The sequence below is a fragment of the Chionomys nivalis genome, chromosome 14 (genome assembly GCF_950005125.1).
Source record: "Chionomys nivalis chromosome 14, mChiNiv1.1, whole genome shotgun sequence".
NCBI classification, from domain to species: Eukaryota; Metazoa; Chordata; class Mammalia; order Rodentia; family Cricetidae; genus Chionomys; species Chionomys nivalis.
The window spans coordinates 41,853,404-42,430,119 of NC_080099.1; the positions used below are offsets into that span (position 1 = coordinate 41,853,404).

At 40.3% G+C, this 576,716-nt stretch overlaps 4 protein-coding genes across 5 annotated transcripts; 2 read left to right on the forward strand and 2 right to left on the reverse strand.

Moving 5' to 3' along the window:
* Nucleotides 1-29,857: 29,857 nt before the first annotated feature.
* On the reverse strand, nucleotides 29,858-315,438 carry Kctd16 (potassium channel tetramerization domain containing 16). 2 transcript variants are annotated; one of them, XM_057788563.1, is made up of 3 exons: nucleotides 314,719-315,438; nucleotides 313,222-314,364; nucleotides 29,858-42,734 (listed from the first exon to the last, which is right to left on the reverse strand). In XM_057788563.1, the coding sequence occupies exons 2-3, from the start codon at nucleotides 314,051-314,053 to the stop codon at nucleotides 42,283-42,285; spliced, it is 1,284 nt and encodes a 427-aa protein (XP_057644546.1). In that variant the 5' UTR covers nucleotides 314,054-314,364; nucleotides 314,719-315,438; the 3' UTR covers nucleotides 29,858-42,282. The 2 variants fall into 2 exon arrangements, with proteins under 2 accessions (XP_057644546.1, XP_057644545.1); XM_057788562.1 differs by having other exon boundaries at nucleotides 313,222-314,368.
* Nucleotides 315,439-344,236: 28,798 nt separating this feature from the next.
* Nucleotides 344,237-357,741, forward strand: Yipf5 (Yip1 domain family member 5). Its single transcript, XM_057789308.1, has 6 exons — nucleotides 344,237-344,315; nucleotides 344,701-344,820; nucleotides 351,428-351,600; nucleotides 352,899-353,044; nucleotides 355,685-355,866; nucleotides 356,755-357,741. The coding sequence occupies exons 2-6, from the start codon at nucleotides 344,711-344,713 to the stop codon at nucleotides 356,915-356,917; spliced, it is 774 nt and encodes a 257-aa protein (XP_057645291.1). The 5' UTR covers nucleotides 344,237-344,315; nucleotides 344,701-344,710; the 3' UTR covers nucleotides 356,918-357,741.
* Nucleotides 357,742-478,504: 120,763 nt separating this feature from the next.
* Nucleotides 478,505-479,125, reverse strand: LOC130886867 (prefoldin subunit 6-like). The gene is made up of 2 exons (XM_057789078.1): nucleotides 479,092-479,125; nucleotides 478,505-478,963 (listed from the first exon to the last, which is right to left on the reverse strand). Exon 2 carries the CDS (start codon nucleotides 478,886-478,888, stop codon nucleotides 478,505-478,507), a length of 384 nt encoding a protein of 127 aa, XP_057645061.1. The 5' UTR covers nucleotides 478,889-478,963; nucleotides 479,092-479,125.
* A 19,282-nt stretch (nucleotides 479,126-498,407) lies between these two features.
* Nucleotides 498,408-500,131, forward strand: LOC130886766 (POC1 centriolar protein homolog B-like). Its single transcript, XM_057788870.1, is given in 2 exon segments — nucleotides 498,408-499,228; nucleotides 499,231-500,131. Coding segments are annotated over 2 exon segments (1,431 nt in total). The 5' UTR covers nucleotides 498,408-498,456; the 3' UTR covers nucleotides 499,890-500,131.
* The last annotated feature ends 76,585 nt before the right edge of the window (nucleotides 500,132-576,716 follow it).

Here is a 576,716-nt window from a genome sequence, read left to right on the forward strand (position 1 = left end):
GTGCTTTAGCTGCTAATCCATATCCCCAGGCCCCTAAAACTATTTTAAACTATTTTTAATTTAAAAATTCAGTCTATACAATCCTAGGCTCTGTTCCTTTTAGTTACATCATAGTCCTGTGTCTGACTTTGTAATAAATATGAAAAGATGTAATAAATGTAAAAAAAAAAAAACAGGAAAAATGAGAGAAGGAAAAGGAGGGAGAGGAGGGAAAGAGAGAGGGAGGGAGGGAAGGAGGAGGGAGGGAGAGAGTAGGGAGGGAGGAAAAAACTTGTTTTCTATTTATGCAGCTTGACACATGTTTGTGCAGAAGATGGGAAGATAAAGAGATCAAGTGGACATCACCCAGAATTGATGCTTTCCATATGGAAAAGGATGTAAGATACAAGAAGACAAGAAACAAAGATGGGGTAAGAGAAGGAAATGACTGGAGCGTGAGAGCAGTATCAGCCCTCTGCGAACATCAGAAATATCTGTCATAACTTGCGGGTCCAAGTGCATTATTTCTTTCAGTCTCATCAGAGTGTCTGGACAGATCTGAGGATTTCCATTTCATAGCCGAGGAGACTTGGACACAACAAGGTTACAAGTTTTGCCTGGGGACTCCTTGTGTCCTTGAACAAGTATTTCAGCAAATTATAGTGAAGGTGAATTTGACCTAAGTCTTTATCAGCCTTCTGGATGGAAATGACATGAAAATTTCCCTTGTCTAACACCTATGCATTTATTAATTAGTAAGTGTAGAAAAGGACAGATTGTGTTGATCAAACGACTATGGGCAGGATATATAAATCATCCCAGCCAGCAGAGATTGCTAATACAGTGCGGGCTTTTGAAGTTTAGAAATTCATGAACAACTTGTAACAATGTGTACCTTGTTACCTCACTAGATAGTCTGAATTCCCAAATTCATGCCCAGTTCTTCAGTCGAAATCATAAGCTTTTTCTAGTGCTAAATTTAAATCAAGCATTAGTAAATCATACTGAGTGTCCCTTATGCAACAACGTGCCTGGAGCAAAAAGCTGTTAGATTTGGGATAATTTGGAAGTTTTGGAAGATTTCATAGACACCACTGGATGAATATTCCTAATATGAAATAGTCTAAAATCTGAAATGGGAAAATGGAAAGGCATTACTGATGACTGATAGCACCCCTGCCTTCAGTTCTTGATGGTGAGTGTGTCTCCTGAGGGTGTCATTGTGCACTAATGCCAGAGCACAACTTGTTAGCCCCTTAATGGGATGGAATACCGCTAGTTCTCTGGGACTTCCACGGCAGAAGTGGAAGCCTCTGGACCACTGAGGCTTCCAGCTGCATGGACTGAGAAGCTACCAAGCTCTCAGCCTCCCCATTAAATGTTTGGCTGTTGCTGGATTATCTGACCCATATCATATATTCAAATCCTATTAATCAACTTTCATCATCTGTATTCGTTCTCTTGGTTCAATTCCTCTAGAAAGCTGTAATTAATACAACTAGGTTTCCAGAAGATACACTTTGAGAGAAACTTGGTTGAAGTATATTTTTATCAATGGATTAATTAACTGATAAATATATAGTTGGATGGACTATGGGGGTGGAGCCCTGTGGTGAGAAGTAAGTCCCTGGAGTCTTACCTTGTGCCCTCAGTCCTTTGATCCCTTTGGTTCCTGCCTAAGACAAGCAGTTCGGCTCCACTGTATTAACGCCTTGATATTCTGCCTATCATGGACACATAGTGATGGTTCAAGAGATGGTGCCCGAACTCTATGAAAACACAAGCCAAGATTAGCCTTTCTTCCTTTTAAGCCATTTGTGTTGCATACTTTGTCACAACATTGAAAACAGATTAACACTTAAACCTAAATAAAACCCCGCAGAACTGTCACACTGAAGGTCTTACTATTGCTGCCTTCCAACAGTTTCTATAACTTCTCATCTATTTCACATACAATGTTTAACTTGTCTCTGATAAAGTATGCCTTCCTCATTCATCAGTCAAGTCTGCTAGTATTTTAAAAACATTTTTAATTCCAATTTTACAAATGAAAATATCTTTCCCAGAATATCCTAGGGGACTTGTCTGAATGGAAATGGTAAGGGAGAGTTGTGAGTCTACTCAATACTCAGTAAAGAACAGAAACAGTTGACTCTTATTTTAGGCAAGAAGAGACAGATGTATTCATGAGAAACAAAAATCACTGGTGTGGAGGGAAACGATGTTGTAACAAGAGAGGTCATTACGGTTGATGACATGTGTCCACTGTGAAAGAACCTCAGAGTGTAGCCTTCTTTATACAGTACTAAGATGATGAAACAGCATGAGTCAGCTAGTGTTCTTGGAAGAAATGTGTGTGCTTATGTGTATGCATGCGTGCACTAATGCGTGTATTTCAATCCAGGTTTATGACAAACAGAAAAACGGTTTTAGCACAGACCACGAGACACTGTAATGAAGTGCAAGCACAAAGAAAAACTGAGATTTTTCCCCAATGCTTTTTTGTTGTTGTTGCTAAGCACACCTAAAACTATGCATTCCTTCATTTATTTTTCATGTTCTCTTTGGCATAAGCCCAGTAGGTGTAGAAAACAATTTCCCCTTTGTGGGAGCTGGAATGGAAGCTGGTCTGTGTACTCTGGGCTGTACATCACTGGGCAGTTTGTCTGTTTCCAACAGATGTTGCAAAACGCAGCCCAGATCTACTGTCATTTCCTTGTAGTTTTCCTGTGTTCTTTCTGAGGTCTGGTTCCTGCACTATACAGTAAAAAGCTGTATTAGATGAAGTGATTTTTTTTCTGAGCTAATTCTTAATGTTTACTGGCTTCGTTTCAGAATGGTCCCTGTACAGACTTGGCACAAGGAGGAGCAAGCAGAATTTTACCCCTAAAATTGACCATTATCTCACAATTGGAAATTATAAACTTTTTTTATACAAAAATAATTTTACTTCATAGTCAAAATTGGTTTGCTGTGACAGAAAGAAGGACACAATTAAAACATGTTTTTTTCTATGTCAGAAGACATTGAAATTATTCTGGAGTACCTTTGCAAGTAATGACGGGTGCCCGCAAAACACACTGTGTATGCCAAGTTCACAGACACACACGTCTATCCACAAACAAGCTGGGGGACTACAGTACTTTGTCCAGACACACATTCTGTTCTGAGCCTCCTTCTCAGTTCTTGGTTACAGTAAGCAGGTCCAAAATAGTAATGCGTAATTTCCCTGGAAAACAGACAGTGGAGAGTGTTCTCTACAGGTGTGTTGCTTACATTCCAAAAGCATTTTCATGGATACAAGGCAATCTTTGGGGAGAAAGCACACACACACCCACACCCACACACACACACAGAGAGAGAGAGAAACACACAGTGCCTTTCCCATGTCACTGACAATCTGGCTATGCTCAGAAGGCACTGAACAAGACAGTCATTCTTTTTACTCAAGGAAGAACAGTCCTCTCCGATGGCAGTGTGGACTGTAGTGGTGGAGCCGGAGATCCCTATCTGAGCAAGCTATCTGGGTAATTCCTGCTTCATTGGATCTTTAGGGTTCCACGGCTTCTCTCTCAGGTGAGTTCTGCTTCTTTTGCCATGAAATTGCTTCTTTCTCCCTCCTCTGGTTTCCACACTTGATGCCAAATTATGTGAGAATTTAACTCCTGCAAATGTGTCTGGAGCTGCCTCTCCGTACACCTGGAAGTCCGCGTGCAATGGTATTTTCACAACCACTCTCAGGTTCCAGTTGTTGCTGTACTGGGCTGATCTCAAAGCCCTGAGAGTAACCCTGGTATTTAAAGACATGCATTTCCAGTAAAGCATAGTCCCTCAGTGCATTTTAGCTAACTACTGCATCTGTTAGTTTACCAAAACAAACAAACGAACAAACAAAAAGTTGCAATATTCTCCAAAATATAGAAAAAAAATCCATCCAGTTTATTGAAATGCCATATGCTATTCCCTAAACCTTTCGGGGAACTGATCTCAAAAAGCATAAATCTATTGCATCTGTCCTATGTGCTCTTAAAACTTTGGTCCTTGGTACTTGCTTAGCATCACTTTGTCATGTATATTATTTCTCTGCCTCATAATTTCCGAATGCCGAATTCTAGAAAAGAATCCCATTGACTTACTTCCTTTTTAATTTCAGAAAACAGATCATCGTTTGCTGAACAGCATCTAGATTTCTTGTCCATACAAGAGGGGTTCATTCCAGCCTAATCTCCTGGAGGAGACAGTAGTCACAGTTGTAGCACAGAGGGCAGGGTAGTAGTCCTCTTCACTGTAGACTCCTACATGGAAGGCACATGTGAACCAGCCAAACTATTTCACATGTTTACAGCACTGAGTAGTCCACCAACAAAGCACCCATAGACTCACCTTTAAAGCAGGTGGATGGAGGCTTATTTCACGAAGAATTACCTCAAGGCACATTAGGTAGGATTACATTATTAGTCTCCCAAGTATAATCAAAAACAATGGAAGGAAACAGCAAAGCGATCCTCATCTTTAAATGCAAATTCATTTATGACACTATTGCTTAATTAACAAGCCAATAAGTGAAGCCAGGGGGGAATACTCGATGTATCTAGACATGGAGCTTGCCCACAAGCCTTTTCTTTATTTTTATTTTCAGAATTTTTCAAAGGATAATCAAGCATTATTACAGATCACCTCAAATGCAAAATGCAACCTGATAGTTGTGCAAACAGAGATATGGAGCAAGTGCTTGGAGAAATTGGAACTCTGGAGATAGGCCTGCTGGCTGAAAAGAATTTATGAAAGCAGGAATAATTGAGCTAGATTTTTGAAACAGGAAAAAAAACATACTTGAAAATATGAGAAGACGTCAGGCTAAGGCATTATTGAGACAGTTAATACCATAGCCCTGAGTGAGGAAAAGAGACTGGAGCGAGACGTGCTTGAATTGAAAGGACATGAAGTTTTGAAAGCCAAAAAAAGGCAGAGCATTTGTGCTCCATTCAGTAAGTCAAGGGAAGTCCAGAGCAGAGGTCCGGCAGCATCAACCCATACTGGGTTACCATTAATCTGGAAGGAGCAAGGAAAGACCAGAAAGACCAGAAAGACCAGTATCTAGAGATCTCAAACGAGCCAAGAGCCCCTGCATTTCGATTCTGAAGAATTACATCCAAAGATGAATATTTAATGAAATATTTCTTTGAAAAGGAGAAAGTCACTTAAATGTCTCCTAGTAGGGTTAATTTAAACAAGCAATTGCTCACCTTTGTAGGTGAACATTGCACGAATGCTTGTAAACAAGAGGGACTTCACTGCAGCATAAGTATCTCTAATATTGTAAGCTTAAAAATCAATGTGCAGAAATCCTATATTCTCTTAGTTTTATTTCAAAAACAAGTTTGAAGATACGATGTTAAAACAGGTGGCATCAAAATTCTGATTCAGCCACTTATGAGGTACATAGCACAATGAATGCAATAATAGCTTATATATACAGAGATTGCATGAGAAAATTTCTATCAAACACTTACATCCCTGCTGGCTCATAATAGCTATTCTATAAATACTATCAAATATTGTTCCATTGATACAGATAATGGGTATAGAAGGTTAATGGATTAAAAATAAGTAAAACATATTGCATAAACATAAACAAAATGAGGAAATAACATAAGTGATAGTCATTACAATGGAATGTCCAATTTTTACATTGAACAGTTATTTGATTTAAATTTATTTCAAGAAAGTATATATTATTCTTATAATCAAGAAGAATTTAAACACTTTCTTTGAAGAAGTTGTAGGATGTGAAATGGAATTTAATCAAGAGAGAAAAAAAATGGACAAGAGAAATATCTCTAAAGTTGACTTGAGAGAAAGTACTTGCCCACTGACTGACAAAAGCTAGAAAGAACGAAGACATTAAAGACGATTCTTAGAGCCTCACTGAGCAAAGGAACAGCTCTGCCTCCTAAGAGCTAGGGTAGAAAACAAAAGCGTGAACATTTTCTATTTTATGTATTTGCAGTAATATAATAGTTATACAGTCATTCGTTCTCTTTGGGTGAATGAAATTCTCTCAGTAAAACTTAGATTTTTAAATAAAGGGAAGCATGGATGGGTGGTGGAGTTCCTACGGTTAGTTAATTTGATATCCTTTTTTATTATACATAAATATTTTAAGAAACTTTAATCTGATTTCCCAAGCCTGGATTGCAAAAGTACTTCTGTGTTCATTGAGTCGGTGCAATATTAACATCCCAATGCTTGAAAGTAGTGTCTGTCAATTAGCCAGATGTTTCCAAATGTTCAGTTCCTTGTCGTTATGTGTGCGTCTGGTTCCAGAAACATCTAATTGATTGATCGGAATTTTTCTATTTTTTATCCACATGTTGAGAATGTGATTAACACATCTACCTTCACTTCAACATCTTTACTCCTTTGGTGCATATAATCAAATGAATGTACACTAGCATTTAACAGTACACAATGAGGGGCTGGTTGTAAGTAAAATGCAGATACTATGTTAACACAACCATATCTGGAATTAAAAAGTGTATTTTACTAGCAGAATCAAATACGGAGTTCAATTATCATTTGCATTGCATTTTTTTATTAAACTTGAATTATGGTTTTGCTTTATTCATGTATCCATTCAGATTTTGAAACTCTAATCTGTTCATTGTCTCAATGTGCACATAATAGTAACAGTTTCAGTAACGCCTTGGGGCTGTAGCTAAGTGGATCTTAAATTCAGTCACAATGGCAGAGCACCGTGGATAAGCTAGCAGTGCTCCACAGTTTGTGTAAGTAATCCTTTACTGAAAAGAAATCAGTACTCAATGATCATTAGAAAGGAAATTGTTTGTTTCTATCCCCTTTCAAATATTTATATTATACTTTATAATTCAGTTTTCTTCAAGTGCATTGAGTATATTACCTTAGATCCTTGATCCATTTTTCCCCTCCAGCATTCCCTTGTACCCCCAGACAGTTTCATTTCTACTTTTATATATTCTATACTATATGATTTTAATGTATCTATAAGGTCTCCAACTGACACGCTAACGCTAGTCTACATGTGTCTTTTCAAAATGGACATAATTAATTTGATGATCTCTGTACCATTTTCCTGCAGAAGGCACAATTTCATTTTTGAGGGCATCCCTTCTGACAAGGGTGAGGTCGAAACTAAATATAGTACTTATATGCATTTTCTGATAGCTAGTGATATTGAATTTTTCATAATTTTATTGGTCCCTGGTATTTAATCTTTTGAGAAGCATCTATTTGGGTTTTCTGGTGCTTAGGTGTGTTGGTTCTGTGTGTATTTCAGATACTAACGCTTTGTCAGATGTCTAGCTAGCAAAGATTTTTCTCACGCATATAGGCTGTGTCCACACGTGATTGTTCCCTTTGCTACACAGAAACTTTTTAATTTCAGAAAACCACAGTTGGCAATTGCTGGTTCTATGTCCAAAGTAACTGGAATCTTATTCAGAAAGTGATTGCTTACACCAATATTTTGAAGTCTTTCCCAATTTTTTCTCTATTAATTTTAGAGTTAGCTTGAATTAAGGTTTTTTATCTATATGGATTTTATTTTTCATACAGGGAGGAGATAATGATCTAGTTTCCCTCTACACATGAATATCCAATTTTCTCAGAACCATTTGTTGAAAGTCCTATCCTTTCTCCAATCTGGATTTTTGGGGCCTTCGACAAAAATCAAGCAGTAATAACTATGTGGGTTTATTTCTAGTTCTCTATTCTGTGCCTCTAATCTAGCACCAGTACAACACTGCTTTCATTACCATAAGTCTTTTGTTTAACTTGAAATCAAGATGGCAATACCTCTGATAAGTTTTCCCCCCACAGGATTATTTTGGGGGTTTTTATTTTTTTGCTTCCATATGAATTTTAATATTGCTTTTCCTATTTCTGTGAAGTATGATGTTGGAATTTAGATGAGGATTGAACTGAAATTATGTATTTCTTTTGCTAGGATGGCCATTTTCACCTTAATTCTTCCTCCAGTCTAGGAACATGGAAAGTTTTTTCTATCTTCCAAATGTAATCTTCGGGTTCTTTCTTTTCTGTCTTAAAGTTTTCATTGTAGAGGATTGTGACTTTCTAAGATTTCCTCATGAAAACATTTAGAGGCAGCTGTGAATGAGATTGCTCTTCTGATTTCTTTCTTTGCACATTTGTCAATGATATACAGGAAAGCTACGAATCTGTGTTAGTTTTACGCTCTCACATTCCTGGAAGTGTTTATCAGCTCTAATAGATCTCTGACAGTCTTTAGGGTCTCTTGTGAATATAATCCCTTTCATCTCCATTCCATGTCTTATGCTTCTAAGTAACATTTCAAGCATGATATTAAATAAGAGTGAAGAGCTAGGCATAGTGGCACACAACTCTAATCCCAGTACTTGGGAGGGAGGCGGGTGGATCTCTGTGAGTTTGATACTAACCTGTTCTACACTGCGTGAGAATGGAGAAAGTGGAATGCCTTAACTTGTTCATGATTTTAGTAGAAATACTTTCAACTTTCAACACTGAGTAATGTTGGCTAGAGATTTATAGCCTTCATCATTTGAAATATGTTCCTTCTATCTAGTTTCTTTACTGCTTTTACCATGAAGGGAAGTTGGATTTGCAAAAAAAAAAAAAAATTTCATTTATTGAAGTGATTATATGCTTTCTGTGCTAAGTCCATTTACATAGTATATTTTATTTCTCAGCAAGTGTGTCTTAAACCCGACACAACATTTCTTTGAACCATCCCCACATTTCTTTAATCAAGTTAACTTGATCATGGTAGTTAATTATTCTTAACATGCATCCAAAATATATGCTTTGTAAGTAGTTACAACTGTGATGTCGTGCAGCTGTAACCAATATAGTAGCATAAGATATAATGTCATTGGACTATAAGGCTATAGCCTTTTTGTTATTGTGCAGTACAATACAGTTGATCTATAGAGATGCAGCCCTAACAGGGAAGCCTATTGTCATAGGGCTGACATGTGTAACTATAAATGCTACAATTAGGTTAGGACATAGCTGACACCCTTGCAATATATTTTTGACAATAGTTTTTGCAATAAATATAGTGAAGTTATGACTTAACTATGAAACAGCTCTCACAGCTCATCACGGGTTTATTGAATGCTTAGGCTTTCTCGAGCTGTACTGCTTTGAGAAACTTTACAAGGAGAGCCTGTCTGGAGGAAGAGTATTACTGAGGACATGTCTCTCATGTCTCTCAAGGATCTATCTGTCCCCATGTCCTCTCACCTCCCCCTGATTCCTATCTGCCATGACTTGAAAAAGTCCACTGCTATCTGATCCCACTGTTCTGATGCTTAGTCACATGTGGCCCAGTGACTAAGCCTTAAAAACTCAGAAACTGAATCAAAATAAAACTGACTTTCTTTACGTTGTTTTCTCAGATATTATAGTCACAGCCATAAAAACTAATATAAAGGTAGAAGATTTAGAAATTATTAAAAAAGCTATAATCATTTGTGTGTGGTGTGTGTGTGTGTGTGTGACAAATACCAAGTTTGAGTTACACAAATTGGTATTGGAGAGGTGGGTACATGTCTGGAACCTGGATGGTATGATAGAAAGATTTCAAAGAGATGAACCAGTGATGAAGCCAGAAGGGAATATTTCCCCTGCACGTCTAGGTTCTGTCTCTGACATAGAATTTAAAAATTAAGAGTGGAACGAATATACAAAGCAACAGTTTGAGGATGCCCTGACTCTTGATTCACTTACACATGACACAATCCCTGACAAATCCAAGAGCCAAAAGCACACGCCGAACCCGGCTACACTGTCTGTTCACATCATGGCAAATGCTGGCTGCTCTGCTCAGAGTTCAGTGTCTAAGTTTCTGCAATGACGAATGAATTCCAAGTGGTGCTGTCCATGCAGATGACTCCTGCCATCACTTCCTTAGACAGTTCATCCCAAATCAGGCAGTTACAGAAAGCATTGCCTTAGCTGATGTAACCAACAAAGAGCCAGCCTCTGCCCCAGAGTTCTGTCTTGTGGAAAAACTAGGTATCATCATAATTTTGGATTTATGGAGACACTACTTATAAAGTAAAATCTAACAGTCAAAGCAGGAGCATCTGTAGTAAATTTAAGCTAAATCAACTCCTGAAGACCTCAGTCCTCCGGCCTAGCCACAAACAAGACAAAAACAAGAGAAGTTACAGATACTTTGAGTCAAATCTTTCTTATTTAACACAGCAAGGAAGGCACTATTAGCAGCATGAAAATACCCCAGGGAGAGAAAACAGTCATCTTGAGTGGAGAGATGGTGACATTGGGATGCACTGAACAGATTCACCATTCAAACAGTCAATGGTTTTTGTAAGGTACATGAATACACAGACTAGAATATGATTATTTCCAGGTGTGTATAACTGCAGGTTAATCAACATGTTTCATCCTCTAGAAACCACTAGATTGCAGAACACACAATTATCCTTTCAATGGGAACAATCCCCCTCTTCACATGTAGGTCAGCCTTCTCTTAATCAGCCTGAGAAGGCAGAATAAACTGTTTCAGAATGTTTCCTTATTTAAGGTTGACACTACCTCAAAAAATATCTCAAGGGCAAGATAGACTAAGATTGATAAAGCAGTCTTGGGAGGTATATGAAGCCACAGACAAGCGAACACAAGTGTAAGAATAAAAAGGGTGTTGAAGTTTGGCATGCATAAAAACTATGCAAAATGCATCAAAGAAACCATTTAATACTTAAGTTACACCATAGTATAAGACCTATTACTTCCCTTCTTGTGGAAGATGAAATAGGGTGCTAGAAAAGTTTAAGTGTAAGAAATTTCCCTAAGGTCACAAATGCTGTTGTTTCACACAGTCTCAACTCAGCCACCTTGGAACTAGATTTCTGAAAGTTCATTTGTCTGTGTGGTTCCAGTTAGAGTGAATTGTCAAAGGTACTCGGTATAAACTTGGGGGACAAAGTACATCAGTTATTTTACTACCAGCCCCTTGAGGTTGAGAGAGATGCATAGAATTACCCCCTTTCCTTCCTTGAATCTGAATCCTCCAAGTATTACTGCTGACTTGACTACAATAGCAACTTGCAGCTAGATGTGCCACTGAAATTCTATTAAATTTATACCAGCAAAAGAAAAATAGAACAGTGTTTCAAAGACTTCTACATGAGTGATCCCAGTTCCCCTCTAATGGCTGTATATCCCTAAATTTTCACAGACTCCAACTCAGGCCCATACCCCACAACCTTACGTGTCAACCTCATGACTCATATAATTCTTTCTCCCATAATTCTTTGAATGTATTATTCTCTGTTCTCTATTGAATAAATATACCTACTCTAATATGTAGCATGATTCTGTATTCCAATTAGCTCAAGCAGGATATAGAGTTATGTCATTAGCTAGAGTTAGTATATAGATGTGAACATACACACGCACATATATGTATATATGCATTTATGGGCATGTGTTCTGGAATATACGTATATATGTATATATATGTGTGTGTATGCATATACGTATGCATATGTGTTCTCTGGAATATATATTCTAGAATAGATAGATAAATAGATAGATGATAGATAGATAGATAATGGATGGATAGATAGATAGATAGATAGATAGATAGATAGATAGATAGATAGACAGATAAATAGATAAATAGATAATAGATAGACAGACAGATAGATATAAAAAAGTATAAGGTTTTTGTAACACTTTCTCCCACAGGTAATTTGTTTGCTGTTATTTTCAACAGACCCATAGATAAGAACAAAATATTGGTAAATAATGACCTAAAACACACATGCATAAAGATGATGTGCGTGCCATTGGTAAGTCAAATGTTCAATGTTCCTAAATGATGTAGCTGAAAATGCTATGCCCACAGAAACATTAGTATATGTGTTTCTATTTTTATTATTCAAGCTTAATTGACTCTGCTGCATTCATAAAGATCATATGTCTACATAGATAGTGTCTAATTCATGCTAGTGCACAGGGAAATCCCTTAAGCATTATAGGTGTCTAAGAGTGCTGTGGAGTTTGATGGTTACTGATAAGGAATCTTTCACAGAAGGGCTACATTCCCATCCATTCATAAGCCTGTGATTGTCCAAACTGATTTTATTCAGTAGGCAGACTTCTTACATTTCTCCTTTCTTTTTGGTAGAACTTGATTCATATAGGTTATCACCTCTGTATTTTGGACACATAAATTGATATATAATTGCTCTTCTCACACAAATTTTTGGTAATCTTCTTTATCTCTAACAGATTCAAAGTCATAAACATTATTTTGAAAAAGGTCATAGCAAATTGCATTGCCTCTTCAGATACCCATAGTAAAACACAGTGTAAATGAAAACATTGGAGATAAGGGATTATGTAGATTTCAGTAAGTATTTATATCAGGAAAGATTTGAGAATTACTGGACCCTTACTTTGAGCAGGTAGACAGTGTCAAAATAATCCAAATGGACAATTAATAGAGATATAGTCTTGGATTCACAACATAAATTCTAAGAGACCTGCACTAGAAATTAATGCAAATTTTGGTGTTCTGGGTTTTAAGAGAGACTAGTGTTGGTATGTTCATAATTAGAACTTTTGTGTTCAAAATCATGATAGCATTTACAGCTAATTCAGGTTTTGGTCATTTGCTAGGCACTAAGTGAAATGCTTGAATGCAAATTTCTATGTAGTTCTATTAAAACACTAATCTAAAGAAGGTAAAACCAAGTTTAACTCAAAACCTCGCTATAATATTTCCATATCACCCTCCTAACTAGGATGTAATCTCCTGAAAGGCAGATATTCCTGTGGTAATTTTCTTCACATTACAGGTAAAAAGACTTAAAAAAGAAAACTCAGAGAAGTTGAATAGCTGTGAGAGAACAAAAGTTCAAGGAAAAAGATTTGACTCAGGTCTACTGTCTTAGGCTTCAGGTTAAAGATTCCTTCTATTCTTCTGGAAGTATCTAGAAATAGTCTTCCTGGCTTTTATCATCAAAGACTAGACCAGTGGTCTAGTTACATTATTTGGAAAGCCAAATTTTCAAGCTATCATCTGCTTGGTTCATATCATATGCTCTATTTATAACTTCCACATACAGTGCTGTAGAGAAAATCTTTAGCTTGAGAGCCTTCTAAATGAGGATAATCAAACAATGAGCTCTGCAATAATAAACACATTGGAAGATTGTCTGTACAAACAACATCGTGCACTCTCTGCTTTTCAAACCTCTCTCTCTCTTAATCCTCCAATACATTCCACTTTGGCTAACCATTCTGTTTACATGAGCTGCACCAGTAAAAATCATGCAGACTATTATACTAGAATACATGCTAATAATTATGTAAATATTCTCTTAGTCAGATAATAAAATTCTCATGAAGATTTAGGAGGAAACTATTATAAAATAAAATGTAGAGAAAATGAAAACTATTCCACTGCAATGTTGTAGCAGTGCTTTTTCACATTGAAATATCTGACCTGGGTATTTGTTAAAATAACTTAGAAGAGTCTGCATCTACAAAACTGTGGAAGAAGGGATATATCGGTGATGAAATGAAAGCAGAATAGACAATGTAGAAACGTTATATATGGCCGGGTGGTGGTGGCGCACGCCTTTAATCCCAGCACTGGGGAGGCCGAGGTAGGCGGATCTCTGTGAGTTCGAGACCAGCCTGGTCTACAAGAGCTAGTTCCAGGACAGGCTCCAAAACCACAGAGAAACCCTGTCTTGAAAAACCAAAAAAAAAAAAAAAAAAAAAAAAAGAAACGTTATATATGTATATAGAGCTAACGATGAGATTCTGGAGAGCAAGCACCTGTCCTATGCCTGTATCCTCAAATTCATGATCAATGTCTGACCATTAAAAAGTGAATGGCATTTGCATTAGCTACTCGGCTGCGGCTGTGATAACTACTAGGACTAAAACCAACTTACAGAAGAAAGAGTTTGCTTAGGAGACTAATACATTATTCATTGATATCATTTGCATTTTTCTTAGTTCCCAGTGAGGTTGAATTCCTGAAATATTGAAGCTAGATGGGTTTTATCTATACATGCAGCATCATTCTGACACAGTAATGTGCACTGATTTAGCATCTCATTCAAGGGTACATTAATATTTCTTGTAGTTCTTCTATGCATCCACCCATCTGCCCATTCACCATCCATCCATCTATCTGTGAATATCAACAGTCCCTTGTTGAGTTCACTTATACACATGTTCTGTGCTAAGAAAAAGTCACATTCCAAGAACTACCAAGCATAATATCAAATACATGATAAGTGTATGGACTGAGATACCATGGGAAAGCATAGACTTAATGTCATCTATGCATAACTACTTCATTATTTCTGGAAGTCAACATTTGATTGCAAAATGACAACACATCACTTGTTGACCACCACAGCAATAATCAGGTAAAAGTCAAAGCCATGGGAAATAAGTTTCTTTCTGCATCAGATTGAGGAATAACTCTTAGGTCACTTCAGGGCTTCATTTTCTAGCACGCTCATCCTCAATTCGATGTCTTATTAAAGCAGATTCCCCTGTAACCTGGAATTGGCAGGCCCTTCATCTTGCACCTTATTTGGTGTAATTCTATCACTGAAATTACAGGAAGACCTTATTGTAAGGTGATACTTTCTTGTCCATAAAATGATCCCACTGCAGTGACAGACAGCATCTAAAATGTTCATGGGCCTAATGCTGGGAAGGAAAAGAATCGATCGGCAAGAAAGACAAGAAAATATTCTACAGAAAATAACAGCAGGCAACTGAGCCCACTGAGACACTGAGACATCGAGACAAGTTAGAGAAAAGAATTCCTATAATTCAGCAAAATTATCTTTCTACTTCTGTTAGAACTATTGAAGAGAACAAGGATTCCCTACAGTATCCAAGAAGATAGTGGCTATAAACAAAGAGAAGGGGCAGATTGAAATTGGACTCTGTGGACAGGCATGGAATGACACTTTGAGCTATTTTCAGTAAATTGGCAAATGTGTGAATTCAATCAATCCTTAACAGGGGACTAAATCACATAAGGAGATATCCGTTTCTTGACTTACATTACTAACTCATGAGAAAGCTTTTTAATAGAACTTACCACTTTCAATTCTTCTCTTTAGTGACAAAGCTTCCTTTTGCTTTTTTTCTAATTTAAGGCTATGAATCCAGTTAATCCTAATTTTCCTGAGCCCTAAGCACTCCCTTGCAAGAAATGGTGATCATTTAGCCTCTGGGAATCTGCCAATCAGAGAGCATAATAGCCCTGTGGCATACAGGGCAAGGGTTTTTACAGTAACTAGATCATCTGTGGTTTCTACAGCTGCTAACAACTCAACTAGAACCATATGAAGCTGAGAGAAAATTCATTTGGGTCATGAATGATATGCACATATGATGGGAGGTATTTCTAGAAAAAAGATTCCTGTATTTGAATCCCAGTTCTAACCCTTACGAGGGAAGTAAAGACAAATTAGTTTGACTAGTGAATGTTCCCATTTTCCCATCTATAAAATACATTTTATAGTGTTATCCCAAGAGTTAATTATAGTGATTGGTGAGGAAGTAGATATGTAGCTCAGTTTATCGTGTTTTTCACAGCATGTACAAAGCCCTGGTTTCACTCCCCAGCAACAAATAAACCCAGACATTGTGTCATAAGTACACAACCCCAGCAATCAAGAGGCAGAGGTAGGAAGAGCCTGAAGTTCCAAATTACCCTCATCCACATATAACAAGTTTGAAACCAGCCTAAGCTACAGAAGACCCTGTCCAAAAACAAAACAACCAGAGAGGGAGTTCTATACTATGCCTGTAAAACACTGGTTAAATGGAAACCTTCTACATTATCATGGCTTTTTAATGCTAAAAGCATATGTCCATTTCCTTACTAAGCTAAAAATCCCCAAACTAGTGCTGCGTGCCCAGCATCAAGCAAGATAAAAGGATGTAATCAAGCTCCACTCTAAATTCCCTCATTGTCTTTTCTCCTGATATTAGCACAGCTGGTTTTCAATATTTGTCCTTATAGTGAAACATTACTCCTTTATCAGTACAGAGACAGCGTGTTTATGGAGAATGACTAATATCTTATGGACATTCTTTCCCCATGGATCTATCTTGACTCCTGACAGTAGCTTACTGTATATTTCACTCAACTTGATAGAGCACAGGAAGGTGAGTATCTTCAGATGATTTGTCAATATCAGCTGATGTTTTCTTGTCACAGATAAACAGCCCATGCCATGAATCAATAGTGTGTCAGCAATGCTGTCACCATCCCCACTAACGTGTGTGTGGTGTAGTGACAGCTGATACATTACTGTGAATGTCTGCAAATGCTAAGCAGCTTAGCTATTCGCAGGCCATGACTCGGTGTCTCTTCACGAGGTAGGGCGTTTGTTTAACAGGCAGCCAGGAGCATGGCCATGACCATTCTATCCTCACAATAGCAGACGGCTCCACTGCATCCCATTCCAGCTGCATGTTTCCGTTGAACCAATTAGCAGAAATCCATCTAGACTGTGCAGCTTTGATTACACATATGGGCCCCAACAACACACTGATCTGTTTGAATCAGAGTTACACAATATCCTGAACGAGGTCCCCTAAAATCAACACTCTGTGTACTCCACCAACTAGGGCAGAGCTAAGTAAGCCAAAGTAATCCCAGCCAAGGTACTCCCATGGTCAGAGTCTCTCTCTCTCTCTCTCTCTCTCTCTCTCTCTCTCTCTCTCTCTCTCTCTCTCCATTTCTCCCCCCTCTCTCCCTCCTTTTCTCTTTGTCTTTCTTAATTCAATCCTGTATATAGTGCTCCTGATCCCAAATTATTGGCATCCCTACTCCAAACTGAGGAGACTGTGCCCAGTGAGTCTGTCCATAGACCTTCATGGTCATCTTTAACCATCTGTGTGACAGAAGCACAGCGTGATAATTTATGTGGGTCTAAATCTTAGACCAATCTTTGTTTTTTCTCCTGGTCCCTTCACACACCATCTATATGATCTTGAGAAGATGTTTGTGCTCTGTTTCCTTATTTTAACACAGAGATCACACTAACAAAACTTGGGTGGTCTGAGCACTCAATGAGAAAAATATGTAAAAATTTAGCTCAAATCATGGCACTAAATAGATCTTAAAAATTTGCTTAGTATTACTGGGAAGAAATGGAGCACCATAAAGAGATAATACGATAAGACTTCCATGACTAGTCCATCCCCTTGTAGGACAGAATTAGCTGCTGACCACAGTGATTCAATATGCAAAAAAGCAGTCGGACATTTCCATGATTTGACCCAACAATGAACAAGCCATCTCCCTTTCACATTGCATATACACTAGAAAAAATTTAAACTTTATTATTAAAAAGAAGTTCCAAATAAAAAACTATTATATATCAGAATTAGAAAGACCTAAAGACTGTACGACTCAATAAACAGCTATGCAACTAAGGTAGACACATTTGGAATGGAAACTGTGGTGCTTCACATTGGATTTTAGACTTTCAATATTTAATATGCACTCATCTACCAAAAGCAAATTAAATCTTTTGTTCATTTTAGGAAAGAAATAAGGGAAGGAGAAAAACATTTTCAGATTTTGGCTGTGATTGCTGATATTAGTAGCAATTCCCACCTGGGTGACAGCTAACAGGTGGTAATAATGACCTAGTCACTTTGTTACTGTTTGAATCATTGGTAATACAGAAACACACAAAAGAAATTCTTGCAGACAATAAAACCAAGTTTTTCAGTGACTGGTCCCTCAATACCAAGCTTCTATCAAATTTATCAACATATTCTAGAAAGATATAATAAACTTATATATAAAAATATAATAAAATAATACTGCATTATCTTACTATCTTAAGAACTCTGTAGGTTAATCAAGAGAGATTTTTTTCAACCAGACATGACAGTTCACCCCTTCAATCCCAGAACTCAGGAAGCAGAGGCAGGCAGATCTCTTTGAATTCAAGGTGCCATACAAAGTTCTAAAACAGCAAGACACCATCTCAAAAGGAAAAGAAAACAAGATATTTTTTTCATCATCAAAAAAGAGGATGACTGCTTAGACAAAGAATTAGTTCAAATCATGTACCCAGCACTACTGGTGCTCATCCAAGAGTGGACTCTGTTTCCAGATCCCTACCTTGTAGAAACCCATATACAGAAATTCACACAAGGAAATAAAGCAAAAAGACTAACAAAATGGGATCACAAACCAAATGCCTGCTCTGTCTATGCCTAACAATGCTGTTTAAACTGAAGAAACAGTTCCTTGCTCATGCTCTCTCTCCTTCTGCTCCTCATTTGGGCCTTGGGATTTCAGTCTGGAGCTCCAATGTGGGTCTCTGTCTCTATCTCCTTTCAGCGCCTGATGAAGGTTAATATCCAGGAGGATAACTATATGTTTTTCTTTGGGTTCACCTTCTTGTTTAGCTTCTCTAGGATCACGAATTATGGGCTCAATGTCCTTTATTTATGGCTAGAAACCAAATATGAGTGAGTACATCCCATGTTCCTCTTTTTGGGTCTGGCTTACCTCACTCAGGATAGTGTTTTCTATTTCCGTCCATTTGCATGCAAAATTCAAGAAGTCATTGTTTTTTACTGCTGAGTAGTACTCTAATATGTATATATTCCATACTTTCTTCATCCATTCTTCCATTGAAGGGCATCTAGGTTGTTTCCAGGTTCTGGCTATTACAAACAATGCTGCTATGAACATACCGCAAGGGGTGCACCCACACATTGAGACAATGGGGATGTTCTATAGGGAACTCATCAAGGCCAGCTGGACTGGGTCTAAAAAAAGCATGGAATAAAACCAGACTCTCTGAACACAGCAGACAAAGAATACCACCAGTTTAGGAACTGAAAAAAAAAAAAAAAAAAAAAAAAACAACTGAAGAAACAGGCCTTAGGCATCCTTAGCTTGAATCCTTTAAGAAGACCCTTCCTAGAAGACTGTGGTGAGATATACCTTTAATTTCAGAACTTGGTAATTGGGAGGAAGAGGAAGGTGGATCTCTTTGAGTTTGAGACCAGCCTGGTCTATAAAGTGAGTTCCAGCATATCCAGGGCTGTCCCAAAACAAACAAACAAAAAAAGACTTTTTTTTTTTTTAACATGCAAGCCCATGCTGTGGGTGTCTGCTTGGGGATGTTAGAGAGAACTGCTCAGGTAAAGAAGACAAAGCCGTAAACTGATCAGACCCTCTCTCATATATCATGAAGGCAACAGGTTTTCAGCTTAACAAAAAATCCTTCCCCTAGAGTATGTCACTGCTTGCTTCTATTTGGTATCCAATTTCTTGGTCCTCAGTAGTTTGAAATCAATGCAGTTTGCAACATGGTCCCTAAAGATCAATCTGTAAATGAAGCAACTCTTATCCCTCCTAAAACCCCATGGCACTCCACCTCCTACTCCCAGTATCTTAGTTAAATAATGGAAAGCTGGAGGCTTGGTTAGGGGTACGTGAATTTTCTAATTGTGATTTAAGTTAAAATGTTTATCTAAGTAATTATTTTGAATGTTGAGGTTCATTGTTAATAATCTGAAGTGTTCCTACACTTTTGAAACAAGAAAGATAGAACCTTTTGAAAGAATATAAGAAGTATCTTTAACTTATTACACAGACTATAATATGCTTTCTATATTATACAAAAATAAAATCAAAATGTGGACGCTTTGTATAAAAGTATGTTTTCAGTCCAGATTGTTACTAAGGTTAAAACCAAATTATTTGTTAAAGTATTAATTATAACAGAATGGTTATCACTTTGGTTGAATTAAGCCAAGAAAAATTGGAAGAATGGGTATTAAATGATTAGTTGGTTATACATTACTCCATTTTATTACCTGTTTTCATTTTGCTATTGCATTTGGGTTTTTATTTTTATTTATTTATTTTTAAAATATTATTTTCTCATCTTACATATCAATCCCAGTTCCAACTCCCTTCACTTCTCCCACCCCCAAACCTTCCCCACTCCCATCCACACCTCAGAGAAGGTAAGGTTTACCATGGGGAGTCAAGGAAGTCTGGCACATCATTTTGAGGCAGGCCCAAGGCCCTCTCCCCAGTATCTAGGCAAAGCAAGGTGTCCCTCCAAAGAGAACAGGCTCCAAAAGGTCAGTTCAGGCACCAGGGATAAATCCTGGTCCCACTGTCAGTGACTGCACAGACTGCCCCAGCCACACAACTGTCACCCACATTCAGTGGGCCTAGTTTGGTCCTATGCAGATTCTCCCACGATTAGTCCAGAATCAGTGAGCTCCCATAAGCTCAGGTCAGCTGTTTTTGTGGGTATTCTCATCATGGTCTTGATCCCTTTGCTCATATTATCACTCCTCCCTCTCTTCGACAGGACTCTGGGTGCTTGGCCCCGTGCTTAGCTGCGGATCTCTGCACCTGCTTCCATCAGTTGCTGGATGAAGGTTCTATGATGACAATTAAGGTAGTCATCAATCTGATTACAGGGGAAGACCAGTTCAGGCACCCTTTCCACTATTGCTTAGGATCTTCGCTGGGGTCATCCTTGTGAATCCCTGGCAATTTCCCTAGTGCCAGGCTTCTTACTAGCTCCATAATGACTCCCTCAATCAAGGTATCTCTTTTCTTGCTCTCATCTCTGTCCTTCCCCCATCTGGACCATTCTGTTCCCTCATGTTCTTCTCCCCTCCGCCCCCATCCTCCCAATTTAATGAGGAGATCTTATTTATTTCCCCTTCCCAGGGGGATCTATGTATGTCTCTCTCAGGGTTCTCTTTGTTACCTTTGCTATTGTATTTGTAAAGCATGCAGATAGAAACAATGTTAATTAAATGCAGGCTTCTTGATATTTTTCAGACTTTCTTTATACTGGTTTTGTGGTGATGAATTTGGATAGAAGAATACATTTTATCCAAACATTTTAAAGCTTGATATACACTTTTAACCACTTAGAACATGCCATTCTGACTTCCATGTACACCTGACAAAGTTTTACAAATATTAAGGCAGGTCCTGAACACAAGTAGTAATAGCTGGTATGAGTCCCAAACTTCACCAATATAAATCTAAATGTAACTTGCTTTTTCTAACAGTAGGATTATCAGAGTAGCGGATACCTGAGAGGAATGGAAGCTGCTTTGCCTTCATATCTGCAGTCCTGAGCAGGAAGGACCGCTCAGCAAGGGTTTGGTGTCTCCTTAGATAAGAGTTCCCCATGTTTTTTCATCTTCCTGTGATCGCAGAGCTTTGATGTTTACAATCCGACTCCAGACTCCCTGAGATTAAGAACTGGCCTCAGGTTTGCCAACTCAACTCATAATGGGGCAAGGGCTGACTGCAAGATAGAGAGTTCTATGCTTAAATCCCCTGACAACAGGCTAGAAGCCTGTTATCAGTAATACAGGGGATCTGGGCTTTGGTGAAAGATTTGAAGGTCTGGGTGTAGCAGGATGAGTGATGTTTGATTCGCTTAAGGGGGAAAGAAGGTAACTATTGTTCTGAGTTCAGAGGACATGTGGGCTTATGTTTTAAGAGTTGTTTGGTCCCAAATACTATTTGCACATTAGGAAGAACCACACACGCTCCACAGGAGGTGTGTGCTAAGCATGAGGTTGGCAGGTGATCTTCCTGTAGGGCAAACATGCGAAAGGGTCCCAAGGAAGTCTAAAGTCACACCCAAGGGACTGCCTGAAAGCAGAACCAGTGTGTGTCTCCCCATGTATGTTCCCTCAAAATGCATAGCTAACATTTACTTATTCACCCCCAGGACTGGGGATTACTTACCCTGATGTTTGAAAACCCATGGTGACCCTTTCAAAAGCTTCAGAACCAAAAGGAGAAGGGACTCGGCTGTTGGTGGAGGTGCTCAGCTCAGAGTCAGAATTAGCAGCTTCAGTTACCCACTCCACCCCCACACCTGGCTGCCAGAGGGTGGGAAAGAATCTGCATGGTGTGTCAGCCACCCCAAGTCAATTCCAATTTCTGCCTTTAGAATGTCAGGGCCTAAACCTCTCTTGATCCAGCCACGAAAGAAAAAGGGGGTTCTTACTCTAAAAGAACCTTGAACATTTGCTTAAAAAATTTGTACTTAATTATGACTTAATTTCTATGCAACCATTTCTCACAAATCAAGGAGATATTGTTTTCATAAATATCATAAACATAAAATGAAAGCAAGGATAAAATGATAGTATTTATGAAATGTTTACTGCTTCATCTAGACTGTGTGTGTGTGTGTGTGTGTGTGTGTGTGTGTTAGGAAAGCAGAATCTATAGAAAACTGAAAAGTAGCCAGGCGGTGATGACGCCTGCCTTTAGTCCCAGCAATCGGCAGGCAGAGGCAGGCAGATCTCTATGAGGTCATGGCCAGCCTGTTTTGTAGAGTGAATTCCAGGACAGAGAAACCCTGTCTTCAAAGACCAAAAAAGAAAAAAAAAAAGTGAAGGGTATCAGGAGAGTTAGGCTCCTCTTCTGGCTGCATTGTTTGCTGTGTGCTAGTAGCCAAGCAGATTTATTTCACTCAGCTTGTATGCAACAAAGAGACACCAACATCTGATGAAGACTAACTGAAGCTATGGAATATTGCACAAGTACTAACACAGGCAGAAATGCCAATTTCCTTTACTTACCCTTTATTTTACCAAAGATAAAGAATCATAGAGCCCTATATTATTTGCACAGGGACCCTGTGAGTCTCATGTGTCAGGACAAGGATCTATCCTTGACAGCTAGGACCAGGTTTGGGACACATTTGGCTAAGTAGCTCTTTCAGGTCCATATAACTGACCTCACAAGGAGCTGGTGTGAGTGGTGTTAGCCAACTGACTCTAAGATAAAGTTACTGTTTTCCCACAAATCTGCCTTGCTCAATGTTTCAGATTAATTTTGTCTCAGTGTATGCTTAGGCTCCCAATCTGCCACAGACACTCATTAGTTTTACTGAAGTAGACTTGAAATTACCTAAGCGACTATCTCCCTCCATCAAGGAATCGTCCCCTGAAGATGGAGAAAGTTGGCCATTTTTTCATCTTTTTTCATATACAATCACCAGCTTATGCTTGTAATGTCAGTGTCAGCACCATTAGCATAGAGGAATCGACGATCCTTTGTCGTGGGAGGATTCCCCAGTACTGTAGACCTTTGAGCGGGTCCCTCTACCCAGTAGATGATTATAGTTTACATCCTCCTCACTGCCCAAGCCACCTAGACAACTTCAACTGCAGACATTGTGAATGCCCCTGAGAAAGCACAGATGGTCCTGTTTAGAGACACTGGTAGACATAATCTCAAAGGGCCCCTAAATGCTAGTTTTTCAGTCTGCCTCTTCCCTCAGAATAGCTCAGAGTGGAAGGTGGATGAGGCTCATGGCTTTAAATAGCCACAGGAGGACACTTGGCCTTTGTGGGCAGTCAGCAGCCTGCTGTAGAGTGTAAAGCCCCAAACTCACGGAGTGCCTCTCAAAGTCAACAGCCTCCTCTTCTCTTTTCTAATCCTCAAACATGTTCCCTATGTCTAAGAGTATTTTGAGGGAGGCAGTATTTTGAGGACAGTGAAGTAAATGGTTTCATTTCGCTTTCATTGTTTGGATGAATTTAACATTAGGGAAGGAATCAGAAGGGAAACTATGGAACCAAGCAAGAAGGAAGAGGGGTACAATTGTTTTCTAAAGAAAGAACTTAACAATACCTCTCTTATGTGAAAGGTCTGCATTTAAAACAAGAGAAACACTAAACTTTATTGTCACTGAATGAACAGTAAAGTTTATCAGCATTTATCTCCAGAAAGGAATTGCAATGTTCTTTACTACTTGTGGTTTGTATTTTCCGGTATTTTAATAGGTAGGTGCTATATTGGGTAGAAGGAAAATCAAAACAAAAAGTTTAGGAGGGTGCACATTTTTGATAACAGTGATTGATACTTTCAGGTTTTTAATAATTTCATAATGCAAAGCACTGCTGACATCCCTCAACTTGTAACCGGCTTATAACCTGATGAAATCACTGTTGGCTGAACATATCCAGAGTTGAGATTTATTGTACCTCTGCTCTGAGTGCCACAGTCAAGCAGTTCAAGACTCTCTGCTTGCCTTCATGATCCCATGGCTTGGACTGTCTCAACTAGATCTGACACAGATCACAGTGAAAATCCAAATTACAAGCGCAGTTCTCCAGCATCATCCTCAGCCATGATAAGTGAAGACCGTACTGTGGAATGTCATGTGACTGTGTGTAGAAGACTAAATTATACTGAATTCTATTTCTTGACTGTCCAAGGTAGGAAGTAAAATATGGCTGTCCTTTCCGAAAGCCTCTTCTTGTGCCCTTACTCCCCACTCACCTGTTCCGCAATCAAAGCTGCTGTCTCCATGTCTAGCGTGGTAGCTTTGATTTGATCTTTGGGACATCACACATAGGGAGGAATCAAGTGTGGTATTTGTGTTTTCACAATGAAGCTTTAAGTGAGTTTTCTAGATAATGTTAAACAGGTGTTCACAGTAGCTGGAGTTCTTGGTCCTCCCAGTAGCAGTGTGTGCATGAGAGTTCCCACTCGCATTGCCAAAGTTAAGTACACTCAGTCTCTTCACTGCTAGTCTTTTTTAAAAATAGTATTGCTGATAAAAGTAGTCTTTAATTTACCTGTAGAAAGGTAAAGTTATGTTCAAATCAGAAAATTAAAATTACAAAATTATTTATATTACCATTAATGTATAATCAATATATTATTACACATGCATATGTGTGAATATATTAATAGATCACAATATTTGACATTGATTCATGTTTATTGTAGCTAATTTTTGTAATAAAAATAAACATTTAACCTGCATGAATAAAAATATAGAGAAAACGGAAGATATAGGATGAAATACCAACTATGGAGATATCTGATTGTTATAATTATTGCCTTATTTTTCTTAAATTTTACTGCTAAATTTTTATATTGAGAAAAGCAATGTATCTAATGCCAACGTATGATTTTTTTCTAATATCTTTTATTTTTAGTTAGTTATTTTATTTTGACTTTTGTATATATTCATGTCTGCACTGGGGTATGTGCAAGTTAGTGTGAGTGCACACCAGAAGAGAGTGCCAGATTTCCTGGTCCTGGTCCTGTGAGCTGCCTGATGTGGGTGCCTGATGTGGGTGCTGGGAACTTAACTCCTTTCCTCTACAAGAACAGAAAACACTCCCAGCCTCGCCATCTCTCCAGCCAAGAATCTTTTGTTTGCATTTGTTTTTGTTGTGGTTGTTGTTGCAGCTTCCTGTGCACCTCTTCCTCCCCGATCAGTCCTTGCCTTTGAGGTTTTCATTGTTCACTTCAACACAGTTACAGAATAATGTTCCTGTCGGGGCAGGAAGGGTTGGTCCTGAGAGTTTATAACTTGATGAAATTAACCCACAAGGTTTGTCTTGAGATACAAAGCCAGAAGCTGCTCTCCCTTCGCCCTCTTGCCCATTTTCTATCTCTCTGGGGCTTCTCAGAAATTCACAGTGATAATGAGTGCAGCGAGAATCACAATAGGTTCAGAGGGAGGAAAAGACCCAAAATAAGAAAAGTTTATGAAGCCGGGCGGTGGTGGCGCACGCCTTTAATCCCAGCACTCAGGAGGCAGAGGCAGGCGGATCTCTGTGAGTTCAAGGTCAGCCTGGTCTACAAGAGCTAGTTCCAGGACAGGCTCCAAAGCTACAGAGAAACCCTGTCTCGAAAAACAACAAAAAAAAAAAAAAAAAAAAAAGAAAGAAAAGTTTATGAAGTTATGTCAATGAAGGTGGTTTAAGGAAATTCCTGAAGTCATGTTCCAATGGAGTACTTATTTGCCTTTTCGTTATTTTGCCATTTTCTCTGTTTTAATATTTCTACATTTTCAGCGTATTGCACCTGTTGAAACTCCTCCCTCCTCTGCCCTTAGGCTGATCAAACAATTTCAGGTTTCTGTCAATCAAGATCGTGTGGATTTGGGGTTTCTTTTTATTTGTTCATTTTCATATCTTGGGGTTAATATGACCATGTCTATTATCCATATGTCATGAAGGAATAATCATTTTCTCTTTTCAATAAAACACTTCTTAAATGCCATGGCTTGGTTAACATATATTTATTAATGAAAAAGTACACCAAAATACACTTTATATTTATTTTTGCTAACTCATAATCTGCTAAAATTCCACCATTTCCAGAAAGCACTGTAGATGTCAATTTGTCCTGACAATTTGCAGACACATGCTAGCTAGCCAGGCTCAAGGTAAGTCATGTGATAGGACACAGGATGGGATTATTTTCAAGCCTCAAACTTTTGCTTCAGCTTTTAGAAACATTAGATGAATAAAACTTCTCACTAAAAATGTTAAAGTTCAAGAAAACATTGTGGAAGTCATCCTACTGTTAGCATACACCTGGACAGTGCAAAGGAACCCACTGGTAGCCAGCTCTTTAAAGGAGAGGTGCAAGTAATTGCCACAGCATTCGTGTGCTCCATGGATAAATGCAGATCTGTTTATTATTAATGTGTCTTTTTTCCTCCTCAGACTCAATCATGTGTAGAGAGAACATGACATTTACCTTCTTTTATAAACCCCCTAAAGTTTATTATTTTTGCTATCAAGGGCCACTCACTCTTCCTACATGCAAACAGATAGAGCACAACCTTGCTTCCAGCTTTGCTCCTTCTAACTTCCAGCTAAGATTCCTATCTCCCCAGCCTTGCCAATATTTTACCTTCTGTTCACACTAAAGGCAAGATGGAAACTCCCTGTGGGTTTGCAGAACAGAAGATGGAGGAGCTTACCCAGGAAAATCTCAGGGTAGTGTGGAAAATAGTTGACCAAGCTACACATGTGTGGCTACTAGAGAGAACAGACTGAAGGGCATGAAGAATCAGGACAGCTCCTCCGTTTACAGTGGCTTTGGAGAAACACACTCAAGAAAAATGTAGAAATTCCACCATCACCTGATCCACTTCCTGTCTGTCCTTCCTTTCACGTCAGGGGGACCTCAGACAAAAGCAGTGAGATGGTGAGTCTGTAAGGATCACAAAGCTTTTGCTTTACCTCCAAACAGGAGACCAGGAACATTTTAAATGAAGATTTGTGGAGAAGAGGGGTGGCAAAAGCCCCAAATCATACACAGGCTTAGAGCTCCAAGTGCTTGTGGCAGAGCAGATATGGAAACCAAGAAAGACTGTGAGCAGCAGTGGCAGATAACACACTACAATATAGTGTTCTCTCCGTGTTTCTGTCTGTGTGTGTATCTCACTCTTCTCTCTCTCTGTCTTTGTAATCTATCCATCTGTCTGTCTGTCTATCTGTCTGTCTATCTATCTATCTATCTATCTATCTATCTATCTCTATCTATCTATCTATCTATCTATCTATCTATCTATCTATCTATCTATCTATCCCTATGTGCAGAGAAATCAAATAGACCGAAAGGAGGGAATCAGAACTGCACAGATGGAAGTGGAGACTCCAGGAGTATGAAGAGAAGAAAAGCTTAATTTGGCTTGACATGGTGGTGCACACCTGTAAGCCCAGAATTTGGGGAACTGAGAAAAGGACCTTGAGTTCAGGACCATCCTTTGCTCCACAGAGTAATCTTTCTAAAAACCAGTTTACAATAAAAATGAAAAGAATGGAAGGAAGAATGAATGAAGGGAGAGCATATGAAAGAGAAATAAATAAAAACTGTGTCATGCAGCTGTGTGACTTTAGGTCTCAGACTCACCAAATTTCATAGCTTTGTATTATCCATCACAGACATGTAGAGCTCATTTGTCTGCGTGAGCTCAGACCTGGTTACAGGGTAGCAGCATTTCATAATCAGATTTTTTGTTTTGTTTTGTTTTGTTTAAAAAAAAAAGGCACATCAAGATGGCCAGATGAAAGAGAAAATCAAGGGGAAGGCTGAGTTTCACACAAGACATTGCTTGGGTTCTCTGTTCACATGGTTGCTAAGGACCCACAATGGATCCAGGGGAGCTCTCTGGCATTCTAAGCATTTAGACAGCACTCCCTACTTGACCTTTGCTGGCATACTATAATTTTATGAACTCACAAGATGAGGATGGCGTATTTAAGTCCGAAGTTGTCTTGTCTGGAGAGGAACTTTTGCTAGCCTCCTGTTGGGAAAAACACCCACCATGACCTCTTTCTGTGGCCGCTGCCATTGGAGCCAGGATTGATGGGAGCTCTGAGTGCTATATAGACATGGAAAGAAACACCGCCTTTGAACCAAAATTAGAGGGGAGGAGAAGTGTTCTCTGTGAAGGTGGTGATTTGGGCTATTTCTCAGCCCCGTTCCATAGTTATGATCCTTCTGATCAAGTCCTGTTGAACTCAATTTGGCAGAGGGATGAGTTTCTGGACAGGGGCTGTGTGCAGACATTGGCTTATCACTACAGGGCTGACGTGAAGGAAGAAACACTCCACCCAAAACTCCCCAAACATCACTGAGGAGAATGTTTTCCCCGGTGTGCATCACCTGCCCAACCCTCCACTTCCCGGAGAAAATGAAGAGTTCCTACCACTCCAGCTCAGAGTCCCTGAAGCCTTTATGAGGAAGCTAGATTCTGTGTCAGAGAGAACAAGGCAGTGAAATTCTGGTGACTGTTTATCCTTTGATGTTGTAGTTGGAAAGTATGTAACTAACTTTTCCTCTTGATATTAATTTTTCTTCATCTATCCTCCTGGAATAGTAGGCAGGGGTGAGAGCATTTCCTGTGACTGAGTCTAAAGAAATATAGTTACTTTAGCCAGTCTCTGGAGTTTCAGATTTCTTGGACTTCCCACCTTCTCAGCACAGGGTGAGTTTTTCCCAAGAAGCTCTATAGCTTTCCACCTAGTAATGCATATGGAAAGTCCCTCTCAAACATCCTTATTCCTTTTGTCTGTGTAAGTTCTTAGTCCCCTGGGTCTTCTGAGGTCAGTAGAAGAAATCCTTCTACTTTTTTAATAGAGACAACTGAGAAGTCAGCGTGTGGAAACAAACCAGAGCCTGCACCCTACCCCACATGGTGACTGCATCTATGGATGCCTATGCCTTGGAGTCCTTCCTTTCTCCTGCTTGGTACTAGGTTCATGCGGGGTGGGGGGGGGGATGCTATAGAGTCAGAATAAGCCCATAACTGTCCACAGTCATTTACATGAGAGCTGTGTAAAGAAGTCTTAGCCTGAGGCCACAGGTGGGATCCCAAACCCAGGTCTTCCGCACCTGAAACAGAACCTCCTCCTCTTGGAGTCTTGGGTTTTCTCCTCTTATTCTTGACCAGGAATGGGTCAGCTTTCATGAGCAAAGTGTCGGAGACTCTGGGTTACCAAGTTTGAAAAGATTCTTTACTGAAAAGTTCATAGAGATCACATTAAATATTATGAAGAAGACTTTGAAATTACAAAGTGGGATGCATGAAAGATATTCTATTTATCAAACTATACACCACTCAATTCTTTCCATTTTTGAGTGTGTGCTTCTTAGGAGAAGGGTTCTGCTTGATGCACTACACCTTTGCAAAAATCCAAGTTATTTTTAAAATTTCTATCTGAGGAAATACTTTTCTTCTATAATTTCCCCTTTTGATTGGAATCATAGTGGATACTAGGCAATTTCATTAGTTACTAACAGCAGATAAATATATTCAGACATTTAGAGTGCTGAAGCCAAGCCCCATTTTAAAATTGGCATTTTCAGGCTGGTAGGAATGAGACTGTATGAGTCATTATTTTATCTATTTGATGTGTCAGACGCTGATAAATTATCTCTTTGGATTATCTGATTTAATTTTCACCCGAGTCTTATTATCTGTTGTTTTACATGTACAAATGAAGAAACAGGGCCTGATGATATTTCATAAATAATTATTGCAAAACCATCCAATCAACAAGAGACAGAGGCAGGGCTTCCATTCACTGTCCTGATAACAATTTAATATTAAATATATTAAATCTCTATGTTAAATAAATAATTTATCACTCTCCTTCTTCTTGTACCCCATTTGGCAACCTGCCATATCAAACTAGAAATAAACCAATTCTAACATTAATTTTCTTTTATGTAAAATGCTGAGTTAGCATGAAATAATGTTGAATCATTGATCTCTTATATGCACTTAAAATATATATATATAACAACTAAATGTTACCAAACGATTTATTATGATTGGTGCTAAATTACAATGTATATGAAATGGACTCATTATGGAACCACATAAAAATAGTTAACTAGTTTTGTAATTATATTCACACAAGAATCTGAAATATAGTTTCTGTTCTGCCTTTTAAAATATATCCACAGAATTACTTTTGTACTTTTTGCTACACAATTTTACAATACTGATACTGCACCTGTATCATCTACCCTACTATATGAATGAAACAAAATATGAAAGCAGTTAATAGAAAATTATTCCTTTCCATATCCATGAGTGATTCCAAAGAAGAAAGTTTGTTTCCATTGGCAGTGAGGATGGATGGTAGCCATTAGCATTTCAGCTCTTACATACATAGACATATGTATGAATACACCCATGTGCTGCTCGGGTTATTGTTCCATCTGTGTTTGCCTTCTGAGTTGACCAGTGATTGCCAAAATGCTACGCAATTCTACTGGGACATTGATATTTTTTCTTTTTTTTTTAAACCATGTTTCTCTCAAAAATCAAATATATAAGAAAGAAATACAGCAGGCTAAGATCTACAGTGCTACAAAGCAAGTTAAAACAGTTACTAAGTTACCAGTCACAGCAGTTTATGTATTTTTGCTATTCACAGACTGCAGACTCTTGAATCTCTGAGCTGATGGAAATTGATGACATATAGACATGCATTCATGTGAGTCCATAATTAATGATGTTTATACTGTAATAAGCACATTCATTTTTAACATCATTCAGTAAACAGATTCCTTTAGGGCTTGAGCTAAATCCGCTATCACAATTACACACAAAAGAACCTGTAAACAAGTTGACGGTACACGTATGTACAAGCAAACTGCGCTGGAAAAGCGAAGAGGTAATTTCAATAGGTGTCACTTGGTATATATCATTGTGCAACAAACTGATTCATCATCAAGTTTCAGAATGTGGTCAGCAAAAAAGGAAAATGAGCAAGGCCCCTGTCAATCACCACTCAGTGTTACTTCCAGCAAAATCCAGATGCTTCCATGTGTGGGGTGACTTCAGATTCAAAGCGTCCGAGACAAAAGGAAAGAAATGTGAGAATCCCTGCTGAATGGGTCTGGAGATGTCCTGGCAGCTTATTCAGTACAGCCCCAAGAACGGTCAGGGGTGATGTGGATATTATTTAAGCAATTACATTTAACTTAAAGAAATTGTTCTGTTAATTGGGTTCCATGTAGTGTTCTGCTTGTTATGAAAGGTGTGGGGAATGAGAACTTAATTTTTTTTAACTTCCTCCCAGTATCACAAAGAGTCGTTCTTTATGGACTTAGCAGAACACTATAGCCAGCCTGAAGAGTGTCACTAGAAGATGATCCCATTAACCAGTTTCAGGGAAGCTTGAGCAAAGCTCTCCTAAGTTAGTGTCTCTGAACATTTTGGATAGGATATCATTTCAATAAATCCTTAATCCAGTTTTTTATAACGAGGGACAGTAATGAGCAATGTTGATACCTTCTATTTCCCCACCCTGCATGCTTTCAAAACCAATTGCCATACCATTCTCTAAAATAGCCAGAACATGGTTTTTTAAAAAAGTTCTCCTGATTCAGTTTCCTTTAAAAAATAAAAATGAACAAGCAGAAGAAAATTCAAAGGAAACTCAAAGATAGGATGGTATAAAACTTCCCATCTGATCCAAATTGCTAGGAACAAAAAATTACTACAAACTTCATTAGAACAACTAATTAAAAAGCAAAAAGGAAAACATTTCTTCCTCAAGCCTTCAAGACCACACCTGTAGAGGGCTCATGGAGAAAATTCGCCCACTGGTGCACCTGGGTGTTTGGTTCTGTGGACACTCTGCACAGGTCCCCGGGAGGAGGGATCTTGCTCTATCAACTGAGCCCTGGCTTGAGAGACAGACTCTTTGAAGGGTCAGGCTTATGTGCTTACAACCTGATCCCATGAAGCACCCTGGAAGCTTGCATAGGTTAACTTCAAACACCTCTCACATTTTCCCACAATCTCCAAGGTGCTTGGTTCTGACTGAGCATGTAGTCTATCTTTCTGTCATAAATTTAGACATTTATCTCTTCTGTCTAGCAAATATCCAAACAAGTAAGACATGCTTCCTTTCATTTGACTCTGATCCTCCTTTTCTGAGCAACTTTTTGGTCCTTGTGTAAACAGTCTGAAAGAGTGATTGGCAGGAGACTGGAGAGTGTTTGGTGTGATCAATGTGCCCTGGAGACTTGGCACCTATTTACCATATGCATATTTCGAACTGATTGCTGTAACTTCAAAATAATTAGGCTAATAAGCAGTTTAACTCATAATCGTGCAGGCCGCATTGAGCCCATGGACTATGAGAGAGGAATTTAATTGAAAGGCCAGTGAAATCACACTGGGAATAGCCAGTGGGTTTGTGCTATCATTTCTTTCTTTTCTTCTTAGAAATCACCGCTTACATTTGGTGGGCATTTTGTTTCTCTCCTTTTGTTTTGTTCTTGTCATGAGCAAATTTGAAACACATAGTTTGAAATTCAAACCAATGGTTTGGCATTTCTTTAAATACATTTTTTGTTTGTTTTATCTATAGAAGATAAATCTAGGTATTTGTATGTATCTAGATAAATCATATTCTCTGCATCATTAATAAATATATACATTCATAGTAGAAGAGAATTCTGGAAACCAGAACTACAATAGACTATCTAGGAAACCAATATAAACTGTAATAATTAGTTTCCTAAACTCAAAATTTCAAAGTTTCAAGCTACATGTTTATGTGTATACATATGTATAGATATATAGCTATTTATATATATATACATCTAGATAGATGTACACACATATATACATATATACATGCAATTTATACACCAACACACAAAACACCCAGATACCCATGCTCTTTACACACAGTCTTGTATTTCGTTGCCTTTTTTTTGTTTGTTTGTTTGTTTGCCTTATCCCCTACCCCAGCTTAGAAGAGCAATCACGAGACATTGTGGGATGCGGGGAACCAATGTATTTGTATTTTGATCTGATTTGAATGAAAAAGAACCTAATATTTGCTTAAAAGTCAGAATGAGAAAGCAGAAGGGTACACGGACACACGTCTGTGTAACACATGTGGCTCAATCACCCACCTGTTGTTTGTCTTTTGAAATTTTCCCTGGTGCCCTGTACACAGCCAAGCAGTCTCAGGTATTCCTTGTACAGAACCCAGCCTAGGGCGAGCATCTCTTAGGACCAGACAGAGTGCCTATGACTGCCCCTCGTAGAGTTCTCAGTGTAAGGTAGAATCTGTGGCAGAGAGAACAGAGAACTACCTTCCAAATTTACCTTTTTCCTTGTCTCCTCTGGAAATTCAAGTCCAATAGCGGTTGTGGTTTAAAATATCTCATTTCTTTTAGAATGGGTGCTGGGCAGAGATCATACTGACTACTCAATACTAACAGTAAAAGAAAAGGAGAAACAGATAAAAGCTCAGAATAAAAAGGAGTTAAGTCCACAGCCTTTGGAATACAATAAGCCCAAGAGAAAATTTGTCTCTACCACTGTTGTATGGGACTCTGGGCTATTTTTTCTTTCTGAGCTTTATTGAGCTTATCTGTAAGGCAAGCGGCAGTGAGATGGGATGCATTGTTATATTATTAAAGAATTTAGTGAAATAAGGTATATTCAATATCAAGTAGAGTTTCTGATGTGAAATGTCAAGTCCTTAATATACATTATTTGAAAACTTGTTTTTGAACTTATAATTCTAGTATGATGATCTAATATATACATATAGGATAAATACAAAAAACATACAGAAATAATGTTTGTGTGAAATGGATTCAATTCAAGTTCTTCATTCAAAATTGGATTTCCTAGTAGCTTATGTTGTTTGTTGCAGTGATGTTTACATGGCATGCACCCCACCAATATTTGATGAGTGCACACACAAACAAGTATTTGATTGGTTGATTGATTTAAACTCTCCAGTCTTTAGTTTCCCTTTTGTAAGATGGGGTTATAGTGATCAGATCTTCACTCTATCACTTTAATGCTGGTCTGATAAATTTAAAATAGATATCAAATTATTTAAGGCCACAAAAGTTTCCTCAGAGAGTTGTCGTGAACCTGTTCCATAAGGCTCAGCACCCAGGGATTCTGAAACTTGTCATGTCTATGAAGACAGGGAGTGAGAGCCAGCCCTGTACAAATCTATGAAACAATGAAACATATTTTGCAAGATCTAAGTGCCCTCTTCAATGAGTGGACATTCAACCCAAGAAAATAAAGTGTACAATGAACAGTTAAAATGATGGAATCTTTGGTCCACTGTGAGAACTATCTCCCCCTTCCTGATTTCGTGTCTGAGATCTTGTAGTCTACTGTTGATCACTTAGAAAGCATTCCAACAGGATCATGCAAAACCCAAAAGGCTCCAACGTGCTTCAGAACTAATACACTTAGCTGCTGACATGATTGGTAACATTGATGATGTGTAACTGGGTGAGGAAGACAAAAAGATTCATTTAGAAATCACCCGACTGTCTAAGACCCAGACTCCTGATTCCTTCCCATGCCCTCCCAAAAGATGGCATATTCCTTCTTCCAAACCTCTGCCCTCACATCTACAGAAAGGGATGGCTACATCAGGCATCATATAAAATTCGTATACATTTAAGTTGGTGATTGTTGTGCTTTCTTAGCTTGTGCCTTGACGAGAAAGTTTTTTGTTTTTTTGTTTGTTTGTTTATTTGTTTTTTTCTAGACATGGTGCAGAAAGGAAGCCATGGCTTCTAGCAGGGAAAGGACTCAGCTGTCTTTAAGGTACTGGCCATTGGGAGCTTGACTATGCTCCAATGAGTGGATAGCATAAATAGGACTTAGTGTAGTTCTTTATTTATTTTTTTTCTTTTCGGGGGGAGTGGGGTGCAAGGATGGGAGGGTGGATTGGGGGAGGAATGGGAAGTGAATGTGATCGGAGTGCACTGTATAGAAATACCAAAGAATCAACAGAGATATTATATTGGAGAAAAAACAAAAAGGAAAGAAAAATAAATGCAAAGCACTCCTTAGTTAAGTTTCTTCTTTTAGGCAGGATTTAGATTTTTGAATGAACATTCTTTGCTGTGGGGGTCTTTCTTGGGCACTGGAAGAGTTTTGGTGATGACCCTCATTTCTACTCACTGGATATCAGCAGCACCCCTCCATCACGATAGCCAAAAACATCTGCAGGTGTTGGCAAAGACTGTTGGACCACAAAATCATCCCTAGTTGACAGGAATTGCCTTAAATGCACACAGTCTGTGAAAACCAAAAGAATTCCTAAAAATGTTTGTTTACACAGAAAAAGATAAACTACTGACCCCTGATCACAATGGAGAAAAACTGTTAATGACCAACATGAATTCTAATTTAGCTTCTGCCAAATGCATTCTTCTACGCTTCAGTTGTAGCTAAGTGTTGGAGCCCTTGCTTCACCACCCTAGTTCCTGGGTTCAATTCCTGACACTACATTCTGTTCCTTTCCTATTTGTTTGTTTATTTTTATGTAAGATTGCATTGACTTTACACATGGTGACAGGGAGTTTGACATCCCCCGACACCAGACATGTGTAATGTTTTAATAATATCAGGGAACTATCTGGGTGATGGTGGTACATGCCTTTAATTCCAGCACTTGGGAGGCAGAGGCAGGCAGATTTCTGTGAGTTTGAGGCCAGCCTGGTCTACAAGAGCTAGTTCCAGGACAGGCATTAAAGCTACAGAGAAACCTTGTCTCAACAGAACAAAAAACAACAACAATAAAACATAATATCAGGGGACCAATATCAATTAGTCAATATTCTAAGTGGTAATCTATTGTTCAGAATTTTAAATATAACTTAAATTTCTTAACCAAAGACTTTTTCTATGTACTCAAATGATCAATAACCATTGCCCTAACATGAATGTAAAAGCAAGTCATATGTGTGCACACCCACACCATATACACACAAATGCAATTGTCACAATATCTCTTTGTTACTTTGTAATACATGAGTTTTCTGGTTCTGCTTCTATTAGTGATGGATAAAACCAATATAAAAAAAAATAGAGCGATAACCTAAAGTTTTGTTGTTTTTTAATTGTGCAAATCCAGGTAACAGCTAGGGGTTCATTCTAAGAATAACCTAAACAAGGCAGAGCAGATCACAGAAGTGCAGACTCACTAAATCCCTAGTTGGCCTCTAAATGCTTCTACAAGGCTGATTAATGGGAAAATTGCCCCTACTCTCCTCCAGAGCAAACCATGTGATAATTGCTGGGTTAGGGAACATGTTCTTCTTTATCTTTAAGAAAAAATATTTTCCCTAAATAAAGCATGACTGACATTCTAGGCCTTAAAATTTGTTCACTAATAAGAGGAATTTGTTGTTTTAAGAGGTTAGGAAGTTGGGAAAATAAAGGCATCTTCCCACTTGGTGTGCAGAAGAGAGAAAGCAACAGACTGAGACAGATGGAGCTATGTTGTGTGTGTGTGTGTGTGTGTGTTTATATTGACAAATAATCGTAGTTACCTGTTCAAGTTCATCTGTTTCATTAGCTGTTCCTCACTTCCTTTTGTAATTATTTAAATGTTCTTCAATGCTCATGACAAGTTAATTACTCTGTTTCTTGTCATCTATCCAGTTATTCTTCTGTTATGGGCTAGGGTCAGCTTGGTGAGTCACTGTAACCTTCTGACCTTTGTGGTGTATGTGTGCATGAGAGAGGGGGAGACAGGGAGACAGAGACAGACAGAGACAGGGGAGAGAGAGACTCTGGTTTAACAATCTTTTCTGGTAGAAAGACTAGAAAAAATTTTAGCACTTCATTTCTTTTGTGTCCTTACAGTTGGGTTATCACCATTTTTAATTCCTTCTGTCCTTTCTCATATGTTTACTCTTATATACAAAGTTTTGTTTTACATTTTTGGTTAATGTTATGGTTCAACATCTCCATTATCCATGGGCATTATATCTTGCTTGAGTCAAACTGGACAAAGCAAGCAATTCAGTGGTTTAGGGTTGTACTGATAAAACAACTGAATTCACTGATTATTCCATGTTGCTTTGGTATTATCTATATATTTCACCAACAGAACCATCTTTGGGGGCAGCATAATTATTAAATTATGAATTATTTTCTGGCTCCTTTGATCCAAACTGAGTAATAAAATGAACTGACCCAAAAAAGTCATTAATTTAATTTGCTGTTGGGTATTAATAAAATACACTTTTCTTAGAGATGTTCCCCATTCACCTGGGTTAAAGCTATAATGATACAGACTTTCTGACTGAGGAGTGGAAGCCCATCTACCAAGAGACAAAGCTGTGATGACAGAGGCTTCCAACTCAAGGAAAGGCACAAACACAGAACCATGGGAAGAAGACTTTGGTTGAAAGGCAGATGAAATGATATAAAATGGATTTTGGAAAAATACTAGTGGCCTAGTCCTAAAACATGCTTTTTATTTTCTGTGACAGTGAATGGCATGTGCTTTGAATTACATGTTGACTTTGCCTTAGTTCCTCAATCGCAATTTCTTCAAGTGGGGCCCTTGGACCATCAAAATTATTAAACATACTAGCTCAAAATTCAGCTTCCCTGGCCCTGCTTCAAGTTTTATGAGGCTGACTCTGAAGTCCACATAAGGGGATCTCCTCTTCAGAAAGTGTCATAATGGGTTTTAATGTGTGATGATTACTGAGCTACAAAAAAGAAAAGAAAAAGAAAAAGAAAAAAATTGCAACAGTGGTCACTTGGGGAAAATCCCCTGTCCAATGTCCTTAGCAAAATAAGAAGAACAGAAATTTCAAAGCAAATACATCACAAAGCTATGGTTATTAAAGTTGAAGACTCTTCTTTCCACAAGGATAGGGTACAGTAATCATCTTTTCTCGAGCTAGAATGATGAAGGCAATATAAATCAAACTCAATCCATCATGTTCCATTTCTTCTAATTTCTTCGCAGATATCCATCATTATATAGTCCCTTACCATTGACACCTAACTCCATTTTAATCCCAAATACACACTGTTCATGCTGATTTTTTTTCTCTAGTGTGTTCTTTTGACACTCTAAAAGAAAATAAATAAATTGGAACAGTGGGCCATCAAGACCGTAAGATGCCAACAGTACCAAGACATTAAAGAGAGAAATGGCCCATGCTAAAACCTATAACTCAGCATGCAAATTGGCAAAAACATTTATCTGCCACAGAGTTACCAGGGGAAAAATAATTCCCTTCATTTTTCCTTAGAAAATTGTTATGTCAAGTAGAGATGACAAAGAATTCATCCTATAAGTTCACAGAAAATGTCTTATTAACTCTAGAAAACACCAAACATAAGGCCAACATTACTCAAACTGTGTGACAGTGTATCCAGTGGTAGAAACACCAAGACTCGGTTCTTCTGGGTTAGTCTACTCTACACCAAATTAGAAGATTGACGGCCAAAAAAGAAAAAAAAGTTAAGAGTCAAAATTTGACTTCCTTTGTAGGAACTGTACTGGAGCAATTTTTCAAAATGCTGTATCTGCCATTTCTTTCCCTCCTAGGAGAATGTTATGCTTAGGGGGAAAAGGATATTCAAAGGGTTGGAGAGTCTGGAGAAGCAAACACAGACCCAAATCATAAGCAGGGGTGGCTAAGCGAATGAATAATAAACAGACACCTGCCATCTGTGGGAAAGGATGCTTCTGAATCAAACAAGGACAACGGATGCATGGAAAGTTCCATGTGGTCCCTCTTTTAATCAAGCATTGCTCCAAAATAAATCAGCTGGAATAGGCATTTCACTATGGAGACATGTTTGTTATTGCACTCCTCCTCCCTTCTAGAAGCTCAGCATGCACGCTTTTCCAGCAGGGTAGCTGTGCTTATGTACAAAGGGATACAACACAGCATAGTTTGGAAGCCACTTCACAAGATCACTCATAACTATACATCACTGCATTTTTTTTTTCTGAGCAGGCAGTAGTGATCTATGCCTTTAATCCCAGCACTCAGGAGGCAGAGGCAGGTGGATCTCTGTGAGTTTGAGGCCAGCCTAGTCTACAGAGTGAGTTCCAGGATAGGCTCCAAAAACTACAGAGAAGCACTGTCTCAAAACAAACAAACAACAACAACAAAAAAGAGGTCACTATAATATGTTAACATTTGTGTTTTCCTTTCCCTCTGCTATTTGTATTTTTGTTCCCTTCTTAATAGTAGGTAGGAGGACTTTATAAATATGTCCCTAACTTCAGGAGACTCATATCATTTGGGAATGATCTCCCCAAATTTACTGGATTTAACCTAATAGGATTTCAGAGAAAGGAGCCCAACTAAGTCTCTATACATGTCAAGTCTCATTCATTTTACCATCCAGTCATTTCTTCATAGCAACAATGGACAGCTCCTGTCAAAATCCACATTCAAGAACTGAACTATCATATATTGCTCTGTCCATAACTGTACTTAGGGCTCTGAAGCCGGGGATAGCAGACTGCTTAATCTCAGGGCTCACTTAGCCAGAGATCCTTTCCAGTGTGCTGAAGACTGCAAAGAGCACACTGAATATCTCCTCGCCAAAGGGAACCTAAGACTTTATGTTCTTGGCGCCTCCTCAAAGTCTTCTACTGACCTGGGCTAGATTTCTGAACATGTCCATACCCTCACAAGTGTATGTCAGGCTTTTTTGTCTTATCTGTTTAAACATTTTGCCATGGGGCAGGTGTCACATTACAGGGAGCCCCAAATGAAAGTGATATGTTGTTTTTCAACAGATCTCTACTACTAAGCTTGTTCACTGTGGGCACAAACAGTACCCGTGAAGAAAAATCTGCCTTAATAGCATAGCCTGCAGTTGCTCTAAAACTGTGGGTAAGGTGTTTCATTTCTTCTGTGAAGACTATAGCAGTATTTGTGGGTTGATGGCCAGCCCAGTTCTTGAGTGCCTCTCTTTCTTGACACCATTACGACTAAGTGCTGAAATTTAAGGAAACGGACTTTGGCCAGTTTATTCAAACCTCAGATTCTCTGACAGCCCTTTCAGTGAGTCAATGATCATCTGGTCCACAATTCACATTCAGATTCTTCTGACCCATTAAAACCCATAATGCTTCTCAGCATCTTCCACAGTCACTATGATGGCATCTTTGATTTGCCATCAGGAGACATTGTCTAATGAAGATGCATTAGTAGGATTCACACACAAAGCTATCTATCAACTATCGGCTAAAATACTAATACACAAAAGAATACTTTCAGAAATGATAATTTTCCTGGCAATTCAGCATCCCAAGAAAACTTTCTTTTTCACTTAAATAAAATTTTAAACTTTATCTGAAGCATTAGGACAAGAAAACATTGCCTTATCCTATTACCCACCTGTGTAGTCAAGAATTACAAAAAATTCAGAAAGACAACCATATACTAACAGACATCAATAAATCAATGAGGAAATGTTTAAATAATAGATGTACCTTTTAAAAAGTTTTCTTAAAACAAAGAAACTGGTCATTAGATTTTTTTTCTCCCATAGACACTATCTGGTTGTCTCTATTACTTGTGCTAACTACACACATGTGAGCACGCACACACGTGTGCGCGCACACACAGACACACACACACACACCAAAAAATTAGGAATGCTTGGCACATTATAGTGACAAATGATTTTTCAGTTACCACTGAAATGTGTGATAAATGCTGAAAATTAAAAGTTGTCTTTGGACATTCATTTAGCACAAGTGAACAAAAGAACTATTGGAAGATTAATAGAAGACAAGAGGCATGTGGGTAGACATTGTTAACAATTTCTTTTGGACTGTATCTATACAGGTCAGGAATATATTTTTTTAAAAAAACTTAAAAAGTCAAATTCATAACTTTTGTGTTCCAGCCACCCATGTGGGTCCTTACAGACATTACAGAAATAATACAACTAAACCATAGTGTGGCCACAGCCAAACCCCAGGATCCCAAAGGCAACCAAGCCTGTCTACAAGCAAGCAATAATGTACAGGGGTAGTTTAAAGTTCGTATGAGAAATTAAGAAGCATGTAGTGGTACAGATCCTCTAAAGCAATCAAACTGAAGGCTGGATGCATCTTCAATTATTGGGTGTTGTTCCTAGCTTCACAACTCATAGGGATGCAAAGAACTTGCCTGAACAAAAGGCCTCATCAATAATATGTGGGCAAGTTAGAACTCCGAGTCAGCTGGAGAATGGGGATCGTCAAATAAGAATGGAGAAGGCTGAGTGCAGGACATCTCAAAGCTATGTTTGTGGATGCGAATATCTGCTTGTTGGTTAAACACACACAGTGTTCCACTAGCTCATCCCACTGTCTCCTAACGTAGGGAAAGAGCACAGCAGTGCAAAGGAGACTGTGGGTATGTATTTCAAAATAAGAAAGAGGACTTATTGATGATGGGGGGGGGGCTATTTAGCGTTAGAAAGCATTGCGAAGGGAGGCTGGGAAATCTACCCAGGAGCATTTTAATGAAGAGGCAGAGGTTCCTTTGTCTGAATGCTCTTGTGGGGGCAGTCCTTGGCTGTCCAGACCCTGGGTCGTGTGCATCCATTGTGCGTATATACAGATATACAGACATAGATTGTGCTTGTGGGGCACAAGTGCTCATGCATACGGAGTCAATAGAAACTGGCACGTGGAGATCTAAGTGAAAAATCACACAAATCCACCATTCTCCCTTCACCCCATAAACAAAAGAGAAGAAAAAAAATAATAAAAATCTTGACTCTTTCCCCATCCTTGGCCAAAGGAAGGAGGCAGAATATGAGAGGAAAACAAACATAAAAAATCCGGGTTGGGATACATGAGCCCCAAAGCCTGTGAGCTACTCAGCTACAGCTTTCACTGTAGGGAAGATTCCCAGCACATTGGATCAAGTTAAAAGACAAAGGACAACACAGGAGCTCGCTTCTGGTTCCACGTCTGAAAAGGAATCTACCCTGTGGATTTACACATTAAGGTGAGCTAGTTAAAGTAGGCAGTAGTACATCAACAGACTATTGTGTTCTAACAAATGTGGATCGTTAGTTGGTACTTTTCCTTTAACATATGTGCTCCTTTGGGGAGGTTTTTTTCAGAGTGGCGACTACCCCCAGCCCTCCCCTATAGATGATACTTCCGTAAAAGTTCAGACTGCCAAGGATGTTTTCTCTCAGGGAAGCGATCTGGAATCTTTATCTTCAGGAAATCCTGGATGCACTTCTCCAGCTCTTCTTCCATGGAGAGCTTTTCCTTCGCAGCTTTCTTTTTGCTGCTTATGTTCGACTCCCTGGAGCCTGACGTCAGAGTCCTGAGCAGGTCACTTTTCCGCCTCATCTCTGACTGCTGGATCAGCTGCACGGGGCCCTTCTTAATGGGCCTGTCCAGGGTCTGGATGTTGCTCTGGCGCGATACAGGACCGCAGATCACTGTCTCCTGGGGAGAGCTGGCCTCTGACTGGCTGTCACAGCTGGAAGTGGAGAGGTCATTGCAGGAGGTGCCGCTCTCCCCTTTGTCTCCCTTGCCGTTCTTGCAGCAGCAATCACAATGAGAGGAGGACCACCTGGAAGGCTCACCTGGAAGGGAAACACAGACCCACAAATGAGTGCTGGCAACTCAGGGTGATGCAGAAGATGAACACATTAGTGCTCCGAGAATACAGGTATACAATACAATATAATACAATAGCATCATCCAGAAACTAAGTCATCAAAGGGACATCCATTACTAATAGAAGACTGTGAATCTACTATAATACGGTATCACGCTGAAGCGCACCAACACTGCACTCAAGAGCCCTAGGTAGAACTACCCAGGTAATTATCAGTCCTGGATACCCGAAAGATCCAAATTTTTAAGGCTTCAGTTCTACCAGCTGTAACACCAAGATAATAACTTTCTTAGTAGCTGCAGTCTTGGGGATGGCTTAGATGAGACAAGCAGAATGGAGGAGGGTAGCATACGGTAATCTCAGAAAATTTGTGCCAATTTTACCATGGGTAGCATTGAACCCTCAGCTAAAGCTCCACCTGTAGCAGCCAGGATCCAGTAAGAGGCTATCCATATAAGGGGAAATCCTCGGCCAGTGAAGAGGGCTCTGGCCAGCCCAAGCATCTCATTGGTTTTCCATCATCCTAGGAGCAGAAGAGCTCCACTTAGCAGTTACACGCGTGGAAACACTACGACCCAGACAGCCTGACAGATGTGCCATGATTTGAATAGCTCGTGGAAGAGCTGGGATTTGAATACAGATGTCCCAAGTGTTACAGCCAAGCCAATTAACTGCTTTCTAAAACAAATCGCATGTCTGTAAAATTCTTGCTTCTCAGACTACTGTTCGAGTGTGAATTTCTCCGACGTCCCAGTACATCTCTCCTAAACATGCTCGCCTCCTCACGGGTACGACTGTAGTTGTAAGTCTTGTCCCTGCAGCGTCTAAACCACTATCTTCCCAACATAGACATGGTGAACAGTTCACTGTTGTAGGTCTAAGCAATCACCCAGGGTATATCAAAGAAACTCAATAATACAAAGCATCTTAGCAAAGATTTTCAAAGTAGCTGAATCAAGCCGTGCCTGAAGCTAGTCTTGTCAGTAGACATGGTATAAGAACCATAAATTTTATTCTTAGTTTAAGCCAATATGAAAGCGTCTGTCTCTATCCCCTGAGTGTTGACTCTTAAAAGTAAGTTCAACAGCTTGGAGGCAGAGCAATTTTTCAGATACACAGTTGGTGGCTTCATAAACTTTGAAAAATCCCCAATCATGGCACAAAAGAACTTTTTCAAGCCTAAGCTATAGTCACTAGCCTTCCAGTCTCCGAGTAGCCCCCAAACTCCTTGAGTCATTCTATGAACTGATTATTTATTACAGGCTGAGTGTTGTGGAATGTTACTTTAACTAGACAAAGATGTGTTACATTTGGTTATACTGCAGAATAGTACTTAAACTGTGTAAAGGTGTGTTATAATTATTCATGCTGCATTTGTTTACGGATGAAAGGATGTGTGTTTAACTATGTAAAGATGTGTTAGATCTGTTTCATCTTGCCTGCCTAAGGCACCTGATTGGTCTAATAAAGAGCTGAACGGCCACTAGTTAGGCAGAGAGAAGGATAGAAGGCACTGGCAAGCAGGGAGACTAAATAGGAGGAAGAATCAAGGCTCTAGACTCAGGAGAAGGAGAGAAGGGAAAAGAAAGAAGAGAACGAGGGGAAAGAGAGGGACATGCCCAGGGCAAGAAGTCAGGCAGCCACCAACTAGCCAGCCAGAGAAGTAGTGAAGGTAAGATATACAAAGGAAAGAAAATACACCCCAAGGCAAAATAGATAAAGAGAAACAAGTTAATTTAAGTTAAAAGAACTACCCAGAAATGAGTCTATCCTAAACCAAGCTTTCATAACAAATAAGAAGTCTCTGTGTCGTGATTTGGGAGCTGGCTGGTGGTCCAAAAGAAAAAGCCTGGTATAGCTGGGCATTTCAATTCACCAACTTCATTGATGCCATAAAAATATGAAGGAAGACCAATATCCTTATTAATATGTATAATACATTATATATTATTAATAGAGTATAAAGGTAATGAAATATTTTCTATGATTTTTTAAATCCAGTTTTGATTTTACTATGACTTATTCAATAAACAATAGTTATCATTATCAAAAAATCTCATTCATTGCCATTTCTAATATGGTCAAAGAAATGAACCTATTAAAAAAGAGTCACCCCTTGACTTCCTATGTAATGTCTGTATTTTACATGTATAAATGATTTTTGCACATGACAAGTAGTCATATTTTTTGAGAGGAAATAAAAATATTTTTCTCTAAATCACAGCCCCAGAATCCCTAACTTTTACACTCTCATGCAGTCCAGTCACTTTCTAACATATGACTGAGTAATCATTGTGCTTATATAGCTATTAAATTAAATGCAGCAATCCAATTAGCCAAAAGGAATCATAATAGCAGCAATGCCATAGCCATTCTCCGTTATTACAAATAAATGCCTTCTGCGCGACAACGAAACTGCTTGTGCTTAGAAACGCTTGCAATACCGAGGGCTTTCCATCTGCCAGGGGACTGAGGACAACAGTTCTCAGGTCTCGTTGGCAGAAGCTGCCTCAGCTGCTGGACACTGGAGTCATTCTTTACTAATACAACTCACAGTGGGGTAATTCCATTGAATTGGACTAAATAAAAGTAATCACTTCAGAGCAGAGTTTATCGAACCTGGTTCACTGGAGAATGTTTAGAAATTAAATTTAGCATTGAGAAAAAGAAGAGGAAAGAGAGGAATAGGAGGATAAGGAAGGGAAATGCAGGAAAGAGGCAGGGAGCACACACACACACACACACATTATTTGGAACATACTTGTCTATTATCTTAAAACAAGGTAACAAAACACTTGAACAAGCAACCCCACTGAGTCAATAGAAATATATATTCCTGCCCAGACATTGTCTTCCCCAGGGATGTCCCTCCAGTCACCAAGCTCCAAAGGAAATCTGAATCTTCTTAAGCAGCACCCAAACCCGTATGTGGTCAATCCCTGTGCATTCATGTGCAGCCTTGAACTGTATGGCACGCAAGGGACCTGGCACTACTGCGGCTTGTTTCCCAAACTGCAAGGACAATCCTGCATTTCAGTGTCATCTGGGTTCTCTAGCTTCCAGGCAAATAGAATTATTACCTTCCATTCAGTCCGGGCTCTATCACTCTTACAAGGAAATTGAACAACTTAATTTTAATGTAGCTTGTCACTACTAACGCATTTATATCTTGCAAGAACATTTGAATATTTTACCATTTTGGCAAGACAATTTATAAAATGGCTCCTGAAGTCTTTATACTGTTTTGAAATGAAGGAAGCAGATGGGATTAATACAATCCAAACAGAGCCAGTATGAAATTTGAAAATAGTCATGTGGAACAGGAAGTCCACTACCTCCTTCTTGGAAGCACTGTGTCCAACCACTCTCCTCCCAAGAATGTAACTGGAGCAGAGGTGTGAGACTCAGCAGAAGGGGCTGCAAGCACAAGGCCCATTGCCCTTGCGGTCCCTCTGAGACATGCTCACAAATGTTAAGAAACCGTGAAAGACCCATGTAAAGTCAACTCTGCAACGTAAGGTATTCTAGGATCTTCCCGAGAATGGAGAAGAGAAGAATCACAAATACCCCAGTGCTCACTTCTAATCTGTGAGGTTTCAACACTGGTTGGAATCTTTGAATTTAGCAAGGAAGCAGGTTACAACTGATGAGTCAGATATGGGGAGAAAATCATTTCTTTCAGAGAAAAGCCTAACTTAAGGGTATGTGAAAAAGAAGAAAACCCATTGCCTTTTGAAAGTTTACTAATTAATTGCTGGACCTAAAGTTCGTTAATACCACTTTGCTTTGTTCTATAAGTCATTTCTGAGTTTGAGGGCTTCTGTGACAATTGTGGATATACTCCATTCATTCAAATATATTGGTTATACTGCAAGTCAGACCTCAATCTCCATAAACATTCCAAATAGAAATTTTACTGATATAATGATGATTCTGCTACAAATGTACTGTGCAATCAATATTTATTGATGGGCTAAGTGTCTCATTAGAAAGGACACTGTAGCCATAGCTGGACACAGGAGAAAAATGCTGAGTATTTGGTAATGCCTGACTTGGCATTGGAAGGGATATTAATGACAAGCACAAAGAGTATATGGCAGGTACTGTGTGACCACATATAGTTTTGGAAGGATGGAGTCTTCCAGTGTAGTGCTTAAAAGTTAACATGTAGATGAGTCGTCCAGAATACAAATTCACTTGTAAATGCAGGACAGGAAGAACTTTGTGTTTTAAATTAAATGCAGGAAAAAGGAGAAAATCAGCTTTCCAAATATACATCCAAATCTTTCAATAGTTTACATCTCTGCCACATCAAGGACCAATCAGGCAGATGGTATGACTGAGGTGCCCCAGCTTCCACACAGCCTTAATGGTAATAAGTAGGAGAGGAAAGCCTATGAGAGATGCCACCTCCATGAAAAATTCAAGGCCAGCTGACTGAGGCATGACTTAGCAAACTCACAAAGTGCTTATGCATTTTTAAAGGCGGCGTCTCTGTAATCTACCCGCACTTCAAATTCTCCACCTGCTAATGGCCGTGAGTACAATGCACTTCATTACAGAAGCGGCTGGGAGAGCTGGTCCTCCACGGCTTCTCCATCAATGGTGTCGGAGCCTCACAGTCTGGGAGAGAGGTGGCCAGATTTAATTTATCAAGGCTGCTAAAAGACACTCTTGGTCTTAGCTGAAAAGTCGATAATGAGCAAATTGATGTTTTTCTAATTCTGATAACCTTTGAAGATACATTGAATGGTGGAGATTAGGAATAGGCAGGCTGTGAAAACTCCTGAACAAAAAGAGTCCTTAAGCTTGACAATCATCATTTCTTGCTTCTGGCAGACCTTTCCTTCACTCGAGGGCATCTAGTATTGGGTAGGCCCAGCTGGGACCTCAATTTAAGAGGTGGTGTATATGAACAAGAAAAGATAATTAAGGGATCCACACATCAGTCAGGAAGGCAGATACTCCAAAAGTGTCCAACAGGGAGAATTCGATAAACGGTGAATAAGCAGACATTAGAAAGAGAAAAGTATGCCGGGCGGTGGTGGCGCACACCTTTAATCCCAGCACTCTGGAGGCAGAGGCAGGCAGATCTCTGTGAGTTCGAGGCCAGCCTGGTCTACAAGAGCTAGTTTCAGGACAGGAACCAAAAGCTACGGAGAAACCCTGTCTCGAAAAATCCAAAAAAAAAAAAAAAGAGAAAAGTAACACTGAAGAGATGGTCAGAATGATTGGAGCTATAGCTGCTGTCTGCAAAGATGTACAGAAGAATACACAAACACTAAAGCCTAAATGGCTTAGAAGAAGTCCAGTGGAGGAGGGTGCAGATGCCAGAGGAAAGCCTGCCACTCTTCCAGTGATGGTACCTGAAGGAGTCTACCTCTGTGGGTCATGATGGAGGGAGAACTAGAGCCAATGGCTCTGGGGCAAAGTCAAGCAGATGCAGCCTGAAGCAAGCCAGTTCTTCTCAGCTACATGGCTCACACCTTCCTGCAGCATCCCCTCCTGACAAAATCCAAGAGAAAGACAGCTGTGTACGTGAAGAGTGTCCTTGTGTGACTGGTGAGTCGGTATGGTGATCCTGAGTCCTAGTCCCGACATCGCAGAGCATCACACAGAGGGCGGCTTTGGACTGAGGGAAGACAATGTTTATGAGACAGCCCTCTCGGGCAGCTGGAGTGGATTTCACAGAAGACTTAGTACATGGCAGTGAAAGAAAGCCATCATCTCACTTCAGCTCCTGCCCTCTGCCCCCTTTACACTTCGGGTTTTCAATTTGTTCTCGCCTTGCCGGCAACACACACTCTTCTATTCTATACCTGCTTAACTTGCTCACATCAGCACAAACACAAATGTTGAAACATAACTTCACAGAATGGGTTTACCTTTCTCTTCTCCAGCACAATTTAAACTCATCCTAAACTCTGTCCCTGACTTTTATACTTTCTTAACATCGTGTATGCAGAAGTCTGACTCTCTTTCTCTCTCTCTCTCTCTCTCTCTCTCTCTCTCTCTCTCTCTCTGTGTGTGTGTGTCTGTGTGTGTGTGTACAGTGTATATGTGTATTCTTACAGGATTATCGATTTAATGGTTCTTTTCCACACGATGTCCTTCTGAATTCTACACCACACTAATATACACAGGTCAGGCTACGAGAGTGCATGCAAGGAGTATGTGCTCAACTATGTTCATAGCAGCAGTATTCATAGTAGCCAGAACCTACAAACAACCTAGGTTCCCCTCAATCAAAGAACTGATAAAATGTGGTACATTTACACAATGGAGTACTACACAGTGGTAAAAATAATGATATCTTGAAATTTTCAGGCAAAGAGATGGTTTTAAAAAAATAATAAAAAAAAACATATAGAGTGAGGTAACCCAGTCCCAGAAAGACAAATATAATATGTATTCACTCATAAGTGGCTTTTAGATATAAAGCAAAGAAACGCCAGCCTACAGTCCACAACCCCAGAGAACTTAGACAACAAAGGGGACCCTGAGAGTTACACACATGGATCTACATAGGAAGAAGAGAAAGACAAGATCTCCTAAGTAAATTGGGAGCATGGAAGTCATGGGAGAGGGTAGAAGAAGAGAGGGGAGGAAGGGGTGAGTAGAGAAAAACAATAAATAGAGAAGACACTTAGAGAGAGAGAGAGAGAAAATCCTTCACAAATAACTAAAAGACCTCTGACTCGTAAAGGTCTTTAGAAGAGATACTAGCAGGAGACATCTGATGTAACCTTGATAAAAATAGGCTGACTTGATGGCCATCAAATTTCATGGCCTATCCAACAAGTTCAAAGTCCCTTATTTGTGTAGGAATGTGTATATAAATTAGTCATAATGGTTTGTTAATGTAAAGGACCTTGCATTATTATAGAACTAACATAGAAATCAGCTTTCCTAGCTATTCTATCTATGCTTCATATTGACCTAACTTTCCCATTCCAAGTTTTGAATCTACGAGGTTTGAGAGCAATGCAGTGATTTGAATAAAGCTGGTAATCCTGAATTCTGACTCCCTGGTTCATTGTCTTGTTCTTTTAAGCACCTCGTGATAACATGATTATTCCACTTTTCCAGGACTTTCAGCTCTTTAATTGTTTTCTCTTTCATTTTATTTCATGTTAACCTTAGCTCCTTGCCCCCTTTCTTTTAGCTAAGGTCATAATGATTTTGTCCCTCAAAGTCCTTATTACTCAGTTAGTCCAAGTTCTGTGACCCCTCACTAACCCCTTTCCTACCTTCCTCCATTCATCTTAAAGATTTGCCTTTGTCCTTTTCTTCAACTTTTTTGTAAACTGGAACAAGTTTCCCATGACCCATCCCATGTCTTAATCAATATCTAGACCACAAAGGGAGGATATATGGCCTGAATATGAACAGAGTTCCCTCACCTTGTGACCACTGTGGATGACAAAGCCTTAAGTGTGACTCAAGCTAGGTGGATCTGAGCCCTCACTGGGACTTTTCTGCTAGAACATATTGGTCATAAATGCTGTATTTTGTGGGAGGTTGCCAAACTGGGACATGTGAGTCCAATAGCTATCTTTCACACCAGCTGGGGAAGACATTCATGGAACAGTGAGCCAAGGGAGACAGGAAAAGCTGAGAAATAGAGAGAAACATCTCATCATTCAGCAGAGTCTCAATTTGGCCCCAGGGCCAGATTTGTAATCTTAAGGCCTAGAAATTCTCTTTCTGCTAATCTAGTAAGAGTTAATTTTCTGATACTTATAACAGTATTCTTGAATATTATATCAAACTCATATAAGCATACTTAACATCTATTAAATTTATGCATTTCATCATCTGAACACACACACACACACACACATACACACACTCCCAGCACTAATGATGCAGAAGGTGAGAACTATTATTCTTGCATAACTGTCTTGAGAATGACTTGTTTCTTCTCTGGGTGATGTCTTGTTTATCACATTGTTCCTAACAATCTAAATAGCACTGAGAGCAACAAATTAAATCTTCGTCACCATCTCTTTTGCAAAGGAACTACAGTTGTGAACAAGGTCACAGCTATCCCCCAGTCAAAAATTTGCATAATAATAAAAATATAAAATAATGAAATTGATGGAGGACCCCCATATGTGTCAGTTCTCACAACAATCCATTACGTGATGCTATTTTCCTTTGCTTTCCATGAAGACAAATGCAGCTTAAAGTTAAACTACCCCAATCCAAAAATACAAGCTTGAGAAGTAGCAAGAGTTCAACCAAGATCTTTTTTTAGAAATTACATGGCCTCTGTGGGGTTTTGGTGAAAATATGCTCCAATGTCATACACACACACACACACACACCAACAGCCACAATGGTTAAAACATTTACTGGCTAGTATAATCATCCTAATGATTCTGTCTTCAAGAACACCTCTAAAACATAATAAACTTAGAACAACTTGAAAGAATCTCCATTTTCTTAGGAATTTTGTTCTAATATTTGTGTAAGAGATTTAAGCTCTCTTCCTCCAAATTATTGGCACATAAGTAACTTAAGGATAAGGCATGTTGGTCCTCTTGCTGAAGTGTGGGGTGGACACATTCCTCTCCATGTATTCTCTCAGCTGCTGTGGTAACAATCAGTGGTGTTTGAAGTACACACTTCATCAGTTCATGAAAACGCTCTTTGTGGCATAATAAAGATATAATATTTGCTAATACTGTTTAATAAATATTAAATAGCCAAGCAGGATTTGGTATCTTCTTAAGAAGGAGAATGTGCGTGTAGGCAAATGAAGGCCCAAACTTAGGTTGTTTCTCATGGCTCAAAAAGAGTCAGCCTATGCTAGAACAATTATTCAAGAGCCAGAGAACCTATGGATTTGAGCAACACAGAGGAAAGAGAACTGTCTCCAAACATGTGTGAGCCATGTACCATGCTGGAGGAAGTCAGCGTTCAGCAGAAAACCCTGAGAGCAGAAGACACTCTCATGAGATGTCCAAAAGAAGGAGATTCAGAGTCCAGGTGGCCACAGCAACAGCATAGAGTCAGAATCCCAATAAGATGATCAAGGACCTAAAGAGAACTGAAGGAGCGGGCCCAGGGCCTAAAGAGGGTCTGAGGACAGAGTTCTGTGTGGGACTATGCTTGGGACAGTATCAGGGATACCTCTGAGATGATATACCCTGGGGACAAAAGGTAGATAAATCAAATCCAAATGGAGGGGATTTTCTAAACAAAAAGTCTATCATCTGGGATAGAAAAAAAGAATGAATGAATGAATGAATGAATGAGAGTAAAAACACTCTCCATAAGAGACTGTTCTTCCTGACAGTGAAGGTAAATGTGCATGACAAAGTAATTTGGAAAAAAAAATGATTATTGCATGGACCACAATGATGGAGAGAGGTGGGGGAGGAGGGGAGTCCATAAGAGACTGTTCTTCCTGACAGTGAAGGTAAATGTGCATGACAAAGTAATTTGGAAAAAAATGATTATTGCATGGACCACATGATGGAGAGAGGTGGGGGAGGAGGGGAGGGGAGGAGAGGAGAGAAGGGAAGAGAGGAGGGAAGGGGAAGGGAGGAGAAGGGAGGGGAGGGGAGAGGAAGGAAAGGGAGGGGAGGGGAGAGGAAGAAAAGGAGAGGGGAGAGGAGAGGAAAAGAGAGGAGAGGAAAGAAGAGGAGAGGAGAAGAGAGGAGAGGAGAGGAGAGAGAAGAGGAGAGGAGAGGAGAGGAGAGGAGAGGAGAGGAGAGGAGAGGAGAGGAGAGGAGAGGAGAGGAGAGGAGAGGAGAGAAGAGAAGAGAAGAGAAGAGAAGAGAAGAGAAGAGAAGAGAAGAGAAGAGAGGAGAAGAGAAGAGAGGAGAAGAAGAGGGGAGCACTAAGGGATGAAAACATTGGTCTACATTGTTACAGCTTCTGGACTGTGAAGATACAGAACTCCTGTTGCCCTACATCAGACAGCATCTCACAGAATGTTCCAGCCTGTGCAGAGAGGAGGGGACTACAGTGCTTTTCTGAATCAGGATTAAGTAGGTAGCTGGTTAGGACCGGCCTTTTCCAGGTAACAACAGTCTGCCATTCTGTCTGGATTCTCCCATAAGGAGCATCAAAAGGCCTCTTCTGAATGGTATGTATTCTTGACAGAAGAATAATTCTCAGAAATCTTGGGTGAGTAGTTTAATCACAATTCCCGGGCTACAGAGAGGGGAGCCTAGAAACAGACAGTAATGGGTAATGGGAATTTTAAAAATTCCGCACTGAACTGCTGAATTATGGGCACCTACCACGTGTCCATTGTGATGCCACGCTGACAAACAGCAGGGACTTTTCACCTTAGCAGTGTTCTGCCAAGCTTCTTGACGAGTCTGCTCTCTGCACTACAGGCTGAGTGGCGGCTGGCTCCTACCATAAACTTCACCTGGAAAATCTATGCTCAGTCAAGGCAATTGACTCTCCAGGTGCCACTTAATGTCCCCTAGGGGTAAAATCTTCTCGCTGTTCTGAAACAAATGTGCATACTTATTGATGAGGTAACCAGATTTGATAAAGCTGGACTAAGTGGTCCACAGCTCACAAAGCCAGTAAGAGACAAGGCTGAGACTGACTTGCACTGCTCCAGTGAAATGCTGCCGTTTGGACAAGAGCTTATTGGGCACACTCCTTCCTCCATTAATGATAAACTTAAAAGAAACCCAGTGAGCAGAGACAAAGGAAATTGAGCTGCCCTTTTACTTTTCACCAAATGGGAAGAACACCTCATTTCACCAGTCTGTCTTCAGATGATAAAAGAAAAGAAAGCCTTGTAGAATTTAACAAGCTCTGCCTTAACCTGTATCCTTCCTAATTGGATGGTAATTAATCACTATTCTTTTAATTAGGAATTCAAAATGGAATAAAGGCAGAGCTAAGCAAAAGTTTCTCTCTACAACCACAGCCTATATTAATATCCTGTCTTAATAATAGAGAACATTAATTGGAATGTTTACGACATGCCATGTGTTGTCTTATTCAGTTTTCTCACAGAGGTTCATTTGAGATCTGCAGCATCCCTAGGAAAAATCCTCAGCTATCTTTGGCTTTTTGTAGAAAGGCAAACTGAGGCACAGAAAGGGTAAGCAGAAACCCAGTGTGGTTGCATAATGGAACTAGCATGCAGAAGCAGGCCCTTTTGTCCCAGGATCTCCTTGGAGTCATGCCAATTGTCCTATTTCTTGGGCTTTGTTTGTTTTAGGCATTTTTTGTGGATATTCATGAAGTCTGTAAATCCTTTTTATTAGACAAGATGTCTCACTGGGACTTAGGTCTCAGTGCTAATTTCTCTAGGCTGACTAGCCAGCCAGCTATAGGAATTTGACTGTCTCAGCCTCCCCAGTGCTGCGGTTACAATTCTGCCACCAAAGCTGGCATTTCTCCTTGTGCTGGAGATTTGCACTGGCTAGTTTTATATCAATTTGACATGAGTTACAGCTATTTGAGAAGATGGAACTTCAATTAAGAAAAAAATGTCCCCACCAAGTAGGCCTGTGGCCAAGTGTATCAGACATTTTCTTTATTTCTTTTTTCCTTTTTAATTTTTATCTATTTTATGTTTTTAATTTAATTTATTAATTTATTTTACATTCTGATTGCATTTTCCCCTCCCTTCTCTCCTCACATTCTTAATCCTACTACTTCCCCGCTATCCCCCATCCTCTCCTCTATTTCTGTTCCAAAAGGGGTAGGCCTCCCATGGGTATCAACCAAGCAGGGCATATCAAGTTGTGGTAAGACAAAGCACCTCCCCTTGGATTAAGGGACGTTTTCTTGATTGATAATTGATGGTGGAAAGCCCAGCTTAATATAGACTGTGCTACCTTTGGACTGGTGGTTCTGGGTGCCATAAGAAAGGCCAACCAAGCCACAAGGAGCAACCCAGTGAGCAGCATTCCTTCATGGACTTTCCATCAGTTACTTCCTCTAGGTTTCTACCTTTAGTTCCTACCTGGACTACCCTTAGTGACAGAATATGATCAGAGAGGGATAAGCTGAAGTAAATCCTTTCCTCTTCAAGTCGCTTTTGGTCGTGGCCTTTATCACAGGTTGTAGGATATTTTATCACACTGTATGAAGATATATCACTGCTTTACCTTGCCTGCCTAAGGCACCTGATTGGTTTAATAAAGAGCTGAATGGCCAATAGCTAGTCAGGAGAGAATAGGGAGGGACTTCTGGGCAGAGATAAGAATTCAGGGAAGAAGAGAGTAGAAACACCAGAGAAATAGAGAGATGGGGGAGTCAGACTACAGAACTGGAAAGAGGTTAAAAGCTATGTTAATTTATGTTATAAGAGCTAGTGGGACAAGTCTAAGCTAAAGCCAAGCTTTTGTAGTTAATAAGTCTCTATGCCATTATTTGGAGGCCAGAAGTCCTGAGAAGAAATTCCAACAACAATCAGTGTTAAAAACACTTACTAAAGCAGAACTGAGCTCAAGTCTTCATGCTGAAAGATCAGAACTTTACCTAATAAGCCATCTTCCCAGTTCCCAGTCACTGGGTTTTCAACTAGAAAAACAAGACTAGACCTCAGCTCACATTGATGACTGGTAATATCTTTACTTGGGAATGTGGGAGACAGAAATGTTTAGCTGAAGGAGTAGAGAAACTTAATGATAAGATTCATCCACTGTACAATAAAAGCACCTAAGGTATTCTCAATGACTATCAAAAAATCTATAAAACAATTGATTACTTCATATGTCAACCATAGAAAGGCGAACATCAACTTCAATATAAGTATTTAAACAGAAATTTCACTTAAGATAACCATTTATTTAATCCCCTGTTTCTTCAAGCATTCTTCTAATATTCATGCCACCCCAAATTCATTTTCTTATTACCTAATCATAGTCTCCATTTAGTACCCTTATCATTGGCTGTCTTAAAAAACACTGTTACACTTTGCATATACTGACAATATGTAGAGAAACACAAATATGCACACAGACTGGTTTATGCAGAAATGCTCTTTCTTGGCTCTCCAGAACAATGACTGCCATTTTGGACTGGGACATCAAGAACAAGGAGAAAGCCTGAAGGGATTCATAAGTTGTACATAGTTCTGTCAGCTCATTGTTAACTGTTTAAAAGTGAGATGTCGGCTACTGAGAAATTCCATAACTGCACAAAAATGCACACATAAAATTATGAGATTGCCCATTTACCCATGATTCAAGAAAAGTAAGCAACCATGACTTCCATGGTTAGTTTACTTAAAAAGGTCTTTCACATAGTTTGACAGATGTGTCTTTTGAGCAAATGCAGCTGAAGAATACAGCTAAATTAATCAGCACTGATCATTTTCAGGTTGGAGGGGATAGAAAAGAAATAAACTGATGCAATAAGATTGAGAGATATTTGAGTTCTGTCTATATTATTATTTGATATCCATTAGTATTCCTCTGCAGTGATTATATTGATAAACATTTGAGGACTTTCTACATTTTGATGTCTATTTATTAAATACTTTTTTCTCTGCATTAATTATTAAACACTTAGTAACAAACTTTTGGTTATTAACATATAAGAAATGAATGGGAAAGAGACTTAAAAACAAGGAACAAAACAGGAATTCCAAAGGAATGGAGGGCTGTCTTGGTGACTGGACTTATTATCCTATCGTTTTCCACTTGGGTCAATCAGAGAATTCATTTTTCTCTCTCATCACCTCATGATGTCTCTAAAATAATAACACTTATTGAAAAAAGAAGTTTGGGTTTAGTTTAAAACTTTAAAGTTGGGCCTGGAGAGACATCACACCAAGCGAGAGTTCTTTCTGCTTCTCTAAAGAATGTGGGCCCCAGCACCCACAACAGATTGTCACAGCTGCTTCCAACTCCAGCTCTTTAGCCAGCCTGTCCTGGCACCTAGATACTTATGGGGGGAGACACACAGACACACATGCACATAAAGAAAAAATAATTTTTTTAAAGTCTCCAGAATCAGGAAATATTTTGATCAGATTTCTAAATCTAAAGTTAATGAAACAGGCAATTTAGACAATTGGATACCATGGCCCAAAGTGACGGGGATCAAAAACGTATATAAAGAGAAAAAGAACAAAGAACAGAGACAATAATGAAAATCCAGGGACAACAGAACATATTGTTAAGCATGGTGGTACATGTCTGTCAGCCCAAAGCTCAGAAGGCTGACAGAAGAGAATCCCTATAAAAGTTAAAAGGGCCAACGAGAGAGCATTGTGTGATCATAAAACTGACCTACATTTGTGCAGCTCTGGGCCTACAAGAGACAGGAGCTCGATGCTGTCCTTGCATATGTAAATACTTTTACCAGAAGGAAGACCTAGGAAGCAAATGTGAGACAGCAAAGCAAACAAACAAGGAGATAGCAGCAAGAGGGGAAAGCAGAGAAAGCCACAAAAGAGAAGAAATGGTAGGTCAGTGTATTGGCTACTTTTCTCACTGCTGGGGCAAAATATCTGGCATGAACAACTTGGGGGGAGAATGTTTAAACTCAGTTTCATGGCAGAAAGCTTAGCAGTGTCCATCACAACAGAAACAGTTTCTATGGCAGCAGGAGGGTGAGGCAGCTTGCTCACATCTCAACAGTGTATCAGGAGGCAGAGACCTCTGTCCTCTGGTTATAATCCTCTAACTATGTCATTACAACCCAGTACCCTATTTTTCCCAAAGCAGACCCCAAATCTAAAAGCTCTATAACCTTCCAGAAGAGTGCCACCACGGGAGATGGGGGGTTCAAATTCTCCACCCAATGAGGAACTGTTCACAATCACGCAAGCAGTCTCTGCCAAGAAAAATTTGAAACGTGTGATAGAATCCAAAGTAGAATTCTAGGAAAAGAAAATACAATTCTAAAGACTATAGCACGAGAGTATGGGTGCTCAACATATCTTTAAGGAGTAGGGGGAATTCCAGCAATCTTCTGGAAGGAAGGAACATTTGGCATTACCTAGGGTTAACAAGTAAAGAAACAGTAAGGAGACAGATCAATGAATACTGTGTGAGATACTGAAAGTAGTCCTCAGTAGTGGGTATGGGAGAAAAGACTTTGCTGGTCCGGGAGGACTTCACAGGTGTCTGGCAAATTAAGATGGCATGGCAAAAGTGAGCGGCAGGTAGAGATAGAAAACAGATCATGTTAGGGAGATAAAACGGATCTTAGGGAGGTCTAAGAGGCTATTAAATTGATCAGATTACAAACGTGTTTCAAATGGGAGATGTACAAAGAGCTGAAAGAAAGGATATAAGAGTTGCAGACAAGTTAGGAGGCTGCCAAAATGACCCAGATGAGAGGAAGTGATAGCACCGGCTATTGTTCCTAAAAATAGAGCTGCTGCCTAATTCCAGAGCTACCGAGAAGGCAGAAGTTACAGATGTGGACGAAAGGAGGGATGAATCAAGGAGGTTCCCAGGAGTGCCTCCATCTCGCAGCTATTACCTGCTATTCTTGTTCTCTGAAGCAGGCACCATGGAAGAAGAGGCTGGGGGAGTGGTAGGAGATGAAGATAAGCAGTTCAGTTTGCAAATTTGGGGACTAATAGAATATCTGAGATATAAATATTGTCCCAGGATGCTATAAACATGACTTCTATGTGTCTCCTGGAATTTCTAGGCATCCTTTCCCGTTATGTGCATGTGTTCATACGTGTGAATAACACTGCATGGTACAAAACAGAAAACTTCAGAAAATTGAATAAAGGATTCCTTGGGGAATTTATGCAAACGTATTTAACCCTGCCCTGAGGCTATCTCGTCTTTTATTAGATGATCAGTGTTAAGCTTAAATGTAAGAGGGAATATCTGCAAACCACACTCATTTGACATCAGCAAATATTTGAGAGGGTCCCTACTTACCAGATGGAAACTCACTTACGTGACATTCAATAGATTATAGAACTCCACACTTTAATTCTCACACTCACTCACTCAACTCATGAGCGACTGATTTCTTAAAGATGCTCTATTGGCAACAGAGGCATAGTTGACCATGGGGCATTCATGTATTAGTAAAAATAATGAATTATAAAGTTTCAGGTCGTATTGAGGGCTGTGGGAAAATAGGTAATGCAGTGCAGTGTTGGAACGAGGCAATATGGTGAATGGTTACCATAGTTAGAGTTTCATCTCCAGAGAAAGGAGCACTGGAGGCAAAATCAAATGTCCAAAGGAAGCAACATATGAAGATTATGTGGAAACCAAATGAATAGCAGATATAAAAGGGCTAAGACTGTACAAGGAAGGGAAGGATGGCCTGTGTGACTTGAAGTGATCAAAAGAGGGAAATGCTGGAAGATGAGGTCAACGTGGGGAGACAGGAGTGAAATCACTATCGGGCCTCAGCAGCTGCAGTCAGTGGGCATGTTTGAAACCAGGGCAACAGAAGGATGGCCTTGCCAGGCGAGTTGTATGATTCAGTTTTGTTTATTGCAAACTTCTCCTGGGTCTTAACTATAACTATGGATTATAGGTGAGCAAGAACAGGAGCAGCAAGGATGATCATGAAGCCAGCCCAGATGTCTAGTTAAGAGAAGGAGTGGTTTCTAGGAATGAAAGTGGAGAGCAGGGACCATCTAATGCAGATTCCCCCTCTTCTCTTTACATGAGGAAAGAGAGGTTTATAGATTGGTCATTATGATTATATATTTATTTTGTCGTTCTGGGATTGGAAACTAGATCCTTCACATGCTAGGCAAACATTGCACCATTGAGCATCAACTCCAACCTCCAAGATCTGTTTTTAACAGAAGACACTGCACTGTCTCCGGTTCCTTCATACAGAGCACTGACTTGTTTTGTTCTGCTGCTGATCTGCACCTGCTGGGGTTGTTTGATTGACTTCACAAACCAGAGCCTGGAGTTTAGTTCTACAATCAGGCATCATTACATTGTTTGTAAACAATGACAGAGTATGATAAATATGCATTCTGGCTAATTACTGCCTTCCCATGTGCCGCCTTCACTTTCTCATTTTCATCATCCCTGTCACATCTCCATACCTGACTGTGTGTTCCTTACCATGGGGAAAGAGAAAATAGCTGCAAACACATTGAAATTCAGGAAGACATGCAGTCCTGTGCTCTGATGAGATCTTAAGAACAGGAGGCAAACACAGAGCGTTTCAGTGTGTTCAGCTTTATTTCCCTTCCTCGGTGTGTCCATAAAGTTTTTATTCAAGGCACAGCATCTCTAACAAATGTCCATTACAGCCTTGCCCCTGAAGCAGAATTAACAGGCCAATAATAAAGAAAGTTGCACTGGGGTCTATAAGATTTGTTTTCACTCTGCTCTCCTCTCCTTCTCTCCTCACAACCCTTCCTCTCCCATGATGCTTTCTTTCCCTTCCTCCTCTTCCTCCTCCACCACATACACACACGAGAGTGGCTAGATTAAAAAGATCTGGGATAAAGCCTCCTTAATCATGGGAAAGCAGTACCTATACCAGAATTCTTGGCATAGAAAAAATCTTCAACACCATTGATTCCCATGTGGTATGATACAGGTGTAACATAACTCAAGCAGCAGTACCTAAGAAAGGCTATTAGCTGCAAGTTGAAGCAAATGTAAGAATGTATTCTACTTCTGCTCCTGGGCACTTGGGGGATGAGCCCAGAACTTCAGTTTGCTCATCTCTGTAGGCAAATAAAAATATTTGTACTTATGGTACTTCTTACAATGGTCACTCCACTGAGGTATTGCTATTACATATTCCATTTTCCCACAGAAGAGAATGGGAATTTCACATTGAATAGGGGCTCCCCATCTGATGATTAATTTTCACTATCAACTTGATTGGACTTGGAATCACCTATTAGATGTATCCCTAGGCATAGCTGCAAGATTTTTAGAGACGTTTGAGTGGAGAAAGAACAATCACCTTGAATGTTGGGGAGTATCATCTTACTAGACTATAGAAGAAAGAACGAAGAGAAAACTAACATGACACCAGTATTTATCTTCATCTATGACCCCACTGGAGCCATCTTCTGCTTCTGCTACTACACTTTCTTTACCACGGTGGACTTTGTATACCCTCACAGTTTGAGAAAACAAAATCTTCCTTCCTTTAAATTGTTTTTGTCTGTATGTTGTCATGAAACTGAGAAAGTGAGCTGATATGGGTTCCCCAAACCTACAGGAACCAGATGATGCAACTAAGAGCCCCAGATGAAGGTCGTGGCACAACAAAATTGGACACTTGTCCTGCATGTACTTTTTGGCCTAATCATTCTTTGCTTTGCTGATGGGGGAGTCCCCTCTGTGTGCTGTGATTACCATTAATGAATAAAGAAACTGCTTTGGACCTATAGCAAGGCAGAACTTAAGCAGGTAGGGAAAGCTGAACTGAATGCTGGAAAAAAGAAAGGTGGAGTCAGAGAGACGCCATGGAGATGCCACTGGAAATAGACGTGCTGAAACATTGCTGGTAAGTCATGACCTCGTGGTGATACACAGATTAATAGAAATTGGTTAAATTAATATTTAAGAGTTAACCAAAAAGAAGCTAGAGATAACAGGCCAAGCAGTGATTTAAATAATACGGTTTTTGTGTGATTATTTTAGGTCTTAAGCTAGCCTGTCAGCCGGGATCCAACAAGCGGCCTCCCACTACACTTTGCCTCTGTCCTCTCTTTTAGAATGGAAATCCTATTGTACATGGACAATATGCAACTTTCTCCCAGACATATTTCCTTGAGTCTCAGAAGAGATTTTAGATTTGGAGCTTTTAAACAATGTTAAAACTGTCATGACTTTAAGAACCTTTGGAAATGAACTAAGTGCATTTTGTCTTTTGAAATGCCCATGAGTCTATAAGGACAAACTACGATTTAAAATGATGTATTTTTGTGTCAGGTTGAAAAGAGATGGACATTTTGTAGCTAATCTTCACTGTCAACCTGACTGGATTTAAAATGCCTTGAGACATTTATCTGGTCATGTCTGGAAAGGTATTTGTAGTAAGCTTTGACTGAGGAAAGGTTTACTCTGAATATGCTGAATGTGGGTGACAACATTCCATGTCCTACAGGAAAAAGAGAAATAGACAGAACTCCAGAATTTATCTCTATGCTTCCTGACAGACAAGATATAAGCAACCAATAAACCACCACTTCAGTGGATCTGGGATCATCTTAGTATATTCTGTCTGTAAGGTGGTAATCCTTCTGTCTACTCCACATGGAGGAGGATGACTGGCTTAGATTTCTGGGTATAGTGAAGGCTTCAAGCATGATGCTTATGTTACACAGAGTACAGTTCTGCTATACCAGCCACAGTCTGGTACCATCAAGCTATACAATTTTATCTAAATTCCTAAGGTCTCTATATTTTTGCCTACATTATGTCAACTTATAATAATATTGAAAACCCTCTGCAAAGATAATAGTGTGGTAGCATAGATATTGGAGATGGGATTGGTGGTGTCATCATTGTCAGCCTTTGATTTGGTCCCACTGACACTGAATTAATCTTCAAGCAGAATAGAAAAGGTTATGGATTACTAAGTCATTCTCTTCTTAATCATGTTGCTGTCCACTCTCTGCATTACGTATTAATGTTCATCACTTCATTCAGATTGCTCTTTCTGTCTACAATGACTTTTCTTTTTCCACTTGCATAACTTGGCCCTAAAGAGTCAGTTTAGTTACTTCCTCCACATTGTCGCCCCCCTTTCATGCCAGTCAAGCACTCTAGCCCTGAGCCATGTCCCCAGCCCTCGGCATTCTAAGACAGTCATGCTACACAAATCCAGACTGGTCTTAAGATCTTGATTTTTCTGGCTTCTGCTCTTTAGGTATCTTATTGAGGCATGTGGTACCATCCTCATACCCAGCTAGGCATCACTTGATTCCCACAATGCTCAACTTCAAAACTCCAGAGTTTAAGTTACTGTTCTTTCTCCTCCACCTGCCATTAACTTGTGGAACATCTCTCTTGGACAATCAGCATTGTGCTGAAAATGGTCACTGCATTAAGCTGGAAGCCCTTTTTCAGCAGGTGTTTTGCATAATTCCTTTCATCTTCAAACCAAGCCACATATTCGACTTGTAAGGACCACTTCACAAAAGCCTTTTGTGTGAGCAAATAAATAATACATATTTTAATTGGTTCACCTTCTGGTGACAGAATCATTGAATACTAAATGGACATCATACAAATGATAATTGTTTTTCAGTCACAGGTTTGTATGTTATCAAGTATAGCTTAATTTCTGTCCTCAGCTGCCTAAATTGAAGCTTAATCTTCATCTTCCATTAAAGGCAAAACTGATCCTTCATTGGGAACTTTTTTCACTCTCTACCTCCCAGGATCTTTACTACTTTGCAATAAACAATTAAAACTATATCCAGTCATGATATCTATGAACTACAACAGTGTAGCCTGACACGATACCCCTAAAAGTGCAATAATAAAATTGATATATATTGAGTGGTTACCAACACCTGTCTATTGGACTTAAGACCCATTCAACAAGAGGATATCAAGCCTGGTACAAGAAACCTAGCCAGTATCCTGGGCTCATGAGGTCATGGATTTTGCAGGGAACCACCACTCTATGAGACCAACATAATATGAAACTATATTCTAGAACTTATTAATATATCCACAGGTAAGTATAGCTTTTAGAATCTATCAAAGAAGTTTCCATTTACAGCTAATAGACCATTGAAGCAAAACACAACTGGTCATAATGCAGAAAGCAAGTGTTCTCCTGTAGCTCATCCACCAATAGAACACAATACGATTCCTGCACCTAAGGCTCAGGGAACATCAAGATGAAAGACTGTCAGAATAGAGAACCAAGAAGTCTGCTGTGGTGTGCCTTCTAGAAATGATAGGGAGGCTACACTCATGATACCTCAACAGCAGCCTAAACAAGACGTGAACAATGACAATACCAAGCTGTGTTAATGTGGAAGTGGGAAATCTCATAGAGTCCCACCTCCTATACAAAATACAGAAGGCAATTATGACTGTAAAGAGAGTGAGAATTAGTATCCCCAGGTTTGAGCCCACTAATTGGTTATCCAAATATACTCAAGCAACACCAAACTGACTCATTCAGGTATATTTACATATTTATGCATATGTGTGAAAATGGTAACAGAAAAATAAGCCATCAGTTTGAGAAGTGGAAGGAATGGCGAAGGGATTAGAGAGGGGAACATGGGAGGGATTGAAAAGAGGAAAGTGAAGGTAGGGGTTATGTGATTATATTTCAACTGAAAATTAAATAAAATCTTTGACAGCAAAACACTTTTAAATTTAAATTGTGACTAACACACTTTTGTTCCTAAGGACAATATCCTCACCCTGAACATTTACATGGCTGAGATGGATGTTTGAGGTCCTTCTGACAGTCAAGGAGGAAGGATGCTGAGAAGTTTCTCAGAACACCTGCTGCAGAGTCACTGTGTCAGAGGAATGAACGGCAGCTCGACACTGCCTCAGGATCTGCAGCGCATTCACACTCTAAGTACAAATCTCCCAAACTCTCTTGGAAACTTTGCTTAGAGTTTCAATAAATCACACTGAAAGACTTAATTATGAAACCCCAGAGCTGGTCATGAGGATAATAAAGTGCCTGGCTCTCTGTTTCAATTGGCATGTTAATATTTTAGCAGCACCTAACTGCCTGTGTTCTATTTCACAATTCTTGATGAAAGTTTGATTTTAATAGATCTTCTGAAAACTGTGAGACTTGCATTTCAATCCTTGTTACCAGTTTGTCCTTTATCATATGTGGCTAATGTCCCTAGCAGTCATTATCTCTTGGCAGACTTACAAGTGTCAAAGCTGAGCCCTATAGGGCAACCTGGTCTGTGTCACTCATACAGAAACAGTGAAAATGTATTTGGTCTCTCCTATGTTTCTCTTTGCATCTGTCCCTGGTGTATATTTGAGAATTAAAGCAATTTAGATATGTTACTTGAATGTTTTAAATGACCAGATTTTTCTTTAAACTTGAGGAGTAAAGAAAGTTAAGCTATTTTGAAATGATACGTAAGTTCTGCAATTCAAATAAGAAAATGCAAAGGATGAAAGATCACAAGGTTTTCAGGAATATTTTACTCATTTAAATAAATTATAACTCAAACCTTAAGAAGATGCTGTATATAATTAATATACACAAGTTGATGAATTTGGTCATATGCACGTGTTTGCGTGGTAGTGTAACTGCAAGCAAAGAAATGAACTTATCCATCATCTCCAAAGTTTCATGGTGTCATTGTGTTGTCTCTGGATAATTCTGTGATAAGAACAAGCTTGAAAGAGTGAGGAAGTTATTACTACCCCCAGCCAGGCACACTGTGTGGTTCTTCAGATTTCTAGAACTGCTTGATCTTTCAATATGGAAGCCTAGACTCACTGAGTATCAGTTCTTCATTTCTTCTTCCCACTCCCAGGAAACCGTCATTCTAGTTCCTCTGTCCAGGAGTGTCAGCCTTTTATATACATTCCTGAAGCAGCATTAGTTGTTCTCTAATTGCCTTATTTCATATAGCAAAATGTCCTCCAGTTTCATGGACTATGTTCCATATGTTGTGTGTGTGTGTACATGAGTGCATGTGTGCACATGTGTACATGTGGGCATGTCACATTTTCTTTATTAATATACCAGTGAACATTTTGATTGTTTCTATATCTTGGCTATTATGAATAGTGCTATAATGATATCTCTTTGGGTTCTCACTTCAGTTGCTTCAGATATATATTCAGAAATGAGATTAGTAGACCCATGGCAGTTCTATTTTAAACTTAAAAACTCTGTTTAATATAAATACTACATCATTTTACATTTATATCAACAGTTATTGTGTAGCAGTTTTCTCCAAGATTGATGTCTTCCATCATGAGGGAAAATTTATCAATACCAAGATGTTTATAGGGAGGTAAAACAATAGAACATTCTAAGGGTAGGTAAACCATTCCACTCTGCAAGGAAGCTCCTTAAGCACAGGGAATAAACAACTCAATGACTTCAGGAAGTCCCTGAAACTTACCAGCTTCACTAGGTCTCAAAATGGTCTGAGATGATATAAGCATATATGTAATATATAAGGACTGTGAGAAACACTCTTAGCATGCTGAGCTATCTAGAGGAAACATAGACCAACTAATCTTCCTGGAAGAAGCAGAGACTTTGAAGAGGCTCAGATCAATTGAGCTATTTGAAAATGACATTCTCTAATATTTAAATTCAGGACTTGAGGAATCAAGCTGGAATGGACCTAGAAGCCTCCTCCCTGAGAACTCGATTTCAGAGTATAGGAAAGTGTAGCCTGCCTATCGAGAAAACAACCAACAGTCCTCCCCAGCTGCAAAGCTTGTGAGTCAGAACAACAACCAGTCTAGCAAGACATACTCAAGGGTGCAATCCAATTGTGGCTATCTTGGGGGTCACGAGCAGCAATTTCCCACTTGATAGGTGGGAAACTATGTCTAGCACTTGAAACTTAGTCAAGTACCCAGGGCTAGGGAAGCACACATATTAGAAGAGAAGCTACTACTGCCATTTTCTTAAACTGATAAAATTTGAAACCATATTCTAAATACTTATCATGATACTCACAGATAATTGTAGTTATCACCACTCGTCAAATACCCTTTTTTGTGTGACAGATGGAAAACATTGCAGAAATCCACAACCCCTCAAACTGAAAAGAAGACGTGGCCACAGGGGGTCCAACCTGAATTGGCTAATCTACAGATAGCCCTTTCCACTTAAGACTCAAGAGAAAATAGTGGAAGAATGAGTAGAAAAATTGTTAGATCCCGAAACCCAGGATGCCTACTGCAAGAGAGTGTCTTTAATAAGGAACAGAGAAGCCACAGTCATGAAATATCAACAATAAAGTTGCCTAGGCAAGACCTGGGTGACGACCATGCTGGTTGACATGCCGATGGGGGAAGCACTGGGAGTGTTGGAAGTGGTAAGAATGATGTAAATACAGTACTCAAGTATGGAATTTTCAAAAAATAAAATTTAAAATAAGATATTCAACCAATGGACACTTTTTATGTTTTCTTTTTTAATGTTTTATAGATTTTAGTGTACAAGACTTTCGTTGTCTTGGTAAGTTTTTCTTACATCTTGAACAAAAGTAAGTCTGATTTAGAGAGCTTTCCTCTAATTAGACTTGTTAAAATGTACATGTATGTGTGGAAGGTCATTATTAAAAAAAAATCAGAAAACTAAGATGAAAACAGCAAAAAGACTTACAGCCAACCACAGTTCTATCATGAAAGTAACTACTTTTGCTCATTTTTATGAATGCTTCCCAATGTTATATCATCTTTCTATAACTGCAAAGATAAGTCTAATTATTGTTTCATCACCTTCATGGAGGTTTGCTGGTTGTACCAAAGTTCATCTTATTTCAAATCAAGCTGAGTTGCTTAGTGTCTATTGGGACCTAACGTGATGCAATAAAAGCCATTAGACAGAAGTGGTTTCTCATTTTTCCTAAGAGTAGAAGCATTAAGAAAAGAAGATTTGATTAAGAGAATATGGAGGCAAATCAAAATCTTTAATCCAGGGCTTAGCCTTTTGAATCATGATTTAATCTATAACAAGCAGACTCCTTAGAGCTGTCATTTTAAAAATATGCTAGCTCTTGTCTCTGGTGCTGATTTAACACAACTCCTGATAAGAATCATCTCCCCACTATACCTGAACTAGTCTAAGCATATTTTAAAGTGGCAGGTCTAATTTCCAACTCTGGCCTCAATGTTATGAATATAAATCTTCAGCTAGAGAGGTAAACACCTTGTGGAATCCTGGTCAGTGATTCATTCTGCTCAATACTCAGCTCAGAGACCCATGGAGAAAGCTGGAGAAAGCTTACTCTCCCCTCCAAGCAGAAACATGAGAGGAGTGCTCATGCGTGAGTATACTTAGAGCTCAACACTGAGTTCAACATCAAAATAAGATCATTTAAATTTGCAATCAGTTAGCCATTATTTGGAAGCAGATGCTTATATACTTATATTATTTAGAAGCAAATACTTATAACGATCTTTATATCTTCTCCTTACAAGCTGCATGATGATTTTCGGGTGAACAATCATTTGGGGAGAAAGGAGTCAATGGAGAATAATGGTATATATAAATAAATGAGGGTAGTGATGTTTGGGTGCTAACAGCAACTTGTTTGAAGCAGGAATTACTTGTGGTATTATTAGATATTAACATTTGGCGTGATTGGATTCTAAAGCTGCTTCAAACACTAAAATAATAATAAAAACAAAAATTAGGACAAGTTTTAAAAGAATACCAAAATCAAAGTCATAGCCAAATTTCTATCAACATGTATGAATGGAGTAAATGATCTAATCAAAATAGCAGAGACTTGAAATTGAATATAAAGCCAGTGATAGATAAATGTATAGAATACACATTTCTGAAACATAGAAGCAAAGAGTAAAAATCATATAAACATCAAAAGACAGTCAATAAACATACCAAAGTGTACACCATTATTATTCTCTAGAGAGAATAAATCGATACCACAATGAGCTATTAGTTTATAATAACTAGGATGACTAGATTACCAAAAAAAAAAAAAAAAGGTAGAGATGCAAAATGTAGAAGCACACACTTAAGTCCCAGTACTTGGGGAATCTAGGCAGAGGATCCTAAGTTTTAATCCAGATACATAGTGAACATTGCCTCAAAAATGCAAACAAAAATTTCACATAATGGTATTGATAGTAATGTGGATAAATTGATACCCTGAAGCATTGGAGCTGAAAATGTGAAGTGGCATAGTCTTCTTAGAAAACCAGCAGTTTCTCAAAACAGAGTCTCCAGGACATGCCAGTCCCTGGTTAGATAGCAAAGTAAACTGAAAACATGTTCATGTAGGTGTCACACAAATGTCCATGACAATGTTATTCCACAGATCCAAAGTGTAGAAACTTAAATATTCATCAAATAATAACAAATGAACAAAATATGACCACACTATGGAATGTTATCTATTGTTAGAAAATGAAGAATATGTTGATACATTCTCCAACATGAATAAATCTTAAACATTGTATAAGTGAAAGAAATTACTAAAGGCCATAAATGATATGGTTTCATTCATGTGAAGTGTCCAAAAGGCACTGTGTCAGTGAAATCAGTGATTTTCTACAGCTTAGGGGGGTGTAGAGGGAAGAAGTAACTAAGATTGATAAAGGGTTTTTATTTGGGGTACAAAATATTCTAAAATCAACAGCAATAACTACAGAATCATGCAAATACAACTTCAAATGTCTGCACACTTCAAAATAGTGACTTATATAATGCGTGAAATATATCTCAATCAAAAGAAAATAATGTAATAAAGCAAAATGGCATAGAAACGAGGCAATCATTTTACAATTTACCATGAACTAGTCAGTGTGGGTATCAAACATTAATGGTTGCTAATCACTAAAAAGTAACAGCCAGATGTTCATCTGATAAAGCAGTCTGAGAATTGACTCTGAGTCAGATTCAGTCTTTGAGGCCGGCGGTCACTGTAAAGAAAATATCAAGGATACCAAAGCCTTCTTAACTGCCCTGTGCATTCGCAATCAGTCTCATGCCAACTGTGAGGAACATGGTTTAGATAACACACATTTCTGTTTTCGTTATTTATTTCCTCTTTGGAGTAAAACTTGAATTCATTGGCCCATGCAGCCACTTACTGTTGGGCGTGCTCAGCTCAACTGGCATTTTCATGCGTGTTTGTTGTGTGCTTGTGTACATATGAGTGTGAGTATGCACTTGTGTGCACAGGTGGGCATGTGTGAAATGCCGAGAGCTGCTGGGAGCTATGACTTTACCAGCAACCACTAGAATATACAGCAGATGGCAAGGAATCGTTCAGGTGTTGAACCACCAGATGAATAACTCTCAGATGGAAAGAGCCTCCTCGAGCAAGGCTTCGGGGCACATGCTCTCAAAACTGGTTGCTTCTTTCTATAACTTTTCAGACAGTAATTTATATATTGTTTGGAGTTTGTTCTATAAGGAAGTGTGTGAGTGAGTGTGTGAGTGTGTAGAGGTGTGTGTGTGTGAGTGAGTGGAGGTATATGAGTGAGTGTGTGAGGGAATAGTGTGCATGTAAATGAGTGAGTGAATGAGTGTGTGAATGAGTGAGGGAATTAGTGACTGAGTGAGTGTGTGTATGAGTGAGTGAGTTGAGGTGAGTAAGTGTGTGAGTGAATCTGTGAGTGAATGAGTGAGTAGATGTGTGTGAGTGAGTGAATGAGTGTGTGAGGGAATGAGTGAGGGAGTGTGTGTGTGAGTGAGTGAGTGTGTGGGTGTGTGGGTATGTGGGTGTGTGAGGGGATGAGTGAGTGAGTGTGTGAGGGAATGAGTGAATGAGTGTGTGAGGGAATGAGTGTATGAGTGAGTGTGTGAGTGAATGCTATAGAAGAGAGATGTAGTAGTGTGTAAAGAAGTTTAACAGTAGAGCAAAGTGTGTACAGGGGAGAGCTGTGTGGAGAAAGGAGTGTGCCTGCACATAAAAAGATGTAAGTGTACGGAGACATTGTCAGGAAGGAGAGCATTCATGGGGGCAGTGGTAAAGTTACTGTCAGAATCTCTGCTTCCTTCCCAAAGACCCTCAGATAGAGAAGTTTTCTAAGTCCGCTACTCTGAAGGCATTCTTTATGCTGCCCTGGAGCAGTTCTAAAACTGCTCTCTCAGCTGTGGTAGTGAAGGCACATGCACGCACACGTACGAGAAAGCCAGAGGTGGATATATAGTGCTTTTCTCAACTGCTAACTAATTTCTTTAGATCTTACTTTATGTTTTAATTATTTTATATGTGTAGGGAGAACAATATTTATACCCAAGTGAAGGTGCCTGTGGAAGCCAGAAGAGGATGTGGGAATCCCCTAGAGCTGGAGGTTGTGAGCTACTTGACCTGAGTGCTTGGAACCGAACTCAGGTCTGCTGGAAGAGGAGGATGCATGTGCTCTTAACCAATCTCAGTCCCCAATTGTCTACTTTGTGAAACAGGGTCTCTCATTGAACCTGGAATTTACTGATTGTCTAGGCTGGCTAGCTAGTTGTCACTAAGGTTCTACTGGGCCTCTGCCTTCTCAGCGCTGGGAATAGAAGTGTGTGCTGCCATGGGCAGCGGTTATGTTGGTTCTACAGACACAAACTAGTTATTATGCTTGCATAATAAAACTGTTCCTGCTGAATCATCTCTCTGATTCCCAGCCTTCATTTTCACCAAGTAAATTTTAAGACAAAGTGATAGAGAGATGACTGTTCAAAAATGTCAGTGATGCACTGAAGTTCGAGGCCAGCCTGGTCTACAAGAGCTAGTTCCGGGACGGGCACCAAAGCTACAGAGAAACCCTGTCTCGAAAAACCAAAAAAAAAAAAAAAAACTAAGGGGGTGGTTATTTGCAAGGAAAACAAATAGGTTGTTTGCTCTTTTAATAATATTTATAGCCGGGCGGTGGTAGCGCACGCCTTTAATCCCAGCACTCGGGAGGCAGAGGCAGGCGGATCTCTGGGAGTTCGAGGCCAGCCTGGTCTACAAAGAGCTAGTTCCAGGATGGGCACCAAAGCTACAGAGAAACCCTGTCTCGAAAAACCAAAAAATAATAATAATAATAATAATAATATTTATATTCTTTAAGGATTTTGTACATAGTATCTTTCCGGTATTCCCCTCCCCAATTCCTTCCAATTCTCTACAAAGTTGATGTTCTATCTCTCTCTCTCTCCCCCCCCCCACACACACACATACACACACAAATTTGTGCTTCCTAAATGCTCTTGGATACAGTGCTATCCCCTAGATTGTGGTTAAAGTCTGGGAGTCACCCCTTAAAGAAATCTGCCTCTCGTAGCAGCTCTCAGTAGTCAAAACCTCCTTTAGCTTCGAGTGTGGTCTCATGCCTACTTTGCCCTTCATTGCCGGAATTTTCTGGTTTGAGTTTGTGCATGTCTTGTGTATGTTGCCCGAATCCCCATGAGTTCATATGTTCAAGTGTTCTGCTGTGCCTCCCAAACATTGTTTCACTCAAGTAATTCACCCCTGGATCTTACAATTCTTCTACCTCCTACTTAATGAGAATACACAAACTTTGAGCATATATGTATGATATAGACCTTCCTTTTATGATTGAGCACTTCAAAAACTCTTATTTTACACTACTAACCAGTTATGTTTGCATTTGGACTGAGATATGTGGAAGGGGCTTCCAGAGTGCCTGGTGGTGTTCTACAGAAGGTAGTCTAGTCTAGCACTACAAAGAGAAATTGAATGGAAGCCACTCTATAATTGAAAATGGTGAAGTAGCCATCCTGAAAAAGTAAGAAATGGGTTAGATTGTTTAAACTAACTTCTATCAAAACTTAGATGCATAGAGACTGCAGAGGTAGCTTAGTAGACAGGGAGGCTTGCTGCACAAGAATGAGGGAATGGAGACCGGATCCCAGAACCACAGAAAAACAAGAAATAGGCATGGTTCCATGTGCTGATAACACTAACACTGTAGGGGCGGGGGCAGGAGGATTGTTGGAGCTTCCTGGCCACTGTGCTAGCTCTAAGTTCAGAGAGACTTGGAGGGACGGAGGTGAAAAGTGATAGAGAAAGATATGGGACATCCTCTTCTGTGTGCAGACACCACACACACACACACACACACACGCAAACAGAGAGAGAGAGAGAGAGAGAGAGAGAGAGAGAGAGAGAGAGAATAGAAAAGAGAGAGAATCAGAAATGTAATATGTATTTATTAAGCTATTATCTATAAAATGGTCTCAACATGTATAAATACTTTAATAAGATTATTATAATACTCACTTTCAAACCTTTTAGTCAAATTCTGTGAAAGGACTCTGCATTTTAAATTTAGTTCATTTGGACTCATTTCATTTGCAAGGTTCAACAGCAACTTGGGGCTAGTGTCTGTTATATTTGACTGTGAGGCTTGAGATTTAGTCTGATTGGCCCTCACATATGCTACATTTTTTCATCCATGTCCCCCTGATGCTCAGTGGGTTTCCTATCACTCCAATAGCATCATGTACCTTACAGGTGTCTGTGCCCTCACTTTATAGAAGAATAGTAATGATAGCAATAAAGGTAAGAACTAGTTTTTTACATAGAATTGGGAAAGAATCATAAGAAAAACCCTTAGATACTGGAATTTTACCATAACTCGGTGTTGAAATTTTGGGGATACATTTGTTCATTTTTATGTTTGTCTGTCTAGCCTTAACTTCTGTCTTTCTGGAAAGTCTGGGGAAACACATTTTGAACTTACATGCTACATACTGTCCTATTCTGGTACACATCAAGTCATTCAACTCATCAAAACAACTCTACAGAGCTAAGTATCTAGGCCACCCATTTCACAAATGGATTAGGTCATCAGGTTTGAACTGAGTGTATCTGGACTCTAAATCCAAACTAATCAGAGCACCACCATGCCTACCTTTCGGTGTTTTTGGAGGCAGCATTGTGACTCTGTGGCACAGGCCAGAAGAGTCAAGGACTGTTTTCCCTGCCTACTGGCAGAGGGCACAAGATGCATAGGGGTGCTTATAAAGCAGATGCTTCTCCTGGGTGGGTAGCTATTAACTCCATTTTCTGCCACACTAGATCAGCTTGCCCAAAGTACAAAGATTATCTTAGCTCATGGGATATAAATGTCAGCCTGACACATAGAATTAAGTAGTTGGTACTTGGATATCTTCCCCCTCTGGTCCCATCTCTGTCATAGGTCACCTACATAAATCTCAGAAGGGGTCAACAAGGAGCTAGACCTAGAAATTTTGTAATCATATGCCTAATAGTACAGCGGTTCTTTTTCCATTTGGTGTGTGGATGGCTGAAAATGATGTATCTGAGAACAGTGGAGAGACGGACACACAGCTACTAAGATGGCAGCAGCAGGCTGAAGAACTGGATGTAAGGCAGAGGAGACACCCTACATCATAGCATCCTTGGGGAATGGAGTCAGTATAAAACTGTGCACAGCATACTCACACTCACACATTGCTGAGCATTTAAGAGCACACACTATAAAAGAAATAATGAAGATGAAATCACTCCCACTGATACAGGCAAAAGTGTTAGAAAAATTAAATTCTCAAGTATCAGCTTGAGCACTGTAAACAATTTCAGCGTCTTTCAATGAAGGTTGGCAGCACTTAATAAAAGATTGTAACACATGGATGTGCATCCTAGTAGCCACATTCCTACTACCAATGAGGACACACAAGAAAGGTTATTTAATGCAGAATTTTTGAGGTATTTAAACAGCATGGCCTACCATGGTAGCTCATGCTTTTAATCCCAGCACTCAGGAGGCAGAGGTGGGTGGATCTCTGTGAGTTCAAAGCCAGCCTGCTCTACAAAGCAAGTTCCAGGACAGTCAGTCATAGCTACACAATATGACCCTATGTAAAAAATAAAACAAGTCTTCATTTGAATTAAAGAAACAATGACAGTGTTTTCTCATACTAGAACACAAATTACACTTGAAAAGTATTCAATGAAAGTTTCATATAGACAGACAAGAAGAAGCATTCATGATAACTTGGCATGGTAAAAAGCAAGCACTAGAATAACAGTAGATTAGAGTGATAGGTAAATAGACAGATAAATAGATAGATAGAAAATTGACCTTGAATGACATTAGTATAAGCATTTTCTCATATTAATTCACTTAAATATTGCACAAATCTATGAAGGTGGTATTAATTATTGTTACCTTTGATTTATAGATAAATGAAAAATGAGGTGAAATACTTCAATCATGCTCATATTTGCTGCATAGAACAGAGAACATGAAGGAACATTTCTCAATTTTACAGCTCCTTAGAATTTTTCTTCAGTGAAACATCAGGTTTTACGAAACAAAATACTATGAATTTTTTTCTAAATGTGTGAAACTAATAACCAACCAATTTTTTAGTTACCTCTGGCCCCTTCTCCTGCTAATAAAAGGATACTTCTCAGCTTTTTTCTATGCACACTTCCCACTCCCACTTTCAAAAAGCACTTTGTTGCTTTAATTTCCCCTGAGAGGTGTTCTGCCACCTAATGGTCTTCACCACTACAAAATATGTGCTAATATTCATACTAAAGTCCCCCTTGTTCAGCTGCGCATCCCACAGCAGCGCAATCATGTTTGTATTATATTAGACACATGGAACGAAGTGTTTATGTGGCCAATCACATACTAGCCCCTGCTACAATGCAATTGTGTTAGGGCACATTTTATATTAGACTGATATTCTAAACATTTCAACTAGAATGAAGGAGTAGGCTTTGGATAATTGTTTTTAAAACACCACTGGGTTTGTCGAGCCGCAGCCAATCCCTCCCTCATATCATACAATAGTGGTCTAATCATAGACTGTAATATAGAATATGTAAAACTGATTAAAAACATGGATGTGTGTGAAATGAAGTCAAGGGCCAATGAGGTTCACTCTCCCTTCTGACATTTTAAGAAGATTACCAAAATCTGCAGCAGCTATGGCATTCCAGGTTCACACCCTCCTTATTTAAAGTCTAAATATTCTGATGCTTATGAATATTATGATATCCCTCTATGGAACACTATTAATTCAGCTATTAATTCTTGCATGAAATCTAAGCACATGCTTTTAGTCCTCTGATGTCGAAGAAGGGAATATCCCTTCTTAACTAGGGAATACACTTCAGATTTTCAAATAAAAGTCAGGATCACCCAGAAAAGGTCATCCAGAAAGGCATATATTCTGCTATAAGCTGACTTGTTAAATTTAGTTATGTGCAAACAAGACACACTGCATAATCCCTGAGCTAAACTGACTGGCACAGGCAAGCAATCTCTAGCTCAACAGATTGGATTAGTAGATAGTTCTGTTTCATTGGTGAACGCGTGAACGCAATTATCCTTTGGTGGTGTAGGAGGGTCTTTTTTCTATGTGTTGCTTTCATTGGTCAAATAAAGAAACTGCCTTGGGTTTTTGATAGGGCAGAATTTAAATAGGTGGAGTAGACCGAACAGAATGCTGGAAGAAAGAAAGCAGAGTCGGGCAGATGCCATGGCCCTCCTCTCCAAGACGGATGCTGGTTAGACTCATGCCGGTAAGCCACAGTCAAGTGGCGATACACATTAATGGAGATGGGTTAAATGAATATGTAAGAGTTAGTTAATAAGAGGTTGGAACTAATGGGCCAGGCAGTGTTTAAATGAATACAATTTTCATGTCATTATTTTGGGTAAAGCTAGCCGGGCGGCCAGAGGCTGGACGGGATGAAAAGAGCCTGACGATCCTCTTTACAACACTTTCGGTACACTGGAAAGAGGGAAACAACATGCAGGTTAGTAGAGCTGAGAGTTCTGTCTCTGGTAAAGTTGCTCTGTGGCAAGAATCACTTTCTTAGCTCCCTCTGGCCAACAGCTAATGATAATGGAACACAGAGGGCAGCTGCTCCTGCTGACTCAGGCTCATTATCTGGAAAGCCTGGTGGGAGTGCTTAATGGCATCATGGTTTTCCTCAACAAAAAGGTATGATCTGTCATGTACAGAGGGAGGAGCAAAGCTTTGAAGATGACAAGTGCCACCATCCCTGTAGACATGTTAGTCACGAGTCATGTAAGAAGAAGCACAAGACATGATAAGCAGACACAAGAGGAGCATATGGTAGCCTGCTTGGGAAGTTAGGATAGTGGGGGCAACTTCTATACTTACATAGTTAAAAATACATGCACAGTTTTATTTTTTCAGTGCTGTGAAGTATACCCAGGATCACTGACCTATATTCCCAACCCTTATAAAATTTTTTTTTTTGAAACAGGTTAGCCTGGAGCCTAGATCCCCCTGCCTCAGCCTCCTGAGTAGCTGGGATCAAGGCACGAGACAGTACACCTGTTTCTAAGCATCAGTAAAAGATGTTGATGAGACCAGATGATCAGCCATCTAAGGACTTAATTTGGAATGTTTTATTTAGCTGACACAATTTTAAAGTAAAGTCTAGCTAACTCTTCTTTAAAATAATTTTGGGGGATGGTGAGATGACTCAACTAGTAAAGGTGGGGTCACCAAACCTGATGATCTAAGTTTGACTGCCAAACCTCACATGGTGGAAGAGAGGAAAAAACTCTCACAAATTGTCTTCTAACATCTATGTGCACATGTGTACCCCATAAATTATCAGGGGCTTTGAGTACCAACCTCAGTACCCCTCGGGGCTCAGAATTGGATATCTACGGCAGGTGAGGATATAAAGGTAAGGATTTAACTCAAGTATATTATATCTGCATGTTCTTTACTTTTTGTGCAAGGGAAAAAAGTGAAATCAAAGGGCATGTGATAATATATTTTTAGATTTTTAAAAAAACTCTGCACTAATTTCCATACCAATTTGCCCTCTTGCCATCACTGGGTTCCATCTTCCCCACATCCACGCCAGTATTTGTCATCATTTTGTTTTTTTATCTTAGCCTTCTGACTTGGGGGGGGGGTAAAATGAAATTTCAGAGGAGTTTTAATTTGAATTTCTCTGATGGCTAAAGACGTACAGTCCTCAAGCTACAAAAGTGACTAGTAATAGTGCCACACCAACATCACGAGAATAAACAACCACTTTCTGATTGGAAAAGCAAGAAGTCCCTTTCTACAAGGTAAAACCCACATCTGCCACCATTATTAAGCCAAGACCATGTGATGAGATAGGTCATCCGCCATAAGGGAGAACTTCTTATATTACTAAATGGACACAGTATTAAACCTACCCCTGCTGACTTACCATTATATTTACAGATCCATGCATCTTTCAACCAACACATAAGGAGCTTCTATTTACAGTAAATGGTGATTAACACAGAGACTTACAATTGGCCAAGGTGAGGTATGCTCAGTCCTAAAGGGAACATATATAGAGCCCAACCTCACCCCTGACAAGGCACAGGATGATGGAGCGAGAGGGCACATAGAGCGTGTAAATGCCAGAGGTAGTGGACGACGACAAAAAACTTATTTTTCTTGTTGTTCTTTCCTTTTTACATATGTTTATCACATTCTTTCCTATTCCCATTAGTCCTCCAATTTTCTCCCCACCTTCCAATCTTTTCAACTTCATGTTCTTTCTCAGGAAAAAAAAAATCAGAACAAATAAAACAGAAGAGAGCACACACACAAGCGTGGAATCTATTTTGTATTGGCCAACTACCCTGAACATGGGACCTGCCCTGGAGTGTGACTGATATACCCAGTGTATAAATCCGTTGGAAAACTGATTTTTCCTCTCCCAGCTGGTATGAATTGCAAATAGCTTCTTGGTTAGAGTTGGGGTTTTGTGCACACTTCCCCTCCTCAGTGCTGGGGTGTTTTCTGGCTTGATCAGAGGCATGCTGCCACAGTCTTTGTGAGTTCGTACGAGCCTCCACAGCACTGGATCAGGAACCACTCGCCATCTGGCTCTGGTTGTCTTGTTGCCTCCTGTTTTGCGTAAATCTATGAACCTTGAGTTTCACACTTAGAGCTGAGAGTGCCAAAGGCTCTTTCTCTATGTATTCTCTAGTTGTGGCTCATCATGATGGTCCTCTGTCAGACACAGAAAACATCTGGACACAGCAGTGCAGCTGCAAATAAAAATTCCCAGAGGTTGTGAAAGTATGCTCAAAACTCAGGCAAGCCTAATCGAGAAGAAATCCCAGAAGAGTTGGGCACACAATCCCACTCACCTGTGGATTGACTGACAACGGATAGCTGTTGGGAAAGGAAATGTCAGTGTTCTCTAAGAGTGTAGCCCCTGCTAAGCTGATCACTCTCCAATAGAAGCCTACACAGTCAAGAATATTGGGCAGCACAAATTGGTCTTGAGGGCTTAAAGTAAAATACAAATGTTGTGTGATATGAAAGAAGGGCTTTGGGAAGAGCTTGGGGTAAATGTATCATCAAAATGCATTGAAAGAAATTTGTAAGTCTCAAAAAAACAAGAAGAGTAAAAAATTAAATACTACTTGTGGCTCCTGGGAGACTAAGATCAAGCAATATTATAAGTTTGGGATCCACCTAAGTTATAGAGTAAGAGCAATCAAACATAAAAACACTGCAAAGCAAACCTTGACATTACTCTAAAACTGGCAGAGTCCCATCTCTTTTTGAAAAGCATCAGAAAATCAATTTGTCTTAAGGATGATGGCGGCTGTGCCTTCTTCACTGCAGTCTGCTATGATCCCTTTTGTGTTTAGCCTACTCTGCAAATCCACTTTACGGTGAGTAAAATGGGAATAGCTGACCCAATGGCTTCAGTTTCTTTTGTTGACCATGACTACTAGAAATTCACATGCATATGTACCATTTAGCTGGTGCATAATGAGAACACACAAAAAGGTATGGATAAAGGCTGTAAAAATTCAAGTCTTTAGACCTCAAGGAATGATACAGTTAGAGGAGAGAGAGTTGCTTGGTTGTATCAGTGCTCTGATTTCTCTTCCAAAATACTCACTGTGTGTGTGTGTCCAAGTGTACACGCCTGCACTTATAATTTACATGTGCATTTATATTATGGCTTGACTATGGAATACTCCACACAAGTTGAAGGCTTGTTCCTACGTAGTGATGGTATCTTGGAGGTATTGGAAACTAACTTTAGGAGACAGAACTCTCTATAGGGATTAGGACAATGTGTGTGTCCTTAAGTACCTACTTTTCTCTGTCTCCTCTTTTTCCTGTCTACTCCTTTCCTCCACAATGGCTTTTCCTTTTCCTTGGGCCGCTAAGTGATAGAGCCAACAGGTCACAGATGTGCATGTCTAGAATTATCAGCCAAAATGTAAGTTATCTTCTCAGGTGTTTTGTCAAATTGACATAAAACTGACTAACACATCTTATATAATATGGGTCTCAGTTTTTTCTTTGCCAAGAAGGCATGAGTCTGCTCTAGTATTTCTGCCTATCTGAAAGTTTTTTATCATATCATTTTATTAAATCATAATAACCTATGTTTTCTATGCAAGGGTTGTTAAAAAGATTAGGTAAGTCGGTTTCCAGTTCTATTGGCTACTAAGTAGACCTCTGAGTGATATGCTCCTCTAAATCTGTTTCTTCGCCTGTAAAATAGTGTGGTGGGGGGAATGGAGAAATAGCTAGCTCAGTGGTTAAGAACTCTAGCTGCTCTTCTAGATTACCAGGGTGCATTCCCAGCACCTACATGGTGCCTCAGAACAGTCTTTAATTCCAGATAGAGGGGATCCATCACCCTTTTCCGGCCTCCACGGGTATTGTGCACATGTGGTAAACAAATACACATGCAGGCCAGAACAGCCATACATAGAAAATAAAAATAAATAGTTTTCAGAATTACTACAGGGAGCCTTACTCAGCATGAGTCTATAAAACACTTGTCAATGTTCCCAGCACACAAAAGGAGCCAAACACTTGGTGATTCCATTTGCATTTCTAGGGACTGATTTGAGAAACATTTGACTCAGACTGAAAAGAAAAAAGACCAAAAAAGAAAAAAAAAAAAGAAAGAAAAGAAAAGAAAAAACAAACTAGTTCTATAGCCTTTAAAAGGAACCCCGAGTAACTCCAAACACTGATAAAATGACATTAAGTGACCTAAATGTACATATTATAAAATAGCATGTATTTGAAAGCCACATTTGAATAATAAAAAGAATGCAAAACCAAACCACATTATTTCACTTTTGCTGAATTACAGAACAGACATGACTCTTTTTACTATATTAGAAAATGGGCAACTTAAAATGATCAGCATATTGAAAAAGGCATTATACAAAAAAAATTAGCTGCAATTCCTAAGACATATGGTGTGGTGTTAATATTTTCTATAACTCCATGTATAATGGTGTGCAGGGCTCATCAAAATGTTTCTAAGCACAGCCAATTATTCTTGAATTCATTTGAGGAAGATCACTTCAGGTTTTTGAGCACACATATTAAGTAGCCATTTTGCACATGACTGTATTAGAATAAAAATAGTCTTTTCTGATCTTTATCTTACCAGTAGACCTTCTAGTACAATGCTTTTCAAAGTGTGACCACGGGGCCACCTGTACCCAAATTGTCACACATTTATAAATGCAAACTTCCTTCTTCCCTGACAGAGCCAGGGACTCTTGGACTGGGCAATCAATTTGTGTGTACCCCAAAAATCTGAACCCACTCCTCTGAGCTAATAAGATAAATACAATTCCATCTATCTTAAACTCTGTACTAAAATATTAATGCATTCAAAGTGGCACTGACCTTGGGATGCCACTCATCCAAATACCTTGCTGTGCTTGTGGATAAATGAAAACAGGGATCTTCATCTCTACAAAGTTAAGGACTATTTCACTCCACCACTATCATCTTAAGTAAAATAATAAGTTAGTCATTTAAGAAATAAAAAATTCAATATTTTCTTTGTTGAATGCTGTTTGTTTATGCAAGCATGCTACACAACTTTGACAGGCTTTTTACATAAATATGTAATAATATCTTCTAAGTGCTCAATTCATAATTAGAAGTGTACAATCAAATCAAATAAAAATAATATTAAGCTAAATATCAAGGGTACTCAATAGGAGATCCTCTCTGGTACTCTTTCCTTGGAAGAAATTTTTGGTCTTTTTGGGAACTATGAAAGCCCTCAAATGTTATCCAGAGCATGAGATCTTCATGTTCTTCCAAGTAGAGATGAGTAGCTCTTAGTACATTCTCAAGGAAATCAGTGCCACAAACCACTATGAAATAAAAATCAAGGAGAACAATATAGAATAAACAACAAATAGCATTGTTCCATGGATATCACTGGTTCACATGGAGCAACTTGGTTTGTTGAGTGAGAAGGAGAGCTGGACAAGTTTCCTTATAACTCCCAGAGAAAAGATTTCTCATCTGCCACAGGAAAACTTTTGGCAAACCATTCCCCACCAAAGCATGGCAGATGATGGCTTAAGATATTACCTCCCTTGGTGATACGTCTTTCCCCAAAAACGCACCCTTCTAACTGTTAATGGATGAAAACTGGTTCATGGGAAAAAGCGACTCTCCAGCCCTGACTTAGTTCAGTCTCTCAGGTGCTAATGAAAGGAACAGTAACATTCCCAAGAAGTGAAATAATTTGCGTGACTAGATTGGCACACCCTCCCTCAGATTACTTGGCCTCAGATTCCTCTCCCCTCATTATTCTGCCCTTGGGTATTGCCTGCTGTCTTAGCTCAACAATAATTCTCACTCCACATTTCACATTTATATTTTAAAAGACAGTGCTGGTTCTATGTGTGGAATAAAACATACTAGTAAGTGAAAGATAATTATATCGACAAAGTTACAACAGACAGTGAGGCCTCCAACATTGCTGATTTCCTTTGTGAAGAAACTTGTAAGAGCATGCAGTAGTGACCCCGGAGAACTAAGCTCCAGAGACGCTGGGCAGACTCAGCTGAACTTACATATTTTATGTTGTATCTGCTGCTCTTCTCCCGTGGCCACCACTGCATTCGTCTTAGAGATGTATGAATCAGTTAGCCTCCAAGTGTCTGTCTGCTCTCGTCTCAGTCCTTTTCTTCTCCGTGCCTCTTCACTCCCTTCTCAAATAGTTGTTTTCACTTTTTGCTTTGACATCTGAGCTGTGTTTCTGAGGCCTGTCTCCATCTGCTCCTTTCTGATGATCCATCCATCCACCCTGCTGCCGCCACATCCTTTGCTACCTTCAGAACCCAGTTTCCTTAATCCCCTGACATGGAGTGGAGACCAACAATTCTCCAGGAATGTTCTAGGTCCTCAGTGCCAGGTTGGAGCTGATGAGGCAACCAACATCATGGGGTGAGAAGCAACTGGGTTCCTAGCATCTCCACTGAGCAGAGAAGCCTTGTTGAACCACCCTGCCCTAACCCTAGAAGATTCATCAACTTGTGTGGCCTACACACTCATTAACTGAACCCAAAATGAACCAAGGGATCCTGTCTTTCACAAACAGAGCTCGGCTCTGAAAGCTCCGCTCCATGATGCAGTCACCTCGGGTTGCAAAGGAGGGAGTGATGGCCTCACAGATGCATTTACAGGTCATGCTTACACTTGAAGCCTTTGCCTCACGTAGATTAGTGAAGGGACAGGCTAGGAGAGTAACTAACCAATGACGATGTAGTGGGGATGAGCAGGTAAAGGGGAAGTTACAGACCAAGTCAGGAGCAACTACTAGCCAGAGGGCATGCTCATGTGAGAGCCCACAAGGAGGTCTGAACAGAACACAGGCTGTTGTATGGAGGACCCTGGTAGGGCTTCTCATCTATCCATTTTGACTTGGGGCTGAACAGCAGATGGGGCAAGTGAAGTGACTCTTATAGGTCAGCATGGTTAAGGCCCACAAATCCCTCGGGAAGAAATGCCACCCACAGTCTGGGCATGGGTGGGATTTCTTACTGGTATGTAAAAAATGAGGTTAGAACACATACTTGTGCAGGGGCAAAGAATAGGTCTAGCATTAGTCACGGGAGGAGAGGGCACTCTCCTGTGTGTACTGGCAGTAGCTAGGTAAAAGGGAAAGGTGATTCAAGCTGTGGCCACAGTGTCAGGAATGTCTTTGAGCAGCAGCTAGATGGCACTCTGCCTAGGGTTCCAACACAGCTCCCCACAGGGAGTGTTAGCAGGATGGCCATTAGGTGGCATGCTGACTAGTTACCATTCCTTGAGAGAGTTCATCCTCCATCTCTTTTTGTGTGATCCTCTTCCTTACTCCCTTTTCTTCATTGTCATCCTGGGTCCTGAGGCAGGGAAGATGATGCACTCGGAAGCAGCAGGATGTTGGTTCTTCTCAGGGTGCTGCTCTGGAGACAGCATAAGTGGCAGAGGATTGGCCGCCAGTGAGCAAAGGGGAATAGCTCAATGGAACCTCATACACACCTGACTGTTAGCTTGAAGTAAAGGCACGAGAGGACAGTAGTCAATAGTCTTGACACCTACTGGGTGGAGCAATGGGGATGGGGACGGTCCCAAACACCAGGAACTTCAGATTCTGAATGTTGCTGTATTTTTCGAAGTAGCCTTTAAATGGCCTTCCTTGGAGATCTTGTCTCTCACCAAAAAATCTATACCTGGACTACACAGTATGATGAGAAAATGCTATGACATGGTGGCAGAAGGAAGAACATGCTGCCTTCTCATTATGATCTGATTAAGCAAGTGCGGTCAGCTGGTATAGTCCTGCACTTCCAACTACTGGAAAGGCTTAGTGAAACGGAAAGTTCAAGGCTTGTCTGAGCAACGTCGCAAGATCCTGTCTCAAACACTTGTGAGGTGAGGTAGCAGGGTAACTGGGATCCAGTTCAGTGGTTGAGTACTCATGAAGCCCCGGGTTCCGTCTTCAGCATCAGAAATGACAACAACATGTAGCCAGGCACAGTGAAGCACACCAGTAATTATAGAAGTTGGGAGGGGGAGAAATCTAGATCAGATGCTCGTGGTCATCCTCAGCTACACAGTGAGTCTGAGGCCATTCATGTCTACATGATACTGTAAATGGAAATTTCCGGAAAGAAACTGCATGTGCAAAGGTGTAATTAGAGCTCTGTAGCCATTTGGAGATGGTGACATTTTACTAGCACAGAGTCTATTTATTATTTACCTTAGTCTGCCTTAATCACCTTAACATCCCATGACTGACAGATAAAAGTTCTTTGGGGGATGTGAACCAACCCTTAGATTCAACAAATCAAATGAGAATGCTGCCAGATAGCACCCAAAGCCGAAAGCAGAGTCCCCCACTTTGCTGTGACTCGCCAATGGAAGGTACCCACCAATGTATTTGAAAACAACCTGTGGTTTTCTTTCTTCTGTTATCCTAAAATTCATAACTTTGTCCCCTCATTGGAAGAAGGAATTTGAGGAAACCTAAGTCTGTGTTCCCAGGCCATGGCCAATTGGCTCTAAAATAAACCACATCTTTTGTAAAGCATTGTTTGCCACCATGTCTCAGTTCTCTGATATGATAATGTGTTTCACTACAAGGGTTTGTCCTTCCCTCCCCACTGTGTTCATCTTTGGACTCCTTGTTTTGGTTTTCTTCATTTGTTGCTCAAAGAAAACTTATCTGCTGTTCATTTCCACCATCTCCAACTCTCAGATTTAAGGGACAAACTTCTTTCTGACTCAAGATATGCTATCCCCTCCAGGTAAAGGTGGGTGTATGTTAAGTTCTCATCACTCACATGATGGGATAGAGGGAAATACGGGACTCAAACTGGGCCAAATTCTTCCCAGGATTGTTGAAGTTGAACTATCAAAGAAAACACTGTACCTTGGGTCACTTTCATGAAATAATGTGAGTTCACTTCCTGATGCCATATTCCCTGTCTTCAGGTTAGCATCGCCTACAGCTAGAGCGTGAAAACCACTTGCACATGGAACTGAGATATTGCGTCTGGTCTATAAACTACACCAGCATTCTTTCACTAAAATCTGTAATTTTACTTTATTAAACTTACTCAAGATGGATTTTTGATACCAAACATCTTGACAAATACTCTCACAAGGCTTTGCCCTAAATCAGCGTTGTGGATTTACTGAAGTCTTTTTCTTCCAAGTCACTCTATTGTCTTTTCCTCATCGATGTGCGCATAGATTATTTTAACTTTCCTTCTTGCCTACTCTGTGACACTTCCTTTCTGTTTTCTCTTCTGAAAGTAGCATATTTATTGTAATATGCAGGAGATGTTTTTATTCAGCCCATCCATGGTGAGTAGTAAGCAATTAGGATGTACAATTCTAAGACATTTCAGGAAAATAAAAATCAAATCTTACTCTTGTCAGTCTATCTTGGCTAAAAATCAAAGTTATGGGGAAGACGAAAATGTTTCTCATTCAGCTTTAAAATACACCTAAATAATCACTTAAGGAAAAGTATTTGCTCACATATTTTCATCCTGATATTGATGCGTGCTGATGCAACTTTCCACCATATTATACCACTGGTGTTTTTCTTTTCGTTTTTTATTTTGTTTTTCAATTCTATAAGCACTCTGGGCAGTTGATCTCTTTGGGTTTCAGTCATCATCATCATCATCATCATCACCACCACCATCACCACACTTTTATTGTATTCCAATAATGGAGTCGTAGTGTTTGAAAATAATATTCTATATATAGCGAGGACATAAAGGATGGCTTGCCTTGTGGCAGTTTGATTTAAAACACTCGCTTAAGCAAACATGGTTCCTGGAACACCCTGCCAAAGTTACACAGAAATTTAAGGTTGTGTGATGGATGAGGGAGCAAGATCTAATTGGTGTTTTAATCAATGTGTTCTGACTTGAAAATCTACCTAAATTTATCAACAGAAAATGCCTCCGTCTAAATCAAATTATCAAGTTATGGTATTAAAAACAGTTATAAATGTCTTACAATCACCTTATATGCAAGTACTGGCATCAGGAAGACATCAGGATCTCATGTCCAGAATTGTTTCAACGATGCTAAGTTACACACTAGCAACAGTGAAGGATGCATGACCACTGACTGATTATCCCCTTACAAATGACGCTGAGTCAGAAATGAAACAATGCGAAGTCTACCTTGAGAAGATGTACTGTAGCACAACTAATAAAAACCCAGAAACAGATAATGAGTTCAAGCTGAAGCATCAGAAAGTAGAGCAGCCAGCCACTAGAGAGACCTCTACCGATACCGAGACCGAAAGGGTAATCCTGACCTTAAACTGCGTCCTCAGACTGCATCCTCAGACTACTTCTCAAACTGTGTCCTCAGACTGACGACTGCTTCTCAGACTGCGTCTTCAGACTGACTGCTTTCAGACTGCTGCCTCTGACTTCACTGAGCTCTTGTATCCTCCAGCCTTGTATTTCTCTCTCTGCCCAGCCATATCACTCCTGTCTCCACCTCCCTAGAGCTGGGATTAAAGGTGTGGGATCCTAAACGCTGGAATCACCTCAGTTTCTCTTTTAGACTTACAATATCGTGTAAACCAGGGTGGCCTTCCATCTGCCTCTATCTTCCGAGTCCTCGGATTAAAGGTGTATGCCAAAACTCTTTAGCTTAACTCTGCACTCTGATCTTCAGACAAGCTTTTTCTCTTTCTTTTTCTTTCTTTCTTTTTTTTTTTTGTTAAAACACAATTTGGGGAATTACTCTTCTCTGAGATGTTAGATTTGTGAAATTCCTAGACTTACATCATTTTTTTGAACTGTATCTTACCTCCATGACTGCAATCTAAGATAGCGATTCTCAAAGAGAGTTCTTCATCAGAATCACCTGGGGAGTAGCCAGGGCATACCCTTACCAATTACATTTGGCCTTTGGACTTGATACTAGGGATCACTGTTCTTAAAACTCTACACACATAGGTGATTTGGACACACGACCCGTAGTCTAAGAAGCATCTGTTCTCTGATTTTTGCTGATAATTGGTGAGACTATGTTCAACAGGGCATATCATTGCGTCTAAGTCAGAAAATGAAAGAAAATGTCATTTCTGGGCTTGGGCTGTTCCTCAAAGAATAAAGAACGGTAGGAGTTCCAGAGCACAATGGAACAGCATATATCCCTGGATCTCCAACAAGAAGGGGTACAGAAAGATACAAAAGTAGTCATGCAAACCCAGAGATCAGGTGAATTCTACTGCAGCTAGTTGTGTTGGTAACAAGCAACAAGTGGATCTAATACAGGAATTCAGGATACTGGGCTGTCTTTATTAAAACCACTAATTTTCCCCCCAAATGGTTAGGAGGTCACTTTTAGATTCTTTTCTGCAACCTTATATATTCTCAAGCTGGCCAGTTGAGATTACTTGTGATTCCATTTCTTAGAACCTAAAGCTAACCTGTCTCCAAGCATATCCAGCTACATGCTCCAATCTCAAGAACTCTAACCTCATTATACATTACATAAAAGTATTCCAGGAAGAGGGACAAAGAATACAAAAGACATGCAAAGGAAAGGAGTTTGACATACATACAGGTCAGAAGGATGGCCAAGGTATTCAGAGGCTGTCCCTCCAAGAGTGGTGCAGCTTATGGTAGAAAAGCAAGCAGTAGGCAGTTCAAACTGAACCAGGAGACTTTAGATTTGTTCTAAGTGAACTGGAAAGTCTCGCTTCACTGATTTAATAAGGTGCTGAGGCACACATACCAACTCACTCACTTGCTCATTCTGGCACAAAAATATGTCCATCAGTGGCTGCAGTGTGACACCGCAGATCACATACCCTTCTGGACACTCTAACTATGTTTTATAGAGCACAATGATGCTAGTAAGAGCAACAGTACTATAGCAGGGTTGAAAGTAGTAGTGAGTGTTGAAAATGCTGACTTTGAGATCACTTACCTCCTTCCTCCACTTGTTCAGAAGCTTTGCATGGTAGAGTCATGGCTCCTGGTTCTGGAACACAGCTTTCCATACCTCATTCCTTGCTTGCCCTCAGCCCCTCATCATTCCTTAGCAACCGCCATTGTTTCCTAGAATATGTTCCTCCTAGGTAGACACTAGTCTAGTGTTTCTCACTCTCAGCCCCACAAACAGGTTAGGTGAGGCAATTCCTTGCAGGAGAGGCTGCCTGTACATTGCTCACAGTGTCCGTGATATCTATTCAATTCTCACAGTACCCCTTAGCTGTTATAGTAACTAAAATATGTGCAGATATTTTCAGTTTTTTTTTCCTCTGGAGAAGAGAGTGGAAGAAGAAGGAATGCCCCAGTCAAGACCTCTGTTGTAGACAGAGGAGGCATAATCTCCTTCCGCTGTTGTCATATATTCTGTTATACCTGGCTGCTCCCACACTCCCACACCACAGATCACCCTACACAAAGTTGGCAGAAATCATGACACTTTGCTTAAAAACTGGCTTTCCCCATTATCACAATAGAATCCTAACTTGAGCTACCATGGTTGAATGTGAACAAATTTATTCATTCCTGTTTTACATTACTGCCTTCCGCAGCCATCCCAGACCAGCACATTCTAGCAACATTAGTCTTCCTTCTGTTCCTCCAGCACACTTTCTCCATTCCAAGCTCAGGGCTTTGCAAGCTCAGTATTCTCTTTTGCAAAATCTGTTCTCTTTCATTTGTCGTATCAGATGAATAAATGTCACAGGGTTAGGTAACCAATTTGCTTATTTTTCAATCTCTCTGATACCCAAATGACTAGAGAAAGAGACAGCCAAGTTGGTCTTTATTCTGCAAGTGTTCACAAAACACTTGAAAGACTATTAGATAAGGTTACTTTTTTCTTCACATACCTCCCATGTGCATTTAATTAATTGTTGCCATTTGCTGTTTTCACTTAGTAGTGATTTATTATTCATACACCCCCATTAGATGTCCCTGTACCTCTTTTACCTTTCATTTTATGCGGTAACAATTTCTTTTTTAGAATCCCGTAGCCCATGTAACAAATCCTCCATTGTTGACTATTGGATTATTTCTTATCACCTATCATGTACATTCTTTTTCTTTTATTTAGCAGAAAAAGGAGCTAGGACAAATCGAGTTCAGATGCTGTTCAGTAGCATCACACTGTTCATCAGCCAGTCACGCCGATCAAGCTCACGGGCTGTATCAAGTGGAGAGAGACTTGAGATGGATTTGGACCAAGCAATAAGAATAGTCAGCACTTGCTGTAAATGTTCAGTACAGCGTGTTTTAATTATTTTTTTTCCTCCACGGAAACAGAGGAACGCAAATACTTCCACTTGTAGATCTGTTTGAAATCGTAAAAATTTGGCTGTTCTAACTTTCAAGCTGCCTAAGTAAGCGGCAAGATGAGTACACAGCATACCGCTCCAACTCCCAACTCAACACACCATCAGATGAAACCATGAGATGGAAGTGAACATCTCCGATACCCTGGTCCCGGCTTCTCTTGCACAGATAGTACGCCACAGCTTTAATGGTTATCAGCTCTGCAGAGTGAAAGGCACAAACAGGGTTCACATGCTTAGCAGCCCAGAGTTTAGCCAGGCAATTTGTTTCTAGTTTCTCCCTCTCTGCTTTATCACTCGGAAGGAGATTTTAGATGACATTTAAGAGTCAGAGACACGCTGAGAAAATGAGGGGCATTGATTGAAATTCTACTGAGGACTTCTCCAGATTTTTTTTTTAAATATTTATTTATTTATTATGTATACAATGTTCTGTGTGTATGCCTACAGGCCAGAAGAGGGCACCAGACCTCATTACAGATGGTTGTGAGCCACCATGTGGTTGCTGGGAATTGAACTCAGGACCTTTGGAAGAGCAGGCAATGCTCTTAACCACTGAGCCATCTCTCCAGCCCTTCTCCAGATTTTTGATTAAAGTTCTACCATGTGTGCAGACAAATATGTCTTCATGACCGAGGTTTTAATAGATAACCTAACATCCCAGGACCCACCTGCCTTTAAGTACAAAAAAAGTAGGTGAGGTGATCCCATTTCTATTGAAGTCATGTTTGCTTATTTTAAAAGTAACTATCATTCCTCATGCCTATGCCCAAGCCCAAGATAAGTATATGGCTGTGCACGTGCCCAGAGCTGCAATCCTGGGGCTCTGGAGCCCCCTCACTCCCTGCTCTCTGCTGAACTCTTTCACCTCCAGCTCTAAAAAGAAAACTCCTTCAGTGCAGGCTCAGCTTCTGAATCCCCTGGCATTCACACCCAATCTATGGAGCCAGGTGAAATACTGACAGTGCCCCATTCTGTCTTGTTTCAGTCTCCAAGCGCATATAAAAAGACCCTCCCTACCCCTGGATGCAACACACAGCAATGTGGTTATAAGTCAGTTCATGCAAATAGATGCAGAGCTGCCTTCCCGGACTGGCAGATGCATGCACAGCACAACTGTCAGTACAGATTGGGGCCTGTGGAACAGCCTCTTCATGAGATCATAAATCACCCCTTTGCAGGAAGAAATGAACTTGGAAACTCATTTGATTAAAGTCCCAGATTCTTTTCTTTTCGGAGATAGAGGGAGTAGGCTATTGAGAACCTAAGGAAGCAGTCACATTAAACCAACGCTGAGGGTAAAATAACTCCCTATGTATTCTGAACAAGATTTTCCAATTAAAAACAAGCAGTTCAGGCATGCGTATGCCTGCCCTGTGGCCAGACACATCACAGCTGGGGAAAGGTCCTGAGAAGCCAGAATAACAAAGGGAAGCTTACAACCCCTGCAGTGCAGAGAGAAGGAGCAGAGGGATGCTCCAGACAGCAGACCAGAAAGGAGCCAGAGCAGATTACACTAATCTGTTTTCCTCCGTCTACACTTTCTTTCATGGGTTTTGAGATGACTTATAGCAAGTGTGAAATTCGCATTCAGAGGGCCATCTGAGTTGGTGCTGTGAACATCCACGGAGGGTTATCTCTGAGTGCTTGGCACCTATTAGTGCTGCATTTCTTCCACACTCACAGAGTCTCCAAGAATGTCACCCCCTTCCCAGGATAAACCACGGCTGCTAGAACTAGTGCACACACGTATTCCCATACAATACAGAATTAGCCGCTATCTGGAAAACACTGCTCATCAGAATGGCTGTCATAACCCACTGTCATATTTCTATAGCTAGCCACAGAAGTTTCCTGTATTACAAGGCACTTCAAAACTACATTTTCAACTCTGATTCTCTTCATAACCACAGAAAGTGGAAAGGTTCAAGGTAATTGACCCCATTTTTCAAAGAGGTGCTTTCCCAAAGCGAAACCGCCAAGAGCTGATTAGTGATCAGGATTCTTCTCGCAACACACTGAAGCTGGCTGTAGGTCTGTGCTCTCTGGGCATATTTTGTCTAATAAGTGGCACAAATACATTCACGACTGTCTGAAACAGTAGAGGAGTGATTAGCCTATAAAGCTGACAGATGGGAAGGAGGGTCTTGCTTTAGGACTAGATCACACCAGTCCTGTGGCTCACCTCTGCGCCACAATGACCTCATCCTCAGGTTCCTTTGATGGGATATTGTTGCTAGCAGTCTTAGACCAACTGGAAGTCTAGATTAAAGAAAACAAACTATCTCTTTTCATTTTACACATTGATTGCAGTTCCCACTCCCTCTCCTCCTTCCATTCACTCCACCTACACACCCACCCCATCCATCCACTCCTCAGAGAGGGTCAAGCACATTGCTTTGGGGAAGGTCCAAGGCTCTCCCTATTATATCTAAGCCTAGCAAGGTATCCATCCAAAGAGAATGGGTTCCCCAAAAGCCAGTACAAGCAGTAGGGATAAATCCTGGTGCCACTGCCAGTGGCCCCTCAGTCTGTCCCAGCCATGCAACTGTCACCCACATTCAGAGGGACTAGTTTGGACCTATGCTGTTTTCTTCCCTGTCTGGCTGGAGTTGGTGGGCTCCAATTAGTTCCCACTGTTTCAGTGGGTGTACCCTTCATAGTCTTGACCTCTTTGCTCATATTCTCACTCCTCCCACTCTTCAACTGGTATTTGGGTGCTCAGTTTAGTGCTCCGATGCAGGTCTCTGCCTCTGATTTTCATTAGTTTCTGGATGAAGATTATATGGTGATATTCAAGATATTCATCAGTCTGACCAGAGGGCAAGGCCAGTTCGAGCACCCTCTTCTCTATTGCTTAGGGTCTTAACTGGGGTCATCCTTGTGGGTTCCTGGGAATTTCTCAAGTGTCAGGTTTCTTGCTAGCCCCATAATAGCTCCCTCAATCAAAATATCTATTTCCTTGCTCTCATCTCTGTCTTCCCCCCATCTCGAGTATCCCTTTCCCTCAAGCTTTCCTCCCTGCTCCTTCTCCCCTCACCTTCCCCTTCCACTCTCCCTACTCCCCCACCCCCATGCTCCCAATTTTGTCAGGCAATCTTGTCTATTTTCCCTTTCCAGGTGGATCTATTCATTTTTTTTTTTTTTTTGGATTCACCTTGTTACTTAGCTTCTCTAGGATTATGAACCATAGGTTCAATATCTTTTGCTTTACAACTAGTATCCACTTATGAGTGAATACATACTATTTTCATCTTTCTGGTTCTGGGTTACCTCACTCAGGATGGTTTTTCCTCGTTCTATCTATTTACATGCAAATTTCAAGAAGTCATCATTTTTAACCGCTAAGTAGTGCTCTAATGTGTAAATGTGCTGCATTTTCTTTATCTATTCTTCGATTGAGGGGCATCTAGGTTGTTTCCAGGTTCTGGCTATTACAAATAATACTGTGATGAACATAGTTGAACAAACGTCCTTGTAGGATGATTGAGACTCTTTTTGTTATATGCCCAAGAGTGGTGTTGCTGGGTCCTGAGGTATGTTGATTGCCTATTTGCTGAGAAACTGCCATACTGATTTCCAAAGTGGTTGTGCAAATTTGCATTCCCACCAGCAATGGAGGAGTGTTCCCCTTACTCTGCATTCTCTCCACTACAAGCTATCATTGGTGTTTTTGATCTTAGCTATTCTGATAGGTGTAAGATGGTATCTTAGAGTTGTTTTGACTTGCATTTTCCTGATGGCTAAGGATGTTGAACATTTCCTTAAGTTTCTTCCAGCCATTTGAGATTCTTCTGTTGAGAATTCTCTATTTACTTCTGTACCCAATTTTTTAATTGGGTTACTTGGAATTTTAGTATCTAGTTTCTTGAGTTCTTTCTATATTTTGGAAATCAGTCCTCTGTCTGATGTGAAGCAGGGTGCCTTTTTGTCTTATTGACTATGTCCTTTGCTTTACAGAAAGAAGTTTGCCTTCTATCAGCAGAGTATCCTACTAGAACTGGCTCAATTTTGTCTATGAAGGAATTACTATTTAATACAAAACTGTCCTTGGCCAGGTCAAGGACATTTATTCATGTGACTAAAGAAAACGTGACCTCAATCAGAATTCATTTACAGCAAGTTTGAGAGAAGGTAGTGTCTCGGTAGGAAATCAAAGTATAGGTAGATCTAATCATCAAATGTGACAAATGTTCACCACACTGTTCCAATAAAACTTTATCAAAGCAAACTGACTCTGTGTATTATGCTAGAGATCAGTTGTAGCAAGATATCTTGTTACTTATTCATATATTTATGGAAAGAAATATTATATGAATATTTTATTGCAGGACCTAGAAATTCCATGGTTAAGAAGGCATTGGCTCTGCCAGAGGCAAGCCTGTGAAGTGAAGATTTGGGCTGGATGACTTTGTACCTTCCAGTCATTGCAGGGTCCATACTTACCACTGTAAAAGTGACATGAATATTTGAAGGGATATGCAACCATGCACTCTTAGTGTACTCTGCAGTTTCAAAATTTCACCGGTTGCCATGACAACCTGTTTGGATTCTGAGGGTATGTGGCATTTCTCATATTATCAATCAGAAGCTAGATTTATTTTACAATAATACAGAATGCCAACTCCCATGGAGTAGAATATATGGAAGAAATAACAAGAGCAACATTGGAGAAATTACATTTCATAATGCTTTCACTGACACTTTGGAAGTAAGTATCAAAGGTAATTTTTTTTCTAAATATTGACTTGTAGAACTTTAGATAGATTGCTTTAAGACCCACAGATACGAAATGATTTTCAAGTATGTTTATCCACTGAGGACTCTTACCTTGAATGTTGAAAATAGAATGTAACTGAAATGCCATGGAGTCCAGTCCACTCACTACTGCTTACAGATAAAAGAAGTACCAAGGAGAAAATGAAAGTTTGCATGGGCATAGTGGCTGGACCACAGATGTTCACATGTAGGACAAGGTTCTGCCTACAGTGCCAAGCCAGCTACACCACCAATGTGCTAACACTCCAGGAAAAATACTCATTAAATTTGCAAACTATAAACTACATTCCCATCCCAAAATACATAAAAATTCTAAGACATTTTCATCTTGACCATGCCCTGGAATTGCCACTAATATTACTATATAAAATTCTTGTTAATTAACTAATCATTTTTATGTTTTCAACCTCTTATCATTTCAAGGGAGATCTTATCGATTTGTCGTAGGAAAAGGGAACTCTAATACTACATTTGTGAAATATAAATATAAAAATATAAGCATCCTCTTCTATATGAAGATATATGAAGTTAGTTTATAAATGACTGAATTATGTATAATCTTTATTTTATGCATTACAGAAATTTATATTAGCTTACATTTCTTTTCCCAGTCTAACAGGTGGTTTAAACAATAGAAACTTATTTCTAGATGGTTTTAGGAACAAACATAACAGATCTATATATCCATGCGGTTGTTTCTTCTAATGATCTGTCTCTTCCTTATGGCTTCCCCTATCTTCACATGGTATTTCCTTTGCGTGTGTCTGTGTCCTCCTCTTCTCTGGTTATAAGGACACCAGTCATGCTTGATTAGGATTCATACAAAGGACCTCATTATAATTTAGTCATTGTTGTGAAGACAGTGGCTCCAAACACAGCAGCATGCTGAGGCACACAGCATCAGGACTTCAGTACAGGAATGTGGAGAGAATGCAGCCCTCAAACACAAGCCATAACAGAGTTGCATTTAGACACCTTAAGACCATACTTTTAAGCTATCAGAATATTACAGGTTAGCAAAATACAACTTCTTCTTATGCTAATAGCTATGATTAAGGCCTTAGGAAAAATAAAATCTCCAACATGCTATTTTCCAAAAAGTATTTATTGCCTAATCCCCAATCCCTCTTCCTGTGGCAACATGGGATGAGAATTTAGGAACTTGACATATCAGATCAAGCAGGATAAAGACCAAATGCCACAGAACTGATGAACAAGCCCAGAGTGAACAGCAGAATGAGCCCAGCTTTTGAGCACACATACGGTTATTATTGGGAACTGACAGCACTTGGAAACATAGTGTATTTCAGTGCCATTGTCTATTCTATACAGGGACTAAAACGAAATTTTTCTGAACACAATATTCCAGAAATATCTCGCTTAAATGCATAGATATGTGTAGGATATTGGAAAAGCCCAGTGAAATACCAAATCAGAATTAATCCTCAACTCTCTTTATAAATAAATTGAATAAGTATTGAAACGTAAGTGATTTAACAGCTACATAAACCAAAATAATTTACCCTGTTCTGGACCTTAAGTCTTGGAAGGGGCTAATAGAGCCTCCTTTGGGCCAGCCTTTTTTTGCTTTTACAGAGGCATTTACAGGGAAAGTGATCCCCTATTCTCAGGCATCTCCCTTGCGGCATCTTCCAACTGCACTTTACTGAGACACTATGATGTTCCAAAGCTCAGGGGTCATGACCTTTTTGGGGTTAGCATATTAGATATCTCATGCATTTCAAATATTTATATTATAATTCCTAACAGTAGCAAAACTACAGTTATGAAGTGACAGTGAAATAATTTTATGGTGGTGGTCACTATAGCAACTATATTGAAGGGTCACAGTGTTAGGAAGGCGAGAACCACTGCTGGGCTTTCCCCGAGAAGGCTCAGCACACAGTGATGCCTTTCCCTGACCTAGGCTGGTCCTTTTCCCCATCACCTGATCACGACCTACAGGGCCTCTGCTTGCCTGAACTGTCTCAGCACTGGAGAAAGCTTACTGATATCGCCAGGTGTTGGCAGCACACGCCTTTAATCCCAGCACCTGGGAAACTGAGGCAGGAGGATCTCTGTGAGTTTGAGGCCAGCCTAATCTACAAAGTGAGTTTCAGGACAGCCAAGGCTATGATATAGACAAACCCTGTCTCAAAAAAAAAAAAAAAAAATCTTGTTGATGTCTTACCCTGGCATCAGATGCGTTACTTGTGAGATAATACACAAGTAACTTCCAACTTTTAACTCTATTGATATCTTCCAAAATTACTTGTTCTTGAGATATAATTATTCCTTCCCCCCCTTTTATCCTCAAAACCCTCCATATACCCTCCTTTTTGTTCTTTTTCAAATTCATGGTTTCTTTTTCATTGACTGCTATTATATACATATATATCCCTTAGTACGTAAATATAATCTTAGTCTGTATAATGTTACTTATATGTACATTTTCAGGGATGACCATTTTGTAGTGGGACACCAACTTGTGAGCTCTTCTTCGGGGAAGACTTTCTTCCTTTCTTAGTAAACCTTATTTCCTGTAGTTCTCCCGAGGTTTCCTCCACGTCAGCATATCTTTTGTTGCTGTCCTTGTTCTGCTCTTGGTTAACCTGTTTTAACTGCTGTCTTATCCGTGTTACTGTGGGAGTTTTGAGAAAAAAGACAATCTTGTTCATGTTTGCACTGCCAAAACCAAACACTGTGCCTGCATCTCAATTAAATTTTGTTTTTCCAGAGATGACGTCAAAGGCTCCGTTTGTAGAAGCTGTTTGTTCATATCGTTTCTAGAAATCCCAACTGGTAATATATTTGTGCAAGATTTTTATGAGCACAAGGAGCAACAAGATTCATTGGTGTATAATCCATGCACATATTCAAGCCAGACATGAAACTAACCTTAGTGATTGATTTGTTATTTTTCACCTTTTACAAAAAGAAAATCTAAGGCCTAGCAAGTGCTAGAAATTAACACAGAGTGATAATAAGAGGAATAGTGGACAAGGATATAGAATTTTTTTACTTTTATTCAATAATTTGGCAATATTCATTAAATGCTAACAAATATGCTGGCCACCAGGAATATAAGGACAAATAAGAAAAGAGGATCTCAGTACTCATGGTATATGTGTTTTCATGACAGAAGACAGGACAAAATAGTTTATAAAAATGTGTACGGTGACTTATACACACAGTGACAAGACAATGTGTCTGAGGGGCATAATCTGAGCTAAAGTTTAAGAAAATTTGAATTTTATGAAGCTCTGAGTAAGCAATGAAAAGCATAAAATGGGATTACAGTCACAGCTGTGAAATAAGAATGTGGCAATGTGAATGGCTGAGATGTAGGGAGCAGGAGGATAATTGCAATGATAAAATCAGAGCAGTGGGTGGGACCCCAGTTTGCAGGGCATAGATGGATAAAATAAGGCGCCCACAGGTCTGAGGTGTCCTGAGAGATCCAACTGTCACATCTGCTTCTGAGTTCACTCTCGGCAAAGGAGTTTGTTCAACTAAAGTCGCCATTGTTAAACTTACATGTAAACCAGGGTAGACAACTGAAGAACTAATGGAAAAAGGAGTCAATGATCCATTTCAGCTTTTTTGAAACAAACGAGGAGGGGGCACTATGGTTATGCATAAATACACTTCCATGAAAATTCATTTTGTGAAGAATCCGGCTTGCTGGTACCTAATGAAGACCTCAAGTAATAGTTTCCAAAGTGGTGCTTTAGTGAATGGTGTAGGAGTTCCTTCTGTTTGTGTGTTGCTTTCATTGGATAATGAATAAAGAAACTTCCTTGGCTTAGTTGATAGGGCGGAACATAGAAACAGAACTGAATGCTGGGAGGAAGAAGGACAAAGTCAGAGAAGCCATGGATCCTCTGCCTCAGATGAATGCTGGTTAGAATCTTGCCGGTAAGCCACTGCCACGTGGCAGATACACAGATTAATGGAAATGGGTTAAACTAATATGTGAGAGTTAGTTAGAGCTAATGGCCAAACAGTGCTTTAATTAATAAAGTTTCTGTGTGGTTATTTTGGGTGTAAGCTAGCTGGGTGGCCAGGACAAACAAGGGACCCTCTCCTTACAAGTGAAGATCTTTCTTTAGGAGTTTAGAGAGCACATGTTTATTTACAAAGATTATTCACATAACACAACATCTGTTCCTGGCTTTGAGCTTTGTCCCAGCTAGACGATGTGCAAAAGTGTGGTGCTGAGAAAATTTAGTGCTGTTCCCAAAGCTCCAGACTTTTACTTCACATTGACTTCAAGTCAATGATCTTAGCTGACAGATGTCTAAAGAAACCATCTATCAGTTTTTATCTGTCTTACCTATTCTTGTATTTATAATATCAAATCTTGTTGTGAATATAGAAAAGCTAAACAAGGACTGGGGAGACAGAGTAGAAGATTCTGAGACATTGCCAACACCCACATATTTGGGTTTTTAACTCTACCTTACCTTGGCCACCTGTCAAAGTCATGAAGCTTACAGTGCCATGTCAAGAACCCTTACCACCTTTGCCAAAATCTGTCCTCTGCTTTTTCACCTAACTTTGGTGCCATTAAAATTGGTCAGCCTGGTCTATAGAGCAAGTTCTAGGACAGGCTCCAAATCTACACAGAGAAATCCTGTCATGAAAAACCAAAAGAATAATAAAATGAAATAAAAATAAATAAATAAATATAAATTTCTGTCTTAGAATATAAGCTAAAATCTAATCTTTCTGCTATATATTGATATATGGATCAGGAATAAATAGTTTTGCCTTTGAAACATCAAGTTTGGAAATAATAATACTTTTTTTTTTTTTTTGCAAAGGGTTTCTGGAACGTAGGGAAAATAATGTAGAACTATCTATCAGTTGAGAGATTAGTATTTGCTTGGAATCACCCCCATCTGAAGTCCCTTTCTTTCATTTTTCTACTTCAAATAGCAAGGCCACAGTTGCCCCAACATTGGCTACCACTGGACGGTGAATTGGCCACGCTTCATCCTATTCTGAACCAATTTGAATCATAATTCATTCATTTGGACCACAGGATAGAGAGGGAGGATAAATCTTCTCTTTGGACACTTTGGAGTGAAAAAGGCCATTTAGAAACAGAGATTTCAAGGATAGATCATTAATAAAGCCTTCAAAAGTGACTACAAAGTTGATTTTTGAATTCTCCTTCAACTCAAATAACTAATAACTACTTGGCCTTTAAGAGCTGTTTGTTTTTCAAAGCTTGGCATTTTGTAACAAAGTGAGGTCTTTTGGTTACAACAAATTTGAGACAAAAGTGAGGAACTAACTTACTCTGTCTGTGATGAGAAAACATCCATCATTACTCTTAGCCACTGCCTAGGACTGGAGTAACCTTGTCTAAATTAAACAGTCTACTATAGTGGCATTTAAATTGTATTTTAATAAATAAAGCAAATAAATATCCCAATCTGGGGGCTGGGAGAGTAAAACAGCCACACTGGTTAGCCTTACAGACCATGCCGTGGTAATATATACTTTTAATCGCAGTAGCCACACTAGTTGCCATAGAAACTGGGTGCTGCATGCCTTTTATCCTAGTGGTTCATGCCTTTAGTCCTGGAACTAGAGAGGATTATAAAATGAGAGGAAATGGCTCTCACACACAGCCTCATTCTGTGATCCCTGGAGGCAGGATTTCCACTTTGGACTGAGGTCGAGGTAAGAGATAGTGGCTGGCTGCTTTGCTTTTTGGGTCTTCAAGTTGAACCTCAATTTCAGTCTCTGTATTTGGTATGAGTTTCCTTCTTTTAAAAAAATATCTTTATTAATCCTTTAATAATCTCCTACAATGTTCTTTGATTATTTGCCTCCCCAGTTCCTGTTAACTCTCCCAGATATACTTTCACTCCCCTATCCCCAAACTTATTTCTTAAAACAAAACAAAAATGTCAACTACAATTTACGTTGTCCATATACTCCTGGGTTTCCTCTTATTATGCTGAAAAAGCTTGGAGAATTCTTAGGGTTCTTCCTATTTGTCTAATTAACTCCCAATGCAGGTGGAACATCATTTTGTAATGCTAAGTTTGCTGTGTTTACATCCGGCATCGCTACAAACAACAAATTTGGGGCTTCATCAGAATTCAGTAATAGCAATCAACAATTCTTTCTGACATCAACTCTTTCTAATAAACATAGTAAAACTTCAGCTTCATTTTTGTATTCACTCCATTAAAAACTCAGAATTAACTGGGATTTCTACTGGGGCTTATGGCCATCAGTGGTTTCCCAGTGCTGCGTTCAGTGGGCTAAGACTCAAAACTTGGCTGGAGAGCCCTATTGTCCTTGTTCTTTCCGCTATCCTATTAGAGATCTCTGCTGGTGCTTTCTGGCATCCCAGTCAATTATGTGACAAAACAGAACCGTTTGCGGACAACAGCCCAGCCAAGCCAGTGTCTTCAGGAAAGCAACTTCCTACAGATATGATGCTTGCTAGAATTCTTGGCCCTGGAGCTCCAAGTTCAGAATTACCTGGTGAGCTGTGACAAATGTAGAATCTAAGTCCACATCTTAGTAGGGTGAGATCTCTTATGTGTTACAGAGAAATGAAGCTAAGGCAGGACATGAGAGAAGAGTCTTGAAGAACAACAAAGGTTCATTTCACAGAAATAGTTTCTGGCATGTCTCCATCCCTACTGAGGACAGAACAAGAGTGAGATGCATGCTGTGACTGCAAGGATCAAGAAATCCAGAAAAGTAGTTTTCTAAACATCACAGAGTCCCATGACTCTTTTCAGCTCATATTCTCATTGGCCTGAATTCATTCCATTCTCTGGCAAAACTGGGTCTATAGAAAACTATGTTTTATTGCCCTGATTTTACCATCAATTTTCATCCTTCACTTTACATAGGAAATACCCAATCCAAATGTGTTTTTCTTCATATAGGCTATTGGTTTTAAACTTAAGTCTCAAATTATGGTTTGGGTATTTATTGTCTATGACCATGGGCAAATAACTTGACGACAGTCCCCTGCTAAGAAAATAATAATGTGCAAAGTATTAAAAAGCATTATTCTCCGTATGCCTATAAATATTGACTTGGTATTATTGTTACTACCATTGTTTATTTTTTAACTGTGTATAGGGCATAGGAAATATCTGGCTTAAGTCCTTGGTGACATAATGAAATCAAAAGTTTGGATTCTTTGCAAGTGCTCTATATACAGGCCAACTCTGACTCTCCTGAATTTGAGAGTCATCAGCAGTGTCCAGCTGTGTAAATGGGCATCGGAGACCATGAAGGAACCCTTAAATTTGTCTCCAGCATCAATTCCCCACAACATAATAACCTGGCAACCGTGTACCACAATGAAATTCATAATAGAGTGCTCCCATCATGCCATGGTGACAAATTCCTGCTCTGGCTTCCCAACAAATATAAAACCCATTGGTTTTGCCTACTCAATTTTCTTCTGTAATTAAACATTGCTGCCTTTGACTTTCCAAAGCATGCTGGCACTTGCCAACTCAGATGTATCATGGTCTTAGTATCACCTGACAAATATTTTAAAAAGATGTCGTGCACAGGCTATGCTTCAGAGACATTCCCCATCACCAGCATACTCACCAGGGAGATCATACCCAGATTTTACATGTAATGGGTGCAGGGAACCCAAAGCATGGGGAAAGGCAAGATGTGGCCGAGGTTAGTAATGTTACCAGTATTAGCTGGAACTTAAGTGAATATTTACCATTCATGGGAGAGTAGACTCTGTTATATTTGTCAGGCTTCCTTATCAGACCACATAGAACTTTCATGTCCAAACATGTGAGTGATGCCTTGGAGAAGCCTTTCAAACTGTATTCCAGACGATTTTTTTTACTTGTTTTCACAGAAAACAAATGGATTGGATATTTATTTACTTTCGTTTAACATTATCATTATGTATTTTTTAGGATAGTATGTGAGAGCATTATACATTAAAGATAGGATCCTATTTTCTACCTTTCCAGAGGCATATCCTTTGTTGAGGAATGTTTAAGGAGACATAGGAGTGTATATTCCAATCTTCATATTTATACATAGTAGAGTAGTAAGTAAACCCTAATGTTGTTGGATCGACCTATAATGAGGATAATTCCAGTTTGTGTCAATTACCCTTTCTATCTCAAGGTAGTTTGTGCTAACCAGAAAGCCCTTCCCATGGAAGGCAAGGGGAAGCACGCTGGAGAAACAAATACCTGTATGCCCAGGTATATGGAATAATGGTCCCCCAAGATGTTCAGGAACTAATTTTTAGAATCTGTGATTATTCTATATTTCCACAGTCAAATATTTACATTTGGTGCCTCTGTAAAAATGTTCATTTTGAGGATTTCAGAGTATTTATCTCTTTGAAGCCTCTCTTACTCTGTGTGGTTTCTGGTAATCCTTGTCCTTCCTTGACTCATGAATGTGGCACTTCATGATCTTCTTCTGTTGTACCCATTGGTGGCATAGGTGCCTATGGGTGTTCACAAGGTATTCTCTTCTTTGGATACCTGTGGTCAAATCTCCGTTATTTGGACACATATCACTGGAATGAGGCTTCATTTTAATTTGACTACGTACGTCTACATGGTCTTCCTCATAAGGTCATATTTATCACAGGGTGGAACACCAGCCTACTGTGACAGATACAGTTTAATCTGCCACACACAGCATAAAGGACTTTTCAAATAAATAAAGGACTTTTCATTTAAGAACTTGAGTAGGTTCCAACCTAGATTATTCAGGTGTGCACACTGTACACAAAGACCTTCATAAGCCCAGGGACAGAAATGGAGGGGATAGCCATAGCAGCAGGAGGCAGAAATTTGAAGCATGAATTAATGAGTCAATAAAATCTAAGAGTTTTAAAAGCTAGAAAAGTTAAGGAAGTCATTGCTTCCTGGAACTTTCAGAAAGAATTAGCATTCCTGATAGTAATAGCTTTACCTCCTTAAGAATTGACCCTGAATTGGTCTGATTCCAGGGTTTAAAATCTGTCTTATCCTTAAACCATTGTCTCTTATTATCTATTTGTTGTAAGTTGGATGGCCTCTTTGGACACAGAGCAGAAAGTCAGGTCTGCCTGTGGCATGAAATTCACACTTGCATTCTTCATGTCTTCATACAAGAGAAACAGTCATTATTCACCTGGACCCTAGGGGGAAGTGATGAAAGAGAGACCACGGAACCATCTTTCTGGGGCACATGCTTTTGTAAGATAATCAATGGGCTCATAACTACCTATCCTGAAGCTTATGATCAGTTAGCAATGCTAGTATTCACTTGGCATAAAGGAAATAACAACATTAAATGTCACACAAGCCAAAGGACTCTGTTGAATGTGCCAACTTGAACTGCTCTTCCAAAAATTGAAGACAACAGAATCTATCTCTTGCTTCCTTTCTTTGGGCTTTTTCTGTCCATGAGAGATATTAAGCTTTGTGATACTTCACACTTCTTGTGTTACATATTGACCTTATTAGTTTGAATAATTTGCTTCACTTCCCCAAAATTTTTCTAGCATCTTTGATGGTCACAGCCAAATCCAAATGACAATTGTTTTGTCTTAAGGAGCAAGGAAAACTTTCAATTCCTAGAAAGATAATCTGTACAGGAACTGCTTTATTTTAAAATTCTTTATTTTAAAGAAAAACTAACAACTTTCCATATTTATGGGATATAGTCTTGATGATTCAATACATGCATACATGCAGCATAGCCAAATCAGGCTAATAAATATGTTCATTACCTCACCACACTTATTTTTCCATTTGTTGTGGTGGGAACACAGAAGGGATTGGGTTAAAGCATTCCAAATCCTGTAAAACCAAAGCAAAAATCCCATGTGTGTTAACAATGAAAATGATCCTCAGCCATCCTGTTTCAAAAAGGAAGGCAGTGGAACTCAGACTCAGAAAGCAAAATCAGAGGGAACTTGTCTGTATGAGAGAAAACTTACAAGAATGCTAAAGGAAAGTCAGGACTCAAGAAGTACCAGAAACTATTATTTGGTAAATATCCTCAAATCAGCCAATGAATGAACTGAGATGTAGGGATAAGTCCCGCCCCTTAGGGGGCATGTTCACCTCGGGCTAATGTTTACCTATAAGTCTGGCAAGCATGCTGGTCTCTGTGGGAATGGTGGTTCTGTAAGTCTATTTCCCCATTAAAGCTGTATATATTTTTACAATCTGTCTGCATTCATTTACGCCGTTACATTTTGGCGCCCAACATGGGGCTATTTTGCCCCCGACTCAAGCGTGTAGCCCGCTAGCTAACACAGCATGCTCCTGGGTCCAAGATACACTCGGCCACACAGGCCCATTCTGCCCCGCCTGCTCGCCAGAGCAATTAACCCCTCCCTGCCTGCCTTGGCTAAGTTTGCAGCGGAACCCCACTGCCTGAATTAGCAGAAGCTCAAGTACCTGTGGTTTTACAACAAAAGCCACCACAACGGCAGATTTGGTATAATACAAAGTGACTTGGCCAGGTGGTGGTGGCGCACGCCTTTTATCCCAGCACTTGGGAGGCAGAGACAGGCAGATCTCTGTGAGTTCGAGACCAGCCTGGTCTACAAGAGCTAGTTCCAGGACAGGCTCCAAAACCACAGAGACCACCACTGGCAGGAACCGGTCATTGCAGGTAAAAAAATTTTCTTTTATAAATAAAATGTCTAAACACGTTACCATTCAAGAATTTAACAGTTTTTTTAATTGTACCATGTGGGAGATTTTACAAGAGGTATCTATCACCCCACATCTATGGATCCTTCTGATAATTGAATGTGTTGCACATTCTATACTGCTATTCCTCGGATACTGTGGTGAGTAACAAAATGTCACCAGTTCTGATACATTTCCTGGGGGTTGATATAGTGAAAGGACTTCTGACTATCCCCTCAGCAAGGGACTCTGACAGAAGTTCTGCTCATACTGTCCAGCTTCCTGCCCTCCCAGGCTCTGGATCCCTTTCTTGTCACAAGCCAGTAAGGATGTCATGCCTGTTCAGTTCACGTATGTGTGTGAGTGTCTCTGAAGGAAATCTTCGAAATGCTCTCTCCTTCATGGCAAAGCCTTACCTCTATCTGAAAGGCATCTTGCCCACAAGAACTCTGTCCTGATGAAGTCAGCCCAAACCACTCCAGCCTTTCCCAGAAGAGAACTCATGTGGTTACAAGTAATGGATTGATGTGTGTTATGCCCAGAAAACAACGTATTTTGAAAATAAAATTACTAGATGAAAACACTGAGAACAGTGCTGTGCCTGCATTTTCCCTGAGACCACGACAATGGGGAGAATGGGGGGAAAATGAGTCATAAAAGTCTGAAACAATTGAAGATTTTAATACTAACTAATGAATTCTCAAAATAAGAGGTTGTAGCATCATACATTCCTTATGTCTTTCCTCAACCTGAGTAGATGGATATTAAATTCTCTCTCATGTTGAAACTTAGTAAACACTGAAGTTCTGACTTTCCCCCAGAAGAAGGGTAAAGAGTGAGAAAAGAAAAAGAGCATCATTTTGCTAAGTTCCATAAGAAGCTCATTTTACATATGAAACTCTGTTTGTTCTGCAGATTTACCAAACATACTAGTTAAGTCTACAGTGAATGTGTTTGGTAGACTGTACTAGTTTTGTATAGATGAGATATATAACATTGCAATCAGACTGCTAGAAAGAAGATGTTTCTATGTTTTCATCATCTATTTAAATGGTTGCACTTCAAAACATTTTCATAATTGACATAGCGGCTGGAAATAAATAAGTCATAATTATGTTGTTCATGGAAAAGTAATACTATTAGGAAATGAAGGGGAAGAACAATTTCTAAAGTGAGAAAAGGCTCATTACTGTCTCTTTCTTTTTTTCTTTCTTTTTTTCTTTCTTTCTTTCTTACAAAAAAAGAGATAAATGTGGTTCTGCACTAAGAGGCTGATAAGAAAAATCTGGAACAAAAGAGACCCATCGTTAAGGGTGGAGTGTTTTTATTTGGAGAAAGAAGGAGATAGGCATGACCTAGATAACTTGGGAGTAAACCATCACTTCTGTGAATTTCTTTCATGTTAGGTAACCTGGATAAAACAATACATCTAGGTCGTGAGTGTCCCAAAGGCTCAGTGTGCAGCTCTCACATGGCTTCATCTATAGATTTCTCCCAGAATCCAGAATCATGCTTCATGTCCAGTTCTCCCATCATTAATTGTTTCCAGACAGCCCCATCAGCACTACTCCTCTAATTAGCAAGGATGCTTCCACTTTCCTTGGGCCCTTATAGATCGGCTTGGGAAATGGTGAACATAAGATTCAATGGAAAATCTAATTTTTTCTCTATTGAAATAAAGGTATTAAAAGGTATGATATGCAAACACAAGGGATTACTGAAAGAAAACAATACAATATAGTTATTTAACTGTGCAGAAATATCCTAAAGCTTGAGGAAACAAAAATATTCTGAAAAAAAATACAAATGTATAGTTAATATGGGAAAATCTATACTAGTTTCCCTCTGGAATGGATTTAAATAAATATGGTTCTTTGTTATTGTGAATGTGTGTGTGTGTGTGTGTGTGTGTTAGAGAGAGAGAGATTTTAGAGAGATATTTTAAAAAGTATGTATAACAGGAGCTTATTTGTATAACTATTCTTAGCCTTTTTATAAAAGGCAGCATTTTCACATCTAGCCAAGCTTCAAAGCTTGTGAATAATTATTTAAAAACAACTAGAGGCTATAAGATAACTAATATTTCTCAAGTTCATGCTGCAAGACTTAATGGGGAATTACCAACTAAGAAAAGCTCTCACTTTCTCTTAACAATCTTTCTTGTGCTATAACTATGTAAATTAGCATGCGCTCATAATCATGTTGGCCTAAAATACAGTTGACTGGCTGTAAAGATAAGAAACTGAAGAAATAAAAGATTAGATTAAAATAATAGTAAAGTGTATATAGTAATTACCTCAGCCAGTTCTTCTCATTACTACCCAAGATGTCACTAGTATCCCATCAGTAGATATGAAGACTGGTAAGGAAGTCATCTCTGCATATTCTTAAACAATAAATTAGCAGAAAGTCCAGTCACTATTGAGAAATCCAAAGCTGACTTAAATATCATTGATGCTTTCACAAGGGTATTTCCATTTCAAGTAACACAATAAATTTACCATTCCTTCCCCTTAAGTTTGTGTATTAAATATACAAAATAAACTTAAGATTTACTATTCTGACAATTTCAATGTCTGAAATATATGTATGTGTTCTGATGTGGGTACGCACGTACAAGCACATGCTTGAATGCATATGTCAGTACCGACATGGGAATACTGATCATCCGGAAGTCTAGCTTGAGCCTGTTTGACAAAGAGCAATGTTTTGATTTTTTGCTTTGTTTGTCTTGTTGCTTTTTGAGACAGTTTCTCTGTGTAATAGTTCTGGCTGTCCTGGAACTCACTCTGTAGACCAGGCTGGCCTCGAACTCACAGAGATCCACCTGTCTCTGCCTCCTGAGTACTGGGATTAAAGGTGTGCACCACCACCGTCCAGCTAGTACTTGGAACTTTTACTTGTTATGCTCTATCTTGGTATGGTCAGAAGGCTTCCATGGGTTAAGAAGTGACCGAACTGTTACTGTGTGCCAGTCACTTTAGACAATCTTGTTCATCACAGGAGACCGAGCTTCTGACTTTCAGTTTTATCAAAGAAAGATCAGTGAAGTTTTACTGTAAACCGTCAATAATTGTCTCAATCCCCAAGCCAAGAGCCAGGTTTGTCTGAGGTTTGTCCAACTATCTAAACACAAATGTCCCCAGATGGATGGTACAAGTTTTATCTTGTGACGTTAAGTAATAAATATTAGGCATCAAAATGAGGCAGTAGACCAGTATCATGTGGCTGGCTCCTGGAGACTTTCCACAGGTCAGCAGGAATAAACTGTGAAAGTCAAAAAAGTAAGGAGAGAGTCTTACAGGAATTATTCTTGGACAAAGCCATGATAAAGTGGCTAAGTGGCTACTCCATTACCGCAATGCAGGAGTGCCTTTGGTACTTAAAAACAACAGAACACTGCCTAATAGAGATACATATATTCCTGGAGTTTGGGACGCAAAGGAGACTGAAGTCTGACTTCTCATTTTTCTTCTTTCTCTCTCCTCTTGTGCACCCTCATCCTTCTACTATTCATTGTTCATATCCCTGAAATCTAGAATTCAGCTAGCATACCATTTCTGCAAGAAGTCAGATGGTGAATACTGTAGGTATTTCAGCCCATATAGTTTTCTGCCCATCACCATTTAAAATCCACCACACGTCATATATCAGCTCATGTATAAGCCTGCACTTCAGTGAAAGTTGGCTCATAAAAACAGGCAGCAGAACAGAGCTGATCTCTGGATGAGTGGTTGTCAATACTGGAGATACTAAGCGAAGGAACAACAGTCAGATGCCTTTGAGAGAAGAGCCCTAACAGTGACTGCTTCATTGATGTTTACTAGAGCTCTTAGGCAAAGATATTTGATGATTTCCCATGGTTTAGATTAGTGCCATGTTGGGAAGAAAGAGTCAACTGGAATTGTTTGAATTGTGCCCAAGAGGACTCTCTGGGAGGAGGGTGAAACTCAAGCAGAGAGATTATCATGGAGGGGATTCACAAACAAAAGGTTGTGGGTAGGGAATGTGAGTGTTGGATAGAGAGAGTGTGGGGAAGAAGGCATAAGAAAGGTCACCTGGTGCTGAAGTTTTAATAACCATGGGATTTCTTTGCCCTTAAAGTGTCCACAGGACATCAGTGACATGGGAAGCCCGAGGGAGAGCCTCTGAGAACACTGGGAGAGCCTCTGAGAATGCTGGGAGAGCCTCTGAGAACACTGGGAAAGCCTCTGAGAACACTGGGAGAGCTTCTGAGAAAGCTTCAAACAGCTGAAGACTTCCTTCAATGAATACACTAAAAATATCTTAGAAAACTTTGTGTTTTGATTGTATTACACAAACTATTTGTTTAAGATACCAGTCACGGAAATGTTGCCTCTTCATTATATACATAAAAAAGAAGTAGATTCTAAGTAATAAGTGTCTGGTTACCGGACAGCATTACTAGGATGGCACTCATTCTGTAATTTCTACTTTATTTCTATTGTGCTTCTCTAATTCAACAGCCAGGCTCATTTATGGGATTTCTTAAAACACAGATTTCTAACCCCCAGAGTTCGGATTCAGTAAGAGTGGAGTGGAGCCCAAGTGTGTGTTTTTCATAGAGTCTCAGGTGACGCGGGCAGTTCTCATTTAGAATCATACTGTAGGAGCCACTGCTTTCAGCTAAGGCTGGTTCCCAGGTGTGGCTTGTCATCCCAACAAAACTAGGACTGTCTAGAGTTAATTGGGTGTGCACAAGCACTGTGGAGTGGTCCATGGGGGTTATTGGTCAGTTTTCTTTCAGAGGACAATTGATGCTCTAAGGTGCTGACCCTATGTATCCCTTCTCACACAGTGGGCATTTTTCTCCTGAATACACTAGACTTCCCAGCCTTGCCCTTGCTCATATACTATATGAAGACAGTTACCTGCCAATACCAGATATTTCACATAGTGTCACCATCTATCCAGTGCAAAAAGGGATACTGAAGAGAGTTTACTGACATATTGCCTGACATTGTCATGATCCATGAGTGACAGAAAATAGTCACCCAGTGAGTAGGCAGACTTCCATCTGGCAAGGACGGGGCTGTAATGAGCACCGATGTAAAATGACAGATAGTAATAGAAACTAGAAAGTCTATGGGAAAATTAGCGTTCCTCATCTCACATCTGCATGACAGGGGGAGCTGCCAATCATGGTCTCTAGAGAAGAAGGCTTATCTGAATTCCCAGCCACGTGCAATGCCATGTTAGCCTCAGTTAAAAAAAAAAGAAAGAAAGAAAGAAAGAAAGAAAGAAAGAAAGAAAGAAAGAAAGAAAGAAAGAGAAAAAAAAGCAGAGGAAAAAAACAGCCTGGAAAAAAATAGAATCAGTCTGCTAGAGAGCTTTAAACAAATGTGGAGCTGAGAAACAAGCTGTCACAAATTGGCACAGAGAATGCAGAAAATCGATGTGAAATGAAAGCTGCCTCTCCCAACAAAATAAAGCAGGCAATTAACTCTTCCCATTCTTGCCGCAGTTCACGTGCCATTTAAACCCTGGAACTTGGGTTGCCAGGGGATGGGCCAGCACTTTAAATACACAGGCTGCTCTCCCATAGCTTGGGCAAGTGGGTGAGAAATAGGCAAGCAGCTGGCAGGGAAGAACTAATTTGGCTCTCTTAAAATAGATATTTTTATATATGTGTATATAAACATATACACATAAATGCATGTATATTTTATATGCAATATACAGTTCACACATACATAAATACATGCATATGAATACTGACAATGTATATAATTGAGGTTTTGCATAAATTAAGAATGGCATGGAAAAAAAGGATCTTTCATGTCTTGGTAATATTTTTATAGAGAAAATTACAAATTCACCATCAATTAACAAAATAGAGAATAGCAATAAAACTTCCCATATACTTAGTTTTTGGTGTTTTTTTTTTCCTCCAAATCTGCCTATACTCTGAATGACAGACATGTAGCAAACTCAGGAAGAAAATCTGAAGCCATGACAAGAGTTCTGAGTCCTGAACTATTCTTATAAAAAGACTCAGCTATGGATGTGTGTCACACATTCCTAAATGCTGGCAGAAAGTGGTCCTGATCAAGGTATAAAATGAACGCCATAGGACAAACTCCAATTCTGCCAAAAGCATTGGGAGGGGTCAGCTGGTGTAAAATTGCTGTAGATGGTGAAAAGATAAAGTGCCGTTATATTCATAATACCAAATGGCTTGAAATTGAAAAAAAGCTTTTGAGAATTAATATGCTCATATGTGAATACAAAAACAAAGAACAAAGAACCCCAAAACATTAGTGGCACAGTGCATACACTGTCGGCACCAGGGTCCTCTGACAATTATGATGACTCAGCAGTTCACACCAAAGGAGGCTTCATTCCAACATGTTTCTAAACACAGAAAACTAGAAGGCAAAGATCACAGTAAATAAAATGTTTGCTTTTAAACTTCCTCTCCAGGAAAGACACACATCACTTCTCAGTGTCACTGACCAGAGGAAATCCTAAAAAACTCCTGGACAGCCTTAACGTGAGCTGAATAACAAAATCTTATGTGCACCGGGAGAAGGGGAAGCATAAATGAAGATCTCCCGTGATGGCCACCCTCACCCACATGAATTGCCTGGATCACTGTGTTACATTCTCTACTAGTGTCTGCTAATCTGTTCATTCCCACAAAGCTCATGGAGTGAGAACGTACGCACACACACATGCACACACACACACACAAGCACTCACACATACACACATGCATAACACACATGCACACACATACACACATGCATGCATACACATACACATATACACATACACACACATGCATGCACACACATACACACATACACACGCATGCATACACATACAACATACACACACATGCATATGCACACATACATACACATTCATGCACACATACACACATGCATACACACACATGCATACCTTACCCTAGCCATCCTATAGGTGTCGTGCTTCCACATGCTTCAGTCGGATCACAGTTTTCTTGTCAGTTTGCAACCAGTCCTAGCCACTCCTGTGACAGCATCTTTCTGCATTCCTCTGCCCACTACTGGACACTCAGAGCACTCCTCCCCTCCCTTCCCTCAGGCTAGCATTGCTGCTTGCATTTCTTTCCTCCTTGAACGTCTCTGTCAAGACCTCCCTCTCTTCCTTCTCTGCCTCCACAGTCCCTCCCCCAAAGCTCTCTTGTACAACATTTCCTGGAATTGGCATCCTTTTAATTAAGCTTTATAATTTTATAATTATTTATGAGTTTGTTTAATATCTTTCTCCCTTTCTAACCTTGCCAAGGGAAGGAACAATGTTGATTTTTCCCTACCATCTATACACAGTATTAAGCAACCTTTCTTAGGCTAGTCACACACATCCACATGGATGAGCAAATTTAACACAATTTTGCTGTTAGTGTCTGGTAGGGATCAACAAATCAGCGGAAATGTGCATGGCTGAAAGCCACTAATCTGGGATTTACAGTGCAAATCCAAACGTTGGAATTAAACATACCTCTGTGTCATTTCCTCTTCCTCATGCTTTAGAAAAAGAATTTATACCCATTATCAGCAAATGGCCCTCCAAATTTGCAGCTGGCAGGTTAGGCTACCATCGTACAAGGAGGAAAACGGAAGTGGGGAGGACTGAGGAGGCTCACCCAATAGCATGCGGCTGTCTGGAAACTTCTGTCTGCCCATGTGTTCCTCTCTGCTTGTGCCTCCTGTCTCTCAATTTAAGAAGGTCGGCCTTAGGAGTATTCAGGTGGGGGCAGTGCGAATGAAAGGAGAATTATTAATACAACACCTGGGCCAGATTCTGCATAGATATGCCAAGTGTGACCTTCAGTCTTGGAATTCATTTCAGAAACTCAGCCCAAAGGAATTGATGCGGTAACAGAAAAACTTCATCAAGTGCTCAGCTTCATAAATATGTCCTTCCCATCATCTCTAAGAACCTTGAACTCTCCGTCATCACTATATGGAAAAGCGTGTCGCTCAGAAACCCTTATGAAATGCCTGTGGTGCTCAGTGGGGGTTATATTAACAAATTAAACTCCATCACAACTCTTCCAGAAACATGTTTTGAGTGCTTCTGAAGGAGAGAGTGTTGCATAAGATGCTGGGGTAGCTCGGGGTAAATGCAGGAGCCTTATGTCTGAGTCGGAGAAGCCTGGGTTAAACTCTCAGGAGAAAGGTGGAGAAGAAATGATCCAGAACTAGGGAAGTAGCGGCTGCTCAGAAAGATACCAAACACCGTGAATCCAAAGGAAGACCAAGGAAGAAAGCAGACGGTGAAGAGATGGCCAGGACAGGGAAGCTGTGTAAACAACACAATTGCGTTCTAGGCAACTACACAACTCCATCTCAATGAAACTAAACGAACCACACCACGCTTCTTACGACTGAGCTCTGAACAGTCCCACTTATGAATTTCAGTCATTCTGTTTTAGTCACATGAATTTTAGTATAAAGAAGCTGTACCCTGAATGCCAACGCTCTCACACTCTGAATACCTGTGTATATATGAACTCAACATCCTTCCTCTCACCCCCTGGATTTCAACACCCTTTTCCTAGAAAATATCTCTATTTCTAGATCCTGCCACAAGGGGGCGCCACTGTACATCTTTCCTAGTTCTCATAGAGGAGTCTAAAGTCAGTCAGTGTCAGGTGGAACAGAACTAGAAACAGGAAAATGCCCTTGGCCTGGCAGGCAGCCACCTCCCACGCAGAGAAAGATAATACCACAGAGTGAGACCGGCTTGAATTCCCTTCACATTCGTCTAAGAGAACTGCATACAATATTGAGTGTGTAGCCACTAGCATCGGAGATAAATGATAGGACACATTAGTCTTGTAAACAGAATTTTTAAAATAAGAGATTAGGCAGTGAATATCTCCAAGGGGGATCAACGGGCACAGTGACTATTCAGAGATTCTCTATTCACTGAAAGCCCAGTAATTGTGTGGATGCTTGTGGATGCCACGACACACATGTGAGCAGAGGACGATTTGTGGTACTTGGTTTTCTCCTTCCGCTGTGAGCATCTGAGAGATGGATTCAGGTCATCAGGCTCGTCAGCAAGTACTTTTACCCACCTTGCCATCTCATTGACCCCTATCCATATTCCTTATGGTTCTTCTAACTCTTCGTTGCATGGTGCCTTTTATATTTGACAACCATTTCTTTCTAAGGATGTGCTCAGGGCAGATGCCCCTCTACCCTTGGATCTATTTCATCTGCTATTATAACACACAAACTCATAGGGTCCCAACTGATGGGAGGAGGTGGGTGGTGCTGATCTCTTACACTGCCTTCCTGATTCTCTCAAAAAGGCTTTCCATGACCACCTCTGTAGAGCTCCTTATCATCCGTCTCTCCTTGCTCTGGCCTCTTTCCTTTTCTCTCTGACATCTCCTGCCTCACACAGGCTGTTTCTCTCTCACACATTCAAGTCTACTTCATTCTGTCACAATGCATGAGGAGGATGTCATTTGTCACATATATAATCTCTGTCTTGAATATTGTATCTCAAGTGTTTTCGATGTTCAATAATTATTATCTAATGAATAAATATGGGCCCATATTGCTCACTTTCAATATGGCTGAGAGAAACCACAAATGTTAACTAGGTCACAGCACATTATATAAAATATCTCATTCTATCCCAAATCACAGAAGTTGAAAATGTTTCCTTCCATTTGTACATAGAGATAAGATCCTGTAAGTTACTTGTTTAGGGTTTGTGTTAACATTTTATCCTGCACCGACTGTATAGATACCCTGTGCAATCTAATATTCAAATAATCCTAAACCAAGGATAAATTTTTAACTGTGCATGAAATCTAGGACCATACTCAATGCATACTAATAGATGCAGGACATAGATCTGCAGCGAAGGGAGAACCCAATACAAAAGTGGTGCACTTTCTCATCTTTTTAACTTTCTTTTGTTTATTCTTTATGTTTTTCACGTCACGTATCTTTATCCCATTCATTTCCCATTCCTGTGTATCTGTCCTCTGCCCTTGAAACCTCCCTCCCATGAAATAAAATTTAAGAGAAAAAGAAAGAAGAAAAGAAAAAATGGGAAAAAAATCTTATTATGGAATTTGTAGTGTGACACAGTGAGTCACACAGTAAACTCCTTTTGTCCATGTATTACTATTTCACTCTTGGGTCCCACAATAATTTTCCAATGTGTCTCATGAGCACTGACTCTTCCAAACTTTTATAACATGAGTTCTCCTGATTAGGAATGGTTGTTTGGTTTTTTTTTTTTATATTTCCAAAACACAGTTTCAAAAGCATGTAGGTATACATATATCAACTTTTATGTTTCTAATTATCTATATGTGTTAACCTCATAGACGTGTGGCATCATGATAAGATATCCTAAAAACTATACAGAGATGCGGGTAGGTTTTCCATCCCAGCAAACACACATATTCAGTCATTTAGCACCAGTGTGTTAAGCATTACAATGTTCTATGCAGTCATGGGTAGAAACAGAGTCAACAGTAGGGAAAAGCATAAATGACAGAGAAAGTCAGGGAGAAACTTGATAAATGGGACCATAACACTATGTATAGCTCTGACCACAGAGTTGTCAATAGCTTCCTCAGAACACTAAGTAACACAGCAGTCTCCTCAACTGAACAGTAAATGCATTTTTACAATGACAAAAAAATCTCCCAAAATAGATTCTTTCTGCCACTGACTTCACTAAGGTATCTGGGATTCACTGGGATTGCGTATTGTACAGCTGGATACTTCAGTGACAAGAACTGAAATCGTGAGAGGAACTCACCTTAGACACACAATTCACCATAGAGGTCCTTTCCCCATCAGCTGAGAGAAAAAGTCAATAGCTTTTCAGTGCAGTAGCAGACAGGAGATTAGAAAATATTTGTTTTGCTCTTAGCCAACTTTTCCTGTCTATCCAGGAGATGTATACATTTCATCATGTTGTGTATATATACATTTCTAGGCACGCAATCGCTCAGTGGCAGCAGGGTGGCACGGGAGACTTAAAAGAACAACATTTAAAATGCCTAACAGTGATTACCAGATAGCTCGGCCTCACTCTCCACCACCAATAATTCTGCTTATTTTTATTAATGTGCACTAATTATACAGAGTAGGGTGTTTCACTACAGAATTCCTACAATACATCCAATATATTTTGATTACATTTATCTCTCTTTATGACATTTTAAACACCCCCATACCAATAATTTTAAGGAAAAAAAAAGACAGTATGCAAAACTTTTACAAAAGAACCGTGCTGCCCTTTAAGAGAGGCTAACATAAGAGTTCCCTGAGTTCACACAGAAAGTGGCAATACTGGCTTCTGAAGAGCTGCTTCGGCAAGTATCCTGTTCATCTCTACCCACCACACACATCTACTAATGATCTGAGCAGGAGCAACAGGTTTTAGTCAAGAATCAATTTCATTCTCTTAAGAAGGTGAGAAAAGTAACACATGAACTTGGGAACTTATGGTGGCTACATTTTATATTTTTTTAGACTTTTTTTTTATTAATTTATTTATTTAATTATTAAAGATTTCTGCCTCTTCCCCGCCACCACCTCTCATTCCCTCCCCCTCCCCCAATCAAGTCTTCCTTCCTCCTCAGCCAAGAAAAAAGTATTCTGTAGTGACATAATGGCACGAAACAGGTGTCTAGGGAAAATGAAAACATAGAAATTTAATATGGAAAAATGCTAATTACTCCGTTCCACCCATTGATAGTAAAGGAGGAGTAACCCTCAAAATAGAACAGAAAGTTCAGCTCAGAAGGGAAAGCAAATGCAAGGGAAACAGAACTCAAAGCCCCATGGTTTGGCTCCATATATGTTACTGGAGGATATTTAAAACTGAGCATGAATAATGAATAACATAATATATATATATTACAGATCCTGATTGTGTATTTGTTACCAGTGATTTGTAGCTATTAGACAATAATTCTATCACTAAAGTCATCGGTACCTACAAATAGGCTTAAGCATTTTTCTGAATTTGAAAAGCTATAGTCTCAATCAAGAGTTCCCTTCGGTACCAGCTATAATCAAGGCGCATGATTTCAAGCTTGTCCATTAGTATCCGATGGTGAACCATGGAGGAAGTAACAGTGTATGAGATTGCTGATTATTGTTCCTGGTTTCAGACACTATCCAAAATATGAAACTGTAGGCAACACTCCTCTGAACGTCAGACTTCTAACAGCCATGGGTAGAAAGCAGATTGGACTTCTTTGTGTGCAGCCAAACAGTCACACGGAATATGTGCATTTCGCTTCTGGAAAGGGCCGTCCCCTAATTCTACTGACTCTCTCTACTAGTGGCATTTTACATACTTAGTTATCTACTTGTCTATCCCAAAACTCTAAGGATTAACCAAGTGACCATAATTAAAAACATCATTGTTGAACCGGACGTAAGATCCTAAATACAGACCCCAGTCATGTGACAAGAGTCTCTTGGATTGGTATCCTTTCATCTCCACACTAGATAAACAGCACACGAATGTTAGCAATACACACAAAAATCATTGAAGATACATTTAAAAATGCATCCTAAGACAGAAGAAAAGGAAAACACTGTTTGATATAATTTTGTGCTAAAATGGCAGCAGACCAGGTAATTCAGTTTGCAGGGAATTTTAGCTGGAGATGCACGTGATTTGAAAACATTCGTGGGAGGTATTCAGTATTTCTTCGGAGACCTAGAGAGCTCTGCTGAGTTCTGCAGATGGATGTGGAGACAGTACAGGGGATCAAGGGAGACAGAGCAGCCTCCTTGCCAGCCCTCCTCTTTGCCTCCCGTTTGTCGTTTGTCCTGCTGACCAACTCTTATACCTCACGAGAGTGCTGGAGTCTTTTGCTCTATTACGGGGAAATGATGGGCAAATAATTTTGTGAAAATCTGAAAGCATTCCAAAATGAGTTTTGTGCACTACCGATCTGCATGGGATGGCAAGAGAGAAGGAAATGAAACATTCTAACTCCATCGAACACCCTCATCTGCTTCAGTAGATTCTACTCCTCACGAAAATCAAGCCTGGCTTTCCCCACAAAAAGAAGTGATGCTGGTTTGACTGCACAAAAGCCTGGTTTCACTGGTGGATGTGAACATTTTGCTACTGTCTATTCACAGCTACCACATTTACTAATTTGGTTCACCTAACAATGCTTTGTTATGTTTCATTAGTCTTTGAAAATTCCATATATGTGTACAATGAATTTTAATGATATACACCCCATTACTCCCACCTCTGCCAGCTCCTCTTTGCCACCCCACAACCCCCCAGCATGTTTCCACCTCATCTTCATGTTCTCTTAGTTTTTGAATAACTATCTGATCCAATCGGTGCTAACTTGCTAATGAGTATGGAGCCAGCAGCCATAGCCTGAACAGAAAGTGCCTCTCCCTTCTGCAGTAGCCAACAGTTACCACTGGTTCCTCAGCCTGGGGGAGCTGCAGGTGTCAGGCCCTCTGTGCAGATGACCGCAAGTTCATGAAAGTTCATGTGTGCAGTAGCTCTGCTGTGTTCATGAGACAGCATTTCATAGTCATCCCCCCAACCTCAGGCTCTCACATTCCTTCGGTCCCTGAGCCATGGGTAAGGGACAGTTTATATGGATGGCCCGACAATAGCTGAACACACAGATCACATATTTTTAGCACTTTGTCTAGTTATGGATCTCTGAATTTAACTCTCTATAAAGATTCTCTGACCAAGGTTGAGCAATGCACATTTACGGGTATAACCATGAATATTTAGAAAGTGGTTTGGCAACCCGATCACTTAGCAATAGGACTTGGTGACTGTTAACGAATAGCTGTCTCACATAGGTATAACATCAGGTTATGACCAAGTATTTCAAAGTTTGTGCTAGCCCTCAAACTTAGGAGGCCGGGGAGACATATGGCACAAGTAAAACCAACACAGCATAAGTAAGATGAGCTATCAGGACCATGCATTTTAAAATCTCCCACGCCTGCCTAGCCCTCTGCTCTGTAATAGAAACTGCCCACAACTATGTGCTTTGTGGACACCAATCCAAGAGTCCTCTGAGACTACAGTAAGTAGGAAATCTACCAAGAAAATATTACAGTTTTAGGAAAGCAATGTTTTCGGCTGCTGTAATCATTCTAATTACTTTAGAATGCTTCCTCCCCCCTTCACCCTCTAGGGCCTTTTTTGCCTTCAAATCAGCTACAGGAACAAAGTAATTTAACACAGTAAAAAGCTTATTAACACATGATGCAGTTCAGTGGCATGAAAAGCTGCTGGGGAGAAAATCCGGACTCCCATCCCCCACAGAAAAAAATAGATCTGAGTGCTTCAAATCAAAGAAGCTGAACCCGGGTGTGAATAACCCAGCAAGATGGGAAAGGAGGGTGTGGATGTGAGCTCCGCCTGCAGAAACTCTCATCTCTCTAGGATGAAAGAATAGCAGCTACCTTCCTCAACTTGACCCGAAAGTCTGGTTTGTAGTCACGGCGGCCGTTTTTAAATCCCCATCCATCACTGAAGAAAGTCCTCAGATACTCTTCAACCATGGTTCTATCTGTCTGGGTTGTTCTTGTTTGGTGTTTGTTTGGTTCTGTTTCATTTTACAGACACCAGAGAAGCTGACATGGCTCTCCGTCTGTAGCAAGGGAATATGAACGCTGCTGCTTATCCAAGATGGGAAGAGTAAGAAGAGGTGAGGAGTGTGCAGTGCTAAAGTTATCCTCTCAGAGGATAAGAAAAGCAGCCTGAACGCTCTACTGGAGGTCGCTGTGCATTCCAAGTGGAGAAGGAATCCGGCGGAAGATAGCGTGAGCAATGTGCACACGCAGCACAAAGGAGGATGAGAATTGAGTAGAGGCTTACTAGTACAGACCCATGCCCCCGATGCAAGGAGAATGCATGCTGAATAACACATGAATATCCAGAAAGAAGTTAAACAGATTTGAAGAACCATCAATGAGCTCAAAATAGACTCTAGGTTGTTTTGTATATACAGTTTCCCTCAAGAGCAAGCATCCTTCCATTCATTTAACACTTGATATTTTAATTTTGTTTATTATAAATTCTTCCTAGACACACATTCAAACAATGCTCTCTAATTTCAGTCTACACTGTCTGAGGAATGACTGGAGAAAGGGCACTCTGCCTGCCACACATTTTCCCCCTTCAATACCATCATTTATTTTCCAGTTAGAGTGGACTTCATGGTGACCTCCTCACATATGTGAATTAAATCCTGTGCTTTGGACTGCTCACCTCACTGTTCAACTCTCATGGCCGCCCCCAGATGCTCACTTAGTCTCCACCCTGCCCTCACATAACCCTTCTCTTATTTCCAAGTCATATACAAATAGCATGAGGAGACTCCATGAGAGAAAACTTGCACAGTGAGCCTGATTCTAGCTTATTTCTCTTAATAACATTTCCCATCTACATCCATTTTCACGCCAATGACAGAATTTCGTTTTTCTTGATGGTCAAATAAAATTCTATTGTGTACATATAACATTTTCTTTATCCATTCATAAATATTTACATGTATCTATTCAAAACTATCTGGGTTAAGTTGAATATACTGGGATGAGCATTGATGTGTAAGAATCTTTGTGGCACACCGACAGATTCTTTCAGGTCTACTCTAACTGGTGACTTAGAGGCTTTAGAACATCCTCCATCCTGAATTGCAGGCCACTGGGCTCTTAGAGTATCTGCTATCCGGTGGATATGATGTGAGCTGCTGGATGCGTGGCTATAATCAGAGCAAACTGCCAGCTTTCCTGTAACTCTGACTAAAGCAAAAAGGGCTAAAAATCGATTCAATATTTATTCACTTAATTCATGCATAGTGAGCATCTTGTCACAATTTCATCCCAATGACATAAATCTATCTTCTTTCAGATCATGAAGTATCTTTATTTACTAATCCTCCCAACTTCAAAGTCCAACCTACTGTATACACTGTATATGTATCTTTCTGATATCTATAAATCATTTGACATCATTAGAAACAACTGGATATTTTGGAGACAAGACAACTATAGTTGTCTCAGGGAAACCTGAGTAACCAAAAGATAAGGAAGAGGTGGGTATCAGTAAAATGCAATTATCTGCCTCAAATATTTCATGATAAACAACATCTTCTTCTGAACATAACTGTATCAAAGACAAGAAGTTCTTTGTAAATCCAAGACATCAATGTCTGGTGTCTGTCCTTCTTTCCATAGTGATGAATAAGTATTTGCTCTAAAGCCAAAGCATCTAACAGAAAGCTCACAATTAATACAGTAAAATCCCTTTCATGGAAGCTTGCCTCTTCTCCTAAGACAGGCATTAGTAGAAGATCAATGTGGTGTACAAAGTCATTTAAGACAAAGCAATCATCTGTCTGTGCGCAGTGAAGCAGAGAAAACAGACCAAACACGACATTGTTCCAGCTCACTCTGTGCCTGGTAAGTTAGCTGTTCACTTGCGTAATTTTAAAATCCAAGTTTATTCTTCTGCCTTGATGCAGGTAAACCTAACAAAGCTAATCACCTGTTGGTGGAACATTAGCAATGATTTAAATGAGCTTAAACCAACCAACTCAAATTACACAAGAAAATGATAACAGTATAAAATAATAATCAAAATGTGCATTTAAAAACCCTACAGACTGTCTTTACTATACACACATGAGACCAAGCAACTATTTTGACTGTGGCAAGATTTCAGTGAAGAACATATTATGGTATGAGTGTAGTATCTCCAGAAAAAAAATAAAACAAAAATAAATTTGCATTCTTTAAATCACTTCTCAGTGATCTGACAAAGCCAAGAACTGGGTCTGTTTATTTTTTACTCAACAATAGAAGATCTGGTCATAACCCCATCAGTCTCGTTTCACTTTCATGGTGGGAATTCCATACCTGTTTTCGTCCATTACTTTGCACTACAGATTTTCCCTACACCTCTACACATACCTCCCATCCCATCCACATGGCTAGCAGTGTTCCTCCATTCTTTCACCTAGAAAAAGAGAAAACAAAGAGGGAAGTCCATACCCTTAGATTCAAAGGGCAACATCTGTAACATCTCAAGCCCCCCTTCAGAACTTGAATCAACGGTGGACAACGAAGGCCTTTGGTTTGGTTTGCTTGGTTTCATTTTGTTTGGGATTTTGGTCCTGGAGATTGAAGTCAATGCCACACACATGCTAAGGATGTGTTCTAACCACTAATATGCACCATGAGTCTGAGTTCTTTCTTTTTTCATGTTAATGCCTCCCTCCAGCAGGGTGAAGCCATATATACTGCATATAAGAAGATGCACATACACATAATTCTCCTCAAGTTGATCCAGAAGTCACAGGAAAAGAAAGCCTGTGTAAGATGAAACATAACAGCAATGACTACTCTGATAATTGAGCAACAAACTAGCACCACGGGAGAAGAGCAGAGGACATAGGTCTTTTACTGTCACTGTTCCCTTTCCTAGATGCCTATCCATTCCCGAGTCTGGGAGCACAGTGAACCTGTGGTGAGATGCGCCACACAACAGCCTGCAGAAAACCCATCCATAGGGCGTGCTTCTTGGCAGTACGAATTCATTGTTATAGTAACCTGCTAAGAGGACCAAGTTGAGAGAGAACTTTTCCTCCCCTTTTTCCAGTCTTCAGAATCTTAACTGTGTTGAGCAGGTTGAATGAATCTGGAGAAGAAAGGATTAAGTGAAGAATAATCTTTTTATCTTAGAAAAGTAACTCTGGTACCAGAGAGGTAGTAATTTATTGATTAACTTGCTCATTTTCTTCTTTTGTTTTCAGGGTTTTATGCAACCTTGAACTACCTATGCAGCTTAGGTGGAACTTCACTTGTGCTCTTCCCGCCCCAGCCACACTTATTCTAGTACAGGTGTACACTATGACACTTGGTGCTGCATTTTCTTATCTGTATAATGTAAATACTGTTAGGAAATATCAATACTGTTCATGATTTCTGTGTTCTTTTGAAGATCAGATCTGGTAACACTAGCAAGCTTCCATGCTTGGAACAAATGAGAAATAGCTGAACCTCCGCTGCCTGCTTTACTGGGGGTGTAAATTCACCAGTTTCCTAGTCTTTGCTACTCATGTGTATAGACACACAGACATTTACTCCTGTATGTCACACCCAGGACTTCCATTAATACTTAATTTGGAGAATTTTGTGTTATAAAGTCAAAGAATTTCAAGGATTTATTTTTAAATGTTCAAAATGTGTTGTCTGTCTCGAGCAGAGAATAGCTCCATAAAGAATGGCCAAGTTTGAAAGGCTAATTGAAATCTTCCATTACACAGACTAGCCCCTTCATCATGAAACTCATTTGCTAGGATCTTGCCTGGAATCCAGAAAGTCACATTCCATTAGAGAAGTCATGGTTGTGATGTTCATGTTGCAGAAATTGATCCTCAACACAACAATGTTGACAAATTGAACCTTCAAAACCTGGTTAAATCAGTCTGCAGTCATCAACCAGACAGAGAGGAAGCCAGACACAGAGCAAGCAAGATGTGACTGCCTTGCTGAAAAAAGTACCAAGCCACATGGCTAACACAGACAAGATTTATGGGCTAATATAAGTTATAAGAGTTAATAAGAAGCCTGAGATACTAGGCCAATCAGTTTATAATTAATGTAGACCTCTGTGTGTTTATTTGGGATTAAATGGCTGTGGAACCTGGTGGACAGAAACCTCAGTCAATAACTCAGCCATTAAGAATGCTCTTACAGGGGACCTGAGTTAAATTCCTAGAACCTACTTCAGGGAGCTTACAACCTGTAACTCCAGCTCCTGGGGACTAAACACCCTCTTCTGGCATCCACAGGCATGTATATACAATATGGCGGACACTCATGTATACATGTGAAGAAAAAATAACAATCTTTTATTTCTTTGAATAAAAAGCGTGAATACTGTCACTATAAAGGTGGGCTTCATATTGCAAGAACAGGTTCTTGAGCGAAAGATTGGATAAACTATTACTGTCATCGCAATATATCAAGCCCATCTGATTTTGTGCCACGAAATGATGATACAAAGAAGACCATAAGCAGATACCGGCATTTCAATGATAAACTCCTTTCAGCCTCCAGCACTGTGAGAAATTAGTTTATTTCCTTCATAAATTATTCACCGTGGCATTATATTGTAGTAGCACTAAACAGATAAAGACAGGAGGAGGTCTTATCAAATTATTTTCACAGCAAAGTTCATCTCTCACTAGAAAATATTACCAGACCAACTACTAAGATTTCAATAGTTTACCCACTTAATTCCATATGTATTTCGCATATGTCTCTTTGATAAAGATTGTGTATTCTGTGCATGCAATATGAAACCAATGCCCTTGGAAATACGTATCTAAAATGAGTTAGCTGTGAACCAGCAGGAGGTTAAGCACTGAAAGAGGTATAAAAAATATATAGTGAAAAAAAACCATTAATAGTCAAAATGAGCAAGGGTTAGATAAGAAAAAGACTTTGATGTGGCATTCCTAGCAACTGTTCCTAGAGTTTCACTTCTCCATTTTTAGAAATGAACACTGAGACAAGTGTCCGTGTTTTACAAAAGAAGATACACAAGCATAATGGTTAGAATAAGAAGGACTTTTTTTTTTTCTTACTCAACAGCAAGTTCTACTGTTAAAACCTTTCAGGTACTAGGACCCCACCCATCTGACATTCCCATTATCACCCTAGATATTGTCTTCTTTGACGGGGTCAATACATTCTTGGCATACATGACACAGCTCACTATAAAGAAAAAAGGAGGGAAATCCAAGACAAGCCCTCTTCATTTAAGTAAATGACTTTTAAAAAAAAACTCATATGCTCATACTTTGTACAGAAGACCTAGGTTACATTCCCATGCTTACCTGTAGAAAGCTTTGTGACTCCCCACTATATAACAGTAAGATTCAGGGAGTCAGTTCAATGTCTATTACAGTTGATAAGGGTGGAAATAGGTGACTGGCAATCTGTCTAGAGACTTAGAAGGTTAAGGGGTCACAGGAGTTATGAGTTTTCTAGCATTTCTGCTAGCTAAGGATTTATGATCACATTTCTCTGTATCTTCTCAAACAGGAAAGAGCCATGAGGAACCATGAATCATGACTGAATGAGTCATTATCTACTTGATGAAGAAGCTCTGAATAATGACTTTCACAGGACAAAGGCTGGGTTGTTTTCATAAGTTCAAACCCTTCTCCAGCGACAAAAAAGCAGTAGAATGTGCTACATAATCGACCTAAAATATGTCATAACAAATATGGTTGTTGTATGGAATGATATACAAAGCAGTTTGGACTGAGAAACAGCAACAGTCCCTAAGTAAGTCGTCCTGAGAAAGTGGCTTCATGTTTCCTATAGTTGTTGGATAGAAATTAAGAATGCAGAACCCAGGAAATCTGTCTCTGTGAACCCCAATGAGAAGCACAGCAAAACGACGAGCATGGAAATCAGATAAGAAAGGCTACAGGGATAGCGATCACATTTGCTGAGCACAGTGTGACACCACTTAGGGAGCTATCGTTCTGTATGCTCTACTTTCCCTTCTACCACAAACTTCACCTCCACTAGGAAGAAATGAAAAACAAAAATACTAGTGGGAAATCTCATTCTAGGAAAACATATAGAAGATTCCAGAGAAGTCTGAGTTGTGCTACCTTCCTCTTCCCATTTAATCTACAGTACTCTCTGCAGGAGAGAATGTTTTATGATTGGGAATCTTCCCACCATCTCAAATACTAACCTCACTGTCCCTCTCATGTTTCCCCTGTCAAGGCAAGAAATTGCTCCTCTGAGATGGAGATCGCCTCATCAGCCCTATGTGTCAGGAATGCCGATGGATGCATCAGGTATGCATGCCAAGCAATGAGTGATATAAGATTATCTCCAGTTTCAGTCATTGTTTCCTGGAAGTTTACTGTTTTGTTTCTGAATATTTATCATATGGAGAACAAATACACTCTGGAAAATACACACAGTCTAATGCATGGCACATGTGAATACACTGTCATCCACAACACAAGAAGACTTTGCAGAAATAGATAACCAAGGGATTTGGATTTACCTACATGAGCCCTAATGAAACCATAATGATTTGTATGTGGAGGCAACAGAATCAACAAGGGAGACTGTACTGAGCGTGTGGACTCTTAGTCATAGTTCTATTGCTGAGAAGAGACACCATGGCCATGGCAACTCATAAAAGAAAGCATTTAATTGGATGCTTGCTTAAAATTTCAGAGACTAGTCCATTATCATTATGGCAGAGATGATGGAGGCAGGCAGGATCAGTGCTAGAGAAGCAGGGAGAGCTACACTCTGATCCAAGGGTCGAGAGGGTGGGGAGGGGGGGTGTGCCTGGTGTGAACTTTTGACACCTTAAAGTCCACTCTCAGTGGCACATTTTCTCCAACAAGGACACACCCCCAACCCTTTCAAAGAGTTCCACTCCCTGATGACTTAACATCCAAATCTATGAAGCCATTCAAGCCATTTTTAGTCAAACCACCACATGTACCAAAACAGAAATTAAATTGATGCATCCAGGAGCTAAATGCTTCTAGATGAATCTAGAAACTGGAGAAGAGCAAGGAAATGGTTCTCTTCTGGAGTTTCTCTGAGGATCCAGCTTTGATTTTAACTCTAAGCTTAACATTCATTTCAGACTTGTTGCTAGAAATAAAACTTGTATTGTTCTAAACCTCTAAGTTTGTAATTAATGTATTTATGTAACAATGAAAAAGACATATATCTTCTCCATTGTCCATGAGAGAACCTGGACTGACAAACATCCAATTATCAAACAGAAACCAACAGTAAGACTTGCTTTGTCAATTTTTTAATGCCTAAGCTTACTTCACATCTATGAACTTTTTCTAAGGATATTTAGACACTTATGATTTCTGTCACCCATCATAAGGATCTGCAAACTGTCATCATTAGCAAGATTAAACTAGTTTCTTGGCTGTGGTCTAAATGCTCTTAATTACTAAGCAGCAGAGGGCATGCAGGAATTGACACTCAATCTCAAACAGTACAAAAGAAAACAACCTAAGGTAGATAATTTTTGTCAGTCTGACACACACCCAGCCATATTTGGGAAGAGAGACTCTTAATGAAAATCTGCATCTAAGAGATTGACCTCTAGGCAAGTCTATATAACATTTTCTTGATTAAAGACTGATATGGGAGGACCTAGCTCACTGTGGATAGTGCCACCCTGGGTAGGTGGTTGTAAGTTGTAAACAAAAACAGGCAGGACAAACCGTGGAGAACAAGCCAGTAGGCAGCATTCTTCCATTCTTCGATGGTCTCTATTTCAGTTCCTTCCTCCAGGATCCTTCCTTGAGTCCCTGTCCAACTTCGCTTCATGGAGGACTATAAGCAACAAGATGAAATAAATTCTTTCTTCCATGGGTTGCTTCTGGTCATGGTGTTTATCACAGCAAAAGAAAGAAAACCAGAGCACTCCCAAACTCGCCAGGTGGTTATTTCTGGATGGTGAGATCACTAAATGACCTATATTCTCTTTAACGCTGCAGGAAATCTTTTTCTCTTTTTATAATGGGTATTCATCATTTAACGATCTGAAAATCAATGCCTCTTTTCCTATCTCCGGCAAAATAAAGATTGCATTTACCTATGGAGATTGAACTGAGCCTGGTACTTCCAAGGTGTGCTGAATACGCTTCCTGGGTTTTCTCCATCCATCCTCCACTCCTACCACTGCCGAGCTCCTCACTAGCCTAAGTCAGGAAGCAGCAGACAAACCATAGACTCTAGCGTGTGAGCCTCTTTTCTCCTCAGCCCAGTTCTGCTTCCTGTGTTTTTTTTCCTATTTTGGTTAATGACACTATCCAGCTGCCTAAGCCAGAATGTTGGGGTTGTTTTTAACTTCCTCGCACCCCACATTACATCATTTGCCAAAGTCTTTTCATTCTGTGTCCTCAATTTCTCTCGACTCTACGCCGTGTCTTCAATTGCCCTTCCTGGTGGATTTAGACAAAGTCTGATCATTTCTTCTCTACTCTATTTCCATCCTTTCCTGAATTGGCTCTGTGGAGAATTTGCCCAGTTCAACTCTTCAAAGGCAAAAATGAACTCTCACCTCCTCCCAGCTCTCTGCTCAGGCTCTTTGTACTGGGTCACGAGTCTATAAACTGGTGCCAGATTTCATGATTGGGTTCCCTGAAGGTTCCGGCTTTCTTTTACAAAAATACAGCATTCTAGCTGTATGTCTTCAATTCAATTGACATGACACAGAGTCTGCCCCATTGCCAAACCTTCACCACATCATTTCCCTACCTGACTTGCCTACTTTGTATATCTAGTACCTGAAGAACTTGACATGATTTAGGTGTTGCTCTCATTGTAGGACTGGGCTGAGGTAGACTTCTTCTCAAAAGTCCTTCTAATGTACGCGTGTAGCTCGAAAATGGAACATTCACCACCAGGCTATAACTAGTTGTGTGTAGAGTTTGAAACCCCAGCCTAGGCCATGCAATGGCCTTTCCAGTAAAACTGCTGTGACAGTTAATATGGACTGTCATTTGGGCTGGATTTGGAATCACCTAAGAGGCTCCCACCGCCACACCTTCCCCAGCTTCAAATCATGAGCCAAAATAGCCAGACTTTCTTCCTGGAGTCACCTCTGTCAGGCATTTGTCCCAACAGTAAGAGAATGCCACTGATATATCTGTGTCTTGTGATTTTTATGTTTCCAGCACATTGTGACGGACACAAAGAGACATTTAATAAACCACGGCTAAACAAGTCAATAAAACAATGATGTTTTAATTTATATCAGAGGCTTATTGTACAATATAGATAAGGTGTATTCTACAATGTAATCCTTCTCCAAATACTCAATTAGATGGGCAATGCTATTAATCACATTTCATAGATAAGAAAACTAAAGTAGAGAGGTGTAAAAACACATTTCTCAAATTTACCCATTTAGAAATTGCATGTTAATGTACCTTTTCAACTAAATGAATGAATGAATGAATGAATGAGAAATTTACTGACCATTCCTATTGGTGCTCAACTATAAAGCCATTTGATAATCCTGAAATTGTCAATGAGATAGATACAACCAATTTCCTGTTCTCTATTCCTCCTTGCTCTGATAATGGAGTAAGGAAGCGAGAAGAGCTGCCACCAAACAGAGCTCCAGGTGACAGCTCCTGGGAGGAGAGACAGGGACATCTCCAGGTTGTTAACGAAGAGTGCCGATTATTCATTAGGAGCAAGTTGTCGCTCTCGCCTGGCGGTTGCTCCATATGTGGCTCACCAGCAGAAAGGAAATATTTTCAATAAATATTTCTTAGTTCTAAATTAAGAACCATTTTCTGCTTGGTGACACAGAATCAGCAATTTTCGGTTGCTATGCTTGGTGTCAAGGGACCAGAGGATGTACAGGAACCTTACAGGTGGAGGTACAGGGAAGTAGTAGCTCATTCTGCCAGAGAGACAGGAAGCCTGGGACAGCATCACTAAGGGGAAGTCTCTTAATAATTTAGTATTTTACTCTTTACCTCAAAATAGTCCTAAACCACGTGCCTCCAAGTCACAGTAAAAAACACATGAACAAGGATAACATCCTTTATTCCAGACCACAAAATCATGTATTGCAGGATGAGGTTTGTGGATGTTGGGGGAAGGGAACCCTCACATACCATGCGCTAGCAACATGGAATTTTATCCCGAAATACCTCACCAACCCAAGACCGCTGTGCAAGGTGAAGAGAATGTGGTCGAGGAACAGCAGGTGTGAGAGGAGTATGTACACCATGGCTAAGCCAACGTTAGACAGGACTTTTTGCTTTTATGTGGCAAATGCCATTGCAGACCACAGTCAAAACCTAGACATTTGTTCACAGGGCAAGCAAAGTGGAGGCGGGACCATGGTGACCAGAACAAGACACTCAACTCCAATAGAGTCATATCTTTCTTCCACAAGTGACAGCCTCGAGAGGAAATGGAATAGTCTCGTGGGGTTTTATTATTATTATTATTAAAACTGAATGGAGATTTCATAGAATAAAGGAATCCTTTTTATCTGTTACATGGCACTTTTATCTTTTACAGATATTTGTTTCTGGTGTATAATGGCGGTGATGCCTATACACGAAGGAGCTGTTAGAGGAGATTAGCAAACTCACCTCGATCTTTATTGCTGCATATGTCCCCATAAATAACCAGTGTGTACTACTTCTTCTCTGAATAGATGCCTAAGGAGTCACTCTCTCCATTCCAACTATTCCCGCATGTTAGGGGAGTTCAAGTCTCATATTTATGGAAAAGGTAACTATGGCTTCAGTCAGAGGAGAATTATTTCAATAGGACTCTTGGTTACCACTACGTCAAGCTCTCTGACTTATGTAGCTTTACAAAACCTGTCTCACAAGATCTCATGAGTAAACTGGGAATGCGGGGATCATGGGAGAAGGTAGAAGGGGAGGGGGCAGGAAGGGAGAGGAGCAGAAAAAAAACATACAGCTCAATAAAAACAATTTTTAAAAAATAAAAAAACAAAACCTGTCTCAAAAACTTTATACAATATTGTCATAGGGCAGTCATCTGAATGGCGTGAGCACATTACTAACAAGTAGTTCTCGGCTCCAGGCAGCACAAGTTGTACTTGGGAAGTTATTGTTTGTTTATTTATTTATTTATTTAAAAAACATCAAGTTGGAATTGAATAGGGAGGTGGGGGTGTTCATCTAGAAGAGGTTTGAGAGAATCATAGGAGTATGATCAATGAAAAATAGCCATGTATGGCATCCTCAAAGAATTAATAAATACATAAATATTTAATTTTAAATATTAATTGTGTTATAATGTTTTCTAAGACCAGGTTGATGAAGGAATTGGGGTTCTGGCTCATTGGGACAGTATAGAGTTACCATGGGAAAACTTGGCTCAATCTCTATTGCTAGTGCTAGTGATAAAACAAAAGGCTAGGCTGAGCCGGGCGGTGGTGGCGCATGCCTTTAATCCCAGCACAGGCGGATCTCTGTGAGTTTGAGGCCAGCCTGGTCTAGTTCCAGCTAGTTCCAGGACAGGAACCAAAAAAGCTACGGAGAAACCCTGTCTCAAAAATCCAAAAAAAAAAAAAAAAAAAAAAAAAAAAAAGGCTAGGCTGACACGTAGTCTAAAAAGAAACACTATAAAAGCAGAAGCAGGAGACTGGAGATAGGACTCCTCCCTTACTGTGCAAGCACCTGCCATGCAAGCATGAAAACTTGGGTTTGGAGGCCCCACACCCACATAAAAGCCTAGGCATGACAGTTTGCACACTAATCCCAAAGGTCAGAGAAGATGGGAAGATCCCAGGCGTTTGCTGGCAAGCCAGTCTACCTATATAAGTGAGTTACAGTAAGTAAGAGACTGTCTCAAAACAATACAGTGGAGACGAAACGAGGAGGACACCACAGGTACATGAACCTACGGACACAAGCACATCCATGTTGATGGGTGCCCATACGCACACGCTTGCCATCACTCAACCCCAGACAGAAAGGAAAGAACATGAAGTGAGCATAAGTAAATCTAGTGCTATACTTTTCTCTGTGTCTTGTCCCTGTCCCCTGTCAATACAGGACCCGGGAACAACCCATCCTTTCACGAGATGAAATTTCTACATCCTCCAATGAGAGTCACAAGATGAGGACGGTGACCCAAGCTTCCCGGTGGCTTTCTATGAGACCCTGGAGAAACAATTTCACTTCTCTGTGTTCCAAACTTCTTGTCTGCAAGATGATCAGATCAGGTCCCTACTAGTACCTGCTTCTGTGACTGTTGCTCTCCAAAGGGTAACCCGAGGTGAATTCTGCCACCACAAAATAAATAAAAGCACCATTCCATGGACAGACTGCTCACAAGTGAGACAATTTTGTAAGCCAACATCCCTATCGTAGGCATTTGCTTATCTGTCTATGTGAGTAGAACTAGGAAAAAAGATGTAAGCCACTCCCATTTGACATAAGGAACCTCGGACATCTCGGTCAGGGCTTATACCTACCTGAACACTCAGCTGCCTTGACATTAACTTCTAGTGCTCCTCACGGCTTCTTCAGAGGACTATGGTCCTTTGAGTTTACTCTTGTTCTGGTGTACTCTTTGCAAGTAATCCAATAAACTGAGACACACACTGAAGCAGACAGGAGGACCCCCCAAACTGTCTTTCTACCTTTAGGCTCCCTATGTATTATCCACTTAATACTTTCCCTTCAGTGCACTATTTTACAACCTACCCCTGTTAGCCCCATTGAGAAAACATGTCCTTAACACATTGCTCATACTTCCTTACAATTCATCGTAAAAGCACACAGCAAATACGTCATTTGTGAATGACCTAGAATCATGTCAAATGCATCTGCCTATGGGATACATTTGACACCCAGGAAATGCTCTGCTAGAACGTACATGATTTAGATTGAATAACAATACTTAACATTCTTTATGGTACTTCCTATTTTCTTATAACAATGTGTATTTCAGAGATGTCAGGAGAGTGTTGGGAAAGGTTAAAAAAATAAAAAAAAATACATTGTATAGGACATTAATCTGAAAGTAACATAACAGAAAGGTCCCTGAATTACGAGTAGAGGAGTCCTTTTGGAAGCCTTATACACGCCTCTGAAATAATCACATAATAATAGCTGAGGTAATAATCAAAATCACTACTGCATATTAAACATGGGCTTTATGCTGGGGTTCAGAGAGCTGGCCCTGCCTCTGTTCATTTATATTCCTGACTGCAACAGTGACTACCATCTCATGCAGAGGACCTGGGAGACCTTTCTCATGCCTGCCCTTATTTCATCTTTAAAAACAAACAGCAGGGGGAAAAATAGCCAAACCAAACTCCATGCACCGTGTCTCCCAGGCTTCAGTGCAAAACCCCATTTCATGCTTCAGAGCCTGGACAATGACGCTGAGTTCAGGTTGCCAAGCAGGAGTGAGCCCGACCCCACATGAGCCCCGCCTTGCACCACAGGCTGACTAAGGCTAAATTGGCCTGTGGGGTAGCACAGCCCCTCTGTGTAGGTATAGAGCTGCTGTCTGACTCCTTACAGTCTAGGATAAAGCAAGCAGACACAGGATAAGACGAATTATCTCACAGAATGTTTCAAGTAATTCCCTTTCACTACCAGAATGAAGCAGGGTCCCATTTCCAATTAGCCGGAGTTTGAAATCTTATTTGGCAAACTACACTGACTTGGGACCCCCACCACCATGACAGGTTGAAGTCATGGATCTGCCAATCACTAAACTTTATTATTTTCAATACAGACTTTAACCTCTATGGGCCTCACCCTCCTCCTTTGTAACAGAAAGGCAAGCAGTCCTGCTTCTTGAGATGGCAGGATGATCATGATTGGAATGAATGTGAAACTGGGTACCATGCTCAGGACACATGTGTGCCAGGTCCATATCTGTCCTATAACTAATTATGGGGCTTAGCAATTCAGACAATCATTTCCTATCATGCAGTATGCACGGGTCCGAAGTCCACGCACAGCTGGGTTCTCTACTTGGTCTCACAAAGTCAAATTAAAGTGTTGGCTGGCCTGAGCTATTCCCTCAAGATTCTGGGATAGAATGTTTTCAAATTCATTGAAACAGATGGTGGATTTATCCTTGTCGCTGCCTGCTAGGGGTATCCTCTCTCTGTTTCTTTGGGGGACACAAATTTATTTTCTACTAATCCTCATCTAAACCAACAATGCCAAGTTGAGCCCTCGCCTTTCCAATCTCTAATATAGTTCCCTTCCTTTCTGCCTTTTTGGTTAATTTGTTTTTCTAATTTTTGGGCAGAGAATCTCTGTGTAATAAACCTGGCTGTCCTGGAACTAGCTCTGTAGACCAGGCTGACACCAAACTCACAGAGATCTACCTCTACCTCCTAGGATTTTAAAGGTATATGCTATCACTGTCCAGTTTTCCTTTTGCTTTTAATTGCTTGTGTTACTGCATAGAGTCTACCTAGATAATTTTTTTTCCTATTTTGAAGTCAACTGATTGATAAATTTAACATAAGATTGAAAAACTTAATATAAGCTGACTTATTTATAAGTATTATCACTAGGTACAAAGGTTATCTAAAAACAATATTTTGCCTATCTCATACAAACAAACCTAACCTGTTCATTATTATCCACAGACCAGTGCTATAAGAATGCATATTATTTGCTGTAACTCGCCAGTATACATAGTGATGCTAAGACTTTTTATGTCTTACTTGTATCTTTAAATCTGAGTTTGAAGTAAGCTCCTGAGGAGGGTAAGGTACATTGTTACCTGCCTCGGCAGATGGTAAAACTCATTGATAATATTTAGTATGTCAGCATTTGAAAAATATGTCAGGGTGTGTCAAAAGATAAACATTCCTTCATTGATGGGATTTTTGACAAGGAAGGCAACGAACTGTGACCCACTGATGCCATACAAGGTTACTTTGGGGCTCAGTCCTTCTGAGAGTGAGACATGAGCAGTGTTCATTGCAGAAAGCTGTGTTTCTTGCATATGGCTCTTTGTTTGTTCTAGTGAAAATTCCCTATAAGCAAAAAGCAAAAGACACTCATGATCCTCTTGTCTCCTTCTTTTCAGTATGTCCTCCCAGTGTGGACCACAGCAACTGACAAATGTGACCTTATAAAAAGTTTTTATACAGCAAAGGAAATGCCCAGTAGTGAAGAGGTAAGAAATAGGGGTGGGGGATATTTGTCAGCTGTAAATCTAAGAGAGGATTAATATTTAGAATACATAAATAAACTTAAAAACAACAACAGACCTTGCCCTATAGTCAGATTGATGACTATCTTAAATGTCATAATAGAATCTTCATCCAGCAGCTGATGAGAGCTGATGCAGAGATCCACAATGGAGCACTGGACTGAGGTCCCAAAGTTCAGTTGAAGAAAGGTAAGAGCGATAATATGTGCAAAGGGGTCAAGACCACAATGGGGACACCCACTGAAACAGCTTACCTGAGCTAATGGGAGCTCACTGACTCCAGCCTGACAGCTGGGGAACCAGCATAGGACCAAACTAGGTCCCCTGAATGTGGATGACAGTTGTATGCCTGGGGCAGACTGTGGGGCCACTGGCACTGAGATGGGATTTATCCCTACAGCTTGTACTGGCTTTTTGGAACACATTGTCTTTATATAGTGGAGAAGGCTTGGTCCTGCATCAAAAGCAATGTGCTAGATTTTGTTGACTCCATGGGAAGCCTTACTTTCACTGAAGAGTGAATGAGGCATGCAGGGAAGGTGGAGAGAGCAGCAGGAGAGGAGAGAGTGGGAACTGGGATTGGTACGTAAAATGAGAAAAGATTATTTTTTTAAAAAAATAAACAGATAAAAAAAACAGAATAAAATGTAAAATGACACAGACAAAATGAGCTATAGATTTTAACAGAGAATTCTCAAGAAAGTATTAATGACTAATAAATATAGGAGAAAGTGTTCAAAAGGCCATCAAGAAAATACAAATTAAAACTACTTTAAGATTCCAGTTTGACCCCAGTCAGAATGGCTATCATCAATAAATCAAATGACAGCCACTGTTGACAAGGCCCATGTAGAAAGAGAAATATTTGTTCACAATTGCTAGGAGTGCAAACTGATCCCGACACTATGGAAATCAGTGTAGAAATGCCTCAAAACGTAATAAGAATATAACTACTTACAATATGACCTAGCTATTCCTCTCCTAGACATATACCCAAAGGTCTCACTCTATATCCTACCACAAAGACACTTCATCCACCTTCATTGCGGGCCCTTTCACAATGTCTGGACCAAAACTCAACTCATGAATGGATATTAAAAATGTGGCACACATACACAATGGAATTTTATTAAGCCATAAACAACTGAGATTCGCAGGGAAACAGATGAAACTAGAATAAAACAATAGTGAGTGAAGTGAGCTGGGCACAGACAAACAAAAGCCACATGTTCTCCCATGCAGATCCTCACTTTGAATTATTAATTTTGTGGCCTCAATTTAGCTTTCCTGTAGAAACTAGAAATCTAAATAGAGGCCTTTTCGGGGGAGGGCACGTCCTGTTAGAAGGAAACAGTAGAATGTAAGCTACATCAAAGAAGAAAGGCAGGATACTGGACTAGACAGTTATTAGCAGACAAGGGTCAGGGGATTAGGGAAATGAGGGGACAGTAGGGAAGGGATAAATAAAAGACAGGGGATATTAAAAAGCCATGCGGAAGTGTACTGTTTTATAACCAATTTTTTAAAAAATGTTTTATAAAATTTTAAAAGATTTTCTTCAAGTCTAGGGAAAGCTTTGGCCAGAAACTATGGGTTATTAAACAAAACACTTAAACCAGAAGTGGGATAAAACCTTCTAAATTGTGTCATGGAGGTCCCAGAATACCCCCCCACGCACCAAAATAATACCATTTTGACATTCAGTTGGCCATTGAAACTAGATGGTAGAACCCTCTCGCTGTAGACACCACATATCATGTATGCATGATGTAGAGAAATCAGGCTGAAGGGAAGCTGGAAGCTTCCTCCCTGCTGGGCTGGCTTTCATACTTCCAAAAGGTATTCTGGGGTTGACAGGAATGGAAGAGAAATGAAAGAGGGAAGAGCAGACAGTAGCCAGAATTCATTATTTACATGTATGAAACTGTCAAATAAAAGTGACCAATAAAGAAATATATAATAGACATACATAATAAAATAAGTAAAATACCTTCTAAAGCAGGGAGGAATACACTTAACACACCCCCAAACAACAAAATAAAAGAATATATTTTGAGACTTAATGCTAAAGAAACAATGAAGTAAATAATAACCTATTCTCATTTATATAACTTTGTAGCCAAAGTTTTTTGTTTTTATATAAAAACAAAAGTTTTTATATATATATAACATGTAGCCACCCATCGAGGTATCTGCTTCCCTCTTGGTATATCAGCCTTTCTCCCCAAGCCCAAACACTTACCCTTCACCCAAATCCAGGGGTTGTCTGCCTAAAATTCAAATGGTTAATGTGATCAGTGCTCTAAATCCCAAGGAAGAGAATTGGCATGACCCACCCTTCTCTTATCTGATAAGTTTTGATCAGAGGGACAAGACCACATAAGATGAACACAACAATGGGCTTAGGAGTGCATAAAATGTATGGGGTAAAAAGTAATTCTTGCGAAGGCCAGCAGCTGTGTGGGCATTGCCAAAGGGGTTTTCTCAGCATCCCTCTCAAAACAGCCAGAGCTTCCGGAACTCACACACTCAGAGTACATGAGAAACGCCAGGTCTTTCTAGTAAGGAATCGACTGGTTCTAAACACTACCACTCACCAGAGTGACCCACTAGGCAAGACTTTTGCACTGATTGTTCTTAGAGGTGGCTCGCACCTTTGCAGCCAGATTACATGTCCACTCCTTAGTCATCTTGTTCCAAGAGCAAACCTCACAGCTATCGTCAAAAGACCCCTTCCAAGTCTCTTTAGAGGGTATCACAGGCCCAGGAACATGCAGAAGCATAGACCCCTCCAAAATTGGAGCCATCAAGAGTCTGAGCTTGATTTTATGCCAGGTATTGGAATTTCCAACTTGTCACCCACCCTAGAAATTTCACCAAAATGTATGGAAATATCTCCGAAGCGCAAGTTCTGTTTAAGTCTAGTGACTTGCTTAAGGTTTTCCTGCCATAAACAATATCTCTCCTTGGATTGGCAGCTCTTTGAGATTCTGGGGTTGGGTTTTCCACACATAAGTGATTTCTGGCGTGCAAATCTTTGACAGGCTACTGGAGAGTGGAGGGATTAACAGTGTCTGTCATGCACCAGTTTTAAATGACTAAAACAGTAACAATGATGATAAATTGTTACAAAGCATCCATCACTATCATTAATTACCCTTCCCACCTATGCAGATAAGTACATGGGTTTTTGTGTACACTCCAAGTATGTCAAATACATATAAAGACAAAACAAAGAAAACTCTTGAAAGTATGCACTTTCCATGAAAATCCCTTGATTCCATGTCAAGAACATACTTCACCACCTGTATCTTGCATATCTTTTTATTAATCATATTCTATTCATGCAAATCTTAGATTTATAGATCAATGTTTTCAATAGCAAAATAATATTCACACATTTCTTTCTTTTTCTTTTTCTCCTTTAACCAGAAGCCTGAAAATGGTTTCAATGAAGTAACTGTAGATATGTTCACATTAATAAATAAATAATAATCCTCTACTTCCTCCATCTGTTAGTGGGCTGTCCACTAATTGTTAACTTGTACACATAAACACATTTATTTGTATCCTCAGAAACTCTAGCATCCTGTTTAATTGCTCTTCACACCTCCCAGCAACACAAAGATTTTTCAAAAAATAACAGGGTAAAGTAACCTCAAGCTAATAAGTGTATTGATTCCTGTTGGTTTTGTTCCTCAGGATCCATGCAATTATGTTACTAGGTTTTCAAATGAGACCAGGAAATGAAAAGGAGGAAATGTTCATCCTACATGAGCTAAATTAATTTACATCTGTGGGTTTTTTTTTTAACCAACTTAAGAACAACAGTAACAAAACAATCTCCCTGTTGATCTAATTAGAATTAGTGGTAAAATAAATAATAATAAGTAAATCAGTTGTACATCTATAGAACTTAAGACAGTTTAGACCTGTTTTGGTTTTTTTTTTTTTTCATGAATTCTCTATCTCTAATCCTCTCCATCTGGTACCAAATAAATTAGGAGCTATGGCAAATCAAAGAATCTCCCAGGGAAACCTCTACAATACTTATTAGAAGGAATATCTCACAAGGAGCATGCAGCAAAAGAAGAGCTGTCACAATAATTATTAAAAATCACAAATAGAAACACTTGTAGGATTGATCAGCTCACTGCTAGGTTTGTGGAAATAACAGCTTTATCATCAAAGGAATAACTGGAGGAGATTTTAAAAACATGAAATGAGGCTTTGCTCTGTTCTGATTTAGCTGGGTCCCACCTTGAAAGCATCACTGCTGATTCCTCCTCCAAGGGTCCTAAGCAGGATTCAATTTGTATGCTTTGAGCTACTGCCCAAACTGCTTCAAATAACAAAAGAAAGGCAAGAGGCACAGACTTGTCTAGCCGTGACTGTGGAGCTCGCCATAGGCAGGGAGCCCTGTCTATTGGATGAAATATTCGTCTGTTTATCTCCAGTCTTTAACTTGCAACAATTCCTTTCCCAAAATAATTACAAAGCAATTACTTGCCAGCTTTCACTTTATTGGTAACTACTTTTATTCAAAGAATAGCAGTTACTACATAATTACAGTACATGGTTATCTGAAGAGTCTTCACTGTGCCTACGGATAATAAATTATAGTCACTGTGTCTCTAATTATGTATTCTATAGATTCTAAATATGCAATGGCTGTATAGTTACATATTAATACGCCACGCTCTACTTTTCAGAGCAGACTGCGGTAATACACCATTGGATTTCTTCCATGTGGTAACCTATAGAGTCATGTTTATTGTTCCATTTGACTTTCTGGAAGGCAACAGATTACAACCAACCTGTGTTCAGCATTGCCCACCAGTTCTCAATTTCATCCAGGCACACCCACCAGGGCAGAGAGAAAATCAAAAGTGAAAGGCAAAAAATGCTTTGCTAATCCTCCTTTCTAGTGTGTCGTATTTTTTTTTGTTGTTGTTGTTTTTGTTTTGTTTTGTTTTCTTTTTTTTAAAAAAAAAAAACCTACCAGCCTTGGCTTAGAGTCAAGAATTGCAGGTGCGGAAGTTTGGCAGCAATGGCAGACTTACCTTCACACAATCATTTGATACAAGCAGACTGGATTCAGAAGCAGGGAAGGGCATGAACCTGGCTTTGGACCATGACTTCATTGCTTGAAATTTAGAACATAATTTTGGTTCCAAAAATTACCATAGGAAGTCAAATACCTGAGAGCTAAAGATTTAAGGATGCAACTTACCTTTCCTAGCTCTTAAAAAATACCTTTAAGTGTGTATTTTAAATTTCACAAAAATCTGAATCACATAGAATTGATTGTTTCATCACCCTTCCAAATAAAGTCTATCAAGCTGCATTAAATACCTTGGCTACTCTGCAAAATCTGAGAGCATTAAATGGCATTGTCATTGAAGTGCACATAGTCACAAAGAATGTTTGGCAAGAAAGGGCTTCAAAGAGGTAGAAGTAGGGAGATGAAGACCAGGAAAGCAGCTCTCCAGCAGTTATTGCTGATTTCTGAGAGGTGTCCTACTGGGCACATAGATCCTGACAAGCACAGATGAGATGAAATTTCAATGAAACTAGACAGCTCAGCAACATGCCCTCCTGCCCTCATACACACACCCTTTCCAGAGGCAATCGGCCTCTGAAAACTTGTTCTTTCCAGTTTGACTCTGATATTCCTGGAGCAGAGTTCACTGCAACTTACTAAGCATCAGCGTATAGCAGACAGCCTGTCACAAATGAGCGGGAAGAAACAGGGCGAAGGAAGATGTGACCACCGCTACTAGTGTTCTTGTGTAAAGACATATTGATGGGGTATGTCAGACCCATTATCACTGATATCTCCAATTATCCACTGTGAAGACTGACCTTGAGCTTCAGGTTCAGGCTTGCACGCATTAAATGTTTAAAAATGGACAACTTAAGTGGTGAATTGTAGTTCTATAGATGTTTCAGTAAAGGATCAATGAAAACTTAGACAACGGAAAAGATTAAGAAAGAAGAAAATACTTCTCAAACAACTATTCTTGTCCCAATCACTTGACACATATCTCACGTTCTTGAACTATGACAACTGTGTAGTGTGTCTAATTAGTATTACTTAACAGATAAGAAGGTGAGGTTGGGATTGGTGAATTCACTTTCCCTTAGTTGTCAGGGATTGTATTTGAGGTTGGATTTGATCTCAACAGCTATGCACTTTCTCTTGGCACGCTCACATCCAACAACTCCAGAGCTAACTTTGCCTTAGTACTGACATCCAGGTACTGCCATGCATCGGTTTAGTCAATCCTGTTATGTAATCCTTTAAAATAGTTAGTTACATCTATATTATAATTCCCAACCCAAATACAAGGAAACTGAGTCTTAAGAGAGTTACCTCTCTTGTCCAAGATGGTGGAGTAAAACTTAGAGCTGGTATTCCAACCAAAATCAGCAGCAAAGCCCTTGCCCCTGGTGACCTATTTTTTACCATCGTATTAGATACTGAAGAGGAAAATGTGATTTCTTGTTTAAAGGAAGTTTACCATCTAACAGATGAACCAGGCCCATCCTGTTGGAATTGCATCTTTCCACAGACATTCACTGCTGAATTATAATTCAAATAGCAAACCAGCACAATTTCCTTTCCTTCTCTTCATCATCTTTCTCCTCTCTTGGTCATGGCAGTGCTAAGAAATCCACTTCAAAATGTCCCTTGACTCTTGTCTTTGCCTACTGGGGCCTGTGGTCCTTAGAATCTAAAAGAATTATTCCTTTTGTGTTGTAGGAAGAAATGCTCAGTTGCTTTGGAGACACTAGTAAAGAAATATGTAAATGAGCCTACTTTGGTCCCATGCAGGTTCCCCAACTATCAGTCCAGAGTCAAAGAGCTCTCACTAGCTCAGGTCAGCTGTTCTGTGAGCATCACCATCAAGGTCTTGACTCCTTTGCTCATATTATTGCTCTTCCCTCTCTTGGACTGGCCTCTGGTAGTTCAGCCCAGTGCTTAGCTGTGGATCTCTGTATGTGCTGGATGAAGGTTCTATGATGACAATTAAGGTAGTCATCAACCTGATTATAGGGGAAAGCCAGTTCAGGAACCCTCTCCACAATTTCTTAGGGTCTTAGCTGGAGTCATCCTTGTGGATTTCTGGAAACTTCCCTAGTGTCATGTCTTTCGCTAGCCCTTTTGATGCCTTCCTCAATCAAGATATCTCTTTCCTTGCTATCCCTCTCCGTCCTACCCCTTCTTGAGCATCCCATTCCCTCATGTTCTCCTCCGCCCCATTCTTCTCTCCCCCTCCTCCTCCACCATCTTTTCTCCACCCCCATAATCCCATCTTTATCTTCAGGAGATCTTGTCTGTTTCCCCTTTCAAGGAGGATCCATGTATGTCTCTCTTAAGGTTCTCCTTGTTACCTAGCTTCTCTGGGATCTGGACTATAGGCTGGTTATTCTTTGTTTTACGTCTATTATCCACTTATGAGTGAGTACATACCAATTTTGTCTATCTGGGTCTGGGTTTTCTCACTCAGGATGTTTTTTTTCTAGTTCTATCCATTTGCATGCAAATTTCAATATCATTGATTTTTCCTACTGAGTAATACTCCATTCTGTACATGCACAACATTTTTCTTATCCATTCTTTGGTTGAGGGGCACCTAGGTTGTTTCCAGCCTCTGGCTACTGTGAATAATGCTGCTGTGAACATAGTTGAGCAAATGTCCTTGTGGTATGAGTGTATATCCTTTGTGTATATGCCCAAGAGTGATAGTACTGAGTCTTGTGGCAGATTGATGCCCACTTTTCTAAGAAATTGCCACACTGATTTCTTAAGTGTGTGAGGTCTGTGGCACCACTGGCAGTGGGATCAGGATTTATCCCTAGTGCTTGACTTGGCATCTTGGAGCATCCACTCCTTGGAGGGATACCTTGCTCAACCTAGATAAGGGGGAAGGGCCTTGATCTTGCTTCTAAGAGAAGTATCAGACTTTGTTAACTCCCCATGGAAAGCCTTACTCTTTCTGAGGAGTGGATGGGGGTTGGGGGGAGATGGGTGGGGCAAGAAGAAGGGAAAGAGTGGGAACGGGGATAGTTATGTAAAATGAAAAAAGATTGTATTTAAAAATCTTAATTAAAAAAGTAAAAAACAATAAAAAGGAAAAAATAAGTTAAAAAAACATGTAAATGAATGAATGAACCTACATAGATTTCTACTTTGGAATAGGCTTTAGAGAAAATTAATTCTAATGCCTTCATTTTACAGGATTCTTTTATTGGATCTTAATGACTTGATCTGACGCAATTGCCAAAAAAATAATACCAGCCTCATAACAATGGAGCAAAATATAAAATGTGCCTGTCTTGAGGCAAAAATTTATGAAGTTTGATTTTTACAGGTTTTTAACCTAGGTAGGCCACAGATTTGAGTACATGCCCTAATTTAGCAAGTGTTTTGTATCCATAATGAGATTCCTAAATGTTATCTGTTTTTAGCACGTAGGGATATCTTGAGAAAATATTTAATATACTTGTGGCACTTGTTATACCATCAGGACCATCCTTCTTCCTTCTACCCCAATAGATTACATAGCCTGAGGTGGTAGTCAGCAACAAAGGGATTCTATATATACATTTGTGAAATTTTCAAGCATTTCTTTAAAAGAAAATGCACAATTTCGGCCTCAGCAGTGAGGATTGTCTAAAAGTATGGAAAGATTGAAAAGGACTCAACTTATCAAAATGGTAATCTTGGCAGTTGATCATGACAATGAGGACCATTTGATATTGATAGTTATGTTATTACTAATTAAGGCTTGCATGTTCCAACTATTAGAGGATAGAGAATTTTCCTACTCCTCTATGTACATTTATAGAAAAGCGTTAAACACATCCTGATGAAGGCCAAAGACAGTTTATAGCACAAAATAGTGTGAAGAATTTCCTTAGCATAGCATGTGTCAGAGAGAAATTGTGTGGTTTTCTATTTAAGAATTTGTCAATAGGAGGAAAATCCTAACACTTTCCTACTAGACAAGGCGCATACAGACAAATTTTTACACAAAATTTCAGAGAAGTTCACAAATTCCTGATAATCCATTCATAGATTCCTTGACTCCATTATAAAAGTACCTGTTTCAAACCTGTTGTTGGGGGGATAGAGAGATTGCTTGGTGGTTATGAGCATTGACTGCTCTTCCAGAGGACCTGGGTTCAATTCCCAAGTACCCACACGGCAGATCACAACTGTCTGTTCCTACAGCTCCAAGGGGTCGGACACCCTCTCATGGACATACAGGCATGCAAAACATCAATACACATAAGATAAAAATTTGTTGTAAAGCAGGGTTTGTCAACCTTGGCACTATTAACATTTTGGGCCAAATGATATTTTGTCATAAAGAGATGTTGTCTGCACTGTGGCAAGTCCAGCAGCATAATCAGCCTTGCTCATTAGATGTTAATAGAACACATCCCTGGACACACACACACACCCTGGCAATACTGCCCCCATTTGAGTTCACCATTCCACACTAAGAAGCATGAAAATCTCGCATAAGGGGAAAAAATAGCTATAACAATTATCATAGAAAGAAGCAAGCTGGAAGTTGCTGAATAGCAAGCACAGTAGAATAAAAAGCCTTCAAAGTTCCCCCTTTCACTCTGTGTATGCTCTTAATTCCTGAAAGACATGACTATTCTCCTCACAAAAGTAGGCTAATGAGGACCTGCTTAAGACAATCTGCTTCGATTGAAAAGCTTCTGCCTCTTCGAGCCACCCTCTGACAGGTGTTGAGAGGAAATGATTCTGAGGAAAATACTGAGGTGTCTGTAAATGAAAAGAGCGTGTAACCCAAACTGTGAGAAACACTACGGGAAGGTGTTCCATTTAAAAGCAGTCCTGCAGAGCTAGGACATCTTAGACACCTGGGCTGTGGTTTTCAATCCAGCGAGTTTTTACAATGCAGGACTGCCTCAGCCTCTGCTCGTCTCTGAAATGCAGAAGTGGCCACATTTTGAACCTGAGCCCTCGTTTCCTGCTAGGGAACTGGACTGGGCAACCAGACAGCAATCCAAAGTGTGGGTCTACAGATGAACCCTCGGGAAACTGCAGAGGATAAGCTGCCTTTGCCTGAACACTTATTCTGTCCCCAAATTTTCATCTTGAAATTTGAATTTTCAAGTAATAGAATTGAGATGTGAGACCTTTGGGAGAGGAGTTCACAGGAATAGAATTAAAACCATAAAAAAAAAAATGAGACCCAAGGAAACTCATTAGCTATTTTTACCCTCGAAAATTACCACCAGAATATCATCTACCAATCACAATGCAGGTCCTCACACACTTGCCAAATCTGCTGGACACTGTGGTCTTAGATGCTGAACCTCTAGAACTAGGAGGAACCATGTTTGGTGGTTTATGGGCCTTGTAGGTTATGATATTTTGTTAGGACAACTTGAAAGTAGGGACATATAGGCCATCTGCGTGGAAGGCATAGATTTCCAAAAGTCTCCAAATGTCAACAATTTCCAAGTACCAATTAAAATTGTATACATTTCTATGTTGTTTATGTGTTGGGAGAGTGAAGTTACCAAGTGCAAGCATACTAAGTCATAGTTTTGGGTAATCCTTGGGAGGTATTCCTTTCATGTTAATGTGCCCGTGTTGGGAGGACTTCTCACACCATACCCAGAAGATTCAAAATGGAAAAATTGCTAACCCTCTCAAAACCTCCAGATATCCGCTTACTCAAAGTTAAACACCTGGGACCAACATCTATGGATGCTATATTAGTAGGTTGGAGTGGACCACTAAATTGTCAAGCTTAAAATGCTGATGCCAGCACATTCGTACAAGAGGAAGAGAGGCATCTCAAGTGGCCAGCCAGTAATGGGTCTGCAGGGTGTTTCCTGCTTAATGGGATTCAGGTAGAGATTTAAAACTGTGTTTCTTAATGACAGTTTAGGTGATTCTGAGCTTAACTAAAGTAATGGGGAAAGAGTATCTTTCCCAGATTCCAAGACAAAGAGAATACATTGAATTGTGAGTGACTTGAAGAGTTAATACCCAAACATTTTTTAACCTCCTTCTCTACCAGGTAAACTCTTATTTATTCAAGGTCCATCTCCAAAATCAGACCCTCTTTAACCAGTCCCTTCTCCACGACTTATTATAACATTCACTGTGCTGCGAGGATTTGGAAAGATAAAGCATAGCTCAGTTACATCTTGTTTATCTCTGTCTGCCCAGACTCTGACAACAGTCTCTGGCACCAGACATATTGAATAACTCTGATGGTCAGAGTGATTTGTATTGTACTTCTCCTCCCTATTAAATCTGCCCTACGAGATTAGAGCCTTCAACAAAGAGTCAGAGATTCTGTTCCCACCTCTCCTAAGATAGCATTCTGTAGGTACTCCAGGGAGAAGGAAAGCTTTGAAGGTAGAAACTACCCCAGCTCTGCCTTAGCTGCCAATGTCTCCATATCTTTAACACTGACCAGAACTGCAGGTAGGACAGCAGCCTGTTTCCTTCATTTTTAAGTCTCTACCTCTCCAGCTCTACCCATAACTGGCTGGACACTTGGCATGCCTCTCTTCCTCTTGTACGGATGTGCTGGCATCAGCATTTTAAGATTGACAATATACAGTGATGCAAATGATACAAATTTCATTATCTCACAATTCATAAAATTGTTTCATTTCACAAAACTAGCTATAGCATGGTTTTATTGGTATTGATGAGACAGTTACAGATAATATTTTATAATGCCAATTACACCATTACTTCTAAAAAGTAGAAATTACTATGTTTAATATATGTCAGAGGCTACACCTAGCAATCCGTATGCCTCATCACATGTAATCCTCCCAGTTCTTTTGGAAGTTGAGGTGATTTTTAAAGTTCCTGTGTTCTCATCTATTTTATAATGGAGAACATTAAATCTTAACGTTTAAATGGTTTGTTCAAAGTTATAAATGGGTGAGTTAGCATCTGGACACAAGCTCACCTGATCTACTTAACTGATATGCCATACTGAAATGTCATTTTCACTCCTCAGCTCAAAACATTCATTCACATTTTGAGTAAGTAGAAATCTTCAAGATGTGAATGGTTAACAACAACAAAATATCTTTGAGCTTGAAGTACTAAGAGTAGATTATTTACCGCCACAGTAGAATACCACATAAAAAGTGTAATATCACATGTCAATCGTAAGAATGAAATTGTACTGTGTGTACTCCCACTATGGTGTGACTGAACAGATATTTTCTTTGAGTTCTTGGATGGTTAGCTCTAATTCTCAACTTGACACATTATAGAGTCACCTGAGAAGAGAGATAGCACCTCAATGAGGAATTGTTTAGATCAGATTGACTCCTGGTCATATCTGTGGACAATTATCCTGATTGCATTCATTGTGGTGGGAAGATCCACCCACTCAGGGTGACATCATTCCTTAGACAAGGAATCCCATACTGTCTGAGACTGGGAAAAGAGCTGAGCATTAGCATGCATTCCTTCCACGTAGCTTCTTGGATGTAATGTGACAACCATCTTGAGCTCCCTTTGCTGTGATGTTGCCACAATGATGAACGGTAACCAGGAACTGTGAGCTAAAATAAAACCCCTTTCATGATATTTTTGTCACAGAACTGGAACAGAAACTAAAATAACTTCATCTGCAACTTTGAGAGTCTATGAGTTTGACTTCACAAAGCAAATTTCCTCATTCCAGTGAAAAACTGGTGGGGCAAGTCAAAAAGCACCTGTAAGAGCTACCCATCTCTTAATCTAAGTGTCATTTGCCTTTGTTACAAGGAGCCAAGGACTTGTAAAAGTGCAGCAAAGTTTTACGTATAAGCTACCAGTTCTTTGAAAGAGAAAAGCCATTGCAAGCTTGAATCAACTGCTAGCTGCTATTACCCATACCCTTTGATCTGTGCTCCTTAATTTTCAGGGTACGTGGACGTATGGCTTATTCATAAAAGAAAGACCTAACAGGTGAAAGATATGGGGGGAGAACAAAGTGAGAGACTAGGAATGAGAAAAATGTAAAGACTGACAGGAAAGAGGGGCAGTGAAGGAGCTTATTTTCCTCATGATTACTTTCAATACCTTAAGGGTTATAAGGGAAATGTGTTTTGTTTCCCAGAGTTTTTTCCCTACAAGTAAAAAGGAATAAAAAAAGAAAGCTACGTGCAGTAGGATCAAAAACCCATTGCCATTGTTCTTGAGTGTTGTAATAGGAGGAGCGGGGCTGCGTCCCCGTCACCCGGCCACCCACATGGCTTGGCTTAAAATAATTACACGGAAACTGTATTCTTTTAAACACTGCCAGGCCCATTAGTTCCAGCCTCTTATTGGCTAGCTCTTACATATTGATCTAACCCATTTCTAATATTCTGTGTAGCCCCACGAACTGGCTTACCAGGGAGGATCTTAACCTGCGTCTGTCTGGAGTGGGAGAATCATGGCGACTCCCTGACTTGGCTTCTTTCTCCCAGCATTCTGTCTGTTTACTCCACCCACCTAAGGGCTGGCCTATAAATGGGCCAAGGCAGTTTCTTTATTAAATGAAAGTAACTCCTCCATCATTTCCCCTTTTTTTGTTTAAACAAAAAAGAAAGGCTTTAACTTTAACATAGTAAAATTACATATAACAAAACGGTTATCAAGCAAGAATTACAGTTACAATATTTATATCTATTTTATCTTTTATCATAAGTAAGGAAAACTATAACTAACCATTCTTCAACTCCATCAAAGACTCCAGAAGGATATAATATTACCTAAGTAAACAAGAAATAAGAAACTTCAAACTTTAGAAATGACAGAGACATCTCGCTGCCTGGACAGTCACCCAAAGTTCTTCTGTACCGTTGGGGCATCCATCTTCAGCCTACAGGCCCATAGTTTTCAGCAGACATTTCCATGAATCAGGAAAATTCCAAAGACAGTTCAGTCACTTTCTGCTGTGTCCTGCAGAATGTCTCGTAGACTCTTTCATGAACCAGGAACCCCAAAAGACCATCTCACCTTTAGGCAAGTTCAGCAGTCCTCTTTCTGCGGGTTCTCTGTGTCCAGTTTATGCAACAGTCCAGGCAAGAGCAGTTTCTTGCCCAAATGGCTATCAAACTCCTTAAGGAGCCTCTTCGATGCCCATCTTCCTCTTGAAGTAGATTGGTGCTGTCAGGAGCAGATGTGTCTCATTTTCATAAAAAGCCCTAAGTTATTAAAACATTAAATGCCATATTCTGCAGTCTTTGAAAGATATGAAGAATGCCTATCTAGCTGAAATATATCTATGCACATCTAGAAAATCTAACTAACATGACTAAAAGCTTGACAATTATTGATGATTATCCATTAACAACCTATATTCATTACATTTTTAAATAAACTATACAATCACAATACCTTAATCAAGATTAGAAATACATATACATATAACAAAATTGACCTTAAAATCTATACCAATGCAAATTATTCATATCTATATCATATCCCCCTTTAAATGTAAAAGAACATTTATAAACAATATTTGGGAACATGGGCGTAGTTTTTTCTCTCCAAACTGCTTCCTGCTGTATGGGGGCGCTGTTATTCAGGTCTTTTATGGGATAACCTGTGTGCCAGGGTCATCTCAGTTGGCAGTTGAGTGAAGTAATTTTTTGAGGGCGTTCACAGTAACCTTTCAGGAGGGCGTGGTCTATCATACCATATTGGGATAGAAGAAATCCACAGAGTCTCATCCTCTGTGAAAACAAAAGAAGACCCTCTCCAAAGCATCATATCCTTAGACCCATATTCTGAAATCATAATACCCTTGTATCCATCCTGGTTTAGCTTGGCAGCCCATATAATGAAATGTCTCTCTGTACTTAGCTCCTTCACAGTCAAAAATTTTAAAGAAAACACAATAATACAAAGAATCCAGACTCTCTGTGAATTTTCCATTTTTACATGGCTTATTTTTATTTTTCTTTTAATCTATAACTATCTGTACTCTGTCTCTTTAATGACTTTATCCCCCTTTTTTTAAGGGCATTAACTTTATTTTCTCTCTCTATTTTTTTTCTCTCTCAAGCCTACGTACATTCATCCAACACTATGACTCATTTAGTGGTCTTTTATGTCTGAATCTGTTTTATTGTGAATCTGTAATTTTTTTACTATCCAGGAGCATCTCTTAAAATATTAAGCATTTCTTAAAAACTTAAGTTGCACCATGTACAGGTAATACGGTACCGCCTGTGTCCTGCCCAGTCTAAACCATAACTGAGCTGTTATTACAGTAATTATGGTAGTTCCTGCCTGAGACCAGCACAGTTCAGCTCAGCGGAGCTGCTCCTGCCTCAGAGCCATTTGGTGCCCCTGAGCCACACACAGTTCCAGGCACACAGCAGTCCACATTGCCATCAAGCAAGACGTAGCACTTTACTCCAAATGATCCATTCAAAAGCTCTGTCTCCAGCAGGAGCCAAACAGAGATCACAATGGCGGCACAGCCCAGAAAGCTGGCATTTTAAAACAGCCAGTTTTTTCCTGTTGCTGAGTCAGGACAATTTCTTTGCCACACACAACCCACAAACAGCAAAAAGCTGTCTTAAATTCTCTCTCTCTCTTTTTAAGCCCTCTCAGGTTTTACGTGGAGTTAATTAGCACGTTGGGTGCCACTCTGTTGTAATAGGAGGAGCGGGGCTGCGTCCCCGTCACCCGGCCACCCACATGGCTTGGCTTAAAATAATTACACGGAAACTGTATTCTTTTAAACACTGCCAGGCCCATTAGTTCCAGCCTCTTATTGGCTAGCTCTTACATATTGATCTAACCCATTTCTAATATTCTGTGTAGCCCCATGAGCTGGCTTACCAGGGAGGATCTTAACCTGCGTCTGTCTGGAGTAGGAGAATCATAGCAACTCCCTGACTCGGCTTCTTTCTCCCACCATTCTGTCTGTTTACTCCACCCACCTAAGGGCTGGCCTATAAATGGGCCAAGGCAGTTTCTTTATTAAATGAAAGTAACTCCTCCATCACTTGAGTTCTCAGTAGTCCTCATTGTCTATTATGTTCAGCAAGTCTGGTTTTATCCCATGCTTTTTCAGACCCAGGCCAGCTGGCCTTGGTGAGTTCCTGATAGAACATCTCCATTGTCTCAGTGTGTGGGTGCACCCCTCGCGGTCCTGAGTTCCTTGCTCGTGCTCTGTCTCCTGCTCTTGATTTGGACCTTGAGATTTCAGTCCGGTGCTCCAATGTGGGTCTTTGTCTCTGTCTCCTTTCATCGCCTAAATGTTTTTCTTTGGGTTTACCTTCTTAATTAGCTTCTCTAGGATCACACATAATAGGCTCAACGTCCCCTATTCATGGCTAGAAACCAAATATGAGTGAGTACATCCCATGTTCCTCTTTTTGGTTCTGGCTCACCTCACTCAGGATAGTGTTTTCTATTTCCGTCCATTTGCCTGCAAAATTCAGGAAGTCATTGTTTTTTACTGCTGAGTAATACTCTAACATACTGGCTTTGTGGGAGCCTAGGCAGTTTGGATGCTCACCTTACTAGACCTGGATGGAGCTGGGTGGTCCTTGGACTTCCCACAGGGCAGGGAACCCGGATTACTCTTAGGGATGATGAGGGAGGGGGAGGGGGAGGGAAATGGGAGGTGGTGGCGGGGAGAAGGCAGAAATCTTTAATAAATAAATAAATAAATAAATAAATAAAAGAAAGCTACATTCTAACTTAATCTCCAGTAACTTGATGACAGGATTAAGCTAAATGAATGAGCATTTGTAGAGAAATCCACCTAAATCAACAAAAAAGTTTCAAAGATTTAGACAAATTATGACATTAGGAAATAAAAGTCTTCTTCTGATAGGAAAATAAGGCCAGGTTCTGCCATTGAAGAGGAAAATCTGAATTTCTGTTGGAGAAGGGAGGCTGCTTGTTGGTTCCCAGCCACCCGGCTAGCTTAGACCCAAAATAATCACACAGAAACTGTATTAATTAAATCACTGCTTGGCCCATTAGCTCTAGCTTCTTATTGGCTAACTCTTGTTTGTATGGCTCTTTGCTCTCTCTGTACACACTTACATATATTCATGGCAGGCATAGTCAAAGGAAAAAATGTATTCTTTAAACTTGCCTTAGTTTCATGTTTAGAGGGATTCTTATGAAGAAAGGGTAAAAGGAAAATAGCCAAAAATACTATTCATCAAGTAAGTGTGTATGTATAGGTTCTATATGAGAACTAAAATTTAAGACGTTATGATCTTTTTAGGGAAAAGCCTATCACATATGAAATGAGAGAGCAATGAACTGAACAGAAGTTAGAACTTAAATGTGTTCCATGAACTCCCAAGAGAGATGCCAACAGAAATAAAGCTTTCGCTCTTAATGTCTCAGGGTCTATAGAGATATTTCTTCCAAATGGGCTGACCTCACTAGCCATAAGCTGATTTAGAAGAATATACAGGATTTTTATAGAGAAATAAGAACAAGAAGGCCACACTGGGGCAAGGGAAATAAAGGGAGATAGGGAATATGAAAGAAAAGGAAGCAAGAAGTCAGAAACTAGCTTGGTATTCCCAAGACATATTTGAGAGTGGCCTGAAGAAATATGGAAATTAGGAGCAATTATCAGAAGCTGTAGAAAAACAGACACATAGGGAAAAAAAGAAACGAAAGAATAGCTAGTAGATGTGAGGACCTGGGAATTGTAGTTGGATTTAAAATGGCATCCTCATTTGCATTTGCAGGATTCTAAGGCTCACAGAAATGAGACATGCCCCTTCTCCGTGTCCCCTGCTTGCTTTCCCTGTGTGCCCCACTTCTCTCTTTGCACTGAGAACCACTCCTTACTGCATTCCCCAGCAGCAGCCTCTACCAGAGGAGTTTGGAAACTGATGCCTTTCTAAGGAGGTGGTTATCTTCTGCATCCTTCTACATGCTTCTGGGTAAGAGCAGAACTGAGGGTTAGAGCATTTTTTTTCTTACTTATAATATTGTGTGTTTATTTTACTCTGCAAAGTCAATGTTATATAAAAGCTGCTACCCAGAGGACAGATCAAAAGAAAGGAAGAATGACGAAAAAAAGAAGGAAAGAAAGGAAGGAAGGAGAAAAGGAGGGAGGGAGGGAGGGAGGGAGGGAGGGAGGGAGGGAGGGAGGGAGAAAGGAAGGAAGGAAGGAGGGAGGGAGGGAGGGAAGGAAGGAAGGAAGGAAGGAAGGAAGGAAGGAAGGAAGGGAAGAGGGAAGGAAGGAAGGAAGGAAGGAAGGAAGGAAGGAAGGAAGGAAGGAAGGAAGGAAGGAAGGAAGGAAGGAAGGGGATAGGGAGGAGGAGAATCATTCCATCTGAAGATGCTTACCTACAGAATGGCACAGGGTAGGGCACAGATAGAGAAGTTATAGACATATTTCATGACTCCCAAGAGTTCTCTATCTGTGACTTTGGGCAATTCATTTAATCTCTATAAAATTCACTTTCAATAACTGTTCAAGGAAGTTGACAAAATCACCTGCTTTTTGGTGATGATTTCGGGACCAGATAAGGAAACACATGAAAAGAATTTAATACAGCTGCCTATCACACTCAGTGCTCCATAAATATTAACTATGATTAGTTATTAGACTTTCAAAGAAATTTAAGCCATTGTTCATTATAACATCTTCAATTACATTGCACTCTAAAAGAAATTTCAAAGTAGCATCCTAATATAACAGGGCCCATGATGATTTGTACAATTTATTTAATTCACTTTTTTTGATGAGCATGAAAATCTTATTTTATGTCAACCATAGACAGAACACACTTTTTAGCCTAGCAAAGAAACCCCTACAAGCGACAGAAACCTTATTCCATCAAATTGTGTTTGCTAAGAATTTTGAAAGCAGGATATTTAAAACTAATCATTAAATTTCAAACTCACATCAAAACTCTGTGTTTCAAAATTTACCATAGATGTTAGATGTGATTGCATATAAAAGGCAATCACTGCAAAGTTTAGGAGCTATGAATTTCCACTGACCATAGGTGAGGTTGGGGAGTCTAAAATCAATATCAGGGGTTCCAGGATTTCTTTAAAAGTATATGTAAATACTAGAGACTTAAAATGTTCCTTTGAAGGTGTCTATGGACCTAATCATATTCCTAAAGGAGCCTGCAGCATCTGTGGAACCTAACAGTAGGAGAATGACCAAGCTAACATACTACATGTATATAGTAGATTTATCAGTATCAGTTCTAATGACTGGATAGATCTGAATAAATTCAGACTGAAGCTAAGTCTATTTTTCCAATAATAAAAACAAGTTATGGAACTGAATTGTTTTAAAACTGCATAATGATGTTTATAATATATATCAGATATAGATGCTATTGCATATATAGTCCATTATAAAACATAAACATGTGTAAACTTAAGTATACATATCAGAAAGTGAATAATAAACTCATTTTTGAAGAGCCCAGAAAACATATTTTGTTGCCTTATAGCAATTACTTATAGGCAATGACATTGTCTATTAGTTTTGTATTTTCTCCTGTAAGAACAGCAGAAAATGTCTGTCTCTGTCTGTGTCTGTCTGTCCATCTCTCTCTATCTCTCTGTCTCTGTCTTTCTCTCTCCCTCTGTTAGAAGAGATCAAACACAGGCAAGCTTGTACATGGTAAGCAAGCATCCTACCTGTGTGCTATTATCATGGCCCATTATTTATTATTTCGAGACAGGTTCTCACTAAGTTACCCACACTGGCCTTGAAACTGGGATCCTCCCATCTCAGCTTCCCAAGATCTACTTGGTGTTGACTGTAAACTTGTACCATGGAGGCCCAGCTGGGGATTTTTTTCAGCTAACAGATTTTTTCCAAATTAGATGGCTTACTCTCCACATTTTCACATTCACTGATCACTTGAAATTTAAGCTATATATTCAATGATGTGTTTCTTTGCTCCCTTCCTAAAAGTATCCTACCGATATGATTTATAATTGAGGATGAAATCAAGCCAAAAAAATACATTGTGTGTGTGTGTGTGTAACAGTTACTTAAATTATTTTCAAGATACTTTTTAATGGATTCTGTAAAACAACCACCAGCATAGGTAAATGCTGAGCCCCTTATTTCTGTTATGTTATATTCAAATAAAGTGGGTCACAAGAATGAGCGACTACCTGCAGCGTTCTATTTGCATATATTTCCATAGCACTCACTGTTATTAAAAGTTAGATACTTTCATTCCCCCATCTCTTAGTAAAATCACACTACCAAGAAATACAGGAATTAGAGAGCCCTTTAGAATACCTCTCAAGTGGACAGAAAAGATGATAACACACATTATTATCGTTATTAAAATGAACTACTGATATGGTCAATTTATACATATTACCTAAATTTTCACACTAATGAAATAAAATTAATTCAGTGGATTATGCCAATTTATAAATGAAGAAACTATTAGATTTAGAGAGTGAAAATTATTCTAAGTCCCAAGGCTACTGAGAAAACAATGGCAGGAACCTAACTATTCTTTATTTGTGTCTCTAGCTTCATTCCATTAAAAAAAAAACACAACAGTTTATTTATGTACCTATGTATATACCCGTGTGAAAATATTTTATTAATTTTATTATGTATTTATGTGCACAATATCTGAGCAGGCACCCATGGAAGCCAGAGGGATTTGGATGGCCTGAAAGCTAGCCCTGATCCATGTGCTGGGAATTGAACCTGGGTCCTCTGCAAGAGCACTAAGCACCCTTAACTGCCGAGCCATCTCTCCAGTCCTTCTAGCTGTATTTTTACCATTGCACCACCCCCTCTCTCCTTGTTCTCACTCCACTGCTTTCACCTGGAAAGCTAGCAGAAAATCACTTGGAATGACATTCAATGCCCCCACCTTGCTCGCCTTGTGATCTCGAACCAGGAGGTAAATGGCTATTGTAACTAGCTAATCGGGGCCAGCTGGTCAGTCAGTCCAAAGAGTGTCTTCCAAAACAGTTATGCTCAGCAGATGTTTCTTCTAAAGATCTTACGGAACTCTCTGTGCACAGTACTAGGTCCTCGACTTCCTATGGGTAAGGGAGACAGATACAGATATTAGCTCTAGTCTACATCTAAATTAAGATTCTGTCTGGCCGGTGTCCACGTAGTTACCGAAGTTTGTGCAGCTTAGAAAACATGCTACCTTCAGAAGCTGAATATAATGAGGAAAATCTAATTAAAAGTAAGCTACTGGCTGATTCAGTATTTCTATGTAGGCAGATTACTGGCTTCAGAAGTATCAGTATCAGTGAGCAGTGGGTATGTGGAAGTTAAAAATAAATGGCTGGAAGAAGAGGATCAAAACCCTATTAGTATCAAGTCGGACGACATGTCTCCATAAATCATCAGCCATAGTTTTTACATACGAAAATAATGAAAAAATAAATTCATACGTCCCCTTTGATCTGAAATCATAGCAAGAACCGTCACTGAAGCAGATGAAGAAACTTCAGAGACAGGGCACAATCAAATTGCTTTCTTGTAAATATTAGCTTCTGCAGTTCAGCAGCTCTCTACGGGCTGTACTCAATTTACTTAATTTGGTTACCACAGAAATCAAAAAGCAATAGAGCTACAAGTATGGAAAGACACTCAGAAGAATTTGCCACACAGCCCAAAGTTCAGCAGAGTAAGCAGGGGAGAGTGGGTACCCCAGGTGGCAGGAGTGGGAGGGTGACCAGCTGACACCACTGACTCCATGTTTGGTCATGTCACCTGCAGACTGTTCACATGCTCACCTTGCTCACCTCTCTCACCCGCGGTACCAGTCTCAAAGAGAACAAGACACCCCAGCCTTTGCTTCACAGTAGTGGGTCTCTAGGACTTGGACATGATCATATTTGCCCTCATGACCTTTCTTGTCCTTGTTTTTAATTGTCAGGCAATTGCTCTCTTTTATTGATACATACTGAATGTTTTACATGTCTGCAATGACTACTGACTACGTCAAACAATATAACAAACATACTAATTTACATACTTATTTTCATGGAAAAGGGCATTTAAATCTCTTAGTGATTTTCTTGTGCACAGTAGCTATAGCAAACCTATTGTACAACAGATTAAAGCTACTCATCTCTTACCAAAATACCCTTTTGCCAGGATCTCTCATTCCTGAGCCTCTGATAACTACCATTTAGTCATATCTATAAAGCCAACTTCTCTGACACTAAGGTCTTTCAGTATTTTTCTTTTCTATGTGTGGATTATTACAATTAACATATGTTTTCCAAATTTATCCAAGTCATAAATGACAGGATTTGCTTTCTTATTAAGGCTGTTTAGCTTTAATAAGAGTATTGTTTAATGTTCAGTTGTGAATGAATACTCTGTTTTCTTCAGGCTCCTATCTGCTGATGGGCTTTCAGGCTAGTTTCATAATCACAGATATATTGAACAATAGTTCAATGAACACAAGGCTATATTTGTCTCTTCATTAATTAATTTCACACATTTGGATGTATAACTGGTAATAGCATTGCTGGGACATATGACAGTTGTCTTTAATATCATGAGGAATTTCTATCTTGTTGTCCACAATGGCTGCCCTTATTTATATTCCCATCTTCAGCAGGTAACTGTCCCTTCCACCACATCCTCATCAGTAGGTTGTTTCCTTTCTTTATTTTGTGCCATTGCCATTCTAACAAGTATGACTTGCTAGGGCACTGTGCTTTCAATGTGCATTTCTTTGATGATGAATGATGTCTGATCCTGCTTCCCAAAGTTGTTTGGATCCTTATTACTTGCAGAATCAAGTTCAAATCATGAGAAGAGCTTTAAAAAACCCTCCCAACGTTCTGTCCTTCCTTTCTGGAGTCTGCACCTCCACATCGTTCTATAATTGTCCACATTTTTCTTTCTGCCTGGAAGCTTCTTTATTTGTTAGTCCTGGTATAGTGAAGGTCCATTGTTCTAGCCCAGGTTTAATGCCAAGACCTTGAAAAGCTGTCAGAAGAAGAATTAAACAGAGTCACAGAGGTCTTTCCCACATTTCAGTCTACCCACCAAAGCCATCAAGATGACCTTCCCCAACAGACCTAGACATCACCACTATCCACTGAGCAGCTAAACCTACTGGGGAGCCACACAAGGCATCCTGGGCAAGGGGCTGTAACAGGAACTGATGGCTATCATGATATCTGGAGACAAGACAATTTTTGCCTTCCTGAGTCAGTCAACATTTTCAAGTAGACAGGGGTCATGCATGGAGTAGCTGTCATAGTGTACGAAAACTCAAGGGATCAAACTCTCTAGAGCTCCCCAGTGACAACCCTTTTAATATACCCACAGTGAAGTTCCTCAGATCTACTACGACTATAGTAGTAACATCTGAGTGGATGTCGCCAGGGATAAGTAGTCTGCTCTATATGATGCCAGGTCCAACATTCTGTCTATCCAGGGCCTGCTAGGAGAACCCCACATTGATGATAGCTCTTTGAACACATGTTTTGCAGAGCTCTGGGGGTGGGGGCAGCTTTTAAGAAGTATCCAGAAGAAACCTAATCAAAGTCGGTCAAACATCAAGAGACCTGACCTGAACTGTCTAGACTCTCTCATGTCCAGTCTTTTTATTTATTTTTTCCTCAGATGGTCTGTTCTTCCCTTGCTGTCTGTATAGGACTGTCTCTTGGCCTATAGTGTTATTTTCGTTTAATTTCTTTTTCTAAGTTAAGTCTGACTGAGCCATTATAATGTATATTAAATAAATGCATTTTGATTGTTTCTTTTTTAAACATTAAATCTTCCAAAGGCCACATTTGTCCAAATGGCACGAATCATATCAGCTATTGTGTTTGTTACATGTTCCCCTGCTTTGGGCCTGTCTACAATGGGCCTCTTTTAACCATAAGGTGAATAGGATGCTGTAGCACAAATTCCAATTGTTCTTAATAAAATCCGGAGTCAGATATTAGGGGGTGAAAGGTGAGAGGCAGAGAAACAGAGCAGCCAGCCACTAGAGAAAATGTTTACCTCTACTGATGCTCAGACTGAAGGGGTGATCCTGTCCTCAGACTGTGTCTTCTGACTGCTATTCCAGACTGCACTCTGCTGCTGTCTCCCCACACCTTATATTCCACTTTCTGCCCAGCCATATCACTCCTGTCTCCACCACCCTAGTGCTGGAATTAAAGGTGTGTAATCCCAAGTGCTGGAATCAACTTTGTGTGAGCTCTGTTTCTCTTTTAGATAGATTCAATCTCCTGTAGCCCAGGGGGGGACCTTGAACTAATAGAGATCCATTTGCCTCTGTTTCCAAAGTGGTCAGATTAAAGGTCTTTGCCACTACTGCCTGGCCTCTAGTGACTTAGCTCTGCACATTGATATTCAGGCAACTTTGTTAAAACATAAACAAAGTAACACGACAGAGTGCAGACAGGATGACAAGAAATAGCAGAGGACTCAGACTGAGAACGAAGGACAAGAAATCTCCATAAAGGAGTTTGAACAGAAGGAATCAGTGTCCTGGGACTGCTTACCCATTCACTCAGTGCCCATCTTCTGTTTGACCTTGTAATCCACTTTAAAGTATTATTTTACTTTGGGTGGTATTCAGCCATAAATTTTAAACTAAAATACAGTCAGAGGTTTAACTCAGTGGCAGAATGTTTGCCTAGCATATACAAGGCCCTGGCTTTGATCCCTGACACTAAATACACACATATATAGATGTATACACACAAAAATGCAATTCTCTTGCTTCTTGAGAATTATGTCTTTATGTCTCTGCAATTATGGGTTGAGGAATCCAATGTGAAAATTTTACAAAGTATATAAAACTAATTTTAATGAAAAGTAGAATAAGAATCTCAGCACAAAAGAAGCAAAGTGGAAATACCAGGAAAGAAAAAGAGCAAAAACATTATGAAAGAAAAGTTTATCTTAGAAGAGAAATACCATACATTTTGTGCCTGGATCTGCACACCCAAACTTCCAAAGCACCAAGCTTCTAACTGTCCGGTATTGGCATGTCTATTATTAAGGGGAACTTCTCCCTAGGCACTCAGTGCAACAGGGAGGACAGCATGGGATCAGGGAAGACCATCCTACTCACCTAAGAATTCATGTACAGTCACTATTCATGTAACTGAGACTCCTTTTTAAAAATTAATATGGGGGCTGGATAGACAACTAAGCAGTTATGGGCACTTGTTGATCTTTCGAAAAAACTGGGTTTAGTTCCCGGTATCTACGTGATAGCTCACAACTGTCTATAACTCCAGTTCTAGGGTATCATATGCCCTCTTCTTGCCTCTGAACTCTTTGGGCATGTACATGGTACACATGCATACATGCAGGCAAAATACTCATACTCACAGAATTTTTTCAGTAAATGTTTTATTATTATTATTGTTTATTCGAGACAGGCTTCTCTGTGTAACCCTGGCTGTTCTGGAATTTATTCTCTAGACCAATTTAAGGCTGGCCTTGAACTCAGAGATCTGTCTCCCTCTGCCTCTTGAGTGCTGGCATTAAAGGCACATGACCACCAATGCCTAGATAAATTTAATATTTTTTTAAAAAAAATAAGAACTTAATATGTCCAGATGTTTTATAATTTAATATTGAAATAATGTCATAAAATATATCTTTGTTTTGTATCTTTACTGTGACAGGGCTGACATGCTTCAAACACAATAATTCTCATCTTTTTCTGTTATAAAAAGAACAACTAGTTCTACATTTTTGGCATTCTGTACTCATTGCCTTGGAAGGAATTTAATTTTTGTAATTTGAGATACAAAAATAGAAATTGGCATTGCTGTAGTTTAGATAGATTTTGAGTTTGTCAAAAGACTCACATGTTAGAAGTGTGGTACCCAGTGTAGTGATAGTGGAGACGGTATCCCTGTGAGGAGGGGAAGCTCAGGACAAAGTGTTTCGTTCACTGGGGTGCTGGCCTTGGAAAGGATGGATGGATTTCTCCCTTCCAGGAGGCCCTGTGAGAGTGTTCTGCACAGTCTGAGAATGAACAAAGATTGTCTTACCTTTTAACAAATAAGTTTATTAAGTAAAAGGAGATAAAAATAAAAGAACTAATATCAATTAGCAGATAGGTAGATAGACAGGTAGATAGATAGATGATAGATAGAAAGATGATAGAGAGATAGAGAGATAGAGAGATAGAGAGATAGATAGAGAGATAGAGAGATAGAGAGATAGATAGATAGATGCAGCAGCAGCAGATAGACAGCAGAATATCATCAAAAGAGTTTACAGCACCCTGTAGAAATGATAGGCATAGCCTGGTTGAAGGTGCAGAGATCCACAGCCAAGCACTGGGCCGAGTTCCTGGAGTCTAGTGGAAGGGAGGAAGTAGGAATTATGTGAGCAAAGGGGGAAGATCATGATGGGAAAATCCAGAGATAGCTGACTCAAGTTAGTGGGAACTCACAGACTCTGGACTGAGAACTGGGGAGCTTGTATGGTACCAAACAGGCCGTCTGACAGTTGTGCGTCTTGGGCTATTTGTATGGCCCCTGGCAGTGGGACCAGGATGCATTCCTCGCCATGAACTGGATTTTTGGAGTTCATTCTCTATGATAAGATAGCTTGCTCAGTCTTGATACAGAGAGGAGGGGCTTGGTCCTGCCTCAACTTGATATGCCAAGCTTTATTGACTCCCCATTGAAGGCTTTACCCTCTCTGTGAAATGTATGGGGGGGAGTGGGAGGAAGCGGAAGAGGAAAATGTGGTAAGTATGAAAAATAAATTTTAAAAATCTAAGAAAAGAAAAGAAAGAGCAAACTAATATTCATCAAATAGAGAGCTTACAACTACTCAGAAGAAATGGACAGGGGAAGTCAAGATGGGATGCTGGGATTTCCCAAATGAGTTTCCTCTCCACAGATGAGCCTCTCGCTTCCTGACACTCATTTTACACCATGGGATAAACAATAATAACCTGCGGTGGAAACGATTTGTCTTCTAGCTGTTCTCAAGGACACAGTGCTTTTAATGCCTTTCATGTCTTGCCATGTATCTCTCTTTCTGTTATAGAGCCTTGGCGTCATCCTGAACCTGGATGGGGTTGGGAGCCTGAGGTGCTGTTTTCCGAAGACATGGAAGGACTTTAACATTACATGACAGTTTAACCATAGAGTGAAGAGTACAATGTTTTGTCTTTTAAGAACAAGACGTTCCCAAGTCCCTGCTACTTCTCCCATGATGTCACCCAGCACACTGTGAGGAAGCCAGAGGATCCTCTTCAGAAGCCAAACAGATGAGCTATCCAATCTTAAGCTCTTTTATCTAAAGCTAGACTTTTCAGGGACAGGCTTGCCATTTGTCAGCCATGTATTTGTTTCTTATACTTGGTGGGTTTTTTTCTTATCTTAAAGATTTAGTATGATATTATTGTATTTTTTGAAACTTTCCAGATATATACAATGTGTCTTAATTATATGTGGCCCCCTCTGGTCTTATTAACTTTCTCTACCTCCGAGTGGACAGAGACATTGAATTACCACAGATCTTGCCTGCTTTCTCTCAACTCGACAAAAAGTACCTTAATAATGGCAACAGTAATGCTCATTATAGTTATAATCATACTATAATGTAGTTATATGATTATAATTCTAATAATATAATTATTAATATAATATAATTATATTATTAGAATTATAATATTAATATCCTTAAATATAAATTTTCCAGTAGATGCAAAAGCTTTTCATAAGCATGGAAAGATAGCATTATAAAGAGAACTAGATAAATGACTTATTGGAAATGACATAGGTAGAAAAAACAGCGACTAGTCTGGTGAGCAGGAAGAATAAGTGGACCCAAGATGGGGGCAGTGGGAAAAGTTAGAAGCTTTTGAATGCAGACAAGAAAGTGAGCACAGGAAAGAAATTGTATTCTCTCTCCAGAGAAGTCAGAAATGAAATCAGATGAAGAAAACAGTCTAGAACATACTTCTGTGCTAACGATGGAGACCTAATGTCGGGGAACTCAGAACATATCTGCAACCACCAGGACATGGAGTCAGCTTCCTGCATCGAGTACCACATAGGACAGAGATGGCAGCTCCAGAGAACAACTGAGGTAGGTCTGAGGGGTCTTCCTGCTGACCCCTAACATCTCACATGCTTCTTCAAAGAAATAGTTCTCCCAGAGCAAAAGGTTAACCGTACAAAAGCAGAACCACCCATCAAGAACATACACCTGAAAAGTCAATGTGTCCCTAGATTAACTAAACTGGGGAATCTCGGACTCGACTTCAACACTGTTGCTCACACTACCTGCAATCCTCTTCCCACCCCCATTCTCATACAGAGCGCATCCTAACGCCCATCTGAAGCCAGCCTCCTCCATGACCTGCACAGCACCACACACGTCTATCCTCCACAGTACACACAGGATGTGAATGTCTCTTGGTTTCCCATCCATTTGTTCAGAGTTGGTCTCTGCCACCAGAATTGTGCCATCGAGGTTGTGAGGCACCAGTCTTTGGTGGCCAGCTGAGTTTAAACGTACTAAGAATCAAACAGCTCTGAGCATTCTACTCTTTGTGTTATCCATACAGCAAAGACTCAGCAGCCACTCGAGGTTGTTGCTGAGTGGATGCGAAGTCATTTTCTGACCAAATTTAAATCACATTGTAACGGTTCCATCAGTTCAACAGCCCTGCTAGACACCATGGCAGATATGGCGCATTCTGAAGGAGCACGTCCCTTATCTGTATCACGCACTCTTGTATACCATTATCTTAACAAAGTCCTTGGCATTGGGACATGCTCAGTAAATACCTTTGAGATAAATGAAGGAACTACCAAAAGAATAAACCAATATTTTACATCCTTTGTAAGTTAAAAAAAAAATGTGATTTGGGAAAATTGAACTTACAGGTTAAAAACACCCAGCAAATCTTAGGATCTAATTGCTACACAGCCTATAAAATTAGTGTCATGTGTGTTCTATGAGCTTTCTGGTAATTAAAGTTCCTAACATCATGTAACTTTGTTGTCAGTCCCATTTGCCAGACATTCCCAGGAGATTTCTGAGACAAAGTCAAAAGTAATAATATATTAAACTTCCCATGAGGTGGCTCGCAAAAAGAAATTCATGAAACTAACTCACAGGATTCCACTGTTACATAAATGCTTGCTGGTAATGTGTAAAATGAATGAAAAATTAACATTTATATTTCCTGTGGGGCTAGGTGTACTCAGCTAGTTCACTTAATAAATATATGAGTATCTACCACTAGAAAATAAGGACATGCATGTCCCCGAAGTCCAACCTTTATGTCCTCCTGGGGCTAAGAAATAGGAGCTCATGGTGGCTGATGTCCTTTTATAATGTATAATATAAGTTAACAGTATGTGAACATCTTCAGTTGCTTGGCTCTTTGGAACCAGAGATCGCCATTGTGAGAGCATTCTTAAAAGGTGATCTGGCCGGTGATGAAATCAACCCCTTCTTCCTGTCTAGCTCAGAGTCCCATTGATGGCAGATGCTCAGATCTTTGCTGAGAACACAAAGGACACTTTACTCTCCCATCTGGTTCACAATGGCTAGGTGTCTGCATGCTTGGCTGAGGTCGGGCCCTACAAGGCCCAGCTTGTCAGAGTGTACTTCCATACTCTCTGTGATAACTGCCTCTCGTCCAATATGTGGCTTGGGAAACACTTTCTCTGTGGGTGAATAGGAAGAACGGTGCCCTGCTGCTTCTTCTCTCAGCCCAGCCAGAGGAGAAAAAGAACGCTCTCTGATCCCTCCAGTCATTCACAGGAAACGCACATCCTGGTGCTAGAAAAACGTGGTGTCTTTTTTGGTTAGCTGAGGTGATGTAATTCAATAGACCAATTAAACCACGTGACTTAAAGGACATACACTTAGTTGTCCCAGTTCTCAGTTCTGAGAAGACCGTGATCAAACTGCGTACTGCCTTGCTTCTTAGTGTGGCCTCGGAGACTGTCACATTCTTCCTTTACCCTAACACAATGGGCAGAGGAGATCTGATGTCTCTCTTCCCCCTTTAAGGCTTCAGGGACCCTCGCTCATATATTATCTATACCTAACTGTTGCCCAGTGCTTAGGCCCCTAATGTGATTGCAGACTTCAAACCATTAATTAGTGGAACAGTGAGAGGACTGGGAAGATGGCTCAGTCAGTAAAGGGCTTGCCATTCCAGCATGAAGTCTTGAGTTTGGGTCCCCAAGGGCCAAGTAAAAATCCAGGTTTGGTGGAGCATATCTGTAATCCTAACACAAAAGAATTGAAGACAGGAACACCCTTGGTGGCCACTGGCAAGCTAGCATTTGTAAGGTTCGGACTCAGAAAGAGAAACCCATCTCAATAAAAAAAAGTCGTGTGTAATGAAGGAAGGCACCTCTGGCGTTAGCATTCATGTATACATACTGCACACACGGAATCACATACACACATTTACCCCTACACACACACACACACACATACACATACAGACACACACACATACACACACATGCACACAAAGAATATTTACAAAACTCAATGTTGGGCAGCACAGATGTGTAGTCCATCACTCTTAGACACACCCAGAAACCGTGCTTCATGGCCCCATCTGTGCTGTCCAACCCTCGGGTTCTTAACAGCTCAACTGCTCCAAATCTGCCCCTCTAGTTTTGAGTTGCAACTATAACTCTAGAATCCTATTTGACATATGCTTCAAAATATGTAGTTCCCAGAAAGAGAGGAGGAAACAAATGACTCTGGTGCCCCTTTCTCTTTAACCACTGGTGGCTTCTTCTGGGTCTGAGCTTAGGTCTGTTTGGGGTTTATATAAAAGACAGAAGCAATAGCAGGCTATTACTGTAAAATGAGGAGAGCGTTGAGCAGCAACCTTCAGATGTATTTCCTTCATCACATCAAAAATCATGTTTCACTGCATTTATTTGTCTTTCCCTGCAAGTCCATTTTACCCCCAGCACTTGACATGGTGTTTGATATGGGACATTCATGTGGCAACTGTGGAAAATTGAAGAGAAAGGAGCATAGAAGACAGGAAGGGAAGTAGAAAGCAATCAAGTATGCTCCTCCTACCTCTGGCACCTTTGGCTAAAACAGCCTTAATGCATTCACTTTCTGGATAGCCTGGTCCAAGCTCAGGTGTGCGCCAAGTGCCTTTTCTAGTGCTGTAGCATCAAGCAGAAATTAAAACTCCAACAGAATCACTCAGCAGCGTGCTAGCCATAAGTCACAGACACCACAAAACCCCAGAGACCGAGCAGACAGTGGGCATGGAGAAAGCAAAGGGAGGAAAGAGGCAGAGAGAAAGGATGATAATGGTCTTGAGGAAGTGAAGAGAGAGAAGGGAAGAGTGCAGTTGGATAGCAGTGCAGACAGGGTGGAGTGAGCAGATGCCGCCGAGAGGAGAGGAGACAAGTCCAGGTGAGAATCTAGTCTTCATGTTCCAGCCATGTGATTTCTCCAAGCTTCAACTTCCTCATCCTTTAGATGAGAGTCAGTGTTTCGCTTGCTTTGGGGGAGTTACTGATAGGGTTAAAGGGCCTGATGCCCGCCACAAGGTAGGCAGTCTCTGTGCAGAGTAAAAGCTTGACACATAGTAGACATGACTGCTGCTCAAATCTGATGTTAATCTAGATGGCTCAGACAGTTGTTCCGTGGATGTGTCAAAGCACTTATCTGGAAAAAAATGTTCGACTCAAGCCCGAGGAGATGCATCCTAGAGCAGGGATAGCATCTCTCTTGCTAAGGACCATCAAACCGTCCTGGACTATGCCCCTCGCTGTTTCACAATTATCTCAGAGCATCTCAGAGAGAAGTCTACGGACCTTTCACCCTCAGAATTCATGACTGACTTTGGCTCATTTTCCTTTATACCTGTAGCTCGCTACTCAACTCACCCCCTAGCTTAGCATCATGTTTGATCACCATCAGCTACTACGATTCCTCAAGCCCTTAGAGCCAGCCAGGTCTTTGCTAGTCCAATGCTGTGTTCACTTACTGTTCTTCTTGGTAGGTCCAAAGCAAATGATGCATTTATTCTACAGATCCCTATGGCTTCTGTCATGCTACCCCAGTTAAAGTTATCTCTGACATCTAAATCTGTATCTGAAGATCAGTTCAGACTTGTCCGTTCTCTGGACTCAGGACACATTTTGCCAGAACTAGCAGAATGCCCTGTCAAAATATTACTCATATATACTTTTCAATATCAGTTAGTTATTGTAGTTATTAAGTATATATTATATCCTGTGCATCATTACAGAGACATTTCAATTTAGTTAATTGTTTAAGCAACCCGTTGAGCCAGTAACGAAGGTCAGAGTAGTTAAACAACTTGCTTAAGTTTGTGCAGACACGAGATGGAGGCCAGATTTGCATTTCAGCCTACTAGTCTGCAAAGTTCTTGTTCTGCCCACTGCGCCTTGTTATTATTTAGTATCCTTGCCTTGTCTGATACTTATACTAACCATTCAATATGCACAACTTACGAGTAGGTATTTTTAAAATGTCTCCACTTCCTCTATTGCTCCACAGTAGATAGCAGAACTAAGATCCAACTAGTCTGCCTCTGCTGCCCCCACCCCAACTCTATAAATAAGTCAGGGCTGCTCTCTCAGTGTGCTGGCTGCTGTCAAAAATGAACAAATCTCATGCACAGTTAGGAAAGCTATTACTGTCTACAAATGTCTAATATTTTATCCAAGTGTTTAATATTTACACTAATTTAAAAAAAACCCATTAAGTTTTATGAGAAGAAACACATAGACATTAAATATATAAAAGAAACAAATACATAATATTCATAAGAGAAAATATGTAAGTGCTTGAGAAAACACATTCTTTCTACTACCATAAAATTTCAAATCAAAGCAAGCTTGATCTTTCCAACATACCATCAGGCTGGCAGAAAAAGGGCACTGTAATACCATAGCCCACTATTCAGAAAACACAGGGACTGGTGCAGGTACATGCCACTGACACAGAAGGCTTTCGCTTGTTTGGAAAATCAACATGAAATTAATTATTGAGAGCTATGAAGTTTCATAGCGCTTTCAAAGTGCTCTAGGATGCTTTTCCTCCAGAAATTATTCCATAAATAAAAAAATACATATGCAAAGATTTTTATTTTAGTTTTGGCTATGATCACAAACATTAGAAATCGACATGGCCCAAGTTAGAACACAAATAGAGCGGGAATGGTGCATCCAGCCAGCGTAATGCTCCCTATCAGCTACCGAGCCTTGTGAAAATTAACACTGTATGGATAAAGTAAAATATAAAAATGCATGCACTAGTGATTATCAGTACTGACACCCACTCATGCAGACATCTCTTTTCCCATGAATTCGAGGTAATATGAAATCCCGCAGATCTCTGTGTGCTTCTGTGAAGTTTTGTGACTATATGGGACATGGATAATAAAGTATATACACACAGGGGTGTAAGTGTGGGTACCCTGCAGGTATGAGAATGAGTGAGGCGGCTTCTGAAGGGAGGGGAATCATCTGGGTGAAGCTGGCTGGCTTTGAAGCAAGAGAACAGGTCCTTTCTTTCCCGGAACTGCTTTCCTGGAACAGTTTGTCATTTTCATCCAAGAGAAATCATGGAAACAAGCTCGCCAAGTGTCTCCTACTGAAACCTGGCAACTTGCTTAATTTTAAAAGGTGAGAAGCATGCAGGATCTTAAAATGTGTCTGAGATGTAACCAGAGCACAGCAGCAATGGGCTCAGACCATCAATCAGGCAGGGAACAAGGAGCCACGTGGTTTCTAAAAGATTTTAAGGCTGATCAGAGCAAAAGACATTACAGGGGCTCTGCCTCGGCAGCTTGCTTACTAATTCACAGTCTGCAAATACAGATGCTCCCCTAGCTCCCCATTCGCCTCGTTCTTGCACAACCTGTTCCTGCCTTGGAGTAGCAGACTTGTGCACCACTGTGGCCTGGGACTGAGCTCGAACATCATCTTCATGCTTGCTCACTCAGAACCCATACTGCATTTACAGACACCAGAGCCAGGTCAGCAGACACAGCAGGAATTTGTTCCGACAGGGGCCCGGCTCTTCCAGCACCAAGAAGACCTTCAGCTTCTCAGAGACATTATGTGGCAGCTCTGATTTTGTATGGGCCAGTGCACAAGAGAGCCTGTCTGCCTGGATTCTGTCAGTGTGAGGATGCTGTCTGACTCAGAGGGCCCTGTCTCTGAGAGTCATGGCAGGGACATGTGGCATCAGCATTCTGCCTTTACTGGTCCTGAAAAACAATGGCAAGGCCTGCACACTGAAGCAGCCATTTCATGTTTCCTTACTGATGGATTTCCAGGCTTTAAAAATCGACAGCTCCCATTTTCTCAGCATGGTCCTTCATGCCTGATCCATGCTTGTCTCTTGGCATTCTTTTCTGACCATGCTTTCATTCTCTGGCTGCATCCAGCTCCTAATGCTTTGTATTTACTGGGTAGCTGCTTGGATTTTCCACTTTATTTTTGAACATTTTATCCTGAGGGTTCTTTTTCATTCCTCTCTTTAATCTTTCAGCCCAGTTCAACCATTACCTCTTCCTACGGTGTTTTCTTCACTTAATTACTGTCCCCAACTCTGCACTTCAAAGTTATTTCTATTATTAACTGTGCTGCACCATGGTTGCTCGGGAAAAGGCTCCTCCACCTGTGCCTTCCACTAGAACTTGGTATCTTTCGGGGGCAAGAACTGTCTTTCTCAACTCTCTGTACCCAGCATCTTCCTTATAATATTACTGTGTGACAAAAAAAAATAAAAACAATTTACACACACGCACACACACACATATCCCTTCATTCTGATCTCAACTTCTTCTGGCCTCTGCCCTCTACCAATCATGTCTATAAGCTATTTGCTTGCTTTGGTGTGGGCCACGTTACCTATAAGCCTTTCATATGTTTTAATCTTCCTGCCTCACTTTTAGTAGCATGCTACACACAATAGGTGCTTAATAATTAGCAATATGTTCTTTTACTTAATGCAACAAATTACCACCATGGGATCTCATTCTGAGGTGACTTCCCTGAAGAGTACAAGAGACTCAGAACTGCAAAGGAATGCTCCAGTGTGTATCAACGGAACACTAAGTTATCTGACATGTTCTGGTAACTAGCAGGTTCCTCTTATACACCCTTTCATTGCTTTGCAAAACTGAGTTATTTTCCCTTTCTGAAACCCAAGACTCTATAAAACAATGATCATAGTAACACTTCCATACCCACATTATGATGAGTAAATAAAATTATGGAAGTGCCTAACATATTGTCTGGGACACAGTACACGTTTAGCCAATAAAACCTCTTATTGGAGGTGCTATTCATACATAAGTACAACCTTATGCCACAATAATGATACTATAAAATTATTAATTTGTCTAGAATATTTTACATTTAGATTAGTGACAACATCCATTTGTCTCATTGTATCATGGAGTCCATGAGATAGCTTGTTTTAAACAGATAAATCATTATTCTTTCTCAGTAAAGAAGCAGAAATCAAATGATTTCTAAAGGTCACCACAATTTGGACCCTAAAACAAGAAAGATGCTCACTCCACTAAGATCCCACCCTGTACATGGTCCATGATTATAGACTTAGAATATGAATCAGAGGACACACTAAAGCATTGCATCACTTCAACTCGGGAAGAGGATCTGGAATGCAACCCCATATTGGTAAAACCTTTGGCAATCACACCTTTCCGAACAGCTCATCTTCTGAATAAACTGGTCCTCTCAAACCCCTGGAGGATTTACCTTCTGTGTCATTTGATTGTGAAGGCAAATGTATTCTGATTTCAGGTTGCATTGTGTGTTTAAGTTCAGAGGTTTTAAAAGTATACAGTGTGGGATCTTTTTGATTGAGAACAAATTGTTGGGTAAAGCTGACCCCTAAATATCAACATTGTCTACGCTGCATGGTGAGGTCCAGATGCAGGGTTGGCAGACCTAGGTGTGGTAGACCAGTGTCACTGAGGGAGCTTATCACTCACCAAATTATGGTTCTATCCTCAGCCCCGTGGCATGCTTTCTTACTGGGACATTTGTTACTATAATGTAAGTAGGGTACCATCTGCTATGAACATGCCCAGGGTAGATGCTGGAGAGATACAAGAAGCAGCATGTGGTTGTCTCCAGTTTCCCTAGCTTGGACAATTTAGAGCAACCTACATCTGACTGCCCCCTAGACACACAGAGACTGACAGGGAGAGCAGAGAATGAATCAGCACCTTTGGCACATCCCCTACCGCCATCCAAAGCCACTTGAACTAAGTGATGTCAGCCAGCACCAAAGCGTCCAAGCAGCTAGCCTGAACACTTTGCCTAAATAATGGTATATGGTTTTAAGTATGATTTGAGGTAGGATTTTTTTTTTTTTTGCATTGCTGTGGCCAAGTTGAGAGAACAGAAAAACCTGTATTCTGCAGCAAATAAATATTATTTTCCCAAAGCTTTTGACTGAAGAACTCCATTGTGCTCCTGTACAACTGCTGAGCGATTTCAGAACTACAGAACAGATTGCAGGAATGTTCTTATATTATTAATTCTCTCATCCCGAAGGTCCTAAAGTACACAATGAAATTGCTTTTAAAGCTATGTGGTGTCGTGGGAAAAGGAAGAACAGCATTATGACAAATGACTGATGGGTTTTAGAGTAGGAAGATGGCATGCGGGCGGAACTGATTCTTTGGGGTGATGCCGAATGTTAGCATCTCCAGTGTCCTCCTCACCCGATCTCTGGTCAGATAACTTTGACAGAAGAGGAATCTCCCAATTTCATGTTGATCTCCTTACCATTCTGTGAGATATTCCACGGATGGAGTTGAGGGGTCTGGGAGACAATATAGAGGTTAATACAAACCCTTCATTTTCAGTACAGCATCAGAAAGTTGCCATCTACCGAGCCTGCCGTCCATAAGTAGTAAGTCTCTCCTCTCGGTTATCTGAAGAAAACTGCCCTCTCTTGCCAGGGCTGCACAAGATAGGTGAATCCTTGCAAAGCCTGCCTTTCTTTGGACAGCTTTCCAGATGTCCTAGTTCATGCTCTGTTGCTATGATGAGCATCATGACCAAAAGTTACGTGAGGAGGAAAGGGTTTATTTCCCTTTACAGGCTCCGTTCAGCATAAGGGAGCTGGGGCAGGAACTCAAGGAAGGAGCCTGGAGGCAGGACCTAAAGCACACCCACATCAGAACGCTACTAACTGCTTTGAGTTCCATGGCTTCTTAAGCTTGCTGTCTTATATAGCTTGGTACCATCTGCTGGGAGGTGGGACCATCCACAGTGGGTTGGAACCTTATAGAAAGCCCCACAGGTCAATCTGATAAAGACAACTCTTCATTGATGTTTGTTGGGGAATATTACTTTAACTATGTAAAGATGTGTTACATTTGCTTATGTTGGGGAATATTACTTTAACTATGTAAAGATGTGTTATATTTGTTTATGTTGGGGAATATTACTTTAACTATGTAAAGATGTGTTACATTTGTTTATGTTGTGGTATATTACTTTCACTATGTAAAGATGTTTGCTAATGTTGGGGAATATTACTTTAACTATGTAACCGTGTGTTACATTTGTTTATGCTGTATTTGTTTAATGATGTAAAAATTTGTTGCTTTGCCTCCCTAAAGCACCTGATTGATTTAGTAAAAAGCTGAAAAACCAATAGCTTGGCACTAGAGGAACAGGCAGGACTGGTGGGCAGAGATAATAAGAGGAGGAATCTAGGCTCCAGGGAGAAAGAAAGACAAGAAATAATGAGGGAGAAAAAGAGGGAGATGCCCCCGGGGTCAGCCCACCAACCAGGTAGTCACCAGCCGGTCAGAAATGGAAAAAGCAGAATATGTAGGACATAAAGAATGAAAGAATGGTAAAAAGTCTAAGATAAAATGTAGGTGAAGAGAAACAGGTTAATTTAAGAGATAAGGCTAGTGAGACAAACATAGGGTAAGACCAAGCATTCATAGCTAATAAGAAGTCTTCATGTCATGATTTGGGAGCTGGCTGGTGACGCAAAAGAAAGCTTGCTACAGAGGTTTCCTCTTTTGAAGTGACTCTAGCTTGTGTTAAGTTGACAAAATCTAATCAGCACCCTTCTTTTCCTTCCAATATGTGGGTAACCAGGATTTTCCAAACCCTCTTGGCTGGTCACCCCTAACTTTATTTTCATCCTTCATCGCCGCTTTGACTCCGTTTTCTCTTTCCTGCCAGGACAGCTACCATTTGTGCATCCGCTTTCTCACTTCCAAAATGTTAACATTTCTAAGCAGATATCACCTCCTGGACTATTCTCTTTGACCTTAGAGATTTTGCTTTTATCCCCCATGTATTAATTTAGGGGGTGTTTAATAGGGGCAGGAGAATGAAAGAAAGTAAGCCTTAAGAAAGTACTTAACCTATTGTCTTTTATGGACAGCTCCTCCCTTTTGTTTTTAATATGGAAGTTCTTGGCATCTTCCTGGTAACCAGAAGGTCACAAGCTCTAATTATAGGATTTACTTTAAGGTCGCAGAGGAACTTCCTGCATAGAACTGGGAGTCAGGAAAATTCCAACTTGAAAATGAGAGTATGACTCAACTACTCCAAAGAACTCTCTGGATAATTACATTCAGTACTTTCCCCTTATTTCTCCAGGCAGCTTGGGGACTTTGCCACTGTTTCTTAAGGACAGAGCACTCAACACTCCAAGGATTTTCTCAGGTTCCTAATGATATGATACCAGTATTGATGAGTGACACCGGCATCCTAGTTTTAATTTAAAAAACCTCCAAGCTTTTAAATCTGTAGAGAATGGACAGACGCCCCATCTCCCACTGTGACTGCTCCACCAGCATACACTGGTTGACAGCTGACAACTCTCATTCTTCCTGCTCTGGGTAATTACAGATCCCTGCTTTTCAACCAGTGCTGCTGCCTTCTGTGTGAATGGGAAGTCTTTGGGAATATGTACGCAGCAATCACCTTATTATGGAAACCTGATAAAACTGAAGACCAGTGCAATGGAATTTATTAACTTGTGGGATAGCCTCGTGCTTATTTAGAAACTGAATCTACCAGATCAGCGATGATGCTGTGCTCTGAGGTTTGCTTATCATAAAACTGTGAGGTGTACTTTCTAGCTTAAAACAAAATTAAGGAAAGCATCACGCCTATTCCACAGATAGCGCTATAGGCAACTGATTCATACTATGAACTCTAAGACTCAACAATCGTCAGTGACTAGTGAATGTCTTCCATGACACTAAGGCAGACGTCACAGATGTGACCTTACAACTTAATCTATATGTCCTTTCTTCCTAGGTTAACTTCTCTTCCTTGCCAAGGAGGATTCCATGGCTATTTTAAAGTGCAATCCATTCTATTTATTAAAGCAAATTAGCATTATTTTGTTTACTATGTGTTCCTATAATTCATTTGTCCCTTTGTCACTGAACTTCCTCTGGTTCATGTTAATTATTTTTTTCTCTGTCTGTCTCCCTCACGCTTTAGCAAAACAAGAGGAAGAAGAATAAGAAAGTAGACGATGTATAAACATTGTAATCAAACCAGATACTGAATGAAGGTTTTTTGAAACAATATTTACTACCTCTTCAAGGATTCCATACATGCAGACAGCACATTTCAATCATAGTCACATCCACCTGCTCCCTTAGCTACTTCAAAATCTACTCCTCCAACATCTTGCTCCATTTTGACTTGATGCTTCCTCTAAACCAGAGTTTAGATCTCCCATTTAACGACTTACTAATACATGTGGATTTCAATTTTTACATACACAAAAAAAGAGAAATAATAAGAGAACCAGGATTAAAATCTTATAATTTGCCTTAAGTGGTAGGCATATTACATGGTCCATCATAAGCTACCATAATATTATCTATACTGCTACTGTTACTCTTAAAAGCATGGATCGTGTGTTACTCATCTTCTGCAGTACACTGCCTGATACACAGAAAACATCCACTAACTTTCCAATAAAAGAGGTAACAAGTGAGTAACACAGTAAGAGTCAGAAGACTCTTCCAATGGGAAAGGAACCCTAAATGTGTTGAATAAGTGAACTGCCCGTGTGAGCCTCTATCATTTTAATAGACGGTAAAGCTTACAAATTACTATCTTACTTTGTGCTCAAATTGTTTACTCTGAGGACTTAGTGTGTGTAGAAATGAAGCATTTCCATTTTTCCTTGTTGGGTTTTGAAGCTACAAAGTATCACACACACACACACACACACACACACACACAGACACTGAGACCACTACTCAAGAAAATCTCAGTCTCATATCACTCAAGGCCTCTGAACCTCAAATACACACTTGTATCTAAAATGGGAGAGCTAAAACTCAGACTTTGCCCATGTTATCCTGGAGTTGGAATACGGAACATATGATATGTGCTAATGTATTTTGCAATCTTGTAAGTGCTCCTGTTTCTGTGTTTGTTTGTTTGACTGATTGCTTATTTGTAGAAGCTCATTTCTTGGCACTACCTGAAAATTCCTATCCAACTTCAATAATATCCACATTCCTTCAAATATACTTAACAGATTGATTCATGGCCACCAACAAAATCTGTTGCTGTTATGGTACAAAACAGGCTTTGTAGTTTCCTGTAGTAAAAGCAGAGAGGGCCAATAAAATGTTTTCATTGATTGCAGTGTCAATTATAGACGCTGCAACAGCTCTGAACCAGAGCCATCTTTTAGAACTCGGCTGCGGATTTCCTTTTTTACAGCCCTGGGATCCAGTTGGTAAATAAGGCTTCTCCATTAACACTAACCTGAAGAGACAGAGCTCTCAGGAGGATCATCTCATCTTTATGCTTTTCCAACCCAAGGTCATAAATTCTATCAGCCTGCAGAGAAGGGACTTCCTAAAGATTACAGGGGCTCAGGGGTGCTCTTCCAGGGAACCTAGCTAATAAAAATTAAAGTTCAAAGTCACCGGGTAATCTAGGACATTCATTACACCTGCAGTGAAACAGCGCGGGCTCATCAGCCAGCTAGACATCCGGTTGGTGAGGACGCAGGATGCACCTTGTCTCTCCCGGGGGCATTGGTGTTGTGGATGCAGACGGTATTTCAAATCAACTTGCCTTAGAAATTTCTGGAGGTCTTAACATCAACAACAACAAATCCTACTCTGTGTCTCTGGGCTTGACCACAGGTAGATGGCATGTGTATAGTTTATTCAGCCAAACTGCAGGTACAGATTAAAAATCACTATAGTAGCCAATATGAACTATGAATGGCTGATAAGGAACCAGAAGTGTCCTATACATCTGGTCCTCAATTGATGAAGCTGCGCTGCGTGGGAGGTTATGCAGTCTTGAGGAAGTATGGCCTTGCTGAAAGGAGTGTGTCGCTGGGAGCTCCTGGTCTTGCCTCACTTCCTGCTCTCTCTCCTTCTTCCCTCTGCTTCCTGTGCATGTATGGAAGTGTGACCAGCCAGCTTCCTGGTTGTGCCGCATATGGCCATGCAGTCCTTGTCACTATGGATTCTAATCCTCTAGAGCAGCAAGCTGAAAGAAGCTCTGGCCTCAGTAAATTTGCTTTGGTATTTTTTCACAGCAGCAAAGTAAATAATATATTGGGTAGGTTTTCTATTTTAAAGCTTTAGCATAAGATGTTAGACTTAAGACTTGGGGAGATAAGAACTTTTCACAATGGAATGGGGTAGAATGAGTCCAGGAAACTGTTCTTCAAACGTCATGGTATGTCTCTAGCTGTCAGAAGTATTTGGAGTAGCTGAGAATCACAAGAAACACACTTAGACTGGACAATGAAATACCTTGATGGTCAGTAAAGAGGGGAAAGGCTATCTATTGAGAGCTTAGGAACCTGAATCAGTGTTCACATAGATGAGGCAATACCCTTGAGCAGTGGCATGGTACAGCCAACACTGCCCCAATTAATCTATGCACTCTTGCTTTGGGGCAAGAGGACAGTGTGTCTCCTTCCATCCCTTTCCACATTCTGAAATCACAAGCAGAACCTCTGGTAGCCTCAGCGCATAGCCAGTCTGAAAGAAAAGAAATATAGGTTGAGTCTGGAAGACCTTTTCTTCTCCCTGAGCCTCTAACTAAGATGCATGAGGGGGCTCTGTGTAGCTGCCTGGTTTATTCACATTCTCATATGCACCTTACTAAGAACTATCAAAATGTGTATGGTTGTCAAATTAACATGTGATTTTAATATTGCTTCTGACATAACTCTGATAGTACAACATAGACTGAAATATGAACATGTCTGTTCATTCTTCACCCCTTCCTTCTGAAAATACCTACTGAGTACTCTGTTGGCTGCAGTAGGGACTATGAGATAAAAGGCTCCACTCTGCACTCAATTTTCTCACCTGCTAGGAAACAGAAAAGTAAACCATTTTTTTAAATTTAGTTATGTGCTGCTTCTTGCAAACTAATTGATGCAAATTTTTCTAGAATTTACCTACAAAAATTAAATGAGCATGTGCCCTCAACCCTGAAATGCCGTAGTTTCAGATGTAACCTGAAGTTTCACCTGCAAAAGTTCACCAGGGACTGTTCACTGCGTTGCGAACAAAAACAGAAATTTACAAACACCCAAGCACCCATGATTAGGAGCCCATACAGTAAGAGATGATGTGCCCATGACGCAGACTTATAAAACGACTGCTTTGTGAAACGAGGCAGACCTGTGCCTGCTAGCAGAAATAGACTCAGCATACAGTGTCTCAGGGTTTCTGTTGCTGTGGTGAAATACCATGCCAGAAAGCAAGATGGAGAGGAAAAGATTTATTTGGCTTACACTTCCACATCACTGCTCACCATCAAAAGAAGTTAGGACAGGAACTCAAGCAAGACAGGATCCTGGAGAAATTGATACAGAGACCACGAAGGGGTGTACTTAATGGATTGGCCCCATGGCTTGCTCAGCCTGCTTTCTTATTGAACCTAGGACCACCAGTTCAAAGATGGCACCACCCACAAAGGACCCTCATAAGCACTACTTGATAAAATGTCCTACAGCCAGCTCTTATGGAGGTATTTTATCAACTGAGGGTCTCTCCTTTCCCGTAACTCTAGTTTATGTGTCAAATTGACATAAGACTGGACAGCTCATACAGTAAATACAAATCTGGATTTTAAAAAGTATTCAATTAAATATTTTAAATTGATCTCTAAATACATGTTTATATTTAATCACAGATGCACTGGCAATATGCAGACTATTTGTTCCATGAGGAACTATTAAACCTTCAAATTGAATAGGTACATGTCACTCTTAAAAGACAGTAGACTCATTTTGAAACAAGCAACTTCCAAATTCGATATTACCAGGAACTATATAATTAGCAGCAGGCATCCAGAGAAAGAACTGTGAATTTCTTTCTAGAAAAATGTTGCTGTGTTTGGATCTAGAGGCCCAGGCGCCACATCACTGCCTGCTCTATTACTCCCTACCACCACCACCACCAAGTTCTGTGTCTTGCTCCCTCTCTCTGTTGAATGCCCAGGATTTCACAAGGCTCTACGTTCCTCCACATTGCCAGAACTACTCCATAATACTAAATTTAATCACATCCTAAACTCTTCAGTTTTTCCGTGGGAAACTGACCACACAATTGCACTGCAGGGACAGAAAGGCTTTAAACTGTGGCCACAACGTGCCAGTGTTATAGAGTGTTTTATGACGCTAAGGGCATTTCAAAGCATTTTATTAAGGCTTGATTTCTGAAAAACATTCTTGGGCTATTTCATCTCTACAAAAGAGAAAGAATTAGAACACAGAAGCACCTTCCATGGGAGAATTTTACTCAGTCAAAAAAAGATAGATGATATTTTGGAAAACTGATGAAACTTTATAACATGCTAAACAAAATAAACCACAATCAGCAAAGCAAAGATCACAGATTCTCTCATATACATAATTTAGAGCACACTCCCACACGCATACTCCCAGTCCCCATCCCAAGCACACGCACATGCACACACAAGACACACACATAGAATGCAGGAAACATGGAGGAATGTGGATTACGACAAGTGAACTATGTAACATACATGGCGTAACGAAACACATCACTTTCAACATGAACATACAACAATTCACATTTAACGAAATAGAAGCCTAGGAAATAGTTCAATTAGTAAGCACACTGAGCAAACATGAAGACCTTAGTTCTCATCCCCAGAACCCTTGCAGAAAGCTGTAGGTGGGAGCATGACCCTGCAATCCCACTATGTGCAGGGAGGATGGAGATGAAAGGACCACTTTAGCCTAGCTCCAGGGCCACTGAGAGCCCTGGTCTCAAGAGAATAGACAGAAGCTAGTAGAGTATGGAAAACTATGTCCCCTGGCTTCTGTCCACATGCACAGGAACTCACATCCACTCACACATGTGCATATAGCACACAGACACCACACACACACACACACACACACACACGATTTATTTTTTCTTCTCTCTTTCAATAAACATCAACTGTTTTTCTAAGAATATGGGGAATATTGATATCAGAAGACACCACCCAAGCCTATTCACAGATATCTTTAGTCAAAAAGCATTAAAATTAAAAGCAGGATTATTTGTAAGGTCCAATTTTACCTGTGACATACACTTGTGACAAGTGTTTTTGTTTCAATTTGGGGGCTTTGAGTTACACATATAGAATGGATGGGAAAATATTTCAATGCACTATAAACTGGTATACTTGATGGAAAAGGCAATAAACATTTTTTAAGCTTACACTATAGATAAATGTGTTTGTTCCTCTAGCACGATAATTATTTTCTTTCTTTTTCCTGCTACTCTATGGCATTTATCATCTCTGATAAAATTGGTATTCTATATTTACTATTACTCTCTTAAAGTCAATTTACTTTATGGGTTTATTGTCACTGCCTTAAATGCGCATCTTAGAGAGGTTGTATGTTTCTGAAAAGAGGAAGATGCACAGGTAACCGATGGGGAAAATAGTCCCGGATCTGTACCACTTAAAGAAATGTCTTTTAACAATTTACAAAACACTTCATAATACACTCCACCTCCATGGGTAACCTCAGTTCAATGAAAAAGCAAGGGCAAGACCTTTTCATCACATAAAATACTTGCATAAGAAGCAGCTTTGATTGGGGTTCTTGTTATTAATCATTGGTTTCCTCCTAATTAGCTTCTTTCTTACAAAGAAATCAAATACACATGAAAACATTCACGCATGGTAGACTTTCTACATGAAATATTTTGTTACTTGATCAAATATTCATTTATTGCTTACTACATAGCACTCATTTTCTAGACATTGAGTATCAGACAATGAATAGGGCCTAGCTCCTTAATTCATGGCTTACAGAGTTGAGGGGAGACTGTACCAAGCTGTTCAATGAGCAGATATGAGGCACTGTGATGAGGCTTTGACAGGAAGCGGTACTTAGAGTTTTGGAAGCTGTTGGGTAGAGTGCTTCTCCAAAGTGAAGTCTGACAGGCCCAATTGATAATTGGAGATTAAGCAATAAGTAGCTTGATGGAGGAAAGTCATTGGTTAAATAATAAAGAAACTGCTTGGCCCTCATACGTTAGAACATAGGTGGGTGGAGTAAACAGAACAGAATGCTGGGAGGAAGAGGAAGTGAGCAGATGCAGGGCAGCTCCTCTCAGAGCCAGACGCAATGCAGCTCATCACCAGGGCAGTCGCGATGAAGCTCCGACCAAGGATGGACACAGGCTAGAATCTTCCCGGTAAGCGCACCTCGGTGCTACACACATTAATATAAATGGGCCAAGCAGTGTTTAAATGAATACAGTTTGTGTGTTGTTATTTCGGGGCATAAGCTAGCCAGGCAACCAGGAGCTGGGGTGGCAGGAACACAGCCCTCAGCTCCCACTACAGTAGCTCCAATAAAAAGGAAAGAGAGTTCCTGAGAAGGGAAGAGCTTGTTCCAAAGTTCAGGGAAGGGAGAGCACAGGGCATACAACTCAATATAGGGGAGGATAGACTCCAGGAAGGAGAAGGGAAGTGCAGCAAAGTGCAAAAGAAAATGTAGGAGATGAAAATAAGACATTAAAGACCTTTGGGTGGACCCAGGGGTGGTTACTGGCACCTATAATAAATGTAAGGGATGGAGGAAGGCCCTTCGTAGAAGAGGTAATGCTATTTCTTAAGGCGAGTTTTATGAAAACCATTCACAAATCATAGCTAACATAAAACCCTTCACTTTTGAAGCAGCTAAAAAACAAGTCACATTAAATCTGCCTGTCACTAATGCTGAAAAGTCAATGAACTAGAACATTTATCCATCATCCTCACCTAGAAATGAAAATGGCTTTATGTCAGTACTCCTCTGTACACAGCACCCTGTGTGAGGAAACCCTTGTGAAATACTGAGCTAGCATCTCCAGCCACAACTACTATGGGTTGTGCTTCTATTGGTCACTTAAAGAAAGGCCTGGAGTTCTGTGGTGTAAGGAAATAACACTTGTAGTTAAGGCTTTCTATAGAGTCTGAGGACTAAATACATTATAAATTCTCATCGTCCCATAGTTGATTCATGCTTAGATGAGGAGAAAAGAGCTGCATTTAATAAGAGAGAGTAAAGAAACAGCCACAACTGGTCAAAGTGCAGAAAGTAAGTGACTATGGGCTTCCAGACACAACTGGTACATCAACACTGCAGCCTCTATACCTGAGATTCAGTGACTATCACAGGAGAGAGGGAAGAAGGGGTGTTATCAGCCAGAGGACCAGGTGGGGACGCCTGTGGCATGATGCTGTCTTCCATTGTAACTGGAAAGTTGCATACTAGAAAGCTTAATCATTTGGGTGCCTACACAGGACTAAAATAAAAATGACACCAGTTGATACAGCAGGGCAAATAGGGGAATTCCCAAGGGGCTTCACCTTTAGAACCACAGGCAACTGATGACTTCTGGAAGAGCAAGAATCAGTCTTCTCTAGGATGGTAGATTTTCTCAACTCAACATACCAGCCCTCAGTATGTAAGAGAAACAATATATGATCTCAGCAGAATGTATTTTTAAACTAGACACATATACATGTAACAGTTATAATTAAGGAATAAGAAACCATGGATTTGAGAAAGAGTGGGAAGGATATGGGAGGAACTGGAGAGAGAAGGGGGATATAAACGAAGTACTCAAATATGAAATTCTAAAGTCTACTATTGTGAAAGCAATAGGAAAGAGTTTCAACATGTTACCTGCAGAACTCATTAGGGGACATGGAAAGTTAAAAACAAATCTTTAGTTATCCTCTAAAAATAATCAGGCAGCCAGGCATGAAGAACAGTTGTGAGCCCAGCACTCAGAATGTGAAAACAGCAAGTCCATGAATTCAAGATTATACTTGGCTACACATAAGACCTTGGAAAGAAAAAGATGGAGACATACACACACACACACACACACACACACACACACAGAGAGAGAGAGAGAGAGAGAGAGAGAGAGAGAGAGAGAGAGAGAGATGCAGACAGAGAAAGGCAGACAGAGAGAGACACAGAGAGAATATAAGGCAAACCAGCAGTTATTCAGAAATGAAGTAACCAAAATATTGTCGGCTAAGAAACCAAAACTGTATTATTCATGGCATGATAAATCAGCAAATAACTAATTTCCCAAGAAAAGAACCTGAGAAACTAGAGAAGGAAGAGTTTTGGTCTAGCACTGATTACATGAAATGAAAATCAGACTTGTGGGTCAGACTTGATTTACTACAGTGATCAACATACCCTCTAGACGTATTATATTGATTGTCACCTCGCTAGACCAATGCTTCTCAAAACTGGACCCCAGAAAAGCCCTCATAGTGCTCCAATAAATTCTGCCAATTAATCATACCGCTCATGAGCAAATTACACTTTGTATGACTAAAGTTTACTGATTAATAATGTGCTATGGTAAATAATTAAAGTTTAATAAGAAAATTAAAATAATAATAATGAAAACTAACCCAGCATTAGATTTTAAAGAATGCAGACTATAAATTACATTTAAAATTGACAGTGTTTTTGTTGTGCGCACATAGCTCCAAAAGGCTAGCACTGCCACCTTGTTCAGGTTTTTTTAAATACAGGCATAATCATTGCGCACACCAATGGAGGAAGCATAACGATTCAATACATATGTTTAGTATTTCATGGAAAAGTTAGCATTTCTTTTCTTGTGACACAGAGCATCAAGATTCTAGGTCCTCATAAGATACAGAACAAATTACTGTCAATTACAGGCAGCCCATCTGTAACTGGTGCAGAGCACCAGAAAGTAATCTTCCCATGTGGCTGTGTTTTGTCAGCTGGGCTTCTGCATCCTCTCTCCTGCCATCCCTGCTCTCCATCTCTGTGAAAGCAATTTGTAGAAAAGTCTAAAAGTGAATAAAAAGATGCAGTGTTTGTCCTGTGTTTTCATTCGCGGCAACTTTGAAGCATTGTTCTGCCAACACCTCAAGATATTCACCTATGTGAGTCTCAGAGCCGAGCACTGACAGTCCCTGAGTGACAAGCTGCACAGTCTGCTGTCATAGTCACTGCCTATCAGAGGACTGTGTTGGTGCTACTAAGCTGGGTTCGATCAATTATTTCAAATATAGCAAAGTACTATCTGTTAATCTGCCTTATTATTAAGTGATTAATATGAAATTGTGTGCCTTGAAGTACAGAGATAAATATTTCAATGACTAGAAACTATGTCTCTGGTTTTCAAATAGTTCACTTTAATGTGGAGACTGGGAAATAATAACAATAGTAATAATAATGAATATTGACTGCATAGAAACGAAGTAAGTATTGATTGATAAAGTTGTTCTTAACCTGAAGGCGGAAGGAGAGGAAGAAACAAGCAGAAAAAATAGAGGAGAAGGAGAATGAGCCACAGACCAAGGCTGGGAACAAGAAAGAGAGGGTGCCCCTGAGATTCCAAAAGTAACTGAGAGAAACCTAAAAGTTTGGGTCAGGGCTCAAAATCAATGTAAAATCAACCATTTCCAACATATTATTTCAATACAGCTTTAAAACATGGGAGTAAGGCTAAAGATCTATAAATTTCTCTATTCAAAAGGATCCGTACATGTTTATCATTATTGTTTTAAACCATACCTACAGATTTCTTATAACTTGCAATTAGGTAAAACTAGAAATATTTTACAAACTCATGCATGTCCCAAAGCAGGGGTGAGTAATTAGTGTCTCTGTGGACTTCCCCAGCATCTCCATTATGATGGTGGGGTCACCATCATTCCAACCACTATGGACAATTATTAAGCATGTAAGAAAGACCATAGACACTACTGTTTAGTATTTGTAGTTTATCTCATTAGACTTCCACAGTCACCATGACGCTGATGCTACTGATACCTCATGCCACCTCTGAGCTACTTTGAAATGAAGTGAATTACACAGTAGCTGAGCTGCACTCTTAATAACACATCTCTAATTTTCAAGGCCATGCTTTTAATTCCTATGCAACACTAAACCGACACCACTTTGAAGCAAACTTAGTACACGCGATGACTGTGAAACTGTCTTCATGAACAAGAAGTAGAACTGAACAAGGGATTCAGTCGCAGCGCTCTGAAATGCTCTGTGTATCTGTGCAATGAGGCCTCTATCGCCCGCACTGCCCCATGTCTAGGATGGGGGAAAGTCTAGATACTGGGGTAGATTGGTTTCTACGAGAGACACTAACACTGCTCTCATTTACTCTTGGTTTTCCCTTAAATGAATTATATTCTCACCTTTTCTGTAGTACAGCCTAGCTACTAATACATCCCACCAATCAAAATGGAGATGCTGGGGAAAATACAGAGATTCTACAAACTCACTCCTGCATGCGTTTATAAGATATTTGTAGCTTTAGTCTGTTATTGTGAGTTATAGAAATTCTGTTGACATGATTAAAACAAAAGTAGTTGAAATATTTGAGTATACAATGGTAGAAAGCAAACAGCAATTGACTAGAAGCCTGACTGTATTCAGGGACTTAAATTTTGCCAACACAGATGGCTCTCAGACTCCTCCTGCCTGTCCTGCTTCTCTGCTGTGATAATAAACTTTCCCTTCACTGTGACACAATTATTGTCAGTAACTTAAAAGTTTATGTTGCTTGTTCTTAGTCCACACCCTCCCCAGTCACTCTAAGAACCCTCAGATGAAAATAGATGGACTAGTTTACATCAGAGTCCACCTTCAGACAGCCCCTGTTCCCAGGATAGTAGAATGTGCCGATCTGTCCCTCAGAAATGACTGGTCAACAAAGGCACTGTCACCTATAGCAATGGGTACTAGACAGGTAGACAGAGCCTGTGTCTACTACTCAATTATCATGCAGATGAGGAACAGAACAGTTTTAGAAGGAGAAACATGACTTTCTGAGGAAACTCAGGGCATTAAAAAAAAATCCCGATGTAAAATTATATCCCCTGGGCTTCATTACAAGAAAACAACTTCACAAAATTTATATCACTCTACTCTTCACCTTCATTTGTCAGCAAAGACTTTGTTTTGATTTACTTGCATTCTTAAAAATAAAATAAAATTGGATTTTTACCTCACTAATTGGGTACACAATACCACTAACTAGGATAGCGGTAAGAGCAGAATAAAAGAAAGACTTCTCGATACACACATCACCCTCCTTCTTTGAGAAGACATGCTTGAAACTGCATTTTAAACACTTCAGCACTGGTGAAACAAATTAATAACAGCTCAGACACAGAGGTGCTGCATATTATTCATGATCTCGAAATTATTAATGTAACACTAAGCCATTATTGCCACAAAACGCCGTCAGAGTAATTAACACATCTTATCTAATAGAATAAGGCCGTCGAATCAAACTAAGCAGTAATTAGGGTACATAACTACATTGCTGAGGCGGAAAGACGCACGTCAACGGAATGAAAAAGAACTCCGGCTCATCAAGGTGGCACTGAAGAACGAAGCACGCTAGACTGTTATTTACTGCCTATCTTCCATCAGAAGTCTTGTCTCTCACCCCAGTTTCTGTGGGCCCGGTGGAGATTAACATTATTGCCCATTCTAGTGCTCAGAGCAATTCCCTGACCACCTTCTAAGTCTGTATTTTCCAGTTTCTTGGAGATCCCACAGTGCGCTGTGAAGACCAGGAATCTTTAGAAAACAAACAAACAAAAAAAAATCAGAGGTTTTGAAACAGAAGCTTTGTGACTGAATTTTGAGAAATTTCTCAAATTCATTGACATAATAAAGCAGTTTTTCTCAGGATTGAAATGTGAGTCATATATGAAATGTGTTTAATTGGGAAAAGAGAGATGGCTTAATGGTTAGGAACGTTTGCTAGACAACCATGACAACCAAAGTACAGATAACAGCACCCAACATAGCAACCGAGGCACCCACAAATGGCTGTAATTCCAAATCCCAGTGATCTGACACCCACTTCTTGCCTCTGTGTGTACCCACACAGATGTTCACATACATTAATACACAGGCAAATAAGTAAACAAGCTTGAGACGTGCATGATTGCCATCACTTACTTATGGTCTAACCTATCCCTTCCCTGAAGCTAATGTGGATAAAAGTAAATGAAGAGAAAAACTGCCATTTTCAGTGTTTAAGGAACATTTTTCAGTTCTGAAATCACTCCTATCCTTAGTAGCAAATGAGTTGTGCCAATGAACACATGTAAGAAACATCATATACCTTCATTGAGGCTATGAAAACTCTATAATGCATTCTTCCAAATGTCTTTTCTCTTTAGCCTTGGGGTTTTAGAGAACAAGACTCTTCATAGAGCATGCAGGTCATGTTAAATTTAGAAAGATTGCAGCTGTGAGATTGGAAACTACCGGTATTCTGAGATTTCCCCAAAGATCTGAGGAAAGGCTTCTGAGACATTGCCAGGTTTTATTTATCAGGTTGTGAAACTTAATCAATATTTAGCTCATTCCTATTGTCCTAGGAAATAGGTCATTACGCCTGACACTGAAAAGAGGCACTACATCTATAAAGGAGACAGGAAGGAAGGGAGGAAGCAAGGAAGGAAGCAAACAAGAAAGGAAAGAAGGAAGAAAAGGAGGAAGGGAGGAAGGGAGAAAAGAAGTTTTGGGTCAGTGTAAGTTTATATAACATTGAGAAATATAAGCAATATGTATTCGTGTATTCACACATTTATATGTAAACTCACCAGAATAGATAGTAGGGTAACTTTAAAAATGTCATCTCCCTGGTAGAGTTCTCACAAGCACCGTACACATTCATGTCATGAGAAATCAATAGAGCCATTTTGAATCAATAGTTTTCCGATGAAGTATCCTCATTGTTCTTAGTCTTGTAAGAGATGACCTGTTGTGTGTGGGGGGGAAGGGGGGCGGGATCTATGAACAGACCTAGAAATGTTACCCAAAGCGGTCACTCATTTTTATTGCGACGCCAATGAGGTTGAAGAAGAATTCCCTACAAGATGACAGAAGAGGCCATGGTCTTTTCAGGAATCTTCCCCAAATGCCTGTTGCATTTGCAATGCCTTGCAACCTCCCCCCCCAACTTAACTTATCCAGTGAATGGTATCTGCAGGATATTCTTCAGAAAATAGATGTCTGAGCCAAACTCACAGCCTTATCATGCCTTCCTTCATTGTCTGCAGTTCTTTGTGTAGAGTTGGGGCTTCCTGAACTTTCTCTATTTAGTAAATGTTAGAAAATGGAAACAACCTAAATGTGTCCTTCAACTGATGAATGAATAATGAAAATATTGTACATAAACACTATATAATACTATTCATCTGTAAAGAAAAATAAAATTTGTAGGTAAGTGGGATAGCACACACACACACACACACACACACACACACACACACACAAAGTCGCATTGAATGAGGTAACTCAGACCCAGAAAGATAAACGTTGAGTATTCTCTCTCATGAGGTTCCTAGCTACAAGCCTTCAGAAATGAGGGCATAACCTGTCAGGGAATGAGGAATGGGGATGCAACAGCGAGAACAGTGGGCTACTGTAAGCTGAGCAAATAAATGAGAAGAACGAAGGTGGGGATTTAAGCAGGGAGGGAGCAGGCCGAGAAATACAGACGGAGGGAAAAGGTAGAATAACAGTAAAGATGTCTGAAAAAGTCACAAGGATTCAGAGTATTAACTATCTTATTAAAAATACCTGTAATTCATGTAAACTCCAACCCATAGGTTGAAAACTGCTAATATAGGTTATTGCTGTTGCACTCAGTTGACCCCCAAAGGTGGAGGATGAGTTATTTCACTTCTAAACCAGAGTAGGTGCCTTAACTTCTCGACAAATGTCAAATCCGTGATATCTTCTCTCTTAGGGCATCCGTATTTTATCCTAATAAGTATTCAAGCCAAAATGTAAATTTGCATCTTTGACTCACCTAACACCATCACCAGTATCTCCCTGCTTCCTTTGGGAAACCTGCCAGCGGGAACTACAAAATCAGATTCTGTGTTCTCCAAGGACTTTCTTCTTGCTTCTCAAAGCAGTCTCTGTAACCACAAAGGGCATGCTCAGGCACTTGCTCGGAAGCATTTTGGGTCAGGCTGTCAGGCAGGGCCAATGAGATGCATGGCCCGATGGAAGGTGACCCTGGGGAAATGTGCTGAATCTGAGTCGGAATCACAAATCCAATAAGAGAGTGCAGGCTTCCCTTTAAAAAGTCTGAAAGTGGCAAAATAATGCAATCACCTACTGTAACCAAGTATCTGCGCTGGTACTCCAAGAATCACATTATGCACACAGCCCAGTATCTGCTGAGAATACATTACACATAATGACATAAGCCCATACATTTCCTCAGCGTCACCTGCTGCCTCACAGATGTCTCTTTATTGCTTTATATAAGTCTCCAGTAATGTGCAGTGGACAAGGTATCATTCACATCAACCGGGTGAGATCAAAGGCTGCGATGAGACATACAGAAAATCCTCCTCTGCCCTTATCTGTAAAGGGAAAGTAGTAACAAAGGCAAGAGCTGGCTACTCAGGACTCTGCCTTTGATCCCTCTTTTAAAACTGGTAGAAGATTTGCAAGGGTGGTTCGTGAAGAAAACCTCTTCTCCATCTCCTCTACCCGGGACTGAAAGAAAGCATTGCACACCCGGGAAAATGCAAGGCAGCTAACTCAGTCATGCTTCCAGTCCAAGCATGGTGGGATACGGAACAGAAATTGTGTTTGTCGGGGTATTTGCTCCCTCGTCCAGCAAATATTTATTGAGTGGTATTGGTCAAGCATGGGAAGTGAGGCTGGGAAAATATAGGTTAATAAAACCTCCTGATTTGTACTGAGATATACATGGGTGAAAATGTCATTACCATTTGGATGGTGCATGCTTAGAAGTTCAGTATATAGGGGACGGGAGAACCAAGGAAGTCAGAGAGAAACAGGTATGAGAAGAGGTTGGAGGGATTTCCCAGAAGCCTAGTACAGGAAATGGTGAGGACATACCTTCCAAGAATAAGAACAAAGGATGAAGTCAGAATTAATACTGCAGGTCCAAAGCATTTTCTGTTTATTTGTGTAAACAGTGGGTAGGATCAGATTATGCAAGGTCTTATAGCTATGGCATGACTTTCTTGAAATTTGCTTTGTTCATACCAGCTTCATGAGTCCTAGGACCCATTCCTAAAGCCATTGAACTCTCAAACCTGCACAGTGGGTAGCTAAGCTGGAATCTTATAACACATGGTCCATGTGTCACATGCTGAGAAACACCAGCACCATGAAAACTAAATTAGCATTTTCTATCAAAAGAAGGTTTTGGTCAGCTGTTTCCCCTTGCCCAGTAGCCCGGCAGCCTGGCAGTCCAGTGGTCTGGCAGCCTGGCAGGCCGGCAGCTGATGTATGAACCCAGACTCAAGGAGGGAGCTTCAGAAATTCTTCTTTGAGAAAATTCACTGTATGACTTCAAATTCAGCTTTGAAGACTTACTTTGTTTCATTCGTGAGTCTATTATCTATCATTCATCTATCTATCTATCTATCTATTTTGTTTGTGAGGGACAACAGCAAATGCTAACATCATAGTAAGTACATGTTCTCTCATTGCTGAGTACTTCTAACCTTCTATTCATGTTTTAAAGTCAGAAACTGGAACCATAGACAAATTTAGATACAAATGATTCAAAATATGAAGCTTTTGCAAATAATCCGATAGATCAGATTTGATCAGTATGTATTCTTATATATATGATGGAGCAGGTCTTGGGTCCCTGTGCTAAGCAACTTCTGTAAGGTGACTCTGAGCACCTTTGATAAGGGCACTGTAGAGTTCCTCACTGACACTAACCTCACCAACCACCCTCAAATCCATTCTGCATAATAATACACAGGCCTGTAGTTAGTAAGTCCCAGGCAATTCTGCCTTTACCATTCCCAGGATTAAAAAGCTTTGGCCCATACTGGTAAAAACCAGTTTGGTATCTGTCACAATTTTCTTTTAAAATTACACCAACAAGAAAAAACATAAACTACAAAAAAAACATGCTGCCTTTACTGTAGTGGCATTTCATTTGCATTTTAATAAATAAAGCTTGCCTGAGGATCAGAAAAGTAAAACAGCCACACTAGGCAGCCTTACAGACCAGGCAGCAATGACACACACCTTTAATCTCAGTAGCCACAATAACACACACCTTTAATCCCAGTAGCCACAATAACACACAACTTTAAACCCAGTAGCCACACTAGCTTGCTATAGAAACCAGGCAGTAGTGGTGTATGCCCTTAATCCAAGAACTAAAGAGGATTATAAAAAAGGAGGAGACAGCTCTTAGTCTGTCTCATTCTGAAGTTTCCTGGAAACAGGATCACCATTTTTGGACTGAGGTCGAGGTAAGAGCCAGTGACTGGCTGCTTTGTTTTTCTGGTCTTCAGGCTGAACCCAATATCTGTCTCTGAGATTTTATTAATCATGCGTCTCTTTATGATTATCTTGCCATAATAGTACAATTGAATCTATATTCTGCGCTGGCCTACTGTTACATAATAACTAAGGAATTCCAGCATGAATGCACACTTTCTTCTTTGGTGTTCTTGAGATAGGGTCTTTCCAGGTAAGGAAACCCATGACAGTTCTTCTGTCTCAGCATCCCAAGTGCTGGGACTATAAATATATGCCACCACATTGGGATAAATGTATATTTTCAAGTTAAAATAAAACCTTTGAAAGTGCATAGCTCACCTTTCTTTTTAATTCCTTCTTTAACCCTTTCAGTGCCGATGAGTCCTGATTTGACTACACACCATTCTAACAACACAAACTTTGCAATTTTAAATAAGTAAATGGATCTGTCTTCTTATCTACTATTTATCCTACATTGTACAGCCATCTTGCCTTTCCAGCATTGTGTCTCTCATGTACTAACCTTACATTACACCCATGTCTTGGAGTTACTGTGAAACCTGTTTGTGCATGGTGTGTGTGTGTGCATGAATGCCTGTATATGTGTCTGTGTGTGCATGTGTGTGAATATGTGTATGTGTCTATGTGTTATGGGTGTGTCTACGTGCTATGTGTATCTGCGTGTACATGTATATGTCTGTGTGCTATGTGTGTATGTGTTTATGTGTGTATCTATGTGTAGTTCGTGTGTGTGTGTATATATATATATGCCTATGTGTATGTTTGAACATATGTATCTTTGTGTGTGTTCTTATGTGCTAATATGCATGAAAAGTTTAGCTTCCACTTATCAGTATGTTCTAGTTTCAGCTCTTTTGCTATGAGAAAATTTTCTGACCAAAGCAAGGGAGGGAAAGGTTTATTTTGACTTAAAGGTTATGATTCATCATTGTGCTAAGTCAGAGTAGAAACTCAAACAAGAGCTTGAACCAGAAACCATGGAGGAACACTGATTTCCAGCTTGCCCTCCATCTTATGCTTAGCTGGTCTTCTTATATATGCCTAGGGATGCTATCACACACAGTGGGCTGTACCCTTCTTCAACAATTAATAATCAAGACAATCTCCCACAAGCCAGTCTGATCTGGGAAATTCCTTGCTGTAGGCTTTCTTCTCAGATGACACTGGCTGTATCAAGTCAAAAATTAAAGCTAGCTAGGACACACTCAATAAGTGTTATTTTGATCCTCATTACTATTATTGTATTTAGGGTAAATGAGTTTTTAAAAAAATGGCCATTTTCTACCCTCTGCATCTCTCCACTGCTTAAAGTCCTATAATCAGCGGTACATCATTTATGCTTTGCAGAAATAATGATATTCATATTTTGGAAAGAAATGGGGAAAATAAAGGACATCTCAGCACAGATAAATAAAAAAATCAGAATGAGTAGGAAATAGCTTCAAATAGAGAAGAAGTGCGGGGAATAGAGTAGGTTTGTTGTTTCTACCAATTCAGGTCTACTCAGCTATGGTTATCAGATGTGGGGTTTCCCCAAAGAAAGGTTGAGGAAGAGATGTTTTAGTAATACTTAAATCTTCACTGTCCATCACCTGGTGCTAGTGACTATAGTGTTCTTCAGAACATGAACCTTCCCATCATAGCCTTTCATATTGTGTATATGCATGTGCCTTAGAAATAGCATGGTCCCAAATAATAAATAAGTTAATTAATATCATGGTCCACCAGAAACCCAGATGGACAATCCAAAACACAGAAAAAAAAAAGATTGAAAAACACCAAGAGTTGAGCTTTAAATGACCCTCAAGGCTGTCATTTTATCTACAGCTAATCTATCATTGAGGAAATTTCATGCTTTTATAGGTCTCAACTGAATAGAAAAGCAGCTGCCAGGGGTAAGAAGGTGAGACTAAGGCACGAACATAGACAATGCTGTGATGTGGTTAATCCATCAGGGCTTTGGCATGAAATGCTTCTGATTTAACTGTACTTCCTGTTCTCACTGTGTGCATGTGCTTTTACAGGCATATTAAGAAGAGTTCCTGAGGACAGTAATATGGTTCAAGAGGTAAAGGTGTTTGTCACACAAACATAGTAACCTGGGTTTGATCCTCAGAACCCACATAAAGGTGGAAGGAGAAAACCAACTATACAAAGTTGTCATCTGACTCCCCACCCACAGGCTGTGGCAGGCATGGCCTATAACACATTGTGTAGATAAGTGCATGCGCATGCATGCACTTACACACACCAATAATAAAACATCAGAAAATAACAGTTCATTAACTAACATAGTAAAATGCCCATTCCAAATAAAACGATAAGGTTTCTACTTTTAAGGAAAGCACATGTCACAGTATCTGCCATTCATTGGTTCTCACTTCAACATTCTCTATTACAGACACTAAAATCTATGGATGCTTAAATACTTTATAAGATACAGCAGCATTTGCACATAGCCTGGACACAGCCTTCTGTGCACTCTGCATCATCTCTACTCTCCTTGTAATAGCCAATGCATTGTAAATTAAACTGTCCTTTATGAACAGTTGCTATCTTGCTTCTTGTAGGGAATGATGGTGAAAAAAAAAGTCTGCATGTGTTCAATAAATACACATTTTTACAGCTGTTTTTAAGCCATTAATGATTGAAATTGCAAATGTAGTATCAATGAATGCAGATGGGTGATTGACTAATCAAGAGAGAAAACGGACAGATTCCTTGCTCGTATACTCCTTCATGGACCCCACACAAACACTTTTCATACAAAAGTTAATGTACTGTCATCTTGGCGACAAATAAGAGACACAGGCTCAGGCCATGCTCTAAATTTGGGTTCCAGGCTTTTGCAGAGTTCCATAATTGAACTGCCTGACCAGTTTTCCCCGAGAGAGAATACAGCACATATCATAAAGTTCTTTACCAAGCATGTACACTAACTACAACAAGGACAGTGGGTGAAACAACCTAAAACCTCATTGTATGAGAAATTGCCCTTGCTGGAGCATCCATTACTCCCAAGACAGTGATGCTTTATCTCAATTCGCTGCAGTTGAACATCCCCTGGTACTGCAAAGATTCTATGCCTCTGGCTCACGAAATATAAACTGAATAAAAAACAGAGTACTTTCATAACACACAAATACCGTGGGTCTGCCTACCAACGTTGGCTAATAAATCTAATAATTAACAAATTTCCTTTGTTCCAAATGAAATAACAATGAAAGGAATTATTCAAATAATTTTATTCTTCCATGTGGTTCTTAGAATGAAGAGCTTAGAGTCTAATATGAGAATTTTGAAGTCAAATCCACTCTTAATGGCTGTGTGGTCCTAAAGACTAAACAACCTGTTAAATATCAGTTTCTTGTCTAGGAAAAGCAGAAATAATAATGACACTACCTCAGTGGTTGATAATAAAATAACATATGTGTAGCACTAATCTTTAGACTTTCCATTGAGACAGTGTAGGGTGTGACATGGGCTCAATATACATAGCTACTACTGTTATTTTATTACTGATTTCGATGCTTATACTGTGGTGGCTACTGAGAACAAAACTAATTTGGGAGAATGAACATTCGGTATTACCTACCCATGTAGGTCAATTTCAACACAAAAGCTTCCAGATCATCACTATGAGGAAGTCATAATTATCCAGATGTGAATATCACCCCTGGTTTCCAAAGAGAGGTCTTCTATTGTTTTTTTATAAAATATAACCATAATGTGAAAGTCATTAAGTTACAGTGAAAGTATCCATAAAGAAGAACCAGTTATAACTTTAATACATTTTCAATTCTCACTCCCCTTTAAAACGTTTATTCTACTCTACGATAGTGAAAACTCAGGTAGACCTGATGTCTGGTTATAGATGACAATTGAAGTCCCAGGACCATCACCATAAAACTGCTCAGCTACAACTTAACTGCCATAAGCAGGTTGCATTTGGCAGATTTATGCTGGTAAAAGTTGAAATTTTGTAGGAATGGTTAGTTATATCTAGCACATTTAATGCTACCTTTTAATGCTAGTGTGCCTTTTTTGTTAGCATATTTTGTATTTCTGCTTTTTAAAAACTTATATTGGCTTCTGTTATGTTTATAGCCACAAGAAAAGAACCCTTCCCAAGAAAATACTCCCACTCACCTCCAATAGCAGTTTGAAGCTGTGTGTTCTCAACGTCTTTCTACATTAAAAAAAAAAAATTGCCCACCAGAGTCTTTATCTGCCCTGCAGTGTGCCGTGTTTTTCCTTATCCACTCTCTTGTTTCTCCACCATCTAGTATCATCCGAACTACTCATGCCTTCCAACCAGCGCTTCCTTTTCTGAGCTGATGCATACAAACGTGGTTATTTAAAACTTCCTCTAAAAACCTCTTAAGAAAAATACACCTGACAGTTCTTAAGAAACAAATTCCTCTCTCCCTGTCAACTTCTCTTGCAGAAGGTTGGCATTGTGTATCCTGATGCACTTCAGAAACACCTTAAATGCTGTAAAGCAGAATAGAAAAAGGGATAAAGGACGCCTCTTTCAGCCTGTTGGACATCCTTAAAGGACTTTACCAACCACACATTATTCTATATTATACTTTGCAGTAGACACCTTCTTTCGAAAGAGTCTAATGGTTAATCTGGATTGTCAACTTGATTACATTGAAGCAAGCCTCCCTATGAGATCAGTCAAATGCTCATCTGGGTAAGTCTATAAAGGCGTTTTCAAAGTAGTTAAGAGAGTATGGGAGCCCAAGATGAAAAAGAGGAAGCAGAAGGAAACCCATCAGCATGTTTCTTTTCTAGTTCTGCTTCTTGAACACCATGTTGCCTGCCACTCTGCCTTGCCCAAAACGATGCAATGAAATATCAAAATTTGACTGAAGAGCCATCTTTCCTCCCTGAACTTATTTTGCTCAAGAATATTGTCCCACCAAATATCTTACTACATGTAACAACAAATCTTACTAACATAATGCAACAAAAAAATCTTACCAATGTGAATAAAAGTCAAGAGTCTACTCTTCTCTGTATGAGACCACAAACAGTATTCAGTTATTAGACCACAACAGTGCAACAAACAAAGTAAACTTAAATACAAAAGTACTTAAATTATTAAATTACGTTAACTTTTGTCCTAGTTTTATTTCTGTTACTGTGTTAAAGTACCCTGACCCAAAAGTAAGTTAGGGGAGGAAAGAATGCTTTGGTTTACACTTCCAGGTTACAGCCTACTATGTTGGAGAAGACAAGGCAAGAGCTAAACATCAGATTCACATTCAAACTGGAAGAGTACATAGATTCTTGCTGCTTTCTGCACCTATCCCCTCTCACACTGTTTAAGACCTAGGAAGTGGTTCTACCCACAATGGGCTAGTTCTTACCTCAACTAGCAATCAAGACAGTCATTCACATACCAAGCTAACGTAGACAATTATTCATAAAGACTTTATTCCCAGATGATTCTTGGCTGTGTCAAGTTGACAGTTAAAATTAACAAACACAATCTGACTTCCTTCTATATTTTGGGTAGCTCCAAAATTTTCCTATGGGTAAGGTTTAGCAACAGTAACCTGATTACAGACAGAAGTAGGGAGATTTTTCTTAAAGCTGTATTAGAAGTCAAATTGATTTTTACTTCGGATACATGTGTTTAGTCAGAGTAATTTGTATTGAGGAGGAAGGTTGATGAACATGGACGATGGGACGAAGATCTGTCCTAAAGCTTTGACTCAGCTGCTGTCCACAGGGCAAAAATGACACGCAATGTTAGAGACAGAAGCCTCAATTATCATCCTGTCCAGAGAGACAACCAAATGCATTGCCCATTTTCCTTTTCTTTGATTTGGGGTGAGATGTTATTCTCTAAATTCTGAGAGATGCTTCTTGTGATGGAACAAGCAAGGTGGCTAGCACCAGGAAATCCTTTGTAAACAGGTGCTGAATGCCTTTAATGATGTACACGTGTAGGGGCTTTAAGTCATACAAAGCAATGAATGTTCACATTCACTTTGAAGTGCTTATTTTTAAAAAGAAGCATAAATCTCCATTTCAAGATTTGTAAGTTTCACAGGAATACAGCTCAATGGTAGAATGCTCACCTAGCTGCACAAAATCCTGTATTCAATCTCCAGCACCACAAAACAAACAAAATGCTAGGTTTGCTTTAGCCTGAAATAGGTTGTGTTGAGAGAATGGAACTTAATCTTGAATGTCCACTTCATTACATTGAAATAGGTCTTTGAGAGTAGTCAAATATTTTTCTGGGTGAGTCTGTAAAGACATTCCCAGCACTTAAGAAGCTAAATCAAGGTCTGTGAACTCAACAGCAGCCTAGGCTACCTCACTTCCAGACCAGCCTGAGTTAGAGAACCAGTGTCAAGAAAACAAAATGTTTTTCTCAGAGATTTTCATTAAAATTTCTACCAGCAAAATTAGAGATAATTTTCTAATATCTATACCTTCTGGTTTAGAAAACAAAACCAGAAGTTTATAACTTGTGTAGTTTGTTGAGGGTCTGTATTTTTATGAAGTGCCTTTCAATGACTTTGGCTGGATATCTTACCTGGCTCCATACACCTGCATTAATATCTGGAGCTGTAACTAACACTATCTTTGATTAGCAACCTATTCTATATGACATAACCTATATCAAACGTTTCTTTTTCTTTTCACCAAAAAAAAAATCATACCAAGTAATTTTTAGTGACTTTGGAGTGTGGTTTGTGGTAGTGACTTCATTGTTAACCACTCCCATATTCTTCAGTAATTAATGGTTTCAATAAGAGGTGATACTGTGGTGAGCTTACATCTCTTTCTGCACATGTCTGCATGCATCTGGAATTAGGCTTTCAGCATACCTCTTGAAAACAGAGTTGAATCAAAGTTGTCATATTTCCAAGGACATCAGACCTGTTGCCCAGAATCTCACAGATGCCAGGCATTTGCCAAGCAACAACTCACATCATCTTGACAATAAGCTTATTAATTACCATTATTGTTTCCACCTTAAAATGTGGCAACTGTCTCAGCGATAATAGCTTTTCAAGAGTTTCCTGCAAATCCCAAAGAATGGTCTAGCTTTGCTATTCCTACTCAGGGACTGCCCCGAAATTACCACCACTGTCTTCAGTAGTAGAAGACCACCTGCAATGACACTGGGAAATAGATCCCATAGTACTCTCTGAAAAGACCAATGTCTAACAATGATATGAGGAGGAGCATGCATTTGCAATGGGGAGGAGGTGTTTGCAAATTGCTGGAGTTGCCCAGTGGCAGTGAGGACTCTGGAGAAACAGGAAGAATACCGAGAAGAAAGGAACACAACCCAAGTGCTGTCAACCTTCGTCAGTTGGGTAGTTTTAATTCTCAGCAGCCAACTGGGTTAGTTATAAAATGTAACTATGCAGCTATCTGGGCAAGTAGAGAAAATGCAGTGACCTCAGTGAGTTTGGCTATAACAAAGAGGAACTCTTCTGTGTGCCAATAAGCAGCCATCAGCCAAACTTTAATATCTAATTTTAATTGTTAGGATGGGTTATTTTTAAAAAGTGTTTATTCTACTTTGAACAAAGTGTAGTTATACTAGAAAATAAAAAAGGAATCATAAAATATAAAACCATTTCATAAATTAGGCTTTAAACATATACAATGACATCATGGAAAACCCAAAATAACCTGTCCTGTATACAAATTTTCCTTCACTGTCCTCCCACCCTTCTGCTGCTCCCATAGTCTTCTGCTAAGCCAAAGAGATATAAATTCTTCCAAGTCAGTATCTCCCTGCCTCTTGATATCCATCCCCCCAACTGCCTAATCTCTTTCAGGACACTCTTGGGGGAGGCTCTTGAACACAAGGGCATATGAATTTTTAAAGAAGCCATTGCATTGCAGATTGGTTAAATCAGTAAATAGTCTCTAGGCTATGCCCCCGAGGTCTATTCTGCCATCTGTACTCAGATCTTCAGCGGATTGGATACTAATATTTTAGGCCAAAACAGTATCAAAATTTTGTCCAGTCCCAGGACTCTTGTCATCAAGATTACAAATTATCTTGGCTCATTTCCCAATCTTGCAAGACTTGGAAGACTAAAATATTAACAAACCATGAAGACTTCATTTAAAACAAGCCAGAAATGTGTCACCACATTACACATCTTGGGTTTTTATAAGCAATTGGCTTTACCTTGAACCTCCCTTCTATCCCATGAAAGAAATAGGAGTGCCTTGGGTCTCCAGACAGAGGATGCTCTCCTGGGTGGATAACTTCCTTCTTGGAGTTGTAGAATATATCAAGAGTATTGAGTTTGGGTATTCCAAGAACCCATGAAGAGCACTGAGTGCCTTGGCATAGAACTGTCCTTTGAACACAACAGGAAAGGAGGAAGTGTTGATCGCTTCTAGCATTTCACTTCCCCTCAGTACTGATCAGTTTGTTTTTCTGAAAAGGAAAGCAGAATGTGTTGCAAAAATGTGACAGTTCATCATAGAAGACAGAGGTGAGTACTGGAGTGTGATTAGCCTGTATTGGTTCCCAATTCCATTTATAATCAGCGTCACTTTGGCTCTGTCTCCTTGTCCATGAAGCAGCTATGAAGCTAACCTCAAATTCTAGGTCTAAGAATTCAGTGAGGTGGGTGATGACAGCTCAGCATTGAGTGGGTGCTCGTGAAGGAGGAAGAAAGGAACTGTCACATTTTCTACCCATTTGCTCACCCTGTTTAACTTCTTTATCATGGGTATCTTTGTTCTATTCTTCCTCACCACCATGATTTGTGAGTGAGGTCATCTTTTTCTACCTGTGTGTGAGATTAACTTACACACACGTGTACACAAACACATGCACAAACACACACACACACGCATGCACACACACCCTAGTCAAGGCACTGTCAATCAAACCATTACATGAAAGGATTTGCCAAGACACCACATTGCTACAAAACAAAACAGTTTCCTGGTAAGGTGATGGCAGCCTGGAAAATCTAGATAGCCCAAGAATTCAAAAAGTCCAGTTACAAAAATCAACACCTACCCACCAGCCTCAGACAAGCTAAATTTTGCTTAGTCCAAATTAGAATCAGCCCACTGAGCCAACAAAAATAAAGTCAAGGGACAGCAGCTACCCTCAGAGTGAATGCTTATCTGACTGGTTGGCGGTAGCCATTTCCAGTGCTGTGTGTGAGGCTGTGATTGCGAGCTATCCTGGTTGCCAGGCAGAATGTGAGCATATATTTTAAGTGTACTGATGGGGTGGGCTGCTGTGATACAAAGAAAGGGGATGCTTTTCTGGGCTAGCAGACCAAAGGCAATTATAATTGTGGAGCCTAACCTTTCCTTCCAGATATTAAAAGGCTGCCCTGGTTCCCACCTAAGCCCACCGTATCTTATGTTATCCTCTTTATACTAATAGATACACAATAATGTGCTGGTAAGAGAGGAAGAGGCTGTTTAAGAGACCAAGCCAGGCAGACCATCTGTCAGCATGATTTATGTTCTGGTTAACATTTGGCTGTTCTCTCCTTAGCATGGCAAATGCATCCAACACCTCACCTTTTTAAGCTATAGCACGGCTGAGCCAAGATTAGCTATATACCTTAATCCTTAATGACACTTGTGGGCTTTGAATCTCCCCGAAGCTCTGTTCAGTAACCTTCTTGGCTAGGAATTTGGGATAGAAGTTGGTTGCAGCTGCGGTAGCAGCAGTATTCATGACAGGGTCTATTGCATGAATAGACTCAGCATGTGTTAGGTCTCTATAATAGAAAGGCTATTTAATACAGTCAATTCAGCACTGGTGTATTGAAGGCCTAGAGATGCCAATCTAAACTGGTGGACTTGTTAGAAATGGGGTCAGCTTGTACTAGTCACAAACTTTAAAATTTGGGTATAATTTAAACTTAAAGCCTTAGTTGCTTTATTTAAAAACTATATGTTAGACTATTAAGTGAAATAATGATATCTGGAGGAGAGGCTCAGTGTACACTTGCCTAGGATGGATAAGGCTCTGGATTCAGTATCCAGTATATACACACACACACACACACACGAGAGAGAGAGAGAGAGAGAGAGAGAGAGAGAGAGAGAGAGAGAGAGAGCAGGAGGAGGAGAAAAAAAATTCCAGGATTCTATTTGAAAACACAGATTGAAGATCCCTCACCTAACAATCTGAAATCCAAAATATTAAAATTCACAAAATTTTAGGATGCTTACATAATATCACAAGGACAAAATTCCTTAATATGAAAATTTATTTCATATACAAATGATTTAAAATACAGCCTGAACTTGTCTCCAGGTTATGGTAGCACATATATATGAAACATGACTGAATTTTGCATTTAGGCTTGTGTCCCATTCCTGAAATAGCTCACTATGTACACTAAAATGTTATAACGTTCACTCCTACAGCAAATCCAAATTCTAAATATATTTCTGATCTCAGGTATTTCCGATAAGGGGTGATCATCCAAGTAAAATGTCATCAGCAATTTTAGGATATTAGAATTATTTTTCCAAATAAAATCAGAGAAAAGAAAAACTTTCTTTGGTTCTGGTATGTTAGAAAATAGTGTTGAATTGAATGGTTTGCTCACAACACATCAAAGATATTCCCAGCCTGTGTAAACAACAGTTGGAATATCTAGCCTTGTCTCTAAGCCTTTAGAAAGGTTTTTAGCAATGGAGAAGATTCTGTGTAGCCATGGAGTTAGAAGGTGAGATGCATTAATGCCAACAGCTGGGCTTTCACTGCCCATCAATCCCAGCTTAGGCTGTCCTGGTCCAAATCAAGCAGAAAATTGAGAAAGCAATGTGCTCACATCAAGGCAAAGGGTCCCAGTAGGTTTATATCCTTCCAAGCACCCCAAAGCCAACAGAAATACCATCTTCACTGACATTCACGGCAGAGAGGTTGTGAACCTAGAACACAGCTCCACCAGCAGTAGTTACAGGGTGTGACAGCAGAACAAGAAAAAGATTCACAGTTCTGACTATTGGCGAGGTGTGGAAAGGGAAGAAATGGCCGTGGTTCTGGTAGATTCTTCTATTGCAACAGCCAGAATGGAACTGCAAAATCACTGTTGCTTCCTCTTGCCTGGAGTTTCTACTCTAACCACGAGTATAGCAGTGATTTAGGAACACTGCTGTGCTATGGGACAATGGTCTCGTACCCTGTTACTTGTATTGTTTAAATAAAACACTGATTGGTCAGTAGCCAGGGAGGAAGTAGAGATGGGGCAACAAGAACAGGAGAATTCTGGGAAGAGGAAAGACTCAGTCTGCAGTCGTCACCCAGACCAAGAGGAAGCAAAATGAGAATGCCTCACTGATAAAAGGTACAAAGTCACACAGCTAACATAGACAAGAATTATGGGCTAATGTAAGTTCTAAGAGTTAATTAGAAGCCTGAGCTAATAGGCCAGCAAGTTTATAATTAATGTAGACTCCTGTGTATTTCTTTGGGACTGAACGGCTGTAGGACCAGGTGGGACAGAAACTTCTGTCAACACTGCTGTGCTACTGTAGTGTAAATCACAAAACTTACATCCAGTGACAGACTCCTAAATGGGGAGACAAGATCTACCTGAGTCTGTACAATTATCACCTATTGTTGTTGTAGATGGTAATGATGATGATGCCAGTATTTCCTTTTTGCATCTGATCAGTTCACAATAAATCCTATTGTTCTCAGAACTACCCTGACTATCCTTACTCATTTCTTAGTCTACAATAGGCAAACACTGTAGACCATAAGCTTTAAACAAGAGTATTTTTCCACAATAAGCAATTTGGAAAGTTTGGATTCTTCTGAGATTTCTACTTGGCCTACAGAAAGTCTATTTCTTGCCTTATCTATACAGGGACTTTTTCAGTATACATGAATCCCTGCTTTTGTTTTGTTTTGTTTTGTTTTGTTTTTTGCCTTTTTCTTAGAAAGACACTAGTCCACTCATAGCCTAGAGGTGCAGTCAGTGAGAAAGCTTCACCTAGCCACAGGAGATCATAGGTTCCAGGTTTAGAATTATAAAATAGAAAGAAAGAAAGAGAGGGGGGTGATAGAGGGAGAGAAAGAAAGAGAAAGAGAGAGAGAGAGAGAGAGAGAGGATAGAGGGAGAGAAAGAAAGAGAAAGAAAGAGAGAGAGAGAGAGAGAGAGAGAGAGAGAGGATAGAGGGAGAGAAAGAAAGAGAAAGAAAGAGAGAGAGAGAGAGAGAGAGGATAGAGGGAGAGAAAGAAAGAGAGAGAGAGAGAAAGAAAGGGAGAGAGAGAAAGAGAAGGGGTTGAGAGAAAGAAAAAGGGAGAGAGGAATAAAGAAAGAAAAAAGAAAGAGAAGGAAGGAAGGAAAGACTGATACTAGTCCAGTTGAATTAGAGTCCACCCTGACACCACGTTTTAACTTATTTCTTCAAATGCCATCTCCAAATATAGTCATATTTTGAGTCAGTGAAGGTTAGGACTCCAACCTACAAACTTTAGAAATACCACCTACATCACATGACCATCTTGGTTTGTAGATCTTCTGACCATCCTCAGTCCAAGTACTTCCCACTCTAGTCCATGGAAGGGTTGACCCAATTCAGACATCATGGAGTCTTGCCTGTGAATTTGGAACTAGAGTAAGTGATGTGGTCCATCATTTTAATCTCTTGCTCTAAGGAAGTCTAAACTGGAGTTTCCTACATGTCAGATAATGCAAACACATCAAGGCAATAGACAAAAATGAGGTTGACAAGTCTGAGAAAGCAAAGCTCAGAGGAAGAAAAAAGACTTTGATACCTTCAGTGGCTTTAAAGTGTCTGCTTCTAGCACCCCCAAAGAACCTTTGGCCCTTCTGTTCTGTGAAATTTCCCCCTCCTGAGGAAAGAAAGTACCCCAGAGGAAGTAGGGGTGAGGATGAGGATGTAAGTGTCTGGATAGTCACAGCCCTGCTTCTCAGCTCATCTTGAGAGGAGCCAGAGACAGTATTTGCCTTTGCTCTACTTATCAGCTCGGATCAAAGCATCTTGCCATCTCTCAGTAGATGATGCTCACGTTTGAGCACCCAGGTAGTGGTTCCAGTGCACAGTCAAATCTCCGTTAACTTTCTCTGAAGCTCATCTGCTTCAGCTTCTCCCACTTAGAGCAAAGGAGGTGTGTAGTATTACCCTCAGCACAAAAGCACACCCTAACCTTGCGGATGTGTTGTATAGCTACGACCCCTGAATTGAAACATTCCCTGCTAGAAGAAGGTAGACTCCTGAGACCAGAGAAATAAATGAAACTTTCAAGGTTCCAGGAAAGTCCAGAAGCCCAGAACATTCATGGGTAACCTCACCAGGAACAATTGCCAGGGAAAGGAGACTCTAATCACACAATGTGCTTACAAGTTATAAAGTAGTTCCCATGATACAGTTGGGTGAGCTTTTCAATAGTCCATCTTCCTGTGATTTCTTATATGCTACAGTAACAGCAGTAAACTCAGTAGTTCCCTAAGTTCGACTTGGGTGGAGTCATTTCTTCGCTCTGTTGCCACTTTGCTATTTGGGGTGAATAGACAGCCGTTCCCATCTCCTCCTGTGGGGAGAAAGCCATACCACAGCAGTGACTGAACCACATTCTACCTTCTCTTCTCCAGCCCAATCAATTCACATCACCTAAAAAGAAACAGTTTTCCATGCATGTGAGCTCTGGTGCCTCTGAAAATCTTCATACTCATTCCAAAGGTCACTGCCCACATCTGGACAGCCTCATAATGAGAGTCACGGCTGGGTAGGGTGGAAAGAATCCTGGCTAAGACTGCGCAGCACACTGGTCATGATCTATCTGCCTTCTCCATTCTGCACAGCAATACTGCCTATAGGCATCGTTCATGTTGAACATGTTTATAACCATGGTTCCCTGGTTTTTGGGGTTATTGTTCTACCTCAGCTAAGTTCATCTTTATCCCTTTTAAATTATTACTTTGTTTCATTTTTCTTTAGTCTAAAGTATTTAAATGTAGGTCTTTCATTCTCTGTTTCTACTGAAATACCATTTTAAAAGGTGCTAGTGGGCTGGATCATGGCAAACATGGCCCTGGCAGGTCTTGCCCTTCCCCCTTCCCTGTCCCTTGCGAAACCACAGATTATATCCCTAAAGCTAGCCACCAAGGTCTGTTCCCTTATTTGACCACTTCCTCCACATAAAGCTGATCACCAAGGTCTAGCTATCTAAGTATTCAAGTCCAGCAATCAAAAGCCCCCTTTGACTCAGCTAATTAGCATGCCCAATCAAAGCAAAGGTACTCCTCCTGGTTTAGGGATTTCCCCTTTCCCCTTTATAAACTGCCATTTGCCTATGGACCAAGTCTGCTGCCTGCCACTTTATCCAGAGGCAATCCTTTATCCCTCTGGGGCAAATATGCCTCCCCACCCCCTCTTTCTTGCTTCCCCTTTCCCCTATTCCCTATCTCCTATCCCCGGTCTTTGTCCCTCTGGGGCAAATAAATTTGCTTTGTGTTGACAGCTTGGTCTTGGTGAGGACTGTGCCAATATCTCCAGTCCTTTCCTCATTTTGAGCCAGGTCATTTATATCCAAATGGGAAGAATTTAAATGGCACTGGCTGGGAAGCAGTACCATAATGGAGTAGTGTTGACACCAAATGGTGGCACTGGTGTATTTACCGGGATAAGGTATTTTCAAGTAAGCTTACAGCCATAGCACCCTGGTCCAAGTTGTTACCCATTCCCCACCTGCCACAGACTTAACTGCTGCCTGCTCTCTTGTGTTCTCTTTCTAGGCTTCAAATGACACTTAAGTTTAGGCCCCCAGCCGGGCGGTGGTGGTGCACGCCTTTAATCCCAGCACTTGGGAGGCAGAGGCAGGCGGATCTCTGTGAGTTCGAGACCAGCCTGGTCTACAGAGCTAGTTCCAGGACAGGCTCCAAAACCACAGAGAAACCCTGTCTTGAAAAACCAAAAAAAAAAAAAAAAAAAGTTTAGGGCCCCCCACATTTAACCAGCTCATATGAAATGGAGGGTTGGAGCTCGAGAGGTATGGTTTCTTCAAAGTCAAAGAGATAATATCCAACCTGGGTCTCATCCTAGAAACAATCTCCATATTCCATAGCACCCTGATAGCCATTCTATAAGCTGCATTTCTGTTCCCTGGAACAGCTAACCCAAAGAGAACCAATTTGATATAAACAAAGAATTGAAGACATAATCAATGATTGGCCTTTTTTTATTTTTATTTTATTTTATTTTTTTTATTAATTAATTTATTAAATTATTAAAGATTTCTGCCTTTTCCCCGCCACCACCTCCCATTCCCTCCCCCTCCCCCAATCAAGTCTTCCTCACTCCTCAGCCCAAAGAGCAAGCAGGTTTCTCTGCCCTGTGGGAGGTCCCAGGACCACCCACCTCCATCCAGGTCTATTAAGGTGAGCATCCAAATTACCTGGGCTCCCACAAAGCCATTACGTGCAATAGGATCAAGAACCCATTGCCATTGTTCAGTTCTCAGTAGTCCTCATTGTCCGTTATGTTCAGCGAGACCGGTTTTGTCACATGCTTTTTCAGACCCCAGCCAGCTGGCCTTGGTGAGTTCCCGATAGAACATCCCCATTGCCTCAGTGTGTGGGTGCACCCCTCGCGGTCCTGAGTTCCTTGCTCGTGCTGTCTCTCCTTCTGCTCCTGCTTTGGACCTTGAGATTTCAGTCCGGTTCTCCAATGTTGGTCTCTGCTCTGTCTCCTTTCATCGCCTGATGAAGGTTAATATACAGGAGGATGCTTATATGTTTTTCTTTGGGTTCACCTTCTTATTTAGCTTCTCTAGAATCATGTATTATAGTCTCAATGTCCTTTATTTATGGCTAGAAACCAAATATGAGTGAGTACATCCCATGTTCCTCTTTTTGGGTCTGGCTTAACTCACTCAGGATAGTGTTTTCTATTTCCGTCCATTTGCATGCAAAATTCAAGTCATTGTTTTTTACTGCTGAGTAGTACTCTAATATGTATATATTCCATACTTTCTTCATCCATTCTTCCATTGAAGGACATCTAGGTTGTTTCCAGGTTCTGGCTATTACAAACAATGCTGCTATGAACATAGTTGAGCATATACTTTTGTTGTATGTTTGGGCATCTCTTGGGTATATTCCCAATAGTGGTATTGCTGGGTCGAGAGGTAGGCTGAGCCCGACTTTCCTGAGAAACCGCCACACTGCTTTCCAAAGTGGTTGCACAAGTTTGCATTCCCACCAGCAATGGATGAGAGTGCCCCTTTCTCCACAACCTCTCCAACAGAGGCTATCATTGGTGTTTTTGATTTTAGCCATTCTGACAGGTGTAAGATGGTATCTTAATGTTGTCTTGATTTGCATTTCCCTGATTGCTAAGGAAGTTGAGCACGATCTTAAGTGTCTTTTGGCCATTTGAACTTCTTCTGTTGAAAAGTCTCTGTTTAGCTCAGTGCCCCATTTTATAATTGGATTGATTAACCTTTTACGGTCTAATTTCTTGAGTTCTTTATATATTTTGGATATCAGACCTTTGTCAGTTGCGGGGTTGGTGAAGATCTTCTCCCAGTCAGTGGGTTGCCTTTCTGTCTTAGTGACAGTGTCCTTTGCTTTACAGAAGCTTCTCAGTCTCAGGAGGTCCCATTTATTCAATGATGTCCTTAGTGTTTGTGCTCCTGGGGTTATACGTAGGAAGTGTTCTCCTGTGCCCATGTGTTGTAGAGTACTTCCCACTTTCTCTTCTATCAGGTTCAGTGTGTTTGGACTGATATTGAGGTGAGTCAGCCATGAAGAAGATAGAAGACAACAACACGCTTGTGTTCATTGTGGATGTCAAGGCTAACAAGCACCAGATCAAACAGGCTGTGAAGAAACTCTATGACATCGATGTGGCCAAAGTCAACACCCTCATAAGGCCCGACGGAGAGAAGAAGGCATATGTTCGGTTGGCTCCTGATTATGATGCTCTGGATGTTGCCAACAAAGTAAGCATCCTGTCCAGTCTGTTCTGTGTCTACATTGGGCTGCCTGTATTCCCCACTTTTCCCATCTTTCATCCCAGCTCTTTAACCTTAAACAATTACAGCTCCACAATCACAAAAAAAAAAAAATGATTGGCCTTTTAATCATTCTGTCTGCATCAAATTGTACAATGTGTTCTATCCTCCATATACGATCCCGGAGTCAGCTTTTTATATCACTTTAAAACACATCTTACAGATGAGAGTAAATGCTTTTACTGAACATGTGAATTTCAGACCTAGAATCAAAAACATGGGCTCTTGAATTGTTAAGTTATTCTTTCTTTGATAATGTATTTAAAATTCAATAATAAATATTCAGAAAGCTGGAATCAGTTAAGCTGGTTCTATCCAGAAAAAAAAAAAAATCAGTGGGTGAAGCTTGTGAATTTGTTAACAGGTCCAGAAATAGGCTGGGGAAGGGAAGCTGCAGGCCGCAAAAGCAGCCATGCTGGGGGCGCTCAATTAGTTCTTCTACACCAAGGATACAATGTAGCACATGGGTGAAGGTTTCTTTCATCCCTACCCTAAAATTCCTGTGGGTCTGCCATTCACGCTGCATTTCATTCAGAAACATTTACTACACTTACTGCAACTCTTCTCGTTGTTTTTTTAAAACTAGCTTCTCTGGTTTTTGTTTTGTTTGCTTATTTGTTTTCATTCCTTTTCTTCCTTTGGCTTATTTCTTCTCTGGGAATCTTACAACACAGGGTCCTTCAGAATCCACTGTGCTCTCCCGTTCTTCCGTGTCTCTGCACTTTTTATACTGACCTCTTCCCAATGAGCCTTGGGAGCAGGAGTTCTCCTTACTCACACCCTTTGCCCTTGGACAAACGGCTACTGTCTGTGCTGCAATATCCTCATGTTCAGAAAGTACTGAAACCTGCCTCCCAGTGTTGGTGGGAAAGTTAACTGAAAACACACTGCCACAGAATAGTTCAATAGATAAAATATCACTAACAGAGTTTTCTGAGAATCCACACTACATGTTCTCTAGGATTCACATCTCCCTGGGTATACACAGGCTTCACTCCTGGCCCTGGGGAGGTTGGGAAGAAGGCAATCCCTAATTCAAACCAGTCTTGTATCAAAGGATTTCTTTATAAAATGCTTTGATTGGGTTTTTCTTTTTTGAGAATTTTGTAGTATGTGGGGGTTTAGAATTAATTTATTTTAGATGCATGAGCATTTTTTTCCCACATTGCATGTGCTCACTATGTGCATGCCTGCTGCCCATGGAGATGAGAAGGTACCAGAATCCCTGGGATTGGAGCTTTGAGCCACCATGCAGGTACTAGGCACCTTACCAGGTCCTCTGCAAGAACAGCAAGTGCTTTTGACTGCTGAGCCATGTTGTCATCCCTTTAACACAATGTATCCTGATCATATTCTTTTCCTCACCAACCAACTTTATGTTCTTCCTTTTAAAATCCATCTAGTCCAGTTTGTGCTGCTCTAACTCTTGGATATGTGATCTTCCCCTGGAGTGTGGTTTACTTACCAGGAACTATGCTCTTAAAAACTAACTCTTCTCTGGATAGCAACTACCAATTTCCTGTAGCTTCTCAGATTGGGTGGGACTCCATGCCCTTCCATCCTCTATGTTGGGATTTTGTCAATTTTGAACTTCCATAGGCCTTGTGCATACTGTCACAGCTTCTATGAGTTCACATGTAGCCATCATTCTGTATACAGAAAGCACTTATTCCTTTCCATCATCTGCTGCCTCTGAGGTTTACAGTCTTTCTGCCATCTCTTCTACAATGATCCCTGAATTTGGAGAGGAGGGGGTGTGATACCCTCTTTAGTGCTGAGTATTCTTCAGTGTCTTGTATGTTTGTTTCTTTGTTTTTCAAGACAGGGTTTCTCTGTAGCTTTGGAGCCTGTCCTGAAACTAGCTCTGTAGATCAGGCTGTCCTCGAACTCACAGATATCCTCCTGTTTCTGTCTCCCGGACGCTGGGATTAAAGGCATGTGCCACCACTGCCTGTCTCTGCAGTGTCGTATTCTCTTCATCTTAAACCATTGTGGAATTCTTTGCTCATCACCATCTCCTACAAACAGACATCACCATCTCCTTATAAATAGACATTACCATCTACTACAATTCTCTGATAAGAACTGAGAGAGAGGCATTAATTTTTGGATATAACAATAAGTCTTATAGTCAATTTTATTTTTATGTGTCAGAATAATAGTAGTATGTTATCTCCTAGTGTCTGACCTGTCTAGTCATAGATTCTTGACCTGATAATGGTGCCAGGTATGGATTTCTTCTTGTACAGTGGGACTTAAAATCAATCATAAAGAGGCTGGTTACTCCTATGATGTTCATTAACAGGATCTCTCACCTTCACCTCACATCCTCTGAAATTACCACCATGTCGGTGATGGGTTAGATGATCAGTAAGTATTTATTGCAGACTTGAATGTACAAAGTCAATTATAGCTTGCATATTATATTGCAAAGTGTTCTGTGTATTACAAAATGCTTCCTGTCACATTATCTCAGTGAAATAGGAGGAAGGAATTCATACTCATTCAATATAACAAGTGACATACTCTAAAACCTGGGTGCCCCAATTAGCAGCAACACGCAGGGCAGATTGTAAAGATGGGGGAGAAGATATATGGAGTAAAAACTTGAAGGGAGACAAGCAAACACATATTTTACGGTACCAAGAACAAAGCATCTAGGTCTATTTTTGCAAATGTATAACTAGCTAGATCGGAAACCCAAGAGACTGCCCTCCCCCTGCCGTCCTGAACATGTCTATAGATTTTATGATGTAATGCCCTTCGTTTGGGATGTGGAGAACTATCATAACTTGTACTTGGGTCAAATCTGAGAGCAGCCGAATGGCTCCATTACAGACACCCTTAGTCAGCATATTCGACTCATTTATAAGCAATGCAGCTGCATTGATCATGAAACAATCTGCATTGATTTCTAAGTTAGCCAACCATAAATGATTACTGATGAATTTTTCTCGGCTAGAGTACTTTCACTCCTTAGTGTAAAACAAACAAAACTTAATTCTGTACCTGTAATAATATTATACACTTTTAATTTTTTCTTGTAACACATATTGATAGATACTATACATAACATAATTTTAATTTTATATTTTACTATATACTTTATTATAAATATGTTATCCTCCCACTTAGCTTTCTGTTGCTACATTCTTTCAATACTTGACAATATTCTAATCTTCTGCAGTTGTGTGTATCTAAAATTGTAAGTCATTGAGTAGGACACTAAGAAACAAAAATAATAGTCTTAGTTCTTCAATATTTATGAAGTTGAGGCAAACTAGGACACATTTTATTTTTTAATAGAGAAATCTATTGAACAACCCACTGATATGTGAGTGTTTTGACCCTATACCGCATTTATACCAAAATAAAGACTTTTCTGTTTGATACCACCTCTCCCAAGGCCACTAGCCATAATCATGTTGATATAGTCTAATATGATAGGAAGACCCAATGATATATTGGTTACCATCCGCTGTATGACTTCAATCAACTTACATAAACTTTTGAAAGTCTTACCTTAGCAGTAGCCTGAACGATAGTAATGATAGTCATTCCAGTGTTACAAGCTGGGGAGAACAGCCCACAGAGGCATACTCAGAAATCTTGTTCCCAAAGTAGAGGGCAGTGACTGACTTGCTTCTGCAATTAAACAACTGTCTGATTACTTTCCTTCAGACAATACACAAAGACTTAGGGTGAAAAAATTAATGGTGGCTGGAGCTAATTCTCCTTTCCAAACTGGAGGACATCTTGCACAGTCAGGACAGAGGAGAAAGAAAACTGGAACCCAAATGGAACAACCACTCATATCCATAGCATTAACACAGAGAATAAACATTTTCATACAAAGGCAGACTTGGAGCTGTGTGTTGAAGGAGCGGCTAATGAGAGCAGTGGGCTGTGCTGCGTCCCGGGCACCACTCTGCTGTGATATGGGCGGCAGGCTACATTCCAGGCACCCGGCCGCCTGCATGGCTTTACCTAAAATAATTACATGGAAACTGTATTCTTTTAAACACTGCTTGGCCCATTAGTTCCAGCCTCTTATTGGCTAGCTCTTACATATTGATCTAACCCATTTCTAATAATCTGTATAACACCACAAGGTGGCTTACCTGGAAAGATCTTAACCTGCGTCTGTCTGGAGTGGGAGAATCATGGCGACTAACTGACTTGGCTTCTTTCTCCCAGCATTCTGTTCTGTCTACTCCGCCTACCTAATTATCTGTCCTATCAGACCAAGCAGTTTTCTTTATTAGTTAACCAATAAAAGCAACAGATAAGATACAAGACCCACCTCCATCAGCTGTGTGGGGACAACCACCCAGGACACAAGAAATAAAACCCCAGAGAGAAAGGGGAAAAGTGTGTTGAAGATCAGCAGGATCTTTTCTATTCTTGAACATTTGACAAACACTTCCGCCTAAGTTGTTAGGTGTTGTTCTGGTGACAAGGCTGTCAGAGAAATGGAGTGGAGCGGTTCCTCATGAGTAACGAATTAGCCTTGTTTCCTTTCTCAGCCTCACTGGGGAAGGGTCTGGGTCCAGTTCCGAAGAGTCTGTGTTAGTAATCCATTGTTCAAAATTCTGTGCCACACCAAATCACTCGGTAATGGATTAATGGAAATTACTCTGCTTTACTCACCTATAAGATCCTACTTTGTGGTTGGCCTCCTGAGAATTCTGTGTCACCCTGCTCCATTCCTGAGACTTCATTATGCTTCTTGGAATAGGGAATGAAAAGGCATTTCAAGAGCCTACATAAGCCGGGCGGTGGTGGCGCACGCCTTTAATCCCAGCACTTGGGAGGCAGAGGCAGACGGATCTCTGTGAGTTCGAGACCAGCCTGGTCTACAAGAGCTAGTTCCAGGACAGACTCCAAAACCACAGAGAAACCCTGTCTCGAAAAACCAAAAAAAAAAAAAAAAAAAAAAAAAAAAAGAGCTTACATAAGACTAAACAGATCTAACTAACAAAGAGCTGGAGGCTGAAATGTGAATTGGTGAAGATGCTCTGGGTATTTTTGAAGACAAAATTATCTTCTTTGAGAGACAGATCAAAGTTCATTCGAATGTTAGATTGATATGGCTGACTGTGCCTAAATATGCTAACACAGCAAAAAGCACCAACCAATGAACTATGACCCAGAAGGTATCGTAAAACGGGGTGTGGTTGTATGCACTGTTATGTTAAGCACTTACCAACATTACCACATTGTGCTATCATGACAATAGGGAACTATTCTCAGGACTGTCTCATAGAAATCTTCTTGCTCCTTGTTGGTAGAGGCAATCTCTCAACATAAACACAGGAATACCTGCTACAGATGCTCAGTCCCAATGTCTGCCTGACTTCTGGACCTGGTGCATGATACCAGGAGAAGTAAACCAAAGATAGGCCTTTGGCAGTGCTTCCGTCCATACTAAAATAAGTCTCACTGAAGCAACTTTTTTTTTTCATTCTATGCATGATCTGTATATCTAGACATGATTCCAAACTTCTGCAAACCACTTTAAGCCAGGAATCTTATAAGACAGAAAGTATAGGATCCTCAGTTGCCTCACCAAACCAACCCCAGGCTGCCTCGGTCTCCGGACTTCTTAGCGCTAATGAATATCTATTGTTTAAACATGTTTGGATCAAATTTTCTCCTATTTGCAGTGAAGGTGTTCTCACTATTGTGGCATTTAAGTCTGAAAGGATATGCCATTGTTCTTCGCGCAGCAAGAAAAATACTACCAACACGTTTTTTGTGGAAGTAAGCCACTAGAAGAGGGAACTGGAGTCAATAGCACTATCGATTTGATGACAACGGCACCTCCCGGGCTGCTGCCCATGGGCTCATTCCCATTTTCTTAGATTTAAAGCATCTTTTGTGCATGGGCAATATGAAATCATGCCTTAAAGAACTTGAACAAATCCGTGTTATGTTGCTAGCCCATCTGTCTTGTCTTCCATTGACTCTTGAATGGAAGGTTGTAGAGAGTATCATCCACATTACACAGGCTCCATTCTACATTTACCGTAAGAGAGAAATTCATTTGGGAGTGCAGAAGCAAATGGTGAGAAAAGAGAAAGCCTGGAGGAAGGCAATCATCAAATGGTGAGAAGTATTTCTTTAGCTTAGTCTCTCTTGACCTTAACTTACTTCTCAAAACATTTGCTTCTAAAGAATGCTCCATTTCCATTCCTAGGTACTTGTGTTTTGTTTTGCTGCCAAGCAAGCCAAATGCTCCAGAGGACAGAGAATTCTCCAGCTGGTTAGTTACAGCCGTTTACAAGTCAGGTACATAGAGCAGAAAAAATTTCTCCAAAGAATCGCTGCATTTCTGAAAGATTTCTACAGCGCAGATAAGTTTTAAAGTTTTCTTTTTTTTATTAGATCTAAAGAAGACTCCTTTCTCTAATCCACTGGCCTTTCAAGAACCTAAAGATAAGGGAAGACAACTGGGTGCAAAGAAAAGGATTGATTGTTGCATACTCTGAAAAAGAAGTGCCGGGGCGCTGTTTCCCGATATAGCCTCTCTGTACTCATGGTTCACAGCTCTGTGTTCACTCATTGCTCAGCTGAAAAGTTCTGCCGTCTGCAATGGATTCCATCAGATCTACCAAGACCTCCTTTGAGGTCTCTTTCTGCCTTGACGTGTGTTATTCCTCCAACTCCACGACCCATCCCACTGTTGTTCTTTGGATGAATTTTCATGGGCTACCAAAATTAAGGAGCAGAGACTGATAGACTACAGAAGCCTAAAAGCTTATAAGTTATGTGTTAGTTTTCTGTAGTCATCATAACATTATCACAATGGCTTGATTTAATAAATAGGAAGAATGAAACTTTATTAACTAAATTTGTGTAAATCAGAAGCCACTCATGAATCTCACTAGGTGTTGCCAAACAATTTTCCCTTTTGGAAGTGATGGGAGAGATCCCATTCTCTTGCCTGTTTTCAGATTCTCCAGGGGTTGTACATTCATGCCACTTTGGCTTCTTTATTCCATTCAGAGTTGTGCCACACTTCTCTGGGTTCAGGGAAATTCTTCCACATCTAATTCCTTCCTTGACAGGCTATCAACATCATCCAACATACTTGTCTAGCCTAGAGATTCATATTTCTCACAGATGCTGCTGCCATGTAAGATAATCCATTTATAGGTTCTGAGACTAAGGCATGGATATTTTGAAAGGCCATTTTTCAGCCTACCATAGTCCCCATAGTAACCCTAAGTCACTGACTAACGTGTACCAAAGTATGGAAGCCCTTGTCTCCTTAAGACTGACCTGAGGGACGATTTTCCCTTCAGAGTGTCCTGAAGGATCAGGCTGCCCCCATTGGCATGCATAGGTCCTACCTTTCCTGATCTTTTCTGGTATCTTCTACTGTTCTCTATGGTTCTTACTACACTTATTGGGAGAACTTCTGTAATGATGAAAACAAAGTCTTTTCTGGGATTTTGCTGATAAAGAATCCTACCCAAGAAGAATCTTATGTATGACAGACAGTATTCAATGCACTGGATCAAACCAACATTAGACAACTGTAGATGTATATGTTATTAGTACTAATAATACTATGTCTATGCTCTACCGAGGAGTCCTTCCTAGAGAGCTAACATTTTGCTTAATCACTATGCTTAACAAATAATGGTTAATTTACATAAATTATTATCCTCCACTAGTGAGGGAGTTAGCCATGGGTATGGTATATGACTCAATGGGTGAAATGTTAACACAGGCATGAGAACCTGATTCCTGTCCCGAGCATGAAAATTCTAGATAGGATGGCACATGACTATATGCCCATCTCTGAAAGTACAGAGACAGGCAGATCGTGAGTGCTTCCTGGCCAGGGAGTCTAGCTGAAATGAAGAGCTCCAGGTTCAAGGAGAGACTCTGTCTCAAAAAATGAAGTAGAGAGCATAGAGTAAAGTATATGAAGTCAACTTCTGGCCTCCACATATGCACATTCAAATGGGCACACCCTCATACACATGTGCTCAATCACATATACGCTGTACAACACACATACATATACGCGCAGATACATACACACAGACACACACATGCCACACACAAAACAGTAAGTTCTTCAAGAGTTAACCTTGATCACTAACACATTGCCTTTTAAATAATAAATTTTCAGTATGTGGTAGCTGGATGAGGAAGTTACTTTTACAGCCAGAGCTACTGGTGTTTGAAAAGGTTAAATATATATGCATCGTATGCATATATACATTGGTATATGCATGTTATAAATATTGAAGCAGTAGTTAGAACCTCACACTGCCAACTCCAAACACATGCTCTGTGCCATTTCACAACCTAAATCAGTTTTTTCAACTCAGAAAATGCATTGGGATAGAGACTCCACTTTGAAGGAAAGAGAACAGTTTTTTCTCCCATTCCCAAATCTCTACTATAAAACAGAAGTGCTCAGAAAGGCCTTCCCACCCTACCCCCTTGACACAGCTCACTGTCCCAATGACTCTGGTCAAAGAAAATCCCAACCACACAAAATTTAACTATTATATAAGCACAAAATATGAGTGAAATAATAATGAGCTCATAAACAGAAAAGAGAGCTCTTATAAAATAAATTCTACTTGCAAACATGCCCATAAGTACCGGAGAGTTTGGTATCAAGGACACTGTTAAGTCGCTCTGTACATCTTAGAAAACACATACCATAGGCATCTAGTTAAGAAGTAAGCGACACTGAATTACAGTTATCAGCACATTTTTGATGGGAATTGAGTGAAAGTAAGTCAATAGCTGTTTAAAAATTCATTATAATCCATTTTGATTATTCTGTCATTATTTTCATTTTAGAGTCAGCAAAAGCAAAGTACATTATGACTCATCTGTATTCATTCAAAAATACACTGCAGTTTTAATTTACCAAAATGTGGGGCTCATAATCTAGTTATACCACTTAATAATCTCCTAAAAACATCCAACATTTATGTAAAAGGCAGTTGGATGCTTGTTTAATTACATAAAAAGACCAACTAATGAAGTGAAATGGATACTCTGGTTTATTAAACTATGCTTTTGTAGTTAATTCATTGCTGAAATTGGCATGGACCTTAGGGGTTTTGGAATTCCAGATGCAGGCTTCTAAATGGGTTACCATCCTTCCTGCTTAATATGAATACTATGGGAGGTCTCTATAGATGGATAAAGTTTCAGTTAAAATTAAAAGATACTTCAAAATAAAATCTCAGCAGTGAGTAGAGTCAGAGACAGTAGTGATGTATAAAAATAAAACTCCAGGGCCACCAAGAAGACTCATTGGGTAAATGTGCACGCCACCAAACCTGGTTATGGCCTACATTTGATTCCTAGAACCTATAAGATAAAGGGATAAAAACTCATAGCCCACAAATTATCCTCTGAATTCCAAATCCATGCCACAGCATGCATCCCCCACCCACTACCTAAATAAATGCATATAACTAAAAGATAATCAGTGCACTGATGTGTTGTTTGATATGGAGTCTTGCTATGCTGCCCCAACTTCAAACTCTGGAGCTCAATCAACCCCTCTGCCTCATTGTTTTACACTTTCGGGACTGTAGGCATACACAAATACCATTGATTTCCAGAACATGTGTAGGAAAGAAAACCTTTATCAAGCATTTAAGTTTTTGAATTTAAGTTAAGCATTTAAGTTTTGAAAAGCTACATTTTTTTTACAAAAAAAATCATACTAACAAGGAACATAGATTATTAAATAATGGAGAAAATGAAAAATGGTACTTGTGTTTTTCTCTGGTTTACTTATGATATGGGTCATTGCTGAAGTCTCGTGGTTTCAGATGATAGCTCTTTAAACACTTGAAAAAATTAGGATATTACTATAAAACTGGAAAGGACCCTTAGTTCATGCAATAGAGAACCATGTGAAGGAGAGAGCAATGAAGGAGGAACAGGGACAAGAGTGGTAAGTCAAAGCAGCATTCCCGGAAAGGGGAGTGGGCTAACAACGCTTGTAGAGGTCAGGGAGTGTGTCACATTTCTAGAGATCACAGTCATCTGCCCCTTCCTCCTGTTAGATTTTAAGTGCAAAAACAAATAAACAAGATGCAAAGGGTCACAACTGCCCAGTGTATTGAAAAATAGTTAAAATAATATAAAATCCACTTAGAATTATGAGTTTCTACATATATTTAGACGAATGGTAACATCCATCTACACAGTATACCAATACTTTAATTTTGGAAAAATGTTTCCTTAAGCAATTTTCTTTGAACCTGAAATAACTGTGTGAATGTGTGATGCTTAGTATAAGTTCCGACTGGACAAAATCTGGCAACATCTGAGAGACCAGACACATCTGTGAGAGATTATTTAGTCTCTGGGTGTGGCTGTGAGGGATTATGTTGATTACTTTTATTGGGGTAAGAAGAACCTCTCGAAAAATAAGTGGCAAAATCCCTTGGGCTTAAGACCTATAAAATGAAGAAAACTAGCTGCACACAAGTTTTGTACCTCTTTGCTTCTTTGCTTCCTGACTGTGATAGTCTTGAGTTCCTGTTGCCTGACATGATTGTGCCCTGGAACTTTTTTCTCCTGAGTAGTATTTTTTTTTTGGGGGGGGGGGTATATGGACATTTTATCACAGTATTAGGCAAAGAAATAAACATAAACTGATTTTAAGTAAGTAAATAAATAAGTAGGTGTGATGTCCATCAAATGGATGCTGAGGTCAGAGACACTACACATATTGAACTGGTAGCTACTATTTATAGCTTTGAAAGATGTGAAATTCAAGATGATGATGAACAGAAATGAAGATGGTATTCTTTTTTCTTAGCATGATTTGGGGTCTGCTATAATCTCCAGTTAATAATTCCTGGTTTTATAATTTTTTGATTATATATCACTAAAGATTTGTGGATAGAACATTCCTCTCTAAAATTTCAAGCAGGATGTACTCAGTATAATTCAAATGGAATAATTATGAGCATCTTCTTAACAATGCCTGTCTTTAAAGTACACAGTTTAACTGAGGGTAAAAGATGACTAAGTAAGCCAATATGTCTTGTTGAATTTATGGTATATGCCATGTTCTAACAAAGAGAAATTCATCATAAAGTTTGCCTGGAAGGATAAAGGAAGTATCACAGGGAACATATGATCAGATCAAAACGAAAGGTCAGGATGTGTATCACAGCAGAGTGTTGGAAGTTAGTGATCTGGGCAGGCAGGAATTAGTACCAGAAAGTGTGAGAGGAGAGGGGATCTTGGCTTCACCAGGTGTGTATTGTAAGGATTAAGTGTCAGAGGTACCTTGGTGGGTTGGGGCCAAGATGTGCATCACAATGAGATCACACCATGTAACCCATATCACTTAAGAGGTTTACTAGGGGAGAGGAGATAGGGATCAAGGGCAGAAAGACCATCTCAGAGTAGGGACCTGACAGAAAGACAGATGAGAGAGACCAGAAAACAGACAGAAAGTAAAAGAGAACCCTCTGGAATGGCAGGACCTTTCAGAGGGTTGGCAGCTATGTACTACTTAGCTGCTGAGTGACTGAGTCACTGAGGACAGGCTGGGATGGGAGAACATCTGATTTCTTTTTGTTTGTTTGTTTGTTTTTTGTTTTTGTTTTTGTTTGGTTTTTTTTTGTTTTTTTCTTTTTATTGTTTATTTATTTATTAAAGATTTCTGCCTTCTCCCCGCCACCACCTCCCATTTCCCTCCCCCTCCCCCATCAAGTCCCCCTCCCTCATCATCCCTAAGAGTAATCTGGGTTCCCTGCCTTGTGGGAAGTCCAAGGACCACCCACCTCCATCCAGGTCTAGTAAGGTGAGCATCCAAACTGCCTAGGCTCCCACAAAGCCAGTACGTGCAGTAGGATCAAAAACCCATTGCCATTGTTCTTGAGTTCTCAGTAGTCCTCATTGTCCATTATGTTCAGCAAGTCCGCTTTTATCCCATGCTTTTTCAGACCTAGGCCAGCTGGCCTTGGTGATTTCCTGATAGAACATCCCCATTGTCTCAGTGTGTGGGTGCACCCCTCGCGGTCCTAAGTTCCTTGCTCGTGGTCTGTCTCCTGCTCATGATTTGGACCTTGGGATTTCAGTCCGGTGCTCCAATGTGGGTCTTATGACTTCAGAATGCCAGCCCACAAGTCATAAAAGAGTATCAGGCACTTGGTTTGGAAGGTCCTTCTCTCTATGTGTTGCTTTTATTGGTTAATGAATAAAGAACTGCTTTGAGCCTATGGCAGGGAAGAACAGAACTAGTTGGGGAAAGCTAGGCTGTATGCTGAGAGAAAGAAGGGCAGAGTCAGGGAGATGCCATGGAGTCACTGCCAGAGTCAGTTATGCTGAAACTTTGCTGGTGAGCCACTACTACGTGGCAATACACAGATTAAGAGAAATAGGATAAATTAATATGTAAGAGTTAGCCAATAAGAAGCTAGAGCTAAAAGGCCAAGCAGTGATTTAATTAATACAGTTTCTGTATAATTATTTCACGTCAAGCCAGCAGGGCAGCTTGGAACCAACAAGCGACCTCCTTACTACAGGCACTCTGTGCTAAATTCCATGTCTTTGTTTGTTCTATTACAGCTCCTTAGAACCCCAATATCCAGTGCTCAAGCACAGAACAGTTCTTTCTCCATTTAGACCAAACACCTTGAGTCTTCATCTGCCACCCTGCTCCATAGGTGTTCTCTCTCTCTCTCTCTCTCTCTCTCTCTCTCTCTCTTTCTCTCTCTTCCTTGTTTTCCTGTCCTTCACTGTTAAATATTTGTAACTCACAAAATAGTTTTAATTTAGTTATCTTTAAAAATCTGTACCACTCTGTCTGAATAAGAATATAATCCCCTGCCATGAGGATACAGTTCATATAAAACTGAAGAAATGATTCAAACACTTAAAAGATGATTTCCAAAGACATTATCTGGATGTTTCTAAACATAAAACTATACTTCTTGACAGGCATTCAGAGAAAATAAAATGGTGCTTTTTTTTTTAAGAAGTAAATGCCTTGGGAATGCCATGCTGCCAAATGAGAAATGATGACATCTGTCTATAAAGCACATGGCTGACAGATATTCTGTATAAGCAAGTTTAAGTGTATTGACAGAGAACATGGAATCTTTGAAAAATCAGTCATAATGAAAACTTCCTCTCCCTGTATATTCACTATTTCAATAACTGGGGAGTCATTAACATCTTTAAAATGAATAAACCATAGAAAAGAAAGATCCCTGTCCCCCCAAAAATTATTTGGTACATCTTTGTCCATACATAATTATTTTTCTGAAAGACCTACTTAAGAGAGACTGCTATTACTTATTTTTATAGACTTAACAAACATTTATGAAAATGGACCTTGAAGCCTGGTATGTGGTTAACACCGTATAAACCCACAATGAGAGGCTGAAGGGGGAGTTACAAGATTAAGTATCCAAGTCTGGATCATATAAGTACAACATGAGTCCTGGGTAAGCCTAGATGCCTTAGTCACTTTTCTACTGCAGCTTGTAGCAGAAAAAGTTTGCTGGGGGCTTACAGTTTCAGAGGGTGAGTCCATGACCACCATGTCAGGGAACCGAGCAGCAGGTGGGCAGGTATAGTTCTGGAGCAGTAACTGACAGCTTAAATCTTGATCCACACAAGGAAGAGAGAACTAACTAGGGATGTTAGGAAAGGAATGCCTCTATCTAACGATCATTCTCATTAAAATCAAGATTATTACCTCCTGTTGTATAAGCTGAAACTAAGGGAGGCGAAGTAACTTTCCTCTTTGCTCAGAATCTTGTTTCAACAACACAAAGGAGTCATCAGGCAACAGTGAATTCTCAGCAGCCGGCTTCAACTACACTGTGTCCCAGGAAGACAAAGGAAGCTAAGCAATGTGGGGCCCATGAGAGAACAGGCAGATAGCTATAGGCAGACAGAGCATTAACAACTGGTGCATCACTATTTGAAACCTCTCCTCACTTAAAGACAAGCATTTGAGTCGATCCCTGTGACTGCTTCCTATGAGCAATTGGTACATTTTGCACCCAACGGTAAAATGTAGCAGGCTGCAGGCACTGGGTACATTCTGGTCCCCATAGGAAGCTGGAGAAAAGAACAACCAATAAATGAAATTTTCCATTATGTTCCATAGCAGCTTGATGTGCTTTCAATGTCGATTTGTTAACAGTGTCGGCAGCACTGTGGAGAATCCAGAACCCAAGTGCGTCAATGAAAGGCCATTGTAAGGATTCCATTCCCAAGCCTGTCACATGACCAGGATGCTCGCTGAGGACCTTATGTGTCTTACTGCAGAAATAGAGGTGAATTCATTCTTTGATTTATTGCCTCACTAAACGACACTCCTCTTTTCCTCATAGGATTGAAAGACATATAGCCTACAAGCCCAAATTCAAAGTACATGACATTGGACAAATAATCATCTTCCTCCCATCATTGGTGACAGATACACTCAGAGAAGTATCTTTTCTCTGGGGGAGGGGCATACCTTGAGCAGGCTTATCACACCCTGCAGCTGCACTGTGCTTGCAGGACCAGGCACAATGTTCACATCTAGCCCAGCGGGAACTCACACTAACCTGGTATGAATCCTGTGTCATTAACTGGCAATGTTATTACCACCCCTGTTTGCAAAGTTGTAAACTGGGTGTCATGAACTTAGGCAAATCGTCCAAGGACTTGCAACTAGAAATTGCTAAAAACAGAACATCAGCTACCCTTATCGGCATCCAAATAAAGTTTTGTTTTCCACGGTAGCTTATATAAAAGTCTGATTCAAGAACCATTAATAAACAAACAATTATCAAGGATGGCCCTTAACAAGTAAATTCTGAAGTTCTATCCCAGACCTACCAATCTAGAATTTCTTTAAAGGGACACAAAACTATCAAAATATAATCTTAAGAAATCATGATTTAGCCAAAAACATAGAATTAGACATCAGACTACAATGGTTAAGATACTGGTTATCAGTTGTCACTTGATAATCTTCCCCAGATTTATGAATGACTCTCTGTATAGCCTTTGTATTCTCACCTGCAAAATGAAATGGTTGTAAGTGCATCTATGAACTTTTAGATACAGTCAGCATCAGCAATCAGTTTACCAAGGTGGTGGCTGTACCAGCATCCACACCAGTGTTGTGCCCCTGACCCATGCATAGATATTTTCCATTTGTGATAGACTGTAGGGAGCATATTCAGACAGGCCCATTTCTGGAAGATATGAAGCTACATTGACAGCCAACTTCCACTCAAGGACTCTTAGTGTTAATTATAGTTCTGTCGCTATGAAGAGACACCATGACCATGGCAACTTATAAAAGAAAACAATTAATTTTGAGCTTGATTACAGTTTTAGAGTGTTAGACCCTGATCATCATGGCAAGAAGTGTGACAAAAACAGGCAGGCATAGTGCTGGAGCAGTAGCTGAGAGATTACATCCTGATCCACAAGGAGGAGGCAGAGAGAGACTGAGACAGAGAGACAGAAAGGAAGAAAGGGGGGGGCTAGACAAGGGCTTTTGAAACCTCAAAGCCCAACACCAGTGACCCCAGCCCAACAATGCCCTATCACCTAATCCTTCTCAAACAGTTCCAACAAACAAGACCAAGCATTGAAATATATGAGCTGATGGGGGCCATTCTCATTCAAACTACTACAAATACCTTGTGTAATGTCCATCTGATGGATAACAGTCTAAGATGATGCCTGATCTCCCTTCCTACTCTCATTTCAGGAGAAACAGGGACCATGACAAGAGTTTTCTAGAGGAACAAAACTTACAAAATGAATATATCTGGGGATTTATTAGACTGGCATACAAGCCGTGGTTCAACTAGCCCAACAATAGCTGTCTACCAAAAGGAGCTTGAAGAATCCAGTTGTTGTCCAGTCCACGAGGCTGGATGTCTCAGCTGTTCCTCATGATAGAATCCCATAGAAGGAGGCTCTCATGTCAGTGAAAGAACTCACCAGCAAGAGCTAGAGCAAGCAGGCAACAAGAGCAATCTTCTTCCATGACCTTTACATAGGCTTTCAGTGGAAGGTGTGGCCCAGACTAAAGATGGATCTTTCCGTCTCAAAAGATCTGGATTAAAATGTCAGCCTTTCTTCCCCCTACTCTTTTTTATTATTCTTTTGGAAGAGAAAGGGGAGAAGGAATTGTGGGTCTGGTGGAGAGGGGAAGGGGGACTGGGAGAAGCCAAGGGACCGAAATTGCAGTTGGGATGCAATACATGTGAGAAAACAGAAGAAAAATAGTGGGCTTCACGCTTCAAATTATTTCATTAAAAATACCCCTCATAGGGGTACCCAGCATCTTATGTTTTAGCTAATTCCAGGTGTAGTCATGTTGACCACCAAGAATAGCCAGCACAATGACCTAAGAGACCTCCAGCCTCCTGCAGTTTCTCCTCGTTTTGCCACTGAAGACATTTTCCATAACAAAATGCTTGCCAATTCAATCCTGTCTTCGTATCTATTTCTGGAAACACATAAAGATTAGGAGAGATAAATCATAAAATATATTTATAGTCCATACCCAGTACATAGTAAATGCTTAATTAGTGCTTGGCACAGTTTCCTTGCTCTCCCTCCTGCCTCACCACAATTATCATAGAAAATAAACGGTTTCTTCCCAGCCACACTAAGGAATGCACCATGACATTGTTAAAGCTGTTAAAGGTAGGTTGATATATATAAAGAAAGTTTGCAAATAGTCTTAAAATCAGCATTAAAGACAGAGGCAGAATTCTTCCTTATAAAGCTGTATCTGAGTACAAGATTAAATGACAACTCTGAAGCACAATGCAGAATGTCAATAAGCGAGGGCATCTGCTTCCTGCTTCCAACCCTCATGCCGGAAGAACGTCTTATTCACCAGCCCAGCACCAGCCTCTCTGACGGTAGCTAATCATGCGGGTATTCATAACTACCCTTTAAATTAAATCATTAAATTATCTAAGGCTTGCCATACAAGATGTACAAGGTATATTGCTTATTAAAATGAGTTATTTTCCACGGATCTGGGAGCCCTTTTAAAATGTACAAACATTTATGAATTTAGCACAATCGGGTCAGAGCTCAAAATAACAGCAGCGAGCACAGTGATCTCTGGAAGTCTATTGGACCATTTAGATCTCTCACTCAGGAATGTAAGAAACGTACAACAAAGACAATTTTAGAAAGAAAGAATACGTATTCTCTCATATACTTGGGATATAACTGTCCCAAATACATTGTCCAGAGGGAAGACATATAAGAACAAAATTAAGACATGCAATCAAAAATATTAAGCCCAACTCTCCAGACTTCATGAAAAATTAGTCCTCCCTGGCCTCAGGCCAGGATGAAAACTTAAAAAACAAACAAAAAATGAAGAACAACAAAATACTCCTAAACAGATAATGTTATAGTGGCAGTGACAAGCATACTACCATCATGTATTTCCGAAGGCTTGAACCTATTGTTGAAACAAAAAAATTCTCCTCCTCTAAAAGCTGCTCTTTCCAGTATTAGGTTGTGAAAAAGCAGAGCATGAACTGCAAATGGTTTTCCTGCATGTGTGCTCTCATGTCAGACACAAGAATGCCATCCTAGTCAACCACCAACCACCATCATTCCTGACCATAGCCCAAAAGGTGCAGATAGAAACACAGAGCTCAAGCTTCCAATGAAAACAGAAATGCTCCTTTTATTGTTGATCAACTTTATTCTTGGGAGGCAAATGGGACATGAACATCATTCGAATTTTTTCGATAGAACCCAGGGAAAGAGCAGCAGTAAGCTTGTGATGTTCTGAGAAAAAACAAAACAAAACAAAACCTCAGTATTACTGGATTCCAAATAGACAGACAATGCCAAAGGCTGATTCTACATAAAGTAGAGTGTGATGAGCGGGCTTGGGGACAGAACAAAGAAAGAGCAAAATCTTAGTTACATTCTCATCACTATCAGGGTCACAAGGCTCCTGACAGGACTGAGGACTAGAGAAAAGAGGAGAGGTTGGCAGAGGCTCACAGTTTCAGCCTGAGGAGCAATAGCAGCTTGAGAGAGAGGTCGACTCCTTACAGCCCCACAAGCTCTCTCAGCCTGCACTTGCCAGTGAGGGCCTGCGTCCTGACAATTCTACAGCGACCAGGTAGGCAGCCAGTATTGAATCACATGAGCCTGGGGATACTTAACAGTTAAACCATAACACATGACTTGAAAAAAAAGAAAACAACCAAAAAATGTGAAGTCATGTCTTTATTATATTTTTCTCCTTGTGTGAAAGATGTTAAAGATAAATTTGCTTTCCTTTGAGTGCTAATGGTCACTCTGGCTTTGAAACAGGAAATCTTCAATCTCCTGTCTCTTCAATGGTTCCTAGGAAATTCTTTGTGATGTAGCAGCCTCTACAGCAGTCGTGTATTCCTTACATCATGTCTACCTACACAGAACCCTTTTTCAGAGGCCTGCTCGATATTCTGTGGAGCCACTTTGTCTTCAAGCTTCTCACTTCCACCATGCTACTAGGGACTGTCCTATGGTGCTTCAGTAGAGGTATATTTGGGGTAACTAATTAGGGAACCTGGCTCTATGTCACACTGAAAGGCAGAGCCTTTTCACCATGAGAACTAAGACAGAGAAGGAACAGTCACAAGTTTAGAAATGTCTGCCCTGTTCTTCCAACAATTCTGCTTTTGATTCATAGTGAGTTTGCCACAGCTCTAAAAATTTTGACACAAAAGGCATATCTGACTTTTTAACTTGAAAGGCAATCTTTTTAAACTTGCAATCTGTTCCTTAAAAAATTTTTTATAAGTAACAAAATGTAGCAGGTAGCAATTATTTCAAAAAGGGCATAGTTTGTCTTCCGTACATGCCATTCAACATTATCAGAGAACGGCATTTACTATACATGTCAATTTGAAAATCAGGGACTACAAAGGCTCAGCATATTTACTTCCTCCCCTAGATGCAAGAGAATTGTTTCTGTTAGGGTTTGAGAAGCCCAGCCTGGGAGCTTTCCTTCTCACAGAGAATAGGTTCCTAAGTCACGCTGTGAAGTAGGGAAAGCCTTTCTTCAGAACCTTCCACCCTTTCTCGTCGACTACACGGTGGAGGGGGCCTATTTTGCTTTTTACATCTATGCCCTTCTACTGTTCTCAGGACCCCATTTCACTCGAAGCACTTGTTCTTACCCGGCATCAAATCTGTTTGGAAAGACAGGACAAAGCACACCTCTACTTTCATCCCTAGGACTGGCCAATGAGAACAACCTGACCCACATAAGCCCATGTGAGCTTCCTACTTTCAGTTACAAGATTGGGAAAGTTATTTTTATTTTCTAAAGTTGCTCAGAAGGAAGACTGCAAAGCTAGAGTTGCTATGACTTGGTCATGTCATGTGTTGGCATAGAAAAGAGTTCCACAATACCCAGAATGGAGTATAACAAAGGTTTATTTATCTTAGGATAAAATCACAGAAAGAGTAGCAATCCACAGTCCTCTGCATGTGCTGGGAACTGGAACTGAATCTAGTAGCCAAGAGGCCCATGTATGCTTTTTGTTTGCATTTATAGTTCATGAGGCTATGCTGAAAATGGGTTGGTATCTTAAAGGCTATTGGCTGAAGGAGTTTGCACAGCACCTCCCCCTGTCTAAATAAGCAAGTTCTAAGTCTAATACAAAACTATATACAATAAGAACAAATATCAAGTATTGTCTAGGGAAAAGAAGAGGCAAAAACATTTATGAAAATTAGAATTATAACCAGCATGAACAGCATAAAACAAGAAACATATGCTAAATGTTTCAATCATTACTCTATCCTAAGGAATCTAAGTCTTGTATTAAAAAATGACTTGGCTAAGTCATGAGAGGAAAGTAACTATGACTATCTAGTCTTTAACCCCATCAAAGAAATGAGAAGGGAAACAATAGTACTTGAGCAAACAGGAAGTGCAATCAAGCAACTTCCAAAAGGTTCAAGAAATGACAAAGACAACTTACTACCTGGGCAATCATCAAAATTTCTTTTGCAACTTTCGGGAAGCCAACTTTGGCTAAGGCCTAGAGTACCTGACAGACCATTTTCAAAGGCGGAATATTTGAAAAAACATCTTGGCAAGGTTTGGCAGTCTTTTTGCTTGTATCCTGCTTGTCCAGTATGGATACTATGCATTTTTTCAGTGGTCAAGGCAGGAGCTGTTATTTGACTAAAGACCAGTTTTGCTAAGAAGAAAACAAGCTCCAAGTAGAGTGTCTTTTGTGCCCAAAATTCCCTCCAGATTATATCAGTGCTGCCAGGAGCAATCATGTCTCATATCAACAGAATCCTAAGTTATTTAAATGCCATATTCTACAGTTTATTGAAGTGTTTGAAGATTACCTATCTATGTGGAATACAATTTCTATGCATCTAAAGAACTTGACTAGTCTAACTATAAGTATAGCAAACATGGGTATCTATTGACCTGTAATTCTTAATACCTATATAGCTTAAAGACTAATGCTTAATATTTAAAAATCAAACAATCTTTAAACAAATGTAGAGCCAATGAGGACAATGATCTCAAAATGTAAACAATATGTAAGTATTTTTATCAGAGGTATAAATGTATAGTGCAATATGATCCTAAAATTGCTTTGATATATAAAATAACACCATTATAAATGACTATCTATTAATCTGTATTTCTTAATTATGTATTATATTTTAAATAAGCTGCGCAAACATAACAGCTTAAACAAGAGCAGAAATACACAGTATAACAAAATCAACCTTAAATATGTATCAATAACCAAGATCCACACCAATGCAAAGTAATCATTTCTATATCATACCCCCCTTACTTTTTTTCTGTTTTTTTAGAAATTGACTGTGACCATTAATCACTTATAATCAACCCCTTTAAATGAAAACAAGCATTTATAAACAATCATTTTAGGAATTTGGGCATTGTTATCTCCAAACTGCTTCCTATTGTTTGTTAGACAAAGTATTTTTAGGTTCATAATGACCTTTCTGGGTGGGAGTCTTATTCCATCAAACCACATTAGCCCAGAAGGAATCCACAGGTTTTCATCTTTTGCGGTAACAAAGCAGAATCTCTTTTCCAAAGAAACATATCCTTAGACTCAAATTTTTAAGTCAAAATACCATATATATATATATATATATATATATATATATATATTGATTTAGTTTAGCAGCCAAAGCAGAATCTCTTTTCCAAAGAAACATATCCTTAGACTCAAATTTTTAAGTCAAAATACCATATATATATATATATATATATATATATATATATATATATATATTGATTTAGTTTAGCAGCCCCCAGAATCAAATACTTCTCTGCTGTCAAAAAATTCAAAGAAAACACAATGATATACATAATCCAGATTCTCTGTGCATATTCCATCTTTACATGGCTTATTTTTCTTTACTCCTTTAATCTATGACTGTCTTACTCTTTTTATTACTTTTACTGTCTCTTTTAAAGACTGTTTCAATTTTAAAACTATTCCTTTTTATGTCTATATTCTTTTTCTTCTCTCTCCCAAGCCTAAATACATTTATCCAACATTGTGATTCATTCAGACGGAGGTCTTTATCATTTAAATCTGTCTTATTGCTTATCTGTAATAATTTTCTGACCAGGAGCATCTTTGTGTTTTTTTTTTTTTTAAATATAAAGTGAGCATGACTAGGACCAACTCGACAGCCCTGCCTGCTTGCTCTGCTCAGTCCAACATGGCAGAGGTATGTTCACTACCTCTGTGAGTCATGATCTCCAACCCAACTCCAAGGATGCAGCAGGTCTTTGCTGCCATTAAGCAACTTGTAACACACTGCTCAAAGACCCCACTAAAGTGCACTATAACAGGACCAGCACAAACCAGGAAGTTAGCTCTTAAAGGAGCTGCTCCTCTGCTTGCAGCCAGCAAACAGCCTATCTGGAAAAAAAATATAGCTACCAAGAAGCTACACTTTGCTCCCATTTTTATGGGTCTAAAAGCTCTCTTTTTTCTTAAACTTCTTTTTAGGTCTTAAGTGTAAGTGGATCCATGCCCCAGACAGTGGGCACCAATTCGTGGGCATACAAAATAGTTCCACAACAGCCTGGAATGGAGTATAACAAAGGTTTATTTATCTTGGGATAAACTCACAGAAAGAATAGTAATCCTCAGTCCTCTGCATGCACTGTGAACTGAAACCAAATCCAGCAGTCAAGAAGCCTGTGCATGCTTTTTGTCTGTATATATATAGTACATGAGACCATGCCCAAAGTGGGCTGATATCTTAAAGGCTATTGGCTGAGGAGTTCCCACAGCAGTCATGAAAATAATTTATCTAAGCATTAAATCAAAAGAAAACTATAAGCCGGGCAGTGGTGGCACACGCCTTTAATCCCAGCACTTGGGAGGCAGAGGCAGCCGGATCTCTGTGAGTTCGAGACCAGCCTGGTCTACAAGAGCTAGTTCCAGGACAGGCTCCAAAACCACAGAGAAACCCTGTCTCGGAAAAAAAAAAAAAAAAAAAAAACTATATGGGACATATACCAAAAGCTGGGCTTCAAGTTCTAAGGTTTGAATGACTGGATCCAACTGCTTCTGAGGCAGTGTTGTCCTTCTAGTTCCAAACATCTTACACCAAATGCTGTCAGCTGTTTATAATCACAAACTAAGGGGCACATACTGATGCAAGCTGTTCCCTATAGGTTTGCACAGTTAGTCAGCAAAGTTCTTATTTGGCCCCCTCTTTTCATGATTTTTATGCCTATGCTGTGATCTTCTGAAGCTAAGTCTCTAATAATCAATTCTCATTTACATCAAAGAATTTCTGTTTTTTCTGGGCTAGTATCTATCCAAGAAACATTGTCTTGGTCAATGTTGCATTGCTTATCAAGAGACACCAGGACCAGGGCAACTCTTATAAAAGAAAGCACTTCATTGGGGCTTGCTTACAGTTTCAGAGGCTTAGACCATTATCATCATGGCAGGGAGCATGGCAGCGTGCAGGCAGGCGTGCTGCTGGAGAAGCAGCTGAGAGCTCTATACCCAGATCCTCGGACAGCAGGAAGAGTGGGTCACTGTGCCTAGCTTGGGCTTTTGAAACCTAAAGGCCCAGACCCAGTGACATATTTCCTTCAACAAGGCCACATCTCCTAATCCTTCTCAAGTCCCTGATGACTAAGCATTCAAATACATGAGCCTATGAAGCCATTCAGATTCAAACTAACACATACATCATCTATAATTAACATGTAATTGACTGAAGTGATTTTATTGCTTTATATTTATCAAAATGAAAATTGAAATGTATAATAATCAAACAAGAAGATATCTTCAGCCAAAAGAACAAACAATAAGGGAAAGTGTTTGTTTGTTTGCTTGTTTGTCGTCCACTATGTGGGATAAAATAATGAGAAAACCTGGCTTAGGAGCTAGTGTTAGAAATAAATACAAAGTACGCTTACTCCACGCATTTTCTCCCATTTGTTACAAAGATGAGTGATAGAAATGAATATGAAGTAGGCCTACTGCACGCATTTTCTCCTATTTGTTACAGAGATAGTCTCTGAATGGCTTTTAGGAGATTATTATCTGGTTGCATTCAAAAACAAATAATAGTTAGGTTAGGAAGATAGCTCAGTCTTTTCTGCTCTTAGGGAGAACTTGAATTCAATTCCCAGCACCCATGTCAGGTGGCTTACAACTGCCTGCAGTTGACTTTACTTCCTAAGGGCACTTTCATGCATGTGGTATATGTAAAATAAGGCAGGCACATATACTTACACACAAATTAAAAATGCATAAATAATAAAACCGGAAGTATGGTCAATATGATAGAAACATTCCTACTCCCCAAACTCCCTCTTCCTCAGAGCACTAGAGCCTGGGTCCCAGCTGTGTGAAGTGGGGTAAATAGAAAACACCACAAGAGGCATCTTCCTCCTCCCCTCATTAATCAGAGAAGGAGAAAGGGGAATTCTGCAAGGTAAGTATAGGTGGGTGAGGTGAGGATAGTGTTGTGTTTTTAATTTTCCTCTTTTTCTTTTTTCTCTTTGTGGAGACAAAATCTTGCTATCTGACCCAAGCTTCCTGACTCTAGGATTGCCAGCATGTTTCCAACAACTAACTAACTTTCCTTTTTATTCTTCAGAGTTGAACTCATGCATGCCTCAGCAATGTGGCTGGACCCCCATGGAGACTTATATATGACCTCAGATAAAATATTTCTATAATATCAGAAAAGTGGGCAAGAAGGGTCTTGGTGTTCTCAAGAGCCTGATTTTGTCTCTCTCGTTTCTTTCCCACCAAGCCATACCCCATCAAATTAATGAGCAGAAAAGTGGCATGAGAAGTTATAAAATAAAAGATGAGAAAACAAGAGTTTTTTTCCCTTTTGTTAACCAGAGTCATGGCCCAGAGTTCAGCTCTGAGATTTCTAAAAGGCCAGGCTAGCTATTCATCCCAAGAAATCAAACAGAAGTGTGCCCAGAAGCCAGGGAAGGACGTCAACTAACAAGACCATAACTGGGGAAACATAACACATGAAACATCTCAGCACAAATAAGTTTAAATAATGGAAAAATGGAGGCTTGGAGTGACTAGCATGTTAGAGAGTTAGTTCTGGCTAACCGTGGTCCACTTGATCGTGGTTTGTTCTAGGTTCTAAAAGCAGGCTCCGGAGAAGCCCTTACCACTTGAGGAGGCCATCTGGTTCCAAGGGCTTGACTGCTTCTACTTGGGAATCAGCCTCCATGTTCACTGTGTGGTAATTGCTTCTAATTAGGGGGAAATCTCCTTGGGAGGTCCCACCGCTTTTCAATTTGATTCTAAGTTAACTGCAGATTTAAAATAAAGACAGACAATTTTCTGCCACCTCTTTGAAGATATGGGATAGAAGATTCTGGAAGCTGGAAATAAAACATCTCATCTACTCTTGTCTTTATGCTTTGAGATGGAACAAGATGAGTTTGGTATATTTTAGGGTCAATCAATCATGTCTTATCAGTTTTTAGATTGACCCCTTTTAAGTGGTAAACATGCCTACAGACAGACTGAAAAAGGCATCTGACCCACACTAAAGGACACAAATGCAAATAAAACCAGAGATTCCAGGCTGCTTTAATCCTGCTTTTCACTGGCTGGCAGGGTCAAGTGGAGTTGATGCATTTTTAGCAAAAGCACCCCACACAGTAAATCTGACTTGAGTCTCATAAAACCTTTTATCATTTCAGTAGTCCCAAGCAGTAGACTGTCACCTACACTTCTGACAAAATGATCACGAATCGGGGACCCTTCCTTAATTTGATCAGTTCACTATAGAAGCTCCAATAATGCATGAAAATGTTACTTAAAGATACTGATTTATTAATAAGGGATAGCCTAAAAGACACAACCCACCAATAAAGCATGGCTAAGGCATGACATGTGGGAGGAGCCTTGAGTCTCCAAGCCCTCTCTGGCAAGATAACCTTCTGGGTACTTCCACATGTTCAGTTATGAGGAAGCTCTCTGAACTCAGTCTTTTGTGGTTTTATGAATGCATTCCTGAGTGGGTGTGACGAGTTAAATAATTTGCCATTCATAATCAATTCAGTCTTCTGTCTGCCTTTGCCACCCCTGTCACCCATTGGAGGATGAGGCACATTCAAATCCTATCATCTTGATATGGATATTCTTATGTAAGGCCTCACCATGAAGCTTGTACGGCCTCCATACAACACATGTTAGCAGTACATAAAAGACCCTCATTATTCCACAGCTTCTGAAGTCTTAGGAGCTGTATGCTGCGAAACTGAAAGGAAACCGAACATAGATCTCACAGTGTCACACCAAAACTAGAGAGGAACATCACAAATTGCAGAAAAAGGATTCGCTTGTGAAGAAATCATGGAACTGCTAAATGTTTCTGTACCTAATGATAGCTATCCAAGCTACATGCAGGGAACAAAATGGATGCAACAAATAGAAAAATAGGCAAATGCATAATTACACATGCAGACTTATCTCTCAGTAATCAAGAGATCTAGTAGAGAGACAGTCGGTAGGATATATTAGTCGCGAACAGCACCACAAGTGAACTTGACCTAATTAACATCTACAAAGCATTCCACTCAACAAAACATAACACCTGCTTTCCCTCCCTCAAGTGTACATGTGACCCAGTGCATGAGAACACAGGCGCTACATCAGAAAAAAAAAAAAAAAAAAAAAAAAAAAACTTACAAATATCTCAGTTGAGATAATTCAAGGTATTATTCTCTGTTTAAAACAAAATGAAACCAGGAATCAACATTTGGAAAAAAAAAATCCCCCAAATAGATGAAAGTTAAACAACACATTCCTAAATATCTATGGGTCAAAGGAAAGTTGGAAAAATGGTAGAAAAATATCTAGAATTGAACAAAATCGAGCATACATTATATCAAAATTTGGCAGTATATCTAAATAATGAAAATGTTTTAACACTGAATGCATATACTCAATATGAAGAAACTCTGTAACTTAAGTTTCTAACCTAAGAAACGGAAAAAAATTAAAAAAAATAGAAATGAATGGCAAGCTTAAGTTAGGAAGGGGAAGTAGATAATAATAGTAATAATAATATAATAGTAAGATGGAGACAAAAAACATAAAAAAGTCAATAAAATTCAAAGCAGTATCTTTGACAAAACAAAAAGATGAATGCTGAGCCAGATGGAGAAATGAAAACTATCAACATTCTGTAGACGCAATAAGAATTCCAGATAAGTTGTCTGCAAGGTCCTTAGCTGTGGAACAGTTTCCTGCCCTTTCACTAAGGCTACCAGCCCAGACCAGTGAGTGCCTGACTAGAGGGCAGGCCTCAAGGTCCCCACCAGGGGAAGCGGGCCCCTGCTGCTGGGGTTGCAGTCTCTGCTTGTGATCTCCTGGACCTGCTCTCCCTGCCCCCTATTTCCCTTGGTCCCCGGCTCATTGGGGCCACCAGGAATCCCTGCATAGGTGCTGAGAAGTCCCATCTGGATGGGTGAGTGTGTGCTATCCTGGGGCGGACGGTCCCGGTAGAGAGCACAAACGCCCCCCCCCCCCCAGCTCCTGCTGCAAGGCTTTCTTTCCTACACACCCGCCCCCCACCCCCACCCCCAAGCCTGCCTTGTCTGCAAGGTCCTTAGCTGTGGAACAGTTTCCTGCCCTTTCACTAAGGCTACCAGCCCAGAGCAGTGAGTGCCTGACTAGAGGGCAGGCCTCAAGGTCCCCGCCAGGGAAAGCGGGCCCCTGCTGCTGGGGCTGCAGTCTCTGCTGTGATCTCCTGGACCTGCTCTGCCTGCGCCCTACTTCCCTTTGTCCCTGGCTCATTGGGGCATCCAGGAGTTCCTGTGTAGGTGCCGAGAAGTTTCATCGGGACGGGTGAGTGTGTACTATCCTGGGGCGGACGGTCCCGGTAGAGAGCACAAACGCCCCTACACTAAGGCTACCCAACCAGAGCAGTGAGTGCCTGCCTAGCGGGCAGGCCTCAGCAACCCCCGAAAGGGAGTGCAGGCACCTCCAGCTTGTACTGCAGTGTCGCCTGTGTTCTACTCGACCCCGCCCGACCCCTTGCATTCGGCCTTCTTTACGCGGGTCATTGGAATACCACGCATCCATGTTTTGGTGTTGAGGAGTTCATCTGGAAGGGAACGGTTCCTGCCCCTACACTGAGGAGATACACCTAGAGAGTTAGTCACAGCAAAGACTGGTCCAAGACATCAGGCCTCTCCTGGCTCCATTTGAAGGAAAAGATGGGCAGGCGCCAATGCAAGAATTCCCCCAACAACTTAAAAGGCAACGTGACATCACCAGGATCCAGGAATCCCGAAATGAGAAGTGTACACCCTAATCCAGAAGAATTAGAAGAATTCGACTCAAAAGTGAATTTTATGAAAATAATAGAGGACCTTAAACAGGAGGTGAAAAACTGCCACAACCAATTAGAGATTACAAACAAAAAGGTAGAGGAAATGAATAAATCTCTCAAAGATACCCAAGAAAACCAAGAGAAACAAGAAAAAGTAATCAAACAGGTAAGGGAAACGGTTCAAGACTTGAAGAATGAAGTGGAAGTAATAAAGAAAACACAAACCGAGGGAAGGATGGAGATGGAAAATTTGAATAAACGAACAGGAACTACAGAGACAAGTACCACCAACAGATTACAAGAGATAGAAGAAAGAATCTCAGACACTGAAGATACCATAGAGAAAATAAACACTCTCATCAAAGAAAACAACATAACCAACAAATTCTCATCACAAAACATTCAGGAAATCTGGGACACAATAAAAAGACCAAACCTAAGAATAATAGGGATAGAAGAAGGAGAAGATCTACAGCTCAATGGTCCAGAAAATATATTTAATAAAATTATAGAAGAAAACTTTCCCAACCTTAAGAAAGATATTCCTTTGAAGGTCCAAGAAGCATACAGAACACCAAATCGACTGGATCAAAAAAAAACATCTCCTCGTCATATAATAATCAAAACACAAAACATACAGAATAAAGAAAGAATATTAAGAGCTGCAAAGGAAAAAGGTCAAGTTACCTATAAAGGTAAACCTATCAGACTTACACCTGACTTCTCTATGGAAACCATGAAAGCCAGAAGGTCCTGGATAGATATACTGCAGAAACTACGAGACCATGGATGCAAGCCCAGACTACTATACCCAGCCAAGCTTTCATTCACTATAAATGGAGAAAACAAAATTTTCCAGGATAAAAACAAATTTAAACAATACGTAGCCACAAATCCAGCCCTTCAGAAAGTAATTGAAGGAAAATCACAAACCAAGGAGTCCAACAATGCCCACAATAACTCAGACATCTAATGACCCTTCACCAGCACAACTTGAAGAAGGGAAACACACAAACTCTACTACCAAAAGAAGGAAAGAAAGAAAGAAAGGAAAAATGACCGGAGTTAACAACCACTGGTCATTAATATCACTTAATATCAATGGACTCAACTCACCTATAAAGAGGCACAGGCTAAGAGATTGGATACGAAAACAGGATCCAACATTCTGTTGCTTACAAGAAACACACCTCAACCACAAAGACAGACATCTACTCAAAGTAAAGGGCTGGGAAAAGGTTTATCAAGCAAATGGACCTAAGAAACAAGCAGGTGTGGCCATACTAATTTCTAAGAAAGTTGACTTCAAACTAAAATCAATCAAAAGAGATGGAGATGGACATTTTTTACTCATAACAGGAACAATTCACCAGGATGAAGTCTCAATCCTGAATATCTATGCCCCTAATATAAAAGCACCCACTTATGTAAAAGAAACGTTACTAAAACTCAAGGCAGTCATCAAACCACACACACTAATAGTAGGAGATTTCAACACTCCTCTCTCACCAATGGACAGGTCAATCAGACAGAAACCTAATAGAGAAATAAGAGGATTAAGGGAGGTAATGAATCAAATGGACTTAACAGACATCTATAGAACATTCCACTCAAATAAGAAAGAATATACCTTCTTCTCTGCAGCTCATGGAACCTTCTCGAAAATAGACCACATACTCGGTAACAAAGCAAACTTACACAGTTACAAAAAAATATCGGTAACCACCTGTGTCTTATCAGATCACCATGGATTAAAGTTAGAATTCAACAACAATGCTATCCCCAGAAAGCCTATGAACTCATGGAAATTGGACAGTCAACTACTGAACCACACCTGGATCAAGGAAGAAATAAAGAAAGAAATTAAAGTCTTTCTTGAATTCAATGAAAACGAAGACTCAACATACTCAAACCTATGGGACACTATGAAAGCAGTGCTAAGAGGAAAGTTCATAGCATTAAGTGCCCACTTAAAGAAAACGGAGAAAGCACACATTGGAGACCTAATAGCCCACCTTAAAGCTTTAGAAAGAAAAGAAGCAGACTCACCTAGGAGAAGTAGAAGACTGGAAATAATCAAATTGAGGGCTGAAATCAACAAAATAGAAACACAGAAAACAATCCAAAGAATCAATGAAACAAAAAGCTGGTTCTTGGAGAAAATCAATAAGATTGATAAACCCCTATCCAAACTAATCAAACGGCGGAGAGAGAATACGCAAATTAACAAAATCAGAAACGAAAAGGGAGACATAACCACAGACACAGACGAAATTCAGAGAATCATTAGATCTTACTACAAAAACCTGTATGCCACAAAATTGGAAAATGTAAAAGAAATGGACACTTTTTTAGATAAGTACCATATACCAAAGTTAAACCAGGACCAGGTGAACAATCTAAATAGACCTGTTAGTCGCGAAGAATTAGAAGTTGTTATAAAAAACCTTCCCACCAAAAAAAGCCCAGGTCCAGACGGCTTTAATGCAGAATTCTACCAGAACTTCCAAGAAGACCTAATACCTATACTCCTTAATGTATTTCACAATATTGAAACAGAGAAGTCATTGCCAAATTCCTTTTATGAAGCTGAAGTTACTCTGATACCAAAACCACACAAAGACACAACCAAGAAAGAGAACTACAGGCCAATCTCACTCATGAACATCGACGCAAAAATACTCAATAAAATACTGGCAAACCGAATCCAAGAACACATTAGAAAAATTATCCATTATGATCAAGTAGGCTTCATCCCAGAGATGCAGGGCTGGTTCAACATACGAAAATCTATCAATGTAATCCATCATATAAATAATCTGAAAGAAAAAAACCATATGATCATTTCATTAGATGCGGAAAAAGCATTTGACAAAATTCAACATCCCTTTATGATAAAGGTCTTAGAGAGATTAGGAATACAAGGGTCGTTCCTAAATATAATAAAAGCAATTTATAGCAAGCCGTCAGCTAACATCAAATTAAATGGAGAGAAACTCAAAGCTATTCCACTAAAATCAGGAACACGACAAGGTTGTCCACTCTCTCCATACCTCTTTAATATAGTGCTTGAAATTCTAGCAATAGCAATAAGACAACATAAGGGGATCAAAGGGATTCAAATTGGAAAGGAAGAAGTTAAACTTTCATTATTTGCAGATGATATGATAGTGTACATAAGCGACCCCAAAAACTCCAGCAAAGAACTCCTTCAGCTGATAAACACCTTTAGTAGCGTTGCAGGATACAAGATCAATTCCAAAAAATCAGTTGCCCTCCTATACACAAAGGATAAGGAAGCAGAGATGGAAATCAGAGAAGCATCACCCTTCACGATAGCCACAAATAACATAAAATATCTTGGGGTAACCCTAACCAAGGAAGTAAAGGATCTATTTGACAAGAACTTTAAGTCAATGAAGAAAGAAATTGAGGAGGATACCAGAAAATGGAAGGATCTCCCTTGCTCTTGGATAGGGAGGATCAACATAGTAAAAATGGCAATTCTACCAAGGGCAATTTATAGATTCAATGCAATCCCCATTAAAATCCCATCAAAATTCTTCACAGACCTTGAGAGGACAATAATCAACTTTATATGGAGAAACAAAAAACCCAGGATAGCCAAAACAATCTTATATAATAAAGGATCGTCTGGAGGCATTACCATCCCTGACCTCAAACTCTATTACAGAGCCTCAGTATTGAAAACAGCTTGGTATTGGTATAAAAACAGAGAAGTTGATCAATGGAACCGAGTAGAAGACCCTGATTTCAACCCACAAACTTATGAACACCTAATTTTTGATAAAGGAGCTAAAAGTATTCAATGGAAAAAAGAGAGCATCTTCAACAAATGGTGCTGGCAGAACTGGTTGTCAACGTGTAGAAGAATGAAAATAGATCCATATCTATCACCATGCACAAAACTCAAGTCCAAATGGATTAAAGACCTCAATATTAGTCTGAACACACTGAACCTGATAGAAGAAAAAGTTGGAAGTACTCTACAACATATGGGTACAGGAGATCACTTCCTACGTTTATCCCCAGCAGCACAGACATTAAGGGCAACATTGAATAAATGGGACCTCCTGAAACTGAGTAGCTTCTGTAAAGCAAAGGACACTGTCACTAAGACAAAAAGGCAACCCACTGACTGGGAGAAGATCTTCACCAACCCTGCAACAGACAAAGGTCTGATCACCAAAATATATAAAGAACTCAAGAAACTAAACTTTAAAATGCTAATGAACCCAATAAAAAAATGGGGCACTGATCTGAACAGAGAATTCTCAACAGAAGAAATTCAAATGGCCAAAAGACACCTAAGGTCATGCTCAACCTCCTTAGCGATAAGGGAAATGCAAATTAAAACAACTTTGAGATACCATCTTACACCTGTCAGAATGGCTAAAATCAAGAACACCAATGATAGCCTTTGCTGGAGAGGTTGTGGAGAAAGAGGCACACTCATGCATTGCTGGTGGGAATGCAAACTTGTGCAACCACTTTGGAAATCAGTGTGGCGATTTCTCAGGAAATTTGGGATCAACCTACCCCAAGATCCAGTAATACCACTATTGGGAATATACCCAAGAGATGCCACATCAAATGACAAAAGTATCTGTTCAACTATGTTCATAGCAGCATTGTTTGTAATAGCCAAAACCTGGAAACAACCTAGATGCCCTTCAATGGAGGAATGGATGAAGAAAGTGTGGAATATATACATATTAGAGTACTACTCAGCAGTAAAAAACAATGACTTCTCGAATTTTGCGTGCAAATGGATGGAAATAGAAAACACTATCCTGAGTGAGGTATCCCAGACCCAAAAAGAGGAACATGGGGTGTACTCACTCATAATCGGTTTCTAGCCATAAATAAAAGACATTAAGCATATAATGTGTGATCCTATAGAAGTTAAATAAGAAAGTGAACCCAAAGGAAATCATATAGTCATCCGCATGGAGAGGGGGAAGTAGACAAGATTGCAGGGCAAAAACTGGGAACTTGCGGGTGAGGTGGCATGGGGCAAAGGGGAAATGGGATGAGAAATATGAGAAGGGGAGGATGGGAGGAGCTCGGGGGATTGGGATGGTTGGGATATAGGAAGGATGGATACGGGAGCAGCGAAGTATATATCCTATCTAAGGGAGCCATCTTAGGGCTGGCAAGAGACTTGACTCTAGAGGGGTTCGCAGGTGTCCAGGAATATGTCCCCAGCTGGTACCTTGGGCAACTAAGGAGAGGTAACCTGAAATGACCCTATCCTATACTGATGAATATCTTGCATATCACCTTAGAACCTTCATCTGGCGATGGATCGAGGTAGAGACAGAGTCTCAATTTGGAGCAACGGTCTGAGCTCTTAAGGTCCAAATGAGGAGCAGAAGGAGGGAGAACAAGAGCAAAAAATCAGGACCACGAGGGATGCACCCACCCACTGTGACAGTGGAACTGATTTATTGGGAGCCCACCAAGGCCAGCTGGTCTGGGACTGAATAAGCATGGGTTGATTCCGGACTCTCTGAGCATGGCGGTCAATGAAGACTGATGAGAAGCCAAGGACAATGGCACTAGGTTTCAATCCTAATACATGAACTGGCTTTGTGGGAGCTTAGCCTGTTTAGAAGCTCACCTTCCTGGACGTAGATAGAAGACCTTCGTCTTCCCGCAGGGCAGAGAATTTGGACTGCTCTTCAGTATCGAGAGGGAGGGGGAATGGTGTGGGGGGAGGAGAAGAGGAGTGGGGATAGGGGGAGGGGAGTGGGGGGAGGGGGCAATATTTGGGAGGAGGGGAGGGAAATGGGAAACGGGGAGCAGGTGGAAATTTTAATTAAAAAAGAATAAAAAAATAAATTAAAAAAAAAAAAAAAAGAATTCCAGATAAAATGAACCAAGTGAAACACCTATCACCAAAACTCATCTATGATAGAGGAATGATCAATAATGTGAGTATTTCTATACCTAGTGAAAAAATTTAAATCATAACTAAGAATCTTCAGAAACCATCTGTAGGCCTGGACAGTTTTGGGTCTGAAATCTTTGAGTTAATTTGAAATGCCCAGTCTTTATGATATCTTCCAGGAGGCAGACATGCAGGGAGCATACTCAACTAATTTCAGGATGCCAACATTACCCCGATGCCAAAATTAGACAAAGGGAGCACAAGAAATGAAAACTGTAGAGCTATTCTCTCTCATGATTATATTAGATACAATATTCCTCCATGAAATACTGGCAAGTCTGTTCAGACAAGAAAGAAAATGAAGCTAAAGCTGGGACAAAGTGAGATTAATCCGAGGAACGCAAGGCTATTTCATTACTAGAAAATCAGTAGTTATTATTAAAAACAAAGGAAAAAGTCAATGATTCCTGCAGAAACGTTTAAAAATTCAACATTCATTTAAAATTTAAACAAACAAAAAATACCAACTCCATGCATACTAGAAATAGAAGGAATATCCTTTAATTTGATTGAGAATCACTATAAAAATATGCAGCTGGTTGAGCATCACTATAAAAATGCACAACCAACATCATAATTAACTACAAATGAATCAATGGGACAAAAACACATCCATTCCATCACTTCCATTGGACATAATAAAAGCCCTAGTTACTGCAAAAGCACAAGAAAAGAAAGAAAATATATTCATATGGGCGAAGAATCAACAAAACTACTGACAGGCCAAATAATTATTTGCAATGAAAAAATCCAAAACCACCTAGAACAAAGGGAGTCTTGACTTGAGGAATTAATAATTAAGTGTAGTCAGAGGACTGAGATCAATAAACAAAAATCAGTCATATTTCCTTACTGTAAGCAATGATGTTTAAGTATCAAAGTTTTATCAACAGACAAGGAAGGAAGGAAGGAAGGAAGAAAGAAAGAAAGAAATGAAGAAAAGAAGGAAGAAATAAAGGCAGACAGACTTGGGGATAAAACTAATAAAATGAGTTGGGACTCCACTGTTAAAATACATAGAACATCAAAGAAGGAACGTGAAAAATAGCTTGAATAACCATTACATGGTTTGGAGTCTTCAACATTTAAAAAATTTTATCTTCTTCAACCCTTTTCTAAATAGCCCATAAATGTAAGACTAACCCAATCAAATTTCCAGGCTAGTTCCTGAGGGAAAAAAATTAATTTATAGCTAAAAAAACAAAGGAAATAAAATAACCGAGAACATTTAAAAACTACTATTGAATGTAGAATTCTCTCCAGGCAGTAGTAGCACATGCCTTTAATACCAGCCCTCGGGAGGCAGAGTCAAGTGGATCTCCAAGTTCAAGGCCAGTTTGGTCTACAGAGAAAGTTCCAGGCCAGCCAGGGCTACACAGAAAAACCCTGTCTCAAAATAAAGAAACAAAAACGAGAATGCTCACTGCTATTTTAATAAATTCATAGTGAGAGTACACTATGGAATAGGGATGTAACTCAATGATGGTATTCTTGCCTATTGTGAGCAAGTCTCTGAATTCAATTCCTTGAACCAATTAATTAATCAATTAAAGAAGATAAAGCTACAGTAAACTTAGTGCTATGGAAGAGTATGTGTTTATGTGCAGCAATGAAATAAGTATACATTGCAGAAATAAACACACAGGAATTGGAACTGTTTTTGACAACTGTGCACAAACAGGTCACAGGGGACAGAATAACTATTTTAACAAATAGTGCTGTCTATTATGTAATAGAAACACAAAACCAAAATTACTCAACCCCGTTTATACTGTGCTCAGTAAATAAAATGAACTCAAAATGGATACTCTACTTGAATGGAAAACAGAACGACTACATTTGTAGATGACAACATCCCGGAAGATCTTAGAGATCTTTGGTTAGGCAGAGTTCTTAGACACATCAGAAAAACACACAACTTCTAAGTCAAGCTAAAGTTTTCTTGAGGGAGTCTGCATGCATTCTTATGTAATAAACTGCTACTTAATTTAATACAAAATTAATTAAGAATCCAACTTTACAGCAACACAGAGCTAGGTCTCAGCCAATCAGTGTAACCACGTTTGACTCAGTAACAGGATGTTACAGTTCGGACTATGTCTGAGCAAGGTGAAGGAACACAGGCGGTCAGTAATCCTGTGTCTCTACCCCGCTTTGTCTGCTGTGCCTCATTTCCATTTTCTGACCTTAAATGCTTTCAAACCACATGCATTCCCATGGCTCTCTCCCTGCCCTGACTCTGAGAGCCACTTGACTTGAGAACTGAAATAAAAGCCAAGTGAAATCATCAAATTTAGAATCAGGGATATGGACAGAAGCTTATAATACACGCAGAAATCTGATGCAGAAGGATGGTGAGTTTAAAGCAACACCCGAGGTTACATGACAGGATTATCACCATAAACAGACAAAAGCAGCAGCAGCCAAAAGTCTTCCTTCTCTATCAAAATTTTGTCTTTAAACACCAAAAAGTAATGTTGATAAAAGCAAAATTCAATGCTTTCTCTCTGAAATAGTAAATGTGGAAGCCACCTCCTTCTTAGAACACATAACCAAAAACTTACATTGCTAATAAAGGACTTACATCTGAAGATAAGTGTTCAAACCTCAAAATGCAGCAGAAAGGTAACAACCTGATATAAAGCTACATAAAATATTTTAACAGATATTTTCCCTGAAAAGATGTTCAAATTACAAGCACAAAATGTAGAACTACAAACTGAGTAAATGGATTACAATCTAACCATTACAAACACCAAGTGCTGACAAAATTGTAGATTACTCTTATTCTGCCTGATTGCAAAATGACACAATCATGCTGTTTAAGAACCTGGCAATTTTTTATTATGCTAGATATAAATTTGCTGGATAACCTAGCAATCCCACATTGCTTTATATCATTTAAGAATGATATAAATCTTCACACAAAACACATATATTTATACTTACTATTTATAGCAGTATGATTCATAACTGCCAGAAGATAAAAATAATCTAAATGTCCTTCAATAAGTGGATGAACAAGCCATGCTGGAAGTCAGCAATGGACTATGCTTCAGAAATAAGAACAAGTATCTAACGCAATCACTGAGAGGTGTTAACCTTAAACATGGTATGTAAGTGAAATCAGTCAGATTTAAATGTTGAATGCCATATGTATTTATTTGTATGACATCCTGGAAATTGCACTGTGTCAGAGATCAGCAGTTGTGAGGAGTTAGGAATGGGGTATGGATTTAATGCAAAGGAGTTATGAATGACTTTTTGCATGTCTTCTTAATGAACTGCGGAATTTTCTCAAAATCCATGGGACTGTATATCAAAAAAGTTAACACTGTATAAATTCTTCAAACTCAGTTTTTCATTCTGCTTGATAATCCTGGACCTGATTCTATCCTTGCTAGGAGCTTTGGAACAAGATGCATCCTTCCTTGATAGTCTGTTTTCTCAGACATTATACTATGGCGCAAGTGAATGAAAGTGAAGCAGATGATGTCTCTCTTTTCCATTGGCTTCTGAACTCATCAGAAAGTTACCCAGTAGTCCGTGAGATACAGATTAGCCCTGTGGGGTTTCTCAATCTGCATACCACCATGCTATGCAAAATTTTATAAAATGAATGTGTATTTTCAGCTCGTTACCCGCATTTTCAGCATGTTGCCTGCATTTTGTTTCAGTCATGCTGGCCAGGAGCCTTGTGATGAAGGAGGAGCCGTAGCATGTTTCCACTCTATGTTACCCAGCTGTGGGCTCCATGGGAAATCACTCCCTGCAGGACTGTTTGTTACTGTGCAATAGTAATAGACTATGTTATGTCTGCCTTTGAGGGACTGATTGAACAAACTGTGATAGAATAGTATTGCATGATACCAGAACTCGAGAAAATGAGTTAAAGTTATCAAATCACCCCCTAAAAGTACTATTGAGACGAAAAACCAAGTACTGCAGAACTGCAATACTTTAAGAGAACACACCCAACTGTTATGTATATTGTCTGTAGATTCTTCTGGAACTGTCATGAAAGGTTCACAGCAAAGCCATAATTAGGTTTATTTCTGCGAAAGAAAACAAGTGTTGCACCAAAAGTCTTTTTTAAAAAGAAAGTCTAGCTATATGTTATTAGTATTCCTTGAAAAATTAATTTTCTTTTTTTTTTTTTGGTTTTTCGAGACAGGGTTTCTCTGTGGCTTTGGAGCCTGTCCTGGAACTAGCTCTGTAGACCAGGCTGGTCTCGAACTCACAGAAAAATTAATTTTCAAGCAAAACTACCAAAGATACTTAATGTATCAGGAGCCACCCAGAAACACACCAAAACGGGCCACCTGGGCAGCCAGAGTCACAGGATGGAGTGCCTAGCTTTGCCAAGAACGGTTCTTTTCAGAAGAACAGAGGCTGTGGATCTCAGAATCATGCTTTAGGGACCGGAGCTCCATTCCACCTATCCTTAAGAAATCACCGAGCTGGAAACCAATCTCTAACGCTGTACTTTCAAGCCTGGTGTGCACTTCCTCACTTCATTTCACGCCTGCTGTCGCCCTTCATGTAACTCCTTACCCACTCCCTTCGCCACCACTGAGCGGCCCCAAACCAGAAGAGCACATAGTTATTTTTAAACTTAGAGTGAATTAAAACAAATTTGGTTTGGAGAATCCTGCGACATTCTTTGGAATAATTAGAAAGACCCCATGGTGTCACAAAACCAGAAGTGGAAAGGCATGTGCTTGTACTGTTGCCATGGGGATCGGCCTCCTCAGATAATCCAGTTTGGAGACAGCAGGAGAAGGGAGAAATCTCCCAACAGGCAGCAATTATGACAAGGCAGCCAGCCCCACAAAGTAAATAGTGCCAGAGGGGCAGAGCTTTGCCTGTCGCTGTCCAGGCATCACGATAAGGGAGACGAAGAAAGTATCGGCTGCACTGTGTGTCTAATCGGCTGAGGCCGGCGCTGGGGCAGAGCTGCAGAGGAGGAGGAACTGTTTGCGGGCTCTGCTTGGCAGGCTGCTCCAGACCTGCTCACTGGCCCGGAGTGATTAGAGCTCAGGGGCCTAGCGCTCAACCTTCCTCTCTGCCTATTAGAGTCATCGGCGGCCTCCAGGAAGGTGTACTATGTTTCCCCCGTTTTAATTTTAGCATCTACACTTCAGCAATTTGCATTTAAATGTGTTGTCAGAGAACTTCCAGAAATCTTTAATAGGAAGACCGATTTGCATTTTAATATGCTGTTAAAGAATTTCAAAATATCTTTTTTTAGTGTGACTTCACATTACCAGAAGAAGGGCGGCCATTACAGAAATTACAGTTACCTGGTGCAATTTTAAACAGTTAGCTTTCAGAAGCACAGTGACTCTGTTGGATTTTGTTTGAGGTTCCTTGTAAAACAGAAAATTCAAAGGAAAAGGGGGAAATTTGTGATCCAGGAGACCTTAAAAATAGAATTCACATGGTCAATACACAGGCTTGGGACAGTCAGTTATATTAAGGGAAGGCTTCTCCAGAACACAGGAAGGCGAGATATTTTGCTGTTTCTGGCTATCACCATACTCCGTTTCTGTGCCAAAATAGGAAGGCTAAACGCTGAGCAAGGGAGAGTCCTACAGCATGTAGTGGCATTACTGTGCACCACATTTAAATATCTCCCAAGGGTCATCATAACCTTTAATGACTATTTTTGTTTCTGTGGATTCTGAGGAAAGATTGATTAGATTGTAGAGTCACATTCAAATTACTAAGAGATATTATATATTTCTTCCCTGTTCCTCCTCAGCATCAGGGACTCCAGGCTACTGTTACCATGGCTAAATAAGGCATTGCAAGCTCTCTCAAATCTACGCCCTATCTACTTTCCCAGCATTCATGATCCTACTGCACAGAAGACCCTCCCTCTCTGAAAGTGTCCTGCAAGGAAAGCCATACACTTTGAGCTTTGCTAAGGGAGAAGAACACAAGGGAACCTGGGTGAAGAGGAAATGGGCAGGGAGAAACTGGAGGAGGAGGAAGAAGGAATTTCCAAAAATTCTTTCAAATATTTCGATTTTTTTTTCTAAAATACCCTTGTGGGTTTTCCAGAATTTGCATTGAGCTAATTGCAATGACTTTGTGTCCCTTCCTTCATTATGTTAATGTGGTGGTCATTCTTTTTTTTTTTTTTTGTGGTGGTCATTCTTTTTTTTTTTTTTTTTTTTTTTTTTTGGTTTTTCGAGACAGGGTTTCTCTGTAGCTTTGGAGCCTGTCCTGGAACTAGCTCTGTAGACCAGGCTGGTCTCGAACTCACAGAGATCCGCCTGCCTCTGCCTCCCAAGTGCTGGGATTAAAGGCGTGCGCCACCACCGCCCGGCGTGGTGGTCATTCTTGATATGCTAGAACAACCTTATGTTCTAGAAATAAGCCCCCCGAGGCTTTTGTATATAATCATTTTATTACGCTTGTAAAATTTGCTTTCTAATATTTTATTAAGGATGTTTGCATCATTTTCAGAAGGACAGTGGTCTGTATCCTTGTGTATTTATCTGATTCTGGTACCAAGATATTACTAGCAATGACACAAAATAAGTTAAGTTTCCATTTTTTCAAGTTCCTGGAAAAATTTAATAATGATTGGTGTTATTTTTTGTCTTTAGATGTTTAATGTAATCTACTGGTGAAGTCAATAAATAGTTCCAGTGTTCGTATATCTTGAGATATTTTTGATTATTGATGAAATATCATTGTCAGATGTAGATCTGTTCAACTTTTTAGTTTTTCATGACTTAGACTTGGTAGGTTTTATATTTTTAGGAATTGAATCATTTTATTTTCTTGATTCAATTAGCATTTGTTTATAATATTTATATTTCTGCTGAATAAGAAATAATAATCTCATAATTACAATTTTATTTCTGATAGAAGAGTCTTTCCACCCCACCCACCCCCGTTAAGTCTTACACTTGTCTCTAAGTGTTTTTCCCTCCTTATGGTTTCTTCTTTGCTGTCGTTTAAGAATGAGTTATTTAACATCCATAAAGTTGTGAACTTCCAACCTCATATCTGCTATTGTTTTTTGTTTGTTTGTTTGAGACAGGGTTTCTCTGTAGTTTTTGGTGCCTTTCCTGGAACTAGCTCTTGTACACCAGGCTGACCGCCAACTCAGAGATCCACCTGCCTCTGCCTCCCGAGTGCTGGGATTAAAGGCGTGCGCCACCACCACCCAGCTCTGCTATTGGTTTTTAATTCCATCCTGTCTTAGCCAGAAAAGATACTTCATTTAATAATCATTTTTTAAAAATCTATTGAGACTTCATTAGGGGCCTAATACATGGTAATCCTGAAAAATGCAGCGTGTGCCCTTGAGAATATTGCCTGTGCCATTGTTTCTGGATAGGTAATTCTAAATGTGTTCATGGCTCTAACTGGTTCTTTGTGTTTTCTAACACCTCTATTTCTGTACATTTGTATTGTCCTATCCATTGTTAAAAGTGACATACCGAGATCTCTATTTATGGTTGCAGATTATTGCTTCCTTCAATTCTGTCATTTTGTGTTTAAATTTTGTGTGCTCTGTTAGTAGGCATGTAACATTTATCATTAGCAAATAATCTTACTGCACTAAATTATTCATTAATATATAACACTTTTTGTCTCTTCTTCCTTTTCTCCCTTTTCCCTACCTCTCTCTAGGTATAGAGTTTCACTAAACTGCTTCAGCTGGTCTTAAACATGCAATACTCCAGCAAGTGTGTGCCATAGTCATGATTGCTTACTTTATTGATGTGGGACTTTCCTCTGTGTGCTGTGATTACCATTAATAAACAAAAAAACTACTTTGGACCTATAGTAGGGCAGAACTTAGGTAGGCAGGGAAATTTAAGCTGAATGCTGGGAGAAGGAAGGTGGAGAGAGAAGCCATGGAACCACCAGAGACAGACATGCCAAAACTTTAGCCAGTAAGCCACATGATGTGACAATATACAGATTAATAGATATGGGTTAAATTAATGTGTAAAAGTTAGACAATAAGAAGCTAGAGCCCATGGGCCAAGCAGTGATTTAATTAATATGGTTTCCATGTGATTATTCCGCGTCTAAGCTAACCAGGCAGCAGAGAACCAACGAGCAGCTCTCCTCCTACACTTTATTAAATCTTTTCTTCAGCATTCTGAATTTCCATTTCTTCTATCTCCAATTTACTCACCTGTTTGGCCAGGTCTTCTTTGGAGGTCCTCTAACAACCTGCTTCTGCTTCTACCATTGCCACTTTTCAGGTCAAAAATGTCTTTATTTCTCTTTGGCTATTCTATTTCTTTCTTGGTGTTCCCGGTTTTTTTCGCACATTGTTTTCTTGATTTTAACATCACTAAGACAAGAGCTTTAAAGTCTTTGTCTAATAAATCTTATCCTGTGATCTTTTTATCAGTTATTGTTGCCGAATTTCTTTTTAATGGACCACAATTTTCTGATTCTCAAGGAGTAAACATTAGACTCAACAATGAAGTACCCTCTGGAAAACCCATTCTTTTTCCCAGGGGTTATTATGGAGTTTTTGTTTGTTTGTTTTGTTTATTGGTTGCTATTTTGTTTTTAATCCTATAGCATATCTCTGTGCCAAAAATAAACTTGAGGTATAAAACTAAGATCTTTGTGATATTTTTCTGGACCTCCATCTTCCCTGAGCATGTGGAGATAGGTATCCCTCTATAAAGTTGCTTTTGTCTGTCCTGGTATTTGATGTCTGGTGCCCAAAAGAGCAAAGATTAAGTAGAGGAAAGAATAAGGTCTTTAAACTCTCTGGGAATCACTCCAGGTGAAATAAGACTAACATGTAAGAATTTAGATGGAATGTGTGACTGTTGCCACCTGCTCTGTTTTCATCTTCATGGTCATAAGCAACAATCAGTCAGCAAAGTCCCAGTCCTTGATGGTTGGAGGACAGGAAGCTTTCTGTCCATCCTATGTCCTGTAAGTTATATACAAAGTATTCCAATATCACATACACAGCTGCCTACCACAGAGCAAGGTGAAGGAATGGGGAGCCATTATTGTGCTTGAAGATGGAATAGACCAGAATGTAGTACCTATGATTTCCTTTGGGAGTTGCAACATTGAATAGATTTCAGAGTTCCATTACTACAAATGATCCCAGTGCAGTTGTTTACGATGAAGAATAAACACCTAGGAGCTAGTATTCTACACCATTCTTATGGTCCCTCTGCCCCTGCCATCTTGAGTATCTCGTATCTAGAAACCCTGGGATGGGTTTATGTTGTACATGGTGCATTTGTACAAAGATAATCTGATCAGCAGAAAAGCAAAGTCTCAAAGTCCCATCAGCTCAAACCATTCACTGTTTATTGACTACTTGAGGAAGAGTGTCCTTGTCATCTAGTTGGACAACTACCTGTTATTGCGTTTCTTCTACTGATCATGTACATCATCTGCAGAAACCTTGTATGGAGAATTGATGAGACATGGGAAATACCAACGTGACTTGACACCATTCAAGAAGATGAATCAGGAGGATTGGTATTACAAGTTCTAGACCAGCTAGGATTATATTCTGAAGCCTTGTCTCAAAGGGTGATACAGATGGGGAGAACTGATGATAGATGAAATATATTCTATGAAAATAAAAAGCAGAATGAAAAACAGAGAAAATGTTGTGGTGAAAACTCAAGTAATTGCCCACCCATTTATTAGATTAATATCTTTTACATGTTGTCTGCATGCCCAGAGGAAAAGTTTTGCATACCAAGGGTGCCAAGACAAGGCAGAGTATAACTGATAGCGGTTAGATTACATAGTTCCCTGCACCGTGCTCCACCTTTCCCCAAATGCCTTTCATTTATTAAGAATCCTCAAAAGAAGTCTTTGGGGGCAGAATGATTATTGCCCACAATTATCAAACAAAAAAGTAAGACAAGGAGGTGAAAGAAAGTAGTTGATGTTACTCAGCTCAGGTGGTAGAGCTTACATCTATTGGTTACATTGAATCAGCTCAGGTGGTCTTTTGTCAGGATCCACCTCTGTGGAAAGTACTAGAATGTTCAATGGGAGTTAGGATAGAGCTTTCTGAATCACCCACATCTTCCTGTTTGTTCACCTTGTGACTGGAGAAACATATTTTAAGAATCATGCATCCAAGTCACGTATATCAAGAAACACAAGTCAACCAATTTAAATATGTTGTGTGAAATTCATAGTTAAGGGCCAGATGAGCAAAATATTGTGTCACAGAGCTGGGGATGTGAGTCAGCAAGGATGGTAAATAAAGATCCATCTCACTGGGCTCTTCTTCCAAGAGACACATCCAGTATCCAATTCACAGATGTTAAAGAAAAACAACAATTAGAAAACTTATTGATCCGTGTACTGATGGCAGGACACAGAAGCTGGACCTCACACATGTCATAGGAAAGCATAGCAAACTCACACGTTTCTCCATGAAATGAAACAACAATATTAAATTTGGGAATAGAGGGACAGCAAATTCCTGATATGCTTTTATTTAGATTTTGAACATGTGACTTCTCCAGCATTTGAGGTGATTCTGCTGCACTTGAAGCATTACCAAAGTGAATTATTTCTAAAGCTACAGGAATCTGCAACTCTAGTGAACAGATGTCTTTGATGCTGGCATCTCCTGGAAGGCTGTTTGGTGCTACTCTCTGCTCCCTTCTGGAGATATTCTGGTTATGATTCTCTCGGGTTATGACTGTCCAGTCACCCCAGACAACATCCCTCCTGCCAAAGAGAGATAGGCATGACGGAGAAATCCAGTCATTGGGGTCTCTCTGAGTTCTTCAGTGCCCCACACCAGTAAAGAGAAGCTATTCAATTAGAGAAGATGAAGTGGGGTGGGGGACTGATCTCTCTCTCTCTCTCTCTCTCTCTCTCTCTCTCTCTCTCTCTCTCTCCCTTCCTCCCTCCCTCTCTCTCTCTCTCTCTCTCTCTCTATATATATATATATATATATATGTATACATGTATATGCACACATGTATATATGTGTCTGTACATACTTATTTTTTAAACAAAGTCTATGTTTATCACTTTTTGAAGTCTCTTCTCAACCTCTTAGAAGCAGACCATTGAAAGAAAAATCTTTGAGACAATTCCAGATGCACAGTGGAATTCTTTTATCTTTTCTCTCTCTTTCTCTGATGTTTCTATCCTCTGACTACACAAAAGAACCTTATTCTAACTCTGAACTATTAGAGTTTTCTCTTTTCATATATAAAACACTTTCTGAAGCCATACAATTCTTTCTTGTTCTGTAGAGGAAAGATACTAAAGCCTAAGTGTCAGACGTATCTAGTTTTGAATTCTATGCCTGTCCCTGTGTGAACTTGGTACATGACAGCGAGTATTAATATCGGTGTACAGAACGCGGTACAAATGTGTCTTGTTATTTAATAAGTAAGCTGTGCCTATTGGGTATTCTAAGAACCCAGCATTGTCTTGGGTACAGAGGGTGCAGCCAAGATCACAGTTCCATAGCTCTTCTGGGTACTAGTCTTTAAAGTTATTAGCATTTAGACTGAGTGGGAATAGAGTGCACGGCCAGGAGTCTGTCTCCTGGTCACAGGTTGTTCACTTAGCTTAACTGTATTTCTTAACAAAGTGCTATAAGGTCATACTATCTCCGCCTGAATCACTACAGAATATTAACATCAAATAACAGTGTGGGCAGCCTTCTGAATAGGGAAACCCTTGCAGACAAGAGAAGACACCGAGAGAAGAGCGGGTTATTATTTTGGTATGTACTAGTTGTTATTGTTGCTGTTTGCTATTGTTATTTGTGAGCCTCCCAGCAGCTGATGATTAAGGTAACAATATTACACCATGCTAATGTCCTTATGTTTTCAAAATGTAAATAGACATTCGGGACACCTGTACCAGTCTTATAAGAATGCACTTATATGCCCACACCTGTTTGGCTCAGTGTGCACCAAACAAGTTTCTTCTGGATTAAAATTAGAACACAATTCAATGTGTTATGCTTTTATTTTTTTTTCTGCAGTAGCAAGGTAAGGCTGCTTTGAGAAGGAAAATATATGGCTCTGATAAAGTTGTTAAAACAGCAACAACAACAAAGGTTTAATCTTTAGCCACTAAGAAACTGCAAACTAAACCACATTGAGGTTCTATCTCACCCCAGTCAGATACTGTTATCTAGAAAACAGATGACATAAATGTTAACAAAACTGTGGAGGGAGTGGAACCTTTATATGTTGCTGGTAGGAATACAAACTAGAACAGCCACTATGGAAATCAGGACATAGGCTCCTCAGATACACCAACACTGAAATCTCATACAGCCCAGTTACACCATTCTTGGCTGTATAGCTTTAGGAAACTAAGCTTACAATGAACATAGGTGCACAACCTTGTTTACTGCAGCATTATTTACAATGGCTAAGATCTGGAATCAGACTGAACACCTACTAATATTATGGGAATAGAGTGTGTAAATACAAACATCTGTGATGTGCTGGTATTGGGAAGCAGAGCTCTTAGGAGACAAATAAGTCATGAATGGTTGTGATAGTAAAGACATCAAGATGAGATCAATCTCTTTACAAGAACAGAAGGAGACTTGAAATATCTCTCCCTATTATGCGAGGATACGGCAGGAAGTTGGTTGTGTACATGCAAGGAGGGCTCTCTAACAGACCCAAGCATTGCAACCATGGTGTTGACAGGTCTTGCCCACCCCTTCCCTCTCCTTGGCTAAACTGTTAGATTGTATTTCCTAAAGCTAGCCCCTAAGGCCCATTCCCTTTTTTTGGACCATCTTTTTACACCTGACTAAAACTCCAAGGGCTCACTACCAAAACCCCAAAGTCCAGCAGTCAAATTCATTATTTAGCTACACAGGCTAACATGTCCAATCTGAACTTACCAACTCACCCTAGCATAGACCCTGCCTTTTTATCCTTAAAAACCCCTGCAGAAACACCTGCTCCCTGTCTTTACCCAATCTACTCCCTCACACCTGATTCCCCTTTCCCCGGTAATGTATCTTTGTGCTGAAAGTTTGATGTCTAGGTGTGTTCTGTACTGACGCTGAGAGGCTCCTGACAGTCCTTATAGGAAACACAACCATGCTGTGACATTTGTCTTGGACCTCCCCAATCCCTGCTGTTTAAGCCACCTAGAGGATGAAATTTTGGTATAGTGGTCCGTACAAAGTAAGAAGGAAGGGAATCATTACTCTGAATCACTCCCCAAACTATAGCCATTTGCAAACTCTGTTCATCGGGGTCCTTTAAAAGAACAGAATTGATAGAATAGATACATATTATAGAAGAGGATTTATTAGATTATTTTATATGCTATGGGGCTGGTAACCCAACGACAGCCACCTGCACTTCAAGAGTCTAAGAGGAGCTGCTCAGGTCACAAGGCTAGATGCCTTGCACAACCCATCTAGGGCCAGTGACCAGTTTTCCCAGAGAACTATGGGTCTTCAGTTCACAATGGGAAGCTACAGATGCTGGCTGCTGATGCCAGGAAAGGATGGAACACTAATGGATTTGGGTAGATGTATTTACCAACCATAAGCAAGAGGCACAGCTTTTACTCAGACTTATACCTGGGCCAACATGAAACAGTGCTACCCACTCTAGGAGAATTCACTCTCAGAACATTCTTCCTGGAAAAGACAATCACAGGCACTCCCCCTAACCCAGGTATTAGTTGAATCCAGATCCACAAATCCAGTCAAGTTGAAAACTAAGATTAACCTTTGCATATGTCAACTTCACGTGGGATTTCTCTTTTCCTTAAGTCCCATAACGCTTAACAGGAGTAATTAAAATCTTACACCTTCTATTTCAAAACATGCATTAAAATTAAACTTTATATCCTAATCATACCTGGGAAGTAGCATAAATTTTGAGAAGAAGAAAAGAGTCCAAATGAATCTAATTAACACGGTAATATCAAACTCCAGCCATAAGGCACCATTCCTTCCTTAAAGATTTCAATTCTGAAGTTGGTTCATTAATGAAGGAAGGTTATTAGCAGAGGTTAGAGGGGGTGATGCTAATCAGGCATCTGACTGAGGATTTCTCTTTATAATAATTAGCAAGATTAATGAAGGACCAAAGAGGGGAATTATGGAAGTGTCACTCGTCTTGTTTGATCCTGATGGCCGGTCACTTGCACGTATCAACTATGGATGGTGTAGCCATGCTTTGGGACCCATTGCCCTAAACCAACTCAGTCACCGTATTATCCTTTGCATATAAAGAGCTCCAGGACCATAACCCTCACAACTGTGCTGGTAATTTATTTACAGTGATTACTAAGGCAGCCATACTTCCTAGCTCAGTGTCATTAAAACAACTTTATATATTTCCTCATTATTAATGATGCCCTTTTCCCCACACTCAGATGTGTCCTGACATAGTCCCAGTCCCCTCCAGCCACCCAGTTCTCAGTACCCAAAGCACAAGCTCCTTCACAGTGATTAGAAATAGGAGAGGAGGAGTATAGTTCCAGCCCTTCGACCTCAGCAGTAGAACATTTTAGGGAAGAGAACATCATACTGACTTAAAAAAAAAAAAAAGTGGTACATTTACACAGTGGAGTACTACACAGCAGAGAAAAATAATGACATCTTGAAATTTGCAGGCAAATGGGTGGAGCTAGAAAACATCATATTGAGTGAGGTAACCCTGACCCAGAAAGACAATTATCATATATACTCACTCATAAGTGGTTTTTAAACATAAAACAAAGAAAACCAGCCTACAAATCACAATCCCAGAGAACTTAGACAACAATGAGGACCCTAAGAAAGACAGATAGAGACCTAATATACATGGGAAGTAGTAAAAGACAAGATCTCCTGAGTAAATTGGGAGCTTGGGGACCATGGGAGAGGGTTGAAAGTGTAGGCATATAGCCCCACCCATTGGGGGCGTGTTCACCTTGGGCTAATGTTTACGGATAAATCTGCTGGGCATGATCCCAGCAGCCCTTTTTTTTTTTGCTCTGATTCTCCTGTTCTCCACGGGAACCTGTGGTCCTGTAAGTCTATTTCCTTATTAAAGCTGTATATATTTTTATAATCTTTCTGCATTCATTTACGCCGCCACATGAAAGGGAGTGGAGAGACAGGGAGGGGAGCAGAGAAAAATGTAGAGCTCGATAAAATTAATTTTAAAAAGTGGTAAGATTCATAGCATGAGGCATCTGCACAGCACATGATTAGGATCACAGGGAAGGAAGACTGGGTCACAGGAACATGTAGGGTTCCTGATCCTGGAAGGCAAGAGTTCACCCACCACTGATGGAGAGACTGATGGTGCCAGGTGGGTCTTTTCCATCAAACAGCATTTCACTCTGAGATTATAAATGTTAAAGAACATAGTGTGGTAAAGACCAAAATGAGGGACAGAATAGAAGGTCAGTGGTTAAGAGACTAACTTCCAAAGTACAAAGGACCCGTGCAGCACAGCACCTGGAGCTGCCTGTAACTGCAGCTCCAGAGGATCTAATGCCCTCCTCTGGCCTCTGAAGATAACTCTACACACACACATAAACACACATATACACACATACAAGAAAAATTCATTTAAAAAATTAAAATGAGAACAAAAACTATTTTCTACTCCAGGATCTTCAGTGACTACAAGATGCAAGCAAACCTGCTCCACATGCTGAAATAGCAAATACAGAGAGGATGGCAGAACCACCTGCAAGACAGGAGGTCTTCCTAGAATTTCTAAGTTTTAAAGCAGAAGTCTGACCACTTTTGTGTGTATAATTTTTATGTTTTTATGTGCTGCTTAAAAGAGAGTAACTGCTAAAATGTGTAATCAGAGCATATTACTGTAGTACTTCAAGCCCATAGTAGGTTGGTCATCATTTTAGCAATAAAGCCACAGTCTTTCCAGATGCACACACAGTCTTCCTTTTCTCTGTGGAGATTTCCTCCTAACTCACACCGGCTCACCAAGATGTGACTGGGTTCTAATGTGTCAAGCTCCTTTCCCACTTGATCTTTGGTCTTTAGTTTCATGGTTCCATCTACAAGAGCACTCTCCCCTCTGTGTTTTTGAAAGTCTGATTTATTACCATATAGCAGGGCCTAGCAAAAATATCATCTGCTTGGAAGACAGACATCCCATGATGCATCCATTCTGTACCCACTCTGCAAGGTTTGTCACCTCCTTAGTGACCACAAGATGTGTCTCTGTGTATTGTCTGTCTTCCTTGTGAAAGGGACGGTGAGAGAATGGAGCTTGCAGCATATCCTAGGTCTATTACAATGATTGCTAACAAAAATACGTATGCAGCAAAAGTTTGTCAATTTCACTGGGGAAGTAGGAGAAAACAAATGAATTAAGTCTTAAATAAGCAATTATTATTATTCAGGTCTGCGGACACATATGTATAAACCTAGTGGAGTGGAGGGCTTGTTAAGTTATCGAAAGGATACTCCCTTCAAGCAGAACAAGCAAAAACAAACTCATTTATTACACTGCAATAAATACAAGCAAGGCAGTAACAGAGAAATAGCCTGTGTAAGGTGATGGGGGGTGGTAGTCTTTATTTTGAAGCAGTTGTCATTAGGTTAGGATGAACCACTATGCATGTATTTCTTGTCATACAATTGCTACCAAGCAAATGACAACAATCTGAAGTGGCCTTTGTTCCACCCCAGCTAAGTCTCACTATGAAGGGTGACAGTTTTAGTCAATTTGATTGCTGTCATTTCTCATTTGTTGTGCTGAGAACCGAGAGGGGTCATCTGTTTGGAGACACATTCTGGCCCAGAGTTGTATAAGTTCTCTTTCTGGCCTCTCAGTCAAGGCCTTGCTTCTACATCCAAAACTTAGGGATGAAATTGGGGGATGGATGCAGAAGAATAATTAGTTGTAGGCCAGTCTAGGTCTACATAGTAAAGCCTTGTCTTGAAAAACTCTCTCTCTCTCTGTGTCTCTCTCTGTCTCTCTCTGTCTCTCCCTGTCTCTCTCTCTCTCTGTCTCTCTCTCTCTCACACACACACACACAGAGAGAGAGAGAGAGAGAGAGAGATACAGAAAGATAGAAAGAGAGATATAGATAGATAGATAGATAGATAGATAGATAGATAGATAGATAGATAGATAGATGAGAGAGAGAGAGAGAGAGAGAGAGAGAGAGAGAGAGAGAGACAAAGAGAGATACAGAGAAATGGGGAGACAGAGAGAGACAGTTTTAGAGGCAAACCAGACAGAAGTTTCTGACTCAGGGACTGCTTTCTGGGCTTGGGAGAAGCCCAGCTGTTAGGAGGCTCTTGGTAAAGATTAAAGAAGAAAACTAATTGTTCCCTCAGTGTGACTTGCCAAGGGTTTCAAAGAACCTAGATCTGCACTGAGTCTGCAAGGTATTTTTACACTTTGAATATCCATATCCAGATTACACAGAAGACTTCTCCAGTGACCTTGAAAAAGCCATTTAGGTAAGTTTCTGTGCTACTTAAATGAACCATTTCTATAGAGAGAAGTGAGGAGGCTTGCTAATTTACATATTTAAAAACACTTTGAAATCTGTAGATGAAAGAATTGCTGTGCAGCGGTACTGAGGGCAAGGTAATGTGTTGGGTCAAATTCTACCCTTTATAGAAATAGAGAGCGAACAGACAGATTCGAGGACACTTGAGGGACGCCTCAGGCACATTATTTTTTCAAATTAATCTTCTAAGAAAAGCCCCTACTCTCAGTACATAGAATTTTTAATCACATGTAGAAGTTATTAATCTAGTAATGATTTTCCTTTAACATTGCTCCCCTAACATCCCAGCTTTGTGTAAACGGGACCTTCAGGGGATTTGCCTGCACGGTTTATTCTCTACATATCTTTCCTTTGTTTGTTAATGTTGACCCTGTATCAGTATGTTAGTGTTCAGCCTGACAGCCTCCATTACTAAGTTAACTGGGACCCGAATGGGGGTCACTTAATCAATTATTAGACAGATATTTACACATTGAAGTCAGATATCAGGATATACTCAGGAGGCAGAAAAGAGAAAATTCTAAAGAAAGCTGCCAGTCTATGAGTTAATTATATCCATTTATAAAAATGATATTAATAATTACCTAAAAGATAATAGCAATGGAATACCTTTTTCATAGGATAATGATCTCTTTCAGCAAGATAAATGCAGACTCAAGGAGAAGACAAGCAATACAAAATTCTCATGGTAAAAACCAAGTTCCCCATGCCCCCCCCCTAAAAAAAGACAGAAAGAAAAGAAACAGACAACCACGTCTTTGCAATAAGCTGCAGGAATTGTAGACTTACTAATTTCCTTTATGCTTTCCTTAACCTTTTAATTCTGTTCTCTTTGGGCAGGAACAATAAACAATTTTATTACTCACTCTCACAGATAGTAGGTTCCTTGCCTTACTGTCTCTTGCCCCGCTCCTTCAGAAGTTTGGTGCTCTTTCTCTGTTCACCAAAGCTTTATGGATTTCAACAGTGTAACCCCCAAATACTTCCTTCTTTCTCTCTCTCTGCTCAGAGACTCCTTCCAGATGAATTCTTCTTCATTCAAGTCCAACTTCCTGCCCATCAACATCACAGTGCATTACTGATTCTCTAAAACCAGGCCATGGTAAGGCTGCACATGAAACCACAGAATATGGACAGTGCAAACAGACATAGCCTTCAGGATTTTCTCTAATCTACTCACACATGAATAGAGTCGGCATAACCTTCCCAAAGGTCTCTGGATATCATAGCTCATATTTGCACTGTTTATGCATAGTACCTTCAATTTTGAAGCAAACATCCCTAAATGGGCCTATCATTTCATGCTGACTAAAAAAAAAAATGAAATGTAAAATTTTTAGGGCTGATATGTAAACTTTTGTCCTATTTTCTGGTCCATTACCTTGACAACATAGTATTAAACTTTATGACAAAATAGAAGATAACTGAGCCATTAAATTCCTGCAGACAAACCATCCAGAGCACAGACTAAGGTCTTAGTAGGAAAATACCTGCTAGTTCAAAACAAGTGGCTTCTTGATGACTATAAGGTTTCCATCAACTTTTGATGGGTCACCTATTTTTATCTGTTTGATTGGCAAAGAGTTTAACAGCCATGATTCCAAGGAAGTGAACTTAGGACACCGTCAACATTATCTACTCAACCAACATCAAATATTTATTGGACAATCACTGAGGACAAAGCACTTTACCCCTTGAGAAGATAAGTCTTTCTCTGCCAAGGTACTCTTCAATGAATGAATGCAAATGAATACCCATTTCAACCCACTTATATGGGCATAATATAGACTGACAGGTTTGGTGAACATTGGGGAGGGCTATCTTCAAAATCTGCAAATAACATAGTTTTGAAGGCAGCCACTGTTTTTTTTAATAACCTTGGAATTAACTGCACATAGAAATGGCATCAAAATTTTGCAAGGCCTATGAAATGTTTGGACACATCACTTGTTTAGAAGAACATTTCAATGAGGCTGTATCTGTGGTCAGTGTTTATGCCTGTTCCCCTAACACACTGACTGTTCACCAAAGAATATAATTAGTAATTTCCTCTGTGGCACATAGATAGTTCTCAGAGAGGACTATAACATAGAAAAAGAGGGACACAGTCCTATATTTTGTTTTCTACTGCTGTGATAAACTCAGTGACGAAAGCAATGTGAGGAATAAGGACTTTAATTCACCTTACAGATCATAGTCCATCAGGAGAAGAAGTCAGGGTAGGAACTCAAGGAAGGACATAACCAGGAACCATAGCAGAAGCCATTCAGGAATGCTACCTACTGGTTTTCTTCCCAGGGATTTCTTAGTCTGTTTTTATTTCATATGCAAAGAGAATTTATTATTCAAATTGTCCTGTGTTCCTCTATCCTTGAATGAATTTACATTTACAATCTGAAAAGAAGACAGCAAATTACTGATGTAATATTTCTTCAAATCAAATTTGATCACCCATGAGATGGCTCAGTGGGAAAGGACTGTTGTGTGCAAGGATAGAAACCTAACCTTGATCCCTGTAGATCATAAAGCTATGGTATGAGATACACAACTGGTTGCTGATTATCCTACTTTATTACATCTATATCAGAAAAATAAAAATACTTCTTTGTTACACATATGAGGTATTTAATGTTTCTTATAATCTCTTTTATCAGTCATTTTAACATTAGCATTGTTAAATTGTGTTGAGAAAACAGCACACATTGGGAGTTCATCATCTCCACTTGAACTTGTACTCACGTGGCAGACACATGACCATCATGAGTTCAGATGTGTCCCTGAATCATTACTGACATTCAAGCTAGGATGAATAACAAGCAACAAAATCTCAAGGGATTTTGTGAAAAGATGAAAGTCAAAACCAGGAACAACAACCCAGCCCCTTTAACAGACACCCTTACTTGAAAAGAATTATTACACATAGTTTGTTATCTTAATAACCAATGGGACACTTAGATGATGGGGATACAATTCTATACATTAAAATAGGAAAATACCTATATATTTACAATAGAGTTTTCTTACAGTTCTATGAAGTTGAGGCTCCACTGTTGTAGTGGTGACAGAGACATTTTAGAGTCAAAATAATTCATTCAATATGTTCAAAGATTTGTGCTTGGAAAGATATGTAGGTAACTAATATTTAAAAACTCAGGGTATATGAGTAAGTAATTTGGCTATGCAGTGGAATGATAAGCTAGATACTGATAATTCGTAGTTATGGGCTTTGGGGCTAAGGAAGTGGCTCAGAAGGCAAAGCCTCTAACAACAGAAATGATGAAATTCAGGTACCCAGCACCCACAAGCATGTATGTTGGAAGCCCACCTGTAATTCCAGAGCTCTAAAGGTTGAGACCAGGAGATCTCTTCAACCACTTAGGTATCTAGATTAGTCAATCAACAAGCTTTAGGTTCAACTGAGAACTCCTGCCTCAATAAGTAAGAGTTTGACGATGATGACCAAGCAGCTTCAGGCCTCCTGCACACAGTTATCCATATGCAGGTACACCCTCCCACAGCCATGTATGACATATGCAATAAAGACCCTCGATACTACTTTTAGAAAAACAAATCCCCATACTGCTCATCTTGCCTGTCGGATAAACAATGCTTCATAGCTTTGACAATGTTGTTAGGAGGTGCTCCTTCCAGAAGTGCCCCAGGGAAAGTCAAACAGACTGTCGCTATTAAAAGACTCCTTAGGGATATTTTGAAAGTCTCAGGTCTCCCTCATTCAGTCCTTCCTATTTCAGTTCAGAAATAATGAATCTCGTGTGCCAGACTATGGGTGACTCTCTTCGATGAACCCCAAACAGATTCTCACCAAGCAGGTGTTCTGACAGTATTTCTCTTACAACTAGTCATTGCAATTTTATTTAATTAGGAAGAAAAAAAGGCAAACAGAAGTCTGTGGTTTTGGCTGAAGTCATAATGTTTACAATAACTGGAAATATTCTTTAGTTTGAACTCCAAATAATAAGAACATAATGTAGAATGTGATAATCGGGTTCTTACAATGAATCATCACTGCACCTCTTGTTTGTTTTGTTTTAGTCTCATATTAATGATTCTCCTTCCACTCCTTTAGCCAATAGCCTTTAAGATACCAGCCCACTTGGGCATTGTCTCTTATACTATATAAGCAGCTATAAAGCCTGTGCTCACTCTCTTGCTTCTGGCTCTCACTTATGGCTGCTAGACTCTGTTCCTTTTCCCAATTCGTGCAGAGGACTGTGATCTAGGACCATGATCTTTAAGTCTCCCCTAAATAAATAACCCTTTATTATACATAATTCTGAACTAGTGTGGGATGATTTTGTATCTTCTGCAATCATCTGCGCCCCCCCCCCCAAAAAAAGTCCACACTTTTTGGGATTGGCCCACCAGCCATGTGGCACATTAGGCACTGACTCACAGGCCCACACTTTAGCGGGCCCTCAGATGCAGGAGGCTGCTGCTCAGAACACCCCAGCTTGCTACCCATATGTCAGCCTACACGCTGATGCCTGCAATATCTGCGGTGCACATAGTCCGCAACTCACACTGATGCACTGATGGGAAAACTTTGGGTTTTCTCTTTATCCTGGGCCCTAACTCTCAGAATCTTTTGATCACCTTAATAACTGTTCTTGATTTGTTGAACAAAGCATATTACTCAGTACCTAAGTAAGCAACATGTGCTGTTCACTGCTGCTAACATCTCTCTTCCCTGTGGCTGCAACTGCGACACCTGCTGGCCAATACCAATTATTAAACCTACTCCAATTCATTGTAATTGCCTTACAACAGGGAAGATCTGAAAAACTACAAAAAAAAATGACTGATAACATTCAGGAGTTCAATAATCATTTTGCTTCTATTATGTAAGGTATTGTGCAAGACTTATGCCATTTTCCTTCCCTTTATTTGATTCTAAGAATTAGCTTAGTTTTCAATATTATCTCATTAAAAATGGTTCAATACTATGGAAAGGGGTAGCATCAATTTGACAAAATTATCTGAAAGAATTTGTGCTGTTGAATATAACTATCAGAATCTGTTGAAAAGTTATGATATGTCCAAGGATGAGACATTATATTTACTGAACAAGTTGGAATCCCCAGTAAGGACATTAGAACAGAACACTGGACAGGAGATTTAGACTTTAAAATGTAGTAAAAAAAATTGAAAAGATTGAGGAATGTATTGAAATTGATGAGCAGGGACAGAAGGTACAAGGACAGGATTTAGCCTCATCAGAACATGCCAGACCCCTGGAAGACTTACACAGAGTTTCAACAGCATATCCAGTAATTTCCTCAGAAAGACTGTCTGGCACCCTAAGGTAGTTAAAGAATATGCATGGGAACCAATACATATGAGCAATCTAAAAGAAATAAAATGAGCGATAGTTTCTTACGGGCTACATTCACCATTTGTCAGGGAAATGGTAAAAACATGGGCTTCAAGCACTAAGGCAACCCCATACTATTGGCTTTAATTAATCTCAGTGAATCTAGAAAATGGACCTCACCTGCTTTGGAAGTGTTATTGAAGAGAAGAGACAACAGGGTAAAGCAAAAGTATTTGAGACATCCCAAGATCAAATTCTTGGCAAGGGTCATTAGTCTGATCCTCAGGAACAGGCTTGCTACAATGAATGCACATTTTCCCTATAGCACAGCAGCTTTAAGTGCTTGGGACAGGATTCAGGAACCAGGAAAGAGGCCTGAATCATATTCCATTTTATATTTATCAATAGAGGATAAAAATACAAAAAAAAAAACACCTTGGTATAAAGAGGGAAACCAAAAACAGACACAGTATTGGCCAACTAGTTACAGCATTAACTGTCTCTGCATGTGATTTAGTAGGTAGGAAGTAGCTAGTTTGACATCTTCTTCTACCAGTAAATGGATAGATGTCATCACTCAGCTCACTTATTCTTCCCACAACCCCAATCACTTGTCACAAAAGAACCAGGCACTCTCTAAGGGCTTTGTTATTTATTACAGGATACGATTGTTTTTATTTCCTTTTTTATCAAATGTTGATAGTTTTATATGCCCCTATATTGTCTGAAGCAAAATGATTTTAGAAGCAATCTCATTTCTAACTTTTCCCTTTTTAGTCAAAGGCATTCAGGGCTCTTTGTTCAGTATCAGGAATCATGAAGGCAAATGGGTTAAGGTCTTCAATAGACAGTTCATCAAAGAAAACACACAAATGGCTGATAGATATGTTCCAAAACAGTCACTGTTATTCTTGGAAAATGCAAATTAAAACCACAATAATATTCCATTTCACACTTGCTCATACAAATATTACTGAAAAGACAAAGCTGTGATAAGGAGACAGCTCAGTGGGAAAACTGTTTGCAAATGCTAAGTTTGAATCCCTAGAACCCACATAAAAGCCAGCTTCAGTAGAACACATCTGGAATCCCAATACTACCAGAAGATGGGTGGTGGGGTGAGACAGAAAGATTCCCAGAAGCTTGCAGGCCACTTATCACTTAGTTTGGATGGTGAGAGACCCTGCCTCAGATAAGGTGAAAGGCAAGGACTGACACCTGAACTTGTCCTCTGATCTTTACAGGTGCAACACTGTGGCCCACACTCAAACACAAGAACATGTAGGCATGCGTACATACACACACACACACACACACACACATTTTAAAAAAGAGACAAAGTTAGCAACAACAATGACAATAAAATTTTCTGGACTGTTGGCAGGAAGGAAATACAGTGCCACTACTATGGAAAACGACAAGAAGGTTCATTGAGAAGCAAAAATAAGGTGTGGACCTAACATAAATGTTCAATTACATATGAACAAATAAAAAAAAGCACAGTATATACATGGGCATGTTGTGTGGAGCTTCGGACTGCGTTTCTGCCGCCCCAGCTTCTGGTCCGCCTGGCTAGCTTATGCCCCGAAATAACAACACACAAACTGTATTCTTTTAAACACTGCTTGGCCCATTAGCTCTAGCCCTTACTGGCTAATTCTCATATCTCTAATAATCTGTGTAGCATCAGTCTTACCGGGAAAGATTCAGCATGTCTGACCTGGCGGCTTGCTTCATCGCGTCTGCCTCTGAGAGGAGCTGCCCTGCATCTGTCTCTGCGAGGAGCTGCCCCGCATCTGAGCTCACGTCCTCTTCCTCCCAGCGTTCTGTTCTGTTTACTCCACCCACCTATGTTCTAACCTATGAGGGCCAAGCAGTTTCTTTATTATTTAACCAATGACCTTCCTCCATCATGGGCATAGTACTGTTTATTTTTTAAATGAAGGAAACTCCACATGCAATGACGTTTAATACATTAGAGGCACCACACTAAGTGAAATAAGCAAATCAGAGAACAAATATTACATTTGTCTACTCATATGAGATATTTAAAATACTCAAAGTCATGGAATAGAGAATGGAATGGTAGTTGCCAGGGCCTGGGGAAGGACAAATGAAGAATTACTGACCAATGACCAGAAAGCAGTAGTGAAAGTCAGCACAATGACACATAGTTTGGAAGGTTTAGAAGAACTTCTGGCTGGGTGGTCACTTAATTCTCAAATGCAAGGAGGGTGTTCTCTGGTTAAGTCAGTGGGTGTTAGCACATGCATTTCCTAACGACAATGACATTCTCTGGAGGTTTACCAGGCCCTGGATACACAGGTCAGTAGACAACAGTTGTTACCCTAGAGAGGCTGATCAACAGCTGCTGACTCCTTCCTCAAGTCCTCTGAGAGGCAGTGGGATGGTGATTTCCTAAAGCACAGCAGACAACAGCCTTCCCTTTCTGTGAGCCTAATAAACAAACTCCATAGCTTTTTTTTTTTTTTTTTTTGGTTTTTCGAGACAGGGTTTCTCTGTGGTTTTGGAGCCTGTCCTGGAACTAGCTCTTGTAGACCAGGCTGGTCTCGAACTCACAGAGATCTGCCTGCCTCTGCCTCCCGAGTGCTGGGATTAAAGGCGTGCGCCACCATCGCCCGGCCTCCATAGCTTTTTAATGAAAAGGAGACGACCTACCAAAGTTCTCGTGCAAAATGCTCCCAGATTTTATTAGCATTTAATATGTATTTATCCTATTTATTTATTCCATTTATTCTTTGATACATTTATTGTAGTACTGGGGGTTGTACCTATGATCTGGTACATGGTAGGCAAATTCTCTACCACTGATCTATAACCCCAGCCGAGATGGATGAGAACCTACATTACAAGAGCAATCTCAGCCTGTAATAAATGGTACAGTTCAGTCGAAGGCAAAGTTCAGCGGTTGAGTACTTACAAGGCATGTACAAGAACCTCAACATCACAAAAAAGAAACATTTCATCAGTGCAGAAAAGTCTTTCCAACTTCCTTGTCACTGAACAATTACATCTTTAGAAATACTCATACATCCTTTTAAATTTTCTTGAAACTAAACTATAATTGCATCATTTTTCCTATCCCATTTCCTCTTTTCCAAAAATAATTGTATTATCTTCTGAAGTCATATATTTACAACAAGCTTTTTCATGAACCAAAGAAGGAGAGATGGGTGCAGTTACTGAAATCATAGGAGACTGATTCCTGTTTGGGGAAATGGAATATATTTGATAACCAGGCCAGCAAATGTACACCTGTTTTTTCCTCACCACATCCCCTGGACCTCGTGAAGACTCAGGAGCACACAGATTGCTTAGTACCCAATAAATATACAAAGTCTGTAGGCAACACTATTGTTAATATGTTTACAGTCGTTCATAAGACAAAACAACTAGTGATACAGATTCCAAAGTTTCGTAACTAAGAGGAAAGTGGATACTGTTATCAGCCTACAATATATAATTACGTATTAAATAAATGCAATACAGGTAGTTCAGAATCTACTCATAAGTAGTGGTGTGGGAGAAGAGAACATGCTGGCTTTTGAATAAAAGGGGGTCAATTTTTTTTTAGGGCATGCATAAAATATCCTAGATGTACCTAGTATTCCTTTCTCAAATAGACACACCTCAATTATAGTACTTTTAATTCCATTTACTTTATTACGATAATTAGGAGCAGATCTGACTTTTAAATATTAGTTCATAGATGTTCAAATGGGTTCCTGATTTCAGAGACACCAGCTGATAATGAGGAAAAGAAAGAGGTTACAGGAAGGGAATATAAGGGAACAGTAGAAAAAGAATTTGCTCTGGGCTGGACTACTGTAAGCCAAGCTCTAGTCACTGAGCTGCAGGCAGTAAGGGAGGGTGAAACGTCACTAGTCTAGCTTTCCAGAAGACTTGCTTGCTGTATGTGGTCTAGTTGAGATACTCCCAATAAAAGGTCCCATCGTGGGTTTCTGCCAATCTTTGTAATCTCCCTTCAATTCCCAAAATTCAGAGGAAAGGTTGTAATCTAGTTAAATCTCACTGTGGGAAAAAAATGACTTTTAAAACTGGAGGTGCCTGCAGTGAAACAGTATTTGTTGGGCATGACTGGGCACATGCATTCAGAGGGGCTGTGACTGCATGCTCAAACCTATAGGATTCTATCTGCCAAAAGCCCAGAGTGAAAGGGGAAAGGACCCATGAAGGGACCCAGCTAACAGGGGAGCTATTGGCAGGTGAGGCTGCTGGCAGATTGAGAGTAAGTTCTCTTTAGAGATGTGATCCTGAAGCCACACACACTCCAGTGGATGGTTCCATACCCATGCCCATACAGGCAGCAGTCAGTGGACTCCATGGGCTAATAACAAAGCACAGGAAGTGAAAGGGCAAAGCAGCCAGGAAGATGAGGAGCAACTGGAGAGAAGGGACTAGGCTGTGCCTTGCTCAAAGCACATTATCAGAATGTATAAAATTCTCAAAAAGAAGCCAACTCTCCTATCGAGGTATTAATCTCAGGTGAAGCACTTGAACGCCTTGAGTTTTTCTTGGAAAGTGACATTCCTACTTATTAATTTCTCGTGAAAAGTGCTAGAGTCATTTACCAAATGTTTGCATCTGAAGAAAACTGACACAAGGAGAGTTAGTAATTGCAATTTAGAATATTTATAGAGTTGCTAAAAAAGAATGAAAAAAGAGTCATCACTTTGAACTTTAATTGAGCTTAAGATAGCTCTGTCAAGAAAGTTGTTTTGTAAGTATTGTTTATGTAGCCAGGGTCAACTTAAATAAATGAGCAGTTGGGTTTTATTGTTGATCAGGGTAAGGGCTTATAAAGAATGAGTGAATTCTAGAGATCTAGAAAGATTTCATGCTGGTTACATTAACAATTCAATACTATTATGTGTTTTCAAACAGCCCAGTGTAGCCTTGAATATTTGGAGATACTTTTGCCTTAGCTTCTCAAGTGTTAAGTCAGGACTGTCATTCTTTCTGAGCCCAGTATAGACTACATATTCTCTCCAAGAAGGAGAAAATAAAGAATGAAAGGAAAGATGAGATGGAAGAAGGGATGGGGGCAGGAAGGAAGGGAGGAAGAAGGAAGAGACAGAAAGGCAGCAGGAAGGAAGGAGGGAGAGGGAGAAAGGGAAGGAGGGGGAAGTGAAGGAAAGAGGGGCAGAGGAAATGAGGGAAGGGAAAGGAAGGGATGAGGGAAATGGGAAAAGGGAAATGGAAAAAGAAAAGGACTGCAAATGTCCAGGAAACAGAGAGCAAGCAAATGCTAGAGGTTTAAATGTCACATTTTGCCTGATTTTGTCAAAGTTTTCCTAGGTGCTCCCATCCTAGTCATAAAAGGGCACTGAAATGAGTATCCTGTTTCTACAGTTGTGAACCAGTTACTCTACTGTGCTCAAATGACAATAATGGGACCAGCTTCTGGATGTTTTGTCAGGCTTTCAGCTGATAATGGGGATGTACTGTCTCACGATACTCAGTGAAGCCTTTGATATTGGTGATGACATTGGCACTGAAGAAACAGAGGCAGAGATTGTGCACTTGTGTACTACCAAGGCTGTGCGGTAGCAAACTCTGGAAGTAGGGAGTGAAACCAGATAGTTTGTTCATCATCTGCTCACACAACACTTAAACTTCAAGCTTCACATTAAGTGATTTCATCTGTACATTAGAAGATCCCAAATTCTGATGAAGCTGAACCTGGATACTTCCCATACATCCTACTACTACTACTATCATTATTATTATTATTATCATCATCATCATCTGTGTGTGTGTGTGTGTGTGTGTGTGTGTGTGTGTGTGTGTGTGTAAAATTTGATGCCATAATAGGCATGTAAAATGAGGCAGGTTCTTTTGTTGTTTGGTGCTTGTGGTGGTAGTAGTAATGGTGGTGGCAGTGGTGACAGTGTGGTGGTGATGGTGGCCGTGGTGGTGGTGACGGTGGCAGTGATGGTGGTGGTGGCAATGGCAACAGTGGTGGTACCAGTGGTATGGTGATGAAGTGGTGGTGCTGGTGCCCGTGGTAGTGGCAATGACGACAGTGTGATGGTGATGGTGTGGCCGTGGCCGTGGTGACAGTGGCAGTAGTGGTGTTGGTGCTGGTGGTGTTGGCAGTGGTGACAGTGTGGTGGCGATGGTGGCAGTAGCAGTGGTGGTGACAATGGCAGTCGTGGTGGTGCCAGTAGTGATGGTGGTGATGTGATGGTGGTGGTGCTGGTGGTAGTCCTGGTGCTGGTGCTGGTGGTGCTGATGGCAGTGGTGAGGGTTGTGGCAATGGCGGTGGTGGTGGTGGCAATTGTAGTAGTGTTGGTAGCAGTGGTGAGGTGGTGGTGGTACTGGTGGTGGAAGTGTGCCGGTTGGTTGGTTGTTCTACTAGATGAAGCAGGCCAGCTGCCTGAGTTTCCAGGGATTCTCCTGTATCAGCCTTCCTTTTCCCTGCAGAAGCACTAGAATTACAAGCACACTCTGCACAAATTCTAGTGCTTCAAACCCAGATACTCAGGCTTGCGTGAAGAGTACTTTACCCAGTGAGTCATCTCAGCCCCACATTCTGATCTTTTTACAACCCCACAAATGACATTTCCTCAGTACAAAAACGCAGTCACTTATGAAAGGGTTGCACACCATTTTAAAATGCGCACATAAACATATATTAATTGTAAATGTTGATATTTATTAACCAAACAGTATGTGGTAAGAACTCTGTTTCTCTAGTTAGATGAATATATCCTGAGTACAACTCTATGTACTAACACATATAAGAATCATTGACCTCATGAAACCCGAGGAAACAAAATCTTGAGGTGGTTAAGCAAAACAAACAGCCTTAAATCCAAGTCTGATTCATGACTGCAAGGAGCAGACTTTGAAGTGCAGATTCCAGGTTGCATCTATTTGTGGAAGTGAGCTAATAACAGCGAAGGGTTCCAAAATTTGTGTCCATCTTAGGACTTATGGCTATAGATTCCCTAGGAGCATCCCTGCTTTCTCCATACACTCCCCACCCCCCAGGCACCACTCAACTAAAGTGCACACTATTCTTGCCAACGGGTAGGTTAACACAGTAGCAGCCATTGCAAGAGAACTGGGATGTGAGGAGTCCTCTTCTCTATAGCTTTTCCAAAAATAACCCAAGGTGGAAATGCCTCAGTCCCCTCACCTTGTGAGGACTGTGGAAAATGCTGTGGTTTGTGGAACATACTGAAACCAGCCATTTGTTCAGTCTCTTCGAAGATGTTAAAGTGCCTGGAAATTGTGAAATAGGACAGTCTGAAGTGTTTGAAAAGGACAGTACTCCTGGGAGACACTGAGATTCCCTGTTACATTGCTAGTTGCCAGTCTGAGAAATGTGTACCTAAACTAAAGAGACTTATTTGAGCATAGGGGAGCCAGAAACATTAGTAAATCGGATTTTGGTTCTAAAAATGGGCAAAGACTGGAGTCAGCAAAATTTGAGACCACTTCTAATTTTATTTGATTGTATGTTGCTGCTTCTGACAGTGTCCATGCCTGTGGTATCAAAGAGACCCAGCCTGGTATCCAGAAAGAATGCAACTAATAGGGGTTCAAGGTCAAAGACCTAAGTTCAAGTCCAGAATGAGCTCAAGGAGGTTAACTGGGGCCTGTGAGGCTTGTTTTCAGACACACAACAGGGACAGACAGGCCGACTGATCTTACATTACTGATACAATCACACTTGAGATATCATCAGTGTTTGTAAAATCTGAACCATGAAATGCATTAACTTATGTCAGAGCAAAATTATAGCCAAGGTGAAGACAATATTTGATTTTAAAAACTATTATTATAAAAAAAGAAAATTTTCTATTTCTAAAACACTATCCTGAGTGAGGTAAGCCAGACCCAAAAAGAGGAACATGGGATGTACTCACTCATATTTGGTTTCTAGCCATAAATAAAGGACATTGAGCCTATAATTCATGATCCTAGAGAAGCTAAATAAGAAGGTGAACCCAAAGAAAAACATATAGGCATCTCCTGAATATTAAACTTCATCAGGCGATGAAAGGAGACAGAGACAGAGACCCACATTGGAGCACTGGACTGAAATCTCAAGGTCCAAATCAGGAGCAGAAGGAGAGAGAGCACAAGCAAGAAACTCAGGACCGCGAGGGCTGCACCCACACACTGAGACAATGGGGATGTTCTATCAGGAACTCACCAAGGCCAGCTGGCCTGGGTGTGAAAAAGCATGGGATAAAACTAGACTCGCTGAACATAGCAGACAATGAGGACTACTGAGAACTCAAGAACAATGGCAATGGGTTTTTGATCCTACTGCACGTACTGGCTTTGTGGGAGCCTAGGCAGTTTGGATGCTCACCTTACTAGACCTGGATGGAGGTGGGTGGTCCTTGGACTTCCCACAGGGCAGGGAACCCTGATTGCTCTTCGGGCTGACGAGGGAGGGGGACTTGATTGGGGGAGGAGGAGGGAAATGGGAGGTGGTGGCGGGGAGGAGGCAGAAATCTTTAATAAATAAATAAATTAATTAATTAAAAATTAAAAAAAAAGAAAAGAAGAAAATTTTTCTTCTATTTGCTTTTTATCTTAGTTCCATTCATTTATTTGACAAATATTTAATGAGTATCTAACTCTATGCAAGACAGCCATGAATATAGTAGCAAACGAGCAAAATAAGGCACATGAGAGGAGGGAATGATGTGGGCATAGTCAAAGAATATGAAAGTAAGTAAATGCCTGTGTCAGAGGATGAGAAGTGCTATTAAAGCAATAAGAACATAAAAGATTCCTGCACAAAGAACAGTGACACACAAACACACTCTCACACACACTTGCACACTCACACACACTTGGAAATGTCATTATGAAACCAATTGTTTGGTACACTGAAGCAACTCAATTTTGAATGAGCTTTCTGAAAGGACACATGGGTTAGGATTATTATAATCACAAGCAGTCTTTAGTCCAGAAGAAATAATAATGAAAAAGGAAATAGTCCAGAAAATAAAAAACAAACAGTAGCTGCAAATCCAAACTGATTTTGGTGCATCCAAAAGCAAGATACAATACACCTATAGACAATACCACAAGGAAGGAGGAGACTGTTTACAGTAGGGTGGACAGGGTACTTGGGGGGAAGAGTCTTGAGGCTATAGTAAGGAGTCTAGATTTCTTCTAACCAACAAAGGAGGAACTGTTCGGTGATTCTCAAAACAGTGATGCAGCATATAGTTCTCCAGGAAAGGACCTTGACTAAACCAAGGAGAAGAGCAGAGCTTTCGCGCTGGGACACTGGTTTCTACTTATTTGTTTGTTTGGTTGGTTTTTCTCTTCTGAGGGGTAAGTACTATTCGACTTTTAAAAAGTTCTTCCTGTGCTCTGCAGAGATGTTTAAGAGCATGGATCTTCCAGAGGATCCAAATTTGGTTTCCAGCATCCATGTCACAATGACCTGTCGTCACTTCAGTTCCGGCAGATTCAGCGTCCTCTTCTGACCTCTATAGGTAGCTGCACACATGTGGCATATACTCACAGAGACACATTCATATACATTTAAAAATTAAAAAAAAAAAAACCTTTGAAAACAGAAAGAGAGCTTTCCCTATGCTGGACACTAATAGTCGCATACTGAGATTGTTTTCTGCTCTACTATACCCAACATTTTCCTCCTGCATGGATGCAGTATACACTCCTTGCTTTCAGAATTCACACTCTGAAGGCATCCTTGCCTTGTCCATTTCACCAGCAAATCCGGAGGGCCTTTGTCACCATCTCTGTTTGTGGCCATCACAATGGCCTAAATTCTCTTCTCTCCTTCCCCCATGAATTTGAAATGTCCCCTAACTGTTCTCTCTGCTTCCAACCTTGGCCCTCTTCAGTCTCTTTCAATACAGCACCTGTGGAGCCCATTAAATGAAGGTCACATGATACTATTCCTTAATCCCAAATCCTTGTTGTTCTCCCATCTCAAAGATAGAATCAAATGCCTCACGGTGTCCAGCAAGGCCTAACATTGTTAGCCCATTCCTTCTCGGTCCACATTCAGCCTCACTGATGCTCCTGCATCAGTCACTAATAGCAGGCCTTTGCTTTCTTCTAGACAAAGCACATTTTGTTCATGTCATATGACTCTCTCTCTCTCTCTCTCATCTTTCAAAATTTTCTGGTGTTTCATCATCTCATTTTGGTCCTCCTTGGTCATCCTTTCTACCATGGCAGTAGCTCCCAATAGTTTCTTTCTGAAGCTTCTACTTGAGACATCTCCACACCATTTATTTCTATCTTCTAGGTTATTTATTCTCCAAACTAGAACGTGCACTCCCTAAGGACAAGGTTGTCTGTTCCATTCATTGCTGCATTCCCAAGGCAATATAATTACTTATGGCATAAACAAAGAAACTGAATTTCACACACACTTACTAAGCGCCATGCTACTGAACACACACACACGTACATATACAAATCCAGCTTTGTTGATGGGGCATGGCTTGGGGGGAGGAATAGTAAAGGAAAGATGGCAAGAAAATTAAAATTAAAATGCACATTAGAAGGAAGTTTTAAGGGAAATGGTAGTCTAGGGTCCCTACTGATACCAATATTAACTTGGTAAGAAAATGGTTTATACATGTCAGATTGGCTTGATTTTATTCAGTTTCTATGTCTCCAATACTGAACTATTTTTTTTATTCTTTTTTAATTAAAATTTCCACCTGCTCCCCGTTTCCCATTTCCTTCCCCTCCTCCCAAATATTGAACTATTTAAAAATTACTTTAAAGCCGTGGTTCTCAACTTTCCTAAGGCTGCGACCTTTAATTTAGTTCCTGATGGTGTGGTAACCCCCAACCATAAATTTTTTTCTGTCTCTACTTCGTAACTATAATTTCGCTACTGTTATGAATCATAATGTAAATATTTCAGAGACAGATTTGCCAAAGGGGTCACAATTTACAGGTTGAGAACAACACTGCCTTAGAGGGTAGGTCATAATAATTCTTGTAGGGGTGGCGGAACGTTTTTTAATTTCACAGGAGCCCATAGCTGAAAGATTTTCTATTTTTAAAAGAGACATTGAATACTTTGAAAAGACTGAACGCGTTTGAAGTTTTGGAAGGCTGTAAGACTCTAAAAGCTATATTGTTTCATATTATGATGGTAATTCTAACATGATATCTTGGGGATAATCCAAAATAGAAGGTTACCATTTAATAACGAAGTATCTGTCAAGTTGAGAAGGGGTCAGTTGTGCTAATTACTTTTTGTCACACTGATACAAACTAGAGTCATCTGGAAAGCGAGACCCTCAATTGAGAAAATGCATCTATCAGATTTACCTATAAGAAAGTTTACAGGGAATTTTCTAGTTTAATGAGTGAAATGAGAGGAGCCAGTCCTGTGGGCTGTGACTCCCCATAGGCAGATGGTCCTGTGTTGTAAGTGAAGCAGGCTGAGCCAGCCAAAGAGAGTAAGTCAGTAAGCAGCATTCCTCCATGGTCTCTGCTTCAGTTCCTACCTGAGATTCCTGCCTTGAGTTCTTGGCCCTGCTTCTTTCATGATGGACTGTAATTTGTAAGATGAAACAACCCTTTTTCCTCCTCAAGTTTCTTTTGATTGTAGGGTTTATCAAACAGAAAGCAAACTAGGACAAATGGCTAGGCTTTATTGAAAATTATTCCAGTTTGCCTCTAACCACCTCCCCACCAGCTTAAAAAAAAAGTACTATATTCACAGATTATGCATTTACAGGCACAAGTAGCATGATGGGGACAGTTTCTTGCTGAACCATGATGTCTAGAGCCTCCACTGGGAAGGCTTGACTCCGAGGAACTAAAATCATCCCAAGGTCCGCTCACCGGTATGCCTGACACCCAAGAACCTGAGTCCTGACTAGGCTCTATGTGGCTTTTGTTACAGCGCTTTCTCAGAATGATTAGGCTTGTACGTGGAAGTCCAGGGTTGCAAATAAAAGCATCCATGAAACAAGGTAGAAGTGGCATTCCCTTTTAGAGCTGGCATTGGAAGTTGCATGCCCTTTTACCATGTTCTATGGCCAAGCAGTCACAAGTCACAGAGTAGAGAGAAGCCCTAACTTTTAATATCAAAGTAGCTGGTCTCACTGCCAAAGAACATTGAGACTGAGAGAACAATGTTTTGTGGACATTTTAAAAAAGTATAACATCAGAGAAAGTAGGATAATTATTAATAACATAATTCGGTTCCCACAATGTCCCTATATGGAGGCATAATCTCACATTTGGGATAAGAAGAAAATGTATCGCAGGGGGATTAAATGATTTACTCAAGTTCACAATGTTGACATTTACTGTTGCTTAGACCCAAACTAATATAGGAACTGACTCTGAGGGCATGCTCCTCGGAATAAATCATCTCAGGGCTCAAGGATGAAGTAATAAGCAAGCCTAATAAATATGGAAAATGTGTAAGTGGAGGAATATTCCAGAAACCAGAAAGTCAATGAAGGAAGTAGGCATCATAATAATTCTTGTCAGTGTGGAGTACTGCAGGAGCCCACCAAAGTGGATCTGTTCCGCCTGCACTAAAGGTCAGAGAGTTCAGACATATTCTTGTTCCTTAAAGATTAGGTGACAGCAGGTTTGACCTACAGTGTGGCTACTAATAGGATATTTTGACATAGGGGGTAGTTACTTGATGTTTTGGATATTAAGAAGGTAACTACTTTGTTCTTTGTATCTTGGTTAAAAAAGCCTTTTGCCTTTCCCCTTCTTTCTTAATTGGGGTATATAAAGGTTATGAGAAATAAACACAAGGCAAGCCTCAGTATTTACTAGATACCCTCCCAACTCTACCAGTTGTCTCCTGTCTATTTCTTTCCTAATCCTCATATGCTTTCCTTCATGCACAGAAGAATAAGTCAGGTGGGAACTGGTAGTTGTCACCCAGATGCGGGACAGGACAAATGGCCCTCAACTTGGAACTCACAACAGGGAACCACTGTGAATTGGGTCATCTGAGGGAATGTATAGATTATAGCCAATATCATATGTGTCATTCCTCTTATGTCAACACAAAACAAATATTTAAAACAATAATAAAATTAAATCATTTATTTATTTATTGTACATTCTACTGTAAGTAGAATCCAAATATTTGGACATTCCCTATTTTATTCCATAAAAGAATATTTAGTATATATTAATTCAAGACAGATTTGCTGCTTTTTAAATCCTAAATAGCCACCATTTATTGATTCAGCAAATGGCATAGTTTTATAATGTGTGATTTTAATTAGTCTTAATAATAAAAACTTGGAGTCAGATATCGGGATAAAAGTTGAATACCTCTTTGACTCTTAGACCAAAAAGGGTCGAGATCTTGTCTATACCCCACATTTATTTATTTATTTATTTATTTATTTATTTATTTATTCATTTATTTTGTCTAACCATATCATTTTTTTGCCTCTTGTCTGTAATAGACCTCCAGACCTCTATGGTTAACTAGTAGCTAGCTCTACCGTCTGATCTTCAGGCTAGCTTTATTTGTCAGAACACAAACAAAATATCCCAACAGTTTTGCTGTTTAAAATAATCCCCAGGGCTATATTCAGTGCCCTTCAATAATCCCAGACTCATGAATCCTAGTCTGTATGGAAGGACCCACATGGCAAGGGATCACGGTCCTTGAGTTGAAGACCAGAATCCTAACCCTGGTCCACAGAGCCCTGGAGGGTCCCAGCTCCATCTGACTCTCAATTACATCTCCTACATCACTTCCTTTGTGGTCCTTCTTTCAAGCTAGGAACCCTACCTAGGTCTCACTAAGTCACACAGATCTGCCTTCAACTGCCTCCTGCCTCAGCCTCGCAAATGCCCTAATTGTAGGTGTGTACCACCTCTGGTATGGAACATGTCATATGTGTTCTATCACGATACCTTTACTGATGCTAGGCCTTTCCTAAAATATGCTGACATCTTCTTAGTGTATCATTAATTCCTGTATTTTAATCCCATGGTAATTGTTGATTTCTCTATCCGCTCATTGAATGTATTTAAAGTAAGTCCCGAGAATCTTTACTCTCTCTGCTGTATGATAAGCTTCTTGAGGACAAAGACTGCATATTTTTCTAAAATCTTATCGCCCATCACAATGACAAACCCATATTCAGCTACTTATTAAATATAAATGGATGCATAAATTGTAACAATGAGTTTTTAGACCACAGTTTAGGTTTATGACTGTCTCAATAAGTTTATTATAAAATATTTATCATTGTCTGTTCATATCTAAAGCTTTCTCATCTTAATTATATTCAAGATTCCTAATCAGATGACAGGAAAAAATTAATATTGATAATTTAACAAAACATGTAATTTTTATCATTCAAGAAGTTTCAGATTCACTACTTTAATTCATTTGATCCTCAAAACCACCCTAAAAGGGAGTTTGCTGTTAACCCCATGTTTCCTAATAAAGAAGCTAAACTCAAGATGACAAAAACTTAAGACAGAAATTCCCACCATCCAAGAACCCCAGGCCAATGTAACGATGGAAGCTGAACAACTAGAAACTGGATGATTGACTGATAGCAAACTGAGAAAGATAAAGGAAAATAAACACACTTTTCTAGCTCCAAACAAAGAATTTACTTTGTTAAAATGGAGATATATCTGATCACATATCAATCTGCCTAGAAAGTATTTAACAAAGCAGTGTAAAATGGAATAGAGAGGTGGTACAATGGAGAAAGTGCTTGCTAGACAAGCAAGCAATGAGCAACTCAGTTCAGATCCCCAGCTCACACAGGAAAGTTGAGCTTAACTAGAACTCATTGCTGGGTGGAGCGCAGGGAATGGCAGGTCTCTGAAACTCACTGGCCATGCAGTCTAGACAAACTTTGGGTTCAGTGGGAGACTCTATGTCAAAAAAAAATAAGGTAGAGAATCGTAATGGTTGATACCTGATTTTAATATCTGGTCTCTGTATGTGCAGGTATGAACGTACAAATACACACACACACACATGCTACACATACACACAAAAATTGTCAAAGACAAGTACTTCAATTCTATACAATTAACTCCACAACCTTCACCAGTTTCTACTTTATGTTCCTGTTTTATTCCTTATTTTTTCTATTGGACAACTTCTAACTAGGCTCATTTTGTAGATCAGGATGAGCTTGAACTCACAGAGACCTGCATCTTCTTCCTGGGACTGGGATTAAAGCTATGCACCACCATGCATGGCTCAAATCTGCTCTTAATGTATACCTACTATGTCTTAATGTATACCTCTGTTCTCACTACTGAAACAGATCTCTGTAGCAACTATGCCTTAACCCACCACTGTAACCCACACTTAAGAACCTTATGGATCATTTGCCCTCATCCTCATTTTAACTAAAGCCATTGGGTGTTTATCATACCCCAAAAGAAGTTAGTCAGCGTGTTAAAGGATTTAATGCATGAGGAATTGGAATTGAATCTATCAAAGTAAGAATCATTGGAAACTTTCTACCCTTTGGTTGCAGGACCTCATATAGTATAGCTGCATACTATAAATGGAGCAATATTCATAAACAAATTTTTTTGTCTTTAATTTGGGCTAAGATAACACTTGAATTTAGGTTAAGGTTACCTAGGATATTTCAGTGTCCTTGGTTCTGTGTTAAGATAAAAAAATAAACCATCCCTAGGAGAAAACCATCTGAGATATCACTTTATTGTGACATTTTCTTCAAGTTGTTATGTTTTAAATAAGAAATAAATCACCCAAAAGAAGAGAAAAGATAGCAGATAGAAAGATCTTTTAAAAGATGATATAAACAAACCCACATGAAACCGAAATATTAAAGTCATTAGACACAGACCATTTTTTAAATATTCAAAAGAGTTAATACATACACCTAAAAATTTTTTACAGAGGACTGGAAACTGTTAAAAAGAAATGAATAAAAAGTATAGATCTGTAAAACATACAAATCAAAATTAAGAATTAAAATGTGATTTTAAAAATATAATAAACCTGGTTGAAGAAAGAGTTAGTGATGCGGAAGAAAATACCCAACATAGCACATGAAGGAACAAAAGACTTTAAAAATAGAGAATAAAACAATTTAGTCATTCTAAATTATGGTGGACTAGGACAAAAACCTCTAAATGAACTTCAAATGTATAAAACAACCTTATTAACGAGGGTGGAGCAAAGATATGCTGAACTAGGCAGCACTGGGGAAGAACAGGGTTCCAAGACTGAAAGCTCAATAAACTATGCAGAAGCACACTCTAGCCAATAAGATCGTGTCCCACTGAATTTGTTGTTTGTGGATGCTAGAGATGAAAACGGAAGCATGTGTCTGTCACAAAGTAGACCACCTTTCTTACAGTTAGAGAATGAATCTACAGAAAGCGAAAGGCAAATTTCTAGACTGATTCACATGCTAAGGAATCATGAGCTGGAAATATCAGTAACCACTTACATTTCCCTTAATATAGACACAAATTACTGCATTGTCTGTGCACCATTACTTTATGAACTTTATATTATTTTTAAATATTTATATGCACGAGTTAGTTTACACAAGTGTTTAGCACCTAAGAAAATTTAGAAGCAACATCACCATAAAACTAATGATTATACTTAGCACCCAGGTCTTGATTTGTAATACCGTTATCCAGTGACAGAAACCAGGGGATCTCTGAGAAGTAACTAAGTGTACATCTGGTGTAAGGCATAATAAAAAATAGACCTGCAAGGCTCTGTAGATCAACGCTGTTGTCTTCTGAAAGATCAAACAAGAAGACAAGGATAATTATATGTAAAGGGAACACAGCTGCCAACAGAAAGAGCTATCAATGGCCGAAGTTGGAGCAAGCTGAGTTACAAATAAAATAGCGCTTCATTATTTCTCAAAGGGTAGGACAAATACCCAAAATAAATAAATTACTGAGTAAACAAACCAGTGGTGGAGAAGATACTAAATTATCCCATTCAAGAAAAAAATTCCAAATAATATATGTGGACACTCTGCCTTTGAGGAGCAAGCTACTTCTCATTACTGAAGTATGGCTTAGACATCTGACTATAACAGAGATGACAATGTGGGCAAAGAAAAAAATAATAACTTTATAATAAAAAACCTGACAACAACTGCCTTATCAAATGACTGATATGTATATTTAGTTTGACAAAATTAAGTTATGTTGATAGAATATACCCTTGACACAATGCAAAGAAACTGCATTCTGCTTCTGTAGATATTTTCCCAAAGCCCATCCTCCATTTAATCACTGAAAAATGCCAAGAGGAGACTAAGGAGACAAGGCCAATGTAGCACAATACTTTGTATAGGAACTTAAACAGAAATACAGATAGTGGGTAAACTGTGAGGAACTCTGCGTAAACCTTGGGTTTTAGTTAATGTATCAATAATGCTTCATTGATGAATACTAGTGATGCAAAATATTTATAATGGTCAGTAATATGTCTGTAATTAAAATATGTAACAATATGATATTAGTGCGAGGCTATCAAGTGTTACTAGGTAAACAGTTATATAATAGTTTACAGTTATATTATCTGTATTATCAACACTAATAATCAATTGTACTATCAACAATAATAATAACATTTTATATGGTGAAATACTTTATACTTCAAAATATACCGCAAAAACAGCCATCAACTAAGAATTAATATAGTTTTGTGAACTAGACTAACATGACCCCTCTCTGTAAACCAAGGTGTTGATATATTGTCGCTAGATAACTAAGGACTGCCTAAGCTTAGAGAAGGGCAAGTAGTGTGTCTTGTCTTAATTTAGCTTCAGATTTGAAATAACAAGTTAACTAAAGATTAAGCACACTGCCAAGATAGGTTACTTGGAAAGGAAAGAAAGAAAAAAGGAAAGAAAGAAAGAAAGAAAGGAAGGAAGGAAGGAAGGAAGGAAGGAAGGAAAGAAGGAAGGAAAGAAGGAAGGAAGGAAGGAAGAAAGAAAGGAAGGAAGGAAGAGGAAGGGAGGAAAGACAAGGAAAGAGAGAGAGAAAAAGGAAGGAAGGAAGGAAGGAAGGAAGGAAGGAAGGAAGGAAGGAAGGAAGGAAGAAAGAAAGAAAGAAAGAAAGAAAGAAAGAAAGAAAGAAAGAAAGAAAGAAAGAAAAAGAAAGACAGACAGACAAGGAAGGAAAAGAAAAGTTTTAGGTAGTCAGCTTTCCCCCTGAGTTTACAGCTTTTGAGTTGAGTGTTCCAGGCAAAGGGTGGAGCAAAGTCCTCTGCACTGCTCCTCTAGAAAAAAGAACTGTGTTGTTTATTTCTCAGCCACAGCCTGGCTGCCATATCGGATCACAGATGTGGCACCAGTTAAATGAAGCAAGACATTGAAATTGGATTCTTTGCACATTTCACAGAACATGGGGATTTATGGCGTTTTTCCTGGGGGGAGGGGCGGTGAGGGTTGAATTGTAATAGTGAGATCATACTGGAAAGAACATGAGTTAATTCTTCAGACCAGCTTAATCCACTCATTCAGAAATGACAAGAAAAATGTTATTTATGCTTCATAGGAAAAAACATGGGACCCTGGATTATTCTACTGTGTTTCTGCTGTCACTGACGTGATTCATTTCAGATCACGAAACCATAAAATCGCTGTATTCAAAAGAGAAGTAATAGCAATAAAACTACGATCTCTTCGTTTTTATCCACATTTGGCTTATTTGACTCCTTTAATTAAACTACGATTTTCACTAATGTTGGTGACTAGAGGATTCATGTGAAACTACTGTCCCTTTAATTGAGCTGATTGCAATTTCCTGCCTATACAACAAGCTATAGCCTTCTAAGGAGAATGTCTCTACTGCAACATCCTGTTATTTCCCCACATGATGAGAGCCTCTGATATAAACTTTCCACCTTGTCCAGGGAGATGTCCCCAGCTGGTACCTTGGGCAACTGAGGAGAGGGAACCTGAAATGACCCTATCCTATACTGATGAATATCTTGCATATCACCTTAGAACCTTCATCTGGCGATGGATCGAGATAGAGACAGAGACCCAATTTGGAGCAATGGTGTGAGCTCTTCAGGTCCAAATGAGGAACAGAAGGAGGGAGAACATGAGCAAGGAAGTCAGGACCATGAGGGGTGCACCCACCCACTGTAACAGTGGAACTGATCTATTGGGAGCCCACCAAGGCCAGCTGGACTGGGACTGAATAAGCATGGGTTGAAACTGGACTCTGTGAACATGGCAGACAATGAAGGCTGATGAGAAGCCAAGGACAATGGCACTAGGTTTCGATCCTAATACATGAACTGGCTTTGTGGGAGCTTAGCCTGTTTGGATGCTCACCTTCCTGGACCTAGATAGAAGTGAGAGGACCTTGGTCTTCCCAAAGGGCAGGGAATTTGGACTGCTCTTCAGTATCGAGAGGGAGGGGGAATGGAGTGGGGGGAGGAGAAGAGGAGTGGGGATAGGGGGATGGGAGTGGGGGGAGAGGACAATATGTGGAAGGAGGGGGAGGGAAATGGGAAATGGGGAGCAGGTGGAAATTTTAATTAAAAAAGAATAAAAAAATAAAATAAATAAATAAACTTTCCACCTCAGACATAATGAAAGCTGTGCGCCAGGTTTCCAGCCTTGTCTTTCAATGCTGCTGAGAACCACTCTGAGAACATGAGTGAGGGCAGAGAGGAACGGCTATTATTTGGAATGCTTTTTACTCATTTAGTGCCCTCCTTCCCGCATTACAACCCCCAGGCTATCAAAGCAGAAAATCAGATTCAAACAAAAGCTCAGGACCCTGTGGAGTGAATTTCAGGGTTAAAAGGACATCAAACATAAAGAAGGACTGGACAGAGGGATTTTTGTCTTGCTCTGGGCTGTAGCGGTTTGAAGTGTGGAGATAAGATACAGGGGACAGAGCGTGCTACTCCCCACTCCAGACCTGCTAGCCCAATCCCACTCTCACTCTCGATGAAGATACAGCTACTCTTTTATCTATTCAAGATGCTTAACATCCCTAAGAGTGTTTAAGTGCCGCTTCTACTATGCATTGCCAACAAGTACCACCTGACACATACACCTCCCTAACACCTTCCTGGTGATAGTGATGCATAGCCCCAATCTAATCATAAAGAACCACACCAGGCTCCTTAGGAAAAGAAAGTCAGCAACTGACCATTCATTTGACAAATGTCAGGATCGCAAAAGACCAGAAAGGCCAGGGAACTGCTATGAATGGAGCACTATGGGCAAGCGTCAGCTAAGAGGATGTGGGAACACAGGCAGAGGGCTGATCTCCAAGATATATAAAGAACTGAAGAAAATAAACATCAAAAAATATCAAATAATCCAATTTTAAAATGGGATAGAGACCTAAACAGAGAATTCTTAACAGAAGTATCTCAAATGGCAGAAAAACACTTTTTAAAAGTGTTCATCATATTTAGCCATCAAGGAAAAGCAAAATCGAAATGACTCTGAGATTCTATCTTACAACTGGTCAGAATGGCCAAGATCGAGAACACAAATGATGGCTTACTCTAGAGAGGATATAGAGCAAGGGGAAAACTCCTCCATTATTGGTTAGAGTGCAACCTTATACAGCCACACAAACACTTGCTCAATTATGTTCATAGCAGCATTATTCATAATAGCCAGAACTTGGAAACAACCTAGATGTACCTCAGCTTAAGAATGAATGAAGAAAATGTGGTACATTTACACAATGGAGCATTATTCAGCTGGTAAAAACAAGGACACCAGGAAATTTGTTGCCAAATGGATAAAACTGGGAATAAATCATCCTGAGTGAGGTAATCCAGACCCAGAAAGACAAACACAGGATGGACTCACTCATAAATGGACATTAGCTATGAAGTAAAGGATAATCAGGCTATAATTCCCAGACCTGGGGATGCTAGGTAACAAGAAGGGACCCAAATGGGGACCTATGGATCTCCCAGGGAAGGGGAAATGAGAAGCTTTCCTGATTGGACTGAGGATGGGTGGGCATGGGAACTTTGGGGATGAGGATGGAAGGTGGCCAGAGGGGGAGAGTGGTGAGAAGGATGACCTGAAGGGGGTGCTTTATGGAATCGGGTAGAAGCCTGATGCAAGAGAAACTTCCAAGAATCTACAAGGATGGCCCTGGCTAAGGCTCCTGGTAATAGTGGAAGCATAGCCAGAACTGGCCATCCCCTGTGATAGGATTGGTGACTACCCAGCTGTCCACAGAGAACCTTAATCCACTGACTAATGGAGGCAGGTTCAGAGACCCATAGCCAAACACTGGGTCAAGGTCATGGAGGACTGCTGAGCAGAGGAAGAAGGGATTGTAGGAGCCAGCAAAGTAGGGGAAGGGGAGAGATATCAGGGGCATCAAAGGAAACCCCACAGAAATTAGTAGTCTGGCTCATGGGAACAAGCAGTCTGAACCAACAACCAGGGAGCCTGCAAGGGACAGACCTAGGTGTTTGTGTGGGGCTCCAGCCCAAGATCCCTCCCTCTGTTGGAGCTGCCTCAGTCCAGACTCCACCCCCAGAAAACCCACCAAACGATGACCCCTCCTCAGAGATGCTCAAGATCACTCCCACAGGGTATTTAAACTGTCCCCCAGAGAACAAACACGTGATCTTGTGGTCTTCTTTCCCTGTCTCCTCTCTGGGGCACTGGAAAGCCATCCAGGAGCATTTGTAACCATTAAACCTAGGCTTTTTTTTTTTAATTTTCTTTGATTTGGTCTGATTTGAATTATTGCGGCAGTGAAGGGGCTTATGGGGTGCAGAAACTTTCATTAGGCCCTCTGCATGTATGTGACAGTTGTATATCTTGGTCTATTTGTGTGACTCCTGGTGATGGGAGCAGGGGCTGTCCCTAGTGCTTAGGCTGGCTCTTGGGAACCTATTGCTCATGCTGGATTGCCTTGACCAGCCTGAATACAAGGGGAAGTGCTGGGTCTTCTGGCAGCTTGATTTGCCATGCTTTACTGATGCCCATGGGAACTGCCTCTTTCTGAGCAGATACAAAGGAGGGGTGATAGATTGAGGGGGTTCAGAGGGGAAGTAGATGGAGGGAGTTCAGAGCCAGCATAGGCAACATCCCAAAAGCCTGTCAATCTCTTTAAGCAACAACAGTGACAAAATCAACTATTAGAATAAATACTGAAAGTATTTCCCACAAAAAGAGGATGTGGGGAAATGAACTATATCTTCTAACAACAAAAGGATATGAGTGAACAAAAATGGTAAAATCCATGTATGTTCTGCAATTTAGGTAACTATATCATATTAACGTTAACGTCTGAGTTTGGCATTTCTACTATAGTTATCTCAAATGTGACTAAGAAGAGCGCACATCGGCAATTTGTTTGACTCTTCTATTAGAATAACATTGAGTCTAAACATTAGGATTCACTAATATAAAGCAAAAATCTCTACATAGTATGATAAAAGAAAGTAAGAAGAAGGAAGCTATTTCAGGTGATAAGCTAGAAGTTTTTTGAATGCTAATTCTTCAGCAGATCTGAGGTACTCACTGGAATGCTTGTGATGCAGACAGGGTCAGAAAGAGGCATAATGTGATTCCCGACATGGACTTTAGACTCCAATAGCCATTCGAAACTTGATCTTAGTGTTTACTAGCTGTGTATCTTTTTTTAAATATTTTTATATAAAATTTTTTTCTTTCCCATGGAGAATCAACAAAGTCTAGCAAAACAAGTTGAGGCAAGACCAAGCCCCTTCTCCCTCACCCCTGCTGAGCAAGGTATCCCTCCTTAGGGAATGGGTTCCCAAAGGCCAGTTCGTAAACTGGGGATAATCCTGGTCCCACTGCCAGTGGTCCCACAAACTGCCCCCAAGCCACATAACTGTCACCCACATTCAGAGGGCCCAGTTGGGTCCTATGAAGGTTCCCCAGCTATCAATCCAGAGTCAGTGAACTCCCTGTGTGTCTAATACCTCTTTTCTTGATCTCTCTGAACCTCAATTTTCTAGTATGGAAAATACGAATGTCAATAGCACTAACTTCTTAAAGTTGTTAGGACTAAATGAGGCAATCCAGACAATCTTAGCACGCATTTATCATATGACAACATCAATACATGGAAGCAATTAATACTCTTTCAGAAACTGGCATTCATTCTGCTCGTTTCAAATGTTGATGCCTCCCTCTCACTAGAATGAATTAACAGTTTTCCATTACATTCAACTTTATAGAAACACGATTCTTCTTCAAGTGCTAATGGACTCGTGCTTTTCTCACGAACCAATAATAGGTTCCTGACCCTCAGTTTTTAATATGGTCCACATTAAATATTGTTGTGAATAGTAGTCATTTCCATCAATTATATTATAAAATCATTGATTTGGGGACAGCCTCATTTTTTCTTCTATTTTCTTCAGTGCAATGTGCATGGCAGGCATTCAAGGAGTCTTGATTATTTATGATTATGGCACATTTTCAGTGTCTCTAGGGGAATCTACAGATTTAGTCAGTGGGAAGTTGAAGACTTGTCAAAACAAGACTTAAAGAGATAAATATATAATTAAAAGCCCTTTAAAGGAAAAATGAAAGTCTTTCAGAATCCTCTTCACTCTAAATGCAAACTAAATTAGATTCTTCACCATCATCTTTGGGGCCTATGTCATGTGTATTTGTCTTGTAAGAAAGATAACTTAACACAGGGTTTTCAGGACTTCTATAGACATACTCCTTTGGCTGAAATCCATTCTCCCAGGAAACATACTCAAAACTTATAATAAATTCTAAATTTTAATAATCATACCATGGGTACACCCAACACCAGGAAGAGTACATCACTTAACGATTCCCTTACACAGCACTCTGGCTTCTTAAGTGCTGTTAAGTGTATTGCTTCAATTGATTGTCATAAAAACTCAGAGAAGCTATCTGTAAAGTCTTATTTCCCCGTTTTCAGATAAGACCACTGAGGTATCTCCCAAGGGTTTCCTCGGTGTGCCCTTTCAGCCTTGTGTGCTTGTTACAATCATAGTTCTGAGGCCATCGTAGAGAACTATAATAATCCATCTCTCTGTCTCCTCTATGGGTGGCAAGATGCTTATAGGAAGAATTCTCTTTTACCCTGCTTGTGTTCCTATGTCCCTGCCACCAGAAATGCATTCAGGACCATTTGTGGAACAGACAAATGGGGAAAGTGAAGAAAACTGATACTGAAGGATGTCCCAAAAGAATCTAAATTAATTTCCTTGAATAGATAGCTATTAACATTTTATAATTCATTTCCTCCTAAAAGAGAACACAGTTATGGTTGATCCTAACACAGGTGATTGCAGGGAAGGGGCCAGGCCTATCTCCAAGATGACTTTATGAGCTTGGATGATCAGGGAGGAGAATGAGACCAAGGTACAGCTTCTGTAGAGGAAGCAGTTTATATGGACCACTTTCCCGTTCAGCTCTATCATAGTAATTTCCATTTCCTCCAGAGAGTATAGAAATGATGAATACTGACTGAAAGTAGCCAAACAAAACACAACAAAGGCTTGGAAATGAAATCAAATGAGACTTACTGATTCTCAGGGAGATGCCATACTGAATAGAAACCTGTTGGTCACTAAGCCTCTGGGGATCTTTAAGAACACAGTAAAAACCCAATATAAAATAGTTTCCTTCCTATTAGCTATGCATAATTATTATCCTGACTCGAAAACCAGCATCCTGATGTCCGTCCCTGAATCTTTCATTACAACAGCATCTCCTTCTATGGTCTATGGTCATCTGGGGCATGAACATCATCTTCAAAATCAGAACCATGAAATGTTGACAGAGGATTTGTCCTCCATGGTGAGACCATCAATTTCTCCATTGCCAGGACTCATCATCGAGCTTGATGCTGAGCAGCCAGAGTCATTCCAGGAGGCTGTGTAGTCTGAAAAGAGCACTTAACAGCCACTTGAGCACACAGTACTGTCCCTGACTCTTCCACAGTCTTCAGAGCAACCTTGAACAAATCACTTGGTTTCTCTGATGCTGACTTTTCTCTTAAGTGAGCATAATCCTTTTGGGTTCTAAATTGTGCAGTTTTCACTGAGGTGAGAATGGGGAGAAAGGAACTTGACCACAAGCAAACCTTGTGCTTTCAAAATAATTAGCCACATATACCGAGTTTTCTTCATTATTAAAAAGGCAAAAACCTGGAAATCAAATGCAACCTGCTTACAAGTGACAATCTGGGTCAGAAAGAGGGAAAATATATATTGACTAAAATAAGACTGTCTACAAAGGAGGATTAGGGGAGATCACTCATAATCACTGGAGGGAAAAGTTGAAAAGGAACAATGATACATAGTCATTAATGTTTAAACTGCTTAAATCAAAAGTTGGCTGCTTGGACCATCTGCATCTGATAAGCGTAAGTTTAAATCCTGGCACCATCTGCTCAAGTGGAATTTAATACTGTATTAGTATGTTGAACCACTATTAAAGTAGTAGGGACAGTGGGCTCATGACTCAGGATCTAAACAATGACCTTTCTTTATTGGGATGAGAAACCAACCAGAGTCAAACCATTTTGATCAGAAATTATTATAGAAGTTGATGTTCACCCCCATTAAAACCAAATAGAAGCATATTATTGGCAGAATGATAAGCAACCAGACTTTTGGACTAAGTGAAGGGGCAATGAATAGAAAGCCAAAGAAGCTAGGCTATGTGGGACAAGCAATGAAAGTAGAGCATCAAAACAGATTTCATGTTTCTCAGTCTAGGCCTAATCACTGGTACCTAACTGCCATGTCTTGGGAATTTTTTGTTGGCAATCAGACAATCTATTGAAACACATGCTCGGGAGGATAGGGCAATGGAGAATCAGTTAAGAACTTGTCTATGAGTGAATGAGAACCTGAGTTTGATCCTCAACCTCCACATACAAAAGCTGGGTGCGAAGGCATGTATTTGTAACCTCAGCAGTGGGGAGGTGCATGTAAGTGAATCTCGTGGGTTCATTGACTGGCTGGCTTACCCTAATTGGTGGACTCCAGACCACTGGGAGACCCTACCTCAAAACATAAAGTAAACAATACCTGAAGCTGATACCAGACTTCCACATAACCACACGCGCGCATGCGCGGGCGCGCACACACACACACATTCATGCCCACATACGTATATACAAACACCCCACATATACTTATACACACATACATCCTTACTTTCACATACAAACATGCCTCCATATTTACACAAACAGCATCTAACAGTGCCTGGCATACAGGAAGCCTTGATAAAGGCTCTGTTGGCTAATGATATCAAACATATAACAAAGGCATTGTCGGGTCTACACCATTTTTTTTCTAATTCTAAACTCCATTCGCTGATAATAACCCCAGTTTAAAAATCATCATAGTGAATATTGGATCAATAGCTCTAAAGCACACAGCGATGAAACAAAGAGAAAAGAAAGGAGAAGCACACTCATAGTCTCAAGTTATTTAAATTCCTATGGAGGACGTTTTTCCTTTTAAAAAAGGAATTGGATATTTAAAATGCGTTCAGAGGAAAGGAGTCTTATTCTCATAGGAATAGATTTTCAATAAGAAATCTCAAAAGACACGTTGGAAGGTTGATAAGCTATAAAGAACATTTTAATATGACTTGCTAGCTCCAGAGATTTTTAAAAATCTCATTTATATTAGAGTGATGGCTATGTACACATTCCATATGTCTACACTGCGGGATCCATGTGTCCATGATGTTTAAGTATACTTTGATAGAAGTTAACGTTTATTGAGAGCTTACCAGGAGCTAAGCACTTTGCTGTCTCACAAGTATCATTTCCCTTAATGTTCTCACCAACTCCCTCAAGTGGGTACCGACATGACTGTCCATAACTAAAGAAATTGAATCACCAAGAATTTAAGCAATTTGCACACACAAGGACAGGCATGAAGTATGCAGTAGACTGAGGACTTGAACCCATTTGAGCTGACCCCAGTCACTACACAAATTAAACTATGATAGCAAAAAAACTACAGTCTCAGGGAAGCTGGGTTCAGTGGAAGACAGAGCGCACCCACTTCTCCTTCACCATGGACGGGGAAGCCATACCTTTGGGAGAAGGCATATAGAACCTCCAAAGAAGGAAGTTAGAGGCCTTTATGAGCCCCAGTCATGAGGAATGCATTGCTAAAAGATGAAAACCACGGAATCAGTACATCCTGCTTCATAGATAAGAACAAGATTAGCATCCATGTAAAATGATTATCCCAGAAAGCAGAAGCAGAGAGCATTTTATTCCATCAGCTGGGTGTGCCTGTATATTTTCACGGACTAGAAATTGAGTTCCGTCTTAGTGAGCACTAGTGTGCACATTTCCTGGCAACTGTTTATTTATTGCTTATTGGTAGGCTTTTAGCTTTCATCTACCAAACAGCTAGTGATGGATTTCTTTTTCAACTAACAGAGAGAGATAGGAAAAGGCCAAGGTCCCTTTGGGTATATATTGGTTTCTGTCCTATCTCAGCAATTCATTTTCAAACCATAATAAGTTTTATATGCAAAAAAAAAGACTGTAATGTGTATGGTTACACCCACCTATACAACTTCTCCACAGAGTGCTTTAGAGTATTTTCCCAGCAAGGTAGTTGTCTAGACTCTCTCTCTCTCTCTCTCTCTCTCTCTCTCTCTCTCTCTCTCTCTCTCTCCCCCTCCCCCCCCGCCATAGCTGGTTTGTGTGTCAACATGACACAAACTAGAGTCATCAGAGCGGAAGCCTTAGGTGGGAAATTCTTCCATGAAATCCAGCTATAAGGCATTTTCTCCATTAGTGATCAATGGGGGTGGGCCCAGGCCACAGTGAGTGGCACCATCCCTGGGCTGGTGGTCCTGGGTTCTATTAGAAAGCAGGCTGAGCAAGCCAGGGGAAGCAAGTCAGTAAGCATCACTCCTCCATGGCCTCTGCATCAGCTCCGGCCTCCAGGATCCTGCCCTGTTTGAGTTCCTGTCCCGACTTCCTTCAATAATGAACACCAATATGGAAGTGTAAGTCAAATAAACCCTTTCCTCCCCAGTCTGCTTTTTGGCCATGGTGTTTCATCGCAGCGACAGAAACCCTACCTGAGACACACACTCTCGTTTTTTCAATATCTAACACATAGCTGCCCTGTACTTTCTTCAGGCTCACGATGCTGGTAGGAGGCACAAATGAACTGAAGATTCTAAGCTTCTGATACCTCTTGCTAAGTCATTCTACTGTTGTCTTCAGGACCGATCTTAATTATAAACCACCGTGATTAGCACAATGCGTGGCTTTACCTAAATCACTTGTAATAGCTGGGATAGGGATGTTATGGATGATAAATATGGTATGATTTGACAGAACCAACATGCATTTTTAAAACATGAAGCTTTTCTATACCACATATCTTGCCCAAAACAAACAAACAAAAAAAAAAAACCCTAGAATATGGACTGTCCCTTATGGGATGATACCAGGGAGCTGTGACTGATGACCTGAGCCTCTTCCATGTAAGGAGGTTTGAACAATTCATCTGTCTTTGAAGCTAGAGCCTCCAAAGGCTACATCTAAGGTAAAGCAACAGAGTTTTCTCTCCATCGCCGAGACTTGCATCTGACACATTACCTGTTTGGTCCTGGATGACTGGGACGCAAACACTTCTGTCCAAAGCAAACCACAATAATTGAAGATTTTTTTCCTCACAAGGATCTTCCACTCCTGCTGTTATTTTCCCCCAAGCAGAAAATACTGCCATTGTGCTTAATCCGGGGAGACTTTTGTCTGGTAAATAATACGGTTCCCAAGGTACAAGGCGGATATTGTGCAAACTAAACGGGAGTGCTAATTTGGGCCTTTTATGTCTCCACTGCCCTGGGATTGACTGCTAAGGCGAGAAGGGATTTATCTTAACCAGATAAAACCAGTCTGCACAATTTAAACCCCTGGACAATTCTTCCTTATCTTCTAGGTAAACTGGCCCCTTTTATGTTCGTTATCTCTCCTGTTTACAGATGCTCAAAAGGGCCTAAAACAGGAAAAAGCACAGTGTACAATGGATTCCATTTCAGGTACAAATAATGTGATAGTACGGCCCTTTGGGAACAGACTCTGATGGATAGAAGCTGAAGTCAGCATCACAAAATTCTTTGTCTTTTACAATAAAATAAAGAGAGGAACGGGAAAGGGGGGAGGTGTGAGAAGAGCTGACAGGCAAGTCTCCAACATCGGTTTCCTTTCTTCTTTTTCTTTTGCTCAAGCTTGGTAAGAACATTCTAATAGGTAAGATCTCCTGCTGAGTACAAAGCTCAAAAGCAAAGAGCTGACCCTGATGGTACCAGGGGCCCAGGATGTTGATCTGAACACATTAAAGCAATGACTTGAAAATAATAGAATCGTAATACCCTTATATTACAGAAGGAAAAGTCAAGGATCACAACCTTTGACTGAGCCTGTGCCTACAAGGACAACAAAATGTGTAGCTAAAGACTGATGTCACTATTCATCTGATAGGTGTCCTTGATGTAAGCCCATTTACAAGAGCACTTTCAAGCTGGAACTATGCTAGGTGTCAACCAAACTGTAGAAAAGAGTCATATGATTGAGGGACAATGAGGAAGAGACCATTGCCCTGACGGAAACAAAAACACTCTCATTTTCTATTTTCTCTCATTAGACAGTGCTAAAATCTCAGGTCTGCTGATAGGTCTGTATGTTACATGGACGTGGGCAACTTGAGAATCTTTTCGATGAGAACATACAAACCCATCCTTTTCAGGACCGTAGTCATTAGTCACACATGTCTCTGAAGCCCAGGAAATAAGGCAAACTGTTTCAAGAACACAGCATTTGTGCTTTATGTCAATGACTTTAACTTAGAAACGGAAGCAATTGAATATTAAAAATATGGTGTAAAATGTTCTTTACTAGGTTGAAACAGTTTATTATAATTCATTTTAGTTTTCAATGTACTTCTTTTCTTATGGTTATTATAAAATATAAAACTACATGCATAGCTTGCTGCAGCTTTCCAATGTCTGCTCCAAAAGCTGTAGACACGACCATTGGGAGAGAGTCTACTATAGATGTTCTCCAGAATTGGTAGCCTGGCCTTCTGGCAGCATAGAGAAGCTTGGAGGTCAACCTCTAGAAACCCATGTTCTAAATCCTAGCTCTGCCTTTTACTAGCTGTGGGACCTTGAACAACACGTTTTGTTTCTCTGAGCCCAGGACTTTTCATGTTCCAGTGGTGAATCTAAGACAGCCAGCAAGTAAGGACTCAAAAGCATGGGCTGTTACCCTTCCTATCGTCTTTAGGATAGGCCATTTGAACATTGTTGAGAGTGTAGGTAAAATTCCAAAAACCTGTTTACATGTTTAAGAAAAAAATGTGATACCTTGACTCCTATTTATAAATTCACATGTCTTTGGGCAAGCTATCAGCTTGAGAGTAACTCCCTCTTTCAAATAGATTGGGAATATTCCTCCTTTCCGTATACGATGCTTTGATTTCTGGACTAAAGCTACAGGAGAGAATGGGGACCAACTATCACCTTGGTGGTTACACAAAATGCAGATGCTTGGGCTACATCCATGGGCAATGGTTTAAACTAACATTCGTGGCTCATTAAACTTATATATACGATGCACTCTCTCACTAGATCAAAGTCCTGTAAGAAAGATGAGTCATTGCTAAAGACTAACAGCAATACTATGAAGTTGAAGTCATTAAAGAGGTGGAAGAACATCTGCGAGGAGTTAAGGAGAGAAAAAAAAAGATACAATGAAAATATAATGTATAAAATTCTTGAAGAATAAGTAAAAAATGAAAACAGTATAAAATCCATTTAAAACAACAGAATATTTCTGTATTAGCTTGACTGTTGGTGTCACCAATGTAAGCTACATGAGACGGAGAAACTTTGCTCATGCTGAGATAGAGAATGGATGCCCAATAAATATTTATCAAATAAATGAACAAAGATGAGAACTCAGTAAAGTGTGTAACTAAAAAAAAAGAAATCTGTGAGGACAGGTCTGAGACCTATGCTCAGAACCAAAAGTTAAACATCTTTTTGTTGTTGATGTTGTTGTTAAATATCTTAAAGTGTTAAAAAGGCACCAAAGAATCCTAATGTCAGTCTAGCTGACACCCAGCAGAACACCCAGATAGGAATGTTTTGTGGCTGCTAGGCTCCCAAATGCACCTCTACCATCTAGGATGAAGGCTGGCAACCTAACATGCTACGATGGGTCTTCACTGTCTGCTCTCTCCAGGGCTCTCTATCTGTCCCCTGCATTATATACCACCTGTGAGGTTCAGAGAACAGGCTGGGCTTTCCCTGATTCCATGCCATGGTCCTTACTTGTCCTCTGCCCTAACACTGTTCACGAATGCTGTATTTGACAGGTTCATTCTATTCCATGTAACTTTGCTAAACACTTGCTACCTTGGAAAAGACTTCTCTGATCATTCCACACAGAAATTGAATACATTCACCTGTTTTCATAATATCTGCACCATTGATAAGTTTTATGTGTTGTATATAGTCATTCATACATTCCTGAAATCATGCAAAAGATGTAGCTGTATAAATCTAGTCCATAGATTTATAGCTTTATAAATCTAGTCCATAGATTTATAGCTTTATAAATCTAGTCCATAGATTTATAGCTTTATAAATCTAGTCCATAGATTTATAACTTTTGTAATGGGCATTACCTAATGAGAAATAAATAATACCATGCCTAATTACACCTCCTTTTCTAGATAGTATCTTTGAAATATGCTTTCCACAATTTGTACATTTTTAAAGTATGATTTCTTTTTCTTCCTAATTGAAAACTCACTCAACTGGCAAAAATCCAATGATATCCACTTAAGGCTAAGGATTTTCCTTTTTCAGCTTACAAGAATATTTCCATCTTTGTCTCAATTATTAAATTCATAAGATATTAGGTTCTTATCACCAATACCTGAACTTGCATTTTACCTCTCTACTTGTTGTTTTTTTTTATAACATAATAAGGGGAGATGCCGTAAAACATTGAAATAATTACTCAAACACTTTTGTGTTGGCACAGGTAATGGTAGCTAAAACTGAATTCCACACAGGATGCTTATCTTTCTGTCCCTGAAGCACAAACCAGAACAGGGAAATGCCCTTTAGGAGGTGCTTAAGTAAATCATCTTTGGGGCTCTAGTGGTGCAGCTTAGGAATGGAGGGTGCGATTAGAATTTGTGAGGATCTAAACAAACAAATAAATAAATAAATTCATAACACATAAATAAAACTCTGTTGGTAAATGACAAGTTGGGTATACAAATGATGTGGGATATTTTAAAATCCCTAACTCCTTTAATTGTCCATGGCATAGAGACAACAAAGCTTACCATTATGCCAGAGCGATAATGAACAAGAGGCAAAGGATGTGTCCTAAATGGCAAATTCAAATACCAGCACTAAAGCCTCCTGTTGTGGAGAGTTTGCACTAAACACACACTGGGCTCCTATTTTACTCCCTAAAATAAGGATTAGACTTTGTTACAAAGAAGAAGTAATAATTCTTGGTGTTCACAATGCCCATATAGATGACCCAACTCCTCTGTTCTAAATTCTGACCTTTGGTCCCTCACTTTCATAGCCACACTTGAACCCAGCTAATAATGCCCTGGCTGGGCATAAACACAAGTGAAAACAGTTGCCCCTGCTACCCTGTTTCCAGCTTATTTCCTCCACCACTCAGTTCTATAAGACTTTGACCCCATGAAAACTCCTCGTCCATTGAACCTACACCTTTTCATTGTCTCTTATTTCTTTCACATCCTGTATTTCTTACACAGCTTAAACTCAATGGTCAGCTATGTTAATAAACCTCACGTATACTATCAACTCTTCTTAGGTTTATGGTGGTCCTAACAAGTGGCTTATCTGAATCTATATGTTGACTGTACCCTCACAGGAGGTCATCTTAAAGAAAATGAACAAACATACTGAATGAGGTCACTTTAAAATATGGCTTCACCCAGAAAGACAAATATGTAATGTACTCACTAACAAGAGGTTATTAGCTGTTAAGTAAATGATAATCAAGCTTCAATCCACAGACCCAGAGAGGTCAGGCAAAGAGGGGGGCTCTAGGCAATATGCATGGAACTCTCTGGGTAGGCAAAATGGAGAAAATTTTGCAGAAGGATTGCAAGCAGTGGGGAAAGGAACAGGAGGATCAGATGAGGGGGAGAGAGAGAGAGCAGGAGAGAATTGAAATTGGGGAGGATTGGGGAGTGGAAACCTGGTGCAGTGAGAATTTCCTGGAATTTACAAGTAATGAGGACTCCTAATAATGGAAGATATGGAATATGAAGCAACCATCTTTTGTAGCCAGACAAGGCTTCCAGTAATGAAATGGATTGTACTTGGCTGAGTTGGCTAAGGGTCTGATAGAGATCCCTAAACCAACCAGGATGACGCTAGGACAGAAGGTCATTCTGTGAAAACTGACAGCAGGACCCCATTGCTCTGTCAACATAAATGTCCAGCTAAGTCCAGAGTCTGAGTTCCCATTATGATCTCCAATCCTTGCTCTTCTTTCTGTTTCCCCCTCCTCCATAGTTAGCCAAGAGGCTTAAGCAAAAATGCCTGGAATCACCCTTTCTGCCATACATACAGCCTTGTCGTAAATCCCGAGTCCAGACATCTGCATCATCTACAACCCCCTTAACCACATGAAGTCACTACAACCCCCACAACCAGATCATTCTCCATTCATGTAAGCATTGTTTTGAGAGTCCTTCTTCCTGTAGCTCCATCACTCTGAAAGCTGCACACATGAAGGAAATGTCAGCTGGATTTCCTATATCGCAGAGCAGGCAGCTTTGAAAAGCAGTCCACACAGGTCCCTATCTGCTCACAGCTCCCCAGTTGCAACCTATATCACCCAGCAGATAGAGCCTAGGTCCTCACAGGTCCACAAACTGGCCCCTGGGTACCTCTTTGCGATTGCTTCCTTCTCAGATCTGTCTCCCTTACCTGCTCCAGAAACCCCCCCACCACAAACTCCTTTTCTATTAGACCCAGTGCTCTCTCACCTCTGGACCTCTGTACGGACTTTTTCTTTGGACTCTTAAATGATCTGCAACTTGGAGACATATCTCCTGCACATCATTTTGAACTGTCACCATCACACAGTGATGACCTGCCAGATTTCTCTCTGAAATCAATGCACACTATTGTTCTAGTTTGCTTTTCTGTTGCTGGGATAAAACACTGACCAAAACCAATGTGGCTTATGCTTCCAGATCATTATCCATCCATCTTTAAGGGAATCCCAGGAAGGGACTGAGGTAGAGATCATGGAATAACTCTGCTACTGGCTTACTTCCAGGCTCATGTTCAGCTACCCTTCTTATACAACCTAGGACCTTTCCTGCAACTAGCAACAAAGAAAATGTGCCCTCAGACATGTCCAAAAGCATGCTCCTCAACTGAGCTTCCCTCTCCCATGGTGACTATATGTTTGTACCAAGTGGAAAGCTAAATCTAACTGTGGCAAACACCAACTGCACTATCTTCATTCTCATTTTTATATTTATAAATCATATTTTTGTATTTATGCTCCTTGTTATCTATCTCACATGACAGACAGAAACACACACATACACATGCATGCACGCATGCGCTTGCACACACACACCAAAACATAAGTTCCTTGAAGTCAAGAAATGATATTTATTTGATTAAATACTGAATTCTGTTTGGACCACTTAAATAAGATAATACACAGCTTATGCAAAAAAACAAACTTTTAGTATAAGCCGAGCTGTGGTGGCACACACCTTTAATTCCAGCACTCAGAGAGGTAGATGCAAGCAGATCTCTGTGAGTTTGAGGCCAGCCTGGTCTACAGAGTTCCAGGACAGCCAGAATTACATAGTAAAACCCTGTCTTAGAATTGTATGATAATTATACAATAAGTATTATTGTATAATATTTATACAAAATAAAATATTAGTATAGAGCTTTGCAGAGATAAATTACCACTATAAGTATTAGTTATTATTATGAAGGCTTACAGACACAGATTCTGCTTCCTCGAGTCAACTTCATAATCATTCTAGACCCAATCTCACAGTGGACAAATAAGAAAAACCCATTTTATCATGAAATCTTACTGCTGATTATTATAAGTAATCTAAGAATGCTGACCCATGGGTAGGACAGATCTGCAACCCACAGTAAGTTAGCAGCTAGAAAGCAGTTATAGCTTTTGGAGTCAGACAGACAGACTTGATAGGGAATCTGAATCCTGATTTTGTTATCTGATAGCTGTGAACTTGAGTACGAATCTTCCTAGGTCTCAGTTTTCTTGTCTGTAAAATGGGAAAGGCCATCCTGTCATCCAAAATCTTGCTCTGATGAATACTGGAGTTCTAAAGAGAGGACATCATGCCCACAAGCAGTTGTGATTGGCATGCATTCAGTGACATCAATAACTCATTTTAGGGAAAGGTCAACAGTTGGATGTGGAAAAGCAAAACCCATAGGGAATAAAGACACTGCTCTTTCTCTGTGTTTTTAGGATGTTCACCAAGGTTTGAGAAAGAACTGCTTTAAGAAACCCAACTGGTTTTAAACTCAAGAATAAAATTTTCTCTTTAGTATTTGGTTGCAGCATTGGCCTCTACAGTAGTAAAGAACAATTATGAATATAAAATACAGAGAAGTCCCTGTTAGCTTCCTAAGCAAAAACAAGGCAAGCTACTAACTAAGAAGTTCATTTTGAATCTCTGATTTACAGAGTTTCAAGACAGTCAAGTTTAATGTTTTTTTTCTTCAGGAACCATCAGTGCTTGTCATGTTCTCCATCTGAGTTCTGGTCTCTGTCTTGTTACTAGCTCTAGGACTAAAGTCTGCAAGTATTCTCTTTTGATGTGTGTGTGTATGTGTGTGTGTGTGCTATTTCTACTTAGATATTCGATGGATTGGAGGAAAATAAAATAAATTCTCCATGTTCCATTTCAAACGTTCTGACATCTTTTTTGTACTATGAAATCTTGTGCCTTTTCATATCTGTGGCACCTAGAAAATCAAATCTGTAAAAATAATGCTATGTGGGAGTCTCTGGAAGAAGAGACTGTATCCCAGAAACTCTGTGTGGGTAACTGAGGACAGATTTGCAGACTTGGGCTCAATCTGGTTTAACTTTTCTGAAGCTATAGCATGGGAAAGTCATGTTCACAAGACTTGCAATTTGAAAGGGACGAGGAAGGAAAGTCATCTGTGTAGAACACCTTCTACCCGTCCTCACGCACCCCGCTTCAGGCTTTGTGTGGGATTCCCTTGAAGAGCTACTTGACAGTTCTGGAAATGCAGCCCTGCTATATGATATTTCTGTGGTATTTTTGGCATGACTTAAGAATACCAGAACAGCAATGGTCATGGCAATTTAGATATGAGCAATGCTTACACCAGTTATCAGATGCCATAATACCAATCCGTGTTTGTAGTGCGGCTCCATCGTTGCCCCACTTCTCCCAGTCTATCCTTAACTCATTGGTGATAGAAACTAATGACTTTGCTCAAACATAAAGCCAGATAGATGCAACTTGATCCATCTACACAGAAACCCTCCAATGCAGCAAATTCCTACAGAAAGTGTGGTCATTGATAAGTTTAAACTCTCTGAATCTCAATGTTTCATTGTAAAGGTTTTTTTAGTAATAAGTGAGAAATATTTTACGTAATATATGACATGAAGTTCAATAAAAAGTACTCATGAATGTCATTAGCATCTGAGAGTTTAAATGTACACTAGTGTGTACCCTTTATTTCTATCTGAACTCAAGAAGGCTTTAATAGCAAGCTAAAATAGAAATTATTTGACTAGACTGTATATGGCTATTTTTAAGAAAACTTTCTTCCCCATAACAAATAAAAGTATTACCAAGGCAAATTGTATATTTCAAATGTGAAAATATATCTATGGCAGCAAGAAAATATTCTTCTGTTTTTATATGTATTCATATGACTGGTTAAGAGAAATTATTTTCAAATGCCCTCTAACAGATTTTTTTGTTTGTTTGTAATGAGTTCTGAACACAGAGACAGAAAGAAGAATCGTTTTAGCCAGAGATTTTACACTTATTTCTTAAGCTCTTTACAGAAAATACATAGTGTATTAGTCTTACAGAATAATATACAAATTTAGGTTTTATTCACAATACAGAAAAGAATTCGAGATTAGCAGCATATGAAGCCAACCCTAAAAATCATCTTCATGCGTCTATTGAATAGAAATAATTGCCATTGTTTATATATATATATATATATGTATGTATATATTTAAAGTGGTTAAGTAAGCTTTTTTGAAAAATGTCAATGATAAAAGCAACTTAACTTTGTTTTTAATTCTTCAACTTTTCTCCTTAATTTCCTACAGCTTCTGCCTAACAACTAAACCTTAGGTCAAATGAAAATTAAATGAAGATGAATCTAATAAAAATGCAAAATAAAAATTTTCCAAAGGAGGAAAATCCATCGTTTGTTTGGAGTATCAGGTCATGTTTCTTCAAACCAACTACTGTGGTTTCTAGGTTTCCTGGAATTTTCCCAAGGGAGAAAAAGGAAGTAAGCAGGAGTTGGAGTGATAAGTTATGCTCACTTCTCCATTCAATCAAAATAACACCACTAAAAAGACTGTGGATGCTGGCTTTTACCCAGGACTTCATTTAAAGTCTGATGACTCAGAGGAAACTGAGTCATAAAATTATGATCTCCCCGCCACCCAGGCAGGATGCTCTGATTCTGTGAATCCAGTTGGTTCCCTGCTGTCCTAGTTCGTTTTTTTTTTTCATAGTTCACCGGGAAAGGAAGCTGAGGTAAGAACTCAAGGCCGAAACCTAGAGATAGGAACTAGAGCAGAAGCCATGAAGGAGCGTGTGGTTGGTCCACTCACCAAGGGGCGGCACCACCTCTTGTAGTCTGAGCCCTTCTACATCAATCACCAATGAAGACAACGCCCCAGAGTCTTGCCTAAGGCCTTGTGACAGAAAAAAATTTTACAGCGGAGGCTTCCACATCCAGGTGACTCTATCTCCTGTCAAGTTGACAGAAATCACCCAGTACACCCCCAAATGTGACAGACAGGTTCCCGCCATTATGACCTAGACGCTTTGATAAGGGGCCCGTTTTCACCCATTTGGCCAGCATCTACTCTATATATGTACGATCATTACAAAAACGGGAGAAACAAAGGGTGCTCAGTACATTTTGCCTGTATGCTACTCGAGCTTATATAATTACACGTGCTGTAATTATACCGTGTTATGCTCCTATCAAAGCCTGTTTGCCTATTTCTGAACACTGATGAGTAAATACTTCTTTCACTTTCAAAAATAACAGATTTAATCTCTCCTTGGTTTGTAGCTGCCTGTCCTTGAGACATTTTCTGGATGTTTACCTCAAGCTATAATAAAATCTGCCTTAATGACAAACAACTGATCAAGCAACAAAGTCACTTAATATATGTCATGTACTACTAACTCTTTAGTGTGACAACCAACGGGGCTCACTGTTCATGCCAAACATATAGGGTATATGAAGTTTGGAGAGGTTAAGTAACCTTTCAAAGTAACTATTCCCACTTCTGGTGACATCTCAAGTCCTTTCTCTAGGGGTTTAGATTTCCTTTCCCCTTTCCTTCCCTTCTTTTTCTTTTAACTCATTTGTTTGTATTATACTAGTGACATCTTTATCTGTGGTGTGTGTGTGTGTGTGTGTGTGTGTGTGTGAGAGAGAGAGAGAGAGAGAGAGAGAGAGAGAGAGAGAGAGAGAGAGAGAGACGATTAGTGTCCTTTATATGAAAAGGGGTTCTGTTATAATTTTACATGATGGCATGTAAAGGCTAGAGAAGAAATAACTACGTATCTGTTATACACAAAGCATAGCACTAGGTGCTGGGGATACAGGAGAGTGGAACAAATAAAACGGCTGTCTTGACAGTTTTTAGGAGAGAGAGAGAGAGCTAATCAAACAAATGATCACACCTATAAGCAGCACTATCACGGTCACAGGAATGTTACGCAGATGTTATACAGCTAGCTGCTGGGAAGACCCTAACTGCTTCAGCTGTGGTAGAACAGAAGGCCTTTCTAAGAAAACCCCACTAAAGCCTAAAACCAAAAGAGGAGTAAGATTCAGAGCGGTGAGAGGTAGATGAGAGTGTTTGGGGAAGAGGAGAGACAGCTGCAATATCTTGAAGCACGAGGGAAACTGGCCAGATCTAAGAACTGAGGAAAGCCTAGGGTAGGGAGCAATGCAAATGGAGAAAGGCTGGTAGAGGGGAAGGGCACGGTGAGCTGGAGTAATGGGCTACACTGGTTGATTTTGTTCTTTCTTTGAGGTATGAAGTGTGTGGCTATTAGTCCACAGCAAGATTCAGGGGTTAGCAGCTTGGCTTCTGCTCAGTCATGGACAAGTTCCTCTCTAATGGCTTCACCCTCCATTCTCTTTGTGAGTCTATTACATCAACCAACAAAATTTATAACGGAAATGTGGTGATACTAGCTAGTCCAATGGCTAGGTCACATGGGATAGCATTTGAATTCTGGTTTTACACATACATTTTTACAAGCAATGGTTTCAACAGAAGATAGAAGTGAAGAGTTGAAAAGGATGACATTGGTTCCGGGCATAGGTGTAGTCATTATACAGCTAACATTGGTAAAATCCAGTTAAAAATGACAGGATTGCTAAGAATGTCACAGTTCTCCTAAGCCATACTAGGATTGACTTTATGACTTCATCAGCCAGCTAGTAATGTAACATTACCAACTGCACTGATGATTTAACCCCTTTCTCTTCTCTAAGCATCAATTTCAGAGCTAGTAAATTTAGAGCAACATCCTGGTACCCCTAAGTTCAGGTAAGGAGTGCCCTCCCTATCCTCCTGTATGTTCAGACTTCCCCTATTACACAAAATTGTAATTTCCTCTTTCCTAATCTAATCTTTTCATAAACCACAATCCCCAGAGAATACTCTATGTGAATATGAGATTCTGTTCATGAAACCTCCCAGTATTCAAGCAGAATATCAGAAGTATCCGAGCCAGGTCCCAGTAGTCATTGGGTACTTGTGTAGCCAGAAGGAAATGAGCAGGACACTCTGCAAGGTGAGAGCCAAGTCGGCCTAATGACGAAGAGCATTCTAACGAAAGGGTGCCGAGATGTTGTAAAAAAGACTTCACTACATGGGGGGGGGGGGGTTGCAGATGTACAGACAAAGGAAAGTTTGAAGTGCTGTGGGTTCCAATCAATGGAGTTCATGCAGATTGTCAATCACTTCCCCAGAAGATTGTGGAGAAGGACTAGAAAGTCATTGGGTATGAAGAGTTTGTGAATCCAAATCTAGATACTTTGCATACAGATTTGACATTTTCTACCCATCTCAAACAGACAGCCCTATAAAATGATACTTTATATGAAGCAGATTCTTGCAAAATAGCAATCAATAAGGTCTATACAAACAAACACAGTAAATATGTATTGCTTTAAACTCCACAAGCAGGTCTAAAGCCTTTGAAAGCACTTCAGAAATGTCAGTCCCCACAACCCTATTTCACACGAATGTCCATCCAGAAAAGCAAAATCCTTATTTGTAAGGTATGTTTTTCTTGGAAAAAAATGAAATTAATGTTCCTCCAATTCTATTACAGCCTGACAAAGCTGAACTCTACACAAATACCTTCTGTTTAAAGAAGAAAAGATTTCAACTAGTTAAGTGAAAACTGAGTCCTGTTTTCAGTCGCATTGCTGTGTAAATGTACAGGAACATGCCTATAGGAAAATGGCTTCAACTGCAGCAATTGCATGTTCAGTTTTTAAGAGAGTCGCCCATGCTGTTCGCCCAGTACTCAATGGGCTTTATATGTCAGGTGGGTGCTTTTCCTCTTTGGAATATTTTCAGAACTCCTCAAATATTTCCTTCTCCCTCAGCAGCACCCTAGCATACATGAGCACCAATTCTATTTTACTGATTGCAGGTCCCTTTACTGTTCTTTGAACTTGGCTCCCCTTGTTTTGTTTAGCTGACAATCAATGTTGACTGGGTAGTACGCCATTTCCCAAGACACGATATGCAGAAGTACAAAAGTCTTAGACTCGCCTTCTAGTTTCCTGAGTGCAGCTGGTTCATAACCACGCTGTATCCCATTCACTTGGAATGAGAGGTTGCTGTGCGTTGGGCAGAGAAATGATTATAAGTTTCTGCCTCCGAATAGGGCTGAATAAAAATAGAAAAGAGTGAATTGTCTCACTCGGAGCAGTTTCTGAATAGGTCACATGACCGCACACGCGGATCAACTGCTCATTTCCCCATCAAGTCAGAACACAGAGCTATGTGTACTATGGAGTAAAGCAACTTCCTTTCCCTTCTGGAATAGTTTAGGTGATCCCATTGTTGGCGGTCTACTCAGTAACCATTTCTTCTGTCACCACAAAGATATTCGCCAGGCTGAGACTCATAAAAGGGGAATTTTAGTTCTGTAGATATTCTTAATTTTAAAGCCCATCACATTGTTATCCTAGACTCTGAAAGCAAAAGGTTGAAATGAAGTTGGGGGAAGGCCTCGGTGAACAGTCTTCAGCGTGGAATGTGAAAACATAACTTTGCTAGATTTTCAGAGCTTTCCCTCTATCTCTTCTTTAATATTTTCATAATCGTATTTACATATTCTCTTAATACGTAGAAACTTTCATATTCATAGGATACACAGTGCCATTTAATTTGAAGACTTTGGGGAGGTTGCCTTTATAGTTATACAATCAAAATCAATAGTCAGACTTTCCTTTTAGCAAGCATCCTTCCACATAATTTTCTTTGTACATGCTTAGGTCAATAAACTAGACAAAGAACTACCGAAAAGAAGCAGACAAGTTGTTTAGCTGAAATCCTGTGACTATTCCCTGACAGAATTAACAGGGGACTGAATGTTCACATTCTGAACACTGGTACCCGGCATTTTCTCCTGGGCTTCATACATCAATCATCTGAGCCTCATAACCCTATCGATCCACGACTGTCATTCCTAGTCCCACTTTCCAGGTAAGAAAACTAAGGCTCGCAAGGAAGGTAATTTCCTAATGTTAGCACCACTAACAGGGAACAAACAGAGACTTGACAGCACACTGTTCACCTGTGCTCCAACTGCCAGGCTCTGACCCACAGTGTTAAGCTGCCCCTGAATTAAGGAACATAATGACTGATGGGATCCACGGAAGTAAATGGAACACGTGGACAGAAAGAAAATAAAGAAAGCAGGTCTCACAGCACACTTCGTATTCAGTCCATTTCTGTTCCTATTATGAGGATTTCATCAATTCTCCATACTTTTCTGAATCCTGATGCCCTTCTGGGCTTTTCCTTAAACGCCATCCCCACCCAGCTTTGATTTTCTCCTGCCAGTTAATGGGAGCACAGGAGACTTTGCTGCTGGTAAGTGTTCTCATTTCCCTGGGGCTGGAATCATGAGCAGGCGCTAAGAGTGGAGCATCTTCCTGCGACATTCCACTCCGTGTGTAAAGGAGCACTCAATGCACATTAGGAAGAGTCCTTACTAGACATTACGGTGTTAATCACACCGTTGCCAACCGCCAGCATTTTCTTTAAGAGCTTTTCTAACAGGATTCCCAGTCAGCGGCACTTACGACCATGGTAGATCATTGCAGTCGGCACTTTTCCATTTTTTTTAAAAAAAATAGATTTACAGAGTACCTACCTGAGTGTTAGTACCAGGAATTATGGTGAACGCGAGAGACATAATTTCTATTTGCACAAAGTTGAGATACAGAGAGACAGGCAGGTAAGCAAGAATAACATCTTGATGTTATTGTAAAAGAAACGAGAGTCTGGGAGGCAAGTATAAGGCATGTCTTATCCAACAGTGGACCAGGAAAGGCCTCTAAAAATGGGACTGCTGGGTAGGACAGGTGGAGGCAAAGTTCCAAGCAGAGGGAACATCAAGTGGTATAAAATGAAGAAGTCAGATATTTTAAAAAATATCCAGGAACTTAATGAGATGTACTCCAGTGATCTTGAAACACACAGGTGAGATGGAACAGTAGAGGTAAGCAGGGGTCATTTCAAGAGCACAGGGTCCTAATGCATAGTAAAGACTCACTGCAAGAGCACATCATGCTGATGAAAATTTAAGGTGGAAAAGTGGCATGGCCAGGCTAACATTTTCAAGACCTCACCATGTCTGTAGCACAGACACTAGATTCAAAGTGGGTACCATGTGGGAAGGACAAGTCAAGTGTCTTTCAGTTGTCTAGAAAGGCAATGCTGATGACCTGGACAGGAAGGAGCAGCATCTACAACTACAGAAAGACAGGGAAGGGTTTTCATGAGAAGGAGAAGAAGAGAGGAGGAGGGCGTACAGTAAATTAGAGAGGTTCACTAAGGAGAATGAAGGCTTGGGGTGCAATCTGGGGTTATTATTCCTGAAGGACTGAGAGACTGAAGATACCATTTACCAAGACTGAGAAACACAGAAGAAAAGACTTGGAGACAGATGGTGAATTCGGTGGAGCATCACCACAGCTTAAAGGATCCGTGGATTCTCAAAGACAAAATTAGAGTGAGTGGAAAGCGACTTCTCCCACCTGGGAGGACTCCTACTCACAGTGAGCAGGACTTGGCTCAATCCTGGAAAGTTCACTGCAGTCCTAAAGTCACCCTGGTCCAATGATGACAACAACCATTGAATACTAGATGTCTCCTGAATAACTAGAAGGAAAGGCATGTCGCCCTTGTAATGTGTACTTTGTCAGAACAACGGACTTGGAAATGGAGAGAATAGTCCCCATTGCTATGTATTCTTATAATGAATATAAAAGCCAACAATAAAAGGGTGCCCTTACTTTGCCTCCCTAACACGTAGCTTTCCAGTCCACAAATTAAAATGCACTTGCCGTAAACAGTGAAGAACACTGGCCAGAAATATTGAAACTGAACTGACCAATCCAAACACCTACATCTAACAAGTTAACAGTGCCTAGCCAGTTTGTTGCACAGAAGTTATATGCAGTGTTATTAAATTATGAAAGAGAATGAGGAAACTACAGCAACTAAACATAATGGATGTGCCTTGTGTGGATGCGGAGTCACACAAACCAGCTAAGATAATGTGAGGAAAGGGCAAGAAAATTTGAACACTGCCAAGACAATTGATAGTGAAGATGTTGATTCTGTGTGCAATAACTGTATTGCATATTTTTAAAACTTTCATTGATTTATACAAATACTGAATATAGTACCTGTAGATGAATCACAAGACCAATGTCTTGGATTTACCCCAAAGTGATGCAGAATAGACTGAAGGTAAGGTAAATGGAAGCGTAGACGAGGGAGGACCGCCTCCTGCGAGCAGCTGCATTTATCAAGAGATGGTGTTTGTTAGACTGAAGCATCTCACACATGGTCTGCATCTGCATTTGTTTACACTTCAAATGGTTCTACACTAAAAATGTAACAAACCGTCCAAGAATGATGAGATTTAAGAAAAGCTAGAGAGAGAACCAAAGAAGGAAAGCAAGCATCTGTGATTAAAGAAGCAGAGCTTGTCTATTGGTTTTCAGGAATGTAGGTTCAAAGCACCTGAGCAGTCAGCATTCTTCTCCATGTTTGGTGTTTGGACATGTTTGGAGGTGTTCCATGTTGGGGGTACTTTGGTACGCTCACAGCTCTCTCCATTTCTAGTTTATCTGTTAGGATCTAAATCTCATTAGGTGGTGGGTGCTACTTGCTCCTCTCTTTTTAAATATATATGTATTTTTAACTTTTCAGGACATTCGGAAGCAATGTTAGGGTCTTGTAATCTTCCCTTTCTTCTCACAAAATGACATTTTTTTCTTGCTGCTGAATTCCTTCAGCAATGTCCCAGGAATAACCTGTTTTAACCACCTCCCACAAGAGATGGAAGTCAGGTAACAGATATTATTTGGAATAGACGTGAAAACAGTATAAAACTTTATTACTAACATGCTTATCTAACTATTATATGCAGTCCATTTGTCAACACACAACGCTTGTCAGGAATAAGGAGAGAATGATGTCATCTTTTTTGTATTTTGCCTTCCAATATCTGCCTGGTATTGGATCTATGCTAGGCTGGTATTGCCTTAGACTTAACTAAATTGTGATTTGTTTTTAATTAAAAATTAGTTAACTTGGAGTTTTAGGGTAAAATGTTGCCTGATACACAACTATGGAAAGTTTTCTCATGTTCAAGTATTTCTGAGAAAAGTAATGCCAAACCTTCAGCTCATTCTATATATAATGTCAGTACAGAAGGTTTCTTGACAACAAACCCTAGTTCTAGCATGGAGAGACAAAACTTGACACCTGAAGGAAAGTCAACCAGGAGACAAGAAAACACCTAAGTTGCAAGGACAGGAAAGAAAGTCACAGGAAGAAGAGGCAGAGAGCACAAGCCCTCTTTACCTCATGATTTGGACAACATTCTGGTTCATTTGAATGTGCCAATGCTGTATCTCCATGAGGAGTAAAACCAGAAGTTATCCCCAGTCTCTGCCATGTAATCAAGGTAAAGGAGCTGCAGACCTTTGGGGATGGATGCACTTCCATGGCCTCTTTTCTCTGTACAAACACACCCTTTATCTGAAGCTTTGCAAGCAATACTGCAGAAATTACTACCAGTGGATACAGTCACTTCTTAGATCATGGTCCTAATTGAATTCCAAATGGAAAATAGTTGCATGATCTACTTTTTGACAAAGTCTTTTCTTAATCAACAGCATATGTATGGATGTATGAATGATGTATTCAAGATATTTGAGACTTTGGTATGACCCTTTAAATGTAAGGAAACAAAGTGAAAAGAGTAAAAGTTAAAACACACCCATGTGCAATCATTTGTGCAAAAGATGGTAAACTGATAAGTATTTGTACAATTAAAAGAGCTCAGAGAATGCAGTATTTCACACACTAGATTATGAACTAAACTCTCTATTTGTGGTCATGTTGCTTGACCAGAAGCAAATGTTTTCAAAACATCATACTTCCAGACATTCACTTGAAGTTACTCTTGAGGCTCAGAAAACATGTGTGGCAGTCTCCCCACCCCGTCTTAGAGAAAGTCTTTAAAAGTCAGTATCCCTTCCATTCCGTGCACTTGTGATTTTATTAGATTAGGGCCTCTGGCTTCCAAATTACTGAGCTGACACTTTATTTAAAGATGATCCAGGGAGCACAGCCCACTGTTGATGGCGCTGCCTTTTATGAACTACTTGAAGGAGAGGGAGGGGGCCTTAGTTGATGGGGTGAGAAGATAGCTTTTCATTGTTTTAAATTAAAGCAGAAAATGTCTAAACTATTTTGTGAGTTGACTCTAACACAGATTCTTCTTTATGCCTCTGTGGTACTCTTCCTTTAGTGACTGAGTGAGACAACATACATTTCCTCTGCCTCTGTTGAACACTTGCAGATCCCAGATGACTTTCTGTGTTAACAGGACTCTCAGGATAAACTGATGCTGACCATGAGGTCTAGGCCCACATGAACGGTTAAAGGAGCCAGGAATGTCATCCATGTAATCTGTTGATGGATGGGATTTTACTCTTGCAAGACTTGGGTGAAAAATAGGCAAACAGGGAAAAGGGGGGCAGACTTCACTCCCCATGGCTGTTAACCATATAGCAATGCATTTGTTCCATATGTTCGTTTGCTAATGTGATCTGGATCCAGGCAATGTGCTTTTACATAATTCCTGAGTTATTAAAATTTTGATTTCTTAGAGATAATTCCTTGCATGTAAGGGAGGGGGGTGTACACGTGTGTGTGTGCATGCACATGTGAGTGTGTGTGTGTGTGTGTGTGTGAATTTACTACCACTAAATTCAGAAAGAAATTTAGTTCCCCTGAGTAAAGCATCTTTGCACGCAGTCAGCTCCTTGCTCTAGAGCACTTCCCATGGTTTTGGCCCATTAAGCGGAGCACAACAGCTTGATGAATTAATGCTTATATAGGCACAGTTGGCAGCTTCTAATTAAATAATTATGGCTAAGCAGCTGCACGGAAGCAGTTATGCACCCTAGAAAGCCAGCTGTCAGTTTTATTGGTCCTAAGACAGAGGAAGAGTTAATATCTAGCTCTGGATGCTGGGTACCAAAGGGAAGTCTAGGATTTGCAAATAAATGCTGTTAGTATGACTTCCCTGTGCATGGGTGCTAGCCTATTCATGGAGACATGGAGAGCAAACTGACGCTCAACAGCTCAGCAAAGGAAGCAGCAATTATATGGTCAGGAGATTGGGATATTTCCAGAGCATTCTAAAGAGGGCATAGTGTCAGACAGGTCAGCCCTTGATGAACACAGAAGCACCCCGACCTAGATAGCAAATGCATCAATTAGGTGGGTAAATGACTGAAAGTCGAGTGTACAAACCTGCATTTGAACTATTTTCAAAGCAAATGTCCCCCCAAAAGTTTGGAGAAGGCATATGTTCTACAGAATCACAGAAAGTGTCAGCTCCTTACAGAAGGTTTAAAAATCTAGAATCTTATCTCTGTATCCATTGGAACTTTTCCAGACAGAAGAAAGCAGTATTTGTTGATTAAACTCTGGCCTACATGAAGATCCAAAGACCACAATTAGGGTCACTGGACCAAGTAATGCTTGCTACTCCATACACATCAGTAAGCTCTTGGGGACTGATTTAACTTTTCTTCATGGGCCATCTTGTCTGCGCAATCCACACACCCTCACTTCTGAGTAGATATGTGATGACCCAGTTTGGAGAAACCTCACATCCCATTGGCTTCTCTACCTACACAAACTCCAAATGGAGAAGCACAACTCTAGGCAAAGCCTGGCCCAAGAAACTCAGTCTTCCCTTTATATTTAAACAAGTGTAGACAACTTAATCCTGACTTCTGAAGTCGCTTCAAAATCAGCAGAAGGAAATAGAATGTTAACACCGAGAACACAGTCTTTATGGAATGAACTCAACACCAAAGCCCAAATCCTGTTGAAACTCAGCAGTTAGATCAAGCATCACACCGTATAGACCAATTGACTGTTCTTCCTGCAAAGACCAATGGCTTGTATTTCACGATGCCTTTCTATAAAGCAAAGCAGTCCACACCAGAAGTCCACATTTAAGCAAAATGAAAGAGCACTACTTGAAAGGCGCTGGCAATCACATCACCTCACATATAATACTGATTTTTGTGTCATGTCAGGAATTCGATCTACCCAGTAGCTGAGGTGTTTGCATGTGATTGGCAGTTCTCAGGGACCTTGTTCATTTTAGGTGAATCTTAAACAAAGTTCAGCGTAATTAAGCCTGCAATCCAACTCCAGTCTCAGTAGAAAAATGTTAAAGAACCAAACAACAGATTTGTAAAGCCCATAAAAGTAAATTTCAGACCTGGGGGAAATGGGGGCTTTTCAGCAGTCTGCACTGCCATCTAGCCAAGACCACATCACTCTGTACACCGTCCATTTGCCTTCTGAAAGGCACTGATGAAAGAAAGCCTGCAGCAATCAGCTTAACAGACCCCAAGAGTTTAGCTGAAAGGACTGGCAGTAGCCCTTCATCCACACTGACTCTGCAAAATCTCCAAACCCTGTGAACCAACGGCCAAGCTGTAGACAGCAATCTTACAGTCACAGATCACTAGCAATCTTACAGTCACAAACAACTAGCAATCTTACAGTCACAAATCACTATCTAGAAAAAAGTCATACACGCTTGTTTACAAACTCTTCCAGCACCATTGGTCCCTTCTAATTTTTGAAGACTGACTATCCCATGACCTCATTGGAAAAAACAAGAAAGATTCCTCCAGGATCTGATAAGGCATAAGAACCGAATTGTAGGCTTCAGGACTCTATAGTTTTAGCATAGCTACAATCCCAAATCAGTGTCCTTAGATTCTAGCAAAGCATGAGACCACATCTGTGATGAGAAGTCAAATATACAAAAATAAACAAAAACCTTCCTACTTACGATAGAAGACGTATTCGGTATAGCTCGACCAGATCTTGTCCTCTGTATACTGGTTGACAAAAGACGCTGTCACCGAGGAGTTACAGGCCACCATGTGGAATCCACACTCTGACAACATATCAAAAGCTCTTTCCAGATGTTTGAACTTGAGATAAAATCTGGAGGTGTATCTTTCCGGGGCTCTGTCTGGGTCTCTGCTTTCATTCAGAGTTTCTCCAAAGACTTCCTTTGCCAATGAAATCCTTCCGCAAACTAAAATCCGGGGAACTCTTCGAAACTTGGCATCTGCTTGCCCCTCTCTGCCCAAGGTACAGGATCCCCTGTAACCCACAGTAATAAAACCCCACTTGCGGTCATGAGGGAGCAGTGCAGAGGGGGGGCAGATTCTTGTGTCGCTTCCTTGGGAGCCATCCTCAAAATCGCTGTGGCAGAAGTCATCTGGGCTTTGCTTGACTTCCTCAGGGGCCAGGAGCTTGACCAGATCTGGTAGCTGGAAATACTCGGCCTCTCTTTTCAACCTTCCCCTTTCTGGAAAGTGGTCAGGCAGGACCACCTGCCTGTCCCTGAGATAGTCCAGAATATAACGGAACAGGAAGCCATCTCTGTCGATGAAAAACCTTCCCTTGGAATCCTTGGCTAGATCGTTAACGTTGTCTCTCTTTGGGGAAAACATTTTCCACAAGAGGGAATGGGGGATGCTTATTAATGTGGAATGGCGGGTGAAGTAAACCTGGCCCCCAACGTTCAGCTCTATGACTTCGGGGAAGGAGTTGGGGACCACAGCCCCTTGATCCCGAGGATAGTAACGATTACAGTTCCCACTCAGAGCCATTGTCCCTTTCTTCTGCAGCTTCCCGGACTGAAAGGTGCAATCCAAGCCAGTTACAGCCTTAGGCTTTGCATCCAGTTGTAAGAGAGGGAAAAGGTGCTAACTTGCTCAAAATGACCTCCTCTAGCCCCGGTTTTGCTCTTTATTCCCCTCAACAAGGCAAATTTTAGGAGAGTCCACAGGTGAAGCAATGCAGGACAGAAAGTTTAAAGGTGTCTGGTAGTGAGCTTCACAGAAGGTAGTGGTCAGCTTGGCTACATTCGCTCTTCCATTAGGATGGGGAGGCAAGAAGGCCAAGTGCCCAGGTACTTGGTCTGTCTGAGGGAAAAGAGAGAAATTATTTCCTCAGACCCAGAATGAGTCAGAAAAGGAGAGCCTTTGGGGAGAGCAGAGGGGGAGAGAGGGAGGGAAAACGGCAGGGAGGAGAATATTTTTACATAAGCAGCCGGAAACTATTGACTTTAATCACTCCTTAATGGAGTTAGCGCTTCCCTCAGCCTGCGCTGCCTTTAAGTTTAGCCTTATGCCACTGTCTTCAGCAGCTGCTGCTCACATCGAGCCTGTTTGTAAATCTGATGTCAAAGGCATATGCAATTTTCAACTTCCAAAGAGACCCGTTTTTTTTTTTTTTCAGCAGGACCGAGAAAGCAGTGAGTCTCGGCGCTTACCTTAGCGAGTGCTGGAGACTCAGTTCTTGCGAAGAAATAACCTTTTCCAGAGCAATCGGAAACCACAGCCACACTGGGTCTGGATCTCTCGTCAAATCCCAAACAGGTAGAGGACAGAGGTATCAATGAAAAGTGCCAGAGAGATGTGCTCTCGGGAAATAAACGATTCCGCACTTACGCGCTCGTAGATGTGCGTTTGTATATATGTATGTGTGTACGTATTCACTCCCAAATCTCTAGTTAAAAGGGATCGGGGAAAAAAAAGTTGAGCCGTGAGAAGGCTGAGTCGAAGAAGTGAAGCAAAGAAAAAAATATTCAACCAAAGCTTCGGCAGGGGAAAAAAAGAAAGGAAAACCAAGATCCAAACCTTTAGAAACAGATCCTTTGCACCTGGGAGAGTTACAAGAGGTACCTGGACTTAAAGGCGTTCAAAGAGCCCAGAGGCAGTAAGACAGACAGAGGCGCCCGGCTAGGGTCTCAGCAGTCACCCCACCTGCCGGCAAGGGCAAAGGGACACCCATATCCCTGTCAGGTAGGAGCAAGAAGGAGCCGGGTCGGCTGGGAGATGCCTGCGGGCTCGGGCTCCGGAGCAGGAAGGTCCCACGGTGCCAGGAGCAGTTCGGATGCTGTTGTGTGAGCAGTGCAGGCAAGAAACCATCCAGGGAAATGACTATTACATCATCTTAAAGGAATAGGGCTTGGAGAGAGCGGAGGCAGCTCGGAGTCACGTCCTCGGCGGTGACAGGTTGCCAGCGCTGACGGGGACGTGGCGCCCGCGGTGGGCACTGGACGGGAGATGCTGGCTGCTGGCGCAGGGCGGGGATGCAGCACTGAACCGGCCCCCGTCCAGCCTGAGATCTGGAGTTTGCACCGGCCACCTCTGGGCTCTTTCTTCCTTGTTTCCAACTCCACCCTCTGCCCCCTCCCCCATTAATTACCCTCCACACTGGCAGTGATTTTCATCTGAAAAACCTCCGGACGTGCTCTTCAAATGCATGACTCTGCAGAAGGGCGCACGTCTCCCTCTAAATCATTTTCCTTTTAATCAGAGTAATGTTCAAGTTACAAGTGTTTTAGATTCTTTTTAAGCCTTTGATGACAGTCATATTCATTCAGATATTCTTTCCCCTTCATTTCTTCGGCCAACACACACACACACACACACACACACACGCAGAATTGAGGATGCTCTCTCAAAATGATTATTCAAATGTCCATAAAAAAGCTAGGAGTTTAGCAGTAAGTCACCCATCTTGACTTACCTGTAAGAAACTGCTGCCTGCAACCTGTTCTGAGGCTTCCTTATTACTGAGACTCTCTTTGGATGCGCCTGCCCGTCCCAACCCATCCCAAGAGTACTCCTGTGGAAGACACGCCTGCTAAGAGACGTTTTACCCCTGTCCCAGAGGACTCCGTTAAGTGCATCATTAGAGTTTCAAGAAGGCATTTCCAGGGCAACCTAATACACTAACGAAGTGCTTCCAGTTGAGCCTGCCAGTCAATAATGGCCCAGCCAACCACTTACAGTAAGTCCGTCATTTCCCCTTAAAATGCCAAAGTCCTGGACTCACATCCCTGGTAAGAAAGCACTTTTTCATCAATGAATAATACAGGTGAGGCACAATCCATCCCAAACAACCTCTAGTTTAAAAGCTGAAAAATCAAAAAATGGAAGTGAACATATGAGCTGAACACAGTTGAGGAGACTCCTGTATTCACCGACAACTTCTGCACCATTAATTAGCTTGAAAATCATCTTTCAACAGCAGACTAAATTGTGTTTGTGTGTGTGTATGTGTGTGCACGTGCACGCGCGCTTAACAAACCTTTCTTTCAATAACCACTTGGTTACTGAACACACTCAGAATATTAGCTCACTTCCAACCCCTTATTATATTTGATTTTGCTGCTTTAACTAATGCATTAACCTGCTCTCCCTGGCCTCCATTGCCTCGCTTTTAAAGCTGGATCTTTTAAGGAAAGGTTTATTATGTGATGCGCTTCTATCGCCATCTAGTGTCCAAAATTATCAGTGCAAGTCGGTAGCAGGAAATTTAGATGAGTTAAAAATGCTATCTATTTTTAAGTTTTTATAGGAAACTAAATTTACTTTGTATTCATTATTCACCATAATGAGAAAATAAACATTTAGTTTCCACCATTTCATGGGAAAAACTGGATCTGAGGCTTCGCCTAATTAAGTATTGCTTTGGGTGAATAAGAAAGCAAGGGAATGCTTGGCTTCTGTTGCTACTGATGATGCTGAGACAGGTTAATTTTGACCCCTGATACTCCTCCTCTTCCAGGAGCTGAGGTTAAAAGCACCACCACACCTAACCATGTGTGTTTGCATGCACATTCATGGCAGTGGGAATGGCCCCTCATGTGGTCAGCAAAAGCTCTACCCCTGAGATCCATCTTCATTCTGAGCCTGTGTTTTAATGTTTAAAGGTGTAACAGCACATTATGACCATTGCTTCAGAGCTCAGCTCCTAAAATATTCTCTTCATTATGTATTCTAGACGAGGGGTAGAAAGGAGAGCTGATAAGAAAACAAGAATTTCAAGATTATTATACATTTTAATGACAAGTCATTTTTAAAGAGTTTCTAATATTAACTTAAATCGCAAAGCTAAAAGATTCTACAATTACAAAGAAAAATGCTCTCCTCTCAAATAAGAGAGTATTGGCCTGGTGTGGTTTAATTAAGCATGCCTTTAATCTCATCACCTGGGAGGCAGATGTATCTCTTGTGAATTAAAGGCCAGCCTGGTCTACATAATGAATTCCAGGACAGCCAGAACTACATAGTGAGATACTGTCTCAAAAAAGAAAAAAAAAAGGGTTGGGGTAGGGGTAGGATCTGTCATTGTTTCATTGGTTAGGTTATTTTCAGACCAGTCATTCATTTGAAGATAACTATTATTAATTAATTGTATCTATTGATGGGTTTAGAGCTGTTTCTATTGTGCACATTGCACTTCCCAATCATCCTATTAGTTTTTCATCTTCCTTTCTTTTCCATGTCTGTAAGTGTCTCTATTGCTTTCTTGTAATCTTTCTATCTTCAGATCATCTTTAGAAATGGGACCTTGGGGGGGGGGCAGGCAGGGAGGCAGAGAAAATGTAGAGCTCAATAAAAAAAATTTTAAATTTAAAAAATGTTTTTAAATTTTATTCTGGGTTCCACATATGGCAGCAAATGTGATCGAGTTAGTGATTTCTAAGTCTGCCTTACTTCACTTAACACGATGGCATCTAGTTCCATACATTTTCTAGGAAATAACAAGTTACCCATTTTATGACCACATAAAACTCCAGTGTAACCTGTATGTGTGCACGCACGCATGTGTGCACACACATATGTGATTTCTAAAGTTTTGTTTATCCATTCATTTGTTCATAGACACCAACACTGACTTCATAACCTGGCTACTATGAATAGCATAACAATGAGCATGGATGTGTTAGGTGTCTCTATTGAGTGTGGATAAGATTCCATCTGGCAGATACCCAGGAGTGGACAGCTGTATCAAACAGCAGCTCTATTTTAGTTTCATGGGAACCTCCATGTTTTCTGTTCTGACCAAATGATTCCCATTCCTACCAACAGTACGTAGCTGTTCCTTTTTCTCTGCATCCTTACCAACAGTTATCCTTTGTAATAGCCATCTGACTGGAATGAGAAGGACTATCCAGTGATAATTTTGATTTTAGTATATTTGTTGGCTTTTTCTCTTGAGAAGTCTGTTCAGACAGTTTGCTCATTTGTTGATTGGATTACTTGTTCTTTTGTGGTCATGGACTTTGAGTTCTTTATATATTGCTCATATTAGTCATCTGTCACATAAATGGCTAGCAGAGATTTCTCTCCCATCCTCTAAGCAGGAACAAGGAGTTCCTAACTAATGCTGGGGAATGGATTGATGGTGCCTAGCAAATTAACACATACACATAAAAATTCGCTTTTGTCATCCAGACAAAGCCTCTCAGGAAGGATTGAGGAACATGAGAAATGGGAGACAGTGATTCACATGTCATAATACTCCCCAATTTTTACTGCAACAGTCCATTTTGAGGTGAAATTATACTTATACCCTTAGAAGTTGTGGGACAATGGTCTTGTTCCCTATCACTTGTATTGTTTTAATAAAACATTGATAGGCCAGTAGCTAGGCAGGAAGTATAGGTGGGGCAACAATGCAGGAAGTAGAGATGGGGCGATGAGAACATGAGAATTCTGGGAAGAGGAAAGACTCAGTCGGCAGTCGTAACCCAGACACAGAGGAAACAAGATGAGAATGCCTCACTGATAAAAGGTACCAAGCCACGTGGTTGACACAGACAAGAACTATGGGTTAATGTAGGATTTAAGAGTTAATAAGAAGCCTGAGCTAATAGCCAACCCGATTATGATTAATGTAGACTCCTGTGTGTTTCTTTGGGATGGAATAGTTGCAGGACTGGGCAGACAGAAATCTCAGTCAACACTCAGAGACATAGTCTGAGGACTGGAAAATAAAACATTCACCAGTTACATGATTTTAAGACCTATGATTTGTCCACACCACCTGATACACAGTGTCAACTTTTAATACCATGAACATTCTGTATTTACACCATTTCATTATAGTTCTGTGTTGAATGTGTTCCCTTATTATGGTAAATGACTGGTGATTGGTAGCTGCTTTGCTAGCTCTCTTTGGTAATATTTACATTCTAATCTACCTTGAACCTCAAGAAATCAGGATCATCTGGGCCTCTGTTGCATTGGGAATGGCTAGAAGTTTGGTTTGAAACTGGCCTAGAGCATATTTATGTTGACTCCAGATATATAGTACTTCCTTCTCCCTCTGTCTCAGGAACAACAAAGAGAGGAGAGATGTAAGAGATGAAAGGCTTGAAGGAAGCACGGAATATGGACAGACTTAAGCAGTGCTCAAGTAAATGAGCATCTCCTGGAGGCTGGCAGGAAGGCTGGCTGCTTGGTGCCTCAACAAAAGGCAGGAAGCCAAGTCTAGGCTGTAAGTGTATTTCTGTCCTTCATGTCAGCAGATCACACTGCTAGTGTTATTATCCCCTTTTGGCAGCTCTCCACTGAAACATTGTGGGATGGGACATGCAGCCCAAAGGCCAAACAACAGATATTACCAGATTCTTTTAAGGGAAGAGCATGGAAGACTACTTCATCCTGTTCTTTGTAAGATTCAAGCACCAGCACATCAAGACACTAATTATGTAAATTGAAGAAATGTATCTTAGTCTGTGTCCTATTTCCTACATTTCTAAGCCTCCCCCCATAGATGAACTGTTGAAGGTATATTCAAGAAAGCACAATTTTAATTTGGGGTTAATGTAATCACTCTCCACACGTAGCATGCTCAAGCTTTCTCTCTCATCCAGCAGAGATAGCTTTTATGCTGTCTTTGCTCTCAGGGAGAAAATGGCCCTCATCAATGCACTCCTGCTCAGGCGCCGTGTACTCACTCATACGTGTTATGCACCCCAAGCACTCTGGCGTTATCACTGCCATCGTAGTGGCTGCTCTTGATGGAGTTTCACCATGATCATTGGTCTGCCTCCTGTCCTGCTAAACTGGAATCATGGCTTAGAGCAGGGGACTCAGTCCCCCCACTAAAGTAAAATGGCAATAAGGAGACCTGCCTCATAGGTGTGTTGTGCAGATTAAATATTACAATGCACATGGGTCTTCGAACACATTCTGCAACTCTCAGGGAATGCTTAGTAACTGCCATCAGTATTCACAATGGTAGCATAAGTACCAGAGCTCACCGTCAGACTCTAATAGAGGCAGAAAGAAATTACAAAAGTGGCTTAAGACTAAAGTGCAATTCTACCTTCAAAATCTTTGCTCTCGCTAACGTGACGTGCCAGGTAACTACTAATGTTCATTTGAGCAATTTTTCCATTTATGGGGAAATTTAGGTTTTGTGACAGAGACAGAGAAACAGAATAAGAACCTGAAAATAATCCATATTCCAGGGGCTCAAACAGAAAACGGCACTATCTCTCACCAGGATAAGTCACATTCCACATACACTTTTTAAGCGCTAAGGTTGCATCCACTGCAGCACTAAGTAGTTGAAATACAAAGCTGAATGTGTCCGAATTTCACAAGCCCAAAGAAATATTGTACCTGTAAATAAATGATTAGCAATCTCGGAATCCTGACGCCTGCCTTTTATTTCCTTGAACATCTCTAATGCTGTGTGCAGCCTTTGGTCCTACAGTTCACGCAGGATGGGAACGAAGCATTTGACATTGGACAGCCTCTGCTTCCTTCAATATCATCTCCCCCTTAGGGGATCTGATGAGTGATGGCAAAATGAATATCAAGCACAGCTGCCAAGTCTTCAACTACAACCCAGCCAATGATTTGCTATGTCGGGAGCAAAGCATGATAGTAACAAACAGAGGCACTTACTGGTAGTGCAAAGTCTCACGTTAAAGAGTTCAGAGGAGCCTTGAGCAGTCAAGTTGGAGGGAGAAGCCCGTTGAGGTCTTCCGCTCCGGCCTCAGATCAAGCTGACAGTGTGAAGTAAGAGTGACAGTTGCAAGTGACATGGAGAGTTCATACGAGGCAATTCTTCCTGAAAACATCCTTGAAGTCTACTCTCAAAACACAAACCAAAATAGAAACAGTTTGTATCACCATGGTGCTTTTGACTAGAATGCCCCAGAATAAAGCTCTTGTTTTTCTTTCTTTGGGGTCTCACTATGCAGTCCTGGCAGGATTTGAACTTAGAATTCTCTTGCTTAAGACTATGAGTGACTGACCTTATACGAATATTCCACAATGCCCAATTCAATTGTATATTTCAAATGGATTGGATAACGAGGAAAAAAAATAGGTTCCTGGCTGTCAAACAACTATTTCTAGTAGTTAAAAAATTTTAATGAGGGAAAGGGAGTCTGCACTGGCTAGTTTTATGTCAACATGACACAGTCTAGAGTCCCCAGAGAGGATGGAGACTCAATTGAGAAAATGGCTCCATAGATCTAGCAGTAAGGTTCTTTTTTTTTTAATTTAGTGATTATTCAGGGAGGACTCAGCCTTCTCCCAATTTGGAGTGGCACCATTCATGGGTTGGTGGTCCTGGGTTCTATAAAAAAAACAGAGTGAGAAAGCCAGTAAGCAGCACCCCTCCATGGCCTCTGTATCAGCTTCTTTCTCCAGGTTCCTGCCCTCCAGGAGTACCTGACATCATTGTTTTTGATGATGAACTGTGAGTGAGATAAACCCTTTTCTCCCCAGTTGTTCTTGGTCAAAGTGTTTCATCACAGCAATAGTGACCCTAACTAGAATTAGGAGAAAGACAGAGATCTGTGTCTCCTACAGTCCTTTCCCTGAAATTCCCTTAAACATGCTGTATTCATTCACTAAAGGAGACTTATTACACATTGCATAATATATATGTTGACATACTTCTTATCATGATTTTTATTTATTCTTTAGTGTATCTCTTTATTGAAAAACAGTATAATTTATAGGCCACTAATTACCACTCTTCCATCTTCTTCCTAAGAAACCCATTTTTCAAATGACATCATGATTGCCATTCCAAAATACTATGGATAGCTAAGCAAGCCTAGATATGATACTTAAAGCATTTACCTTTTCTTAAGTCAGGAAAATACTTTATAATAGTATCTCTCAGTGACCTTTGGTGTATATTTTATTTTTCATAATCATTTTATAAATGTGTAAATTACATATATTAAACGTCTTGAAACAACTTGTAAGATACAGGCTTTAAAACCCCTAGTTGAAAAAAGAAACATATTATTTTAGAACCAAGGAGAACAGGGTACCTGACAGTAACAAAACCTTACTGATGAGTTCTTTAAAACTATGTCTCTGGTCAAAGAAATTAAAAAAAAAAAAATGCGGAAAACTTACTGTAGCTACCAGACTATTCTGTGTACATTCTGTTTTACTTCTTTTAATTCTACTGAAATGTTGGCATCCTAAGAATGAAAGATTTTCCTGGAGGTAAAATCACCAGCAGCAGGGCATACCAGGCCTGTCTTATTCCAAAGCACCCTTTAGTGACACAGTCTTATCTGAATATATTTTTCTGTTTGATAAATGTCATCAATATGTATGCAATGTTTGGGTTTGGCACCATTTAAGGTACCAGTCCATTATAAGCATAGACCACAACTTCATCTCCATTCAAAGCACAAAGAAAGCACTCTAAAACTGTCAGAGTGTTAAGGCCAGGTGGTGGTGGCTCACGCCTTTAATCCCAGCAATTGGGAGGCAGAAGTCAGGAGATTTCAGTGAATGTAAAGCCAGCCTGGTTTACAAAGCAAGTTCCAGGAAAGCCAAGGCTGTTACACAGAGAACCCCTTCACACACACACACACACACACACACACACACACACAAACACATAGATTGTTAAGAGTGAAGAATCCAAAAGACAGATCCAAGGATGGATGGATGCAAGGATGGATGGATGGATGCACAGATGGATAGATGGGTAGATGGATGAATGGATGGGCAGACGGATAGATTGGTGAGTGAATGGGTAGTACAGAAACTGCAGCTAGATACAGAATACATTCCTACTCCTACACTGAATCCTTAATTTTCTACATTCCTACATCATTAGAACAAAATCATAGAACAATTCAAGTGTTACCAGGATGAAAAATAATAGTGACAATAGCATAAGAAAATCATCCGTTCATGAACCTACAGTTGGTAGACAGATGTACATGTGTCTGTTCTAGAAACAAGAAGCTTATAGAAACAAGAAATTGCTTGTGGAGGGGGATATGCCCCTTAAACAAAATCCTAATTTGGGTTTTCTTTTAACTACTGAAAAAAAAGTAGTTCGGGATATTTGAGTAAGGTTCTAGACCATTCTAATGTAGCTGTTTCATGCCCTGGTCACTCTGCTGTATTTCCAGAACTGTGTATGGAGTCATAGGCTTGAGATCAGTTAACATTCAGATGAGCACAAGACTGAGTGGCCAAAGCACAGCATTTAAACAGGGGCTGAAGATTAGCACCTCTTTCCCTTACACTGCAGATTGTCATAGCTTCCTCCAAGGATGCTCTCTTCATGCCCAATCCAGCTACCCTCAGACCTCTTCAAAGCACTTGCTGCTATGTGCTGTGCAATTCCAGTGGCTACCAAAGTGCACCAGACAGTCATTTGAACTGGAGTCACTGTCTTACGACAGCCTGAGAAATCTGGTTCGCATTCATCAGGAAAACGAACAGCTATGAACAACTGGAGTGAAACACAAAAGAATTTAAGTAACTTGAAAGAGAATGGACGCAGCTTGATGGCTCGCGATCAAACTCTTGAGAATGATTACATATAACTGTGTTGTTGACATTCCATCACAGACATAAAAGCTACAGTTTATCCTAGGTAGGATAGACCAAAATCATATCCAATACCAAGTAGTCATCCCTGAAATCATATGCATACAAGCAACACTACATGGACTCAGCAGTTTGTATTTATATGCTTATGAGTATATATGTAACAATAACAATCCAAGAAAAAGAAAGCATGAAATTGAGAGGGAATGAGGTGGCACAGGAGGACTTGGAGGGACAGAACAAGAAAAGGTTGGAAGGAGGAAAGGGAGTGGGGAAAATGATGGAGGTGGGTCATCTTTCTATCTGTTGTTTCATTGGTTAAGTAATAAAGAAACTGCCTTGGCCCCTTTAATAGGACAGAAAATTAGGTAGGCGGAGTAGACAGAATGGAATGCTGGGAGAAAGAAGCCGAGTCAGGGAGTCGCCATGATTCTCTCTCTCCAGACAGACGCAGGTTAAGATCCTCCCTGGTAAGCCAGCTTGTGGGCTACACAGAATATTAGAAATGGGTTAGATCAATATATAAGAGCTAGCCAATAAGAGGCTGGAGCTAATGGGCCAAGCAGTGTTTAAAAGAATACAGTTTCCGTGTAATTATTTGGGGGCATAAGCTAGCCATGCGGGCGGCTGGGTGCCGGGGACGCAGCCCTGCCGCTCCTATTACAACAGGAAAATGATGTAATTATATTTTAATTACAATTTCAAAGAAATTGAGAGGAAAAAGGAAGGAAAATTATATCAATTGCCAAAGAGTAGAGAAAAGATAGTCTTATTTGCACTAAAAAGAATAAGTAAATGTGTCCTTTTATAATTATTTTATCTAAGGATATTCATACCTGCTAATGTCAAGAGGAAGTATCACTAGAGTCCATGTTAAAAAAAAAAAAAAACTAATGTGTTGTAATAATAACAAAGTCCCACATCCCAAAATATTACCTACAGTCACTGGTGAAGTCTGGGGGATATATCCCAACACTACACATACCTGGTATGCAGATGTAGCAGGACAGCCTCTGGATAACCAGAAGCAACATTGTCCTCCCTCAGAGACCCACAACAGATAAGTTGCTAGAGTCCAACAAAGGAAGCTTTGGGCATTTCTCAAATCCATCTTTCCCCTCCATCTCTCTTACTATCTCCTGCTACCTCCCATATTTATGCATATTTTTGCAAAGGAAATAATATCAAGAACTCCACAGGTAGTAACAACGAACCAGACACAAGCTATCTCCATGGTAAACTCATCAGGCAGAAGGGATTAAAACGGGAAAGCATTTGGGACGTGGCTGATAAACAGAAAGAATGGTTTATGTAAAAAGAAGCATAAATTCTATGGAAAACAGAAAGCTACCTAAGGACAAAGTCGTTTACTGAGACTCTAAGGAGCATCTTACTTAGCTTGAAGTGCCCATTAACAAATATTGATGAACTGAAGTCAGGGACATCATGCACCACCATACATTTCCTGGGTTTGAAGTCATAAGGGCACTTATCTAGAATTTATTTAGAACTGCTCCAGGCTGATCTGATTCCCGAGAGGACTAAGGACTTCAGGAATATTTTATATTTGTGTATATATGTTAGTCCATTGCTCCAGCAGATAATGGGGCTAATGTGTTTCTGGTTTCCAGCCATTTCAGACTAAGAGCCATTGAAGTGGTGCTTCCCAGTCTGTTTACGTATCCTATCAGGTCCCCCTTGCCATTACTTATGTGCCAGGGCAATCTGGTTCAAGATGGCTAGCTAAAGATGCATGAGCCAAAATGCTGGTGATTTTACAAAATGCCAAGGAAGCTGCTGGATGCTAGCAGGCAGGCCTCACTGTAATGGCTCCAAATTTCTCTAAGATACCCAGATCAGCAAATGATTATTGTCTGGGAGAAATCCTATGACTCATGTAGAACGGCATAAGCCCTCTGTCACATGGAAAGATCAGAAAGATAAATAGAAGAAATCTATGGCATATTTCATCAGGAGATTTTTCAGAAAAATAAGGATAATTTCCAAAGACTGACAATAGCATGCCCCTAAGGTACTGTAAAACACAGCACCATATGAGTTGTGTGAACATTTTAACAGTATTATGCTTGGAGGCTGGGAGTTAGAGGTAAGAGAATCCAAAACACTCTTCCTATTTCGGCTGCTCAGAAGATCCAATAATGAGGACTAGCCTGATGATGTGGGGAGGTTGACTTTGAAAAAGCCTTAGCAGTTTTTGAATGCAGTTGAGTAATATAGAATATCTAATGAGAGAATAAGAGTCAATTTGATCAGCACAAAACAACTTCAAGGGAGTTTTAGTCAACTTTCATTTCAAATGCCTGGCTTACTGTCAAGTTTGGGAAATAAATCTACCAAGAAATACTGAAGCAATCTGAGCACTAAAAATTACTTTCTGAGGTACAGTGGCATAGTTTCTCCCAATCTGTAGGCTGGTTACTCACTCTGCTGAGAGTTTCTTTTTCAGAAACTTCCCTAATTTCATGTAATTTCTTTTTTCTTTCATTTCTTCTTCTCTGTTTTAGCTTTTGTTTTTGAGATAGGAGTGTTTAGTATAGCCATGGATGTCCCGGAACTGCATAGACCAGGCTGGCCTTGAACTTGGAGATCTGCCTGCTTCTGCCTTCTGAGTGCTGGGATTAAAAGCATGCACCACCACTGCCCAACTAATTGAATCCATTGATTCTTGAGACTATCTCCTCTGCTAGATCTCAGACAGGGAGCTGATATCTAGAATATGTAAAGGGGCAGGCCAGGCAAGAGTAGGGCAGAAGAGGAGAAGGGTGGACTAACAAAACAAATTTTATCTGTAATGCCATAACAAGTAGACTACCATAAATGCTAATTAAAAATGAACACATAAAAAGTATCACTTTCTACTGAGCAATGCAGGAGGATATTATGATTAAAGGAGTGGGCTTAGAGATCAGGCATTATGGGGCTGAATCTTCTACCAGTTTTCTGCCTGTGCAACAACAGCTGTACTTCCTCTACAGAGATGTAAGAACAAGTAGATAATCTATGTTGAGTGACTCGTTCACCCTTTAGTTCATAATACCAGCTCAACAGCTATAGGTATCTCTGTCACTTACCTGATGCTTAGTGTCTCGGTAAATGTATTCTCCCCCAAACCCAACCTACATTTTTGGTTCTATGAAATCACAGGTACAAATGATTCACTAATATTGGCCACATCTTCCTCTGGACCCTGTACAGATTCAAAGAGAAGAAAACAAAGTTTCATTAATCTCTTTTGGGGGTTCACAGTCTCAGACCAAAACATTGTTTGGGTAGACCAAAAGATCCCTTGTGGAGGACTGCCACAATTATTTGCATCTGGATAACATAATCATTATTTGCCAAATTGTCATTCTTAACTATCTTGGCCCCATAGTTTCCAGACTTCACTCTTTCAATGACGAATACCACTGGTCCCACTGTGGTACTCTGTACAAAAAGAAATAAACACTCCCCTCTTCTGTCTTTCCTTTATACTCCCCTCTTTTGACTTAAGTCAAACTCATAATCTCTATTGACCTGATTTAATCTCAATGGACCATCATCACTATGAAAATGACTCCAAAATTCATGCAATCAGCCGCAAACTTTTCCCAGTTTCACATGGACTACAGAACCAATGATCAATCCCTTACCATTACATCCACTTTATTCCACTAAGTTCTTCATTCTCCTAATGGATGATCACTGGCTTCTCTCCACTGGCTAAGTGAAACTTCATTATCTGATTTCCCTACCCAGCTTTCTATTGCTATAAGAACATATCTGAGGTAATTAAGTTACATAGTAAAAAGGGTTGTGTTAGCTCACAGTTTGAAGGTTGTACTCCACATTCAATTAACCCCATTGCTTTGGGACTACAGAAGAACAGCACAAAGTTGTGAGAGTGTTTGTCAAAGTAAAACAGCTTATGCCCTAAGTCAGAGAACAATGAGCGAAAGAGGCCCGAGTCTCATAAGCTCCTTAAGAGGCAATCACCAATAGCCTGGAAATCTATTACTCCTCTTCGCAAATATCACTGCCTCCGGTACTGGAGAACAAACGCTTAACAACACATGAACCTTCAGAGGGCATTTGACATCCACACGGTACATCTTTCCACTAGTTCTCAAGCCCCAACAATCAAATCAAGTCACTTTGTTCTCACTAAAGTACTTTCAGATATCTCTTCTTTTCCTTTGATCGTTTGCTTTTTTTAAAACAAATTTTTTACTTTTCAAATAATTTTTGATAACTTACCAAGAGCGACGCTACCTGCTCAATTTGGAAACCCAGAGACAAATAAGGTATACAAGTCTTTGCTTTACGAAACTTCCATTATAGAACCCAACCATAGATCCTAATCATTCCAACAAATAAATAAATAACCAAGATAATCCCCAAAAGTTATACGATCTGTAACATAGAAAAGGGACTCATGAAATGTGTGTTGGGTGAGATCAGGGAGAAGTGGATAAATGCTGTACGCTGGGAGTCTGAAACAAAGAGTCAGCCATGTGGTTTTCTGGAAACTATATCCTAGGCAGAGAGGAAAGTAAGGAGTGATTCTCAGAGGTCGGAGGTGAGGCTAAGCTTGGTTTATTGAAGGAACTGAGACAGTTGGAGGATTAGCGGCCAGAGAGAGAAAGAGAAGGGAGAAAGGGGGTGGTCTGAGAAGAAGACAGGGCAGAGCTACATGGGGTCTCATCTACCACGTACTAGGAGGTTAGATCTCATTCTAAGTTAACTGCAAGGGAGGTTTTGTATTCACTTGCTTTTTAAAAGACGACTTGGGCTAATGGGCTGACAATAGATCATCAGAATAGCAGCGCTGGCTGTAAGGAAATAACTGAAATGAATTTGCGGGGATCTAGAGATGCAGCACAAATATCGCAGTGTAGGGTGAAGGAGACTGGGTGAAGGAAAGCTGGATGAGAGTTCAGGAATACCAGGGAGCTCCAGGAAGCAATAGTGTGCATGAAGTCACTGTCGCTCTCTCTGCTTGTAAATTGTGTCATCCCTGGTCATTAAACACAAGCTGACAGCGCTAGCCCTAGAATTATGTCATCAATTACCTTCATGTCTTTAAAACAGATCTTATTTTTTCTACTGTGTAGTGCTCCATTGTGTAAATGTACCACATTTTCCTTATCCATTCTTCAGTCAAGGAGCATTTAGGTTGTTTCCAGGTTCTGGCTAAGACAAACAATGCTGCTATGAACATAGTTGAGCACACGTACTTGTGGCACGATTGAGCATCTTGCAGGAAAATGGATGGAGCTAGAAAACATCGTTTTGCGTGAGGTAACCCAGACACAGAAAGACAATTATCACATATACTCACTCATAAGTGGTTTTTGAACATAAAGCAAAGAAAACCAGCCTAAAAATCACAATCTCAGAGAACTTAGACAGCAATGAGGACACTAAGAGAGACATACATAATTCTAATCTACATGGGAAGTAGAAAAAGACAAGATCTCCTGAGTAAATTGGGAGCATGGGGACCTTGAGGGAGGGTTGAAGGGGAGGGGAGAGAAAAAAAGGGAAGCAGAGAAAACTGTAGAGCTCAATAAAAATCAATTTTAAAAAAAAAACAGATCTTAGCATATACTAATTGTTCATATACCTTTGCCAGCTCCCATTGCTTAGAGAACATAGCCCAAAGTCCTCCATACAGGCTCAAAGCCCTCTGCTGCATGACCCCAGTTCTTTCAGAGATATATTCAAATAAGTCCACAAGCAAAGGAAAAGAAGTGGAGAACTCAGGGAGAGTCCTGAGGAACCTTTCCCATACAGGGACAGCCCCAGGAGTGGTGACGCCTTTGACATAGCATTCACGACTTTACACTGTTCTTAAAACCAGAAGTTTCTGTCACCAGTGAAAGAGCCACGGTGCGCCACACAGTGTTTGTGTGAGGCAAGAAATCTAAAGCTTGGGAAATAAAGAGAAATCAAGAAGACCCCCACGGAACACAAATAAGTGTGCAATTAGCCTTCCTGTGACCCTTGACCTCATCTCTTACCCTGTTTACGATCTCCAGATAGAATGCAATTGAAGGAACACCTCACTATGAAACTTGATAATCCAGTTAATTGTATGCAGGGAGAAGTGAAAGAAAAAATATGCATCACGTTGAACGTGTGTTCATTGCCTCGGCCTCCAACGACCACTTCTTGAAACCTCAAAGTCCACCAAGCCAGACCTGGGAAGTCACTGGTATTAAGAATAGAAAGTGACAGAAGGGGGCAGTGTGAGAACAGTTTCATGCCCAAGGCACAAGGAAGCTGTCCTGAGTGACACTGCTCATCCACTTGGGACCCCGAAGGGAAGCTTGGTTTCTATTATTTGTATCGCCATACTTCCTAAGTCTCAAACCATCCCCAAACAAGGTGAGTGACGAAAGCCCTGTTGGCACACCATCTTGAAATAGCCTTCCCCACCTTTTCAGAAGTGGACTCCTTCTCAGCGTGGCCTCAAGAAATATTAATACAAGTTCAACTCCACACATGTGCTAATTTCATTGCTTGGCCTTTTACAAAAAGAGGAAAAAGGAAATTCTCCTGTACTGAGCATAATTTAAACAATCCTCAATACCTTTTAGCATGGTTACCATAGGCAGGCCTTAAATTCTCTCTCTGCTAATAAAAAATCATAAGAATACACAGAGGTCTAAATCCAGGCATTTCCTCAGAAACAGTAAGAAACAGTAACTGACAGCCTGATCCTGCAGAATGGCAGAAACAAAAATGAGTCCAGGTCCTCCTCAGAATCACTAAACACACAAGCCTAGAGACAGGTCCATCTGAGGAGGAAGACTGGTAATGCCCACCCCAACAAAGGAGGCAAACCTTCCCTAAGGAATCCCAGCAGGAACAAAGCTGGCTCTCCTCGAGGTTTATGGAGTGAGTGTAGTGAAGACTCAGAGAAAGGCCACAGCAAGGCTGTAATTATACCTTGAAACAGGTGGTCTCTGAAGGACACAGGAAAAAGGGTCTATGTACAGAGGAAAAGCACAAACATGTACATGTGTGTTGTGTTAGGGAGTGTCTGGGGAATGGTCAGGAAATGAACAGCGAATGATCCAATCTTGGTAGAGCAAAAGTATCTGTGGGGGGACCAGTTGGCCAGATGCCAAGGGATTTGAGCTTAATTCTGTAAAGAAAAAGGAGACATGGTGTTTCTGAGAAAGAATGACAGCTAAGTAAGTTTCTCAATAAAACCACTTCCTTGATGTAATATAGAGCTCATCTCCCTCAGTCTATGGTCCCTGCTCAGTGCAGAGACCTCCATCAAAGGCTTTAATGTGTAGCCCACTAAGGGGAGTGGCTTTGGCGCTGAAGGTCCAGTCATTCCAGCTTATGCAGCTTTTCCACAAACGTGTATAACACAAGCATTTAGTGTGTAACACTACTGAGGGCTACATGTGTCTAATGAACAACACTAGTGAGGGCTACATGTGTTTAATGCATAGCCCTACTGAGGGTTACATGCTCTTAAGGAATAACATAAGTGAGCATGATAAGAATTTAATGCAGAAAACTAGTGAGGGTTATATTTTTAATTCAGAAGAGCAGTGGGGATCACATGCATTTAATGCATAATATTAGTAAGGACTGCATGTGTTTAATGCTTCACTAATGAGGGTCACATATATTTAATGTATAATATTAGTAATGGTCACAAGGATTTGATGCATGACCCTAGTGAATCACATGTATTGAATGTGTAACATTAGTGAGGATCACATGCATTCAGTGTAACATGACAATCTACAAGGATCATTTTATATGCATCATGAAGTGCATTTTCATTCATTCATTCAATAAACGTCTGTTGAGAGTGTCCCATGTGTTGGGCATTGTTGTGATGTGAAAACACAGAAATAAACACATATACTCAAACACACACACAGCCGAAGTTGTCTTTGCAGAATTGGCATCTTAGATAGGAAATGAAGAAATATGTTAAATGCCAGATAATAACAAGTATTTGTCGAAAAATAGTCAGGCGAGGGAGCTATTGATTACCATGCTGAAGGGAAGGGAGGGACATCAACAACAGGGGACCAGAGAGAACAAGGAAAGAAATAGGCAAAGCTGCTCTTTTTTACCCCACACAGGCTTTGTACAGGCAGGTTAACAAGACCACATTAGTACTGTCAGTACTAACACATACAATAACAGATGTCAACTGCTGAATCACTAGTCAGTGACCACCACTGTGTGACCCATTATTTCACTTACTCTTCCCTGAAAGGATATAAACGCAGAAAATGCGTACCTTCAGTGGGCCTGGAGAGTGAAAGAGCAAAAGGCCATCTCAGAGTGGGGACAGGAGAGAGGCAGCCAGCCAGCCAGACCAGGCAGAAGAGAAACAAGAGAGGCAAGAGAGAGGACTGTGATGGACAGGCACTTTTAAGGGGTGTACGTGTGTTGCACAGCTGCCGTGGGGAGGCACTTGGCAGCAGGCGATGACATAAAATGCCTCTGCAGTCAAGGCAGGCTGGCGGCGGCAGCAAGAACTAACGTTCACAATAAGCAATATGTCTTATTAAGTAACACTTTTTAATGTAAGAAAATAGAGGCACCAAAGTAGAGGGCTTGGGGAGATGGCTCAATGGGTCAAAGACTTGTTGCTCAAGCATGAGGATCTGAGCTTGAGTTCCTAGCATGTAAAAGCTGGGCATGGTAGTCCCTTCTTGTCCCATGGCAGCACTGGGAGGGTGCAAATGGGTCCATCATGACAGCTTGCTGATCAGTCAGCCTAGTTGAAACCTAGCCCCAGGTTTGCTGAGAGTCCCTGGCTAGGGCTAATCTTGTCAACTTGACACACTTGGGAAGAGGGAACTGAGGAACTGCCTCCATCCAGCTGCCCTGTGAGCATGTCTATGGGGCATTTCCTTGATTAATGATTGATGGGAGAATCAGTTCTACTGAGAACAGTGCCATCCTTGGGCAGGTAGCTCTGGGCTATACAGGAAAAGTAGCTGAATGTGAGCCTAGAGCAAGCCAGTAAGCAGTATTCTACCACGATCTCTGCTTTAAGTTCCTGCCTTGTTTCATGAGAATCTGCCCTAACTTTTCTCAGTGATAGACTGAGCCCTAGAAGTGTAACTCCCACAAGCCCTTTCCTTTGCTTATGGCTTTTATCACACAACAGAAAGCAACCTAGAACAGATCTTGTTCCAAGAGGTAAGGTGGAGAGCAATAGAGGGCAGAAGATGTCTACCTCTGGCCACTATGTGTGCATGCATCAGTGCGCATGTGCACATACACCCTCCCCCCCCCACACACACACACATACCGCCCCCATACATACCCACCACCCACATACACACACCACCACAAAAGAAAACAGAAAGACATGGATGACAAGTCAAAGGGAGAGAGATGGCGAAAGAAAAAGGGAGGGAAGGGAATGGGAGAGGGATGGAGATTCAGATAGTTTCTTGCTCGAGTCAGTAAGTGCACAGGCTTCAGTTTGTGTGTAAAGTCAGACTCCAAAACCAGCACTCTTAACCCATACGCAGAATCTGGGAACAGAGATAAATAAGGCAGGGACTCTGCTTTGTAATTCTTAGTATTCTAGTAAAAGAGACAAACTTGTAAACAAATAATTTCAGTGTGGCCATCAGAACTGTAATTCAGGTAATAAGAAAGGAGACAGGAAGGGAACAGTGACTAAGGGTGAGGAGTCATCGGGAGCAAGCATGTTTCATTTGTGTTCATATGATTCATTGCTCTCTGGGTCTGGTTACCCACATCTAACCTGTGGCTCCCGGGGCTGCTTTCCGGTAGATTTCCCCCGCTGTGGTTTGCCAGCCTCATCCTGCACCCAGTAATCCTGACACAGGAGTTACGTGAAGTCCTTAGAGACACTTAGGAAAGGAAAAAAAAAGATCAAGATGGGTAAGGAAGGTGGTGATTCTGTCAGTTAAAATGATATGAGTGTACCAAGATACAACACAAAGAGATGCTGGCAGAGCAGTCCCCTCAAACGAGCAGATGACAACCTCCAAGCCATATGCACAGTAACACAGCTGACCATACCTCCACTTGGAAGGGAAGACTGTCATTACCTAGCATGGTTTGTTTTAAACTTTCTGTTCTTAACCCTGGCCCACATGGGAGCATCACAAAACACATGGATTCCCTGAAACCGTACTCAAACGCCTTTGTACCTTTTGCATTTTTTTCCTAGAGATTACGAATTCATCCACATTTCACAACAGTCATATTCCATAAATAGAAGGTAGACTATTTATTCCTTATGACTTTTAGAAAGATAGCTGGAATTATTTAAAAGATCACAAATTCTAAATGGGTGTGTTAATACATGCAAACCAATGGTTCACTCACTGAAGTTGCCCTATATGAATACAGCATGGTGTTTGGACTTACCAGTAGTTACACTGTACATAGGTAGCCTTCTCTCTTCTCCTTGAAACATCTGTGTGTGAAGATTGTCTGTTCAAGGAAGAGGTCAAGTTGGTATTGGTTCTCAACGCCTATGAGTCGTAGTGCTATGAGTTGCACTCAATGGGAAGGGTGACATTTCATCACCCCAGTGGAATTTCAAGTTCTGCCCATTCCCTACCACCCAGTCCTTACCATTCACAATTCACTTCTTTATTCATTGACACTTCTCCTGGTGTGTATCCTGCGTCCCCTTAGGTATAATAACATAATAAATGTCACTGCCTTGCTAAATTTGCTGTATAGACAATAAGGTGTTGGGGACACCAGAACGCCTTCCCATTCTTTACTGAAGCTGCCCAATGGCATTTGCCAGAGTTTGAAATGCCCTGTCTTTAATGCTTTTGTTCAAATATTCTTAAGGGGTTCAAAGAAAGGCTTAGAATTAGAAAGCCCACATCACATCCAGATGTCTAACACTTAACTCCACTGGGCAACAAATTGCTGAAACTATTTTCTCATCTTATTTCCATTAAGAGATGTAAGAAAGTAGAAGCTGTAACATATTTTGACCTTGATGGTTACATCCTGTAGACAACTGAAATTCTGGAAGAGATGCATGGTAAATAGTCACTGGTTTGCAAATAAGAAGCATATCAATAGTATAACAGGTGAAATCTAAGATTTGGACAAATCAAAGCATTTGCTTAGCCAGTTCCATGTCAACGAAGCCTTTCAACGGTCCCGAGAAGCAAGAAAGGGGAGACCCCCAGAGCCTTCCTCTTTCCTACCCTTGTGAACAACTCCACATATGGACTATTCCAGTTTACTACCATGGGAGCTCCACACTCAGGAGAGGGCTGTCTACTAAACCAACCACATCTGCCCCTGGAAGGTGGCTGGCTGGCTGGGAAAGCTGGATGTGTGCAGTCAAGTGTCTTCTCGCGAACTCTCAGCCTGAGCTGGAGCTCTGCTGGTGGAAAAGCTGTACCAAGCTCCTGAGTGACTCTCGGGAAGCAGCCTCCTCCTAAACATGCAATGCTGCTTAGAGACGCCTGAACTTAGTTAATAAAGAAACAATTAAAAGTCACTTCTTACTAACTTTGAGTCATTTATATGTTTTTGCCACATCTTCATACAGGCCCAGTCAATAAAATTTAAACTTGAAGCTACAAAAGTACAAAAAGAACCCATTTCTCTCTATCATTATCATTCTATAAGTTAACTTGAAGAAGTTACTGATATCATAATTGAGATTCTGGACTTTAAAATAAAACCCTGTTACTTTCAACCCTTACTTAAATAAAAAGTGGAAGTTCAAAGAATGAGTAGGAAAATGAAAATTAAGGAACCACTTGAATATTAGTATTTAATAAACATAGTAATTATTAGAACAATAATGAACCAGAACAAGGTATTATGTCATTGACAGAAAATTCTCAGAAGTGATCTATAATCCATGACTGGGAAAAAAATTACTTGAGCCAGTAAGTGATTTTTTTCATATCTCTCACGTGCATAAGATCTGTAGTCTGTGTAGTATTACATTCCTGTTTATATGGAACTTAGGAAACGTCCTAATAAATGTTATGATTACCTGAAGAATGTTCATTTGAATTAGATCTATACCCACCACTGACATTCTAATTTCTTGCTGAATAGCTATTTCCTATGAATTGAAATTTTCTCCCTGGGAAGAAAAGCTTGTTCAACTTGTCTGATTTGCTCAATCAGCTCAGTAACTGCAATAGTCCCAAGCCCCCGCCCCACCACCACCAAAGTTTTAACTATGACAATTAAATTTTCCTGGGGACAAGAAACTCTCCTGCTGGTCAAGCTGTCTGGTACTCAGGGAGCTCCGGCGAAGCTGACAGAAGTGTCTACTGTGCTGGGGTGGGCTTTTCAATGTCGCAGCTCCTTTGAGTCTCCATGTTCCTGTAACTCTCATCAGTTCATTAAGCTACCTTCAGGAACAACTGTTTCTTGGCCTGTCATCTGTGCCCTTTCTGGGGTGAACAGTTGTTTGTTCGCATCCCCTCAGGCAGTCACAGAACACCTCTGCAAAGGAAGAAGTCAGGCTTCCTTGTATTGCCATACCCCATCACCAACATCTGGTACAGTGCCTGGCACAACAGCTGTTCAACAAAAAGTCAGTAAGTTAACACATTCCCATTGTGCATGCATGCCTGTGTGTCATGTTTATAGTGAGGAAACTGAGGCAAAGAAAAGTGCTTATGGGTAATATTCCAAAATAGGCGACTAAAACACGCTTAGCCGGGCAGTGGTGGCACATGCCTTTAACCCCAGCACTTGGGAGGCAGAGGCTAACAGATCTCTATGAATTCGAGGCCAGCCTGTCTACAAAAGCTAGTTCCAAGACAGGCCCCAAAGCTATGAGAAACCCTATCTCAAAAAAACAAAACAAAACAAAAAGAACAAACAAACCACTTTTCTTATTTCCTCCCCATTCTCTATTGAGAACCATCTATTAGTATAGCACCCATCACAATAAACATGACATCTCTACATGGAAAATGCATAAAGTATTTTTATTTAGATCATTTTTTGCAAGATATGACACCTTTAAAACTCATTGGGCAAATTGCCTTTGCCTGCCTATTCAGATTATGCTAAAGCAAAGCAAAAAGACAAAAGCATAGCATTTGTCTTAAGCAAACTTGGCTCACAGCTCTTACTTTCAGAAGTGAAAGAAATACAAAAGAGACTTTAGAACCATTTCTTAAAATGACAATATCACTCAAGAGCTCAACACAGAAAAGAACTGATGTTCAGGATGATGAGTAGTTCTGACTGAGCACAAAGAGACTCTGAATGAGGACTGGAATCTATCATCCCTTGCCACTCTTGGAAAAGTCTAACACAGCACCGGTAAAAACTGACCTCGTAGCGATGGTATTCCCTTTATAGTATAGAGCCTGTATATACTGAAATAAGCCCAATTTTTGCTGGCTTAGTCAAATGAAAATTCTGAATGTCTTCCCTAAAAAGTGAACCTCAGATATTGACATAATCAATAAAGATCAACTCAGGTTGCGCCCTGTGCCCCTTATTTGTTTTTAGGTTTTCTTCTGCTTTTTGTATAAATTTAAGTATTAATTCAATTTAAATTTAAATTTTAAATATGGTATAATCATATGAAGCTTTATATTATATATGTAGTGATATAATTACAATCATTAAGCAATGAAAAATGCACATCATGTCAATCAATGTTCTTTTGTAATCACAGTACCTTAAAAATCTACCCATAGTGAAAATGACACCACCAGTTGATGTGCCAATGTGCATGAGGGAAATATCTGGGGATCTACCACTACACAAAGAACTATGAGAAATCGATGACTGATAAGAGAGGAGGAATCAGTGTTCTTCAGGGATGAACCCCTGATAGGCTCTTCAAGCTCACTGGCTAAATACACAATATTAGAAAGAGGCCATGAATTTGAGAGGGAGTAGGAGGGGCGTGGGAAGAGTTGGAGAGAGGAAAAGAGAAATGATGCAAATATTGCAGTCACATATGAAATTCTCAAAAAAACAATCTACCTGTATCCCCAGGAGCACCATACAGTCATAATCCTATTCAGCCTGCATATCTGATGATTTATATATTCCAATATCTCTCTTCTCCTGCCTCTGGTAACTATCTATCTATTTTTCTACATACTCAAGTTGTTTGGGTTTTACATGTAAAGGAGAGCATGAAGGATTTTTATCTCTGTGTCTGGTCTTAAGTTTCATTCACATTATTACAACTAGCAGCTTAAATAACCTGAATAACATGTCACTCTGGCTGTTGTGAATATGCAGTGTGTGAGTGTGTGTGTATGTGTGTGTGTGTGTGTGTGCAGTTTTCTTGTCAGTGTTGTAGATTTAGATTATTCCTATTTCTAGGCTACTAAGAATAGTACTTCAGCAAACAGAATAATTGTCTGTGCAAACGGCTGATTTCACATCCTTTGGAAATATTTTCAGAAGAAGGACTTCTGGGTAGACATTCTACTAGTGAATACCAGCCACTCTGATTACAAAATATTGGCTGTTCTTTCCCACTTTCACCTCATTAGAAGGTGGCAATTTTCAACACGTAAAAAAGAAAAATTGTTGACAATGTTCCTCTCATAAGGCAGAGTCTAGTTCCACTTTTCTCAAAGCAGAACCAGTCTTTGGAGACATGTTCCTGTCAATGTGTGCATATGAAGTGTGACTTTCAAGGCTGATGGAGAAGGGAAGTGCAGCTTTTGGCTGACTTACAGACGCTCTAGGAACCTTGCCATTGCATGTGGAGATGGTTCAAGTGACATGAAGAAGCCACCTGTGGATGTTCTGATTGAGAGCTCTAGATAATCCCCTCCGGTCTTAGGTCTAGACATAAGTGTACTTTCAGATACTATACCACGCCTTCAAAGCCAATCGAAGCTGTCTGGAACAAAGGTCAGCTGTTCCTGGCAAGCCCGTGCCAGCCCACAGGCTTGTGAGAGACTCAAATCTGATAAATGGTGTTTTAACTCATAAAGCTTTGGTGCTTTGGCTTTTACTTTTATTTTTAAAAAATAATAGATAACTCAAACATAGGATGATGGTATTTGGGAATATGGCAGAGGAACATAGAAATAAATGACCTGGCAACTAAATGAATACTTCTGCAGATTCCTCTGGGCATGGATCCACTAATCTTGTTCTAATACAGATAACAGATTTTCAAGTTATCCCCCAGTTCCTAGCCCTATGTGCCATGAACACCATGTTATGATAACGGACGAAGGCTTCTTACCTATGATGCTGTTTCCACTGGCAGATATTTATAAGTGTTATCCTATGCAGACTGCAAAAGGATATCCACTGGCAGATATTTATAAATGTTATCCTATGCAGACTGCAAAAGGGAGCCTTAGATATTCTCGTTCACAAATACAAAATGGTTGTGTCTGGCTTTATGAAAACTGCATAGCAACCTTATCATGCTACATGCTGTCTTAGGATTTTTATTGCTGTGAAGAGACACTATGACCACAGAAACTCTTATAAGGAAAAACATTTAATTTTGACTGGCTTATAGGTTCAGAGGTTCAGTCCATTATCATCATAGCAGAAAGCATGGCAGCCTATAGGCAGATATGGTGCTGGAGAAGGAGCCGAGATTCAGATCAACAGACAGCAGGAAAGAGAGAGATGCTGGACCTGGCTTGAGCATCTGAAACCTCAAAGCCTATCCCCAGTGACACACTTCCTCTAACAAGGCCACACCTACTCTAACAAGGCCACTCCTCCTAATAGCGCCACTCCTGATGAGCCTATGGGGGCTATTTTCATTCAAACCACCACACAGGCCTTGGAGAGTTTTTTCTAGGCAAAGGACAGAAGGTGACTGAATTGCAGTCAGCCTGCAAGGGGATGCAAGACTAGAGCTTTTTTAAGCTTAAAATATCAAGAAGTCTGTTGTATGTGGTAAGTTACATATCTCAGATATCTTAAAAATTTCTTAAATAGATAAATACCAAGAGTTTGGATATAAACTAAGCATCCCAATGAAGTGTCTAGTATACAATTAGATTGTTCCCACCACTTAGCATCTAATCTTTGTCACCTACCAGCTGAAAGGGACAAAAGCGATACTGGGTAAATTTGACACCAGCCATTTTGATTGGCCAAATCTTTTAATCATCTTCAACTCATTTTGCTAGTGAAATAAGAGGTGACCCCTAAATAAAACCAGGTGACAGAATACATACTGCACCTGAAATCAAATATGATACTGGCAAAAGCTTTCAAATTGAATCATCCACACATAGCTTTTTGGGGACACTGTATGTCAAGTGGACCACACTGGGGTGACTCTTCAGAAGAAAAGGCACTAATATGGGCTGGAGGTTTTAGAATCTAGAGGATGAGGCAATCTCCAATACCTGAAGCTGGATGAAACTGCCTGTTTTCACTTCACTAGCTTATTGAAGATTTGAAGACCGGGCTGGGCACAGTCACTTGTCACACAAGAAGAAGAAGCTGTCCAGTAAGGGGCTTTCCCTTTGGAGGGTGGGCATGCCTGGCAAGAACAGGGGAACTGATAGCTAGAATCTTGGGGATGTGAGGGGATCAAAAATGTCAAGACAACAAGGCCACACTTGAACTCTTGGGTCTTTATAATACATCCCTTCACTTCTTTTTAAACAGTCACTTGTGAAATCAGAGTGGGCATGGATGCTTTTCTGGGCACTTTAATTCTCATACGTGAAGTCAGACAAATTAGGAGCTTTTGGTCATTTTCAGAGACACGTGCTGTCCTGATTTTCTGTGAAGAGAGGTCTTGGATGTTTGTTTATTAATGTTAGAGCTATCTCAGCAATTTCAAGCTAATTTCTGGGAACCCTCTCAAAATTCTGAGCATGATAATGAGACATTTAATTTTAGACAGGGAGAGAGGATTTAATGCATTTAGTACAGAAGTCGACTGGGAATAAACAGGCAGAATACTTAGGGAGAGGCAGGGAAATGAAGGGCATTTTTATGTACTGGGGAGAGACGGCACATGCCAAGGTGTGTGTGTGTGTGTGTGTGTGTGCGCGCGCGCAGCGTGCGCGCGCGCAGATCAGGTCATCTGGCTTGGCAGGAAGTACCTTAACCTACTGAGTTAAGAAATGTGCTTATAAACCTTAAAATACTCTTTTAAATTAAGTTAATCTTTCTAAAATCAAATCTCAGCAAGGCTCAAGAACTATTTACACTCCATTCTAATGAAAAAATTCACTATCGTAGACAGTAGGGAATTTGTGATCTTCATTATTGTGCAAAATTAGGAATACAGAAGAATAAAAAGCACCTTGACTGCTTAATGTTAAACCAAAAAGCAAAACTGTGTTTGCCTTTTATTTCTGAATGTACACGTTAATGAAAGCCGTAAGTTTAATTTCACATGCCTCTGTATTATTTTTAAAGTAAAATCACTTTCACTTAAAGAAAAGTTAAACTGGTTTTATAAGTGGTCTTAATAATATAACAATCACATGCACATGAAAAGCATTATGGGTAGGCTAGCCTAACTTTTCCCACTATGGGAGAAAACTAAAGGTGAAAACATGCCTGTTTTAGAAATTCTAACTTTAATTCTTAAAAATCAGCATATATGGAAAAAAGTACAAACTATCTATGCTTAAGAACTTATATTCTTGCCACCAGGAGGTGGTAGAGCACGCCTTTAATCCCAGCATTCGGGAGGCAGAGGCAGGTGGTTCTCTAGGAGTTCGAGGCCAGCCTGGTCTACAAAGCTAGTTCCAGGACAGCCAGGGTTACACAAAGAAACCCTGTCTTGAAAAAAACAAAACAAAACTTATATTCTTAGCCATTAGCACTTTCTTTCAGTAAGCTTTGGCTCAGTTATAGTTCAATGTTCTCTCATTTTGTTTCAGAAACTGACAAAATTTTATTTCAGCATGTGCCTTCAGTAAGCATTGTACCGCCTTTAAACTCACTTGAGGAATTTACTCTGTACCAAATAGCACTCAAGACCACCAGAGTGCAGCTTGGGGACTCCACTTCTTTGAAATGTCCTCCACAGGATAATAATACTGCTGGCAATCCCGACAACAAATGGACAAGAGGACATAGCAGGTTACTGTTCATCTGAGAATGTGTACAGGAAAAGGCTTAGTCTGTGTGTGAGCCAATAAACACAATGAGAATATTGAGCTGTGCTGTGGATTCACTGTCCTCCCAAAGTGACATGTTAACGTCCATATTCCCACGATGCGAACGTAACTTCAGGGAGAGCCTTTATAGATGCCATCAAGTGAAAGTGTTACCATTAATGCCTTCACGTCATAAGAATGTGTAGACCGCCTTGGCGGGTCATTAGTCTAGGGATTGTAACCCGCCTGGCTGGTCAGTTATTCCAGGGTCCCGGAGAGGCGCTACCTGAAAGACATGGGCAGGAGACAGGAAGGAGGCCAAGCATAGTTCTTGTCAAAGCCTCCGTTTATTAGCGTCATGGTTGTGGCTTATATAGCCCTTGAATGAGGAATTTGGCTTGGGATGGGGGCAGGAAGGGATCTTGCCGCGATGGTCCAAGCCGGTCACGAGGTCGTCGGCCAGGAGGTTATGATCGGTCAGGTAGTCACAAGTTGACATACCTAGTTCTCTAGATAGTTGGAATGTGGGGCGGGTTCCGCTAACAGGTAGCTCTCTGTTAACAGATAATTGAGTGTGGGATAGGCTCTGCCAATAAAACAGTTTCAAATACCGTTAGGATGTGGGGCTCTCTGCAAACTCCCCAGGGCAATGGTTCCTGCAATAATTTTTGGGGGAAATGGCTCCTGACAAGAATGGATGGCCTTTTGGAAGGCAAACTGGGACGCAGCGAGACCTGCAATGAGACAGATCTGTGGGGACGAACAGGTAAGATTCTATATCACAATAAAGATAGAGGCTGGACTGATGTATTTATAAAATGTATTTATAAACCAAGAACCACTGAGATCTGCGGTATCCACCAACACCTGGGAGACAGGTGAGTGCAGATACCCCCTACAGCCCTCAAAGGGAAGCAGTCCTGTAAACTTTGACTTTGAACGTGAGCATTTTAGAGATGAGAAAACAGTTTTTGGCTAGGCTGCTCGATTTGTGCTACTTTGTTAGAACAGACTCGGAAATTAATAGAGACTGAAAACATTTACTTCAAACCATCAGTTTATTCTTATTTCCTTTCATCAAATCCCAAGAAATGAAAAGCCCACGAAGTGCTTCTGCTTACCAATCTTTTCTAAACTACAAGAAAAGAATGGGTATGCCAGTATCACAGCTGCTGTGGCCCATGCATCAGCATACTTTAAAACAGCTCTTCATATGCCTTTTGTTGTTTTTAAACATTTCTTTCTGAGGACTTGGGAAATAGTTTGAGTAACGGAGATAGGATATTTGAGGTGGACTTTAACACATATATAGAAGCATTAATATGTATGCACACATATACACTAATTAAATATGAACTTACCTAATTAAATATTGTAAACTAGCACACTCATTGGTCAAATAATAAATATTACTTCTTAGGACGAATAAATACGGCTGCACGTTTTTTACATTAAATGTTAGCAATTTGTGTAATGCACTCTGTACGCAAGTGAATGATAAAGACATTAAATGAGACAATGTGAGCATCAAGCCTTAGACAGTTCACACAGTATAAGAGATGGGCATATGGCCATTCTTAGTCACAGTAACAGCTGCTAATGAGTATCACTTAGTAATTACTGGTGCCGGACCCTACTGTTTCCAGCTGCTAACACAGAATGAACTTAAGACTCACAAAAGCAAAACCACTGGGCTATAACGACTCAAGAATAAATATAAAATCCTCAGTGCAGCGCCTGAATCGGCGAGTCCAGAGAATCCGCGGCGATTCCCGAGTCACCCAGCGTTTCTGTCCGTCCTCCCGCCCACCAGCAAGAGATAGGCCTCCTCCGCATTAGCAACCAGCCGCGGATTCGTCGGCGCGCCCCAGTCTCCGCCGCAACCGAGTTGCCGGAAGCAGTTTCCCTGCTCCCTATTGGCCCGTCACACGACGAGTCAATCAGGACTGCGCATCGGTAAGTCCCGCCCCCACCCGGCCGACGCACACGTACAACCGGGGCGGTCAACCGAACCCGGCGGCGCAAAGCCCGCTAACACGCCTGCGCGGGCGTGCGTGTCCCGGAAGCAGTTCTTTGGCCGCTGACACGTAGCAACAAGGCTACTGCAGGGTCTGGAACTGTGTTTGTGGGGTTACGAGGGGCTGCTGGAGCTGCCGCCGCCGCCGCTGGAGCGTTCGGTGAGTGTCCCCGGCCCGTGTACCCCTTTTCGGCCTCCGTCATCAGTTGTGCGAGCCGGCGGCCTGGTCTGTTAGCGCGGGCTGTGGTCTTTCCCCAGACCCCCCAGTTCCCCTCAAGACCCAGGGCCGCGCCCGCGCCGCCCGTTTTCCATCTCTCTGGAGCGGAGCCTCCGCCGGACCTCGCCCCAGCCTCGGGTCCATCCGCTCCCCAGGGTCCAAGAGTCTCCTGGGACCCCCACCCCACCCTCAGGCCCCCTCCAGATGTTGATCCCGGTTCCTGAGACGCTTTCTGTCTTCTGGGGACGTTCGCTTAAGCAGAAGAGCACAGGCAAATCAAGCAGGACCTAGCGTGTAAACGGTGTTTGCCCTCTCTCTCCTGTTGCAGATTGTTTGCAATGTCAGGCTTTGACAACTTAAACAGCGGTTTCTACCAAACAAGTTACAGCATCGACGAGCAATCTCAGCAGTCCTATGACTATGGAGGAAGTGGAGGACCCTACAGCAAGTAACTTTTCAGCTTTGGCAACTTACTTAGTCTATAATTAGCGGAAGAATGTATTCAGAATGCCTGATTCTACCTTTTAAAAAAATGGATCTGTGAACTTAGTCCTATTCAGGAATGTGATTTTTTTTTTCTTCTTTTTGCCTAGAAAAAGATATGATGTTTGGTTAGCATATGAAGGGGTTAGCCTGTTTATAATTTGTTATTTTCTGAAAGAAAGCCTTCTAGTGTGCCAAAGAAAGATAAATAGCCCGTCGAAATAATATTTACAAGTGGTTTGAGTAGGTGCTTTGGGTACCTAGAATAAAAGGCTAATTTATTCACTAAAAAATAAAGTTTTTTGATAGCTTATTTGGTAGGTGAGTCAGTGTGATTTCAGACTTTATGAACAGCAATTGAAGGAGCTCAGTGACACAGGTTAACAGTGTATGCTCCCCACTATGAGTCACCTGGTGACTTTGATACGGCAATTGATAGTCATTTTTATTACTCTTCATACTGAGGTATGATGGCTGGGACCAGAGAAATGATCAGTTTATGATTGAAGAAGAGAATTCAACGACTTTAGGTTCTGAACTGTTAACAATAAGATCCTCTCTAATCTCTGGTGTTTGGGGTATTTCGAAGGCTTTCAGTCTGTCTCTTCTAGACCTGTCCTTAGTCCCTTGGGATGATGAGATGAATCTTACTGGTCTCCCTCTTGAACAAGGGAATGTCTTGGGCTTACCCCTTTTCATGTAGTCTTATATTCTGAGAATCTTACAGCAGTGATGGGCCTGTTTTCCAGAATTGCATGGATATAGTCATACATACCCATATAAACATGCATATAACTTCATGCAACTTATGTGTCATTGGTGTACATTCGTAGATCTTGAATTCAGTTTCATGAAGACTCTTGCTGGACAAGAGCAAAGGAAAGCTATGAGTCCAGTCAGTTCATGAGATACAGACTCGACTAGACTGTGTTTATGTTAGTATGTGTAAATAAATGTGCCTAAACTTTTTTAAGTACAGAGAAAATTCTGGCTATTTTTTTTTATAACCCAAAGGTTATTTGAATCTATTTAATTTGAGGCATAGATAGCTAAGTTTTGTGTGTGTGTGAGTGTGTGTTATACCTTTCAACTTAACCTGTTGAATGAAAAGAGTTTGTAAAAATTCCTTCTATGAATTAGGATTTTTCTTTCTATTAAGTTCTCAACTATATGTGGGTTGTTTCTTCCAAATTGGTTAATTGGGCAGAATTAGAAAGTAATATATGTTAGTGAGATCTTTGTGTATTTGAGAGCAAATGGATGTAACTTTGATCTGAGTCCACCTGAAAAATCCCTAAACAACAGAACTTTGAAGAGCCTGACACTGTCGACCTTTTTTTGGCCAAATAATCTTTTATCTTTAGACTTATTAGAAGTTTTGCAATTGAAGTGCAGTTTTCCAGGTTAATCTCCTTCCAGTTTTGTGTCCTGACCGTGTTTCTGTAACTTACCTCTGACTCGTCCTCTCCTTACACCACAATCATCTGAGGTCGCTTTTCCACATGGCAGTTAAGTATTGCTGAGTACTCTCCTTCCATTGTAACCAACTCGTATGCCAGTAAGCATGGCTTCATACTAGTGGAGATACTTTATGTAGCCATAGCTATCAGCTGGAACACAGGTTTATGAATTATAATTGGAAAAACAAAAGGAATGCTAAAGCATAATACATGTGAATTTCCAATGCTTTCTTGAAAAAATAAACTCATTTGCTTCTATATGGCCTGCAAATAGATCTGCCACCTAATTATATTTTGAATATTATCTCAGCGTACCAGCTCATGTTCCTTTTGCTTCGCTAACTGCTAACAGAAATCAGTGATAACTTTAGTTAGGAAAAATCTAGGTTCAAAGAGCTTACTATCTGGAATGCCTTAAAGTTTGACTTGTTAGCCTTGCTGCAGTTCTGCAGTTGCCCATGAGATCAACTTTGATATTTTATGGGTTCCTCTTACTTGTATTTTACCATGTCATATGAGTCGATCCCATGTAGTTTTCTAGATAAGCCCCTAAAATTTTTATATAGTAATAACCAATCACCTATTTTTAAGAAGCCGAGAATTGTTATATTTTTTACCTTTAACTTATCTGATAATATCTTTATGAACCATTTTTATGAACATAAGTAGATAGCCTGTGGTAAGAGGTTTTATCTTTGCTGTTGCTTATTACAATGGCACACAGAGCTTATGACAATGCTGGTTTAGCATATGTTACTTTGCCTGCTATGAAACTGTCGCTGTAAAAACCATACATGCCATAACACAGTTTGGTTTGCGATCCACTGTGACTCAAATTGGTGAGAACAGGTCCTGGCAGGATGGGGAAGCAGTAAGCCCCACAGTGCAGTCTCATTGACACTGCATTTGGAAAGTGGGGTGACAGCCCCACCTCTGGAGTGGGCTTGCTTGCAGCACCTCTGGTTTTAGTCAGTGGTGCTTACTGTGAACTCCATGCTCTACAGGATTCTTAGGACACATTTTAGAGATCTTCTAAATTCACAAGTTGTTCATAGCAACATTATTTTGTGCCTTTCACTAACAGTTGCGCTTACATTGCAGAAATAATGTTTGTTCTGCTGGTACCTGAATCTAAATAAGGAACTAGTATTGCGCTTGTCCTCACCACCTGCTTGAGAAGGTGGAATAAGGCAGTTTCATTTAAGAATCCCCAATGAAGCAAGAAGAATATGATTGTTATTCAGTCCTGGTCCTTAGTACACATCTTTTTAGTGCTGGGTGTCACACAACACTTCTCTTCCATACTGAAAGTACACTGTCTCTAGGAAGATACACAGGCTGCTTAATGTGCTCACTGAACCACTTGCTTTTCTTGGGGACCATATTCATTTGAAACAATGGACACACTGTTTTTAGTCAGAATTTTGTACTTCGCAGATAATTTTTCAAAGATTAGTAAATGAACCTGTTGTTTCAAGGAAAATAGCTGCTAGTATTTGTTAACCAATCCCAAGTTTTAGACAAAATGCGTATTTTGGAAAACTAGTGTTCATCTTCAATAGCTTCCTAGCAGTCAGACATTTTATTCTTGATGAAATTGGGAACAGTTTTAACAAACGTGATTTTCTGATGTTTAGAATTGAATATGTTATATGTTGGTGCATACCTGTAGTCCCAGTACTCAATAGACTGGTGGATCTCTATGATTTGAAGCCAGACTGGTCTATGGAGTCAGCTCTAGATATGCCAGAGCTATTTTATTCTAATCATGGTTTCTCTTTGTCATGGTCCTGGCTGTCTTTGAACTCACTTTGTGAGCCTTGAACATAGATATCCTCCTGCCTCTGCCTCTGCCTCTTAGGCGTGTGTCACCACCTGGCTGAATTAGTAAATATTTTAAATTTCTAAATTCCTTGATAGTGAATATTGATAGGTAAAGCTCCTGAAGGAACTCTTAAAACTAAAGCATTTAGAACTGCTCGCTAGACTATTCTCTCTGGGTTCTTTTTGTATTCCTCCTTCCCTCCTTCTCCCTGCTTTCCCCCAGGAATAAACTACAATCTATTTAGTCAGCTTGTAGAAACATATGTGTGGAAATTTTCTTGTGATGTCATGGACTCTGATAAATACTAACAGATCAACCCAACAGCATATTCTACTAATTCAGGAAAAGAGAATTGTTATCCTTGCTCAACTAGCTAACCCTGATAAAGGTGGTTCTTGTGTGAGTGGGTGTGCCCCTCAGAAGATATCAGCATGTTGTCTTTCCAGAAAAGCTGGGAAACTGCAGATTTGGAATGTAACTTTGAAGTAATCTGTGTAAAGGATTGTGAAGTGGTGTTTGTTAGTTATTAAGAGTTGATGGCCACTGGAGTTAAATAACCTGGTTTTGAATTGTGGCACCACAGTGGCAAATTATTTTAACCCAAATTTCAATTTACATAGCTTTATAGTAAGGACAATAGTAGGCTCATTTCATAGAGTTGTAGTTAATATGAGACAGTTAAGCACTTACTAAGTAGTGCTTTGCACATAGTAACATTGGAAAAGTGTGTTTAGGATGTTTGCAGTAGTTCAGGTGTACTTCCTTATCGCAGTAGCTTACTTTAGAATTAGCCAATTGACTTTTAGATTTTAGCCTTTTTATTCTTTGAAAGTCTTGTTACATGTGTACAGTGTGTATTGGTCATCTCCATTCACCACCTTTCTCTGGCTCCTTGGAGCTTCTAGTCATCTCTCTCCCAGCTGCGTGTCCTCTTTTTTATGGTTATTAATAACATCCTGATTCTAATTAGTACTGCATATGCACACGGGTCGTGAACAACTTGTCTGGTGGGTGTGTCCTGAAAAAAAAGACTATTCCCTGAGCTGTCAGCTGCCAGTAGCCAACAAGGGTGGAGTCTTAGGGGTCCCTCCCCAGACCGTGGTAGAATTTGTACAGGCTTGTTCAGGTAACCACAGCGACTCTCAGCTTATGTGTGCAACACTCAGGTCACATCCAGAAGTCAGCATTTCACAGCTTTCCCATGTTTTCTGGGTCTTACATTCTTTCTGTCCTTCTCTGAAGTTCTCTAAGCCTTGAGTGATGGGAGACTGATGTAGGTGGCCCGACCACAGCTGGGCGTTCAGTATTCTCTGCACTTGGCACTCTGACTAGTCCTGAGTCTCTGCATTGACCACTACTCACTGCAAAAGAAAACTTTCTCTGACCAAAACTGAGCAGCACTAGTCTATGGGTATAAGCATAGATGTTCAGAATGTAGTTTAATAGCATGGGCTTTCAACAAAAGAGCAGTACTGGGTTCCCCCTATAGCCTATGATCTTCCCAGCCATGGGCTTTTGACCAAGTTTATGGTACCAGACATGAAATGCTGCCTATGGTGCAGACCCCATAGCCAATCAGAAATAGTTATTCCCATAACCATTATTTCACTATTGCATGGTGGGCACAACTTGCCAGCAAGTCAGGATTATATCACTAGCTAATCTCAATAATAATAATAAATAATAATAAATGCTGCCCGACATATTTAAAGGTACAACAGTCTATATGAAAATTTGGCACTCTGCATCTTTTTAGTTCCAGGTTTCTTTACTTAACAGTAGCTGTGGTTAAAAGTTTCTCATGTGTACTCTGGAGATAGTGTAAGAAAAGTATGGGGGGGGGGGGGCTGGAGAGATGGCTCAGTGTTTAAGAGCATTGCCTGCTCTTCCAGAGGTCCTGAGTTCAATTCCCAGCAACCACATGGTGGCTCACAACCATCTGTAATGAGGTCTGGTGCCCTCTTCTGGCCTGCAGACATACATGCAGACAGAATATTGTATACATACTAAGTAAATAAATAAACATTTTTTAAAAAGTATGTTTATTTTATAAAGTATACAGTATGTGGTATTTTTAGCATTATATTTTCCCTCGGCATTTCTTGATTGTTATTTATCAGTAGACATGAAATTGCTTCATTTTTAACAGATGTATAGCAACTCCTTATGCACATGTTGCATTATCTTTACATACAGCTATTTCTCTCCTTTCGCTATTACAGTAACAGATTCCACGTTGAGTGACAAAACTGCGTATTGTGCAAGTATACATTGTATGTACTATTCAAATCTCTAAAAAGGACTTCGGGTAGCTGAACATTTACCATTGCTTTAATTTTTTAAATTTAAGACAATTAATTTAAATTTGTTTTTTTTTTTTAAATCTTAATATTAATGGCTATCATTACATTTTTGCATTTTTCAAGCAGAAACCAGAAGTAATCAAAAAATAAGTTGACTAAATATTTCTAGGACTTTCTTTTTGAAATATCTTTAAAATAATCTTTTAACTTCATACCACCCATTCTATAATTATTAGTGCACTGAAATGCTGGACATGTGGTAAGACAGGTATTCACAGATAGTAAGTACAGTCCGTTCCGTCCTAGTCACTGAAATGCCAGGGCAGAGTTCCTTCTGAAGACCTGGGATTTGGTGTAGATCCAGTGAGGCAGCAACTGTACAGTCACTTTGAACATTTTAAACCTCGACTCGAACACAAGATGACCTGAGGACATTGTGTTATATTCAGAACGCTGTGACAAAAAACATGCTTGGGTCCCTGTCCCCCCAGTTTGAAACTGGTGTTTCTTAGACAGACCTTCTCATTTGCACACTATCATACTATGAAGTGTAAGAAAGAATAATTTAATCTGTATCCAAATTGGGAAAATATAGTCAAGTCTGTCATCGCAGACCTTCACTTATCATCTGCAGCATACATTTATTTCAAAATATATTGTGACATTCTCTTAGTGTCACTAGGGGAAGAAAATAATCCTAACTTGTTTCTATTTGTTGATATCCTGATATTTAAAAGTGTGATAGCTGTTCTGCTTATATGCTGACATAGAAATGCTGACGGCCATAAGAGGATTCTCTGTAAGAACACCCTTCTTGTCCACCTGTCAGTCATAGTCTCGGCACTGTTTCTTTGTGGGCATCCTAGAAAGCGGTTTGGAAGTGACTGAACATTCTTTAGCTGTCAAGAAAAAAAAAGAATCTGGAAATACTGTCAGTTGGTTAAAATACTAAGAGTAAAACTTACAAATTTTCTTTGTATCCAGGCAGTATGCTGGCTATGACTACTCGCAACAAGGCCGATTTGTCCCTCCAGACATGATGCAGCCACAGCAAACATACACGGGGCAGATTTATCAGCCAACCCAGGCCTATCCTCAGACTGCACCTCAGCAATTCTACGGAGACAGCTTTGAGGAGGAGCCTCCTTTGTTAGAAGGTGGGATGGAATGGTTCAGGCCGTCTGAAAAGCATGAGGCCAGACATGTTTTCCATTTTAAAGTAGTTAGAATTTTCCAGGATCTCTGTAAACGTCACTGGTTTGGCATCCTTAATTGGAAAGTCTGAAATGCTACCCGTTCCCTTTGTTTTCCCTGAGACAGGATTGTGCTGTGAGGCCAAGGCTAACCTCAAACTTGCAGCAGTCCTCCTTCCTTGGCCTCACAAATGCTTGATATCATCCTTAACTTAAAACAGCTTGACTATTATATTGTGTCAAAGCTTTCAATTTCAGAGCATTTCAGAGGTTGGATTTTGAGACTCAAGGTGCCCAGCATATGCCCTGGTCTCCAGTTGGTTTTGTGAACAAAGCCTGAGGTGGAGATTTTCTCTCTGTGAAAAACAGTAGCTAGCCTTTAGTCAGGAACTTATTAAGAGGAGAGTTTATATTGGGCCAAAATGGACCATTTCTTTGAAGAAGTAATATTTAATATAACAGTGTGAGCATCAGCTTTTATTCAGATTATTAATTATATTCTGCCCATAGAAGATATGAAAGCAATTAGAATTGTATTTATAGTTCTGTGTGGAAATAAACTAATAGAACTATTGATTGCATAAAACATGGTGGTTAGCCGGGCGGTGGTGGCGCACTCCTTTAATCCCAGCACTCGGGAGGCAGAGGCAGGCGGATCTCTGTGAGTTCGAGACCAGCCTGGTCTACAAGAGCTAGTTCCAGGACAGGCTCCAAAACCACAGAGAAACCCTGTCTCGAAAAACCAAAAAAAAAAAACATGGTGGTTCTCAAATAATATTGTAGAAATCTGAACACAGATGCCTAGGGCATAATTGTATCTGCTTCCATGAGGTACATGGGTATTCCTGAAGCACCAGGTAAAGAATCCTTTTGTTAACTGTGTCTACCTTTTCTTGTACTCTGAATATGAGGTAGGATGTATCTGTTTCACCATGCCTGTATCCTTTCTAAAGCAGGGGTTTGGCATCAGTGGAATCAGCAGCATGTAGAATGGTCCAGAGGAGAGTAAACTATCATTGACCATTTCTGCACCCTCTTTGTTCCTGGGTCGTGTTCCAGTACTGATTCTAGAAAACATCACAATCCTAAAATTCATAACAAGAGTGTCCAGTGTTGAATACTATTTTGAAACAGAAAGAGTAGCTATTTGTTTTTGATACTTTGGAGTAATGAACTTTCAAATGTAAAAATTTTAGGTAAATTTATAAAACTGCTAATGACATACCACAAATTCTGACTTTCTTCTTTTCTCTTTATCTTAGAATTGGGTATCAATTTTGATCACATCTGGCAAAAAACGCTGACAGTGCTGCACCCCCTGAGAGTGGCTGACGGCAGCATTATGAACGAGACCGACCTGGCAGGACCTGTGGTGTTCTGCCTTGCCTTTGGAGCCACGCTGCTACTGGTAAGACTAAAGAAGGATTCTAAATATTCTACCAGAAGATGTTGGGACTCAGTCTTTGGTAGGTTTTAGGATATATTGAGTTTCTGGAATTTATACGAATTCCTTAGTTCTCTATCAATAGTAAGTATTGTGCAACATGCAACAACATTTTTTTAGCCAAATGTAGGAGATAGACTACAGCTGTAATCATAGCCTTGAGAGACTGAAGCAGGAATATTATGAATTCTAGGCCAGGCTGGGTTACATATAAGGTACTGTTTCGAAGAAAAAAAAATGTCTTGTAAGAAGTAGTCCAGTTATTAGGGAAAAATAAGAAAAACGTAAACATCAGAATTTCCTATTTTTAAGAAATTGACAATATTTTTTACTGTTGTTCCACTTTTAAAAGAAAATAGAGGTAGTGGATTTATTGTTTTAACTTGTCCTCGTTTGGTTTATGTCATATGGTAACACACCCAGAGGACTTAGGGCTGGGGACCTTACAACAGAAGTGATCATTTTAGCTCCGTTCTCAATTCCAGTCCGTTCATCACTGCCTGAATGTCAGATGCCCACAATTTCAGATAATCTATTCCATCCACAGTCTAGAGCAGACAGAAATAGATGCATTCATACCCCCTCAGCTCACCTTTTCTACACAGCTCAGAACACAAAGCCAGACAGTTGTGCCAACCTCTTTCCCCTACAGACTTGCCCACAGGCTAACCTGATGTGGATAGCAGTCATTGACATGCTCTTCCGAGGGGATTGTAGGCTGTGTCAGATTTTAAATTAACCATAACGAATGTCTAGCCCTGGGTCAGTGTTTTATTATATGGCTTTCCTGTACATTTTAACTCCTAGTGAATTAAAATATTAAAGAATGGGAAGTTTTTGTCTCTACTTCCCAGTTCTCCAGGCATATTAAAGTACATTGAAAGAAAAAGTTGCTATTTGTTTTCACTCAGTCTGAATTACAAGAGCTAAAAATTGTAAGTGATAGAAAATAGTATCTGTAGCTGGAAGACCTGGTCTTACACACAGCACCCAACTTAGCCCTTGACCTGGCAGGTGAGTCCTTCACATCCCTCTGTGGATACTAACCCTGTGCTGCCCACTCGCCTAACAGGGTTGCTTTGATGTGCAGCCACACCCAGCTTGTTTTGAACTAAAAACAGGCAGCTGAGCATAAGTCTTCTACCTGTAATCTTAGCATTTGAGAGGCTGAGGCAGGCGGATTTCTGACTTTGAGACCAGTCTAGATTAGAGTGAGACCCTGTCTCAAAATAAAGGACGGGGTATACAACAATATTTTGCAAAGCTAAGAGCACTGTCCAAGGTAGAATTTATTGTTATTGCTCCAGTAATTCACTCTTCAGTGAACTCAGCTTCTTTAAACTACCACAGCCTATATCAGATATTTACAGGTAAACACCACGTCCAGCAAAGGCCTCAAGATTTAGTCTTATATACCAAAAGTTTCACATAGCAAAGATCCTGTTTGGGATTTCTCTGCACTCCTGTTTTCATGAGAGTTTTTTTCATGTGGGAAGGTTGTAATTATCTCATGACTGCTGTCTGAAATCCATTCAGTAATTTGTATCCTGCCTGTTCTGGAACTCACTATGTAGATCACCTTAGCCTTGAACTCAGAGATTTGCCTACTTCTGCCTCCTAAGTCTGGAAATTAAAGGTTTTTGCCACCATGTCTAGATAGTATGTTTTATAAAAGTAGAACTTCCAAGGTGTATGCTTTTGTTTTTAATCAAAGGACTGTAGAATCCAACATAGAATTTGGAAAAACAGTGAAAAGGAAAAGGTTCTTTCCCATTGTATTCACCTGGTTTTCTCACCCTCTTCTCTGGGCCCTGCCTTCTATTTTTCCTAGATTGTTTCCCCTTTTATTTGGTCAGTTGTATATCACGCTTAAATGCCAACAAGAAATACAGTGAAATATCTGTGTTGGGAAGTTGTGTATCAAAGTTAAGAAGCATTTGAAGTTAGGACCCGCACAGATTCAAGCCAGACAGGGTCCCAGCACTGAGGGAGAAATGGACATGGACTTCTGCTCCTGACCAAGAAGCTGTCTGCAATTGATACTCAATTCAAAGGGAAAATTTAGTCGTTTCCAGTAGACTCTCACTGGATATATTAACCCACTTCAGGGAATGGCCCATGCCCAGCAGTAGAGAGGGCTGACACAAAAGGAACTCAATGGTATTTTTGTGGACTTTGTCTCATACAGCAGTGCTTGGACATTGTTTTGGCTTGATTTGGTTTTTTTGTTTTTTGTTTTCTTTTTTGTTAGTCTTTAGCTTGAATATTTTGGTTTCCAATTTTGTGGTTTTGTGGGTTTGTGTGTATGTATGTATTGTATATTTGTTTGTTTGTTTTAAAGAGGTAAAGAAAGGAAAAAGTGTATAGAGTAGTGTGGGGAGGATCTTGGAGGATTGGGAGGGAGAAAAAGTATACTCAATATATTCTATAAAAACAAATTTTTTATTGAAATAGAAGAGTGTGGAACCTGTCTGCTTTGTCCCCTTCTAATGCACCTCTATAGACTTTGATACTTGTGAATTAAGTATTTTATACATGCATCATTTAATGTAAAATGAGGCCCAAATGACAGTTTTTATTCTAATCTATTTTCTTTTTCTGTAGGCTGGCAAAATCCAATTTGGCTACGTATATGGAATCAGTGCAATTGGATGTTTAGGAATGTTTTGTTTGTTAAATTTAATGAGTATGACAGGTGTCTCATTTGGTTGTGTGGCAAGTGTCCTGGGGTATTGTCTTCTTCCCATGATCCTGCTATCCAGCTTTGCAGTGGTATTTTCTTTACAGTAAGTACTGATCTTAAACTCAGATTTAGTTGGCCAGTTCTATGTAGTGCGATTTATTTCATCTTCAGTTTGAGATAAAACCCCAATACAGAAAACCTATCTATTGTGCCTCATATAGATTTGAACTCTGCTCTGTGTGTTTTGGGTGATTAACAGTGAAGGTGAAATTGAGATTTGAAGTCTTCTGTACTATCTCAGTTTTACCTTTGATCAAAAGTTATACTACTTGTGTGTTTACCAATACCATAGCATCAATGAAGTGAATAGTTGTGATCATTAAATAACACATGGAAAAGTTCAGTTCATTTATATGAAAATTCTGTTTAGCTTCCTTAATGTTCTGGTTCTGTTAATCTTGAAGCAGTTGGACTTCTTGAGATCATATGATTAGGAAACACATATGCAGTAGTGGGGAAAGGGAATGCTGATGTGAGTGGAGAGAGATCCCAAGCTATTGAGCATCCTAACCATGCCAAGCATCCACCCTTCAGTAAAGGAAGCCAACCCAAGTACCAGTAGTGCCAAAGCAGGGAAATAGCTTAAAGGAGCAAGAAATTACACTGTTTACATTAAATGGTTGGGTATTCTTGAAGTCACTATGCAAATACATTTCTGAGTTTGACAAAAATAGTCTTGTTTCTGCATATGTCTGTGTGTGGATTTTAGAATGTCTTGAGGCTTATCCATTGCTCTCCAGTTGTGCTAAGCCTTGTGGTTTCCACAAATGCATAATCTGTGGTAGTGTGGGGCTGCTTGTGCCTCTTCTCAAAACAGTGAATTAAAAATCCCTCCCTTCACAATAGGGTATAGCTGTAGTTTGGATTGGTTTTCAGTATCTAATCTTACTCATCTTTCCCATGTTTTTTGTTTGTTTTTTCCCCGCTGCAGAGGAATGGTAGGAATTCTTCTCACTGCAACGATTATTGGCTGGTGTAGTTTTTCTGCTTCCAAAATTTTTATTTCTGCATTAGCCATGGACGGACAACAACTTTTAGTGGCATATCCTTGTGCTTTATTGTATGGAGTCTTTGCCCTGATTTCCGTCTTTTGAACTGATTTGTCTGGGATGTGGATATCAATGGGCCGAATTCACAAAAAGGACATTGGACTCTTAAAATTGGACCAGCAAACTCCTGCAGTGCAGCTCTTGCCGATTATCGGTAGCCTGGAAGCAGCAGAAGTAGACGAGTCTTTGCTCGTTTTTAGAGGACAGTTGAGCCTTGTGTGGAGTCATCTGCAGACAACTTGCTCTGCGTGTTTGTTCTTTTACAGCTAAGAAGTACAGTTTCTTTCCTGATCCTGCAGCCTTTGACAAACAGCTCTTTTCCTTACAAATTATATTATGATGTTTTTGATAGATTTTTACCAACTGGGAAACCAACCACAAAGCTGATAATCTTTCTCAAAAAACAACCCAGTTACAGTAAAGAAGTAACAAGTCTTATTGTAGAAGTATTTTTCCAAGTCATTAGGAAAGAAAATACTTGCTGTATCCTCAAGTGCACTGAAGTAAAGCTGAACAAAACAGAATCCCAGCGCAGAGCTTTCTAAGTTTGCACTTCAAATATTTGACATTCCTATAAATTGTTTCGTGAAATCTGTGCTGAAATTCAGAGATACAAGCAGTTCACAGTCTACCTTGTGGACATGAAATGTAAACAGCTGTTTAGACATTAATGTCAACTAATCTGGACCAGCCACATGATGCTTAGTTCTGTCCACATGTCCCAGGAAGAAGAAATCTTTAACTTTTTTTTTGAGAAAAAAATATTTAAAATTTCACAATTGCAGTATTGCAGTTATCAATGTATAGTGAATTTGATGCTTATTAAATTTTTTCCCAATTAACTCTGCTGTTGTGTTTATTTTCACTAAACTACTGCTCTGTCTTCTTATTATTTTTTTTTTAGGGTTTGATTTTGACTCATGATTTAAACCAAGTTTTCAAAATAGAAATCATCTAGTATAGAACCAGACAAACATGAAATGAGAACCAGTTTTACTTCAAATGACAGTGTTAGTTCCTGATTTTAACCTCATTTGGTTTGTATCATTATACTATCTGGTAAGAGAATCTGTAGGAAAATGCTGTATATCTTGTGTGTGAACTCGTGGCTTTAAAACAGCTCAGATTCTGGACAGTATTCAGTAATGGATATGAGCAAGGATGGAATGAAAAATAAAATCTGATCTGTTTTTATAAGAAGAGGCCAGCAGCCAAAATACAAGTGCTAGCCTAGTGTGCTTTAGAGAGGGTTGTCGAGTAGAAAAGGAGCCGCACACACATGGTCTTCCTTTGTTCTTGGTCCTCTGGGTTTAGATACTGATGGTGAGTTTTAGGCACATTTTCGTACTTAACCTATTGCCTTAGAAGCATGTCTCCAGTCTTTGCACAGTCCCCTCCCCCTTCTCAGGTTACTTTGTTTGCTTTGCAGTTGAATGTTGAGGCAGGATCTCTTGAAGCCCAGGCTGACCTTCAACTCCTAACACTTATTTTTAGTTCAATTTACATAGTCATTATTGAGGCAAATTTGTGAATGTCTTCTGTTAATATGTTGCTTTTTATAGTGAATAAGGTAATGCTTGAGAAATTATCTCACACTTGGTTGTATTTAACCAACTGTTACCCAATTCCCCAAGTAGATCTGATCTTTTTATTATTTGATCCCTTCATCAAAATCTTTTTTTATTTAAATCATTCTATAATTTTGTGGTGGTGTTGGCTATGTTTGATTTAAATGCATTTGTGTGCTACTGGCATACAATTTATTCCAATGCTCAAGAAAGCAGTTACCAAATAATAAGATGTGTAACCTTTAATTATTTTTCTATTACAATGGCTACATAGTGGAATTGCATCAGATACATGTTTTTAACATTTTGCTTAGCACATTAATTATATAATACTATCTCATGAAACTAAATAAAATCAACAAATATTAATGAAAATGTAACCATGTTTATGTATATGTTGAAATCTGATATAACATGTTTAAAGTATGTGACAGTCTTTTTGTTGAGCATTTACCATAGCTTAAAGTTTACCATTTGAATAATTGAAAGCCACTATGAGTGTAACAGATTGACACATTTTACACCTCACTGTTGGTTTTATACTCAGTGAGTAGAGTAGTAAGTCCAGGGTCTTATTTAACATATGGCTGGTTAATTGTACTTATGCATATTTTACATCTTTGCTATAATTCTGTATTGCCTAGTTTTCAAGAGCCATACTAGGTTTGTAGACAAACGTCGTTCTTCATGTGTGGCACAAAGTTTGCTCATCTTTTGAAATCAGAAAATCTACAAAATGATGAGTTTCATAATAACATTTTTGTACATTTATATGAGGAATGTTGGTATCAATGATATGTCATTTGTGGGTAGAACTGGATAGAACTGGAGTTCATCGTGTTAGATGAACTAAGTAATACTTAGAAAACTGTCAGATGTTTATTATAGAATAAATAGAGAAAGTGAAACAGGACCATTTGTCAGATAATAGAGAATAGTGCGGAAGCGCTGGGTGCTATAATGTCGGGACATGTAGAGGACTCTAAAGTTTTTTTCCCCCTCTCCTTTTTTAACTGGATCTTATTGAAGGATTATAGGCCTACGCCACCACTCTTGGTTAGAAATGCATAAAAGACTGTAATCAAATATTTTATATATTAAATTTTTGAAGAATGTTTCTAATGAAGAGTTTGGGCAAACTGAAAATGATATATAATTAGCATTATCTAAGTGTGTATTCTTAATCATACGTCATAGTTGTACTCAACTATGCTCCAAAGCCAATTAAGGTCAGCTGTCCTGTTGCGGAGACAAAGTACAAGACCAAGGCTACTTAGAGAAGAAAGAGTGTTGGAGGCTCGCAGTTGCAGAAAGTCCTTGACCATCACAGCAGGAAACACGGTAGCAGGCAGGTAGGCATGGTGCCTGGAGCACTACCTGAGAACTCACATCCTTTTTTGTCAGTAGACACGCAGAGAGGATTAGACCAAAACTGGGAAACCTCAAAGCCCAACCCCAGGGACACATCAGCAAGGCCACATTTGCTAATCCTTCCTCCACAGTTCCATTGGGGACCAAGCATTCAAACATGAAACTGGTGGGACCATTGTCAGTTAAATCACCCCAGTCCGTTATCTTTAAAATTATTAAGTTGACATTACAGTGCCTACTCAGAAGGGCACCTTTATTTAGTTCTGAAATTATGTCATCTTCCCTTATGCAAATAAAAAATCTGGACCTTTGAAAAAAAAGATGAGTTATGGAAGTTATATATTCTCAAGGATACTGAGTCAATAGCAAAGTGACAAAGATTGAGACCGTATTTGAAGATTTCTCCTCTCAACGTCAAATACAAGAAGCAGGTTCACCCAAGCAATGCCAACATCCAACCTGTTCTTCATTGCTCATCAAACCCCAGCTGCTAGTTACTACACGCTCTCCATTTTAAAACCCCAAGACATTTTTTAAAATAAAGGCTTAATTTCCCAAGCAGTTTATCTCAGTTCATGCTTGTCTTAAAACCCAAACTTTAGAATTAAAACATGCACTATTAAAAGCAAAAAAATCTAAAAGTACTTTTTCATAAGTACCCTTTATATGAATTAACAAACCTTTTTTGTCTTTATACTTAGAATTGTGTTTCTGGTGGAGTGGGAATGACAAGTTGTTATTGGCAGTATCATAAGGAAGAGTTGGTTTGTGATGCTTTTCATGGGTAGATGAGAATGACCTGCCATTAGCTTATTCCCCTCCCCCCATGTCTTGTTTATTTTCAAGGCACCTAAATAAAGCCCAATCTCTGGTGTAGGCAGTTACTTCCTCTCTACTATCCATGAATTGCACCTACTCAGCCAGGTGCAAAAACTAGAACGGAACTGTTTTTTTAATTTCTTGGGTTGTTTTTTTTTGGGGGGGGGGTTGGTTTTGGTTTTCGAGACAGGGTTTCTCTGCTGTAGCTTTGGAGCCTATCCTGGAACACTAGCTCTTGTAAACCAGGCTGGCCTTGAACTCACAGAGATCCACCTTGTGTTTTAAACTGCTTTCCTCATTAAACCCTTAGAACTAGGCAATAGGGAAATTGAAATTTTAGTTATTAAATTATTGACATTTAAGGGCTTTCAGAGTTTCTAGTCAAAAGTATAAAAACAAATGTCTCTGAATGGTTACTCCCCCCCAAAAAAAAATATCCCTAGAGCATGAGCTCTGGTGGCAAGAGAGTGGCTTCTGCATCACGGTAGAGATAATTCCCCTGGCCGTGCGCCTCACGTCCCACTCCGGTTAATGAGCACATCATCTGCTGATGGAGCACAATGTCCTGTGTTTGTGCAAATACATTAAAATGATTACTTACTCAAGCGAGGACTAATTAAACAGAGCTGTTCTAATTTAAAAGCACAAATACTTTCTTAAGCACATTAGGTTCTAAAAATCAGGTGTTGCATTTTTTGTGAGCTTGAGTAATCAGGCTTGCCTTGTTTAAATAAACTTAGTTGATTTTTGAAGTTAACACTGAATTTCAGAAAGTTTACAGGGTGAAAAATGATGCATCAGTCTTTTCAAACTTGTGCCACCCTGGGCGGATGTCATGCATCGTACAGAAAAGCAATCTAAGTGAGCCATGGAGAACGAGCCAGTAAGCAGTGTTCATGATCTCTGCTTCAGTTCCTGTCTCCAGATCCCTGCCCTGAATTCCTGCCCTGTCTTCCCTTCATGGGCTGTGAGTTGTAAGATGAAATGAACACTGGGCTCCCCGAGTTGCTTTTGACCATGGTGATTATAACACCAATAGAAAGCAGGCTAGGCCAACCCTCAGAAGAAACCCTGCCCCTCCCGACACCATACCTAACCCTGTTCCCTGACAATCACTAGTCAGTTCTCTCTGGATTTCTCTGTTCAGGATATTTTATACAGTTAGAAGCATGCATGTGATGTTTGTTCTGACTGCTTTTGCTTAACATAATGATTTCAAAGTTTCATTAAAGAAAAGCACTTAAGGGCATTGTGATACAAACCGAGATTTACTTAACCCTTTTTAATGACTGTGTGTCACTTGTTTGTTTGAAGGCGAAGTTGGCCAGTCTCCTATTGCCAGACAGTTCGGATCTTTGTCCTTTCCTAATAAGACAGAAGGGTGCCCTGTGTTTCCAGAGTGTGACATTTACTCATCATTACTGGAAGCTCAGAATTTGAATTCTGAAAATGTTAAGAGTTTGACTTTGCGGTGCTCTACTGTGAGTCTTTTATCTGTTGGAACATGCACACCTCACCTGGGACTAAACAAAGCGATGTTGTGGTTCTCAATTAGCTCATCCTTGTTACTCTGCTCTTAAGCAGTGGAATCCTGCCAAACATGTAAGGTCCCCTCCACACCTGCATCCTCCCACATCAGAAAGGAAGGAACGCTTCAAATGGAACATCCTGCTTGCTTATTTGTTAGAGATGCCCTGACCACTTTTAGGTCACTGGCTTCCCACAGCATTTGCAGAAGTCCTGGTACATGCTTATTTTACATTTTACCCTGAGCTGTCTACACACCATTCAATTTAGTAGAATCAAACTGAATTGTATTAATACTCAGGGTTTGAAATAAAAGTATATGATATGACTGACTTTTCTCAAATTTGACTTCATTAGGCAATTTGTTCCTAAATTACCAAGAATTAAAATTTACCCAGTAAAAATTCCACCTCTTAGACATCTGTATAAATTACTTTGTTCCATGTATTGTATTGAGGTTTTTTTTTTAAGTTGAATTTCTTAATAGGATGAGATAAAGTGCACTCCTTTTGCCTTTTTTTCATTTAAATCATGTTTTGAGGGCACTTACTTTGTTTTGGTGTTCGGTGATATCTAAGTTTATTGCTTAAATATTTGGGGGGGAAACTTTTTTTTTGTTTGTTTGTTTTGCCATAGTGTAATTCTTTGAGAAGTCATTACACAGCAGTCTTTACTGGGACCCAGAGAATAGCCAAATTCTCATGAGTTTATTAAGTATGTAGCAAGCAGAACAAAGAAATTATTAGCAAGAAACAGATAATAGAAGTAGCAGACAGCAAAACATTGTCAAATCAGACACAGCATCTAACAGAAGCAACTGGAGTAGCCTGATTGAGAGAGCAAATAAAGGTGACCTCAAATCACAGGCATACAGCACCCACAAAAAATCTACTGGGAAAGAAGAGTCACATTAGAGTCTCCAATCAAGAGTCTCAAACACTAAGCTTCCAGCTTCTCATTCCCACTGCAGCCCTTTTCATTCCATGGGATAATCAATACTGTTTGTTGGAGTCACACTCTCCTCCTAGCTGCTCTCAGGAGAACTATGGCTTTCACTTTGGGGCTATTTTTCTATTTTTCTTTGTCCCTGTCATAAGCTTAGGGGGCCAGGCTGTCCCTGGACAAGGAGTCTTGGAGACACTTCCAGACAAGCATGCCTGGGTCTGAATGGGGAAATCCACCCACTTCCACAGCCAGCTTCTATGTAAGCTTAATAACAGGTGACAGCTTACCTATGTGCTGTGTCCTCTCGGGTAAGTAAGCCTTATGGCTGGCTCTATCACAAGGGTGTACCTAAGCCAGGCTCAATTTTTCCCATATTATTTAATGATACTCTATTCTGACTCTAGTGTAGATCACAATACTCTTGATAGGATAACTTAGTTTTGGTTTTGCCCATAAAAGGTTCAAACATTTCTGTGGCTCCGAATAAGATTGAACTGCATCCCCGTGCCTGTGGAGGTATTTAGATGAAGTTATATTTGATCATCTACTTTGAACTGACATTAGAATTTATTTTACATGACCCACACCAATTTTCTCTCTTTATTTATAACAAAGAAGTAAAAGAATGGTTACAAGCAAACAAGGCAAAGTGTCCTAATCAGAAAACCAGCTAAAAGTGGAATAGGAGCTGAGTCAAGAGTGAGAGCGGATTGACTGAAAGCAAGAAGGCAATCGAGACAGAGCTTTTTAAGAGGCAAGTTGGGAGAAGCTGTGCTAAACTGTGCTAGAGAGCTTGCTTTAATGTTTAGACCAACTTACATAATCACATTAGCTTTTGTTATATGAAAACACAGCCTAAGGGGCTGAAGAGATGGCTCAGTGGTTAATAGCATTTGCTCTTCTGTCCTTCTATACTGATTTACAGTTTTGTTGGGTATAGTAGTCTGGGCTGGCATCCATGGTCTCTTAATGTCTGCATAATGCTTGACCAGGACCTTCTGGCTTTCATTGTTTCCATTGAGAAGTCAGATGTAATTCTGAAAGGTCTGTCTTTATATGTTACTTGGCCTTTTTTCTTTGCAGCTCTTACTATTCTTTCTTTACTCTGTATGTTTAGTGTTTTGATTATTATGTGGCAAGGGGATTTTTTTTGATCCAGTCTATTTTGTATTCTGTAAGCTTCTTGCATCTTCACAGGCATATCATTCTTTAAGTTGGGAAAGTTTTATTTTATGATTTTGTTAAATATATTTTCTGTGCTTTTGAGTTGGATTTCTTCTCCTTCTATACCTGTTATTCTTAGGTTTGGTCTTTTCATCGTGTCCCATATGTGCTGGATATTTTGTGTTAAGCTTTTGTTAGATTTAATGTTTTCTTTGACCAATGAGTCTATTTCCTCTATAGTATCTTCAGACATGAAGCAAAGAAAACAAGCCTAGAATTCAGAATCCCAGAGAACCTAGACAACAATGAGGACCCTAAGAGAGACATACATGAATCTAATCTACATGAGGAGTAGAAAAAGATAAGATCTCCTAAGTGAATTGGGAGCATGGGAACCATGGGAGAGGGTTGAAGGGAAGGGGACAGAAAGGGAGGGGAGTAGAGAAAAATATATAGCTCAATAAAATCAATAAAAAAAATTGAAAAGCATTTTCTGTTCTTCGAGAGGGCCCAAGTTCAATTTCAAGCATCCACATTGGTACAGCTTACAGCCACCTCTATCTAACCTGCCTGGTAAGTGGCATGAATGTCATGGGAATAACCAACCACTTTCTGATGGGATTTAAGATTCTTTCTAAATATGGAACTCATACTTGTCACTGTTATCAGGACCTAGGACCTGTGGCTTGATAAGGCAGACTCCAAAGAAGAACATACTCTGCTGAAGGGACACGATAATAAATTGACTTCTAATGATGTGTCTTTGGTTTTATTTTTTTTTTTTTGTATTTTTGTTTGTTTATTTTTTACACCCTGACTGCAGTTTTCCCTCCCTCCTCTCCTTTCAGACCCTCCTCCCTATCTCTCCTCTTCCACTCCCCTATCCACACCTCCTCTTCCTCTGTTTCTCTTTAGAAAAGGGCGGGCCTCCCATGGATATCAACCAAGCTTGGCATATCAAGTTTAAGTGAGACTAGGTACATCGCTTCTATTAAGTCTGGACAGGGCACCCCCATAGGAGTAAATGGTTCCAAAAGCAGACAACAGAGTCAAAGATAGTCCTTGCTCCCTTTAGGAGTCCCAAAAGAAGACAAAGCCACACAACTGTCACATATATGCAGAGGGCCTAGGTCAGTCCCATGCAGACACCCCAGTTATCATTTCAGTCCTTGTGAGACACTATGAACCTAGGTGAGTTGATTCTGTGGGTTCTCTTGTGGTGTCCTTGACCTCTTTGACTCCTACAATCCTTCTTCCTCTGCTTCCTCAGGATTCCCTGAGCTCTATTTAATGCTCAGCTGTGGGTCTCTGAATCTGCTACCATCATTTCTGAGTGAAGCTGCTCTGATGACCTGTAAGTCACCTATACTATACTGTACTAGGCTATACATACTATACTATACATATACAATGCTCTTATACAATACTATATACTTAATATAATGTATTATATACATAATATATTTACTGTATGCTATAATACTATATACTATACATATACAATAGTATACTCATATACTATACTATATGATACTATACTCATAGATCGCCAATCTATGAGTATAACAGATTATCATTAGGACTCATATCATTGATTTTTTTTTTGCCAGTTGTTATGTTTAGTTCTATTCTAGGTCTCCGGACTACCCAGGCTCTGGTCCTGGTACCCCAGGCAGTGTCAGGGATGGGCTCCCTCTCATGGTATGGGTCTCAAGCTGGATCAGTCAGTGGTTAATCACTCCCACGATTTCTGCTCCACCCTAACCCTGCACATCTTGTAGGCAGGACAAATTGTAGGTCAAAGGTTTTGTGGCTGGGTTGGCGTCCCAATTCTTCTGCTGGAAGTCTTGCCTGGTTAAAGGAGATGGCCAGTTCAGGTTCCATATCTTCCATTGCTAAAGGTCTTGTCTAGAAATACAGAGAATAAGATACTGTGGGGTGCTCAGCCCTAAATGGGACATCTATATCATAACCCTCCCCTCAAGACTGAGGATCATTGTAGAAGAGGAAGTGAAAAGATTGTAAGATTTAGAGGCAGTGGATGATTATAAGGAAACAGTGCTTTCTGGACACAATAAGGCAGTTGAATATATGTGTTGGGACCATTTGGAGTCCTGGCCTCCAGCTGCTCTTCCCTGATAGAGATCTTTCCTACTGATTTGAGTTACTGAAAGCTGTGTCAAAGTTGTTTACCAGCTCTGCTTCACGAGCACATGTTGCCTTGGCCTTGAGGATCCCAGGATAAGGTTTTCACCTGTTGGCCCACCTGACTGTTGGGTATATAAGCCTCCGTGGTGCTATTGAATAAGGGGCTTCTTACCAGTGACTAGAGGTCTGTGTCTCTGTCTGTCTGTCTGTGTGTCTTTTTTTTTTTTTTTTTTTTTTTTTTTTGGTTTTTTGAGACAGGGTTTCTCTGTGGTTTTGGAGTCTGTCCTGGAACTAGCTCTTGTAGACCAGGCTGGTCTCGAACTCACAGAGATCCGCCTGTCTCTGCCTCCCGAGTTGTCTGTGTGTCTTTGTGTGTTTCAATCTCCAGCCCCTTGCCAGAAGCTCACGAACGTATTGTAGTGCATAAAGCGCAGACAGGCATTGTGCGCTGCATATATGAACTCATATAGGTAGATGTAAGTATAGAGGCAACACTAATTAAACTCAGGATGTTTAAAGTGCTGTGTTTCTAAAGTTGGTTGGGTATGGAGGAACTGGGAGGGATAGTATGATCAAAATACAGTGTATAAAATTCTCAAAGTGTTAATAAAATATTTTTAAAGAATAAGAGCACCTATTCATTCACAAGAAGAATGAAGCTCACAGTTATGCTAATAAATACTAGAACCTAATTTTGAAGACTGTGTTTGTATTTCTCTGTGTATGTGTGCATGTTTCTGTGTGTGTGTGTGTGTGTGTGTGTGTGTGCATGTGGTAGTCAGAGATCGATGTTGGATGCCATCTCCAATTGGTTCTCCACCTTATTTCTGAGATAGGGTCTCTCACTGAACCTGAGCTCATCAATTCAGCTAGGTTATTTGGCCAGTGGGCTCCTGGGATCTGCTTCATTCTGCCTCCTCAGCACTGAGATCACAGGTGGGAATACCTGTGATGAGCTTTTTATATAGGTGCTTAGAATTCAACTTCAGGTCTTCATGTGTCTTGTTTACTTTTCAATTGTTGTGACAAATCACCAGGACCAAAGAAATTTATAGAAGAGTTTGTTGGGATTTCCAGTTCCAGACGGTGAGTTCATGATCATCATGGCCGTGAGCATGCAGTAGTCCTGCAGACATGGTGTTGGAGTAGTAGCTGAGAGCTTATATCTTGAGTCACAACCATGAGTCAGAGAAAGAACTGGGAATGACTTGAGCTTTTTGAAACCTCAAAGCCCAACCCCAATAACACACCTCCTCCAATAAAACCACATATTACATGTTAGTCCTTCTCAAACAGTTCCACCCACTGGGGACCAAGCATTCAAATATGTGAGCCTATGGGAGCCATTCATATTCAAACCACCACGTTATGCTTCTGTAGTGAGTTTTTTACCAATTGAGTCATCTCCCCAGACCCTGGAAACTTCTTCTGAGTCTTGCACCATTATTCTTAGAACCAAAACAATTTTCAGAAGAACATTAATAGATCTAATTGTAAAAATCAAGAATTTGCAGTTCATGGAGGTTAAGCAGCTTGAATAAAAACATACAAATTACTGTAGGGTCATAATCAATTTCAAAAGCTTGTTCTTTCTGTTCCAATGCTCTGTCATTTTCCATGCCATGGAAAACACCTGTCATTGGTGAATTATATCCCAAGTTATGCTACCATTTTTGGAAGCATCTTGGTATAGCAATAAATATCAATGGCTGCATTTATATGCTTTTAAGTTAAAATTTTTAGTAAAAAATGCAGTATTGGAAGACATCAGTGAAGAGCAGCATTCAAACCCATTATTTTTCCTCTCTTGTTCTTTACTTATCTCTCTCTCATTTGCCCTTATTTTTCTCCTCTGATTTACCACCCTCTTGTGTATCTTATGTTATAGGATCTATTCAGAAGATATTAAAACATTCTGTGCCTAGAATTAAAATCTCAGTGATTAAAGGTGATTTTTATAGCCAAATATATTGGAGATCTCAAAGTCTATATCAATTACTTTTATGGAAAATAACTTTTAGTTTCTTGGCATCAAATCAATGGCTAACAAGTGTTTACTGAGAGGTTAACAAGTGGTAGAGTCTGAGAGGATACAGACGAAAACACATCTGCCTCGAGGAGGCCACATCCTTCTGAAAGTCTAATAAACAAAGCAATCCTAAGGAAGAAAGTCTGAATGCATTTATCCAGGGCAGGGACTATGTCACCATAGTCTGGACCACTACATCCTTTATTAAGAAGTAAAGATGCAAATTCATCAGTGGTATCAATTCCCAGTTGAATGATGAACTCAACTGCTTACCAGCTTGACTTAGCTTTAATGACAAGATGAAAAAGAAAGATGAATGCATAGTCACCATTTGTATGCATGACTTCAAATAAGGAGGCATTGGAAATGCCATGTGAGAGAAACCAACATGTATCTGTCATGTGCCAGGTACTGTAGCAGATGTGTCATGTGCATATCCCAGGCTCCAGACCTTCCTCGAGCGTGATTGGCAGTTAACAGTTCTGGGAGGGGGCTCATTCTCTTCAGTGGTGTAGGGAATCATAAGCTATCTTTGCTCCAATCTTCTTAGGCAAGAAATTCTACTTAAACTAATCAAACTCAATGAGTCACACACAAAAGAAAGGCGTGACAGTTGGGTGGGGACTTACTGAGAAAAAGAGCTCCACTGGAAGAGGAAGAGGGATTAGGGATTAAAAGGACTAAAGAATCATTAGATAGATGGATGAAACTGTCAAAAAATAAGTGTTTTTACAAGAGATTACAGCTAGCCTGGGAGGTCAGTGCTGTCCCTGTAGATCACTTGGGGATAGGATGTGTTTGCTCTATGGTGACACAACTCATGGTGAGTGCAGCCATCCTTTTATCCAGAGAGTAAGCCTGAAATTCCAAAGACATGACAACATTTGAACAGGGTTCACACTGTCGTATCATCAATGTTCAACCCCAATGGAAGCTAGGGAAAAAAGTGTATGTAATATTTGCCTGATAAATGAAATAAAATTTTGGATCACCTCCCACATGTTTTACCACAAGTCAGAAAAACAGCTGTCTCTGAGAGGGTTAGGTTGATGAATTCTGCTCCAGTTCTGAAGCTAAGCATACGATTCTCCCTCTGGTTTTATGTTTGAGATCTCCTGACATCATGAACTTCAAACCTTCCTGGTGTTGTTCTACATCACCTGGAGCGGTGTTCTTTTAATGAGATCCAGGAAAATCCCTCTGGGCCTGGCAGCAGTGTAGCTTCCCCTATGAGAACGTGAGGCAGGTGTACAGTGTTCTGCAGGCTGTGGAACCCTTGCCTCTGACCCTGATACATCCGGAAGAATGCTTTACACTTCCTGTTAAACGGTGAGAACGTGACTTCTTTGTCCTTTTCATTGATCGGAGGATTAATAATCACCTCTGTGAAATGTCTTTGAGGATATGAAGAGAGCACCATGCAGGAAGGTACTGTGTGCAGATGAGGGCTCCAGCTCTGTACTTCTCAACTGGCCGTGGTGACCTGCGGTCTGGGAGAATGCAAAGCTCCAAGCAGACGCAATGAAGCAGAGGGCTGGCCTCTGCTCTAGGCAGCAGGAGATGGGTTTCCTTAACTCAGTTCACACTAAGACAATGAGGAGGCTGTACTTGAGATACTTGGGATGCTACTCAGTATTGGAAATTCTCCCGTGTCAAGAGAAAATAAAGAGCTTAAAACCCAGTTTCCCCATTGGAATCTTGAGGCTGTGTCTTCCCTCGGCCCTGTTTATCCATCTGTATGGCAAAGATTTTTACAGCACCTGCTTCATGAAGCCTTGTGAATCAATGGAATGCAGGAATGCTGAGAAGTTCATTTGATACCCTGTGAACTCAAAGCATGGGTACGTGTAGATAAAGGTATCACAGTGGTTGCAGAGTGTCAGCCAGTTGGCAGCAATACCCCAAGAGGCCCTCGTCATGTTTTCCATTTACAGTTGAGAATATAACTAATGTCTGTGAATTTTAATGCATTGTACTTAGTAGAGCATTTGTTTTTGCTAAAAGGGAGATAATGCTTTCTTCTCTTTATTTTTACATGCAGGAGTGTTTTGTCTCCACTAGGTCTGTGCACCGTGTGTGTACAGTGGTACAGTGCTTATGGAGGTCAGAAGAGGGAGTTAGATCCCCTGAGATTAGAGTTACAGGCAACTGTGAGCTTCCACATGGGTGCTGGAAATTGAATCTGGGTCCTCCATAAGAGCAGCCAGTGTTTTTTTTTTTTTTTTTTTTTTTTGGTTTTTTGAGACAGGGTTTCTCTGTGGTTTTGGAGCCTGTCCTGGAACTAGCTCTTGTAGACCAGGCTGGTCTCGAACTCACAAAGATCCGCCTGCCTCTGCCTCCCAAGTGCTGGGATTAAAGGCGTGCGCCACCACCGCCCGGCTCAGCCAGTGTTTTTAATCACGGAGCCTTCTATTCAGTTCAAAGGGGTTACCTTTTTTAAATGTTATTTTGCTACAAATTTCTCTCCTTTTGTACCAGAGGTTTATTTCCTTTCATTTACATATAAATTATTATCCAGGCTTAGGGGTATCTATGACAGTAAAGGTAACCCTCCTGGGGCTGGAGAGTGTTCTGTTCTTGCAGATGGCCAGCGTTGGCACACTCCTTCTGTATTGTAGCTGCAGAATGGATCCAGAGGGGCCTACACCACTAGCCTTTGGAGACACCTACTCTTGTATGTACAGCTCCTCCCGACATACACACACACGCACAATTAAAAATAAAATGTTAAAAAAATAAATCTTAAACATTTTTTTAAGTTTCCATCTGGCCAGGGGAGGTGGATCAGTGGGTAAAAATGATTGCTGGTCAAATCTAGTCATCCAAGTTAGGACCTGGGTTGCCAAGTCCCACCTGAAAGCTGCACATGGTAGCCCAGATGCCCATAGTCCCAGCAAGCCCCTAGCTGGGAGGCAGAAGCAGGAGAATATCTGCAAACTTGTCGGCCAAAAGCAGGGTGGGAAGGCAAGGACAGACAACCCTCCAAAGATTGTCCCCTGACCTAAACATACATACAGTGTCACTTGTGCATCCGAACACGCACACGTGCGCGTACACACACACACTCACACACACACACACACACACACACACTCAAAGTTAAAAATATCAGTCTGGACTATGATATTCCTTTCAATTGACTCATAAAGTCCCCTGTTCACACCTCATAGCAGAGACTTTTTTAAAGTATACTCTGCACTTGCATATTAGTTAACGCACCCTTTTTAGATTTGTACAGTTCGGCTTGAATCCAAATGAGTGCCTGGCAAAGCAGCCTGGTTACTTATTGCTAACTTGTTAACAACAAGTTCAGTCCGATTCACTGTTGAGATTTTCTTTTTGGGGGAAGGTTAAAACAGCTAAAGAACAACATGAGGGGTAAAAGTCGCAACACATACTTTGAAGGCCTGCATTACCTATGAAGCCTATATTAATCTTAATTGTACTACTTGGGCAATATCTCATTTCCACTCGAGTGTTCTGAGCTACAAATAGTTCTAATCTGTTTACTTTGTGCAGTCACAGGGAAACTGCAGGGGAACAAGGCAAATGATTTTATTATAGTCATTGGCTAAACTCAACACAAATGCAATAAATGAAATGATCGCTTTTCAGCGTCTCCTCCTTTCCAGAGTGTCATGAGCCGAAGTGACAAACGTTGTAAGACTCTAAGAATTTAATTTGTTTTAAGACTCACCAATCTTTGTTGTGTGTCTCCATGGGTGGACGCTGGTTTCAGTGTTTGGTGTTGTTGGGTGTTTCCTTCAAAACGGAAGCACCTGGGTCCTGCTTCCCTGCGGTATCCACTCCACTGGGCATTGTTTTCCTGAGGTTTCCAGCATCACGGGATAGTCAGTTGTTTCCATTTACCTATCCAAACGAATGCCAGTAATACACACATGCACACACATGCACACACACTGATGCATACAGAGGCACACACAAACACAGACTCACACAAAAGCACACAGAAACACACACATATACACAGATACACAAATATAAATTCACACACAAACACACGCAGCCATAGACAAATACAGATGCACACAGATACCTATAGACTCCCTCCCACAAAAAACCATGCACAGACACGCGGACTCACTCACAGGCAGACCATCAGTTACATACAGAAAACACAGACACACATGCTTGCAGACACACACACAGATGTGTGCATACACATACATACTCTCTATCTATCATCTATCTATCTATCTATCTATCTATCTATCTATCTATCATCTATCTATCTATCTATCTATCTTGTTAGAGGAACTGTTTTCTTCTTCCACTGGGAAAAGTTCTCTGTGTTTACTTCAATAAGTCCTCCACTAGCAGCTGGATGAATCTAGTCATCCAAGGACAGCACCTTCCCTCAGCGGCCCTCTGTCCAGCCAGCCTCCTATTTCTAGATGTATGTTTCTATTGGGAGACAGTTGTTTTCTTAATGTGCAAGGAGAGGATGGTTACCAGGCAGTGAAATGAGAAACGATTATTGCCAAAGTTACAATCCTCCCATGCTGGGAATGTGGCCGAAGCAGTTCCCTGGGTCCCATATGTTCCTACATCATTTGCTGTTCTCAGGGCTCTAGATCGCTGGTCTGGGTAGCTCGCTTTGATTTTTCTCTTCTACTGACTCCCAGCAGAGTGGATAGAAATGGGTTGGACTTCCCTTTTGATTGTCTCTTCGTGGCTGACTTTCTTTGCTAGAATTTGATGTACAGGTTTAAACTTCATCGTACAAAATAAACCCAAAAGCAAAAATGGAAAGGAAAGGGAAAAGTAGATACCAGTGGTTCTCAACCTCCCTAAAGGTATAAAAGTACAACATTGCTATTTCATAAGTGTCATTTAGTTACTGTTATGAATCATAAAAAAATTTTGACCCATGGGTTGAGAACCACAGGTACACAGCTATGAATGAGACTGAGATCAAACTTCAGCTATTTTATTTGTATTTTAAAGCTGCTGAAAATTTGTTACTATAAAGGGACTGAGAAATGGAAATGTTTTATTCCTCTTGGATCTCTCAGGTGGGTTTTCCTCCATATACATAAGCAGTCTTATAATAGTCTACATGCAAAATGCAAAGTAAGGTTGCAGATGTAGCTTAGTTGGAGAGCAGTCTAGCATTTTCAAGGCCTTGACTTCTATATCCTACACTGTATGAAAACGATAACAGCAAATCTCAAATAATTTCATCCAGGTTTTAGCAAATAAGAGTTTGACTTGCAACCAGAGAAGCTTGACAAATGTGAGTTCATCTAACATTAAGAATCTAGCCAGACTGTGGTGGTGCACGCCTTTAATCCCAGCACTCAGGAAGCAGAGGCAGGAGGCTCTCTTTGAGTTTGAGACCAGGCTGGTCTACAAGAGGTAGTTACAGGCCCTAAAACTACACAGGGAAACCCTGCCTTGAAAAACTAAAAAAAAATAAAATAAAAAGGATCTATTTTGGGGGGCTGGATACGTAGGTCAGAAAGCAGTAAGGAAATCTGGGGTTCATCACCAGCATCACAGTCTCTCTCTCTCTCTCTCTCTCTCTCTCTCTCTCTCTCTCTCTCTCTCTCTCTCTCACACACACACACACACACACACACACACACACACACACACTTTGTCTGGGCAGCTTCCCCTAAACACATTTACATGTTCTGTTTTGTATTTACATCCTACCCTCTGAGGCAGTTCATTTAATCTTATGAATTCAATTCCTGCCTCCATATGACAGAATTCCAAACCTGTCCCCCACACCAACTCCCTCTTATGCCTAAATCCTTACCATCAATCACCTGTTGGACTGTCCTTTAATACACATCATTGTCAATTCAACTTTAGCCTAAATGGAGTGCATCCTCTTCTCTTCTGCTCTATAAGCTTTTATTCCATCCATACTGTTCTCTGTGTTCCCTCTCTCTCTCTTCTCCCTTCCTCCTCTTTCTCCCCCTTCTACCCCCTTCCTCTCCCGACCCCACCCTTCCCTTTTCCTCCCCCCTCTTTTCTCCTACTTCTCTTCCCCTCCCTTTCCCCTCCTCTATGTCCACCTCTCTTACACACATCCCAATCACTGAAATTGCAAGGTCACTCGATCTCCTCCCTTCCCAGCCTTTTATGTGCACACTCTACACAAATCTCCCTTCCTCCTGTTTTCTCCCAAGTCTTGTTCCTTTATGGCACTATGTGTGGCCATTATATGCAGAATATCCATCCATCTAACATTTATTACTGACACTACATTGGGCACTGTAGTGGACACACTGCGGGACCGACAAGGGGACAATTTTATCCCACACTCATAGCAATTGCTGTAGTAATTGCCTCAGAGTTATGACATTTTTCCCAATGGCTATCTCAGAAGCTAATGTCTCTCTTTCAGCTACAGATTACCAGCCCCTAATAAACACTGATCAGTTTTTGCTGAATTATATACAGCATTATTTAAAATCCTTATACTATTTAAGCAGTGCATTAAAATTAAAAGCCAACAGATTGCGGCCTCTGTGCTGTGTTTTGAATCCTGAGTACCCACTTGCCAAGGAAAGTACCATCTGACCCTCACCCATTGGCTTCGTTTTCTCCAAACACTGCAAGAACCCACCGAAAGGCAGGAGACTGAAGTCTTATGTCTCCAGGAGCAGAAATCTCTGCAGATTGGAGTTTCAAAAATAGAGAGGTCTGGAAGCTGATCCCTTATTTGAACAGGTGAATGCCAATGCCTATCAAAGCCACAGTCAGGGTCTGTATTTCCAGCTGTGCATCTGTAAGTATGTATCGGTACTTATGGTAAGTCATGCAGATGATTTCACACTCATGTTAAGACATTGGGGAATATTCCCCTGATGTACTAACATTCATTACTTCCTGCTTAAAATATGTCTTATCTTTTGTGATTAAGGAAATGATATATGCATATATATGTACACACCCATATATGTATGCATATATATTATGTATACATGTATATACATAGCATGGTTAAGGAAGATATATATATATATATAAAACAAATTTACTTAAATAAGAACAAAATAAGTGTAAAATAAGCCATTGAAATCTCTCATAGAGCCATGACCTCAAAGTCTTAGGAAGAGAAGGGTTGACACAGAGAAGCAAGCTTTTCACCATCTCTGCGACATCAGTATTTCTCCTTTTCCCCAAACTCAAGAAAGTAGACAAGACATTCCAATATGGGTTAGCCATTCATGCAGAGTTCTATTCTCAGGAACATTTCTTTGATGAAGAAGAAAGGAAGTAGAGGCGAGGGAGGATAATAGACCCTGCTTTTCCCAGGGTTAGGACCACTCTGAAGTCTATGCTACTAGCATGGATGTACTTTGTCCACTAGGTGGCTCTGTAATCCACCTGATGCAATTCCCATTTGCAGGCAGAGTGGAGCATAGGATCTTTCAACATAGGAGCCCTGTGCTTTCAGGTTGTTTTCCATTCATTTGATTTTTGCCTCACTACTCCTTGTGTTCTGAAGAATCTTATTACAAAGTCAATATTTACTCTCTCACCAAAGCTGCCTGTGTGCGCATCTGTAAGAGAGGGAAAGAGGACCACTTCCCTCTGCCAGGCAAGTCCAGGTCATAAGACTGCAGTCTGCTTTCTGACTGTAGAGCCAAGAGGAAGCCAGGAGCAGCCTTGTCCTGGTTACAGCCCCTTGGCTGATGCTACCACTTCTGGCATTTATTCAATTCCATTTGGTGGTTGCTATTATTATATTCAGAGGGCTATGACATAGAAGAAAGAGGCTAGGCTACAAATTCCTTGAGAACTTTAGTCCTACATAGGAACCAACAGGCATCAAGGGTACAAGTTCCTTTTTCTGTGCTGATTTTCCTGTGGGGCATCTCTCCCACTCAGTCTCTGGGTATCTGATTTCTGACTCCATTTCTAGCTTCTTTCCAGACCTGAACACTGTAGCCACTGCTCACGCAGATTGGATCAGCAGTGGACTGTCAGGACAGGGAAATGCAACTTGGGGAGCTGTGCTGAGAATACTCAGGACTGTGTCCTTCCTTAACACTCTTCTTGGCTGAGAATGTACAAGCAGGACTCTGCTGACAGCCACCCAGCACCTTACAAAGAGTCCAAGGTTGACCTGGCATAGCAAGGAAGACCTGAGGCCTTAAACCCCGGTCCTCTTGATGGAAACTGAATCCATGAATCAAAGCGTTCCTGAAGCTAGGTCTATTCTTAAAATTCCAGTAGATTTCTATCATGTTTGAGTCGGGCTTTCTATCACATGTACTGGGAATGATACTCTCTGATGTAATAAGTCCAAACATCATTATAAAGCAGGGTGAGGAGACTGAGGTTAAGGCAAACCATCACCGCTATGTAAGTCACCAATCCAGAGAAGAAATGGCTTCCTCAAGAAGTCCACTTATTTAAGGGATAAATATGCAGCACCTCACAAATTTACTGGGGCTGTGATCACAAAGCCACACAGATCCTGGCGTAAACGGCAAAGCTCTTTTTGTACTGTTTATGTCTCCTTGTTCTCGAGGCTGGAAGTCTGAGCCTGGTGCTCACAGAATGGAGTGGCTTTCTCTTTGGTGAGTATCTTCTCTCTGTCTTCACATGGCCTCCCCTGTGTGTGTGTGTGTGTGCGTGTGTATACACATGTACATCCCCTTTTATATTAAAATGTTAGTGTGTGAGCTATAAATATACTGAGTTTTAAAGATGAGATTGTTTTGGGATGAGTGGTGTCAGAGAGGCGCTTCTTTGAAAAGTGGGTAGAATTTTAGTGTGCAAAACATCAGACTATCTAGAGGAAGGGCGCTGACAGTGTGATGATTTAATTCAGACCTCCCCTGGAGGCTGAATTAGTCACTGGTGACCATCTGTGATTGTTAATGTTTATCGTCAGCTTGACTGCATTGAGAATCACCTAAGAAATTAAAGCGCATCCCTGGGTGTGTCTGTGAGGGTTCTTTTGAGGGGACTAACGGAAGGAAAAGGATCCGCCCTGAATGTAGTTGGCGCCATACTCTGGACTGAGGGCTTGGATAGAATGAAAGATGGAAACGGAGGGGGGTGTCAAGTCGAGTGCCAGCTCTATGCTTCCTGTTCCACTGAAAAGGCAATGGTCCCAGCAGTGTGCTCTGGCTTCCATGAGTTCCACCATGTCTTCCCTGACATGACGGACTGTATCGTTCAACTGAGGAAAGCAAAATCCTCTCCTCCCATGTTAACCACACATTGTTGCTGTGACAAGCACATGACCAAAGGAAGTTAAGGAAAAGGAAAGCTTCATTTCATCTTACAACTGCCGGCTCACATCCCATCACTGAGAGAAAACAGGGAAGGACCTAAAAGCAGGAACCTGGAAACCGGAACTAAAGCAGCAATCCCAAAGGATCTACTTATGCTCCATCGATCCATCCCCAGGCCTTGAGTCAGTCTGCCTTCTTATACCACCCAGGACTGCCTGCCTAGGGACAGCACCGCCTACAGTGGGCTGGGTCCTCCTGTAGTAATCATTAATCAAGAAAATACTTCCCAGACTTCTATACAGGCCAATCTGAGGGAGGCAATTCCTCTACTGAGGTTCCCTCTCCCCAGGTCCCTTAAATTGCATCTTGTCACAGCACTGAGACAAGTGGCTAATACATCCCTTACCACTCGCTTCCTGGTTTCAGTGTACATTGCTCTTGAAAGTCTCTGTGATGTTTCTATTTATTTATCTTATTTATTTACAACTGATGCAGGAAAGTTTTTTGTATCCAAGGCATCCCATCAGATGCTTGGTATGTGGGTATGCAGTGGGTTTGAATCAGTTCACTCACCCATTTCTTTTACGTCTTTTTATTTACATTTTTTCAGGCAACTCCCAAAGATTTGTTTACTTTACTTTACATATATGACTGTTTTACCTGTATGCATGTACATGTATCACATGTGTGCCTGGTGCTGGTGGAGGTCAGAAGAATGGGTCAAATTCTCTAGAACTGGAATAAAAATTGGTTGTTAGCCACCATGTAGGTGTTGGGAATGGGACATGGGTCCTATTCAAAAACAACAAGGGCTCTTAACTATTAAGCTGTCTTCCAGCCTCTTTTCAGGTGAGTTTTAAAAAAATGTTTTTTAGTTTTCTTGCTTTTGCTCCATCTTCCTCGTTCGCTTCACTGTCAAGCGACCTTTTAAATTCCCGTGTTTACACCGCAGATTAATGCAGCTCTCAGCAGCCTTCCTCAAAGAAACGTCTTATTACAGCAGGCAGCCATTAACAGAGAGACTCGTGTCTGATCAAACCAGTGAGGCGGTGTCAGTGAAATGCTCAGCCCTAAGTAGAACATCTGTATCACCTCCTCCACGGCTCAGGAAGAGGGGAGCGAAGGATGGCTAGCCTCGTGGGAAGATGTGTTGCAATGATGACTTCTGCGTGTGGCACAACTGTTCCCATCCATGATTTCTCTGCAGCTGTGGTCACCCGCACAAGAGGGGGCTATCAACATCCCATCACGGATTGGGGAGGGACCCACAAAGGTCCTGCTCCTTCCTAGGAAACTACTAGTATTGATAGCTGCTGGGGATGGGTTATCGTTTTCTTCAGTGGTGTAGCCATAAATAAGTTGCCCACACCGCAGTGAATATCCTCTCACTCATGTTCATGTAGGAAATCATATTAAAACTCAATATGTAGGAGGAGGTCCTGTTAGGAAGATGAGGGGTTCGGTGAGAGAGGGAAGGAGGATGAGAGGAGACAGGGTGAAAGTGGCTAAAATTCATTATATACATGTATTAAACTGTCAAGAACGTTTTAAAAAAGCTTGGTGTGATCCTTTTCCCACTTCAAGCTCGGAAGTGAGCCCGACAGCTTTATGGGTGTTGACAGGTATTGTGAGGCCCCTGGGTAAAAGAAAGGACACGAAGGTGCTTCCAGCATTTTCCTGAGTTGTAAGAAAGGACAGATGGAATTTGTACACATGAATGAAAGGGAGGTGTCACGAGAGGAAAGATTCTTCTGGGGGAACCCAGATCTTTCATTCTGGCCAGTAAGCACAGCCAGCCCTTGTCCCAAGGGAGACACTGTCTCGTGTGACTGTTCACCCACAGGCACCTTTAGAAAGACAGCTTGAGAGCAAGGACCAGAAAGCACCTCACTCATGGATTCATAAACATAGCAGGCCCCGGGAGGATTGCCTTCCCACAGTCGCGTGCACCTCTGGCCCAACGCATTTCCTGTTGTTTTATGATGAAGCCCCAACTATCCACACAGGGACTAAATAAATGTTTCAGTGGCATGTAGACTCCGACACCGGCTCTTCCTTCCTTTCATTCCTCTGTGGTTTCGGCAAGGAGTCTACCTGCCCATTCCGCTTCTGTCTACTTGTCCTTTATCAGCATATAGCGGGAACTTTAAACTTGAAACTCAACAACTCACTGTATCTTTCTTTAAATGTGCATAAAACATAGTTATTAACCTTCTCAGGGATTAGCAGTCCTTGCCAATGAACCAATTGTTTTTGTAATTTTTTGAAATGTTATCATTTGTTTCAAAGAACATGGATAGACAGGGGAACCCCATAGAAGAGGAGGAGGAAGAATTGTATAAGCCAGGGGGTTGAGGGCACCATGAGAACACGACCCACAGAATCAATTAAGCAGGGCTCGTGTGGAATCACATGGACTGAAGTGTCAAACACAGACCCTGTATGGGTCTGAATGAGGTCCTCCATTTCTACTTTATAGTTGTGTAGCTTGGTGTTCTTACAGGACTCCCAACAATGGAAGTAGGGGTGTCTCTGACTCTTTTGACTGCTTTTGGGGTCCTTTTCCTCCTATTGTATTGCCTCATCTAGCCCTAATATGAAGGTTTGTGCCCAGTCTTGTTAGGCCATGTTCAGTGGGTATACCTGGAAGGCCTGCTCTTCTTTTTCTTTGATTTATGGGAGAGTGAAGGTGGAGGGCAAGGACTGGAGGAGTGAAGGGAAGAGAAATTGAGGTTGGCATGTAATGTATGAGAGAAGAAGTTTAAAAACAAAAAGAAGGAAGGAAGATCATGGGCAAAGTCTGACTGTGACCCTTAAGCTTGAAATGGTCACTATCTGGTCTACACAGAAAAGGTTTGCCGTCTCTTCCTGCTCCCACCTACTTCTTGACTGCTAAGTTGAAATCACAAAAGACTGAGTACCTTTAGAGACAGTATGGTGCTGTTAATATGTCCTCTTGCTAAGCCGTGTCGTCCATTGCCTTTCATTTCCTCCATAAAACATCTGAAGTTACTTCTTCTCCTTTCCATATCTATTTTATCTGCCTTATGCATCAAATACAATGATCCACTGTAACAAGTGATATTCATCAGAAGTTATATTTTCAGTCTTAAATATTATATTACATTATTATTTAATCCTCATAGCATCCCTATGAAGTAACTATGGGCATCTTCATTATAGAGATATAAACAGTTTGGAAAATAATTGATCCAAGGTCATACAGCTTTAGAATTCTTACACACACACACACACACACACAGAGGCATGCTCACACACATATATGTAAGTGTGTGTATGTGTGTGTGTGTGTGTGTGTGTGTGAGAGAGAGAGAGAGAGAGAGAGAGAGAGAGAGAGAGAGTTTGCATGTGTGGGTGTGTGCAGGCAAATGTGGAAATCAGAGACCAACTTGTCAGAGTACATTCTCTTCTTATACCTTGTAACTCCCAAGGACCAAATTCAGGTTGTCAGTCTTAGTGGCAAGTGTCTTTACCCACCGAGCCATTTTGCTGACCATCATGCAACTTATAATGGCAAATTAGGCAAGCTGATCGACTGCTTCAGTCAGCTTTCAGCCCCTCTGTATACCAATCTCTGCACTCCACCAGAACAACAAGAACCTGAAAAGACAGGGAATTTAGATGAGTATCCATTGTTGATCAGTCTCTGGGAACCAGGACTCTGTTAAGCTCTCTCAATGAAAGGAAAGGTCACTTTGACTCATCCTTGACAGTAAGAGAGAAAAGGCTTTCTATTTTTATATTTAAAGTAAATGGAATTCAGAGAGCCAAAGAAACTTGCCATATTCAACTAGAATTTGGATGCACATTTATCTGAGTCAGAATGAGCCTGTGAAATTTGGAGGAGTAGCTGCCAGCAATTAGGAGGTTCTTCTACACACAGTGTGTTCAGTCATGGAGACTCTGTCACCAAATGTTTATGAAGTGTTCACTGGGGAGCAGTCAGATGCTGGACGGAAGAGAAACCCAGCTCAGCACCCAGCATCATCCCCGCCACAAGTCCTCTGTGTGTGGGGTGTGTGGGGTTCTCTTATTCCACCATATATCTCCTGTAGGGCTAAACTGTAGACACAGGATTTAGAGGAAAGCCCTTCATCCCACATCTCACTTGTTTTACATTTGAAATCTTGTCATTTTGGCTTAAAAGTCCTTTCCAAAAGTAATACTTTGGGAACAACACCCAAATTCACAAGGTAACCATGCTTAGAGGTGTGGCCCTTCAGATAGCATCAGGACTAAATGGGCCCTGTGTCAGCCATTCTCACTAAACAAAGAGGAGACCTGGACTGACATATGCCTTGGTTCTTTCTGCCTTTTATGAGGGGGCATCCAAGCTCTTCTGATTCAGTGTGGACCAGAGCAGATGCTGACACCAGACTTATTTGAACTTTCAGTTTCCAGAACCCTGAGGCAAAAATTCTATCTCTGTAAAAGTATCTGGTCCTGGGTATTTTGTTATAGCAACAGACAGACTAGGATGCTTTGACTAGCATATACAGCTAGGTTTCCTACCCTTTTGTGTCTTCCTTCACTTTCCAACAGTCAGTGGGTTGTAACAAACCAGTTTCTCACCCTGTCCAGGGATACAAGTGAATTTATTATAGCAGTTAATTTTCTTTAAAAACCTTTAAAAATATTTTTAAAAAAGAAATAGTATTGTTATAAATATGGATATATATATTAATTAACAATAGCATGAAGAGGATACATCTAAATTTACACACACACACACATATATGCATGTACACATATATACATGGTATACACACACATCTAAATTTACACACACACATATACATGTACACATATATACATGGTATACACACACATATATACATGTACACATATATACATGGTATACACACACATATATACATGTATACCATTACATGTAGGTTTTCCTGAGGATATATAAAGACAGATTCTCTCCAGATAGGGAGGATACAATCAGATTGTACAAACATTCTACTCCGTTCAGCTTGGTGAACCTATAAGTTTATTAGGGCAGTTACAGGAGCATGGATAACTCAAAGACTACTGAAATTTCAGGAAATCCCCTTGCTACAACTATATCACTGAATAGTACCAAACCCTAGGAACCTTCTGCATCCCATGTAGGGCCTTTGTTCCCATGTAGGGTCTTTAGGAGGAGGATTTCATGAAGACTCATGAGCTCTGTGAATCCTACAAGCCTACTTTCTCCCTCTATGAGGAAATGATGATGGGTCCTCTCATAAAATCTCATGTGACTGATCACAGCTATTGGGATCCAAGGCAATGATGGTGGCCATGTCCAACATGGAGTAAACAGCTGCTCAACTGCCCTGTGCTGTTCCAGACACTGAGAGACCATCAGTGGATAAACAGCATAAAGATATGCTTTTGCTATTTGTAGTATTCCTTCCCCAAATCTATAACCTTACATTAACTATTAGAAAATACCAGACAAGCCAGGCGGTGGTGGCGCACGCCTTTAATCCCAGCACTCGGGAGGCAGAGGCAGGCGGATCTCTGGGATTTCGAGGCCAGCCTGGTCTACAAGAGCTAGTTCCAGGACAGGCTCCAAAACCACAGAGAAACCCTGTCTCGAAAAACCAAAAAAAAAAAAAAAAAAAAAAAAAAAGAAAATACCAGACAAATGTAAATTGAGGGGCATATAACAAAAGCATCTAACCAATATTTTTTAAAAGTGTTGAGGTCATGACCAACAAAAGAAGAGGAGATTGTCACTAGTCTGAAGCACGTAAGGAGCCATGATGACCAAACACAACATAGCATCCTAAACTGGGTGAACAGCAAAGTAATAATTCACAAAGAAACTGAGGAAAGCTGTACTTCATGTACTGGTATTGTGCCAACCCTATCAATTTCTTGATTCGGGTAAGTGAATCATGGAGTTGAAAGATGTTACTGTCACTATAGTGACTGGGGAGGAATATGTGGGAGTTTTCTGCGTTATCTTTGCAGTTTTTCTGAAAATCTAACATGAATTCAGCCTAATAAGTTTTAAGGCCAGAGATTAATTCTAGTGGGAAAAAGAGAAAAAAAATGATCTGACATCATCAAGAGTGAGCAATTTTGAAAATTCTCAGACTTTCCAAATGGCAAAGATACTAAAAGTCAGAAATGGTTGTCAATCAGTGGATTACAGAAAAGGGTGAGATGGCTCTGTATCACCTTTGGTTAAAACCCCAGGAATAGTTAAAGGTCTGTGTATTCAGTCACAAAAAGGTTTCTTTGGTCTTTTCTTTGTCGTGCATATTTTTGTACTTAATGTGATCCTTTTTTGAAAATTACATTAAAATATTATTTGCATTGATTGCTAAAGTCTCTAGCAGCCATTAAAAATTTTCCCAAGGAAAGTGCCTGAGTTCGAGTAAGACCCAGACATCACCAAGTCTGCTCCTTAATTAAGGAAGCTCAGTCACTTGTGGTTAGATAAAGCTGGCCAGGGTGACATAGCTAAGAAGCAGCCAACTGCAATCTGAGGTCTATGTTCTTAGACACCGCAGTGTGTCATTTCCCCCTTAGGCTGATAACTCTCAGGGACAACTGTAGCCAGGTCTCACTCATCAGAATTTGTTCGTTCTCAGAATTTGTCTGACACTCCATTATCTGAACAGGTTGCACCTCACTCCCCAGGCCTCCTGCAGATCTTATTTCATTGCCCTTTCTGGCAAGTTAGATTTCAGGCACAAAGGCCTGTTTTTCACCTCCTCTTGTTTAGTTGGCTGTCAGTTGGTTACCAAGAAGGTCTTTAAAGTAAGCAAGGGTGCACGGCAAGCACCAGACATTATTGAATAAATGCCGAGTCCATTACAGAGGAATGTTCAAGTCTTTAGTGAAAACCCAGGAAATTGGTCAGGACTCTGAGCACTCAAGAGGCTGAATCCAAAGGATTGAGTTCGAGCTCAAGCTGTCCTACATAGCCACATCCTACCTCAAAAGAAATAAAAACTTAAATACAAAAATAATTAATTAATAATACATTGAGTTGGCTTCTATATTCTATATGAAGAATATTATGATTTTCTTTTCCATTTTTGATGCTTTTATTATTCATTTATTTGTGTATATCTGCATGTGGAGGCAGCATGGTACGGGTGCAGAGATCAGCAGACAACTTGAAATAGTTGTTCTCTCCTCCCGTCAAAGAATCCCAGAGTTCAAACTCAGATCTTCAGACTTGGGAGCAAGCACGATGACCCACTGAGTTGTCACGTTAGATGAGACTGAATTTTTAATATGGAAAAAAAATTTTAATTTGGAAAAACATGACATAATAACAATAACTTTGTTTAGAGAGAACAAAAATAAATTCCCATGAATCTGAATTATGAAAGTGCTGAAACCAATTTCCAAGTGACTCCCATGTTCTTCCTGGTCAGTGTGACATGTGCAGTATCCTTTTAAAGATCCTCCATCCAATCTTCAACCACCCTATTGTTCACTGGCAACATCTTCCCCACAACGTTCCTGCTTCCTGGGGGTTTCAAAGTAGAACTTAAGGCCTTTAACACTACAAAAGGAGTGAAATGTAGAAGTCTGGTGCTTCTGGAATGGAGAATTTGTGATTGTAATCCCAATATTTAAATGAAAGCCATTGTGATTCTTCACAAAGTAGAGGAGACATGGGGAAATGAGGGTTTCAAAACAAAGGCAAAGTTCTGACTTTCTTCAGACAATGCCATCAATCACAGTGTCTAGTGAGTATCTGTTAAGGTTCCAGCCACCTTAAACTCTTTCTTACCTTATTGTGACACTGTGCAAAATCAACACATGAGAAGCTTGAGCCACATGGGTTTCATTAGCCAAGAGCCCTAAGGGAACCCCACTGAGCAGTATTCCTTTTGCAATCCAGAAGGATTCAAGTTACATTCTTGCCACCCACAATCTGGAGCTAAGGGAAAGGGAAGGCCCTTCATCAAAGGTGTGTTCAGCTCTTCACCTCTACGTGTGTCGCTGCTACTGATGGCCTGACCTTAACAGTGAAGCAAGGATTGTTTGTGTGGTCCCAAAGGGTCTGTTTGGGCTGGATGCAGCTGGCCTCTGCAGCCTTCACTAATATGATTAACCAGGCCATCACAAGTGACAGTCGTACTCAGTCGCTTCCCTTTACTCTGACCAGTCTCTTCTGCTCTTCCACAGACTATCCCTATGGCTTCCCCAAGAGTCCAGCTAGGAAGCCTTTGCTAACCTCTGGGACCACTCTGGGTCTCTTTGCCAAATGTTCTTATGACACTGCTTGACTCAAGAAAGATAATGAATGAGCCCATCACATTTAGTGTAATGACAGAGGATCATTTGTTTAGTCCCTGGTGGTCATCTATAGTATTTGCGTCCATCACTAGATTAAACGTCCCGGTAGAACGGAGAGTTATCTCACCCATAAATCATTACACAAAAATGCGTAGAACGGTGCCTAGCACACAGCAAGTGTTCAATAAATGTTAATAAATATATGAGTGAATTAAAGGGGTCCTGGGGGAGCCTAATCCAATTTCATTTCCAGAGGAAGACACTCAAGTCTCAATTGTTTGACTTTCTTGGTCAAAGCCCCAACTAAGAACAAAAATAGACATAAAACTCAAATCTCCTTACTCTCCCAAGATACTTTTCTGTCCTAACAGAAAGTTCATAGTCTAGTGACTCATCACAGCAGAGGAAAAAGCAATTCCTGGCAAGCGGCTCTGGGTCTTAATGAAGTTTCAAGCTTGAGTTTTATTGAGTACTCCCTTTATTTAAAGCAAGTCCTGGAGTCTATGTTTGCTTCCCCATTCCTCAGTTGCTGGATCCAATGTTAATTTTCAAGAAGAGATAATATGGCAGTTTGGCAAGGCGCTGCTGAGCTAGCGAGCATTTAATAGCATCACAGATGGGATCATTTGCATGTGGGAGGGGGATTTTTTTTTCTCCCCTAGGATTTTGTCCCAATTAAAAGTTATCAGTTCAAACCAGGTTACCAGTTACAGCAAATCGAAATCTGCACTTTCTCCATCCTGAATAATCCGACTGTCTCTTTAGCAGTTCATCTCTTGCTTTTCTCTCCATCTGACACACTGAGAAATATTTAATAGCCGCTAAAAATGAAGCAGCTACAAATCTCTTTCATGACTTCCCAGCACATTAAACAGGCTACAAGTTCTGAGAGGGCAACAGACACAACAGTCTTCTCATGTCTCTGCTGTCTGTGGGAGAGGTCATGTCAGGCAAGCGTTAATTAAGGGGCCTCCTTAAGCTACCCACGTTTGTGACTGCGAACAGGGCATGATCTCTTCCCTTGAGGCACCCCAGAAAGGCAGGGAAAAGCATGAAACAGAGTCAAGTCTGAGTAAAGTTCTAAGTACAACTGATAGGCAGCACTAGGTAAAAAGCATTGAAATGAAAGGACCATTTTCAGCCATCTCTCCCGGGATCGCTCTTCCATACATGAATGGGGATGAACTGACTTGCCTCCTATCAAAACAGTAGGTTAGATGACTCTCATTTCAGGTGGGCTGTTTGAATTTTCCATATATATTTTCATATATAAAGTGTATGTTGATATATACCTTAACAGGGGTTAGGTACACACCCTTTAGTGTAGTAACCCGCTCCAAGGTGGTGTTCATGGTTTTCAACACCTCTGGGAGCTCTCTGCTACACCGACACAGCTGGCTTGGTTAACTATGAGGAAACTGTAGAAACTGCTGTGTCCTTTCTGATGTGAGGTCCTGAAAGAAGTCATGGCTTCAGCTCACGCTGTCTTGGTTTCGTCATGAGGATACGCACGTAGTCCTACAGAAAGGACCAAGTGATCCCGTCAGCATCCCATCAACAGTCAGTGAGAGACTGAAACTTTTTCAACATCCTCATAGTGCTTCTGCCATAGCCAGCCCAGATGAATGAATGTCACACAACATCCCCAGCATCTCAGATACAACTTCACAGAGGTCCCTATGCCGCAGAGTCGTTCTTAAATGCTAGGTCCACAGAAACTCTGAGATAATCAATGTTTGTCTCTCTCTCTCTCTCTCTCTCTCTCTCTCTCTCTCTCTCTCTCTCTCTCTTTTTAAAGTCATCATGTTTTGATATAATTTGCCAAATGAATTACTGAAAAGACTGGAGAATCTATTTTAATTGAAAACAAAGAGCCAGTTTGCTGTGAGTTGAGGCCACCACAAAGCTGTAGGTGTTTAGAGGAAGAACAGAAGAAAGAGGGAAGGAGAGGTACAAGGGTTGTGGGTCTAGGCCACCAGAAAGGGACACCCTTGGGAATCTCCTGAGATGTTGCATGGCTAGTGGTAGGGCCCAGCAGCACTCTGGACCAGGGTTGGCTCACTGCCTTAGAAACTCATTCAGAAGCACCAGAGGCAGCAGTAAAGGAGATATAGCACCAAACACATCAAATCCACCCAAGGCCCTCTTTTGCTGTCAAACAGTCTGCAGCTACCATTTGCAGTGGGCATCATTTCGATAGAGTGCTTCTCACCGGCTAATCAGCCCTGCTAAGGTCTGAAAAGTAAAAGTTGTTGGAATAAATGTTTACTCGGCAACCATCATTTATGAATGGGTGATGTTGCTATTTGTGCCCCCTCCTCCCTGCATTAAGAATGAATGGCACATTTTCTTCCTTTAGAAAAGCATGTTGTATATTGTGGACATGGATGTGCTGTATATGCTAGGAAGTACAGTTATTTCTGTAGCACTGCACAGTATGTCAGTCTGCAATGATGTTCACAGGAATCTGCCCACATTTACATGCAAAAGATATAAAGAAGAGAGGGAGGAAGGCAATTTGATTTCTTTTATTCTAGCATTGGGCTCTGCTAGATAGCCCTGGGTCTTCTGCCTGTCTTGCCCTTGTAGGGTTAGTCAGTGTAATAGCATACTGGTCTCCTGAATCTTGAATCACTTCCTTGTGCTGTGTTCTGAAGGGAAGTACAGTGTGTGTCTAATACTGGTCAGTATTAGTACTTAGGGGGGTATTGTCCATGAAAATGATTTCCTCCTGCTGGGCGGTGGTGGTGCATGCCTTTAATCCCCTCACTTGGGAGGCAGAGGCAGGCATATCTCTGTGAGTTCGAGGTCAGCCTGGTCTACAAGAACTAGTTCCAGGACAGGCTACAGAGAAACCCTGTCTTGAAAAACAAACAAACAAACAAAAATAATAATTAAAAAAGAAAACGCCTTCATCATGACTTACTGTAACCTATACTTACCTTTATTTACGAATTCTAGAGCTACACAACATGGCCTTTAATTACAATCTTGCCAATTATGTATTTACACTGAAAAAAAAATGAAGAATTCATAAGATGTCTGAAGGATTAAAGGAGTTTATGCACATACAGCACGAATAACAGTTATTGGCACAAATTCCATGCTGTATAAATACTTGCTATTATTATTTGCCCCCTTGATAGAAGATAAGTCATAAGAGCCACATGTACAGAGGTCCTATCTTTCACACATCTTGGTACCAGCCCCAAGCACATAACCAGATCTGTAGTTGTTTCATTACCAAAAGTGAACATGGAGACCAGATGTTGCTACTCTGAATAATTTACAACATCTTCATTACAGAAAATTTTTCAACAAAAAAATCTTTTCCTTGTCTTCTGGTCAATTTGCTCAGAACCATCTTTCTTCCAAGACAGCAGTCTCTCTAGATACAGACAAAGAGCTGCTGTTCTTATAGCTTACTGCTTCACTCCTTACACTATTTTTACACTATGGTTATGTCTGTCTTTGCACACCCAAACACATCATCTTCAGGATGTAGAAAATAAATAATAGATAGATAGATAGATAGATAGATAGATAGATAGATGTAGGTAGATGAATAGATAGATGATAGATACATAGATCAATAGGCAGCTAACTAGCTAGGTAGCTAGATGATAGATCAGACGATAAATATATAGATTATAGATACATAAATGATAGATACATAGATGATAGACATAGGAAGCCAGTAGCCATTGAAAGTATGTAAATATGGTTACTCCTTTAAAAGAGGTAGCAGCTAGCATGACAGCTCAGAGGGTAAAGGTGTTTGCTGCACAAGCCTGACAACCTGGGTTGTCACACTATTTCCTGAAGAGTTCATCTAAAACTAGCCCATCTGGAGCACATGCAGAGATTCTACATTGGGCCCCACATAGATGCTGCACATAGAAATGAGGTTTGCCTGGGAAGCATCTTAATTTACTTCTAACCAGGACTGTGCATGCTGAAGAGAACGGATTTTCTAACTTTACGGGCTAATGGTATGGAATTGATAGAGTGTGACCCAGTAAATGTCTGCTGCCATTTGGGAGCAGCAGAAGGCAGCAGGCATAAACCTTTTTCTGTATATTTTCTATTCAGATCAGGCAACAACTTCCAGCATTTCTCTTCTGGATTCTCAAACATTTCTTACATATTCTAGAAGATGCTAGTCTTTGTCTACCTCAACTTTACAAATATCTTCTCACACAGGTTGGGGATTATTACTTTAAGTTGTGTGACTTTTGTTTATGCTGTATTTGTTTAACTCTGTGAAGCTGTAATATCTTTTTTTTTAACCTGTATAAAACACCTGATGGTCTAGTAAAGAGTTGAACAGCCAATAGCAAGGCAGGAGCAAGAATAGGCAGGACAGACAGGCAGAGAGTAAGTAAAAGAAAAGAAGTAAAGAAAGGTATACAGAGATAGAGAAAGATAAAAGCTCAAAGGTAAAAGGTAGTCAGGATAATTTAAGTAAGAAAATCTGGAGAGATACAAGCCAAGCTAAGGCTGGGCAGTTATAAGAAAGAATAAACCTCTGTGTGATTTATTTAGGAGCTAAATAAAAAGAAAAAAAGCCAAAAAAGAAAAACATCACACAACACACACATTGTCAGACTTTTGTTATATGTATTCAGGGCATCCGAAATTCTGTCTTTATTTACTAAAATCCACCATGTTTTAAGTCTTCAAGTTTGTGGTTGGAGGTTTGTCTCTGATGTGTCTCTTCACCGAGTTGGTTTTACTGTTCTCCGCCACGTGCAGCTCCCTTCCCTTTAGGCGCTGGAGGCAACTGCCAACTGCCCTGAAATTATAGTGGCCCAGCTTTGCAACTAAGTGATCCAAAGCCATAGGATTGAGTCCTGCATGCCTGACTCGGGTCCACCTGTCTGCAATCAGTAATCAGGAAAAGGTGAGCCCTGCTCACTTAGAAGACAAGGAGCAAGATGGGTTAACCACACACTCAACACAGAAGAGTCAGAAATGGGTGGTTTCTCAGAAGCGTATTAAGGTAGCATTTCCAAAGGCAGAGAAAGAAGTGCTGAGCAGGCAGGTAGATGTCCATCATAAAACCGAATTGCTTTTTGCCTTGCTCATTAGATATATTACTATAGTATCCTCCAAATCACTCAGACTTCTTAAATATTTCTGATTACTGTGCTCCCACCTGGAAACTCTCTAGGGCATGATCTCCAGAATGGATAGCTCAGTCCAGAAGGGACCAAATTACTCAGGGCAGTAGTTCCCAAATGAGATCAATGATTAGACTCACTGAGTGAGCTCTAAAGAACACAGATTCACTGGCTTTTCTGCAGCCGTTCTGAGGTTAAACCTTGCAGAGTAGACACCTAGAAATTGTTTTAAGGTAGTATCAGTTTCCAGTTGCCAGAGATGGAGAATCACAATGGGCATTACAGTTCCTTCATTTCATACAAGCTGGAGCCGGAGAGGAGCATAGGGGGTCCCGGGCCCTGGACTGTCGGGCTAGGCAGTGCACTTCTGCTGCTGGGCTTCAAACGCCCTTTGAGTCCTTTGGAAAGGGGCTGTGAATATGAACATAACCGCCACAGGATTTCGCCTTTGACAAACATGTTCAGGTTCTCATTTCTGTGCTTCATCTTGTCTAGAAATCCCGGTAGGCTTGCAACCATGGAAACAGAGCCTCAAATCCACATCGGGTCCAGCCGCAGCTGCCCTGGACCCTAGACAGCAATCTCCAGGCTCTGGGTGAAGGTGTACACAGCTTCTCTCCTGCCTCCTCAGCACTGCAGGTGTTCCGGAGTCAGCCCTTTCTCTTCAGATCTTGGCTCTGTCACTCACCAGGTGCATAGCCGCAGGCTTATGTGCTTGTTCCTGCACTGGAGCTGACTGGGTCTCAGGGGCTCTTTGTGAGTCTAGAGGCCAGAACCTCACACAAAGGAAGTACTCGGCAAACATCAGTGGTGAGTCTTGCTTAACAAGCCTTGTGCATTAATCCCTGCACAGGGCAATCCCTTCAGAAAAGAGCAAAGCACAGTCTCCCTCTATCTCCCTCCAAGGCTTAGTCACATGAGGTAACATGGAGAAGCTGTGAAGCATTGCTGCGTGCTGGAGATGGGAGTTGTCTAGGAATAGGAACCACAACTCTATCCTGACTTCTTATGTCTGTAGCAAGGCCAGCTAGACACTCCGGTACTGAGAGAGACACTCACTACCCATCTCCAGCCAGCCCTGTGCAAACTCCCCCACAAACAACATAGAGGAACCAACTGGGTTCCGCTGATCTATTGAGGAAGATTCTCCCCTCTCCCAGTCCTGAATCTCCACACTTTCTATTCTTCTAAGTGATGGTCAGTTAAGAGCAGCCACCAAAGAAAATTCAGGAGAGGCTCAGAAAAAACAAATGCTATTTTACTTACTGGTACTGGAGACTATAAGCATGGCAGGCCACACAGAGCCACGTCAGGAAAACACCAACTCCATCCAGAGGCATATGGCAAAGGTGGGAGGCAGAAGGATTGCAATATTTACAGCAGATTCCATGGGAAGAGGTGGGGAGAAGGGGGCAGGCAGGTAAACAGTTCAGGGTTAGCTACATTGGGTAATTTTAGTGGGCTCTGGGGTTTAGCCTGTCAACTAGCCCCGGGATGATTAAGGCAGCAGAATATTGTTTCATCAGCTGTACGAGCCCCAGTAGAGGGCTATGGCTCTGCACTCATTTCTACATCAAAGGCACACTCTTGGCTGGGGCCTTTACTCTGTAAGAATTGGCTAGCTTTGTCTCCCACAAACCAGGAAGTAATTTTTAATATGTCAAAGTGTTATGATATATACGTAGAAAACTTTTAAAAGTTCGCAGCAGACCCCAGAGTCTAGACTCAGCTTGACAGTATACTGTTTCTAATCACTGCCCAATCTGTAGTGTGTCTTACTTTGTATACATTTCTCTGAGTTCAAATGGATTCTTACTCAGGTCATTGTAGAAGCATAGGGATGACGACTATACAGCCTGCATGTGACCGGGAACAATTTCTATTTTATGGAGTCCCTATTTTGTCTCCACACCGTGAGCGTGGTGCACAGAAGGAAGTCATTCTTATTAAGTCACAATGAGTGGGACTCCCTAAGACAGCATCTATTTCTCATCGCGTCCCTATGACTTTCCAGTTCTGTAGGGCATTTCCTGTTCAGAGTGAGAACATTTCTTTCTTTCTTTCTTTCTTTCTTTCTTTCTTTCTTTCTTTTTTCTTTCTTTTATTAGATATTTTTTAAAAAATACCAATCCAAATTCCCACTCCCTCTCCTCCTCCCATTCCCTCCACACACCCTCCCACTCCACTACCCTCTAATCCTAAGAGAGAGTAAGGTACTTTACTTTGTGGAAGGTCCAAGGCCCTCGCTACTACATCTAGGCTGAGGTATACATCCAAAGAGAATAGGATCCCAAAAAGCCAGTACATGCAGTAGAGACAAATCCCAGTGCCACTGCCAATGACCCCTCAGTCTGCCCCAGCCATACAACTGTCAACCACATTCAGAGGGAGTAGTTTGGTCCTATGCTTGTACCTTTCCAGTCCAGCTGGAGTTGGTGAGCTCCCATTAGCTCAAGCAAACTGTTTCAGTGGATGAACCCTTCATGGTCTTGACCTCTTTGCTCATATTCTCAATCCTTCCACTCTTCAACTGCACCTTGGGAGCTCAGCCCAGTGCTCCGATGTGGATCTCTGCCATTGTTTCCATCATTACTTTAAACTAGAGTTTATATACTTGATATGCAAAATGGTGGGCTTTAGTGGTTTTGGTGGAGAACTGTTTGCAATTGGCCAATTTTCCCTGGTGTTTCTGATTAACCTGATGTCTTGTCACTGCACTGAGCCATCCAGGCTAAGAGAAAGATAGCTCTAGGGAGAAGACACACAGTGAAAGTTCCATATGAACATTAGAAAGATTGCTTTGACATTTCAGTTTTTAAAACCAGGCTTTTGTATTTCTAATGGTAGGAAGGGGTGGGGAAGAGAAAAGCCTAAATACAAAGAAGCAAACCTTCCTAAACCTTCCAGACTAAGAGTTTGCTAAATTAGAAATTCTTGAGAAGAATTAAGAAAGGAAAACAGTTTAGTCAGCAGCACAGATCTGAGAAAATGGCTATTAAACCTCTCTCCTGCCATGTCATGTCTAGGTAGATGCAATTCTATACAGGGAACAAAGGCTTGGAAGAGCTAAGAAAAAAAAAGGACACCTTTGACCAGCTTCTGGTTATGTCCTGGGTAAGTGTGGTACTCTGAGTAGAAATTTATTGTATGATATTTCCGGGAAGATGAACTGTGGTAGTCAAGGATGAAGATCTAGCAATGTCGTGAGAAGAATAGGATGTTCTCCCACTGTTGATGTCTTCATCCATGTTTCCCCAAAGCTAACGTATTGAAAGACTGATGAGCCGCTTACAGCACTATTGGGAGGTGCGACTTAGAAAAAGGAAATGAGGTCATTGAAGGCATGCCCTTGAAAGAGATGATGGGACTCCAGCCTTTCCTCTGTCTCTCTTTGGTTCCTAGTTATCATGAGGTACACATGTTTCTGTCATTTGCAGTTTCACTGAGATATTTGCCTTGGCATATGACCAGAGAGAGTGGGGCCAAGTGACAACTGATTTCTCTCAAACTGGAAGAAAAATAAACCTTTCACTATTGTAACTTGATTTATCCTATACAAAAGGATTTTGTGTATGTATTTGTGTGGCAAAACATATGGACTCTCCTTAAAATTTTTTAAATATGTAAAATTAATACAAGACTACAAAGAAAGACACTTATATTAAAATATATTATCAAAATTTTAGATTATAAAGATACTTTTAAAAGATTTATTATGCAGTAACAAATATGCTTTTTTACTTTTGCATTAAATTACTAATAAATAATATTAAAGTAACAATGAGAATAAATCATAGAGATAGTTACAATAAGTAATACAGCCAGGTGATGGCGGCACACATCATTAATCCCAGCATTTGGAAGCAGAGGCAGACAAATCTCATAGATTCTTTTAATACTGCTGTAGTTTCATGATAACACATAATTGAAAAAGTTTAGCTGGCAGTTATTGAATTTAGCAATGTGTTTTCCCCATCTGAGTTCACTGATCACCTGTGTTTTACTCATGAAAGTTTATAGAGTCTGTAGATCCTGTACCATACAGCTAATTCTTGATTGATCAGTGGTTTTGTCTAAACCATTCCAAAGCACCAACTTACAAGAAGCTGGGGACTGTGAACATTCACAGCATCCAAGACCTCACCCTTCACAAAAGGTCCAAGAGATGGAGAGGATGGTTAGAACTGACCAAATCCATCTGCCAAACCACTTTTGAGAGATCATAATTCTAGAAGAATATACATGAAAAGTGCCCAAGTTGGCCAGGACCTGCATTTTAAACTTTTATTTCTTTGGCAGTAAAGAAATACATATATGACTTATTCTCTCCTCCAACCCTCTCCACTCCATCTGCTCCCTACCCAATCATTCCTAGCCCCATGACTTTTGGTTACACTGTATTACCCATTTAGTTTAATAGGTCCATCTGTGTGGGTGTTGGGTTGAGACTATCCTTTGTTTCTTGATTGTTACATTGTTACAGTTGAAGGCAATGACTTCCCCTTTCACAGAATCTACTATAAGAAATAGTTCAGTAATAAGTTGTAGCTTCACTGCCCCCTACCAAGTACCTCTCAATCTTTTCCTGGCTATATTGATGGGCCCAATCTTGTGCAGATCCAGTGAAGCCATCTATAATTGTTCAAAGTTCATGACTATAATGGCTATCGATTTCCAAGAAGATGGCATTTTGAAATCCCCCCTCTTTTGAGTTAACACATTTTATATAGTAGTCCTCAGTCAGATATATATTTGGCAAAACATTTCACTATGTAGGATGCTTCATTCATTCATTCGAACATTCAAAACCTTCTTTAGCTTAATGAGGTCCCATCTGTCAATTGTTGATATATTTTTTTCAGCAACCATAGACCTATTTAGAAAGTCTTAATCTATGCCTATTAATTCCCCCAAATAGTAGAAGCACTTCCAACATCCTTCTATGAATCCAGCATTACTCTAATACCCAAACCAGATAAAGACACAACAAAAAGTAGAACTACAGATGAATATCCTTAATGAATATACAGCAAAACACTTGCAAGGCAAGCACAAACTCTGTAAGTTAGGGTTTTTATCAGTTAATATAACATCTTGGTCAAGTCAACTTATAGGAGAAAGGATTTACTTAGGGCTTACAATTCTAAAGGGTTAGGATCAATGATGGCCACAGCAAGTGATAGACATGGCTACTGGAGCTGGAAGATGAGAGCTAAGGGTCACATCTCAAACCCCAAAAAGAAAGGAGAGAGAGAGAGAGAGAGAGAGAGAGAGAGAGAGAGAGAGAGAGAGAAGTGGGATGGCAGGTAGCTTTTAAGGCCCAACCCATGACATAGTATCTCCAACAAGGTCACACTTTCTGAGCCTCCCCAAACAGTATCATTTACTGGGGACTAAGTATTCCAATGTCCAACCAACACACACACACACACACACACACACACACACACACACACACTAAAAGATTATTCACCATGATGTACACTTCATCCAAAATATACAGGAATGGTTCTATACATACAAATGGCAGAGACCTTTATATCTCATGATAACTAGAAACCAAAGAAAAACAGGAGAAAGGCTAGAGTCCCAATATCCCTTTTGAGGGCATGCCCTCAATGACCTCACTTTGATTTTCTAAGCCTTACCTTCCAATAGTACCATAAGCTGTATATTGTACATTGATAAATGTAATAAATACTATAAATGAACTTAAAGACAAAATCACATGGTTTTTTTCAACAGACATAGAAAAGACCTTTTCACAAAAATCTAGCATCACTTAATGTTAAAATTTCGAAAGAAATAAAGCTAGAGGAAATATGACTCAAAATAATGAAGACTACATATAACTGGCCCATATTCAATAATATGGTAGATGAGAGACAATTCTAAGTAATGTATTAAAATCAGAAGATTGTAGGTGTAGTTGTTTCTATTATAATGGTCCCCATAGCCTCACTCATATGTTTGAATACTTGGTCCCCAGTTGGAGAAACTGTTTGGGAAGGATGGGGATGTGTGGCCTTGTTGGAGATGGTGCATTGCTGGAGGCAGGCTTTGAGATTTCCAAGGACTCATGTCTTTCCCACTGTGTTCTCCTTCATCTCCAGCTTGGGGTTCAAGCTATCACCTCTCAGTTATTTCTGCTGCCATGGGTTTTCCCTGTCATCTGGGGCTCTCACCCTCTGAAACCATAAGCCCAAATGAAATGACTTCTTTCATAAGTTGCCTTGTTCCTGGTGTTCTGTCACAATAGTATCAAAGTGGCTAAAAAAAAAAGAGGGGTCCATTATTTTCATTCCCAGTGAACAGAGAGTTCAGTGTCCTAGTTAGAGCAAAGAGAACAAGACAGGGAAAGAAAAAGGAACATAAATATTAAAAGAAGCTAAAGGATCTCTGGTTGTAGATGATATGACTCTATGCATATGAGACCCTAACGATCCCACTCTATGCATATGAGACCCTAAAGATGACACTTAGAACTGGCAACCATGTTCATAGAAGTGGTGGGGTACAAAATTTACCTACAAAATTCAGCAACCTTTCTATATATGAATGATAAAAACAGTAAAAAAAAAAATCAGGAAAACAACTTCAATTGTAATAGTCTCCAATAAAAAAACATACTAGTAAATAAATAACCTCAGAATAAATTTAACCAATGAGGTAAAGACCTCTAAAATGAAAAATTTTAAACTATGAAGAAAGAAATTGAGGAAAACACTAGAAAGTGTAACTATCTCCCATGGTCATCGATTGATAGAATTAATAACATGGAAATGGTAAACCTACCAAAACCAATTTATAGATTCAATGTAATCCCAATAAAGTTTGCCATGATATTATTTACAGGAATAAAAAGTCTTGAAATTCACATGTAAACATAAATGACTTTAGGTATTCAAAGCAATTCCGAGGAAAAATATCAAGGCTAGAGGATTATCATTCTTAATATCAAATTACACTACAGGGCCATAATAATATAAATGGCATGGTATTGGATAAAAACAGATGAACTGATCAATGGAATAAAATGTAAGATCTAGAGTTAAGCCAAACAATTACAGTCACCTAATTTTTGACAAAGACATTACCTTAGTTAGGGTTTCTATTGTTTCAATAAAACACCGTGACAAAAAGCAACTTGGGGGGGAAAGGGTTTGTCTTACATTTTCATATCTCAGTTCATGAGTTCAGGACAGGAACTCAAACAGGGCAGGAACCTGGAGGCAGGAATTGATGTAGAGGCCATGGAGGGGTGCTGCTTACTGACTTGCTCATCATGGCTTGCTCCACTACTTTCATTCTAGAATCCAGAACCATCAGCCCAGAAGTGGCACTCCCCACAATGGACTGGGCCCTCCCCCATCAATCACAAATTAAGAAAATGGTCTATATCTTACAGAGGCATTTTCTTAATTGAGGTTCCCTCCTCTCAGCTTGTGTCTGGCATAGAACCATCCAGCACAGACACTAAAGATACACACTGAAGGAAAGAGCATCTGCAACAAATACTGTTTGGAAAACTGGATGTCTATATGTAGAAGAATGAAACATGACCCATGTCTCTTACCATGTATAAAAATCAACTCCAAATAGATGAAAGTCTTCAGAATAAAAGTCTTTCGGAATTGGAAATTCTGAAAAAGCTATAAGGTGACTATCCTATAACCCAAAGGATCTGCATTTTTGAGAATAAAAGATTCTGGAGCCTTGCAAACTAGATAAGAATCTTAAAGGTCATCTATGCCTTTAATCCTAGCACTCAGGAGGCAGAGGCAAGAGAATCTCTGTAAATTCCAAGAAAGCCTGGCCTACGTAGTGAGTTCCAGGCCAGGTAGGGATGTGTAGAGATTCTCCCTCAAAAACAAAACAAAAAGGATCATCTGCTGTGCTCCCTGGTGCCTTTATGAGAGTACCATTTGGTGAAGGACAGGGGAAGGCAGTGCATTGACTTTGGCAAAGGGAAGGAGCAGGAACATGAGTAATGGTAACTGTTGTTATATTTACTATGCAAAGCTTCCTTCTCATAGTCTAATATTTAGCTTAGTAGACTTTTAAAAACAAATGTAGTTTTACAAGGGCTTGTGTATGGATTAAATAAGAATGACATAGACGTATATAAAATATATAGTTTGATAGTTAGCAATCAGAAATGACTATTAATGTTAAATATATTTAATAGTTATTAGTTTTAATATGCTTATTAATATTTAATAGGGCAATAAAGCAGTCTTAGACATTAGAGTCATATAAACAATATTCAAAATACTTATTTTCCAAGAGTTCACTGACTTGGAATTATTATCTCAGGAAGGAAGCCTTTCCTCATTTCATTAGAGTTAATCATATCTCTTTTCTCCAGAGGTTTATGGAGCTGGGGAAATGATGAATCCAGCTGGAGATTTCCAGATGTGTGACTCTTACACCGTGACCTAGTTTTAATCATGTGGATGAAATAGAAGCACAGAGTTGGTATTGGTATACTTCTCACAAATGTCTTGTTGTGCTTCAAAGCAGATGTGCAAAGCCTTGCCTTTTCATTACAAGTGTCAATGGATTTAACTGAGGTGGGCAGAGGAAAGAGGTGACAGGGACCAAGACGTAAAAGCTCATAGCAACAGAGAAGTGTATATCTTGGTTGGGTGTATAGCTTTGCCTCCCAGTCATTTCTGTACCACATCTCTAGATACCGCTCAGTATGTCTTACTCTGTCCAAGTTGTTTGATCTAAGGGAGCCTGGTGACCTTGGCCAATCAAAGCATCTTTCGCCAGGAGTTTTGAAACTGGGTTCTACATAGGAAAGTCATTGTTTCTTAGAAGCACAAGAAGCAGTGAGCTGTAAAGCTTATACAACACCACGGCCATACTCCTGCTATGTACACAACAGGAAAGTCACAGGAGGTAAAAAGAGGAGTGGAAAGAGGCTCTCCAATAACTCAGCCAAACTCCGGTGCAGCCTCTGCTTGGGCGCTGTGGGTCTTGCTGGGTCATATAATTGGCACAAATTATTTCAGACCAGGGCTAAGTCAAGAATAAATTCTTCCAGTACAGGAAGGCCATCCAGGCTGGCCACGGGATTGGTAGACATGCGGAATGTGCTGAGCCAAGTTTGGGATTCCATTAAGTAACAAAAAGCCAACCCTTGCAGCTCCTGGTATGGCCCCAGAGGGAGCAAAACGAAGCAAACAAACCAATTTAATGAGTGAGAGCCTAGTTTTATAACAGATCCATTATACTTCCCAGTGAATCACTCTTTCCCCTGAAGAAACGAATGGGAGGGATGTGAGGGGGTAAGAAGAAGAGCACCCGGTGAAGGATCATTTTCATGCTGCCTTGCGGTTGGGGGAGGCTGACGGTAGCGTTGCAAGCCCACATCCATCTAGTTCCTGTTTAGAGGTAGCTGAATCATAGATGCCTCTCGCTATACTGCAGTCAGACTCCAGGATTTATCATCGGCATAAATATGGATGGGTTCATTCCTTTCATCGCTGTCATCTTCCGTGTGAATGTACTGCCTGTGCACTCTGTGCGGGCTTGGCCGGGAAACTAAGCTCCCTAATTTAGAAGCTGGAGCTCACTAGACTTAAATTTAAGAAAACAGTCTGGAAGCAAAGTGGAAAAATTGGTTCTCCTGTCTTTGGATGCAAAGGGTGCATTGTCTCCTTGCCCTATGGGAATTGTTCACTCTGCAACGATCTCTAATGCGTATCGTGAGCACGCTGTTTGTCACGTACCATTGTGTGCAATTTGCATGTAGAAGACAATTTGCTTCCCACAATTTTCTAATAGATAATTCTGCTATGTGTGTGCTACAGGTGAGCATGATGAGATTTATCTACCAAAGTACAAGTAGTATTTGAACTCAGCTAGTGAGAATTCAAAGCTTTTAACCACCGGGGCATGTTAACTGATGGGATACACATACATGTATATATGTGCCCGACACTTAGGACTCTATAGCAAGCAAACCTGCATCACTGCCTTCTCGCAGGGAGCTTCTTATCTGGTGGGGAGATGGGCAGTTTTATAAGATGGGAGAAGAAATGGGGACGGGCTAGGGGTACAACAAAGGATTTCTTGATGAAGAGACATGCGTGTGAAATGACAATTAAGAACTGACTAAAAAAGAAAGAGGAGGGCAAAGAAGAATAGAAAGACCCAGGGAAGAGCATCCCCAGGTTCCGAGGTGGGGGGAGCACAGTTTGCTGGCATCTCTAGGTAGTCATAGATGGCTGTGGTACAGAGGAAATGAAGGGACTCAGGGAAGAGCATCCCCAGGTTCCGAGGTGGGAGGGGCACAGCTCGCTGGAGTCTTCAAGTAGTTGTAGACGTTTGTGGTACTCAAACCTGAGCAGGTTATAGAACACTAAGGGTGAGTCTAAAAGGAGGGGAAGCTACACCTTCCTGGGAAGAAGTTTGTTTCCAGATCTAGGGAGAGGATGAGATATCAAGACTAGACTTTGTATTTCCTTTGTATAATGACTTGGGGAAACTGCACTGAGCAAGACCCGTGAGCCTGATGACAACTTCCGTCCCTCAGGGGGAAGGTCTGTGAACACCCAGAAAGAGAGGCCAGGAGAAGCAGTGAAGGCTTCGGGTTACTCTTCATTTTGTGTCCTGTGGCATCTGCAAGGAAGACACAGACCTTGTTACTGGTCAGAACCACATAGAGAAGCCAAAATGAGTTTGTCCTTGCCCCATGAAATATGTACATTTACATGAGACATGGGCTGCTACCCAGTTTCTCCTCTTCTCCAGCCCAGATTGTAGGCTTCTTAGCACACCATGTGATTCGAGCCACAGGCACCGCAGTTTTCATCCTGTCCCAATAGGACAGAACGCTCGTCAGAAGCAGCCTGGGTCTAACATTGCACAAGGGAACAACTACAAATATGATATGTCTATCGTACTTTATCCCCACAGTTAGTGCACCAAATTGTTTAAATTTGAAGTAGGATAGACTAATTGAAATGAACAAACAAACAAGCAAAAAATAAAAAAAACCCAAATTAACAAAAATCAAAAAACCTTACAGATGTGGAGTATTAAGGCCACAAGAGCTGGTTGAGACAGAAAGTCTTCCTTCCTATACTTCAGAGCCTAAGCAGTAAAGTAACCTTCATTTGGAGAGGACTGGAATTCTCTCAGTTTCTCTCCTGTGGTTTCTGCACTAGTGCACTGATGGACTCTTGTCTTTTCAAATGTGGAATGGTCCAGTTCAGAGCTATTCCCTTATTTGTCCTCCTGTCTAAAGGAGCAGGCCCTGTTTCCATGGCCACAGACTCAGATGACTAGGCAAAGAACACTGTAGACTGGGATGCACACAACACACACATGCACACACACACGCATGCACACACACACGCATGTATACACACACATGCACACACGCATGCACACATACGCATGCGCACACACGCATGCACACACAAATTTACTTATATGTCATTGTTTCTCTTCTACTTGTCAGTTTCATCCAGGTGGAGGCAGCTTTGCCCTGTAGCCCTTCCAAGCTCCTCCATTCTGTTTTCAGCCAGCTTGCTTGACTCAGCTGATCTCTTCTGCTGATTCTGTGTGCTCTCCCAAAGGAGGCACTGGCTGCACTTAGCACTCAGCTGTGCCCATCAGGGAAGCACTCCGCTGCCATACAATAAGTCATCCGCACTGTTGATGAATTCATATATGCTACTTGACATCTCCCGTTCTGTAATCAAGTGTTTTAGAGCCTGACTTGGAGAGAGGATGCTTGGACTTCCTGAGTCTCTCAAACTCAATGGATCTTTGTTTGACTCAGACTACTTATTGGTCCCAAATTCTCAAGCCTGAGGGATGTCTCAAATAAAAGGATTTATGGCTCCTTAACAGATGCTAGCCAGTTATGAAGGATGGCAGCTCCCCTAATCAGGGCAAGACAGAAGTTGGAAAATATCACTCAGATCATTCTTCATAACACAAATTTGAGAAAGGAAGGATGAGTTGTTTCCATTGAAACTACAGGAGGGATGAGATTAGGCGAAACAAGGAAAACCTTGGGCTAGGCATGCAGCCCTCAGGGAGAGCTGGTTTTCTTCATAATATTGGAAATTCAACCCCTAGTGCTGCACATGCTAAAAAACAAAAAAGTGCTCAGCTTTGAGAAACAATTGTTTCTGCTTCTTTTTTTTCTTTTCTTTTTTTTTTTTTTTTGTTTCTGTTGCAGAATATGCCGAGGGAGCCATGATGCCCTTTAAGGTAAGGTTTTAGCATACGTTGAAGACCATGAAAACGGATAGAACTGGGGGTGTAAGTTAGACACAGAGAAGATGGTGTCAGGTTGTCTTTGTATGTGCAAATCGGGGAAGATGACCCAAAGACAGAAGACAGAGTGTTGAGGGAACAGACTAGTAACTGTGGGAAGCACAAGAGGAGGTAAGAGGACAAGGTTGTGGGCAGGGTGTCTATGATTATCTCATGATATCTGCATAGATGGGAATGTCATAACGAATCCCATTCACTTGTGCAATTGGCATGATTGAATGATTATAACTAATGAAGTTCACATCATTTCCTTATTGAAGAGCATCAGTAACAAGAACGTGACTTGAAAGTGGAAGCAGAGCTATTAGGAACTGGGGTGGGTGGTTCCTGTTATTACAAAGAGGATCCTTGAGGAAAGGAGGGTAAATGTGTGCTTGCATGGAGATGCCGTAAGAACACTCATTAATTTGTGCAATTACCATGTATAATATAGAGGGCTCAGCAGGTAAGAGAATGTATATTCTTTTATGCTCCTGAGTTTAATTATCAGCAACCATGCTGAGAGGTTCACACTGCCTGTAACTCTAGCTCCAGGAGGCTTCTAAACACTTGGGCTTCTCTGGGCACTGCACTCATAAGCACACACATCCCCCCGCCATTACACACGTATATATATATAATTAAAAACAAATGGAAAAGTTAAGAAGAATGAAACGGAAGGAACGTGAGCTGGTCTTCTCTTCTCACTAGTGTGTAGCTGCTTAACATCCTCATTGCTCCTCTCTGTGCTCTGACCACTACCACCAAATCTCACACAGCTCAGAAGTTTTCTCTCACCAAGGACAATCAGAGTCCTTGCTGTGGGGGTGTGGAATCAGGGAAGAGGGGGATAAATTAAGTCTACTGGGGCCCTGGGCACAAACATGCCCAGTTAGGATTTGCACACAGCCATGCCCAGACTGTACATGGACCCAGGTCCAGGAGAAACCGTTCTGATAAGAAAAATCCAAGAGATGGGAGCAGAGCACACTGATAAGCAGAGGTGAGGATGTTCTGCATGCCTGTTTCCTAACCCTTCCTGCTGACAGACGGGTCCACCAACCCCGTGGGATAAACAAGACTCCAAAGAACCTCGGAAATAAGAGGATGTGGAAGTTCAGGCCGTTAGAGTTGGTTTCTGTGGAATTCCCCCCAAGAGGCTCCTATTACTATTGGCAGAGTCTTTCCAAGATGCTCCAAGGAAAACAATTAAAATGTGCGTTCATTTCTGAAACACCTGGAAACCGTTTACATCTCGTGGGGTGACTATGCGGGCATGCAATCCATTATAATGCAGGGCAGGATGGGTGCAAATTCGAGGCTGACAATTGTCTTCAGAGGGATTTTAAGTTTGAAACTGTGCTACCCGTTTTGTTTCAAAACCAAGGAGACAGTTGGAACTCAGGAAGTCTGGAAGATAAGTCTGGCTTGTGACACCGTAACAGCAAAAATACTAACGATCATATCCTGTGGTTTTCAAAATGCTTTTAATCTCCATTTATTTATACTCCCGGGCCTACATAAGACAGATTTGTAATGCCTGTTACCTTCACCTTACAGAGAAAGAAACCAAGTATTAGAGAGGCTAAGCAGCTCCTCCAGGTCTATACAACTGGGCAGTGAAACTTCTAGACCTGGACTCAAATCCTCTCACCTGGGATCTCAAGTCTCCTTCAAAACCCTATGGTGCTGAGGAAGACATTCAAAGAGCTACAAAGGACCATGGGATCGGGATGAAAGTGACTTCACAGACACAGCTCATCTTTCCAAAGAACAAGGATTTTGTCTCCTTGGGGGACAGGGCTCCGTGGTAGCAGCACAGAGACAAGATCCACTTTGCCACAGCCAGTTCCTTCCCTCAAAATCCCTCAGGAACCAGAGATGTTACTCTGACTTCACACTTAAAAGAGTGTGTGGCTTATCGTGAGCTGCAGCAAATGTTAGCTGAGTAGATGAATAGAGAAGCCACTGAATGAGAGGAAGGGAACAAATCTATTAATCGGGGATGCCTATGATCAAAGTGCATTGTTTACATGCTCGGAACTGTCGCATGAAAGCTGTTCCATTAAAACCCGTGAGATTATCATCCTGGAATCATAACCTCCATAGCAATAATTGTAGGCTATGGAAGAACCATCAAAGCCCTGATATTTGAGCAAGACTGTGTGTATTACAGACATTTTCTTTGGAAATATAGCTCTGAATATGTCAGAGCCTCAAAGGGATGGCTGAGCCAAAGGTTAAAAATATTGGCATTCACACCAGAGGGGAAGCAAACACAGTAGAGAAAGCTCCCTTTTGTGACCTTTTGCGACCTAAGAGGCACATTGCTAGTGCATGTTTTCACGGAGAACTTGATATGGATTGACTGTTCCTCTCCAAAACGCTGAAACCACACTGGCATTTAAATGCCAATGTAACTGTAACAGGATTGACGGGGGAAGGGGAGGGAGACCTTTAAGAAGTATTAAATAACAGGTGTACAGGTCTCATGACTGTATTAAGACCTTTGTGGGGAAGTAGTTTAGGCATACCCTACTCTTCCCTGAGGTGCCTTCCTCCATGTCAGTAGCCAACATGAACCTTGACAGTGAACTTCCTAAACTCCAGAATCATGAGCCGGATAGATTTATAATCTTTAGAAACTACCTACTTAATGGTATTCTGTTTAGGAGCAAGAAACAAAGTCAGAAATCAAGCCCAGAATAGTAGACAAAGTCTATGAAACAGAACAGGTATTCAGGTCACTTTTTGGGGTGTTTCTTCACCGGAGGAAGTCGGTGGGGAATTAATTTGCGGCTTTGCGGCATAAAGAATCCCTTATAGGCTGCAGCATTTCCACCTTACCTTAGCTTTGGAATCTTGAGCCAGATTTATTCCCTTTCCAATTCTTTAAGCTTTATTTTTTCAGTTTGCATTTAAAAATAAGCTCGAAGCCCGTGTATTTGGAAGATTGTGAGACAATCTCCTTGAGGCAGAAGATTGGAACTAATGATATCTGGAACTGTCTTTCATCTGTATGTTTATAGCATCATCTAGAGATGCGAGTGAGAGAACACCACTCTGCTTGGGTTTCTATATGATAAATTACATTTTGTTGTTATGGTAACAGATGCACTGAATATAGCATGCAGGAAAGGGGAGTGCAACCTACACGGCAACATGAAATTATTATGACAACAGTAGATTCGGAATAAGTAAGTGAATGCTTATGATATTCTTTCTTCCTATAATGAGTTTTATGGTCTAAGTATGACTCTGATATTCACCCCAATTTGCAGCTACTACAGCAAATGGTGAAAGTGGTAAATGTCTCCTCCCTTTGGGAAGAACAGATCAATTGCACTGTATATCTATCTATCCACTGATCTGTCGGTATGCTATCCATCTATAGTGTATGGGTCAGAGTGCATATTAGCACTAAAATGCATGGTGGTATGCAGACCTAGAAAACCCCAGGTGGTGAGACATAGAAAGAGTAACAAGATTATCCTAGGTAGGGCTATGACTCCTGGTACAAATACATGCACAGCTAAAAGTTTTCACGTTTCATTGAGGTGTAGATTGCAAACCATAAAATGTGTGCAGTGGAGTGGGTATTAGTAGTCACTGAGTTGTACAGCCACCTTCATGGTCCAATTGTAGAGATTTTCTTCCCATCATGACCCACCCCCCATGGCCATTAAAGATCATACTCCCTTTTCACTCTCTATACCCTGCCCTCGTCTCCTGAAATCTTTAATGTACGTTGTGTATCTGTGCATTTAGCTATTATGAACTTTTCACATACATGAAAACATATTATTTGTGTGGCCTTTTGTTTCTGGTTTCCTTTGCTTATCATGCTTCATCCATGTTCATGTATGTGTTGGTGCTTTATTCCTAAATAACATTCCGTTTTGTGAATATCCATCATTTGGCTTACCTGTGGCTCGACTGATAAATGTTGAGGCTGTTTTTACTCTTTGGTTACTATAAACATGTGACTAGAGGCATTCATGTGTAACGTTGTATGTAGACAAACATACTAACATACTTTGACTAGGAGACTTGCGCTGCTCTGCCACATGTTAACCTCCCTTCAACACTTTGAGCAACTATGTAATGTTTCTTACAGTGGCTTCACCTGTATACTTTCCCCCTAGCAATGTAGGCATGCTCTCATTTCTCCCTTCTCTCCAAGCTTTCTATCCTTTCCTATTGGAACTGCCCTATTACCCAAGAAGGAAGTTTACCTATAGTTTGCGCATGGTTTATTTTCTCTGGAACTCATGTATATATCTGGTCCCCAGTGGAACAGTGTCAAGAGGAGGCAGGGTCTTTAAGAAAGGATGAGAGGAGGCATTGGGGAACCACCCCATGGTAGATCCCCTGCCTTGTATGTGTGAGACCTCTGGTTCACTCTTCAGTGCCACAAAAGGATTGGGGTGAGGGGCTAGGTTATAAAGAGAGTGCCTCCTGGCGGTGTGTTAATCTTCTTTCTGTGTGACTGGATCAGTCACAGTTGACGGCAGGCTGTTGTAAACGAGTCCCACCCCAACCTTGCTGTACCTCTTTTGAACGCACCCCTTGCCTTCCACTCTCTCCCAGGTGGTAGTGCTACACAAGACCCTCACTGGATGCAGGCTCCTGCTCGGGGCCTCAAAACTTTAAGCCAAAATAAATTTCTTCACTGTAAAAATTACCCAGTCCCAGGAATTCTGTGAGTGTAAGAGAAAATAAACCAAAGCAAGCGGTATCCTTCTATGGCTTGTTTTACATTTGTCTCCTAGTTATGCTGTCTTTTCGTGTGCTTAATGCCCACTGGTTTGTGTTTAGAGAAATACCTAGTTTAATCGTTTACACGCTTTTAACTGGATTTTCTTTTTACTGTTGTAAAATGTCTCTCCATATAGTTTAGTTTCAACTCCCTTGGAAACATAAAAGACAATGTTTTCATTTTTGTTGATGATCTTTCCACTTTCCAATTGTTAGCCTTTGTTTCTAGTTATGCACATTGTCTATTTGAGTTAATTCGGTTTCCTGTGAGCTAAAGGTCGAAATTCATTTCCATGAGATATCAGTTGCCCTTACTGTACATGTTGAGAAAATTCTTTTCCCTTATTGTGTTGTCTGGCATATTTGTCAAACCCCAGAGAAACATAAATGGGAGGGATTACGTCTGGAGTTTCAGGTAGGGTTCGTCGATGAAATCTGTCTCAGTTACTGTTGCTGTGGTAGTCTACTCCAGGAAAGCAACTGGAGGTGAGGGATTTATTTTGTCTCACACCTTGAGAACTCAGTCTATCACAGTGGGAATGTTCTGGAGTCAGAAACGTGATGCGACTGGTTGTGATGCAAGCACAGCCAGGCAGCAGGGAGAGAAGGATATGTCCAGACAACTTCCCTCTTTGTATGTATTGTGAGACCCAAGCCCAGGGATGGCCCTGCTCCTTTGGGCAGTTCATCCCACCTCACTTAAACTGATCTAGGTAAGGCCTCACAGGCATGCTCAAAGGCTTGCCTCCCAGGGCATCCGAGATCCTATCAAGCTGACAACGTTAACCTTCATGATCTCTGTGTCTGTCTTAGGCCAGCTTATTACCATAGTGCCGCATGGGAGTCCTCTAACCCTGTATTAGCCCAAGTCTAGATTTAGTATTCTGACTCCTTGCCATTTCCATATGAACTTTAGTACTAGCTCACCAATATCTGAAAAGTTTGAAAATGATTATGTTAAATCTTAGATTGTTGTAGTGATAATTCCTGTCTTAAATGTGTTGTCCCAAACCATGGGCACTGACTGTTGATTCCTTTTGCTTTATTCAGATATTATTTAACTTACTGGAATGACATTTTGTAGTTTTTGTATAGACAGCCCTGCTTTTCTACGTTAAATTTATTAAAAATATTATTCCCTTTGTCGTGTTGTATGGTGAGTCTTTCTTAGCTTCATTTTGGAACTGCTCATTTCTAGCCTATATAAAGACAGTTTTGAGTTAACTCTAAACTTCATTGATCATTCTAGTGGCCTTTACTGGTTACTTAGCACTTTTGATATACACAGTCATCTCATCCAGGAGAACAGATAATGTGGCTTTCTCCTTTTCAATCTGCATGCCTTTTACATCTCACCTGATTGCCCTTCCCAGGTACGCTCTCCAGTTCAGTGCCACACATACACGGTGTGAAGAGACACCCTCATATTCTTCCCGCCTTCAAAGGAAAACATCCACTCTGATGCAGCTTGAGATTGGCTATGATTTTTGTAGATGCCTTTGTTGCTCTGAGGGAGTTCTCTTCCATTCATTATGTATTTGATTTTTTTTCATAAAACGAATGCATGATGTAATGTAGAAAAGTTTTGTAGGTTTTGAAACCATTTTAATATTGATTTAGCACCTTCCTAGGTCAAGGTTGAACTTTTGGAGAATGAGGAGTGAGGAAACAAGCAAGGCTTTACTGAGAAGGGAGAAACAGCAGGGAGCGGGTTCAAAATGTGCTGCCCAAGACCATTCTTTTACACGCGTGGATAATAGGATTATAGGATTAGCCATAATAGGGGACTAAGGACTTTCATACTATAACATTTGGAAAATGGTGTAGTGATTATTTCTTCATGTTGTAATTAAAGATAATTTTATTTTCTTCTTCCTCATTTTCCAGATTTACCTAAGAAATATAGTAGGTCCTGCTAATCTTTTGTTTTCCTTCAGGTGTGTGGGGGAAATGGGAGCTACCCAGCATGACAGCCTCAGAGGGACAAAAGACAAAAAAAAAAAAATAGTACCACATTTCTGGTGCTTAGAATTGTTGAAGAGTGAGTAGGACCAGGGTCCGTTTTGAAGGTTAAGATGTGCGCACACGTGCGCACACGCACATGCACACACACAGAGAGACAGAGACAGAGAGAGACAGACAGAGAGACAGACAGAGAGAGAGACAGAGAGAGGCACTCACATTCCCGGGTTCTGTTGAGAGCCCTTGGTGCAGCCATGTTACAGAAAGCTTTTAAGTACAAGAGAGACTTGAAGTCACTCTGCAGCCAAGGCAGGACTTGAATCCAAGACCCCTCTGCCTTAGCCCCCTGAGCAAATGGGATTGCAAACTTCTACCACCTGAAACTTCCCAAATAAAAGTTATAGAGAGGTGAAAAGAACCAATTGTCTTTTACTTCCTTCCTGTCTATGCTGAACTTTGTGGCTCTATAAACAGGAGGATCCTACTCCTAGATGGTAAAATCTCTATTGGTCCTAATTGTTCCTTATATTTAAAGATTAATGTAGAGTAGGCAGGTCACCTGGCTAAGGCCAATGAAAGATAAAAGGTGCCAGGAATCAGGGCATGTGCCTGTAATTCTCAGCAGTCGGAAGCTGAGGCAGGAGCACCACAAGAGTAAGGTCAGACTAAGATGCATGAGAAAACCCTGTTTTAGAAAGATGCAAAGCCAAACAGGAAGGAGTATAAGGTAAAGGGCAGGAAGGGAAGGGTACACAACTTCTCTGGACGATATTTGGAAAAGGTTTTCCACCTAGATTGATGCTGATGCCCTCCCATCTTTGAAAAGGTGTGTGAATAAGTGATGCATGGGGTTGCAGCAGCTTTTTTGTGACTATGAGGGGAAGAGTCTCTAGGTAACTAGAGTGAATGTGTGAATAATGCCAGGATGGAAACATCTCTCACACAACAAAGCCAATCAGACCTATGCCCAGCCTCAGTCATTCAAATACGGGCTATTACATCAATGAGTCCCTGTGCAGCTGTGCAGACTGGCCCTCTCAAAGAGGGTCTGGATTCTCTGCGCTCACCCCACTTGGCTTTCTGATAGGGGGCTGTATTTTCTTAGAGCATGGGACACATTATTCGAATTGGCACAAAGGTGCAGAACTGGCATTTGTAAGCCATGGTTTACTTGAACCTCTCTCCCCGGCAGTGAGAACACCTTAATTTATTATGCATGCATCACATGGGCCTGTGGTTTTCTGGTTAGCTTACATGTTACCTGATAGTGAATTCCTCGAGGGAAAAGACACTAGCTTATGCCCTCCGTTCTGTATGGCAGACATATAAGCAGATGATAATTTTAAAATGCTTAATGACCAAGGAGTCTGCTGATTTTTATATTATCCAGTTTACACCACCATATAATATGCATACAAGATGTCAAACATCTGGGCACATTAGAACATCTGGATGAGTTTTCATCTTAATCGGGATGCTTTGGCATCAAGTAATCTAACCCTGAGGTTAGCCTGCAACACTCGGGGGCCCTCCCACCTCTATTCTCAGATGTGGTGAGAGGCTGAACTGTCGCAGATGAGTGATGGCTATTCTGCATGTCGTCCTAACTCCAGGGAATTTCCTTCAGCCAAGATTCCTTTGAAAGGTCTTCTCTTGTTCCAGATGCTGCATATACGACAAGATGTGTTGTAGCATGCCGTTGAAAGCATGGCCAGAAGAAAAACCAGAGGAAGGAAATGGTAACAAAGCCAACATGCCTTCATGGAACCAGAGGCATCAGACAGCTGTCAAGGTATTAACATAATTTGATGTCTTTTTCCTCTTTCTTTGCTTTTAAGCATATCGTCTCCATACCTGAGTCTGAGATCTGGTCTGGTATTCTGTGGCACTGTGAGGCTTCTCTGAAGATGGAGTGCTCCCAACAAGTGAGCCTTAGTGAGCAGCATCTTATTTCACGACTCTACCCTAACTTACTTCATTAATTTTCAGATGCTGCCTGCTTAGATTATTTTTGATGTTTTATTACTAAGGCAAACACTTTGTATATAATTTGACTGGCTTCTGAAGTCCTAGACCAGGAAAAATTGGGTCAAAGAGTATGACCATTTTTTTTTTTTTTTGAGGAACCTTCTGTTAGTTTCCTATGGCCGAAATGACAAGTTAGAGCAGGAGTAATAGCTACAAACAATGCTCATTATTGATGCTGCAGTTCTAAAGTTACAAGTCAGGTAGGGTTGGTTCTTTTTCCTGCACTGAGTCTCCCCAAATGAAGGTGTGGGTAGGGTTGTCTCCCATCTAGAGACTGAGGAAAGTGTTTCCAGGCTCTGGTGCACTGCTGGCAGAATTCATTTCTGCACAGCGTGGCAGTGGATCGTGTTTCCTTGTGGCTGTTGGCTATGGCATTACTTAAGGCTGGATCCTTCTCTTGGTGGTGCCTTACTCTTCTGGTCTTAAAAGCTCAGGTTGTTACACCAGATCCAGGCATCAATTTCTCTGATGTAAGACGGAGTACTTATAGTCTTAGGTCCAACAGCAAAATTCCTTTAGTACTACAGAGATGAACCAGGGATGTGGGGGAATCCTCTCAAGCTCAGGTATAGGAACTAGTAAGTTCCAGAATGTTTTATAGCTGGCTCGACTACCTCTAGCCTTGAATGAGAATTTCTGTTGCCTTCTACTCTTGCAAATAGGAAAGCAGATCATATCTGACAGGTGAAGGAGTTTCTTTGTGTTTCAAAAATGTTTATTAGGTTGTGGATCAAAGTCAAAGTGAATTGTAAGGAGTGTTTTACGAAATGGTCAATTAGTGCAGTGTTCCAGGTAAAATAAATACATACATTGAAACACAGGCCTACACCTCATACATATGTATATATGGTTCATTTCTTCCCCCAGATCAGTTGTTTCTTTGCTCCACATCTTGCTCTGGATCTCTGAACGGAGGGTTTCCAAACCAGATGTCTAGCAGCTGAGTCAGGAAGTGAACACATTCGACAGTGTAAGGAGGTCACCAGGACGGTTGCCATCAATATGCTGGCATGGGTTTTGAGAAAACACCACAAAAACCTATCTTTGTTTTTGGCACCCTGTACCAAATATGCCATAATGTCCTTCACAGATTATTTCACACACATATGCAAGCAAAATGATGCCAGATTCAGGTTATTTCCAAAATAGCGGATGTGAGACCCCAAAATTTAAACTACAGGATGACTGCAAAGGGAAAAAAGGAAAAACATATGGAAAAACCACAGCACAGTGGGGCTTGTAGAAAGACTCTCATAAACTCGGTAAAATAAATACTTCCATCGAAGAAAAATCCCATACTTCATATTTATGGTCTGTTTTATGAAAAACTCGCAGTCACATCCTGACACTCAATTCCCAGGGATAAAAAGATATTGGGTCTTATCTACAGATAAGTTTCAGGAGCATTGGACTTTAATGCTTGGACTCCGTAACAAAGGCTACAAATTCAAAGCCTTTCCTTGCTTTGAATGGGCAAACCGAATGGAAACTTGACTAAAGCTCTTAGCATCAAACTCAGATGATAAATTGTCTGAAACCAGGGTTCCTAGCAGAGTGGTGTTTTATGCATCCATTGATTTGTTTCTTACAATGGACAACGCATATTGCTGAAAGTAGCTCGTGCGTGGGTAGGACCATCCAAGTCATTAATATGATCTTCATAAGGAAAAAAAAAAAGAAAAGATAACAGGAAAGTTCCTGGGTTATTCTTGTGGGCATGGATAATAAGAGGCAGATGGCTTCAGGAATAATTTTCTATTTTTGGAATTGACTTCTAATTATATATTCAGCCTACGAACTGTACACCTAACTACCCATACTTTGCTGAATACAATATTAAGTAAAATATATCTTGAAAAAGAAGGTGTTGTGTAGTCAAAGGCATATTTTAGAGCATTTTTAATGTGGACAAGATCTTTGAACTTGCAGGTTGTCTATATCAGATGTAACAAAACTCTAATCTATATTTAAGGTTTAAACCCATAGGTATGTCTCATCCATCATTTTAAATAAAAACATAAAAAGCATAAAAACTTGTGAATCTTTGAAAATGAGAAATTTGCATTAAAATGCAAATGGTGAACTTCTTTTAAAGATTTGGAAAATCTGAAGTAGTCTTCTATTGCCGTGGGGAGACAGACTGGGGCAACAAAGTAGACGTCACCTGCTGTACAGTAGTAGGAACAATAGTCCTCTTTGTCCTTGTCTCCAGAACTTTCTGAGGAGATTGGCACTTTCTGCTACCTATCAGTCAATCAAGTGGAGAGTGCCATGAGCACAGGCTGGCAGCACCTCACATAGACTGCCGTCCTGTGTGGGTTTGATGTACGTTTTGTTTTTCCAAAGAACACAGTGGAGTCTGAGCTTGGTCATTCTCTGGTCAACTGTGCCAAGTACTAGTGGAGACTCTGAATCACCAGAGCTGTGTGATGTGCCCTTCAGACAGAGACATGGCCTTCCACGTAGCTCTCCATATGAAGTCTCCTAGGCGCTGCTTTGAACTAGAGTGGAGGAAGGCTTCCCAATGAACCTAACACAGAAGTTTGAAAGAAGCATGATAAATAAACAAAGCTAGCATGCCCATTTCTTCTATCTGTGATCTCAAAGGATGGGGTCCTTTTATTAATCACATCCCCAAAATCTGGGAGGCCATTGTCACTTAGTAACAAAGTGAGTCAAGACTCGGAATCAGGAACAGCCTGCGAGGCCCATCCTCACAGGTGCCTAAAGAAGAAGCAAAATAAATTGAGTGACTGACAAGAGTCAGCCTGCAGGACCTCTGCAGAAGGAACTAGTGAGTCCCACGACACACAAAGAGCTGAAATGGCTCCCAGCTTTTGGCAAGACCAAACGGGCAACGAAAGCTCTGGGAGTGTGGGGAGGACAACGCACGTGTTGGTCATCAGTGTTTTGGCAGCATCATTTCCCAAACAATGCTCGTAGCGGATGTGTGAACAGGTCCCTGTGCCGTCTCGCTTACACAGCCAGAGGGTGTTGGAATTGAGCAGATGCCTATGGAAGACTCTGGAAAAGTTCTCAAGTCGGATGAGTCCCAGAAGTTGCCAGAGTCTGCTAGATATTTTAGAGCTGATGACACTTTCAAAAGGAATCCACATGGTATTGGCATTCCTGTCCCATCGTGGGTTTTAAATGCTGTGGGTTTTAATATAAGCTTTATACTTATATGGGCCAGCTGCATTTTAAGTCTAAACCAAGCTTTCTCTAGGTGGTGGAGTTTGGAAAATGAAGTAGCCTTTAGTAACCCTGTCAAAATTCCAATTCTTCATGTGCGCCTAGGCTCTGGGAGCCATTACAGAGAGATCAGGAAAGAGACTTCAAACAAATAACATTCGGCAGCTGAATGTTATTTAACACTTTATGGTCGTAGGGTGAAAACATGAGGCAAGTAAATAAGGCAGAATTAAGAACTGCATCAAAAGTCTGTGCTCACAGCAAAAGGTAGTATTCAGAGTGAGGCTATAAGTCCAAACCTTTCATTCCGTTGGAATTCCTTTAGAAAAGCGAGGCACTAAAACAGCAAATGAAATAACAGGGGCCTCGGGTAAATTAAATAACAGGAACTCTCTTCCTTGGTGAACTAGGAGTAGAGTCCTTACTTCACAGTGTGAGGACCCAAGTTCTGGCCATAGCACTCACAGGAAAAGCAGACCAGATGTCTGTGGCATGCTCTTGTAATTCCCTCACTGGGGAATGGAGACAGGTACATCCCAAGTGCTCACCAGCCAGCCAGCCTAGCCTAATCAGGGACCCAGGTACCAGCTAGAGATCTGGTCTTTGAAAACGTGGTAGGTAACTCCCGAAGCATGAGAAGCAAAGTTGACATCTGGTCTACACACCCCGGCTCCCATACCCCTTACTCTACTATGAACCAGTACATAGAAATATGGATGCACACAATCACCATTTGCAATGTATTAGCAAAATGATACATATCTCTATAAAAAGAAGGACCAAGACTCCTAGCTATTAAAATACAAATATTTCTAAATGCCTATGATGTACCACAGTAATTGCTTTTCACTTTTTTTCTCTTGTTGTCTGTTAATTGACTGTTTTTTCTATTGTGAATGATTCACCACTAAACTCCACTCTGCCTCTTAGACCCCCCCCCCGTACTTCCTCGATAGTATGTCTCATATTTTCCCATGAGTACTGTTTCTCATCCTGTGTTCAAATGATCTGTTTACCATGTCTCCATCAGACTGTACACACTGGGAGTTGGTGGTACAGTGCTGTACCAGGATAAGGCCATAGCTACTTGCAAGAGGCCATTGTTAGATTTTTCTGAAACTCTGTAAGCTGTTCATGACAATACAAAGCCGACACTGATGGCAGTATTTACAGAGCTCCCGCCACACTCGGGAGGGCCAGTTTTCAAAACTTACCAGCACTCTCCCCTTTAAGGACCTTGCCATCAAACACCCTACCACACTTCCATCATGTTTGGCATGTAGTAGATGTTCAGTAAATCTTTGTCCGATGTCTGAATGATGCCTGAATGAGTGAAGGTGTCCTTTGTCTTTCAGATCGTGACTTCTTATATTTTGTTAGCAACAGAAAGAGGCAATGCCTCAGAAAAGAGAAGCCAACCATCCTTACACCATAGAAACAAGCAGTTCTGAGTCCCAGCTGAGATTTGGGTCACAGATCTGTCATTAGCAGCTGTGAATCTTAGTTGTCTTTCCTGCCCTAGTCTCTGAGCTGTGGTTTCTCTTCCTGTGAAAAGAAGCCTTAGCAATATGATTTAAGACAGCCGTTCTCCACCTATGTGCTGGGACCCCTTAGGGGTAGAATGACTCTTTCACAGGGGTCATTTAAGATCATCAGAAAACACAGGTATTTACGTTATGATTCACAGCAGTAGCAAAAGTACACTCATGAAGTAGCAACGAAAATAATTTTATAGTTGAGGGGGTCACCATGACATTCAGAACTGTGTTAAAAGGATCTCAGAATTAGGAAGGTTGGGAATCATTGACTCAGGATAATATAATAAAGACAATGTTTGAGAAGATATTAGCCTGCATAGATGCACAGCTCCTCTGCTATGCTGCTTTCACAGACTTGTATCTCAAACAATACCCCATTTTCCTAGGCATTCCATACTGTATGCTGTACTTCATATAGTCAGAATACCCTGATTTTCCCTCATCTGATTGTTGAGAAATTGAGTTCCAGGGAGTGAGTCGTTCCCTGCCTGGACTGCTGAACCATCTCTACTTCCTGGCAGAGTTTGTCTATGATGGTCCCACTGGGAAATGTCCTCCCCAAGGTCCTCTGCTGAAGGTATGGTCCACTGGGGATGGTGCTGTTCAGGAAGGAGGTAGGACCTTGAGGAGCTGGGGCCCAGTTGGATGAAGCGGGATGCTGGGGAGTGTCCTTGAAGGGTATCTTGACCTTTCCCTACCTCTCCTTTTACTTTCCTGGCTGCCATGAGGTAAGCAACTTTGCTCCAACACACCCTTCTACCATGGAGTTCTCCCTCAGCGTGATTTGAAATCATCAGAAACAGCTAAGTGTGGTCAGAAACCCCGAAACCATGGGTCATGGTGAAACTTCCCTCCTCTGAAATAGTTCCTTGTGAGTATTAGTCACAGAGAGGAAATATATGACTGACATAAACCCTTCAAAAAATATTATTGAATGAATAAATTACTTTTAAAAATCAACAAATGATATTCTTTATGTGACCACATATAGGAGAGTTCAGAAGCTGTGGATTCAACAGCTGAATTTAGTCTGCTGTTGGCTTTTGAAAGTAAATTTTCAAGAAAACACAATTCAGACTCATTAATATATTGATATTGTGTGTGCTTCTTGTGTTAAACAGCAGTCGAACAATAGCTGCAGAAACTTATGACCCTCAAAGATGTAAGAATCTAGCTGCCCTTTATGGATGAGACCTGATTACTATGGTCATCTCAAACAGACATGCATTACATGCACTGAAAGCTCGGAAGACTGGGGAATTTTTTGACATCACTAAATGAGTTGGTGGCAACAGGGAAGGGGAAGTGGTCCATAGGCACCGACCTTAACATCTCAGGATCCAGAATGGAGAAGATGGGAAAGGCATCAGGCATCCCCTTCCTCCAGGATATCACTTCAACTGCTTCAACACATGGGTTTCTGAAGAGTTTCAGTGTATCTCAATGCAGACCTTTTCCTGAAGTCTGGAGAATAACTACATTTTTTTTCCATAGCATTTGACACTGGCACCAAGGGGAAATCTACGAAGCATCTTTAGAGAAGCTGCGAAGTTGGGGATGGCAATGGTATTCTGGAAACATGTTTGGCATAGCTACAAACTTTAGTGACAGCAGTATCTAATTATTGCGCTTAACTTTGAGAAACCTGATATTATGCAAATAAACTCCAGCTGCATTTCATGACAGCGCATACAATTTTTTATAAAAAATATGAAATACTTTTTAATACGGAAAGAATTTTTCTCTTACAATATTTGGAATTAAGCAAAGATAGAGTCTAATGGGTTGTAATAGCTTAACTCAGTACAAATGTTGGAACAGATTGAAAGGCTCTTCCAGATAAAGTCAGAATGGGGATATATGTAGGGAAAGGGGCTATTTTATGCATTTTTTCTTATATTAGGACTTGGGAGGGTCTATGTTTGTGGTAGTCCTTGATGGTGGTGACCATGACTCTACTTTCTAACACACCTAAATTGGGGTTTATATTTTTAAGGTGGGAGGGGAATCCTGGGGTCAGACACACAAGAGGATCAAAGTCTCAGGCCAGCTTGAAGTCCATATTCAGAGTTGCAATAACCACCAACTTGGGTGTGCAGCTAGTGGTAGGAAGTCATCCCAAACTGGGAAGGCAAATGTTTCCCACTTATGTTCTTTGGATCAGAGCTGAGTTATATGACTTTATCTAATATCAAGAAAGATTGGTGACCTTGGAAGGAAAGGAGGAGCCAGGTGGTAGCAGGGGGAGTAAAGTAGTTTGGTGACTTATATCATGTGCAACAGAAGATAAACCTAAGGTCTTAGGGATGCTGAGGGTCTGTCCAGGCAGCATCTGTGAGGCTCCCAGCAGCATTCTCTTCCTGTCTAAAGTCTTGTGAGTGGTAGATGGCTGCTGTTCTATTTACAAAAATTAGAAAGGACAGATCACAGAGGCCTGTTCATAGGGGTGTCATGTGATTGGCTTAGAATGTCCTTATTTGTGGGGAGTGTGAGGACTTCCTGGACTGCAGCTGTCCTTTACCAGAAGAAATAGATGGCACACTTCCCTCTTTCCCTGTCTCTCTCTCCCTCCCTCCATCCCCTCCTTCTCTTCTAAATAACAGGTATTACTGCTAAACAGACCCTTCTTTACGAAGGCCTATACAGCCTTTCAGATCTGTGACAACCATGGTGCTAGCCACAGGCAAAACACAGACAGCAATGGTGACTCTTAAAGTCATGAAATTTGATCACATAGCAGCTGGCCTGGTTGTCATCAATGCCGATGGTTGTAAGGAACTTGACAAACTTCAATTATTTTGTTACTCTTGCCTTTTGTGGGGAGCCTCGCATTCAAATCTAAGCACCCTGTTTTGAAATTATGTCACCTGAGGAAACTCAGCCCCAATTACCCTTTGCCTTGTCATTTCTAGCCACCAATGAGGGGGGTTTATTCACCCACTAGGTTTTTGTGTAAATAAAACAAGCGAATTAATGCCCACACCTACTCACCCGGCTGCTGGTCTAGAGCAGGGAGGCAGCACAGGTGATGTGGCGTCACCCCTGAAAATTGTGGGATAGTCTTCTGACTTCCGAACATCAGCTGGTTCAAGTGGATGAGATTATTCATATTTTCTCTCATCCTTCTACTGCAGCAGGGAGGGATGGATGGAGGATGATGACACTCTCAGTTCATCTGAAGAGGAAAGTGCCTTTGTCCTATTTACAGAAGGGCAGACAGCATGCTCTTGACTTTAGATCCCTGCTTTATTTATTTTGACTTGGAAATGAAAGTGGCTGACATTAATTTTTCTAGGTCAGCTCCTCATCCGAAGAATCTTTCCTACCTGATCCTGGAAGTTTGTCACACACATTTTTCCAGGACTTGGGAGAGCCAACAGCAATTTCAGCTTCAGAAACAAGACTCGGGGAAAGAACATGTGTCCTGAAGCACCTTGCCAGTCCTGCCTAACACCCAGCAAGCAGAGAAACAGTGGAAATACTTAAGGAAAGGAGATTCCTTGATTCCTCCTAACCTCTGCTGACCTTCCAGTAGCTCTCTACGATGGGGCACTGCAATTGTCCTCTGATACCAGGGGAGTCCGTCTGTCCCACCCCAGCATTTCCTCATGAGATTTAAAACCCATGTGTACCTTCAAGCATTCAAAACACTTACACATCAACAGTGAAAATCATGATATTTATAGGGCAACTTCTATGGAGAGGTAGTATAGGATTTTCTGGGAGTGTAGCTTGTTGGGTATCTGATCTGCTCAGGGAAGTGGCAAGAGAAGATAAGACTGCCACAAACCACTTGCTACATAATGCTCATTCATGGAGGAGACACTGACCATGCACATTCGTTGCAATGGTTTTGCTACAAGCAAATTGAAGTGTCTGAAGGTAAAGGTGTGATGTGGGATTCCCCTCTGTATGCTGTGAATACCATTGCTTAGTAAACTGTCTTGGGCCTACACAGAGCACAGAGGTAGACAGGGAAAACTAAACTGAATGCTGGGAGAAGGATAAACTGAATGCTGGGAGAAGGAAGGTGGAGTAGAGAGAAGCCATGGAGCCCCCACTGGAGTCGGACAGAACTTTAGCAGGTAAGCCACAGCCACGTGGTGATACACAGATTACTAGAAATGGGTTAAATTAAGATGTAAGAGTTAGCAAACAAGAAGCTAGAGATAAAGGGCCAAGCAGTGTTTTATATAATATAGTTTCTGTGTGATTATTTTGGGCTAAGTGGCCGAGAACTAACTAGCGGCCTCCTTATAACAAAGGTGTGTTGTCTAATATTCACAGAACACTATACAGACTTATCTGTGTCTTAAGGAAAGCCTGTCTCTGAAGGCAATGAATATCCAGAAAAGATAGGCATATTTGCTCCTGGCAGGGAGAAATTTTTTTTGGGGGGGAGGGGTTGTTTTGTTTTGTTTTTAGTTCTCTCTCTCTCTCTCTCTCTCTCTCTCTCTCTCTCTTGTTAAAGCTAGAACATAGTGGACAATGTTTGAGTAACCTGAAAAGATGTGAAGAAGGGAAGTGGAGCAGACAGCTGGCATCTAAGGAGCACTTCTCATGTGCCAGGCACTGTTCTGAGTCCTGGGCACATAATAATTTGATCAACATATCTAACAAACCTAGGAGGTGGGTCCTATTAGTATCTGTGTTTTATGACTGTGTAACAAGAGGCAAATGTACAAGAAAGTAAGAGTTTCTGATAGCACACAATCAACACGTGACAGCATTTGGGTTTGAAGAGGAATTTGTACTCTTTGTCACCAGTGGACGGAACACACATTAATTTTTTGAGGTTGGTTCTTTAGCATTTCCTTTTTTCTCAAAAGACCCATTTTCAAAAACTATTAGAGTTAGCAATTAAATTTAGCAATGTTATTGGACTCGGTCAGATTCAGCATACTTCACATAAACGGAAGATCCCTGATTGAAGCGCTCCCAAATCCCAAAGTTTTCCAGTCCCAGTAACATACATGTGAATAATTCTAAACCTGACCTAGTGTCACAGACCATGGTCAAAGTATAAGTACACTAAAAATACCAGGTAAAACTCTTTTAGACTCCATGTATTAGGTGGAAACATAAAGGAATTTGTATTAGGATGGGATCTCATTTCTAAGATATCTCAATATTGAAAATCTGTAAAATAAGAGTAGAAAGACCCCTGTTTCCAAGGGTTTCTAATAAGGGAGATCCAATCTATAATTGCATTGCTATATTATAGCAACAAATAGCATCTAGAAGTTTTGAAATCTGCCACCAAGTACACCGAGCAGCTAAGAAAAACCCCGCAGAGGTTTATGTGGCCTAAACTACCTTTACTGCAGTTCTTCAGAACCCAGGGTTATCGCAAGAGGGGAGATGGACATGTCCAAGCTGTGTAGAAAGCAGACTTTGTAAGGGATAAATCCCCAGGGATCACAAAACATGCAGTCTAGCTGCAAAACAGTGCGATCTCCCTGGGTCAAAACACTGTGGCTCAGCTGTGAAGCTTGAAGAAGACTTAGGAAGCAGCTATGGGTCAGCTCCAAAGTCTTCCTGGCTAGGAACATGGGAATCCATTTAACTATGCACTGACTCCTTGGTCCTCCTTACTGGTGGGCTGTTGGAAGAGGTAGTGTGACTTTCCTAGGGACTGTTGTTTTCACTTCTACTATCTTAACCTTCGAAAATGTTGAGACACAAAGACAATGCCAGCTGCCCCAGGATCCAAAGGAAAGCAGACAATGCTCTCTAGATACAGATGTTTACAGTGCTGAAAATACCACAGTGGGACTGAGAAACAGCTGTGATGTGTACTTTAAAAGATAAATTACTCTTTTAAAGCAACATTTCATCTGCAGAGGTACGCACAAGGCCTATGGATTTGAAGAGGACATGCTATAATAATAGAAATCCCTCCACATTATTCAGTAGCTTTGGTACAAGAACTAATTAAAACATTGTTTGTTTTGGCACTCAAGAGATCAGGAATAGGTGAAATACATTTAAATAATACAGATGGGAGAACTGGCCTTATGAGAGAGATATTATTTTTATTATGTTGTTGGTGGTAGTGGTGGGGATTCAGAATATGTACATATTCATTTATGTGTGCCTCCATGTGTGTGTGCACATGTGTGTGTATGTGCACATGTGCATATGTGTGTGCATACGCACACGTGTGTATGTGTGTGTGCATATTTTTACATGTAAAGTCAAAGTCAGGAATCTTTCCCTATTGTTCTCTGCCTTGTTTTTTTGAGACAAGGACTCTCACTGGGTGTTGTTTGCCCATTGTCTAGGCTAGCAGCCCAGCAAACTCCTGGGATCTGTTTGTCTTCGCATGGGGTTTATGGACCCATGCCACCATCCCTGGCTGTTACATGGATGCTAGGGCTGTCAATTTAGGACCTCATGCAAATACGGCCAGTATTTTACCCACTTAGCAATCTCTCAGTCCTCAAGATGCATTGCCATGTAATTAAGTCGCCAGCAGAACAAAGTCTAGAAAAGAAATCTACATATACACTGACAAGTAACTTGTGTAGGGAAACCCCTAATATTCTCATACACTACTGGAGAAGGCTTAAGTGAGTTCAGCTACTTAGCAAAGAAGCTTTCTGTTGTCTATTAAAGTTAAAGATACACACGTCCTATTACACAGCAATTTCCACTCCCTAGTTATGTGTAGTGTTGTTAAGTCTAGGATGTCCATTAACTCATAATAAGTTATTCTAAAAAAAAATAAGTCTTTAACATAAGAGTGTTTCATACAATATGTTGGGTACATTTATAGCAATGAATTAGCCATTTTCTACTTGAAATTCACATTTAACTACAGGTCTTTCATTTTATCTGGAAGACAAAATGCACTCCGTATAAATGCAAACACGTTGGGTTAGAGCTGAAGCTCACAGACAGACTGCCTGCCTGCGAGACACCCTGGCCCTATAAAAACAGAGCAAGAGAGAAGGAAAGGAGGACTGGAAGGCATAGAGGGAAGATATTCTTCTGCTGTGATTGAAATATCCTGGTAGAAAGCAGCACAGAGGAGAAAGGGTTTATTTTGCTTGAAATTCCAGATAATAGTTCATTCTTACAGGGAAGTCAAGGCAGGAACTTAAGTATTACATTGTAGTCAAGAGCGGACAGAGAATTAACTCTTTCATCCTTGTTTGCTTGCTTACACTTACACATAATCATCCTTACTTTGATACAGTTTAGGGCCCAGCCATGGATGGTGCTGCCACAGAAGGCTGGTTATTCCTATAGCGATTAACAATCAAGACAACCATTCTATAGAAACACCTATGGGTCTACAGGATCTACACAAGTCCTCATTATGACTTTTTACCTAGGTGAGCCTGGGCTGTGTCAAGTTGGCAGTTAATACTAACCAGTGGAAAGGGGAGGGGAGAGGGGAAGAAAAGGGAGGGAGGAGAGAAGGGGAGGGGAGAGAGAAGAGAAGGGAAAAGGAGGGGAGGGGAGGGAAGGAAAGAAGAAAGGGGAAAGGAAGGGAAAGGGAGAGGAGGGGAGGGGAAGGGAAGGGAAAATGGCCAAGTACAAACACACTAAAGGAATGTATGGAAAAGTTTACAGCAATGATTTGATTATTTATATGAATTTGTAAGCAGTCCATCCACAGTACCATGGATAGATAAGTTGTGACATACTCATACAAGATGACAACAAAAAAATAGATACTAGCCAAGTTCAGCAATAAAGATGAATAGAATTTCTTCCTTCTCACGGGATCCTGAGGCTTATAATGGAGAGGGGACAGGTGAGGGAGCTGTCTTATATCCGGACAGCTGTCTCTAAGTCCGATTCTCAACATTTATCATAAGAATTGTCCCCAGTCCTTAAGCATCTGGAAGATGTGTTGTTTATTTCTCAGATACTTTGGGTTAGGAGTCTCTCTCGTAATATGATAAAGATAAACAGTAGTTAGAAACTGCTTTAACTCAGGGAGTCTGAGCTCTAGGAAAATTAAGCATTTGATGAAGGAGCTCTGGGGGCAGAGGCTGGCAGGAGGACCAGAGGCAGGAAAGGAAATTGAGCTACTTGAGTACCAAGCTTCCAGGTGATTTATGGGACAGAAGGTTGCTGTGTTGGATTATAAGTATTCAGAAGATATTTCACATTTTCTTTCTTCAGAGGGAATGAGGATCAAGTCTGAGAAGTTCTGTAAGATGGTTCTAAATAAAACAAAGCTGTCACCTTTGGCAAATATTCCCTGGGTCTCTCAGATCTTATATATGCTACCATCGTCTACCATAACTCATCTTCCTGAGTGTACTATCCTTTCATCTTTGTGGCTCTTTGATATCCGGATACAGTTTGTTGAATATATAAGGAATGAACAAATTTACTTTCATAAGTTACAGACAGTGTGCGTGCCTGTGTGTGTGCCTGTATGTGTGTGCCTGTGTGTGTGTGTCCTTACATGGCAACTGAAAGGCAAAGGACATTTTTTGAAATTACTACCTAGGGGACAATGGGAAGCTCTATATTCTTCTATAGAGATACTTGCTATTCATGTTTATCATTACTGTATTCACAAAAGGTGATAGAAGCTGCCTAGCTGTCCATCAAATGAAGAGTAGATAGTGAAAATGTGACACATTTGCACAGTAGAATATTATTCAGCGATTTCCTGGCAAATGCGGGTCATTAGAAATTGCCCTTCTTTGTGAGGTATCCCAGCTCTAAAAAGACAAATACTACATGTTCTCTTTCATAGGTGGTTGCTGTCTTTGAGTCTTTAGATAAACCCTTTTAGAAGGCAAAGAACATAGGGATGTTGGGAGTGGTGGTGATACAACATAGGCATTAAGAGTGGGAAAGGGGACTAACAAGACAAGCAAGATTAAGTGGGGGGGTGTGATGAGAAGGTAGGAAGCAGGAGGGAGTAAGGAGGAGAGAAATAATACTAAAGACCTTTGAAAAAGCCATGGGAAAGGCTGCTTTTGTAAATGCTTCCTAAAATACACACATATTAAAAACAGAGAGTTTAAAAGGAGTTACCCTGTAATTGGGAAACAATATCTCTTCCAGACAACAGAGGATATCAAATACAAAGTTGAGGGCCAGATATGGGATTCTTGTTAGTTAGCGGGGCATTAGTTGTTAGTCAGTGGGGTTACATACACACCTTCAGACATCACACATTATGGCCATTGCTCTTGACTGTACCCAGGAACTTGGTGGTAAAGCCCTACTTCTGAAGACATCACATATTTGGGCCACAGGACATCAGGAATTAAGCTGGTGTTGGCCTAGAAGCATCATCCCTCATGCTACCAGGGGATAAAAGCAACCAATAACCTAACTCAGCTGTGAACCCTAAATGTTATAGCTATAATAATGACTGACCTGGAAAGAGAAGCCCACTAGTGGAATAGTGGCATGAATATTATGGGAGTAACCAAATACTTTCTGGTTGGATTTATAGCCTAATCCACAAGACAGAACTTATACCAGGACCTCTTAACTGGGCCAAAACCCATGGCTGGATAAGTGATAGGCCCTAGTGGAGAAACTAATACAATTATTTTGCTAAATTTAAGTTCTTCTCTTCATACCATAAATTAATGCACCCCTCAACCCTCACCAGGGATGATTCTTTTTGCAGTAGGTAGACATTAACACAGAGGTCCACAACTGCTTGATATGAAAAGGATCAGAAACCATGGAGTGCTCACCTCTAAATGAGATTCTGTATCATACTACCTCTACCCAAGGCCCAGGGTTATCACAAAGGAGGGCCTAAGATTGTAGTGGAATTTAGGAATATGGGGTGAGAGTCTGGTGATAATATCTCCTTGCATTTCCTCATAATAGTGATTCCCAAGCCAAATGAAAAGTTCTGGATCGTCTGTACTAACTCTGTTGAGTCTTTTGAGGTAATATTGTTGAGAACTTGGAGGAAATAGTCTATAACTATCTCCTGTGTCTGCTATTTAATCTGTCCCAACCCAAGTCCAGGTCTACCTAGCATGCCCTCCCACCTCAACTTACCTGTCTACTCACTAACTTGAGATACTCAGCTCCCAGCATCTTTCTGCTCACCACTGTCGACCTTTTACTGGAAGTCAAAAGTGTACTCGGAGAGAAAAGATTCAAAGATCTATGGCTTTAAAGCAGAAATAATTCCTGAAGAAGTCACCCACCTCAGGATAAGTGAGTGCTGGTATCTTGTAACCAAATGGGTACTTACCTAATCCTTATAATAGTATCTCACTGTTCTGCTCTCTGTTGGAGGAGAGAATCGCTCCAGAGAGCCACACACACTGCTCCACTTCCAGGCACACAGCTGTTCCACATTGCCATCAAGCAAGCCACAGCATGCTTCTCACAAACCCCATCCAAATGCTCATTCTCCCAAAAGAGCCAGAGGTCACACTTATAAATGTTTCTTCATATTTAAAGAGGGATATGATATAGAGATTTGCATTGGTATGGATCTTGGTTTATTGATGCAAATTTAAGGTCAATTTAGTTATATGTATATTTCTGTTCTTGATTAAGCTATTGTGTGTTTTCCCAACTCATTTAAAAATGTAATGTATATTTAAAAATATAGGTTAATAGATAGTTATCTATAATAGTCAAGCTTATAGTCATGTTGTTAGCTTTTCTAGATGTACAGAGAGGTATTTCAGATGGATAGGCATTCTTCAAACCTTTCAAAGACTACAGAATATGACATTTAAAATGTTTTAATAACTTAGGATTTTTCATGAATATGAGACACATCTACTCCTGGCAACACCAATCTACTTCAAGAGGAAGATAGGCATCAAAGAGGAGTTTGTTAGCCATTTGGGCAAGAAACTGCTCTTGACTGGACTGCTGGATAAACTGGACATGCAGGACCTGCAAAGAAATGAGTACTGAACTTGCCTAAAGGTGTGACAATCCTTCAGGGTTCCTGCTTCATAAAAGAATATGCTAGACATTCTGCAGTACACAGAAGAAAGTGACTGACAAACTGCAATATAGGCAGAACTGTCTTTGAAATTTCCTGATTCATGGAAATGTCTGCTGTATACTATGGTCCTGTAGGCTGAAGATGGATGCCCCAAAGGTACAGAGGAACTTTGGGTGACTGTCCAGGCAGGAAGATGTCTCTGTCAATTCTAGAGTTTTGGAAGTTGCTTACAATGTACTTTTAGTTTACTTAGGTAATATTATATCCTTCTGGAGTTTTTTTGAAAGGTTTGAAGAATGCCTATTCATCTGAAATATATCTCTGTACATCAAGAAAACAGATGGCTATCTATTAACCTACATTTCTTAATTATCCATTACATTTTTAAATGAGCTGCACAAACAATACCTTAATCAGGAGCAGAAATATACATATACACAGTATAACAAAATTGGTCTGAAATTTGTATCAATAAACCAAGATTTACAACAATGTAAATCTCTATAGCAGCTCTCATTGAGGATCATTAAGTCCTGGAACTTAATTGTCAAAGAATCTCAGAATTCGATAAAATGGAGATCAGAACATGATCTGAGGATGACCAGCATCATGGTCACTTGGAAAGCTTGTTACAAATGAAGGTGAAGATACCTTGGCCAGTAATCTGTACTGGCCCATTGGACCAGGGCGTTGAGCAGCATAAGCATTAAGCAGTGTAAGTTTTAAGCTCACAGCAAGTTACAATGTCTGAGACCCCACCTAGGGCTCTCCCTTAGTGCTGCACCATAGGGTCCAATGCCAAAATAAGAAAAAAACAGTATTCATATTTTCCAAACCCACTCCACTATTTGGGTCTAGAAGTAATCAGTAACCACACAGGATAAAAGCACTTAATCCTATTTCCCTAGCGCATGCCAAGTATTTTCCACATTGATGAAACTCATGCAAAGTTCAGCCCCACATGCTTCCTTCGCACACTACAGAGCTCTAAGAACAGCACGATCCACACCTCTGCCTGCTTCCTAGCAGGAGATCAACCATTGACAGCCTTGGGCCCTGAGGTAGGATAAGCAACTGCTGGCTGTGAGATGTGAAATCTACAGATATCCCCAGGTAGATGGCATCTCCTTTTGTTTTGTCTTGCCTTTCTTTCTCCACCTGTCTACTCCAGCCACAACCATTGTGGGGCTGGCCTGAAGCTAAGAAGGAGTTGAAGCAGGCCTCAAGCCCAGGATTTTGTATCTCCATGGCTACGGGGACTTGCTGCTGCTTATCTGACCACTGAAACATTTCTATATGACCTTATAAGGTTGCCCCCGAGTATGTGAATGAAGTGCCCCCAATGGATGTTCTTGCTGCAACCAATGACACACCACCATATGAATCTTCCTATTCTTCCTAGGGTCCCTTGCCCCCTCGGAACAAATGAGCTGTCCACTGACATAGCCTGCCTGGTAGTTTATTTTTGTCCGTGCTACTCACCCTCACTGCCACTCAAAATTGGCCTTTCCCCTGCGCATGCTCGGCCTTGTTTCCGCTCCTGGGGCAGGCTAGTGCTCAACAGTCTGACAGAGCTGGAACAAAGCAGGGCTCAAGCTTGGCCAACCATGTTCCCAGTAGTCCCCAGAAGAGCCCTGGAGTAGGGATTAGCCAAGGTGGATGTGTTCACTTCTGGGATTCCATTTCTGCGCCAGGCAACAAAGTACAGATTAAAAAATAGAAACTTGTGCTCCAAGAAACCACAGTCCAGGAAAGCTTGATGAAATTAAGACTCAACAACGTAGGCCCTCTACTCTCAGACAAGGCCTGCTCTAAGTAACATGTCTGTGAAGGATGATGGGTAAAGAGGGGCCGTTGCCGTAGAAGGTGCTACATCTACTAAGATCCTATAAGGAGAATGAGGCAAGTATCCCCATTCTATAGGGGATAAGAATGAGGCACCACATAGCAATTCGTCCATTTGCATATCTACTAATTATGCCTCTGTGCATTCAAATGTAAGGAACTAGAATCTTCAGGCAAGGTCTTGCTATGTGATTTTATTAGCCTGTATCACCCAGTTCTACCTCAGTCTCCTGAGTGGTAAAATTACCAGTTCCCTCCAAGATACTGGGCTTTGGTGCCAAGACGAAGGGTGGTTAATGTCCTCAAAGATCATACTTTGGGGGAGGGGGCAGGAAAGCATCGGAATAAGTGATGACAGTGAAATATAATAATATACAGTGTGCTTTTGCAGGACACAGAAAATCTGGGAAGGCTCCCTGGAGGAAGCTGCTTTCCATCCAGGTCTGGAAGGGGAGGAGTTCATTGGTAGAGGCTGCTGAGAGTTGAAGCTCAGGAAGAATGAGCTGGTTTTAGTGAGCATCAGTTTCCCCCTTGGGACCTTAGGGGAGTTGAGGGTGGTGAGATATGGGTCCCATTGTGAGTGGCACTTCTCACACAAACAGAGTAGGAGAAGAGGATTTAAGGGATGTGGCATCAGTGACTGGGTTTGGTCAAGCATTGTTGGAAAGGCAGAGGCCACCAACAGCGAAGGCAGAGTCCACTCTAGTTCAGTTGCTCCTGGGTTTGCTTGTAGTTATAGAACTCTTCTTTCCAACACGACCTTAGATGACACACTTAGGCCCTTAGAACACAATCAGTGTGACTGGCATGAGGCAGAGGGGCCTATTCAGAGGCTCCTCTGACTTCCATGTAGTATAGCCCCAACTCAGTCTCCATGTTGTTGAGCCTGGAGACAGGATACTTGAGCCTTGTTCCCTGACTGATATGTTAGATGATCAGCGGCCACACTACTATAGTCCTGGCAATGAAGTAACTCCAACAGTGACTTGGGCACAACTCAGCACTGGTTTGATTAGAAACAAGACATTGCTGGCCTGAGAGTGTAGATACTGTCTACAGGAGGCAGTTGGCTGCATTGCTGTTCTTCTAGACCAGGATCCTAAGCCTCTGAAAGAGTTAATCCCTCAGAGCTGCCTTGCCTCCCTCGCCCTCTGTGCTCTCCTCCCCTCAGGACTGCATCTGTGGAGAAGCTGGCTCCCTGCTGAGAAGTCACGCCAGGAAGGGAAATGAGGCTCCATGGGATCCACACACCTGGAAACCCTGGGGAGAAAGGAACTAGGGAAGGGAGAGCTCATTCTCAGAGCTTCCAAGAGCATATCCCAACAAGTCAGGAAAAATAACCATCCCAGCCAGAACCTAGGGAGGCTGCAGCTGTCGGAGACCCCGAGGCAGGGAGAAGGAAAATCCAGGGCCCTGTTAGACAAAAGCCCTGATTGAACAGTGTGTTGTTTTTGTTTTTGGTTGTTTGGTCGGTCTGAGGTTTTTGTAGTATAAGTACATCTCCAATGTTGCAAGGGACAAATTTATACTAAAAAATAAAATGAATGTAGCTGGATGCGCCATACTTTATAATCTAGCAGGCAGCCTGGCCCATTGTGAAGAGCAGTCTGTACCTGCTCCTTAAGAGCCCTTCACCCAGCAGTTGGTGAGGGAGGGGCCTCCTCTCCAGGCACACTGGCAGTGGCAGACCAGCTCTTCAGCCCCCGAAGGGGGGTCGTGTCCTCCCAAGCCCAGCTGTGTCACCAGGATGCTGAGGAGTTCATTGAAGTTGGGTAGAGGGGGAACAAAAATCCCTATGGCCTGCCGAATAAATGTTTACAGTCACCACATTCCTTCTTTGACGAGCTGGAGAGCTTCCACCAGCACTGCCTGGCCATGAGGCAAGCTGTTTGCCTTGCTGTTAGGAGCGAGTTGCTGCCGCACTGCTGCAAACAGAAAACATCTGTGGAAAATTCACAAACAGGAAGCTTTGGAGGCAGAGGGGGGGAACCCACATTGCCTGCTGATCCTGCCTTACGCATGTTTGGCAAGGAAAAATGTACTTTAAATCACACCCTCGGACAAGGACAAGGACAAGCCAGAGCCAGGGTGTGACGTAGACTGAGTGGCACTGAGCGGGCTTTTGTTCTGTGTATTTTTTTTTATATTTTTTGATCATAAAGTGGTGCATTGGAGCCAGGTTAGTTTCCAATGCTAGTTACAATCATCCAAGGTGTAGCTGCTTAAAGAATTCTGCTGCTGCATCTCCGATGCAAGTGTAGTTGCAGTCAGGGTGCTATTGTCTAAATCTGCTCCATTGGTTTCCAAACACACAACACCTGAGTTGCTCCATCCAGCATAGAGCAGGTAAAAGAATATGCCAATAACTTCCTACAAGAGAAGCCTGTGAAGGTGGGGAGGATACTGTTACTGTTCTACTTTCTTCAGTGCTAGAAAACTTCAAGTAAATGAGTAGGGTCCCTAAGACAGGGATGCCAGGAATAGAAAAGATTCACAAAGAGAAGGGAGGCGGGAGAGAAATTTACCTTTTCCCTGAGCAATCTCAACACCATAGTAGAACATCTAGTACAGTTTCCTACTCGTTCCCTAATCACATACGTGTGTGTGTGTTTATGTGTATTTTGAGAAAGATATATACAGAGAAAGCAAGAGGAGAAATTGTCAGCTAATTTCCATATTGATTTTCTTATTAAACTCTTCTTGAGCTATTATCATGTGTTAGATGTGGAAAACAGCACCAGGCCTCTTCCAGAGAAACTGGGTCCCATGGGAGCTCATGACTCATAAAAAAGAAACCAGCACAGGAGCCCTGGGATTGCAGTGCTGTGAAGGAAGAGAAAGAATGTGGTGGGACAGAGAGCCATTCCACAGGCAGTTCAGCCAAGCAAGGCCTGTGTGAGGAGAGGTTGAGACTCGGGGCGAGGGGATTCAGGCATTCCAAGGGCTTTCCGCTGGACAGATAGCTGGAAAGGAGTCTGGTAATTCAAGAACAAGAAGTCAGATCCCAGTGGCAAGGGTGAGTGTTCAGAGATAAATAGGAGCCAAGATAACCTAAGGTTGGTTAGGCCCAGATAAGGAACATGAAGAAGACCGGAAGCTCATTGGCGAGCTTTAGAAAAGTCAGAGTAAAGAAACAAATAATTCTAGGGTAAGTGGATCAATGCTTTGGATAAATATGAATACACATGGAAAAGGCTGCATCACAGCTGCTGAGAGGTGATAGTGACCTGACAACCTGCAGAGAAATGTATGCAGGGAAGATGTGCTAAGGTGAAACATCTCAGAGAGCTGCACACCAGGGTCCAGAGCTCAGGAGGACAATTGTTCTTTGAGATGCATGCTCGGAACTCACGTACATGCCGAGAAAATTTAAAACCATAAGACTAGAGGAGGTGATATAGGAAATAAATAAAACTCAAGGAGCAGAATCCTGTGACCAATTTATCAGTGTGAAATTCAGCATCAGATGTGGAAGGCAGAGTGCTGACATAGGATCCTGAGAAGATAGAAGAACAACAGGAACGAGCAGTGTCCCAGAGACATCCGGAAGATGCTTCATGGGAGGCATGTAGAGAGACACTATGATGGAGAATTGCATATGGTTGCATACCAGTAGCCTAGATGACCAGGAGGCTAAGGAAGGACGATCACTTGACCACACAAGTTTAAGACTAGCGTAGGCAACATAGTAAGAACCTATTTCAAGGAAAGCATTCATGAGTTATTGGGAAAGAGATGGAGTTAATGGCTTAAAGAAAAACAGCTTTAGAGGAATCTTAGGATTAGAGCTAGGTTGGAATCAGTTGAGTCATAACAGAAGTTTAAAAAGTGGAGGCAGCTAGAATTGTAAACTTCAGGAAGTTTTACTGCAATGAGACCAAATAGAGTGGTAATAGAAAAAATATTAAGGAATGAATTTCTTTTAGTCAAAAGATTTTAACTATTTGAAGCATTTGGTCAGCATGGGCAATAATCCATCAGAAAAGAAGAAATTGAAGACTCGGGGGGAGGGTAGGAAAGTCACATAAACAATGCTCTTGAGAGATGATAAGTCACGAGAGCCACAGAGCAAATGGACAGAGCAATCTTTGCTCAGTGGAGAGACAGCTTCCATGGATTACAGGACATAGAGAATGTGTATGACTCTGAACAAGATGTGTGCATCTAGGACACATTTGAGAAGCTCCCTGTTAAACATAGAGAAGGGAATTCATAAAAGCCTATCGTGTCTGGGTCAATGTACAGGATGTCTAGGACTCATTACAGGACTGGTTCTTACAGTAATTATTTTATTATACTGGCTATAACCTCAAATTCCGAATTGAACTGGGATGATTAAAATTATCCTTTTGTTTGCTTTATAAGAAGTGATTCTACTACCTGATGATTAAATAAGACAGATTTGCTTAAAATCTCTAGTCGGTTTTGTTCTATAAGTGATGGGTTGTTTTATTTCTTAGACTAGATCAAACATAAAATGATTCATCTTAGAATAGAGGCAACATGCCTATGATACAGCTTTTTCTTTTATGTTTTTCTTTTTTTTCCTTCTTTTTTTTTCGAGACAGAGTTTCTTTGTAGCTTTGGAGCCTGTCCTGGAACTAACTTTATAGGCTGGCCTTGAACTCACAGAGATCCTTCTGCCTCTGTCTCCCAAGTGCTGGTATTAAAGGCATGTGCCACTGCCACCCAGCCCTCTTTTATGTCTTTTCTTAATTAGACTTGATAATATTTCAATTACTGTCTTTAAGATTTATTTTTAATTATGTATATGTGTTTGTATCTGTCTTTGTATGTAACATGTATACAGTTGCCTGTGGAAGCAGAGACCGGGAAGACCACCACATCCCATGGAGCTGGAGTTACATGAGCTTGTGAGCCACCCAACATGGGTACAGGGAACTGAATTTGGATCTTTTGAGAGAGCCCAAATCACTCTTAACCACTAGGTCATCTCTCCAGCCCCTCACTTACAGTTTTTGGAAAATGTATGCATGTGAGTGAAATTGACAGAGGATGTTTTTATCTATGTGTCATCATAGATTTTTAAAAACCTAGTGTAGACTTCTTGAAACTTAGAAATGTGCATGAATTTTAGTTACAGAGAAAAGGAAAGAAAGGGGATACATACAAAATGTTGACAATTATTATATATAATCTGTATGCTATATACATTATATATTGTTATATATATGCTGGGTATGGAAGTATATGCGCGCACACACGCAGGTGCATGTGTGAGTGTAATTGAGATAATGTTAGACAGACAGACAGATGGGTAAAATAGATAAGTGGATATATTTAAAATTGCATTCTAAATGTTTTCTTAATAATTTGAATATTTGTATACACATGTAAAATTTTTAATAGCTTAATATTTAATAATAAGAATGTACTGTGACTGTAAAGAATTTTATATATTCTATATTCTGAATAATTCTATGTAAAAATAATTGTGTATAAATCTTTTCCAAATTTGACATAACTTTCACAAGTTAATAAAAGAGGGTAAAAAAGTATGAATATTTTAAGATTATTTTACTGGTACATCAGACATATGATCTGATATTTGATTTGATATAATGTAGTACTATACCTATAGAAATAAATTTGTGTTCCTATGATTATAAAGTTTAATCACTGATATATTTAATCGTCTTTCATGCCCTCGTACCTGCTTCATCAGCCACCCTCTATGACTTGAGAGAAGAATTCAGAGTTTACATTGTCCAATATTTTCTCCATGCGTTTATATAAATATGTCAACATGTATCTATATCTATATAATACTTATTGCATACATGTGTGAGAGAAAAATAATTGTATTCAACTGTATAATTCACACCAAGCATAAGTAATTTTTATGTAACTTGGATATAGGCGTGTATAGCATGTGTAACATCTCAGTTCTTGAATAAATGTTTGTACAAATTTTAAACTTTAAGACAACCTTATTAGTTTTCAGTAAGAAACGCCTACATCTGCAGCTATTCAGTAGCTCGTGAACAAGTGTCCTCACGACAGACTCTGGCTTGATTTGTTGTGCTTTCATCATTGCCAGCATTCTAGTTCATTTCTTATCCAAATGTAAGTTCTCCCGGCAAGGGCTGCTAACTGCTTCATCTGTTCACAGAAAAGGCTATTTTGTCTTTGGACAATCAGATTAGTTAAGAACAGCAACTTAAAGGGAATGGCACCTAGGACATGGGCACTCTCTCAAGCTAAAGAAAATGAAAATGAGGGAACATTCGTTGAAAAGTTGATGATGGCATAGTCAAATTTGCTTTGGTTAGGTGTTATTGCTTGCAGAATCATCTTCTAAGTTGTTGAATGGTGGTTTAACTGTCGGGTGTGTATCAGCTAGACTGCTGTAGGCTGTGAGTTATAAAACAGCTCTAACAAGGTGACCAAGGTACCAAGGAAGGGAAGTTACTCCCTGTCACCAGAATTGCTCAGGGGCTTCTATTCTGAAGTCAATGTACCCTGTGGCATTGGTGTTGCCGTTGCTTCCTCCTGAGCCATTCCTAGCCTGATGATTTTGTCTTCTCCCACTTCTTTGTTGGGACTCTCAATCTCAGTCATAGTTTTAGCTGTGATATTCTGAAAATGACCAATTATCAGCTCTTCCCTTTAAAGTTTTCAAGTAGCAAAAACCTATCTCATAGATGGTTTTAGCAATGTCTTGCTGATGCCTTCCGTGAGAGTTTAAATTCCATCACATAATGAATTTAAACTGATCCTTTCCCATTCTGCCTTGAAGGTTATTGGAGGGAGTTACACTATCCAACAGAATCAAGAGTCCAGTTTTGGGAAAGAAATATTATATATGTGACAAATTGGACTTGGAGAAATGTAAAAAAGCATATTGTCTTAGTAAAATTAAAAAATACAATTATCATAGCATCCATATATAAGTTGTGTATACTTTTAGAAGAACATGTATTTTACGTATAAAATAAACATTTAAATTTTCATATACATGTAGTCTGTACTAAAATCTGCAATGTAAAAACTGCCTTTGATATAAAGTATAGATAATTAGCAAAGCTGTACGCATCCTTTTTATCAAAATATTTTTAAATCTTCATTTTAAGCACGAAAGCACACTCTCCTTTAAACTTGAGAAGTCAGGTCACACTGTGAGATGTCAGAACTGCCCTCTACAGAATTAATCACAGTGCCAGAGAATGCAGCCAGGCTGGGAAACACGATAAATCATGTCCCCTTTCTGCAGCGTGCTCTGCATCCACTAGACCAGAGGACCTTTGTGCAGTAGAGCTGCTTCTCACACGTCTTTGACTAGAACCTTTCTCCTCCATTCATGTCCTCCATTCTGCGTGGATGCTGTCCACCCAGAGTTAGAGTCATAGCCCACAGGTTACGAGCTCAGCTCCCTAAGTTGTGCCCCACGTGGAAATCACAAATGGCAGGAGTGACCTGGGCTTCTGACTGCTCTATGCTAGGCTTCCCTCTGCCCCCTCTTTGTCAGGGCTGGCTGGCTGAATTCGGAGAAAACACCTCACTTAACTTCTATCACACTGACTACAAAGGCTATTGCAAAGAATGTGGGTGACTGAGCAGATGGAAGAAAGTCATAGGGTGAAGAATGTGGGCTGGGAGGTGTAGCTTCGTGTCCTTCCCAGGTGCTTCATGCTCCCAGCACCTCCATGTGCCCAGGGAAAACCCACATACGTGGCTTTGTATCCCAGTTTGATCAGGTGGGATGATGGTCTCCATTCCCAGCCTTCTCTACTCTCTGGAGGAAGGGGAATGGGGCTGAGGTCACCACACCACATACAAAATCATGGCTTAGGATTCTGAGGACAGTGCCCATCCAGAAGTTGCTCCTGTTACACAGGACATTACAGCGATCTTAGGAGTTCTGTCACAAGAATGCACTCAGAGATGGAATGAAAGATTCCCCTAACACTCCTTTCACTTAGCAATTACACGGGCATTAAATTTTTTGTGCTGAGAACCTGGGGTCAAAATACATAAAAAAAAATACTTAATGTATATGCTGTACATACATGTGGGGGTGTTGTGTGTGTATATGTATCTGTATATATACACACACATAAATATGTTTGTAGATATGTCTAATTCAATATACTTGGTGACAATACCATATTATCAAAATGCTTATTTACATGAGTAATTGAGTCTTACTAATGTATGATTGTGTGTGCATGTGTGTGTATGTTTATATAGTACTTAACAACCCACCCCAATCTCTGCCTTAGATTCTTATTGCAAAATTATCTTATGCCAATACCTTTACATTTAGTGTAGCTTTTATTTTAAACTTTCATTGTGTGTGTGTGTGTGTGTGTGTGTGTGTGTGTGTGTATCTGTTTGTTTCATGAGATGGTCTCATGTTGCCCATACTGACCATGAACTTGATATGTGCCTGAAGTTGGTCTTAAACTCCTGGTCCTCCTGCCTCTGCCTCCCAAGTGCTAGCGCAGGTATGAGCCATCACACCCAGATCTAGAAGAACAGGAATGGCTATAATAAAAGAGAGAAGCAGTACAGTTCTTCTCGGTGTTGACAGACTTCAGAATGTGACACAGTTGTATTAAAAGAAACAGAAACATATAATTTGCCATGCAAAGTCATTGTGTACATTTCCTTATTCTACTAAATTGCCAATTCTTTTCCATCCTTGATCTACTACTATTTGTGCTTTATAATAAATGTGTACAGAAACATTCATCACAGAAATCAGTCATTGTTTAGCTACATACAGCTTTTCCGAAGCTAAGTATAATCCAACGTTATCTCAAAACCACTTCTTTATATTTGTAGTAAAAATTGTCAATGCCATCAATAGTATATTAAAGATGCAAGATTTGACAATTCCTTTTCATTATTGACCAGATCAGTAAGAGTTATGGTGTCTTCTGAGCAGAAGGCAGGCACATTAAAGGTAGACACTGCTACAGTGAGCCATGGCTTCATTTTGCTGTTGCTGTTGTTGTTCCAAGATAAAAGGCCATAAAGTTAATCAGTCTGTGTCACTCCGCAGGCTTGAGTTGAAATTGATTCCTATTACTTGTGATTACATAGCAGGGTCTCTGCTTCCCTTGGAGAGGAGATGGATGGTGCTTCACCAGTCCCTCTTCCTGCTAACTGTACGTCAGGGTCTACTTTGTGTATTTGCAAGAACAATCATAAGAGCACAATGTAAATTATAAGTGCTTTTAGAAAACTTCCATGATTTTAGAGTTATGAGTTACCCATAAGGGCACCCATTAAATCTCAACAACTATAATAGAGGACCATGGTCCCAATAGCCATCTGAACTTCCATTTGTATTAAAACAGTTTAAAGACTGTCTGGATTAGGATACAGGCCTCTGCTAACTCCGGCTATACCCTTTTGCCATGGCAGAGTGGCACAGCAATCTATAAAGACATGACATTTATCTTGTACTATATTAGAGACTGAGAAGTCCTTCTTCAAGGTGGCAGCTTTTAGCAGGACTGTCTTGCTGTATCAAAAAGCAGAGGACAGAAAAGCAAGAGAGCCTGGCAGGGTGAGGCAGAGAATATTTCCTTTATTAAAAACACATCCTCCCTGAGATAATAACATTCATCTGTGCATGATGAAAGAGTCTAATCATGGCCTAATCACTTCTTAAATGTCATGCTTCTTAGCCTGGTGCATGGCAGAGGGAGGCAGGTTTCAAGCATGCAAACTTTGAGGGACACATTCAAACCATAATAGGTCCATTCCCTGTGCTGGGCTTAGCACCAGCCTGCATTGTTGGCTGAGTTCCCTGTTGCTGTTTCCTCAAGTCCCATTATGTGTTCAGACTGACTTCTGTCCTCCATTTCTTGCATAGAGTTCCATCTAGTCAACCTGTTCTAAATGTATTTACTGGGAATGCCACTCCTTATCATGAACAAACTCAGCTTGTCCTGGTACTCCTAGACAAGCCCTCATGACTCTTAAGATCCTTTTTGTCTTGTTGAGACAGTGTTGTTCAACCCACCATCTGTCCTATAGCCATCTTGTATTGAGAAGCCCAGTGCAGTTAGGACACAGGGTTTTCTCACGGAAGAGTTGAACAACCCATCTTGGGTTAAGTAAGTGGTAGCTGTGGTGTCAGTATGTCATGACTTGTCTCGTTTCCTTTGTCTACAACATAATGCCCACTGCTTTGATCCCATTGCTATTCCATTTACCCCGTTTCTTTCTTTTTTTATTAAGAAATATTTTTAGTTCAATCTTTTCTCATTTTATAAAGCTATCCCCTTACCCACTCCCTCCCTTCCTCCCACCCCACCCTTCTCCCCCAAACCCCCATCCACTCCTCAGAAAGGGTAAGGCTTCCCATGGGGAGTCAACAAAGTCTGACACTCTACTTTGAGGCAAGATCAAGGCCCTCCTCGTTATATCTAGGCTGAGCAAGGTATCCCTCCAAAGAGAATGTGCTCCGAGATGCCAGTTAAAGCACTAGGGATAGATCTTGGTCCCACTGCCAGTGGCTGCACAGATGATCCAAGCCTCAGAACTGCCCCCCACATTCAGTGGGACTAGTTAGGTCCTATGCAGGTTGCCTTGCTATCAGTCCAGAGTCAGTGAGCTCTCACTAACTCAGGTTAGCTTTTTCTGTGACTATCACCATCATGACCCCTTTGCTCGTATTATCGCTCCTCCCTCTCTTGGACTGGTCTCTGGAAGCTCAGCCCAGTGCTTTGCTGTGGATCTCTGCATTTGCTTCCATCAGTTGCTGGATGAAGGTTCTGTGATGACAATTAAGGTAGTCATCAATCTGATTACAGGGGAGAGCCAGTGTAGGCATCCTCTCCACTGTTGCTTAGGGATTTAGCTGGGGTCATCCTTGTGGATTCCTGGGAATTTCCCTAATGCCATGGTTCTCATGTATTTTATACGCAAAACATAAAAAGGCAAGTGTATCTGCACACAGTACACTCTGGCAAGTTGGACAAAGACATAGAAACAATGCATGCCCATTCTTTAGTCAGAACCTTCACCTAACCGCCAAGGGTATACTTCCTTATCAGACCCAGAAACAGTGCTGCTAATCCAAGAATCCAAGACCCTCCTTTCGCTTTCTCCCTCTCTCTCTTTCTCCCTTCTTCCCTCTATCCCCCTATCCTCATAATCTTGATATCTGATCATGTTCTTCCCTTCTTTCTAAGTCAGTGGTCAACCTTCCTGATGCTGCAGCCCTTTAATACAGTTCCTCATGTTGTGGTGACCCCCAACCATAAAATTATTTTATCATGCCTTTGTAACTGTAATTTTGCTACCATCCTGAATCATAATGTAAGTATCTGATATGCACAATATCTGATGTGACCCCAAAGGTTGAGAACCGCTGCTCTAAGTGATGGAAGACCACTCTGATTTATCTTCAGCAAGACAGGAGTTCTAGATTGCTCTCTCTGGTAGTTCAGGACTCTGGAAGTGCTTTCTTAGCAACTCCCTATCCATTGACCCTGGCCCTGCTCCCTGACTTCAGATTCTCACTGGCTCTTGCTGATTCAGAGATGAACACAAGCCTTCCATCACTGCAAAATCCCATTGCCTCAGTTCTTGTACCTATTGTGATGTTCCTGAATGGACTCTCCTCTGACTTTGCTTTGCAATTGTCATTGAATGGACTTTCTTTAACAGCATGCTGCTTTTATGTGTTGTCCATTATAATGGGACGTTCCTAAGCATTCAATCACCGGGGTTTATAGTTACAGGGTAATCAGTCTGTTGGCAGCTATATACTCCTCAGCTGGAAGTGCCGGTAGGAAGCAATCCTTAGAAATCCCTTCTCAATAGCTGTCCTTTGTAGTAGATACAGCCTGAAATATCCCAAACCAGACACCAATCAGAAGCATGAGGTAGCCTGTATTTCTGATGCCTGGGCTAAAACTCTCTGTTCCCATCAGCCCTACTAAGATTCAATTAAGTCGTTAAGACTTGACCACAAAATTCCAGCTAACATTTTGTTCACCTTTACCAGTAGTTTTAAAAGGGTGCAATGAAGGTTATTGATGAACAGTCAGATGCAGGCCTATGGAGGGCAATGTCTGGAAAGGCCCCCAGAGTGATCTTTGTTCACTATGGAGTTGAAATACACCATCCTCCTAGTACGTGGTTAACATAAAGCTTCCACAAGTCCTGTTTTTTTGTGTGTGCTTTTTTATGGAGACTTTATTGTATAGGCCTGATTGATTGCATGGCTGACCATTAGTGATAATTTTGCTTTAAACATAAATGTGTTCCATTCAGGCTCACATGGTGAAAGGTTAGGCCCTAGTTAGCCCTTTATACACAAGTTTTGTGTATGCTGTCAATTTTAGGATATGAGCCTAGCTGAAGGAACTGCATAACTAAAGGCATGTCCTTGGGACCCCGGTCTTTCCCTAGCCACCTCCTGATTCTTGGCTTCTTAGTAACCAGAAGGTAAGCACAGACTTGACTATGACTATGCAATGTTCTGTCTTGCTTCGGGCCCACAGTAAAGAAGCTAATCTGCTATGGACTGAAACCTCTGATATCAGGAGCCCAAAGAAAGCTTTCCTGTTCTGAGTTATCTGACCAGGTATTTATTACAGCAATGAGAAATGACTACTACAGTGATCAACTTGACCCCGAGTCCCTCCCGCTAGAGAAGTGTGGTTGAAAGACCAAAGCTTTGTGTATAGCTCATCTCTCCAGTGAGTACACCCTATGTGTGCTCCCCTCCTTCAGATCAACTCATCAGCATCAAATCAGCACTCTTGTTTCTCCAGGGATTCCAGAAGTTTCAGATATGTTCTAGGAAGAAAAGTATGATCGAGTGTATATTTAACAATATAAATCACAGTATCATAGTACAACTGTCCATTGCCAACTATATTTTAGTTGTCTGTACCTTCGAAATTTCAGGATTTTAAGGAAAATTACTGAATGCTGTCTGGAGAAATCAATTGTCTTAAATCAACTGCTCATGGAATTACCCAACTAATAAAGGTGACAGCGAATAGGGAATGGCTAGGTAGGAACAAACATGGTAGCATCCTCATCCCCACTAAGAGTTGTCAGTACTTACCCTAAGTTATTTGTATTTAATATAAAAGGAAAACACATTTTCATCATGGTGATAAATAGCTGTTACAAGAGAGACAGAAAGAAAACAAGAAAGAAGAGAATGGAAGGAGAGAGGAAGGAACGAAATATAACATTTTAAAATACATGCATTAACAAAGAGATACATAATAAATAATGAAAGTCTATTTGGCTAAGGAAGCAGGAATAGGATAATAGGATACATGACAAAGTCGCTGTTGATACCAGCATGTCCTTGTGTATGATAACTACCTTTGTGTTCTGGTGTACATGACTTATGGAAAAAAAAAAAAACAATAGAAAGCTGATGCAATCAAGCATGTTACAAAAGGGAAAAGTAGACGACATGAACCCTAAAGTCAGAGAAATCTAGATCTAATCCAGCTGCCTTAATTATGAGCGGAGCAAGCTTGGACGACTGAATGAGCTCTGGTAGCCCCAGGCGCGTGTCTATAAAGTCGGGGTGTTAATGTGATGAAAGTAGGAGGTTGCCATGGAAATTACAAGTGAAAGTGTGAATGCAAGCTCTGCACACAATAAGTGCGCAACGACAGCGAACAGTGATTGCGGTCACGATTAAGACTACTGATGAAAAAATTTGAATACCATTGCTAGATCTCCCAATGTAACCTGGGATGAGTCACTTTCCCCGAGACTCTTGAATATAAGGAGGACCTAGCAGGCTCAGGTGTCTGTCTAGGTTCTAGTGTGATGTACCCAGAAGGCCCTGGAGCCCCACAGGTGAGCTGGAAGAGATTAGTGGCACCATCATTCTCCTTGGTGGTTCTTGGCACTGCCTCAGCTGGCACCTGTGGGCTTTAAGTACTGAGAAAGGACTTGCTAGCCTTTCTGCTCTCCCAGGTCTGCCAGTGCTTTCTTCTCAGACGTCAATCTTGGCCGAGGTCTGGCAGACTTAAACAGATTGGATAAGCCACGACAGAGCTTAAGAAACAATAGAAGAAAGAACACCAAGAAAAATAGAATATTTTCTTTTTTCTGGCCTAGGTTCAAAGGATAAGGAGTCACTAAATTATGACTAGGTGGAGCTCAGCTTCTACAATGCAGGGACTTGGGGACAGGAGGACCTATGTTCCAGGCCAGGTCCAGCATGAGCTACCCTGTGATCCTGGCTAAGTCAGTTATCCATAGAGGATAACACAAAAAAGGAGAGATGGCCTCAATTTCAAATGATTGTGAGCAATGACTAATCCAGTCACACCTTTATGCAGCTCGTTTACTGCATTTTCTATATTTTAAGGCACATCCTCACAATCTGAAACTGACATTTATTTTACAGTTCATATACAGTAGAATTCGTTTTTCTTTTATTTCCTTGGAAGGTGTGAATGAATCAAATGGCAACCTAGACTCAAGAAAGCTTTGTGATCTGTAAGCAGTAAAATTAGCTTCTATAATTAAGGTTTTATGGTTATTTTTGTTTCAGTTCTGGCCATATTAAAGTGTTGTGATGATATTAAAAGATCAATATGATAGAAAAATATAGTTAATCAGCAATCCAGACTTAATAATGAGTGGTTCATATATGAGTGAGCAATCTCTAAAATAAACATCCTGTTATTCCTAGTTAAACAAATTGACTGTGTTCTCTGACTAATCATGAGCAAAGACACATTTTTTTTTAGAGAACTCACCTCTTCCTTTTTTCTGAATTAAGAATAAAGTGTTTTTTTTTTTAAAACCTAAGAAGCTTTCACCACATTGTTTATGTGGTGAAAAAAGGCCTCTCATTTTGCCTTCAGTGTGACTGATTTTATTTTCCAACTGATTGATAGACTCCATGTCTACTTACGGCTCAAGTCTTGTGTCTCGATGATAAACCAGTGGCACTGCTCTAACGTAGAACATTTTCTCACCTGGGGTGGGAGACACACCACTCCCCAGCTCCCCAGGTATTTAGTGATGTATTAAAACCTCAATTCTCACACTATAAGTCCGGACTTCTTTGGGGGGTGTCAGATGACCATTTCACGGGAGTCAAATATCAAATGTCATTATTTACATGAAGATCCACGACAGTAGCAAACCTGTAGTTACGAAGCAGCAACGAGAATAATTTTATGGCTGGAGGTCAGCACGACTTGAGGAACTGTATTAAAGGGTTGTAGCATAGGAGACTGAGAACCACTGTATCAGAATAACAACTGAAGGGGCTAACTATACCACGGTGACACACTTACTGTCTGAGCTAAAATATTGTTGAAACTTGAGAAATGCAAAAAAAAATCACTCTGAGCATTTTACTTCCTCTCAAAAACAGACGATGAAAATTTCCATGGGAAAAGCAGTCATCCTGTGCTGGAAGACAGGCAGGGTCAGAGTTTGGGAGAAGGAACACTCACAGACCTTGTTTGACTTACTCTTATCTTCTAAGCATCTCATACAGTTCAGTTGCTTCTTCACATCTTACTATTCTTCATCTAAACTGGCATATAAGCAACCGCCCATAACAGCTTCTTTGGATTTGGATCTTTGGTATTCTATCTTTTGGACTCCTGTGCCATGTGAAGGCTCTGTCATGCTTCCGGGCTGTTAATCTATCTTAGGTCAGTTTAATTCTGTAAGTCACCAAGACCCTGAGGATGGAGGTGGAAATTTTATGCTTCTGAATTGTTTATGTCCAATAATTCCTCCAAGAGCTGGTAATGTAAACTGCATTTAGATGTTAACCTCCCTTTAATTTATTGTTGTTACAGCCATTTATATCTAGAGTCTTGTACCTTGGCAGTAATGTTGGCCTATTATGCTGCTATTAGTTAAAGTGCAAATTTATAGTGTAACATTAAAATAGCATCAAGGAATGAAACTGAAAGCCAATAAGTCAACTACTAGTGTCCTGCCTACCCAGGGTGAGACACTGGCTCTTTCTGTTCCAAGTTTGTAATTATCAGATTGCACCATATAGCATAAGGCCAATGCCTAAAATTACTGTATTTAAAAATCAACATTTGATAAAACAGCAAATTATGTATTGTGTTTTTACCACACTCAGTAATAATAACAAATATAATAATTAGTAAAAATAAAGAACAATTGGAAACTCCTTGAGATGATATCACAGCTCTGTAAACTTGATGGCTATAGTTTCACAGATATATACTTACCTCAAGCTTATTGAATTGCACGTATTAAGTATGTAAGGAATGTTGCCTATCAATTATATCTCAACAGAGTGGTTTTAAAAATCAAGTCAAGAGAACATAATAAATAATTAACATAAGGGCTAAAAAAAACACAGCTAATTGGTTAAGAACACTTAACCAATTCTTCCAGTGGACTTGAGTTCAATTGCCAGCAACCATGTCAGGCAGTTCACAACTGTCTATAAATCTAGCTCCAGAGGATCCAATGCAATGGCCTCTGGGGACACCTGCACTCATATGCAGATACGCACAGGGAGACACATACACCTACACATAATTAAAAATAGTAAGAACAGATGTTTTTAAAACATAGATTAACATCCATAGCTCTGTCTTCATGACTTTTACCCTCAACACCTCCACCTTAACTACTCTCATCTAATCTGGTCACAGATTACACAAAGGAATACTTTCTCACAGTTTTATGTGCTGGCGTATGACTTTAAAACAGTGAAATATTTGACTTTTGAGTGAACTATCAAATCAGTCTGATAAACATGAACACTGTGCAGACCGTGCCTCTACCAAGACACATTTTATCATCCCAGAAAGAAGCTTATATCCTCATCCAGGCAGAACCTCCTGAGAATTAATCATCAACCCGACTGTTTATCACTGCACGATGGTTCTTACTTTCCAAAGTTTCCTATAAATAGAACCATGCAATGTATTTGTAACCCCTTCTTTAACTGAGAAAGTATTTCTGAAAGTGGTTCGTCTTTTTGTAGTTATCATAGTGTGTTCATCATATTCCACTGTAGAAATGCACGTATTTTGCCTATCCAGTCTCAGTATTTTATTTGGGGACCAATATGAAATAAATTACCATAAAGAGTTACCTATGGATGTAAGTACAGATAAGTTTGTGTTTCACTTGCGTAAATCCTAAAACCAAAATTGCAGGTCCTACAGTAAATGTGTCTTAAATATTTAAGCAACTGTTTTTTTTCTGAAATGTTTATTTTATATTCCCATGAGCAGCATAAGAGGGTAACAGTTGATCTGTGCTTGATATCATTATTTTCTATCATTTTAGTCTTTTTTTTTATTCAGTCTTATTTTATTTGTTTCAGTCTTACTTCAATTCACTGTGGTTTTTATTACTTTTCCAGAAAGATTTATGATGTGGAAACTTTTTGTATATATCTGTAGGAATACCAACACATTTTAATATGCCGATTGACTATTTACATGTTTTCATTTGTGAACCATTTGAACTTTCGTTCATTTTTATTGCATTTTGTCTAATGATGAAGGATAGAGGTCTTCATATGTTTTGAACAGAATTTCATTATCAAAGGTATTTGTTGTATTTTTCCTAGAATTTGACATGTTTGATTAATTTTTTTCAACAGTGTATTTAGAGCAAACCCGCGAAGTTATCTCTTGTGTTTTACCATCTATGAATTTGGATAAATGTATGACAAACATCCACAGCTATAACACCATATAGATTAATTTCACAGTTTTAGTTTTCTTCTGCCACTTCCCCTCTTCCTCCGAGTCTTTCGAAAGTCTCCACTGTCATGGTTTTGCAGAGGTCACAGTCTTAGAAACACGCAGGACAGAGCCTTCTAGGCAGTCATCTCTGTTTGAAATATATCATCTCACTCTGAGTAGAAATTAATCTTGGTGAATTTCTAATTGTCCTTTTTATGAAAGGTTTGTTGTTAAAGTCAATATTATCTGAATCCTTTATAAGACTGTCATTTTGAAAAGTGGAGAATGTGACAGAAATGACTGGCCCTAAAGAAACAGCACCACTTACATCACCAATCATGCAGCAAATCAAACTGTAGGAAAGGTAGCAGGACCCATGTGCCGTCACCCTGAATCACAACCCTACTAACTGTGTACGTGATTTCAGCTAATTCCTTAGCCTCCTTGGTCCTCAATGTCCTGATTTTAAGGTGGTGATTCTAACAATATGTCAATAAGGTTGCGGTTGCAATAACAATAAGGTTGCTATGAGAAAACTCATGGTAAGTTCTTAGCAACGAGGAAGACCCTTTAAGAACCTGTAAGAGTGGATATTATAACCCCAGACCTCAAAAAGCTGTAGGAAGCGCACATGAGTTAGAGTCCCAGAATGGCACTCTGGACCCGACTTTCATGATGCAGGACACTGTCTGGCTTCAACCGTGAGACACATCTTGCCATGTTCTTGTCATCTCAATAAAAGTACAGAGAATGAAATTGTAGCAATATGAAGTGGCATTGGGCACAGTAGAGGAGGACCAGTGTGTGAATATGCAGGAACCCTGCTGCACTCTGCTGCGTCGAGAGACAACTGCCGCTTCAAATAAAACATTGGGATGGAAGAGAACCAGAGCACAAACAGCCTAGGAAAGAAAGGGGAAACTGTTTTCTGATTAGATTTGAGGCATGCTCCACATGAGGGAATTTCATGCCCGGTACTGTAATCCATACATGCACATGGATATCACGCCTTCTGGTTTTTCTCTCTCCATCATTTCTTATTTCCCTCCTCCCTTCCATGCTTCCACTTCTTCATTAAAATGTCTTTTCCGTACTCACTACTTTGGTTTGGTTAGTGTCTCTCAGGGTTCTACAAGGACTGTCTGTGTGACTGTGGGTTTGGAACTATCGATCAGAGCCTAGTGTGCTCACAAGTAGATGCACAGCTGGATCTTATGCCTTCCCCATCCTTGAATCTTTTGCTTGCCCATTAATCAGCAGTAAGTGGTGGGGCCCCACGAGCCCTTTCTCCATCCGTAGCTGACTCTTAAGAGGGCCTGACTTGCTTGGGCCCGATGCCAGTACGCACAGCTGCTCTGAGTTCATTTTGTCTGCGAGCCTAGATTCAAATTTATTCAGTGCTGCCTGCAACCTCTCAGACTTAATACAGGAGCAAGATGTTTGGAGAGTAATGAATGCCTACACGAATCTCTCCTTACTAACCATTTTTGCCTGGATGGCTGATGTCTAAGGGTATTTCAGAAGCCATAAATCTCCAGCTCATCAGAGAAGGTACCTTTACATTGTTACAGCTTTAGGATTTTGGTGTACTGTATGAGACAGTTTTCAGCCCCCAAACACGAGAGAGGCTGAGAGCATGGCATCCCACTCTCATCATTAAGAGACGGAGGTTCCAAATGCCTTTATATGTACCCACCAATTAAGAAAAAAGTCATAATCATTATGACTCTGCATATTGATAGATTGCAATTATTTAATATACTATCTCATAGTATCATGTATATTTTCAGTATGTTGACACTAACACATTGTATATATAGAAAACAAAATACGTATTAAAAGAGTATGCTGGGAAGAGGACACAGTGAGAAAAATTTCAACACTGTTGTTTATTATATCGAATTATTGATGTTTGTTTTGGAAAATCTTTTAAGATGGCTACTCATCTATCTGTGAGCGTAAGCTGAGTTCAAATACTTACTTTGATCTAAGAATCCTCCAGGTCAACCTCGTAAGAACACTCTATATGAAACATCATTCTATCTAAATGAGCTGCTGGTGTCGATCTGAACGGCAAATATTTAAAAGGCTTAGTGCCTTTCTCTTTACGTAAAAATAAACATAAATGGAAGTTCTAGTAGTCCATGGAATTCCACTCGTCCATCTGTTGGATGATGTTTCACTTCCTCTGAAAACGCTCATTCCTCAGTTGGGAATGGCGGAAATGACTGTTCTACTGAGAAACAGAGAGCACACTGCATTCAGGGCCCAGGGGCAGCTGAACCCTGCAACGGATACCTCCAGTAAGCCACTAAGCTTGCCCTATCCTTCCTTTGCTGAGACACAGTCTTACTCTGGCTGCAGTATAGGCCAGGCTTGACTAGAATTTGCAGTCTTCATTCCTCAGCCTCCCCAGGGCTGGGATTATCAGGGGTTCACTGCCATGTCGGTTTGCCCATTGATTCTCTACAAACCCTTGGTTTCATACTGGAGCTTCTCACTCCATGAAATTGTCTTCGCAATGCTGATTTAATTTTCCTGTTTTAGGCATCACGTAAAAGTTTCAGTAAAGGAGAGAGTTGAGCTCCTGCCAATACTCAGGGGATCAGAGGCGTGAATGAGGCTGATGAAGTTGGGAACCATAGTGGCAGGATTTGGTGCCTCATTTCTTTGGTGCATGTCTCTAGTAAAATTTTGTCATCTTCCTTTAAAGAGCAAAATACAAAAGAAGAAGACAGAAAGAAAAATACCCCCCAAATAAAAAGTTCAGAAACAGTGAATTTTTTCATTAGAGAGACGTGCAGCTTTTTCTTAAGGATGGATGGGCATGAGAGACAAATCCCACAAGCCAATGGTACTGTTCTTGGCAGTGTACCTTAACTCTGAAGCTTCATGCCTCAACTATTATTTTGTCGTTGGAGAGTCGTGGATTCTATGTTCTAATCTGACTCTTTACAGGGAAGCTGATTTCTCATCTCAACAGTCTGTGCCAACAGTCTAAGATATACCATTCCTTCTCAGTATATAATTATGCTGCTAAACCAAACGAAGGAAGGCCATTCCTTACCAGGATAAAGCATGTGATTCATTCATTTCATAGTGAAGGGAACCTTATCGTCTATGCAAAGAAAGCGTGAGGCTTGGGTAATCTTTTCAAGTTCATAGGGTATTCTAACAGCACTGGACAAGGTCTCATGGCTACAAGGTCAGCAGACTTTCTGCTATGATGCTCTAGCCATGTTTCTTTAGGCAGACTGCAAATGTCAGCTGCATTTAGAATTGACACAAAAGCCTGAATGGGTATTTAGTTCAGATGCCGTGGAGTGTCTCTGGCAGGGCCAATCAAGGGACAGATGTGTGCTATCAGTCATGCTAAGAAACATTTCCATGGATGTGATAGCGGCAGGAGAGCTGGTCCATGCATATGGCACAAGATAACATCCCAGAAACATGGACAAGGAACTTTAATTTAGTATTTTGTTTTCCTGTGGTATCCAGGGTCTGCTCTGTTTCGGATTAACAATAATACTGGAATTAACTCCAAAGGCACAAGGTGATGGGAAACAGATGGTCTTGCCCCCACTTTGTTCTACACACATTCCCTTAGGGCTTCCTTCTATTGCAGGGATTAAGAGATAGGATGGAGAACGTCTGTGTACATAATAGTAAGTCAGGGTGTTTAAATTCTTTTTATCTGCTGAAATTTAAAAGAAGCAGGAATGATAAGAGTTGCCACCTTATCCTTCACTTTCTTCTACAGTCTAATATATTCTCTTAAACCTAACCCATGCATCTTCCTCCAACCTCTCTACACTAAATTACCTTCTTCATCTACACTGGCAGTCCTATGCACCAGATGGTACTATTAGCCTAGCTGGTCTTTTGTAAGGCAACAGAATCTACCTTCACTGTGCCCTATCAAGAGAGGGCTGTTTTTCAATTATGGTGGGGATAATTACACTCTAAACAGTACACTTCATGTATGGTGTGTGTCACAGAGGTCAGAGGACAACCTAGAGTGTTTCTCTCTCCTGCCATCACGTGTTGTGGGGATTGAATTCAGGTTGTCAGGCTTCCCGGAGAGTTCCTTAAGCTGTTGAGCCATTTGCTTCTTCACGTCTTTAACAACTATCCTTTCAAAATGGTTTTAAGAATAGCTCTATTATTTGGTAAATTTCCACAGTAGATACTCAGGCCAATTATTTTCCCCCATGGTGTCAGAGACATTGGAAAGGACGCCCAGGTTGACCAGTATGTGCAATGTACTTTTAGAAGCGCATAGAGAATGCTCAGTGCTGAGTAGCACCCTTTGTTCATTCAAGAAGTAATTGCCCAGCTTGTCCAGGCAATTAATTCAAATGAAAGGATATTAACCAAATAAGGCATGATTGGTTCCTCTTCTCATTGTTTGTTATCTAACAGAACCAGCCAAAAAGCAATCGTCTGGAAATAGCAATTGTGGGCACAGTTTATGCAGATTCTCTGTAAGAGAACGGAGAAGTGACGTCATCAGGACCATCTGGAGAAGCCCCAAAGCAGGTGTTCAAGGAAGATTTTATTGGTTTCTGAAGAGTAGCTGTCTTTCGAGAGCCCCTTGGAGTTGGTGATCTGCTGGGATGCGTGGTATTCAAGATGGCAAGCCAAGACTGCTAGACAAAGACAGAACTGTCAGCGGAGTGGGGGTGGGGGAGTCACACTCCAAATGCATGATTGAGAAGTCAGTGGTAGTATCCAGATTTTTAAAAGATAGTCCCAAGTAGTAGCCTTCCTTATGTGAGGATAAATTCTTTAATTGTAAACTTTTCTAATGGACTGATTTTATGGAACAATCCAAATCTCTGATCTTTTTTTTTAATTAATTTATTTATTTATTAAAGATTTCTGCCTCCTCCCCACCACCACCTCCCATTTCCCTCCTCCTCCCCCAATCAAGTCCCCCTCCCTCGTCAGCCCAAAGAGCAATCAGGGTTCCCTGCCCTGTGGGAAGTCCAAGGACCACCCACCACCATCCCGGTCTAGTAAGGTGAGCATCCAAACTGCCTAGGCTCCCACAAAGCCAGTACGTGCAGTAGGATCAAAAACCCATTGCCATTGTTCTTGACTTCTCAGTAGTCCTCATTGTCCACTATGTTCAGCGAGTCCGGTTTTATCCCATGCTTTTTCAGACCCAGGCCAGCTGGCCTTGGTGAGTTCCCGATAGAACATCCCCATTGTCTCAGTGTGTGGGTGCACCCCTCGCGGTCCTGAGTTTCTTGCTCGTGCTCTCTCTCCTTCTGCTCCTGATTTGGACCTTGAGATTTCAGTCCGGTGCTCCAATGTAGGTCTCTGTCTCTGTCTCCTTTCATTGCCTGATGAAGTTTAATATTCAGGAGGATGCCTATATGTTTTTCTTTGGGTTCACCTTCTTATTTAGCTTCTCTAGGATCACGAATTATAGCCTCAATGTCTTGAAAAGCTGGAAGAACTACCATTGTACCATTTATTTTCCCACACAGCTGTAGTCTAGGCGAGCTGTGGAGTAGTCTCCCTCTCTGGCTAGAAGGTCATGGAGCGTCTTTCTCTGATCCCCACCGCTTCCTGGGCTCACCCTCGTTATTGCCTTATGCTTAGTCTATGTCATCCCCACACTTCTTAGAATCCTTGCCTGAGTTATCATCAGTTAAACACTGGTCTGTGGGTTTCGGTGAAGGGACCTTGCAGGTGCACATACAATTCCACATCAGCTGTGTTGAAACAGAGAAGTCACCTAGTTGGATTTCAGCTAAGCATGAACATGAAGTGTTCTGGTGTCTTGGGGACAGAGAGCCCAAGAAGGAAAATAAGGCACCTCCAGGAACGGTAGCCAGACCTTGTTGATAACAGGAAAACAGGGGCTTCTATCTTAAATCTATCTGGATAACCTGAATGACCTCGGAAGGGGATGCTTTTCAGAATCTCCAGACAGTGGTCCTATCAACCTGCACTTGACGCTGGCTTTATAATAGGCAGCCTTGAGCAGAATCCAGACAACCCCACCAAGTATCTAGACCAAGAGAACCATACATTAATGAATGAATTTAGTTTTTTTAAGTTTCTAAATCTGTGATAATTTATTATGGGACAATGAAAAATGAATCCATGAACAAAGCTCAATCAGACAAATGAGGAGCAGCCACTCAATTGTCTGTAAGATCTGGGGAAATGCCCCTGCCACTTCTTTTCAACTAAATGAGCACACAAATACAGGCCACCCCATGAAGTTATTGAGGGAATCAGTTAGGAGAACATTCTATAATACTCAGCTTAGTGCATCGTTAAGTGCTCCGTAAATGAATCAACTCCCAATTAGCATTTCAATTTTCTGAGTATCTTTAGTAAAAAGTAGAAGTTGAAAAAATACACAAATAGCAAATTACTGTAGAGGACAAAATATTAAAAAGTTTGTATGTTGTCATAGAGACCGAACTTGTTGATTGATATAGCTCAGTGCCTATTGTGTTATGTTTATCTGCCAGAGAGAGCCCCAAGCCCCACATTGTTAGTCTATTAAAGGAGGAAAAATAATCTAGAACCAAAGCAGGGCAGGCTTCCTGGTTCTCATCCCCAGTGCTGTAAGTATCCATGGCATCTCTTGAGCATCCTTTCATTGTTATACATCTCATTTTCAGCCAAGACAGCCTCTCTATGATCCACGAGCTCCCTACCCTCTTCTTCTGAAAGGTTTTAAGTCAAAGGAGAGAAGGCTGTTAGCATCAGAAAAGAAGCTCTGCGTCTTTGCATGCAGAAGCTAGTAAGAGCCAGCCTCGGGCACAGGGATTTGGCAACGGCTTCATCCATTGTTGCTAGTGGTAGATTCTTTTCCTAATAGCTTCTGCTTTTAAGAATGATGGGAGCTGAAGAAGTCCAAGTGGGCGACAAAGGAATGTATCTGCCAAAAGGACTACTCTCCAAGGATTTGCCAGACATCCATTGAGTCAGCTTCTCGTCAATCTGAACCAGGTGAAAATTACTTCCAGAATTAGAAGAGAATTGAGGTGAACATATTATTACTATCCATATCCTGTTAATTAGCATTATCCCTCCATACATTATAAAATCAAGTTTGGCAATGATGAGACCTCAGCAGGCCTCCCTGGGTGACATTTTCACTGAAATGTGCTGATGACAAATGTCCACGCTAGCTCCAGGAAAGCTTTGAAGGTGAGGACCGTGGCATCTGAGGCCATGTGTGCTTCTTGCCAATGCAGAGTGAGCTCCAGGATTCATGCTTGGTCAGCAAAGTTCCTTGGGGACACGCTGGAAAGGGCAGGTATTCCTCGAATAGGAGGACAACTTATTGCAGCCTTGAAGAAAAGATGGGTAAAGGGGTCACACAGATGCCAGTTTTCTGCTGCTTGTGACCTGCATCACAGAGAAGAGAGGTCACGTACTTTCTTTTAAAAGTATCTGCAGACTGCTTCCTTTTGAGAAAGATGCCTCTCTGACCCTCCTAGTTGAAGTAATATCAAATGAAAAACACTATTTTTTCTTTTATAAAAAATAGTCTAGACCATTGAAGTATAAGAATTTTTCTATATTATTTTTCTAGCTGTAAATGAACTAACTTTTTTTTCGGGGTTAACAAAAAATAAATCCAGTATTGGTTATTATTGTGAAAGATAGGTATGATGGGTATAGAACAGCCTCACTAGGCCAACTGTAGGGAGAACTTGGTGAAGGAGTTCTGGTTCAGTCCATTATCACGTTCACTGGGATAGGCTAGTCTAAGGTGCATGACTTCTCTGCTCACAGGGGTAGCCAGCCCTGCTGTACTGAGGCTGGCTTTTGGAGCCCATGACACTGCCTTGTACTCCATGGCATGAGGCCAGGGCCAGGGCAGCCACACTCCTAGGGCAATTGAAAGACTGGTTTTGTCAACATTGACCAAAACATTGAGTCATGATTTGTGAGGAATTACTCCTGCTAAAAAAAAACTGCACACATAATTTATTCTTACCTGGTATCAAAATCCATCTCCAGAGTAGGTAACAGTTCTCTCTGGTGGAGAAGGCCCGGGCTTTGGAGAGAAATCCAGGTTCTATCCCTGTTTTTGAGTCCTTTATCAGGATGATAAGCTTCTTCCGGTCTCAGATTCTCATTTGGAAAAGATTAAATGAAACAAATAGCGGCATCTTATTGATTTGTTTTTAATACCTCCTGCAGGACTAAACAAAAATATTTCCAATGAATTAGATTGAAATCTCTGTTCCTATCTTTAGACTTGTTCTTGGGGAGGGGGTTTTGTTTTTGTTTTATTCTGGGGGGGGGTTGTGTGTGTGTATTTGTTTGTGTGGGGGTTTATTTTTTTTCTTGAGACAGGGCTTCACTATGTAATCCATGGAGACTCTACATTGTTGAGGCTGTCTTCAAACCCTCAAATCCCCTGCCTTGGCTTCCCAAACACTGAGATTACAGAGATGTGCCTCTATTCATCTATCCAGAACTCTCCTGTGATACAATGGGTGCACACGTGTGTGTGTGTGTGTGTGTGTGCATGCGTGTGCATGTGTGTGTTACTGGGAACTGAACCCAGGGCCTTGCACATGCTAGACAAACTCTTGGCCTTTTAAGATATACCACTAGCCTTCGTTCAGTACTTTTGAATCAATTTATTAATTTGGGCTTTTCCTATTGACTTTATTTAGCATTGTAAACTGTATTTGTTAAACACCTACCTAAACAGACTTATATACAGCACACGAGAAAAAAAAGGTTTATTTGCTGCTGCTACTGTGAAGCCTGGTTCCCAGGAGCTCAAGAAATATGCTCAGAGCTGGCTCTCAGCTCCATTGTTCTTGGCTTGGTCTGTGTCTCCGAAGGCTCTCACTCTAGGATGGCAGAGGATTGTCAATCATTTCACACCTGCAACAGCTTCAAGCTTTGAATTCTGACAGAGTGAGGGAAGAGGTCTTTCTCTAGGGTTCCAGTTTCTACTTATTGATCTGTTTATTTTTTGTTTCGGTTCAGATGTGCATGGCTTGGACAGGCCTTCAATGAGATGAAAGCCAGAATGGAAGAACTGAGCTAGTCCCTTACCCTCAAACACAAGGTAGTGGGCAGTTCCCTGAAGAGATGAGTGCTGTTCAGGCAAGGATGCAATCTTCTACACAAAGGGTTCTGGCTTTGTTCAAGATCATATTTTTTATCCATTCAGTGGTTATTTCAGCCTTATGAATAAATCTGAGGATGGATATTTATAGATCAGTGAGACAAACAAAGCAGACTATTAAAATACAAACTCCTAAGACAAGGGAGTTGGTTTTGCTTCAAAAAGATGTCTGTGTGCACATTCCTGCACACACATGTACACACTGTAAGGCTTTTCCTATCTATGTAATATGTTTGGTTACCATGGTATAGCCCTCCTGGCTTTCCCAAGATGCTGTAAACTATAGAATATATTCTATGCTAAATACAAAATACAACACACAGTTTATGAATATAGAAACTGAATCCCATTGTATTTTACAGTCTTGAGAGTTACAACTTTTCTGATTTCTGATCAGAAGTCAATCATCAATCAATAAGCTCATGAGATTTTTGATATATCTGAATAATTTGGCACCTTACGTGTGGAAGGAGTAGTAGAAGTCTATTTCCATAGATGCTAAAATCTTTCTTGGGATAAAGAGAAAAGAATATCATCATCACCATCATGGTCACCATCATCATTAACAACAACAACAACAACAACAACAAAACACCTCACACATTTCCAAGTTCTGCTGAGTAAATATGTATATCTAAGTTTATTTGTGAGAATCTGCAAAGGACTGAGGATTTTTTCCAACTAAAAGTTTCTGCTCATAAAGGAAGAACCTCATCGTAACATCTGGAGCCAAAACTCAGATCTCTTCTTAGACAGGAAATTGTAGAGTGGGGTCTGCTTCTCATATTTATCCTCTTAATCCACCTATGCTGGGTTGATGTGAGTATGTTAAAGGTATGAACAGCTATGAGAAAAAACTACAGAAAGCATTGAGTGTTCTGGCACTCTGTGACATAAAGTTAGTCAACACAGAGCTCATGTCCCTTTTGCATTTGGGTCACTGAACAATACAACCCGGAGCTCCATAAGGCAGAGGTCCTTTCCCCAAGAGGTCACGGGGATAACAGCAGTGTCTTCCAGAAAGCCACAATGGAAGCAATTTCATGGCGCAGAACAGTTAGTTTCTGTTCTAACACTTTGGATATCCCTCCCCAACTCTTCAAGTTTTTTCTGATAAGTTGACCTTTATGGCAACTGTGATAAATCAAAAGTTAGCAATGAATGATCTTTTATTAGTAAGATGAAGAGCATATTTTTTTTTCCATTTCATTCCTTTATTGTCTGTTCTGGTTTCTAAATTATCTATTATTGTTCCTTTTGGGGAAAATGTGTCTGCCTTGACTTAATTAGTGATGATGTATTTGCTTTGTCTTTATATTTAAAAATAAGACCATTTAAAAGGAAAGGAAAGAAACAAAAACACAGTGTGCATCTTTAAGCTCCATTTTAGCATCTAGCCTTCACTGGAGCAGTTCCTCCCATGCCTTCCCACACATTCCAGTTAAATAATGTGGAACTCTGACTCCCCGAGGCCAGGGCAGTGCTCTACCTCTGCAGGGGTGAGGGAGCCCTTGCCAAGTGTTGGCTGGCTGTAAATGTTCCCAGGATGGGGCCATGAATTAGTTATGTAATGGTTTCAACTCTTTTAATTCAATTAAATTTAATAATTTCTGATACAATGTCCAAGTGCTATGCTAGCCTGTGGACTTTTGTATTCATAAAAGTGAAGCTAACTGACCCAGGAGGCACATCAAACAGAAATGTTTGAGTTATCTTCCCTAATCAACCTACCTTTTTCTTCTGGTGTTTATCCCATCCAACACACCTACACAACTGAACTATTTCTCCATATCAAGTCTCCATTCTTTGTTTATGACTTTTCTCTAAAGCAGCTGTTCTCAACCTGTGGGTCACAACTTCTTTGGGGTCACATATCAGATACCCTGCATATCAGATATTTACATTACGATTCATAACAGTAGCAAAATTACAATTATGAAGTAGCAATGAAATAATTTTAGGGCTGGGGAATCACTACAACTTGAGGAACTGTATTAAAGAGTGGCAGCATTAGAAAGGTTGAGAACCACTGGTCTAGAGCAAGGATGACTCCGGAATCCCTTCCACCTTCTGTATCAGCAGGGAAATCACGCTTCACAAGATGTGCAAAATAATCTTGAAGGAGGAGGAGGAAAATTGTAAAAATTTAATATGTGTTTGCTTTTAACCCAATGCAAAAAGGAGGTGAAATTTTAGTAGAAACAGATCATCATAACTGGCTAGGGGTCAGAGTATGATGTCATTTGACTCAAGGGATCCTAAGGGAAAGAGAGTAAAACTGACCTAAGAGGAAGCTGGCTGATGCCATCAGCTGTACCAGTTTCCAATTTTCACATCTTACTTTGATGAATTTGAAGTGACCTTATCAGGACTTAACTCAATTGTCCCCAAGTGCACAGAATACTGACATGTGAAGATTCCTCCTGGAAGAACTACCCAAAATGTGGTTGATTGAACAAAACCCACCCATTCTGCCAAATTTTTATTTCTGATATTGAGTACTTTGGGGGGCTTATCCCATGGTGTCTGAAAGAATTGATGATGTTTCTTGTACAGCTATAGATTCTACATATTCATAGGTGAATTTGGCCTTGTGTATATCACCCACAGTATTGGTATAGAATGGCCCCAACCATATGCTGAAATATAGGTATGAGTATAACTAATAAAAAACTACATTATTATGTCTTGAAGTATTCCAGAAAATTAAACATTCAAGCAAAATTTCATAGCAAAAAACAAAAACAATCACAACTGTTCAGGAAGTGTCCTTAGAAGGCTTAAAATCCTCAAGAAGAAACTGAGAGTTGATGAAAATACCATTTCCATTAAAAGAATAATTCTCGGTAAAGTCCAAAGATTTCTAAACAAATAGAAAATGAATGAATACCTGGAGCCAGAGCAGGAGACTTTCCATCTATGAGACTTCTTGTCTGTTATGTCTATTATAAAGCCAATCTCTCATGGACCAGAGATGCTTTTCAAACCAGAGACGCAATTTGGCATCACATGGAAAATTATAGTTCCTAGAAAAGTATCCTGTGTCCTTAAAGTAAAAAAAACAAAACAAAAACTACAGCAACAACAACAAAACCCCAAAGGAATTATTGGAGGAAGACAGAGACAAAGCAAAACCTTGTATTTTGTGATGTCCCCTCACTCTTTCCCAAAAGTCATTAAGCATCTCTACAGAAACTAGAGTAAGCCTTTAAGAATGATAACAATTCAGGGCAGGAGTCTGGGGAAAATCTTCCATCTTCAGTGGTCAAACTAAATGCTATTACTTTATATTTAATATTTGTATTATTTTGAATAATGTCTTATTTTACTTTACAAATTTATGTTTTGTGATGTATGTTTTCTTGCTTTCTGTTTAATTTTTAACAAGGTTTATTTAATTTTTTGCTTTGAAATATCTTACCACCAATAACCATATAGCCTTGAGTTTCCCAGATACCATCTGAAATATTTCAAAGGGTTGTATGTTTGCATCATGGTAAATATTTAGCTTTATGTCACAAATATCATGATAATTTATATCTTCCATTCATAACATATGAATTGAAGAGGCAAGTATAAAAACAAGCTTTTTATAGAAGTGAGTTATCATTTTGATATGTCATAAGAACATGGTTACTAAAAGTATGATTAGTAAGAATTTTAAATATGGGATAACCCAGGTCCATTTAATTTTTTGAATATTTGACAGGAAAGAACTATATGGTTGTCCTCTCAGGGAACTTATAAATAGCACTATTGTACTGCAAATAGGTGATCAGTAACTTCCTACAAATAGAGTGTGCAATTTGCAAAGACTGGAGGCAGTTTATTATTCACATAACCTATACCTATATTGTCAGAGGATTTATTTATTTGTTTGTAAAGAAAAACTACTATTCAACAAGTAAGCATAATTAAACGACCAAAATAGCCATTGGGAATTTTTGGAAGAGTCTGTGATTCCTACATTGATCAGAGCTCATATATGCTATTTTTCTCCAGCTTAAATTGAACTAACACATATTTCCCTTCTGAAACCAACTTCACCAAGAGAGGCTGTTGTTCTGCCCCTGCTTTCCAGGCATCTTGTAGCACAGCCATCCATAGCTGCTCACTACTGGAAGAGAAAAATGACAAAATTGCCCTTGTCTTTTGTTCAAGAAAAGTTTCCAGTGCTTGTGCCTGAATGGCTTTCCCTGACTACTATATTCATGAGGTCATTTGACCAATGTTTTTTTTTTTTCTTCATAGGGTACATGTCATAAAACTACTAGAGAGTATAAAGATCCAATCTGGACAGTCATGTCTCTGTATTGCATTGAACAAAGGAAGAGGAAGAGCCTGTGTTCCCAAAGAATAAGGCATTATGAAGACATTCTCTGCTTTGGGAAAATGCTGTGTGCCTAAATGGACATGGGGTGATTGTTGTCACCAGGTACAAATAATTTAAAGCCTCAAATGCCAGGAACTTACTGAACACATGAAGGCCCAACCCATTCCACATTAGCACATGTGGTTTCAAAGAGACTGCAGGTCAATGAAAACCCAAGGGTGTGCAGCTACCCTGGCAGACCTCAATTTTGTGTTGGATTTCCTCACATTGGATGTGAGGACTCGGGAAAATATGGAAATGGTGGTCTCGGTGTCTTAGTTTCTAAAGTTATGCTTCTATGCATTGGCTCAAAAATATATCTCCATCATTTCTGAGGAGACTTTCCTTAAATAGGGCTCACACTCAGACCACATGTAAATTTGGATAATGATTGCTCAAGTGTTGACAGGGAAATTGGCACCATGCCTTGAAGAGCCAATAGAACTGTCGTAAGACTGCTTTTATCCTAGCAAGAACTGAATCTTAGACACAAGAAGCAGCATAAAACACTGCTGGGGAGAAATGCAACTGAATGAGAACCTGACATGTGACTGGAATCCATTCATTCGACTTCATAATCAAAAGCAGTTGTCATTTGATTGAAGTAGAAAATCAAGGAGGTTTTTCTACTTTGCTCCATGTATCCTTTGAAGTTACAGTCGCCTGTACCTAAGACAAAAGTTCAACATCATACCTTTAGACATTTTAATTGTAGCCAAATTGTTTTTGTTTCATATGTAAGAGTCTTTTAAGAATGGTTAAGAGATTAATTGAAAATAAAATTAACATTTATGAAAACAAGGTATATATTTGAATATATATAGAAGTCTGATTCTTAAGTATTTTATAATTTCAAATCTAATTAATTCATTAATAAATGTTGCTCTTTGATAATTTCATACATTTATATGATGTGGGAGTCCCCTCTGTATGCTGTTATTACCACTAATGAATAAAGAAACTGCTTTGGACAAATAGCAAGGCAGAACTTAGGTAGGCAGGGAAAGCTAGGCTGAATGATGGGAGAAAGGAAGGCGGAGTCAGAGGGAGAAGCTATGGAGTGGCCACCAGAGTCAGACATGCTGTAACTTTGCCAGTAAGCCACTCCCATGTGGTGATACAAAGATTAATACAAATGGGTTAAATTTAGATGTAAGAGTTAGCCAATAAGAAGTTAGAGCTAACGGGCCAAGCAATGATTTAATTAATACAGTTTCTGTGTGATTATTTCAGGTCTAAGCTAGCTGTGTGGTCAGGAACCAACAAACAGCTTCCCCTCTGCAACATTTATATAATGTCTTCTGACCATTCTCCATTCCTGTATCCCTCCTACCCTTCTCAAACCCCTTTCTTCCCTATAAATCTTATGCTTGCTATGCATGACATTTTGTTTTGTTTTGTGCCCCGCACAACTTATCTAGGGATGTCTGTGTTACCATGACTTTGGAACTCATGGTTAGAATCTGGTGGGCTTACCAGTGCATATGAAACCTATGCTTTGCCCCTTGTCTCCCAGAACCTGTTAATTGTCAACAGTTAAACCGTGAGAAATAGAGCCTGCAAGACTCTTCCCCATCTCAACTGCCTGTCGGGTAGCTTAACTTGTGTTGGGCCCAGTTACAGTAAGCACCATGAAGTAATGTTAAATTGACTTTGCTGTGTCATGCATAAAAAATAGTATTTCATAACCACTATTCCTATTCCATGACTCTTATATTCTTTCTGCCCACTCTTCAGAAGCATAGTGTAAATGTCTTATTTAGGGCCGAGCTAGCCTCTGTTCTTTTCTTAGCATTCTATGCTGCCAAGGACCTTTAAATTCACCACCATTCACTGCAAAGAGAATCTTCTCCAATCAAGACTGAGAGTAGCGTCTGCCTGTAGTTATAAACAGAGATAATAGAAAGTGGTATGATTCTATGTCACTGCAGGTGAGAACTATTGGTAGATCCACCCTTCTTCCACAGTCTAAGACCTCCTCAGTCATAGACTTTATTTGTTTGTTTGCTTATTTTCCCTTTTGGTTTTGGTTTTCCAATTTTCAGTATTTGGCATGGATTTCCTCTTGTGGAGCAGGCCTCAAATCCAATCAGTAAGTTGTTGGCTACCCTCATAGCAGGTATGCCATTACTGTGCCAATGAGCATACTTTGCCTAGCAAGTTGATGTTATAGTTCCCAACTGAGAAAGACAACCAATGCATACCATCTCCCTGCCCTATCAAAACTAGCTAGAGAAGGGGGAGTTTCCAACTCAGTTCTAGTTTGTTTGGTCTCTTTTATGCAAGATGTGTGACATCTTCAGAAATAGGGTTTTACCAAGTAGTTCTGGTGGGCAACCAAGAAGAATATCAAGATCATGTATTATTTGGGACCAGACCACCCTGAGCAACAAGTCCTGTGAACATAGCATAGGGAGTTGTTTTTACTTCTAAAACTAGCATTGTAGGATATCTGCTTTCTCTATATCTTTTATATTTTTAATATTGGGTTATCAGATATTAGATCTACACATGAGTTTTCCATGCCTTGATCATTTTGAATAGTCCTCACACCCTGTCCCTCTTCTCTCCTATCTCTTTTATCTCTCTCTCTCTCTCTCTCTCTCTCTCCCTTTCTTTCTCTCTCTCCTTCTGTTTCTCTCTCTATTTGAACCTTACCACCTCCTATCCCCTATTTCTACTCCTCCTTTCTACTCTAATTTATTAAAATTATAGCTTATGGTTCTAAGGAAGACAAAATCTATGTTCAAGTCATGTTGTTGAAATTCACCAGAGGTAGGGGTCACAGTTTCTCCAGGACTAAGGTACATGATTATTGTCTTCATGTGACTTTCTCTAGAAGGTAAAATAGGTGTGAATATAGGTCACTACTATTTGAAAATTGTACGTCATATTACTTACCAATATATTTTTTAATAGTGTGTATTCATCACATTTTTTATTACACATCTTTGAAGCTTTTATATCTTGGGGACTTGCCAGAAAGCTAATGAAAAGCCAAATCTTTTTAAAAAACCTGTTTTTATACAATAGCCAGGCAGATGCTGTGGATGCCCCCTGGGACACCCACTCATGTCGTCTGTTCTCTGTCTTCTGTTACAGCTATCTTTGCCTAATAGACAGAGAGCTAAGCCTGGAGCCTGCACAGACTGGAAGGTCACTGCTGTACTGCAGAAACTCCTTATAAATGGCAACCTGGCTGAAGAACAGAAAAGACAACATCTCAAAAGCAAAATAGTTTGGCTCTGTGGAAGAATCAATTAATATTCCCTTTTGTGGAATGATCTTAGCCTTCAGATTAAGAAGTGCCTTTGTACTGGCCCCAAAACCAAGCCAAAGATTTTGTTTAAAGTTGTCCTAGGTAGGAAGCATCCTTAGATGTGGGTACAAGTAAATGGAATCATTTTCAGAGAATTAATTTTCAGTACTTGTCTAAAATTTTCTGACAGAGATAAGAAATTTAAGCTGACTTAAACACACAACCAAAACAATGAAATGTACAGAGAAAAAAAAAACAACACCGTATGTATGTGAGAGCTGTCAAACAAAATCAAAGAATCAGACCCCCAAGACTAAAGCTATAGGAACTGCCAGATGTATACCAAAAGAGTGAATAAAGATTGGTATTTCTCAAAAAATAATAGAGGTGAGCTGATGACACACACCTATAATCCCAGTTCTTGAACTTTAAGGTCATCCTGTACTCTATCATGAGAATCTGCTTTTTAAAAAAATTTAATGTAATAGTCTATTAAATAAGTATTACAAAAGGTAAAACATGAACATTAAAATGGTAAAATTAACCTAGATATATTTTAAAGAAATAATACTTTTTAAGTAATAATAAATCAAATTTGATCAATAGGGCTAAAGTTCAGATTAAACATAGCTGGAGAGGGAGCTGTCACGGCTCCTCTGGTTCATTCTGTTCTAACAGGCGACTATAGACTGGGTGACGGACAAGCAGTGGGGTGTGTTCCTCTCAGTCTGGGGTGCTGACAAGCCACAATGCATACAATGGTAGACCCACAGTCTGGCAGTGCAATCCCCTAGTTCAAGGGGGCTTTATTTCAATGTTCTCATATGACAAGAAGGACAAGGTAGCTCTCCTTGGCCTCTGAGAAGACATCAGTCCCATTCACCAGGGCCCAAACTGCAGACCTAAGTGCCTCCCACCTGTGCCTTCTTAATAAATTACTCCGTTTGTGATATTTCATTAATATCACCCCAAGTTATGTTAACACACAAGGTGTTGCGATGCCTCTTCTGATCACTTTTCATGGTGTGATTTTATTTTTCTCATTTTAAATGCTTCATCCAGCCAGGCCGTTGGGAAGCAGCGAGTTCCAGGCTGCAGAGGGAGACCCTGTCTCAAAACAGGTTTAATCCATATCATTTCTATGTGTAAAATGTGTCTCTTTTAATCAGTATATTCTTAGATTTTTTTTTTAATTCAGTGTGAAAAATCCTTGCCTTTTGAAATGGAATAATGAGTATATTTATATTAAAATGAAATTAACCAGAAATATAAGTTTATATCCGCTATCTAGATGTTTTCTACTCACCCTCAGAAATTTTGGCTTAGTTTATTCTCCTTTCTTACTTTTTTTAAAATGTCTATTTATTTATTATGTATACGATATTCTGCCTGTGTGTATACCTGCAGGCCAGAAGAGGGCACCAGACCCCATTATAGATGGTTGTGAGCCACCATGTGGTTGCTGGGAATTGAACTCAGGACCTTTGGTAGAGCAGGCAATGCTCTTAACCTCTGAGCCATCTCTCCAGCCCCTCTCCTTTCTTACTTTTATTTGAATAAATTAAAATGTTGTAATTCCATGTTATTTGCTGTTAGCTTCAGAGTAAAGTATTTGTATTGTTCTTTTAATGACTTTCTCAGAGATAGCGAGTGCGCATCCCAAACACTGTACTGACCATGTTAAGGTTATTCAGTACTTGCTTCCACTGTGTGTGTGTGTGTGTGTGTGTGTGTGTGTGTGTGAGAGAGAGAGAGAGAGAGAGAGAGAGAGAGAGAGAGAGAGAGAATTGCTTTACGTGTCGCTGTCCTCACCCTCCACCATCTTCTTTGTCTTTAATTTCTCCACCTCCAATTCCATGCATATTGATCCCTCTCACTGTATCCTACAGCTTCTTCTTGGGATTCAGTTTGAGCATCTTTTTATCATCCTCCTTCATTTCACTAATTCTTTTTCTTTTCTTCTTCCCAAGTGGCCTAACCACCTCCTGAGTTCTTAATTGCAATCATTTTATTTTCAATTCTAGAATTTTTATCTGATTCTTACAAGTTCCAGTATCCTGATAAAATTCTTCATTTTTTCACTTATTTGTGTGCACAATTATACTAGAATGTTCTTTCTGGTTTGTCTGAAGTTCTAGCTCACTGAGGCACGCTGTGTTTTAGGCTCCTCTTTCCCATGTGCATGCCAGGTGGGGTAGGGGACTGCTTCATTGGGGTGTAGAACACACATTGTCTTCTCCATATTTCTCCTTTCCCCCAGATCCTGACTCCTCAAGTTCTTTCGGCTTTCTAGCCTGGATTTCTGATTTTTAATCTCAGCAGTCTAGAGCGCCTGTTACAAGCTCAAGGTCCCTCACCTTCAGACCGCATGCCCCAGGCCTATCATTTAATACATTAAAGTGGGTGACCATTGAAACAAAAGACTCCGTTCTGCGCATGTCTCCCTTCTCCAGGATCTTCACCCTCGTGTCTTGGGTGCTTGTTCATTCTCCTTGGCATTAAACACGATGTCTGTTTGACATTTGAGACAGTGCTTAGAGCCACTCCTTCCCAAGAAGTTTAGCCTGGTAGAAACTACCCTGCCATGAAGAAAAGCTAATACAGCTGAGAGAAATCTGCAGTTACAGCTTCTTACATTAATCTTCAAAATAAAGACATGGGGTTTGATGATTTTTGAGATTTTGTTTTGTTTTGTTTTCATTTTTCAGCGCAGACACTTGAAAGGCTTAAAAATATAACGTAGAAATAAATTGTTAAGATGCACAGCTGCGTGGAAGACTGAGTTATCAGGCAACACAGTCGGGGAGTTAATGCCCCAGCCTTCTGTTTTTCAGATCTTTCTCGTCTATGACAATCTTGGTGCATTGGCCTTCCTTGAGTGTCTGGAGTACTGTGAGTCATGCTGTTTTCTGGCTGGGATGGAGATTCGCTTTCCAATTCTCTTTGAAGCATCAAAGCATATCCCTTTACTGCCTGAAAGTTTATGGCTCCATAAAACACTCAAGAGATATGTGCAAGGCAGAGTCTATCTATCAATCTATGCAATACTACTTTGCAGCTAAAAGGTATTACTTAGACACAGAGACCCTGGACCCTGTCTCTACCTCTTTACCTTGGCCATCTCAACACAGTGTTCCTGCTCTGACTGTCATTGTCTGAGTTTAGTTAAATGCTACTGAATCCCTTATCATCTCTGAAACTACCATGGGTGTTAATTCGCCTCCCCAAGGCTCAACTTTCTCATCCACCCACTGGGATGGCAGTGAAGATTAAACCAAGGTCACTTCCATAAAGCAGTTGGCACCATGCCTGGGAATGCATGGTATGCATTCTCTAATTGGCAGTTAGAAGAGATGCATCACCCCTACATATAATAAAGATGATCAGATTATCTATAAAAGACCAATGCAATGACTATCAGGAGCTTTTGAACTCTGTTCACATACTTCAAGTTTTCAAGCTATGTCTACAAAGAGAATTTTTATACCAATCCAACCAGGTATACATCTGTTTAAGCAACAGGAGCTTCTTATCCTGTGGGACTTGAAATAATCCAAGCCTAGATAAATGCAGCAGAATATAAACTCTGATATGAAAAATAAATTTAAAAGGAACGAATAAAAGGTAGGAAATCAAAATGTATAGGATATAGCAGGAAAAAACTTGGAATGGAGTTCTAAACATCTGTCATGTGATCTGTCTCATCTGTTCTTAAACACAAAGAATGGATACCAGACTGCACATCTCAATCTGGAAAGAGAGAAGTGCATTAAATCTTTAGTCAGTTCCCCAGGCAATATGAGCCTCTGTGTGGGAAAGAACAAGCTTCTAGAGAGGAAGAACTATGAGCATCTTTAAAAGATGCTCAAACAATGCCTTCTAACACCAGGAACCTAAATGACCCAGATGATTTCAGCCTACAGGACACCAGTATATGGAAGGACAGAATAGGAACCATTTATCAGTAGTGGTCATTTCCTGATTCTGAGACTCTTCTAAATTTTTTGAGCATTTTTAAAACCCCAATTATACAAATCAGCAAGCATGTTTTTTTGGCATCCTTCACAGCTCATCTGACCCAAGCTACACAGTTGGATAGATGCATGCAAGGCTTGGACTCAGAAGCACCAATGATGAGGAGGTGGAAACTATCCAGAGACCCAGTGTAGCTCAGCAAGGGATGAATCTGAGGCTGCTAAAGTGTGACAGCTGGGCCAGAGGTAGCCTGAGTGCTGCAGAGGGGAGCAGGTGTATCTTGTCTACAGCCCGTGGGAAAGAAGAAGCATAACTGGAGCACAGGAGCTGTGGAGCCAGTTTTCTGGTCAAACTGGTTAATTCTTTGCATGGTTATCTCTGTCTGTTTGTGCGTCTGTTGCGAACTGCCTGAGGCAATGCATTGTTTGCATACTGTGTTACTCCATTTCTGGAGGTTTAGAAGTCCCAGATCTAGTTTAGGCTGTCTTCGCAAATGGGCATTGTCTTGGTACCCTTTCATGGCAAAAAGGACAGAAGGAAAACTAAGTGGAGAATGATATTTTTTCACATTGCAAAAGAGAATAATTTTTTCAGGACCTCATTTTATTTGGAACCCCTTTCTCCATTGTCAGTGAGATAGGGTCTTAAACGCATCTGGGGGTAGGAGAGCTCTACTCTCATGACTTAGTCACTTCTAAGCAGCTCCATTTCCAAATGCTCTCATATTGGCCATTCGCTTTCAGCACATATACACTGGAGGACATATTTCATTTATGATACTTTGAGGGCTTTTGGAAGCTTTTCTCAAGCCAGGGCCCAGCCATTCCGACAATACTGAGACATGCTCAGTAAACACATTACTAGGGTTAGGGACTTTCTTCCACCAGCTTCAGGCTATCCTCATACAAACACATGTCTCGTTTTGAATTCCTGACTTGATCCAACTGCTCTATCAACAGGGGTAACCACTGGGAAATACAATTTTACAGAAGGGTTTTTAAATTTCTATTCTTTTTGTTTGTTTGTTTGTTTGTTTTACGTAATTTGAATTAAACTTAAAGTTTGTGGTTTTTTTTTAAATCTTACATTGTGAAAAGTTTACGCTCTCTCCAAGGGTAACTTTTTCTATCAGGCCATCTGGAGGCCTGCTGGGAGACTGAATGCACGTACAGATAATGGCCAGAATACACACAAAAACAACTCGGACCCACAGTCTGTAGCCAACAGATCAGGAATCCAAGCAATAAACCCATTAGTCATCACCCCCAAAATGAACAGAGGTTGATTGTTATCTGAGAGCTTATATCTTTTGTGGCTCCATTTCCAGCTTAGGACCAACAAGAAGAGGCCAAACATACTTCTACACCTAACCATGTAGGACCCCTTACTAGTCAGCCTAGCTTCCCCGAAAGCTGTCTATACCAGCGGCCTTATGGCTTTGTTGAATCTTTCCCCTTTGTCCACTGTTATGGTCTCCCAAAGCGCTACCTGCCTTTGACCTCTGCAACCACTAGATGGTGGTTGACTCTTGATACATAGAAAGCACTAAACAAAAAGACTTGGTTTGTCTTAATTTGGGTTTCTTTATCTACTCCCACTTAGTCCAGGCATTATCCTGATCAGAACTGCACTCTCTGTGTTCTTCAATACATCCATTTTGTTTTTATTTCTTCCACTTCTCCAAGTGAACCTCAGTCCTAACCCAGGCCCATTGTGCCCTGAACTCGCCAAAAAGAAAGGATGGACAAGGTAGATATTCAGAAAGAAGCAGTTGGTACTTGTGTGCATTCTTCTGCCAGGTCTAATTTCACATCCCTAAATCAGGGTTCTGAAGAGTTATTACACTTTAAGGTCATAAAAAGCAAGTATTATATAAAGCAGCAAACTAGGAAAACAGAGCTGTAACTAATCCTGTGGTTTTAATGCTGTACTTAATGAGCTGTGCCGAGCACATGGCAGTGACTCGGCTTTCAAGTCAGTTCTTTAAAGGATGTTGTCCTGAGCTCTGTTCGCAAAACAACATCCATGATTGTGATCTTGACGTGGGCATCGGAACTCATGAGATGTCAAGGGAACAGAGTCTGTCCTTTCCTACAGTTGCATTTGAATTTTTCTCCAGTTACTTAGATATGATTTGATATATCACAAGGAAATTAGCATCTCGAAATAATTCCATTGTCCTTGCCCTGAATTTTCAGAGGCAGAACACTTCAATGGACCGTCTACCTACTGAAATCAAGAACACTTTTCAAACTTCCTGTAGTCTCACTCTTCTCCATGCTCATTAAAATCTCATCTCTACATAGCTATAAAAATGTATCTCTTCATTTTTAACAATAAAGGCGATGAAGAATTGTTAATTACAGCAGGATAATCTGAACAATATCTTGTAAGTTCTTTATTGTGGATCATATTTTCCTTCACCGCTTCAAAAGACCACTCATTGAGTTTTGTTCATTCTAACACACATTTTTGACATTTTTTGGCATCCCAAATCTACACATGTTTTATAACCAATGGCATGACATATATTGTTTGTACTTATTAAATTTCCCCATAACAGAAGAGTGGTATAAGATGTAATTGATACATCATCAACTCAGTACAATACAATAAATTAATTTACATTTGATTAAGCATTATTTCCTGGGTGTTTTATACTGCGGAGATGCCACAGACCATTCAAGTCAAACACCTTGACTAAGGATTCCAGATTTACTGTGACCTGCAAACCTCCAGGGTTCCTACAGTGGTAAAATCTCCAGGACAGTCAACTTTATCTATTTCTTCTTTCCTTTTCTTTTCTTTCCTTTCCTTTCCTTTCCTTTCCTTTCCTTTCCTTTCCTTTCCTTTCCTTTTCTTTTCAAACAAATGCACTGTGTCTTTAATCTTTTCCCAGTAGAAAAGCTGTTCTACCAAACCAAACCTAACAACTTTGAAGGACAATGACCCTAGAGACTGACTGTACCCATAGAGGAATAAAATGTAAGCACATTTCTTGAGCTCTGCATGGAAAGAAAGCAGAGTCTGGTGTGTGTGGTCTATAATTCCACTACATCTTCTCCACTGCAGAAGGTAACAGGATCTATGTGTAGCAGAAAGTATGTGGCAGGTCCCAAAGCAGACACTGACCCGCCTGGGTCTCAAAGACAGATGCTGTATTTTGCAGACAAGTTCAAAATTTCCCTCTACTTGCTTCTGCTGAAGCAAACAGACAAGATCAATGGAAATGGAGGTTGGGAGTACAGGCATATGGACTCATTTATGTTCTCATCTGCTGTGAGAGCGACACAGAGTAGGAAACTCACAGAAGTGACTACATAGTCGAGACTCCAATTCCTTCTTCACAGAGAAGAGGGGCCATGCAGGAGTCACCACTACCTAGAAAGTCTTCTGGACAGTGACCTGCGACAAAATTCCTCTGGGCTGTAGGAGAAGTGCTTCTCAGTTTCATCCTCTATGGTAGTAAGAGTTTAATCTTCCACGACTAAAACAATAATAGGGAGAAACACTGAAGGCAACTGTGACCCTCATTGTGCCTTTGGACTTTAGGCAGATGACGACCTGCAAAAACAAACAAACAAACAAAACAGTTGTTCCTACAATCTTGATGCTTCGCTGGTGCTCTTAGTGCATTAGGTTATATTATTTTCTGAGCATCACTTCTGTCCTCTCCCTCAGGAGCCTTTCCCGCTGCAGACTGAAATGATGTCTAGGTTAAAGCCCAATCATTTGGTTTCTTCCTTGCAGGTGTCCTCAGGATACAGATTGGTTCTAGAGGTAAAGAGAATTAGACCATAGGCATAGGGCTCCTACTCACTTTAGTGACCAGCAACCTGTGCCCCAAGAGTGTTTAAAAGAGCAGCACCGCCACACCCATGGCATATTGGTACCCTGGAGGAGCAGATGTCTGAAGGAATCTCTGACACTTTGGTAGTTGCAAGACTCTAAGAGTTCTGTAGAATTATACAGAAAACAGGAAAGAGGAGAGAGAGAAAAATAGAGAGAGTGATGTAGATAGATAGATGATTGATGATAGGTTAGATAGATAATGAATTAGATAGATGATAGATAGATAGATAGATAGATAGATAGATAGATAGATAGATAGAAGATAGATAGAATATTTTTCTGGTACAAATTTATTGGTTGCAAATTTATGTCCTAAAACATGTGTTATATTCCCATATGTCTGAATGGTTGGTTTTCTGGAGGCTCAGAAAGGAAAGAGATTTACCCAGCTCTTCTGGGTGAGCTTGCCAATGTGGACAGTGTGAAGACTAAATGGGAATGAGATGTCCACATAATTAGTTCCCCACTTCAAGTGACTCCCCTGCCCAGTCAGGCTCTGAAGGTAGGCTTTCTGTTTGCTTTCTTGTTTGGGGATGCTAAGTCATCCAGAAAGGACGGCTGCAGTTGAGGACTCTTTCTCCATTGCCCTCCACACAGAAACACATTAAAAAGAACCATCTGGTTGTATCTTAGTGTTGCATGCACCTCCACATATTTCTTTTTTCAAGTGAAATCTGGCATGGAATCTTAATATTTAAATTGGACCAAATCAAATGAATCTTTAAGGATCACAGAATTTTCACTGGCTGTAAATACATGGCTCTAAAGCCCCAGAACCATCTCCGTGTGAGCTATTGGGGCATCATGAGTTGAACTTGAAAGTGTTTGGAGGAGGACATCCGGAGAGGGTGGTGTGTCAGTGAGAAAGAAGATGTGCCAGCAGAGTGAGGACAAGTCTGTTTGCTGCTTTCAGGTTTGAGATAAATAAGGCATTCCATGGGATCAGCAAATAGTGACAGACGGTAAGACACATCTTTTAAATTACTGGCCAAGCTGAGACTTGGGCATCTTACTGCCGGGATCAAGATAGACTCTTGTACTTAGCGTTGTGAATCAAATCATTTATTTTGAGCATTTGTTTTAGCACTTAGAAAACAGGGATCATAATAGCTCTCGGTGTGCTGTATTAAATCAAATGATAGTATAAAGCTTTTAGTTCAAGATGTCTACATACCCAGCACCCAGGAAGCACTTTTCATTACAGATCCCCTGTGTCACCTACATCCAAAAGTGTACAAGCAATATGATTTAGACAGACGCATTCTCTCTTCCTGTTTCCTCCTCCCTCCGTTACTCTCTTCTAGATTCTCCCCTTTCTCCTGCAGCATGACTTGAATTGAGCTATTGGCAGAGTCCTTGAGAGCCTGCGTGTTACTATGCTGTACATGAAAAACAAAGATTTCCACATCCTTTCTAAAATTTTATTGAAAAAGCTTTGGGCTGAATAGGCATAGCAACCTGTTACTCTCAGTTCTGTGAAGACTAGGAGGTAAATACTGGCCTTCTTGGTACATTTCTTCTAAAATCTATATAAGATGACTTTCCCACTAAGAATACAAAACAGATTGTTTTATTTTGAGGGCATTTCATATGCAGATTAGAGACTGAACACCCAAATACCTTATTTGCTAATTTGACATTCATGAGAAAATCAGATCTGCTGGAAAATTCTCATTTTTAGAGGAAAGAATCTTTTAAATTGTTGGCTCAAAGGAAAGTCTACCATTGTCAAAAAGGTATTTAAATCCATGCAGATGGCTCTCAAAATTCTTCAATCTAAATGAAGACAGAAATTCAGCCTGTAGTGCTGCAGCTCCGTAGCAGAGCACTGTGGTTTCTTTCGTATTTCTTATACAGACAGTTGCAGTGAAAGCAGAGATTAATCAGCAAAACAAACTAATTGAAAGCTCGGCTGTCTAAAGAGGATTGCAGTGCTTCACAGCGACACAAGCATTGTGAGTCTTCCTCCATCCAAATGGGGCTGGGCTTCCTGTGACCTTCGTTGCTAGGAAACTAGTTTCCAATGAATCAAAAGCCACTTTGTTGTTGTTATTGTTGTGGATTCTGGAGTGTAAAATGACCCAGGCCTATTTGTATACTTCAGAATTATTTATCATAATATACTTTAGGATGAGCAATCGGTAATGTGAGAAATCCTGAGATTAATGTTTTCTTTGGAACCATTGCTTCTAACCTGGAAAGCAACAGTGATCTGCTTTCCCCAGAACCTACCAGCCTTTCTTGTGGAAAGTTAACTCTGCAGAACTGTAAAGACAAAAAGGGTCCATCTGTCATCATCTCCATCACTTCCAGACTGAATTATGTATAGGGCCGCCTCAGGAGTCCTGATGGATGTTCCAAGAGACGTAGAACTTCAAAGTAACAATACATTCCAAGGCAAATGCATTCCTTTCCTCACCTTGGCAGTTTTTTAAAATTTATTTTCCAGTCTTCAAATTTTGATATACGCAGGAGACATTGAAGCTTTCTTAGTGACAGTGAAAAGGACAAAAGCTGCCAATGCACATTTACGAGACAGGCAACTCTGTTTGGGGAAGGTATTTTGCTCAATGGAGGAAGATGTTTGTTGTTTCCCTCACCAGTCTTGCTATGGTCAGCTTGGAAACACTCCTTCAACAACATTCTGTTTGTGATGTAACTATGGATGCACGTCCAGCGCTAAGGCTGGGAGTTCAAGGTGAAAATCACCTAGTAGAAGAAGTCCTGGTCACAGCAGATTACTAATTAAGACATTGAATCCAACTTGATCAAAAATAGATCAGCAGTCAGTCAGGAGTGGGAGAGGGTGCAAGGAGAACCTGGAAGAGGATAAACACAAGTGGTCTGGTTTTTGTGGATTTTCTGCTTCTTTTATATCACTGTATCAAGCATGTGTGTATGTACGTGGTACGTCTGAAAGAGAGGAGAGAGGGAGAGAAAGAAGCAGAGAGAGAGAGAGGTAAAAGGAGAGAGAGACATACACACAGAGAGAAACAAAGTGAAAGAGACAGAGAGAGAAATAGAAACAGAGAGAGACAGACTGACAGATTGAGGAGAAGATCTCAGTATATTTTAAGCTATTTTCCTCCCAGCCTTGAATCTCCTGTTGCCTTAAGTAAGATGGCATTGCATGTAGATGAGATTTGCTCCAGTAGCTCTTCATAGGTGACTTTGATTGTGTCTAAATTATGTGCCACATTATGAACCACTGTGGTTAAACAATAATCAGTCAGTCAGTCAAAGGATAAAACAAACATTACCCCGACGTAGCCACAAAGGCTGATTATGAAGCAAACCAATTTATGATGATTGCTTCAGAGCTGATTCAATCAACTGCTTCAGTTAGAGTCCCCTCAGCTCAAGTAGCTGGAAAGGGGACAAGGATAGGTCATCTTCAGCTGTGACCATGAGGATATTCTGGCAGATGAACAGCACTGAGCGGCTGCGTCTGGAGGAGGAGGACTGTGCATAAGAACTGAGTGGCTGGGTCTAGAGGAGGACTGTGCATAAGCACTGAGTGGCTGCGTCTGGAGGAGGACTGTGCATAAGCACTGGGTGGCTGGGTCTAGAGGAGGACTGGGCTGCGCATAAACACTTAACCACATCTCTTAGAAGCCAAACATCAATCACTCCATGCATTGCCTTCCTTGGCACTAGAAGCCTCTGCCCATCATCCAGACATGCCCACTCTTTGAAAGGATTCTGTCTGTCTTCACAGTGTTGAAGGAAAGCAACTCCCCTGAAGGATTGCTAAAGATGTCCAAGAACGCATCCTGGGGCATTTCTTCTGAAGTACTGTCTCACCCCATGACAATAAAGACAAAGCCACTGTGCTCTTTCAGAAGTTACATTTGCACCTTATAGTAAGAAATTCATAACATATGGGCCAACAGTAGTAGAACTAGGTTCTGGAACTGGCTGGCAGTCTCAAAGCTTTAAGACTTTGTGTCTACACAAATATCAGTTACCACAATACCTCCCTGCAAAAACTATTGAGACTATTCGATCAGATCATTTTCTTTGTAGAAAGCTTGGCCCAGAACAGAGTGCAGGATAAAGGGACGCTATTGCTGTAGTCGCTGCCCCTCGCAGTAGCATGGGCCACTTTCCCAAGCGCCATTGGCACCAAATGGGAAGATGAGTGAACCAGGCATACACCTGTCAAGAAGCCCCCAGTTCGGTGAAGGAAGCAGACAGCTGAAGGTTGGAGTTCAGTACCAAATTATGTAAGAGAGCAAAGCACACAGGCCCGTGAATGTGTTGACAAAGGCTGGGCTCAAGGTCTCGCGGAGAAAAGGGCTGCATTCTGTCTACCGAAGGAGGAGGAGGAGATTGTACTCAGTCAGTGGGGCAGCCAGAGCTAAGAGATTCATGCTGTTCGGACACCTGAGCCAGCCCTGGGCTAAGCTCTTCTCACTGGGGCGAGGGGACTGTTTGGAATTACTGAGAGTTTAGCAACAGAGGAGACAGTCTTGATGCATCGCTTTTCACAGTGGCCACTTCTGACTTGCAGAGCTGTCAAATTTATCAAAAGCCGATAACCAAATGGTGTGATCCATATTTGCTCCTTAACTTCGTTAGTCTTAAGCAGTGATGATTTAACAAAGGAGCTGGCAGGCTTTCGCTAAAGTAATAAACAGTGATGAAGGTAGTGAGGGTTCCAGGCAAGTATCGATAGATTTACCTGAAGCATTCCCTTCCTTCAGGATTGAGAATATTTTTGGTCAAACATTCCTGGCTTAACTAGTTAGGAAGATTAAACACTCATTTTTAGTGAATTCATTTTATTCACTGAAGCTAGCTCACATCCTTTTATTTTTTAAGAAAACCATTGTTGATATTTCTTTAGAATTCATTTAACAAAATGCTGCATTCAGATGAGATGGTCTGAGAGGACTTCTTGCTCCCTGCAGAGCACAGGCTTCTGAGGGAGATGGATGTTGGCTTGAACCCTCCTGGACCTTCCATTGCCTTTGCGCCCTTCAGAAAATTCGAGCCTATTATCATCATCTTCAAATTGTTTACATTTCTACTCCCCTTGTCAAGAGGACTTTATATTTTAAAGTAGTTTTAGTTTACAGGGGAACCGAACCAAGGGTACAGAGGTATCCCATGTATGCCCTACCTAGACATGTGCACAGCTTCCCCAGTCACCAGACTCCTTCATCTGCAGAGGATAATTCTGCAGGACCCAGAATTCCAAGTTTCTCTCCATCTTTCAACACTTCATTCCCCTCTACTTCCGTTTTGAGAAGTTTTCCATTAGCTGACTCTTCTGCCTGTGAGGTCTCCCACCAGCTCCCAGCTTCCCTGGCTTTCTCTTTGCCGCCACGTGTTGAAGCTTGGCTATAGTATGCCAAAGTAGCTTTTACTTGCTTGTTTCCTTGGCTTGCTTGGACTCAGTAGTTTTGGTTACTTCACTGGATGGACTAGTCTTACAATGCTAAGATCTTCACAAGTGTGTCTGTGAGGAACAGATTTCTGCCCTCGGTACCACATGTCCCAAACCCTTTCCTGGGTGTAGCATTGCCAGTCTTGCTGCACTGGCTTCAGTTGACAATGGTTCCTTTCTCCCCTCATGCCATAAATGAGACAGAAAAGCTCGAGGGATCTGGAGTAGTGGGGATGTTTTCTCTAGAAGAAAAAAAGGCTGCCAAGGTCCTGCTTCTGGGGAGAAGGCCTGAGCTATGGAAAAGAGTCTCTTTTTCTTCCTCCTCTCTCCTCCCTCTTTCCCTCCCTCTCACCTCACTCTTGCTTTCTCATGCTCTCTGCCTCTCTCCGACGACTAGTCTTCTCTTGCTAGAGTCAGGAGAAAAATCTTTCTTGGATCTCACTGTGAGAATGTGATGGGGTCTCTGTAGGTGGAGCCCAAGAGGAAGTTAATGGGAGGTCAGACTGCAGGTCTTGGGACATCTCTCATTCTCATGGTAGTTACAGTCAGGCTTTCTTATTTCTTTTGTGAAGAAAAGCTCCTTTTTTATATATAATAAATTCTAATCACAGTTTCCCCTCCCCTAACTCCGTCAACCTTTGTTCATTTATCAAAATTACCATTTAGAACTCTATAGGGCTTGAGATGGCTGGAGATGCTGGCCCTGGCTGTGGCTCTCGGGATGAACCTGCTGCTCTTTATTTCAGTGTTCCTGTCCTTCAACAGATGAGTTCTCTGAGGTGTCTATAAAGTGTCACTGATTTTTATAATGTTTCTCGTCATAAGGACAAGAACAAAGACTTGCAACATCATTGTGCGCTGGATCTGAATGCAGAAACCCACGCTGAGAAGAAAACCTGTGTGTATCTAGACTTGACAGGGACCAGTACATGGAGAACCAAGTCAAGTGCCTGGTTCTCTGTCTAACAGAACACTTAGGACAGGTTAGCTGATAGTATCACCCCAGGGAGACTCACAGTTTTATTTACAATGATACATAATGGAAAAAATTCTTTTATTAAGATAACATTTTTTTAAAAAAAAAATCTAAAATAAGGGGAAGCATTTTAAATAAGTCGCATGGATCTGGTAAAATAGCCAACACATCCAAATTCTTTTTTTTTTTTTTTTTTTGCTTTTGTTTACATTTTATTGGCTATTCTAGTGGGGACCCTGGAGCTGCCTCACCCCTCCCTCCCCTCCCCCTTCCATGGGGGTCAGTCCTTCCCAGGAGCCTTTGCTGCCTGGGCTCGCTGGAACTCCTGTTGCAGCTGAGCAAGGGTTTCCCTCTGTTGCTCTGACTGCCGCTCAAGGTCCCGAAGCTGCGATTCGTAGCGCTTAATTTCCGCTGTGATGTAGTCTAGCCTCTTCCCCACCGTGGCCCGAGCCTCCCCTAGCTCCTGTTTGACAAGCACGGGTCCCAGCAGCTTAAAGACCACGTTGGATCCATCCAGCAAGGCCAGTTCCTCCTTCACGATATTATTTTCTGTTAGCTGGGCCTCAAGCTTCTGCCTCCCTGACATGGATTTACTTAAGTCCTTCTGCAGCTGCTGGTATTTCTCCACTTCTCCCTGCAGCTTCTTTTGGATCAGCTCAGCCATGATGAAGATGAAAGCCTAGGGCGGGGGTCGCTGGCTCTCAAGCGATGGAAGGCACCTGGGCTCCGCTTTCTGGCCCTGCGGAGGGACAGCACTTTCTGTTGGCAGCTCTCTGAGGCACCGCAGCCTTTCCTCATCCAGAGCAGCCACTCCCTAGGAACTGGAGAGCGAAAGCAGACCCCGAATCCTCCAAGCCAAACCCTAACCTCTTCACGTTAGACCCACTGTCTTAATAAACCCACATCCAAATTCTTAATCATGCCTTCGGTTCCCAAAGCCTCATCTGGTCATGCTTCACCCATGAAAGCATACTTGCTGTTGGCAGAAAAGTTATCTTAATTTCTACAATTCATGGACCTTTTATTTGCCAGGTGCAGTGTGACGTGTGACGTAAAATGACTTTTGTAACTGCTTTTTCTGGACTTGCTCATGGTGTGACGAGAGCAGCAGACAAGGGGACAACTGACGGTAAAGTCATTCAAGGAAAGAACGCACAAACACTAAGGACATCATTGAATAAATGGGACCTCCTGAGACTGAGAAGCTTCTGTAAAGCAAAGGACACTGTCACTAAGACAGAAAGGCAACCCACTGACTGGGAGAAGATCTTCACCAACCCCGCAACTGACAAAGGTCTGATATCCAAAATATACAAAGAACTCAAGAAATTAGACCGTAAAAGGTTAATCAATCCAATTATAAAATGGGGCACTGAGCTGAACAGAGACTTTTCAACAGAAGAAGTTCAAATGGCCAAAAGTCACTTAAGATCATGCTCAACTTCCTTAGCAATCAGGGAAATGCAAATCAAGACAACATTAAGATACCATCTTACACCGGTCAGAATGGCTAAAATCAAAAACACCAATGATAGCCTCTGCTGGAGAGGTTGTGGAGAAAGGGGCACTCTCATCCATTGCTGGTGGGAATGCAAACTTGTGCAACCACTTTGGAAAGCAGTGTGGCGGTTTCTCAGGAAAGTCGGGTTCAACCTACCTCTTGACCCAGCAATACCACTATTGGGAATATACCCAAGAGATGCCCAAACATACAACAAAAGTATATGCTCAACTATGTTCATAGCAGCATTGTTTGTAATTGCCAGAACCTGGAAACAACCTAGATGTCCTTCAATGGAAGAATGGATGAAGAAAGTATGGAATATATACATATTAGAGTACTACTCAGCAGTAAAAAACAATGACTTCTTGAATTTTGCATACAAATGGACGGAAATTGAAAACACTATCCTGAGTGAGGTAAGCCAGACCCAAAAAGAGGAACATGGGATGTACTCACTCATATTTGGTTTCTAGCCATAAATAAAGGACATTGAGACTATAATTCGTGACTCTAGAGAAGCTAAATAAGAAGGTGAACCCAAAGAAAAACATATAAGCATCCCCCTGAATATTAACCTTCATCAGGCGATGAAAGAAGACAGAGACAGAGACCAACATTGGAGCACTGGACTGAAGTCTCACGATCCAAAGGAGGAGCAGAAGGAGAGTGAGCACGAGCAAGGAACTCAGGACGGCGAGGGGTGCACCCACACACTGAGGCAATGGGGATGATCTATCGGGAACTCACCAAGGCCAGCTGGCCGGGGACTGAAAAAGCATGGGACAAAACCGGTCTCACTGAACATAATGGACAATGAGGACTACTGAGAACTGAAGAACAATGGCAATGGGTTCTTGATCCTATTGCATGTAATGGCTTTGTGGGAGCCCAGGTAGTTTGGATGCTCACCTTAATAGACCTGGATGGAGGTGGGTGGTCCTTGGACCTCCCACAGGGCAGAGAAACTTGCTTGCTCTTTGGGCTGAGGAGGAAGGAAGACTTGATTGGGGGAGGGGGAGGGAATGGGAGGTGGTGGCGGGGAAGAGGCAGAAATCTTTAATAATTAAATTAATTAATTAATAAAAAAAATCAGCAAGAAAAAAAAAAAAAGAACGGGAAGGACACCCGAGGGTGTCATGTGGACTGATTAAGGGAAGTCTCTGGATTTGGTTGAGCTCTGTTCCAATCCTACCGCTGCCTTCTATATGTCAGTGCTTCATTAATGCTGTTTCTTTGGGATTTGCCTTCCAGCTATCACTGGGTTATCTGTGGAATTCCTTCTGATTCCTGGGTGAGTTAGGACATCTGAACAGAAGGACTAGGAGCCTGTATTTTAAGAACCGATTTTCTGTATTCAAACATTTTTATTATTTAAGTTGGTTTTAAAATACGCACAATGCAGCAGGCTTCATTTTGACATTTCCAGGAAATTTGTTTTACTTTGCTTTATCCCCCTTCCCCTCTTCTCACAGTCCCTTCCCACTTGTACCTGCTTATATCCACCCATCTCTCCCCACTTTCATGTTTCATGGATTCTCTTATCCTTACCACCCCTCCCTTAAAGCCTGTGCCCCACCCCAGGATCCCCTCTCTGTTTCCTGATGTTTACCCATACTCACGGATGTGCCGCTTGCCCTTCCGCCTGGGACTCCTCTCAATACTCATCCGCATGGATTCTTCCATGCACTGAAGTTTGAGTGGCCATCAGTTGAGGTGTAAGCCATGTTTTGGATATGGTGTTACTGTGTCCTTAATGGTACCTGTGTAGTAGGTCTCGGTCTTGTATCAGGGCTAGGAACCTTAAGGTGGAGACTTGAGGCAAGTCACTGTGGACCTTATATTTGGAAAGAAATAAAACCAGTCTTCTGGGACCATAAGTTGTTGGAAGAGGGTCTTTGTCAAAGGGCAAACATGGCTGTTCCCTCTTTGTCCTATGCTTGGTGATTTGATTTCTTATTCTCTAAAGTGTTCTTACCAAGGGTCATACCAGCAGCCATAAGGTTCCTTCCCAGAACCAAACAGGAACAATACTTCGAACCCCCAGAAATTGTGAATCACATAATCCTCTTTGCTTTATAAAGTTAACAGCTTTTGTAATGAAAACTGACCAATGCAGTAGAAGATGATCATGTATTTGACTATTTCTAGTATCTTGGCCTTTGCTTCTCTTTCTTCTTACTGGATCTTGCTAACTCCTCTGTCTTCTGTTATTTTATCTCTAGTCTCACTTTTTTGTCTCATTTTTCCACTAGTATGTATTACGTTTTCACGGTATTGGGGATGGAATCCAGAGCCTCATACATGCAGGGCAACAATCTACCACTGAGTTATACCCTACCAACCCAATTAATAATTTTTATCTAAAATTTATTCTATAGAGTATACTATGAGTCATGTATACATATGTCCTTCATCCTTCCTCTCTAAGTAGGACACCCTCCTGGCAATCCCTAATGTTGCCCTTTTCTCTGCTTTCTCGAAACGCTGAAGACACGACACTGAAATTGCCTGTTTACCTATCTTCCTGCAGTGGACTGAATGCCTGATTTTCTGGGATTCCTGTTTTGAAGCCCAAATGCCAGTGTTCCACTGTCTTGCTCAGGGATGCAGCCTTGGGCTTTAGGTTATGGGAGTGAAGCCCTCATGGATAATGTTAGCTGCTGCTTTAGTTACATTCCTGCTGCTATGACAAACATCCTGATGGAAGCAGCATGGGAGGATGGAATTATTGGCTCACAATTCTAGATCACAGCGCATTTCTGTGGGGAAGACAAGGCGGGGACTCAAGCAACTCATCTCCAGTCAAGGGCAGAGAGACAAGAGGAAACTTCTCACGCTGCTCACTTGTTTTGTTTGTTTTTAACCGGAGTAGAATTATATTACTTCCCTCCCCTTTTCCTCCCTCTAGCTCCCCTAGCTGTGCTTCCTTGAACCCCACCCCATCCTTCCATTCCCAAGTCAATAGTCTCTTTTTCTTTGATTATCATCATTAATATGTATATATATGTATGTATATGAACATATTCACATATATATATATGACTTGCTGCATCCATTTTGTTGTTGGTGTACATATGGTTTCAAGGTTTTGGTCACTATGCATTGAACAACCAATGAAGAACTGATCCCTGGGAGAGGTTACTTCTCCACCAAAGGCTATAGTTCTTTGTCTAGGGGTGGGACCACCCCCCAAGCCTCCCCCTTCCGTATTAACATGTCCATTGGTTTTGGCCAATGCAGTTATTTCTAAGAAAATGTTTCCCAGCAGACTTTCTGGTATTCTGGCTCTTATATTCTTTCTGCCCCCTCTTCTGCATTGCATGCAGGAGTTGTGAATGTCAACTCCTGCATTCACAGGAGTTGGGAATGGGCTCTCCATGATCTGTTGGTGTCTGCATTGCGCCCAGGTGTGGATTTCTGTGACAGTCCCTGTGTGCTGTAAAGAGGAAATGGGGGCTGTTAGCCACACTCAACGGCAGGTATGAGGAGATAAAAACAACTTAGTTTACATTTACTGTTTGCTTAAGGAAGTCACAGCAGTGGTTCCTTTTGTGATGGTTTTCTAAAAGTGAAAACAAATGAGGATAATCACTAATTCCATCCCTTCAGTCAGGATAAGGCGGGGGAAAGACTTAGGCCAGTCATATTTGGTATCGTGTTATTTGATCTACATTTATTCCAACTTAGATAATAGCCTCCTAACAAACCCTCAACATTTTTTATTGTTGTTGCTGTTTTGTTTTGCTTTGGGTAACAGAGTGGGAGTCCCCCACCTAATGAATTCTGAACTCTGAAATGCCACCCAGTTCCCACAGGTAAGACACAGGGCTTAAATTCCAGCCCCACCACAAAGTCGTAGGCAGCCTTCAAAACTCACTCAATGAATAACACAAGGAAAAAAATCTTAATCTTATAACTTGTGTAAGCACCCACATAAGATCAAGCTAATTAAAAATTCCGGTATAGAGAGGGTAGCACTGCTGAGGCCTCATGGTGTGGAGCAATTGTCTGTTGAAAGCTGCTGAGGGAGGGACATTTTCCTTTTGGAGTGTGACTGCTGGGTGGCTGGCTGTCCATGCCTCTGGGGATGACTCTGTGCCTGTGTGCATATAGGTTGCCTTCACTGGATTCTGTGGGTCATATATACATATAAATTAAATATATATGGAGGACATGAAATTGAAAGGGAGATGATTTGGAAATCTTGATGGAGCTGTAGGAAGGAAGGAGGGGTGATATGATCAAGATACATTGTATGCAATCATGAAATTGTCAAAGCATAAAAATTAAAATTAAACAAGTAAGATGAACAAAACCATATGTGGTAATACTAGTATTCAGATGAACAAATATGTATACATACAAAGGAAGAATAAAAGATAAAGATAAATATACCTAAATTTTATTGTCATTTTTCTACTAGCAGATTGTCTCTATACACTTAAATTTAGCCTGTAATGCCTTCTCTATTTATCTTTCTCTAGTCTTTTACAGGGACTCAATATACTATAGCAAGGAGGGGGTGGTTACAGTTGCATGGTCAGAGCTTTAAAACTTATTTTAATAAAGTTACTTTATTTTATCAAAAATTTTGACAAATATTATATTATCTTGTTGAGAGTATTCTTAAGAGATGTAGAGAAATGTCAATACTCTCTACAGGAAACAAGACAAAAAAAGTCACCATATACTCAAGATCAGTGTTGTAGATTATGTACGTATATTTGACACTTTAATATGTGATCATCAAAATATCTTACAGATAATAAAGTAGAAGTGGTACTCCATTTTCAGAAGGACTCATCAAAGTTTACTCTGTAAAAGCCCGATTTAGCTTGCAGTGCTCATAAAATATTTGCAAGCAAACCTTAGCTATTCTTAAAATTCTAGTTGCAATGTTGTTTTCAAATTGGCAGGGGCCAGGCAGGAGGCACTAACCCACAAAATCTTAAGCCAACTCTCACGTGCCATGGAAGTCCTTGCCACCATCAGTGATGTTTTTGACCTTCATACTTCAGTCCAAAATGAGAGACTTTTGGTAATCATTGACATCGCAAGATTGTGATTTTGCTGAACAAGTTCAAAGACACCAGAATTTTAATGTACTTAATGGGGCTGGGATATAGTGTAATGGCAAAATGCTTGTTTAACATGCATATGGCCTTGTAGCTGGAAGTTTCTCTCCAGGCCACCAGTTATCCCAAATATCCAAATATTAATTGCAAACTCTTTGACCTATTATTAACTAACTCTTACATCTTAAATTCACCCATTTCTATTAATCTATAATAGAAATGCCATGTGTCCACGGTGTTATTTCACAGCAGCTCACTCCTGTGGAGATGCTAGACACATGCCCACTCACCCCTGCAGAAATGCTCTACACATATCCACTCACCCCTGCAGAGATGCTAGACACATACCACTCACCCCTGCGGAGATGCTAGACACATCTCCACTCAACCCTGCAGAAATGCTCTACACATATCCACTCACCCCTGCAGAGATGCTAGACACATACCACTCACCCCTGCGGAGATGCGAGACACATCCACTCACCCCTACGGAGATGCTAGACACATATCCACTTACCCCTGCGGAGATGCTAGACACATCTCCACTCATCCCTGTGGAAATGCTCTACATGCATCCGCTCACCCCAGAGACGGCGTCCATGACCGACCAAAGTTCCACTTACAGGAATATAGGTGAGGGATTACTTAACAGAACAGAAATGACTCATAGACAATAGTCTTTTCACCAAGGCCCACCCCAACACAGGCAACAGTTCACAAAAGCTGGGAAACCTGGGGCACACTGTACAGCCTACATGATGTTCCACAGGTTGGAGGACGTCCATCCCCAGCGGTTCAGGTGATTTAAGACTTCCCCAAGAGTTTGACTGGTTTCTGCTTCTTCCAGGCAATTGGTCTGGGTGGCTTCATCATAGCATGGCTTGTCTGAGGGTGACTCTGAGCCTTTATTATTTACTACAGCAGGTAAGGGCATACTGAATCTGGTTAGTTCCAAGGACTTCCTGAAGCTATTTTGAGTTGTTTACCTTCCTATTCAAGGACCTTCCCTGGAGGATGGAATGTTTCAGTGTCGGAGGAAACTGTTACACCACAACAAGCACACACTTGTCAAAGAATAAGTTAAAAAAATAGACCAGCAAACAGACTTTACAATGACAATAGATATAAAGAGACTTCTGTCATTTAGAATAACGCTCCAACGTCGTCTTTTTTCTTATGAAATAAAATGGAAAACCTAGTTTCTTGTCTACAGAAACATCAGGCTTAGGAGGAAATCCACGCAAGTTTCTGGGTTCCGACCCCACCTAGTAGGTAGTTGCAACCCCTCCCAACCTCCATGACTAGGCTTGCAGCAGTACTATCTCCACAGAAAAAGAAGATTAGCTCAATATTCCAGATGTTTCCAGTGATGAGGACTTCTGGTGTGATGGCGAACCCTAGCCAGATGGTTACTGAATGTTTAATTCTCTTCCTTGGATATGGTCGGCCATCTGTACACCCAGGCTTAGAACCTAACAGGGCATCCGTCAATACCGTGTTGTCTGTTAATTAAAGATTTACTTGAGTACATTTTGTCCACTGGGTGCCTGCTGTTTCAGTAATCGTCCAGCCAGACACATTTACCTGAATATTCATGGTCACTTAGAAGGTACTTGGCATTCATACTCTGACTAATCATTTAATTCCCCCTGCCTACCTGCCAGCATCAGACCTTGCTGGATGTTCCTGAGGATTTTTTTATTCCTCTTTTAATTATAAATATTTCCGGAAAGAATGCTACAGAATGCCCAGTGATTGCCTGAATATATGTATATGTTGGTTACCTGAGACATTCCTGTTTGCTGGTGGATATTGCTCTTGCTTGGCATGTAAGTGACTCAGTAGTCTCCTCCTTCCCACTCTTGGTTGTCTGCCTGCCGCCGAGGCACTCACAGAGCTTCTCAAATACCCCTAAGAAATAAGTCAGAAATATTTGTGTTCATGTGTGTTTGTGTGTGTGTGTGTGTGGTGTGTGTTTGTGTATGTGTGGGTTATGTGTACGTCTGTGTGGTGTGTGTATATGGTATGGTATCTGTGTGTGTCTGTGGTGTAGTGTGTGTGTATGTGTTTGTGTGTATGGTGTAGTACATGTGTTTGGTGTAGTATGTGTGTGTGTATGTATCTGTGTGGTGTGGTATGTATGTATATGATGTGGTGTGGTGTATGTATATGGTATGTGGTATGTATGCCTGATGAAATAGTGTGGTGGTATGTGTGTGGTGTGGTGTGTGTGTGTGTCTATGTACGTGTGGTGTGGTTGTTTGTGTATGTGTGTCTATGGTGGTGTGTGTATGGTATAAAGGTGTGAGTGTGGCATGTGTGTATGTGTATATGGTGTGTGTGTTTGGTGTGGTGTATGTGTGTATGCTGTGGTATTGTATATGTCTGTGTGATGTTGGGAGTGTGTGTGTATGGTAAGGTGTGTGTGTGAGCTGTGGTATGTGTGTGCATATAGTGTGGTCTGTGTGTGTGGTATTGTAAGGTGTGTCTGAATGGTGTGGTGTATGTGTGTATGGTGTGTGGTATATGTCTTATGATGTGGTGTGTGTGTACGGAGTGATATGTGTGTGTCTGTGTGGTGTGGTTGTGTGTATATGTGTGTTTATGATGGTATGTGTATGGTGTATAGGTGTGTGTGGCATACGTATATGGTATATGTATATGGTGTGGGTATGATATAATACATGTGTATATGGTATGGTGTATGTGTGTATGCTGTGGTATTGTATATGTCTGTGTGGTGTGGGGAGTATGTGTATGTATGGTAAGGTGTGTGTGAGAGGTGTGGTATGTGTGTGCATATGGTATGGTATGTATGTGTTTGTGTGTTTGTGGTGCTGTGGGGTGTGTTTTCATGTGGTGTGTGCTTATTGTGTGGTGTGTGTGTATGATGTAGTATGTGTGTGTCTATGTGGTGTTGTTGTTTACATGGAGATTAAAGATGCTGGTCTTTATTCTACTCTCTGTCCACTCTGGGAAGCTAACTCTGGGAGCAGGAGGCAAGAGTGAAAATGCACGGGCGACATGGTGCATAGTCTTTCTCATGGTGATGGCCTTACTCGTGGTACATGAATTTTCTCATGGTGAGCCTCCTTTCTTATGGTGATGGCCTTTCTCATGGTGCATGGCCTTGCTCATGGCACACATCCTTTTTCCTGGTAATGGTTTTTCTCATGGTGCATGGCCTTTCTCATGGCACACATGCTTTCTCCTGGTGATGGCCTTTCTCATGGTGATGGTTTTCTTCATGGCACATATCCTTTCTCATGGCTCACATCTTTTCTCATGGTGTATATTCTATCTCATGACACACGTCTGTTCTCATGGTGATGGGCATAGGCCTTTCCATCCCTTTCTAGGGATGAAAATGACTAGAGTTCTTAAGGAGGAACGGGGGGAAGTGAAGTTTTGGAGTTTCTCCTGTGGCCACACCCCTCCTTGTGGAAGGAAAGAACAGTTTTCCTTTATGTTTGGCCAGGTCTGGCATACTAGAGGTATTGACAAACTTTGGAATTCCTTTTATGGTGGTCATGTACTTGTTTGAGGTTCTACATTTATCTATCTATCTATCTATCTATCTATCTATCTATCTATCTATCTATCTATTTATCTATTTTGAAACAGATGAATCCTCATGTAGCCTGGACTGTCTTTTTTTTTTTATTTTTTATTTATTTATTTTTTTTGAGGTAGGTAGGGTTTCTCTGTAGCATTGCAACCTGTCCTGGAACTAGCGCTTGTAGACCAGGCTGGCCTCAAACTCACAGAGATCCTCCTGCCTCTGCCTCCCAAGTGCTGGGATTAAAGGCGTGCACCACTACCACTCAGCTAGCCTGGACTGTCTTGAAACTCTCTGTGTAGCTGATCATCACCTTAAATTCTTGATCTTCCTGCCTATGCTTGGGATTGCAGACACTTACTAAAAGGCTCACCTAACCGACTTTTAAGTGTTATTCTGTAAGCGCAAATCGTACGTGAAAGGCCAGAATGAAAAGAACTGAGACTTTATGACAAAGTTCAGTCACTTTCCCCTTTCATCCAGAAACAGATGGGGCAACTCAAACAGCACCCTAGGTAGATACGCATGGGGCTCCACTCCAACCCAAACTTCCTTTCATGGCCATGTGGCTTCTGCCTTCTTCATGTCTGTGACCTAGGTACCCACAAGGCATTTGTGTAGGAACATGAATAAGCAATTAATAGAATTTGAAACTAACAAGTTTCTTTGGCACCTAGAAAAAGCCATGGAAGATCTTTGAAGAATTGGTGTATCATCCAGACTTAAGCATCCATACTGCTAAAGTCAGTGGCACTTGTGCGAACCCTTAGCACCTACTACGCAGCCAGCCTGGCTAGATTTACATCATCCATCCCTCTCAATCAACACTAAAAGCCATTAGTGAGTTAATGGCTCTTAGCTGCTTTGCTACACAAGCTGGTGACAGCGTACATTCCACAAGGACAACTTCAATTTCATTAGATGGATTTTGGAGAGGATAGGCTGGCCTCCCAGTATCCATCCTTTCTATTTTGGGGTTTCTTGTAGAGAACCTCACTTCTTACTTCCTGAAGCTTGGGTATTCCTGGCTCCAATACTTGATGCATATGACTGAGGCCTAAGCAAGCAGCATTTATTTAGCTTTATCTTCCGGGCCAGGTAGTCGATTCCAGCGGATGGGTTTTGGGCTGGGCCTCTGTTCAACCACTATAAATAGAAGCTAGAATCTCTGTGCTATCTTCTGCCATAGACACTAGGAGTTCACAGGCACAGGGTTTAGAGGGAGAAATGCAGCATTTGAAATCAAAGCCAATCTCAGGGAGAGGGAGGGAAGGAATGGAAGCTGGAGTGGAAAAAGTCTGCATTGTGATCACATGACCTCTCTGTCCGATCATGTCTGAAGCTATTTGTAGCTTCTCCAATACATGACCTAGTGATTTTCCATTTAAATGAAGTCTGCTTGGGGGTTGGGCTTCATATTTATTGTGAATCACTTTTCCATTTTAATATCATACTTCCTTCACTGCCAAGAACCCCTTATTTTTAGGCAGAGTGGAATAGTTGTTCTTTCTATCCATTGTCATCCAACACAAGAGTCCTACCCTGTGCATGACAGTGACCACTGTCTTCACAGTTGAGGATCAGTGCTGTCACAGCACTGTGCATTGGTGAAATGATGAACAAAGTGCTTCCTGTCACACGGGGCAATCTTAAGACATCTAGGTAGAAAAACTGGGAAGGTAAGAACAGGTTGGTGGTTCATGCCTTTGATCCTTGTACCTGAGAGCTTGTTCTGGGTCAGCCTGGGTCAAAAAGATCCTGTCTCAGAAAAACCAAAATAAACAACCAGCCTGGTAGTAGAAGAGAATTAAAAGGAGCACAGGAAAGTCAAGGTGTAGAAGAAAAGTTGCCTGTTTACCGGAACTTTGGATGATATGGCCCATGAGCATCTCAAGGGAGGATGTCAAGACAGTAGAATGCTCTGACCAAACAGCTAGAGCTGAATGTTGGTCAGGAACGTGTACCAAGTCCTGTGTGATTCCCTGCATGCCGGGCACGTCTTTCAGTGCTGCTGTTGTAATTACTGAATGTCCTGAAGGGCTATCTCAAATCTTTTCAACACTCCATGAAAAATTTTAGTTTCAAATACATGCCACGACCAATTAATATTTGTTTCTCCTCGGTATTTTCTCTCTCAAACTGTAATTTGTGGATAGCTCTTACTTCTGCTTCTGAATTTTAATACACTCAAGGATAGATTCAAGATTTATGTATGTTGGTTGCATCTGCCTTCCCCACCAAATGCCATTTGAACATGAGTGGCAGTCAAATACTTTTGGAACAAATTAATCTGAATCCTCTTAAGCAGGAATCAGGGATTGAGATAAAGCAAAAAAAAAAAAAAAAACCACTTTACTGACTACGGATTTTTTTTTCTTCTTGTCATCAGAGCCCTGTGATGCAGGGGGATAGCTTGTTTGTACTGCAAGGGTCAGAGTCCTCTGTTTGGAACCAGAGACACTGCAAAGGGCCTTCAGTGTTTGGTTGTTAGGTACTGAGATTCATATTTGTAATAAAGTAGACTTGAGAAGTAGCAGACTTTTTTTTTTTTTGTTAGTGGGGATAAGGAGTGTTAAGAACAAGAATTAGAATGAGATTTCTATTTTTAGAGAAAGGGAAAAGAAAGACATGTAGGGATCCAGGGAGAAAAAGAGAAATATGTCGCCCTATAAGTAGTTGATGATCACTTTTTATTCCTGTCAGAGCCAGTGGGAAAACCTGAACTAGAAAGGCAGAGACTGTAAACCTATGACTCAAGATTACTTTTTTCATCTCTACTGGCATTTGAATCAATGAATTAGAATTTTTAAACCTGACCTTTTGATGATACTTGAATTTAAGAATTCCAAATCCTATATACATCCATAGAGCTCACAGCCTACAGCATTTCTAATGATGAATGCATAAGAAGATCTTAATATATCCATTCCTAAAAAGGTGCTCATACAAATGCATGTATGTATATTTAGGGAGCTTTAGCAAATGCTTATAGATGACTACATAGAGGAGCATAAATGGAAATTTTATAAATGTGACTAAGTAGTATCGAGTTTCCCTATAGTTGATTCAAAGACAGTGAAGACTTATAAGTCAAATAATTCTGCTTCTTAGGGTTTGGGGCCAAATCAGGATTTAACATCAGCTTTCATAGACAGGAGACTTTGCCATCTTACAGAAAGGATGATCTCAGGTTACTGGTGTACAAGCAAGGGTAGTGGCTCTGTCCTGTCTATTTCCCCCTTTCACTGAGCTTGTCTTGGTCTCTTTCTGAAAGTGAGACTACAATGAATTGATTGTGAATCCTGCACTCAGATTCTGAGTGATGTTGACTAGCTTCTTTATTTTAATCTCGTGGGCTCTCATTTTGCAAGTACTACTAATGATAGATAGCTACTATTTAGGGATAGTTATGAATTAATAGACATCAGTGCATGATAATGTTTATCCTTTTAGGCAATATTAGTCTCTGCTATATAGCCCCAACACTATCCCCTTCAGCTACCAGGGACTAGACCAGGAATCACTACCTGACCCAAAGAATAGCAAAGTAACATTCAAAGCTAATTAACAGATTACTCTATGCCTAAAATAACATAGAAGAACAGAAGTCACTATATCTGAGTCATGGACATCAATAAGCCATCAAAGGTAGCTTGTTCTGCAGATGTTAATGGGTTTGAAAAGTTCTAAAAACCTTTTTACATATATCCATGCAGGTGGTCCTCGAGGTAACTTATAAGGAGAGATTGGTGTTTTGTACTACTTTTACATAAAATTAAGACACAGATAGTTAGAATTCAAATTCAGAATTCTTTTTGCAGAACCCACACTCTTCCTAATACATATACTGCTATGGAATGGGAAAGTAAATGAAAGAGGGACAGAGGGTGAGAGAGACAAAATGGGAGCCAAGAGCCTGCATCTAGCTGCAGGTCCACTTCCACCTCATAAACTCATCCACACGCACCATTACTGGACATGTTCTCCTACTGCACAAAAATGGTTTACACTATTTTTTGTCTGTTTGCTTAGTTTGGTATTAGAGTCTCAGGTAGCACATAGCCCAGGCTGGCCTGGAATTTGTGATATAGCTGAAGATAACCTTGGACTTCGAATCCTCCTGCCTCCATCTCCCAAATGCTGGGATGACAGGCATGCACCCACACACGTTGTGTATGCAATACTGAGGACTAAAGCCAAGGCTCATTCTTGGGAGGTAAGTACTCTACCTGCTGAGTTAAATCTACAGCCCCGAATGACTCATTCTTATCTGTTCAATTGTAACTGAGAATTTTCCTGATTAGGGATGAGGGGATCAGAACTGATCAAGGGAACACTATACTTACTTTCACACATACATAAAATGCAGCCCACAGCTCCTGAGGGACCAATGGATTTGTGTAGCCGACTTTCTCTTCAGGCATCCTTTGAGACTGCCAACCCCCTAATAATAACTTGGAGACTTATTATTAATTACAAAAGCTTGACCTTTAGCTTAGACTTGTTACTATCTAGCTCTTATAACCTAAATTAACCGGTTTTTATTAATCTTCATTCTGCCATGTTCTTCTTTACTTCTTCTCCATTCTGTACATCTGACACCTTTAGTGTCTTGCTGGTGTTTCTTGCACCCTTAGTTAATCTCCAGTTCCTTTCTCTTGCTGGAAGTCCCACCTATTCTCTCCTGACTAGCTATTAGCCATTCCATTCTTTATTATACCAATCACAAGGACACATCTTCACACAGTGTAAACAAATATCCCACAACAGACCTGCTAACAAACTCCCAAACACAGACAGCTGAGAAAAAAACCAACATCCTGACCATCTATCTTAAAGGTAGCCTTAGGATCCCCTCAGCCACAGGAGGTATAGAACATTGTTGATAACAATATAAAAGGTTTCCTCCATTTCAGAACCAAAGTTTGCTTAAGAACAGATGGCACCAAGATGTTGTCCCTGAATCTTCATGTCACCTCAGCTAACTCACAGTCTAGCCTTTCAGCCTCTCAAATAAATAAATACATAAATTATCTTTCATAGTTTTAGAAATGGGTAGTTTGAGTTGGGAAGAGGATATTTCAAAGTAGAAGTCCAAGAAGTCCATGTCAGCAAAATAGGTCAGAGCTAGACGACATTAAAAAAAAAAAAATTACTGGGAATTTAGAGAAGACAAGGAAGGCAGCCATGACACCCTAAAAAGAGTCTATAAATATATAAATGTGGTGACTGAAAGCTTTAAAAATTTGAAAGCATCACATCCAGTAACATGCTGTTTGAAGAAACGCCTGAAGGTAAGTGGAGGGTACCTTCGGCCAGTCAAACATGGTAGCCATACAGTTTCTTCCTGTCTGTCTCAAGGTTTTGCTTTTTTTTTTTTTTTTTTTTTTTTTTTGGAGTTTGGCCTAATCCTCCTTGCACTAAGAGTCAAATTCCAGACTTTCCGTCAGTGAGCTCTTTTCCAGTCCTCACATATGAATCTAGCCAATGGAGAGAGGTGGGCAAAGAAACACTAGGAGCACATCCAGTTCGGTTCTTATACACATTATGAAAAGTGAACGCACTGAATCTGGAATAAAAGATGAACCCCACCACCCAGGCAGTAGGAAAAGAATGAAAATTCATGACCACAATAAAGGTGAAGTTAATTAGTTATTACAAAGCACCACATCTCCCTGTGTGTCTGATCCCTTTATGAACAAAGCTAATTGGAAGATTAGTGACGGTACCATAAAAATTAGGGTCCCAAGCCACAGGGTGTTTGTCACCTGCTGCAGCTTGACCAAGTATTTTTGTTTTCTCCTTGCCAGATTTTTTTGAGTTCTATTCTTGATTCCATTTCTTTTCCTGTCTCACTGCACAGCACATTTCTCCCCAACTAGGTATTTTTCCTTTCACACACTGGATTCATGTTGCATTTAGAACAGAGATGAAAGAGAAAAGTTGGGATGGGGAGGAGTTGGACTGTATTGAAAGCTGTGTTAGAGCAAAACTGGGTCTATACACCTGGGAGGGAAGGAGGCTTGAAAGACGGCCTTCAAAATCGTGTGGCCTAATGGTCACGGAGGACCCACACCGAAGACGCCTTGCCCTAGACTCTGAACTTTGTGCTCACCCATCAAGAGATTCTTCATAATTTTGAACAAGTATTTACACATTGAGCTCTACAGACTATATAATTGATCCTAAAAATCAAGGAGAAAGAAGATCTAGGGAGCAAGTGAAAAGACACGGGAGTTAGGAATTATCAGCTTGGTGAGTTATCAGCTCACCAAGACTGAACGCCCATAAAGCAGCGTGAGAGACAGCACAGTCAAGCAAGGAACGCAGGCTTGTTCTGCCCATCTGTCCAAGCATCCGGGCCTCCACCTCTCCCCTCATCTGCCAGCACAGGAGCATCTTCTGTTCCGAATGTAAGACCTTAACCCTCAATGCAACTGTATTTGAAGAGAGGAATCTTTAAAGCTGAGTGAGTCTCAAGGAGGACAGGTAGGCGAGAGCCCAGCTCAATTGGGTGGTAACCTGATAAGAAGAGAAAATTTTGCACAGGTCATTACATCATTGGAATGCTCAGCAGGAAAGCAGCTACTCACAAGCCAGAGGGGACCCTGAGAGAAGCCAGGTCTGCCAACACCTTGATCTTTTACTTTGGGTCTCTAGAATTGTAAGAAATGTATTTTTGGTGTTCAAGTTACCTAGTATTTGAGCTTTGTAATGGCAGACATTTGTATGGCCTCTGTATTTATTACTGTAACTGGCCATTTAATAAATGTTTTATTTAATAATAAAACAAATAATGGTACTGAACAGTTATTTTATTGGAAATAAGATGATTGTTTGGGAAGAATCTAGCCAGTTTCTTTCTTATTTTTTAATATTTTTGTTTTTGTTTTGTTTTTTGAGATGGTGTTTCGCTGTGCATCCTTGGATGTTCTAGAACTTGCTCTGTAGACCAGGCTAGCTTGAAATTCACAGACATTTGCCTGCCTCTGCTTCTTGAGTGCTGGGGTTAAAGGTGAGCACCACCACTACCTGACTACTAACCAGTTACTTAAAAATGTTCTTGTATTATTATTCTGAACAAGACAACTCAAATTTACTAAAATTTTTGGTAAATTAGTAAAAATATTAGTAAAACTATTCTTAAATATTTTAAGTTCCTACCTAGAAGATATTAAACCAAATTCATAGTTGATACAGTACATTCTATACAAAAAAGATCTGAAATTGCAATATTTGTTCTCCGATTAATTAACAAAGGAACGTGTATGTCTACATTAGTTAAAAATTATATCCAGCTTTAACTGACATTTTTGTTTATGATCATTTGAGAAGACATTAACTGAAAAGTACTTAGAACAAAGGTATTGCAATGAGATCTGGAGCCAACAAAGAGTTCTCAAACATACTGATACTGTTTCAATTTTCACAGGAAAGAACACACACAGTATATGAGGTACGTATGTTGTTGGGAGTGGGAATAGGAGAATGAGAATACCCTGGTCATGTTGCCCACCCATGAGATCTAAGGAAAAATCAATAGAAAATGGGGAAGAAAATATAGGAGACATTGAGGAATAAGAGGACATGTGCACTGGTTGCATTGAGGAATAAGAATGCTAATATATGAAAGAAGTGAGTAGATTTGTCATTATGTCATGTGATATTTGTGATGACAAATTTCAAATGTGTCCATTTAATATGGGTGCCCTATTTTCTTCCCCCAAATTTATCTGCATAGAAGTCAATGCACATCTAGAATTATGTTGATTATGGTTGAATTTTGCCAGGTATGACATAAGGAGTTAAGGGATATGGAACAAAGAAATCAAAGTGATTTAAAGGAGCTTAACAAAGAATATTTGCATTTGGATGAGTAAAGAGGAAACTTAGACTGGAAAAAGTACTGTGGAATGGATGCTTAAAAGCAATCCCACACTAGCTCAGAATTGAGAAATAGATGATTATTTATGTAGGGGTAAACTCACAAATCAAAATTCTCTGCTTGAACCAAGAAAAGAGATCGAATCCAGCAATCCAAAAGAGCAGCTGGGGAAGAAGGGAAGAAGGGTGGACGTAGGCTCTGCATCAGCATATATAGTAAAAGAGGCCATGCCCCAGTAGGCAGGTAACCACAAGCTGTAAGACTTCCAACAGCACCTCCCCCTTTTGCTTAAACAAGAGAGTTCTAAACGTAATACAAAATTATATACAATAAGAACAAATATATTCAATAATTATCCTATCCTAACTAGTTTAAGTCTTGTAAGATAAACAACTTGGCCAAGTCATGAGAGGAAAGTAACTACAACTATCTAGTCTTCAACCCCATTCACCCGAGAAGGCAATAATATTACTTGAGCAAGCAAATAGTGCAATCAAGCAACTTCCAAAATGTGCAACAAATGACGGAGACAACTGGCTACCTGGACAATCACCCAAAGTCTCATTTGCAACATTGAAGCAACCAACTTTGGTTAAGGCCTAGAATGACTGACAGACCATTTTCAAAGGCAGGAACTTTTTCAAAACTGTCTTACCCTGTCTTGGCAAGATTTGACAGTCCTGCTTATCCATTTCTGGATGCTATGTATCTTATCAGTGGTTGAGGCATAGGCATTTCTTTGCCCAAAGGTCAGTTTTGCCAAGAAGAAAACATGCTCTAAATGGAGTGTCTTTAGTGCTCAACATTCTTTTGGGAATAGATTGGTGCTGCCAGGAGCAATTGTGTCTCACTTTAGCAGAACCCTAAGCTATTTAAATTCCATTTTTTACAGCTCTTTGAAATGGTTGAAAATTATCTATCTATGCAGAATATAATCTCTATGTATCTAATGTCTAACCATAAGTATGGCAAACATAGATGACTATTGATCTATAATTCTTAATACCTGTATAACTTAAAGGCTAAAACAATAAACAACATTCTCTATATTTCAATGGGCTTTTGTGGTCCAGATGACCAGTATTATTGAGAGAGAGAAAGAGAGGGGAGGGAGAAACATAGAGACATCTCTGTGAATGTCAGAACACATATAATGGAAGCTAATAGTTCACTGAGTGGCAAAAGCTCATTCATAATTCTCACCACAAAAACTTTTACAGAGCAGGATGTATAGCTCAATCAGTAGAATGTGTGCTTAGCATGCATGAAGCACTACATTTCATCTTTAGCACCAAATAAACTGTTGCTGGAGGCTGCTTGTTCATTTCCCAGCTGCCCAGACCCAAAATAATCATACAGAAATTGTATTAATTGCAATACTGTTTGGCCAATAGCTTAAGTGTATTGTTAGCAAGCTCTTATATCTCTAAATTAATCCATTTTCATTATATTATATCTTACCATGAGACTCATGGTTTTACCTGCAACGTTCTAACTTGTCTGTTTCCTGCGACAGCTACACGATGCCTCTTTGACTCCACCTACTCTCTCTTCCTCTATCTGCTTGGAATTTCCACCTTGCCCTATTCTGCACTGCAATAGGCCCAAAGAAGATTCTTTATTAACCAGTGGTACTCGCAGCATGCAGAAAGGAATCCTACATCACAAACTGCATGTGGTACTGATGTATATTTATAACTCCAGCACTCCACAGGTGGAGGCAGAAGGATCAAAAGTTCAAGGTTATCCTCAGCTATATGTGGAACTTGAGGCTAGTCTGAGATACATGAGAGAGAAAGATCCTGTCTCAAAAATAAAATTGGTATAAATCTCAGCTGACATAGTAAAATGGGTGTGAACATTGGGCTCAGAGAGTTTTCTGCCCTGGCCATAACTTGTGACTTTTGAGGGCCAAACCTTTTCTTTGTGCAGTGAGAGTCTTTGTACAGTGCCAACTTGGGTCTGTGTCAGTCCATATTCATAAAATAAAGGTGTGGGGGGGGGGGAACCACAACCTAAAAGCAAAATGTAATCGCCAACTGTGGAGCCTTCAATAAGAAACAGACCCCACAGGATATGTTCATAAGAAAGTACACAGGAGACCGGGAGGCGCCGGCGCTCGGAGCTGACGGTTCCGGGCGCCGCACGGTCCCCCCTCGTCCCCGTCCCTCCCTGGCTCCCTCAGGCCCCGGAGCTGCCCGCTCCCCGCATGGCCTCTGTCCGGGAGGACCCGATTCTGGAACGTTATTTTAAAGGCCACAAAGCTGCGATCACTTCCGTGGACTTCAGCCCCAACAGCAAACAACTTGCCAGTGCCTCTTGGGACACCTTTCTTATGCTGTGGAGTTTGAAGCCAAACACTAGAGCTTACAGATATGTGGGCCACAAGGACGTTGTGACCAGCGTGCAGTTTTCTCCACAAGGAAACTTATTAGCCTCTGCTTCACGAGACAGAACTGATAGGCTCTGGGTTCCTGATAGGAGAGGGAAGTCCTCTGAGTTTAAGGGACACACGGCTCCAGTTTGCAGTGTGGCCTTCTCGGCTGATGGCCAGCTTCTGGTTACAGCTTCTGAAGACAAATCGATCAAAGTATGGAACATGTTCCGCTGGCGCTTCCTCTACTCCCTGTGCCGGCACACACACTGGGTCCGCAGCGCCAAATTCTCACCCGACGGGAGGTTAATCGTGTCATGTAGTGAGTATAAAACCATTAAAATTTGGGATACTGCCAGCAAGCAATGTGTCAATAACTTCTCGGATTCTGGAGGGTTTGCAAATTTTGTGGACTTTAACCCTAATGGTACATGCATAGCTTCAGCGGGTTCTAATCATACGGTGAAAATCTGGGATATATGAGTGAACAAATTACTCCAGCACTACCAAGTTCACAGCTGCAGTGTGAACTGTCTATCATTCCATCCTTCGGGAAACAGCCTAGTCACGGCCTCTTCTGATGGGACACTCAAGATTCTGGATCTCCTGGAGGAAGGCTCATATACACACTTCAAGGACATACGGGTCCTGTCTTTACTGTTGCATTTTCAAGGGATGGAGAGCTGTTTACATCAGGAGGTGCGGATGCCCAGGTCTTACTATGGAGGGCCAACTTCAGTCAGTTGCACTGCAAAGATCCTAATAAAAGAAACCTCAAAAGATTGCATTTCGAGTCCTCTCCACACCTTCTTGACATCTACCCACGATCACCGCATCTCCATGAAGAGAAGAAGGAGATTATTGAAATTAATCCAAAACTTGAGGTGATGGATTTGCAGAGTTCCTCTCCCCCTGTCGTGGATGTCCTTTCTTTCGATTCTACCACAACAACAGATTCTGCTAGCCGAGCTGTACCAGAGAAGGGTGAAGACATTTGTGGGTATTTCCTGAACCCTTCCTTAATACCAGAGCGCTCAGCAACCACTGTGAAAAAGAAAGCAGAAGACTTAAGTGACCTCCCCTTGGAGAGCCAAAGAAGCGTGCCGCTCGCTGTGACTGACGCTCTAGAGCACATCATGGAACAGCTCAACGTCTTGACACAGACTGTTTCAATTCTGGAGCAGCGACTAACTTTGACAGAAGATAAGCTGACAGGCTGCCTTGAGAATCAGCAAAAGCTTTTCAATGTCATCCAGCAGAGAACTTGACTGAGAAAGTGTGTGAGCACAAACCAATAAAGGAAGACCTATTCAGACGCTCAGGCAGGTGTAGCCAAGGCGGTCCACCCCCACCATGCACTCATTACCACAGCTTCTTTGGAGGGCGAGCAACAGAACAAAAGGTTGAAGTCATTTTTTAAGAACTAATTTAAACACATAAATCAGTGTCAAGGATCAATTTAAGCTCCTCCCAGTTATAATTGCAGTAATGAAATTATAAGCATTTAAATCCCCCCCCCATATTATTTGAAATGTCAGTTTTTATCCAAAGTGCAAATCCCCACCGGGAAAGTAACCAGACCTCTAGATTCCATTGTTAAATCATTTCAATTGACCATGTTCAGGCAGTCCCTGAAGGTAATTCATGTATTTCTTAGATGAACACACCCTTGATGCGAAATAATTCACTTCCTTCCAGGTAGCATCTCAGAAAATACTACCTCATGTTTCGTTCGGGTCAGAAAAACTACCCCCTTATTATCAATGCCCTGGAAAGAGGCTCCCGGAGAATTTTCCACAGCGAGAATAGGCTTAATTAGCAACAGCAGCAGAACGAGAGTTCTCCTTGTTTGCCGGCATCTAGAACCCACACGGCCTGAGTTACAAGTGCGGCCTGAGCAAACACACTGCGTCGTACTGAGCTCTGTGTTCAGAGTTCACAGAGATTATGTTTGTATGATTTCAGTGTGCCCAAAAGCCAGAATGATGAAAATATATACTCATGTAGATACAAATGAATCACGTGTGTTATCGCTTAGGGCGATGCCGGTGGCTGAATCGGCATATTTTTATTTAGAAAAAAATCTGCATCTTCTATTTTATCTTAATGAATTGTGATTTGAAATGAAAGGGAGGCAGGCATTCCAAACGACCTTGGTCACAAGTGAAGCATATTTATCTTCAAATGGAAATCAAAGTCGAAAAGAGGCGAATCCAAGGCAGCCAGCTTTGGGCCTGGAGAACAAAGGCCACACGTCTCTGAGGGGGCCAAAGGCTCCCTACGGCCTGCAAATGAAGAGAAAATGAAGGCCTGGCAGGGTGGGAACTGAGAATTCTCTCCAATAGTTCCAGCTATGTACCTGGGCTTATCTTCTGTCGCTGCGTGTTGTGAATGCCTTTTCTGTCCTGTGAGTGTGACTGTCTAGACATTTTTACAAGCTCACAAAACTAAGAGGCCCTGGACTTTTATACCTTCATTGAGAAGACTACATAAAAAATGAAATGTAATACCAACTTTTGTTTACTCTTTTTTATGCTTCAAACAATAAAGACAGTTCTCTTTTTAAAAAAAAAAAGAAAGAAAGAAAGTACACAGGACATTTTCATCACACAGTGTCAAATGCTACCAGGACAGAAGGCAATTCAGACACAAGTTTATACTTACAAGTATACAAGGAAAGCAGGACGGAGGCGTCCTGGACTTTGGCTCCCTGGGTGCTAGCTCACTCTAGGGAGGTTTAGGAATTGCAATGCTTCTCAGGGCTCCGTTCATCCTTTGGCCTCCTCATACTTTCCTTGTTTCCAGAGGATGTTTACAAGAGTGTCCTGATTCAAGCTTCTGTGTCAATAACCCTAATCTACCCCAGGCCAGAGCTTGAAGATTTTATGGTTTGAGTCACCTTGTGGTTCTTATTTACATCATCAAACCCACCCCGTCTAGTCCCAGCTCGTGTCTGTTTCATTCTATTTCCACCCCAGCGTATCCTCCTGGTAAGTTTGTTTTCATTTTATGTAGACCACACCATCTAATATCTATTAATGTTATTCTATGTTTTTCTTCAAAATTGGGTATAAATCATTTTCAGAAGTCTCTTTTTCCAGAGCTTCAAGGTTGTTTTTGTTTTCACCATCTTGTCTCATCCCCACCCCATACCTTTGTCTCTCTCTCTCTCTCTCTCTCTCTCTCTCTCTCTCTCTCTCTCTTAATTTATTAGATTTTTTTTTTTAAAAAAAATACCAATCCAAATTCCCATTCCCTCCCTTCTTCCCTTTCCCTCCACACACCCTCCCACCCCATCCCAACACTCATCCATTGCTGGTGGGAATGCAAATTTGTACAACCACTTTGGAAATAAGTATAAATAAGTATGGCAGTTTCTCAGAAAATTGGGAATCAACCTACCTCGGGATCTAGCAATACCACTCTTGGGAATATACCCAAAAGATGTTCAATCATACTACAAAACCTATGTTCATAGCAGCATTAATTGTAATAGCCAGAACCTGGAAACAACCTAGATGTCCCTTAACTGAAGAATGGATAAAGAAAGTGTGGCACATTTATACTTTAGAGTACTACTCAGCAGCAAAAAAATCTTGAATTTTGCATGCAAATGGATGAAATTATAAAACACTAACCTGAGTGAGGTAACCCAGACCCCCCAAAAATGAATGTGGTATGTACTCACTCATAAGTGGATACTATCTATAAAAAGGACATTGAGCCTATAGTTCATGATCCTAGAGAAGCTAAGTAATAACGTGAACCCAAAGAAAACAATATAGACCCACTTAGAAACTGAAAAATGATCACCTGACAAAATTGGGAGCATTAGGAAGGGGGGATAGAAGGAAAAGAAAAGGGAGAAGAGGACAGAAGAAGGGGAGAGTTGAGGAGAACTTGGGGAAATGGCATAGTTGAGATGGAGGAAGGACAGAGATGAGAGCAAGGAAAGAGATGTCTTGATTGAGGGAGCCATTATGGGGTTAGCAAGAAACCTGACTCTGGAAAACTTCCTAGGAATCCACAAGGATGACCCCAGCTAAGACCCTATTCCTTTAGCGTTGGATTTTGGCTCATCTAGAAGCACTATGAACTTAAGCAGGGAATAGCATTGGAACCTGATGTGTGCCTAGACAGGTTTTTCTTGTCTCTATAACCACCTTCCGAAATGGTCTAATTATGTTCTGAATTCAGGTGTCTCGTGATCACATTTCATTACCTTCTCCTCTTCTTCTTTTCGATTTTTCCAGTCCAGGTTTTTCTGTATAGCCTGGTTGTCCTGGAACTTGTAGGCCAGGTTGGCCTTAAGCTCACAGAGATCTACCTGCCTCTTCCTCCCAAGTGCTGGGATTAAAGGTGTGCAACACCACGGCCTTGCTCAACCTGTCTTCTTTCCTCCAATGTGTGCTGTCTCTTTCCCATCAGACAACAAATTCCTTGTGGGTGGTATCCTTGCCTGGATCATCTGTACATCTATTGACCTTCCTTGCTGGCAACATTGCTCTGGAGCTCTGCCGATGAGCAAATGGCTTCTTATGGAGTGGTGTGTTGCAGTATAAAGAAAAGCCGAAAGTCATGTCTCCTAGTTCGGTTGCAAAAATATACATTGAACTCCTCCTTAGGGCAAGAAGTTAGGATTTCAAGATGACTAAGCCTTTTCTGCGATTAATAGACAGTCCATGAGTAACTCTGGAAGAGGCCATTGTTTCTGCCTACCTAGCCAACATGCAGAGGTTGTCTTAGTAGGGGTTTCTATTGCTGTTAGGGACACCATGACCTAGCAAGGCTACTCTTACAAAATAAAACATTTAATAGATGCTGACTTACAGATTCAGAGGTTTAACCCATTATCATCATGGCAGGAAACATGGTGGCACACAGGGAGACATGGTACCGGAGAAGGAATCCTACATCTGGATCGGCAGGCAGCAGGAAGAGAGAGTGAGCTTCTGGGCTTGACTGGAGCTTCTGAAACTTCAAAGCCCACCTCCAGCGGCACATTTCCTTCAGCAAGGCCACAGCTCCTAATATTACCATTCCCTTTGAGCCTATGGGAGCCATTTTTGTTCAAACCACCACAGAAATCCATGGTCAAATTCAAAACAGTGTAATAAATATAACCATTCACCTCATTCTAAGTATAAGAGGTCAGAAGGAACCAAAGGACGTATACAATTGGCCCACACAAAAGAGAACATACATATTTCTATGTTGCTACCAGCTGGACACTGCATTTCCAACTTCTTCATGAAAACATGGGCAGTCAGGTGCCTGTCTAAATGTATCTTTTCCCCTCTTGCTTCCCACTACCTTAGGACACTTTTCTCTTCTTAGCAACAGTGTCATTCCACTTGCAAGTGAGACTAAGGTGCTACCCAAGGCATCTATATCTGTGGGTTGCCAAAAATAGCTTGTACTTAAAGCACAGAAGTAAGTGTTGTTGCTAGAAAGGTTTGCCTATTTTTCTGATGCCATAATTTCCCTCACTTAATATTTAGTAGATGGATTTCCTTCTCATGAAAAGATGAAGTAAAAGGAAGGAGTGACTGATGGCATTAGGGAAAGGAGGTAAGAATATAGATTTTTAAAATTAGTTTTTTAAGTTATCCAGTAATTTATCCTTGCATGTGTATGCATGTGTGTATGCTTATGTACACATACACACGATTATCCAGCATTGTGTATGTTTGTCTATACTGCCCAGCAAGGCCCTGGCTCTTCCTTGCAACACTGGGTTGCAGGTACGTACGTCCATGTCTGGCTTCTCTGGGCACTGGAGATCCAAACTACAGTCTTCACGCTTACTCACAAGCCACCTATGATGCACCTTCCTAGGAAAAACCATGATCTTCAACTTATCATTTTCATACTTACTTACTTCTCATTTATCTCACTCTGTCCTCTTGCCTCTTGTTGATCAGATATGCCTCTTCTCACAATTTCCCTTCTTTCTTCAAGTCATGGGTATTCTGTTGCAGTCTCTTCTCCCCTTACAATCTCTTCTATTCTCATGGCTCTTTTCTAGTAGTTTTATGACATCTCCCCACACTTACACATAAACTAAATTCTCAAAAGAACAAATATAAATGGCCAATAGGTGTTTGCAAAAAAATGTTTGACATCCTTGACCATCAGGGAAATGCACATTTAAACTACTCTGTGTGCTATCTGGACCCAGTTAGAATCTCTATCATCAAGAAAATAAGTGATGAAAAAAAGTACTGGCAAGGATGTGGGGGAAGAGGAGCTGTGTTCGCTGATGCTGAGAATGTGAACTGGAGCAGCCCCCATGGAGATCAGGATGGAGGCTTCACAAAAGACTGAAAATAGAAATTAGCAACTATATCCTTGTTTCTAATTGTGTTGTGTGCTTGAGAGTTAAGCAGAAAGAAGTATGTTGCCTATTTGAAGTTAGAAAAACAAGGCATACCAAGAAAAGTATAGGTCATGAAGGAACCCACCAAACAGGGAAAACAGGCCTGTAGCTTTTCCTTGATTCTCATCTCAAGGCCGTGTCTTCTCTCCACCTGGGCTTATGTGCATCATGCCTAGAAGAGGGGAAAAGACAAGTGGAGATTTTTTTTTCTGGAGTCTGAATCAAGAATCCTGTCCTCTAGAACTCTGCAAGGATAAAATGCTGTGAAAGTCGCCCTTTGTGAAAATATGCAGTGGCAGCCCAGACAATAATTCTCGCCTCCATCACTAGGCACTTGCATAAATACAACAGCCTCCAAACTAGGGTCCCTGCTTCTACCCAAGTTTTCTAGAGTATTCTCCAAACAGCAAGTAGAATCTTTCCAAAGCATGAGTAAGTATAAATAAAACCATGTGCCCCCGTTTTTCAGATCCTCCAGTGCTTTTTATTACTCGGGACTATATCACAGATGGTTCTTCAGAATCTGCTGTGTCCCCAAATTCTCATCCATTTCCTCTCCAACAACCTCTATCATTTTCTCTACTCCAGCCACCTCCCTTTCTGCCTCTTATGTCAGATATAGGATGCTCTGCCCAGTACATTGGCACTTGTTGGTTCTCAGTGCAAATGTGTTCCTGTAGTATTTAGCCACCAGCTCTCCCAAGACATGAAACAACTAGGATACCCACTGAGCCTAGGGGCCTTTTGCTGCGCACAGAGTCCATCTGTCAGATGCCTGCAGGTTAGGGAATGGACTGTATCAGACATGGGCATCTACACTTCTGTATTCACAGCTCAGTTGCTGCCACAAGCTTTCTGGGCAATGCTCAGCTTCAGTTCAGCTGAGTTTCTCCCTCTCCTACAAAACCAAAGAGTTTCTTCACCTTCTTTGGGTCCTTATCCAGATGCCACCTTCCCAGTGAGCCCCGTCCTACTCACTATATTTAGCACCTCATCTTCTATTTAACTGTCCTATTCCTGTATAAACATTGTTGTCACTTGACATATATTTTCCTCATTTATTCCCATCTGCTTCCATAGAATATAAGTTCATAGAAAGGTTCTTGTTGTATTCTTCTGCTTAGTCTCTGTCTCTCTCTGTCTGTCTCCGTCTGTCTGTCACTCTGTCTGTCTGTCTCTCTGTCTCTCTCTCTCTCTCTCTCTCTCTGTGTGTGTGTGTGTTTGTGTGTGAGACATGTCGTGATCTGGAATTGTGGTCTGGGATGTAATAAATGCACAGTGAACACTGATAAACAAATGAATAAATGTCTTCAAATAGTTCTGGCTACATAAACAGCTATGGAATACAAAGGCACTCTGAGGGCCAAACCATGAGACTGCCATTCACAGCATCTGATATAGAATAAGGAAACCTAAGGAAGATCCTCCCTCCCCGCCATGTCATCACCTCCACCTCCCAAGAGCCAGATGGGCATGGTGAGACAGGCAGTGTTCTCCCCAGCAGTTCCCTTCATGTGTGTAATTGTGGTTAAAATGGCTTTCGCTGCACAATCCCAGAATCCTCCTTCACAGTGCAATAGTTTTTCTTCTATTTTGTCAGATAAAGTATCATTAACAAGTTATCTTGTTTTGACAGCATGGGGCTATAATTAGTTTCCATAGGAAAATGCATCAATTAACACAGCGTTTCCTTCTTGGCTTGAATCTAAATGGAAATCAAGGGAGCTGAGAAAATGCAAAAAGAAGTTGCATTAACATTAGCAAGAAACTCACCTGCTTATGGATTACGAGGTAGCTGTGGATAGTTACCCTTGACTTCACAGGCAGAGTTGTCCTGCCCCTGTCAAACCCCCAAAATCTTATTGGTGTGTATGTTCTACATGACTTCTCTGTCTTTTGTCATCTCTATGTGGTCACTCATACATAGCACTCAGAAATAAATACTGGTCTTTTGTTGATGTGGGATTCCCCTCTGTATGCTGTGTTTACCAGTGACTAATAAAGAACTGCTCTGAGTCTATGGCAGGGAAGAACAGAACTAGGCAGGGAAAGCTAGGCTGTATGCTGGGAGAAAGAGGGTGGACTCTGAGAGAAGTCATGTAGTCCTGCTGGAGACAGATGCCAAAACTTTATCTGGTAAGCCACAGCCACATGGCGATACACAGATTACTAGAAATGGGCTAAATTTAGATGTAAGAGTTAGCCAATAAGAAGCTAGAACTAATGGGCCAAGCAGTGACTTAATTAATACAGTTTCTGTGTGGTTATTTTGGGAGTCTGGGCAGTCGGGAAATGAACAAGTGGCCTCCTTACAACATTTTGTTATTTTCAGCACATTACCCAGATAAATTTAAAAAAAAATTAGGAATACATTGTTGACATTCAGACAGATAGACAGGAATGAACTTATGTGAAGAAAATCACCCCTTAGAACAATATATGTTATTATCGTACTTGAAGTACAAAAGTAAAAAAACTTATAATTGCTTTACTTGTAAAAACAGGAATATTGGCATGTTAATTAAGAACATAGAAAATGCACTGAGTGAAGGGAGGAGAGAGAAGGAATGAGGGACAGGAGTGACTCTCTCAAAGTACCGCTTCCGATACAACTGAGCTGACGGAAGTGGGTAGGTAATGCCACATTTAGCCAGCTCTGTTTCATAGAAGGACTGCGGTACTATGAAGACTTACACAGATCTGGTAACACCAAATGCCAAGTAGCTGTGCTTGCCTAATCTCAAGAGGAGCAAGAGATGAACACACTTTCATAAGCCAAACTCTAAAGGAAGTCATGTGACTTGTGAAGAAAACTCAATCCTGGGTCCTGGACCTCTCAGTCCATTTGTCTTACAGAATTGCAGGGAAACTCCAATGTGATACCACATTCTTCTTACAATATCGCTTGGCAGTTACTGTGCTTTAGAAGTCACCTGGCTCTTCTAAGTGATTTTTTTCTCTGGACCATTGTTTGTGGAGACCATTTATGTCTCTTAGTCTAAGCAGCTAAGTATCATTGAGGACTTGGGCCAGGCTTAGGGAGAAATGTAGAGAAAAGAATAGCAGATTCTCAGTTTGAAAGATCCTGGATGATATTCCAGATTGAAAAGTTATTTGACAAGTGACCATGAGCAAAGTTAGTTCTATGTACTACTAATCATTGTGTTCTCATCTAGAAACTAATCTAATCATTATTACATATGAGGATCTCTGTGAGACTGCATAACTAAAATGAATATTACTATGCCTTACACATGTGACTGTCCAACAAATATCAATGGCTCATTATTATTCTTATTTGTGTATATTATGTCTCGTCCATCCAGAAGGTTTTACCCAACTCTCCTCAAATGCCACCTTGCTCCTTAGCACAGAGCACATTTGAGTATTAAAGATACATTGCCCTGAGTCCAGTAATTGCTTTGCCAAAGTGTTCTCATTAAAAATGCAAAATTACTTATGAGATATTGATCCATCAGTTTAAGTCTGATATTTTTCCAAAGATGATGTATTGAGAGAAGTTATTGAATGGAAGGGAAAAGAGGGTAGTTGTAGGAACAGGAACTTTGGAGTAACTATACCAAACCAGAGTCAGAACGAGCAGGGATAACAGCAAGTTGTGGGAATCAGGCTAGCATGAGGCTCTAAGAGCAGCAGTGGAGAGGGGACACTAAAAAGAGTCCAGGAGGCTGAATGTGAGTCACCTCCACAGGCCTGACCACACACGCACACATATCCCCTGCCTCCTTGCTCATACACAGGCACTTGTTGTACTGTGAAACATGTCAGCTCTGTCTCTTGGTACCTGCTTCTCCATTATAAGAACTTATGTGATGGTGATTCATTATATTTGGCTTTTGGGGCCCTGCCCCAGGATTTAAGTGGGTGTTACTATGAGGCCACGCATCATAATGCTCACATCCACCCTCATTAATCATGTGTAGCTTTACAAGCCTGAGAACAATATGACAAATTATTCTAGGTTCTTTGAAGGATGGATTGAACTTGAAAGAGATTAAAGGCAGGAATACAGAGTAGAAATGGATGTCCTAATCCAGGAATAAGGAGAGGAGGACAGAGTAGCATATATTTGCCTTCCCTCCAGTGATGTCCCAAGTCTAGGGCTATGTTTCTGCATGCTCACCATGTTGGCGTCTTAATGATTCACTTTAACCAATCTTGGGAACTTTTTACATGTTATTCAGCTTGCTAAATTGCTCCATTTTTTTCTGCTTTCTGGATTGATGAGCCAACCATTTCCACCCCTCCCTATTGAGTGTGAATTTACTGGCACTGTAGACAAACAAAGGTCTCTCTTCCTGAGCCAGTAGGTGTCACTATTGATCAACTGGAAATAAAGATGGTAGCCACATTAAGACAAGGATCCATTACCTCTAATTAGGGAACAATTGGATTTGACATTTCAGGTGAAAGCACCATTGCCTCAGGCCTACTGGCTTCCAGTAGATTACTGAGTTATCAGAAAAAAATAATAATAACCAAAGCCAAAAGCATACATTGCTTCATGGATGTTTACCTCTAGGTACAAGGAGAGTATTAACATTCATGGAGCTGAGGGAATGATCCTCATAGGTCCACCTTCCAGGACCAACCATGAGAGTGACTTACAAACTCACTAAATTTTACTTTAAGGCGTTAGGGATTGAATGTGAGGCTTTGCACATGCTAAGCACACATTCTCAGCAATCACTTTACCAAATTTCATTAGCTTCCTGGCCCATAATATTCTTTAAAAGCCTTATAATTAAGTAGTGTCTACCCTAATCAACCATCCAGTCAATCATTCATGGTAGAGTTTAGAAAGCCCAGAGCCCAGAGCCCAGAGTGACTGTCTTCCTATGGTGAATTCCTTGGGCTTCACACTTGACTTCAGAGAAATGTGTGCCTGTAATAATCAGTTAGATAAGCCATCACCCTGAAATCGAGATGTAAAACTGGAGAGAGCTGACATCTGCTTCTTCCTTATCTGAGGCACTGCTTTGCTGCCCAGCATGAAGCAATTGTGAAATAGGTCTTTGAACATCCCTTTCCTTCATACACACACACACACACACACACACACACACACACACACACACACATCTTTGTCTTTAGGGTAAAGTTGAGGCATAGGGAGGACAAGAATGCCTAGAAAATGTATTATGTATACTGTTCAGTTGGATAGCATTAAATAGGTAAAAATGAATGAAATATGACTAAAATACTTTTCAAAAATATATTAGATTTTTTAAGGGTTTACAGAAGTGTATTCTACTAAACTGTTGAGTTATTTAAATCTTATACAAAATACAAAATTAAAACAATAAGAAATATAGTAAGACAAATTAAACAGTTTTTTATACTAAAAGTAGAGATTAGAGGACACAAAAGAGCAGGGGGATGAAAGCATGGAATCCTCCTATCTTGTGACTAATTTAAAAAAATATAATTTATAAAAGTACATCAGATTGCACATAGACCACATGCAACTGGTGAGTTTGGGTCAGAAAAATAATGCCTATAGAAATGGATGAATGACATTTCATGCCTTTGGAAAACAACATGTTCTAATTTAATACTTTGTACAGCATTCTTACACCTTTTGGACTGTTCTGGTGTTTCCAATACCATTAAAATAATTTTAGACAATTACCCAGGAAGATGGCAAACCTTCTTGTTTAATCTGTGACTTCCAAACTCTTTATAGGTAGAAGTAAAGAGCAAGAGATAAGTCTTCAAGTTTACTTAAGGGACAAGAGAGAGGAGAGGAAGGAAGGCAGGGGGGAGGAAGGAAAGAGGAGGAGAGACTATAAGAGGAAGAGTGGCCTAAGGAGGAAGAGAAAGAGAAGGAGGAAAGATTATTGAATAGAAGTTGAGGACTTAAACTTGGAAATGGGCTTGAAGTAGAAAGTACATAAATGGGTTCAAAGGTGGCTAGCCTAGAGGCTGCCACCTCAGCCAATGGCTGCCAGCATTCTTTTTCAGTCCATCCATCCAGAATTCAGGAGCTATTGTTTTTTTTTTCTGGAAGCAAACATCTTAACTTGACTTAACTTGATTACAGTTACCCATCTGTCTGAAGGCTCTAAACAGTACCCTGTGATGAAGAATTCTGAGTGCTTCCTGGACCTTCCTGAGTTTGCTCCATAGATGACAGTACCTGAGATCTACCACACCACTACAGCCATATGAATCAGTTGAACCCTTGACAGAAACCCAAGTACTGCTCAGGAAGAAGAGAGATACATCTGGGCATTTAGAAAACATGTAGATCACTTCAAGGAAAGAAACACCGATGATGTCAACAAAATAGAAGTTGCTCAAAACAGTTTGAAAGGATCCTTGACTTTTACTTGCCTTTGAAAAGACCTTCTTACCTAGTGTATTCAAATTTCCATTGAATGAGAGAAAGAGAACGTGTTTTGAATTTATTTGTTATGAACAGTGAGGGGAAGGAGGGAGCTACAAAAATGAAATTCACTGAAAGACTGGAGTTTGGAAATTCATGTAAACAGTGACGGTAGTAGGAGAATGCGATGAAATCATGAATTTTGAGGAAAAATATATGGGATGCTGATCCAGAGGAATAAAGAACCGACAGCTACTATGTGAACACAGGTCTCAGTTTCTTCATATGGGCATTTAAATGGAGATCGTTGACCACAGATATAAAATCAGCCAAACCCCCAAGTTCATACTCCCTCCAAATTGCTTCCCTCCCCCCACCTCCACTCTCCCCAGATCCATTCCTCTTCCTCTGTTTCCTTTCAGAAAAGAGCAGGCCTCCCAAGGTTAGCAGTCAAACACGACATAACAAGTTACAAGAAGATTAGGCACATATGCTCACATCAAAGAGGAATAAGGCAGGAATGGGAGGAAAAGGGTCCCAAGAGCTGGCGCAAGAGTCAGAGATACCCCCACTCCCACTGTTAGGAGTCCCACAAAATCCCCAAGCTAAACAGTCATACCATACATCCATTTTCAAGGGAGGTAGAGTAAGATGTTTTATTGGGACATGGGCAGTGTTTTCCCTCCAGTCTTTACCTCCAGTCCAACAAGAGGCTGGGCTGGGCCCATCTCCTGTTCCTTGTTTTGGGGAAGATTGAATGAATTATTTCCTTTTCTGTATTGTTAAAGTTTGTAAAAAGTTTAGTGTGTGTCTGTGAGGGCACATGTGTGTGTGTGTGCACATACACACCCACCCTTGGGAATATACCCAAGAGATGCCTTATCATACAACAAAAGTATATGCTCAACTATGTTCATAGCAGCATTGTTTGTAATAGCCACAACCTGGAAACAACCTAGATGCCCTTCAATGGAAGAATGGTTGAAGAAAGTATGGAATATATACATATTAGAGTACTACTCAGCAGTAAAAAACAATGACTTCTTGAATTTTGCAGGCAAATGGACGGAAATACATCATGTATCTTAATCCCACTCATTTCCCCGTCCCTTCACATCTGCCCTCTGCCCCTGCAACCCCACCCCAATAAAAACAATTAAGAGAAAAAAGGGGGGAAAATAGGATTAAAAATCTCATCATGAACACTGTCACACAGTAAACCCTTCTATACCATATATCTTTACTTGCAAGTGTTCATTGCAAAGAGTCCCTGGTCTGATTCAAGGCCTACTACACTATCAATGCTGGGCCTTCACTAGGACTCTTCTTGGACATCCTGTTGTTGCCTGTGCTGTAGAGATGCTGCAGCTTTAGGTCTGCCCGTCAGGTCCCTTCATGTGCTCCAGCAGATCATTGATGGCACAGATGTTGGGGCAGGCCAAGTTATAATCCTGGTTCTGGGTCTGGGCAGCAGCAGGCTTGGCCCACCTGCCAGTTCAAGTTCTTCCCAGTCATCACCACCAGGGTGAGTTCTCTGGCATTGCCCTGACTAATTTACCTCTTGCAGCAATGAGGGATGGGTGAGGCCAGTTCTCCTGTTTTAATGCTCTGAAGGTTGGCTCTCTCACACCTAGACTTCAGGGTCAGCTCTACTGTGTTGCGCAGGAAAGGTACAAGGGCCACTCTCCCAAGTGCTGCAGCTGGTGAGAGGGGCGATGGGTAGGGACAGCCCTCCCACTTTTATGACCCCAGGGCCATCTCTTCCAACTGTTTCAGGCATTGATTGGTAGAAGGTTAGGCAGAGGGCATCTGTCCACTACCCATTCTGCCACATGTCAGACGAGTAATAGGGTCAGCCCTCCCTTGCTCATAAGATCAGGGCTGAGTCAGCCTTACCTCCCACCACTGGGCTGCTCTGCTGTGCTGCCTAGGTGAGGGGCATGGCCTGTTTCTTGAATGCTGCAGCTGGTAAGGGGCCATCTGTTGCAGGCAGTAGCGGTGAGCGGTAAGGAGTGGCATCTCTCTCACCCTCCCATACCACCACATAACAGAGCAGCAGTGGGCACAGCTCTCCCACACTTAGAACCTGGAGGCAGGTTCACCCACATCTCTACCAACAAGGTTAGCTCTGTTGTGTTACCCAGGTGAGGTGCAGGGTCTACTCTTCCAAGTACTGCAGCTCGTAGGGGTCAGAGATAGCTCTCGGGCTCTTGTGACATCAAAGGCCTGTTGTTGTTTGATTTTTACTCTTTGACTTTACTCTTTTGGGAGGCCCTCCACCTAGCTCCCAAGTAAATCACACACATGGAGGCTTATTACTACTTATAAATGCCCGGCCTTAGCTTTGTTTTGTTTCTAGTCAGCGTTTCCTTTCTTTTTTTTTTCAAGACAGGGTTTCTCTGTAGCTTTTGGTTCCCATCCTGGAACTAGCTCTTCTAGACCAGGCTGGCCTCAAACTCCCAGAGATCTGCCTGCCTCTGCCTCCTGAGTGCTGGGATTAAAGGCGTGCACCACCACCGCCCGGCAGCTTTTCTTAATTTAGATGATCCCATCTACCTTTTCCTATGGACTTTTACCTTTCTCTATTTCTGTATGTTTTTTCCTCCATGGCATGCTGTGTAACTGGTCCCTTGAGACCTGCTCTTTCGTTTATTTTTTGATCCTTCTTTTTTTATTTATCCTCTCTGTCTGCAAGCCCCGCCTATCCCTTCCCCTGCCTTGCTATTGGCCGTGTAGCTCTTTATTAGATCATCAGGTGTTTTAGACAGGCACAGTAACAACATAAAAGAATGCAACACATTCTTGCATCATTCAAAGAAATGTTTCACAGCATAAACAAATGTATCATATCTTAAAATAATATTCCACCACAAGGGTCAGTGCTCATACCTGCCTCAGGCATTGATGGGCACAGGATGATAGGGGGGCCAACTCTCCCCCACCGGTGCCACCATAGGACATATGAGTGGCATCCAAAGCCACGAGTGGCATCTTTTTCAAAGCACAGGACTACTTGCACCATGAACAAAATGAAATTTTCTTGCCAAGAAAAGCTAGAAAAAGTTGTTGAGTAGAACATCACCGTTGTCTGTTCCTGAAGCTGAATGGGCTCCAGTTGAGCAAGTGCATGTTAGTGTTGAGTAAAGAAGAGATGGATCCCAGGCTCCCGTCTTTCAAGAAAAGAAGAAGAATGCTACAATTATCTACATAGACATGCTTCAAGAGGTTTGGATTCAAAAGAAGGGCTCTATTGTACTGCACTCGCATGTGCTGAAAGGATAAAGAGAAACCTTGAAATGTGCATTTATCTTAACTGCTCTGTGGAATTGAGTCTGTTTTGAATGAAAACTGGATATTCACTAAATTATTTCACTAGATTGAACACATTTGGGAACAATATGTGCATATACAATGGTTTCATCTCAGTTGTCAATAAAGTACACACAGCTATGAATGCCAGCATTAATGTGAAATAAAATATTAGGGCTTGGGAAGAACATTCTATTTCTTTTTTTAAAAGACAGAACAAATTTGTATTTTCTTCTGTGTATAGTCCTTTAGTAATTGTTGGACATATTATTTTTTCCTTATATACTCACTACTAACCCTTTAGCTTGAAAGAGTTTAGTTAACATGACCTAAACACTCAGATTTCTATTTCCCAAACAATCAGTCTTTCCTGTCAGATTCATCAGTTGCTGAAAACAGCATCCTGCGAGCAAGGGCAGATTTGATCTGCTTCTACAGCAGAAGGCCTGTTTCTACAGATATGTTGCTATGTTACGAAGGCACCGTCCCACACTGCATGCAGGCAGATGATGGGTGGAAATTAGCCTTCATAATGGAAAGCATTAAACCTGAGAGTTCTGCACCATCAGGCCCTGTTTGTTTTCTGCTGTCTCTTTCAAGCAAATGTGAGTTGTACTATCTTCCCTCGTCTCTCTCTCTCCAAAGAAAATGCAGCCCACGTCAAGTAGACATTACATGATAGACTTTCAAACTACAAGGCCTTTTTCATTCTGTGTATTTTCGACCACATATGACATGCAGAAAATTAACATCTCCAGCAACACACTCGTTTTCATTTGTGGTGTAAACAGTACATGGGACATTTTAGATATTGATTCATGTCAGAGCAATATCCAATTAGTATAAACAGCTTAGAGACACTGACACTAATTGTACCACAAGTGTTAAAGCTTCCAGTGGACACGGAGCCCTGTAGGGTAAGATTTCACAACAACAGCCTGGAAGACTAACAACGTGTTCAGAATGATTCTGAGGCAGCTCTACAAATATGACATAGTCAAAATAGTTTTTATTTTATAGATTTAAAATGAAGCAACTTTATAGAAAAATAAAATAATCTTCTTAAAATATGTTTTCTTTATCTACGGATCTAAAGATATCTCTTTTCCTAAACTGCTATCTTCCTACTATGCACCATGCAAGCTTTTATCCTGGTAGAGCATAAAAGCATAAGAATTAGTTGAACAGCCTCATCATTGGTCATTCTCATTGTCTTCTCTCTCAACTTCAATCCATTGAATAGGCTGTCATTAGGAGATAATATAGATCATGCAACCTAGCTACTATGTATATGTAGGTACATAAGCAAAGTATATAAGTAAATTGGTGTAGGAGGTCCTTCTGTTTATGTGTTGCTTTCATTGGTTGAATAAAGAAACTGCCTTGGCCTTTTGATAGGGCAGAACTTAGGTAGGTGGAGTAGACAGAACTGAATACTGGGAAAAGGGGCAAAGTGGTAAATGCCATGGATCTCCTGCCTGGGATGGACGCTGGTTAGAAACTTGCCAGTAAGCCACAGTTTTGTGGCAATACACAGATTAATGGAAATGGGTTAAATTAAGATGTAAGAATTAGCCAATAAGAAGTTAGAGCTAATGGGCCAGGCAGTGTTTAAATGAATAAAGTTTCTGTGTGATTATTTCAGGTGTAAGCTAGCCAGGCAGCTGGGGTCAAATAAAGACCCCACCTCATGCAACAGTAAATGTGTTCTGAAAGTGGCATAAACAAAATTCTATGATTGATCAATTAGTGTCACTGGTATAATATTTCTGAAAAATAACAGTTAAAAACTAAGGGTAAGTTTATGGTTTGGATAGTAACTGACTAGTAGTTGGAGATAGTTGTTTTATGAGTTGAGTAGATAAATGTGAAAATGGGAAATATACTGAAGATGAATGCTCATTTAATAGACGTTCTTATATATAGTGGATAGGCAGATGGATAGAGGAGATTGTGTTAAAATTCTAAGCATTGGTAAAGTGGTAGAAGATCCCACATATACTTTGTGCATGTGCATATTTGTGTATGTGCATATTTGTGCAGAGGTGCATGTTTGTGTGTGTGCATGTTTGTGTTTGTGTGCATGTTTGTGTTTGTGTACATGTTTGTGTGGGGGGTGCATGTTGATGTGTGTATATGCATGGCTGTGTGTGAGTGCATGTTTATGTATGCGTGCATGCTTATGTATGTGTGCCTGTTTGTATATGAGTGCATGTTTGTGTGTGGGTGCATGCTTATGTGCATGTTTGTGTGTTTGTATGTGTGTGCATGCTTGTGTTTGGGTGTATGTTTGTGTGTGGTACATGTTTGTGTGCATGTGCATGCTTGTGTGTGAGTTCATCTTTGTGTGTGGGTTCATATTGTGTGTGTGGGGGGGTGCATGTTTGTGTGTTGTGCATGCTTGTGTGTGGCCAGAAGTAGATGTTGAATAACCTCTATCTTATTTTTTGAGACAGAGCTTGTGGATTGTGCCAAACTGTCTTCCCAGCAAGCCCCAGGGATCCTCCTGTCTCCACCTCCCCAGTGCTGGGATTGTAGGTTCCAAATCTACTTTTCACATGGAATCTGGGGTGTCTGAGTATTTTGCTGACTGCTATCTTCTCTACTCCTCAAGTCAGTTTCTTGTATGTGGATTTGTGCCAGTTTTATGGTCCTAGAAATCAATGGATTACTACTAAGCCTTCAAGCAAAAGTAAACAAGCAAACAAACCCACAATTTTATATGTGATGATATGAATTAGTTATTGTTTCTTTTGTTTTATTTTGTTTAAACAGGGTCACTTTATGTTGTTCTATCCTGGAGATCACTATGTAAACCAAACTAGCAGTCACTACACACTTTCTTGGTAAACAAGCATGGCCTCTATTACTAGGGTTACAACTTAGCATTTTATTTAAGCTATATTTACAGTATAATAATCATATTAATGAATTTAGGATTATGAGACAATGGAATCAATGGGACTAAGCATCAAAGTACTTTTAAATGTAAATAACAGATTAGTATTATTTATGTAACACATATATGTGGTGTTGTGATTAATGCATAAAGAACAAAGAGAGCAGTAACAAGTATATGAAGGTATAAAATGTACAATAATTGATGGATGAAATGTCACCAATAATTCACTGATTAAGTTAATAGTAGGTGAAAGTGCTAGGAATACAAGATCAGATGAAGCTCACCATGGCGCTATTAAGACTAAACTTGTAATCTTCAGACTCAGCATTTAATTCTTCTGTGAATCCCTTCGTGATTGTAATCAGGAGGCAAAACAATGTAGATGATGGGCCATTATCCAGGCTGTAGCTCCTGTATCTCTGCCTGCTGCTTGAATAACTATAGTTACGATCACTACAGCTCTATGGCTAGCAGGTGAATAAGTAATTAACAATTTGAGTTCTATGTGGCTTGCACAAATAGAGCTCAATATGTGTGCTGCATGAAGATAATAGTAAGAAATAGTAAAAATCCTTTACAAGAAATGCCATTATTCTTGTAAAGGATTTTTAATAGGTGCAATTCATATTATTCCAAAATGTCTAGTTTTAGAAGAATAACCTCTAGGAACATTGATTTGACAATCATGTTTATATATTTCCTTTAGGTAACTGTAATGAAGGCTGGCTAATGGTATTTTTACAATAAAAGCTATTATGCATACTAGTTGTAAGAAAGTAGATAATCACAAATGGTTTATGCTTAATGTTGATGTAGTTTAATTAGAAAATTCAGTGGTACTAAGTATTTCTTAGTATAAATCAATGCTGCAAGTACTGGAAGAGGTCCAATGAGGTTATAAAATAAAATATATAGCCTGTGTCTACTCCTTCTGCTTGATTGGGCAATAATTAGAGTGAGGATTAGAGTAGCTTAGGGAAGGTTGTAAATTAGGATAAGTTTAAAGGCTATAAAATTTATGATGAAAGATATGTGAAGTAAAATTAATACTTGATCTGAAGTTGCTTCAGGTACTTTTGCTAGGATGTAGGATGAAGACTTGTGTACGTATTAATAGAAGAAGCCAGGGAGGTAATGTAAGTAAGAAACTAATTGTAAAAAACATATTAGGGAAAATTTTAAGCTACTTCCATTATAGTGATCAGGAATACCCTGAGTTGTGGGGCTAGTTACTAAGCTATAAAAAAATAGAATCAACTCAGATTATGGAGCTCTTTGAGGATTCCTGCCTTTCTTGAAGGTTCTTTTCAATATCACTTTATTCTTGGGATCAGTTCTTCTATTTTGGTGCCTAGTTAACTCACTCTGTCTTCCGGGATAAAATGGCTCTATATTATTATGATAAATGACTGAAAGAAATGGATAATTCTTCAAGATCTAAAAACATATAAGTAGCTTGTTGTTTGGAAATAGAAAATAAATATTCAAATGTGGGTTCTTGAGTTATGCGGACCTGAAACAAACATGTCTTCCCTGATTATTAGCTGTGTGGTCTCAAGCAAACTTCATATGCATTATAATCCATCCTTTTTCAGAAGAATTAGAGCTAAAACTTCCTGGTTGTCACTTGGAGATGGCTGTATGGTTGATGGTAAGTGCCAAAAAATAGTTAAAGGATATAGACTATCTTAATGAAAGTTAAAAAGAAAACTATGGTCATAACATGCCATGTGAAACAAGACAGTGCGCTTCCATCTTGTTGGAGATATGGACTTCTCATGAGGACATAAAAAATGGATAAAAACCTGACCTCAAGTCCCACCCTCTTATCACAATGAGAAAATATTTTGAACGTTGAAGCTTGTCCTTACCAATTTTATGATTATTTCATCTTTCCTATTAATTCTGCTGTTCTGGTTGTGCCTCCATCCCCACTAGATATTAATAAGCATATATATATAAATAATCCCTAGCATATCAATAAGTGTCTATTATAATATTGCATAGGCCAACTTCCCTCGGGACATTTGACAGTCCATTATGTCCTAATATTAGCTACATCTTTGGTAAAGGAAAGAATTAATTGGGATAATGCACAGAAAACAGGTGTGAATCTAGAGACACCCTTGCTAAACCATAACAATACTGTGTTCATGATACTCTTTCTCTTAAATGGGCAACATAGGTGTTAACGGCCAGGTATCTTTTAGCAGTCTATCTTTGGTTTTTATTAATGAGGGACAACAGGAAGTAGAACCTAAACAATGGTGGTTTTCAGATCAGAAAGTGTTATTGAAGAACAATGTTAGATTCAAGTCGGCCTCATTTTCCTCCAGAATAGCAAGTTTCTTTGTTAAGAGCTGGTCAGAAAGCTACAAAGTAAAGCACCAGAAAGCAGAAAGGCTAGTTTGTCTGTCTGTTGGCAAATAACTCTTTCCCGAGTCAAGTTCCCTTCAAGCAGTGAAAAGTATTTGGTATCTAGCCTATGTCCAGATGCCTGCTAAATTCTCTGAAGAAATAGAAGCGAAGAAAAAGCAAGTTTTTTCTTTCTCTGTGACCTCATTCTTCTGTTTGCATGCCTTAGATCTCAACCATCAATCTTGTTTCTGTCTTCGTTACGTACAGTCACATCTTTCATGGTTTCCTCAGTCCCATGACTTGCATTACTAAGTTCATGGGGATGTCTCCCAAATTACTTATATCTCCATTGACATTCCTTGCCTAAACCCTAGATGCATTAAGACCAGCTGCTGACTAGACATTTTCATAAAGAGATTTAGCAGACTTCTCAAATCTGAGATAGATTTTAATCAGAACTAGACCAGCAAGGCCCATCCTCTTTCCAGACTATCACCTAAAACAAAAATCGACTTCACTGACAATCCCTTCCTCTAAGACAGTGGTTCTCAACCTTTAATACAGTTCCCCATGTCCTGGTGACCACCAAATCACAGATATTTTCATTGCTACTTCATAACTGCAATTTTGCTACTCTTATATATCTTTTCTGATATGCAGAATATCTGCTATTTGACACACGTGAAAGGGTTATTAGATCCCCAAAAGGTTCACAGTCCACAAGCTGAGAACCAATGCTCTAAGTTACCGGTAGCTTCCATTTCCTTAGACCAAAGACCTTGAATTGGCCTTTGATTTTGTCCTTTCCTTCAGCTGCCCCAAGTGCTTCTCCGTAAGTTTTGTTGTCTCTTTGCAGCATCCATGTTTATCCACTTTTAATTTGTATACTCTATCCCTGATGCCTGAGCAGTCACCAGCTGGGTTTCTGAGTGTCTGTAGGTCTTCTACTACAGCTGCTTTCCTCTACTTTGATGATCTAGTCTCAGTTCATCAGATGGATGCTCAAAGAACCCAAGCCAACATCTGGATGAGACACCGTATTTCCTCTCCACTCAATTCCTTGGTGTCTTCTCACCCAGAATGAAGGCCAAAACTCTCTGCAGCGCCCTGTCGGGCAAGCCTCATTTTTCTTCTGCTCATCCATGCCGCCTCCATTTCTTGTTCATGCTGAGTCACTGCCCAGATGCCTGCCTTGCTTGCTATTTTCACATCAAAAGGCACTGTTCTGCTAAAGCTCCAACACAGCCCCAAAGTTTACTGGTTGGAATAAAATTTCAGTACGCCTCTAATATAACCCACTTATCACTGTGAAAAACTTTGGTATTGTTCATATTAAGTAGAAGTTTAGTTTGCCTTGAAACCCAAACTGTAGATATAGTGAGATGATATCCCACTGTGTAGTACATGCTGGCTATGAATTCTAAATCTTCCAATCTCGGCTTCTCTAGCACCGTGATTACGGATATAAGTGCTTCCATACCTGACTCCAGGGGACAGACATTCGAGCATTCATGCTTGAATTGCTGGCGAGGCTGTCTCATTTTTATGTTCTTAGCCCATGGAGTCTACTGAAATTTTCATTTATCAACTTCTGCTACATCACTTAAGGTTCAAGTCATAAGTCACAAAATCTCAGTTTTTAATTGGTTTGTTAAACACTCCACCCCACACATTTTTTTTTTAATTTAAAATACAATTTTATTATTCTTCCTTCCCCCTCTTGGCCCTCCTCTGTCCAAAGCCTCCCTCCCAAATTCATGGTCTGCTCTTCTTTAACCATTATTATTACACAGACATGTAAGTAAACACATATAAATATAACCTACTGAGTCCATTAAGAATTACCAGTATGTAAATGTGTCTAGTGTTACTCACTCCATAGCAGACCAACAATTAGGGAGCTCATTCCCTGGGGGACTAGTTTTTCATTCCTTGGCAATTGTTAATTCCTGTAGTTCTCCATCTAGGAGTTGAGGCCCATCTAGATTTCACCCATCTGCTTTGGGAAATCAAGTGATGTTGGAACTATGGAAGCCTCGTTTAGGCAACTGAGTTGTTGTTGTTGTTTTATAGATGTGGCTTTTTTGGCACAGTTGGAAGACACAAACTCACAGCAGACTTCTAGAAATATATCTATTCTCCTTAAAATGGTAAGCAAATATTTACTTACTATTTACTCAGTATTTTGAAATTTTAAGACAGGTCATCTTATTAAGTGAAACAAACTAGACAAATGTAATGCTTTATTTCATTTGTAGATCTAAGATTTTTATATAGCCACATAAAACCATGCCTATATACACAATGGAATCAAAAGGGAAATTGGAGACTGGAATTAAACTGGTAGGGAGGAGGGGAAAGTAAGGACATGGAGATTGAACACAGTCAGAGTATGAGATGTAATTGAGAGAAATTGTCTATGTGAAAACCAGCACAAGATACAATGAACAAGAATCAATAAACTTTTTTTTTAATTAGGAAGCATGTCCTTAAACATTAATAATAATCTTCAAGGACCTTATTTTTCTTGTTCTTTCAGTTCCAATTGCTTCTGCAAAGATAAAGGATGGCCCTGTGTTTCCACTCAGTTCTCTCCTCCCCCACAATTCTTTCCCACTTGTTATCTTCACTTTGTCAAGGGCTTCCATCATCTCTGTTTTTTTATTACATGAAGAACATTAGCACCTCTGGATTCCACGCTTCTGTTTCTGCCATACCAATTATTTGACATCTGAAACCCAAAGGAAAGAATTGGTCCTAGCCCAGCAAATAAGAACTTCACACCAAGAAAAGAAGCATCATAAATGTGTAAATTCAAGAACATTTATTTTATTCCTCTTGCCTGAGTAGCAAGTTATGAGGACAGAGGAATTTCCATGGATGCCAGAGGTGCTGAGTTGATTCTTATAAAGCTGAGGAGGTGGCTAACGTAAGTGAAAATCGCAGACCCAAATGTGAACGCTGACATGGGTCACTCAATAAGAACAGCACATTAGGTTGGATGAACAGGTGGAATTAGGTTGGGAAATGAGATAGATCTAAATTAGGGGACTTCTAGCAGGGAATGCGGAAGCCATCTGAGTCATGCTCCATCTGAGTATCATTACTAAGTAGGGCTACAGTGACATGACCATTTTTGGGTTGTGTCTCATCCCCCACGCCTGCTCCTCTCCTGTGCCAGCCCATGGAGACGTCAATAAGCTGACTTTGGTAAAGGGGAACTACAGCCTTGAGCAGCCTATGCCCAAAGCCTGGACATAATGACTAAATCCCCTCTTCCTCTCACGATCCTTGTCAAATTGGGAGACAATCCGGACTTCTTTTCCACTAAAGCATTTCTCATGCCTCCTCTACCCATGAGATCCAACTGCAATCATCTCCTGCTGGATCCTTGCTGTGGCTTCTGTTCTCCTGCCCTCCTCTCCCTCTGTGCAGCATCCACAGACTCCTTGTAATTATTTGAATATATTGAGCATGGTTGCATCATAGGGCTTTGAGCAAACTCTTCTTTTAGTCAAAACAGTCTTCCTCTGTTAAACATATGTCTCAGTCTCTCACTTTCTACGAATATCCATCCAAATGCTTCTTTTCAAGGTCTTCCTTGACTATCCTCTATACTATCGCAATGACCTGTCCGGGCAATAAGTCCCTATGTCTCGATTTCTAATTGGTCTTTATAGTAAAAATTCAGAGTCAGATATAGGGGTTAGTGCTGAAAGATCAGAGAAGCAGACCAGCAGCCACTAGTTTTTACCTCTACTGAATACTCAAACAAAAGGGTGACCCTGTCCCTATAAATCCTAAGATTGAATCTCTCTATATGAAACCTCAGACTGAATCTTAGTTTTTGTCTCCTCCCACTTTATATTCCTCTCTCCGCCCAGCCATATCACCCTTGTTTCCAACTCACTGTGCTGGTATTAAGGCCCATGATTCCGAGTTCAGGGATCAAAATGTGAGCTAAGTTTCCCTTTTAGAGTCAATCTCATGTAGCCCGGGGTGGCCTTGAACTCACAGAGATCCATCTGCCTCTGTCTCCCAAGTTCTGGAATTAATGTGTGCCACCACTGCCTGGCCTCTATGGCTAACTAGTGTGCCTAGTTCCACACACTGATCTTTAGGTAAGCTTTATTTGTTACAGCATGAACAAAATATCACCACAATTCCCATTTCCTTTGCTGCTTTATTTTTAACACGGGCACATCTCACCATCTTATTAATGGTATTTTTTTCTTCCTTTCTCTCTTTCTTGCTCTGAGAATTTCAGACATGTATGCACTGTATCTTGATCAAAAAATCTTTAACTACCCCTACTCCAATTCTCCCAGGTCCTCCCCCATCCCATCTCCCTCCAAACTTCACACACACGCTCCGTGTATTGATTTATTTATTTGTTTATATGTTTATCTACTTATTTATTTATTTTAAGTCACTGGGTTAAACTAGTGCTAGATTTTCATTTAGTTCTATCAGAGCCATTCGTCACCTTTCCCACATTCTTCTGTGTCTTGGGAAACTCCCCGGCACAAATGATGTCACATGGACATTGCAGATGTTGACCCTCTGGACTAAGCTGGGGTCATCCAATGACTGTTACCAGGAAGAGAAGAGAACATGGAAAGAGTGCCAAGTTGTAGTGCCTTCTCACTGCATGGCGTTGTGCCAGGCTGCTCCTTGACATGGACTGTTTTTTCTCTGTGCTCACAGCCACTACTGGGTAGCACAGTTCCATAGCTCTTCTTCACTGGGTTTCAGGCAATAGTTTCTCCCCAATATTATTAAAGTTCAGAGTGGTAACAGCTCTTCACTGTTGCTAGATCTTGGGTACTTGAGTCTAACCCCTCTATATTCTTTAATTCTATGTAATACTTACATTAATTCTTTGAAACACCTCTCGAATCCCATTTATTTCCTACCAAAACATCTATTTAATTTTTTCTCTGTCCTTGTTTTGCATATCAACACACCTACTCACACCACCCCTTCCCATACATAGATATCCCTCAAGGGACTTATGACTAGAATAGTATTATTATGTAGTAGACACCCAATAAATCTGTTGGTGAATGAGTGGCTAATTAATGAGCAAATGAAATTGTCTTTACCTTTGCAAAGATTTTATAAAATATGAATTGTTTCCTCCACTTTACACATGAGGATACTGAGACTCAAAGAGAAGTAATTCAGTCAATATGACACATTAGCTAGCCCAAGACAGAGCTGACTGGAGTCCCTGCTCAGCATTTGCATTTCCCCTTTGTGCTAGGCTTTCCTTATACCACATGATGGCTTTCATATTTCTAACAAGTGAAAGGTTGTTAATTTTATTTTCCTTGTTTTATGGTATTAGATTACGTCATATAGTTTATGAATTCTTTAGCTGCCTCAACAGTTAAAATCACCTACAGGAAAAGGATCTATGGCCTTAATGACCCATCAAATAGTTGAAAAGAAAAAAAAAAAAGAACAATTTAAACCCAGCACCTATAGTAACCAAAGCCACGTGTGAATGCTCTTGGCTGATAAGGCTGTTTCTAAAGCAGGCTGCTATCCTGCTTTGACAAGGCTGCATTAAGTCTCCAATCAGAGCAGACTGGGGTTGCTGATGTAAGGCAGAGAGAAATCCAGTTCCCAGGCTAAAAGTTAGGGCTCCAGTCCTGTGTGATGGCAGACCAGCCACCTCCAGGAACCAGACTGGGATCTGGACTTCCCTGAAAACCAAACATTCCAGCTCTGTACTCCTCTAAGTCTACGGGAATGTCTCTCTTCCTGTGCAGTCCTCCCCCATAATAGGCAGGCTTGTGAAGGCACAAAAGGTGCAGAGAGGGTGCTCACAGGTCAGTATTGGCTGAGGGAAGAGATCCTGAAGAGAACAGAGCAAGCGGACAGTTATTGCACATAGACCTCCCAAGCAAAAGCAAGAAAATGCTCCTGTGACAAGGAGAACAGGGTTTTAGGTTCGGATTGCTGTTCGGAGACTTAAGAGTTTTAAGTAAATTGGGAGCATGGGGGCCTTGGGGAGGGCTGAAGGGGGAGGGGAGAGGCAGGGAGGGGAGTAGAGAAAAATGTAGAGCTCAATAGAAATCAATACAGAGTTTTAAACCTATTGGAAAGTGGGCGACTCCCTTCTCTCAAGTGTCATAAGGGATTAGAAAAGTAATATCTCCATATCTTTTCCAACATAAAAAGAGCTACAGGGCAGCTACCAGACTCAGAAAATACTGATGGAGAATATGTCACGCCCTAGTGAACAGCGTGAAGGGACACAGTGCTGGGCTAGCTGCGCCTGGGCCTTACCTGCCAGGAGGGAGGCTTACGTTTTTCTGGTGAAAATAAAAAACTAAGTAAACGAATTAGTAATGCTTGAGTACCTGAAAGGCAAATGAGATGTTTTGGGAGTTTATTTGAGCTCATCTGATAGGCAAGGTCAGGAAATATGCCTGGGTGGGAAGAATCTGGAAGAATGAGAAGTTGTTGAAGGTGATGATTAAGGCCTGACGATCTTCTTATTTTAAAAGCAGACATGATAGAGGAGGTGGCAGATGCTACACATTTGGATAGCTCTAGATATATAGTAATCCATCCTCCCCCCAAATCTGTAGTCTAGGAGTATTTTTTTCATAAGTCTTTAAGCTGGCTGGAGTCCACTGAAGATTATTCTACCCTATATGCCAATGATATGATGTAGTCATCTAGATGCTCAAATGGACAGGAAAGATGGTGGATCCAAATGTCTGGGAGACTTAAGAGGAAGAGGAACTCCTTTTCCTTCTGTGTACTTCAGGGGTTCCTACCTCTGTTTGACTTCTCTGTGTGGTTTCTCCATCAAGGCCACTTGAGTTTTTACTGGCCAGTGAAGGTTTCTGTGACTTAGGGAGAGCAGACTGCCACGCTTTCATAAAGCTTGGGGTGGGTCTGGTGTGCAGTCACCGCTACAGCTGCCATCGGTGGGTTCACGTGAGTGGGGGAGGACAACCAGAGAGGTTCATTAGACGGCATCCTTAGAAATTAGATACCCCTATAGGTGTTGACAAGGAGAATCAGGCAATGGAGTGGGGGGGGGAGCATAAATAGTACCTGTAGGATTTTGAAAGGTAAGAGCATGGGTAAGTTTAGTTGAAAGAACTGCATTCAATTCAGCTGAGTAGGGATGGGGCATTGCAGAGAGGCACACTGGAAACAGGCTGAGCTCACAGTCCAGCTACCACTGAGCTCTTCTCTTATGTAAGCCAGACAAGTCCTCTTTTCCCTTTGCTTGTTTGAGATTTTTTTTTTCTTTTAAATCTTTGAATCAAGAGGCCTGGCTAATAACGGGGAGGTGGCAAATCACACTGCCCAGGAGAGGAAGGCTCTGGGGTGACCTCACCACTGAATGCAAAGCCTCTTGGAAACAACCTGTTCTGTACAAATGCTGAGGGTTATGATTATACCTGATGTGCCGACTGAATGCTCACTCTGACTACCAGCCTGCCCCTGACATCAGAAACAGAAAGGTCTGTGGGTGGATGTTCCTAATGGCTGCAGGAAGCCCTTGCCACATCCATAATTAACACTGACAGCCAACCATCGCTCAGTCCTCTGGCAGTAATTGGCCAAACAATTTAAAGATCTCTAAAATGTAAAATTTCACGTGTTGGCTCCCACTAGTCACAATTCCAGTTTTCCAAACCCTGCATTAACACCGACTTTAGGCATCCCAGATTATTAATTTGACTCACAGATTCAATAAGATATTTTCATGTAGAGTCATTGAAACAGTACCTGCTCAGAACCTCTTAAAGCTCCAATACATGTTAATTTTTACTTTTGTTATTGTGAAGGTTGCCTTGTCTTATTTCAAAAATCCCAAAGCATATTAACAAATGTGGTCAAAGAACAAATGTTGCCAGGGTCTTTCCAGAGATCTAAATGACAGGAAGAACTACATCAAAGGGAAGGGTTTGTGTGGGACTAATTTCCACTAAACTGAAGCCCAGAGATGATCAGCATCTTAGTCACACAGTCTTTGATGGTCACAGAATCTGGGGATTACATATTGTACTTTCTTAATTACTATCTTCAACCTCCATGGCTTGGGCCGGGTTCTGGGACTCCAAGAATGTTGTAAGGCCTTCCAGGTCTCCCCACTACCCTCCATTTATTGCTCCATGGTCCTTAGGTGTGCAGCGTGTCATGCTGCTTCCTGATTTGTGACCTTCACACACGTCATCATCTGCATGGGGTCATATCACCTTTGCCAATCACAGCTCAGCGCAGGCTTCACTTCGTCCATGAAGGTTTCCTCGGCTACCAGTCTGCCTGCCTTGTTTCTGCTGCTGTCCTCTTGCTCCAGCTCTCTCCTTCAGAGCTCTGTATAGCTGTCTGTTAGCACGTCTGTCTGTGTGGTCCTTCCAATAGTAACACACTCCTCCTGAATGGAAGCATCATGTCAGCAGAACTCCAGGGTTTTGGTTTCCTATTCTTTCTCCAGAGCACTCCAGTACAGTGTGTGCCCAACTAATACTGGGGGAGTGATGGAACAGCGGATGGTATCCGTGGGCATTAGGGACTAAACTCATCCTTTTCTTCAAACAGCCAGGTTGTCTCAGAGAATCAGGTTTCTATAAAGGTGGTAGATAACGCAAGATATCAAAGTGGAGTGGTCCATCATTTCTTGTCTAACTCTTTTTTTTCATATTTACATAGCATTTATTTAATAAAAAAGTTGAAAAACTTTTAATGTACATTCAGCTTTCCCATAAACCTTAGTTCAGACTACAAAAAATGCAAAAGCTTTTAAGCTTACAACAGGACAAAACATTGATGAAAAGTCAAAACCGTAACTACGTCTCTGGGACCTTAAGCCAGATGTTGAATTGAAATTAGTATCTATCTTCTTAATGAGCACCAACATAGTGTTACATGTTACAAATTATTTGCAGAAAAGACTCTATTTTACTTTGGATAAAATGAATGATGCATGAAATTCCTATGCTAATGATATGATTTTTCAGCTATATTTAATGAGAATATTTTGCTTTTATGAAGTAGCTCTATTTGAAATACTTGGTAAATTAGATTTAGTTAAATATTGCTGTTGCAAGCATAGTTCTTAGAATTTAAGAGAAATGGGTATTTTCTCTAGGTAGCAAAATATAAAAGAAGTCTCATGAATATTTTTACAAATATGCTTTAAATGACCAGTTAGTCTCTCACTAAATTTCTAAAACTAGGTATTTTTATCCTTTAAGATGGTAGCTCTTCCCCACCTACTTTCAATTACATAGATTTTCTGCTTCTTTCCTCTCCCATTTGACATTTTTTTTAAATCACTCATTTTTTAAGGACCAACTTCTATTAAAGTATTTCTTTCCTCAAAAGATGACTTCCTCTAGAGGAGTAGATGCCATTTTCAAGAGAGATGAAGAGAAATGGAGAGTGGTACTCTCTCTCTCCACACTCCACACAGCCCATGCCTCCTGTCCAAAGAGGAACTATACAAGAAACCATAGACACCGGTTTACTTGTGCCAATTGAGTAACTGGCTACTGCTATGCACTTTTTGTTTTTACTTAGCTGAGCACTTCAAGGAGAAGGATTAAAAAACAGTGGTTTTGAGACTGGTTCAAATCTCATTCTGTGCAACCTTAAGTAAATGGACTGAGCCTCCATTTTCTTTACTACAAACTGGGGACAATTACTTCCTTGAGTTGTTGAGCAGATGTGTCAGCTACTAGCGGTGAAGTGTTATGTGTCAGCCATGCAGTAAGGGTTGAGAAATTTACATTGATTTTTTTTTCCAGGTGGATCTTTACTCTATCTGCCCCCCCCCCCCCCCCCCCCCCCGCCAAAAATGTGTTGAGGTAATGAAAAGGACAGCTGACTGGTGACCTTAGATGGTAAAAGATACCCTCTCCCCATATAGCAAAGCTTTCCTACAGCTAAGCTGCGTTTGTTGGTCTTCTCACTCCCATATTCTGATATCTAGGACTTCCCAACTACACACTCCTTCCTTTCTGTGGCAATAGAAACCTTCTGTTCCGATTATGTAAATCATGCTGTTTCCCAGATAAGCACTGCCTATTTCTCTATTGGTATCTATGTTGTAGAGCATTCCTAGCCGCAGTCGGGGAAGTCAGAGACTGGATTACAAGTCTGCCATTAAGCATGCAGGTGAACCTTGGCGTGTTTCTATGTCTCTCTCAGCAGAGTCCCACGGGGGACTAAAAGTGACTTCTACATGTCAGAAAAGATGAAGCAACATAAAGTCTGGTGAGTGTGTCTGGGCTCAGGTGCTATTAGTGGAGCCCATAACCTTTGGCTCGTCTTAGGCTGTCCAACCTTCTTCCATCCTTCTAGCCATCTAGCCTCCTGTCAAACAAAGAAGTCACTGCTAAATATCCAGTTAGAGCGGTGGACCAGGGAGCAAAAAGAAATGCATGGCTTAGCAGAGATTAGTCAAGGAGACAGCTGATCATATGTAGATAATTCCGGGCACTGAAGAAACTACGGAATTTAGGATAATAACAAGTCCGGAGAGAATTTGGGGTGAAGGTGACAGGACTTGACTGCTGAGTTCAGGCTTGGGAGACAAAATGGAAAGAAAGTGGGTGATAAAAAGCCAAGCCTTGACAAATGAGTGGCAGATGGTAGCGACAGGGATGCAGCGTGGCGAAGCTACAAACCTTTTTCTGGAGGAGAAAGAATATTTCTGCCTAGTAATTGCCACATTTTAAACTATCTTTGGAGGGATCCTGGTTCCTACAATTGAGCAAAGGTAACTGGGGTTTCATCTGACAATTTGTATGCTTGGAGAAAATCAAGATGTACTATTTATAAAGCCCACCGAGGAAAGCCTGAAACTTTGGGAAATAGGATATGTACCTTAATAGACAGAATCAAATATGAATTCCGTTACATATTTGGAATGTATTATGACTGGTCTGAAAACATGGCTTCTCTCACATGGGTGGGTTTCTTGTCTATAAGCAGAAAGTTTGTGTTATCAGCAGTAACTTGACTGCTAGGATAGGATTATGTGTTTGTATATGGGTGTGAGAATGTCTGTGTGAGTATGTCTGAATATCTGTGTATGTATGTATTTAAACAGAAATATTCTACTATATCCACAACTTGATTGATCAGGTACCAAATGTACTGATAACAATTCCAGAGAGAACTCTGTGTAGGCCACACAGTAAAACGCTTCACTAAACATCAAAAGATTTTTAAATAGGCAAGAATTTCTTGTACAAAAAGTGGACTCTGGTGATCTCAAAGTCACAAATCAAAGAAAAATAGAATGTTCTGAGAATGTGATTCAGAATTCTGTAATACTAGTTAATAAGAAATTTATTGTAATGCCGCTATGATGATGTGATAAATAAGCTTTGCAAGGGATGCTTAATTTTGTTCCTTAGTATGTAAATTGTGTCCCTGCCTCAACAAAACTGACAACTGTGTTCATCACCGAAGAGAAAGCCATAGAAGTATTATAACAGGAAGCAGGAGGTGCAGCAATTAAACCATGCAGAAGATAACACTGTTCCTTATCATTCTAGTAAAGAGTGGAAATCAATAATGTGAAGGCACAATAAATAAATAAGCACCATGTTTATCATTCAGCAACCGGTGGAAACATATGCAGAGACCCACAGTCAAACATCAGGCTGAGCAGGGCGAATCCTGCTAAAGAAGAGGAAGAAAGACTGTGGGAGACAGGGATCAAGGCCATGACAAGAAAACCCACAAAAACAACTAACTTGTGCTTATAGGAACTCACAGAGCCTGAAGCGACCACCAGAGAGCTTGCATAGGACTAACCTAGGCCCTCTGCATATACGTGACAAGTGTGAAGCTTGGTCTTCTTGTAGGGCTCCTAAAAGTGGCATCAGGGGCTGTCCCTGATTCTTTTGCTGCCCTTTGGGACCTTACTCCTGTACTTGGTTGCCTTGACCTGCTTTAATATAAGGAGAGGTGCTTGGTCTTACTGCAACTCGATATGTTTTGCCCATATTTATGGGAGGACTGCCCTTTTCTGAAGAGAAACCAAGGAAGAATGGATGGGAGGGGCAGAAGGGAGGTAGGGGGAAGGGACTGGGAGGAGAGGAGGGAGGGGAAATAAATAAATATTAAAACAAATAAAGTAAGAAAGGGGAATCCAGAGTTCTGGGGCATCAGGTGACGGCTGCAATTACAATGCTACATGACGTAGACTTTGATGAGAAGGAATCATCCTAACAAAGGTAACGGCAGCTGTGAACATCAGGAAGAACTTTTAAGGGCAAGAAAGGTCCTTACACAAGAGCAGCATGAGGGAAGTAGAGTGAATAACGCACAAGCAGGAGGAGATGAAATACGACAATAATGGAGGAGTCAGGGCAGGTCACATAGATCATTTTCATTTACCTTCCCAGGTAAATAAACTTACTCCTGGATTTTTTTTGTTTTGTTTTGTTTTGTTTTTTGTTTTTTTGAGACAGGGTTTCTCTGTGGTTTTGGTTCCTGTCCTGGAACTAGCTCTGTAGACCAGGCTGGTCTCGAACTCACAGAGATCCGCCTGCCTCTGCCTCTCGAGTGCTGGGATTAAAGGCGTGCGCCACCATCATACTCCTGGATTTCGAATGAAAGGCCATAGTTCCGGTTGTTTTAAAAAATAGCTATGGCCTCCGCTTGAATGGTAGATGGGGAAGAGCAATATGGCGTCAGGAATACCAATGCAGAGGTCACTCCAATCTCCCCGTCACTTAACTGATGGTGATGGGATTAGGATAGCAGATGAAAGAGTAAGATGCTCGGATTCCTGGAGCACTTTGGAGATGCTGACAAGGCATTTGAATTCGTATGTGTTGTTGGTAAGAAGGGGAGGGGAAACTCCATGGTGTTAATCATGGGGTTATTCTGATGTGTTGGAATTGAGATAGTCTCAAGTAGAGCATGAAAATTTGTGAGTAGAAGAGACTTCATTCTTATCGGTAGTTTGGACTTGAGACAGGTGGACTTGGTGAATTTGAAATGTCTATTAGATTTGTGCTACAAATGTTTATTTGTCTGTTTGTATGTTTTTGTGAGACAAGATCACATGTGACCCGGCGGGCTTCAAACCCACTATGTAAATGAGGATGACCTAGAATTTCTGATCCTGCTGCCCCACCTTCCAAGTGCTGGGATTAAAGTCATGTACCACCATACTTGACTTTGTCCACTACTGGAGATCTAAACCAGGGCTCTACACATGCTAAGTAAGCATTCTTCCAGCCCTCTGCTATGTTTTCATTATTCACCCAAGGAAATCTTTGTTCATAGGATGGTTGTGTTGAGAGTTGACAGAGTCATGGGGTGGTAAGGACTTGTAGAAGGTGCTTGGGTTACTGGAGTGTGCAGTACTTCTGGTGTGAATCGTTGGTGGTCCTCCCAAAAGGACTGTTATAAAACTTCAAGATTTACACCCATCCTGCTTTTTATTGCTCCTATCTAGAGACATAAGCACTTATTGTTTGCTCCCAAACATTTCCATCTTTCTATGATTCCCCAACATGAGTCAACCAAAGAATAGCCCTCACCATAGAACTGTGCCCTGCCAATTTGAATTTGAGTCTCCAAAACTCTAAGGTAAATAACATTCTTCTAAAGTTAGCTACCTCCGATATTTAATTATAGTAATACAAAGATGACTAATACAACTTCTAAATGGAGGTGTGAAGTAGGAAATTGGATATGTGGATCAGAGGGCTCAAGAAAGAAGTTCAGTAAATAGTTAGCTATTAGTGTCTTTGGCATAAGGCTGGAACTTAAGGCTGTGTATTGAGAAAACTGATTGTGAATGGAGAAGGAAAGAACGAAGCCTCACATCAGAGATTCATGTGTACAAGTTTCCTACTGCTGCTGTAACAACTGTCACGGTTAAAGTAGATGGCAAGAGTAGAAGGCTGTGTGTCAGAATCCTTAACTAGGTCACAATGAGCCAAAATCAAAGTGCAGGCAGCCCAGTGCTTCTCTCTGGAGGCACCAAGGAAGATTGTTGGGCTTTGTTTGTTTGTTGTTTTTGTCTGATTCTTCTTGATCCTTGCATGTCTTGGTTTGTTGTCCCCTCTCCCTCTGAAAACAGCAATAGCCAGTCAAACTGATCACACAGCCTTGTCCCACACAGATGTTTCCCCCCACTCTCTTTGCACTTTGGAGCCCCCTGTGGTTGTATCAATCCCATCTTTATAAACTTGTATTCAAGAGACTGAATGTAATCACATAAACCAAGTTCTTCTTTACATGTAAAGCTTATTCATAGACTCTAGGTATTAGCATGTGTACACTGTGGGGGACAGTCTGCTCAGAATTATAGAAGAACATTAATAACATAGAATCATGAGTTCCACTCAGAGCTGCACTCCGATATTCATGCCGAGGAGTCTTTTGTAAACAAAGTTCTAAGGTGATTGAATGTACCACGTTGGCTTAGTGATGTAACAGGTAGTGATGAAAAGGGATGAGACCAACATCTGTTCTCACCTCACTATGGCCTTGATCTCTGTGAGTCAAGGTCAAAATGTGTGGCATAGTCAAGGTCACGCTCTCAGGGATACAATCCTTCACCATCCCTGTCGCCCTGCCATATGAGGGGTTCTCAGCAAGGGAGACCTGTTACAATTCAGTATCAGTGACCAGTAGGACCAAACTGGAGTGTAGCAATGCTCACTGACTGTGCCTCAGAGCAACCCAAAAGCAGAAGATGTGTGATGTTTCATCAGTGTTTACAAAACAGGTCATGTTGCCTTGAGTAGATGTGATTTTCTACTGTAGACTATTGCTTAGAGGCCAGGGGCTATAAGATTTAAGTATTTTTTCCCCAAACTTGAGAAAAGTTTCTGAGACATGTGACATGATTTTAAAGCTACATTGAAATAAAATAAGAAAATGTCACAAAAAAATAAAACTGTGGTGTGACACATATATTTAATCCCAGCACTAGGGAGACAGAAGCAGGTGGATTTCTGAGTTCCTGGAGAGCCTGGTCTATAAAGCAAGTTCCAGGACAGATGACTACACAGAGAAACCCTGTCTTAGAAAAAAATGAAAACAAACAAACAAACAAACAATTTCTTAATGTTTTTGCAAGATTTATATGTAGATGTGACAGAGCTGGTCATGGCTAAATATGCCTCCAAAATTATCATTGATACAAAAACCAACCAACCAACCAAACTAACAAAAAGCCCTTTCAGAACCCCTTCCTAAAAGGGCACTCCCTCCAGTACACTTCTCAGAAACTTTTCTTTTTTTGAGGAGGATAGTAGCAATTTGGAACTACTCAAAATCTGAACATCTTTTTTTCTGTTACGATGGCTTTTATATTTGAATCGCTGATTTTAAAAGTAAATCTCAAAAACTGCCCTTCCCAGTGACCTCCTCAACTGGAAAAACACTAGATATAATCACTTACATAAATCTGTGATCAGAAAAGCATTAAATGAGGTATCATTTCCCTTGGTACTAGCTGGGATCTAGAACGGGGATGAAACCTATGAGAACATCAGCGTCCTTGTAGAAGAGTCAGGTTGGCTCCTGACAGTGTTAGTTCTCACTCAGAGCATCTGGGAGATGTGCCCTGGAATACTGCTACAAGGTTGGTTCTGGACTATTCTATGTTGTCTGAACTTCAAATAATTCTTGGCCTATATGCAAATGGTAACCATTAAAACACTTTTGTCCTTTCTTTTAGCAACCTGAGCTAGCATTATTGCCATCACCAAACCATTCTCAACAGGAAATTTAAAGCAAAGATGATTATTTGTGATCGATGAAATATCTTAACTTTCATCTTTATTTTATTAAGAACTTTGTGTAACTATTTCCTTTCTCCATGAAACGTGGGATTTCCCCAGACCTCTCTTTTCCTCTTATCTTTAGAGGTTTAGGGGAACATTCTTCATGGAATTACTCATAAGGAATTGCTTGTCTTCTTCCTGATTATGCCAGACACAGTGAGCACAATGTCATAGTGTTGCCCGATTTGTTGTGGAAGACTGAGGTTTAATAGTCCCCCCACTTTTTTTGCCTGGAGAAAAACTATGTACCAATACAACAAAAATTGATTCAGTGTGTAAAAATTAAATGTTTTTCTACAAGAAACACTACTCAGTGTTTAAACAGTGGCAGATGTTAAAATGACAGAAAGCTGTCATTTTTCAATGAAAAACTCATACTTTAAATCAAACATAAAGTAAATCTATCAAAAGCAATAACAACATTTTCTTGATTTCTATACACAAACATTTTAGAAATTTAAGCCATTCCACAGGCAAATACAAAACATTTACTAAATATAGTTAATCAGTATAACTTTAAATTAGAAAAAAAATATGAATAGGTAGTGTTTTATCTGGTTCAGCCAACTATACCAGATACCATAAATGAGATTAATTATACAACAGAAAGATTTTTTTACACTTTTGGAGACTGGAAAGTTCAACATCAAGTTGGCAGTAGTTTCTTTGCTGGTGAGGACATCCTTGCCCCTTCATGGAGAGCCATTCTCTTTCCCTGTCTCCTCATTGTGCTATAGGAACTCAGTCTCATCATAGAGAACCCTCCAGTATTCACTAAATAGAATTACTTTCCAGGGCTCTCACCCAGGGACGTTGCACGAGGGCTTAGAGATTTGATGTGTGAATTCTAAGTAAATATAGATATTCCATCCGTAACAGGCAGATGCAGATAAATGAATCCTGAAGAGGCTTCAAAGCTTAAATTGAGATGACTTAATCAGTCCTTCAGCTTAACCATATATTTGCTTAAGCGATGTATTAAATTATGGCACACTGGTAAACCTGCTCTGTAACAAATAGCCAACTCTTTATTCTATTCCACGATCTCCAAATGAGGTGGATTACCTACTTAACATGCAGGAGGAGCCATCTGCTTCCATGTGAGGACCCAGCGCAGAAGCAGCTGCTTGCCATTCGTAGCATTCATCGTTCTTTACTCGGTTTTTGTTTTCACCTGTTGCTTTATTATTTAACACTTGTATTCCTATACATTCATTTTCCCTATATATTCATTATATGCAGGAGTGGGCTTCCTAAAGACACCTCTCTCAAGTATATCATGCACTTTACCAGTCAATCATGAAAAGCTGAGGCTTTTGGCAATCATTCTCATCATTTTAAATGTCACCTCATCAACAGGAATGGGACAACGCAGAATAACCAAGGGCAATTTGTGTCTAAAAAGATTCCTAGTCAACTCCACTGAACCATCCCAATAAAGTAGAGAGGGGAAAAAAGGGTGGGAGAATGGTTTTAACAGGCCTCAAAGGATGAAAACAGGATGTCAGTATCTCACAGATTGGAGCATGTTGCTTAAGTAGCTAAGACATATTTTTCAAGGGAATCTCTTAAATTCTTTCCTCTAGGTAATAATTTCCCTGTCCTCTTAGAAGCTAGAGTCATCTTCAGTATTTGCGAGCACTGGGGTTAATGAGCTGACACACAAGAAACTAATAAACCAGTGGGAAGGAAAGGTATTAAAAACACAGATCAACCAAAATCATTTTGATTTGAATTAAAACTATGTGTTGAAAACACCCAAATTCTAAAGGTAAAACAACTTACCTGTTAGATAAGACCAAAGAGAAACATTATTATGTGGCTTTTCATACTTTAATGAACATGAAATGGGAAGACGCCACCCACTCTTACCATTGCTACTGGTTTTTAGTTAAACTAGTTTCTTGAGTTCTTTATAGTATTTTGAACATTAGCCTCCTAATTGCTATGTAGTTGATAAAAATCTTTTCCTATTCTGTAGGCTGTCATTTTATCTGAATGACAATGTCTTTTTGCCATGCAGAAGCTTTTCAGTTTCATTTATTAATTGTTAATTTTAGTTCCTGTGTTAACAGTGTTCTGTTCAGGAAGTTGTCTTCTGTGCCAAGGAGTTCAAGTCTATCCCCCATTTCCTCTTCTGTCAGGTTCAGTGTACCTGGTTTTATGTTGCTGTCTTTGATCTATTCAGAGTTGAGTTTTGTACAACCCAATAAATATGATGGATCTATTTGTTTAGATTCTCCTACATACAGCCATCCAGTTTGGCCAGGACCATTTGTTGAAGATCCTTTCTTTTTTCCACAGTGAGTATTTCTGGCCTCTCTATCAAAAACCAGGTGTCCATATGTATGTAGGTTTATGTCTGGGTCTTCAATTCAAATTCATTGATCAACGTGTCTGGTTTTGTGCCAATAACATGCTGCTTTTATTACCACAGCTTTGCAGTACAACTTGAAATTGGGGATGATGATACCTCTAGTAATTCTTATATTATTTGGGATCATTTTAGGTACTTGTTTGTTTGTTTGATGTGTGTGTGAGTGTTTGCATATGAAACTGAAAATTTTCCTTTAATGATCTGTGAAGAGTTGTGTTGGAATTTTGATGGGAATTGCATTGAGTCTGTAGATTGCTTTTGGTAGGATGAACATTTTTACTATGTTAATTCTACTGATTCATGAGCAATGGAGATCTTTCCATCTTCTGATATATTCTTCAATTTCTTTGTTCAATGATTGAATCATTTATCATACAAGTCTTTCACTTCCTTAGTTAGATATATTGAGTTATTTTATATTATTTGAGACTGCTATAAAAAATGTTGTTTCCTTGATTTCTTTCTCAGACTATTTGTCATTTGTATATAGGAGGGTTATTGATTTTTTTTGGGTTAATTTTTATCCAGGTGCTTTGTTGGAGGATTTCCCTCATGGAATCTCTAGAGTCACTTATGTATAGCATCATATTATCTGCAGATAATGATGCTTTGGCTTTTTCCTTTGTAATTTGTGCCCACATTGATCTCCTTTAGTTGTTTTATTGCTGTAGCTAAGACTTTGAGTACTATATTGACTAGATATGGAGAGAATGGAAATGTTCATGATCTTAATAGAACTGTTTTGAGTTTCTCTCAATTTAATTTGGTTTTGACTATGAGCTTGTTGTAAACTGACTTTATTATGTTGAGGTATGTCTCTTGTACCCCTACTCTCTCCAGATTGACTAAAAATTAATAAATTATAAATTATTTAAAATAATTATTTTAAACAAACAATTAATTATTAAGATAATTAATTTAAAAATCTTTTTCATCATGAAGGGGTGTTGTATTTTGTCAAAGGCCCTTTCTGCATCTAATGATGATGATCCTGTGTTTTTTGTCTTTCTGTATTTATAAATCTATAATGGATTACAATTATCAGTTTACAAATGGTAAACCATCTCTGCATCTCCAGAATGAAGCCTACTTGATTATGGTGGATGATATTTTGTTGTGTTCTTGGATTTGATTTGAAACTATTTTATTAAGTATTTTGTATTTATATTCATAATGGAAATTGTTCTATAATTCTCTTTTTTGGTTTTGTCTTTATGTGGTTTGGGTATCAGGATAGTTGTGGTCTCATAAAATGAATTGGGCAATGTTCCTTTTGTTTCTATTGGAAAATAATTTAAGGAGTATTAGGATCTTTAGAAGCCTGGTAGAATTCTGTGCTAAAACCATCTGGTCCTAAGGTTTTTTTATATATAGGAGACTTTTAATGATTGATTCTATTTCACTTGCGGTTATAGTTTTGTTTAAACTGCCTATCTGATCTTGATTTAACTTTGGAAAGTAATATACTTAGGGAGAAAATTACCCATTTCTTTCAGATTTTTCAATTTGGTAAAGTACAAATTTTTAAAGTATATCCCTATGATTTCTTGATTTCATTGTTGTCTGTTGTGTTGTGATGTCCCCCTTTTCATTTCTAACTTTATTGGCTACGTACTCTCCTCCTTTTAGCTAATTTGGTTAAGGATTTGCTAATCTTACTGATTTTCTCAAAAAACAAACACTTTGTTTCATCAATTCTTTTATAGTTTTATGTTGTTGTTTATATTTTATCGATTATTTCTTACCACCTACTCCTTTTGGCTGTGATTTCTTCTCTTTGTTCTAGAGATATCATATGTGCTGTTAAGTTGCTAGCATGAGGTCTTTCTATTTCTTTTAGTGTAGGCACTTAGTGCCATGAATTTGCCTCTAGAATAACCTTCATTGTGTCACGTAAGTTTATTAGGTATGCTGCGAAATTTATTCTCATTCATTTCAATTCTAGAATGTCTTTGATTGTTTTCTTTAAAAAAATAAGACTTTAATTATATTTTTATAATAAAATTTATTTATTATTAGTAGTAGTAGTATTAATTGGTTTTTCCAAGCAGGCTTTTCCTATGTAGTCCTGGATCTCCTGGAATTTGTTCTGTTGTAGACCAGGCTGGTCTCTGATTCAGAGATCTTCCTCCCCTGCCTTCCAAATGTTGGGGTAAAGGCATTTGCCACCACTGCCTTGAATTTTTTTTCTTAATTTCTCTCAACCCATTTTTCATTCAGTAGAGACTTCCTCAGTTTTCCTGAGTTTATAAGATTTTTGTTCTTGATGATATCCAGCTTTAATTCATGGTGGTCAGATTGGATGCAGGGTGTTATTTCAATTTTTCCATATCTGTTGAGATTTTTTTTGTGTGTGTCCGACTATGTGGTCAATTTTGAAGAAAGTCCGCTGAGGTGCTGAGAAGAAGGTGTTTGGGTGTGAAATGTTCTGCAAACAGCTGTTAGGGCCATTTGTTTATAACTGTAGCCAGATTTATCATTCTCTGCTTAGTTTTAGCTCGGATGCTCTGTCCATGGATGAGAGTGGAACATTTAGTCCCCTGTTATCAGAGTGTGAGGCTCAGTATGTTACTTAAGCTATAATAGTGTTTCTTTTATAAATTTGGTTGCCCTTGTGTTTGGAGCATAGATGTTAAAAATTGAAATATCCTCTTCATGGATGATTTTTTTCTTTTGATGAGTATGTAACATTCTTTCCTATCTCTTCTGATGAGTTTTTGTTTGAAGTCTATTTTGCCAGACCTCAAAATGGCTATACCATCTTGCTTTTTAGACCCATTTGTTTTGTGTATCTTTTTCTAACCCTTGCCCCAAAGAGATGTCTATACTTGATGTTAAGGTGTCTTTCTGGGATGCAGCACAAGGATGAGTCTTGTTTTCACATCCATTGTGCTAGTCTATGTCTTTTTATTGGGGAAATTGAGACCGTTGTTGTTCAGAAATATCAATGCTAATGATTGTTGATTTTTGCTACTTTGTTACTGTTCTTGTGTATGTGTGTGTGTGTTTCCCCTTATTTTGACTTTGCTGGTCTGGTATTGTTTATTCCCTGTGTTTTCTTGGATGGAGTTAACTTCTTTACATTCTAGCACCTTCTGTAGGTTGGATTTGTAGATAGATATTGATTAAAATTGTTTTATCATGGAATGTCTTGTTTTATCCATCTATTGTGATTGAAAGTTTTACTCGATATAGTAATCTGGGCAGGCTTTTATGGAGTATGTAGCATATCTGTCCACTACCTTCTAACTTATAGAGACTCCACTGACAAGTAAGATGTAATTCTCCTAGGTCTGTCTTTATATGTTACTTGGCTTTTCCCTTGGCAGCTTTTAATATTCTTTCTTTATTCTCTATCTTAGTGTTTTGATTATTATGCGCCAAAGGGACTTTCTTTTCTTCTCTAGTCTTTTGGGTACTCTGTATCTTTATTGTATTTTTATAGGCATCTCCTTTAGTTTAGAAAAATTTTCTTCTATGATTTTGTTGAAAATATTTTCTGTGCCTTTAACCTGTGCTTTTTACCCTCTTCTATTTCTATTATTCTTAGATTTAGTCTTTTCGTGGCATCACAGATTTCCTGGGTGTGTTGAGCCATGAGATTTTTAGATTTAACCTTTTCCTTGACTGATATGTCCACTTCTGTCATGTCTTCAATGCCTCTGATTCTCTCTTCCACTTCTTGTGTTCTGTTAGTGAAATTTGCCTCTGTGGGACCTTGTTTAAGTTCCTGGATTTTTCTTTTACAAATTTCTTCAGTTTGGATTTCCTATATTGATTGTATTTTCACATTCAGGTCTTGAATGATTTTATTCATTTTCTTCCACTGTTTATATTTTCATTTTATTAAGGGATTCATTCATTTCCTCTTTAAACACTCCCACCATAGTCATAAAGGCTGTTTTAATGTCTTTACTTGTGCTTCAACTATGTTGGAATATTCAGGGATTGCAGGGGTAGGCTGGCTAGTTTCTGGTAGAGACATAACGTCCCGGGTGTAATTTGTGTTTTAGCATTGACATTTAGATTTTGGACAAATATAATTCCAGGTACTGATATCTGGTGTTGTCTTTGTTGTGTGGGGATTTTGTTCCTTGGTGTCTGTTGCCCTCTCTGATTCATTGAAGAGTGTGGTGGCTGTGTGTTGTCTTCTGGTGTCCTAAGAAGTGTGGGTACTGAAGGTACCAGGTAAAATGTGTTTCTAGGTATAGGAACCTGAGACTTAGGGATGGAGATGGGCTAGAAGAGGTGAAGGGGCTTCACAACAGGGAGGAAATCAGGGTGTCCTACCAGGATCTGAGTATTTAGTCACCTAGGAATGGGGGCGGGGGTGTGGAGCATCCACAACAGAAGGTCTTATACAGAACTGGGGATGAGCCTGGGGCATTAGACTTGGAGGAATGGAGGGGAAAGGGAAGATCTGTGGTTAACCATCTTGCTTCCGTAGTCAGAGTGACCTGTGGGTTCCTGGGGAGTGCCTGCTGGAGTTGGGGAGTAGGATAAATCAATGGTGGGGAGGAAGGAAGCTTGGAGGGACCCATCTGTGTGGTCCACTAGAGATGGGTGCAAGAGGGGAAGGGAGACTGCAGCAGGTATTCTGCTGCCGAGCTGGGGATGAGACTGGGGGACTGGCTTGAGGAAATGGAGGGAGAGATGGAGATGTGCAGTTAGCTTGCCTGCTTTCCTGGCAGGAGAAGCCTGTTGGTCCCCAGGGAAGGGGTTCTCTGTTTTAAACCATCTTTCTTGCGTCCACACAAAGGCAAAAGGAAGGAAGCAGGCCATTGCATGTCCTCATTCTCTCTCAAGCTTCTAAGTGTCACACTTGTCTTATGAACTACAGCTGTAAACACTCCACAGTTACTGCACCTACGCCATGAACTGGTATACCATTCATACATCTAAAAAAAAAGTGAAAGTACAATCAATATCAAACCACACAAGTACAGTTTTATGGATTAGCCACTCAGGTATTATCAACTGAGATGTTATGTATTTCATCATCACAAGCAGTTGTAATGGAAAATATTGATTTCAAATGCTACATCTAGAGGAAAGTCTATTTTCTAACAGGTTTTTTTTTTGCCCTGCCTCATACTTTCACTTTTTTTCCTTATTTTTTGGGCGACTTCTCATTTTAGTTTCACATAAAACACTTCTCCAGGACTGTGTGCAGTAAGCACTGTAACATGATTACCATGTCTTAGGTACTGTTGATGAGCCTCTCCCAAGCAAGCTTTTCTACAAACAAATGAAAGAGAAACAGGCAATGCTAGCATGATGCCAAATGCTGGAAAAAAAACAAAAACAAAAAACAAAAAAAACAGAACAAAATATGTAGTTGATATTGTACAAAACAAGGAAATGATGCAAAACAATAATTAATATTTTCTAAGTCTGTGTGTATTTCCTAGTGTTTGTTTGGCTCAATAAATCTCTACAATAAAAAAGAATTGTTTTGTACCATTATATTGTCTCATAACCAAAACACTCATCAAGATGTATCTGATATAAATGTGATCTAATGTCAATTTTTTTTATTAATGATAATTAAAAATGTATGTTAAGGGCCAGGTAGTGTTGGCACATGCCTTTAACCCCAGCACTCGGAAGGCAGAGGCAGAAGCAGAGGCAGGCAGATCTCTGTGTTCTAGATCTACTGGAGCTAGTTCCAGGACAGGCTCCAAAGCTACAAAGAAACCTTGTCTAAAAAAAAAAAAGAAATAAAAAGAAAAAGAAAAAACAAACAAACAAAATATATATGCTAAGCCCCACTTTCGTATGTGCCTTGTATATAACCTAAAGGCCAGAAAATTTTAGAAATGAAATCTGAGCTACTAAATTTAAAAGCCAGACAATATGAAGTGTCCATAAAACTCATAAAGGGGATTCTAAAGCCTTCTGGCGGCAGGGCAATAGAACACAACCCCTTTGGAGGAAGATTTGATCATTGTGTAGCGGCATTAAAGATGTGCACACCTATGACTCAGCAATCTCACTCCGAGGCATGTATAACTCCAGGAAAATGCATGTTCGTGCCAGCAAGAAGCCATGCTTGTAATAAGGAAAAAGAACCAGGCTAGAGATGGGAGCACTGTATGTTATTGAGATGGAAATATATGAACAATAAATTTGTGGCACAGAGAACTACAGGACAACATGAATAGATAGATATAAATTAAGTGCTGTACTTAGTAAGCACACACACAAATCAGAATACACAATGGAAAGCAAGCCATTTTTATAAAATTTAAATTAAAGACAGTACTACATTTGACTTGTGGCTATCCAGTCAGAAATGAAAACATGGACTGGAGTGATGGCCCCCAAATTCCTAAGGGAAGCTGCCGCTGGAGAAGTAGAGTGGAGGAAGGGATAGCGTTGGGAAGGCAGCAGAGACACTTCATCTTTCTCTCATATTTTACCTGACTTTTACTTTTATTTCTATTTTAAGTTTTAAAGCAAATATGGCAAAATGTCAATATTCTTTGTTCCTGGGATAAGAACCTTTGGATATTCTCATACCATGTACTTTTCTAAATTAATTGCTCTTCCAATTACAACAAAAAGTGCCTATCACTTCTGGCCACTCCAGTGTTTAAATCTGTATTACTTGAATTTAAGAAACCATTTCTCTATGTTTAAACCCACTGCATTTTATTCATTTACAGTGTTTATACTGGATGAGTAAACTAGGGACTTTGCATGGCTTTCCATGGAATTTCAGCTTAATTGGGTCTCATGTCTATGCCGGGTGTGTGTAGGCAAGCATACTTTTAAACATCTGTTTATGCAGGATACACAGACTAGAAAATGTTTCCTTTGGTTTGTGCTCAGTACCCTGTGCCAATGAGAAGATTACCAACAAGTTGCAGGACATTTCACCCCTATTGCAAGTCCAGGCTTAGCACTGTGATGGAAATGCTTCTGGATTCTACTTCCGTATCCCTATAAAGGACAGAGATGAAAACACAAGTTCATAGGATCTCATTGGTCCACAAACAACACAGAAGTCACTTTGTACAGTGGAGTTTTAACCCTCTCACTACTCCTGTCTCCTGCATGAGCTCACAGGTGATGCAGCAGTCACAAAAGACTCCTGCAAGGCAATCTTGTCTACTTCCAATATCCAGGAGGATAACTATATGTTTTTCTTTGGGTTCACCTTCTTATTTAGCTTCTCTGGGATCACGAATTATAGGCTCAATGTTCTTTATTTATGGCTAGCCTCCAGCAAATTTGGGAGCACGGGGGTAGGGATGGGGTGGGGTAAGGGGAGATGGGGAGAGAGAAGGGAGAAAGGGAGGATTGGGGAGAGCTTGGGGAAATGGGATGGTTGAGATGGAGGAAGGGTGGATATGGGAGCAGGGAAGTAGATGTCTTAATTAAGGGAGCTATTTTAGGGTTGGCAAGAGACTTGACTCTAGAAGGGTTCCCAGGTGTCCAAGGAGATGTCCCCAGCTTGTTCCTTGGGCAGCAGAGTAGAGGGTGCCTGAACTGGCCTTATCCCATAGCCACACTGATGAATATCTTGCATATCACTATAGAACCTTAATCTGGAGATGGAGATAGAGACAGAGATGCACATTGGAGCACTGGACTGAGCTCTCAAGGTCCAAATGAGGAGCAGAAGGAGGGAGAACATGAGCAAGGAAGTCAGGATCACGAGGGGTGCACCCACCCACTGAGACAGTGGGGCTGATCTATTGGGAGCTCACAAAGGCCAGCGTGACTGGGACTGAAAAAGCATGGGATAAAACTGGACTCTCTGAACATGGCGGACAATGAGGGCTGCTGAGAAACCAAAGACAATGGCACTGGGTTTTGATTCTACTGCATGAACTCGCTTTGTGGGAGCCTAGTCTGTTTGGATGTTCACCTTCCTAGACCTGGATGGAGCGGAGAGGACCTTAGACTTCCCATAGGGCAGGGAACCCTGACTGCTTTTAGGACTGAAGAGGGAGGGGGAGGGGTAGGGGGAGTGGGGGGAGTGTGAGGTAAATGGGAGGAGGGGAGGAGGTGGAAATTTTTAATAAACAAATAAATAAAAGACTCCTCCGTGGAGCTGGACAGAGGGAAGGAGGAAAGTGGACACAATCCCTGGACTGCCCTAAAAAAAAAAAAAACAGGCTCAGGTCCTAGCTCTGTTGCTCACGCCTTGTGTACCGTGACACAGACTAACGAATCCAGCTATAACACAGGGACAATAAGGTTCATACTTCATGGAGTGGGGGAAAATTAAATAAAATCCTCCTTGTAGCAGAGCTGACACTTGGAGATCACGGGGACAGCTAGCATCATAGCAATCTCTGTTGCTGCTCTCACAACCGCAGTCTGAGGGTTCGGAATCTGTTTCCTGTGAACAGATGCAAAGCCGTATCCGGACGAGCTGACATTCAGCAGTCGCGTGTGCTTCCTCAGCATGCCTACACGGAAGCAGGAAAGAAGCATGCTGGGAAGAAGGCTGTCAGTGGGAGACGGAGGGATGTGGGCCGGGTGTGTGTGTGTGAATGATCAATGTCTACTATGCACATATAAGAAATTGTCAGGAATCAAAGGAAATGGAAACCTATCCTCAGAGAATTGAAATATACTTGTTGATTTTCCAGTTGAAGGAAAGACAACGGGAAAGCGGCATGTTTAAAGAAAATACAGGAAAGGGGGTGAAAATGAACCTAAGTGCTTTGCATCAGAATAACAAGATACCTTGAGGGCATTCTAATCATTGTTCAGGGCCTAACCGTCTTAGGATCATAGGTTTGAAAAGTAAGACCAAAGACTGGCACAACCTGAGACCCTCGCCTTGAGAATAAGCCCACCCCTGACGCTGCCTGGAGCACCAAGATCCAGTAGGAAGAAATCTGTTCTGGGGACACGGAAAAGATTCAAGTTTGGGCTTCAGTTCAAGGGACTTTGAAATGAAAGCATCTTGGAAGTCTCTGGCTTTCCAGGCCTGGCCTTTGAAAGGCTGGACTTAATGGTTTTGAAAGTACGGTCCTGGAGGAGCTGAGAGGAATGCCTATTTCAGTTGCAGCTCTTAAGTGAAAGACATTTAAAAGAGGGCCACAAATTAAGAAAGTGCAGACCTGGTTCCTGGAGTCATTCCCCGTGGCTCTGAGATTGACAGTGGCAGCCCTGGAATTTCTCCACGGGAATGGCAAGCCATTGTACAGGGGAATCACATTGTGCTGTAAGAAGATGAACTGGCACACACAGCAACTGACAGCATATTGAACAGAGATGTTTTAGATGTAAGAAAACAATATGACCTTTCTGCGCGTTTCCAAGGAGCTGTTACCATTCAGCTCACTGGCTGGCACCATTCACGGGAAGGACACATTTGTGGATGCAGATGCTCAGACTACTAGAACCCAATTAGAATTAAAATTACTTCAGTATAAAGACATAAATAACCAGCACTTCACCAAATAAAACATGAGACTATGATTTGATATCACATAACATGTAAAGCATTTCGCAAATATTTTGGTGCAATAGGTCCAAAATTTGAGTTTTTAGAGTTGTGCCTGCCTTAGCCTGTAGTCTTCCTTAGAGACTCCTGCCCCTAACAAGAGCATATGACAAAGAATGGCAACGAAAATACACACTGAGCTGTGAGGTTCAGCGGGAGCTCGAGCTCAAGCAGACCTGTTCTTACTTACACCAGGAGATCTGAGAACCATATCTGGCACTGACCTCTGGGCTGGAGGGCCTGGAGAGCTCAGAGGCTCTTGCTCAGGGGTGACTCATGTTTGGTTTAGGGAAGAGTCAATGGACAGTCCTCCTAAACAGTTTAGATACCAACGGCAGCTGTGACTTCCCAACTACTCTGACTGGTGATTAATCTCACATGTCAAACGAATGAGCCCTAGGATCATTGGGGAGGTGGGCGTTTGGATGCACATGCTCAGGATTACTTTCATTACATTAATAGAGTAGGTTATTAGAGGTAAGAAGGCACACCCACTGTTGGTGGCACCATTCCCTGGGCTGAAATTCTGGACTGCATACACAGGAGAAAGTGAGCTGAGCACCAGAATTCAGCATTCCCTGTTTCTTGAATATGGAAACAGTGTGACCAGCTGCCTCAAGCTCCCTAGGCTGAATATCCAGCCGGGATAAAATGTCACCTCAGACTATGAGCCAAAACAAACCCTTTCTCCACCGAGTTGCTTTTCATCAGGATATCCTATCATTGTGACTAGAAGAGAAGCTAACATACTGACAGCTGGTGGAAAGATATCTCCCATGCAATCCAGAGCCTGTCTACGCTTGTGCATATATATCCCCGTATCAACTGATATTAAAATATTATAAAACAAAGGCTTGCTTGCTTGATTAATTTAGAGTTTGAAGTAACTTCTCAAAGGTTTGATTGTTTGATTGATTTAGTGTTTGAAGTAACTTCTCACTGTGTAGTTCTGGATGGTCTGGGAAACACTACGCAGTCCCCAGTGACCTCAGACGCATAGCAATGCCCCCCCCCCCACTCCCACATCGCCCTTAAGAGCTAGAAATGCAGGTGTGGCCCCTTGCTTCCTACTTCTCTGGACAAGATGCACTTTCATGTCTTCTGTTCCATTCCACTTTCCGAAATCTGCCACGAATGCTTGATTTTATGACTCACACATAACCAAGGCTCAAAGTCTGTAAAACGCTAACCAGTGGAGTACCATTTTATTGTTTATTTACTTTAATTAATATATGTTTAATTTAATTAATTAATATTTATTCCTATTTATTATATTTTCAAAGTTTTCATTAGATCCCGCTTTACATAGTCTCGTATTAACAGCCAGCTCTGCCTCTTAGACTCAGAATGATAGAAGCTACTGGGTCTCCACACCTGCAGTGAGTCATTGCACTAGGAACTCGAAAGCCAAGATCTATGTTTCCTCTGTGTTTAAGATGTTATTCTTATTTTTGTTCTTATTATCGTACCTCCCAATCACAATTTCCTCTCCCTCCTTTCCTCCCTGCCCCCCATCTCCCCTTTGTCCTCCCCATCCAATCCCCCTCTGTTTCTCAGAAAAGGGCAGGCCTCCCATGAATATCAACCAAACATGGCATATACAATGATATTCTTAGCACAATTAGTGTAAAATGTGTAAAAAATTATAGATACTTTGTGATTGCTAAAATATTCTAAAACAAATGTTCAGTAAGTAAAAACAATCTTTGCGTATATTCAGCAGAAACTATGAGATGTCGAGAGTGCACACTTAGCCGTTATCTGACCCTATGTTTTCATTATTTTGATCCATTTTGTAAATCTACAGGCAATCAAAATAACCTAAGGCCATTAAAATATTTTTATTTCCGCACATATGTTCTATCTAGTTTGGAAAGTAACCGCTACCCTCCCTAAGATCAGTTTTGTGAATAAAAAAATACTTGAACTTATTTTAATTATCCCCAATCTATCAGTTTATCTTCCCTTTGAATTCTTCTTTGAAATGGTTTTGTCTTTATCTTTTCTTTAAAAGAACTAAATAAATATTTAAACATCCAAGTTCCATATCATATATTCCATAATTATATATATATTTAGGTGGGAAATCATCTTTTAGTATACTCAAGAGTTTATTTAGGAATGGAAGATTCTGCCCTATTTAATCAATAAAACGAATTTGATTATTTCTATCTTTTGGATTTTATTGGTGAGTTGTTTGTTTGTTTCATCTTCCTATTTAAGCTCCTGTACTTACTATTTTCCTTTGTTAAATATATTTTAGTTTTTACAAAGGCAAAGTAAGTTCTATAATAACCAAACCATCTATTATATTTATGTAAGTGCCCATTCCTTCCTTAAATGTTATTTATTTATTCATATGCCAAGGCATTTCTTAAATTAAAAAAAAAACAGCATTATGCCAAACTATATATATAGTCTTACTGAGCATTGTAAAACCTGCATGGTAACATGAGTGACTGGACTGAAGAGCAACTGCACAGATGTAGGTTTGAAACTGTGGGCCATGATGAGGTAGGCTAGTTGACAGGGATGATTGGCAGTTCTGGCATCACTGTGGTCACTCTCAGCTCTTTTTAGCCACAAGTCTGACTCTTGTTTCCCAGTATAGATTTGCCAAGAAAATGTATATTTTAGTTTCACACCCCCACAGTGAAAATATACCTCAAACATTACTCCACTATGAGAACCATATGCTTTCAAAAAAAAAAAAAAAAAGCTTTATTGGAGGGTACATTTTAGATAGCACAAAATTCATTTTTTTACCTTTATGTTGATGCTTCCGCATATGCTCACAGAGGTGCCTACTACTACTCTTTTATTTATCTTCATCTCTCATAAAATATACTTCCTACTCATCAGCAGGAAATTTTAAAAGGGAGAAGAAAAATAATGGCAGCCAAGAATCCATTTTATATCTACATGTTTGTCTGCTTTGGACAGGTTATAGAAAAGGAAGCATATTGTGGTCTTTCATGACTGAAATCTTTTTCCTTATAATTTTCCCAATATGTCTACAATGCAGTATGTGTCAACACTCCAAACTTTTGTCCAAATACTATTTTTGATGCCTGCATAGGCCATATTTTATTTATTTATTTATTAATGTATTCATCTGTTGATGGGCTTTGGGTTGGTTCTGTTTTGGGGGTGTCTATAGATAGTATCTGTGTACGTTTGCCTACATATTTTATATGGAGATACTTTCATTTTTCTTGAGTATATGACAGAGAAAGAATTGCCAATTCACATGAAAACCCTATGTTCAAGATTTCAAGGTTCTGCCAGTCTGTTAGGTTGGCAGTTCACAATCACTTTAGAACTTGCAATAGGGTTCTGACTTTTCTGTGTCTTTATCAATACTTGTCATTGCTTGCATTTTTAGTTAAAGGTATTCTAAAGGGTGAACACTGATAATGTATACTCGAGATTTTAACATCCCTAGTGATGTATTGTCTGGAACACTCTCCCATATAATTTTTCCCCTTTTATTGAAAATGGATTCTTTTCTCTGACAACATATCCTAATTATAGTTTCTTTTCCCTCTACATCTCCCTGTTCCTCACCACCTGCCCTCCCATCCCAATCCACCCTTTTCTGGCTCTCACTGGAAAGAACCAGGTTTCTAAGAGATAATGATGAAACAATAAAGTATACACAGATAAAACAGAAACCGCTACATCAGTGTTGGAAATCAGAAGGGAAATATCCAAAGAGAAGGAACTAGAATCAGAATCCCACTCATTTGCATTCAGGAGTCCCATAAAAGTATTAAACTGAAAGTTAGAATATATTCCATGTGATGAGCTACCGGGAGATCTTCCTGTAGAAATGAGTACTCTTTTATGCTTTTAATTAACAGGTTTGTCATTTGATCATTGGATTGAAAAAAATCTTTAAATATTCCAGACACTGTGCTCCTATACATGCTTTGAAGATATATTCTTCCATTCTGTGGGTTGTGTTTCCACGTATTTAAAATAACATCCTTTGAAGCACAAAACTTTTAATCCTCTTGAAGTCTGATTTATCCATTTATTTATTTTATTGCTTGTATTTTTTAGGCAGCTCAGGAATATCTAAGTTCATGAAGATTTTTTTTTCTTTGAATTACTTCCGAGAGTTTTATAGACTTGGCTTTTGCTTTTAGGCCTAGAGTCCATTTAAACTGATTTTCATATTTGATGCAAAGAAAGTACCCAACATTTTTGAATGCAGATATTCAGTTGTTTAAGCCATATTTGTTAAAAAGGATGACTCTTTGACCTATTCTATTGTCTCTTGCACAAGTTACAAAGCCAGAAAATATGGGTCTTCTAATTATATTCTTCTTTTCCAAGGCTGTTTTTAGCTATTCTAGATTCTTTGCAGTGCTACATGAGCCCATGCTGTTTTTATGCCATTGTAGTCTAAAGCAGAAAAGAAATACACTTTAATTTACCCTTATAGTAGTCCCTAAAACATGCATATATATCTCTGCATATAAAATGGGTGTTGAAGGAGCTGCGGGGCGCTTCCCGCTGCCCGGTTCTCTGGCTAGTTTACACCCGAAATAATTACACATTTAAACACTGCCCGGCCCATTAGCTTCAGCCTCTTATTGGCTAATCCTCGTATCTTGATTAACCCATTTCTAATAATCTGTGTAGCACCACAAGGTGGTGGCTTACCGGGAAAGATTCTAGCCTACATCTGTCTTGGGTCGAAGAATCATGGTGTCTGCCTCACTGCCTTCTACCCAGCATCCTGTTCTGTTTACTCGCCCTACCTAATTTTCTGTCCTATTAAAGGTCCAAGGCAGTTTCTTTATTTAACCAATGAAATCAACACAAAACAGAAGACCCACTTACATCAAGTGGGTACCATGTTTTTCATTATTTGTATCCTACCCTGATTTAATGTCTGAGATGAAGACCTGACAAATGGCTACAATTGAGTTGGTTGATGATTGGTTCAGAAATTAATTCTTTAGACCACCCAAGTTAGTTAGATTCAGTTTGGAACCTTTATGTGAGCTGTCAGGAATGAGAATATCTATTTCCATCTAAAATTGCCTATATATGACATAAAAACTTAATACTGACCTGAGTATTCTAACCATTAAGAATGAAAAACTGCCTAAGAATAAAACAAACCAATACAAAAACAATATAGCTAAATGTTAGGAAGCCTAAAATTGAGCCCTGAACATTGACTTAATTCCCAGACATAGTTGTCCCTGTAGCATACAAGATTTAAACAGGTGTTAACCATTTGTACTAAAAACTCTCCCAATTAAGAAGAATAATAGGACTTGGAAAAATGGGTACAAGCACACACAAACACACTTTGGATAGTAGAATTTTGTGCAATTTTTTCACTTTACAATCATGGTATAGATACACTAATTTGATAAAGGAGTAAAGTAAAGAGCACAATATTTTCTAGATGCTGTTTGAAAAGTTGGATGACTGGGTCAATCTTCTTCAGCAATTGATTCCTGTCATCACTTCAGTAGTGCTTTTTATAAAATGCTGGAGTACTTAATTTTATCTTGACTAGTTCCATCTACTAGAATCAACATATACTGTGCCTTGTGTAACCCTGGAATGTACATTCCAAGGGATATTTTCCTACATGTTATAGAGGAATAAGTAAAAGCACTCAGTAGAATAATTCATGATTCCAGTAATAGAAACGTGAGGTTCATATCTGAATTTAGACTTGTTTCTTGGAACAGAGGAGGTTTCTTTATTAACTCCTAGTTCTCCCCTTCTGTGGGGATTGTGGTTAACAGGCTAGTGCTTTTAATCTTCTTGTATTGGGCATGATTGTTGTCTGAGGTTTTCTCTCCTGCCCGGTTCCCACAATTGTTAAGTCCCAAAGAAATTATGCAGAGGTCTACATTAGTTATAAACTGACTGGTCCATTAGCTCAGGCTTCTTATTAACTCTTATAACTTATATTAGCCCATTTTTTTTTGTCTATGTTAGTCACATGGGTCGGTACTGCTGCATAGCAGTAACAAAATTACAGTTGTGAAGTAGCAACAAAATAATTTTATGGCTGGGGTCATCATAACATGAGGCCACAGCATTGAAAAGTCTAGAACCACTGCTTTGGTTGGTCCCTAGTAAACTTTTGACAGTGGAACAGAGTCTTTCATGTTCTCTAGGATGTCTTTATCTCTTAAAGAGTGTTGTGCTCATAGTCTGTGGCTGAAAGAATTTTCATCACACACTTTTCTCCATCCCTTTGTCATTATGCTTGACACATTCTGGGTGTGCTTCTCCATCTGACCAATTTATCTTTTATTAAGTGACACTACCAAATAGGGCACCTTTTATTTTCCTTGTATTAAAACAAAGGTCCACTTTTCAACTAAAACGAAGGAAGCACTGTATGGTATCATTTTGAACATGAGAGCAAGAAACAGACTCACATGAAAACTTCTAAAACCAGAGTTATTTAATAGCAAAGGGAACTCTATTTCTGCATCATTTTCTAAACATACATAATGAGTCTCAGCATCCAGGATGGGCTGGTTATTCAGCTAAACCACTGGACCTTTCCCTGGGAAGAATCAGCATGTTGCCATTTGTTTCTTTCACATTGTATAGCATTAAAGAATTGACGACTTTCATTTCGTCCTATACTTTTAGCAAGGACTGTACAACTAAGCAAGCATAGGGCCGTCATTTGTTCTGCTTTCAGATTAATAAGACTCCTGGAAGGTTTGGAAAATCGATTCCATTTCTACTACTGTTCTGCTGTTTGGGCCTCTAGTATCTCACCTAGAAAAGTTGACAGTATCTTCTTAGCTAGCCTATAGATGACAGCTATTCTGTGCTGTTCCTCAGCTACAGCTTGATCTTGCAGAAACAAAAGCTCTACTGTGTCTTTTCTTTCTGTGGTCATTCTCTGATCTCTCACCATCTCCATTTCTCCTTATCTATGTTATATTTATCTCAACCATCTCAATGCCTTCACGAACTTTCATTCTGTTTTTTTTTTTTCTTTCTAATTTTGAGTATGTACCCTTGTCTGAAATACTTTTGGGCCAATTCCCCATCACACCTCTGTTTGAGTATGCCTGACTGTAGAATATCCCACTTCCTGGGAGGACCTTGGTCTTCCTGTAGGGCAGGGAATTTGGACTGCTCTTCAGTATCGAGAGGGAAGGGGAATGGACTGGGGGAAGGAGAAGAGGAGTGGGGATAGGGGGAGGGGAACGGGGGGAATGGGCAATATGTGGGAGGAGGGGGAGGGAAATGGGAAAAGGGGAGCAGTTGGAAATTTTAATTAAAAAAGAATAAAAAAAATGAAAAAAAAAAGAATATCCCACTTCCCAGATAAAGATTCACACAGAATTCCTACCACTGTACTTGTTATGCTATCCTTCACACACCAATCCCTTTCTGCAGACTGCAGTGAGGTGAAGGTATGAAGGGACTGTCTTTATTTTGTTCCTTGTAGCCCCAGTGCATTGCACAGGATAGAGTTTATAAACAAGGTTTCATATTTAATATACAAAATTGTGGTAAATATTATGATGTTTATATAAAAGATGAACAAGATATGGTGGAAACAGTTTGGTATAATCAATCCTATAACATCCTTTGAAGGATCTATTACCTAATTATTTTTCATGAGTATAAATTATACTTCAAATTTTAGTGTATATGGTGATTTTCATAATCCCTTCTGTCACACAAACATTTTAAACACAGTGCACATAGTCCTACATGCCGGAGAGGCTGATGTGCAGGGTAAGAGTATGCATTAGCTATATGTTCCCCTTCAATTACAGTTTTCTGAAGGAGGCAGTTGGATATTTGAACTTTCTCTTCTAATACGATGAAGAACCATGGATCTCGAGTTTATGATCACCAAGAGAAATTATGCCTTATGACATGCATCCCTCCCAAATGAGACTAGAAGACTAAATGTTTCATTTCATTTAATTTTGTAGTAAATCATTTTTTTCTAACAAGAAGCAGTTTCCATCCAACTCATTCAAGGTCTTTATTTATATTTTCCTTGAAAAGAATGCTTTTGTTTTCTGTTTTGATTACTTTTCTTTGATGATGTGCCCAGTACCACAAGATGAAATGAGAAACTTTTTTAAAGTCTTGTTTCATTTTGCATTACAGCAAAGTCCCATGTCCTCTTACGGAGTGACTTGACACGATTCGTCTCTTTAAGCAGTTGTCTCATTTTTGTCCTGCCCAAAGAAACTCCTACAGATGAAGAACTACCATGAAAAATCCCAGAAACTTCTTAGGTCTACACTCTCTGGCAGCTTATGGACAAAAAAAAATTTACAGACACACACACAGACATGTGCACATATGCACATACACAAGAATGGGTGCTGCAGCTTCTTCAAATGACAAAGAATTGAAGTTTCCATGAAAAAGAGAACCACTGGATATCGTGCCCTTCACCTGTACTATGGAATATGTGCAGTCATTAAAGAGAGTCAAATCAGCTGGAATTGGGGGTATCTCTGGGACAAGCTAGAAATCTAGCACAATGGAAATTCATGGAGTTTCTTACATATCTCAAAATTATTATTTTGCTATTGAGTGGCAGTTTTTTAATATTTATATTTACATTTGTAGTTATAGAAATCGTTTTATACTAATATCTCTCAGTCAGTCGGATGGGTGGTATATTCTTATCTTGGGTCATCTGAATTAATGCTAACACTTAATTGCCAATCCAGCCATTAGTGGATTCCCATTTTTGATGTTCTTAATTTCCATGTGGTACTTGTAAACATGACCTTTGATGAAAAGCTCAGAAAAACGGACAAAAATGAATATTTGCACCGGCAGACTTCTTTTTAAAGAATAGTGCCTGAGACATAAGTAAGACTAGGAAAGATGGTATTGAAGAACATCCAGGCCCCACTGTGGGTCCAGGATGCTGGTCGTCAGTAAAGCCACATCTGCTATACATTAACAACTGAAATGATCATTTGTGGAAATAATTTCTCAAAGAGACAAAGTGTTTATAATTCCTCTGGGTTATGAAAAGTCATATGTCATTAAAAAAAACTGTCTCATGCATTTCCTTAAAAACTGACAAATGACTTTTATTTCCCACACTCAAAACTAGATTATTGTGAATAAAGGTGTACCCCAGAGCTTTTTATTCTGCTTTGGTTCTGCACACAGCCTATGCTCGCACCGAGCAATATTTTAGGGTAGCTCGTGTGAGCTCACTTTCCAAGCGTCGCTCTCTCTTAAGACCTAAAAACTAAGCGGCTCCACTGTGCGCCCTTTCCAGCCCTGACTCTGCTCCCTTCTTCAAGCCACTCTCACTTGCAGCTGCCGCTCTTTCCTGTCCAACACCGACTCTCCTGTAAAAGGAGGAGAGAAGGAGATAAACGTAAAATAGCAGACTCCGATTTTCTGGTGTCCTCTTCAATTTCTTTCTTCCTGAATATTAACCTTCATCAGGCGATGAAAGAAGACAGAGACAGAGACCAACATTGGAGCACTGGACTGAAGTCTCACGATCCAAAGGAGGAGCAGAAGGAGAGTGAGCACGAGCAAGGAACTCAGGACCGCGAGGGGTGCACCCACACACTGAGGCAATGGGGATGTTCTATCGGGAACTCACCAAGGCCAGCTGGCCGGGGTCTGAAAAAGCATGGGACAAAACCGGTCTCGCTGAACATAATGGACAATGAGGACTACTGAGAACTGAAGAACAATGGCAATGGGTTCTTGTTCCTATTGCACGTAATGGCTTTGTGGGAGCCCAGGTAGTTTGGATGCTCACCTTAATAGACCTGGATGGAGGTGGGTGGTCCTTGGACCTCTCACAGGGCAGAGAAACCTGCTTGCTCTTTGGGCTGAGGAGGGAGGAAGACTTGATTGGGGGAGGGGGAGGGAATGGGAGGTGGTGGCGGGGAAGAGGCAGAAATCTTTAATAATTAAATAAATTAATTAATAAAAAAATAAATAAAAGCATACATACTGTTTGACAATAAAAAAAAAAAAAAAAACTCAGGACCATCTCTCCAGTACTGTATTTTTTAAGAGAGGATCTCTCATTGGGCCCGAAGCTCACTAATTGTTTGGACTAGCTGACCAATGAGCGCTTGAGAGCTGACGAGTTTTACCCCATCAACAAAAATGGTTACAGACAGGCATTGAAACACCTATGTTTCAATGGAACCCTAAATCTTTTGTTTGCATAGTAGGCATTTTACCCACTGATCCACCCTAGGATCAGTGCATACTAGGTATCTTAGTTAGGGATTTTATGCAGTGATAAAATACCATTCATGAACATAAGTCACTTAGGGACCAAAGCGTCTATCCGGCTTACATTTCCACATCACAGGTCATCATCAAAGGAAGTCAGGGCAAGAACTTAGGCAGGCCGGGCGGTGGTGGCGCATGCCTTTAATCCCAGCATTCGGGAGGCAGAGACAGGCGGATCTCTGTGAGTTCGAGGCCAGCCTGGTCTACAAGAGCTAGTTCCAGGACAGGAACCAAAAGCTACAGAGAAACCCTGTCTCGAAAAAGCAAAAAAAAAAAAAAAAAAAAAAAAAAAAAAAAGAACTTAGGCAGGAGCTGATGCAGAGGCCATGGAGAAGTGCTGCTCACTGGTTTGCTCCCCAAGACTTGCTTTGTCTGCTTTCTTATACTATCCAGGATCACCCCCTCCCCAGGGGTAGCATCACCCACAATGGGATGAACCCTTCCATATTAATAATCAAGCAAGAAAAGGCACCATGGGCCATTCTATTGGGGGTGTTTTCTCATTTGAGGTTCCCTATTCCCAATTTAAATTTCCAGGCTCTCTAGCCTGTGTCAAATTGCCATGAAACTAGCCAGCACACTAGCACATTTGCACACTACCTACATCCCCAGACAAGTTTTGGGTCCTTACTAACATTTGACCCAGGCCCTAAATTCCTTCATTTTCCAATGACCTATTCCTAGACCCTCTACCCTGATTTATAGGAACCTATAATTACCCTGCCCTTTCGTTACACCTGATAATCAAAAGGATGCTAGGCCAGGTACAGAGGCAGACAGTAATGCCCATTAATGGGACTATGCATAGTCCAAAATAACTTTGACTTTGGGTCTGCAGCAGTCCATCTCTTTATCACAGAGTTTCAATTAGTAAGTCCAATAATTTTTACCATAAATTTTATTTTCTGGAAATTTCAGTTCATGCGTGATACCCTACAAATATAAGCAATTAATATGTGCTCATTTATAGTTTTAAAGTTTTGAAAAACCAACAGGACATTGGAATGCTTGGATCATTAGGTCTTAGCAACTAAACCAGACAACCTGAGTTTGATACCAAGATCTATGTTAGAAGGGGAAAAAATGACTAATTTGTCCTGTCACATACACACACACACACACATGCACACACTTAAATCCATGATACTTGTCTACCTTCAACAGATACAATTTTGTCAGTTATATTGCGGTGAAACTGAATAGAGAAAAAGCAGCTCCCTCTGGCTCAACCATCAGGGGTCTCTCCCCCACAATCAGCAAATATCCTGAGAGGATGCACAGGAGTGCCAAAAGAAGTGCTATCTACTGAGTAGGCACAAAAAGAAGTGCTATCTACTGAGTAGACACGCTCTTGGCTTCCAGGGCTCCCCACGTCATACTTGCTGTTAGGAAACCTAAGGGCTTTAGGTTCAGGTGGCCTGGGTGCTTTTTCCTAAGAGCCCAGCAGATCTTCCCAGATATGGTACCCCTGTGAAGAAAACATCTTCATTTCCTGACGCCGCCTCAAAGGTTCACGATCCATCTCTTTCTTCCATCACAACTATGCTTAATAGTACACTGAAAAGTTTGATGAACACAGCGAAGTATACACCATTGCTTTCCCTTTTCCCTTCGAGAGAGAATAATAACTTACTCTCCTGACCCCAAACTACTCATGCTCTGGTTTCTCCATCACTAACCATTAAATTCCCTCTCAAGTTAAGCATTCAACAGACCCATTTCCTTGCTTTCATTTATTCAGCTACAGTGCTTCTGAATCTCTTTTAAGGCTTGAGGAAATTTATAGTTATAATTAATACAAACACCATAGTCTTTTCTTTAAATATTATTGAATGTAATTTTTAGAGTAATACTAAATATAAATTTCAAGTTTTGTTAAAGTTTCAATTCCTCATTCATTTCTAGCCATCATTCTTGTATTATTTTTTGGTTAAGTCAGATATACTCTTCTCTTAGCTTAGTCATCTAGTTTATAAGTCATAAAGCCAATAGAAGCCAGAAAGAAGTTCAGGTTTAGTTGGGCATGGTGGCACATACCCAGCAGAGGGAGGCAGACCTGTGAGTTTCAGACTAGCCTGGTCTACAGAGACAATTCTAGGCAGCCAGGGCTACATATGAGCCCATCTCAAAAAACAAACAAAAAATTCAGATTGAAATCTAAGTGTTTAAACGCCTATTTAAACACCCATACTAAATGTGACGGTCTGCAGAATTTAGGAGATTGAAAAAAGTCAATGAAATAGGAGTAGTGTCAGCAAATCATTGTGAAAAGTCAACATGAAAACATTTGCAGTTACATTTATCTTACCATCATGTTTTTTGACAAAAACAAAACTGAACAAACAAAACCCCTTTTCATCTGAGTCAAATTATTTAGCCATTTTGCAATGTGAAGAAAGAGTGAAATAAACTGGAGACAAATTTAAGAAAGAATTCAGGGTTGGAAAGATGGCTCAGTCTATCCATTGCTTCTTGCCAAATGAGCACGAAGTCACGAACAGATTCTGGTGCTCATGTAAAAGCCAAGCAAGACAACACACGTCCTTAACCCCACTGCTCAGAGGAGAGACACAGTGGTTTCTGAGGACTGTTAGCCAGTCTTTCTAGTCAAATCAGAAAGGTCTAGGTTTCCTGAGGCACTCTGACTCAAAAAGTAAAGTAGAGGGAAATTGAAGAAGACATTTGAAGTAGACTTGTAGCCTCCATATGCATGTATACACATACATTAGACACACATGCACACACACATTCATTCCTTCATTATCCTAGATCTGTGATTAAAATCTGCTTCTGAGTCCAACACACAGCAAATTCACTGAGGAACTTGCCTGCTTTCTGATGGAATCCTGCAGAAATTCTAAATTCAGCTTCCTTGATGTTTTAAACTATGACAAACCTCAAAGGAACCCAGTTAGCTATAAAAGCCCTGATCTTGAACTGAAAGGAGGCAGGATTTGAAAAAGAAGTAAGAAAATAAACTTTTTTTTTTTTTTTTGTCAAAGATCAAAAGAACTGAAAGAATTGTGTGCATAACTGGGTTGGGCTAGCTTGATTCTCCGGATCACTCTGTTGTCCCCACTCTGATTCCGCGTGAGGACTCACCTCGCTGGCCACGTTCTCATACACGGGAGGGGACATGGGTGGAGTGGAGTGCTGCCTTTATGACATGGAAGAGACACTAGCTTGCTCAAGGTGACTCTGCTGCAAATTCATGGCGTAGACTATTATATCAGTGCATGGTTTAATAAGATTTATCGTGCAGTATGAGCATTTCAGTGATCTCTGTGGGGGAATGAAAGGCTTTTATTGAGGAAACAAGGTCATCATTGGTAGTAAAGTTTGATTTAAGGGTCCTCCAGTACAGCTCTAACTTGTCACTACTTGGAGTCCAAAGCTAGTAGACTGGAGCCTTTGGGGTATTTTGGATATCAATCTCAGGCAATGATAAACAGGGACAAACAAAAGGGGGAAAAAAGGAATGTTATAGAGAGCTTGTGGGCTTATACATATCCAGCCCCACCCCTGGTACATATCCAGCCCCACCCTTGGGGCAGAGTAGCGGTAACCTGTGCAACCTGTGAGGAAAGAGACACTCAAGTCTCTTGCCCTGTTTCACCGCTTCAACAGATGCCTGGCATACAATGAACATTTAGCTATGTCAAGAAGGAAGAAAAGAAGGGAAGGAAATGTCTAGCCCAGACCCTACATGAGGTGGTTTAAGAGACCACATTATGTGTTCCGACTGAGCACTTCCTGTGTGCCAGGCATTATATGAGTGTTTCTCTTTTACTAACGCCGATCCAATTTTATTTATTTACTTAATACTTTTTTTATTTGTAAGTTTAACATGAAATTCTTAAAGCAGCTCCACCTTACAGATAAGGTCAAGTGTATTAGGTTAAACTCATTATAAGCAGAGATGGGTTTTCTTCACTTGATCTTAGCCAAAAGGCCGAGAAGCGATAGAGATGGGTTTTCTTGTGTGGGCAATTTATTGAAGAGAAAGATAAGTTCTAGATCATGACAGACAACGGGGACTGAACTTATGGGAAGAATAGGGTCTAGAATTTTTTTTCCCTGTATCAATCCATCTTTGGCTGCAGGCAAGGCATGAAATTCAGTCAGAGCCGGAAATGGAGCAGTTGTGAGGTGTTAGCTCCTCATATCCATCACTACCAGCACACTTGGGTGCGTTTGCCTGGTGTGAGGTACCTGGGAGAAGTCAGGTGTGTCTGAAGTCACACAGCTGGTACTTGAGCTTGACAGTTGTGTCTTCACTCACGTCACTCCATCAAGCCCCAGAATTGTTTCAGAAACACATCACACAGATCCTATGCCTCCTGATGAATGGCATGTGATGCCAAGAGCAGATCACAGCACCAATGAATTTAACCAAGGCATCAAAAATGCCATCCTCCAGGGAGTACCATCAAGTATAGGGAAAGAATCAGCATTCTATTCTTTTTTTAAAAATTTATTTATTTATTATGTACACAGTGTTCAGCCTCCATGCCTGCAGGCCAGAAGAGGGCACCAGATCTCCTTACTGATGGTTGTGAACCACCATGTGGTTGCTGGGAATTGAACTCAGGACCTCCGGAAGAGCAGTCAGTGCTCTTAAGCTCTGAGCCATCTCTCCAGCCCCCAGCATTCTATTCTTAAAACAGAGACCCAATCATACTATCAGGAAAAACACCAGTCCCTCCACTGCTGAAGGCACAATGGCTTTACTTCCTACAGTCCAGCACAATCTGATTCTACCCACTGAACACCTGATCCAGGACACACCCACATATCCAGGTTCAGGCACATCAGAATACTCCCCAGACTTGAAGCTTTCCTTGCGAGGCAACATCTGAGTCCATAACATGTCCTTGATGCTTACCTGCAGGCTTCCAGAGAACGGCTCATTCTGTAGGGCAGTTCTTTTGCCATTACCGCTTCTCTCATTGTTCTCAGCTGGAACACTAATCTTGTTTTAATGCTCCCTGGGAGATGGCCATGGGTACCCCGACCCCCCCTCCACACACACACCATAATCTCCCCCCTCTGATAGCTGGGGATTTTCTCACAGGATGACTACATTCATTAAAGTAGTAGAAGAATGGGTGTTCTTTTAGTCACACATAATAGAAACTCAAGCCCTATCAGCTCAAGTTCAAGTACATATTGTTGGTTGCTAAGATGAGGCCTTTGAGGAATTCAAAGGATGTCAGTTTTCCACTTGGCTTTGGTTCTGTCTGCATGATGCCACAGAAGTTTAGGTTCAACATTACAGTTCAAATTTCCAGTGGAAGAAGCTAGTTTTCTTCCCAACAAACATATGATCCTTAATTAACATTGATTCCAAGGGAAGAAAACTCATGTTCCCAGGGCCTCAGTCATCCATAGAAGGCTCTGTACAACTTACACACAACACTGACCACTTCTGAATACACTTTGCTGATTGATTGACTTGGGTTGTGTGTCCAACTTCCATTTCATTAATGAACTGTCCTAAGCCCCATATCAAATAAAACAGAGGAGACATGCTAACAAATCCTAGAAAAAAAATGATAGACAATCAAAATATGTAGCCACCCACTCCAGCTATCAATGCTATTACTCCTGAAAGAGAAGGGTGTTTAGGAAATCAACAACAGCAGAGGAAGGGGATGAAAGAGAGAAGGCACCACTGGGGGAAGGGAGAGGAGATGTGGTGATGTGGGGAGCCCCACAGACAGGCTACCTAGCTGGCAGCCTACAGAAATCTGGGAAATTAGATCTAAGGTCTACAGGTCAGTACTCTTGAGAAGCCCTTGTTCTGAAAAAAATACATAAATAGAAAGTTCCATCATGTTTTAAGACAAGTAATCTTGCTTTTCTGGGCTTCAGAATAAGATACCGAATAAAGCTTTCTGGAAATGGGAAGAAAAGTTGTAAGGTTGCTGGCTTTAGCAACTTGTTAAAATAATCATTTTTAGGGACCTAATGAGAAGTACTGAAGTTCAAGAAGACTTGACTTTGTCTTTTTAATTTTTGTCTAACATAGAAGGAAAAGATGGAAAGAAGGAAGAAAAGAAGAAAGGGAGGGAGGGAGGGAGGGAGGGAGGGAAGGAGGGAGGGAGGAAGCCAATGTAATAAATTATTCAAATAGCAGAGTATTAACTGTTCTCTGTCTACAGTTGAATTTTTTTATCAGTTTGTTTTTCTTATTTATTAAAAGAATCATTGTCCACCACCAAAGCTCTGGGGAAGTTTCTTCTCAGTACTCCAGGACTTGTGTGTAAACAAGTAGTCTCATGACAATGTCGCAGCAAGCAGGAACCAACTGAGGTGTCACATACAACGGTGACACTGTGACTCTCCGTTGACAGGCCAGAAGCTCAGAGATGCCTTCTGAGGAGAAGGGACACTTCCCACACATTACGGCCTTGGCAGACTGAGGAGACCCTACTCAAATGGAGATACCTGCATTATATCTTATTATTATTGTAGGGATTGCACCTGCAACATGAGTCTGTCACCTCCAATACAGAAGTATAAATCTCAGTGCCACACGAGCTAGCCTGCCTTCCTGATGCTTTCAGATGATGTGAAGAGTCACTACCTGATCAAGGTAAGCCAACAAATGCTATACTGCTATGGGAGCTGAAGAGTGGCTTTTAATCTTTATCAACATCCCCCCACCAAATAGCCAAAAAGTCAAGTTTCTAAGCCTCCTTCTAATCAGATTGCTATCTTTAAATGCTCTCATCTGGAAACTCTGGACATAAAAGCTTGGTATCTAAAAACAAAAACCCAGAAATTTCTAGAAATTGTCCAGTACCACCCTACCTACAACCATATTGTGCTGTTGTTGTTCTTACTATGTCCTCAAAGGGGAATAAGATTTTAATGACATCTCAATGACATAGAACAGCTCGACTTTCTCAGTGACTGACAGCATGGTCTGGTTCCTCATCTGGGGAAGCTGCCTTCACTATTAATAACTAACCTCAGTCTCATTCTCCAGATTTTACATATAAATTCTTTTCAGTGCCCCTCAAACTTTGCAGTGCCTTGAACTTCCCCAGAGAATAGTTTGAAATGCAAACTTAGGCTAGGTAGGTACAAAGCATACCTATAAATTACAATTTTAGACATCAGTCTAAATATTCAGAATATAGATAGTAGCAAAGTTAAAATCCCACTTGGAGAAATGATGACTATATTTGAAAGTTTTGGTTCCAGCAATGGAATAGGTCTAATTTATGGCTTGGTGTGAACCACCTGAATCCATTAAGCTAAATAATTATTTAACCATTAAGTAGTATGCCCCAGTTTTCCCTTATAACATATGGACATTATGGATTCCACTCTCACAAGTATATTAGAGGGAATCAAGGAGATTCAATCCATTAAATATAGTGTAAATATATTTATATATTAAATATATAAATGTATATATATATATATATATAAATGTATGTGGTGATATTTGTTTGTGCTTTAACAAATAAAGCTTGCATGAAGAACAGGGGGTAGAGCTAGTCGCGCTAGTTAGACATAGAGGCCAGGCAATGGTGGCATATACCTTTACTCTTAGCCTTCTGGAGACAGAGACAGACAGATCTCTGTGTGTTCAAGACCACCCTGGGCTACATGAGACTGAATCAGTCTGAAAGAGAAACAGAGCAAAGTGAAGGTGCTTTGAATCCCAGCGCTAGCAAGGTGGAGACAGGAAGTGATATATATGGCTAGGTGGAGAGAGGTATACAAGGTGGGAGGAGGCAGGAGCTCAGGATTCAGTCTGAGAACTTATAGAGGCAGCACTCAGTCTGAGGTTTATTGTAGAGACAGGCTACCACATTCGATCTGAGGATTTCGTTGAGGAAAGAACTAGTGGCTGGCTGCTCTGTACTCTGATCTTCAGGCAAACTTTATTTGTTAAAAGCACAAACAAAATCTCACCACATGTGTGCTTATAGTCACTTAATGCCAAAGCACACATTGGTGCATGGGAGGTATTGATAAATGTTTGCAGATTGTCGCATGAAGAAAAAATGTGCAATAGAGATAGATCTGCATGTAGATAAAATTCTCAGCAAAACCTCTATGACAACAAAAGAACAAAAGTTCCATGTAGGAGCTGGAAGAGCAAAGCTGCTCAGGAGAGAGGAGTCAGGGCCCAGAGAACACAGTGAAAACTTTGCATACAAGAAACACTAATTGCAAGTGACTTCAAAGCACTGGTGACTGGCAAAGGCTTCCAGTTACAATGCACAAACAAAAGAGTGACTCCCTCTCAACCAAGACTGAACTGAAGTGGGGGAGAATTGAATCAGAGTCTTCATATCCACACTGAAATAAAAGGGAAGTGTGCTGTCATTCATATTAAGAAAGTTTCACATATTACAATATTAGAACCAAAGAACACACTCCCAAAGTCCACTTGATCCGTCTTAGAAATGTCATGGGAGTAAAGATGCAATGCTGAAAATAATGATTAGTAAATAATGGTAGTTATAATTAGGCTGAGATTATGGGACACTAATCTGCAGTTTTATGCATCAGCTTTATCAGCAGTTCACTGCCTGCTTTTCCTAAACTTCTAATGATGACCATTTTTCAATAAAGATTGTAACTATTTTCAGTGGTCATGTGCTTTAATTTACTCTGCCTGAGATTTTAGTTACTTCTTATTAAGCACTTGCTATGCATTAACCACTTTATGTTTGTGATTTTACTTCTAATTCATAGAAAAAATATATAAGAGGAATTTTTTAGTTTCATAAAATATTCACAGAGCTTGATAAGGTTGTATGACCAATGCAGCCCAAACCTAACAAGGACAAATGAACAGCTATTTTTTAGCCAAGAAATCCTTCTATTAAAACCTGCCTCTTGGAGCTGACTGTTGTCCTTACCTACCTTGCCCAACAGGACCTCTGTGCCACAGCTTGCCTACCTCACACTTTATATTTCTGCCTGGATATTTTCTAAATTGAATTTTCAATTGAAGCACGATTAATAAAAACTCAGAAAGAGAGCCGGGCGGTGGTGGTGCACGCCTTTAATCCCAGCACTCGGGAGGCAGAGGCAGGCGGATCTCTGTGAGTTTGAGGCCAGCCTGGTCTACAAGAGCTAGTTCCAGGACAGGAACCAAAAAGCTACGGAGAAACCCTGTCTCGAAAATCCAAAAAAAAAAAAAAAGAAAGAAAAGAAAAGAAAAAAAAAAACGAGAGAGAGACAGAGACAGAGAGAGAGAGAAATGGAGTTCAACCTGAAGATCCAAAAAGCAAAGCAATCAGCCACTGGCTCTTATGTCTACCTTGGTCCAAAATGGTGATCCAGCCTCCGGGAATCTCAGAATGAGAGTGATTCTGAGAGCTGACACCTTCCACTTTATAATCCGCTCTAGTTCTGAAATTAAAGGTGTGTATCACTGGGATTAAAAGCCGGCACGGCCCAGTTTCTATGGCAACTAGTGTGGCTACTGGGATTAAAGGTGTGCTTCAACTGCCTGGTCTGTAAGGCTGACCAGTGGGGCTGTTTTACTCCCTGATCTTCAGGCAATCTTTATTTATTAAAATACAAATGAAATGCCAACACATTTAATATATTCAAACTTGAAATTTCAAAATTTCTATCTTGAATTTTTAACTTTGACTTCTTGTAGAAATGTATTGAAATAGACAATAGCTCAGTTTATACATGTCTTTAAAAAATGTACAGAACTGTTGAAATAACCAGGCTAGCTAAGGATAAAACAATTATATTTTTTATTTTTTATTTGTGATGGAAAGCCTCACAAAACAGGAAACAAGAAATTCAAGCATAGCAATGTCCCACAGGAAAATGTGCAGAGAGAGCAAGCATCTGGAAATGCACATGTTTTACATTGGTCCCAGCGAAGCCACTCCTTAATTAAGACGCACCTCTTAAAGATGATTGGCTAACAAGGTTTCCCATCATCTCCCCTTTTGTCTAAACAAGAGTGATTCAAACTCAATGCAAAACTATATACAATAGGAACAGATATCAAGTATAAAATTACAACCAACATAAGCAATATTCAGCAAGGAACACATGACAAATGTTTTAATAAACATTCTATTTCAAGGAGTCTAAATCTTGCATCAGATTAAAGGAGTAAAGATAATAAAATAAATATTAAAAAGTAATACAATATAAATAAACCAGCTACATAAAGATGAGAATACACAGACAACCAGGATTATGCATATTATTGTGTTTTCTTTGAATTTTTTTTACTGTGAAGGACCAGAGTACAGAGAGATATTTCATTGTATATACTGCTAAATTAAACCAACAGAAAAATATCTTGACTTCAAAATTTGAGTTTAAGGATATGTTGCTTTGGAAAAGAGGTTCTTCTTTTGTTTCCATAGAGGATGAGAACCTGTGGAATCCTTCCAGAATAATGTGGTTTGATGACCAAGACCTCCTGAAAGGTCACTTTGAACACCCCTCCCTCAAAAATTACTTCACCCAACTGCTGACTGAGATAAACCTAACACACGGAATACATCATAAAAGACCTGATTAACAGTGTCACCAATCAGCAGGAAGTAGTCTAAAAAGCTATGCCCAAATTCCCAAATATTGTTTATAAATGTTTGATTACATTTAAAAAGGGATATGCTATAGAGATTTGCGTTAGTATGAGAATATTGGTTTATTGATGCAAATTTAAGGTCAATTTTGTTATACTGTGCATTTCTGATCTTGATCAAGGTATTGTGTTTGTGCAGATCATTTACAAATGTATTGCATAATTAAGAAAGATAGGTCAATAGATAATCATCTATAATAGTCAAGATTGTAGTCATGTTAGTTAGATTTTTTTAGATAGACAGAGATATATTTCAGAGATAGGCATTCTTCAAACCTTTCAGAGACTACAGAATATGGCCTTTAAAATGTTTAAGAATTTAGGACTTTTCATGACAGTGAGACACATCTTCTACTGGCAGTACCAAGCTACTTCAAGAGGAAGATGGGCATCAAAGAGGCTCCTCATGTAGTCTGTTAGCCATTTGAGCAAGAAATTGCTCTTGCCTGGACTGCTTCATGAACTGAACATGCAGGAACTGCAGAGAAATAACTGATGAACTTGCCAAAAGGTGAGATGATCTTTCAGGGATCCTGCTTCATGAACGAGTTGGCTAGACATTCTGCAGGATACAGAAGAAAGTGACTGACAAACTGCCAATGTAGGTAGAATTGTCTTTGAAATTTCCTGCTTCATGGAACAGTCTGTCGTATACTATGGGCCTGTAGGTTGGAGATGGATACCCCAACAGTATAGAAGAACTTTGAGTGACTGTACAGGTGGTGAGATGTCTCTGTCAGTTCTAGAGTTTTGGAAGTTGCTTACAATGCACTTCCTGTTTACTTAGGTAATATTATATTCTTCTGTAGTCTTTGATGGTGTTCAAGAATTTATAGTTATAATTTTCCTTAGTTATGATAGAAGATAAAGTAGATATAAATATTGTAACTGTAATTCTCGCCTGATATGTTTTGTTATATGTAATTTTACTATATTAAATTTGAAACCTTCATTTTTATTTAAACAGAAAAGGAGAGGTAATGTGGGATTTCCCTCTGTATTCTGTGAATATCATTGGTTAATAAAGGAACTGCTTTGGGCCTATAACCGAACTATAGAGGAACAGAGCTAGGTAGGGAAAAATAAATGGAATGCTGGAAGAAAGGAGGAGGAGTTAGAGAGAAGTCATGGAGCCACTGCCAGAGAAAGATATGCTGAAACTTTGCTGGTAGGCTATAACCTTGTGGTGATGCACAGATTAACAGAGATTGGTTAAATCAATATGTAAAAGTTGGCCAATAAGAAGCTAGAGCTAATGGACCAAGCAGTGTTTAAAATAATATAGTTTCTGTGTGGTTTTTTTTTGATTCTGGAGAGCAGGAATCAACAAGGAGCTCACTCGATACTACACAGAACCTAATTGTACATTAGTGATCCCAGAGACTGAGGCAATAGGAACCTTATATCTATGCCTACTACTTTCATTTCCTTATTTATAAAAAGAAAAAAGTGAGAAAAAAACTAAACACAAATACTCAATAATAACAATACTATTAATGGGCATGATAATTAAAATATATTAAATATTTAAGTATGAGGCACATTACATGTGATCTCAAAATTAGTTTACTTGGTGCTATGATGAAGTGTTAGCTCTATCATAATAAGGAACAAAAAACTTATAGACTTTAAGGCATATTGACCAATGACCCTCAAACTAAAAGAAGGAACTGGAACAAAATGTTCATGGCCTTATAGGTAATGTTACTAACACAAATGAGTTAAATGAGTAAGAAAGAGACCATGGCAATTACTTTACTATAGTATTTTGAATCTGAATATAGACCAAAGTCAATTTTATGTGAAATACCATAGGTAAAATCATTAGCATCAGTTTATTTCAAATATGTTTCTTTAAGCATTTTGTGGGCCCCATAGACACCTCTGTGGGCAGTGTGACCACACAGTACCAAGAATCCAGAGCCTGTGCTCTTAGACCCAAGCACACAGGGTGCCACTGTCCCCTCTGAACAATTGTTTTCAAGTAAGTCATTTTTAGATCTATATCTACCACTTCCTCCTTCTTGGTTCTCAAAGACAGTTCTCAGGATAGCAAGACAGAACTAAATGCAGCCAAAGATAGTCACATGTTTGGCAAAAGGCAGAGGTTCAGATCACCGTTACAATAATAGAGTATGCACCATTATTGCATACCCAGAATTCTTTCTCCCAAAGAGAAACTTTGTATTGCTCTTACTCAAAGACTGATAGATATTTATGTCTATGAAAGTAAAAGGGCCAACTTTTTAGTAAAAGAAATATAAAAAAACAACAAAGAAACACCCTCAGAATGAGAGAAAATTTTCATAAACTCAATATCAAACACATAAGGAGTCAAACATCTTCATAACAATAAAAATCAAGTTATCTAGTCTTTTAATGCAGAATATACCTGAATATTCACTTCTAAATAGAAGACAAAATGGCCAAAAACAAACCACATGAAGAATGTTCTACATTATTAACCACTAGGTGATGCAAAACAGACAAACAAGCCAAACAAAACTAACAAAATAATCAATGGGATAACTCACTCTAGTTGACTACAAAACAAAAGATGACTAACAAAACAAAGTATTTTCAGTTCTTAAGAGACAGAAGCAGGAGGATTGCAAGTTTGAAACGTTTTAGACCATAGTACAAAACAGCCTGGGATACAAAGGGTAAAAAACCATAAAATAAGCAAATATGTTTACTTGTAAAATGTAGTAAATGCTTTCAAGAATGAAAGGAAGTAAGAAAATTTGTACAATATTGATGAGAGTATAAACAAGTAGAGCCATTGAAGGGAACTTTATGGAGGAAAAATAGAACTATTATAGGAAACAATATGGAGGACCAGTAGAGCCAGTATAGAAAACAGTATGGGGGACCAGTAAAGCCATTATAGGGAACAATATGGAAAACTATCCAAAATGAAGTTCAAAATATAGAAGTGCCATAGGATACACTAATCCTGATACTAGGTATATAGGCAGAAAAAAGTAAAATCACCAAGTCAAAGAGGACACCTTGAGGGATAGGCAATCAACACAGATATAGATCAAGAAATGAATGGACTGATATTGAGGTCTTTAATCCATTTGGACTTGAGTTTTGTGCATGGTGATATATATGGATCTATTTTCATTCTTCTACAGATTGACTTCCAGTTTTGCCAGCACAATTTGTTGAAGATGCTCTCTTTTTTCCATTGTATACTTTTAGCTCCTTTATCGAAAATCAGGTGTTCATAGGTTTGTGGGCTAAAGTCAGGGTCTTCTATTCTATTCCATTGGTCGACTTCTCTGTTTTTATGCCAGTACCAAGCCGTTTTCAGTACTGTAGCTCTGTGATAGAGTTTGAAGTCAGGGATGGTAATGCCTCCAGACAATCCTTTATTGTATAAGATTGTTTTGGCTATCCTGGGTTTTTTGTTTTTCCATATAAAGTTGATTATTGTCTTCTCCAGATCTGTGAAGAATTTTGATGGGATTTTGATGGGGATTGCGTTGAATCTATAGATTGCTTTTGGTAGAATTGCCATTTTTACTATGTTGATCCTCCCAATCCAAGAGCAAGGGAGGTCCTTCCATTTTCTGGTGTCCTCTTCAATTTCTTTCTTCAAAGACTTAAAGTTCTTGCCAAATAGATCTTTCACTTCCTTGGTCAGAGTTACCCCAAGGTATTTTATGCTATTTGTGGCTATCGTGAAAGGTGATGCTTCTCTGATTTCCCTCTCTGCTTCCTTATCCTTAGTGTATAGGAAGGCAACTGATTTTTTGGAGTTGATTTTGTATCCTGCCACATTACCAAAGGTGTTTATCAGCTGTAGGAGTTCTTTGGTAGAGTTTTTGGGGTCGGTTATGTATACTATCATATCATCTGCAAATAATGAAAGCTTAACTTCTTCCTTTCCAATACGGATCCCCTTGATCCCCTTATGTTGTCTTATTGCTATTGCTAGAACTTCAAGCACTATATTGAAGAGGTATGGAGAGAGTGGACATCCTTGTCGTGTTCCTGATTTTAGTGGGATGGCTTTGAGTTTTTCTCCATTTAATTTAATGTTAGCTGTCGGCTTGCTGTAAATAGCTTTTATTATATTTAGGTATGCCCCTTGTATCCCTAATCTCTCCAAGACCTTTATCATAAAGGAGTGTTGAATTTTGTCGAATGCTTTTTCAGCATCTAATGAAATGATCATATGGTTTTTTTCTTTCAGTTTATTTATATGGTTGATTACATTGATAGATTTGCGTATGTTGAACCAGCCCTGCATCTCTGGAATGAAGCCTACTTGATCATAATGGATAACTTTTCTAATGTGTTCTTGGATTCGGTTTGCCAGTATTTTATTGAGAATTTTTGCGTCGATGTTCATGAGTGAGATAGGCCTGTTGGGAAATACTCTACAACACATGGGCACAGGAGAACACTTCCTACGTACAACCCCAGCAGCACAAACACTAAGGACATCATTGAATAAATGGGACCTCCTGAGACTGAGAAGCTTCTGTAAAGCAAAGGACACTGTCACTAAGACAGAAAGGCAACCCACTGACTGGGAGAAGATCTTCACCAACCCCGCAACTGACAAAGGTCTGATATCCAAAATATACAAAGAACTCAAGAAATTAGACCGTAAAAGGTTAATCAATCCAATTATAAAATGGGGCACTGAGCTGAACAGAGACTTTTCAACAGAAGAAGTTCAAATGGCCAAAAGTCACTTAAGATCATGCTCAACTTCCTTAGCAATCAGGGAAATGCAAATCAAGACAACATTAAGATACCATCTTACACCGGTCAGAATGGCTAAAATCAAAAACACCAATGATAGCCTCTGCTGGAGAGGTTGTGGAGAAAGGGGCACTCTCATCCATTGCTGGTGGGAATGCAAAATTGTGCAACCACTTTGGAAAGCAGTGTGGCGGTTTCTCAGGAAAGTCGGGTTCAACCTACCTCTTGACCCAGCAATACCACTATTGGGAATATACCCAAGAGATGCCCAAACATACAACAAAAGTATATGCTCAACTATGTTCATAGCAGCATTGTTTGTAATTGCCAGAACCTGGAAACAACCTAGATGTCCTTCAATGGAAGAATGGATGAAGAAAGTATGGAATATATACATATTAGAGTACTACTCAGCAGTAAAAAACAATGACTTCTTGAATTTTGCATACAAATGGACGGAAATAGAAAACACTATCCTGAGTGAGGTAAGCCAGACCCAAAAAGAGGAACATGGGATGTACTCACTCATATTTGGTTTCTAGCCATAAATAAAGGACATTGAGACTATAAATCGTGACTCTAGAGAAGCTAAATAAGAAGGTGAACCCAAAGAAAAACATATAAGCATCCCCCTGAATATTAACCTTCATCAGGCGATGAAAGAAGACAGAGACAGAGACCAACATTGGAGCACTGGACTGAAGTCTCACGATCCAAAGGAGGAGCAGAAGGAGAGTGAGCACGAGCAAGGAACTCAGGACCGCGAGGGGTGCACCCACACACTGAGGCAATGGGGATGTTCTATCGGGAACTCACCAAGGCCAGCTGGCCGGGGACTGAAAAAGCATGGGACAAAACCGGTCTCGCTGAACATAATGGACAATGAGGACTACTGAGAACTGAAGAACAATGGCAATGGGTTCTTGATCCTATTGCATGTAATGGCTTTGTGGGAGCCCAGGTAGTTTGGATGCTCACCTTAATAGACCTGGATGGAGGTGGGTGGTCCTTGGACCTCCCACAGGGCAGAGAAACCTGCTTGCTCTTTGGGCTGAGGAGGAAGGAAGACTTGATTGGGGGAGGGGGAGGGAATGGGAGGTGGTGGCGGGGAAGAGGCAGAAATCTTTAATAATTAAATTAATTAATTAATAAAAAAATCAGCAAGAAAAAAAAAGAAATGAATAGATCAAGTAATTATAATTTAGTCAAAAAAATCAATCTCGTCATTTGTGTTAATGCATGAACTGGAAGGACATTACATTAAGTGAAACAAGCCCTCCACGAAAAAGGCAAATATACAAACTCACTTATTTGTGGAATCTAAAATGTTCTCATCAAAGTAGATGTAGAATAATGGTTACAGGGAAGGAGGTGGATGGAAGAGAAGGGTGGAATACAAAGGTCTAGTTAGACTGGAAGAGTATGTTCTCATATCCACAACACAGGAGGGAGGCTTCAATGCACAACACTGTGTTATAGAATATTGGTTAAAGATGCATTCCGTTTGTTTATGCTGTGTAATGATGGTTTAATGATGTAAAGACATATTGCATTTTTGATGTTACATTTGTTTAACTTTGTGAAGCTGTGTTACTTTGCCTGTCTAAACCATCTGATTGGTCTAACAAAGAGCTGAATGGTCAATAGCAAGGCGGGAGAGAGAAGTAGGTGGGACTGGCAGGCAGAGATAATAATTAGAAGGAGAAAAAGAGCACAGGGGGGAGGAGCAAGAACAAAAAGAAGAGGAAGTAAGGGGCCAGTCACCAGGCTACACACAGCAAGTCATAGAGTAAAAGTGAAAATAAGATATATAGAAGTAAGAAAAGGAGAAAGTCCATAGGGATTTTAAAGTAAGACGGGATAATTTTAAAAAAGCTGACAAGAAATAAACCAAGCTAAGGTTGGGCATTCATAATAAAGAATCAACCTCCATGTGTATTTATTTATTGGGAAGCTGGGTAGCGGGCCCCGCAAAGCTCCAAAGAGCAAACAACAAAGAATCAAAAGAATGAAGAGTGCAAACAGCTAACAACACTATATTATATATTTCAACATAGCTCCATGGGAGATGGGCATGATGATATGTAACTGTCATCACAACACTCAACAAGTAAGAGTTGGAAAATGATTGCGACTTAAGCCAACCTAGACTATATAGTTGGTTTCAGGTCAGTGACACCCTCAATCAAAACAAAAACTAGCTGGAAATGTCATTTTAAATGTCCTGATTGTAAAGAAATGATACATACTTAAGGTAATGAGTATTAAAATTACTTTAATTTGATCCTTACACAAGTATAGCATGTATTAAACCACTACTTTAGCAGAATGTGGTGGCACACACTCACTTGTAGTTTGGAGGCAGAGGCAGAATGATCAAAAATTCAAAGTCATCCTGAGATACATTTAAAGATTTTAAAAATCACACTGTAGTTCAGAAATACATACAGCTCTTAATTTAAGAAGAGAAGAGGACATGTGATACCCTTTGGTGGCCACTTGCCTTGTAATTGGGAAAGGCTGAGCAGGCTTTCAAAGACAGAATACCTAAGTCTGGGAGATGTAACCAGTGCCCTTGCAGCTATCATTATTTTCAGAAAGCCACTTGTCTCCTGTCCTCTTGACATGCCTTGTTATTGTGGAAAAGTTGTGGCATGAAAATTGGCTCCCAGTAAGTTTCCATATTGGAATTCAATGCATTTTTTTTCAATTGGCCCTCTCCTCTTGAAGGATTTTTCCCCCTCTGGGATACTGGGCTCTGGGCAACTCTAATCATTTTTGAAGCAGATGAGGACAATCCACAAGCTGAGCAGAACCAGCCAGCAGCACTTCATGCATTTATTCTCCTTCCCACTCACGTTTATTAATATCTGGGCAGAAATGTGACAGGGCAAAGTCTGATGTGCACAGGAGGAAGGCTAACGCACACTGGTATCTCAGTTTAATGTGGCACCGACCAAGTGGGCTGTGTTGAGAAAAAGAGAAAAATAGATCCGAGGTCTACTTTGCACAAAATAACTAACCATAAGCTGAAATCAGTAAATAAAATACAAAACAATGAGAAACCTAAGGACTCAGAGGATCCTCCCTCTGAGCGTGGTCTATGGACGTGGAAGCCCATTTCTCTCGGAAAGATAAGACTTCTTATTGGAATGACATATGTTTTAAGTAACAGAATTTTAGTAGTTTAAAGCATCCGCAGAACGAGGAGAAACATTCTCTCAGCTGTCATTTTATAACTACGAAGGAGAACCGCATCAGTCCATAAAGGAGGAAGGTATTGATGGTCCCTCCCCTTCCTTATCCCACATGAGCATTCTTCCACTGGGGATGCTGAATCAGGAGACAGGGCAAACAGAAGTCATGAAGGAAGTCTCACTTTCTAGAGCCCTGAGTAGGGGGCAATCGCCTGCCTTTGAAGTACTTTGGGTTGGAAGACAGCGTGGGGATGAAGAGGATGGACCACAAGGAGATGGTACTGAATGAGATGGTGCGAGGCTCCAAAACTTCTCAGTTCAAAGCAGAAAGCATATGGTTTTAATAATTTTGTCACATATGTTGCTGAAAGATGCC

Coding starts and splice junctions, on each gene's coding strand:
- Kctd16 (XM_057788563.1), bottom strand. CDS start 314,053: ATGGCTCTGAGTGGGAACTGTAATCGTTACTATCCTCGGGATCAAGGG. Junction 42,735..313,221: donor TACCGAATACGTCTTCTATC/GTAAGTAGGAAG, acceptor TTTCCCTTCCAG/GTGAGCCTTCCAGGTGGTCC.
- Yipf5 (XM_057789308.1), top strand. CDS start 344,711: ATGTCAGGCTTTGACAACTTAAACAGCGGTTTCTACCAAACAAGTTAC. Junction 353,045..355,684: donor TTGGAGCCACGCTGCTACTG/GTAAGACTAAAG, acceptor CTTTTTCTGTAG/GCTGGCAAAATCCAATTTGG. Junction 355,867..356,754: donor GCAGTGGTATTTTCTTTACA/GTAAGTACTGAT, acceptor TCCCCGCTGCAG/AGGAATGGTAGGAATTCTTC.
- LOC130886867 (XM_057789078.1), bottom strand. CDS start 478,888: ATGGCTGAGCTGATCCAAAAGAAGCTGCAGGGAGAAGTGGAGAAATAC.